Source organism: Harmonia axyridis, chromosome 7, assembly GCF_914767665.1.
Source record: "Harmonia axyridis chromosome 7, icHarAxyr1.1, whole genome shotgun sequence".
Classification (NCBI taxonomy): domain Eukaryota; kingdom Metazoa; phylum Arthropoda; class Insecta; order Coleoptera; family Coccinellidae; genus Harmonia; species Harmonia axyridis.
Window position 1 is genome coordinate 31973763 of NC_059507.1, and position 484193 is coordinate 32457955.

The following is a 484193-nucleotide window of genomic DNA, read 5'->3' on the forward strand; positions in this document are numbered from 1 at the left end:
GCCTATTTTTGTTGAGTTTCACACGAGTCTTGATCAAGAAATGCCTCTAATTTTAAATTTTCGAAACCCTTCCCTCTTCCACCGCCATACTGATCTTCGACTTCAAAATCGCCGTTCTTGAAGCGTTGAAACCACTCTCGGCAAGTTCTTTCACTAATAGCGGCCTCACCATTGGTATTAGAGAGCAATAGATGACCCTTACCCGCAGATTTCTACATATTAAAGCAGAAAATTAAAATCTTTCGCAAATGACGACAATTTGGCTAATAAGCTGTTATGTTTAATCGAGAATAACATTATGACGCAGACACAAATCGACTAATATTTCGATGGCGTTATGTTCACAAATAACTGAGCTTATTGTATGAGATATACGATCCATTTATTTGAAGTAATAGTATTCGTGATTAAATAAGAGAAAAAAATTATTAAAAGAGTAATAAGCAGTATCAGCAGTGAGAAGCTTATAGTATGACATCTATGATCTATTCATTTCGACTACCACTTACCTCTAAAGCCATCTATTGCAAAACGGCGGAAGCATAGTTGTACACCTAATAATGTGATGTAATTACATTCGGCCTTTTTCGTGTCTATCTTGAGACCTATTTCCATGCTACTATCTGAACTGATTTCTAAAGTTCTATTGTCTGACAACTTCGCAATGAATATTTTTCGAATTCCTATAAAGAAGAGAAAAATGCATTCGGGACACCATTTCTCCGATTTGAAGTCAAACCACCTTTCAAATATGATTGAAGGCCAGGTATACAACTAAAAAAAATCGAGTTGGTATATTAAGAGATTACTATCAGTATTCCATCCCCTTCATGTCAATATGATGAAACGATTCCACGTACATGTTGCTCCGCAAAAGGGCATATGTCTATTCCTATCCTTTTAATCCAACTAATGTAGAGCTCAGCATCACATAAAATGGACCACATACGATCCAGTTGATTTTTTCCAGACCGGAAACCTCCCCCACGCGTTCCCCATCATAATTCTGATCCAGTTTGGCCGTTTCGAATCAGTTGCCATCGCCCCCGAGCTCGGATTAGATGAAATAGTAATAAAAATCGGTAAAAAGATCGTTGATCAAGAGGGCTCAAGAGGAAAAAAGATAGACGGTCCAGCAGTCAAAGGCCTGACCGGAAGTGAGTCTAGTAAAGGTAATTGGACATAGAGCCCCTTGAATCCCTGCGATGCTTTGACGTCAGGGACGTATTGAAGACCGTGGGGACGTTTTGGATGGTTACTATGACGTTTAAGACGAATTATCTATTTTAGGTTAGGTTTAGGAATTATCTATCTCTGAGATGAACTTATCCTTTTTGACTTCATTGTTTGTGGTTGTAACAATACCAATTTAGAAGATCAGAAAATTTGAAAGTTTTTTTCTGTGTGAATACTATTTTGTTGAATCTGTTGAATAAATTCTTAGATATCAAAATATTCTTTTTTCATTTCGCAAAAATACGATTCTCGGAAAAATCTGTACGATTTGTTGTTTAGACATTTGGCAACTGATTTCTTCAAAAGTATTTTTCAATTTAAGCAGAATATAGAGAAAACGGCTTTGCTCGAGTTGAGATTTTGCAGTGAATATATATGCTGGGTATTTCAGAAGTCGACTTCAAGTCGACAATAGTTGTAAATAAGTCACATATTTCAAAAATTTTAGTTATATTAAAAAGAAAGTTAGGGCCGCAATACAACGAGAGACATTATAAAGTGATTTGACAGCATGACAATGTTCGAACCTATATTGCGAAAGTGTCAAGACATACTTGGAAACGTTGAAATGGCAAGTCCTACCTCAGACGTTGCCAATTTTCGATGACTTTTTCCAACATTTGTGGCCGTATATCGGCAATAACACGGCGAATGTTGTCTTCCAAATGGTCAAGGGTTTGTGGCTTATCCGCATAGACCAATGACTTTACATAGCCCCACAGAAAGTAGTCTTGTGTTAAATCACAAGATCTTGGAGGCCAATTCACAGGTCCAAAACGTGAAATTAGGCGGTCACCAAATTTGTCTTTCAATAAATCGATTGTGGCACGAGCTGTGTGACATGTTGCGCCGTCTTGTTGGAACCACAGCTCCTGGACATCATGGTTGTTCAATTTAGGAATGAAAAAGTTAGTAATCATGGCTCTGTACCGATCACCATTAACTGTAACGTTCTGGATATCATCGTTCTTGAAGAAGTACGGACCAATGATTCCACCAGCCCATAAAGCGCACCAAACAGTCAGTTTTTCTGGATGTAACGGTGTTTCGACATACACTTGAGGATTAGCTCCACTCCTAATGCGGCAGTTTTGTTTGTTGACGTAGCCATTCAACCAGAAGTGCGCTTCATCACTAAACAAAATAAAATGGACGTAGTGCGCGATACGTATTCCGCATAGAACCATTATTTTCGAAATAAAATTGCATTATTTGCAAGCGCTGTACAGGCGTGAGTCTATTCATGATTAATTGCCAAACCAAACTGAGAATAAATCACTTAACAGCTGTTAAATCGGTCGCCATCTTGAACAGTAATGCCAACTTGAAGTTATATACCTCGAAAAAAACACCCGTTGTAAGTCCGAACTTTTTCAATGTGTTCATTATTAATTGGGAGTTGGTCAGTATGGTTGTTGGTTTTTGACATAATTATATATTTGGTTTTCTTGAATTTCAGAGAGAGCCCATATCTTTCACTGACCTCGGCCGACGGCCACCAGCACCATCATTTCCTGAAGACCCTCCAAGGCTATTCGAAAACACAACTGTGCAAACTATGCAGAACACACCACTTTTCATAGTAGTTTTAGCAAAACATTTATAATAAGTTGTAAAGTAGTTCTGCTTTATTTTACACTTTGAAAAATGGACAAAACGCAAATTGAAAAGTTGCAAAATACTTCGGTGCAATAGTCCTCACAGAAAATAACCATCTTTCATTATAGACACCGGAAGAACAAGAAATAAATAATAACGAGCAGTGTTTGGTCTACCTCAACCTTCATTCCTCCAACTCACCATAGGCAGATGGTCCTCATATTACTCTTCCCTCGACGCAGCCTAAACAAGCCAACCAGTCCAAATTCGCGACATGCAAACACGCGTCCTGTGACTGTCACGAAAACGAAAGCTGCGAACAAAGCCCATCCGGAAATAGGCGCCGACGTGGCACATGTGCCTCCCGGCCTCTTCGGTCTCCACGTCGTCGGCGTCGTCGTCGAATTTTGAAGGATTTTGTTTGGCGGAAAACTGATTGGAAGCCCAGATGAGGCACGGGGGATTATTATGTCTTCATCATCTGGCCCTGACAGGCACGTCTTACCGTCGATAAAGGCTTTAGCCGGGAGATTTGTCCCGATGAAGATCTGTCGCTCAATTCGCAAGGGTTGAGAGGGGATGGAGACGGATTTCCAGTTGCGACGTTAATGAAAACTGTTTAGAAGAGGGTCGAAGATACGTTAGGGGCTGGAGGGGTCGGTTTTGGTTCATTATTTTTGGGGATGAACCGTTGGATTCGGCAGAGGAAAATTTTCGAGATGAGCGGAATCCAAATTTTCAACGCAAGTAATCTGCAGATGATCCAACATCGATATTAGCATGAATTTTGAGTAGTTAATGGAGAGATTTATTATTTATATGAGTTAGAGTGAACCCCAGTTTCTATGGATATGGTATGTTGATTTGCTACTTTGTATACTTCAATTTCAACTTTCATTTTATATGATTGTTATAGTTTTCTAATGAATTCATTAATTATTTTCAACATTATTATTATCTGAGGAGGTTCCAATTTGAAATGCTCGCTATCTGGGCAGTTGGTACCTACTTTTGAAGCTATTTTGATATATTAAAAGTTTTTCCCATTACTTAAAACAGGACGCATTGAAATTGTAAGGATTCTATACAGAAATGATAAACATTTTTTTAAACTGAAGCACTTTTGGGTCGTCGTGAAACACCTTCTTGGCCTGCAATAGTGGAACTGATGGTAAAATTGGAGCTGTTTAGACAAGTTAGTGATGTGAGGAATCAAAACAGTGTGCGTCGTTATGGAAAAACTGAGTGTATGACTGCTGTAGCCTGTAGTGTTTTGAATAAAACCCAGGTTTATCAATTCCTCCTTGATCTTGGTAATTAGGCATTGCACAAACGATATCACACCGTATTTTGCATAAATTTCTTCTTCTAAATCGTCGTATTTTTGCTGAAATAAATCAAAATGATCTAGATTTTCAGCGAAAAATCATCTTAAGTGATGAGGTCCATTTTCTCATCGAAGGCTAAGTATCAACTTAGCCCCCGATGACAACGACCATAACCAGATGGATTTTTCAAGCCCCAAATGCGAAAATGCTGCTGATTAGGGCAGCTTTTCCGCATTTGGAGCTTGAAAAATCCAACAATGATTGTTGAAAAGCCTCTCCATCCTCTATGTGTCATTATTTGGTGAGGATTTTGAACTAATGGTTTGATTGGACCTTACTCATTCGAAAATGAGGCTGGTGCATCTGTTATGGTTTCAATCTTCTTAGGAAAATTTTAAATCGACTGGTCATGGTCGATGTAATAGTATGGTCTTCAAATGGCCTTCTATTTATAGCCCATTATGTGAGTGTGGTGTAGAAGAAACCATTGACCACTTGGTGGATACTTGTCCAATTTATAAATTTCATAGTGGTTTCCAAGCTATCCATTCAGTTTCAGATTCTTTTTTAGAATAAGTCGCTAACTTCTAATCACTATAATGGAAACTTGACCACTTGCTCAATACGTGCCGAATTCATAAATTTCATGGTGGTTTCCAGTTTCAGATTCTCTTTTAGAATGGGTCGCTAACTTCAAATCAATATAATGGAAACTAACATTTACCTACTACTCCTTTGTGGTTCTTCTCTTTTTGTCTCCAGATTCAATTATGAAGTCTTCAACCGTAGACGAAGAGAAAGAATGGAGAAGATTTTGTTCAGATGAAGAGGAAGCCCTTCAATATAAATATGTCAGCTCATCCTGTAAACAAATACACAAACCAATACGAGGAGACAGAGTATTTGCTGAGGTTTTTATATGTGCTCTTGTATCTTACGTTGAAATGTATATGGATGTGAACGACGTTTATTATCAACAAGAAGGCGCTACGTGCCACACAAGCAAAATAATCATTTTAAATTTCGTGACTAAATTATATGAACTCGACTTCGAACAAGCGAGCTTCTGACTTCAAGTTGGGGCTCTTCTCATATTTTTTAAGAGCAATGTTGTAGTTGTACTATAATGAGCATTATATCGCGAGCCCTGTATGCTGAAACTTTGCTTGGTAACGAAACCATATGGAGGTAAGTATAACCATATGTAGGTAAGTATTAGTATGCCTCATTGCTGTTATTGATGAAATGCGCAATTCTTGTAGTATGTTCTAAGATCCTTTTGATGTTGTTGCTTTTTTTGCATACCTGATACTTCATGATTATCAACTATATGTTATCTATCGGTCTCATTGGGATGATGTCTTCAACTCTTTGCTTTCATTATGACTGACAAAATGTCGCCCGATTTATATCTTCAATTCAAAATGAAAACCCTTTATACATGGCAACACAAAAAAAGTAACTCATTGGATGAAACTATTACACTTTTCAATCAAAGCAGATTGAAATAAATACAAAATTGTTGTAGAATAAATGAATTTTTATCGATCCTCATATGTACACAAAAGATTCAGCAAAATATATTTGATTTTATCCGATTTCTGATTTATCGTTCAGGAAAGTTTAGTTAATTATTCTATTAAAGTGTAAATTTCAGGTCATGATCCATAACTTTCAATCAAATAACGGTGGAAAATCCTCAGGGATTATCTATGCGATTTTTGATGATGGCGTTTCCATGAATTCTCATATAATCAAAATAATTCCGCTATAACGATATTGCACTGTATAATTCTGATCGTTTTAATTAAAGTAGAGGATTTTGCTGTATGATAGAGATTTCATTGCTTTATCGAATATTGTAATGCAGTCAATTACTGCCAAATTGAATTAATTTACCAGCGGTTTGGTTTCATCTAGAGGGGATTCTTCATTTACCCTATCCAAACTATCTATAAGGGAGATTAGAGCGGATCCAATAGTCAGGAATATTCATGATTTTAAATTACATATCCTGGTTTCACATTGCATCTATTCTACACCACTGAAAGAAAATATTCTCCGTTTTACTTATTTTGCACCACAAAATTCATTGCACACTGAAATCAATTATATGCGATATACATACATCAGAGATCGACTACTTTAAAAAGTTGATAATGAAATATTATATAACCAATCAATTATATCAATTAGATGATTAGGATTTTCTGAAATAGTAATCAATCGAATCTGATCTATTTGTTGTGAATTTCTTTCGTTATATACAGGGAGGTCGAATAAATGAACATGCAAAGCGAAACAGAAAAGAAATTATTTAGGCCCTTAGTTAACCTAAGTTAATTTAATTGAAATCTGTAGTGATGCTTTATATGAGCAGTTGATTTTTTTGTGCTTAGTACTGTCTTGAATGTCGTCTCGTTGGAAATATTATTGTTTGGTGTATATGAAATGCTCAATTGTTGAATGTTGAGGAGACTATATGCATTTATTGTGGGGACAAAAACACTGGGAATGAATTTTTGCCATTTAATTTCTTGATTAAATTCATCGAGATCTAACCCCAGTGAATACTGCCACTCAGCACACCTCCAGGAATTACTCCAGGGAAAGAATTGGGCTCTGGTGAAAGCAAAGGCGAATCTTTCTTGAAAAGTGAAAGGAGTGTTGAAGCATGGGAAAAGTTGAATTTTTGAGAAAACTGTTTTTTTTTCATAAGGCCCGGTACATATCGTGTACCTAAGTTTAAAATTCCCATAGCAGAACTTAGGAACTAGCTTTCGTTTATCAAAATATCATAGTGCTCAACTTTTTTCTAGGATCAAACTGTCAGATATATGTTGTTTTGAAATTATTTTTTTTATTTAAAGTTTACTACTTACTTCAAATCTTACTGTTTTATTCGAGTTTTTGATCGCAAATCGAAAAGTTAGAGGAGCTATGGAGTACACCTATCTTTTTTGAAGGTGACTTTGTGGACTAATAAAGACGAATTTTCAAGAAATAATGTGCTTCTACTGACCAAACCTGGTACTTACTGAATGATGTTTTACAATTATATGTCTCATGGGATGAATTGAGCTTATTATAATTATTTATCAATTCTTTTATATAATAATAAGTTTAATCGTTCCAAAACTACAAATAAACTTAAAAAATACTGTGGAGTTATTCAATGACAACTGTGTACAGCTATTTTAAATCAAAATTAAATTCACTCAAAAAAACTAAACCAAAATGAACAATTTCACCATCTATTCCTCTTCAATTCGTATTCTAATCATCATTTTCTTTGTCATCATCGGTATTTTTTTTTCTCTCATTATCGGGTGTGTATCGTCTTCATCGGTGGTAGGTACATGTTTGGGAATTTATAGAGAATCCTAATTCAGCCGGTGTTTTGTGCATTCGGTTCATTCCTGTCTAGATTTGACCAGTTAAATCTCAACTAGAATTGGTCATTCTATGGAACATGTATCGATCCTCTGTTATAATCCATGTTTTTATTTCTTTTTTGAATCTGGTCACACTTCTCAAATCCCTGATTTTCTGCGGCACAATTGCGTAAATTCTGGAAGCTATATAGGTACAACAACGTTGGCCAATCCTTTTTTCCCGCCTTTTTTCTTTCATAATTATTTTGTTTTTCTCTAGTATTATGTTCGTGCTCTTTCAATCTGATGAGTATTTTGTTCTGGTAGACATTTAATATAATTTTTTGGGCATAAATTTGTCTTATATCAAGTACCTTGGAAATTTCATATATTCGAGAACTCGAAAAGGTTATTTTTTTTCCATACATCACTTTCAATATACATTTCTGTAGAGTATCCAAGCTTCTCTTGTGAACATCCAAAATACCTTCCCATCCACCTTTATATTTCCTCTCTTCTGTGGCTGAAGATCTATATAAAATATTTCAATTGACCTTTGTTTGGGTTGATTTTCATCAAGAATAAATCAATAGGACTTCAACATTCGAAAGTATTATTTTTGTCTCAAATTGTATTATGAATATCACGGATATCTCCTTAGCATCCTTGTATAGCAGCGCTGACAATTCCCGCCACAAAAGAAAAAAAAATTCCAATTCCAACTAAAATCAGAATCAATCCGAAGTCGGATATCCGGGTTAGAAATCAACCCCTCCCACCCGTCGCTCAGGCTAAAAGATAATGAATAGGTGGCGCGGGCCCCCAAAATGAGCTTCCTCGCCTCAAATAAATCCAAAGTCAAACGTTCTGAATAAGAACCAATGAATATTCACAAGACGGAAAATCGGGAACGTCAAGGGGTTGTGGAAGGTATCTGGTCCAGGTCGACGACTCCCGTGAGCCTCCTTCATCCCTGGGGAGAGTGGAGAGGCTGCCGTTCGACTCCTCGCTCTTGGGACGCAGATTGACTTTCCGAGTTCATTATAAATGCAATCTGAAAAACAATTTTCACGGCTCAATATGTCGAGCATAGGCGCTGATACTTTGTTTTAATGTTATGCCGGGGTGTTTGAAAGAGGGAGGGATAGTTTTGTGGCGCCGTCTGGTATTGGTTTTGGGAGGATGAGGGGTATTGAAATTTTGAGTGACTTGATGAATTCTAATTGAAAAATAATGTTTGTTTTCGTTTGGAATTAATGTTAATAAAATATTGATCAAATGATTCTCTCCACGACTGTTATACAGGGTGGCCACTTTTTCAACGGGATTGTATTGGTAACTTTTAAACCATAAGAGTTAGAAGGTCGGTCAAATGGAGAAAAAGTTGCATGCATAGAAGCATTATCAAGCAGTTCAAACAAATCGAAATTATCAGGGCCGGTTATTGAGATATCATAGGAAAAGTAAATTCTGTCATTTTGATTTTTCTTTTTTTTCCACTTTGTTTCAAATATTATCAAAAACTATTACAGGAATTTTTTATTCGACAGTAAATTGTTCTCAATTTGACGTAATCAGATTTCGTATCCAACGTTTCGTGCTCTCTGGGCCACCCTCAACCTCATTTGTTTCAATACGGACCTGTATATTTTATGACACTTTTCGAAATAACTTTTAACGCTGAATTCAACGATATATCAAACAATGTCATTCAAAGTTGATTTTCAGGTGATTTAGACCCTTATCCAAATTTCTTTGGGTCGGAGCTGTATTATATTTAGGTACCTTTAGTTTAATTAACAACATGCAATACATTTCGATGAGAAAATCAACTTACTCATCTTGAACTAAATGGAACATATCAGAATCAAATCAAGAATCAAGTAATAATTATTTACATATTTCAATTCATAATAATTAAACGAATTATCATTTAATGAAAAAAAAATCGAATGATTATTCGAAAGTATGATAAATGAAAATGAATGAAGTAAGTGTTCGAAATGTCCACCATTTTGTAAAATGCACTTAACGGTTCTGGAACCCATACTTCTTATACATTTGCTTATTTCGTCTTCTTGAATACCTTCCAATACATTCTCAATCTTCTTGCGAGAAATCACTATTGTTGGATTTGTCATTTGTTCCGTTGAAACAAATTACAAAATCGAACTTTATTTTGATATCATTACGATATAAGTTTTGCAAAGCTTGGTATTCAAATTTAAAATCATTGTATTCGCGTCTCTTGACAATGTTATTAACAGCAGTTTTTGATAAATTGCATTCACTACAGACCAACACCCAAAGAAAATTTGAAACTCTGTGGTACTCAGAATAGGAAAGATAGGCCAAACATATGTTATATATTTGAAATCAGGGAAAAAAGAGCTAGTCAAATATAGAAAAATATACAGGGTGTTCCATTTGAAAAAATGAAGTTGCTATCAATATGTGGCCCACTCTGTATATATTTCGTTTTGTGAAATCATTTTAAAAAACATTAGTCGATTTCGTGAAACTTTTGTGGAAAACATTTTTTTGGTGGAAAACATTTTTTTGTACCTCTTTTAGTAACAAAGTTAAAGGGGGGGTCAAATTATGGTGAAAAACCCGGTACTTCTCATTTTAGGTATATTTGGGTATTGGTTAAATAATACAAGGACATACTGTATTCGAATCCTAATAACGAACATCATACACTTCTCTTTTTCATCTAATAACTCTGTTCTTCACCGCAAAACATCCTTTAGACATCCCAGACCACAGAACAAATATTCAAACGGCATTCGTTTTCTTTTGTTTGAAATTTTCATGAATATGTTTGTTCCGAAACTTTTCGAATACACTCGCAGACGTAGCGATATTAGGGCAATAATTTATGTCGGGAAATATAGATTATGCCCGGAACTGTGTTTAGGACGTGAGCAAGGGCCCGGAAGACATCGGATGGAAAAGGAAAACGGGCGATAAAAGAAACTGATAAAACTGAAATAAAAGACGGTTGTCGACGGCGTATCTGGGTGGGCCTTGTTTGAAACTACTGGAACAATCTTTCCCAATCTGAGTTTGGAAACTTTGATGGTTCACGGGGAAGAGGAATGGCTGGCTTCGCATATTTGGACGTGAGGGACCTCTCTGGATGCTGTGGGGGTTCCTTAATTGTCTTGGACTGACAGGGTGCTTCCTGATAGTCTGTGTTTGTATTTGATAGATTGGATATGGATACAGTATGTTTATGGATGTTTGGAGTTTATTGATAAATATGGGATTATGAATAATTAAAACATAACGTCGGGTTATTCGAATTATTCTACACTGCGCAAAAGAATTAACGCACATTATGGAAATCTCAAATTTATTCTACTACTGAAGGTGTTCTCAATGATATTTATTTTTATCAGAATTATGCATGCATATGTTATCCACTTTCAACATTTTTCTTCAATACAGATGTTTTTTTCCAGCAGGAATAAAAAAAGATGAGAATATCAGATTTTGAATGTGTTGGCTCCATTCTGAAATCAGTTGTTCTCGATCAATTCTAGTGATCAATAGTTTTTCTTTCGTTTGATTTTCTACACTCGATCGCTATGCAACGCGAAACACGCAATTTGACCAAAGCAGAATGTGCCCAAGCGGTAGTTTTGCGAGAAGAAGGGTGGACATACACAAGAATTGCAGAAAGGTTTGGAGTTTTCCATACACGTGTGTCCAGAATGTTGCAGCGATTCAGGGAGACAGGTATGATCAGGACAGGGTAGACCACGAGTAACAACTGCCATTCAAGAACGTTAATTGAGAATTTTTTCGTTGAGACAACGAACCGCTCGCCTCCTTCAAAATCAGCTTGAGCAAACTCATGGGGTGCAAATTAGCATTCAGACAATAAGAAATCGCCTCAGAAAATATGATTTAAGGCCTCGTGTCGCGGCAAGGGGCCCAGCTCTTACCCCAGCCCATCGAAGGGCGCGTTTGGATTTTGCGAGAGAGCATATCCATTGGGAAGAGGCTGATTGGGAAAGAGTGCACTGAGTATATCTTTCATGTGGACGTCTGTATACAAGGAAACGTCGATCACAATGGTAGAGGCAGAATCAAGACTCATCTGTGAAGACAACTCTTTCCCAATCAGCCTATTCAGAATCGATATGCTCTGTCGCAAAATCGAAACGCGCCCTTCGATGAGCAGCAGAGAGAGAAAATAATGAATAATCTGCTTTATAAATTCCACAATAGGAAAAATATCGGATTCCAAATATTCATATTTCATTTTTCATATCCAATCGAGAATCACTCAAATAAATATATTTCATTCAATATACATAATATACATTCATAATGATAGTGAAATTGTGGATTGGAAAATATATCACAATCCGACAACATAATCTAACCATGTTGGGGACATTAAAAATTGCGTCTACTTGCTCTATTTATTTTTATTACTCTATAGTAAATATAGACACAAAGTCGATCGAAGAAAAATAAACGACCAATAATAAAGCATTTTTTAAACATTTTCTTGCTTTGTGGTAAACGGGCAAGTCAAATGAACAGTTTAGTATAATTTTCCTACTATAAAAACATTGCTTGTTATCTGGCAGATACTTGCAACCATAATATAGGTTGGAAATTTTCACCACTCAAATATATGTGAATGAAAATATCAAAATTAAAGAAATATACATTTTCTTCAATCATTAACTCGAAAATATTAGGCAGATAATCTAGTTCTGTGGGAAATATCTTCTAGTTAAAAAAACCGCTAGTTCTTTACTATTGACGATAATGATTAACAAATATGTTTCTGACATACGTCATCTTATATCGCCGGATAACTAACCCCAAAGGGACTTTAAACCCATCTAAACGTTCTATTTATTGCCGCACCCACACGCCAACTATATTCCATAAACCGACGTTTATATTCCTCCACTTCTCTCCATCTTCTCCCTAGCTTCGTCTCGAAGATAAGACTTCTTTCAGCCGTCTCGAAATACTCTCGAGACTGGACCCTATTGACTGCATCGGACAGCTAGTGGACCGGCAGAGAGCCAGCTACATATTTGCCTCTCTGACTGGGGGCCAAATCGAATTGATTAGGATTAGAGCTCCAGTCGAACTTACCCCGGGTCTCGGCGATAAATCCAGCAACATATACTGCTGCAAACATAAATCAGGATGCTGAATTGGCGTACTCGAGTCATGTTCGATTCGTGTTTATTTATTCGATATATGCAGCGGACCGACCGAGAGAGGTGGGGGCGTGCCGCAAGATTGGTCCTTCTAGGCGGATTCATAATCCGGAACGGCGTTCACGAATTACTGAAGCGTAATAAAAAATATTTATTTATTAATTCACGTCGAATACATACGAGATGAGTATACTTCTTACATTTACCAATTTTTTACAGATTCGGCTCAGTTCTAAGCGTTGGATGGTTTCATAATGTGCTAATGAGCTTTTGTTCTTTCGTTGTTTGAACATCGAAACAACGCTGAACTCAATGTGAACTTTGAATTCTACAAATTAAGAGGATGGAAGGGTTTGAAATAAGTACATAGTTTCATTTTGAAAAGCCCGCTATCTAGTATGTCGTCTTTTGACATTTGACTTGTTAAAACTGCGCCATCACTCTAAACGCAACGATACACGTTTCAACAACACATTGACATTATTCATTTCATTCAGTTCATTAAAAACGATGTGAATATGTTGCACTCACAGTTTGCAAAACTAAAGTACTTTTTGGTCATCGTGAAGCAACTTGGCCTGCAATAGTGAAAGTTTGAACGGTTGGGATGAATAAGTGATGTGAAGAATCTAAACCGTGTGTGTTGCTCAAAAAGAATGGAGATATTTGCTACTGTATCCTGTAGTGTTAACAAAAACCCAGGTTCGTCGATACCTAGTCGATTTTGGGAATTAGGCATTCCAAAAATGATATTACAACGTATTTTGTATAAAGACTTAGTTTTAGTTATCAAGGCTCTTGTAGTTCAGTTAACACTAGAACTCATGGCAGTCGATCGTCAACAATTTTGTATTTTCGCTGAAGCTATGTAAATAAGCGGAATTGTTGCGTTTGTGGCTTGGAAAATCCAGGAATGATTGTTGAAAAGCATGTAGGATTTAACATATGCCTACTTATGCGTTTCGTCCCTGGCACACACACACCGGACTCATCAGTGTGACTTTGGTATATTTGTGTGTGCGTGTCACAGACGCTTGGGGAATTTATTATCATCGGGAGCCACCGGGACTCGAACCCGGCACCTTGTCGCATCTCGGTGAGTGAGTCTACACTCTTAACCCCTAAGCCACCGAGTGCTGTGTTTATTGTTGCTATGTGGAGCTTTTATGAGAAGCCGCCACATGCCTCTCCACCCTAAACGTGTTACTGCTTGTTGCGGCTGGTGGTGTAATGGGACCTTTCTTTTTCGATAATGAGGCTGGTGCAAAAGTTACGGTGAATCAATTACACTACCAAGCTATGATGATGATTTTGTTATGACCACAATTCGAAGATAGTGGGCGAATGAAGTTTATTTTCAACGAGACGGCTCTATATGCCACACAAGCAAAGAAGCAATAGTAATCTTGTCAGAGAATATTCTTTGGCCACCAAGATCTTGTGATTTAACACCCTCCGACTTTTTTAGGCCACGTGAAAGATTAGTTCCTTCTCAACGCTCCACAATCGATTCAAATCCTCAAATATGGAATTTGTGAAGTTATCGAGGACATATGGCCCAAATGTACAAATTGCTCATGAAAATGTTATGGTGCTGCAAAGGTAGCCATGGCGGCCATGAGGCTGATATCAGTCTCCATCATTAATGACACACCTTCACAATGAAATAAACATTCACTGATTTCTAGCTTTTTTAATAGATATCAAAATGAAACCTGTTTTTGGAAAACACTTCAATAGGTATTTGGATGAACTTTGCCAGAATCACGAATATTGAGTTCATATTTACTATAGATCACATTTTGCGTATGTTATATGCTCAGATGGGGTTTCAGACTACATTTCAATGTTTTCCCAAAATCAATCCATGATTGATACTTTGGCGAGGCGTTATCGAGCCAAATTTACAGAGGTGTTAGGTGCGCCCTCTTCCTTAGAATTATACGTGTTTCGTCCCGAGATTGCTGACTCCTCAGTTAGGCAATCCAGCAATCTCTGCCTAAGACACCCTCTCACACCATTGTGGTGAGATGACTCTGCTGCAACGCGGTGGCTCTCTTAATCCCGCCGGGGTCGCAATAAAGTGTGACGCGACGCCTATAACGCCACCTCTCGGGCAGACAGAGTCACTACAATACATTCATTTGCATGAGGTTCAGTAGAAGAAATTATTCAAAAATAAAAATAAGGTTTCTGATAAATGCACAAAATTGATTGATTCAGATGAAAAATAGTATTTTTTATTACGGAATATTTCTGAAGAATTACTCCAAAATAATTGATGTACCTGCTGAAATTCAGTCGAAATGCATATAAAACGTGGTGTTATGTTCTAATTATAATTTAAGTGACGGATAAAATTGTTCATTAAAGATTCCAAATTAAGAAATTATTATTTGTGTAATACGAGTAGGACTATTATTATCACATAATGTAATTCTTTAGCTCTTCCAGAGCTCGGTTCGTGATTATTCTTCGATAATAAAAGGTCATCATCATTGATTTGTGGAATTATAATCAATAATAAGAGTAGAATTCGATTATTATGGTACACGTAAATTGAAGAATTTTACTCGTCTTCGCAAGCTATATCCGTATCAGATATCGACCTATTTGAACAGTATTAATTCGCAACACGTCATGTACTCTCCTAATCCGACGTCCAAACTGCCGTCAGCCCCTCCCAATATTTACCCAACTGCGAAAAACTCCCTCCTTACACCCCCCGAAAAACGGCATCCTCGCTACAATAAACTTTCGCAAAACTGCGCACAGAGGGAGATAGTATCCTTTTTATCGTTTTTATGTGTATTTAACCCTTTTCCATCGCTTTTTTATTTTAATACGGTAGATAAACTTTTTATCCCGAACTGGGAAAGGTTTCGGCAAACACGTTAATTCAATCAGCAGCAGCAGGAAGAGGAAAGAGGGTCCCTGTAATAATTCCAGGAATATTTACTGTAATCTCGTGAAGGCTAATGACCCTGGGATTTGTCGGAGCAGGTGTTGTTCCCTTCGGAATCAAGGGAAAAAGAATAATTATGGATGATGATGTTTGTTCGAGGAGATAGTCGCTGTTTTCGCATCCGAGATGTGGGGATAGAGCTGCTGAGAGGAAGTAAAACGAATAAAGGGGATGCCAGGTTTTTCCAAGAACATTTTTTTCACAGTTAATCGTTAACTGATACTTCTATATAATGCCATAAGTTGTTTCCAATGTTTATGATATAACTTTACTGTCTTGAGAAATCGAAGTCAATTCAGAAAAAATTATTCCTTCAATTTGATATTTTGGCTCCAAATGACTATAATTAAAGAATTTTATGGTCGAAAAGTTCCATCTCTTAACTTTTTGTACGAAAACAGAATTTCCTTTTCTTTTATTCTTATCGAAAATATGTTAGAATAAGAGATACAAAGGAAAATACAGTGTTAATTCCCTTACACAGTAAATCCACTGATATTAACTAACTTGTGATTTGTGAATAGGTTTCACTAACAGACATCGACCACCTTATTTTCTCATGTTTTCTGTTCTTCATTTGTTCATTGAAAGTTCTCGAAACATTGTTCTCGATTCTGAGAAGTACTTGATTCTAATTTTGAAGTAACATACGATTTTTTTCCATTTTGACTTTACTATGTATTAGTAAGAATTCGACTGCTATCAATATTTAGATTATAAATTTATAATGAAATAGAGCTAAAATACTTTAGCTCAGCTTCAAAATGAAGTATTCCTAACAAAACAGAACAACACTATTACATGTTGCAATAAAAAATATGTATGCACTAACATAAATATCAAAATAATGACATAATTTCACCTAAACTTTCACTTTCTGATATATCTTTTTGATATATACTCAACTGTCTATAAATATATTACCAACAGACACAATATTAAAATCAACCAAAAAAAAGGTAAATCATTCAAAACTGGACAAATTGAGTAAACGGCTAATGAATTGAATAACTGAATTAACATAAAGATAGACGTACGTTTTTTCCTAGTATCTCTGATGAATTTTCGATTAGAATTATATTTCTAGGCAAAGAGAGTATATATCAAGAATATAAATCAGATAGGGAATGTTTTGGGATAATAATGTTATAATTTTGATATTTATATTAGATTGCCTTCATCTAGTTAACTGTAGATAGATAGAGGTCAAATGAGTTCTATCATTTAAGATGAAGTCAATATCAAACAAAATATAAAATTAAATTATCTCAAACTTTTATTTCAACTGACACAATTATGTTGATTTGCATATCCATTTCATAGCAGAGTAAGAGAGACGATTCCTCACTACATGTTGAGATAGCTATCTCTGTAAATCTCACCAGAGAAACTTTCCTTTCTGTTAGCCTACGGTATTCTCAAATATAAGATAGTGAAATGAATATACAAGTTCGTAAATTCAATAAGTTTCAAGTTTGAGACACTGATATGGAAAACTTGAATTGAAAAATATAAAAATTACGAAACGTAGGTCCGTTTTTGGTTTGATTTAGTCATTCATTTCATCAAGCATCAAATCAATTCGTATTTTGAATAATTTATTCATCTTTTGGTTGGTTTTGATATTTTATCAGTTGAAATTCAACTACTAGATCAAAATTATAAGAAAATTGCATCTAATAAGAGCCTGGTTTTTGAAAATTCTTAGGAATCAGTTTTGGAAAAAGTGTCAATTTGTGAGACATTATAATCGTATAAACTGTTTCTTTTCAAGAAAAAAATATAGTCCAGAAACAAGGTAGGTACTTATGGCCACTTACTGGATTCAAGGCATTGTTGGAATTTTCATTATAGAATAAATATATGCAGGATATAACTTTCCGAAGAAACATTTTTCTATTTATTTTTCACAAAAAATATTTTACAGAAAGTCTTGTCAAAGTCTGAAAAAACGGTTATTCTATAATCAAAATTAAAGACGAAAAAACGTATTTTGAATCAGAGGAACGTTTGAGATTTTTTCATTCATCCTGAAAAGTGGTGAGATATCAAAAACGTTGAACAGGCAGGAGTAGTTAAAGTTTGGGAGATCACGAGAATGCCACGTGGTATAAACCCCTCTCAAAAAAATCCACAAGCCAATCAAATGAACATCTTCGACCCATTTGTATATGTCACCTCCTTTATCAAACTCGCCCGAGGGTCGACATTCTTCATTTTTCCTCCCGTTCATAACCTCACCCCTCCAACTCTTCCTCTTTCCCCACTATCACCCCCTCATCCTGATCGATTGCCGTCTCCGGTGGGTCTAGACCACGGAAGGAATAATCCGGACTGACATGGAGAAATTAACTTGTCCGGGGATCGGACAACAAGCGCCTGCGATGATTTCATTATTTTTTATTATGTCGTATTTTCGATCAACCCGAACCAGCGACCCTAAATCGTAGTTAAGCCGCTATTTATTTTTATAGGTTCGTAGGGGAAATTATGGGATCTGGTTGCGCGAGGACTATGGTCAGAGGCGTGGGGGGAGGGGGAATGAAACATGATTTTTGTGATTGCGTTCTTTCGTTTCGATGAGGCGTGAAGTGGAGTTTGAGATGTTTTATGAGTTTTGGGGAATATTATCTCGATCTGTTGGAGGAGAATTCGGTGAAATGTGCAAAGAGGTTTATCATTTTAATCGTATACGTCCGTGTGCACTAAAGAATTTAAACCAAGATTAATTTTAACCCCCAAAAAAAACTTTTATTCACCGCTAAAATTGAAACTCTACTTCAATAACCTGTAGTATACAGCGTGCCAAAAAAGTAAAGAAACTCGTGCGTATTTCTTGTATGAAGAATTATTAAGGAAAATTCTGGCAAGCGTTGATTTTTCATTTCATAAGCAATTTATCATATGTTTTTTTTATTTCTCACCCCTACCCCTCGCACCCCTCTACTTAATTTTTTCAAATGGGTATATGTGGATTCTGATAAAACAAATGAAAGGTTATTTGATTACCTGTTCAGCGATGTGGCTAACGGTAGTATTACTTGTGCCGTTTTTTATTAAAATATTAGGAAATAAATAACAATTTGTGATTAGAGAGAAATTGCAATCAGACAATTCTTTTAGTAATATTTATTGAGGGAAATTCACGAATCCAGGGATTTTTAATTTCAAAAGCAGGTCTCCCTATGCTTTTCTGAATTTACGCTCCACATCCCTCTACTGTTTTTTTCAAATAGGAATATATGGTTTGTGATATATCAAATGGAAGGATATTCGATTGCACATTATTTGCGATCTAATTCATTAATTTGCAGCTGTTTTAAATTTTTGTAATTTTTTTTTCATCGTAACAGTTTTATTGCAAGAATTTTAAGGTGAAATTTTATTTTCGTTCACGTAACTGAATTGATCATCGAATGACCTTTGTTAGGATATATCACAAGCAATATTTTTCCAATAGAGAAAAATTTTATATTCCCATTTGAAAAAAGTGAGTAGGGGGTGCGGGGTATAGGGGTTGAGAACTATCAAATTAAGCAATGCGAGTGTGAGGATTTTCCTTAATAATTCTTCGTATATAAGAATTATTGACGAGTTACGTTACTTTTTTGGCACGCTGTATTTGTGTTTTGTCAGTTTTGTGTATGAAACCACAAGTTCATTCGATAAGTGAAAACAAAAAAAAGGATAAATATATTTTTCTTTTGTGGTTTTGACTATTTTTAACATTTATAGTCATTTTCATGTTTAATTCCATGAAATTTATAATGAATTTTATTCCCGGTATCAATAAGTAAGTCGGTGCACACGTCTGTTTTATTGACATTCATCACATCTCTAAATATCTATAAATTATTATGAAATTAAAAAACGACTGTTTTTGAGAACGGGAGATTGAAATTACAATTCCATCAGAAAGTGTAATTTTCATATCTTTCTGTATAAACCTACATAAATGCATTAGCTTTAGAAATTCAAGTTCAACACAGACAGAAATTATTTTTGCGAGCAGAATAATAAGTAATTAACACAAAAATTGACGTATGTTTTGGAAATGTTATATACCATATATTCATCGAATTTCATAAGATCCTAAAAATTCACAAACTTATCAAATTTCCGAACTAAAGGTTCGTGCACCAGCTCCATCGACATGAATATAAGACTAAACTAAAACTGCAATGTAGCAACCAATTATATTCAAAATTGCTCTATAAATTCATAGGAAATCTTTGGACTTTGGACGCATTATTTTTTGTAGGTATTTGGATTCTACACATTTTCAAAAGAAAAGATTTGAAAATTCCAGGAAATTGATTTTTTTTTCTCGAAAGGTAGCAAATTTTGACCATTGCAATTAATGAACCAAAACACAATACTTGATCGAATTCAAACCTCCCTGTACATGCTCAACGCATATATACATAGAAATTCATTCTGATAGAAATCAAATAACAGAATTTCTAATTTCACTTTTTATTATTTAATATAACCACACAGTAGCTTATTCAGATATTTGACATTTTTGGAAAAGTTGAAGTTATTCAAAAATAAAGAATATTTATAAGAATCTACTATGTAGTGAAACAATCGTTATATTGAGTAATATATTGATGTTTGCGATTAACATGATGAAATTATATCTGTCCTGAGCAAGTCTCAACAGTTCCTCTACTTTCTTTATTCCCTTCCATTCTCTGATATTTCTCAACTAAGAGACTTGTTTTCGGTCAATTCCTTTTCTTCCTTCTATCTCACCCATCAACATCAGGTGAGGGATAAATATAACCAAGAGAAAATAAAAAAAAGCTAATTTTGCCGTATTTCTATGCAGCCGCCGCACGCCACTGAAATTGAGATATGGTCCACTGCAGCGCGGTGCAGTTTTCCAATTTCACGCCCTGGCGCTTTTCGACCGCGTGCTCGCTGCTCATATTGATACCGAAAATTCATTACGATGTCATTTGTCCCAAGGGTCGTCGCGACGCCAGGCGCATACGGCGGCCGGAAAAAGCGGGCAGCGTCGAGCTACGTCAACTGAACGAAGCGGCCGACGCTAATTAGGCCGCGATTATCGGTCACAATGACTGAAAAAGTACGTTCCGCCCCGGCCATTTTTTTTTTCGGTCGCGTTTGTTCGCGCTAATCCGACGTGCGATTTCGTCGGAAAGGCCGATTATTTCGGGTTATTAGGGAAGCATTGTTGGATTTCGCGCGTCAGGGCTTTCCGACGGAGCCATTCGCGGTCTTTCGGGGATTTGTCGCGTATCGTTTCTATGATTGATTGCGCGAACTGCGATCTGTTGTAGTTTTATGGGCGTAGAGCGATGGGAGTAGGCATAGTCCCATTTTTCTTGAGGTGGTGGTTTAGGGCAAGTATGATGTCACCCTAACTCACGAGTTGGGAAGGTCGTAATATAACCCCCAAAAAGATAATACTAGTTCCATATACATCAAGACACTAATAATAAATGGGGTTGCTCTAACTCTAACGAACCATACTAAATATCTGGACTTTATATTCGACCAAAGACTCTATTGAAGTCCAAACCTCGAGGCTGTGATCAGTTTGGCCAGAGAGATCTTTTCACATGCCAGAGGATGATTGTAAAATTGTGGGAGTTGAACGAACTGGAACTGGCTTATTGTAAGCTATGCAGCTCTCATTTGGTGTCCATGAGCAAGTCTAGTGATGGGGTAATTGGCCTTGAAGAAACTATAACGAACAGCGTATCTATCATCATAGGGGCACCAAATTTTGTCCATCTACTGCGATGCAAGTCATCTTGAACCTGCCTTCTCTAGATATCTTTCTGAGAATTGAGAGACCCAGATGAGCTTACCGGAATTTGTCGGGTATCATTTCTATGATTGATTGCGATCTGTTGTAGTTTTATGGGCGCATAGCGATATGAATAGGCAGAGTAACGTTTTTTCGTGTGATAGTGGTTTGCGGCAAGCTTGATGTCGCCCTAACTCACGGGTGGTGTCTCCGAGAAGGTCTCAATATAACCCCCAGAGAGATAATAGTATTGCCAACAAACCACACTAAATACCTTGGAGTCCGCATCTCGAGGCTGTGATCAGAGCTCTCTTCACTTGACAGAGAATGATCAGAGGAAAGTGGGGGTTAAAACCTGAGATGACGAACTGGATCTTCTAATTCATTGTTCAGCCAATCGTTATCTATGGAGCTCTCATCTAAAGGCCAATGGCAAGACTAATGAAGCAAGTGATGTGGCAATTGACCCTGGAGAAACTACAAGAAACAGCGTTATTATATATCCATTGGGAAGAGGCTGATTGGGAAAGAGTTCTCTTCACAGATGAGTCTAGATTCTGCATCTACCATTGTGATCGACGTTCCTTTGTATACAGATGTCCACATGAAAGATATGCTCAGTGCACTCTTTCCCAATCAGCCTCTTCCCAATGGATATGCTCTCTCGCAAAATCCAATCGCGCCCTTCGATGGGCTGGGGTAAGAGCTGGGCCTCTTGCCGCGACACGAGGCCTTTAATCATATTCTCTGAGGCGATTTCTCATTGTCTGAGTGCTAATTTGCACCCCATGAGTTTGCTCAAGCTGATTTTGAAGGAGGCGAGCGGTCGCAAACCGTTGTCTCAACGGAGAAACTCTCAAGTAACGTTCTTGAATGGCAGTTGTTATATATATTTGTGTTGGATCTGTGAATATCACAGGTACATTACCGTAACAATATAACAGATACATCTAAAGACTATCAGCTTGCTAGCGTCCAGAGGACAAGGCACCATTTTAAGATTTGAAGATGCCTCAAAGCAACTTTCGATCGAAGTTCCGGAAAAAATGAAATTGAATTTTTGAGAATACCGATCAAAGATGAAAAGAAACCCCGTTGTCTACCCTGTCCTGGTCTTAGGACATTCATACCTGTCTCCCTGAAGCGCTGCAACATTCTGGACACACTTGTATAGGAAATTCCAAACCTTTCTGCAATTCTTGTGTATGTCCACCCTTCTTCTCGCAAAACTACCGCTTGTGTAAATTCCTCTTGCAAATTGCGTGTTTCGCGTTGCATAGCGATCGAGTGTAGAAAATCAAACGAAAGAAAAACTATTGATCACTAGAATTGATCGAGAATAACTGATTTCAGAATGAAGCCAATATATTCAAAATCTGATAATCTCATCTTTTTTTATTCCTGCTGAGAAAAAACATCTGTATTGAAGAAAAACGTTGAAAGTGGATAAGATATGCATGCATAATTCTGATAAAAATAATTATCATTGAGAACACCTTCAGTTGTAGAATAAATTTGAGATTTCCATAATGTGCGTTAATTTTTTTGCGCAGTGTATTTCCAATTGCATTTTACCTTCCAGATACTTGAACTGCCAGATTAAAGTCACGCAAGCCTTTTTGGATGAAAAATTTCTCTCAATCTTATGAAAGTAACAAGACAATTTGGCGTTCTTGTACTGTCTTCAACAAAGGTCTAATCGTGGATCCTTCAGAGAAAGTTCTAGGTTTGAATCTTCCTAGGGAAATTTGGTGTATTTAAATCGACTTAGGACTTGTCATGGTCGTTGCATAGTATGCTCTCCAAATGGCATTCTATTGAAAGCCCACTATACGAATGTGATGCAGAAGAAACCATTGACCACTTGGTGAATACTCTACCAATTTATAGATTTCATGGTGGTTTTCAAGTTATCCATTCAGGTTCAGATTCTTTTTGAGAATGGGTCGCTAACTTAAAATCAATATAATGAAAACTAACATTCATTACTTCTTTCTGGTTCTTTGCTTTTTTGTTTTCAGATTTAATTATAAAGTCGTCAACCGTTGGTGAAAAGATGGGAAAGATTTTGTTTAGATGAAGAAGATGCCTTCAATTTAAATATGTCAGCTCATTCTACACACAAAGACACAAACCAATCACTACACCTATACAGAGTGTTTGCTGAGGTTTTTATCTGTACTTTTGTAGCATACGTTGAAATGTATGATGCCCCGTTTACATTTCCTCTGCTAATTCTGAGAATACATCTATATATGCTTTGTTGTTTGAAGTTGGTAATTTTTTACTTCTAGTTTTGAACTTTGCACATTCCCAACAGAAATTTAACTGTGAACTATCCAATAATTCGTCTAATGTTCAGAAGAAGTACTTTTGTGTCACCTAATAGAGCTCAGAATCATCAAAACTACTCATCATAAAAACCGTATCAGACTTGTACCACCCCATCCATGTGAAATATACCCCCTGTCGCTCCGTTTGTGTAAACGTTCCTCCAAACACATCCTGCATAATGAAATGTTAATGGAAAGCCATAATGAATCTTCTCGCCGACCGGCATCTTGGGTGTTCTCTCCCCCCCTGTCTCGTCAACGGGATCCGCATTACCAATTCACAAATGTTATTGTTTTCCCTACGAACAAGACATTAAACCTGTGTTGAGGACCGGGGCACCGCCACCCCATAAATTTTAATGACGGTGTAATCTCCGAGCGCAGATACAACACTACGAAATATCCGGCGTGACAATAAAACTCAATCGCGTTATTGGTCATGATTTCTGCCGTGATTCCTCTGGAATGGGTGGTGGGGAGGTGGAGGTAGCAGGGGTAGGGAGAGACAGGTGTGTGGAATTGCGAGCTATGTCGACTTAGACGGAATCTTCTCGGAAAGTTGAAGATCAGACGTGCTGTGGAGGATAATTTGGGTTGTTAACATTGGGAGAAAAGCTGCTTTCATATGCTGCTGTGTGCTGGTGGAATTGTTTTATGTTTTACAACGTTTTTATTGCTTAGTTTTCTGTTATATGTGTTCTTTTAAGATAGAGCAATACAAAACTTATCAACTTCATACAAGAATGCACGTGTAGATGTCATCTTAGTATAAGCAGAGAAAACGTAAACGGGGCATCATACATTTCCATTTATGATACAACAGCACAGATGAAAACCTCAGCAGAAACTCTGTCTCCCCGTATCGGCGTTTTGACTGGTTTGTGTATTTGTTTACAGAACAAGTTGACATATTTATATTGAAGACTCTTCATCCCAACAAAATCTTCTCTATCCTTTCTCTTCACCAACGGTTGACAACTTTTTTATTTACTCTGAAAAAAAAGAAAAGAACCAGAAAGGAGTAATAGATGTTAGTTTCCATTATATTGATTCTAAGTTAGCGACCCATTTTCGAAAAGTATCTCAAACTGAATGGATAGCTTGGAAACCACCATGAAATTTATAAATTGGACAATATTCACCAAGTGGTCAATGGTTTCTTCTACACTACACTTACATAGTGGGCTATCAATAGAATGCCATTTGAAGAGCATACTATTATGAATATAACAAGTTCTGAGTCTTTTTTAAATACACCAAAGTTTTCTATGAAGATCGAAACCTGGAACTTTCTCTGATTGATCAACGATTCGACTTTTGTTGAAGACATACAAGAGCTCCATTCCGAACGCCAAATTTCCTTGTCAATTTCATTAAATTAAAGAAAAGTATTAATTCTTAAAGGTTTGCGTGATTTTAATCTGGCAGTGTTCGTATCTTGGTGGTAAGATACAATTGGAAATAAGTTCGGGTAGAAATGAAATTTTTCCCAAAATTTCTTCACCGAGACCAGTCTACGAATATGAGGCGGAGGTATAAGTGATAGCACTGGTTACCAATGTAAATGTGTAGATCTAATAGCTCCAATAATAATGCTCATAGAAACGTAAAGGTGAGCATCAACATTATTAACATGATTACTATTGAACCAAACACAATAACAGTATTCAGCAGCAGAAAAAACCTAGACCAAAGCTGCCGTACGAGGTAGTTCACCCATGATGATTTCCCTATCTTCTTCAAAATAAAAAAAAAATTTTTCCTCTATATATTACAGTTATGTGTCTTGCAAATGATCAATTTTTGCCTGAAAGTCAAGCAGTCAAATATTCCCGATGCCAGCTCCTCAAAGTTTCTAATTTAGGATTTATAGAAAGTTAATCATTACCAACCCAAAGTTGACTGAAGAACCAACACAAAAAGAAAATTCAGAGAATTCTCCTGATGGGTATACTCACCCAACATCGTGACAAAATCCTGTTTACTGAAAGAAGAATATTCAAAACCCAAGAATGAAAAAATTTGGTAATGATTTCTAATTAACATATAAGGTTGAGGAATATAGCAGAAGAAAGGAGTCAAATTGTCGTAGTGATTCTAGAACAGAGCCCAAAATGTATCAAATAATCGAAGAAAGATACAAAGAAAACGAAGCAATTAGACGGGTGCCTTTATCAGTTATTGAATCCCAAATGCTAATTATCATTCGAAAACAGAGTGGAATGAATAACGACATGGGTAATTCCAAACATTACGTATGCACGAAGTAAATGGCACAATGTAGAAAATTCCAAGAATAAGAGTACACCCAATAAAATGATGAGACCTGTCATAGGAGAAATATCGTATGGTGAGCAAACGGATAAGGATGTGATCTAAAGATTAAAACTATGTAAAAAATATTGAAAAACTAAGAGAAAGTCTATTGGAACAGATGAAAGACGATACAAACAACAAATAACACAGAATTTCTGGAGTGCCGGTCAAATTGACTTACAAAAAGACACTGCTAAGCAAGATGAAATGAGTGCAAAGAGCAATAGAAAACGCATACGTAGGAAGTTAAGATTACTGTGAAATTAACTGTATGAGAATGTACTAAAACCAGACAAGAACCATTTCAAAAAGATTGGTCCTATGGAAAAAGAAATGTTGATTGAAGAATGTCTACACCAGTAGACATATTCAAAGTCCAAACCTCAGCTCGCAACATAACGATGACAAGGTCAGTTTTCGACGCTTCGCCCCAACCCAATCAATTCTCTACTACCCTCCACTTCACCCCCTTTACGATGGACATCCTTCACAACTTGCCCCATCCCCCGAAATATGTAACAACAATAATCTCCAGTCCCCCCTCCCGCTTCACACATCAGGAATAGCGTCCCGACGCTTTCCGCTTCATTTGGCCCCGGGTCTCCGATGTTTCCATTGCACAAAACAACACAACCAAACCCGAAAACCCGTCGACAACGCGCTCAACAATCAGCCAATTCGTGTGCGCCCCCCCTAACAGACCGGGCGTCGCGCTCGTCAAACATCCCGGGGGTTCCCCGACGTTCCTTTTGTCGAGGCACGCACACAGGCTATCGTCAGAGTCAACTCGGACCGGCCACCTTATCACGGATGTGTAAATATGTAGGGGTGGCTGTGGCGGCCTTTGTATCGCTGCAATCAGGAGACAGGAGACAGTGGCGGGGTTAACCTTTGGTGAAGGTCATATTGAAAATATATATAGTTCATTCATAACATATTGACATCGATGTAGGCCTTGAACGTCTAGTCGCGGCTTTGTTCCTGATTACAAAAATATCACTAAAAATTGCTGAGATTCATCATAGAAACAATCAGTTTATATTATTTTCATAATTTTCGTATCGAAAAGATCTCAAATTTTCGAAACTAGGAAGCAACGCATACAGTCATGATATCATAAATTGGAATGGACTAGTTTAGTGATGTTAATAATACTATATTTGACACGATAGAATTAAAATATAGAGCAAAACTGATAAATCAGTGAAAAAATTTCGAAAATCCATCAATAAATGACTGAGAAATAGATTATTTAAATTTACGTATTTTAGCGCGGAACGTCTTTGGTCTCCGACTCGTCTGTGACGTCACGCCACTCGCCTGTGATCGCTTCACCATAAATTACGTTTAAATACTCAGCCGCGCCAAGGCTCTCGCGCCGTTTGTAGTTGTACAGTGTAGTTTTAACTCGAGTTTTGTTTTTATATCACCATAATGGAAGAAGGCTTCGTGAAAGGACAAAGTTATTTTTACTCAATAACTTATTTCAAACCAACATACACCTTAGTATTTTTATTATCAGAAATAGACAGCTAGTACTGATAGGTACTTACATCAAAATGATCTTCACACACATATGAAGTAGTTTTAGGTCCAATTAAGTCACGCCTCATTAATTTTCACCACTTCTTCCTTTGATTCATGTCATTTGGTACATGAAAAAACAATTTATTGGGATTGTCGTGCTTGCACACATAGGCACAATACAATATTTGTAGGATTTTTTTTTTATTTCAGTATCGAACAAAACACGACACGAACGGCACAAATGATTGTACACCAATGAATTCGTGAACACTCTGCGAATACCAGTAGCATTGTAACCAACTTATCAGCCGATGTGTAAATTACTTTCTCAAGTCACTATTTATTGAAACTGTTCATGACATGAATGATTGATTGAACTTGAAAATATAGATATTATTTGTACACTCAAGTTTTATCTGTTATTGAAATGATTTTATGTTATTTACTATTAAATTACATGACGCATTTTGCCCATAACGGCTTTGAGTCACATCAATTTACAAATGTTCGTAAGAGTCGTCAACTTTTATTTATTTATTTTATTTATTTATTTATTTAATTACTACACCCATCTACAGCCTAAGCCAATTACAGAATGGGGAAGAATACAAAATTACAATAAACAATACAAAATAGCATATATATACAGATAGCTTCTTAAAGAAATTGCGACTCTAAAACAGCCCTTTTTACATCAAAATGAGTACAACAAAAAATGTCTAAAATATTCTGAACATTGCAAAAATCTTGACACATTCTGAACAGAGGCGAAAATCGAAGTACGTTAGTACGCGGAAAAGGAAGGTAGAACGTGGTTACATTTCGAACAGGCAGCCTTGGAACGTGCCAATCCACTGAGGCTAGCAAGTAAGGGCAATCAATTTGAGAACTTACGATGTTATGTAGAAAAATAATTCTCAAGTAAACACGGCGCACTTCTAGGGAGTTCACATGAAATCTATTGAATAAATATTCCTGTGGTATGCCACGATTTGGATACATGCCATCAATTTTGAAACAAACGCACTTCAAAAATCGCCTCTGTATTTTCTCCAAACTATCAATGTGAACTTTATAACCAGGGCTCCACACTACACATCCATACTCTAGCTTTGACCTCACAAGCGCCGTAAAAAGGAGGAAAAGGGTTCGAGATTCGAACAAGTATTTGGAGTTTCTGAGTATGAAACCGAGAGTCCTGAGTCCCTCCGAAACAACTGCACTCACATGTGGCACAAAAGTCAGCCCTTGATCAAATAAAACTCCCAGATCTCTACATTCAGTCACTCTGTTTAAAACGCTGCCTTCAATGTTGTACTGAAAATGAATTTTAGATTTTCCACGACCAAAGGATATCACATTGCACTTTTTAATATTTAATGAAAGCAAGTTTCTTCTACACCAATCAATCAGCTTATCAATGTCGCTCTGAAGATCCCAACAATCATGGATGGAACCAATTCTGCGAAACAACTTACAATCATCAACATACAAAAGAAACCGGCAGGGCAAAAATGAATTCAAATCATTCATAAATAACATAAACAGCAGAGGCCCCAAATTAGAACCCTGCGGAACTCCATATGATGCTAAGAAATGAAATGACCTGAATCCGGAACACTGAACGAACAATTTTCTATTTGTAAGGTAAGATTCTAGAAAAAGGACGAAATTCGTTGTTAAGCCAAAAGAAGACAACTTTGTCAGAATAACTCCATGATCTAGCCTGTCAAACGCCTTGGAAAAGTCCGTATATATAACATCCACTTGGGAGGACTCATCCAAAGCAGTGCACAGATACTGAGTCAAACAAGTCAAGTTCGTTACAGTGGACCGACCTCTAATAAAACCGTGCTGACTATCATTTATCCTACATTTTACGTGTGCATAAACTATATCATATAATATTATATATAATAATATATATATATATAATAATATATATAATAATATTATATATAATTTTATGAAGACAACACTAGACAAAAAAGAAAACTATGCTCCAATTGTCTTTTTCAAAACATTTATTGGTACATGGTATCGAATGTTGTGGGTCCGAGATTTTATGATTTATTGCCAGATGAAATTAAAATTCTTTCTTTGCCTCGTTTCAAGAGAGAGCTCGAAAGTTATCTTTTGTCGTAGTGTATTCATAATCTGAATGAATTCTTAAGATGAGACAATTTTTATTTTTCTCTCATTGGGATTTTTCTGTATTGTAGATCAGGATTTTATTTTAGTTGCTCTATTTTAGTATGAATTTCTTTTTTTTTTTTTATTTTGACCATTCCTTAAAAAATTGTTAATCATTGTCGATTAGAAAAACATATTATTACATATTAGTATTATCCATACCGCAGCAGGAATATATATACAAAATCTGCAAGTATCAGAAACAATAGCCCTGAGAAAAGTAACAAGAATGCCACATCCAAATAATGTTCTCCATAATACCTTTAATCAACTTTTATATTAAAAGGGAGGAATTGAACAAATAAATGAACGAAACAAGAGATTCAACAAAAAGTTTTTTCTAAACTTATTGAACAGCACACAATACCAATACAATACCACGATGATGGAATAATAAGTCAACAAGAAAACACCCCACACAAACTCTTGTGAAAATGTTAAACGCCAATTAAATAATTATTGATAATAACTATAAGATATAAAGTGTATATTATTTAATTATTCAAAAAAATGTAAATTAGAAGACTGAAGAACCCTTTGTCGAAGGCTATTCGTGTAGAGGCATTAAATAACTGTTACTACCACTACTACTGAACATTATATTGAGTGCACATGCAAAAAAAAGGAATATAATTGAACGTTTAGAATTTGCAATACAGCATCAACTAAATTATTTGTGAAAGATATGGTGAAAATCAAAGTATGGCTTTCTTAACAAAAAGTTATTTGACATTCATAATAATAGTGAAACAATTCGACAATTTTCTCTCCATTTCATCGGTAACACAAAAAACACCCTTTGCGGAAAAAAACACGAAAAACAGCCTGATCTTGTCACTACGCCACTGGCAAATTCGGAAATATTCCCGTCTCGTTTGTGTTTGTGTGCTCCTCAACAACATCAATCAAAGAAGCACGTAGCTTCCCTTGCCGGAACGAAAGTAACTAGATTGGCGGTGATGGATCCTGTATTTATTATTTTAGCTGATGGGACATCAGCTCGGGACTGTTATCGCCGAAAACAACGCGCTGAATTACAAGGAGAAGGTCACTTTGTTTGGATTTAATATTGGTCACAAACTTTATGGAGGCCATAGCTACTGCTAAATTATTCTGGCGTATCCCTCCGGAATGCTGAATCTTCGGCAGAATCAATATATGCCACCGAAGCCTACTAAGCTCTAAAGAATAACATGTCCGATAAATACAGAAAGAGAAAAAATGATGATTTTAACATTATCCCAATGTTTCGAGTACTGAAAAACAGCAAGAACAATACTGATATGATAATTAATAAGTAATTCCTCTTCTTTATCTGCCTCGAATTCTTTCATCATAGAAGAATAAGGTCATATAGATCGGAAACTCCATGTTCTCAATCTTAGTCTTCTCCTTCTTCATCTTTTCGAAAGCCAAAGGCTTGTTCCACCTCTCTGGGGATCTCTTGAGATGCTGATGACCAGCTATCCTTCCATCTCTTCGAAGAGCGTCCTGGTGGTCTTCTCGTAGCTGGCTTGCCATTGCGTGCAATCTCAGCAAGTCTCTTATCGCTCATTCTGGAAACAAGTTCGTACCAGTATCTTCTTCTGGCACGTGAACATCTCACCACATCCAATATCCCACACTCTTCTCGATGTCCTCACTACTCCTGTGATCTCTCAAGGTATTACCTGTTATGGCTCTCAAGGTCCTCAGCCAATTAGTACGCATCATCCTATATGTTTCCGAGATGTCGGCTCTGTCACATATGTCATGATCGGGTGTACCCAAGTTGCTGAGCACGTTATCGTGAATATTCGTTTGGTCGTCGACGTGGAAGCATGGCCGGTATATTCCCATGATTTTCTGCGCTTTGGATTATCGTAATGACTCATTTTTCGTTTCCAGTTACAATACAATGCAGAAATCCCTTTTGTCTTTGCCTTGCAAGTAGCAAACAAACGCCGTTCAACATCTCTCGGCTTCAACTCGTACGGCACCCAATTTCCTTGTTTTTAATCATTCTCATCAATTTCAGGGGTTTTCAAATGGCTTTTTGCGTCACTCCCAATGATCTTGCCAATTCTTGTTGCGTTTGACACGAGTCTTGATCAAATAATACCTCCAATTCTGCATCTTCGAAAACCTTCTCTCTTTCACCGCCATGCTGTTCTTAGACGTCAAAACGTTAAAACTACTCTTGCCACGTTCTTTCATTGATAATGGCCTCGCCATAGGTATTTCAGATCATTCGATGAGCCTCAGCCGCAAATTTCTACATATTAAAGCAGAAAATTAAAACCTCCCGCAACCTCGAGAATTTTGGCTCGTAAGCTGAGATGTTCAATCCAGAATAACTTTGTGATGTAGACACAAATCGACTAATATTTCGATGGCGTTATGTTTACAAATACCTAAGCTTATTGTAGGATACGATCTATTTATTTTAACTACCACTTACCGCTTCAGCCATCTATTGCAAAACGGCGGAAGAGAAGCAATAACAGAGGTCCAAGGACTGACTCTTGAAGTATACCGGTTATCTATTGCAAAACGACGGAAGCAAAGTTGGACACCAATATATATCCTTTGATTATGTTGTGAATTTTCGGTTATTGAATTCACATTACGAGATGAAAAGAGAAATGAAGACATCCGCAACGAGTGTGAAGTTCCAGATATAGTTCGATGGGGGTCGCAATAGAAGATTATGGAATGCCCATATGGAAAGGATGGATGAAAAAAGAATTGCCAGAATAGTAAGGGATGGAAATCCAGGAACACGTCGACCGCTGGGAAGACCGCCTAAACGGTGGAAGGACTCGTGGACGTCAATCTCCCAAGAGGCGTAAATAATTGGGAAATACAAGCCACCGGCTTAAAATATGTAGAAGAAGAAGAAGAAGAATGAATTGATTTGATAATTTCAGATTGAATATTATGGAATTTCACTAATTTCAGATCTAATTCACTTGATGCATCCATTTTTGTTTGTTTCAAAGCTAAATATTGAATCATGTAATTCAAAAATTTTGTGAAACTGAAATAAACCGCAAGATTTTGTTTTACGAAGTATGGCAGGTGGAATGGATTTGTCACAGAATCAGAAAAACATAATTTCCGAAAGAGTTGGAATGTACTGTGATGGAAACGAGTGTGTAGAGCTAGTCTTTTAGGGCAGCCCTCGTAGCGAAGGTCCGCAGTGGAACCGTGTCGCGCTCGACATCCCTCAGCGCCTGCGACATGTATAATGCAAAAGAACAAAACATTTATTTAAATAATTAAAAAGTACACAGCAGGTAAACGAGCGGGCCTGATTTGCAGATGGTGCCTGCTGCCTGTAAGATAACTCCTAACTTTCCGAGTTTGTATGTAAATGAAATTATCCCTTTCTGGCCCGGTGGCTCGCCGTGGCCAACTGCCTGCCTCCTCGCTACGAAATTTCCCTCAACTCCAAAAACAATCACAACTTCCTTGAAAATTGCTCCTGCTCGAAACTTTTAATTATTTCGTTGCTTCAGATATTTTCAGTTGACTGATTAAGAGCGTCGTCGGCCGGATCCTAAACGAACGGAAACGCCGACTTAAGAATGCGAAGGGATGATTTGCATGGAAAAAGGAAATTAGGATGACAGTGCCGTTATCCAGTCAGGAAACAACAAACTCGTTCCGTCCGCTGACCACTGCAGGCAACGCTAAATTGGACTCTTATTCTCTTCCACGATAAGAAAATTGGCTTCGTTTTGGGTTTTGCACGGTGATTGATTTGGGATTCGAAAGTTTCATTTTGAGTTGGCAACAGTTACTGCCTCGATGGACCGAGATGAGATTCGAGGCACGCCCGTATTTTCCATTCTTTTTCCAATACTGCATAAGGAAAGAGAAGACGAAATAGCATGCTGAATAAAACTGCAGGCTTATTCAGGCATCACGAGTTTCGTTCTGTCACTGCAGCAATGGACTAGTTTAGTGATGTTGATAATACTTTATTTGACACGATAGAATTAAAATATAGAGCAAAACTGATAAATCAGTGAAAAAATTTCGAAAACCCATCAATAAATGACTGAAAAATAGATTATTTAAATTTACGTATTTTAGCGCGGAACGTCTCTGGTCTGTGACGTCACGGCACTTGCCTGTGATCGCTACACCATAAATTACGTTTGAATACTTAGCCGCGCCAAGGCTCTCGCGCCGTTTGTAGTTGTACAGTGTAGTTGTAATTCGAGTTTTGTTTTTATGTCACCATAATGGAAGAAGGCTTTGTGAAAGGACAAAGTGACGATTTGCCTAAAATAGATATATTTGCAGTGATGGAGTTTTTTTCTTCAAATCCATCTTATGTCAGTGCTGAAATAAAAGGAGTTAAACTTTTCAAGTAAGTATCTACTTTTGAGTTTTCTTCATCATGGTTCAACTTATAACGATGATTTATTTAAAAAACGTTTCATAAACACTTTGTAGTTGAGTATTGGTTGTTGAAGTCTATCAATGGCAAAACATATTTATGAGGAGTAAAAAGTAAAAAGAGAAAAAGGTAATTTATAAAGTATATAGTAAGTTATTTCAGCCATCGTGTAACGAACAAAACACGACACGAACGGCACAAGTGATTGTACACCAATGAATTCGTAAGCACTCTGCGAATACCAGTCGTCTAGTGTTTGACGTCACGACACTTACACGTACAATGAAATTATTCTTCCAGGCGCAACTTCAAAGTCCCATAACTTTTTCATTTCTAGAGATATTTCAATGATTCTTCCTCATTTTTGTTTCATTTTACTTAAATTTTTAGAATTAATCCTTAACAAAAAAATGAAAACTAGTCCATTGGAGTTCATTTAAATTCGCTTCCAATTAATACCTTGGTTTTTCCATAAAACTGTGGAACACTCTGATCTGATGTAATCCTGAGTACCCTTATACCCCTATGATAGTAATTGAGTTTTTTTGAGTGAAGACCTAGAGAAAGGCAGCTCACTTCTTATGGCCAATAAAATATTTGGTTTTCAAGCTCCCTGACCACATCTCTTCCAAGTCGATCATTTATTTCAATTTATACAATTTATAATTTCCTCGCTGAAAAAATTTTCCAATTAGAGGATTCATTTTGATAAGGGTATTTTTTGAAAGAGAATTGAATTTTGAATTCGTGGAAGAATATAAATGCCTTCTGATAGACTTTCGAATAATTATTATCCATGACTGGTATAGAAATAGAATGGAGCTCTTCTTAATTCGAATTAGATCACACGTTACTATTCCATCACTTGAACAATATTAATATTAATAATAATAATGATGCAACACTGACTGAATTTCATTGTAACGAGAGTTCATTAAAATTCGTGGTTAAGAGAAATTAGAGATGATTTTCTGTGATAACAAGTAGCGTTTAGCTTGTACAAAGATGTCTTAAGATCTGGTGTATGGAGTGATTAGATTTTGTTTTGCCAATTTTGAGAATATTAGTTCAGCTTCTGATTGGCAAGGATTGGGTTTTAATTAAGATGTCTAAAAACATGGTGAATGAACTCGTCAAGTTTTGAATGGAATGACATTCAACCAAATTGAAAATATTACTTTTATTTCGTGGTGGCGCCGCAATGTCATACCTTTCATTTCGATCTTTTTTCCTTTGATTTTGACAGGATACATCAATTAAAACCCAATCCTAGCCAATCAGAAACTTGAACTAATATTCTCGAAATTGGCGAAACAAAAGCTAATCAGTCCATATACCAGGTTTTTGGACATCTTAGTTTTAATTAATGTATCCTGTCAAAATCAAAGGAAAAAATATCGAAATTGAATGTATGACATTGCGGCGCCGCCACGAAATTAAACTAATATTTTCAATTTGGTCGAATGTCATTCCATTCAAAAATTGACAAGTGCATACACTATGTTTCTAGACATCTTAGTTTGTACTATATCACTTACATTTGTTTACATACTTCAAATCTAGGAACTACATATGGTACATATGGCTAAGCGCCACTTTTAATCACAGAAAATCAACTCTAATTTCTCCACAGCACTCCTAAACACGAATTTTAATGAACGCTCGTTATCACGGAATGAATATTATGTGATTACATCTCTATGAATTACATATTTCAATGACAAAGAGAGAAAAATCTATCTGTGATCGAAATTGATTGTCATATTAATAGTAGTTTTCAAAACGTCATCGGTATTCATGTGTGATTCAATATTTAGTGTTGAAACAAACAAAAATGGATGCATAAAGCAAATCAGATCTGAAATTTCGAAACACTCCACCTGGAATTATTGAATCTGCTCATAGACGAATATTATACTCATTTTATGGGATGAAAAGAAACAAAGAAGACAGTTTCGTTCTCGGAAAACGTGTATCTGGCATATTTCTTGAAGTTGAAGTTGCTGAGGAAATTCAATGTAAAATCGGATGAATGCAGCAAATAGGTACGTAGATCTTTTCAATAGCTGTATCTAGTCCTGTATTGAACAAGTCCTCAACTACAAATACCTATTACTTTATCTTCTGAAAAATATAAAATAGAGAATTCTTCACAAAATAAATCCGCTTAGATTCTCAATTTCAATAATTTTTGTCAAAATACAATAAATATATGTGTAGTCGTAAAATGTGTTCAACATGTTGGTTCAAGGAAGTGAGAACACCGAATCTAATCATAGGTTTTTACGTTTGTTATCTGTTCTTGCGTTTTAATGTTTTTGAAAGAAAAAAGGAATAGTTCTTTAAATTACTTCAACATTAGTGGAGAATATATAGTCTCTTATTTGGCTAAAATGAAAATCCGATAATTCTGATTTCACAGGTTCGCCCTCGGATTTTTATTATAACCTTGACGCTAATATACTACACTTCTGAAAAAAATTAACGCACATTCTGAAAATCTCAATTTTAATGGAAGTTAACTCTACATTGACTTCATAACTTATTTTTTATGTTCTCTCGAGAAGGTTTTGAATGAAATAAGACACATTAAATGGAAAAAAAATCAGGATTTCACCGAATCTTATGTGAAAGAAGAGAAATAAACAATTTTCAAAATACTGGAATGCTGATAAGTGATTTTATACTCGGTATTTCCACCCCTTGCGTTAAGTACAGCTCGGCAATGACGGTTTATAATCAAAATGAGTGATCTTAAAATGTTCTGATCTAATCCTTTTCAGATTTCTCTGAGTTGGATTCCTAAGTCATAAAGAGAAGCTGGATGATTTTCTGAACTTCTCAGCCTTCTATTGAGATTGTCCCAAACCTGCTCAATCGGATTGAGATCTGGACTTCTTGCTGGCCATTCCATTCGAGAGACTTCAACCTTTTCAAAGTACTCCTGAACGATGCGCGCACGATGGGGTCTGACATTATCGTCCATAAAAATGAAATTTTCACCAATGTATGGGGCAAATGGCACTACATGCTCTTCAAGAATGTTCCTTATATACCTATCAGTATTCATAGCTCCATTATCAACGACCACTAGGTCTGTGCGAGCAGTCAAAGATATTCCACCCCATACCATAATCGATCTTTCCCCGAAACCAGTAGTATTCAGGAAATTGCACTGAGCATATCTTTCATGTGGACGTCTGTATACAAGGGCACGTCGATCACAATGGTAGAGGCAGAATCTAGACTCATCTGTGAAGAGAACTCTTTCCCAATCAGCCTCTTCCCAATGGATATGCTCTCTCGCAAAATCCAAACGCGCCCTTCGATGGACTGGGGTAAGTGCTGGGCCTCTTGCCGCGACACGAGGCCTTAAATCATATTCTCTGTGGCGATTTCTTTTTGTCTGAGTGCTAATTTGCACCCCATGAGTTTGCTCAAGCTGATTTTGAAGGAGACGAGCGGTTGCAAACCGTTGTCTCAACGAAAAAACTATCAAGTAACGTTCTTGAATGGCAGTTGTTACCCGTCGTCTACCGTGTCCTGGTCTTCGGGCATTCATACCTGTCTCCCTGAATCGCTGCAACATTCTGGACACACTTGTATGGGAAACTCCTATTCTTTCTGCAATTCTTGTGTATGTCCACCCTTCTTCTCGCAAAACTACCGCTTGGGCACATTCCTCTTGGGTCAAATTGCGTGTTTCGCGTTGCATAGCGATCGAGTGTAGAAAATCAAACGAAAGAAAAACTATTGATCACTAGAATTGATCGAGAACAACTGATTTCAGAATGGAGCCAATACAAAATCTGATAATCTAATCTTTTTTTATTCCTGCTGGGAAAAAACATCTGTATTGAAGAAAAACATTGAAAGTGGATAACATATGTATGCATAATTCTGATAAAAATAATTATCATTGAGAACACCTTCAGTTGTAGAATAAATTTGAGATTTCCATAATGTGCGTTAATTTTTTTGCTCAGTGTATTACTCAGCAGTATGGTCACACATCAGCAAATCCTGCGGGAAAATTGTAGCGCTCAATAATGTCACTGATGTAAGTAACATCGAGCCAAGTGAACAAAACAAGTTTTTCTGCTTCAAAGCTACCATTCTGAATTCAGTCAAGCTTAATCAACACAATTTAACAGCTACCCTGAGTTGAATAATCCTTCATCAAGCCTAATACGCTTTTGTATTAGTATATGAAACATAACAAAGAACGAAGAAATTGAAGGAAGATTGCCTCAATTAAAATCAAAAAGAAAAGGAACCAGTGGTGGTCTTGGTCGAAATTATTCCCGCCATATGATCTATCCAAAATGACGTTCAGAAGAAGTCTCAATTTGAACTGTTCGACCCTCACTTACCCAACACAACGACATCCTTATCTGAAAGACATTTTTCGTTTTATGCATACAATTCGTCGTTGAATCGTTCAATAACTCAATGCAATTCGAATTGTGCATCTTAATGCGCGGCCGGACCGATAAAGGACCCCTTCGGAGTGGTCATCATTCACGTAGGACGGCGTCTCTTTGTCTCCAACGAATTACCATATCGGCTGCCACCATTATAAACAATATTATTTAGTGCGTCTGGCTGACGGCATCCGAAACGCAGTCGGCGCTGAGACAGATTTAATTAATTCCGCTCATTAACTCCATTTCTCGCATTCGCGACAAGGAAATGTCTTAATTTCCAGTGATTTTATGGGTAACGCGGTTCCATTGTTCTCGCGCTTTCATTCGCGTTTTGCCTTTCGAAACCTATAAAAGCGGCATTGATTTCGTATGATTACGAATAGATGGCGCCAGCTATATAAGCTTCGTTATTACTCCCTATATTATAGAATTTGATCGAAGTAACAGCCGTTATTCGCTATCGCTGAATTGGTGAAAAGGTTGAATAAAGGTATCAATAGAATGAAAAGAAGAATAAATATTTCGTCTCTATTAGTAAAAGAAACATTCCCATTATGGAACACCAAACTAAAATAAGTTTAAGAATATATTCAAGATCGTTACTGAAACTACATAGGCGTACAACATTGCTTCCGCCGTTTTTTATCCCAAAATCGAGGCTTTATTGTGAAAAACTGGTTATACATTTATGGATTGATGATTTGAAGTATTGTCCATGGCTGGCCACTACTTTCTGCCATCAGTGTTTGTTTGTCTTGACCACTATCGCAACATGGGGTCGAGCTTTGTCATGCTGTAAAATCACTTTATATAAAAATCTCGTTGTATTGCAGCCGTTTGTCTTTCAAAGCTCGGCGCAAACGCAATAATTGCGTTCGATAACGATCGCATGAAATTGTTTCAGTCGGTTTTAACAACTCATTATACACTACTCTGAGCTGGTCCCACCAAATACTGAGCATGATCTTGGTACCGGGATTATTCGGTTTGAACCGTCGACGTGGAAGCATAACCGGGATATTCTCATGATTTTCTGAGCTTGGGATTATCGTAATGAACCCATTTCTCGTATCCAGACACAATGTCAAAAGCAAGCAGATGAGTCTTGATCAATAAAGCCTCCAATTTAGCATTTTCGAAAACCTTCTCTCTTTCACCGAACCCCACAACGCCCCCCTGGCTACGCCCGTGGCTATAACCATAGTTGCTGAAGTTATTGTTGCTGCTGCTGCTGCAGCAATAATAATATCAATCAAAACAAGAACAGCAGCAGTAACAACTCTAGTAGCTGTAGCTGCATCTGCAACTGTTCGGTCAACCCACAGTTTTCAATGCAAAACCCACTAAACTATATTTATGGAAATATTTCATTAATTTCAATAAAAATTCAGAATTACAGAATAGTTATTTATAATACAAGTGCAGAAGGCATTGATATTCTTCCACGAGTTCAAAATTCAAAAACGAGCCACGAAGTGGCGAGTTTTGGAATGAACGAGTGGTAGAATGAGCCTTCTGTACGAGTATTATACATTATTTTCTCTAATTCATTGCATTTTCATTGAAATTAATGAAATATTTCCATAAATATATTTTAGTGATTTTTGCATCGAAAAATGTTGGTTGACAGAACTGATTTCTTTAAGGCAAATTGATAAATTGACAGATAAAGCCGTGGCGGAAAGTTCGGAGTACCAACATAGAATAATGAAATATAACCATGAAAACTGTGCGTTTCTGATATATTCTCGCACGATTTTGTTCTACAAGATGTGGAAGAATGAACGGAATAACCACAGAATTAGAGAAAGTAATGTACCATACTCATTACTTCGTTGCACGTTATTGAATTTTGAACTCGTGGAAGAATATGATTGCCTTCTGCACTTGTCTTATAAATAAATAAATAAATACAACTGAACAGACGGACTTCTTGGTAAAGCTGCGCAATACATTGAACTCGTTTTAATAGTCACAGTGTGGAGGTGTACAAGTGTACAAGGCAGAAGCCATTGAATGACACTTTGGATGATTCCATCATCTGCCATGATTTATTGATTTATTTATAATTCGGTTCTGATACGAGAAATACTCATTCATCCTTGCCGTACTTGGCCGATTCTGTTAAGATACCATATAATTTAAAGGCGATGTTTTGAAGGAAGTTTTTCATTTTCAATATGAAATTTTTGTTGGATAGCTTTTGACTTCAGAAAAAACAGCCCCAATACTTTCAGTCCAGTATAATAATGTATAACATCGTAATCATAAAGCTCGCGACAAAACTGGCGCCATAACCTGCTGTCATGACGTCTTACACTCGGAATAATTGAGTTCCAGCCATTTGGTTCAGAACACAGATTCCCGCCGCATACCGTACTGTACGGGAGCATCGAATAACGTCCTGCAGTCATCATCCATTGTGCGAGAGAACGTAATTAACGCTGAGAGATCTTGGTCCCCCGACTGGAGGGAATCTCTCCAATTGATGTATTCATGTTTGTACGTACACACACCTGTATAAATGAGGATTATTTAGCGCCGTGTTCCTCATCGCGGCGCGTTGCATTGTTCCCGCTTGTCACACTAACCTAGCTCGATGTTTTGTTACCGGCGGACTTGGAAACAAAGGACGGTGTGTTTGTGCGCTCGTGGGAAAATGTTCTTCATGACATGAGTCAACGGGAAGGCTGCAATTGTCGATCAATTTCGTTATGGTGTTTTGTGCAAATGAGAGGCGATCCGTTCGATCGGTAACTGCTTGGACGCCGAGTTAGAATTGTGGGAAATGGGTTAGTCTTGCCTCTTTCGATTGAGGGACACGAATTTCTGTGTTTCAGTTGATCTACTCGGGTCTTCATTAGGGACTGCATTTCGTTTTGTTTGGATATCTCAAAGGTCCTATAGGGAGTATTCCCAACTATTAATAATCATAAGATAGTTTATTGAAGAAAATAGCCTCCAGTCACAACAATAACCTCTATTACGATGTAGAGTTTACATCCTGATTATAAAGTATAGAATATTAACGGCACACAGTTCATGAAATTTTATCGAATTCAATTATAAAGTCCCTTGAATAGTTGATTGAGTTTGTAGATCCATGGACGTACAGAGTAAATTGGACATATGGGGATATTGAAACAATTAAATACAAACTTCTTGGCGAAACCCTGGAATGTAATGCCAATTCGATTTTGAAGTACCTTTTGAAACGGTCGCTGATGACCGTCTCAGTGCAATGAACTTCGTAAATCACTTGAACAAAAAGTCCTCCATATGGTATACCCATAGATCAGAATCAGAAAGACTCACAGATATTGGGCAGAAACGAGGATCTCTAGATCCCTGGGAAATGAGCACTTTAAATTGTAAAAGAGTGTATCAAAAGAAGCCTCAAAAGGGCGCGTATTTACATCACTACGGACATCCAGGCAACGCTTAGATCCCTGGAATCGTATAGCCTGGTGTCTCTACTGAGATGGGAGTTGCGCAATACCATAAAACAACAGGCCAGAGAAAAACAAGTACCTCTACTATGGGTACCAGGAGATTGTGGTGTTAGAGGGAACGAAAAACCCGATGAACGATGCGAAAAGGGCATCAAGATCAACCTGTTGTTGGTCCTGAGCTCTTTTGTGGGCTTGGAACAAACAATATAAGACTGTGTTTCAACAATGGTAGTGCGACAAGAGATAAACCCTCTGGAGAAACAACCCGGGTCTTGATCAGGCAAAAAAAAATGTGAGTGAGCTTCGGGTAACGGTGGGACTGCTGACAGGATACTGTCTGTACAAAATACTTTTTGTATCGCCTGGGTAAGACAGTAGATGAGATCTGCAAGCTATGTGGAAAGGAAGTAGAAACTGTCAAGCACGTGAGGATAAATATACATTATTATTAATACTATTATAAATAAACATATTGTGCAAATGTCCGCGGCTGACTGGCCTAAGATCTACTCACATGGTAAAGGCAGTTCTGAATACACATGAAGTAATAGCAAAGGCTCCTGAGAATGTCGTCGGTTTCATTAACCATATCAACGGCCTCCCTGGGTTTGTAAGAATAGGATGGGTTAAGAACAAAATATCATTTTGCTCCCAAAAGGCTAACAGAGCCACAACGATCCTGTTATTCAGTGAAAAATAATCGAATTCGTAGATCCATGTCAGCACAGAGCAAATTTATAGAAGAGGTACATCAAAAGATATAAAATTATCCCTTGACTCTGAGAGTAGGTTGTTCATGATAATTGACACATAACTTTTGAAGAATTAATTATTAAAAGTGAATTATTTATTTTCAAGACATGCGCTATGTAGTGTTCCTTTATGGAAGAGACACTTAAGTCTTTTGAGAGAGCCTATCATTCTAAAAGCTCTAGATGATACATACTCTATATGTTCTGCAAAACTCAAATCAGTATCCAGCATTATTTCAAGATCTCTGACTCTACTGACCGGCCTTAGTAGGCATGCGTTTACTGTAGAATTGAACAATATCATTGAATTGGTTAGGAAAAAATCGCATAGTCTGGTACTTGTTTATATTAATTTCTATTTCGTTTCGAATATACCATTCTATAAAGTTGTTGATATCTCTCTGAAGAAGTAGGCAATTTATAACCCGAAATAATCCAAGATCGTCCGCAAATAAGCAGCGATATAGGCGAACCCTGTGGAACTCCCGAACTCACTTCTTAAGTATTGAGTAACAAGATCGCGGCATTGTGGCTGAAAACTAGTAAGTCTTCTCGTTTACTGAGACACTTCATATTTGGATCTGATAGAACATCTGAGTATCACATTTTCTCAACTTCAATGAATCTAAACACAAAATCACACGGACTCCGGCTCTGCCCAGCTAAAGCTCAACATCCACCGTCAGCATCAACCGCCCCCAAGTCCCCATCTACTTATTCCTGATAGTTATTTATTATGCACGTAATGAATTTACCGACCGAGCCCGTAATTTAACACCTAAAGAGAGATTCCAACGTTGAAATAACTGATGTGTTGAATTCCCGAAGTTTAATTTCACGTTGGCGAGAGACGGCACGGCGTTGTCGGTGAAAAAGCCCGTCGAAGGTTTAGCCGGGAGCGAGGACAGTTCGGAAGGGCGTGAAGGGACGCCTTGTCAGCTATGAAATCTGATTGTTGCACGGATAATCGCGTGATCGCTCAGTTTTGGTGGAGAAGACGATGGATCCGGGTCGTAGGACACGGTTCCAGGTTGATTGATGTCTTTTTTTAGTTGTGGATTGGCTCAATTTTAGGAGTATTATGGAATAGATGGGATGAACTCGAATTTCGGAGGTTAGGTTGGTTCAAAATAGAGAAGATATCGATTTTTTATAAAAAAAAATTCTGAGCTATCAATACGACGAATGTAGTAAGTACAATTTATTTGAGTTTAGTGGATCCGATTAGTTCACTAATTGTTATATTTATGTGAGCCTTTCAGAAGTAATTCTTATGTAAAGGACAAGTAATCTTCACAATAATCAAAAGTTATCATGTGTCATGTAGTTTTTTATAATGTAATCTCAAGGGAGCATATTTGATACTTTTCCAAATTTGGAATCTTCAATCTTTTTTAGATTAGATGGTAGCTAGTCATAAATCTTTATGCACTGAATGTCAGTTGAATTTTCAAAGTTGAAGGTGCCTTGTCATGAGTTCGATAATATACCTTTGGTTGAATACACGTGAAAACTACCCATTCGAATGAATTTGGAACAAAGTTTTGTTGACAATCTTCTTGATTTTCGGAACTGAAATTTGGTTTTCGAGAGAAAACTTCATTAACTGTTGATATACGTAGAGCTTCTACATTTTCACTAGCACATATCCAACTGAAATTTGTAAATGAAACGATACTAAAAACAATATATATATGATATTTGTAAGATTGTTTCATATTGAATAATATATAGCATTATTCAAAACCACTTGCAAAACAGTTAAAGTCAGTAAACCTTAAAAATTTAAGTGAAAGATAAATAGAAATTTTAAAATAATCGTTTTATTAGAATGAGTCATATTATGCAATTATATGAACCCGGCACAGTTGAGATTTTCATACAAGATCACAATATTCACGCTTTCTCATAATGCACATCATTCTCTGCATACGCTTCTGGAGTCTCCGGCAGGCTACCTCTTCATCTTGTGATAGATAGATTAGCTCATTAGGACATACTTGATAATCCAGGGAAGGTGCCGACAATGGGGATTTAGGAACCATTGAGCCTGGTCCTCTCCGACCAATTACATACTATCAGGGGATTTCCCAGTGATGAGATCATAAGATGAGATGAGAAAACCTTCACAAGTAGAAAAAAAGATTGAGAAAGGGAGTCTTCAATCCCAGATCTCAAAAAGAATACCATCAATTAGTAAAACGTTGGTTCAAAAACCACGACGGGGACTGGAGCTGGAGTATCCAGGTCTGGCACCAAATACTCACCATGGTTAAGCCGCTATCCAAGTGTCTTTCAGGCAGAGATACTTGCAATCGAAAGATGTGTAGAAATGAACTTACATGATAAGAAACTATCAGAAATGTGATATAGCGATACATGCTGACCGTCAGGATGCAACCTGATTGAGTTTACATATCATCGATTCTAAGATAGTATTAGAGTGTCGACAAAAACTCAATGAATTAGGCGAGAATAACAAGGTATGTTTAGTCTCAGTTTCCGGTTACTCGAGAATTGAAGGCAACGAAGAGGTCAACACACTTGACATAGAGGAGCACAAAATCTCTTCATTCTGTTATATGTATATATACAACCATATATTTTTATATGGTTGTAAATGTTTGAGGAGAAGGAAGAAATAGAAACACTCTGGCAAATTTTTTTACTCTGCAAGATCTGAGAAGTATTTGAATGTCAGCAGTAATATGCTATACCTTTTCACTGGATTCCTTACAGGGCATCACAAAAAACACCTCATAAGTCTAGCAGAAATCGACGAGTGCAGATTCTGCAGGAAGCAGGAAAAAACTCCTTATGTTATGGTGACGAAATACCTCGTCAACGGTAGTCGACGCAAAACATACGAGTACTTTGAACAACATACTTGTAGAAGTGAAGAAATAACTTCCTGGAAGCCTTACCAGATACTGAACTTCATTAAAATTCTGGAACTATTCATTGATATCAACTTCCAAAATCTCAACTCCGTTGGTTTTGAGATTATTCTCCAGGTATATGGTTCTCGTTGAGTGATCAACATGGAATTCTATACTAGGTTTGAAATTTTCATTCTATCATACATCCAAATGTCATTCATTTGTTTCAAATCTGCAGTTTTAGAATCAGCAGAGGCAAAAAGTTTCCAAACCAGATTTAAAAGGACTGCGCAATGGTTAACACCATTGAAAAAGCGAAAACTTTTCGAACTGATAGGTCAAGGAAAGATCAGAGGACGAAAAAACATTTTTATACGCCTTAAGTCTAGGACTTAAGAACCTGAAGGACTGGTTTAATTGTATCAATGTTCACCTGTTCTGAGCTGAAGTCAAATGGATCCGGATTGATGTGATGATAGCTCACTTCCGATTGAAAATGCACTGCAAGAAGACAAAAGTTCTGATGGCTATATTTACGAAACGCCTTCTAAAGAACTTAACCACTGCATTTAAGATCAGAACCTACCTCAAAACTTTCTAGTAGGTATCTTCATAGATCCTTTCGTTCTAAACTTGATTCTCAAAAAAGCGGAGTTATACAATGATGTTGAGCCCTTAGAATATAAAAAGTTTTCTTCGACGATCGGTATGAATGCGAGACTTTAAATCAAATTTACTGACTATGGGAAAATCGGAGTGAACACTCATTATTAAATACAAGAAATTCTTATCGAATACTTTCCCTTCTTTTTTCAGTAACTCGGTTATTGTTTATTGTTTGAAAGTATTTTTGATTTGAAGGAGATATGAGATTGCAAGCAGATTTTTTGAAACGGCTAAGCGCAACAGTTTCAAAATTCTTTCTCCGACTATCCACATTCAGACACCCCCTTCGCACAACTAAACTACACTTCTCCCCACAATTCCAACTCCTCAGACGTAACTTGTTACATTCCCCGTCCCGTAGTAAAACGACGGAGTTCCTTCACTTTTCCGTCTCTCCCACCACCTCCTATCCAAAACTCCCCCCTGTCGCTTCCCGCCTGACAGTTCCTCCATCGGATTCGTCTCATTAACGGAACCCTGCGTAGAGTTTCCCCGCTTCGCCGAGAAATAAAATATGGGCACGTTAAATCCATGCCGCATCCGGTTACAGTTCGTTCTTCATCTGGTCGCGATCCATTTGGTACTTCGTCTCGCCGACTGAGCAGAATCGGTAATCCCGCCTCAGAAATATGTGTGTCGTTTTTGGGGAACTGGCTTGATGCAGATGCTGAGGAGCTGCTGGAAAGGACGTTTTTGAACGTTCCTTCGTTGAACAGATCGCTGACACAGTTTGTCAGGATTTCTGATGTATTGTCCGATGGTGTTGAGGTCAGTTCGGGAGTTCCACAAGGTTCGCTTATAACGCCACTATTATTTTAATGATTTATCAACAATATAAAAGTTGTTACGAAATCTAGTAGTTTTCTTCTGTTTGCGGACGATTTTGAATTATATCGGCTTATAAATTGCCTGAATGATTGCTTACTGCTTCAGAGAGATATCAACAACGTTGTAGAATGGTGTATACGAAATGAAAAAAAATTAATATGCAGACTATTCGATTTTTCCAATATATTGTTCAATTATACGCTAAACACGTGCTTACTAAGGCCGGTCAGATGTCAGAGATCTTGGAGCATGGTGGAAACAGATTTGAGTTTCGCAGAGCACATAGAGTATGTATCATCGAGAGCTTCTAGAAAAACATATGCAGGACTTTAGTGTATCTTCCATGAAGACAATGTACTTAGTGCATGTGAAAGTATTGTCGAATATTCAAGTGTAATATGGTCACCCCATTACATAAACAATCCATTGAAAGAGTCCAAAATGAATGTTTGTAGTGGATGAGATACAAATGGGGATTAACCTCTGAATATGTTCACTACGAAGAAATTTGAAACCTAACATCCCTGACATCCCTTAAAACGAGACGACATAATTTTGATATAATGCTTGTATAAAAGATTTTACACAATTACATCGACTGTCCTCATCTTTTACAAACAAAATATTTGAATGCTCCCAAAGGAATTTCAGAACTTGGGAACAATTCAGTAAAACATTTGGCAGAACCAACTACTCAATAACAATCTTTTCGATAGAGCATTCCTAGCTGCTGGTTTGATGTACATGTTTCAATCTTTCTTTTGAGAATATAATTCAAAGTGTTGCGATATATCTGCAGATATTTTTTCTTTTCAGTTTTGGTTTTTTTTTATATTTCTTTTTTTTGACAGTGTTGTTAATTTTTTTATGGCAATAAGTAAAATGGCTTGTCCGTGAATAACTAAAAGATGTTTTCAACCGATATGGTTCGACTGACAGATGACGAATGCATCCTTATATTCGATTCTGTTCTGATTGGTTTCGTGAATGAGCAAAATCGGACTCGAAAACTGCCAATACAACATTTCAGGCGGATGAGTTTGATGTAGAATGATAATTTAAAGCCACGTCCACAATTCTGAATTTTGATCGCTTAAACAGGACCATGAGGCAATTCAAAAAAAGAGTGAAAAAATACCAACCTTTCCGTGACCACAGAACAAACAGAGTTGAGATGAGAGTCGGAGGAATTCACGATATCAAGTCCCTTGCAGAATTTCAAGAGGATCATATTATCAGAACCATAATAAATGGAGAAGAATATTAATTATAGGTCCGATTGGGTTGAGGTTTCGCAGCGTCATCAAAACAATAGGAAGTCATGAATAATATAGAAAAAAATCTTATATCTTAATGTTAACAGATCTGAGCCTCTTTAAATGTTTGCTTCAAGATTAAGATTTGATTGAAGAGGTTCTGTTTCACTGCGATCTAATGGTCTATTGTGCCCCCATCAGAACTATTCTCGCCATAACGTGATCTAGAGATCGCCTTCCAGTTCCAGAGTTCTAATGAACTTCAGTATCTGGGATGGCTTCAAGAAGGCTAATTCCTCACTTCTACAAGTTTATTGTCCAAAGCAGATTTTGCTTTGGCTAGTGATGGCGAGGCATTCTGTCTCCAGGTGATCCGGAGTTTCTTCCTCCTTCCCACACAATCTGCACTCGTTATTTTTTGCTAGACCCATTCCCATAAAGTGTTTCCTAAGGCGACAATACCCTGTGAGGAAGTAGGTGTAGTATATTCTTGCTAAGATCCAGATACTTCTTGGATTGCATTAGGATGAATGCATAAAAAATAACAATTGCAAGCCTCCTGCAGAATTTCGTTCTGATAGCCTAATCAAAAATATACATTTTCTTTAAAATGTGTTAGATGAGGAAATGTTTCAATGGGGACAATTGACTCAATTCAACGTAATCAAGACTCATTGAAGAAGATAAGTCTGCAAGGATTTGAATGAATTGATAAACATACAAGGTTGAATCATCTAAAATTTTCATTTGAATTCTGTCAAAATAACTAAAATTAACAACACAGAAAAAGAACTCCAGGATGGCTGCCCAAGAGGTGCTATGAGATTTGGGCGTCAGGATCAACTGAGATCGACAGCAGAATTGACAAGACTAGTACTAGAACTAAAGTATAGAAGAAAAATAACACTTTCTTGAAAATTTCCTGCAGGCCATCATAGAAAGCGCTCATTGAGCTGATGCTTACACTAACTAATCACAAGCAAGGGTACATAAATTACAAGATCCAAAACACAAAACATCGAAAATCAACAATCTCTCATGTGGATCCAGAACCTAACATCCGAAATTCCACCTCATGAAATATTCCCTACGCAACCATCCAGTTACTCGGAGATTGACTGCAGGCAATGATTGAAACATAACCTCCTTCTCTCCGTATTCCGTCTTACGTGGAATTATAATGCCGCGGATGATATTTAATTTAATTACATAATAGATTATCACGTATAACCTCTAAACAGGTTTGTGTGTACCCGAGAAAGGGGGTGCTCAGCCGCCCCCCACCACCCACGGGGATGAAACTGCTTCACACCGTGCAGAATCCTGTCAGACGGTAATGAATGGCCGGAGCTTGATGAGCTCAAATCTAGGAGGCGACGCAAAACGGCGAACATCAATCAGTATAGCCTTGGAGCCGGAGCTTGTCACGATGTGATTTAGTGCTGGATGGACCACAGATTCGAACTGTCATATTATTGTCGATGGGTAGGTATCGTAACTTTTGATGGTGTAAGGGTATATAGTGTCGGGAAGCATCCATTGATTTTCGATAACGGTTTAGTTAGCACGATGTGTTCTAGTCCAAAAATAAAGCGCCTCAAGTTTGGATACAAAGACTAAGAGAGATATTTTTTCTACGTTCATGCAAAAAGCAAAAAATGATTTATTGAGGTGCGGCACTAGGTGTAGGAAAATGAGAAGCGCAACTTGAATACTTTATTATTAATATCGATTTGCATTGAAACAGGAACTAATACGTTACGAACAATTTAACTCAAACTTTATTTTTACCCTCAATGTTGAAAGTGAATGAACAATTGGTGCAAATTTCAATATGAATATTTCGTAGTGAAGTACTTTTTAAATCCACTTCTTGATTTGTTACTGCTGTAAACGTACTAGTACTTGGTAACTGTACATCGTTATTTCCTTCAGGCTGAAATATTTGTTTTGCAACACTGAGTTTGTTTGCATGTGTAGTGGGTTTGAACGTTTATGTTTGTCATGATGACAGCACGTTGAAGTAGAATGACAGATGAGTGCAATAAAAACTTTATTGCTCTAGTGCAATAAAGAACTTCTTTTTCCACTAAATATAGTTCAATAAAGTTTTGATTTTTGCATGAATATAAAAAAAAAATTACAATTACGGAACCCCTAGTCGTATTTTGCTAATTGTCGAACTGAACAGTAGAATTCAAGATCCAAATTTACCTGATAATTTCTAGCTTCCAGGTCTTCCTTGTGGACTGATATATATTTTTTCTTTCATTGAAGGCATCGACTGCTATGGTTATTAGCCTCTAATCTAGCCATCACCGGACATGTACAACATCCATGACCTAGCCAGGATTCGAACCCGGTACCTTCGGCACCATAGTCGACATATCTGTCCACTGCACTACCGAGGCAGTCTGTGGACTGATATTATTAGTAATATAACTGATATCCCTCCCTGACAATAGTCAAGATAATTTGATGACGATCAAAAGCTCGTTCTAAGAACCATGATCGTCGCTAGACAAATTGCCGCCCTAGACAGAGGCCCAATATGCCGCCCTAACCGTAGCTAACCCTGCAGAATGCTTAGAAATATTACTAGGTAATCGGGGTCGGGGTCTTCTAGCGAGCGATGAAAAAATTCTCTTAGTATCTCTTTGAAAAATCTTGATAATAACATAGGAGAATTATTCATTAACAAGAAACCAACAATTTCAAACGTGTACAAAAAATTATAGTATATCATTCAACGAGCGGTAATGTAGGTCATAACTCACGCAGATGGCGAGTGCTGTAATTCATCAAGTGAGTTATGACCATTACCGCAAAATTATCAAAGTGACATTCCTCCCCTCAATAACAATAATAATGGACTGTTCCCTTTCGGCCAATCGAATGGAAGCACAGAAGTATAGAAGCACAGATCCATCTTTTCCGATTTATTATAGTGAGTTATAGTAGTGAGTTATTATAACTCACGCGGTTTGTTAATAGATACTACTAATTGCTCGAAAGCAGTTGAATAATGAATATATTATTCAATAGGAGTAGATTCAAATTAAATGTATATTGATTTTAGTATTGGTATATAGAAAATAATATACATGAGGTCAAATGAATATGAATACAGAAAGTTCGTTTTCATATTGAATTGATGTCATTCTGAAAAAATTTGTTTTTTTTTTTAAGAATAAACCATATTATTATTATTATTATATTTTCATTTCGAAAAATTTCGTTATGAGGTCTTCAACATCCAATGATTTTGCCAGGCTCGACTTGCAAAAATATCCACCTGACAAGGAACTGCCTCTCCTCCTCGCCACGCTAATTCTACAGCAACAATCTAGTAAACTTCACTTATAAGGAGTATGCAGGAGTATTTTCATCCCATACCAATATTTTTTCGTAAACTTCAGATCAAATCAACGAAACTGAACTAGACTTACTATATGGATCTACTGCTTGTAGTTTCTTCCTGTGGCTGTTTTGAATACTATATTGTTAAACAGGTCAATTATAATTATATAATTATTATAGTCATTATAACAGGTGTTTTTTTCGAGATATATAACTTTAGGTTGGCATTACTGTTCGAGATGGTGACCGATTTCACCACCGTTACACCGTTACATCCAGAAAAACTGACTGTTTGGTGCGCTTTATGGGCTGGTGGAATCATCGATCCGTATTTCTTCAAAAACGATGATGGCCAGAACGTTACAGTCAATGGTGATCAGTATAGAGCCATGATTACTAACTTTTTCATTCCCGAATTGAACAACCATGATGTCCAGGAGCTGTGATTCCAACAAGACGGCGCAATATGTCACATAGCTCGTGCCACAATCGATTTATTGAAAGACACGTTTGGTGACCGCCTAATTTCACGTTTTGGACCTGTGAATTTGCCTCCAGGATCTTGTGATTTAACACCGCTAGACTACTATCTATGGGGCTATGTAAAGTCATTAGTCTATGTGGATAAGCCACAAACCCTTGACCATTTGGACGACAACATTCGCCGTGTTATTGCCGATATACGGCCACAAACGTTGGAAAAAGTCATCGAAAATTGGACGTCCAAATTGGACTACATCCGAGCCAGCCGTGGCGGTCATATGCCAGAAGTCATATTTGAAATGTAATGCCACAAGATTGTCTTGCGGATAAATAAAATTAATGTCAATCGAATAATCCATCGTTGTTTTATTGCAATTCAAAGTTCTATAGCTCTAAAAAAAACACCCTTCACTACTTTTCTTGCAAGAGTTTGCACGAAATGTACCATATGGTCTTCGCCGTTGCCTCTTTTAATTCTATTCTGTCTTCCTTTCTCATATTGACTTTAGAATCTTTCAGTATCAACAGTAATTCTTCTAAGCTTCCATGTTCATTCAATTCATATTCTTGTTCGCAGCAAAATTCCATAAACATTTTTCATTAGATTAGCGCATTTATACTTTGAACATCCGCATTGCCAAAACTTTCAAATTTATTTGAAATGAAGATGTCGAACGTAATTGTGTTGTCACGGTGATTGATAATTGCACTGAATGCAATAATGAGTGTAATGTTGTCATGATTGAATGAAATTGTTTAATGTGATACGAAATGACAAAATTTCAATTTTCAAGAATTGTTAGAAATTTTCAGAACATGAAGTTGTTATCAAGGCAAAATGCTTTATTGTCGACACTTAGATTCCAATGATAACAGCAAAACTTGGCTTTGAGAGGGACGTCTGAACCCAGTAGCATTCCTTTCAAGTAGCTAACGATTATTCACACCCAATAATGAAAAATTCAAAGATTCCAATTTCCCGATTGATTATTCGAAATCCAAGAGATCCCCAACTCTCCTTCAGCTCCTCGAGGACACCCTCTCCCTGCGCCCCTTGGACGTCGCAGCTCCCGCTGAAAGACGTCCTCGTCTCCTACCCATCTTCGCGGCGGCTGCCGACGTCCGCGTTTCCAGCGACGTCCGCTAGAGGCGTCGCCATAGGCGCAGGATTCGGCGTCGCACATCGACCCATCGGTAGGAAGTTGCTTTTTCAGCGTTTTAACTCTGTGCACTAGTGAGTTGCGAGACTCTGTAGCGGGTGGATCTTCGAGAACTTGGCCGATTGAGATAAACAAACCAGATCACATTGTTTGTACACACGTCGCACGCGTACGCAACACGAAATTTTAGGGAGACCCTTACTGTATCTTTCTCTCCGGTTCTCGGACTGAGAGTGACTGTGATTTTTGCGGAAAGTTGATAGGAAGTGCCAAAAAATCGGTAGGGACGATTAACGTGCCTGATCTGTGCTGTTTGGCCTTTCTTTCGTGGATGGTAAGTTTGAGTAGGGAAGAGACAATCATCCTTCTGGAAATTATGAGATTACCATAAAAATTAGGGCCGCTGAAACTGAAAACAGTCTGGTGACATAAACACTGCAGAATTCTGAGTTTATTATGCACTGATTCCACTCAAATCAAATTGGTTCAGTTGCTCCAAACTATGCAAAATTCTCTAAAATTTCTGCTGCATTAGAGCTAGATTGAAGTCTTTTCTAAATTCCTCACGTTTCTCCCTAATATAACAACGGAACCAACAATATTGAATAATCAGAATCCATGGTAGATATATTACTTAATGGATTACGGAATCGTTCTATGTATGTTATTGGTGGAACTGTTTCTGTAGAACTATTTCCAAAACATGAATGAAATCTCGGTTGTTCTTGATAAGATGACCTTATTTTCAAATATTGCTCTTTCTGGTAACACCAACATCAGAACTATCTCCTTCAACAGAAGCAGCAATTCTTTATTTTCAGTAAGATTAAAATTTTCCTCAGATCTTTCGAGATCTTCCAATCATAAAATGAGTCACGTGTAAGTTATAGCGGTGTGAAACCACCTGGACAATATTCGCTTACAAGATTTTCACGTGTTAAACTGCGGTTGTGATGTCAAACCGTATTTTATTGAGATGGAGACTTGCCAAGGAATAATCGAAGTTCAGTTGGAAAGCACTTACCTAGTACAACACATTCCTGAAACTTGATCGCGTACTGACATAGTCTAACGTCATCCTTTTCATAACTGTGAGTTGAAAGGTTTTGATGTTTTATGTAATTTCGTAGCTATCAGATGAATTACCAGATTTTCATGCCTCATAAATTTTAAATGATATAAAATTATGTTTTTGTCATTATATCAAGGAGAACAGTGGAAACCCAAAGATATATTTCAAATCAGACGAGTTGTTGTTTTGAATGATTTAAACGACAACAGACCAACACAAAATTGGTGCTCCTGAAATATTATAGGTACGTAGTGGTACCTTTCTCTAAAAATATATCATTCGTGAAATAACGAGAGCTTCTTTGATTGCAAACATTTTCATTTTGTAATAAATCTAGTTTGCTCAAAATTCAACAAAAAAATGCTAGTGAAAACATGACAGCGAAGCTAGATTGTTTTCATCTAATTCCATTGGTTCCAGTTGAATTCTTAGAATTCAATTCAGTTTGAATTCAAACTTCATGTATTATTCGATTGTCCTGGAGTATTGAACTTTAGACGCTTTGAAATTGTACAAATTAGGAAAAGCGTTTATGTTCTGTGTAGGCTTTGTTACTGTGTCCCAGCGCCCCTTCATTAGGCACATCACTGTTGAAAGAAAGAGCTAGCTACCTGATTATGAGCACCTTCTGTTTCGATTTCAAATAGATAAAAATTCAAAATCAAACTTATATTATGGCATTGGACTGAATTCATCAGCAATAATCACTGATCAGATAAAATTATAGATTCATGCTCTGTAAAAAGTATCGCTAACACTTAGTCATGTTATCAAGAATTTTCACAGATTTCAGCGTCAGAAAAATTGTCCCAGTCTTCATTATAGTAGAATAGAGCAATTATACCTAATGAGAACGGCTTTGTTAAGCATAATAATGAAATTTGAATAGGCAGAAAAGTTTCATCCAAAATGAAGAGTCATGAATTAAAAATACGAATCATTACAGTTATTGTGAATAGGTAATTCTTTTCTTCGAAAAACTTTTAGGTACTTTTCTAAAAGAAGTTTGAGCAAGAAACTTCGAGATGCATTATTTATCTGCAGTAGATATGAATAATGTCTTTCATATAATTCAGCTCAGAGTTGAATACAACTTCTATGAATTGTATTGATTTACTTTAGCGTCTTTTTCGGATTGATACTTTATACTATCGATCAGAATGAAACTAATTCAATTATATTAAACCAAAAACAAAAACAGATTTTGTGACAAATTCTTCAAATACTTGTTGATTGTCTATATTTTCGCACAGTTTATAAAAATAATATGAATCAATGCTTTTCCCAATTATTTGTATTTTATCAGTTTGACTGACCATGATTTTGAATAATTTGAGAATAAGATTAGTGAACATGTGAACATGTATGGTGTTAAAGTTTGAGAAAAAGTCAAAATATTTTTCATTTCTTCTAGGGTCTGAAAATATTTTTCTGAAATGTCCTATTAGAATAAACTGCGCCAATTTGTGCATTTCTATTTTTCTTGAATTGGGAAGATTTAAAAATTTTATATTTGTAGATTTTTGTGAATAGTGTTTGCTTTCTCTATTATCTCGAGAACAGTACATTCTATGAATTTTTTTTTTGTAAAACCCTTCTGATTTCAGAAAAGGAAAAATTTTCTCAGACAAAGAGAATTGTGTCCCAGATTTTCAATAGGAAAAGAGTCATAGTATCCCTGTATCTACTGCACTAGATAATTTTGACAGGGAGTTTTTTTTTTCCACTTAAAGGCATCGACTGCTATGGTCATTAGCCTTGAGGAGATCATTTCTCCCATCGTCAGAATTTCATATGTGGACCTGTAGCAGAGGCAGAAAGGGTTATTATCTAATTCAAAACCCTACATTATTTTGACTTCAATTCCTAAAAATCTCAACACTGAATGTAATAATATAAGAGTTTTATAAGTGAAAAACTAATTCTTTCGTTCGAACTTCAACACCTCAATCTCGAAAACGAAACATCTTAGAATATAATATGATTGTATGATTTTTTTTTCATAAAAAAAAATTGTTCTATCAAACTTATTGGAATAGAATCTAGACCACCCTGTATTTTTTCAGTATCCTTTCCAGAGCTTCACTGGATTTTTCAATTCAAAATCTTGATAATTGGAATGATCATTCAATTCAAATGTACATTAAATTAACCGTTTGGTATATTCAGAAGGTCCATGTTCTAATTAGTAGACTACAACCCTGATAAACAACAGGTTCTACCTCTCTGACAACATATCGACGCAAAACCGAATCCATAAGTTCGTTAAAATTGACATAATTGTGTCCATTAAACGGGCCATGGTGTTAATTATGTCCCATATCCGCCAGAGATCGACGAAGAACAAATTGTTGTATTATTTTGTTTCCAATGAAATTACAATGGCCAGTGTTCATCATTAATGCAAATTCAATTAGGCTGCTAAATTCGGTCATCGGTACCAAAATCCAATAATCTTGTTTTGTAGGTCAACATACAACAAATATTATATGCATGTCTGTGACATAGTTGAAGTTGGAAATTTAGTATGTCCCATGTGGTTGGTTGGACGGTGGAGAAAAGGTCATTCATTCAATTGGATCCATCGATTTACCAATGTCAATCGGCGTTTTGTTGAACCGTTCCATTTGCGGGATATAAGGGTTCGACCCTTATGTTATATGATGTGGTGGATTTGCGAATAGATTAGTAGGCTTATTCATAGTTATTCTGCGAATAATCATAGTTATTCTGTTATTTATTTCCAATTTGAAATATAGAAATGGAACTGGAACAAATTTGGAATGAGTTAAATTAGTAACCAATGGTAACAATCCAGGATTCAAATTAGGGGGATAAACCATGGTCGTTCAGGTTGTACATAAAGTAACAATGAATTACCCTAATTCCATATTTTTCATTTGTATAGGAATTTTTTATCATTGAAATAGTTATTTCAAGAATTGTAATGAATTCCTGCAACAAGCAACAAATTTAATGACGATTAATTTTTCTTCCTTTGGGGGGGGGGGGGGTTCCGCTGCCCCTTGTTGGGTACGCCTGTGGATAATAAATTCATAATCATAATATGAAAGGAGTCTGAAAGATTAATGTATTATTATTGCAGACCATAGTTTTTAGACTAAATACACCTTTTCCAATTTTAATTAAGAAAGCCTCAAATTTAATTGAGAAAAGCCAATGATCTGAGAAATCGAAGCACAATAAATTTTAATAAAAAAAGTAGATTGAATTTCAGAGGATCGAAATTGTCATTTAGAATTGAAAGTTGTTATTCAGAATGGGGAATTTGAAATTCATGAAAAGAACTTTATATTCAGAAACAGTAATTTATATTTCAAAATAGAAATATGTAATTCAGAAAAAATGGAAAAATTGATTTAAGCAAATATAAATTGGAATTGCGATTATCTAATTTGGGATTTAGAAATTGGAAATTGTTATTCAGAATTGGTTACATATAGGTACATCAGAATTAATAAAAATGAATCACATTCGGTACTGTTCATATAGTTACATATAGGTTCATCATCAGAAATTGAATTGATAACCTCAGAAATACAATTTTTTTTTCTGAAATATAATTTGCTATTTTTGATATTCAATTCTCGCTTCTGAATTATTATTGTTTTGTTGATTTTCTATTTTTTGTACTAGCCGGGTGCTAAATAAAATTTTATTATTATTATAATTACTTACGACTTTTGGACTTTTTTAGAAATCCAACTTCCTATTCTGAATTTCAATTCCTTTTTTTCGAAATTAAATTAGCTATTGGGAAATCAAATTTTTCTTCTCTGAAATATACTTTCCTATTTCCCCCTTTTCTGATTTTTCAACTACAATTGGAAAAATTGTGATCTGTCAATTTTAAATGTAATGAATATTCGATTTTTGATTTCAGAATCACAAAAGGTCATATATGAATTGTGAATTTATATTTGAAATATTTATTTGAAATGAACGTTTTTCGAATAATGATGAAAGATTCATGATATTCTCTTCAATCTTAGTTTTCAATATTTCTGATTTTTTTATTGATTCTATTATTTTATATTGTTCAAACAATTGTATTTTTCGATAGATAATTATTGCAAATATCAAAAAAACATTCAAAATTAAGGCGTTAAATATTGTAATAATTTAATATTCAAATTGACATGTTTGTTTCAGTTGAAATGCCTAACTCATTGAATTTTGACGAATGCAACTATTGAATGTCACAGAATTGCATAACGAAATTTTAAATTTTTCTTCCTTCTTATGTCAACAGTAAAATTGTCACAACCTATATTCTGCAATTTGAAATCGATTGTTGAAGTCCCATAACCTTAAAAAATAACGTATCATGACCTCTACTGTCGGATTATGACGATAAACATTCTGTTTTCTGCAAATGTCAGAATTTACGGAAAAAGTCCTAGCTGCCTACTCTATATTGTTGTTAATATTTGAATTTAAAAATTTTGTGAATTTTGCTAATTTAAAGATAGATATTCTCCTATTCAACAATTCAGCAAGGGCATAAATTCGACAAATGAAGTGAATTGTGCGTTCCAAATATCAATCAAATTTACTGGGTGGTTCAAAAGTAATAAGGAATTACAAATATTAGTGAACACAATATTGTCTTATACAATCTGTTATGTCTATTTTTTTTCTATAGGTTCTCTACTGCTTCGAAAATTATTTTGATTACAATTCAAATAAATGACAAACCATCGTGCAAATTCTTCTGTGTCAATATTCAAACGCAAAAGAAACCAGACTGAGATTCCCACATTTCTAAGTGTATTTTGTTTATTAGTCTTTGTGCAGACACAACTCGCCACTTTTTCATCAGAAAGCAACAACCCACCTCATAGAATTTCAATGAATCTCCTTCCTCGCACCCCCTGCCAGACGGCTATGAATTTTCCAACACGATCCGAATCTGTTTCTGGTAGCACTGAACAAATTCAGCCCCAGAATTGCACGTTGCATTCTCGATGAGAGAGAGCAGAAATTGCTATTCTAAAATCGTAACGTCTTCGCTGTGTATTTCAAGTTCAATACTCTGTATTTGCGTTCGTGTATCTGTTTAAAATTATGCAGATTGGATTTGCCGCTTGAAAACCCGATTACCGCTAAAACTGGGCATCGAAGATCCTGGCTACGTGAATTTGTTGATCAGGTGGTGTAATGGTCCATAGATAGTTCACAAATTTTGAGCGTTTGTTCCCCGAATATGGTCTCATCTTATTAGATCACGATGATTTTTCTGTGACCACACCGTCCAGCCGCTCAACATGGAACACGATCATTTCGAACGAAAATACCTCAAAACTGTAAATTTATGTAATTTGGAATTGAAATGGTCGGATCCGGAATACTGCAGTTAATTTTTTTAATAATCAAACTCCTCCAAGGTATTCTGTTCAATTATGAAAATATATTCTGGGTTTTTTCATGTCGCGGCCCGGATTTCACAGCCCTGTTAAAATGACATATGTCAAACAGAGCTGTCATGCGAAACCTCAAATTTGTAGTTAGCCATTTCCTAATATGGATCATTTATCTATTGCTGAACCTGTGGAAATTGTTATTATACTAACTGACAAAGAAATTGCAACACCGTGAAGTAGCTGTTCGACTTTTAATTTTTTTTTTTGAAAAACAGATAGTATACCAAGGAGTAAATGATTGAAATTCGGAGAAGAAATCGAAGGGTTTACATTGTTTTTTAATAAATTTATGTGATTGTTCACTGCTATTATCTATACACTCCCCAACACGTCTCGGCATTGATGCATAAGATGAATAAGATGTTCTATTTATATATTATCAGTGACGGAAAAACATCCATCTTACATGTGCATAAAATTGTTCAATGCACTTCCTAGTAATTTAAGAATTTCATGTAACCTGAATGTGTTCAAAAAAAGACTGAAAAACTCTCTTATAAATATTGAGCCATATTCGCTGAGCGAATACTTTGAAGCTACTAAACTCTTGTAGTTATATTTTTTTGTGACGTCTATTTCATTTGATCTCTGTTATCGTGAGGATTCCTTGAAATAAAGTTATTATTTATTTATTTATTTATTTATTTATTTATTTCTTCTTGAAAAATACTATCCCAAGCTAGCTGTACTTTATGTCTCAGAGCCGCCAAAGTCCATAGGGGCTTGGGTAAATTTCTAAGCTTTCTCTTCATGATGTCCCGAACATGCTCTATGGGCGAAAGATTGGGGGATATGGGCGGTTATGGCAAAATATTCACATGGGTCGCTACGAAAGAGTTTAAACTAATTCTGCAACATGAAGTCAGGCATTATCTTGCAGAGATATTGGACTCTCGAGCCGGTTAAGGTAAGGGAGAACATAGCTCCACTATTTCTTGAAGATATTGCAGCGTTATCATGTTACCTCGAATGAAGATTAAGGGAGACCTACTTGCATGTACAGTAGCACCTCATACCATGACACCTTCTCTCCTGTGTACATGACGCTCAACATCAAACTGACGTTCACGTCTTTCCCTCCGACGTCGTCTAACCCTTCTTGGGCCATCATCTGCACCCAATGAGAATCAAAAATCATCAGAAAAGACAATCTAATGCAATTCCACATTCCGCAATGTTGACTTTCTCTGCTCCACTCATCAGCTAAAGATCGAGTGGTCGCAAATCGTAATGATCGTGTTGATTCCGATAATCCTCAGACTATTGACAATCTGAACACCAACATGCGTCAATTTATCGATGAGATATTGCCGCAAATTTGCCGCCGAGTTATCAAAAATTACCTAAAAAGCATCGAATCCTGTGATAAATCATGCGGAGGACATTGAAATAAAATTTTGATCGGTATTTTAAGTAGGAGTGTTCGATTCACTTCACTTTCGGAACCACAAAATGGACTTATATGAAGAAATGATACTGATAATATTCAAAATGTTCAAAATCAATTTTTTCGTCAAATCAAGGAAAGAGCTATTTTTCTTAACTACCCGAGAAAAAGTCTGATCTTAGCTGGACAACTTTACTATGACAACCTTGACATTGAACCTATTTCTGTTTATGGCAATTGCTTGTAGATTAGTAGTTCAAAAATCAGTTTATAGTTTTATATTTTTTGATATTTCGCGTAGAAATGTTAAGGTTTGTCTGCAAAATAAAATAATCGGAACATGATCATAGACTTCCTTAGTTTATTGTTCGACTTGTTAATAGTTTCAACTAAACGTGTTATTATTTAAAAATTTATCTCTGCATTAATCTTCTCTGATCATGAGAGATAGTTTCCAAAAGAGGATTATTTTATATTCCCCAGTTTACCATCTAGTGATCCATCACGTAAGGAACCCCTAATATTCTCCCCCTCTATTTGATCGAAAAAACAAAATCCCGCATAATGAGCAAAGTAAATTCACATAGACGTCATTGATTGACACATACATTAAGCCCAATATTCTGTACAAATATCCATGTCATTGGCTGGAACGCGATATTTATTCGAAGTTAAATAGTGTGAAGTTCGAATTTTCTAGCGTGAGAAACGTATTGGACGTTGTAATGAAACAGGGGAACTAAGGGAATTGTTGAGGTCAAATGGGTATACTGTTCGTGTTTCTTGAAATATGTTCGGTATTTTATTACATAAATCCAATAACGAACTACTGAAACCAAATATGGAAAAAAATTCAACCTCTCTGCGAATATATTGATTTATTCGTTAACTTGAACTGGACGTAATTGAATGTAACTACTTTCCTAAAAATCAGCAGTCAGTTCTTCATCACTCCGAATATCATAACAATAATTATAATGATGGAAAGGTTTTTCCAATAAGAAAATGAGGGTTACATACAGATCTAATGATCCAAAATAGAATCCTCTATTCAATATTTGGTGGGTTTTGAAAAAAACTGGTATATTTTTATATAAATCAATGGATGCTTATTTTCGTGAATTCCATCCTTATTGAGTTCTAATCATTCACGTTGTTCCAAAAAAGTCTCAAGGTTCTGATCTCGGTGGCCTATTGTGATCATCACTTCGAAAAATAATACGTCCAAGAATTTTTTCGTAAAATTACGATTTTTTCGTGGCTTGTGTGGCACCTAGCGCCGTTTTGTTGAAAATAAACGTCGTCTACATCAATATATTTCAATTCCGGCCATGAAATCATCAATCATAATTTGGTAACTCAATTCATTATTCGTTACAGTTGCACAACCACCATATCAAAAAAATGTCGAAAAACAGTTTTGGAGAACCTATAACAGGATTTTTTCGACGAATCTGCAACTAAAAACCTGCGTTGAAAAATATAGGGTTTCCCATTTAAAAAACACCAACTCTCCTCTACGGGGTGGTCCAGATTTTAGTTCAATAACTTCGACCTCAGATAGCAGCTGTTCATGAAAAAAATCCATTAAACATATATCCCAACAAGCTTCGTTTTCCAGAGACAGGGTAATGAATTTGGAAAAAAAAATAGTTTTTACTTATAACTTCAGTATTATATTTCATCCATTGTTTTATTTTCAAGGTATTGAAATCTTGATAATGAAATGTTTCAAATTAGGTAAGTGTTTTCTGCCAAAATTATTTAGTGGTGTGGACATAGCTTTGCGAGAATCCTTTTCTTATTGAGAATCTAAATCACTCTATTCTTTTCGGAAAAATTTTTTCATTGAAAAAAAACAAGAAAGCTTCATTGAAAAAAAATTCTTCTGAATTTCATCATAAAATACACAATATTCGAGATAATCGAGTATAAGGCAAACACTATCTACAAAGATCTAAATGAATTAATTTTTCAAATTAGTGATAAGAGAAAGTACAAAAATTGACGTAGTGTATTATAACGCTTTCAGAGGGCATTTAATTGAACATTTCTGAAAGACACACACACAATAAAACATTTTTGTGAATAATTTTTATTTTTTAAGTGTCTAATGAATTTTTTATTTGAAATGTTCAATTGAATGCCATCTGAAAGCTCGATCTACCCTACATCAATGTTTTATTTTCATTTATCACTAATGGAAAAATTTGAAAAATTTATTTTCTCTATTTAAGTATCGTAATGAGATCACTACAGTTCTAAAAACAGTGCTGTAATGCACTCATTACAGCATCGTTATCAAGTTATATTTTTCGTTTTGTGGTTGTCTCTACTGCCTTCCAATCCTATCAATTTTCAACAAACGTCAATAATTGTCAACATAATGTATAATTTGGATATAGTGAAATGATTTGCAGCATTATTCGCAATTTCTCTCAATTCAGGTGGTGTTAAATCGATTTCGTCACACATAATTCATGAATTTAATGCGTAATTTTAAATTATTTGAAAATTCAAAACCCTCCTTCGTCGCTCGTTTTCGAATTTCGCATTCGTTTTGGAATAGAAGCCCATGCTGCAACTTGTTTCACAATATACTATATTGTAGATTTTTGTACTCGATTGTCTCGAAAATGGTGTATTCTATTGTAGTGACTCTGTCTGCTCATAGATGGCGTTATGAGATTTTCAGCCAAACATACTTTGGCCCTGGCGTATTTATAGGGATCATCGCGTTGCAACAGAGTCACCTCTCCACTATGGTGTGAGAGGGCGTGTCTTGAGCAGAAAAAAAAATTATCAGACCCCTATCTACGCCACTGAATAATTTTGGGAGGAAACACTTATCTAACTCGAAGCATGACATTCTCTAGACTTCAATCCTTAAAAATTAAAACTATGAATATAACAATATTAGAGTAAACACTGATTTTTTTAAACACCCTCGAAAACGAATCAATAGATCTATCACTTCCTGATATCTCATTAGTTGAAAAGAATAGGTCAGGGGGCATTAAAGACGTTTTCTCTGAGGCATAATAATAATAATAATAATTTTATTTAATCCTTCAAGACACTACATGGTGTATAGGACAGGTCACAATAAGAAAACTAAACAACTAAGGAGTCACATAAATACTCATTTACAGAATAGAAACCTTTTTTTAAGAGGAGGTTCTTGATTTCTTTTTTGAACAATTTTAAATTCAAAGACTTCACAGATGGTGGCAAATGATTGTATAACTTAATACTTCGGTACAATGGAGAGCATTCAAATTTATGGGTCCTATGTTTAGGTAATAGAAAAATTTACGTATTTCTAGTTACATAATTATGATGACTTGATAATTTCATCCATTTGTCTTCATTTTCCTTTGCGTATAGTAAGCATTTGAAAATGTATATCGAGGGTAGGGTTAAGATTCCATTTCCAATAAAGACTGGCTTACAAGACGCTAACATATTGAGGTTGAATATTGTACGTAATACTCGTTTCTGAGCTACAAAAACATAGTTCTCGAGATGCTTTCACTGATCATCGAATTCAAGACACCCTGTCCCCCTTCCATGAATCCTGCTGTCGACTATCCAGTTCGCACAAAACCAAAATCCCAAAGCACACCACATCAACTCGCGTCGTAAAAACAAACCTACTTCCACCTATTCAAGAACAAGCATCGTTTCCACACGTTTTACGGTTTCGGTAGTTCAAACGGGCCCTGATATACGGCCCCGCAGCCGCATTGCCACGTCTATTTATATCCAATTAATTTATTTGAGCCGAACCGAACTGGCAGTTTCTATCTAACGACACACTTAATAGCGCCACAAACTACGTGAGAAGTTACGGGATAACTTTTAAAGTTGCCGCTGTTAATCATGATTGCGAACGCCGCTGGTGCTCGCGCGAACTGCAGCCAAGGCTGCAAACTTTGCGCCGAAAGTGGAGTCTATAGGTTATAATTCATGGCGGGTCCGATTCTTTCCTGGGGGAGGTTGTTGGGTCATAGATTGGGAGTTATGTGCCTGTGGAGTTCAAGGATTTCGATTTTCGGGCCTGCCAATATTTGGATATGCTTGATAATAAGATATTATTGTTTTCGTGGTGGTTCCAGTGCTGGTATCATTTTTATAGTATATACAAAGTCACTTGGGGGAAACCAGAAAGTTTTGATTTTACAAGGCTTTTCTAGGTTTCCAGCAATTCAGGGTATTTATTGCTTAGCAGTACTGTCAAATAAATCCTGGTATTATAGCGGATCGTCTCTGGAGTAATAATGTGTAGATTTGGTTGTGTCTATTGGCTAATATATTCCACGTTCCACCGCATGCCGGTTTAGTTATTTTCATTAACTGCAGCTAGGCACATCTATCATTTCTCATTCGCCCTTCTTATGATTTGCATAGACCAGGTTTTACTTGGTTTCACTTCGTTCTGTAACTGATTTTTTTTATTTGGATGAAGTACATTCAAACTCAATTGAATGGCCAGATTATTTCTGATATTCAAGAGTTTTCCGAATAACCAGAAATTTATTCTCCCATCAGTCCTTCTGAATATAACACAGACACTAGTCATGAAAAAGTATGTGTCGATTTGGTCACTTTCATTGCCCGAAATAATACACGTGCTTTCGTGTATAAATTTGATCGCTCTTATTGGTGAGAGTTGTGCTCATCTTCTACATCTCATCTTTAGGACTGGTTCGGAGAGTTATTAAGTACCATTAAAGAAAATTTAATTACTAATGAAATATTCTACAGTCACTGAGAAAATGAGAGGTTTTCAATGATTTCGACAATGGTGTTTGGAAAAATTCCGTAGAATATGTTAAAAAACTGAATATGAATATTTTGCGATCAAATCTATTCCACCCGGTACTTTCAAAGTCGGTTATGTTTCGCATTTAATGACCCACAAACCACAAAACAAAATATTTTGGTGAAATACGAACAACACTAATTGAGATTAATCCATAAAATTTCAACCATGTTTTCTGATTAATTTTATCGATGTTTGTCTATTCTTCAGACAGATTATTTCCAATTTCATCTGAAACAATTTTGGGTACTTTCCATTCAGTTGCTACGGTATTACAAAATGTATGTTCCTTTTGGTAGCATGCCAACAGTGAAATGAAGCACATTAAAGTAGAACAAGTCGTCCAAATTCAGCTAATTGTGAATGAATGAGAATTGCACATCCTAAACAACAATGGAAATTGAACGAATACCTCTTAAAAACAACTGACTCATCGCTTGAGCTCAAGCTAATGTGCAGATAACACCAAATCTCAACACTGTCAATTCCAACTTAACAAGACGACATGATGATTTTATTCACATTATTCACACATTTAATTTGGCCTAGGAGAATTAAACTATAAATAAAAAAACAAGAGACTCATAAAACTCAAGGTTGTGCATGGGTGCACAGTGAATAATTTCGTTTGAAAAATTCTAGAAGCAAATACAATGCATAAAGGGATTGATAAGAAAACATACAACTGTGAGAGAACTTGTTTTAAAATAAAAAAGAGTAATTGATGGATTATATGAAATGATTTCTGAAGATGTGTATGGGAAGTTTTCATTTGGAGGACCTTCAACATTTCAGAGCATATATTCCGATAATCCAATTAACTCGTACAATCTCAGAACTTCTGAGAGGACTCACAGAGATCTTTTAGTGAGATAATGAACTTCAAGCAAATGTTAATAAACTTACCATTCAAGTATACCTACATATTACTCAGAAAAATGTTGCCCAATGAATTTGCTCTAGAAGTATTGATTACCGAAGGTAAGGTAGTATTTATTTGGAGGCCCTTTTGTATTGCAGAGCATACATATATTTCGAAAATCCATGTATTTCGTTCAAGCTCAGAGTTTGTGATAGACTCATAGATATCTTCTAGTAGGATAATAAACATCAAGCAAATGCAAAATACTCTATACTTATACCATTCAAGTATACATATTCTTCATCTTCGCCTAGATGGATTGTTTATATGGAATTATCTTTGAGGATTTGTACTGAAATTATTCATTTGAAGGTCCTTGAATACTGGAGAAAGACGGGTACGGCTTCTGCGCTTCTTCGTCGCTTGCTTGGACACATCTACAGCTACACGTTTCAATACCCCTTCCACTTCTTCGTTGTCAAGCTGAAGGTAACCATGGTCGATCGGCTCGAGGACGATTCTCACAGCCACTTCTCTTGCATTCCGGATTGTGTCGATGGCGCAGTAAAATTCAAACAGATTATACGCCATTTTTATGGCATTAAATGTCCTGCCTGTCGACGCGACGACCGAATGTACATGTCAGTTAAAACGACCGAATCGATCCCGCCGAGTTGAATGTACCGTACCGCTCGTGCGGTGCGTTTGTTTCCATTCTGTGGGCTCCTGGGACCTTTTTGGCATTTTCGTGGATGTGAAATGTCGATGACTTACAGTCGGAGCTGGAAATGCAAGCTGGATTGTCGGGGAAGGTTGCATTTGGAACGTTAGTCGAAGTCTAGGCATGGTATGATGATCAATCTTACTTTGTTGCTGTGCGGTAGGATAAGGTCAGTGGTGCCGAACCGGGTTTGGAATAGTTATTTATAATACAAGTGTAGAACGAGTTCAAAATTCAAAAACGAGCCACGAAGTGGCGAGTTTTTGAATGAACGAGTGGTAGAATGAGCCTTCTGTACGAGTATTATACATTATTTTCTCTAATTCATTGCATTTTTAATGAAATTAATGAAATATTTCCATAAATATCATTTAGTGATTTTTGCATTGAAAAATGTTGGTTGGCAGAACTGATTTCTTTAAGGCAAATTGATGAATTGACAGATATAACAATGGCGGAATGTTCGGAGTACCAACTTATAATAATCAAATATAACCATGAAAACTGTGCGTTTCTGATATATTCTCGCACGATTTTGTTCTACAAGATGTGGAAGAATGAACGGAATAACCAAAGAATTAGAGAAAATGTGATTCTAATCCTAGTTACATATCAGAATCTCGAAAGAGAAATGCATCCATATAAATATCAAATTATGTTCGTGAAATAATCAATATAAAAATGCTAACAGTTGAGGTACCTACCGTGTGTACATGTAATGAAAAATGAATTTATTTCATATAGAAACTAAGAGAAATTCCGGAACATCCAGAGGAAGAGAATACATCATTAACTCAAATCAGACAGAAAGAAAGATGTGGATCAACAGTTTCTGACTCATTTTATACCTTTTTTTTCACTATAATTGGAATTCTCGCAACTATAAGTGTTCTTTTTTCGATATGAGCAATCATAAATGGTTTCCTAAAAATTCTTGTGTATGTATTTTGTTTTAAACTTTGGGGCATCGCATTTTCGTGGAAATTATTAAAATTCTGATGGACGACAATCGAGAACTTTATTGTAGTACAGTACTTGGAAACATCCTTGAACACTCTACTAACTCAACTGGTCAACTGGTAACTTACTCCACTGAACTCTCCTTTTCCCAGTTCCATATCTGGGTTACAATCATGAAATCATATTGTACACCGTAAATTTCCTCTTCCTTTTCTTATTCTCTAAGTTGTATGCCTGCGCAATGGTATCATGGTACCTACACACTAATTAGCGTAGGGGAAAGATATTCTCTATTGTATTCAAATCAAATCAAATCAAATCAAATCAAATAATTTTATTCCCAAATCAATGTACAATACATGAAGAAGAACATGTCATAACAAAAATAGAATACAAGTTAATATAAATCAGCTATACTAATCCTTTACACTTACAGTGATCTAAATATTCTTGAACATTATAAGGTTCAGTTTCAATTAGAAAGTTTAATATTTCTCTTTTAAAATTTTTGAAATTATCGATTTGTTGAATCTTTCTTGGTGAAGAGTTATACAATTTCAGGCGCATATATTTGACATTTTTCTCAGTCAAAGTTAAAGAGTGTTGGGGAAAATGAAAGGGAATCATTTTCCTTGTACTATTAGTATTTCTGAATTTTTCGAAATAAGAACTTTGCTGCCGGAAGAAGAGTAGGCACTTTTTCACGTATAGCCCCGTCAATGTTAGTATTCCATTCCTCCGAAAAACACCACGGCAGGAATCTCTGTATTTCATGTTATTCATAATACGTATTGCCGATTTCTGTACAATAAATATATCAGATGCATCAGAAGCATTACCCCATATCATTAATCCGTATTGTAGGAGAGACTGAAAGTTGGCAAAATAGACCACCCTGAGAAAGGAAGAATCTACTCTCCTCGACAGTACTCTCATTGTATATATTACCGAGTTCAATCTTTTTCTCACGTTTAACACCTGAGAGTTCCAGCTTATATGGCTATCAAGGATTACACCGAGAAAGTTGGTTGAAGACTGGAACATCTTTCCGCCACCTTCCAGGGATACTCTATCAGGAAACGTCAGTTTGGAATTATGTGTCGTAAATAAAACACACTCTGTCTTCTCCGAGTTTACTATTATTTATTTATTTATTCAACTGAGAAACTTATGATTGAGAAAATTGTATGTACAAGTACCACAAAAGACTATTGCTACACTAATGCAGGAACATTTATGCTAAGTATTGTGACAAAAATTCGGCTAGACACAGAACTTATGTCTAATTGCTTTTTGTCGCCACAAATCAGTGAAAAGTATTTTTACATCTCTTTGTTTTTAACATTTTCTCTGATTCCTATTAGATACGTTATTCACTTGTTTGAGTTACGTTTATTGAAATTCGAATCATCAAATCACTGAATGAATTGGAAACTATCGAAAAACATCAAATTAAAATGAAGCATCATATTCAGAAAAAATTATTCAGTTTTATTTTTGATGTTCCGATTCAAAATATCTTATCCTTTGTTGTTTCAACCTTTTTGATATAAAAATGATGGGCAAACAAGAGAAACCTACAAATATCATTACATAGGATCTCCTTTTCCGCGACATTCTCGAATGTTTTTTAAACAGTTCCTTTTTAAAGTACAGCAGTAGTCTGCCATAATGTGCATGTATTATCATCTTCCTTGGTAGCTGTCCTTTATAACTGTAATCTCTTGGTGAAACCTTTCACCTTGTTTCGCATTCATGTCTCCTAAATTCAATAACCATTGCAACATAGTCTTGAGCTTTATGTTCGCCTAGAAAATTTTCTACAACTGCAACAAATGATGTCCAAGCTTATTGTTCAACTTGATTCATTGAATTTATGAAGGCAGGATCCCTAATTATTTTTATTTGTTTGTCGTGAAATATCCCTGCTTTGAGTTCATCTGTGCTAAACTGATGCATTTTTACATTTATATATGCAAAACATCTCAAGAGCCAATACAAAATGATCCATTAAGTCCAACTTCATATGTAACAGAGGAAGTACGATTTTTTTCTCTTACTTACAAGAGTTAGGGGTATGAAAGGGTCAGTTCAGGTACCTGATATACAAAAGTTCCATTATTTATAGATATAATCGGTTCTAAAACCGATTATATATATAACTGGAATTTACTCAATTCCAAACTGACAATAAAACCATTGTACATTGATGAATATATAGTAATTTTAGAACTCTCATAAATGGTAGATGAGTTGATGTGTCAAAAAATAGAGCTGATAGAGAAAAACGGATTGCATATACAGATTTAGCGCCCCTAATATAGTTAAAACCGGCTCTTAAATGCCAGAAACAAAAAAAATTTTTGTTGACTTGTGTAATTTATTGTAATTTATGTGCTATCCTCAAGGTTTTTAATATTGAAAAACCACCATTGAGAGTTAATCTCATTTCATAAACCGAATAATTTCTATGAAAATTGTAACGAACCACTGAAACCTAGTTGTTTCAATAATTTAATTTCGACATAGATCTCTTCACAAATTTCGAATCCTCCTCTCAAACCATCCCACTCATAATTCCCAACATCCATCCATTCAGAGCGACGCCAGCCCGTATGAACAGATAAGTACAAACGAAGACCTCATAAATCTCCCAAGCCTGACCAGCGACGGCATGCAAACCAATTTGGCCACCAATTGGATAATTGGCTTCTACATCCAGAACGACAGTTCGTTACTGGCTCTTGCATAGCATGAACTTTGGCCGGGGTCAGCAAAAAGAACGACCGCGTACCGGTCGGCATAATGAGTCTGCAAAAGTTTCGAGATTGCTTCTCTCTGAAGGATTGTTATTATGCAGATACGGCAGAAGTTTTTGGTATTGGCTCGTCTTGAACGCAGGATTATTTTTCTTCTTGTTCCTTATGCTTAGGAAAATTGCTTTTTTTCGTCTTTAATCATTTCAATATGAAGGTTATCACACCAACGGTTGAGGGTCTTCAGGTGCTCCTGGATATCTATCTCTCGTTATTCTTTTCTTTTTGTTCCATCCTATGGTTGATATTATGTTCATTTCATTTCTCTTTCGCCTTTAGCACCCAATCATTGACGTTATTGACTCCTCATGTTCTTCTGATATACTTCCTTCTCACAAAATCCATTAATAGTTTCCCTGCTTTCTTGCGCAGAACTCTCATTTCAGTTGTTTCCAGTATTTGAGCCATTCTGAAGATTCAACGTGTTAACAACTCAAAGGTGTCTAGATGTTAATCTGGACCTCTTTATATGTTTTATAGACTGTAGCTTCAGATAAGGTAGAACATGGCCAGCCTATGCATCCCCTTTACAAAAAAATAAATAGGCAGGACGCAAGTTTGAATTAAAATCTTTATTTCAACCACATGCCACAGTGAAAATTGAAATTCGAAGAAATTCGAAGAAATGAAAATGAAAAGAGGAGTCGAAAAAAATTGCATATTAACACCACAATTGTTTTATGCGTTATCAGAACAGATCATGTTCAAATCTCTGGAAAATGAGACTACCGGTAAAGAGGTCAGCGGAGTTTTGGTCAAGGATATCAGATATGCTGACGACACTCGAACTTCAAAGATATGGAAAGAGTTTTGATCACTATCCTCCAGCGTAATGTGAATAACTCTCCCTCAATAAAAAAGAAACAAAATTCATGAGAATTTGTAAGAAAACCAACACAGATGAAATTATAATGGTTAGAGGTCAGCAGGTTGGGAAAGTAAAAAGATACACATTTTTGGGAATGCTTATAAGAGAAAAGATGGACTAGTTGAGGGAAATAAAAACTGGAATAGCAAAGGCTCGTATCAACTTCATAAAAATGAAGAAAGTTCTGTGCAGTAAAGATCTGAAGTTAAGCCTCATACTAAGGCTGGCAAAATGATACGGGTACAGGGTGGGCAAATAAGCGAGGAAAGCGGCTATATCTCAGGATACACTCATCGTAGAGACTTGCGGTAAAAATTTTACCACTAAAGTGTACAAGAAAACACACTGGAGATTGTTTTGAAGTTCATAACTCTACCGCTAGAGGGCGTAATAGCTATCGTCGAGTAGAAAAATGAATTTTACTCGAAAATGTTTTATATGAAGTTGAAGAAAAAATATCATCACTGTAATCCTTGTAAAATTCTCTATCTTTTTGAACTGTCACTTTCGATTTTACGACATCAAATAAGGGTAGGTGAAAGGGAGAAATCTGACTGATTGAAGTGCCTGTAACTTCAGTTTGGCCCAACAATTTTGAGCAAACCAGATCTCGTCTGAAAGATAAAATCTTGTTGATTGAGGACAAAATATACTCATGATAAATTTGTTTTTGCTGCTTTCGATAGGGGGCGCTAAGTCATAAGTTCATTGTTTTGTTCATTTTACTTCGAAATTTCAAATCTAATAATAGTATTTTCTTAACAGAAACAGTAATTCCATCAAATATAAATGAAAAAACCTGCAGGTCGCAAAGCGATAGTTTCAGGCGTTCTGAAGTTATGGCCGAAAAAAGATATTCTTCAACTGATGCACGGCGAAAAACCAAATTTTGTCTTTAAGTTCTGACGGAAACAGAAATCTCATCAAATTTGTATGAAAAACCCAAAAGGTCGCAAAGCGATAGCTTCAGGCGTTCTGGAGTTATGGCCGAAAAAAGATATTCTTCAACTGATGCACTGAAAGACTAAAATGTGTCTTCTTTCGGCCATAACTCCAGAACGCCTGAAGCTATCGCATTGCGACCTTCTGGTTTTTTCATACAAATTTTATGGAATTTCTGTTTTTGACAGAACCTAAAGACATAATTTGGTTTTTCGCAGTGCATCAGTTGAAGAATGTCTTCTTTTGGTCATAACTCCAGAACGCCTGAAACTATCGCTTTGTGCCTTTTTTTCATGTTTGTTTCATGTGAATCTGATGGTATTTGTGTTTCTGTTGAGAAAATCCTATCATTACATTTGAAATTCCGGAGTAAAATGAATTGAACAATGAACTTCTGACTTAGCGCCCCCTATCGAAAGCAGCAAAAACAAATTTATCATGAGTATATTTTGTCCCCAATCAACAAGATATTATCTCTTAGACGAGATCTAATTTGCTCAAAAATGTTCGGCCAAACTGAAGTTACAAGCACTTCAATCAGTCAGATTTCGCCCTTTCCCCTACCCTTATTTGATGTCGTAAAATCAAAAGTGGCAATTTTAAAATATAGATAATTTTACAAGGATTACAGTGATGATATTTTTTCTTCAACTTCATATGAAACATTTTCGAGTAAAATTCATTTTTCTACTAGACGATAGCTATTACGCCCCCTAGCGGTAGAGGTATGAACTTCAAAACAATTGCCAGTGTGTTTTCCTGAACACTTTAGTGGTAAAATTTTTTACCGCAACTCTCTACGATGAGTGGATCCTGAGATATAGCCGCTTACCTCGCTTATTTGCCCACCCTGTACAGTGTACTCTACTATAAGATTGAATGCTGGATCCTCAATGCAGACGATGATACGACTCAACGCTAGAAATGTGGAACTACAGAAAAATTTTGAAAGTTTCAGGGGAAGATCGAGTCACTAACTAGAGGGATAGGTAAGGAAAGGAATGTTGAACTGACGATAAAGCAGAGAAAGTTGCAATATTTCGAGCGAGTCGTCAGGGATACAGTATCTTATGGCTTATAATGCAGTGGAAAATAAAAGGAAAAGAGCTTAGAAAGAAGACGAATCTCATTGGCAGACAAAGTCACTACACTTCTATTTAAAGCAACTGACTCAAAGGTCAGAATAGCTAGGATGACTTCCGATCTTCGCCACGGAGATAGCACTTGGAGAAGAAGATGTCTCTGGTCCGGTTCCGGTAGAGTAAGCACTAATGGGTATAATTGTCAATTTGAGAATCCAAGATTTTATTTCTGTACTTATATGTTTACTGTTCCAAATGATATCAGAATTCGTATGTTGACTCATCTGGATAACTCAACTAGAGGATGAATGTAGGCTGAAAATCCCAATGAGAAATTTCTTATAAAGATAAGCTCCAAAGACCTCCTATCACATAATGAACAAGCGGCAATAACTGAACAGGACATGTAATTCAGACTCAACATACTGCATGATTGAAAAATGAGGGTAATTTGGGAACAATACACCTGTCTGGAAAAGCTTATCGCAGATTGACATAGCCGTTATTGTTTCCAACAATGGCTGTATTCTACTTCCATCGAATGGAAAATGATCCATACGTCATTTGGGCTTTTTGTTACGCCTACTACTCTCCAATGTCGAGATGGGAAATTATTCCAGCTGGCCGAAAAAAGCATGTTGAATATTCCGATTACTTTGAGCAATCAAGAATTGGCCTATCCGTTTTTTTTTCACGATGGAATGCATTTCGAAATATCACGCTAATGAAACACTGTACAATTGAAATGCTTGAATTGTGTCTTTAAAAAGTCAGAGATTCAATTTTCCGGAAATCCCAACATTCTGCTCGAATCGCCTGCTGGTCACAGCAATATTGAACAATGAAAAATGTTCATGGAAGTGGATATATGAACAAAAAAGGCGGTATGAGTTTATGACCTAGATGATGGATTTCAGAAAAAAAAAACAACAAAATGATCCTACCACCTCTAGTGATTACTTCAAGACAATTCCGCAAAGGAAGCAGAAATGAACAGAATGAAATGCAGAGGTCGATAAATAGAATCAACAAAGTTTTAACAACATTCAGGATTGAGAGTTACCTGATCAGATCTCAGAAAGAGCGGAAAGGAAAACCAAAAGCTCGAAATAATGAAAAGTTTCACATTTCCATATAGGGGACGGAATCAGAAATACAAAATTTATGAGATAACTAATTCATGTACCTACAACATCGGAGAGTTCACATTCATCTGAGATTCAGAAGGATACCTATCAAATTTCCATGTGAAAACGAAGCTTCCCACAGTGTTACAATTTCGAAAGCTATTAAAATAACAGTAGCGTCTCGTGTATTCTCATCATGAGTCAATGGAAGGTTTCCATTCTGATCTTCTGCTTGCTTTATATTTCGCATCATTCCAATACTTATTCTTCATTAGAAAATTTATTCATCACAATTTTCATAGAAAGTCTAATATTTTCTTCTGATTTTGAAGCGATTTCATTTGAAATCAATCTAAACATGAATACTGTATGCAAGCATTAATCGTTTTAAGGACTCAAATGATTGAGGAATTATTGGGAAATGTACGTACCTATTTTCGACTTTATCCAATCAACTTTGTTTCATTCAACAAAGTGATTCAAACGAGAGAGTAAAATTTACTCGGTCATATTATTAAGATAGTGTAAATTGTATTTTTGTGTCTAGAACAAACATGGGTGTGATATATCCTAATCATTCAAAAAATACATTCCCTTTTTTTTTTCGTGGATGTCAACTTGTAATTTGTAATTTGAATCCAGAAATGATCTGTTAAATTTAACTTCAACATGGTAGCAGAGCATGGCTTCGATCCACAGACCTCTGGGTTATGGGCCCAGCAAGCTTCCACTGTGCAAGTAATTCAATCAGCTTACATTAAGAAGATACGGATCAATTTGGTATGTAGGATTGTTTCATCGCTTATAGTCGAAGAAGGTATTCAACTAGGGAAGGAAAATGAGAATGAATTGAATTGCACTGCTACTTATAGAGAAGCGGTCGGTGGTTTGATGTACCTGATGACTATAGCCGGCGACAAACTTCAGTAGCAATTTCTACCACATAAGCAGAAATAGTTGCTGCTAGTGGAGCCGCTAAAGAAATTGTTTGGCCCAAACATCTTTTCGAAGAAATCCGTGCCAACATTGATGCTTGATATCAAAGCTGCAATTAAGTTGACATAGAACCTAGAATATCACCGTCATACGAAGTACATTCATATTCGACATTTCTTTGTCCGTGAACTTGTGTTCGATAATGTGATTGAAGTGAAGAAGTTCTCATCAGAATACCAGTTTGCAGTTATTATGACGAACTATGTTCAAACCCAGACTACAAATCTTGAAAAATGCATTGACTGGAATGATTCGATGAAGGAAGGTGTTGAAGACTGAAGGGTTGAGATAGATTAGATTCAATTAAGGACCTGCGACCTAATGGTCTATTGTGTCCCCATCAGAGCTATTCTCTCCATAACGTGATCTACAGCTCGCCTTCCAGTTCCAGAGTTCTAACTAACTCCAGTATCAGGGATGGCTTCAAGGAGGCTCATTCCTCACTTCTACAAGTTGTCTAAAGCAGGTTTAGCGTTGGCTAGTGATGGCGAGAAATTCCGTCCTCAGGTCATCCGGAGTTTCTTCTTTCTCACCATAGAATATGCACTCGTTATTTTCTGTTAGACCCATTCTCATAGGGTTTAGTAAATGAATATTTCTCTATGTCGGCACAGCTATTTATCATAGTAGTTTGAAAAAAAAAGTTGTTAAATTTATTGTTTCCTGTCACATAACAGAACTAGCCTTTCCAAAATTATTGTAGTCCATATAGATTGGATAGATTAGAATATGCCTTACCTGAAACCTACCAGTGACTATTAAATAGATAACACATAGTTTCTAGAACCAAAGTAAACAATGCCGACTGTGACGGACCGCCACTGGATACCAGTCTCGTCGTTTCGATCCAGAAGGCGTGCCAGATCACCCGTGTTTTTTCCATCCACGAGGAAATAAAAATTTCCGCATCGTCGACGCTACTCCAAAATTCATAACCTCAAACCCGATTCGGACTGTAAGAATTCGTCAGGAACATGTTCGTGCCGGTATTTTAACGGGATGTACACCCCCACCACCCCCCACCCCGCGTGCATCGTTCTGTAATTACACCCTTTCCAGGTCTGACACGCGATGGGTTCTCATGGCACACTGCGACTCGTCCCGAATTCGATCAGATCCGATTAGAGTGTGCGGATCGAAGCGAACACCTGGCGGATACCTTGACGGCGGCGTTTCGCCGTACGTGAGGCGGCATATGGGGAAGGGAGGGGATAGGGGGTGTTTTAGTTTGATAAGCTGTTAATAACAGGACGGCTGATGGGTGCTCAGCATTGATGCATTCGCTGTCTGCGCCCGACGCTGTTACAGAATTGGGTGTCAAGATTACATTCTACGGAGACTAATTGCCGCTGCTTTGAGAGTTGCTTGTTCGACGCAAATTGGAGAAGGGGTTAGGGTCGAAGTGGCTTCGAACACTATTCCTTCGGAGACTATCGGAAAACGGTGCAGATTTGCATTTCAGCATTTTAGTTGGAGCAGAGCATTGCGATAGAGTTCTCTGGCTACAACTATGCCTAATCAGCCACTTTCAGTGAAATTTTTGCTTCAGAAAGCTCAATACTTCAACACGCAAATATCCATCACAAAAACCAAAACCCTCAGATGTAAACTTTCTCTGGAAAGTAAAACTAACGATTAAGTTATGTCATTCGACTACCTAGGCAAACCCAGGCTACCTCAAGCCAAAATAGAACGAATGAAGTAAATGAACAAGCCACTTAAGTCAGCCGAATATCAGACGTACTCGTGACATCATCTGAAAGAACAGTCAGCCGAATATCAGACGTACTCGTGACATCATCTGAAAGAACACATAATGAATAAAAGCTCAAAAGTTGAAATATACAGAACCTGTCAGACCGATATTGTTATTTAGAATAACACCAATAAGAATAAGAGCTCAAAAGTTAAAATATACAAAACCTCTATCAGACCAATATAGACATACGCTATAGAAACGAGAGATGACAACAAAAGAACAAAAATATACTACGAACAAAGGAAATGAAAATACTAAGAAACATCTCAGGGTACATATTAAGGTACAGGAAAAGAAACACGGACATAAGACACGAATGTAAGGTGGAAGATATCACCAGGTGGTGACGTAAACGTAGAAGAGCCTGGAATGATAACGTGGGTAGGATGAGTGGAGAAAAGAGATGGAAAAATTCGTGGTCTTCAATATCTCAGGAGAACTGAGAGTGGAAACATTCAGGTCTAAGATCTACAATACGTAGAGAAAGAGGAAGAAGAAGAGTAAGGTTTTCTAATTCCTGAATTAATAGAAATAGGCTTCTGAGCTTAGCATCAATAATCGTTGGGTACGGTGTATTTTGAATTTGGATCTACATATCTATATCAAAATTCTGACCAAGAATAACATCCTGGGCTAAATATATGATTGACTTTTGCACATTTTTAGTAGATTTGCAGTTAGAGTTCAATGGTATGATGAAACTATGCATATCATAATTGTGACAGATTCGTGCAACGAAGCCAAAATTTGCCTAATTCAAAGCAAGTTTGTATCAGTTTGGGATCGACCGACATTTTAATGGGTGGAATCCAACTTTGAAGAACTCTTTTAGCAGTGCATTACTGACCACTACATCACTGTTGTTATTTTCTCTAATTCTGTGGTTATTCCGTTCATTCTTCCACATCTTTTAGAACAAAATCGTGCGAGAATATATCAGAAACGCACAGTTTTCTTGGTTATATTTTATTATTATATGTTGGTACCCCGAACTTTCCGCCACGGCTTTATCTGTCAATTCATCAATTTGCTTCAAAGAAATCAGTTCTGCCAACCAACATTTTTCAACGCAAAAATCACTATATGATATTTATGGAAATATTTCATTAATTTCAATAAAAATGCAATGAATTAGAGAAAATAATGTATAATACTCGTTCAGAAGGCTCATTCTACCACTCATTTTGAACTCGTGGAAGAATATCAATGCCTTCTGCACTTCTATTATAAATAACTATTTCAAACTTGATGATATTGATCTTTCTCTCGAGAGTTGTGGTTAGCACCAGGTTCTTCTCTTCCCTCTATATGTATATCTCATATTAAGGGCCTGTTTCACCACATTCGGTTATTTCTTTCACAACCTCAGTAAAAAACTCCATATTCGAATCAAATAACAAGTCTACCCCACAAAACATGTTCATTGTAACAAAAATCATCACAGAGACGTGAATAAACAAGTAACAATGGCTCACCTAATGTTCCTTAATTATTAGACAAGAAAACAACGTACTCCCTGACTAAATCAACATGCATAACAGAATCATATTTCCACGATTAGGCCTAGGTTACCCTGAAGAAAAGGCTACTTGAGGGAGCAATTTTTAGTAGAGTTAATCAAAGAGCTAACTAACATCATTTAATAATAAAACGGGATCCAAGTAAGCCCTTTAGGGATGTAAAAGAAATGAGGTAACGCAGCAGACCATAATATTGATACAAATCAAAAGACATGAGAGATATATTATAAAGATGCTTCAACATATTTTGATATTCCTTCTTACTAAATATAGGCTTGAACACCTTTTATAGTCATTCAAAATAAGTTAGTTCTGATGAATTATTGCATCATCATCATCATCTGATGAATTATTGCATCATCAGCAAAGTTATCCTGATCTGAGCATTTCATGATTTTCGAATCCAGAGATTAAAACATTTCATCAGTTTGCGAATTGGAATCGTGTTGAGTGCGTGACATGAAATCGATTGCTCTAATGATTTATTCATTGGTAGACGTCAATCAATAGCAGGAAATATGGAATTGATGTAATGACAATGTGTAAGGAAGCTTAACAATTCCGGAATATGAATGCTGTCGTAATTACCATTCAAAAGACTATTAAGGGATTATTATGCAACAAGAGATAAAATATTTAACATGGTTATGCTGTGCGATAATATTAATAACTAGCTTTTAAACGCCCTTCCATTCGCGTTATCTGTTATCAGTGAACCAAAATCTCAGTGAAATTCTTTTCAAATGCAGTTGGTGAACCTGATTCTTTTGCAACCAGTACAATCTACCAACTCTGTTTGTTCAGTTACTAGTGTAGCTTTACATGTCATTTAGTTTTTATTGAAGTTGCTTCAACAATGAAAGAAATGTTCGAAAACATTCACTTGGCGCAATCTGCCAGGATGAGGATATTGAGATGTTACTAGTAATATTGTATGATGTTGAAGATTCCATGGATGGACCAAATTTCACTAATGAAGAGGTTTTTCGGAGATTTCGCTTTCTGACTTGAAATGCGTGTGGACACTTGTAGAAAAACTATCTTTTCCTACAACTGCTATGAAAAGTAGCGTATTCTCCACAGCTTACTCAATTCCAAAACTATGTATTGGTCATACTGTGGGAAATATTATTCCCCACGGCACTTTGCCACACCTCGCTTGGTAGACCAATGAAATTGGGCATATGAGTCGTTTCTATAGAAACGCAATAAATAAGCACATACTGTCAACGAAGCCCATTTTGATTTGAATCAAGTCAATTACTTGAATTATTGAAATTTGTGCAATTGTATGAAAAGTATAGTGTGCAACATGTGGAGAAAGTCCTTTTCTCGCTCGTGTGTTTGCGGCACTTGCCTTTCAGGCTCGTGCCACAAACTTCCACACTGGCGAGAAAAGTTGGACTTTCCCCACTTGTTGCACAATATACTATTTTCTCCTCCTTCTTCGTCTTATGTTAGGACTGGACTATATCCTGTTACTTTCCACTATTGTCTGTCCTAAACAGATAGGCAGCAAGAAAAGAAGAAGTACTTTGAAGAAAATCGTAATGAATGGAAAATCAAACCCTGCCAATATGAATCCTATATTTACGAATATTTCAGTATTAATTGTGATTAAAGAATAAAGGTTGGTGTATATATTCTTCGACGATTTCTGCATGAAATTTGGTCCACTCTTCCATATCTTCTTGTTTGAAAAAATGAAGACATTCGACTCAATGTAAAAAGCTAATTCTACGATAAAAGTATGTCAACTTGCTCAAATCCTCTGTCCTCTATCCTTTCTAGAACATGCATCCATATCACAAAGGTCCTCTTATATTAATAGCAACTCCAACGAAACTTTGTTCATAGAACTTGTACAAATTCAAATTTGTGTTCAGTTTTCGGTCAACTATGCCTATACTAGGAGGGGTACAACGTGTAGATTCCGATGTACTAGGGTGAATCCTCCCCAATACATCCGAATCTACTCATTGTGCCCTTCCTTCGCCCAGTGCATGAAGTTGATGTGTCACAGGGGAGGACAGCAATACACTCGAAACTAATTAAACGGTCATCCAGTACTTGCATTTCCTCCTTCGAAGCTACTTCGGCTTGTATACTCCGGAGGGCCGTCATCTTCAAGAAGACGCGCAGAAATGAGGATGTACCTCCTTGATGAGCGCGAGTCCGAATTACTTTATGGCTGGAGCTGTATAAGCTGCTGGATGTGATAAACTTCGGCGCCGTCTCCGAATTACACCACGAGAAGTTGGGGGTAAACATGGGGTCCCGCAGGATTTATCCGAAAACGGTGTAGTGGAGGTAGTTCTCAATTAACTAGGAACAATGATACACTTCGAAGTGACTCCTTAATGAGGAGAGGTCCTACGTTATTCCTGGGATGTGTTTGCTTTGAGATTGGGGTGTCAGGTTTCGATTCATGTGGGGTTTGATCAGTTTAAGGCATAGATATGTACACGGTGTTTCAAAATTAGACGTGAACCTTGATGAAGTTGTTAGTATGACTCTTTTCTGTCGCTTGAGTCAAAAATTTCTTACTATACTTCATTATTTGACAATTTTTTTCTAATTTGACCAAGCTTGATTTGAATTTTGGGTTATTATCATCAGACAAAGATATGATATGCTTAAAAAAAGGCGAAATGATGCAGTATTAGTATTTGAATAACAAACAGTATGATTTGAAAGTTGGTATATGAGAAAAAAATAGTAAATTTGCCTGAAACTTTTGAATTCCACAATTTATTTATATCAAAATTATTTCAAGAACTTGTCAAATTCATTCCTTATTTTCTAGAAAAATTTTAGTTAGAATGCAGGCACTAGTTTTGTTTCAACAGATTTTAATTTAAAAGGGGAAAGAAGCAAAGAAAGGAGAGTGATAAACTAAATATTTTTTTATTGCAATTAACTCGAAATTTCAGAAGAAGATGTATTCGTGAATTATGTTTGAAATGGCCTTCACCATTGCTTACACAAGGACGAGCCCTCTTTCTTAATTCTTCAATTGGTTACTGTTCGCCTGAAATTTACTCTCGATATTTTCGCTGCTTCGTCTGTTCTAACGATGTTAGGTCCGGACTTCTAGCTGGCTACGAAAATAATGCAAAATCATAATCAAGGTCAATGTGAAAAAAATTGACTGAAAGTGAAGTACGGTGAGAAAACACTAGAACTCTAATATCTCGTATACTGTATATTTATTTATGGAATTTTTGAAATAAACTATGATTATAGTCGCATGAAATTGGTACTAAGCTTGAAATTGTTATTCTAAATGTATATTTAGAATTCAATTCCAATAGATGTATTGTTCAGAAGATATTGGTCATTTCTTTTCTAATATTCTTCTTAACTTTTTATGGTTCTGAAGATGAGATTAGGTTGAAATTTTGCAAAAAATTGCTATTTCATTTCAACACTCATAATCTTAACTCTGACGTTTTGATAGTTACGGAAATATTAGAAAAATTTTCTTCGATACTGGTGACGTGATGAACTGGAGATTTTATATTGAGATTGCAACAGTTATTTCACTTCTAAATACACCATTTGATTTCAATCGAATATGTATTTTTGAAATTAATAGAAAAACAATATTGCTAACGGCCTTATTCATAAATCCTCTAGTGGGATGTTGCCCACGGCACTCAAGATCAAAACATAACCTAGAACTATCAAGACTCTAAGCATTTCTATGCGAAAAGTTGAGGGTATAAGATGGACAAAAGCAAATTTGAGGGTGGATACGGTATCAGTGAGTCGTACTTCATCGTTTTAGACCTCAAAATGAATATTTATAGGCGTTGTGTTGAAATGATAGAGAGATCTGTTCGGAGAACGACAGCTGACAAAAAAGAGCCACTGGAAAATGGCAAAAATATAAATTGAAATATTATTTGTACTCAATTCTTCCATCGATATTTTTGTGATATATTCATTGAATGAAAGGATCAAAGTGTATAAAATAACCGGCTTTTTATAATCTAATAACGAAGAAGCAATAAACTTCAATACTTCACCTACAACCTACATCCGTTGGTAGATTCATACAAGCGAAGTCGATGCCATAAACCTACAATTCCGTCAATGAAAAATGCAAGCTCTGACCCATTTTAGAAGCACGATCAATCACCCCAAAATAGAACTCGAATAGTGTACAAAACGACGTCGATTATTTTTTATTCAAAACACTGTCGAATTAACGGAATAAACCAACACAGTTGGCTGTTGTAGAAGCGTTTCCGATTTTCCTGAATAAAATATACGGACAACGCCGAAATTGTTAAAAGAGTAAATTCGAAACGTCAGTGGGTTTTGGCCGATGGCCAATCCAGTCGTGTGGTGGCCAACAACAGAGCCGGCCTCAACTCAAGTATAAGGTGTATGCTGAAATAGTTCATAGAAAGGCATTGATATTTACTAGAAAACTGTACATGAGTGTACCGAGCTTTAAAAAAAAAAGATCTACCGATTGTGAACTAGAAATATTTCATATTAAAATCTGGTTTTTGTCGCCGAGTCGAAAAAACTGTTGGGTGTACCATCTGATATTCAGTTGTTTCACAGTGCCCAATTCTTGCAATTCATTTCCTTGTCCAATTTCAACAATAGATAAAAATGTCTTAAATTTTGAATTGCAAATAAGATTTCGTGTGCCGAAAAGCAAACAAATGCAGCGCATTCCAATAAATGCAACATATTGTAAAGAAAATATATAAATTCTGATCCACGAAAATCCACAAAAAAAAATGAGGAAAGCTTTTGAGCGCTCGTCATTCATGAGCCAATAACGCCATTGGGGTTACATGTCTTGATATATAGGTATATATGTGGTCAGCTTAAACACCTTTAGTTCATGAATGAGCGAGCGCTCAAAAACTTTCCTCATTTTATATCATTTTTTTCAACTTCTTGGATTGTTTACGATTCAAATTACCCTATCAGTACGAAATTTTGCGAGCGACATGAATTAGTCTTCTTTTTCATATATACTAATTGACAAAGGAACAATTGCAACATTCAGAAGGAGCTGTTTAAATTTAAAATTTTCTTGTTGAATCATAGATAGTAGAGCAAGGAGTAAATGATCTCAGTCTCAGCTTTGATGCAGTAAGATGGTTTATTTCTTTTTGAGGGATACTATCCCAAGCTATCTGTACTTCATGTCTCATCATGGCTGAGGAAAATTTCCAAGCTTTCTACCGAGGATGTCCCAAACATGCTATATGGCGAAAAATCGGGGTATCTGGGCGGCCATGGCAAAAGATTCACATGGGTCGCTTCGAAGAAGTTTAAACTAACTCTGGCAACATGAGGTCGGGCATTATTTTGCTGAAATATTGGACTCTCGAGCCGGTTAAGGCAAGGGAGACAATATGGCTCCACCATTCCTTGAAGGTAACGCAGCACTGTCATGTTACCCCGAATAAAGACTAAAGGTGACCTACTTGCATGTGCAATTGCACGCCATACCATAACTCTACTGTACGGTGTACATGACGCTCAACATAATACTGAGGTTCAAGTCTTCCTCCCCGACGTCGTCTAACCCTTCTTCGGCCATCATGTGCACCCAAGGAGAATCGAGATTCATCACAAAAGTTGACCTAATGCCATTCAACATTCTTATGTTGTAGTTCTCTGCACCACTGTAATCGTTGCCTGCGATGCTCAACCGTCAGAGGTTACACAAAATGGGGTCGATAATGCTGCAGTCCAAAAGACCTTATCCTTTGCTGCCTAGTAAAAAAAAATTAATATTCCTATGTTATTGCTCTACGGCGCTTTTTCTCTCAAAAACTCAAATGACCAATTAAGAGCACCAGTTATCAGTGAAGTAGGTCTTATTTTTCACCTCCGATTCAGTAATTGTGATTGACAACGTGGCAGCAGATAGGTGTCAGTTGTCGGTAAAATACATGAAGCGAATCTGAGCCTAGAGGACCAAAAACAAAACTGAATAACTGAAGTTGATTTCTGGGATCATGCCTCAAGTAATAAGTAATATAACGAAGAATTCAATGTTTCATCAGTATCTTGATAAACTCATTATCATTAGGAAACTGTCATTATTTGTTTCAATTTTGACTTTGAGTTATTCATTCATCTTTGACTTTTATTCAGAAATTAAGTTTTTCTAACAATAAACTGGCATGCTTGGACCAAAAATATGAAAAAACTGTCATAGTTTTCTCCAAACAGGTTCTGTAGAAAGAATTGAATTGATAGAAAAACAAATAGTTACTAAACTAAGAATTCACCAGCAATGATATCCAAATATAGCCAAAGAATTGGAATGACCAATAACATAATCAATTTTCGCTGCCTGTATTTCTGTGTTGGAGGTCTGGAAGTCCGACCCTGACCCCAAGCGTCAACCGGGATCGATTCCCGGCGAGTCGACTAAGGGCACTTTCAACCCTCATATAGGATTTGCGAGGCGAGCTCACCAAAAATGTGATTTTCGCAGAACGACCCTGCCACGTCCTCGACAAAGATGACCGATAACGAATCAATCGATGGAAAAATTACGGCCTCTACATCATTCGAAATTACACCGTTTCCACTAAATCGAAAAGTTCAGAATTCTGATCGTCATCCGTTATTTGGACAGTATCATCACCACACCTCATTTCCAACGGATAATAAGAATAATTCAATCCGCATAGAACACGAAAATCCATCTAATATTCTTTCCAGTAAAATCAACACACTTTTGTAATGTTCTACCCAAAAATTGAAATATCATTCAAATCAAGGCTTCAGAGCAGGGTGAACCAATAAATAGGATATGCTCGATTTGAGCTACTTTTTAGAACAGCCAATAATGTACAGTGCTTCATTAGAAACAATAAAGATTATTATCAGTTTTATTATTATTATTCAGCAATGTTAGCTTTCCAGGAACTGCGACCAATTTGATGTTTTGTTTTTAACCCTACCCTATTCATACAAACCCAGGTAGGCCGTCGATACGGTTAACGAAACCGACGACATCCTTAGGAGCCTTGGCTATTACTTCGTGAGTGTCCAGAACTGATTTTCCCATATGAGTGGTTTTTAGGCCAGTCAGCCCCGGACATTAGCACACTATGTGTTCGGCTATTTCTACTTCCTTTCTACAGAGCCTGAAGATCTCTGAAGATCATGCTGACTTACCCATGCGGTACAAAATGTATTTGCACCAACAGTGTCCTGTCAACAGTCCCACCTTTACCCGAAGCTCAGCTCGTGGTAGCTTCAGAAGCTATAGGTCTGTGAAAGCAGCACAAATTTTTTTGCCTGAGCAAGACCTGGTGTTTTTCTCCAGATGATTTTTCTATTCTCCTACTCCCATTGTTGAAGCACTGCCTTATATTGGTCTTTTTCAAGCTCACAGAAGAGCTCAGGACTAACAGGTGTTAACTTTGATGCCCTTCTCAAAAATTCATCAGCTTTTTCATTTTCCTCAATACCACAATGCCGCGGAAGATTACCAGTAGGTATACTATTAGCAGCATCATTAGACAGCTGTATCTTGAACACTATTGCACATACAGATATTGTTCTGGTCTCGAATCATTGAGAAGGTTTTTACTGCTCAAGTGAAGTCAGAACGTTGGGAACTCTCACTCATATTGCAAACAGAATATGGTTCCTGGGATATGCGCGTCATCAACTATCATATTTTTTTACCTTTAACATTTAACAAAAGCAAAATAATAAAAATAGAATGTTGTGTTTGCAAAACAGCTGAGCTGTTACGTTTTGCGGCTAGTCATGTAACTCATAAGTTAAGACTTTAAATACCCCAAATACAATAAGAAACCTCGGTGATCACAGAAGAATAGCTCTTTTGGATGCAAAATAGCAAAAAAAAAACTATTCAGATTCATCATTGGTTCAAGAGTTATGATAATATTACGTTATAGCTTTTATTTCTGTCTACTTTGAACACCTTATAACTTATTCAATGCCCAGAAATATTATCAGTAGGTATACTATCAGCATCATCATTGAACATCTGTATCTTGAAGACTATTGCACCTACATATAGTGTTCTGGTCTCGAATCATTGAAAAGGTTTTAACGTTCAAGTGAAGTCAGAACGTTAGGAACCTTCACTTATATTGCAAACAGAATATGGTTTCTGGGATACGCGCGTCATGTAATTCATAAGTTAAGACGTTAAATACCCCAAATACAATAAGAAACCTTGGTGATCACTGAAGAATAGCTCTTTTGGATGCAAAATAGCAAAAAAAACTATTCATATGCATCATTGGTTCAACAGTTATGATAATATTACATTATAGCTCTTATCCCTATCCACTTTAAACACCTCATAACTTGATAAGCAGTGTTGAACAAAATTTTGTGATCAGCCTTTCTAATTGAGAGCATAAAGGTCTACAACAAATAATACCAACATTGGCAACATTTGAAATCGACTCCTAACCTTTTTTCATACATTCAGATTCCTGCCTGGTCCCTTCTATTTGGTATCCACTTGAACCTTTCAAATTCTAGTTCCTGCATTAAAAAGTTATATAATTCATTTCCTTAATCAATTTTGAAGGCCACTATATCTTCAACTGAGATCACTTCCGTTAATGATGCGAAATAATTCAACAAAGAAGCAATCACTCGATAGATTATATTCCTTTTACGTGAATCCCCTCGCTAGATCCTGGTATCGATCATTTCAGCCATTCAATTGAGTATCTACTGAAAAGCAAAACGAACTTATCATCATCAATGAAAATATTATCTCGTTCAAGGTTGTAACACTGGAGCGGAAGACTATTTTCATCGTTTCCTCTACGATAATGAATTAACGGATAATCTGAATCTCGGTCGTCATTTAGATCATTGTTCACAGTAAATTGTTAATGATGCTTAACTGCCTCAGTTAGACGTTCTTTCTTTTGTTGTATCAATGGGGCTTAGGCGTCGACAGGTCTTGATATGCATGAATCGATCTAACGAGGAAATTGGGCTTGATTAGAATTAACGCGTAATGCAGGTGATTAAACTGGCGAAGTTGGTATATTTGCCGAGTGAATTATTGAATACTTCTTCGATTGCAAGCTAGTTAATGACGCGGTGTAGCGAGTCACTTTCATGTTGGGCTATATAATGCTCCATTAACGATTCGTAGGAATGGAAAGAGCTCGTTTGCTGCATGGAGATAATTTGATTCTTTGCTGATGGGTGATTTGAATTCCTTTTCCTATGGGAGGTAGTGGAATTGTAAAATGTTAGACGAAATTTCTCTATGTTATTATATTTATTCTTTGAATTTTATTCACAATATTTTATACTGTCTTGATCAATTACTACTCTTTTTCATTTTACTTACTACCAGGAGAGAAGCTCATATGGAGGTAATATTGGTTAACAAGGAAATTGATATAGTTATTGCATAAAAAATCACATTCCTATTATATGGCGAATGGTGGCATTCGTTGTCGAATTTCCTTTCGCAATGTTAGATTTCTCATGATGTCTTCGCTAAATACGAATCACAAAGAGAGCCTTCTCAAGAGCCCACGACGTTGAAAGCTGAAAGTTTTTCTGTGCATGTCCCCTACACAGATTAAGAAGACCAGCGAGTAAAGAGTTTGATTTGGCAGGTAACAGGTATTGAGGGTGAATAAAATAGTAGTAACGTTTGTATTCAACTCATTACAATCGACATGATTCGCAATATTAGATGCAGTTAAGGCCGCTTTCACCACTTGTTAAGGGTAGTTTTCGTTTCTATATCGTGATATGGGGTACCGTCATCTGATGGTCTCACAAAAATAGCTCGTCAATATTTCCAGAGTAATGAATAATATTATTCACCTTTTTCATTGAAAGTATTTCATCTGGCACTTCACAGAGGGATTTTACAATACCTTTTTTGGTGAAAGTAGCTCATTTCTTTGGTTTGTATCTAAGATGCCTGAAATACTGGTGTGTTCACTAATAAGATATTGTTTAAGATAATTCTGATGACCAGGCTAGGCTTGGATCCCTTTTCTCTGTTCTTCCTTAAGGTGGCGCTATACAAAGAATTTCCATTTGTTTTGTCAAAAGTAGTTTATTATTGATTTAACCTAAAAACGGCATTGACAGAAAGACGACGTGAGCGCCGCCATAAGAAACGATGCGGAAATCACGTGAAAAGGGACCAATACCATTAAAATCCAAAGAGGTTGGTCCCTTCAAAAGTCGCCAATTTGATATTAAGATTCATCAAGAGTAAGTGAGCACACCAGTGTTTTAGACATCTTATTCGTATACTATAAATTGGCGTTTTACGTATGCGAATAACTTGGTATATTGGCTGATGTCAATATTGTCAATATACCACAGATCGTATCATTGAGTACACCGACTAAAGTGTAGCAAAGTTCATAGTTGTAGCTTTTTCACTAAAGTCCACCATTACGTTTTCAGTGTACCTTATAACTTTTCTTGAAAAACACCATGTGATAAAGAGTTCGAACTGCTTTTCCTATTTCCCCGCTACTTTTCTGGCAATAGATTTAATATCGCTACTTTAGCGACGCTTGCAATTTCAGGTGATGTACATGGATCATGATCACAACTTCCACTAATAAGAGCCACTTAATTGGCACGCGGCAGCACGTGTACTATTTTGAGCAATGAAAGTGACCAAATCGACACATACTATTTCGATATACAACCAACTAGCATACTGGAATTCATTCCAAATGACTGATGAAAAATCATTCTCTTCTTCCATTTTTGCTGCTTCACGCTCGTGTTTGGGATCAGAATGTTTCAATTTGGTTGTTTCTATTGGCTAAAATAGTTCAAGTTCCGTCCGGGTGCCTTCAGCTACGGATTACTTCTTGATTATCTTTCTTATAATTCGCATAGACCAATACGGCCCGTAGGAGGATTCAAAAAATGAGCATTTTCATTCGGTTCTAGTTCATTATGTGACTGATTTCCTTCTTTTTATTTGGATGAATTATATTCACAGTCCCTTGATGTATGCAAGGATATTTCCAATATAAAAGTGGAATCAGGGAATTTATTGTTTCATCAGTCATTTGGAATGAATTCCAGTATGCTAGTTGGTTGTATATCGAACTAGTATGTGTCGATTTGGTCACTTTCATTGCTCGAAATAGTACACGTGCTGCCGCGTGACAATTAAGTGGCTCTTATTCGTGGAAGTTGTGATCATGTTCCATATCTCATCAATAAAATTGTACTTGTAGTGGATGTTGAGAACTATTTTATGTTGACAATGAGCCAGGGCACGTACTACACAAAGTCGTCTGGGCGAAACATATACAAGCCGCAAGGGAAAGCGACGGATCCTTGTTGCGTCGAAGGCCGCACAATGGTCACATTTGAGGTTTGAATTATAGAAAGGGCGGGCAAGTGACCGCGGCCGCTTCCTCCGGCAAGGGTGTACTACGAAACCCGGAATAAAATATGGGCGGGGGGTCCAAGATGGATCGGCGGCGGTGGAGAACAAGAGCGGTGATAAACGCGCTCGCCGAAACCGCACAGAACGGCCAAGAATGATGCCTGTTGTTGGATCTGTGATTTATTCGGCCTCAGCCGGGCCGTAAACAGCTAACCCGTTTTAATGGAAGCCACCTCGTTTTACGCCGTTTCGATTTCGGGCCCCTGCTCTCCTAAATCAGGCCGGTCTCGACAATGGTTTGTTTTCGATGAGGTCGGGGAGGAAAATCATGATTTCGCTCTTATCCGAAAGGGGGGTGGACGCTGAAGGGGGGCAAGATGTAGTTGTGGAAAATTTAGGACGGTTCATCGGGTGAGGGATGGAGATCTCTTGGTAAGAGTTATTGGAAAAGTCTGTTCTGGAGGAAAAAGAAGTGGCTCAATTCATAGAAATACAAATTTTCGGTCAATCGTTACCAAAAGAAGTTTTGTGATCACTTTTCGTTTTTATAAAAATTTCGTTCTCCAAATTCGACATGCTCATTCGCAAAATACATTTCAGACAATTACTTTCATTTGGGACCAGGTAATTCATTGCCTAACAGTACATTCAAAAGAACCCCGGTATTTAGCGGGTCGTCTCTGAATATGTCGATTTGGTTATTTCTATTGGCTAAATAGTTCACGTTCCACTTTAGTTGGCTGCAGCTACACATCACTTCTTGATTATCGTCACCGTTTCGATTTCGGGCCCCCGCTCTCCTTAATCAGGCCGATCTCGACAATGGTTTGTTTTCGATGAGGTCGGGGAGGAAAATGATGATTTCGCTCTTATCCAGAAAGGAGGGGGGACGCTGAAGGGGGGCAAGATGTAGTTGTGGAAAATTTAGGACGGTTCATCGGGTGAGGGATGGAGATCTTTTGGTAAGAGTTATTCAAAAAGTCGGTCTTGGAAGCAGAAGGAGTGGCTCAATTCATAGAAATATAAATTTCCGGTCAATCGTTACCAAAAGAGGTTTTGTGATCACTTTTGGTTTTTATGAAAATTTCGTTCTCCGAATTCGACATGTTCATTCGCAAAATACATTTTAGACAATTACTTTCATTTGGGACCAGGTAATTCATTGCCTAACAGTACTTTCAAATGAACCCCGATATTCAGCGGATCGTCTCTGAATGTGTCGATTTGGTTGTTTCTATTGGCTAAATAGTTCACGTTCCACTTTAGTTGTTCGCAGCTACGCATCACTTCTTGATTATCTGTCTTATGGTTCGCATAGAGCAGTACTGTAGGAGAAATGAAATGAGCATATTCACTCGGTTTCGGTTTGTTGTGTGACTGGTTTTTCCTAATCAATGTCTCTTGAGATATGTCGGAATATTTCTAATATCGAAGGGTTTCCGAAGTTCTCAAAAATTCATTTGGGAGCAGGGAATTTATTGTCTTACTAGTCATTCCAAATAAATTTTAGTATGCTAGTTGATTGTCTATTGAAATAGTATGTGTCGATTTGGTCACTTTCATTGCTCGAAATAGTGCACGTGCTGCCGCATGGCAATTTGGTCATTTCATTTGGTGGGAGATGTGCTCATCATTCACATATCATCAATAGAAGTGATTTAGGGAATTATTAAGAGCGGTTTAAGAGAATTTGATCAAACACCAGCAAAGGATTCTGCAGTCGTCGAGAAAAACAAAGAAGTTTTCAATCATTCCGACGATAACGTTTGGCAAAATTCTGTGGCACACTCAAGATGAATATTTCGTGATCAAATCTATTCATTCAGTTACTTTCCGTTCTGAAGAAAATGATTTCGCATCCTTAGAACCGTCATTCCACTGAAGAAAATATTTTTGGTGGAATTCGAAAAAAACTAGGACAGATTGACCAATATTATTTCCACTGTATTTCCTTCAGACTGAACATTTTCGAGTTCATCTAAAACACTCTCGTGTGCTTATAATTTTAAGCAACGGTCATTTCATCATAGTTGATAATGTTCCTTGCTAGTATATTACAAATCGAGAATATAGAATAAACTAATTCTAATATTCAAGTTTGGATTATAAATTTCAGCCCTTTCAAATTTACGAAGTATGTGAGCACAATCTCGAAAATCTCGATACTTATTTGTCTTCTTTATATTGGGACTTTCTGCTCATGTTGTTAATTAATTATAATATCGAAACTATTGTTAATAACGAAAGATCAAATAAATTTCACAAAAAATTTGACATTAAATTGTCTTCAAATCGTTGTAACAAATAATATTGCATGTGAATGAACAATGTACAAAAAGTTCGTCACGTATGACGTTGCTTCGATCACAAAATTTGTATATCGAATATTTGAAATATTTTAGTTATTACTTATATCAATTTCGCTTAGACCATATTCCTGTCATTTAATGTAAACTTTTCACACTCAACTTTGTTCATAATCCTCGTTAGAATTCAGTTCCATTTTCTCTCAACTCATCGAATGGAATAACTAAATGACTCACTATCGAGAGGAATTAATCTGAAACATCTGTTCCTGTGTTGAAAGTCCTTTATTCACGAACTGTCTCAGGGATTATTTCCCGCGTTCTAGCCATCAATATTTATACCAACCTCATGAATTCAATGAATCATTTCATTTTCTGTCTCAATTAAAATTGAATTCCTCCGCACTGATTCTCAATTGAATATAAACTGCGTTCTTCTTGGAACCAATGTCCATCCGGTAGAATACGAATGGTAGAATTCGTTGTAATGAATAATGAAATGATAAAATTTATTTATTGCATTTGATGTAGCACGCCTCCAAATTTAATGCTTCATTTTACGGTTTCCGGAATAGGATCTTGAGGATTTGAATGCATATGAAGAATTGATGAATATCCTGGAAATTCCAGTCATTGATCCTGCTTGAATTTCCTCATGCCCTGTAAGCAACCCAAATAATATGCGATAAAATCATACATGAAAGTTTGTGGACGTAGCTAAGCTAAGCTGTATAGTCGATCTAATGAGTAGTTCAGAACTATATCAAATATATGTACAAAACTCGAATAATTCTTCGAGTGATTGGTAGCAAAGGATAGACTGGCTGAACGGTTTCTTTAGAGAGATTAAGTGATACTTTGCAAGCTTTGGACGCTTGTATTTGGTGGAAGATTCGTCGTAGTCGATGGTTTCTCTGACTAATCGGTTGGGGTATTTTATCGCCTTCCCAAGAGTATTTCATGAAGAAATTTCTTCAAATGTGGCAGGTTTGCCTCACGATGGAGTTTGTTATTGCGAACAAACCACGAAGGCGCGAGTTGAAGGCGATGGTGATAAATGTATTCTGAATGATTTGTAACTCAACTTTGTTGGGGAAGGCGATAAAAGCCAGTAACGGATTGAGGCATGAGTTACAGTCGGTCGGACAATGGCTCTGTACAAGATGAGACATGTTACTGCGACGAGAGAGCATCGAAGACAATTCAGCAAGCATCATTTTACCCTTTCAGGCTGCATAGTCCAGGTACTGGTTGAATGTGAGTTTATTTTCTAAGAAGATTCCCAACTTTTCAACTTGGGGAAATGACCTCTGTAGATTTGAATGTGGCCGAACGGTTTGACTGATCTCCGTGATTAGAGAAGAGCAGCGCTCTTCCTAGGATCACTTTGGTTAGCCATTATTTACTGATGCTGTAAATGTCTGATGGTGATGATTGGGTGTTTATCCCATTTAGATTATTTCCAAATGTTATCTCTGGTATTCAGGACATGTGTTGCTAAACATCAAAGGTAAAATTGTAGTGGAGATTTCTAACATTGGTCAAGTGACTTTGATTAAACCATAAGATTTGAATTTCCTTACATAGATCTAAACGTTTCTCCTTCATTGAAAATTTTCAAGGAAAATTTAGAACTCATTAATAAAAAAATTTATATTGATCTAGATCATATACCATATTCCGATTAGTACCTGACACATATTTGTTATAGATCACATTAATATGAAGAATGAAATTATCAGAAAAATATATAAGTATCAAAGTTTTCCTCTAATTTTCATATACTTATTTCCAAAAAGACCCAAATGAGGTTTACATTGATTCTGAGCTATATCATAAAACATATAAATGATGGTAATATTCACTTTGATGAACTTGATCCATTCAGAATGAACAAAGCTCGTAAAATCAGAATAAACAAAAGATTAAAATCATATTTGTGAGGGATATAATTCGTACTACATATCTGGTTTACTCAATTAGCTTTCTCGTATATCGATTGAAATCATCAATATTGAAACTAATATTGAATTAGAATATTATATTCTATGTAGTTGAAAACCGTATTATTGATTTTTAATTTTTTTTTTTCAGGTAAGTGGATTCCGATATCTAACTGGAGTATAAAAATGGAGTGAGTAGATGAATTATTCGAAACTGATTTTTGTTTCAATTATGTCCTCAAAGGATTACTGAAACGTTATCAATTTCAGCATGAATCGTATAGGTACACGATAATTTTCCGTGATTTTAGCCGTTCGAAATTCTGTTCTTTGTCAATTTCAAAACCTCTAATTCGATCGAAATAAAAATAAGCAGTTGGTTGTAAAATAACAATTTGAAGTTTTGTGCTAAATTTGGTCTTGATCGCATTATAAAAACCAGAGGCGTAACTAAAAAACACAATATGAACAATTGAAAGATTTTGATTTTTCAAAGTGGAGGTAACCTCATGTGTCAACTCTAGTTACGCCAATGATAAGAACCATGCAAAATTCAAGAAGAATATCGAAAAAAATTATCACTATTTCTGTGACCACAGAACCGACGGACCTCAGATTTTGAGTGTTGCTATTACAAAAATAACAATTTCAAGCGCAAAAAATTCGATAGCATCAGATTATCAGTACCATAGAAAAAAAGAATATTGGAAAAAAATAACCTATATTCACGAGTTCGATTGGGTTGAGATATTTTAAGTGTATATAGAATAACCATAATAATATTGTGAAAAAATTGCATGTTCATAGAAAACACAAGAATAATATCGAAAAAAAACTTATATTCCGCATATATGTAACGATCAGCTATTAAAAACTTTTTGCACATTGTAATTGAGATAGCAGCTTGAGAATCAGAAAAAATATCTGAAAAAAAGTTTGAGTAAGGCACTGGCCTGAAGTCAGAAGCTTTCGGGCAATTGTTTATTCATGCGCCAATTGCTACCTTGAAGGTTTCAAAAAGACAATTGGTGCATAAAGAATCGAGCTTGCAAAAGCTTTACTTAGAGGGTTTCCTCAATTTTATTTTGTCTTTCCAATGTTAATTCCAACTTGTCTCGAGGCCGTGTTTAACATTTTCAATACGTTCTTCTATACGCACCATCGAGAACATCTTTAATTCCAATTAAGCAACTAATGGCAATAATTGAGGCTTCTATCAACCCTTCTTAATAACTTCCTAGGGCTCATTATGGACTGATAGCTTTGAAGCTTTCAGTCAACTTATTATTAGATTCGAAAGATGGTTGCGGTAGAAAGATCGTTTTTTGCACGAAACTTACCCCTCAGAAGCCCCCCTCGCTGAATTTTTGCCCCTCCCACTGTGGAGGAGCTCTCTAGCTGTAAAATAGGATTGATCTGTTCTTTATTAATTCCAAAACCGCTCATTCGTTCGAAAGAGAAATGAGCAGTTGGTTGTACAGTTTGAGGTCTTATGCTAAATTTGGTGTCGATAGCCTTATGAAAACCATAGACGTTACGAGAAGGGGTTATTGGGGTCATAGCCCCCAATTGATTAGAAGAAATAAAAAATATCGTCTCCGAAACCATAAAAAAGAATAATGTTGAAAAAAAAACATGTATTTCACATGTATATAACGGTCAGCTATTACAAACGTTTTGCACATTGTGAAGATGATAGGAGCTTGTGAATCAGAAAAAATCAACCAAAAAAAAACTTGAGTAAAGTACGGACGTGAAGTCAGTCATGCGCCAATTACACCATTGGAGGCCACATAACTGAATATAGATATAATTAATGTGGTTAAAAAGAGGCAATTGGTGCATGAGGGAACGAGCAAGCAAAAGCTCCACTTAGAGGGTTTCCTCAATTTTATTTTGTCTTTCCAATGTTAATTCCAACTTGTCTCGAGGCCGTGTTTAACATTTTCAATACGTTCTTCTATACGCACCATCGAGAACATCTTTAATTCCAATTAAGCAACTAATGGCAATAATTGAGGCTTCTATCAACCCTTCTTAATAACTTCCTAGGGCTCATTATGGACTGATAGCTTCGAAGCTTTCAGTTAACTTATTATTAGATTCGAAAGATGGTTGCGGTAGAAAGATCGTTTTTTGCACGAAACTTACCCCCCTCGCTGAATTTTTGCCCCTCCCACTGTGGAGGAGCTCTCTAGCTGTAAAATAGGATTGATCTAATTATTTTGCTCAAACAAGTTTAGGCAGTTTTTCGACGAGAGACCGGCTGGAAATTCTGGAAAGTTAGGAGATTCGAAAGCAGAAGATCATTTCGCTGTATAATGTAATGGGGAACTTGCCGAAGAAGTTCAGAATTTGCGTTTAATTATGGGCTGAAAGCCGATGTTTGGGCACACGCTTATTTGAAAGGACAGAATCAATATAAAACACAGGAACTTCCCTCTGGCCTCCGTCGTCTGTCTACTTACCGATTTTTGTTGACAAGAAGACAGAAAATACAGAAATAATTTGAAAAACACTTCAAATTTTACGCTATGGTTAATTATTATTTATTATATAAAATTATTAATGTGTATTCTAACAAATATCCACCGTTCTGAAGTTTGAATGAAAATTTAGAAAATTCATAACTCTAATGCTATAAGAGCTAAGAAGAAGAAAAACTCTGGATGTTTTGTTGATTCGTCAATTCCAAAGCTTCATTTCCAAAAATAATGAATACGAATTAATAAAGAGAATATGATATACAGAATTAGAAGATTTCCAGCAGAAATTCATAGGGTGCTTGAGAAGTTTCGATGGTTTCTGTCTAGAGTTTGACAGTTGAGAATGTCAAACTACAATGACATTCCTGTTCAGTAAAGTTTGACAATTCTTCATGAATCTTTTATCGCCAGAACAAGGCTTTCAAATTGTGGAAATTTACTTTCTCTAATTCTGTGGTTATTCCGTTCATTCTTCCACATCTTGTAGAACAAAATCGTGCGAGAATATATCAGAAACGCACAGTTTTCATGGTTATATTTTATTATTATATGTTGGTACTCCGAACTTTCCGCCACGGCTTTATCTGTCAATTCATCGTCAATTTGCCTTGAAGAAATCAGTTCTGCCAACCAACATTTTTCAATGCCAAAATAACTAAATGATATTTATGGACATATTTCATTAATTTCAATAAAAATACAATGAATTAGAGAAAATAATGTATAATACTCGTACAGAAGGTTCATTCTACCACTCGTTCATTCCAAAACTCGCCACTTCGTGGCTCGTTTTTGAATTTTGAACTCGTGGAAGAATATCAATGCCTTCTGCACTTGTATTATAAATAACTATTCTGATCTGAAGTTTACAGAGTACTTCCTCTATTTTACGATCAACATAATCGGCCTAGTGAGCAACCAATTCGTGCGGTTATAGATCGTTTCTTCACTTATTTTACTATTCCCGATCAATATGATGCGGTTTACATGCTGGCGGCAACATAAGTCCTTATTTTTTTTTTTAATGAGGAAGGAGGTGCGGTTTTGGTTGATGACTTTTTTTTTGTTGCCAAAAATTAATCAGCTAAACATTTGGTCCCATCAAGACAGCACAACTTGCCATACAGCGCAATTCATATCGAAATGATTTTGGTGACAACTTCATTTCCAGAAGTGGTCCTGTCCTCCTGATCCCCTAGTTCATGAGCCTCTCGATTACTCCAATATTCAAGCCACCGTTGACGCCCAGATTTATCGGACATATGCAGCAAATCATATTTGGAAAATATATGCCAGGCAATCATCTACCAGATTATAACATTTCCGACTTGTGTTATTATTTAGTTCCAAAGCTCTTAGAAAAACATCCATTTTAGAATGTAAAATTGATTTAGTATCACGTACAGGTTAATATACTCTGTCAGTATATATTACCTCTGTGACAAACTATGTTTATTTGTTGAAGTTCTCGAATAAACTTTATTATTATTATTATTATATTATGTCAAACTGAAATGTGATAAAATATGCCTCTGTGAATTAATACTTTCAACATTTTCGATCTCCCAGGTCTTTGTGACATAAAAAAAATTAGGAAAGCAATGAAGTGATGTCAGGAGCTTTTGGTGCTCATTCATTCATACGCCAATGAACATCACAAAATTGCATTTAGGAATATCCAAGGGTGTGTATGACACATGTATAAATGAGCACTCAGAAGCAGCTGAATTCAGAACTTTCCTCATATTTTTTCGTTATTCTGCATAAATTTTCAATGTTTCTGATGACGCTATCGATACGAAATTTTGTCCGAAGCTTGAAGTTTTTTCGATATTCAGGAGAATATAATGATCAATGGATATCAAATATTTCAACAAAGTTTTTTGATCTTCTTGGGGTGGGATAGAGTTAATATGGACCAAAAAACCAATTTCGTTTCAAAATTATTATACAGGGTGTCTGGTGAGGAATGGGACAACGTTTAGGTGGTGATGAGGGATGTCTCAAGGAGTGAGAAAATGCCATTTGAAATCATCTGAGGTATATGGTTCCTGATATACAGGGGGTTTTAGAAAAAATGAGGAAATTTCAAATGACCATAATTCAGGAAATGTGAGAGCTAATCCGATGATTTTTCGTATGAACAATGATAGAGTGAGTACGAATCTGTTTGAACGAAAAATTCGAAATAAAATCAGATCCGGACTCAGAAATTTTAGTTTTTCTGAAATTAGGTAAAAACAACACCCTGTATGCGGTTTTCAATTTTTTTGACTTCAGATTCTGAGAGAGCAGGAAAAATACTTTCGAACTCAACTGTCATCCCGAATGGCACAAATTTTTCCTCGTTTCTATGACCCTTCGAATGTCAATCTTCCGATTTTCGCTCCTTACATATTATTTTCTCGACATTTCAAAAACATGAGATCTTAGATAGTTACTCATAAGTAAAAAAAAAAAGATCATAAACGAATCAAAACTTTTATAAAAACTATCAAAAATGCGAAAAACAGTTAACATTTGGAAAATTAATCACTAATTCTTCAAATATTGTTCGAAATGAAAACCGCCAACTTCTACACATTTATCTGCTCTTTTCATTAAGTTCAAAACTGCTTTCCTTATCACATTCTGTTTTGCTGGGAAAAGTACCATGTTGTTTCGTATGCGCAACAAGGCGGGCAAAAATTTTGTGATTTGGAACCCGACGATTGGGAAAACGTCTACGATACTCCCTTTCAGCTACTCTTCCGTTCATATCATATTTACCATACACCAAAAGCATGTCAACATACTCTTCATTAAAAAATGTGTGTGGCATGATTTTCAACAAATTGAAGTAAGATTGTATCAACAATTAAATCACTAGTTTGACAGATAACTAAATGCTCTATCTTTTCTCATCATAAATGATAGCACACCATAGAATTGACATAACTGGCAACTAGATTCAAGACTAATGATAGAAATATGTACATGACGAATGAAACTTTGGATATTACAGGAAAAAATTATCCAAACTCATCTGAAAGATCGACTAAGAGAAAAGAAGTTGACGGTTTTCATTTTGAACAATATTTGAAGAATTAATCATTAATCTTGTTCCTACTGAATCATCAATTAGTACTTCAGAAATAGTTCGTAAATTTTCCCAATGTTAACTGTTTTTCGCTTTTTTGATAATTTTTATGAAATTTTTGATTCGTTTATGACCCTTTTTTTTCTTATGAGTAACTATCTGAGATCTCATTATTCTGAAATGTCGAGAAAATAATAATATGTAAGCAGCGAAAATCGGAAGATTGACATTCGAAGGGTCATAGAAAGCAGGAAAAATTTGTGCCATTCGGGATGACAGTTGAGTTCGAAAGTATTTTTCCTGCTCTCTCAGAATCTGAAGTCAAAAAAATTGAAAACCGCATACAGGGTGTTGTTTTTACCTAATTTCAGAAAAACTGAAATTTCTGAGTCCGGTTCTGATTTTATTTCGAATTTTTCGTTCAAACAGATTTGTACTGACTCTATCATTGTTCATACGAAAAATCATCGGATTAGCTCTCACATTTTCTGAATTATGGTCATTTGAAATTTCCACATTTTTTCTAAAACCCCCTGTATATCAGGAACCATGTACCTCAGATGATTTCAAATGGCATTTTCTCATTCCTTGAGACATCCCTCATCACCACCTAAACGTTGTCCCATTCCTCACCAGACACCCTGTAGAATTACTGATATTGTGCGATCAAAAATATGTCATTCTTCGTTGCTATCTATAGCATTGGAATTTTTTCCTATGTACAACATTGGAATTTTTTTTTCGATTTCTAATATTAGGCAAAATAAATTAAACTGCTCATGGAATTCTCTGCTTTTTCATATTGTATAATACCAATAGCGTGAATTGTTTGTTGGATTTGGAATTTTTCATGAAACTATTTTGGAGGGTATAAATGAAAATTATAAAGCAAAACTGAAAGAATATTTCATTCGGAAATACGTGAAATTCGATCAGCTTGTTGTAGATTCATCAACAGGAAACAAAATATCCGGTATGCTGCATCAGATAATCTATATTCCATTTGAACTCGCACCAGAATATCGATACTTTGATAATATCGGCTTGCAGAGTTACTGCTGTGCTCCATTTATGTGCATCGATCTGTCTTCCGCAAGTTAGTAGTTGTTCAGGTTGTTACATCAATTTCTGACAGGTCGCTGCTCCTTGAAGAGGTAGGCCCTAATACGAGATTAATAGAGACATAATCAATGAACGTGTCCATGGTTCCATGATATGATGGTAAATCACTCAATAATGAATGAAATGAGGAAAACACTAGCGTAGAATCAGTAGCTTTTGAGCGCTCATTCATTTATGCGCCAAGTTCTGAAGTCCTCGAGGGCCAAATTGGCGCATGAATGACGAGTGCTCAAAAGCTCCTGACAAGTTAGTGCCTCCCTCATATTTTTGTTCGATATTCCTCTTCATTTTTTTATTGTTCTGACTTTGCTATTAACACCAAAGAAATATTGGATCAAGTAAATGAGTTTATTGGGTATTTCTTTTCCAATATTCTTCTTCAATTTTTTTTGTTATTGTGTAATAAGCTTGAACTTTTACACGGATATTGAAAAACGTCAACTCATTTGTATTTTTTTTTTGTTATTATTCTTGGATTTTCAATGGTTTCAATTTTTGATGATCTAATTTCCATCTCGAACGAATTTTAAATCTTCCGTCAGGTATCAAATTGCGAGCTTGAACTTTTGCACGGATCTTGAAATACGTCAACGTTTTCAAGTTTTCCTTCGAATTCAATCATCAATCTTATCTATCTCACAACATTTATGTTCCGATATTTCAGTTGTCGAGCAGTCTTCCTTCATAACTAGGTTGATTCTTTGTATGTCTATAATCTTGCAATTATTGAATGAACAATTGAATTGTTATGTTCATTAACATAACATTTCTCATTCTCTCCCATTTCATTACAACCTTTCATCTCATAAGTTGTCTATAATTTATATAACCATTCAAAATTGTAGTCGTATATTGCCTGACATAAAAAAATTCGTAGTTTTATATTTGTTACTCATGTTAAGTGCCTAATACTTGTCATTTTTATATTGCTTCAGTGGACGACTGATCATCTTTCTACTGCGCTTTTACGAGCTATTCCGGCTCAGCATAAATAATATCTTATAATTGCCTTAGTAGAATAAAGCTTTTTTCTCAGCGGTAGGTTTTTCTTTTGTTACGGTTCAACATTGTACGATTGAATATCTCGAATGTGATTTTATGAATGAATGAATAGAGAAAAATGTTTTCAGAACATTCTTATCTTACAAGAACATCTTACAACCATCATTGGCAGCTAGGCCTTTTTTGTGAATATGTTTCCTTGCTTGCCCTGCGAATATTTTGAGTCTAGGTGCCTCAATCAGAATAAGTGTTGTTTGTCTCTCTTTTCTGCGATTGTATAGAAGTCATTCTATACATTGCCTAGGCATTGTATAGAATGCCAAGTCAGATAAGATAATGAATTCACACCTAAATTATTTCTTTTCATTATATACTATGCCCAGAAATTGTAAACAATACCTAGGTAAAGTATGAAATTGTAGGATTTCACGTATACCTACTTATGCGTTTCGTCCCTGGCACACACACCGGACTCATCAGTGTGACTTTGGTATATTTGTGTGTGCCGTGTCACAGACGCTTGGGGAATTTATTATTATCGGGAGCCGCCGGGACTCGAACCCGGCCCTTTTCGCATCTCGGTGAGTGAGTCTACCTCTTAACATCTAGGCTACCGATTGCTGTGTTTATTGTTGCTATGTGGAGCTTTATGAGAAGCCGCCACAAAATGGACAAACGCATTCGTATTATTCCATACATTGCCTAGAAGATCCAGGCATTCTATACATTTCCTAGGAATTGTATAGAATGCACATTCAGATATGAATTAATTCATTCCTGAGTTATTTCATTTCACACATTTCCGGCGTCCGGCAGACCATCAGGCATTCGATATAATGCCTAGGAATTATATATAATGCCTAGGAAAAAGTGTGAAATGAACAAACGCATTCGTATTATTTTATGCATTGCCTGGAAGTCGTTATATACAATGCCTAGGCATTGTATAGAATGCTCATTCAAATAGGATAATGAATTCACTTCTGAGTCATTTCATTTCACACATTCCTGGCGACCGGCAGACCATAAAGCATTCTCTATAATGCCTAGGAAAAAGTATGAAATGAACAAACGCATTCGTATTATTTCATACATTGCCTGGAAGCCCAAGGCATTCAACACATTGCCTAGACATTTTATAGAATGTCCATTCAGATGAGGTTATGAATTCACACTTAAATAATTCCATTTCACACATTCCCGACAGACCATCAGGCATTCTATTAAATGCCTAGGAATTGTATATGATGTCTAGGTGAAGTATGAAATGGATAAACGCATTCGCATTATTACATTCATTGGTTTGTAGCCCAAGGCATTCAATACATTGCCTAGGCATTGAATAAAATGCCCATTCATATAAGATAACGAATTCACACCTGAATGAATTATTTCATTTTACACAGTACCGGCAGACCATCAGGCATTCAATAAAATTTTTAGAAATTGTATATAATGCCTATAGGAAAACGTATGGACTGGACAAACGCATTCGTATTATTTCATACATTGCCTGGAAGCCCAAGGCATTCAACACATTGCCTAGGCATTTTATAGAATGTCCATTCAGATGAGATAATGAATTCACTCCTGAATAATTTCATTTCACACATTCCCGGCAGACCATCAGGCATTCTATACAATGCCTAGGAATTGTATATGATGTCTAGGTGAAGTATGAAATGAATAAAAGCATTCGCATTATTACATTCATTGGTTTGTAGCCCAAGGCATTCAATACATTGCCTAGGCATTGTATAAAATGCCCATTCATATAAGATAACGAATTCACACCTGAATGAATCATTTCATTTTTCACAGTACCGGCAGATGATCAGGCATTCTATACAATTCTTAGAAAAGGTATATAATACCTAGGTAAAGTATGAAATGGACAAACGCATTTGTATTATTGCCTAGAAGCCCCAGGCATTCTATACATTACCCAGACATTCTATACATTGCCTAGGCATTGTATAAAATGCCTGAATTAAACACAATGCCGGTAACGGTTAATTGAATCAATACTACGTAACAATCTTTCACCACGTAAATGAACAAATCGCTTTCCTTTTGATCACTTCCCGAACTGGACACCCAATTTTTTTCTCCACACAATCCCCATGAAAAATATATCAACGAGAACGGAATTTCGCCGTCGATTTTACACAGGCAACAGTGCAGGACACGACAAGCGCCACGCGGTGGCCTTCCATTACGAAGGAACGCCGGATTCCGTTTTGTTTGTTTTCACGAAAATGTGTGCGGTGGAAGAGAGCGCTGCCAGGGGTGGGGGGACGGCGGCGGAAAGTTTGTTCGGTAATTCCCAGCAATAACCATTCATAACCTCCGGTTTTGACAAGCGTGACTAATAATTTTCGATTGTGGACGGAAAGCGGGTGCATTATGTTGTTCGCCTCTGTCGATCGTTTTTCTCGGATTGAAAGCCTTCGCGCTCGATAAACCAGTGGCGGGGGGATGAAGGGGGGACGGGACATCGATGATGATAAACTTGGTCGCGTGGGTGGACCCTGAACTCGAGTGGCGCGCGGCTATCTTAATGATGCGAATTGTCAGTGGTTTATTTATGGATCTGGGAATATGTGGATGAAATATATAAACAAGATTATATCTGGCGGGTTGGGATGATGCTTCTTATCCTTCCTTTTTCAAATTATTTCAAACGGTTTGAAATTTATGGATCCGATGGTGGAGCTGAAGGGAGATCGGTTCGATATAGCTAGCTATTTTTGTAACGAATTCTTTGCTGCTGCTACGGTTAAGAGACAAGATCTTGATGGCGGAATGCGTATAATGATTGGATAGAATTATGTTATTCGATTTTTGGCTTTTAAATATTTCAATGTTGGGAAATGCAAGGGGGTCCTTAGTTATTTTCATAGCTTTTGCAGGAATTTATAATTTATTATATTGATGAATAGTATCAACAGATGAATAGTGATGATGAATAGTATCAACAGATGAAATTGGGCTAGAGTACATACTTCATTCTTTAGGATGTTCCTTAATTGGGGGAAAAGGAAAATTAGAGTTTCTTTCGATAATATAAAGAAAAAATTCCTTGAACATGAACTCACAAACGCTTTTTTTTCGAGATACAGTATCTTCCTTGCTGTTTTACTTGTTTGTGATGATTATATCAGTTTATCGACTCTTCATTAATCTTCGCTACAGATTGGTGAAGAAGTACCAATACTAATAATCAATTCATTCATCACAGCTTACCAACTGGATCTTTATAATCAATTGGACTCTTCTGAAGAATACTAGAGAATTGTTTGAATGTTTTTTCTCAAAATCGGGAGCAACTACAAGAAACCAAAAAGTGTAGTACGGGATCAAAGTTTTTTTTTACATTTTTTTTTGGTTCAGCAAAATACAGTTCTGGTGAAAAGAAGCGAACACTGTTAGCATACCAATGATGAAATCTTCAAATTTGAATATATATGCCAAATTCATGTCAATCTTGTGGAAAGAAGGTACAATGAGAACAAAAACTTAAAAAAAAATCAAATTTCAGCACCCTGGATCCCGAAAACAAACCGTTTGCAGACCCATGTTTGAAAAACTTTTCTTCTCAAAATGATGCGAAGAATCTCTCATTTTTGTTTTACCTCCAGTGATTGTTTTCATCTTCAGATACTCAGATACCTTTTCAGACACTAAGGTACTTTGGCAGATACTGAGTTTTTTAGATAAGTACTAAGATTCTTTTTTGATTTCTAAGATAATATAAGTTTCAGTTACTATTTGTTTTTGAAAAGTAATTGAGACGCTAATTACCTACCTCTGCCAAAATCAGAATGAAATGAAATATAGCAACTTTATAGATATTTCAAAGTTACCATAAAGTTAATCATTAATTAAATTAAGCTATTTTTATGTATCTGATTCTACTATAGATCAAACCAAAACAGATTCAATTTGAGATTCTATTGAATTCAATCTTATAGGTTAGTTATTCATGCCTGCAATACAATAGGATCATTTGAGTTGGTGGGAACTTGATAAAAAATTTATCAGCACAATGTTGTGATATAACAACAGAAATAGCTGTTCTATTTCTAGTGTTCATTAAATAGAAATACATTTATGAATTATTTATTTTGGAAATACTTGATTATTTGTGTAATTTCGCTATATTAACTGTTAAATATAATCTTCAAAATTCCGATAAGAAAGGTTCTAGGACAAATCAAGGAAAAAGAATATTGGACCTGCCCTCAGGAGAAGTTCTAACCGTAGACACGTGTTTCGGGCTTTTGGCCCTCATCAGTACGGTGAAAAAGTGTTAGATGAGCAACACTTGAAGAAAAACAACAAACAAACGGAGTCCATAACAGAAGCCAGCCGTCTATTTGTGGTTTCCGCAGGAAGACCCAATGGGTTTTCGGAAAACAACCAACATCACCACGTGGGAAGCTATAGCTACCTGTGTGAAAACCTAGTCCTGGTGAAGATATCCTGAGGGCAGGTTCGTGCTTCTATCGAGACTCTATCTTATTATTTTCACTTCAACCAACTCCTGTTTTCTTATGTTTTCAACCAAATTTCATTTGATGTTGTTTATTTCGTATCAGAATCCAAAGAACACAAAATATTGAGGTGCCTGGAATTTGACGTTTGCGAATGACCAACGTAGATCCAGAGAAGCAGAAATTTTAGAAATCCCAGTTATTTTATGTTCTCGCTTTAGCAAGCCATACTAAATATACCAAAAAGCTTGAAATCACACTGAATCATTTGAGACTCGATCGGAATATCAGTATCCCTTGATACAGCTTCGAATTCGGAACAGTAAAGAGGAAGATATAAAATTAGTAATTCTAACTTTTCGCAAGCAAAATCCATACTTAAATTCGTATAAAACTTGAAGGGATTCTCAAACCATAATTCATTAAACTCGGATAAGCATTGTGGAAACCACATGTGTAACTAGAATTCACGAAGGCACAGACCTACATAAACTTGTCCAGAATCATCTGGCAGATACGAAACCATAGTTGCTTAGGGTGCTAAAAAATGCAAATTCCAAAGACATCGAACTCCAACGAACAAAACATCACTCAATCTCCAGCTCTGCAATGCATCATCGAAAGGAAACATCATTAACCCATATGCAAAACTCCCCGTATAACCTCCATAAAATAACCCACTCTACAATAAAGATCGCCAAACCTCCATCCGAGCGGTAATCAATCAAAGCCAGACGTCACAATGCGTGTAAGCAACACCCTGTACACACCACCTCGGGCAACCTCTAAAAGCATCTATTGTGCCCATCTCCGCACCGAAAAGGCCCAGAACCCGGGCCCGAATCAATCATCCCACCATCATCTTACATGACTAATGAAATATCGAAATGGCGGATCATTACTGATTAATGGACCTACGGCCCGAAAATGTAATCACGCCGTATGCCAGATGAAAATGATATTGTGAGCGACGGAAAGGACAAGGCGCATCGAAGAGGGTTTCCCATCAAATATTCCATAGAATTCTATATAAAGCGGTGAATGTTATACTCGGAACACCCAGCCGATAATACAGATCATCTATTATTGAGGCTCCCTCCATCGGCAGTAATGGTAAATAACTCATTAGCTACAAATTGGCTGAATGTTTAATCGGAAACGGAATGATTTTGTTCTTTCCGCGCGATCAGATTCTTGGGAATTGTTCTTTGAAGAACGAGGAGTTGCTCATTGTTAACCGTCTCATTTCACGATGAATAAAATAGTAGGCGTATCGATTAAACTATTCCACTACAATGTTCGTTACTGATCGGGCTGAAAGTTTCAAAGTTTCGGTTACCGAACCTGTTTCTCTCGGTTGGGTTATTTCGGAAATGGAGTTAATAGCGCGTTGCAAGTATGAAGTATATAGAGCAAGAGCCCGTGAGTGCCAGACCTTCGGATTTTCATAAAAGCTGAAAATTTTTCTATGTGTGTCCCTAGTACAGGTAAGAATGATCCCCACCCATGAAGCTGAGGCAGCGGTGGCTTTGGCAGGTAACAGGTAACAAAGGTGTATAAAATTCCATCTCAAATTTATCATAAAATAAAACTTAATTTTTTTATATTTGATTCATAATAATATCAAAACTCGCGTCGCTCATTGCCAGACAGTTAGTATGGTTGCAACCCTCTGCCGGACACCCTTAAACTATTATAATTTATAATTATACTTACGTTATATTATAAAATCTCAATTTTATATATAATTTTTTGGGGGCCTATTAATCTATGTTTACATGATAGCCGGACAGTTTCGACGGTTCTATCATCTTGCTAGACGCATTCAAAGTGAGCATTAGTTCGGGGAGCAAGGAGCGTATACAGTAACTAGTGCGAGTGAGACAGAGCGCTTGGTCTATTGCGGCCCTTTACTGCGCATCAGCTGTTGTTTATTGTAACTATCTGGTGAACGGCTATGCTCATAATAAATGTATTATTTTTCTGTGCAGTTTATAAAATAAATGTGATCAGTTGTAATAAAGTGCTATCATGAGTGACGAAAAAATAGTTTGCTTTGTTTGTAAGAAAAGTGATGAACACATAATATTATTTTCTGAAGAAACTTTAAAAAAATGCCAGACTATTCTTAAATTACGAAAAATACATAAGCTAAAATACAGAGACATTACTTTACCTAGTGAATACACCGAGAGTGGTTATCACAGAGTATGTTACAAGGTATTTACAGGTCTTATGAAAAAATATTTCACCTCTCAACCATTAAGTGCTGAAAAACAAAAAGGAAAAAAACAAGAGAGTTGTGTAATTACAAGCAACTCATCTTCAACCTTGTCGTCGATACGAGATTTGAGTTCCGAACTACCTGATCTACAATCTTCGTCAACAGAATCTTCATCTCAACTAATTTTACTATCCCAGTCCACAGAAACACAACCTTCGACATCTGAAAATGAATCTCATTTACAGTCTGTACCCTCAGAATCTCCCACGACATCTCAGCCAGCTCCAATTTGTGAATCAATAGGTCTACAATCTGCAACTCTTCGAGATATTGCTGACGTTTTCGAACCAGAAGTTATTGATAATAATTTTGTAACTCAAGATGTTAATATTTCGACTGATAATATTGCTGGTAAAAATGATAATGAAGTTGTTTGTATATTTTGTAATAAAAAGAAGAAAAAAGTGCGATCGAGAATGATTCTGCTTCATGCAGCTGATGTTCAGCAATTTAAAGATAGTGTCAAACCTAATATTGAAAGTCATGAAGAGTTTACAGATTTTTCTAATAAATTGGATAATTTTTCTGGCTCAAAAATCTATTATCATACTGAATGCCGAGTTGATTTTAATAATAAGTTATCTTCATTAAAAGCAACGCCTAGCAAAACGGAGTGGCATTATCACCGGGAGTATCATCAAACAGTTTTTAACGAAATTAGTACAATCATTAAAGAAGATGTGATTAAAAAAGGGCGGTGTTTTTTATTAGTGTATTTACATGAATCATATATCGATTTATTAGAAAAAATTTTTCAAGAAAATTCTATTCAAATGACAGCTACTTTCACAGCACACCACCTTGAAGAAAAAATTTTAAAAGTATTCTCTAAGGATATAAAATTCTTTACTGTTCGTAATAAAAAAATACTAGCTCCAAAATATCTAGAAGCCATCGATGATTCAGTACTGGATAATTTACAACAAGAAAACATTTTACAAAAATCTGCATTGATTCTGAGAAAAATAATACTCCAAATAGAAAAAAAAAAATTATCAACAAAAAATATAACATCACAGCATTTAATATCCGGAGAAGTTTCAATACCAGAAGAATTATCAGACTTTTATTCTACCCTTCTTGGTGGATGTAACCAAAAACGAAAGACTGGCCAAAAATGTTCTCGTCTAGTTCGTTCTTATTGTCAAGATGTTATTTTCGGAGTTCATGATGGTCGAGTTAAAACGTCAAAGCATATCATGTTAGGTATGACTCTAAAAAGCTTAACAAGCAGCAGAAAAATAATTGACATTATAAACAGATATGGACACTGTATTAGTTATCAAGGCGTTGAAGAATTAGAAACTGAAACTACATTTACATCAATGAAAAAGTCTAGCTTATGTCCAGAAAAAATAAAAAAAAAACCAGAGCTTTTTACTGGTGTGGCATACGATAATTTTGATCGTTTTGTTGAAACTTCTAGTGGTAAGGATACTTTACACGACACAGTCGGAATAATATACCAAAATATCGATGCAGATACAACTGACGAGCCTGAAATGTCCGAAGTTTCAAGTGAAAATACTTCGCCGAATAAAAAAAGAAGAAGAAGAACATTTGATGAAATAAATATAGATGAAATGCCATACCCTAAGAAACCCAAAATGACAAGTGAGTTACAATTATCAGTCGATGATATAGAATGTATAGACTCTCAAATAAACACGGAAATTGACAACATATGGATGATTAGTCACGCTTTAGAATTACCTGATGTACCTATGTGGGTTGGTTTCAATAGTCAGATTGATGATCAGGATAGTCCACAACAACATATATCTTACTTGACGCCGATAAATGCATCTCCAACCAGTACACCAATCGTATTAGAAACTATGAAACAAAGCCAAAAAATAGCTGAAGATTTACAGCAACCCTACATACAGGTAACCTACGATCTAGCTATAGCTAAAGTAGCGTTACAAATACAAGCTACAGAAAAACCAACATTTGATAATTTATTCATTCATTTAGGACCATTTCATATAATGATGGCTTACTTCAAAGCTATCGGTAAAGTAATTAATGATTGTGGGTTGACTACTGTAATGGTTGAGAGTAATTTGCTGGCAAACGGTTCAGTTAATGGGTTTTTAGAGGGAAAACACTTTAATCGCTGCAAAAGATTGCATCCTTTAGTAGCATTAGGACTAGAAATACTACATTTTAAATCATTTTTACAAAATGATAACATTACCTTAACTGAGGATATAATAGATGAAGTTAAAAGACTCCAAAATTGCAAAATTTCTTTGTTTGAAATTGAAAATGATGGCCTTAAAGAGCTGATAAATAACTACGGTATCTACAAACAACAAACCCTTAACGGGGAGCATGGTAAAACGTCACAATTTTATCTAATTTATATAAATCTTATACATCATTACTTGGACTTGTCTCGAAGTATTCGTGCTGGAAATTTTCAACTCTTTAAATCAGTGTTACCTAAAATTACAAGCATTTTTTTTATATTGAATCAACAAAACTATGCTAGGTGGAGCGTCAAATATTATGATAATCTACTGCAAGTTGACAAAACTCATCCTGATTTGTATGAAGGATTCCTAAAAGGCTGTTTTGGAATTAAAAGAACTACCAAGCCATTTTCAAGACAACCTATTGACCTGGTTCTAGAGCAAACTATAAATGCAGAAGCTGCAAGAAGGCTGACAGGTGTTACACACTTCACTAACTCAATTTCGGCGCGACAACGGTGGGCTCGAAACCATGATGTGAGATCTACAATTATAAGTCAAGTTTATCTTGAACTTGGACTACAAAAACATCAAGATATTTCAGCAGATTTGAATCCCCATAATATCAGGAAAAACGCCAAACAATTACAACAATTTGTCGCAACTTTCGATCAATTTATCAATCCTTTCAGTTTAGAAGTTCCCAAAGACCAATTAGTAAATATTTCATCAGGAAAGTCCGCATCACTGCCAGTAGAAGAATTTCTATTAAATTTAGAAGCTAACGGCGATAGCCTTCGAAAAACATTCATTTCTGAATGCCAATCTGATATTACGCGATTTGAAAAAGCTATTAAAAAAAAATCTATTAATAATTTTTCTAAAGATTATGAAAAAAAAAAAATTAAAGTCGGTGGACAAATTCAAGAAGTTAAAATTCAAAGGGATTTATTTGGACGTATGCTGGGAATCTCAATGGATTACAGCATTGACATTTCAAAAATCTTATCCTACCCGATTACTTCAGTACCGTTGTCAATGTGTCATTTGGATGGGACCGTTTGCAAGACCGATAAATCTGCTTTGATGAAATGTTTAGAGAAAGAGGCCGAGCATGAACAGCCATCTCAAATTGATATTCTAATAATTGACGGTTTTTTTTTGTTACATACAATGAAAAATGTTCCTAGAAAATTCGGAGACATTTCTAAAAAAATGTTGCAGATGGTAACTCAATTAAAAGCGTCAAGAATTGATGTCGTTTTCGACCAGTATTTTACCCCATCGATAAAAGGATACGAACGTTCTCTGCGATTTGAATCTGCACAATTGGAGTATACTATTGCTGGTCCTGAACAAGTCCGTCCTAGTGACTTTGTCAAAGAATTAAAAAATTCTAATTTTAAAGAAGCTCTAGTTGATTTTTTTATTTTACACTGGGCTTCTGACGAAATGGCGCCGTTTATTGGCAATAAAATGATACATATAAATTTCAGAAAATGTCATTCGTTTACTGTTAATGAGGCCAAAAAAGTGATGTCAGGTGTAAATGAGGAATTGTCTTGCCCAGAGCATGAAGAAGCAGACACCAAAATAGTGTACCACGCGTGTAAAATTAACCATGAAGCAAACATTGTGATTCGAACTGTTGACACCGATGTTGCTGCTATAATGCTAAGTCACATGCATCGTCTTAATGATGGATCACATGTTTGGATGCTTACAGGAGCTGGAAATAATTTAAGATATGTGGACCTAACTAATATACACGCCAAATTAGGAGAATCTATTTGCAGAAGTTTACCTGGACTACACGCTTTCACAGGATGTGATTACAATCCTGCATTTTACAGAAAAGCAAAATTAAAACCGTTTAAATTGTTAAAAAAATATGTAGAGTTTCAACAAGCATTCATGAAGTTTGGTGACAGCAAAATCATCGAAAATAACAATGAACAAGTATTAATCTTCGATATAATTCAAAGTTTTGTATGCTATCTATACAATATGAATGATATCAATGATGTTGATGCTGCTAGGCTACAAATGTTTATTAATTCGTATACAGTATCTGATGTGAACGAAGCTTTTAATCGAAAAAAGTTGCAAAATTTCGATGCTAGCTGTTTACCACCTTGCAAAAGTGAGCTATGGCAGCAATTTTTGCGAGCGAATTACATATGTAGCATATGGAACAACGCTCACTTACAAAAGCCAACAGCATATAAACCAGTAAATAATGGTTGGATACTGGAAAATGACCACTACTATTTTAAATGGTTTGAAGGAGATCAATTACCGACTTATGTCAGCGAATCTCTAAAAACAGTTCCAGGTATTTGATAATTATGTTAAATTATTATACATTAATTTTGGACTATTTGTAATTAAATTAACTTGGTTTTTTTACTATTGCAGAAAACAATGAAGAAGGCGATATTGAAGACGATCAATCCACAGAATGGAATAATAGTGACGAGGAATATGGATGTATTGACGACGACGATGAAAATGATGAAAATGTTTAAAGATTTTATTAAAATAAATATATTTTTCTGTAACTTTTTTATTTTAAAAAAAATTTGCCCTTTGATATAATAAACAATAAAATTTGATTTACTTTATTTAATTTCATTCATTTAATTCATTGGCTTTACAATTTTGATAGAATTGAAAATAATAAACTTCGTAAAAATGAAAAATAATATAAATAAAATTATTAGAGTTTCGATATGATTGGAGTTGTATTAGAACAATTTTACTGAGTACTGTTTTAAATATTTGTTATTCAAACTGTAAAAATTTATTTAATGAAATTTCTTGACTAAGAAAAAAATAAGCTGCACAATTTGAACTTGATAACAGTGGATGCGCAGTGAAGGACCGCAATAGACCAAGCACTCTGTCTCACTCGCACTAGTTACTGTATACGTTCCTTGCTCCCCGAACTACTGCTCACTTTGAATGCGTCTAGCAAGATGATAGAACCGTCGAAACTGTCCGGCTATCATGTAAACATAGATTAATAGGCCCCCAAAAAATTATATATAAAATTGAGATTTTATAATATAACGTAAGTATAATTATAAATTATAATAGTTTAAGGGTGTCCGGCAGAGGGTTGCAACCATACTAACTGTCTGGCAATGAGCAACGCGAGTTTTGATATTATTATGAATCAAATATAAAAAAATTAAGTTTTATTTTATGATAAATTTGAGATGGAATTTTATACACCTTTGTTACCTGTTACCTGCCAAAGCCACCGCTGCCTCAGCTTCATGGGTGGGGATCATTCTTACCTGTACTAGGGACACACATAGAAAAATTTTCAGCTTTTATGAAAATCCGAAGGTCTGGCACTCACGGGCTCTTGGACTAATAGAAAACCTACATTGGTACTCCAATTAAATATGTAGGATGGAAGTTCATATAAACTTTATTCCAAAAAAAAAATCGGGATGATACGATGCTTTCGTTTGCTTGTTTGTATTTGTTGCTCCCTTTAATTTTATATATGAGCCATTTCAGTTTAGTGATCCTAAAGATTTGAGATCATTAATATTATGATTTACATATAGAATAAGAGTTGAAACAATATTTTATGTGGAAATTTACTATCAATATCGTTTTTGCGATTTTCGATATTATAAAATCAGATAACGTTATGAAAAGGCACATTAAATTATACATATATTGATTAAAACTGGTATAAAATCGCAAATCGAAGCCAGTTTGCATTAAGATAAGACCTAGGAGCTAGAAGAATTTTGAACCTTTTTTTCTATAAGTGGGTAAAGTCTGATCTTTGCTCCATTTGTTTTATCCTCCGCGTTTTTTATATGGTTCTTCCATGTAATTATTTATCTTTTTTTAATGAACCATTCATCTACATCTTCTGCTGCTTCTTGCGCTCTTTTGTATATGACTTCTGTTCATCGATGTCTGGCAGCTGGCAGCTCCTCATCTGCTAATAGAACCAACAGATATTTTGTATTTTTTTGGGTGTTATATGTATTTATGTAGTTGAGTAGAGGTCGTAAGACTGAGCCTTGGGTCATTCCTATTGTTTCTGCTTGTCTATTGGTAGATACTGCTTTATCTATATCGAAGTTCCTGTCTTTCAGGTTGGTTCCCATTATTCTTAATCTTCATATTTTAGGCTAGTGCTTCGTTCCAAACTCGGTTGAAGGCTCTATTAACTAAGTATCAGATTTATTGCTTCTGTTTCATAGTTTATTATTCTTGGCCTTTGAATTTGTGGCTTATTGAATATAATAAATAACTTCCGCAGTTTTTCATATTTTTGGATAATGTTATGGTTTCACCAATCAAATGGCTAAATAAATAAGTTATGTTCTTTCTTTTCTGGGTATCTTTTGAAAATATATATACCTGATAATATTTTATTCTGAAGTCCAACACTGAGAATTTGTCCTCAAGAACATCACGTTGCGAAATTCACTGTACTTTTTACAAAGAAACTGCATTTTTATACTCAGAAACAAATTGGATTAGAACAGAAGTGTTACAAAAGCTCACAATTGCTTTTTTGGATATTTTGCATTTGAACAAGCGAAGTGAATTTGACAACCACAAATCCAATAACCGCAACACGTAATTTTGAATTTCTCCAAATAGATCAGCTGCGCTGGAAGTTTTTTTGAAAATTTGTGTATATTGCTTAAATGCGCATGTTTCATTCAGAGAAAATGAGTTTTTGTGACCTGAAAAAACTTCTGAATATTCAGCCTCGATTTTATTCAAAATAAAACAGTATCTCCTATAATCTTTCAACTATCGAATCGGTCAATTCATACATAGTTGCCTCTAAAAAACGAAACTATTTATCGTTCTCTATACTGCTCAAATTTGTCTTCACTTCGAACGGAAGCACTGTTTATACTGACGTGAACATCACATCGGTTACTCAGATCACATCATGAGGCCAATCGTTAATTCTAATTATTTATGACATCATTTGGTTGTAAACAAAACGAGGCAATTTGCTGTAAGCGTGAGGAAACTCAAAAGGCGTGACTCTTTACGAGGTTAGCACTTGATAGTTATTAATTGAATTAATAATTACGAATTCAGAAGTGAAACAAGTAGGGTTTCCGACGTTGAATTCTAACGGTTTTATTCTGAATGGATTTTCTGTCTCAGTTGATGTTGATGGAAAGCTAATACAGATGTTTCTTTTTTGTCGTGCAAGATTCTCGCAAAGTTATAAATATCTGAATCAACCCTCCTCCATATAAATCTCTAAATTTATCAGTAATCTATTCGATATTGACAGTATTAGACTGAAAGCAGGGTCTTTTTGTACCAAACTAATTTGGGAACTTAGTCAAATTTGCTCAATGAAAAATAATGTTGTTGCATAAAAATATACGTTTAAAATCATAGGGTCTGTTCCACCAAATTAATTCATTACTCTGGCTACACTACTACAAACATAATTCAATATAGAGGGTGTTTCAAAGGTGGTAGATTTCTTAAAAATAAACCATTTTCTTAAAAATCACTCATATAAAATATAAAAAAAAGGAGTTGAAAAAATCGTCGACAAAAAAAGATACTGAGGCGACTCTAGATTTTGTGTCATTTTCAACAGAGCATATGTATCACAGTGACGAAGTTAAGGAGTGAACAATTTTTCAAAATGAAACATTATAGTAACCTTAAAAACAATTATTAATTCAAAGACTTTTGGGGTATCGCGTTTTCGTGAGGGTTATTGAAACACTGATGGACGACAGACGAGAACTTTATTGTGGTGCAGCACTTGGGAATATCCGTGATCACTCTACTAACTCTACTGAAACTTCCATTTTTTCGTTTTATACCTAGGTTACAAACAAAAAAATCATATTGTACACCGTGAATTTCTTCTTCCTTTTCTTATTCTCTAAGTTGCATGCCTGCGCAATGGTATCATGGTACCTGCATACTAATTAGGGGAAAGGAAATAAATTTTCTATTGTATCTTTCTGAGAACCTTATAAATGAGAAAGACAATTGTTACACTAATGCAGGTAAATGTATATTTAGTAGTTCGACGACAAATTCGACTAGACACAGATATTATTTCTAATTGCTTTTTGTCGCCACAGACTCTTGGGTCTCATCGATATAATGAAAAAACGCCTTTTAACTAATAATTAATGTGAATATTTGCGTCTCTTCCATTCTTTTCATTATATACCATGAAATTCTGTATCTCGATGACCAGCCAAAAACGTCAGCCGTGAAATTATCTATCGGCTGCCAGTTCATCTATCATATTCCATGTGTGAAAACCAGTTCAGGAAACATAATGAACCCTTTATATCCGTTTTGAAAAGGGGCTGAAATTAGTGGTATTTAACATATTCTATGGAAAATAATTCATTCAAATAATACACTCTTTTGTGTACGTTATCACATGGTCAATTTTCGATCAATTTGATGTTAACACCGTTTATTATATAGGATGCTATTCATGCATTTGTATATCATATCGCTTCCCTGATTGGACATTATTTATTCGATATTTTGCAATATTTTGCATAGTTGTTTATTGAATATAAAAGAATTATGTTCGTGATTGGAAAATTACCCATCTTAATATTAACTTTCATTCGATTTCATTCTATCGCTTGAAAAAAAAATTGGGTTGACACTATCCATTATAAACTTGAATTTCAAGAGATATTTCTAATTTAGTTTGTTGGAAGTGTTCCATTTTATCCGTGCATCTCAAGTGTGGTTTGCAATTTCAATAATACATAAAATACATATCGAATAAAGGATCAATTATTCCAAATAGAGATTCATCAAGTCAAGTAGCTTGACAGTTCAACTAACTACTTGACTTGAAAATCAAGCTCATGAAAAATTACATACTTGAGCTTGACTTCACCTGATTCTAGATATTTTTTGTTTTACCTGATATTACTTGAGCTTGACGCGAGATTGAGAAACTATTACTCGACTTGAACTTGACTTGATTTCAAGTCAAGCCAAGTAGCTTGAAAATCAAGCCAAGCCGTGAATCTCTTATGCCAAATGTAACTTGGTGAGAATAGAGCTAACGCAAGATTGATAATAACTTACACAATCAACAACGCCAAATGTTTTCCTCTGTCGAAAATAATAAAGGTTTGATTCTATCAGTAGTGTCCGTGAATTGAAAATAAGTTCTCATTTATAATGAGGTAATTTACGCTCGAAATGTTATTCTCATCGGGCAACTAATTCAAAATTATTTTTAGAAATTCCGGTTCATCCACTTATTTCCGATCACCGAAATAGATCTACAACTTTCGTTGATAAAGCTCATATCGTCTACATTCAGCTTCCACGTTTATGTTAGAATATATGAAGTTGAATGGCATATATTTGTTCGCCAAATCTTTTGAGGATGTCATGAACAATATTTTGGAAGAACTCCAATATTATATCACAATATAATACTTCATCATTGCCGTTGTTTTGGTATCTTGAATGATTTTTGTTTCAATATGACTCAAGCAAGATATTTATATTTTATGAAAATAAGAGAATACGGGATCTGGGGATGATACAATGCGTAAACAAAGTGGCAAGTACTTGAATAGAAATGTACAACTGTCAAGGTATAAGTAGTATATGTATTTAATAGCATCATACGGTTACATTTTCGAGAAACGTATATGTGTTGTTATTCTATTCATGTCGTTTGAAACAAGGACGATATGTTTCCTGTATTCGAATATAACGAAATGATTTGCAGTGAAAATCATTTAATCTCAGCAAAACGACAAACTCCTTTCGAGTTCATTGAGCTTCTCATTAGAATGTGTGCGAAGAAATCATAAATTTCAAATGAAGAATAATTTTGCGGGCCCAAAATGAATGTCACCTCGCTTGAAGATTAATTAGGTCTCTAGATGACATCTTGGGGTTATAATTCTTGTACGAATTGAATTTTATAGTTGTGCAGCTTTACATAATTGTGCAAGATTCGGTGTAGCGATGATATATACACTTTCATTGCACTCGCACGCCTCCTAATGGACGTTTGGGATCATCACGAACAGACCGATTAACCCGTTTTATGTTCCCTAACCTTGGGAGCCCGGGTTCTGGTTATTCTATGGTTGAAACAGTCCTCCCAAACGTTTTCACTAATTTCCGAATGAAATTATTGTTTGTAGCATAATTTGAGTGATGAAAAACCTCGAACATCGAAGGAATTTCTTCGCGGCATACTAACCGAATAACGATTTTGGTCAAATTCGCGTAAGCACAACACGAGATCCGCTCCCGAGAAACACTCCATAGCAACAAGGGTCCCAAGAGCGGTTTTATTGCTGAACTTTCTTCTGAGGCATCTTCTACAAACCTTTACAGGGTGAGTCTTTGATTTGTACAAATACTATAAATGTTACTGTCAGGCATAAACCATTGGTTTAATTGACAGTATTTCTTGAAAATTACTGTACTAAATTTGGTGAAATAAATCACATTGATTGAGTGAAGATTCCTGAGGTTGAAAGAAAACTTCTTTCTCTTACCATTTTTTCCGATTCGGCTCGGCTAAAAAACACCGGCTGTTGAAAGTCGATGAAAAAATGTAAGTTTTTCTAAATCTCTTAAATGGATGTATCGATGGAAATAATTTTCAGAATATAGCTTTTCCTTGATGTTTTAAATATTCTCGGAACACAAAATTCCATCCACATCTTCGAATTTCCTTATTATCACCATTTTATTTCATGAAAATTGTTATTTCAATTGTGAATGACAATTTGTATATTTAGTTCATCAGAATACCAAGATAAACATCTATGACTACCTCATGCAATTGCTTTCTATGTGAGTCCTTACTAGAATAGCTGTTACGTTTAGGTAATTTGAAGTACCTCAATTGCAATTTTTGTGAAGTCGATATAAAGAGTGTTTTTTTTAGAGCTATAGAACTTTAAATTGCAATAAAACAACGATGGATTATTCGATTGACATGAATTTTATTTATCCGCAAGATAATCTTGTGGCATTACATTTTGAATATGATTTCTGGCATATGCCCGCCACGGCCGGCTCGGATGTAGTCCAATCTGGACGTCCAATTTTCGATGACTTTTTCCGAAATTTGTGACCGTATGTCGGCAATAACACAGCGAATGTTGTTTTCCAAATGGTCAAGGGTTTGTGGCTTATCCGCATAGGCCAATGACTTTACATAGCGCCACAGAAAGTAGTCTAGCGGTGTTAAATCACAAGATCTTGGAGGCCAATTCACAGGTCCAAAACGTGAAATTAGGCGGTCACCAAACGTGTCTTTCAATGAATCGATTGTGGTACGAGCGCTGTGACATGTTGCGCCGTCTTGTTGGAACCACAGCTCCTGGACATCATGGTTGTTCAATTCAGGAATAAAAAAGTTAGTAATCATGGCTCTATACCGATCACCATTGACTGTTCTGGCCATCATCGTTTTTGAAGAAGTACGGACCAATGATTCCGCCAGCCCATAAAGCGCACCAAACAGTCAGTTTCTCTGGATGTAACGGTATTTCGACATACACTCGAGGATTAGCTTCAATCCAAATGCGGCAGGTTTGTTTGTTGACGTAGCCATTCAACCAGAAGTGCGCTACATCGCTAAACAAAATAAAATGGACGTAGTGCGCGATACGTATTCCGCACAGAACCATTATTTTCGAAATAAAGTTGCACTATATGCAAGCGTTGTTCAGGCGTGAGTCTATTCATGATGAAACCAAACCAAACTGAAAATGAATCGCTTGACAGCTGTTAAATCGGTCGCCATCTTGAACAGTAATGCCAACTTAAAATTATATACCTCGAAAAAAAACACCCGTTACAAGTGGTGAGTTGGTAAATTCAGAAATTTTATTGAACTATAAGGCACCGATTGTTTCAGTCTACATTTGGATTCTTTACATTCCAAATTATGTTCTACGAATATTTTTCCTTGCTCAAACCATCCCGAAAGATTATCATTGAAAAAAAAACACCTATTAATATAATGACGCCTCACACAGATCCTCCAGAAGACAACCAACATCGAGAGAGGGACAAACGCCCGATCGAACAGATAAAACATCCCCCCGGGGAGACGTCGAAACTAAATTCCTGACAAATGTTCCAAATTATCTGGGTTTTTGCCGTCAGAGGGACGAGAGGGGCGCCCGCACCTTCCTGCGGGATAATTTTCGATATGTTCCATTTCCCGACTATTTATTTCCCTTTATCTAGAAGGTCTCGCGTTTATCATCGCCGGTACTAATGAAGTAAGAGGCCGGGGGTCATTAATCAAAAGCACCGCCGCCGCGGCGTTGGTCACCCCATCACTCATTCGGTAGGCAGGGTGGGGAGACGCCCGTGCCGCGGACCGTAACCCCGGCAAATTGCGGGGAATCGGGGCAGACGCCGATATTGGTGGGGTTTATTACAATTTCCCGTTCTTTATTCATGGTCCGGACGATCCGGTACATATTTCCGATGAATTATTCAACGGACGGGCGAGGGGCGTTTTCTGCATAAAAATAAGTGTAAGATTGTGGGAGATTATGATGTCGGCATTGTTGTGGATGCGATACATGAGTCACTGTGATGAGGCCGCTGGGTCATTGTGGCTATTAGTGGGGGCTGCCGATTGATTCTTGCCCTTCCGTGGTGATTTGGCGAAAGTCAATTGCGTTTATTGGTTTTCTCCTAGTCCAGATTTGCACCATCTGAAACGAACACTAAGATTATAAGCCAGCATTTATGTGGTTTATAGGCCTTACTGAATGAAGCCTTCGATAGAGTAAGACTGAATAATGTCAATATTATATTTATAACACTAACTGTTTAAAAGTTAAACAGATCGACCATTCATGCTGTCTTCATAGTCAAATAGATAATTGAAAAAGACATAGACTACTTATGGCAAACCTACATTATGTGTTTCATTCGACCAAAGCTTCCGACAAAGTAAAAATAAAATATGTTGGTAATATTCCGAAAAAGAACCTAATAGCTGGTATAAGAATATCCAAAGTCACTTGAACTACAAAGTACATAAAAACACTTGGCCAGATGTCCCTTTGAAGTGGATACCGTGGATCCGCTGAATACCGGGCTTCATTTGAAAGTATTGTTATGCAATAAATTCACTGGCCCCAAAGGAATTTCTGGAAGCTTGGACAACCCTTGTCTGATCGAAATATTCTGGCTTACTCCAATTGACTTTGGATATACTATACTATTGTGGACATTATAAAACAATTCAACCTCAATACAAGCAACCACATGCTATTAAACCAAAGATTTACAAAAGATGTTACAACAGCATCGGGAAATAGACGGGGCGACTGTTCAAGCCCTCAATTGTTTAATATCATCATGAACGAAATTATCAATCACATCATGTGCAGTTCTAATGAAATAAATAAATATGATCTGTAGATCACTCAATGATTATAGCTAAAATTGAGGATGACCTGCAGAAACTCTTGCACGGAAGGCTGCAGAATAATAATAATAATAATAATAATAATAACATCCATTTATTTCCAAAATTGTTATAAATAACAAAGAGAAAACAGGTCCATAATTCCTAATTCAAAAAAAAAGAGAAAACAACAAAATTCTAAATATACTTCAATATGCAGTATTCCTTGAACTCTGTTATAGAGTAGGGTTCACAATCCATAATCATTGAAAAAAGTGTCTTTTTGAAAATTTTGAAGTCGAATTTATTTCTTAGTATTCTCGGTAGATAGTTGAATAGTCTAAGGCACATGTAAAAAGTACTATGTTCAGTACTTGACAGTTTGTGAGGTGGAAAAAAATACTCGTATATTCTCCGAGTTGAATTTACATTCTTACAACTCTCGAAATATAATTTGTTCTTGTGAAAAAATAATAAGATTCTATAAATATATAGACCAGGCAAAGTAAGAATATTATTTTCTTTGAATACTCCACGGCAAGATTCCCTAAATTTCATGTGAAAAATTGTTCTTATAGCCAGTTTCTGAGTGAGGAAAACACGCTCCGCAGAAGAACTGCCCCCCCAAAAAATTATTCCATATGACACAATCGATTGAAAAATAGCGAAATATATCATCTTCAATGTGTTGAGATCCACTTGGTTTCTTAAAGCTCTTATCATATATATAATTGAATTTAATCTGGTTGTAAGCGTTTCACAATGTACTGACCAGTTCAAATGCTTATCGATATATACTCCGAGTAGTTTAGTTTGGGAGCCTATCTGAACTGTTCCATTATCAAAAGTTATATTGTCCGGAACTTTCAAGTTAGAACGACTACTCAAAAATATTACAACACTTGTTTTGTTCAAGTTTAGCCGCAAGCCGCAGTCATCACACCAGTTCTCGATCATAGACATAGATGTTGTTAAATTGGTCATCACTCTTTCAATAACTTTGGAAGATACTATAATGTTGGTATCGTCAGCATAAAGATAAGTATCGACAACTTCTTCGGCTGTCAGTTTGAGCTGTAGTGGCTGACTTTCTTCTTGTGGTTGAAAAATATTAGGTAAATCATTTATATAAACTATGAATAAAATGGGACCCAATATGGTCCCCTGCGGAACGCCCCTCACTATTGTCCCTTCTTGAGACATATTACATCTTTTCCCATTTCGCAATACAACTACCTGTTTTCGATTGATGAGGTAACTTTCGAATAGTTTAAGTGGCATTCCTCTTATACCAGATCTTTCAAGTTTCAATAATAATGTTTTATGATCGACACAATCGAATGCTTTAGAGAAGTCTACAAATAGTCCTGCAGGAATCTCCCCTCTTTCCAGAGAAAGTGTTATACATTGGAGAAATTCAAAAATGACTGTGTCTGTGCTTTTGTTTTCAGTGAAACCATGTTGTTTAGTAGTGAGAACATTGAACTTCCTGAAGAATTTCAGAATCCTATTTGACAGAATTTTCTCAAAAATTTTAGCGAATGAGGGGATAAGACTAATTGGTCTGTAATTAGATAGATCATTTTTGTCATTCTTTTTGTAGGAAGGCATGACAATTGATTTCTTCAGAGCGTCAGGAAATATGCCGGATCGGAAAGCAGAATTGATCAGAAAACAAACTGGCTTCACTATATGTATGAAATGGCGCTTGATCAATGTCATCGGAACACCATCATATCCAAAAGAGCGTTTATTATTCATCATTTTGACAACAGAAAAAATCTCACTCTCTGGGACTTCGAACAAACAAAATGAGTTCAATACTGTAGATTGTTTATTACAGTCAGTGGTAGGGCAGGCGTTAAATCCATGATTTGGGTTTGATATATTAATAAAGAAGTCATTAAATCTGTTTGCTAAAAGAAACAGTTCACGATCATCCTTGTCATTAACAGTAGGAAATACATTTTCCGTTTTTTTATATGTATTTGTTGCTTCCCTGACAACATTCCATGCTGCTTTAGATTTGTTTTCCGCTTTGTATATGATAGATGAATTTGATCTTTTCCTGTCTTCAACTAAAGAAGCGTCGTATTGGCGTTTTATATTTCTATAATCAAGTAAGAGTTCCGGCTTATATCTAGATAATATAAACAGTAAGTCCAAACGTTCTTTTATGGATCGAGTTTCTGCTGTAAGTACCGGTTTTTTATTTTTCTTAATTTCAATAGTTTGCACTGGAAATGATCTCTGAAAAGTTTCATCAAACCTGTTCCCGAAAAAGTTCCACATTTCATTGATATTATTAACAGGAATATCATAGAGTTTCGACCAATTTATGTCCGATAGAAGCGACTCAAAAACCTGATGGTTGTGCTCATTATATATTCTATTTGTTTTAGTTTCTTTTGGTTTAACTTCATTAATTTGATGAAAAAATGTGAAAATTTGTCCAGAGTGGTCAGATAAATGACCTTCAACTAAAGTTGTGATTCCATCAATATTTGAAATAACGTTATCTAGGCAAGTTGCTGAGTTTGGTGTTATTCTCGTTGGTTGCAATAAAGATACTTTCAAATTATATGTTTCCAAAATTGAAAAAAAAAGCCTTGAATCATTGGATACGGATAGTAAATCTATATTAAAATCACCGGAAATAATGACTTTTACATTTTCCACCTGACATCCGTCAAGCACTGAAATAAACCTTTCAAAAAAAATGTCAACATTACTTAAAGGGTATGAATTTGGGCGGTATATACATATTATCAAATATTTTTCCGAATCAATCATTATTTGACTGACACAGCATTCAAAACAACCAATAACACTTAGGTTCTTAAAATCTTTTCTGTGGGAATACTGCATACCTTTCTCCAAGAAAATAGCGCATCCACCATGTTTTCCTTTTTCTCTACAGTATGAAGAAACCAGAACGTAACCAGGTGGAGTATATAGCATCAATTCCTCTTCTGATTTCCAATGTTCCGTTATGCATAAGATGTTTATTGCTTGACTTGATAATATATGTTGTAATACAATACGCAAATATCTACTACAAAAACATCGCTAAAGTCAAAGCTAAAGAACTCATAATAATAAATGAACTATTACTTGCAAACAATCCCCTAGAGAGAGTACGATCCTGGGAGTAAAACTTAGCCACAGTCAGAACACCACCAATCAAATGAAAGACCAAGCACATATATGACAACACAATAGTTGATATAATGCACTGAGGCGAGTAATATGAAATAATAACAAGTACATGAGCTAAAACCACGATTTATAAGACCTGTACCTACCTGTACATACGACGTAGAAACACGAAAAGATAACCAAAGAACGAAAAAACATCCCATGGAAACCTTCAGAGGCGAAGCAGGCTACACTCTGAGAGATATAAAGCGAAGCTCTGACTTATCTCAAATCCTTCGTCATGAAAATAATATCACATCAAGCAAATGGTTAGATGAGGACGAAAGCGGTGACAAGAATGGAATGACCACGTAAATAGAATGGTTGTAAGCAGGGTAGAGAGACTTTGCATGAAATGGACGGCCACACAAACCCCTCAAAAAAGATGGATAAATTCTCGGACATGAATTTTACGAGATTATCGATCGGAACTTACAGACCTATGGCATGAATTAAGAAGAAGATAATCCACGTGGAAAGGATAACCTAAAACACAAGTTCAATGAAAAAAATCTTAAGTATACAGTGTAGAGACAGATTTTTTCAATGGATAATTTCCTAGAACACGATAATTTTCGACAAAAATCCATTTGATATGTAGGTAATTCAAGAGAATAATAACACTGTGATTAGCGAACTAGGAGAGTACACTCCTGTATACGTGCTAGAACCTATCAGATCGATATCTGCTGTTGTCACTTCGTTGAATCCAACTTATTGTGCCAGAGTCTGCGGAGGATGTTATAATATGGACAGTTTATTTAACATAACATCCCACATGTTCGTTGAGATTCAAATCTGCTGAACGGGATTTCCAAGAAAAAATGAACTTTTGCTTATTGAAGAAATTCTTTAGTTCGACGAGCAATATGTCCTACTCGACAATGTGAAAAAACCATCAATCATGACAACATCAGACCGTCTTTCAAAGCTACAGTTCTTAAAAAATGGCTCGAATGCAGTGATATAATGGGAACTCTTCATTTTCAAACTATTGATCAGTGATTTGAGGTATTGTGATGAAAATGTTCACGTCTGCTAGTCTGAAGCATCTATCTGCTGCTCTGTGGTATGCCTGAACTGGCAGCTTGATATTAGTATTGATTGTCTTTCTTCTATTCATTAAAACATTATTATAACCAATTTCACGAATGAAGATATCGTTCGTCAAAAGATCTAGCCTTAATGAAGTCATTTATATAGTTATGTGTTTTACGTTCAGATAGTTAACATCTAATCATTCTCGAAATAACTAGATCAAAGATTCAACCTTGATGTAAATATAGTTGCTTTAAATATATTAAATTTCCAAGAAATCAAATCGAATAGATAATTACTTCGGAGTATTACAATTCTTAGTGAGTGGGCAAATAATGAATACCAATTTAGAACTGTATTAGACAGATAACTACTGTAAAAGGACAATTATAAATTGCTATATAAACACAACTATAATGGATTAGGATGAGAACTTTATTTGACGTTAAATGCTTTTAGGATTAAAGCTTCATTTCCTTCTAGTTTACTAAATCTTATTCACAAAGTTTAATTGTTCTTCAGAAATGAACCTCCCATTTCCCTGCAACATACTTCCTATCTGGAAATATCGATATCGTATTTCTTAGTTACCGTTAAGTATTGAATATATTTTCTGCTGAGTCGAGGAATTCCATCGCATGAATCATCGTAAACTGCATGTTATCGAATTAATCGAATTTTCCCGATATTTATAAATAGAGGAAAACCCATTCGGTGAATGTCTGCGATCCAGACGCCTCTTATAACGCGTTTTCCTACCGGAAACATTATCCGGAAAAGCCGATAAATTTTCTATGGATTCGCGAGCCGGTTTTCCTTCGTGTATGTGTATATATGTGAATTCGTTACGTTTTCCGCTGCATCGGATGGAAAAATTAAATAACCAAGGTCGAAAAATTGAATTTTGATGTACGGGTTCCAATTCGTCGACTAGCTGCACGTACCGTTATGAATAATTGATAAAACGGAAATGAGACAGAGTTTCCGAAGCTACCTACCTATAAATAATTCGACGCGGTCTAGGAAAATGCTTTGGAACGCTCACTTTTTCTAAATCGCCATGTTAGGTAATTTGGAATTGAAGAGAATTTTAAAATTAAAAAATCTCTCGGGTGATGGTAGAATGCTCATTTCAAGAAATTGCTTAGCGATGCGAATTATAAAAGGTGTTTCTTGATGAAGCTTAGCGAATGGAAATAGCTTTCTATGAGTAATATATACTAAGCGACAAAAACTGCAAAACCCAGATAGACCTGTTCGAATTTTAATTTTTTTTTTGGTGACACATAGATAGTATAGTACAGCAAGGAGTAAATGATTGGAATTTGGAGAAAACATACTTTTTTTCAATAAATATGTTAATAATGTGTTTTTCCACCGTGATTATCTATACACCCCCCAACACGTCTAGGCATTGATGCAGTAAGATGGTCTATTTCTGCTTGAGGGATACTATCCCAAGCTACCTGTACTTCATGTCTCAGAGCCGCCAAAGTCCGTGGGGGCTGGGGTAAATTTCCAAGCCTTTCACCAATGATGTCCCAAACATGATCTATGGGCGAAAGATCGGGGGATCCAGGCGGCCATGGCAAAAGATTCCCATTGGGCGCTTCGAAAAAGTTTGATCTCACTCTGGCAACATGAGGTCGGGCATTATCTTGTTGATTTATTGGATTCTCGAGCCGGTTAAGGTAAGGGAGAACATATGGCCCCACTATATCTTGAAGATATAGCAGCACTGTCATGTTCCTCGAATATAGACTAAAGGCGACCTACTTGCCTGTGCAATAGCAGCCCATACCATAACGCTTACTATTCGGTGTACATGACGCTCAACATCAAACTGAGATTCTCGTCTTTCTCCCCGACGTTGTTTAACCCATCTTCGGCCATCATGTGCATCCAAGGAGAATCAAGATTCATCAGAAAAGACGACCTGATGCCATTCCACATTTCATTGTTGACGTTCTCTGCACCACAGTAATCGTTGTCGGCGATGCTCAACCGTCAGAGGTAACACAAGATGGGGTCGATAATGTCCGAATGACCTTATCCGGCTTTAAACCGTTCGGACATCTACAAGATTGCCTTTTTCTCCTAACCACTCATCAACCAAAGATCGAGTAGTCGCAAATCGGTCTCTAACGGCCATAAGTCTTAGACGTCGATCTTGAACTTCATTTGTGCCCCTTCGACGTCCGGTGCCTTCTCTTCTTCGATTTTGGGCATTATCAAACCACGCTTGACAACATCTCATAGGAGTAGTTGGATTTCTGTTCTTACGGTTAGGGATTTCTCGAAATGACAGCGCTGTCATTCCGTAGACCAATAATTCGACCTCTTTCAAATTCACTTAGCTAGCGATAAATTCCGCGTACACGTGCTCTAATCATTTTAACAACAACTAAACATCGACTTTGGATAACCTCGAACAGCTGGTTTGTAGTAAAATTAAAAAACTTGCAAAAGAGACTAAAATATTCAAGTTACAAGAAATGTTCCATAAGTTCACCATTTGACAAACTGTTTTCAAGTTTGCCCTTTTACACCTCGAAAACTCATGCAGTTTTTATGACAACACGCTGTCATGCAAAATTATCGGTAATTCTGATGCACTTGTGCAATTACCTACGAAAATTACATTTTTTTAACAGAAAGCATTCGTGCAGGTGTAGCCACCAGCATTCATGCTTCTTGTTGAAATATTACTCAGCAACGTGCTTCTTCAATTTTTTTCGGAAAAATCAGATGTCCTTTCGATATGACTTACGAAAATCGTCTTATGAAATTAAATAAGTGTGCAAGCTAGATTCCTGACACTTCTCAAAACTCAATAATCTATGAGCGATTGATTCAGAATGAGGCTTTAATGTTCATTGTACATTGATAACATTCAAAATTCCATAATACTATGTAGCCAATTTCTGTGAATATATAGAATAACCATTTCAAGCTTCAGACAAGATTCGTATAGATAGCGTCATGAGAACCATAGAAAATTCAAACGGAATAAAAAATATTATAATATTTTAGGGAAACAGGTATAATTGAGATGAGATTAGGAATTTATATCAAAAATAACAATTTCAAGCTGCTTGCAAAATGTAGTGTTGATGACGTCCTCAGAATCATAGGAAATTCAAGAAGAATATCGAAAAGGAAATAGAAAAGCGGAAGCTTTTGAGTGCTCTTTATTCGTTATTCAACTGAATATACCTATATGTATTTTTGTCGCTTCTCGATTTCACATTATATGTATGTATAAAAGAAAGTGACCCAACATGATTTTGATCAATACCTTTCGGAAAATATTGTATTTAATCCTCATACTGATTCAGCCTAAATCTGCTCAATTTTCGAATATGGAAACCTTGATTTCAATTCAACGTGCGTCAGATGGTACGTTGAATAAAGGAATAAATTCTAGTGAGTCATGTAATATAAATGAACTTTCATGGAATCATAAAAAAGTAAATTCTCTTTGTGCAAGCTCCGTGTCAAAATGGCATCTGTCTTCGGTGAATGTAATTCATGCAGAAGACCAGAGAGACTCCTCGTAAAAATATCACATTTTCCACGGTGATATTCCCAGAAAAATGTAACCGAATCCACGCGGATCTCGATAAGAACAAACGAATCCAATATTCCATCAGATGAGGATCTCAATCTCCCACGGAAAGAGATTTAATTTGACAGTCGTTTTATAGGTTTCCTGCAATGCACCACTGTCTAGATTTTGCAGGCAAATTTCTCTCAGGCAAGGGCTTGGCGCAGAGCTAGCTCATTAGGTATGTTTCATCGGATTCAGACTCTTCTAACGTAACGGTGTCTTCCTACCAATCCAGATATTTGCTCAAACTACGTGCCAAGATTATAAGTTCGCCAGATGCTGAGAAACGAGAGACGTTGCAGCGTTGTTCAGCTGTAGACTTATTAGGCAGATCCGTTTGTTTACATTCAAATTGGATTGGAAACCAACATCGAAGATCACCTAGAGGTACTGTACTATTCAAACCGGTTAATAAAAATGAATGTGAAACTAGGGTAAAACAGAGTAACACAAAGTAGAAAAATACACTCAAATCAGTGAGAAATGTGGACACTCTGTAAGTTGAAAAAATAAGCGTTGATTTTTTCCTGAATCTTCTTTCGCTTAATACATTGAATTAATTGTTACCATCGAAATCTATATTTTTGACACGTTTTAAAAGTACCAGTCAATTGGGGTGAGTCAATACGCTGGGGTGTTTGGATACGCTTTTAGGCATTACCCTTTCTTGATAAATCTTAAATATAGAGCCATGCTTGTCAACAGTTCATTAATTTGTTCTTTAATTGTCGCAAGCGACTATACTTATGTGAGTGTTTTCTTCTCTTCTTGGCGCCACAAAGCTAAAACACGTGCTTCACGTATTGGATTAAAGATCAAATCAATCAAAACAAAACAACGTCTGGTGGTCCATAAACTTTGATCTGTAGCAAAAGTGCTTTGAGTTTTATTTTCAAGAAATTTGGTCGTGAGTTAGCTCATATACCAGTTAGCAATATTACAAAGTTTCAAAGTAAAATAAGTAAAAATTAATAATTTTGCAAATGAAATGGAATATTTGGTTCCTGGATGGGGTGACTTGATATACATTTAAAATGCCAAGAGAATACAAATAGTACCTTGGGTCACGCAGATATGTATCGTATATATTCGATAGAAAATTTGAATAAAGCGTTGGCAGATGTTAGAAGCGGAGCATTGAGTTTACCAGGAACCAGTGGAAAGTAAAGTGTTGACAAAACGAAAATCCATAGCTGTCTGAAAGGAAGAACCAAAAGGAGTATGGGAGACAAATGGCACTCTCCGTAGAGGAGAAAAACTTGGTTATGTTATGTTATGTATATGACATAAAGAAGCACCACTCATTTGCAATGATATATTCAATATTAACTTTCTGAGTAATAGATTCACTGGAATGAATATATTGTTGCGTCAAGTGAAGTTCACACAAACTTTACGGGCAGTTGAATATTCAGAAAGACGCATTTAGGTCGAGAAACCAACCCCTGCAGGTACAGCGAAGGCTAAAATTGAAAAGGACCATCCTTGGCGCCACATTGGAGCTACATATGGTCATCCTGGAGTCAGATCGAAGGGCAAAGAACGAAGACCAATCAGGGACCTGGGTTGCGCTTTGGTATGCAGAATCCAAGGCGACGATTAACATCTCCAGGAAATTGAGGTACCATAGACCAGTACGCTCGTAGCTGTTACCTTGTAAACACATAACTTGTACAGGCAAATTCAATATATTAATTGAGATATCCGGTGTTTCATTATCCCAATTTAATAGAATGAAAGTTGATCGATTCAACCAAAAACATATATTAAAACGGAATCATTATTTTACTTATTAAGAAAAGATACATTTCTTTGTAACAACACAAATATCAAATACATAGATACTTATTTCATCAACCATGAAAAGTACAGACAATAGAACTACGAATAAATCTCAGATCTCTGACCCAGAGCAATGTTTAACTTGCTTCTGTTTTCTTACCAACTTCTGATTGCACGAAGAACAACATACAAGAGACAAATAAATTTGTAGGTAATAATGAAAAAAGTCATCAGAAAAGCAATGAAAAATTATAAAGCCAAGTGAAAATTATTATTGAGCCTTAGTGCGTCCCTGGCGATAGAGCTACGGAACGCTGAACTCTCCTGGAAATGCATAGCAGTTAAGGGATTTGCAGCAGTTTTCTCGCCGGACCCTTTTGTTGCATTTTTAGTTATGTATTGAATATATCCCAGAGCCATTCGCAAATGGAACTTTTCTTCCGGGTGCTCTCAGAAATGTCGCTTGTTCTTCACGGAAACTTGACGAGATAACTGGAATTCATGCCAGATTGCGCAATGAAAACTGCAGAAAATTTCCCGGATAAGTGAGTGAAAACGGTCTGGGAAGGAAACTCAGACGGCAATATCGGCTGGAAACAAGGAGAAGTTTCGAGATTTCCAACAGGGGATTGTTTCGATTCCAGAGGGTAATTTTCGCATATCGTTATTGTCTGTTTTAATGTCTTCTTTTTTACTCACGTTTATTAATTTCTTTTACTTCTTATGATTTTCGTTATTTTCATTATTATATCTCGTATGGCGCATAGAGTTGGTTTTCGGAAGGTAACAGGTACCCATGAGAAATAAGTATTTATCAACTGATATAAGGAGTGCAAAAAAGTTCCCGATGTTTTTTTTATGGAAGTGCAACTTTATTGTAAAAAAAATGGTTACAAATGAAGTATTGCTCGTTGTTACAGCTACGTCTTTTTCCCATTTTTCTGGTAGAGCTGAATACCGTTCGAGAGCTTTTTTTCTCTAATCGTGTATTCCACGCTTGGAACGCACTGCCTAGTGAAGTTGTATGCGCCCCGTCAATAAACGTTTTCAAAAACCGTCTTGATCATCATTTTACACTATCGTGATTTTCAATGTTAATTTGTTTGTTTTTTTTCCTGTCTTTTCTTTTTGATCGTATTGTTTTGAACTCCTCGCTCACTAGCAATGTATTTCTTTGAATTTATTTGTACCTGAGATGTATAGGCTTTTTCCTCTTTTCTTCTTTTCAATAAATAATAATAATAAAGTGTTCATCTTTTGAAGCTATGCACGAATCAAGTCATTTTTCGATGTCTTCATACGAGTGGAACTGTTGATGAGCCAGACCATGTGCCATCGACCGGAATAAGTAATAATCTGACGGTGAAATATCTGGGGAATATGGCGTGTGGGGTAGGCCGAGCGTTGTCAACCTGTAGAATCACTTTATCGTGCTTCTGCTCGTATTGTGGTCGTTTTTCGTGTAGTGTCCTGCTCAATCGCATCAATTGAAGTTAATACCGTTTCCCAGTTATGGACTCGCTTAGTTCCCTCAGCCCATAATGGGACTTGGTCCCAACATATACATATCATAACCTTTGCAGTGTGAATATTTGGTCGAGGCGACAACATAGAAGCATGAACGGGCAGTCCCCATGACCTTCTTTTCTTTGGGTTGTTGTAATAGATCCATCTTTTGGAAATGGCTTGGTGGTTTGATATGGATCCTCATCGAGCAAAACTCCAATTCAGCGTCTTCGAAGGTTTTTGGTCTTCTTTTACTCGGACGGTAGTCAACATCCAAATCTCCGTCTTTGAAGCGAAGAAACCAATCACAAGAAGTTGCTCCACTTGAGCAGCATCTCCTTAAACTTTTCAGAGCTCTCGCTTTGGTTGCCGTTCTCATCGAATGAAAAAAGAAAAAAAACACTCAGCAGATAACAAAATCACTAATGTGTTAAAACAGCTTGTTGACCATGTTATGTCTAAGCTTGGTACATGACGTTTTGGATATGTCGACCAGCACCTACTCCTGAAACCCTCATTAACAAACAGCGAGAACTAAGTTGTGCACCTACTAACAGCATGTATGAAAAATGCTCAAAAATACAAACATCGGTGAGAGAATATGCAATATGAGTATTCATGTATATATCGTAACAACTTTAGGCGTTATTTATAGAAGTTGATTCAATTGATGTACCAGGATTATGAAGTGAAATAAAACACACGCGGTGCCAAAATGTTTGCACTTCATTTAATAGACCTACTTATCAGAATAATGCCTCGAATTTATGTCTTTCAGAATTACAACATAACTTTGTTTGAATCAGGTCATAAATATATAATGATGTTTTCATACAACTCCTGAAGCATTGGAAGCCAATATTGAAACCACCATTGACGCCATACAGCCAGATTTATCGGGAAAAAGTAGTGCAAAATTGAACTAATCGAATTGACTATGTAACTCATTGTCGCGGCGGACAAATCCCAGAAATAATATTGAAAAAATGGTCTTCTACCAGATTATATTGATAAAAAATCAATTACAACAATTCCTGCATTGCTTTATTATTAAAAGTTATCAAGCTTCAAAACAAATACCCAATATATGTTGAATCTCAACTCAGTCGGAAATGTTGTTACTGAAATATAATTTTTTATTTATGATATTTCCTTTTTTTCTGTGGTTATCGATAAGCGATGAAGATCAAAGCATGCACTTAATGTAGGAAATGAAATGAACAATACGGAATATAACCAAACTGAAGAAAATTTGAAAGTCATTATCAAATTTCTCCCCGAACACCCTCCAAAAACCCATAACATTCTGCATCTGCACCGGAAGGCACCATACCCATGACAATTCTCCCCCTTTCGGGAAGAAGATTCAGCATCCGTCATTTATAGATTAGAGTGACAGCGACACGCTAAACCCTTCCCGATCTGTCAGACCGCTAATTAGGGGCGCCTTTTACGTCTTATTAACGATTTTCGTCGTAATAAATAGAGACTTACATTTGTCACTAGACGTCTCGACGCCGCGTCTTAGCGGATTTTCGGTCTCTACCCGTGGCTTTGTCAGTATTTTTAGACGTAACAGTTGAAAACGTAGGATGAATAATGAAAAAGGTTCACTTGCTACACAAGAACGTTTGAGACTGTGGAGCTTCGGGAAGCTCTTAGCGGTCGTTTTAACATTTGAGGGTTTCGTACGTATGGGCATATTTCGGTGAGTAGGTTCAGTTTGAGTGGGTAGATGGCGTTGGTGGTTATACCCACTTCGAACTACGCGATTGTTGACTTCATTACTCATCGGCGTGAGGGGTGATGAAGGAGAATAAGGAATGAAAATCTAGGGAAAGCTTTGGCGTGAAGTCATGAGCTTTTGTGTTGTCGTTTAATCATGCGCCAATTGAACCCTTGAACACTACATATATACCTATATGCAATTATGTGGTCTTCACGTAAAGTGAAATCATCAATCATCAAGTTGCAAAATTTTGATTTTCTGGGAATTTTAATGTTCTTTCGAAAAGCAATGTCCACCGATGTGACCATCCCCACTTCGCCATTGAAAGAGACCACCAATGTCTTCGCTTACTGGGTCTTTGAAATGATTCAAAATGATTCAAAATGAGCCGGATTTTCATCGAAAAATCATCTTCAGAGATGACGCCCATTTTCTTCTGCGTTGATAGGCAGAATTATCACATGAGGGGCTCGCCAAATCCAAAAATGATTATTGAATCCTCTTCATTCTCTAATCCCTTGACTTCCTTTTTGGGGCAACGTGAAAGATAAGCTGCATGCTTATGCTCTACAATCGATTCAAGACTTGAAATATGACATTCGAGAAATTATCGAGGACCAAATAAGCGAAAAATTTCACAGAAAATTTCATGAGACAGAAAATGATGCAGAATTCGTAACCATGGAGGCTATTTGGCTAATATCATTTTTCATCATTAATAGCATACCTTACTGTGTACAATGAAATATTCATATTCTTTTGAGATAGAGCAATACATAAAATTATCAACTTCAAACAATAAAAAATGTGTAGATGTAATCTCAGTATTAGCAGAGGAAATGTAAACGGGGCATCATACATTTCAACGTATGATACAAGACCAAAGATAAAATTATTAACAAAAACTGTCTCCCCGAATATATAGATGTAGTGCTTGATTTGTGTATTTGTTTTCAGAATACGCTGACATATTCATATTGAAGGGCTTCCTCTTCATCCAAAACGAAATTTTCTGCATCCTTTCTCTTCACCAAAGGTTGATGACTTTATAATTAAATCCTAAAACAAAAAGAAAAGAAATAGAAAAAAAAGATAAATGTTAGTTTCCATTATATTGATTTGAAGTAAGCGACCCATTCTATCCGAAACTGAATAGGACAAGTATTCACCAAGTTGTGAATGGTTGCTTCTACACCACACTCACATAGTGGGCTGTCAATAGAATGCCATTTGAAGAGCATACTATTACAACGACCATGACCAGTCCTAAGTTGATTCAAAAAAACACCAAAATTTCCTAGGAAGATTGAAACCTAGAACTTTCTCTGAAGGAACAACGATTAGACTTTTGTTGAAGACATTACAAGAACTCCATTCCGAACGTCAAATTTCCTTGTCCATTTCATTGGATTGAAAAAAGATATTAATCGATAAAGGTTTGCGCGACTTTAATCTGGCAGCTCTAGTACCTGGGTGGTAAGATACAATTGGAAATAAGTTCTGGTAGATATGAAATTTTTTCCAGAATTTCTTCTCTGAGACCTATCTACGAATATGAGGCGGTAGTATATGGGATAGCATTGTTAATCAATTTTAAAGTGTAGAACATGAGCACTATTCATTCAAATAAAACAGTATTCAGCAGCAGAAAAAACTAAGGCCAAGGCTGCCATACGAAGAGTGCTGGCATCAGCACCCCAATAACACATTCATTGATTTTTCTCGAAATATTCCCGTTTTTTTAAATCAAAATGAAAGTTCTTATTGTAAAAATCTTTATCCAAAATGAATTTTTATATTTCAGAGCTGATATCACTATAGTTTCATATCTCAAGATTTTTTTGTGAACTTGGCCAACTCCTTAAGGCAACCATGTTTTCAATGGCAGAGCATGCATTGCCTACATTCATTTAACCCGCTGAATAACCCGTGGTACGTTCGGTCAGTTATTACAATAATTCATCAAGTTGCGATTTATTAAATATTAAATCCAGCAGAAATGGGTCATTTTTCCACACGAAAAGCTATGATTTTCAACCTCACGCACACTCCCGCTGCGATACTTTTCCGATAAAAAGCAGAATTTTTAGTTATAATAATGTTTAATGTATTCGGTTCATTTTTGCGGAAAAGGTTAATTGCGAGGAAAATTCATTGGGGCATTTTCATGCTATATGTATCGAGCAATTACGTCAGCTGGAAAGTAGTTCAGTTTTTCAGCAGAGATATTTTTTTATTATTTCTATTAAAAACTGCCGGAAGCATAAAAAAATTTCTCCTTTATTTTTTTAGTTCTTGAAATCGAATAAAAAAGCAGAAATGCACTTACGTGAAATCACAAGCTTTCGCACGCTTCTCCAGATTCGTGATTCAGTCGAGAAATTTTGCATGCAGATTCTTGCTATAATAACCTTTTTCAATTGTCTCAGCTCAAATATGTAGACAAACCTTCATGTAGTGTGACATATTACAAATACGTTACATGGCGCAAAATCATACTTTCAACAAAATGTCATTCATCAGTTTGTCTGAATAATTCTATTGAGGAAACGAAAAAATATTTAAAAATGATGAAGGCATGCTTTGAAAGTTCGATTTTTCTTTTTCGATTTCTTCAATTTCATTTTTTCATGGGGTGCTGATGCCAGCACTCTTCGTGTGGCAGCTTTGGCCTTGTTTTTTTCTGCTGCTAAATACTTTTGTTCTGTTTCGTTAAAAAGTGTCCATGTTCATAAAATTGATACACAGCTTTATGATTCTATGAAAATTAGCAGTAGAACTATTAGATCTACAACTTTATATTCGTTACCAGTTCTATCACATATACTTCCGCCTCATATTTGTAGACAGGTTGCAGTCAAGAAATCTTGGGAAAATTTCACTTCTACCCGCACTTATTTCCAATTGTATCTTTCCCCCAAGATTGTAGAACTGCCAGATTAAAGTTGCACAAACTTTTATGGATTATTACTACTTATTTCCTTCATTCTAAAGAAATTAACAAGAGAACTTGACGTTCGGAATGGAGTTCTTGTAATGTCTTCAACAAAAGTCGAATCGTTGATCCTTCAGAGAAAGTTCCAGGTTTCAATATTCCTAGGAAATTTGGTGTATTTCAAATCTACTTAGGATTGGCCATGGTCGTTGCAATAGTATGTTGTTCAAATGGAATTCATTTGAAAGCCCACTTTGTGAGTCTGTTCTTCAAAAATATTCGTTAATTCTTTTTTGTTGTTCAGGAGCTATAAGCCGAATATTGGGATAACCCACTCCATCGTTAAACCCTATGAAAAAGCACATTAAGTTTCGGTGGAATCTGGTGAAACGACTTTAAGATTTTGAAATTCTACAAAAATATTTTTTTAATCACCTTATTATCCTCACAAAATTTTTCATTAGCATTCTTTCACTATTTTGCAATTAATCATTTATGACCTCAAATTTAAACGAGTCTAGCCCAATCATCAAAGATCACTTTCATCTCAAATCTAGAATTTGGCAGAATGATAGCCAGCTTCCTTGGATCATATGTACGAAAAAATCGAACATTTTAGCTTCGTTGATTCATTTCACTCAAAGTAAGTTTTTTATTCCGAAGCTTTCACATATGATTATAAACATAATTTCATAACTTCATTACATGTACCCGAAGATTACAGGTTTGAAGTTCAAAATAAATAATTTCAATATAGTTTTTGGACCTAGAAATGGCTTTGATATCAATGGATGATATTAGTGAGCCAACAGATCTACGAAAACGGTAGAATTCTATGTTTCTGACTCGACATTTTCCAATGCAAAAAACACTAAACGATATTCCAGTAATTTCAATGGAAATCCAGTAGATTGGAGAAAATAATTTATAATACTCATACACAAAGCACATTAAATCACTCGTCATTCGTTCAAAAAAGTTCGACAATTGGTGGCTTTCTCATTAGTATTTTTATATGTAGTTCAAACAATTCAATGAATTGACAAACTCATAACTTGTATATTCATTACAAATATTTGAGAACATCATAGGCTACCTGTAAAAAAGTTTCTCTCTCAGATAGCAATCTCAACAGGTATCTATAGATAAAGATTATATCTGTTACTATTCTGTGAAATGAATATGCAAATCATCATTCACAATTACCATAATAATTTCCGTTAAAATTAACTTTTTTTGAACTCTCTTGGTACGAAAATATTCCTTTCATGCACTTTCATCATTCTCAGAAAAACAGGAAACAAAACTTCGACATTCGCCACTCTCCACGTCTGCATTTCCAGAATATTGCCTTTTCTGAAAGTACCTACCACATCCCCTACACTCCACGAGAGTAGTTGATAAAGATACTACTCTCTTCCTGACATCGTGGAAAAATAGGAATGCGTGTTCCCCGATGCGCCAACTCAAGACTCTTCAGAGTTGACTGACCTGCTGAGAGCGGTGTGCACAAAGGCTGTTTCTATTAACGCTTTTTTTATATACGGGCATAAAGGCCGCCACGGATGAGCGGTTTTATATGGTTTTGTATACGGGAAGAGATGAATCGGTATTGAACGTTGGAAAAGTGTGCGAATTCTACTCATCGCTGAAAATGTGCAGCCTATTGTTGAAAATATTCGATACTAGAAAGTGGCTGGTTATTGGTTATGACAGGCTTGTAGTGAAGTGGGTATGGTGACAGATTCAATAACTGTCTTTTTTTCTGGAATGCATAAAAATATTATCTATTCCAATTCTCATTTGTAAAATTATGTTCATTTTATAGAAATGATGATTTTACACTTCTCTCGCTGAAATATATTTCTCAATTAGAAATATACAACTATAAATACAAATTCAAGAAAAGATTTTTCTAAATAAATGTTATTTTATGTCACTTACCGCTAATTGTTAAGTGACTTCACTTACACTTACTGGAGTTGATCATATTTACAAAGTTATTTATCTCGCAGAATGTGGCAAGTTATTCCATCTCAAAATTATAACTGTTTCTGATATAATGGTCAGTATATAGGATGACACTGTTATTCTTATTTCTTTAGCTTTGTTATCTTATTGAAATTTTATCTCATATTTACAAAATTGCTTTGAATTTTCTTATTATCGCCAGACTAATTATTGGCACAAAACGTTACAATTTATACCATTTCTTGATCTTGAAATTGTTTACCTCTTCAGCCCAAATGTTATGTTTAATTTCTACTTTGTTATTTTAACTCTTAATTATAGTCGATTGATGGAGTTCTCTTTTTTGGGGTTGATGAAAGGGTAAACCTTCACAAAACAACCATATTTTTGGAAAAGTGTTCAATTTTGCTGACTTCTATTCCTCTGGAACTTGATTCCAAGTATTGGCCGATAAACCATTTATCCCTTGTAAGGTTTATTTAATCTTTAAAATTTTCTATATTATGTATTCAAGATTTAGAGGCCTCTGACTATTGAGGTATTTCTTTTTTTTTCTTTCAGGAAAGTCATTAACAGTTTACTTATGTATTTGTTTCTTGGGATGTAGATTGATAGCTGTCCCGCCATCGTTTTGGGAAACGTCCTAAGATTCTTCTTCCTTGAGGAACCTTGTCTTTTGCAATATTAGATGTTCTATGTGGAATATTGAGGACTATTGAAGTGTTTGCAGTTTTTTTGTCACACTGAATCTAGGAATGTACCAATTTGGCAATTTGTTCGTTTCTGAGTATAGTTCGCTCATTGATGCGTTTGTTTTGTTTACAGCGTATTCGATATGTCTTCTCCAGGTAATTTCTTTATCAAATTCTACTCCTGGGCATTCAAGCTCACCCTTCTATTCAATTACAGTTTCATCCATCTCTGGATTTTCCTCCTTTTTTCACTGTCTCATTTTCAGTAGTACCTATTCCTCACGTTTTTCGACCATTTTTCTGAATTTTTATATTCATCGCATTTTGTAGTCTTTGGTGGATGACATCTGATGTCCACGTTATGTTCTCTGTGAACTTGGACAATATCTGAAATGTAATCACATGTTGCCCGCGGAATTTTAATATGCGTTCAACTTTGGTTAGACAACAATATTGATTGATATGGATCTTTGAATGTTTTTATGACGACAATTCCATTGTCGAAGCGGCGTAGGGTAAGCACTCCATGTTACTTCTGCTTTTGAATATCTTCTTCGTTTTTGTATATCTAAAATTTCAAAATACATGTAGGCTTGGTTAATCGATCGTCTAGAGGTATGATTCGATTACCTGGCCTTTCGTCTTTTTCTCCGTGACTTTGTTGGATTTGTAATAATTAAACTCTTTTCAATTATTAACATCTATTTACAAAGCCACACTTATACAGTACAAACTCAGTATTGAGAAGATCCTAATTACGTCTTAATTACAAGTTTCTCACTACGGTACTGAATTTCGTCTTTAACTCTAGTTCAATTACTCGAGACGTCTTCGTTTATCACGTCTTCGTCGTACTTCAAGTTTTCGGTCGTCTCGTCTTTAATTTGTTCGCGACTCGTCTTAATCTAGTCCGCGAACCGTCTTTACGTCTTACGTCTTAAGTTGACCGACCGAACTTGTTCTGTCTCCCGTCTTAGACTTAAGTTAAACTGTGCCGTCTGTACCCGTCTTCGGTTTAATTTTTAACTGTCCTCTCTGTCGATTGGAACTACCCTCTCGAACATCGACCTCCCTTCTTTTCGTTTTGGCCACACCCTTAGGGGAAAGTACCATCTCCTAGTCCAATAAGGGCTTTTGCCGTACCGCCCCCAAAGATCTTCGCGGATTCCTGGAAATCGAATATTCTAGAAGGACTAGAACCTGAGAAACAGATGTAACCATCTGGCACGACCGTGTTGTCTTCGAACCTTATCAACCCCCCCAATAAATATCTTCAAGATTTACAACTCTTGACATATCTTCGACACCTCGAAGAATAACACATCCCTTTTACATTATGTACAATAACAATTCGTTCCCTGTAAATCAATTGAAACTGTCATGCCCTCGACACTAAAAGAAACTAATAGGTCTCCAAGCATCCGGTTGACCATCGCAATTTTTTACAGGAAAACAATAAGTAATTGGATTCTACATACATTATCAGTAAAAATTGGAGTTTTCACGAATTTCCTACGTACTACCCAATTATCGATTATGACATTTCAAAAACGCCATTGACAGAGGGTTCTCTGTCAGGTCTATGGTTATAGACAGTTGACAGTCAGTTTTACCAACATATTTTTCGAAATCGATAAATCCTCGACGTCAGCTCGATTATTAACAGGTATCGAAAACAATATTTTGTATCACAGTTTCGCCTTACTTTCCATCCACCTTCTTCGTGTCTTCCAGCCAAGCGCCGGCTCGTAAACCTCGTCACGAAACCCATAATCCGCAACGATCGACCGGAATCAAGTCCCCACGTCGATGTACGACCTGTGCGGCCGCGTTGTTGTTGTATAATCTTCATCTCTCCTCTTTGTGGCCTTACGGGGTCAGGGATGAGGCCATCGGTGCCGCGCGGAAGCCAGATGGTCGCAATTTTCGATGGTTCGCCCCTATCCGGCCGATATTCGATGGCCAAATGGTCGGAGGCGGTAGGGGTGGGGGAGAAATATTACGTGGACCGATTTTTCGGTAGGAAATTCGGTCTAGTGACCTGGAAACGTCGTCCGAGGATGTCGAGCGGCAGAAATTGCCCGCGGATAGGTGGAAGGAAGTGCGTAGACGTTTGGAAAGCGCGTTCGGAGGCTTCCGCCAAGTTATAATTTCAAATTGGCTTCGGACGGCAGCTGCGGGATGCATTAGTAAGTTCGGGGTTGACAGGAGGATCCCATAAAAATTGATTTAGTGGTTTTTGGGCTGGATTTGGAGAACTGGTTATATTTCACAGATATCGGTATTAATTGAATCACAGAAAAATACAGGGTGGATCACTTAATCCTTTTGAAATCAAAACAAAGGGTATTGAATATTCTGTTCAATTTATTTTGTGTTTGTTGAATAAAATATCAATCAAGTACTGCTGTTTCTATCATTGCAATATCTGCATTTTAATCTGTCAATTTTACAAATGACTATGTTTACATCGGAGACCTTTCAAATAGATATAAGCAACATTTGAAAGAATTGAAAATACTACATAGCCATATCAGATTTTTTTCCAAAATTCAAGGCTTGTAGCGTGCTACATTTCAAATTTTATATATTCAACTGAGTCAGACAGTTGATGAAAATCTGGGCGTACGCCAATGCGTATCTTCGTGCATATGTACTCGATACTTCGAAATTATGATATCATTTTTCTTTTCTAGTTTCTTCGAACGTACATATATCGATAATTATCGCTGCAAAATAGTTATAATTGTTTTTCTCTAGTTCATTCATAAAACCCTGAAAAAAGGGGTAAGTTGTATATTTTTCTTATCGTCATTATTTGATTGTTGTATACGTAATATATATGAAAATTTTTGATATTCAGATTTAATTTGATAAAGGAATGCATCCGCCATTTTAACATTTCATCATTTTACGTGAAATGAAAATTTTTATTCTTTATTTAAATATAATTTATTATAATCAAATATTTTTTTAATACCTATTATTGATGTTTAAATGTAACTTCGTTTTAACTATCGTGAATTTTTATCTTAAATGAAGCATAATAAGTTATAACTCAGTTTATGAGTATTTTCACAAAACTTTTATGTAGAGGATGTTTTTCGTATCTATTATTTTTTACATTTTTCGTTTGTTACATTTTTGAAAGAGATCTTTTCTGAAACAATCTACATATGATTGCCTTGAGATCATCCTTTTAGTTTCTTATCTCATTTGGCAGTCATTTTGTTCAAGCGATAAAATAAGTACATGAGTATTAATATCTTTTATGTAAACTTTGGTTGTTTCAGAAACAGAAAAGCCATCACCTTAATTTGGCTTCTTATTAATTTCTGTTCTCTGATTTTCAGTTTTTTTTTGGTATATTTTCTTTGCTGAATTCCTGATTGGTTCTTGATAAACGTTGAAAGTTGGATAATTACATTGAGAGTTCTTCGTCTAAAGACAGCCCATCTTTGTCAATTGTCAACTTACAAGTCAAATTATTTACTCTCCTTACAATTGAAGAACTGCCAGACCTAAGTTCTTATCAACTTCGGTGGAGGAAGATTGGCTCAGTATAGAGCTAGGACTTTTACCTCTTCAGGAAAGTAATTTAGGATCTTAGAAAATTTCATTCTTTTTTTATACAATTATAAATTTCGGATTCACTTGTATATATTTTCATTTTATAAATATTGTATGTAAATTTTTCTGGTACCAGATATTTTAAAGATTCGGATTGTAAAATACTTATGTAATTATAAGAGGTGTTTGATCGACCTGGGTTTTTGTCCCTTCCATTTGGTAGATTCAGGGATCTGAACCACGACTCAAACAAACGACTGTTCTCGGGCATTTTGAGTTGTAACGAAGAGGTTACAGGCTTTATTGTGAAAAGTTGGTTTTACATTTATGATTCAAAATATTGTCCATCGCTGGCCACTTCTTTATTCCATCTTTCGGGTAGCGTACGAATCCCGCGTTGAAAATACTGGTCATCTTTTGAAACGATCCACGAATCGAACCCATTTTTTACTTCTTAATGAAACCGGAAGTGCTGGTCAGCCAAGCCGTATGTCATTGATCGAAACAAGTGATAGTCCAAGGGAGCAATGTCTGGAGAATCCGGCGGGTGGGGTAGTTTCCAAGTATGACCTGACACTTCTGCAACATGGGTTTGACCATTGACATGCTGAAAAATCACTTTATCATCTCTCTCGATGTATTGCGGCCGTTTGTCTTCCAATGCTGATTGTTTCAGTCGGTTTTAACAATTCATAATACACTACACCCAGCTGGTCTCACCAAATACGTAGCATATAACCTTCGAACCGTGAATATTCATGGTATGACCAAACAAATACACAAAATATCATTAAATACATATCAGCGAGAAAGAGGTGAAAAACACACAGAGTTGAATGTCAAAAAACATCAAACAAATTCCAAACTGGCCTAATTAGGAGGTACAAACGAAAAATGACAGGTTTATCGGATCATTTTAAGAAAAAACGTCCTTTAAACATGGGCCCGCAAATGCTTCATTTTCAGAATGCAGGGTGTCGAGGATTTTTTTATCGTAGCACAAGAAATTCAAATCAAATTTGCCAGTGCTCACGGCTTTCCTCTAGAACTCTTTTCTGGTGGGCCAACGGTAGTTTAGGAAGATTTGGTCCAGTAAAACATATTTTTGGTGTCTTGTAGTTTTATCGTATCTACTTCCTATTTCGAGAAGAAAATTTCGAACAATTCACTAGCAATTGTCAGGAAAATCCAAATTTTCATGAACATCCAGTTAGTAAGCTGCGATGAATAAAGTAATGACAAGTTTTGATACTCATTCACCCACGCTACACTGGAAAAATAGGACCATAAGAAACACCCTATATCTCGAAGAGTTTGAGGGCCCATGTTTATGGGATATATTTTTTATTTTTTTTATTTGAAACTATCCAACGTTTTTTAATTTTCCTTCTCGCCTATCACATTAATCTTATTCATAATACCATGACTTATTTGGTGAACCCCCTTATAAGGGTGGACATTATTATGGATGAATAACTCTGTGACACTAATCCCCAACAGGTAGGTTCTTAAAGAGCGTAATTCCTTTGATCCACTTTGTATAAATATACGAGCAGATGCATTATAAATACAGCTACAAGAACTCTGATGATACTTCAAAGACATTCACTCTAAACTTGCCTTAAACCCAATTGATTCTTCTGGGAAAACAATGTGGTAGAAGCTAATTTTCATCATTGAACACTTATATGGTAACCACATTCAGTTCTAGGTTCGTCCCGATCAAATACACTGATTGCAGATCAAACAGATGTGGCATGAGCAATCTGAGTGCGATTTGTGATTGATCAGTCGATGCATAATGAGATACTATACCAAGAATGATGCACCACTGCACCTGAAACTAGGAATCCCCATTAAAGTCCGTTAAAGGTCGAGGTCCCACTATCAATGTCCTCATAACCGGCAACTTCAACCTGGCTGAAGAACTCATCTTGACTTGCTCAGTGTCGGCGCGATAATTCAGATTGTAGTTATAAAATCGAAGAAGGCAAGACATATCATATTTCTTTCGTGATATGTATAAGGAAATCTGTATAATGTATAATGATGTCTTATTGTGTATATGTTAGGATGGTTACAATGAAATGCGGTCTGTCGTCTAATAATAATCTTAAATTTTTATCATTGACGATCATCATTTCTCAAAGAAATCAGTGAAAGGGTGTAACAGGCCAATTGAAAAAACCCCGGGCTACCATAGTAAAGCACATTCTTTGGCAAAATTCGATTTTATTATTCAACATAGTTGCCTTCGAGGGCGATACAGCGATTATAGCGATCTTACAACTTTTCGATACCATTTTTGTTGTACGATTTGTCTTTCGCTTCAAAATAGGCCTCTGTTTCGGCGATAACTTCTTCATTGGAGCTAAATTTCTTTTTAGCGAGCTTTCTTTTGAGGTCTGAGACCAGGAAAAAGTTCTTGTTGAAACAGCACCTTTTTTTTCTTCAAATGGCGCTGTTTTTCAACGATTTCATCCTTCAAACGATCCAATAACGCTATATAATAATCGCTGTTGATGGTCTGGCGTTTTTGGAGGTAATCAATGAATATTATACCTTGCACATCCCAGAATACTAATGCCATAACCTTGCCAGCTGACTGTTGAGTTTTTCCTCGCTTTGGATTCGGTTCATGATGTGCTGTCCACTCAGCTGACTGTCCATTGGACTCCGGAGTGAAATTATGGAGCCATGTTTCATCCATTGTCACACATCGACGCAATTCAGGTTTATTGCACTTAAACAGCTTCAACCACTGCTCAGAATCATTAACACGTTGTTGCTTTTGATCGATTGTGAGCTCGCGCGGAAGTCATTTTGCACACATCTTTCTTATGTACGAATATTCGTGAATGATATTATGTACACGTTCAGATGATATCTTCACAATGTCTGCTATCTCGATTAACTTCACTTTACGGTCATTTGAAATTATTTTATGAACTTTTTTTATTATAACGTCGATGATAGCGACGTCGGTGAGCGTCCACTGCTTTCGCCGTCTTCTATGCTCATTTCACCACGTTTAAACTCAGCATACCAAACAATTATCATCGATTTTCCTTGTGCAGACCCCGGAAACTCTTCATCAAGCCAAGATTTTGCTTCAACTGTATTTTTCCCTTCAAAAAGCAATATTTTATCAGCACACGAAATTCTTCTTTTCCATTTTTTTTCAAATGACAAAAGAAGCTACACTCACAACGTAATATCTCACAAACTCTGCTGTCACATTTTGACACGTATCGTTTGAAGGTTGGTACTAACTGAAAATCACATGGATTTAATACTAGCACCGCCATCTGTGCATCAGACCGGGGAGTTTTCAATTGACCTAATACTCCTTCTCTTCATTTTCGCTTAAGGTTCGTTTGCATTGTCCAGTATTTGGAAAAATTGAAGGAAAAGTCTATGAAAACTTCTCTTGGTGGAACCTTGTATATTAAATTATCTGGTTACATGAGATTATTCAGTATTTGGAAGTATGTCATGCTACCAAACTTTGCCTGAAATACTTCCAGCCTGTATAAACCGCTAAAAACTATTTGCTACTTGCAGAGAAGCACTTTCGATTACATTAGTCTTGTTCGTAATTTTTGGAGAAGTTCTTGTTGGCAAGTACCAAGTTTACACCTGACAAGTTCAGTGACTGAAAGTTGGTTTTTTGCACTTCTTAAGTTAACTAGCCAAAAATCAAGGAATCTCACCAGCAATTGGTTCCCGTTAACCGTTAAGGAAACCCTGGATAGGGTCATTGGAAAAACCTTAACCTATCCATCTGTCGAAATATCAGCCTACTGAACACACAACAAAAAATGAACCAAAAAACATTAAGAAGTAATCTAGTTGTTCTGTATAGCCGCCACTGTTGAAAAATCAGATGGTCGGTCAGGCGAGCGTAGCCCAGGCTACGAGCTACGACGTCTCCTTCCTTATTTAGACCTACGGTGCCATAACTCCATTCCGGGAACGAAACAATTCCAACTCGGTCCTCCGATCTGAATATCTTTCTCACAGCCTCCGTCCGTGAGATGCGGCAGTATTATCTTGTTTTCTTTGTGATCGCGAGCTTCGCTATTAGGTTTTTTTTTGCGCTCCCTGCCTCGTGTTTTTCATTGTGGATATAAATATCTTCCGTCGCTTCCTCTCCTAGAAAAATACGGCTAGTTAGAGGCTAACTAATGGGAGCTGCGAGAGGAATTGAATCGGAAAAAGTGGAATAATCAGGGGAAATTTGAATAACGAGTAGAATGGGAGAAAAGCGAGAAAAAAGATATCGGTTTGATTTAACATTTTTCTGTCAAGAGTTAATGAATGTGTTGAAAAAAATTGTAAAAAGCACTTGAGAGCTCGTCGTTCATTCTATTGTGTCTTCTCAGACCAAAGAACTGTGTAACCGTAAAATATAAAGTATTACATGAGTTCTTCGAGAGTTACAGGATTATCTCTGATTTTGGGTTTTGGGAATCAAAGTTTAGACCAAATGAATATCGAAACCATTGATAAAGAAGCCATATAAGAGGCTATAAGGTGTTTGGAGCCTAAAAAATAACTTGGTTCTGACAATATACCACCAAACTCATTCGAAGAATGTACTGAGAACTTGATAGTCCCTTACCTAAAGAAGCTGATACTGAAGATATCTCAGACTATGGACTCATCACCTTTATATGACTATCAGTGAAATTTTTAAAGTATATTATATCAAAGAGCTTTCGAACTGCTTGACTGCGATGAATATCATGGTTTTATAAAAACAAAATCTACAGTGAGCAATTCGATGTCTTTTTCTCAGAGTGTCAATGATGTCGATGGATGTCAGGATGTAATTCTCCCCAAGTTTAGTGAAATGGGCTTTTCTGGCAACTTGATGAGAGATTCAATATTTCATCTAAGGGGAAGGAACAAAGATGTGGTATCCATGTATTCTTTCAGGTTTGTGTTTTGGTGGTCTCACCTTTTTTTATCTGAAGTCAGCCCACAAGTCTCAGTGACACAAACATATTACTTCAAATCTGCAAAATTAGGACTGTGTCCCATCGATACTTCAGCTAAAGGTTTTTTCTAGGGTAATCCTGTACTAAAATTTTTGGCGTTATGCTGTAATAATCTCATCTCCTTATTTTTTCAAAAGAAACTATTTTTGTTGATGCTAATTACAATCAGCAACCGACATTCAACAACAATGTTTCGTAGATTCTATTGAGTTAGATTTTATGTTATTCAATTGATGGTTAACAACTAATGAAAGGTTTGATGACTTGGAGTACAGTACACACGTATTTATCCACTATACATCATGGTAGCTGCTCAAAAATGGTTTACATTGACGAGCGCTAGTTCATTGACGTTGAATTAATTTCTCAACTTCCTATTCTTTTTTAACTGGTGAGATGATGCAGCGGAATTCTTTCATCCACACTTTGAATATATTGTTTTGGAATATGATATCATGATTCCTTCAAGATCATTGCACCTACTGCTCTTTGTTCGATTGAAGATAAGTCACTTTTGAAGCATTCCAGGGCTTTCAGTCTGCTTACAGCGTCATAAGTCATTAAGAATTTGCGTTTCTTTCACTGTTGAAATTACAGAATATGAAAATGAGTTTTCAATGAATATCTAAGAAAAACCGTTCGAACTTTCAATCTTTTTGATCACCTGTTAATAAATCATTGTCGACAAGGTGATGCCCTCCATACCGATAATGAGAAATGGAAAACTGTTCCAAAACAACGCCGATCAATTTTCAACTTTCCTACAGCTCCTTCATCAAGTCCTTAACAGCCGTAAATATAAAGCTCGCGTAAATAATCCTAAGTCATTCTCTAAGCACTTTCTCATCCCTGCGAAGAGTTTCGGATGTGTGCCACGCGCTACAGGGAGCGCGGTATGACAGAGCAATCTTTCTTGAGCCCCCAGACACCTGGGTCTCTCTGAGAACGAACTCCAATAAAACGAGCAAACCCTTCTTGTTCTCGACCTATCTTTTATTTCGCGATCACAGAGCTTTCGTCTGATGACAAGAAAGTGACGATGAGGGGTTCTTCTCAGATTCTTCTCAGAATGGAATCATTAAATGCTTCCGACATTCCCACTATGAGGTTAGAACCAACTGCATCAGCTAGAACTTTACGTTTAGGACGAAGACGATCACTCCTAAAGAATAAGGAAATTTTCCTCAATTACTCTGTTGAAGAATTCGTAGGGAATATAAACTATCAGTTAGTTCTTGAATGTGTAAGGTTACAATTGCCCCTGAGACTCTAAGACTAATTTCTAGGGGTGGTTTGGCTTATTTGGCAACAAAACTCCCACACAGGTTTTTAAAAATTCAATAAAATTAAAATATACAAAGATCGATCTGTTTCACTCTTAACAAATAATATTGAAATAAAAACTTAACTAGAATCGGTTTTTAATCTGCTATTAGGATGGAACCTCTTCTGTAGATGGAACCTCTTCTGTAGATTATTTCAGCCTTCTGAACACCAGATGTTATCAGGTAGCTATAGTACTCCAATTTACATTCAGCGAAGTTGATGTAATAACGCCAGGTATTGGTATTCTCTCATTTTCAGGAACTAAAGTGGTTTTATGTACGAACTATTCCAAATTCTGTATCTCAAGGAAGTTCTTCTTGATATTTTTCAATCCCAAGAGAGGTTTCTGTTGTTCCAATCGCACGGGAGGTGCGAGAATCTCGACACAATTCTCGCCGATAAATCAAATTCTAAAACTAAAATTGAACTAGTAATGGCTGAAATCTAAAACAAGGCACGTATCTTTCCTGAAGTCTCGATTCTTATTGAAATCTTTCAGAAAATTCTCTCTGTTCCTTTATCTAGATACGCGCATCCGTTGGCGCTTCACCGGCGACCAATAGCATACGATTAATTGACAAATTATGCATCTTTGAAAAGGTCTATGAATGGTTCTGGCATAATATGGACAATAAAGGAGATTGTCTCTTCATTCCAAATATACGAACACGCGAACTGTCTAGTTTTTGAGGTTATATATCGAATTTTGATGACGACCACTTGGTTAGACTACGATATAACCAGAGAAAACTATAACACTATATTTTCAACAACACACACATCGTCAAAACATAAACATCGTAACAGACCCGAAGAGATTTCCAACTAGCTTTCGATCGTTGTGGTCGGTCTGATTCATGGTAGGGGCTTTTATTTTTAAATACGGAGTTTCGTAGGGAAGACAACCGGCAATAAATATTTCCCAACGATCTCGAACAAAGCATTTGAACGGCAGCTTAAGAGAACATTCTGCATTCTTATAGCGTCGTTTTTGGCTGAGTGACGGTCGATGTGTTTGTGGATTTAATGTCTCCTTAAAGGTTCTAAGTTTAACGTTGATGTTTGCGATGCGGAGGAGAAAGAAGTGGTATAGACGTCGATGTCGAGAACGTATCTGTCACAAGTACGTTCTAGAGTTTCCCCTAACGATTGTGGTGTTTTATAGAGTTTTATTTTTTTTGAGGATTCCTCTCGATGTTGTAATAGGTGTTTTTGAGAGATTGAGAACTTCGAATGATAATTCAAGACAGAAATATTGTTGAATTGAATTTTTAATTTCTATAAGCTGGTCAATAATTTCATGGCATTTTTTTTAAAATATGATTTCAGGCATATGTCCGCCACTGCTACAAGTTATATAGTCCATTCGATAAGTCCAATTTTTCTCTACCTACTGTTTCCAATAAATCCAGTAGTATGACGTGAACAGTGGCTTGAATATTAGCTTCCATTGCTTCAAGAATTTCTGGTATTCCGGTATAAATCAATGACTTAACATGGCCCCTTAATCGAGAGAGGCGTAAGGCCGGTGTTACAAAAATATTTTGTTGTGTCGATTGTACAACCATCGATTATGGACAAATTTATTTCGGTTGGCTACAATGCTCGTTCAATTCTGACAGTTTTTTCTTAGATTCCTTAGTCCGAACACATGAACTTGGTAAATCGCTTGGACAAAAAGTCCTACATATGGTAAACCGATGGATCAAAATCAGAAAGAGGCACAGGTATTTGAGAATATGGACCTAAAGCCCTAAAACGAGGATCTCTAGATCCCTGGGAAGTGAGCCCTCCATCTTGCAAATCGAACACTAGCTGTCTATACTTGCGCCTAAAAGTGTCCCAAAAGAAGCCCCAAAGAGGCGCATATTCACATCACTAAGGACAGCCAGACCACGCTGAGATCCCTGGAATCATATAGCCAGGTGTCTCTACTGACATGGGAGTGCTGTAATACCATAAAATAACTGGTCATAGGGAATAAACTATCTCTACTATGGGTACCGGGGCATTGTAGTATTGACAGAAACGAAAAAGCCGATTGAGCCAAAAGGCATCAATGTTAACACCAGTTGGTCCTGAGCATTTTTGTAGGCTTGGAAAAGACCAATATAAGGCATCGGTCCAACAATGGGAGTAGCAAAATAAAATAAACCTCTGGAGAAACACTCCGGGTCTTGCTCAGGCAAATAAATTTGTGGTGCTTTCACCGACCTATACCAAGAAGCTCCTGAAGCTACCTCGAACTGAGCTTTGGGTAATGGTGGGACGGCTGACAGGACACTGTCGGTGCAAATAGTTCCTGTAACGCATGGGTAGGTCAGCAGATGAGATTTGCTGACTAGGCCAATCATGTTGACCATAAAATGGACGAAGTGCTCGTTGAGTTTCGCAAACATATTTATCTTTTAAAAGTATATTTCCACAATTTGGAAGCGTCGTTCTACATGATATATTATCAAACGTTACTGAATAGGAATATCAACATATTTTGACATTCTCAACTGTCAAATCATAAACAATAGCAATCTAAAATTCTCATGGCACCCATTACATTCTACAGTTATTCCTAGCGATCATGCTGTTTCATTGAATTTTCTACTCTTCTAAGGAATCTTCTGGATATTGTATATGTTAAGTTTTTGGGATTATTGGCTCGAACTCAAATTTGAACTACATGTTAATTCAGAGGAGATAATAATTTCCAAGAAAAAACGTTCCGTTTATTCGAGTTAATGATCGACTTCCTCCATCTCGAAATTCCCAACAATTAGAGGTAAAATTTGATGCCACATAAATCCCCCGAAGTTCTCCCTTGAATTTCGGAGGAGGAATGCCTAATCCCTAATCAGACAAAGCTTTATAATCTCATTTAATTGATTCGCCCTTGTTCATTAATCAGAGCTGTATCTCGCTCATAAATCAGGACATCAGACGAGAGAATATCGAGGAAGACATTCCCTGGACCTTGTTCCCTTCATTTTCATTCATTAGATTGTAAGAAAAAATCATAGTCTGCATTACTTGATGGAAGTTAGTTTGTAGCTAGGTAGTTCTAGTTTGACTAAATCCATTAATTTCAACGAAAGTTCATGAAATTAAGGACAAAGTACGGCTCAAATTTAATCATATATTATGATCAAGTTCAAGTTAAATATGCATAGCTGAGAGCTCAGCAATCTCAATATTGACCGGATTAAATTAGTCTGAGGTAATCGTTCGATGTTCAAATCTACCAAATGTATTGTCTTTTTTATTTGTGTAACCTGCTGAAGGTATAAGAATATACTGCATGACATCAAAGGATATAAACTAAATTTCAATCCAGTCGGATTTATTGTTACGAAATTGTTGCCTGTTGGGTAGGTTCTGTTTGAATTTTCTATGGTTCTGGTGTAGCGATCTGAGTAATTTTGCATCTAGCTTGAAATTGTCATTTCATTCATCTACATGCCAAATTTCAACTCAGTAGGATCTGTTTCCACTGAAATATTAGGTTCCATTTTTCGATATTTTGCTTGAATTTTCTTCGGTTCTGATGGAGCTACTCATCAATAAAGGTTGCAAAAAGCTCGAAATTGTTTTTCTTTATATGACTACGCCAAATCTGAACTCGGATCTATTCTCACTTGAATATTTTTTCGATATTCTTCTTGAATATTCACCTGTTCTGGTGACCCAATCACCATTAAATTCTCGGTGCAGCTCAAGATTGTTGTTCTACTTCCAAATGCGAAATTTCATCTCAATGGAATTGTTAGTTTTGAAAGGGGGGAAAGAAATATTCAAATTGCCATATTCATAGCCGAATTTTATCTTTTTATCGCTGCATTAGAGATTTGAGCCTATCCTGAACATTTTGAGTTTCTAGATTGTACCATTAGAAAGTTATCGTGTTTACTGACAGCCGGCCGGACAGAATCGAAATCAACCTCTGTGATTGGTCATCAGTGGGTAGAATTTTATCGTTTGAGACTATTTCCGATTCAAAATTCGTAAAATGCAGATATCGTGACAAAAAGATCTAAAACATTGGATATTTTGGCAGTTTGACTATTATTTATTCACATCGCCAAGATAATGAGTTGAATTCATCCACACATTCCTGAAATCTATTGGGACAATTTTGACCATTTGTGAAAAAGCTTCAGGAGAAATTTTCATCTTCTATTGAACTTAGGATTTTTTCAACACATTTACCTACATACATTCAAACATATAATGACAGAATTTTTAAAACCTTATTTCCGTTTCCTAGATATTCATCGAGGAGTTCTCAACTAATTTTCACGGTGCGCATTCTCTTGAAAGAAAACAGTATTTCACACCGGAGGCACTGATGGAACCATCAGTGTGGCTACTCAGCAGTCCCTGCCATATACACCTTCCATCTCCATACAGGAACGTGGTAACTCAGACGTTTGGTTTATTTCGCAAGCGGTGCCGTTCGTTCGAGATTCGCGCAGAGTACGGTGCCATCTATCGAACTAGCAAACAGTCACCACAGCTTTAATCTATGGTTCCCTCAATTGACGTTTATTCCTCATCTTCTTCTCTTACAAATATTTCAGTATTTCCCGTTGAATTCTGCAGGTAACGAAATAAACAAAGCGAACAATAACGAAAAAATACACGACACAATTGGGAATTCAAATTGATCAGTGCTGACCGGAGTTCTAATTATTGGATTGGCTCTGAACCGTTGACATATCAGAAATATGACACGACGGCTTGTCCCATAACGGAAACGGTGTCAAAGTTCAACGTCGAGTTGAGCGCGCTCCAATTGGAAATGGTTGTGGCTTCTCTGTTCATAGAACAGTATGTTTACTTATTAGTCATATATTTATTGAGGCCTTGATTTGATTATCTCAATAATCAAACAGCGAGCGATTGGAACGAATGTGTGTGGTTGATCGAGGTGAGCCCGGTGATAACCTCCGGTTTAGAACATACGTAAACTTGTGCTTTGGTAATTGAGGTCCATATATTAATATAATTGCGTACTATAGAATATATTAATTCAGTCGCATAATTGAGTCATTGGAAAATTTAGCAGGCATTTCATTAAGATTTTCTGAATAGACGTTATGATGATCTTATTGTCTCGAATTCATGAAATGGACTAGTTAAGTGATGTTGATAATACTATATTTGACACGATAGAATTAAAATATAGAGCAAAACTGATAAATCAGTGAAAAAATTCTGAAAATCCATCCATAAATGACTGAGAAATAGATTATTTAAATTTAAGTATTTTAGAGCGGAACGTCTTTGGTCTCCGACTCGTCTGTGACGTCACGCCACTTGTCTGTGATCGCTACACCATAAATTACGTTTAAATACTTAGCCGCGCCAAGGCTCTCGCGCCGTTAATAGTTGTACAGTGTAGTTTTAAATCGAGTTTTGTTTTTATGTCACCATAATGGAAGAAGGCTTCGTGAAAGAACAAAGTGACAATTTGCCTAAAATAGATATATTCGCAGTGATGGAGTTTTTTTGTTCAAATCCATCTTATGTCCGTGCTGAAATAAAAGGAGTTAAACTTTTCAAGTAAGTATCTACTTTTGAGTTTGCTTCATCATGGTTCAACTTATAACGATGATTTATTGAAAAAACGTTTCATAAACAGCTTGTAGTTGAGTACTGGTTGTTGAAGTATATCCATTATCAATGGCAAAACATATTTATGTGAGCAGTAAAAAGTAAAAAAAAAAAAATGTAATGTTTACTGCCCGTATAATTTTTTTTTTATTTCAGCCATCGTGTAACGAACAAAACACGACACGAACGGCACAAGTGATTGTACACCAATGAATTCGTAAGCACTCTGCGAATACCAGTCGTCTAGTGTGTGACGTCACACCACTTACGCGTACTATGAAATTATTCTTCCAAGCGCAACTTCAAAGTCCCATAACTTTTTCATTTCTAGAGATATTTCAATGATTCTTCCACATTTTTGTTTCATTTTACTTAAATTTTTAGAATTAATGCTTAACAAAAAAATGAAAACTAGTCCATTACTGGAAAAATTGAGCCAAGATATTTTGCCTATATTTACACTTGTTCATTTTAATCTGAGATAATCATCCAAAAATTAGGCAATCTTCAATTATCCATTAAGTTTCAAGACAAAAGTATATTCCTACAAAATCATACTTTATCAACATCACATAAATGATCCATTGTAGTGGTCGATCTACTCTAGTGATTGAATTATTCTGTACCTGTTGATGAATTATTAGATAACTCAATAAGATCAATTCATATTAAATTCTTCCTTCTACCGTGCTGCAAGTGTATTGTAGGACAACTTCAAACATAAACGTAATTTATAATTACTCCACAAGAAAGACTGTCTTTTGTTTGGCTCATTTGTGGTCTGCGGTAACTTGAATTGAATTTGACCTTGGATTAGTCATCAGTGAATTGAACCTCATCATTTGAGATCTTTCGTGGTTTAAATGTTGATAACTGATATTGATTTGCGCGAACAGTGAATCTCTCAGAATGTACACGCATCATTGTTACTAGTCAAATGGCTACTTTCAAGAGCTTCACCAAAGATCACTCCACAACATAAAAATCATATTTTGGTAAGCTGTTTTGTCTCCAGGCATTATTGGACACTCTTTAACAGCGAACTCTTCGTGGAAAAGCATAGCCCTGAAATTTTTGAATTACAGTAAAATTGTGCGTCACTACAGATTTAATGTTCCCTGGCCAAATGATCACCTTGCATAGGCAGCTCCATTTGCCACTAAGCTCTCAAAATGCGAGCCCATGTGATTTTTAACTGTTAGGTTACCTGGAAGCCGAGTATTGCAAATATGCCCGTCAGTGAGACTTGAAAATTGCTTTTGAGGCAGAATCAAATTATTGTTTTTTCAATAGTCCTTTCTGAGAGCCCTTTAAAATGTGGAAATCCTCAGTGGCACGCTCTGTATGATAAATTTCGAGTGACGGATAATCTAAAATTCGACTGAATAGGGCAAAAGGTGAGCTAACTTCAAGAGGAGACAAAATAAAATAAAGATTCGCCCAGAAAAATAATCTAATACTAATGGCCTCAAAAAGTCGACTTGCGGACACAGATGATTTTTTATAATTTATATCAAACAATAAACCACTAGAACCTTTTTTGGGTTCACTTCTGTAAAACTCTCCTACCTGTCTAAATCCACATATTTAGAAATTCGTCCGAAGTTTTCCGTTTCTCGAATGTGGTTCCTTTGTTCTTTTATCTGCTCGCGTGGATTCTCCCTTTTTATTCTCATTTCTTTCCGGAGTAGCAAAGTTTTCAACTCCATTTCTAGATGCGGGCCGCTCTGCCGCTGAATTTATCGATAAGGAAATATTATTCTGCTCATTGGATATCAGAGGAAAAGTTTCGCAAAGGTTTTTCACGTTAGACGCATGCATGATTCGGATGAGACTCCTTTGAAGAGGGACTTCTCTTGGTTTGTCGATCAATAGATTTTGGTGGTATCTTGAGATATAATAATTAAAAACGCATTCGTAGCAGAAAATGAAGATAACTTACAACGTCTACTATATAAGATAAACTTTTCTGAAGAAAAATTTAATATGAGCATTTCAATCAACAAGACTCAATCAATGGTCACCTCAGAAAATCCTATTAGATGCAAATTGGAAGTTGATAGCGAAATAATAGAGCAGGTATCAAGATTCAATGACCAGAAGTGAATATATCGAGCTCAAGAAACCTGACAAAAGAAGCACGAACACAAGCTATAAAAGCATCCATAGTCAGCGGCTATCTGAAAGATATAGAGTGGAGAAACAAAGCGATGAGCTCACAAAGCAGACCAGAATCTACAAAACATGTTTGAGACCTATTCTAACATATTGCTGAGACATCAACAACAAAAATAATAATGAGAAACAAAGAGATGAAAATATTGCGAACCATCAAGTAAGTCACACTATATGGAGTACTAAGAGAAGAATTGGGAGTACAGGATGCGGTGAGATGGGTCAGGACACAAAAACATTCTGGAGGGATCTCGTAGAAAAAATGCCAGAAGACAGATGGGAAGAGTGGGCTAAAACTCAGAGACCGATCACACGCAGACCTGTAGGTAGACTCTTTCGTGCTTCAAATAGGTAAATGTTTGCCTCAGTTTGATGATTTAGCTATTGTGAAGTTATGAAAAAAGGATTCCTGATAAAACATACAACAATCAAATCAGGATTCTGCACGCCTATGGATGGATACGACTAGCTCCATTGTGAGTGGCGACACTAAACTTCAATCTCTCTTGAATTCGGGATCGAGCACAAATGTTTACTTTCCGTTCTTTCTATCTAACAGGCCAATTGAAAAGTCCCCGGTCTACCATAGTAAAACTCTTTTTTTTGACGATATTCGATTTCATTATTCAACATAGTTGCCTTTAACGGCGATACAGCGATTATAGGGATCTTCCAACTTTTCGATACCATTTTTGTAGTACGATTTGTCTTTCGCTTCAAAATAGGACTCAGTTTCGGCGATTACTTCTTCATTGGCGCTAAATTTTTTTCCATCGAGCACCTTTTGAGTTCTGAGAACAAGAAAAAGTCGCTGGAGGCCAGATCTGGCGAATACCGTGGATGAAGAAGCAATTCGAAGAGCAATTTTGCCATTGTTGTCATTGATTTGTGACACGGCGCATTGTCTTGATGAAACAGATAATTTTCTTCAAATGGGGCCGTTTTTCAACGGTTTTATCCGTCAGACGATCCAATAATGCTATATAATAATTTTATGATACAGCCATTCAAAACTGTATACAGACACGTGACATGAGTTTGGTCCTTGCAAAATGAGCTGAGTTGAAACTCACTTCTCAGTATTGTTATGGCGATTTGTTCAGGGGACGATCGCTCAAAAAAAAACCGTGTCTAATAGATAAGATATTATCCGTAGGAATAACGAAATGAATCATTAAACTAAAATATGACGGAAATCCAAGCTAAGCCCAAAAACGAACCACACATTCGATTATTGCAGGTTCAGGCACGCCATTCATTTCGGTTCCCTCTCTGCCGATATGAACATCTATCGGAGTCTATTATTCAAATAACCGAAAAGTAATTCCCTTTCAGACATTGTCTTAAGGCAGTCGTGCAAGTAGAGGGAGTGGTAGGCATCCTGATGCTCCCTTCTTCCTCCAACTCGGGCACGGAAGGGAGGTAATGGCTTTTTGATTACGAAGTTACATCGGCAGTGATTGCCCCTTCGTTGTCAACGTCCATTAATCTATATCAGCCTACATTGGGCGGGATGAGACTGCCGGATCAGCTCTGTGTGTGTGTGCGCGCCTTACCCGTATACGACTATCAATTTTCGATGTAATTGATTTTTTACCGGGCGAATTCGATGGCGGGTTTATGGAAGGTTTATTTATGCAGATTTGGCTCTGGGAAGACGAATCCATAGCTCGGGAATACTTCGATTGGCTTGGAATGAGATCGAAATCTATTTGCGGTTGGGGTGTTTACTGTTTTGATGAGGGCGGTATATGCATAGGAGCGAAGTATATTGATGCATCATAAGATGCACCAGACTGGATTTGGATGTTGGTGAATTCTGTCAAGAAAACATCTACGAAAATTTTACCCTATTTCTTATTGAGTTTATCCATGGCGTAGTCCAGATTTCACATACCTACTTCAATGACATATGTCAAACAAAACTGTCATTGGAAACGTCATATGCTCAGTTGAAAGTAAGATGCATAGAATCCCTGGTGATTCGATTTTGTTTCAGACTTTTTGAGATATCCACCTGTTGCTTTGGTGTTCTCCTCCACCAGAGTTCTGTAAGGTGGCGCTCTTCAGAAATTTTCGAATTCCCGCTGTCTGCCTAGCGCCGTTTAAAAATGAAACACCGATTTGAGATATTAAACACTTCCACAATAAATTACAATTCAGTTCCTTTCGAATTCTCAATCCTTATTATGTTCAGACACAAGAACTAGAGTCAGCTGACCATGTTATGCGTAGAACATGCCGATAGGGTGCTTCAACATCTGATGATGATTTCTAGCATCGAATTTTCTTCACATAGCCATATGAACAAGCAAAATTTTTGTAAGTAGGGCAGTGAGAATCCTAATGTGACTACTGAGTGATCATTACATCCGCAAAAAGTTACTGTATGTACCTACTGTACGAAAATTAACATCCGTCGAGTTATTGGTGAGATATTGCCCAGAATGTACCGGCGAGTCATAGAAAACTACCTCACAAGGATCGAGTTCTATAAGAGGTCACGCGGAGATCATTTAAATCATGTATTTCACACTTAACGCTTAGGTTTAAGCATTATATTGAACTGAAAATCTGATCGATGTTCCAAATGCAAGTGTACAAAATGGATAACCCTTTTTTATCAATTACTTCGATCCGTTTATATTTCTATTTTATTCATAATTATTGGGAACATACCTGATATTGGAACAAATGGATCAATTATTTAGGTTTTTATGATAAATACCAATTCAGATTACCATAGTTACCGTATTATTGCGAATTATTTTTGATTAATATTTTTCACAATGGATGGTGATTTCTTGGTTATTCATTGCCAAGTATTCATTTGCTTTATAACTACAGATTTCGGGTGATTCATTGTCCATAACTTCCAAGGTTCCACTTGCACTCTCCACGTCATTCTGCATATTATATGATGACTGAAACTGAACTGTATCAGGACATTAATATTTGGCAAAAACTTTGTCGGAATAACTCCCATCTAGAACTTCTCCGCCATTGCAATTTTTTTTTTTTATCCTATCAGCCTTACATGACAGATTCAAGTTCTTATTCAGCGTTGACAGGAAATGTTGCTGAAGATCTTCTCGTGTAATGTACAGCTTGGATTTTTAAGATAGGTATCCATCAATTTTCTCAAGTATTTTAGAAGGGAAGCGTTTAGCACAAGGCTGAATTTTGCTGTTACTTTTTCTATAGGATATTAGAGGCTATTTCGTGTAGGTAATACTAGAGAGTCAGAATGCAGTTTTCTGCGCAAGAACACAGTTAGATTGAAATTATTTCTATAGTTTGATCGAAATGAAACGATTAAAAGCAAGTTCTCAATTATCTATCTTATGGTTTCCAAGTATAATTTATTCAATCTGAAGGACAGTTCATCGATAAAAAAACGGGAGTTTTGCTATTCAGTTATAGTCGGTATAAATCCATATCCTAATCTTCTATTCTATCTTGAATATTGGATATATTATACAGGGTGGCCATTTGAAAACGAAACAGATGAGTAGTCAAAAATTATTCCCATAATTGTGCGACAAAAATCTGATCAGGTTGAAATTTTGCGTGTTTACAAAATAAATATATTCCGTTTTTGCCTTGCAAGCAGATGTTCACAAGCAAACAAACGCCGTTCAACATATCTCAACTTCAACTCGTACGGCTCCCAATATCCTTGTTTCTGAATCATTCCCATAACTTTCAGGCGTTTTGAAATGGCTTGTTGTGTCACTTCCAATGATCCTGCTTATTCTTGTTGCGTTTGACACTAGTCTTGATCAAGTCATGCCTCCAATTCTGCATCTTCGAAAACCTTCTCTCTTCCACGGCCCTGCTTATCTTCGACGTCAAAATCACCGTTCTGTAAGCGTTGAAACCACTATGGGCACGTTCTTTCACTAATAGCGGCCTCATCATAGGTATTTAAGAGCATTTTTGAGCCTCAGCCGCAGATTTCTTCATATTAAAACAGAAAATTAAAATTTCGAGAATTTGGCTCGTAAGCTGACATGTTCAATAGAGAATAACTTCATGATGCAGACACAAATGGACTAATATTTCGATGGCGTCATGTTTATAATTACCTAAACTTACTGTACGACATCTACGATCTATTTATTTCGACTACCACTTACCGCCATAGTCATCTTTGGCAAAACGGCGGAAGCATAAACGAAAAAGCACTTGAGACCAGCTGACGCTAATCAATTGAATTATTTATTTTTCTTTTTTCTTCAAATTCAAGGAGTTATCTCTATCACATTTCACTCCCAGCCGAAGCAGCCTGTACCTCTACAATTAGCATTCCTCCCATTCTTCAAGCGAATCGAATAGCGTCCATAGATCCTCCCAAGAAATGTCTTTCGCGACCGTATAAGTGATAGCGAAGTGGACCCTGAGGAACAATACATTCGCTATCGAAACGTCGACATGTAAATTGTTTCTTCAAGGTCCGAGACGTTCCAGAAGATGCATTTCCGAATGGCCCCGGGCGGGACACATCCTCCACATCCTCTACCTATAGAAAGGTATCGAAAGGTCTCGACAGGAGTGTATTATTGGGAATTCGGGACGTCTAGTGTGCGTTGGCGTAGACTGCGAGGAAAATTCAATTTCGCGCTAGATTCGATTCGGCACAAGCCGAAATCTCTTCGTTAATGCCGATTCTCGAATATGCATGAATCGGAGATGGGATTGACAGTTTTACGTCTTCCCAAGATCTGTTGGGAGTCTTAGGGAAGGTGGCCGCTGAGATACGGGTCGTATTGTGATTGGCTGGTTGTTATAGGGTTACAAGCTGAATATTGGATGGAATAGTTCGTTATCTTTTTAGTTCATATTAAATGGAATAAAATTTCTTCTTTATTGGATCTGTTGCCACTGAAATAAAGGGTGTTTCTTTTTTGAGCTATGGAACTTTAAATTGCAATAAAACAACGATGGATTATTCGATTGACATGAATTTTATTTATCCGCAAGATAATCTTGTGGCATTACATTTCAAATATTATTTCTGGCATATGACCGCCACGGCTGGCTCGGATGAAGTCCAATCTGGACGTCCAATTTTCGATGACTTTTTCCAACATTTGTGGCCGTATATCAGCAATAACATGGCGAATGTTGTCTTCCAAATGGTCAAAGGTTTGTAGCTTATTACATAGCCCAATTCACAGGTCCAAAACGTTAACTTAGGCGGTCACCAAACGTGTCTTTCAATAAATCGATTGTGGCACGAGCTGTGTGACATGTTGCGCCGTCTTGTTGGAACCACAGCTCCTGGACATCATGGTTGTTCAATTCAGGAATGAAAAAGTTAGTAATCATGGCTCTATACCGATGACCATTGACTGTAAAGTTCTGGCCATCATCGTTTTTGAAGAAGTACGGACCAATGATTCCACCAGCCCATAAAGCGCACCAAACAGTCAGTTTTTCTAGATGTAACGGTGTTTCGACATACACTTGAGGATTAGCTTCACTCCAAATGCGGCAGTTTTGTTCGTTGACGTAGCCATTCAACCAGAAGTGCGCTTCATCGCTAATGGACGTAGTGCGCGATACGTATTCCGCACAGAACCATTATTTTCGAAATGAAATTGCACTATTCGCAAACGTTTGTTAGGCGTGAGTCTATTTATGATAAATTGCCAAACCAAACTGAGAACAAATCACTTGACAACTTTTAAATCGGTTGCTATCTTGAACAGTAATGCTAACTTAAAGTTATATACCTCGAAAAAAAACACCCTATATTAGGGTTTTTCCGATATTCTGCTTGAACCTGATATGGTTCTGTTGATTAGAGCCACAAGAGATTTGGCTAGAATTACTGCTTGGTATTTCTGATATTCTACTTGATCACATCTAATGATGTGATCAGCTCAACTCGATTTTGTGAGCACCAAAATATTGTGTTATTTCAGTCGATATTTTTCTTGAATTTTCTTTGAGAAGGAATACCTCCACGTGACTGCTCAGTTCGAAACAAAATTGAAGATTTTTCTTCTTAAAACCAGCTATTTTCATGGGGTTTTCATATAATTTCTTCTAACAATAATCTACATTGTAACATGAAAAATTAGATGTCCTTAAGACATTATTCACGAAAATTAATATCTGTTTAGTCGCATACTAGAAAATTATTGAAAAAGGCTTTTCAATGCAAAAGCATTCATCTAACATTCTAACTATTTGTTGGATATTACAATAAGCTATTTCCTTCCTCGCTGATCACACCTGGGAACGAATGACCAATTCAGTTATGCTTTCTTTCATTCAGCGTTTCCCATACTTGATCTTCGACCTCGTTTGCTTTTAGAAGAAGTCCATATTGCCTATATTCTGATATACCAGATGTCCAGATCTCGAATGATCCATTCTTTTCTTATCAAGTTCACTCTAATCAAGGTTTCAGAAATTCCTTCACTTCTTATTGAATGCATTGTTAGCAACAGGTGTTATGTGTTTTACATCACCGGTAGGTACTTTTGCCGGTGGGAAGTATTACTTCTTCGGTATTTTCAGATTGTTTCCCATTTTAAGATGAATTCTGACATCGTCTGTTGCGTGCAGAAGAATTTCCGGTTTCTGCTAATGATAATTTCCTTATATTGGAATATAAAGTACTAGACGGCTGAGGAAAAATGAGAAAATTTCTTAAATCACCATTTTCGAATTTCAGCATTCCTACTAATAATTTTTTTAATTCTTTCTTAGGCAATAAAGTCCCTTGAGAGCACACATTGGAAAATTGAGTATCTTAAGTCAAAGCCAAAACGTAATACTTGATTCAGGTTCTGTTAGATTAGGCTAAGGTAACTGCGATTTGAGATATTCTGTGAATTGAAATATTCTACATATCATTCTATAATTATAAGAATGGTAAATCTTCTTGCTAAATTCTCGTTTTTTAATATTTCTTTTTTTTTTCAATACAATATATACAATACAATCAAATTAACGATATATCTAATGAATCAAAGATAGAGCTTCAAAAATATTATGTGAAAAATCGACATAATAATAGTCGTTCGATTTATATGGTATTGTCTTTGATATTTGAGCTCAAAGATGCATCACTTCATAATAATGATGAAACAATTGTTTTACCATTTTCCTGAATGATTTAATCAATACTAATCGATTTTTTCTTTTTTCAGGTGAGCAGTCTTTTACCGTAGTTTTCCTATGCTGGCATAAGTACAAGAGAACAAATGAAGTGAGTCGTTCATTCTTTCTTTATCGTTATAAAAACTCAATATGCTTTCGTAGATTTTATTTTTTCCTGCATTTAGAAATATAGTTATCAGGTCTTCAAGGTCTGCCACGGCAGAATCATCTTTTTTATTTGATATTACATCTTCGGAAAAAGAATTCTGAATCTTAATGTTTCCACTTAGGATTTCAACATTATACTCGTAACTGTAAGCAGGTCTCAAGCAACCACCGTATGTCCTTCTGACTAATCTACTTTTCAACCTACTTATAATTCTACGAATCAATCCCAAAATTTAATTTTATCCAAATATATCATAAGATTCCCCAACAGAATAATCCAATATCACCTAGAGGAAACCATTGCCATCTCATTCATTTAGTTTACAAACCTCCATTCTTCATGTCTTGGAAATAAAGACTAAGGTGCAAGCTGAAGCTTACAAAACTCAGCTGCGAGCATAGTTAACCTGATTGTTATCTACGATATCGTCGGCATACTCCAGTACTAATTCATCCCCAGCATCTTCAACTAATGGGAAAAGTTGTATGAGACCTCCTCCAATCGAGCTTTCTTTTTTTTCGCCTCCAGTTCTGTCCATTTAATTCGGGCTGCAGATACAACAGTACAGACATAATTTCCGCGGAAGCGCCAAACAATGAACAGGATATCCTGGAAAAGTTCATCATTACAGTAGTTTTGTTTTTAGACTGGGGAAAGATTCAAACTCTAGGTTTCTCTGTTATCCTCTTCAAGGCCAAATGAATAGACAGATTTAAATTTGACCAAGGATTCATCATCAGTTTGTCGAAAATTACAGACATCGTGACGGTATGACGTCGTAGAACGAGCGCTCAATCAGCAGGTCTGACGCAACTGACCTGACAGAAGTGATTGACCAACCACAAGAACAAAAGAACAACCATTTAATTCGTTACCTCATATATTATCAACAATTTGGGGTATCGCGTTTTTGTGAGGATTATTGAAACACTGATGGATGACAGATGAGAACTTTATTGTGGCACAGCACTCGGAAACATCCCTGAACACTCACTAACTCAACTGCTCATCATCTCATAAATTCCTTCCCTGAACTCTTCTCTTCCCAGTTTTATACCTGGGTTACAAACATAAAATCATATTGTACACCATAAATTTCTTCTTCCTTTTCTTATTCTCTAATGAATTAACTTCTTACATACATATAATCGTAAGAATCATTCCAAGAATTTAATTAGGTTCCAATAATTCGAAAGATTCTCCAACAGAATAATCCCATATCAGCAAGAGGTAACTATTGCCACCTCACTTATTTAGTTCACAAACCACTATTTTTCATTTCCTGGAAATAAAGACTAAGGTGCAAGCTGAAGCTTACAAAACTCAGCTGCGAGCATAGTTAATCAACCTGATTGTTATCTACGATATCGTCGGCATACTCCAGTACTAATTCATCCCCAGCATCTTCAACTAATGGGAAAAGTTGTATGAGACCTCCTCCAGTCGTTCTTCTTTTTTTTTCGCCTCCAGTTCTGTCCACTTAATTCGGGCTGCAGATACAACAGTACAGACATAATTTCCGCGAAAGCGCCAAACAATGAACAGGATATCCTGGAAAACTTCATTATTACAGTAGTTTTCTTTTTAGACTGGGGAAACGATTCAAACTCGTTAAATCCGAGGCTGCCGCGCCGACACTCAACCATCAAGCACTCAAAATACACAGCAAAACAAGTAATTAGAATTCATGGATAGCGTCGTAGTTTTTAACTGGCGGCAATTCCGAAAAGATTTGTGTTGAACAACGGAGATATTAAGAGAGAAAGCTTAAGTTCGAGATATATTACCGTCATGTTCGGTCCATAACTTGTTAGCAGCTTTGCGCTCGCATAGCTCACAGATTAACTTACATAAATTTCTCCCCGCTCGGGCCAAAGATGGCGTCGGTCTTAATTAATGTGCCTACGTGATTAAGATTACGTAATTAGAGAAAAATATGGTGGGGCGGGATGGGGTGAAGGGAAGAGGGGTAGGTTGTAATGACGGGTAAGTGGATTGAGGGGGGGGAGTACGTTGGCTTGTTTCAATATGGAGGAATTGGTTATCGTGAACCGCAAAGGATGAGATCGATAACTTTCGATTGTACTTAGGGGGGAGGACTCTGACATAATTTCATTCAGGGACATCTGTCATTTAGGCGATCAGTCTTATCTGTCATTCAGCTGTTATTTATTCGTAGAAAACAAAAAAGAGGAGCTATTGACATACATTTTTCGGCAATGGAAGTCTATGTTTCTGATCGCCGAATATTCCTGAAATTTGATATGAACATAGTGAATAGATGTGTCAGTAGAAAAGAAAAAAAAGTACAATTTCTAATAGTGTAATAATATCATACGATATTAATCATCTATCTGGTTAATGTATCAGCAAAATGCCATCAACATAACCATTGCCAGACAGAAGATCTCCACCCTATTACGTAGGAATCATAATCGAAAGTAACCCAAGGAGAATGCATGTCATCGAGGGAGAATCGCGATATTGGGTTACTTTCGATTATGATTCCTACGTAATAGTGTGGAGATCTTCTGTCTGACAATGGTTATGTTGATGGCATTAATATCGTATGATATTATTGCACTATTGGAAATTGTACTTCTTTTTCTTTTCATCATTCATTTCCAAATATCAGCCGTTTTATTTATTATGTGCTAATAGAAAGTTCATATGTAAAAAAGCAAAAACGAACCGCTTTTTATCGTAAAAATGTTTATTAATCATGAATAAATGAACTATTTGAAAAGTTTTTCCTCAAAAATAATATCTTCCAAATTTATACCCTCGCCTTTATGACACTAGATCTAGCTCTAAAATTCCTTAGGACAGCTTGGCATGTATGCTCTGTGATGACTCCAATTTCATGGCGAATATTTCATTTTAACTCGACCAGGGAAGTTGGTTTACTAACGTGAACTTAATAGATTCAAGGAAACCCCAAAGTGAAAGTCTATTAGCATCAAATCAGAGAGAAATAATAGTTGTTATCTCTCTTGGATGCCACATTGAACGTGCAAAATGTGGTGTGGCGATGATCTATGCACATTCAAAGCCTTTGCACGCTTCGGAAGAGGGAAGTTGGGATCACCACGAACAAACCACGTCCTCTTCTTTTTCACAATAACCTTAGGCGACAAGGTTTTGAACTGGTCTCCTCAAACTTTTTTCCATTTCAAAATGAAAGGTGTGCTTGACGTTTCATTGAATTGACGAAAATCTCAAGTATGGGAGAAATGTCTTCAGAATTACCATTCTTATGAAATTCTCCTAAACACAACGTGAGATACGTTTTCAAGAAACGTTCTATAGCGACTAAATTCCCAAGAGCTAGGCTACCGATTGACATCTCGCACGCTCGTGAATAGTTGAATTCAGGTTGTGAGCTAAACAAATATGAACTTTCGTTCGAGAAACCCTGTATTTTGGAAACATTTTCTGAGCTTGTTTTGGTCCAGACAGATGGAGAGAATTCAACTTGGCTACGAATTAATTTTGAATTAGTCAAAAATTACAGATATCGTTACAGTATGACGATGCTCTGTTCGTAGAAGTGACCTTCAGAGATTATCCGAGGACCATAAAAAAAACAAATAATTAATTATTTTCCTCATATCTATGTTACCTAGATCAGTTATGCATTACAGGTGAAGCTTTAATAGTTTCCATTAAACTCAGAGTTTGCGAAATAATTGTTTCTCATCAAGCAATATACTACCTCTACCTGATATGTAGGTAACCTGTACAGATCAACGAATCAATCGATTTTATTGTTACACCAATGCATAACGGTTGTTCGAAACTTGTAATTCCATTATAGGCAACGTAACAAAACAACGACTGGTCCGATTAATTAGAACGTAGGAGTATTATGCAACACAACCCTTTCATACCTCTCACCTTATTTCGGCATGCTCACATTCGGCTTTTATTCTCCTTGTATACTCAAACCACCAGTTGACAGTATGTGCCCAACTTTGACAATAGGAATGATTCATTGGTAGGAACTGGTATTATTTTCTTTGTTTCGTATGGTCCACAAGTTTATAACGACCATTCTATCGATCTCCGTATCCTTCGTCACCGAATTTGACCTTGAATTATTCGTACGCACTGTACAATTCACGGATGACGACTGGAACAGAATAGAAGAACCGCATAGAAACAATTGAATGTAAAAATTCACATGAATAACAGGAGAGTATCCAAATAATATTTTCAAGAAGAATTGATAAGTCAAAACAAGAAAAGAAACAGAAGTTGACATCCTTCATTGTATAATTATATCCAATTTCTAAAAATAAAGAAATGTTCATTTGAAAAACTGATAATACATACAGATTTTCAGAAAAAATAGAGTAAGAAACAGTAGAGTTTACCGCATCCACACACACCTAAGGACGCTAAAGAGGACATTTTATAACCTAGAATATGCTTCCTGAAAACTGTACATAGTATAATATTGAGATTTTGAATATATGATAAAAAGCTATAAGAGAAAACACTCACACCTCAAGAGGCCGAAGGTGGAGACTTTCTATAATCAAAATATCCTGTAATTATCATATGTACAGCTTTTCAGCAAGGATCTTTTGATTATCGAAAGTGTGCCTCTCGGCCCTCTTAAGGAGTAAGTAGATACGTTAAAAGCCACTGTTTTTGGCTAAGGCTCATTATTGAATTCTCAAAATCTTAATGCAAACCTATGTGCAGGTTTGCAGCGAGGATATTTTAGATTAAGTGTTCACAGAAAATGAGCATTGAAAAAACCTTCATTACGTTACAAAGTAGAAAAGAAGATTCGGAAGGAGAGTCCAGAATCCCAGTTTTCCAAAAGAAAATCATCAAATGGCACACATATGGTTCCGAAACCACGACAGGTACTGGCGCTGGAGTATTTGTAACTGGTACCAAATGCTCTATATCTTTAGGCCACTGCCTGAGTGTCTTTCAGCCAGAGATACTTGCAATAGAAAGATGTGTGGAAATTAACCTAGCAAGAAACTCAGAAATGGGATATAGCGATACATCAAGATAGTCAGGGTGCAATAAAGACACTGAGCTCACATATCATCGATTCTAAGATGGTATTAGAGTGCCGAAAAAACTCAATGAAATAGGCTAAAACTAACAAGATCTTTTTAGTCTGGGTTCCCGTCCACTTGGGAATTAGAAGGAAAGAAAAGGCCAATACACTTGCCAGAAAAGGAGCACGAAGTTCTTACATCTGCCTGGAACCTTTCTGTAGCATAGGCAAATTCACCTGCGAGAACGAGTTTCAGTAGAAGGAAAAAAACGAAAGAGAAACACTCTCGCGGAATCATCCTGATTTGGAAAAACTTTTTCACTGCGAGATCCAAGAACTATCTGGATTTTAGCACGAATATACTACCCCTCACTGGATTCTTCACAGGGCATTGTCGCCTTAGGAAACACCTCATAAGAATGAGTCTAGCAGAAAATGACGAGTGCAGATTCTGTGGGAAAGAGGAAGATACTCCGAAACCTCACCATCACTAGCCAACGCAAAATATGCACTGGCCAAGAAACTTATAGAAGTGAGGATTTAGCCTCCATGAAGCCATCCCAGATACTGGAGTTCATAAGAACTCTGGAATTGGAAGGCGAGCTGTATGGAGAGATTAGCTCTGACGGGGCCACAATAGAACATTAGGTCGCAGTGAAATGGAACCTTCTTTATTAAATCTAATCTCAAACATCATATGTACAGCAAGGATCTTCTGATTATCAAAAGTGTGCTCCCTCGGGCCTCTTAATGAGTAAGTGTATACGGTAAAAACCGTTGTTTTCGGCTAAGGCTGGTTATTGAATTCTCAAAATCTCAATGCAAACCTATATCAGGTTTGACACAAGGATATTTCAGGTTGTGAAAAATGTCCACTTTTTCCACCCTCTTGTGGTGTAAGTGTTGATCTATACATTTAATGTACAACTCGCCCTGTATACATACACCTTTCGTTCAAATCCTTTCATCAATTTCCCCAAGTACCTACCAAAGTTGCACCCACTCATTAAACGTAGAGATCTACAAGGCAGATGGCCGCGCAGTGCCCGTACCTCTGGACTTCTCCACTCCACTCTGAACTCACCAAATCAGCAGCCCGGGTGTGCAAAGAGAATTGGAGCTCGACGTTGAATTCATCACCGAGTGTGTCAAAATCGTAATATGCCCGGCACACAGCCCCGGGTCCGCGAGATAGAACGAGAGGGAGAGAGACAGAGAGAGGGTGGCGTGGGGCATGTGTAATTACACATTTGGAATATTTATAAAGCCCATTCTGAGATTGAATTATGCTGATGATATGAAACCGGCTGCCCGAGCCGACGGAATGGGTGGGCATATGCCGCATTTTCGGTTTTCATTCGCGTAAAGTATGCGGGATCAGGAGTTTGAGGTTTTACGAGGGGGCTGGGAGATGGATTGTGGTGGGTGTTTTAGGTTTGCCGTTTCCGATTATAAACTTTTGGGATGGTCCTCCGTAAAGAAAATATTTCAATCTGTCCTGGGATTTTCGGTGTATGGTTTTGGAAGGTGTGGAATATGAGAATTGAATTTAGGAAAATTTAAAAGGGTAGTTCTTGCAATAAATCTTTCAGTACCAATATATGAGTTCCGTATAAAGGCAGGGTCCAAATTTGACCCCATATAACCCCATACCAATCATTTGCTCGCAAAATTTCTGATCCGTAGAATTGTACTGAATTCAAAAAACTACACTTGTTTTCAAATGAAAATCAGGTTAAGACTCGGATCAAAATGTAGACATTTCTTATGTGCAAAATCATTCGAGATCAGAAAAACTTGATTATTTTCTCAAGTATGGAAGTTGCAGAGCTGAATTTTCGAATAACTCACTTCATGGATGGGAATAACGAAACTTTCAACTTTTAGTTTACTTTTGTGTCCGACATAAAATTAAAATCAAAATCAACTAGTTTACCGGTCGTACAGAAATTTTTCGAAATCATAATCTCCCAATGTCTCAATCCTGCGTCATTCTGCATGAACATTCGCTGAGCTATTTTGCAACTGATTCCTAAAATTTAGTGCAATGGGATTGATATTCCTTCTGTGAGCTATTCGCGAACTACAATTAGTACTAAATCTGTTCGTATACCGCATCGATCCTTCAAGGTCGAGAATATGTTCTATGATTTTTCAAGGCACACTGCTTCCCACCATCCCCAAGATTACTGACAGAGTTCTCTTGTTAGATTTCTTGTTTGAAAATCGAATAATTCCTGAGTGTTGTTAGTGGTATCCGTCAAAGCTCTGTTTTGGGCAATTTAGCCAATGAATTTGTATCAATCCTGTGGCATGATGACAGCAACCCCTCAAACCATGAATGGCTGAGTGATACCTTGTTCCGATGTCTTCTCAAAAATACCCTACACTCAATCTTTTCTGTACTACTTCCGAAAAATAAAAAAAACAATCTACATTTTTTTGCTCTAAAATTGTGATGAAGTTACTGAAATTTATTTTCAGTTAGTTATTGTTGAATGTTCTTCAATTTTTGCTAATATCAAAACGGTTCGTTTCAACCATTGAAAAGTCGAAGGTAAAGAAATAATTAGTAGATTTCTCGAGAAATCTGTAACCTTATTTTTATTATTATCGAGTGAACAATGATGATCAAACATTAAGATGATAAAAGCACTCCTTCCTTCTGTGTAGCGCTGAAAGAGTAGTATTTATTGTTATCATGGTAGATTTTCAGACATAGTGCTTCACTGTAGGAATGCGTTGTGGAAATTGCATTAGTTTTTTTTCATCTCTTACGAATTAGGCAACATCTTCAGTTTGCGGATAGCATTTTATTTATTGCTATAATGGTTGCTATAAAAACCGAATAACATATGACAATCAAACTCCGCGTGAATATGGAGATAAGTTATGCCAACTCCTGCAATAAAACGACGTCCTACGCCATCTTTGAGAGAGCCTTTAGTTATTCATTCTCAGTAGTTTTTGACAAAATATGCATATCGAAAAATAAATATTTGGATGATTGAAATATCGATTTCCTAACGAATTTTCACTCGCATAAACCCAAAACTAAAACGAATTATCTCTCTCTCATAATTGGAACTCCATCGGAACAATTTCGCAGAACGTCGACAATAGATGGCGTGTTTGTACGTCTTCGGCCAATGTCACCGGTAGGACCGGACCACAACCGAACAAATAATAGCCCATTCAACCCGCGGAATACGATCCGGGAATGCGTCCATGACGGTAGTCGAGGGGTGCGGCGTTATTAAAACGTCGGACTGCAACAACGACGTCCAGGAATTTAATAAACACGAATTTCGGATGTAGGTAACAACGTCGGAACGATGCGAGGTAAGATAAAGCGGTTTACAATTGTTGACGTTAATGGAAAGTCGCATTTCTGCGGCAGAGGCCAGCTATTCTGCCGATTCTGCGGTAACGACCGGTGCGAATACGGAGAAACGTGGTGTAATGAAGTCATCGATATCGAAACATGCATGATTTCAAGAGAAAATAATAATCATCGAAAAGCGACCAACATTAACATATTATAAAATGAGAAATAGGACATCATGATTAGCAGAAAATGAAATGAAATTGACGGTAGCAGAGACCAGATCGAAAAAAATTTACGATACATACAATATTTTTAGAAATATTTTTTTCCATGCTGAAGTCTCGCGTTGCATATCAATTCAACTCCCCTGATGTCTACTATTTCGCCGCTTTAAATCATGCCAGAAAAAAATCACAGAAAAAATACCAAACAGAGAAAGAGTTAAATAAAATAAAACGAATTAATTTCCACTATATTAAATATATATAATATATATATAATATAGTGGAAATTAATTCGTTTTATTTTATTTATAATGAATTTCCGCCAAGTAAGGACCGAATCCATTAAATAAAAAAGAGAAAGAGTTGTTCAATTAAAGGTAGAAACTTACTATAGACGCAACGCTGAAAAATCGACGCACAACTCCAAATATTCCATTCCAAGCGCACTACCTTTCTAGAAATACATAAGTACACAAAAAAAATTATATGAATTATATGACTATGAATAGAACAACTATCAACATAAAGACAGACGTAATTTCGAAGTTTTGTTTTTTCCTTGTCAATGTCTTATAGTTCAAACAACTTATTGAATTTACAAATTTACAACTTGGATTTACGTTAATTTCACATATATTTGAGAACACGTTAGGCTGGCCGAAGTGAAAGTTTCTCTCAACAGTTAATTATAGATGTCCCCTACTCTTCTGTGAAATGGATATGCAAACCAACATTTACAATTGAAAAAAAACAACTTCATAGAATTAAATTTTATTTTTTGTTTGATGCTGACTCTAATCAAAATATGATTGTAATTTTTAAACAAACTTTATGAATAGAAATTCACAACAACTATAAACCGAAGAAAAAGTTTGTAATATTCTATAATATAAGGAAATTTAATAATCTTGAAACATATCCTGACAAAATGGTAGTCATCAGAATAATAATGAATTTGAATATTAATTACAAAAAAAAATTAAGCCGAACCGCTTATCAAGAATTCATCACAAATCCCGCCGATAAATACATAAGTAGATTTCTAATGAATGAAGATTTCAAAGGATTACGTTTATTGCCGTTTACGGCGACACTGCCCTCCTCTGCTACTTCCATTGGTTTATATACCGCTGGCATTCCTCTCTAGAAGAAACTTCATCTTTCTATCGAGCTCTCGACGCGTCCGGTACCTACTAGAAAGACGCAGTAGCGTAGGGCTTGCGAGTTCGTCACAACATGTTAAAATTTGAAAATGGTCCCTGTTGCGTCAAGTAAATTTCACACAAACTTTACGGGCAGTTGAATATTCAGAAAAACGCATTTAGGTCGAGAAACCAATCCCAGCAGGTACAGCGAGGGCTAAAAAGAGAACCAGAACATCCTCGGCGTCAGGTTGACGACACATATGGTCATGCTGAAGTCTTATCTTAGGGCAAGGAATGAGGACGTAGACCAATCAGGGACTTGGATTGCGCTTTGGTATGCAGAATCCAAGGCGACGATTAACATCCCCTGGAAATTGGGGTACCATATACCAGTACGCTCGTAGCTGTTACCTTGTAAACATATAACTTGTACAGCCAAATTCAATATATTAGTTTAGAAATCCGGTGTTTCATTATCCCAATTTAATAGAATTACAGTTGAACAGTCCCTTTCAACAGAAAATAATCAATCGTATGAGGAAATCACTGACATGAAGTCAGGACTTTGTGAGCAGTTGTTCATTAATAAGCAAATTGCACTCTTGGAGGTCACATATATAAAGTTATCAACTAAATTGTTGAACTAAAATCTACGTAACCGGTCAGTGGCTCAACATTGATACAGGATAATTCCAAGTTTGTAAGTCTCGCAAAAAAAGATCTATAAAACTGCATAAATCTAGGAACCCAGCAGGAAAAGGACAGATTCGCACAAAAGTTTGAACACGGTAATTTTAAGCTGTCGGTATACTGGCAAATACTGAACCTGCTGAACAACAAGTAGTGAACGAATTCGCACTCCTCATAGATTGCTCTCATAAAGTCGAGAAGTTTGCGGAACCGTCGAATATTATCGCGAACTAAGTACGGACATCCCGTATGGAAATTCGGTGGTTTTGTACGTTTTCGCCAGACTTATTCCCATTTAAATTCAGCCCCTACACCCCTTCCGCCCGCTTAGAGGTCGAAAACTCAACGAATCCTGCTGAAATTTTCGCAGCGCGATGAGTTCTCCCCGCGTTGCATATTCAGCCGCGGATTTACATGCATCGTGTGTTTTTGACATTTGCACGCATATGCGCCGTCAGCTATATATGGATGGTAGGACTCACCTCGTCTGCTGATCGCGATGAAGTCATTGCTTTAATTCTCTTTTGTTGGGGGCCACTTTACATATCAATTAAGACTGGAATAGGCTTAATTTGTTTATTAATTCTGCTTATTGGGTAGACGACGTCCGTTCGTTGGGAACTGTCAACGAATACGGGGTCTTGGGTTCCGTCTTTGTGTCACTTAAATGTTTGAAGGGTTCAATTGGAGGGTTCGGGACGAATGAACGCCTGGGTGAGGATTTGAGGTCTTGAGAAATGTATTCTAGTGAGTCACTCTTTTTCGGTCCATCATCCATTTTCCCAATTCACCAAATAAATTGATATGAAAATCTCAATGAGATGTATGTTTCCATATCACTCCTGAAAAATCATACGTTACCTCCAGTTTTAGAACACTATCTCACTGAGTAAATGAAAAGCTTAAGCTAATAATTTTCACGATTCCAAAAATATTGTAGATATATTCGATCGTCGTATTCTCTTCTTGTTGGAAATTCATTCTAAAAAATTTTTGTGATGAATATAGGTGAAAATTAATATTGTTCAATCAGTTGGGTATATATTTTATCTCCCCATAAATATCTCACATCATTAAATTTTCAGAATATTCAAATGGGGAATATGCCGTTTAGAATGTAGCGTTGAATTTTAGTTTTATATTATACAGTTCACCATTCCTGGGAAAAACTTCGTGTTATTTATTTATATACCCCTATTTTCCAGATGCTCCTTCACATAGTCACGGCAACAATGTCTTCAAATTTTAATGGACAAATATTGGAAAAACTTTCTACAAATATCCACATACTCGGCATATTTTACTAAGATGGAGTGAAGAATTGTCTATATTATCAAGTATTAATTCTACTATAGTTTGCGACAATTAATTCTGACTGCAGCCTACTAGTTGAACAAAAAAATAAAAAGAAAGTTGCGTACTTAGACTCGCTATTTTTGTAGAGTGTGATACATTGTTGAATTTGTAATTTGCTTTATAATCCTACAAATATGGCATCTTTAAGAAAAAAAAAATTGAGTATCGCGTCTCTGAAACAATTAGAAAAAAGAAAAAAATATGACGATTTCATTAGAATCCCTATATCGGCTAATGGCTTCAAATGGAATTTCGTGAAGTTATCTCCAGAAACATATGAGTTATACAAGAAAAAAGAAAATCTCGATTTTTAGTTTTTTCGAGATATCTCAGGAACCATTGGAGATATTTCGGACCTGTTAACACCAACACACTCATCCCTAAATAAAGCACCTTTTCTGTAATTCAAGCCATCCTGTATTTCTATCAATTTTCGATATCCCAATTAGTACACAATTTTTATAGTTGTAAAATGTAGATACCAAAAGTACACAATATGTAACCTTCTTCTGAAACCTGATGCTTTTATGTTCCCCATAATATTAACGATAGATGATCCAGTCTATTCTATTTAATTATTTATAACTGCCGTAATTGTTCAGTAGAAACATTATGCTTAATTTATAGATCACCAGAAGGACAACACTCGATGCACAATATTCATTGTCTTAAGCTTTGAATAATATTGCTGCTTTGTTTTTATGCGAGACGAATAAATTACATATTGTATGATATGTTCGAATGGTTTGATTGAAAAATACTCGTTATTATGCTCATTAAATTAGGGGTTTATTATTTCCTACTTTTTCACACTACTTGCATCTCAATTCGTGTGAAAAAAAAAATTTCATGCATTAGGATGGTACTGAAAAATTTATGACTCAATGCCGTAAAGCAATTGATGTTTCAACCAATTGGAATATGTCAAGAATTATAACAATTATCTACATTATAAAGAAAACTATAAAGAATCTGTGAAAGAACTGAAACGACAAAGATCGGGAGGAAAATGTTATGAAGTTCAATTGATCTATTTACTTGAAAAACTCAACCATTCGAGGTAATTGATAAACTTAAAAATTCATAAAGCAATTCTTTAAAAATTCAAACATGGTTTAGTTCACGTCACCTGGAGTTGAATATTGGAAATTATAATATCAATGGTGCATTTAGTAGTATATTATTCAACGAACGGTAATGTCAATAATATCAATGGTGCATTTAGTAGTATATTATTCAACGAACGGTAATGTAGGTCATAACTCACGCAGATGAAGTTTGCAGCACGAGCCGCAGGCGAGTGCTGTAATTCATCAAGTGAGTTATGAACATTACTGCAAGTTGAATACTACACATTATCTACGACTATAACAATAAATACTAAAATACAAGAATAGACAAAGAACTTCATTGAAAAACGTTAAAAGTCACCTATAAACGTCAAAATTATCAGATTGACATTCCTGCCTTCAATAACAATAATGGAATGTTCCTTTTCGGCCAACCAAATAGAAGCACAGAAGTATAGAAGCACAGATCCATCTTTTCCTAGTGATTATAGAGAGTTATAATAGTGAGTTATTATAACTCATGCTCTTTGTTAATAGATACTAATAATGTCGCAGAAGCAGTTGAATAATGAATATATAATTCAATAGGAGTAGATAAAATAACTAAAGGCATCTACAAAATATATTCTGGAATTTTGAAGGATTTATTGCCTTTTTTTCATCTGAAAAATGCACTACATATGATAGAATCTTCTACATATTTGATTCTGACTTGATTTAAAACGTTGGGTTCCAGAAATTCCACGAGAATAAATGTATTGAAATATAGGTTATTCAGTCAGTTTCGTGGATGAAATGAACCTGGGGGGAATATTTCAATTTCTACCCTTGAGTAAACTGCACGTCTATCATTCCTGAAACACGATACGACTTATACATACTGTAACAACCCGATAAGGTTAACCAGACACCACTAAAACCCAATTACATCTCGAACCCATCCGTCAATCTATGAGTAGTTCGCCACATGTTCTCTCCCAATGCATCTTCATCCCCATAACGAGGAACCCCTTTTAAGATAACCCAGCAGACTCGGACCGTTAACCGTCTGCGGCATCGTTAAATAGATTAAATTTTTGGCTACCGCAAGCTCCCTCCAAAAAGTTCAATATTTGCCCAGCTAATCCCAACAATAACCGAAGAACATGAACAGGTGCACGGCCTGGAACTGTAATTGTGCTCCGATATAAGCAAGCTCGACAAACAAAAGTAAGAACGCCTCGACTTGGGTAAATAGGGGGTGACTTTTGTTCGGAGTAATACAGAACGTAGGCTCTTAATTGGGTTGTGGGATCATGATTCTCTTCCCCTCTCGAGATTTTAGGTAGGAATCATTTGCCAAATTGTTTCGACGGCGAAAATGGAAATGGGAGACGTAAAAATATCTGATGGTTTTGATATTTAATATGTAGTAGTAATGTCGACACTCACCACATATATCTCATTTGAATTTCTTATAGGTAGATAGTTACAATGAAGGCATTGAATGAAACATAAGAAATCAATAAAATGAAACAAAGTAATTTTTACTAATCCTTCAATGTTTGCGAGAATTGCTTCGCTAATACTGTGGCTTCATCAGGCTATATTTGATGACATCAGTTGAAGAGTCAAGGAGATTTTGCGGGTATATATAAAATAACCATGTTGAATTTCATACAAAATTTTGTGTGGATTGCATAATAGATTTAAGATTGAAAAGGGGGGTTCCATTTCTCTGCGACCAAATGGTTTACTGTGTCCCCATCAGATCTATTCTCGCCATAAAGTGATCTACAGCTCACCTTCAATTTCAAGAGTTCTAATGAACACCAGTATTCTCATTTTGTATGGCTTCAAGTTTCTTGTCTAAAGTAGATTTTGCGTTGGATTAATGATAGCGGAGTTTCTTCCTCCTACCCACAGAATCTGCACTTGTCAATTTCTTCTGGACCCATTCTCATGAGATGTTTCTTAAGGCGACCATGTCCTGTGAGGAATCCAGTGTAGTTTATTCTTGATAAGATCCAGATACTTATTGGATCTCAGTTTCGAGGAAACTTTTGGGAATGATCCAACCCAGGAAGATTGCGCACTTGTTCATTTCTGCCTCAATTGCCCTTTGAAGACCATATTTGAATATACATTTATGAAGGCGCCAAGGGTGCAATTTACGCATGAATGAACAAGCGATCAATAGCTCCTAACTTCACATCAGTCCTTCTTCATGAATCTGCCATAGTCCTTCTTTCTTCTTCCAGAACTCCTGGTCTGGAGTTTTTCGATTATTCAGTTTTTCTAGTGCTTTCTTTCCATTTGTAGTAGCTATTTTTATGTTGTTGTTCAGGTATATATTGGAGGTACTTTTTGCAGCAGCTCGTTGTTTCTACGAAGACTGAGAAAATTGATCCAGGTTTCTTTCTCGATCTAGCTTACAGGTATGAATTCATTGATCTCTTATTTTGACTTCTTATAAAGCGCCATATTCACCTCTGGAGACCGAAGAGGTGAACTTGTTAGTTTCTTCTCGAATATTGTTGTAGGTATTATACAACTCCAAAGATCGACTCGAGAAAGTACTTCTTCTTCCTGCACTCTATTTCTATATCCTCAAAAAACCAAGGTGTTTTATATTTTGCCATCCTTATTTATATATTTATTTTACTGATTCTCTCTTTGCTTCCCGAAGAAACTATTGAAAACTTCTACAACTTCAATGAAGAACGAGCAATACAATATTTGTTCATTTTTGATCAATAAGATCGTATGAACAAGATACAACATCAACTAATCTAATTCACCCATCATGATAAAACCGACCACCTGCCAAAAAACTACCTGGTCCACAAACAGAACCCTTCTTCTCCCCTAATTCCCTTACGACTACAACACATTGTCCTCCTCGTAATCAGTAAACAAATTTACAACCAATCGAATGTCGCAACACTCGATTTTCCGCGAACCCAATTTTCCGTACGTATCTTATTACCCCGCTCTAACCCGCGTTTATCTCCTATTCAAACAAACCTAACTAGGTACCGGAATTCTGCATCATATATAAATCGTATACAGGTCATATATACTTTGCATATACAGTATATACAGGGCCGTTCGAATCATCGACCCATCGACGTTTGTCCAAACCCATATATACTTTGTATATACAGTATATACAGGTCCGTTCGAAACATCGACCCATCGACGTCCTTCCAAAACCCATATATACTGTGTATATACAGTATATACAGGGCCGTTCGAAACATCGACCCATCGACGTCCTTCCAACCCCCCGAGGTCGACCCGGCATCCCCTTCCCTGGCCCGAGGGTCGGATAAATAGACGTCGTAAAATCTTGGACCCGCCACCTTACAAGCTGGATGGGATAAAGCGGCCGTCGACGAGCGTGCGTCAGTGTTGGCTCGGCCTCTAAGCTGAGAGGACAGACCGAACTTTTCGACGTGGGATCCGTACCGCACTTTCGTGCCTGTTCTCGCGGGGATTTCGGCTCGCTCTCTGTTTTGAAATCGGCGAAAGGGCTTTTTCGCGCTGTGTGTTTATACTTCACGTCTGGACGTATATATAGAGTGTGTTTTTTTATTGGGCAGGAAGTAAGTGGTGTTTTCTGACACGGCTGTTGTTTTGTGTGTTGAGCTGTTTTTTGGGGGATGTGTTTTGATGTACCAGGAATGATATGAGGGTGATCTACATCAAACAAAATTGTGAGGATTGGTTTTTGGTTTCATTTTTTATTTGTTTGCACGCACGGATACGATTGCAGCTTCAAATTTGCTGTTGTTGTGTAGCATGTTGTTTGAATGTGGATACGTAAATAATGCAGATTGAAGAAGTCAATAGGAATAACATTGTTACAATGTTTCAGCAATAACAAGTTCTTTAAAGATCTCTAAACGAAGATGAGTTGTTCGTCAAATTTTATATTAATTTCTGCGATCATCGATCTCCTGTCATATCTTAATTTGTTTATTGAAAGGTGGAAAATTATACAATGAAATAAAATCGAATTGTTACTTCAAGAAAAGTCTGTACTAAGACTTTCTGAAACATTTACTGTGAATTACATATATAGGCTTGTCAAAATACTCAAAGAATCAACCGAAATTTATTGAAAATCAATAGCCCTTTCAAACATTTGGAATTATGGTGAAAGTTCTGAGAAATTCTATATAACATGCAGCCATATGATTTTCCTTAACGTTTTCATCTCAGAAAACCCCTAGTTTCAAATGTTCTCAAACTAGAATCAATCAATGAATTTCTCTCAAGTGTTTTGTGATTTTTCTATCGAATTTCCTCTTACATTTGAAAATTCGCAGAAAAAGAAGTTCAAGTAATAGAGCGTCATACTGCATTCAACAATCAATTCGGATCTTTTGAATGAAATCAATAGGAAGCGATATAGGAACTCAAAAGACATCTGGCGATAGGATAAGTGCACTTGTCATGGGGCACAATTTTCCTGTTGAGTTTGCCTTCAATGGAAATTTTATAAAGACCAATCACTAAAGGAATTCAAGAGAGTAAAAGTTTATGTGATCACACAAATCATGAAACAAAAGGATACTTTCAAGACATGATAGAATTGCATGATTGTCAAAAAAAAATCAGTATCCAGAATGATCACATTGCAAAAATCTATCCGCGACTACACAATCCCAAAACCTGCTCAAAATAGCTCTTTTAAAAAGCTAAGAAGATCAGAGAAGTATCAGTCAGAGAGATTAATCATTCCGAATTAATCTGTAACAACCTTCCTATTCTTAGAAAAACACTTTTTTCGCTTTCCATTTCCCACCATGAAGTTATCTTGATTAACAGTCTCCGCCTCGAAAATGCTCCACTAGGAATCTTAAATTGACTCTTTTTTTTTTTTCGTTCCCGAATGACAAATGGGCTGTGAAATGAACTCCATCAATTAGATGGTCCAAAACGAAAAGGCAATCTGGAAACGAAGGCATCCGATAGACATTGAAGAGACGGAGCTTGTAATGGATGTGTTTTGGAATAAACAGTTTTCAAGCACATATACTTGCATTTCATTATTCAGAACATATAGCGACAATAACGTTCATGAATATTGCATGGGAATGAAGAACATAGTTCATGAGTAGGCGGTTCGTTTAGGTGAACGTTTTCAAATTGTAGGCTAGCCGTAACATTTCGAATAGAACCCGTATATCCTTACATTGGTTCTCATTGTTTCAATGATAAGTTCTGAAGTGCATGCCATGACCTTAGAACGTGAATTCAGGAATTTCAGGAGGAATTTGAAAAAATATATTCATTGCCATACCATTTAATTATCATGTTACTTAATGTTCATCTTTATAATCCATTATTTGTATTGTATTATTTCAGGGTACGAATATCTCGATTATGTTTGTTAATGAGCAATATGCATATAAATTTTTTTTTTCGATATTTGAAAAAATTACAAAAAATACAAATTTCCTTATGATCTAGTCCATAACAAGAAAACGTATCAATAATTTTCATTTATAATTCTCAATTAATAAAATTATCTTCGAAATTTTTTCGTAAAATATTTTAAGGAAGCGAAAGTAGCAAACTTTTAAAGCATGCTTTTCAAATTCTTATAGTTTTTCATTTACAAAGAGGTTTACATCAAGAAAGTTGTAACGAAATATTGATGAATGTGTATATTCTCCTGGCATGTTAATTTGGCAAGATGATCCAGATTTTCGTCATAATTCCAAAGATTCCGTTGTGAATTCCAGTTTTTTTTTTCCATTAATTTTATCAATTTCTCCCTACGTCGACATGGTTGCCGACATTCGGCAGGCATGTTGCAGGTGTAAAACATAAAATGCTCCTAGAAATGCTGGTCTCGACCCCAATTTAGGTTTATGATCGGTTATGTTCCCATTTATCGTTTGTTGTCAGACCGAAAACAAAGTGGGGGCTTTTACAAATCACCATGAAGATTAACTATTTTTTTTTTACTTTTCTCGACGGCCATAACTCCACATATATGGCGCAGTTAAACTCCATTTTTATACGGCTAGTTCTAGTTGTCATTCCGACACTTTAGCCAGAAGTTTAATAGTTATGGCTCCATAGAAAAAGTCGTTGATGTATCATTACAAATTTATCATTGTTATTAGGCGTATAAAAATAATAAGAGTCGTTTTCCATACCAGCGCAGATAAAAACATCAATCCACGTTTGAATATCTGATGCACTCTCTTTTATTGGTCGTTCCTGGTATTTTTGATATGACGAATCATGAAGTACTTTACTAAAATGGAATACTGATGATCGTCCAAATTCACAGAATTTGAGGGAAATTGAGTTGAACTCGAAGCGAATTGGAATTGGACGCATTACCAGATTCAAACAAAATTCAAACAGCATTTCGAAAAAAATACTCAAAGACAAGTAACAACAAAACCTACCAATTAATATTCTCCCAATAGATGAAGAATAATAGTGCCAGGCTTGCTATTGTATTGTAATATGTTCTGAAAGAATGAGCGTTATGAGATTGATGTAGATATTTTGTGCTTTATTCTTTATTCCGAGACTTTTCTGTCTTGTTTCCTGGATTCTCACTCTTTTGCACGCCGAGCAAATTTCTTTTTGCATTCTGTTTATAACATACCCACTGTTGTTGATAAATTTAATTAATGTCATGGTATTCAGACAATCTTTCAATTCTGAAAAAAGTACCTCCTTGTGCGGGACTCGAACCCGTTACCTCCGAATTACTAGTTCGAAGCTCTAGTCAACTTAGCCACCGAGGAAGCTGAAGATTCTTCGCAGTTGGCTAGAGCATCGAACTAGTAATTCGGAGGTTGCAGGTTCGAGTCCCGCTCGAAGAAGTATTTTTTCAGAATTGAAAGATTGTCTGAATGCCATGAAATCAATTTCAATGAAAAAATGAAATTTTTTCGAAAATTTCAGATAACATAAAATTAATGAAAACTTATGTCAAAAACATACGGCAATGCAAAAATAAATAATTACAAAACCAAGAATATAAATATTCCAAATCAAAAATTTACGCCCGCCTACGCCACTGGCTGCGTTCGCAGGTCCGTTAAACGATACGCCACCGCCGGAAATCGGAAGCTGGGCGAAAAAGCGTAGCCGCCGCCGACTCTGATCTCCCCTTCACCTGCATCCGATTTCGCGCAAAACGACCGAGTTTGCCGGCAGGTCCCTTCTTTATCGGCCGAATAACTTATCTCTACTTCCGAAGCCATCTACGGTGGAAAGTTTGCAACCGTAGTTTTCCGAATTCGGATATGCGGGGGACGGTGTTCCTGATTATGGGATATTCCTGTTAGTTTCTCGAAGAGTTTCCAGTTTTGGACAATTCTCGATGTTACTTCCGGTCGGTATAGTTGCGATAAGGCGGAATTTTATTCGGGGGTAAAAGTTTGGGGAGCCTTTCATGTCTCGTTTGTAAATGAAGAAAGGCTGTGAATTTTGAAATGTTTACCTAGTAGATATTTGTCTCATTGAACTCCGCTGTAACCGAGGCTGTAACGTAATTTGTGAAAAAATTAAATATTTATTCATAATTATCTTTTGAATTCCTAGAGATGAGTCACTTCTTGTTTGATCAAAATTTCCAGAAAGTTTAAGTTATAATTGTTTTTGGCGAAGCATCCTTTGCCAATTTCGGAAGGATTGCGATTTTTCATCCAGGGATCACTAAAGGAATCATCAGTTCAGCACTTAGTGATCCCTGCCAATTACACCTTCCATCTCCAGAGATTAGCATGGTGACTTTGCCGTAGAACAGTTGAGTTTATATATTAAACGGTTTTGAGAGATATGCAGCCTACGACGACATCTCTCGGACAATCAAAAGGTCACTAATATATATATATTCTTTTGAGAAAGAGCAATACAAAATATTAATTTCAAACAATCAAGCATATGTGTCGATGAATCTCAGTATTAGCAGAGGAAATGTAACGGGGCATCATACATTTCAACGTATGATACAAGAGAACAGATAAAAACCTCAGCAAAAACTCTGTCTCCCCGTATCGGTGTAGTGACTGGTTTGTGTAAACGTTTACAGAATAAGCTGACATAATTTATTTTGAAGGACTAGCAGAATCAATTTCGACATTTTCATGTCAGTAACATATGAAGTATTAACGTTACTACATTCAAATTTTTGATCACTTTCCTTTTTGAACTACTTCTAATGATTTTAAGTATTCTATGAAAAAGGAATTATGAATTTTCGGTGTTTCCCAATGTGCAATATTGAAAAAACTGATAAAAAGATGAAAATTTGCTGGAAACCGTCATGTTCAAGTGAATGCTAAATATTCCAAACAATCAAATCCAGTTTAAAATCGAAAGCAATACGGAAAAATTCCAATAAAGAACTGATACCATTTTCATGGTTCTAGTGACGCGGTCAACACAAATAACTTGAAATCGATAATGTTGATCGAAATCTCGATCGAAATGTATTTCGATAAACGAAATTTCAGGTCGATCGAATCTTTTGACAATGAAATATTGGATTCGTTTTTTCGCTATTCTGAATTCTGTATTTGATAAATTAATTCGGAAAGATAGGTTATTCAACTTTACTCCATATAATACGCAGGACAAAAATCAAAACATCTGCATGATATAAACAATTATTCTCCTTCAATGTCAAAGTGGGGATGGTCACAGTTGTGACCTATGCTAGCTCGCTGTGGCATGAATATAGTCGCTCTCCAATCGTGGTATGGGTTACGACAATTTTATTCCATTATTCATACTTTATCTGAGCTTAGTATTGAAGTTTGTTGTGTTCTGGTTCTTATGAACTTAATTAATTGTTTTTGCCTCTTGATTCATTAGGAATGTTTTATGTTAATGAATATGGCAGCTCTGCACGTTTCGCTTGATTGTTGATGACACTGAGCTGTATGATTTTTGAGGTAGTTTCGAATCATCAATTCATTTTTCTCTACGTTTGTTCTTCTGTCATTTTTGTGAAACGCTCGGTGAAACGCATTATCTATCAGCCCGTCTCTCCATTCATTTCCGTATAATCTTTCCGGGGGGTTTACATTTAACACCTTCAGAATATTATTTGAAGAACGAGTTTTATACTGCTCGTCAATTGATTATTGTATAATTCTAATGACTCATCGTTGAAATATCCCTTGAAGAATTCACCTAGACACCTGCAAAACGCAGGGTAACGTCCAACCATCACTCATCAACAGGAGAAAGTAGAGGACAACGAAATGGTGGCCGACCCGGCAGCCGAAAGTCGAACGACGCAACTCAGATTCCCAAGAAGGAAATCAAGTTACATCTCCCCGTCTCCGATTCCCGTTGTTTCCGTTTCCCTCTTCGCGTTGTGTGGCGCGACGGAGAGCCTGCATGTTTTGCCTTTGTTGGTATCTCTTTACGGAATGTATATATAACTTAATCTGACACAAGTGGGCTCTTTGTCGGCGTCTCGACTCGTCTAAATTCCAATTTAAGAATCCCGTCTCGCAATCATCGCGCCTCTCAAGACCTCAAAGCGTTACATCTTTACGGTCTAACATTACGCACACACAAACACACGTGTTTCTTCAAGGGTCTCCCCGACTGTGCAAGACATGCCATTCCTCGCTGTGCGCGACATCAAGAGTAGCAATAAAAATTTCATCGAGGCGAATTCGCCAGGGCATGAATTTTCCCCGGGCTCGCGTTGACGCTACGCGACCGGAAAATATAAATTTCTTTGTGTTTCGGTCGAACGGGAAAGATAATGAGTTGACGGTGTCGAGGGAGAGGGGTGGGGATGCCGTCTGCATCATGGAGTTATTTGTACTGAAGTTGCACTTAAAGAATACAGATCTCAGCAGAAAAAGCATATGACTTTTCCAGTAAGCAAATTTTGTCCCCAACATGAACTATCAAATTTGACATGAAGCGCGCGGAAATGAAAACATATCAGTGCTACGATATTTCACTCAATTCGCGAGTTTCTCCACGAAGAACGCACTTCTTATGTCCATAGTGAATCAGCGTTCTATATTAACTCGAAATATATTTAAATCAATACCTAAATATATCAGAAATTCAGGAAACAAACTTCAAGCGTGCCAAACGACGTGAAACAACCGATGACACTAGGAGAGCAAAAGTTGCCAAACCTTGGATATCAGTAGGTAGATACAGAAAATAATAAATATTCTGCTTATTATGAATTCGACAATTAGGAAAAATATCGGATTCCAAATATTCAAATTTTCATATTTAATCGGGAATCACTGAAATGAATATATCTCATTCAATATAATTCATTACGATATAGTAAAATTCTGAATTTGAAAATATATCACAATCCGACAACGTAATCAAACCATGTTGGGGACATGTAAAAATCGCGTATACTCCCTCTATCTATGTTTATGATTCTATTATACAGATCAAAACAATTAATCGGCAAAAACTTTGAATGTAATGCATAATGAGTATTGATTGGAAGGTGCAGAAGATGCGCCCTTTCAGATATTCCCAATTCCGATCTAGGTTCTAGATAGGAGAAAAATTCTGGTCAAATAAGTACCTACCTATAGCATTCTAGTAACATATTATGACGGCTATTATTCACTCATTCATTTAGTCGTATTGTTTACAGATCTACGTAAATATTTCCAAAAGTTTGTCTCTTCTATGGACGCTGCTCCTGATTTGAATTGCTTGGCATCTTGTAAATTCTTCCCATTTAATTCAAATATATTGGAAACAATATCGGCCCTAGCGTTGTTCCCTGTGGTACATCATATACTTTTTTTACTAAATGACACCCTATGTTTGAATTCAACATTTTTGCTACCTTTAAGCCATATATGATGTGAACCATGCTCAAACAGTACCCCTAATTCAAATTGTATCAAGTTTTTTGATAACAGGTTTCTGACAATTGTCTCGAAAGCCCTTTTGAAATCAATGAACACTACCAGAATCCTATCGTTTTAATCTTTTTCTTTCAACCATCTATCACAAACATCAACAATTGTAGTTTCACAAGAAAGTTTTAATTTTAAAACCTGACTATAAGAACATTATTTTCATTCAAATATTTCATCAATAGATCTCTTCAACTACCAATTGTGAAACTTCTTTTTCACCACTACACCATCTACAGCTTGCCCGAGAGTTTGACATTTAGTTTGAGAATTTTCATGAATTTTACAGTATCAACGATAGCTTCAGGGAGGTTACACTCCTAAAAATTTCACATCTACAGCATTTTTGTGTTGGCCATTGCAAGACATTCTGTGACCAGGTGATCGGGAGTTTCTTCCTTATTCCCACATAATCTGAACACATCAGTTCCTGAAGACTCTATTCCCATAATGTGCTTTCTGAGGCGGTAGGACACTTCAAGGAATTCAGTTAGGAGGTGTAGCAGTTATGTATGCTTTAAGATTTAAATCTCTAAATAAACTTTTAAATAATTCTATTTTGGGATCTTGAAGTATTAAATATCTAAAGGAACTTTCAAAAGAGTTCCTTCCCAAAAAGATTCAGTCGGAATATTAGTCTTTTGGTTTTCTCCTTCTCTCGAAACTCTTTCTTTTAGGTATAATGTAACCGAAGTACCAGTCGTTTCATTTGTCAATATGTAGGTAGTGTGCTCAACCAATTCCACATACAGGTTTTAAGTGTCATTAATCGATAAACACTTGGAATCAGGTAAACTACATCAACACAATCGCAATCTCACAAAGTTTGGATTGCAAAACTGAAACTCTTATATTCATAACTTTTCTAACTTTTTCAATGAAAAATCAGCCGGGATATATTTTCACTTTTCTTAAATCTTAGAGTCTACCGAAGAGGCTACGTGAATAGCAATCTTTTGAATTATCGAACAACTTGCTGGAGTAAATTGTTCTGCATAATGAAAGTTCAAACACTACACTAGTGACTTGTGACCTCGCTTGTGACCTACAAGATAGGTATTTCGAGAAATACAGTCATTACGTTATTTCTCATAAACCGTGTAATGAATGGGCTTTTTGTAGTTAACTCCAAATAGAAGTGGGATAATTTCATAACACAATTATCAGTAATTACTTCATTAGCCTTAAACGGCTATTTTTAAAGATGAACCTAATGACCAGGCTTCGGCTATGGCACACAAAGGAATAATCTTATCGTTGCCATAGTTCTGTAGTTATCTTCTGATTTATTGCGATGGACGTTATTTTAAATAACAATCTAATTGTGGAGACTGGAACGTTGACTTTACTGTGCTGGGTAATGTTCTTCGTTGTATTAGCAGCACTCTGTCTTTCGATTGATGTTGTCCAATTGAAGATTGGAAGAGAACAATTATAGGTAATGACTTCTAGCAGACTGCTAGAGACATTAGAGTTATGAAGTGTTTTGATAGATTCAAGGATGGTAGCATTTAATATTTTTTTTTTTTAGTGTTTGGAACACTTTCCCATAATTTCTATACCCATTCGATGTTTCGAAACCTTTCGTTTTGTGACAGTAAACAACAGGATATGTAATTTTTAAAAGTTATAAGTCTTTAAGAATCCAAGTCATGTTCAAGATTATAGGTTCTAGTTCAGGTTATAGGCCATAAACTTGGACAATGTCTAGTGGATCCACTACATATTTTCCAATTGTAATTCAGAAAGTGTAAAATGTAATTGAACAAAGCAAATTGAATTTCAGAAGATGAAAATTGCTATTCAGAATTGGGAGTTGACATTCAAGAAGAACTGTATGTAAAAATTGGCATTTCTGAATAGCAATGTGATATTTAGAAATGGAAATATTTCAATAAATATAGATTGGAATTGTGATTTGCTACTTTGGAATTCAGAAATACGAAATTGTATTTCTAAATTGGTCGAGAAATTGGTTATGTCATGTACTTCAGAATTCATGAAAATAAATAGACTGTATTGTATATTGTACTGGTACCTCACATTCGGTTCTGTTCTGAATTAAATACATATTACGAGTACATGTTCTGCAATTGAATTCATTTCCTCTCAAATCAAATTAACTATTCTCAAATCCAATTTTTCTTTTCTGAATTATACTTTTATATTCTGAAATAAATGTAAATGTTTCCTTTCATGAAATTGAACTTTGATTATCTGAACTACAATTGGGAAAGGTGTAGTATATGAATGCATCTAATATATCGTTACAATGAAATTCATCAACCAGCACAGTATCCCGAATAAACAAACATCGCCACAAAAAAAAAACTTCACATTGATTATCCATACACATAACGTACAATGACTTGTGGGAACAACTCGCCCAAAGTAGAAATTCGATATCTAGTTCTGCCGGTTTACATAACCAAAGAAGGGCTTCCTAGAGCCGTTGAAGGATTCCGAGAACAAAGACACTGTCTGATCGAATACTCCTATAGAAGGAAATGAGAGATCCGTTTCTTCAAGGACTAGATGAGTTTACGATCTTTTGTTTTTGTCGTGGCCCACTCCAAATTACTTATTTACAAAATCTGGGTGGTGAACCTGTCACTGTTTTGACTCACTAGATAGAGAGGGAGGGGCTTCAGTCAATTTCAGATTTATGTTGGCTTGAAAACGGGGTAACCTGAGATTATTTGAGGATGAGATGTGTTCGAGAGATAACGATGGAGTTAATTGCTTGTATTGGGTAACTGGTATGGCCGAAGAATGATATTAACATTTTAGATAGGGATCTGTAAAGTGAACAACTACATAGGTATCTTAGGAATGTTCGTTATCCCTTTTATTTCTTCATCTGTTCGGATATTGAAAAATAACATCAATCTAATACTTACGAGTATTAATCTGCCTCGAATTTTATTGGGATTCTTCTTTTAATGTTCATGTTTGTGTTTTATTAGTTTTAGAGCTGCTCTGGAATTATAGGAATAAAATTCGTTTATGATAATGAAAATTTATCAGTAATCCGAGATTTTCTTCATTGTTTTGTAGAAAAAACCTCTAAGCTTCCTATGACTTTAAGAATTTTGTGTAATAGGAGATAATATTATGTGAAACATCAAAAATAATAGTTTTTTGAATATTTGATTCGTGATGGTATTTTTGAATTTTTGTTATTTATAATTGTACCTGGGTACTAGTGCTTATACATTTGTCTTTCATTGTTTCTTGAATATATCCTCAAACCTATGGAATTTAGTGCGAATAAGGAATTGCTCCAGAATTTTCCCTTATTCTCCAACTTTTCTGTTGAATCTTAAGGGATGCAATTTACGACTTGTCGATCTAAGATTTATATTTTGGGTAGAGGTTTCGTATGTCATAAAATATATTGCAATTGGCGCCAATCTCATATGTAGTTCTAGGAAATGTTTCGTTTAGCCCTTCTTTCAGATTTTTTTATGGGATTTGCTATATTCTCGTATTTCTTATGTGGGTAATGTGGGCGAGTTTGGAAAAATGCTGCGTTGAAATGTGCAAAAATTATGGACATTTTCATGGGACATTTCTTTCAGATATGTTCATTCAATTTCGCTTGCTTACAATTTTTGAATGTAATTCATGAAATTTTCTATGTCAATGATTTGGATAGTCTACAATGTGTTTCAAAAAATGGTGACCCCGTCTCTAGGTGAAGTAAGGGGTGTTTTTTTCGAGGTAAATAGCATTAAGTTGGTATTACTGTTCAAGATGGCGACCGATTAAACAGCTGTCAAGTGATTTATTCTCAGTTTGGTTATGCAATTCATCATGACTAGACTCACGTCTGAACAATGCTTGCAAATAGTGCAATTTTATTTCGAAAATAATGGTTCTGTGCTGAATACGTATCGCGCCTTACGTCCATCCTCAAGTGTATGTCGAAACACCGTTACATCCAGAAAAACTGACTGTTTCGTGCCCTTTATGGGCTGGTGGAATCATTGGTCCGTACTTCTTCAAAAACGATGATGGCCAGAACGTTACAGTCAATGGTGATCGGTATAGAGCCATGATTACTAACTTTTTCATTCCTGAATTGAACAACCATGATGTCCAGGAGCTGTGGTTCCAACAAGACGCCGCAACATGTCACACAGCTCGTGCCACAATCGATTTATTGAATGACACGTTTATTGACCACCAAATTCACGTTTTGGACCTGTGAATTGGCCTCCAAGATCTTGTGATTCAACACCGCTAGACTTCTTTCTGTGGGGCTATGTGAAGTCATTGGTCTATGCGGATCAGCCACAAACCCTTGACCATTTGGAAGACAACATTCGCCGTGTTATTGCCGATATACGAACACAAATTTTGCAATTCAAAGTTCTATAGCTCTAAAAAAACACCCTTTAGATAACTAAAAAATGATTGGGGTTTGCTCAGTGAAAAATTTTCTTTACGCCATCTGTATTCAAGATAAAGGGCGTTGAAACTACTGGCAACAGCAAGTTTTGGCATCGAATTTTGTGATCATTACTTTCAATTTTGCAAATATTTTTTTTTAGGGTGATATGTTTATACCTGTAGAGTATTTCACGAAATTGAATTAATTTATCGAAATTAAACCGCTGAATAAACATGTAGGTTTTGTCAGTACGAAAAGTGTCGTTGTCATGCTATTTTGCCAGTGAATATAAAACACTGGACTCGAGTGAAATAGTCACTGAAATCTGGAATTTGCTGACGAATGTGGATCTCTTTCAACCGTTCTTCTACTACTACCCTCCTCGTTTTTGCCTCATTTAGTGAAAATCCACTTCCACAGATGGCGACACCGGAGGTATACAAAATGGAAGGGTTAATCGCGTGACACTTTTTCCTGTCGTAATTTAGCCAGACGGCAACCTTCAAAATTCGAAATGACGTACAAACTCGCAAAAACCTATACATACACAAACTGGAAACACAAAGGACCGGGTCGGCGGGGTACAGGAGCCGAGAACAGGGTATACAGTCTACAGTTTCCTGTTCGTCTGGCACCCAGGCCCGCGTTATGTTCTTGAATGTCATATTGTGTCGAAAACAATGGCCGCCACACTTAATTTCCTGGCGCGCTTCTAATGATTCCCTTTTATGTTTGTTCTTGCGAGTCCCTACCCTGTTCCCGAACTTTAGTTTTCCCCGGCCATGGGTTCAGCAGCCGAAGAGTATATATACGGGTATTGGACGCCATCTTGCCATTGTCATTAAGGAGATTGGAAAAACGCGAAAGTGCAAGATACATTGTCTGGGACGAAAGTTTCGCTTCCCGTGTATATTTCAGGAGATTGGATGCACACACCTGCAGGTTTTGGGACTGAGAAGCAGATGGCGGGGATATGGATATTCCTCTGTTCGATCGGGATGGAGATAGTTCGGAGGGAGAAAGATTGCCAGTGGCGGCTCGTCCTGTTCAGTACTGCCAAAATCGAATACCTAATTTTGTATTTCCTTACACCTATTGGTTATATGTCAGACCGAAGTTCATATTTTTTCTTGATAATAATTTTTCCAAAATAAATAACTAAGATTTGGCTGAAATATTATATCGAGATGAATCCCATATTTTGTTTGATATGATATTGTAACTACGTGTAAACATAACTGTCACTGACGAATATACACTGCGCAAAAAAATTAACGCACATTCTGAAAATCTCAATTTTAATGAATGTTAACTCTACATTGACTTTATAACTTATTTTTCATGTTCTCTCGGAAAGGTTTTGAACGAAACAAGACACATTAAATGGAAGAAAAATTCAGGATTCCACCGAAATAACCAATTTTCAAAGTACTGGAATGCTGATAAGTGATTTAATACTTGGTATTTCCACCCCTTGCGTTAATTACAGCTCGGCAACGACGGTTCATACTCGAAATGAGTGATCTTAAAATGTTCTGATCTAATCATTCCCAGATTTCTCTGAGTTGAATTCCTAAGTCATTAAGAGTAGCTGGATGATTTTCTGAACTTCTCAGCCTTCTATTGAGGTTGTCCCAAACCTGCTCAATCGGAGTGAGATCTGGACTTCTTAATGGCCATTCCATTCGAGAGACTTCAACCTCTTCAAAGTACTCCTGAACGATGCGCGCACGATGGGGTCTGTCATTATCGTCCATAAAAATGAAATTTTCAATGTATGGGGCAAATGGCACTACATGCTCTTCAAGAATGTTCCTTATATGCCTATCAGCATCCATAGCTCCATTATCAACGACCACTAGGTCTGTGCGAGCAGTCAAAGATATTCCACCCCATAACATAATCGATCCTCTCCCGAAACCAGTAGGTAGTATTCAGGAAATTTTACTGAGCATATCTTTCATGTGGACGTCTGTATACAAGGAAACGTGGATCACAATGGTAGAGGCAGAATCTAGACTCATCTGTGAAGAGAACTCTTTCCCAATCAGCCTCTTCCCAATGGATATGCTCTCTCGCAAAATCCAAATCCCTTCGATGGGCTGGGGTAAGAGCTGGGCCTCTTGCCGCGACACGAGGCCTTTAATCATATTCTCTGAGGCGATTTCTTATATTCTGAGTGCTAATTTGCACCCCATGAGTTTGATCAAGCTAACTATTTTTCCGCGATTTGAAAGGCCATTTTAATTACAAAAAAAGGAAGATTTGTTTTTGGCGAAATTTTGGCTGGGTTCAGGTTGGTATCTGTTATGGCAGTATCAAAGAATTATACTCAATTTGATACGCTTGATATATCAGTGGTATCGAAAAGATACAACGGTTAAAACGAACTTCCGACATGAAAAAACATGGGATAGAGTTACAAAAGATTATGATTTCCTTCAAGTTTTTGAGAACTTGGAAAAACGTTGGTAGATTTCCCGTTATCTCAATGTCATGATATGTTGTGAAAGTAAAAACACTGCAAATGCTGAACAATCAATGGTTTGTGTCTACATAATACATGTCACCTGTCAACATCCGGTCTTCTAATCTAACAACAACACAAATATCTCTTTTCTTCTCCCCACTTGCTATCAATTCAAACCGGAAGAATTCCGAAACCATCCGATTTCCCTGGACCACTTCCGTTCGTCGTCATCCTGACAAATGGCCCACGTGACCTATTTCGACTGATAATTCCCCCCATCTCTGAGGGGGAGAGGCCACCAACCCCCATTTACTTTCGTTTGTCTTCCCAAATCTGTCGACGGCGTCTCTCTAAGAAATTGCGTGCATCCCCTAATTTGCTCAAAGGATTTTGTGGGGTGGCAAATATCTGTATTTTCAATTAGGGACTCTCAGCCGGATCTAGGCCCGAAACTGGAGACTAGGTAGAAATTGGAGTATTAGGTGGGTCTCTCGAATCATACGGTACTTTAATTGGGGGATTCTCTGTAGGGTTATCTTTCCGTTTTCACTGATAATAAGAGGTTCTCTGTTTACGTTGCGAGAAATATACGATCGATTACAAGGTCAAGACAATATTTTGTTTGAGGTTCTGGGAAATTAGAATTAATTTTGAGAAAACTATACAGGGTGATTCACCGGTCTATTAGACGTTTATGGAAAAACTTATCATAATTTTGAGCTGAAAATTTGCATATCGAGGTTTGAGACAATGATCTTTCTCCCTAAAATATTTTCAGATCTCCACAACTTCCGGTTATACCGGAAACAGACTACTACTACCTTATTCCAAATGGCACACCCAGTATATTATTGCATCATTAGATAGTTTTTTGATGGCAATTTCGGCAATATGCCATACCTTGGGTAAAAATTCAACGGTTCATGAGTTATTGGGATTCTTATGAAAAAAATGGTGGCGATGAGGACTCACATTTTTTTTTATATTACCACAGAATGAGCTTTTTCCAAAAAATTTTTTTTCTTTTTCGATTCCGCAAATACGTAGTATTATAAGACTGTTTGCGGTTTGGGCCAAAAATGTACAGGGTGTTTATAAGAGGATCATGAACTTGGACAACTCAAATTCATCAAAACTCAAGATTTTCAAATTAGAACTTATATTTTTATTCTTTCAGTCGATACTACGTCCAAAAATAGTGGAGGTTACTTAAGCAAACCCTATACCTAAAATGAATACTTTAAGAGTTATCGAGGAAGAACTTTGAATGAGGAAAAACCGCTATTTATAACTGTGTGCAGTAGTCTGCGATTTCTGAAAAACACAGAAAGAAACTAAAATTCGATGTTTTCATAACTAAATTTGACATATCAAGAATTGTAATGAATTATTCGTGATTGAAAATTGTATTGGTTTATGGATTTCTCAACAATCCAAACGAAAAATTAATTAAAATTCATGAAATGTAAAATTTAGTTTATTTCTGTGTTTTCCGGAAGTAACAGACAGTTATTAACACAGTTATACATAGCGGTTTTTCCTCATTTAAAGTTCTTCCCCGATAACTCTTGAAGTATTCATTTTTAGGTATAGGGTTTGCATAATTAACCCCCACTATTTTTGTACGTAGAATCGACTATCTATGTCACTTTGACAAGTTAACAGTTTATTCGGGTTATATTCCCCCGAATTACACTCATGCATCAAAATGACCGGATAATTTCGCATTCCAGCGTGTTTTCTTTGAAAAACTGCATTCGGTCATTTTTATTTTTGGAGAAAGAACCCTCCACTTTCGGTGTCGGGCTTTTTCTCCAAAAATGAAAATGAACTCATGCAGTTTTTATGACAACACGCTGTCATGCAAAATTATCGATAATTTTGATGCACTTGTGCAATTACTTACGATAATACAATTTAACAATTTCTGAACATTGTTCAAGCGTATATTTTCATGATGAAATAACATAACCTACCAACCGAATAATAATGACATAAGAAATGTCACAAAATAATAATATACAATGTTGCCATTATAATCATTTTTAATTGTATCATTCCTATTGGAAAATCTTTCCCTTAAAAATGAAAATCTAATGAACTCATTCAGTAGTTTCACTGTCTTTGAAATCAGTTCAGGAATAAAATTTTACTCGTGTTATTTCAGTGAACCTTCTTAACAAAAAAAAAATATATAAAATATTTATATTTTCCCTACGTTCCGAAAGCGAACGTTCACTCTAGAGGAAATACCGAACGCAAGACTCTTTCTAGCGCTAATATCATCAAGACATCCGACCGTTCCATAATCTGGAAAAATTTAATTTCCCGATTTTCCCGCCGCGCGTCCGCGTTCCACTTCAAAGTGGCAGACGAGCCATAAATGCATCCAGAATCATCAAATATTTATTGGCCCAAATCCGCCGAGCGTGCCGCGCGGAAAATTATTTACGCCCCCCAACTAAAACGCTCGTTTGAAAAAAAAAATAATAAACCGACAGGAGCAGCCAGACCCGCAGGAGAAATTTGGGATTAGCTCGCCGACGAAATTCGGCAACGAATTTGGCGGTGACGACCGACGGAATATGAAATTTCGGACGGAAAGCGGATGTCGGCTCTGAAAGGGGTCGGACTGCATATTAATAGGTTAGGTTTCGCGTATTTAGGGAATTCGTGCACGAATTGTCAACAGCGCATGGTCGGGTTGTACAGATTGTGCAGAGATGTTTTCGATCATAAAATTTACGAGGTTTTGAGTTTTTGAGCTGTACTTATGGAACCACAGAATAATATATATTATACATGGTGTTCCCAAATCGGAAGTACAGAGAAAAATGAGAGATTTCTTGGATAATTCGAAAAAAGAAAAGTCCAATAAACATTAGCAAAAATTGAAGGAAAAGTCTATAAAACACTTCTGTTGTTGGAACCTTGTATATTAAATCATCCGGTCACATGTTTCGGCATATTCGCCATTATCAAACCAAAGATTCTGAAAAAGATTATACTCTTAGGTACAATAGATGAAGTTGAGCGAAAAACTTAAAGAAAAGGTGAAAAAAAGTGGATAACATAATTCTACAGTTTGGTTAATTGCTCACTGAAACTTACGATTTTAAGGTTTCATAGTCATATGGTAAAACATTGATAAAATATGTATAAGTCACAAATTGAAAATTGAAAATATAAATAAATAAATATCAAAAATACAATGGTCAAAAAGGCATACTGTGAAAAGTCAAATAATATAAAATGGCAAACAAAACATAAACAAAACAAAACTGACGTTTATGTTGACGGATTATTCTTCTTCCAATCAAGGTTGACTCAGGTGTTGAATTTCCCTAGGATTCGTCAACATGAACGTCAGTTTTGTTTTGTTTATGTTTTGTTTGCCATTTTATATTATTTGACGTTTCGCAGTATGCCTTTTTGACCATTGTATTTTTGATATTTATTTATTTATATTTTTTATTTTCTATTTGTGACTTATACATTTTTTATCAATGTTTTACCATATGATAATAGAATCTGTATAAACCTATTGCATTATTTCAGAAATAATGTTCTATTCAATTGAAATTCTAACCCATTTCGTATTACTCCAAATATGTGAATCAAAACGCACAGTAAGCTTAGTTATATAATAAGCCGAGGGTTTAAAAGCGACATTCTTGAGATCGCCTTCAGAGAATTCCGAGGGATAACCCAGCCTTTGGGGAAACTAGATTGAACAAACCCTCAGAACCGACGCTTCCCATTCCGATACTGGAATAATCAAAATTTAATTGGCGTCAAACTCCCTCAGCACACTTTCCCAAGAAACTGCTGACCCGAATTGGCAAGGAAATCCGACAGATGTATCGCACAAAGGATAAGTTTGTAAACAAGACTCCGATATTGACTCTGCATTACAGATTGGATGCGGTTTGTTTAGCAGATTACCATCGACCGGGGAAACAGCTCACAATTTAGAGCCTCACGATAATTATTGCGAAATTTCTCTCTACCCCTCTCTATCTCTCTCTCTGTCTCGCTCTCGTGCAACACGATTCTGTTGGCGGGATCAGGGGCGGCGTTGTATGTTTATGAAATAAGGGTTTTAGGATAGTTGTAAACCAGTAGATTTTCTCATTTCACATTGTGTTTTGAAATGTTCACAAATGGTTAAAAATATCGAAGGAAGAATGGACTAGTTTTCGTTTTTTTGTTAAGGATTCATTCTGAAAATTTAAGTAAACAGAAACAAAAATGTGGAAGAATCATTGAAATATCTCTAGAAATGAAAAAGTTATGGGACTTTGAAGTTGCGCTTGGAAGAATAATTTCATAGTACGTGTAAGTGTCGTGACGTCACACATTAGACGACTGGTATTGGCAGAGTGCTTACGAATTCATTGGTGTACAATCACTTGTGCCGTTCGTGTCGTGTTTTGTTCGTTACACGATGGCTGAAATAACTTACTATATACATACATATAAATTACTATTTTCTCTTTTTACTTTTTATTCCTCACATAAATATGTTTTGCCATTGATAGACTTCAACAACCAGTACTCAACTTCAAACTGTTTATGAAACGTTTTTTAAATAAATCATCGTTATAAGTTGAACCATGATGAAGCAAACTTAAAAGTAGATACTTACTTGAAAAGTTTAACTTCTTTTATTTCTGCACTGACATAAGATGGATTTGAAGAAAAAAACTCCATCACTGCTAATATATCTATTTTAGGCAAATTGTCACTTTGTCCTTTTATGAAGCCTTCTTCCATTATGGTGACATAAAAACAAAACTCGAGTTAAAATTACACTGTACAACTACAAACGGCGCGAGAGCCTTGGCGCGGCTAAGTATTTAGAAGTAATTTATGGTGTAGCGATCACAGGCAAGAGCCGTGACGTCACAGACCAAAGACGTTCCGCGCTAAAATACGTAAATTTAAATAATCTATTTCTCAGTCATTTATTGATGGATTTTCAGAATTTTTTCACTGATTTATCAGTTTTGCTCTATATTTTAATTCTATCGTGTCAAATATATTATAGTATTATCAACATCACTAAACTAGTCCATTATCCATTAGAATTTGAATCAGGTGGGTTGAAGCTTTGAAAATGATACATTATTTCTCGAATAAAATATAAAATTTATTTTGTTGAGGATGTTTTCGGATATATCACGATAAAGAGCAATGGACAAAAGTCCAACAACTTTTTTCGGACAACTGCCGTATTCTTTTGCTATTACTGAATCATCATATCAACTGAAATAGGCCTACTAAATAAATAAATAATAAATAATAATAAATGCCTAAGACATATATCAATTGGCAACCGGTGAGGAATACCATCCCCTTTGCCTCTTCAAAACAACCAAATGTGCCAAGGATTTACCAAAATTGATGCAGATAACTGGCGAAGGCGAAATCAATGTACTTTGTATGGGTAACTTGAAAAGTTTGCAACTATAATCGAAACTGATGAATTCCTCTTCTTGCCCACAATCTTTCCCTTTATCATGTTTAAAGAAATAGCGTCAAATTTGAAAATTTTCTGGACGGCATGAAACATATCTTCTGTGAAGTGGTTTGGGGTATCGCGTTTTCGTGGAGATTATTAAAAGACTGATGGACAATATACGAGAACTTTATTGCGGTACAGCACTTGGAAACATCCTTGAACACTCTACTATCTCAACTGGTCATCACTTACTCCTCTGAACTCCTTTTCCCAGTTTTTACCTTGGTTGCAAACATAAAACAATATTGTACAGCGTGAATTTCTTCTTCCTTTTCTTATTCTCTAAGTTGTATGCCTGGGCAATGGTTTCATGATACCTGCACACTAATAAGGGTTGGGGAAAGATATTCTCTATTGTATCTTTCTGAGAACCCTATGAATGAGAAAGTTGTATGCACAAGTACCACGAAAGATCATTGTTACAATAAAGCAGGTACATTTATATTAAGTATTGTGACGACAATTTCGGATAGATACAGACATTATGTCTAATTGCTTTTTGTCGCCAGAGTGGCATATTTTCGTCTATGATTTTGGTCATTTTATTATCGGGTATTTGGATTTGGCAATGTAACTCTAGACATAGAGCAAAAGGATATTGATACTGCCAAACAATCGGCAATGTCTTGGTCACTTCTTCATAGGGTTTATGTATTCACTAAATTATGCCCTTCTTCACTTTTCATCCACACTTATTATTACTCTATTATCCTATTTTCTGTCCAAAAACAAAACCCTTTAAAATAAAATCTTTCGAACTCACTGGCGCCCCTTTCCACAACGTAGCGTAAGCCACTGGATCGCATTTTCCAATTCCCGGATCTTTGTTTACATCGAGATTCAATCAGACAACCGGGATCTCTGCTTCAACTCATCATCGACATGGCAAACACGACATGTCAGATAAACATTGCTTCGGAACTGATGTGACGTCGCGACGTTCGGTTCCGTCATCTGTTCAGGGTACCGACGGTGGGCGTCAGATGTCCGATACGCGAGGTATCGACCGGTGCAAAAGGTATACGCGCCGCTGACTTCTGCCCCAATTATGGATGATATGCAGAATGGTTAATAGGCTGCTGCTATTGAATCTGGCTCGGGATGATAGCTTTTGCAGGTTTGATTGTTGCGTTTTGGAGATTTGCCACGTAGAAATTGCTTTGGGAATTTTAAATTAAATATAGGGATTCTCGATGGGAGGTTGCATATTGGTATTGAAAGAAAAAGAGAATATTTTAAGAGACATCAATCGATAATTATTTCATTATAGAGAGGAGGTTAGGTTATTAACGATAGAGAGCTATATCACCATATCTTTTCATGTACTTCTCCAGTACCAATTCTTAGATTTAAGGCTGCATCTCCTCGATAACTTTACAAATTCCATCGGTGAGGTCTTGAATCGATTGTGGAGCATTGGCATTATCTTTCACCTGAACCCAAAGAAAATACTATGAAGATGTTTAATCACAAGATCTCGGTGGCCAACTGTGACCTCTTCGAGAAATGACAAGGCTAGGAAATTTTTCTTGCAAAATTGCAATTGTTTCGTTGCTTGTGTGGCACGTAGTGTCGTCTCGTTGAAAATAAACGCCATTCACATCAAAATCTCCCACTATCGGCCTACAAAATCCATTGATCATAACGTCATTTTCTGATAAGTAAGGTTCAAGCACACCACCAGCCAATAAACAGCACTTAAAAATGACACATTGAGGAACCAGAAGCTTTTCATTCTCAGATTTTCTGACTGAAAATGCGAAAATTCTGCTTATTAACTTAGCCTCCTAGGTGAAAATGAGTATCATCACTGAAGAGGTCTTTGAGATGAAAAACCGAATTATTCTGATGAATATTAAGGATCCAATAATTGTTCTACACCTAGAACGTTTCCTCTCATAGGAAAGACCATTATATACGAGTTACTTATGTTTTTTTGCTCCATGGGAACAGCGGTTATTGTGACACACCAAGATTCTATAATAACGCTACGTAAATGGTACACCACACAACTTTGTGGAGTGGAAATATAAGATTTCTGATGAATGTGAATTCTCCTCGTTCTGAATAGAGATATTCAACCAAAAATCGTAAAACACTACAGAGTTGGATGTGCAGCCAACTCTAGAACTTGGTCTATCAGAATTGTCAATTCTACTGAAATTGTACTTTTTTTGGATGCATCTGTGAAACTTTCAAGATATCGGAATATTTCTGGTCTCCAAACACTGAACATGACCTTGGAATCGTGAATATTTGGTTTAGCCGTCGACGTGGAAGCATGGCCGGATATCCCCATGATTTTCTTGCAAGCAGCTGTTCATGAGCAAACAAACGCCATTCAACATCTCTCGACTTTATCTCGTACGGCACCCAATTTCCTTGTTTCTGAATCATTCTCAAGACTTTCAGGCGTTTTGAAATAGCTTGTTTCATTATTTCCAATGATCCTGACAATTCTTGCTGTATTTGACACGAGTCTCGAGTAAAGCCTTCAAGTCTGCATTTTCTGAAAACTTCTCATTCTTCTTCATCTTCGACATCAAAATCACCGTTCTTGAAGCGTTGAAACCACTCTCGGCACGTCCTTTCACTAATAGCGGCCTAACCATAGGTATTTGGAGGATTCGATAAGCCTCAGCGGCAGATTTCTTCATTTAAAAACAGAAAATTAAAACCTCCCGCAGATGACGTGAATTTGGATCCTTAGCTGACATGCTTAATCGAGAATAACTTTATGATGCAGACACAAATCGAATAATATTCCGATGGTGTTATGTTTGAAAATACCTTAAAAGCTGATTGTATGACATCTACGATCTATTTATTTCGACTATCACTTACCACTACATTCATCTATTGCAGAACGGCGGAAGCAAAGTTGTACACCTATACTTTCGTTTAGAAAATAATTATGATGTCACTCTTCTTATCTGAGTGTCTCAACCTCACTCCTAACAATGTAAGGAATTTCCTCATTTGGCAAAATTTACAAAGCGTGTCAATTCTTCATGCAACAAGGTTGCTATAATTGCTACCAACAAAACCAAACCAGTTTCTGCTTTTTATTCCCCAATCATATATTTTTGAATAATTCTTCTGGAATCCCTGTATGGCATTGATGATTGTGAAGTATTCCCCCTTAATGAACATAACTTAGGGCGTACGTACCTAACTTGTTACGTTTTCTTCCTCCCCCATACCATATCCATTCGAATATCAGCCACGCCAGAAGGTATTTGCTCGGCCCTCTCCAGTGATCATTTTAATCTTAATTTTTCTCATTCTCTGCGCAATCACGTACCGAAAACAACCCCTCGTATACCTCTATCAATTAATAAAATCTCGTTCCGAGTCCCCTGCACCGTATACCTTCACTATCTCGCGTTATTGCACCTACCCCTGCCCCATCCACCCCTGCCAGAAATAATAAAATTAAAGAGCAATCTTTTCGAATGTACACAGATATTATCTGGAGGGTCTGTAATGGAGTAGCCCGCGGCGCAAGGAAGACTAGGAGGGTCTTTATGGGGACCTTCTCGGCCAGGTCAGATTTCCAGGCTTCCAGCATCACTTTAACCCCCCGAATTTTTAGCATCTCCACGACGCTTGCTGGGGAAAATATGCACATGGATGGGGCGCTTATCGTGCCGTGGATGGGATCTGGAGTGGAAAGGCCGCAGTCGATGGTTTATGCGGAATTTCGAGTGAATAAAACGACAGGGGGTCGAAGACGTTATTGTAATGGATGATGGACGGTTTTTATGCGCTTTTTTTGGTCTCCCCCCGAGAAAAATCGGGTCCCTGTGTGTGAAGGTGGAGGTGGTTGAATGGGGGGTGTATACAGTGTGTGTAAATTTGAAAAGGTATCTCTAATATTTCGGTCCTCAAGCAAAAATTCAAAAAGAGATAAACTTTGCTTCGAAGGGGACATTTATACGATTGCTTTCAATCAATGTGGATCAACCCGGTGAGCATGATGGCAGCAACCTTTGAAGTCTTAAATGGAAAAGGGTGTTGAGAGACATCTTGTTTCGATGATAATTCGATGGCTTTCTCAGAAATGCCGTACATTTGACCTTTTTTGTTAGTACTTCAAGCCTGCAAGCCTTTCTAGGTTTGCTGTGCGTACTCTCAATTGATGTTTTCAAGACTACAAAATGATGGATAACATTTTGAAAATATTTTATAGTAAAAAATGTTTCATTGCTACTCCTTCTATTCTAACTATTCTACTCTTATTTTTGATTTTACTTACAAAAAAAGTTGAGTGTATGGCATTTTTGGAAGGGCAATCATATTGCCTTCAAAGCAAGGCTTCGTCTCATTTACAGTGTGTATACTGAAATATTGGAACCAACCGTTCAAAAAAAATATCCCACTACCAAGGAAAGTTTTCTTCTTTTTTCATTTTTTCTAATTTCACATGGGGGCCAAAATATTAGGTTTTGTATGTCTTCAAATTTACACACTATATTCAGAAATAACTATTAAAGTCAGTTCAATACTTTCAGAAGTAAACATCCATAGCCTCAGTTGCATCTTAACTTCGATAATTATTTATAGTTTTTCTCGAAATGAAATGGCACATACAGTAGTCTGCCATATCATTTGCAACATCAGCAACATGCTGGAAAAAAGATGATATCACTTATATTGGAATCAGCTCTTTAGGAGCCAGAAACACATTCTTCACGCTACATTAGACATTCTTGACTTCCCAATGTAATGTTTGGCGTCCTCCAGAAAATGTTCTAGATTTCAATCTATGTAGGAACATTTGGTGTATTTTAAATCAACTTAAGACTGGTCATGGTCGTTGCAATAGTATGCTCTTTAAATGGCATTCCATAGAAAGCCCACAATGTGAGTGTGGTATAGAAGAAACCATTGACCACTTGGTGAATACTAGTCCAATTCATAAATTTCATAGTGTTGCCTAGAAATCCATTCTCTTTCAGATTATTTTTTAGAATGGGTCGCTAACTTCAAATCAATATAATGGAAACTAACATTTATTACTCCTTTCTAGTTCTCTTCTTTTTTGTTTTTGGATTTAATTATGAAGTCGTTTAACGTTGGTAAAGAGAAAAAATGGAAAAGATTTTGTTTTGACGAAGGGGAAGCCCTTCAATATAAATTATGTCAACTTATTCTGTAAACAAATACACAAACCAGTTACTCACCTATACGGGGAGACAGAGTTTTGCTGAGGTTTTTATCTGTTCTCTTGTATCATAGGTTAGGTATGTGTAGTATTCCCAGTTTACATTTCCTCTGCTAATACTGACATTATATCTACACATGCGCTGTTGTTTGAAGTTGATAATTTTTTGTACTACTCTATCTCAAAAGAATAAATATATCAACCTTTTATGATGTGTCTCCGACAAAATGTCGAAAATACGAATTTGTCATTGTATCCGGATCTTTCGACCGAGAACGGAGGTACAAACATGTCAAGACCAACCGCCCGCTATACCGCGCTACAAACATTTCCTCGAAGTTTTCCTAAAAACCAATATCCGTTCGGTCCCGTCGATTTTTCCGAAGAAACACAACTTCCTCAGACCCCCTGATCCGGGAAATAATTCCCAGGAATCGAATCCGATAGAATCCGCCTGGTCGGAAACGGAAAATAATTGATTGCGGCGTCTCACTTGGCGGAGTCACATTTCGTCAAATATATATATCTATATATATAAATCCGGGGTAGAACGGACCGAAAACCCACCGCCAGGTCTGATTCTCCCCCCCGGGGGGATCGAAACGACGGCTTCTCGACCCTCCCGGGAGGAGCCGGGCGGGAGACATGAAACCTCCTTACTTCCGCTCCATCCGGTTTTCAATCAGCGATTCCAGAGGAATCGATACGGACGGGACGCCTCCGGCATTAGGAAAGCGACTTTTTTCGCACTTTTTCAGCTCGGAATTACGCTTCTGTCCATTAGAAACGGGCGCAATTACCAGAGGTTCTCGTTAATCCGGCCGGAAGGACCAAAAATGAAGAATAAGGAAGCTTACGGTTTTTGGGTCTCCCAAGGATATTTTTCTTCTTGTGTTGGAAGGTTGGAAGGAAGTCGATTAGGGTTGTTTTCACTTGCAGTTGAGGCTTCTCTGAGGATCCACAAGTAGCGGATCTTTGGGCTAATTCCTGAATGCATTTAACTGTTTTCAACATCGGGTTAATCTTTGCTGGTGTCCATTAGTTTTTCGGTACGAGGTTAATTCTTGTTCTGGAAGCTTTTAAAATATTCTAACATTAATAAAAAAATGGTTTGTGCTATTTTTATAAAGTAACATTTTTTTTGACACCGCCTATGAAATTCTGAGGAGATAAATGGATGTGAATATGTAATATTTCCCAGTCTGATAAATATCATATATGTAGATTATTAATCATCTCAGCTTGAACTTTTGTACAGGAATCTAAAACAACCTGCAACCTTTCAGCCTTAAAAGTTTGGAATCTCCATTCCTGAAATCCAGTTTGACATTGTCTATATCACAAAATTCATCCCATAAGATGACGAAACGAAAATCTCAAATCATTATCATTTCCAGGATGGAAATATATGTATACAATGCAATTATTATGTCAATCTATACAGGGTAATTCCCAAAATAATAGTTTGACAAACTGTGGATGGGTTCTAACTTTTTTCACCTCCGAGACACAGAGGGCGTTGAAGGATAATAATAATAAAAATAATCAGTTTATTGTTGAAAAATCAATGAATAAATACAATTAGTCTCAAATTCAAATCTCCCAATAAAATACAATAAACTGTAAAAAAAATGGTACATATACAATTTCACAAATATTGCCAGTCGAAGTCGAAAAGCCATGGTTGAACGAATTACGGAATTTTTCATCTCTATTGAAGGATCCGGCCTTGAAAGTCTCAGAATTATACTTCGATTGTTGTTATGTAGATTTCGAGAATGATTGATACATGACAGGTTTTTTTGATTCAAGCACATTGTTCGACTACGTACTAACTACTCATGAATAACATTCCATACATTTTTGAATATCAAAGTTTTTTGATATTCCATTTTTGTTTTCAAACCGTCCAGCCAACCCTGAAAACTATGTCAATATCGAATCTGTTCGTCAGGAATTATCAGTATGACTCTTCGATATCATTCTGCAATTCATGAATGCGCAACTACGGTATGTACCGTTTCGTTTGTTTCCGATTTATTCTTTCCAATAATAATCCTTTGAAATCGTTCCAACAAAAAATTATGTGCCGAACCGGACGCTTGTTGTTTTAATTTGGCCGATACAAAATTCAATCTGAATTGATACCCACTTTCCGTGGCGTGGAATGAATAAATCGACGCAAAAAGTCATTCTGTGTACATACTTGAAAACCATTCGCGAATGCATGAATTTTTATTAAAGTTCAATTTAATTTGCCGACCACATGTTGCACTTAAAATTGCGCTTTTCCAATTTTCCACTCTTCCAATTTCATAAAATGTACCGTTTAATATTCCGATACGGCCCAAACAGCGATATGTGGAAGATTATTTTTCTATTACAGTCTTTATTGTTATCCACTAATTTGTGGTTATGAGCGTTTTAATGTGTTCGAACAAAAATTCCACCATCTCTTGATGAAAATTCAATTAAAATAAGTATCGAGAACGGTAAGGATATTTTACCGATCGAAGACAATAGTATGGAGGAGGAGCGCAGCGTCGACTACATTGGTAGTCCTTAAAGTTCGAGATAATTATAGCGTGTTTTGCACGATAGACACACTTTTTACTTAAACTACTGAGTAATTATCCAAAAAATTAAAATAGTCATATGTGGATTTGATGTCAATACTGTGTAGGAATATGATAGAAGGCCTTGTTCTGGCGATAAAAGCTTATTGATTGTAGATTGACAAAGTGACGATAATCAACTGAATTTACTTATAATATAATTCGAGCATGAGCCATATCGAATCTTCTGAAGAGAAAGAACTTTGAATTTCTTACTGGGAAATCGGCTATTCTGCAGTTATTCCCGAGAAATCGAAACTTTGTTAGGAGGGTACATAGCAGACATTCGAGAAATTGATTGATTCAGGGAAAATGCTGCCAAATCAATGAAAAAGTATTGTTTGTTCATTTTATTCGAGGAATCGAAAACCTAAGGTCAAATTATTCGAGAATTATTTTATTATTTCGATGAATATTCAATCACTTACCGTTCGCTGATCGGTAAGTGATTCACTCACTGTTCTGTTTATCTCTGCAACTAGGATAATCTACCGATCTATCAACAAACGCGGTAACTAACAAAAGTCTTTCTATCGTGTAAAAAGTCTGTAATGGATCTATGCTCGAGATCTCAATCTTTTTCTCTACCTCATTTTGCTTGAAAAGGACATGTGAACATCAATCGTTATGAAGCATTAAACTAGTTTGAGGGGTGTCATCAATTTCATGAAACATTGCTGTCTTCCTCAAACAAGGAGGAATTATGATCGGCTAATATAGGTGATTCCCCCAAACCATTACTCAAACAATTCTATGTATAAACAAAAAAAAACACCAACACTATAACGATTTCCTATAACGACTTCGTACCCTTCATCAATGGCTATCGCTCATACAAAAAATGAATCTTGATTCGTCGCTGAAGACATTATATCATTTTACCTCCCAATGCATCTGTTGCCTGCACCAATGTAGGAAACAGTGGTCTATAGTCAAAAGAATATTGAAAATATACAAATTTCATACTATGGTTTATTATATACCCTTTCAGCGTGAAGAAGAAAAACAATATGAATGTAATCAAATTTCATTAAGTACAAAATTCAAATAAGAAATTTTTGGAATAATGTTATTATGGGAATAATGTTATTATGGGACTGGGCCAAATCCTAGGATCGATGCCTTATTCAGACACATACTTGCCCCTAATATATCTCCTAAAGTTCAGTAGCAAACAGTTACGCTAGATGCCTCTTAAATGTTAGATGCAACCAACGACAAATTCGACATCTGATATATCAATATATCTCAACAGTAAACACCAATAGAGTGTTAGCTGGTAATTGAACACAAATAAGCTAGTATATCTCTTGAGTTTACCGAATATGCTACGCATTCACAGATTCCACGTCTTTTATGTGTTAGATCTTAGATTTTCGGAAAAAGCATTAGTTACTTTTCAATCAGATCTTGGTTAGTTAAGAGCGAGGTTAAGAGGGAACACCACCACGTGATATTCTCGTGATCTCTCAATTTTTGCCCAGAGAAGGAGGTATCAAAATAATGTGCGGTGTTGCCAGAACGATTGAATGAGCAGTAGAAGTTAGGAATATAAAAATAATTCCAGTTTTCGTCGAATGAAGTATGAATATTCACAGAATAAGAGTTTTGCCTCTTTCGTAATGATTTTTGTAGGATTTTTTTACAAATATTTTCGAAATACATCAGTGCTCTGTAGGTATACAATGTCATCAATTATTTAGAGAGAAATGAAAAATCGTTGTTTTGTTAGTTCGTTTCGAACTTAACAGCCACGTGGTGTGTTCCCTCTTAAAGGGAATTATGAACACAGAAACTATTACATATATTTTATATTATAATAATTTTATATCATCCACTCAAAAAATTCCGAACAAATTATTTTCACCAGTTTCAGCCGAGATGTTCCAACATTCTCCGAGTTCCTTCCAGGAGATGATAAATGATACACCAACTCCTCCGAATCGATACTACCCTCTTCGCCCGCCCGGCCGCCCCTCAGAGACGTCCGCTCGCACCCTTCACCCCTTACTTTTTAAATCACTCAGGGTTGTTTCTCAAGGATCACTTTTTTAAATTTCTCCCGGCTCCTGAGGCCATACAACCAACACTCCCTTGCGTCCCCAACCCGCCAACCCCGCTGTCGGCGCTTTCTCGACCTATATACCGCTCAGGGAAGGTTTTAATGCGGTTTTTCTGCTTTCTCCGAAATTCGCCCTCATAGATTTCTTTTGTTCCCTCCGCCTCCTCCTGTTGGCAACTGATGGATGCAAAGGGTTTGGCTCTTGTGGAATATTAGCCAATTTAAAGGGAGAAAGAATTTTAATGGTTCTTATAAAAAAGGCGATGAGCTTTCGAAAGTCAATAATTTTTTTATTCAAATGTTTTGACAACATCGTGTCAAAATACATTAAACCTCAAATATATAAAAGCAAACCCAAATTTTCGAGGTATATAACTTTAAGTTGGCATTACTGCTCAAGATGGCCACCGATTTAACAGCTGTCAAGTGATTTATTCTCAGTTTGGTTTGGCAATTCATCATGAATAGACTCACGCCTGAACAACGCTTGCAAATAGTGCAATTTTATTTCGAAAATAATGGTTTTGTGCGGAATACGTATCGCGCACTACTTCCATTTTATTATGTTTAGCAATGAAGCGCACTTCAGGTTGAATGGCTACGTCAACAAACAAAACTGCCGCATTTGGAGTGAAGCTAATCCTCAAGTGTATGTCGAAACACCGTTACATCCAGAAAAACTGACTGTTTGGTGCGCTTTATGGGCTGGTGGAATCATTGGTCCGTACTTCTTCAAAAACGATGATGGCCAGAACGTTACAGTCAATGGTGGTCGATATAGAGCCATGATTACTAACTTTTTCATTCCTGAATTGAACAACCATGATGTCCAGGAGCTGTGCTTCCAACAAGACGGCTCAACATGTCACACAGCTAGTGCCAAAATCGATTTATTGAAAGACACGTTTGGTGACCGCCTAATTTCACGTTTGGACCTGTGAATTGGCCTCCAAGATCTTGTGATGTAACACCGCTAGACTACTTTCTGTGGGGCTATGTAAAGCCATTGGTCTATGCGGATGAGCCACAAACCCTTGACCATTTGGAAGACAACATTCGCCGTGTTATTGCCGATATACGGCCACAAATGTTGGAAAAAGTCATCGAAAATTGGACGTCCAGATTGGACTACATCCGAGCCAGCCGTGGCGGTCATATGCCAGAAATCAAATTTAAAATGTAATGCCACAAGATTATCTTGCGGATAAATAAAATTCATGTCAATCGAATAATCCATCGTTGTTTTATTGCAATTTGAAGTTCTATAGCTTTAAAAAAACACCCTTTACATGACTTATTTTGAACGGTCAAGGACAGCACCTCTGATTTTCAACTGTACTAGTGCAGACCGAAAGGAGGATCAATCCATCTGCTTCTGACCTTTGCGGTCTCGCCAAAAACTTTCCGCCCGCAACCCCTCCGAACGAATTCTCTTGTCCAGTTTCAATTCAATTAAATTCCTTCGAAAGTTCGACTCAACCCTGCGATACAATGGCGTAAGAAAGTGACAACACGCGGAAAAGATAAAAGAACTGTCACAAGCTGTGTGGTTTTTCCGTCCGGGGCCTTAATTCTTTATACTTGTTTCAAAGGAACGGAGGAGAGCAGCAAACAACTTCAACTTCGGAATTACATGCTCTGGTGCAGTCGCAGAGAGCTTCTCCCACTCTGTCTACTTTCCGGGAACAGGAAATAGAAATGCCATTACGGAATTCGCTGATTAGAAACTTTTCTTTCGAAAGTTTTGGGTCCGGAGTTTCCAGGCGAAATTAGAATTTTCAATCGCGGGTTTCCGCGAACCGCTCTGTTGGTTTTTTTTTTGCTCGTCCTCTTTTATCACCGAGACTATGCTCGAGTTTGTCTACGTTTCTAGCAGGCTGCCTCTCTAGTTCTGCTAGTTTCGAATGTCGGTTGTTATTCTGCGTTGAAAGTTATTGGGGAAGTCATCTTTTGTTATTCTTTGTGGTGTTATTCTGTTAACTAAAGTTTTCTACTCTTTCAGTTTGCACTTCAACTCGATGACTTTTTTGCCAGTAACTATTATGGTTTTCAATTCGCTTATGACAGGTTAATCATGGCATGATGTCAGAAAGTGAATTCTTTCTTTATTCTACCCGATTGAAATATGATGTATGGATCTAAGCACTCTCCTATTAGAGACAGATCTCTTTGAAGTCAACTTAAATATCTAATACACTTCATCCGAATCACAAGACCGCAGTGCTAGGCCAAACTTCTACAGTAATCACTAAACATTTCTTTCATCTTTGTTTTTGAGGTTTCCTAATTGAGTGCAAAAAAGCGTTTCATTTCAATTGCCTTTTGAATTTATCACATTGAATTAAATCATCGAACTGGGATTCAGTAGGTTGGTAGTAGAATTTGGCTCTGCCAAATGAATATCCTCAATAAAGAACTGAAATTATTGCACAGAAAATGACTATAGCCTTAGTTGCAGGAAAACCTCAGCTGAAAAACTGACGACGATATCTGAAACGCCCAGAATTTCTTAACTCTGTTGAGATGTTACGTAATGCATTGAAAAATACCTTAGTCCTAGAAAAAAGTTTCTTCATTATTATAGTCCATAGAAAATATGAAGAAATATCTATGGAAAATATAGAAATTCAGGTCAGAAAACGAGTAAATAAAGGTTTTCAACAATTGGATGTCTCATTGACCAATTCATTGCAATTTACAATTAACACTGTATTATATCACATTACATCGCTATCACATTCTGAAAGCACTAATTGTTCTATAGCAGAGGAGATAAAAGTCATAGAATTCTTTATAGTCCGATCCTGAGAACAATGTATTATGGTTATTAGGCCGATGAATCAAACGTATTGAAGAATGGTTCTCCTGTCGAACTGATGTTAATCAACTGTTCTACACATTAACGCTCTCACAGCATTCATAACTTCAAAGACAGTTCTGAAAATAAAAAACGATAACACTGAAAAAACAGATTTCTATCAACATGATATATAAAATCTGGAAGTTTCAACATCATTTATCGAATAATCTAGCTGAGTGAATATGAATCATCTTCAGACAGTTCAATTATTATTCCAAACATACAACTTTCAATAAAGAATTCACAATAACCTTGGTCTCTGTCATAGCCATTCTTGAAGCATGCAGATATTTCTTGGATTGTAGAGTTATGCTACTTTTGAGCTCAACAAGGATCCTATCTCGACAAGTATTTTTTGTGCTCTGACCACTAAAAGTTCGTTCGAGTATACGCTCAGGAATAAAGAACAAAGGGTTCAATTATTCGGTAACAATATCTGTTATAGTCGATTTTTTATGCGGGAAAGGTCTCATTCGAATCTTCATGCAAAATTACAAGCTGATCACATCATGAGACAAAGAAAATTGACTTGTGAATGGACAAGATCTCAAAAAATTATCATGTTTGCAAGTTTCCTTTAGTTTTTGCTACTTCCGCAATCTCGTCACATATATTTGCGTATTGCCATTTCCACTTATTCTCCTTGATAGTTAAAGGATATCAATCATGCACTCGGCACTTTATCGATTTGCATCTTTTCTCAATCTTCGATAGCCTGTCATTCCGTAAATATTTATCTAATTCTCTCGTTCCACCATTAATTTGTAATATTAGATCATGGGCCTAGATCAAATAGCACAAGCCAAATATAATTATCGGTTCGACTATCTTATCGAATATGCATTCATGCCGTACACAATCTGTGAAAATTAATAGTTTGTGAAGTGCATCAAAGTTATAGGGAATTCTTATATTTGTTCTTTTTTTGACAGGTATGTTTTCTCAGTCTGATGTTTGCTTTCTTTCGAATAACTGGGTCAGTAATTCAGCTTCTAAAATTGTGTCAGATGTGAATATTACGAATCGTCAGGAACATTCGAAAGAAGTCCCAATATTAGGCCAATTAAAAAGTCATCGGTCTGATGCACAGATGACGGTGTTAGTACTAAATACATATGATTTTTAGTCAGTACCAAGTTTCAACCGATACGTGTCAGAATTTGAGAGCAGTCCGACCATTTGTTTGTGAGATATTGCGTTGTGAGTGTAGCTACTTTTGTTATTTGAAAAAAGAAGGAAAATGAAGAATTTCGTGTGCTGATAAAATATAGCTTTTTGAAGGGAAAAAATTCAGTTGAATCAAAATCTTGGCTTGATGAAGAGTTTCCGGGGTCTGAACCAGCAAAATCAAACATCATTGATTGTTATGCTAAGTTCAAACGTAGTGAAATGAGCACCGAAGACGGCGAACGCAGTGGACGCACAAAAGAGGCAACTATGTTGAATAATAAAATCAAATTTTGCCAAAAAAATGTGTTTTACTATGATCGACTGAGGACTTTTCAATTGTCCTGTTAGTTTTTAAGTGGTTGTTAAAAGGTCATGGTGAAAATGTTTCTGGTTACGACGAAAGTGTTTCTCCATCAAATATATCAAATTGTCACCTCTGATGGGGAACTAGAAACAATCAAGGAGTCACACTAAAGGTTTATCGAGATAAGAACAGATGACCCTACAAGGAACTTTAATTTCCGAAAAGCCGTTAATAGAAATTCCTCTCTCGAGTTTTTACGTGATAACTAACCAATTCTTCATTTCTTTATCTTGGAACGTTCAACGCTGAATCTCCTAACTCCCACGTTCATCATCAATCTTCATTTCCGAGAATAGGACTTTTTCCCAATCTCCATTCAACCGATTACCATTATTTCTAATTAAAAAAATCTAAAGATACTCACACCTTCCCATCGAAGTAATTGATTAGAGAGACGATATTTATTCACTTTACAGTTATTCAGACTCATGCAATTAGAATGTACGAGTAGGACTAGGACAACACCGTTTCTATATTATCTTGACTTGATGCTCATTTAAAAGAACATGTACGGTTCGACAAATGAAAATACATGTCGTTATTTTTGTTGAGTAGGGTCTGCTTTACAAATTTTGGTTTTCAAGTGAAAAATGAATCGTTTTATTATACGTAGTAATTTTTGCACGTTAGGACAAATAAGAGAAAGAAATCTTCCGTTCAGGTTATCAAATCCGGTTTGGAATACAACCCCAATTCGAAAAATATCATAAAGATATATTATTGTGAAGGGAAAGGAGGAAAGGGCACAATGTTATCAATTTTTTATATTCATATGGAATTCACCTTCAGCAAGTCCTCTCAATGAACTTTGATAATTTTCAGAGTGATCATTATTAACCAAAGAACGAATTGAAATTTCTAAAATTGTTGTTTCGACTGTAAATGTCGATTTGTATATGTAGTTCACGAGAAAAACAAGAAAAAAATCTATGACTACCTGTTGTGACTGTTTTCCTTTCGAATTCTCTCTAGAGAAACCATAACGTTCATTTAGTTTAAAGTTCCTCAATTGCAATTGTTGTGAAGTAGATATACAAGTGCTGAGTTGGTGAATTCAGTAATTATTTTGAATTATAAGGAACTGATGAGGAAAAATTATATCATTAAAAACAAAAGTTCCGTAACGTAAATCTGCCTTTATGTCAATTTAGTTATTCAATTCGTTAACCGTTTACTCAATTTCTACCGGGTTTTTCACCATAATTTGACCCCCCCTTCAACTTTGTTACTTAAAGAGGTACAAAAAAATGTTTTGTACGAAAGTTTCACGAGATCGACTATTGTTTTTTAAAATGATTTTACAAAATGGAATATATACCGAGTGAGCAACATTTTGATTGCAACTTCATTTTTTCGAATGGAACACCCTGTATATTTTTCTATAGTTGGCTAGCTCTCTTTCCCCTGATTACGAATATATAACATATGTTTGGTCTATCTCTCTTATTCTGAGTACCACAGAGTTTCAAATTTTAAGAACCACCTGGCAAGCTAAGTAATAGGTTTTTCAAGTGGAAGGCTGCAATAATTCAAAATGCCCTTTTTTGAGTAATCTCAATATTCGATATATGATATACGCTTGTCATTGAATGAAACTGTTCATCGACACTACACAGAAGCGGAAAAATTTGAAATATTTTCACTTTATGTGAAGAACAATAAAAATAAGAACGATACAGGGAGAGAATATATGAAAATGAATCCTAATCATCCAATTCCAATTTATAGTGAAAAACGTATGTCATATCGTTGCCAACGAGATAACTCAAAAAAGGGCATTTTGAGTTATCCCAGCCTAACACTTGAAAAATGATTACTGAGCATGCCAGGTGGTTCTTAAAATTTGAAACTCTTTGGTACTCAGAATAAGAGAGATAGACCAAACATATATTATATATTCGTAATCAGGGGAAAAAGAGCTAGCCAAATATAGAATAATATATAGGGTGTTCCATTTGAAAAAATGAAATTGCAATCAATATGTTGCCCACTCTGTAGATATTTCGTTTGGTGAAATCATTTTAAAAAACATTAGTCGATTTCGTGAAACTTTTGTAGAAAACATTTTTTTGTACCTTTTTCAGTAATAAAGTTAAAGGGGGGGTCAAATTATGGTGAAAAACCCGGTACAGTAATAGTTATTTTGAATGATGTATCTTCTGGTTGGTTATCAATATTTTCTAATTTTTATAATTGGGATTATATTCCAAGAGCGAAATAAACCAAATATGTCATTAGGATATATTATTGTGAAGGGAAAGGACACAATGTTGTCAATTTCTTGATATCTATATATGAATCTCATTCCCAACAAAGCTTAACTAAAAAAAAAATCAAGACTCGAGTCTTTCTTTGAAATATCCTAACCAATGGATTCTGTAGATCACCCTGTATAGAATGATTCATTGAATTAATCATTTCACTAATGAACTGCACATGAAATTTTTTTTTCAGTCTTCTTCTCATTTCAAACCTTACAGTTCGATTTAGTTTCTCCACCGATGCTTGTTCCCTATCAAAACGCTATAGATATGAAAATTGTCGATAAGATCACAGAACCTTGTGGAACTCCCCTTTCCCCCGGACTTTAATTACCGAAATGAATCTAAATAGTCGAATAACTCTTGTTACAACATTCGAGTGACAATAACTCATTCGATAAAACGCTATCGCGATAATCTATAACGAGATCTGAAATCGTACGTGCTCACACGCCATTATCTCAACATAAATCTCTAATTACGGGGTGGAACGAGCCTGTGCGTTCTGTCGGGCGATAAAATGAAAAGTCGCGTTTTTAAATTCACACAAGTAGCCGGTTCACTCAACTTCTTGAGTAACTGCAAGGTACAATTAGCGGATGTTTATATGAAGTCCCCGGACTTAAGGGGGTACTAAACGAGTTGTTTTGTTTGCCATTTATAATGAGTAAACAGGCGTTTACGGCATTTTATCAGATTTTAAGTCTTCGCTGTAACGTCCCGTTTTCGGTGAAATATATGACGTTCTCGGGGCGAAGTCGCTGCGGCAATGGATGACGCTATAAATAACGTCGGCCGACGGTTGTTGACACGTTTTTTGCTACTTCCGAGACGTTACTCGTTATTTCGCGATTTCGGCTTATTATTTACTTGAAAATTCCCTGCAAATTCAAGTAACAAATATTTCAATTGCTTCATATAATAAGAAGAAGGTGTAGTCAGCACTGAGAATACACAAATTTCAGAAAATCTTTAGATTGCAATGGATACAGGCCAAGCTTTTCGAATTATTCTCACTACACAAATAAACGAAAAAATTCTAACTGACAAAGAAACTGCAACACCTAGAAGGAGCTGTTTAAATCAATTTTTTTTGTTGGTAAAACATGGATAGTATAGCAAGGAGTGAATGATTGAAATTTGTAGAAACAACGAAGGGGTTACAATTTTTTTTAATGAATTTGTTAATAATATGCGACTATCCATACACTTCCCACTCTTGATGCAATAAGATGGTCTTTTTCTTCTTGAAGGATACTATCCCAAGCTACCTGTACTTCATGTCTCAGAGCCGCCAAAGTCCGTGAGGGCGGGGGTAAATTCAAAAGCCTTCTACCCATGATGTCCCAAACATGCTTTATGGGCGAAAGATTGGGGGATCTTGACGGCTATGGCAAAATATTCACATGGGTCGCTTCGAAAAAGTTTTAACTTACCCTGGCAACATCTGGTACCGTATTCTCGACAAGTGATCTTTCAAAACGTATACGTTCATTTAGTGTAATTAGCACCGAAAGAACGTATACATTTTGAAAGATCACTTGTCGAGAATACGGTCCCAGGTCGGACACTATCTTGCTGGAATATTGGATTTTCGTGCCGGTTAAGGTAAGGGATCTGGGCGGCCATGGCAAAAATTCACATGGGTCGCTTCGAAAAAGGTCAAACTAACTCTGGCAACATGAGGTCGGGCATTATCTTAACATATGGCTCCACTATTTCTTGAAGGTAATGCAGCGCTGCCATGTTACCTCGAATAGAGACTAAAGGTGATCTACTTGCATGTGCATTAGCAACCCATACCATAACGCCTACTGTCCGGTGTACATGACGCTCAACATCAAAGTGAGGTTCACGTCTTTCTCCCCGACGTCGTCTAACCCTTTTTCGGCCATCATGTGCACCCAGAGAGAATCGATATTCATCAGAAAAGACCACCTGATGATATTCCACATTCCAATGTTGACGTTCTCTGCACCACTGTCATCGTTGCCAGCGATGCTCAACCCTCAGAGGTAACACAAGATGGGGTCGATAATGCTGAAGTTATCAGAGTCATACATCCGCAAATATGCTACTTGTTCATGCTGCAACAGTAGCCGTGGTCACTATTTGGCTGATATAATTTTCTATTGGTAATTCCTTGGTTTCTCTCAAAATATACCCATTTTTTAATCAAAATGTTGTTGCAACACCCTTTAGGTCAATGAGAACTCGAAATAGATCACTACTTTCATTGGAATTTCAGTATGCTATAAAGCAAGGGTGAATTTTTTGGGTTGGACTGGCTAGTCCAAGAGTTATTAGTTTGACAAAAGCTCCACAAAGTTGTTCCGGATGACAGTGGCATTGTTGTTATGGCCGTCCACATCCGAAGTGGATAGGTACTCAAACAAAAAGAAGATATTGAACAAGTCGGAATGATGATTTGATAGTACCGAATACCAAATATTTCGCCAGAAACACAAAGGTGTTTCCCAGTGTTAATCGAACCCATTAACAATCAAGACCTTCATCACGCCCCAGTCACGTCCGAAGAGTAGTGCACCAGGTGATGCTCCACCCACCCTCGCGAACGTCGATGGATTGTGACCGACTTCCCGAAATCGCCGGGAAGCAATTAATTTTCACTTTGGAAGAGAGTTCGACGTCCATCGCCCGCACTCGCGTTTTCCATCGAACTCCAATCATAGATTTCCATTAATAACAGACCGCGGACCAATTTATTCTCGCTTGAAGCCGTCCTCTCTCTCTCTGTCCCCCGTCCCCTCCGACTCGTAAATCAGTTCAAAAAGGGACGACGCGGACGTCGACGGACAGCAGCGAGACGAACGACGTCGCGTGACTGGCACGGCAAGCCCCGACTTGACAGCGAGCGAGGCCGGCGATGAACGCGAACCGGTGTTCGCCTGTTTATATATCGCCGATGCTGGGCCGATAATGAAGTTTGAATTATCGCTCGCCGGATCGGCTTGGTTCGCGGTGTCGTTCGTTTCAATTAGGGGGCGCTGATGGTCTGCGATATGGTGGAGAAATGGAGTTGATAAGATGGTAATGCGGCAGGTCGCCGACGGTTACGAAGAGTTCCGTTTTTGGTTGAATTATTTAGTGCAGTTTAACTTTTGGTGGCGTTCACTAAATGACTCCGCATCAAGGCGAATCTCATTTGCTAAGATTCGGCAACGACGCGAACCTCTCTGAATGTACTCGAGTTCAGTTAACGCCTTCACACCGGTTGAATCCAGTTAAATTCAAGATGGCAGATATTTAGCATTTCAAATTCTTCATCTGTACTTCCGGACATCAGTCGTGAATACAATTAGTCTTCCAACTTTTTGATACCATTTTTATAGTACGATTTGTCTTCAAAATAGGCCCCAGTTTCGGCGATTACTTCTTTATTGGCGCTAAATTTCTTTACAGCGAGCATTCTTTTAAAATCTGAGAACAGGAAAAAGTCGCTGGGGCCAGATCTGGCGAAGACGGTGGATGCAGAAGCAATTCGAAGCCCTATTCATGCATTTTTCCTTTTTGTTTCCATTGATTTGTGACACGGCGCATTGTCTTGATGAAACAGTACTTTTTTTTCGAATTCACATGTGATTTTTGTATTCCACCGAAAATCTTTTTTCATTGGTGTGAGGGTTCTTAGGATGCGAAATCATTTACTTCAGAACTTGATGTATCATTTCCTACTTTGAAAGTAACTGGGGAAATAGATTTGGTCGGAAAATATCCTCAGTTTCTTCAATATGTCACAAAATTTCGGACAAATTAACATCGAAATTATTAAAAACCTCTCTCATTTTTTGATGACCGAAGAATCCTTCGTCGGTTAGAAAACTCTTGAATATTAGAAATATTATGGCCAACTTTTCTAAATACCTTGAATCTACTTCATCCAAATATAAAAAAATCAATCTCAAAACGAACTAAAACCAAGTGAAAATGCTCATTTTATTGATCCATCTACGGAGCGCACTGGTCCACGCGAAGCATAGATAATAAAGTAGAGATGTGCGTAGCTTCAGTCAATGAAAGTAACCAAATCGTCATGAGGTGAAACGTGGACTATTTTAGCCAATAGAAACAGCCATGTCTACACATTCTTTATTTGAAAGTACTGTGCTATCTAACTACTATATAATGATTGTGATAATGATTTCCAAATCGGTTAACCTCAATCTAACACCACTGTTTATGTCAATTATTCAAAAGTCTCTCAACTACCACCGTATTGTCTACCTTTCATCCATTACGCAACACCATCAATATCCTTTTCTTGAAAATTGCCAATCCTATATTTTCTCCCCTGGAAGATAATCGATGATGCCCATTCTCGCTGAGCTATCCGGAATCCTTGTGACAACAGATCCGGATACGGGAGCCGGTGGGAACAGGAAACAGATAATAGATTACGCTCGCTTAAGGTCAATAATGAATCTTTACAAATGAAAGATGCGTTGTCGTTTTCCGATCGACAGGCCTTAAAGCCCGCGCAGGTGGCGCTGCAGTCGTTCTCGGTGTGGCGCATCATCCATCTTGTCTTTGTGTCAGATTCTCACCCTCGCCCTGTCCGCTCGCGAGGCCTTGATGGGCTGGAAAAATGACCAACAAAGAGTTTTCGAGGAACGCCGGAAGGTGAGATAATGAATCTTCATCGGGAAAAAGGATTTCTATTTAGGAATATCAGAATTTTTGCTTCGTACAGGTTTGGTTGAGTCGTTTTTTCTATTCGTGATTTGAGTACTAAGAAAGTAATCAGAGGTTATGGTTGAATATAGATATTGAAGTAATTTCACGGTATTCAGACAATTTTTCAATTCTGGAAAAAGTACCTACCCGAGCGCGACTCGAACCCGGAACCTCCGAATTACTAGTCTGTTTAATATAGAAACATGAGAAGAGCACCGATGTGAAGTCAGGAGCTTTTGAGCGCGCGTTATTTTATGTACCAATACATGTTTTATGACAAACTTTGACAGATAATAGTTGTTCTCATTCTGAACATTTTCTATGAACATAACGACGTCGAGCCTAGATGCTCAGATGTGTCGACAAAAAAATCCTTCAATCGGCCGTCCGTTTCGGCGACGCGTGTTCATCCCGACGGCTTAACGATCGCGTCGGTTTTATCAAGGGACTCGTTACCGCCCCCGTGTCCACCTCCCTCTCCCACCATCGCAGGAGGCGCAGGAGAAATTCCCGAAAATGAGATTGTCACGTACGATTGTAATGTGACCGGCTGAGTTCCCGTAAGGAAGAAAAACGCGGAGTTGGGGGATTTTCCCCGCCTCCCTCCGCTTGCCGGGAGCGGATACTATGATGGGGGGTACTTATGGGGTGGATGGGTGCCGTAAAACAATAAACTGCCGGTCGTATTCGTCGAGATGTCTGTGTTATTCGTCTCATCAGGGTGGCAAATCAATGTATGGTCGGGGTTGTGTTTTCTTTTAATTTGGATGGAGTTAGGGGTGTCTGGCGATTCGAAGGGGTAGGTTTGGCTGAATATGGGTCTTATTGATAGGATCATCAGTGTCGTGTCGCTGTAACTGTTATTTTCTGTTCTCCTGATCTTCAAGTTGGCAAGCATGAAATTACCATGTCGTTGAAGCCTGTAAAAAATACGATCTGAAACCAAATAAGCAAAGGCGACAAACCACAACATCTTCTTTTTCACGTACTATCTTTGTTCTGAATTCAGCAATCATCCATGCTCTTCTGGACACGGCAGATCTGAAAAGCTGGCTTGAAGAGCAGTTGAACCACTTTCTCAGATTTCACAGCTAGAAGTGTCATCATCTTTTCAGTATGCTTCGTCTTCCTTGAATTTTACCTTGCACTTCTCCTTCCTCATTCTATGCATAACAGTCTCGTTTGTCACTCTTTTCATTCAGCTCATTCTGTGAATTCTCCGGTACAACTACATCTTGAATGATTGCAATTTCCTCATCTCCAATTTCCTCAGTGTCCAGCATTCCATTCCGTAAAAGTGTACCTAGAACAAACATTGAATCGTAGTAATCTCATCTTCAAGTTCAGCGTGATGTCCTTTCTGCAGAATACTCGTTTCAATTTCACAAAGTTAGCTGTCACCTGTTCTGTTTTCACTTTTATTTCTTTCGAGCAGTCTTTATTTTGGTTTATCATGATAACATCAACTCACAGCAGATTCAGATCCCTTGGAAACAGTTAACAAAATGACATACTCAGTATTCAGATTGAGGAATGGGACTACTCACGAGAAGGAAAATGCTATATAGAGAAAGCGAGGGCATCTAAGAACACGACTCTTAAGATGCTATGAGTTTTCCTGTTTTCTATATGGAGTGGAGGTCTGGACATTAAAGGAGGCAACAAGTAAGAAAACCTTCGAATTTGGTACTACCGACGGATGCTAAGAAATTCGTATACCTAACATGTCATGAACAATACCATAATCTAACGGATGCAAAAAAAACCTGGACATCCTGCGAATTTTGAACATCGGAGAAGTGTCACATCTAGAGCATGTAATGCGCAATGAAAAAATGGCTTCAACTAATTTTGCTAGGCATAAGAGATGGCAGTGGACACGAATTTTGTCTATACAAATTTTCAGGAAAGCATTCAAGAACGTTACTTGGACAAACATGATTGCCAACATCCATGTTGGATGAGCACCAAAAGGAGAAAATTTTTCAAGTGGGCTGAAGTTGAAGCAACCACAATGTAATGTTTATAATCGTCTAACGAAGTTTATTAACTTATAAATGCTTACTATTTCAGTAGAATATTTTTTTCATCGGATAATTACTTCCTCTTATCTATGGGATGAAGTTGAATTGTGACCAGGTGGCATCACAACACCATTACTCTTATTTATTATATAATTCAATGAGCATGTAATGATGGCTATTACTCACAAAAGTCATTCAAGCGAGTAATAGCTATTACATATGAATGGAGTACTATTCTTCTCTACGTACAGAGAATGGTCACCATTGAATTCACAATCGATTCTATACAAAACAATCGACTGTGGTCTAAATAATGAACCGTATTCATTGTTCACACAAAATGATATGAGTGAATAGAAAGTATGAAATTTGTATAGGTAAAGGTAGAATAATCATTCAAATATTCATAGCGAATTTCAAAAGACTACAATCAGCCGAAACCTTCCTCTAGATCAGAATGACGTTATGGTTAATCACATCCCATATAATATATTCACATTTGGTACGACGTGAAACCTAGATTATGGTACCAATCAGGAACGCTGGAATCCTGAGGAAAATAATATTAGTGAAAATTAAACAACACAATCTCACTGAATATATTTGGTATGTGTCAATGGGTACTGAGCAATTCGATCCATGGATATAGAACTTGGGAAAAACTTCCTCTAGGGGCGGAAGAGTTTGGTATGGCATTCCCCGCTCGTAGAAAGACATCTCATATTCGTATTATACATCTTCGCAAAGTTTTCGCCGAAGTTTTTCGAACTTTCTCGACGTTCCCCAGATTTTCCAAATTATATTTATTTATGACCCTTCCGATCGAAAACTCCCTGGAACATACCTACTAAACTAAGTATCGAAAGTGTCAACTCGGTTTTACAACCTCAACCCTGGGTTATTATGGCAGTAAAAGGACGATATGTAATAATATCCGAGCAGTAAAGGCTGAAACATTACGAGTTTGCAAGTTTTTCGTATGCAGCATAAAAACAGTTTTCTGCGGTGCGGATAGAGGGAGCCTGCGGGAGAATGACAGGTTAGATTTTATTGAATTTCACTCTGCTGGGAGTTCTTGGTATGTCATAAAATTCAAATTAGTGTCACTTCGGCGTAGAAGTCAGTTGAGTTCGCTGTTATATACACGCTGTGTTCTATGGAGAATACGTCGTAAATCATTGTCAAGAAATTTGTTATATACAAAGCAATGATAAACATGTTGAAAAACGACGGGAATGAAACACGGAACTTTTTCAAAAGGAAAAATTGAGAGAAAATATTACGGAATTTACTCATATGTCAAAAAGGTACCAGAAATTGGAAGATATAAATTAATTGTATGACCTCCAAAGTAGGTCACATTCGAAATAATATACTCATCAATAAATAATACAATAATTAAAACAATTACCGAATACGTTTCAGTATTCGGCCAGTATCAACGCCAATATCCGACTAGGGGTTCCGTGATTATGGTCGTTCGAAATTTCGTTCTCCTGATTATTTCAGTTAATATCAGATACGATAGAACTGGAATTTTATTGTATTCATATGTGAAATAACAATTTTATGTAAGCGCCTCAGCAAAACCGAACAAAATTTAATAAAAACATCGAAAAAATGCCCAATATTTCCATAACCACAAAACCGACGGAGTTGAGATACTAGTTGTTGATAGAAGTAATAATTTCAAACTTCGTGTAGAATTCCTAATTGATAGAGTCTCTAGAAACATCGGAAATTAAAGCAAAACATTGAAAAAAGGCATAATTTCTCAATGAGTATACATAGATCCGACCTACTTGATATTTTGTTTCATGCTCGTAGCTGCGTTAAAACCATAGAAAATTCGAGTAGAATATCGATCAAAGAAAAATGAGAAAAACAGTGACGTGCAATCAGGAGCTTTCAAGCACTCGTTCGATACATTTCTTTTGAGGTGAGATTTACTGTAACAAATCCTCCTAGAAGACAAATTTAGAAAATATGTATAGGACGTGAACATATTATGATATTCGATTGAAGATTTGTACTGTATATATTCTCAATGAAATGCGCATCAAGAGTAAAGTAATGAATTTCATTAGTTTCAGTTGATAACGATTTGAAGCCTTACGTTTGTTATGCAAATTCTTACAAAGAATATCTAAAAAACACATTTCAAGCTTAAAAACTCTTGTTCGTGACGCGATAGTTGTTAGATTTTAACTGACACTATTTCAACACTCATAGAGGCACTGCTCGCGATTACGTCTTCTTCCTTCCGAGGTGGGAAAATTGAACATGTATCAACTCGTTTATTCATTTCACTAACTTGCATTCGCAAACATTGTAAATAAACTGAAAGGAAAGCTTCTCTATATATGTTTACAGAGATATCAATCTCAACTGAAAGTTTTAGAATATTTCTATTACTCTTCTGTGAAATAGATATGCAAATCACCAATTACAATTGAGATAATTTTATCATTTTTTTTGACGCGTTGACTCTGATCAGTTCACGATCCTTTCATATCATAAAGGTCAAAATTTGAGCTGTTAGGTCAGGTTAGTAATGTATAAAATCGAAACAGAGTCGCTCAACGAAATCCCAGGTTTGTTGAATCCTCGACGATCATGGGAATTATGGTATTCCATATGGGCAAAATTGAAGAGGTGATCACATGAAAATTAACTGAAATCTGATGATATAACTCCTTCAAACTCTTTTTTTTTTTGATACACGAAAGAAAAGGTCTATGCCAATAATCTGATAATCTACCTTACAATACTGACAAAAAAATGTATATCTATGTAGGCTTGCTTAATCGATCGTCTAGAGGTATGATTCGATTACCTGGCCTTTCGTCTTTTTCTCCGTGAGTTTGTTGGATTTGTAATAATTAAACTCTTTTGAATTATTTACATCTATTTACAAAGCCACAATTATACAGTACAAACTCAGTATTGAGAGGATCCTAATTACGTCTTAATTACAAGTTTCTCACTACGGTACTGAATTTCGTCTTTAACTCTAGTTTAATTACTCGAAACGTCTTCGTTTATCACGTCTTCGTCGTACTTCAAGTTTTCGGTCGTCTCGTCTTTGATTTGTTCGCGACTCGTCTTTGATTTGTTCGCGACTCGTCTTTGATTTGTTCGCGACTCGTCTTAATCTAGTCCGCGAACCGTCTTTACGTCGTACGTCTTAAGTTGACCGACCGAACTTGACTCGTCTTCCGCTTAAGTTGAACTGTACCGTCTGTACCCGTCTTCGGTTCAATTTTAACTGTACTCTCTGCCAATTGGAACTACCCTCTCTCGGTTTGACTACACCCTTAGGGGAAGGTACCATCCCCTAGTCCAATAAGGGCTTTTGCCGTACCGCCCCCAAAAATCTTCGCGGATTCCTGGAAATCGAATATTCTAGAAGGACTAGAACCTGATAAAAAGATGTAACACATCTGGTTCAACCGTCTTGTTCTAGAACTTTCCCAACCCCCGTAAATCTCTTAAGTTTTACAACCGACATGACACATTCTTCGACACCCCGAAGAATAACACATCCTTTTTACATTATGTACAAAAACAATTCGTTTCCTGTAAATTCATTGAATTTGTCATGCCCTTGGCACTTGAAGAGACTAATAAGTCTCCAAGCATCCGGTTGACCATCTCAATTATTTACAGGGAACAAAAAACTGGATCCTACATCTATATTTTCCAGATTAACCGCGATGCAATCAAATCATCCATACGACTCCATCAACACAAAAAATCGTCCCTTGCTCCATCATCGTTCAACGATAAATCCAAACTTTTATTCCTACCAACCCCGCCGCTACACGGATCAAGGCAGCATACCAGATCAGCGTCGAGGCACGCTCTCGACGAAAAATTCCATCGGAGAGAGGGAAAACGCTCGGCCTCCCGCTATAATAACACACATTATGCGGTGAACATTCGACAAGCTCCGAAAATGACCGGAATTGATTATCCGTCATGACAATGAGGAATCCCTTTTCCGTCCCTTTCACGTCCTTTCATCCCTCGACGTTCATGTAATGAATCGTCCCCGGCTTCGACGGTTCGGGAACTCTGCGAATTAATGGATGGGGATCAATGGGGAATTTCGGACGTTTTCCGCTTCTTTTTTTTACCCCATTTTGCGGGCCGCTGAAGGCTTGCCGCCGAAGCTCTTCGGCAGACTGAATGACCGGACGATATTTACTGGATAAATGGAGAATTCGCGAGTCATACCGAGAGGAAAAGCTGGCATCCAGCTTTTTCCAGCCGTTTCTGTATACGCTGCTCAGCGAAATTTTAGTCTTGACACAACAAATCTCGAATGAGTTTCGTCGTTTTTTGACTGATAAACAATGTGTTGAATAATTTCATCCTCAGATTAATAAATATGGATAGAGGGAGCATATATGATATTTTCAGTAAGCGAATATTGTCCCCAACATCAACTATCAAATTTGACATGAAGCGCGCGGAAATGAAAACATATCAGTGATACGATATTTCACTAAATTCGCGAGTTTCTCCACAAAAGACGCATTTCTCATGTCCCAGAGTGAATCAACGTTTCATATTAACTCAAAATATATTGAAATCAATACCTAAATATGTATGAAATTCAGATAACAAACTTCAAGCTCGCCAAACGACGTGAAACATCCGATGACACTAAGAGAGCAAAAGTCGCCAAACCTTGGATTTCAGCAGGTAGATACAGAAATAAATAAATATTCTGCTTATCACAAATTTGACAATTAGGAAAAATATCGGATTCCAAATATTTTTTCTGATTGTCGAATTGATAATATGCAGAATATTTATTATTTTCTGTATCAACCTGCTGAAATCCAAGGTTTGGCAACTTTTGCTCTATCATCAGTGTCATCGGTTGTATCACGTCGTATGACGCGCTTGAAGTTTGTTGTTTGAATTTCTGATATATTAAGGTATTTGTTCCAATATATTTTGAGTTGATATGAAACGTTGATTCACTATGGGACATATCGTATCACTGATATATTTTCATTTCCGCGCGTTTCACGCCAAATTTGATAGTTTATATTGAGGACAAAACTTGCTTAGAGAAAATAACCTCCCTCTAGATAGAGGGAGACTGACTCTAATCTTAGAGTAATGAACATAGATATGTTTATTACTCTAAGATTAGAGTCAGCGTGAACCAAAAGATGAAATTGTTTCTATTTCAAATGTGGATTTGCATATCCATTTCACAGAGGAGTAAGATGAATAATCTATGATCACCTGTTGAGATTGTATTACCTGTATATCTTACCAGAGATTATCAATTAGCCCTATGGTGTTGCCGAATGCAAGTTAGTGAAATGAATACACAAGTTGTAGGTTCGTAAATTCAGTTTTTTGAATAATATACATAACACTGATGAGGAAAACTTTCATTGAAAAATAAGTACATTCAGAAACTTATTTTTATCTTGATTTTGTACATCTGGACAATGAATTCCCGCTCTTTCTGGGCAGAATGTTACCCTAACAACCCCTTCAACGAAATATTTATAGAAATTACTTCTTCTTCTTGGCGTGCCCTATCCGTTCCGGACGTTGGCAATCAACATGGCAAGTTTTATCTTGTTCGCTGCGTTTCTAAAAAGTTGTATGGATGTCTGGCCAAACCACTTCCTGAGATTGTGCAACCATGAATGTCTTCTTCTACCCGGTCCCCTCCTGCCTTCCACTTTTCCCTGTATTATCAACTGCAGTACTTGGTATTTGCTGTTCCTCATGACGTGTCCGAAGTATTGAAGCTTTCATTGTTTTATGGCAAACACAACTTCCTTGTTCGTTTTCATTCTTCTCAATACTTCTTCATTTGTGATGTGATCTATCCATGATATTCGAAGAATTCTGCGATAAGTCAACATTTCGAATGCTTCCAGTCTTTTAAGCAGTGCGCCAGTGAGGGTCCAAGCTTCAACTCCGTAGAACAGTACCGAGGAAACGTAACACTGCGATAGACGGACTTTCAAGGAAATGCTAAGTTCCCTGTTAATAAAAATAATAGAAGTTACATGAGAGGAAATTATTACTTAAAGTGTAAAATTCGCACCGTACTTCTCAATTGTCGAATACTTCCCGAAGATACCATGTCATGAATCCATAAACGCCTCACTATCTCGTATAGTTCACCTCGGTAAGTCGAACCTTCAATCGATGAAGAAACGCGAAATTTCGAAGCATGCTACAACTTGTTCCTAGACCCCCTCCAATTAATAACCAGAGAGCGTCCTGACTAGCACAGCCATCTCTCCAAGTCGACGCCGAAAATCGATCCAACAGTCTTCGCCCCTTCGGGACGACTTTCTCTCCGAGAAAGAAACCGGAATTTCCACCCTAACGTGTCCAAACATGACTGACAGCGCCGGTCGCATGCCGACAGATTATTACCGAACTATCGCGTGTCGACGTTTCTAAATCTGGCATCGTAGCAATCACCTCTTCCCGTGCTAGGGGCAGGTATTGTTTAGTCTGACGGGTCTAGATCGCGGGCGGGCGATAAAATACCACCCCCTAGACCACGGTTCGAGGTAACCGGCGATCGCTACAACCACTCGTCATGTCGTTTATTTAATCGTTGTTGTAAATGTGTAATCGCAGTTTAGGCCGTAATTTGTGAGCGAATTGAAAAGGGGTCTTGACTGACGGCCACTTTTCATTTCTGTATATCGACGGTTTGCTCAGATTTCGCTGGGTGATTAAATATACATTTTCTACGACGGTTACGACGTCTTGGACGGTTTTTATTGGTCGGTTGAGCGTTGACATATATATGGAGCATTGGTTAGAGCAACAATCACTTCTTGTTTATTCGAACACAAATTGGTACTCACATGAATGATAAGAATCTTGTGCAAGTTTTACTGCATCCCTACGCTGAAAATGTTCAGCAATTTAAATCTTTAAAATAGACCCGTTTAAAACTGTTGAGAGGGTATATACCTCATGCCATGTCTTGAGCTCTATTGCGCCCCCATCAAAGTTCTTATGACTGCACCATCTACAGCTCGCAGCATCTGGAATACCGTCGAGGAGAGGTTACATCTTCTCGCATGCAATATCCTATAACTAGGTGATCAGGAGTTTATTCTTCAGTCCTTGTCAGTTACTGACAAGGCAGTTCTCGACAAGGAAGCCAGTGATTTGGTGAAGCATGTTCATACTTCTTCTCCTTTCTTATATGAGCTGGTAGTTCATATAGGTAGGCGTCTGTTGATAAGTAGTCAGCCTCTTCCGACGTAGACTTCTAGTATTCTTTCCAACGTTTTGTTGTTCTTCCCTGGGTTCTCTTCCCTGTGGTTTGTTCTGCCTTGAGCCTTTTACCAGTCTGTTGTCCGGCATCCTCTCTATGTGCTTATTCCAGTATTCATACTGAGGTCCAAATACTTTTTAGGTGTTACAGTATTAATATTCCGAAGACATTTGTAGGAGTAAACCATACCTGGATGATGACATTGTCGAGTGAGGAAGCACCTCATGAGAATGAGTCTGACTGAAAACAACGGGTGTTGATTATGTGGGGAGGAGGAAGGAACTTCCTATTATCTGGTGAAGGAATGCCTCGCCACAGCTAGGCAAAAAATGCTTCGGACAAAGATTTGAAGAAGTGAGGCAGTAGTAACCTCTACGAAGCCATCCCAGATATTGGAGTTCATTGGAACTCTGGACCTGGAGCTATGATGGGGGCACAATAGTTCTTAAGGTCGGGGTGCAATGAAACGCCGTTTTAATCTCAATCTAAAATTCCTGGAAGATTCTGCCAGAATTTTGGTTCCCTCATCTTCTCGAAACTCTTCGTTATAAAAATTATTTAATTTTTTTGAAAACACTTAAGTCAAGTTTCGATCTGATTCTTAGGTAAATTATTAAGATTGGTTTCTATTTTGGAGATGCCGAAATATTTGGATGAATATATTGTATTTCAGTGACCAATTCCATGTACTCCACTTACTGTGTCGAAAATTTAAGAGCTTTCAAGGTTTTATTAGTCAAAAGTTTATGTTTACGACAGGACTATTGAATAACATAGAATTTCAATCGATAGCATTAGCAAATAACCTATACAAACTATGAAATTTAATCCTTATGTTTCAATAATTGGAAACACACGAAGGTGAAATAATAACAAAAGAAGAAATTTACTCAAACAATAAAATATATGGTGTTCAAATCTGTGCTAGTCTGCGTTTTGTTAAGTCCAGAATGCAGAATAAACTTCTCCTTGAATAACTGAATAAAATTGTCCATTCTTCAGAAATCAGAATTTTCCACAAATTCATCGATAAGGATACACTATCCGAGCTTAAAACACTCATCAATAAATTCGAAATATCAAGATTCGGAAAAAAATTGTAAGAATTGACAAACGACCGCATTGAAACAATTTGGAAAGTGCTCAAAATAAAATGATGAATATTTTAACATGAGCAATTTTGCCTTATTAACAGGTTAAACAGATAAAACCCTTTTCGAATACCTATAACCGCCTTGCCTCATTATCCTAGCAAACACTATTTCAACCTCGGTTTCAACAATTTATGAATTGGATATAGCTAGTACGTATTCTGATATGAGGTCTCGATAATGATCGTTACCTAAGTGTTCATGCATTTTGTACGAGCCAACTGATGAACGATAATTTACATTTTCAAGTCAGAGTAATGCAGGGGTTCACATTTTATCAGCGATAGAGCATAAATTCGCAATCTGTGGGTTTGAGATTGGAATTGTGTGGGTTTTCACATCCGACATTTGCGGCATAAATACTAATATATTTTTTTCTTTTTCAGGTAAGTTGACAACAACATTGTTTCAATCTGGTGTTGGTGCTGGTGAGTCAATAATGAATTATGGATAGAGGACTTTCTTTATCGATGAATGAATAAATTCTTAGACGTGATGTTATTGATTGGAAACCGTGTGAAGTTCGGGATCTATTCCTCTTGGGAATTTCTCATTTTTTCATCAATAAGAGACACGTGAATCATTGCAATGGCATTCAAATGTTTTCCGTAGTTAGTTAATCGAATACTAAGTGAGTAAACAACTTGAAACCGACTGCAATTTCAACGGTCAATCCTAAATTTCTAGACTATATAACGGAATATTTTTTTTTTAATTTGAAGGATATGCGAGTCTTTTTACACACTTTACCTATGTGGCATGCTTGAATCGTTTTAGATATTTTACAACTCACATGACTCAATATATATCCCAAAAAACATTTCAATGAAAACAGCAATTCATGATAGGTGAAAGTATTACGAATCTTAAATATTTTTTCGCGTTTCCTTGAATTCCTATCTAATTCACATTTCTAAAAAGAGCAAAACAGCTAATTTTCATAATTTTGTTCAATTAATGTGCATTAAGTAAAACATTCTTCAATTTCTACATTTCTTAATATGTATATATATAGAAAACATCAATAACATGATCATGCGCATGCTTCAGTTTCAATGATATCACATGAAAATTCAAATTTCTATTGAAGAAACATTCATTGTTTGAATGATGAACATTATGGTTTGCCATTTTTTCATTCATATTGAATTTTCATCGAGTAAAAAGCGAATCAATCGAAAATTTATGGTATGCAATGTTCATTTTCTTCTGTAGTTAACCAATCAAATATTTAATTTCGACGATTCATTATAAATTAAATATTGTAGTTAGGAATACATATATAGGTACATACTTTTTTTCTGAAATATGCTTTCATTCGAATTATTCATATTATGCTAAATCAATAAAAAATTTATACATTGCAATGGGGGTCTCTAAATATAGGTATACGCATTTAAATTTTCGAATTGAATATTATGTTTTGTTATTTCAATTTACGCTTGATAGCAGCCAAATTACATACATTCAAATTATATTGATGATATACTTCATTATTTGTACAAGTAGGTTTAAACCCGAAAGCTTGATGTTTTTTCTTTGTCCAAACAGATTAAACAATCTTTCAATCAAAAAGAAATGAACAATTTCGTACTTGCATCCAGATTGAAAGAAAAGAATCACTTTATCCAGGAACCAGTACTAGTACTACTATACAGTGATATAATATTTTATTCGATATATAGTCTTGTAGATAACAATTGAATGTTAAGGGGAAATACCACCACGTGACTGCTCAATTCAAAACGAAATTATAGATTTTTCCTCTTACAACTACCGATTTTCATGAAGTTTTCATATAACTTCTTCGAACAATAATCCACATTGTAGAATGACAATATTTTTAATTTGCGAATGAAAAAAAAATCTACTTTTGTACAGTGCTGTCCTCTACTTATATGCCTCGTAAATAGAAAGAAGATAAAGTGAATGTACAACTTCTTACACCGTACAAAGTTTGGTCATCGTAGGAACGCCAGGGCGGAAATAAATGGGAAACTAATGTTTGACTGATACTCGAAAGCCACGTGGTGGTAATCCCTTTCAAATGAAAATATGCACTTGAGTTATTCTATACTCTAAACCGAACAGCAGTCACTTCTCGAATATGCAATAAGTGCCTTTCATCTTTCGAACTGTAGATTTTCCCGAAATCTGGTCCCAATTATGAGGTATGTGAGCAACTCCAAGGTTCATCCTGTAGAACCAATAAAACCGTTCACAGAGTTCGAGAAAGCGTTTCCTTCGATCCAATTAACGATCAGATCTTATAGTTGCACAATGCACGACGGTATCGGGGACTCATTATCCAAGTTCTTCCCTTGATCGTTGTCTTTGTTTACCATCGGATCAGAGCCGGGTCTTTTATCGAAGGTCCCTAATGGGGGCGAAAGGGGACCCACTGCGGGGATCCGAAAGCGAGGACGAGGCGAAACTTTCAGACCATAATTGTCTGCACGAATTAATGGTTAATTGAACTGGATGATCGAAACCTTATCCTAGAATTTTGGAATCTGGAACACGTCCGCTTTGAGAGCTTCGTTTGGATGCATAAAGGCGTTTTCGAGAGCTTTTCTGGATGCGGGTGAGAGGGGAACACGAGAGCTAGACAGTCTGCACAAAGATTTATTAATTCGTCTCCTTTATCTGACGTTATACGTCAATTTTAACTAGAAGTATTCTTCTTTGTACCAAAATAAATAGAAGGATTAGACTATATATTATTTCTTTATTTCGTTTCACCCATTGACAGGTTTCTAAAAATATAAAACAGTCCCCAAGATTTAATTAAGGAGATTTCGTTTCACTGCGACCTAGTGGTCTATTGTGCCCCATCAGAGATATTCTCTTCATAACGTGATCTACAGCTCGCCTTCCAGTTACAGAGTCCTGATGAACAATATCTGAGATGGCTTCAAAGAGTCTTATTCCTCACTTCTACAAGTTTTGTGTTCAAAGCAGGTTTTACGTTGGCTAGCAATGGCGAGGTATTCCGTCATCAGGTGATCTGGAGTTTCTTCCTCCTCTCCACAGCAATCTGCACTCGACATTTTCTGTTATAACCATTCTCATGAGGTGTTTTCTAAGGAGACAATGCCCTTCGAGAAATCCAGATAAGAGGTGTAGCAATTTTTACTAAGATTCAGATACTTCTTGGATCTCGTAGAGTCAAAGTTTCAAAGAAACATTTTGAAGTGATTCAAACTAGGAAGATTCCGCCACAGTTTTTCTCTTTCGCTTACTTCCTTCTCCTGAAACTCTTGTAGGTACAAAAACAGTCCCTATCAAGTTTCTCAAATGATTGCACAATATGAATTTCACCACTCTTTTCTGAGTAAGCATGTTAACTTATGAGAGATCATATTCTACAAGGAAAATCTACAAAGATGGTATTATTACATTTGGTATATTGTCTTATCGACTCTTCAGATGATATGGAGAAAGTGATGATATCCAGCATGAACAAAGAGGCGTTCGACTCATTGATCATCAAAGGTTGTTGCTCAATTTGCTGGAGTCAGTGGGTGTCAGAGACTCTGTACTTCAACTCAAAGTATCATGGAACATATATCGGGTTGAAGACTGATGGAGCGGTACATCCTCTAGAGATCAAGTCAAATACGGCTTACCACAGGGTTCTATCCTTGGTCCAATATTGTTCATACTATATTTGAAAGACCTTATGGTGAATGATATTCATACTAATTTGGCAGGGTTGTTAGTGGATGATTCAACTTTTATAAATGAACCAAAACACAAAAAAATTTTCGATAAGGAGCAATGAACATCTGAACACATCTGGTTCAGCAGGAATAGTTGATATTTCTTAAAGCTTTGATATATTTTAGTTGGAAGAGGAAAGAAAAATCCAGATTTGTTGTGGTTTTCACATATTTTCAAACACATATCCAGCCTATTAGCTATCAGTTTTAATTTCGATGTTTTGCGCTTTGATCATCATGCTCATATGTCATTCTCAATTTTAACAAGATTGACTCCACTGCCTTTCATATTTCCGAGAAATGCTGATGTACGACCCCACCTCTTTATATTTCATTACGAGAACGAAGCCGAGGCATCATTATCGATGAATATGAACCAAAGGCAGGATCTCAGGACGGCAAGTTCAGTTCATGTTAGTTCATTATTTCCAATTATCAACCTTTGTCACCGTTCGCAGATTTTCTTAGAATTCAATTCATGAAATTTCTGTTGATTGCTGTAGCACAATATTCACGGGGATGAACGTTAAACGAGATGAAAGCCTTGTGTTGGCATTTTTATGATGAATATTTCACAGACGTTGCCCTGCCAGAAATTTTCTCGAAAACGGTCGAATATTTCAAGAACAAATTCACATAATCTCGAATGTAGATTTGAACACGTAAGAATATAACATTATTTCCGTTCTCAAGATATTCGGGAATTCGTAGATCCCTCAGCTAGATGAGGAAAATAGCTTTATTCGATTCCCAGAATACTTATCTCCAGCAAAACCGATAAACAAGAATGAGGAATGCCTCTCAGTCCCAAACACCGATTGTGGTACACCCACCGAAATATGCCACCAACATTCCATAATTTTCTTTCAATAATGAATCTTGAGCCGTTTTATAATCCGGGAGTCGTTTTTATCTCGGAAATTTCAATCATCCCGTATAATTCGAAGATCAGTCACTAGCCTCTTTATCTACATTCGGGGATTTTCATTTTTTTCTGTTGTCGGTATGAGTACCTTCGACGCCAGGCACTTTTTATAGACATTCCTTATCTGGAAGGCGAGGTTTTGAAGAGTACATGTTGGTTACTACGTTTATGTTCGAGCCTACCGCATTATTATATATTCTCGTACTTCATAGATGTCAATTTGAAATGTATCTACTATTTGGATACTTTGTCACCATTGAATGAATTACTACAAAACATCTTATGCAATTGATCGAAAACAATGATTTTGTTTCTAACTGACATTGACATTGTAAAGGGTTTTTTTAGAGCTATAGAACTTTAAATTGCAATAAAACAACCATGGATAATTCGATTAACATGAATTTTATTTATCCGCAAGATAATCTTGTGGCATTACATTTTAAATATGATTTCTGGCATATGACCGCCATGGCTGGCTCGGATGTAGTCCAATCTGGACGTCCAATTTTCGATGACTTTTTCCAACATTTGTGGCCGTATATCGACAATAACAAAGCGAATGTTGTCTTCCAAAGGGTCAAGGGTTTGTGGCTTATCCGCATAGACCAATGACTTTACATAGCCCCACAGAAAGTAGTCTAGTGGTGTTAAATCACAAGATCTCGGAGGCCAATTCACAGGTCCAAAACGTGAAATTAGGCGGTCACCAAACGTGTCTTTCAATAAATCGATTGTGGCACGATCTGTGTGACATGTTGCGCTGTCTTGTTGTAACCACAGCTCCTGGACATCATGGTTGTTCAATTCAGGAATGAAAAAGTTAGTAATCATGGCTCTATACCGATCACCATTGACTGTAACGTTCTGGCCATCATAGTTTTTGAAGAAGTACGGACCAATGATTCCACCAGCCCATAAAGCGCACCAAACAGTCAGTTTTTCTGGATTTAACGGTGTTTCGACATACACTTGAGAATAAGCTTCACTCCAAATGTGGCAGTTTTGTTTGTTGACGTAGCCATTCAACCAGAAGTGCGTTTCATCGCTAAACAAACTAAAATGGACGTAGTTCGCGATACGTATTCCGCACAGAACCATTATTTTCGAAATAAAATTGCATTATTTGCAAGCGTTGTTCAGGAGTGAGTCTATTCATGATGAATTGCCAAACCAAACTGAGAATAAATCACTTGACAGCTGTTGAATCGGTCGCCATCTTGAACAGTAATGTGAACTTAAAGTTAAATACCTCGAAAAAAAACACCCATTAGTTATCGAAGCCACTATGACATTGATAGATGACCGTCGTCAATTAATCGGTATATGATAAAGTCTCATACTCTTCCAGCACTTAATATTTATTCCCATATCAGTATATCCTATTAATCACGAAATTTTCGGTTCTCACATAAATGACACTTATGGTCGATAATCCGTGTAGGTGAGTCTGAAACGCAGTCGCCAGGGTTCATCTCCTGCCACGGTCAAAGGCACATTAGGAACTAGTATTTAAGTCCGATAGGAATGGGTTGTGCCGAGCGTAGGCGAAAGGCCATTATGGTACCACATGTAACATAGTACCATAAAGTTACAGCATTCACGGATTTCGATGCAAGTTGCCGCCCCATTATTATATGATTAATCGCTGGGAATGGTGGAGTTATTGTCTATCTGTTTGTCACGGTTGAACAAGTGGGGACAGATGGAAGTCTGTTCCCGCGTCGATGGACAGCGAGATGAGATGCTGCAGGAATGCATGTAGGACAATTGATCTGCATTTGCGATGTCTACTGTATTATTTGATGTTTCTTTCAATGAATGCTATCCTTCTTTAAAACTTGTTTAATGGCTTTATCGATCTGGTGAATAAATAAGTTAGGAAATTGAAATAAAATTTTTGAATATTGAAATAATCCGAAACCATCTTGTCTAGGCTTCTGCATTGAAAGGTAATATCCAATATTACTTTCAATTTCGTGATCATATGTCAATAAGGAAGCGAATTATTCAGCATGGTTATAATTATGATTGTAAATGAAAGTGCAAAAAGTGTATTATAACGCTTTCATATGTCATTTAATTCAACATTTCTGAAAGACACTCAAAAATTGAAAATTTTGTGAATATTTTTTATTGTTTGAGTTTCTCACAAAGTTTTTTTCTGAAATGTTCAATTGAATGCCATCTGAAAGCGTTATAATGCATTACGTCAATTTTTGTACCTTCATTTATCACTAATGGGAAAATTTGAAAAATTATTGGTGTACGCCACAAGAATTGACAGAATCATTAAGAATGACGCAACAAGCCATTGCAAAACACCTGAAAGTCATGGGAATGATTCAGAAACAAGGAAATTTGGTGCCGTACAACTACAAGTTGAAGCCGAGAGATATTGAACGGCGTTTGTTTGCTTGTGAACAGCTGCTTGCAAGGCAAAGAAGGATGGGATTTCTACATCGCATGGTCCCTGGAGACGAAAAATGGTTTTATTACAATAATCTTAAGTGCAGAAAATCATGGGGATATCTTGACCATACTTCCACGTCGACGGCCAAACCGAATATTCACGGTTGCAAGGTCATGCTCAGTATTTGGTGGGACCATCTCAGCGTAGTGTTTATGAGTTGTTGAAACCAACTGAAACAATTAGAGGCGATCGTTGTCGAACGCAGTTAATGCGTTTGAGCCGAGCATTGAAAGAAACGAGAGACAATATAAAGTGACTTTACAGCATGAGAATGCTAAATCCCATGTTGCGAAAGTGTTCAAGACATTCTTGGAAACGTTGAAATGGAAAACCTACCCCCACTTGCCGTATTCTCCAGACGATGCTCCCTCAGACTATCATTTGTTTCGATCAATGGCACACGGCCTGGCTGACCAGGACTTCCGGTCTTATGAAGAAGTAAAAAATTGTATCGATTCGTCGATCGTTTCAAGAGATTACCAGTTTTTTCAACGTGCGCTACCCAAACGATGGGAGAAAGTAGTGGCCAGCGATAGACAATTCTTTGAATCATAAATGCATAACCAGTTTTTTACAATAAAGCCTCGAACATAGGAAAAAACGGCGGAAGCAAAATTGTAGATGTATAGGCTTATTCAATTTTTGTAGATTTTAGTGGATAGTCTTTTCTTTATACTAGATTATCTCAAAAACGGAATGCTCTATGAAAATAATCCAATAGACTTTTTTTTAATGGATCTCTGTTGATTCCAGAACTGAAAATTTTTTTTCAAAAAAAGACATTGGTGTAGATTTTCAATGAGAAAAGGATCATCTCACCCCTATATCTACGCCACCAGGATGAGTTCGGCAGGAGACAGTCACCTAATTCGAAATGTTACATTATCAACACTTCAATATCTAAATATCAAAACATTGAATTTAATAACAGTAGAGTTACGGGTATAAGTAAAAATTGATTTTTTCCAAACTATGGACCTTGTATCTTGAAAACTAAGCTTGTTGGGATAAATTTTTATAGGAAATTTTTTCATTAAAACAGGTGTTCTATCCGATGACCATTGCACCAAAATCTGGGATATCTGGGAAAAGAAGTAATTTCATAGAAAATGATAATATGCGACGCAATAATACAACTGAGATGAAATACAATCGTTTTTCCCATCATAGAAAAAAAATTGAGTCTTCTGTTCGTGTTGATCCTCTACAAAAATCCAAACGGCAAACCGAGCCGATATCGCCTTTTCAGACGTTGGAAAAAGAGCCGATTGGGTGTAGAAATCGGGGGGAAATTGGAATTGGTCTGGAGGCAAGCGTGTTCCGTGTGGAATTACAGGACGGAAATTTGAATTATACACATTTAACCGGAGGAAACGTCGGAGCCCTGTGAACGCATTGAAAACGCCGGTAACAACGCCTCGTGTAACGTGAAGACGCAATTCCGGCAAATCTCTCGCGAGATTCTATGGTGAAACATGAGTTGAATCAGGGTCCTAGTCGAGGGCCAGGTAATTGAATATTTCCATTAAAAGTGTCCCGTTTCCATTTATCACATGTGGGGGAGGTGTGAATGCGTAATGGGACTTTGCGATATGGAAATTCGAGGTGAAATTCGTGTTTCCGGACGTGTGATCGAATGAGAAAAAAAGGAATTTTCCATGGGAAAAGTGAATTTTTTCGCTACCCTCCTGATTGATGAAATAGAACTGCTCTATTCTAAGATCAACAATCTCTTTTGCAATCGAAGATGAAAAGAGAATAATTTATTATATTTCAATGACTGGAAAAACGATTGACTACTTTCTTCTCCAAAAGAAAAAAATTAATATGAAGTATAGCAACAGTCCACATGAGAATATGTATTTATTATAAAAAAGTTACATTCCTATCGTCTCAGAAGTTTTGTCGTCCGAACTAAAATCTAATACTTTTTCCCTTGTGTAATAAATTACTATAGATTTTGTTTGGTATGAATAAAAAAATCAATAAAAGTAAACAGTTACAGTTAGTAAACAAGAAGTTCAATACTATAGAACTAAGATCACGAGTTACAATTAAGGACCTAGAAACATCTGAAGATTCTTACCACAGTATTAAGCGAAACATCAGATGAAAAACCTATTAAGTTGTCAAAAAATCCCGGGTTTTTCAAAATTTCTCATAAAGTAATTGGTTAGAGAATTTTTTCTCTATGTTTTCTTCCTCTGATTTTATGTGCACCATTTTCACTGAAGAGGCACATACTGACTTTCAAATATTGTGTCAATTGACCATAACATTCGTTCATCAAATGAAAACCATATGATTGCTTGTTATTCTGCGAGAAAAAATAATGATGGCATTTCCACAATACTTTACTCGTAAACTCAATAATTTCTCTTGTGTGGTTTTTGGGTTAGTGATATATCTGGACCTGTCTCATTCGAAAATGGGACTATTGCAATATTACGGTGAAAGGATTGCGCTCACAAGCTATGATTAATGATTTGCGAGAAAAATTTCCTGTCCTTCTCGAAGAGGTGATCGAAATTGGCCACCAAGTTTCCGTGATTTTGCGCCTGTAGACATTTTTATTTTGACCAAGTAAAAAATAAGGAATGATGAGGGTGGTGAGCTAATAAATCACCGTGTTCTAGTATCATAACGGTAGTTTCGCGGAATTTTTCTCAAACCAGATAATACTACCGTCGAATGATTCTCTCGAAATTAGGTCAAAATCAGGTGTCAAAATCATAGAGGTCCAGTTTGGGGAATTTTATTTCATAATGCTCTGCGTTTGGCACGTGCCGCATGTAGATTAAAGGTGCCAATACAGAATCTTTCTTCTTTCATTATCGGTAGTTCAGGAAAATGTAGGTATTTATACTACTTCTAATATTTTCTTCATTGATTCTTTAGAATTGTAGGTATCATTCATTCCTCGTGAAATGAGCTACTATTGAATATCTCGTTCCACAAATCAATTGTAGAAGAAAATATTGCTCAGAACTCAACAACACCCGAATTCTTCCTATCTCTAATCTCCTGCTGCTTATCTCTTAGCCACACCTTCACGGAAACCCAAACAGAAATACCCGTAAATATTGAACGACACCAATACCTACCAGATTTATGAAATCCTAGACGAACGCATAGATGACACTTATGGCCGCTCCTGTAAACAATATGGGAATTGCTGAAAAATCTCCGATGGTATTATCTCATCCGAGGTACCGCATATTTTGTTTATTCTGCTCCCGGGCAGCAACGTCCTACGTCACATGACCCTACGCCAGTCACGAACGGCAAAGAATAACAAAACAGTCACAGAATGTTTACTTATCTAATGCAAATCACATGTACGCCGCATGCGGAGAAGACTCCATGTCTGCCCGTGAAGAGAAAAGTGTCGTCACCCCCGCATGGTCGGCAGCTGTTCTTTGTTGTTGCTGGGGTAGAATAATTAACTTTCTGTTCCACACACGACACACCTGTGACGGCCTGATACGGCTCATTACTAGTTTTTTCTTTATTTGTCGTAGTTGACGTTTCATAAAGTCCTCCGCGTGTTCTTTTTGAACGTAGCCGGCTGTCAAAATAACGAGTAAAAAAGGCTAGCTGAGAAGGGACTCTCAGCGGGCGCTGTTTGATGATGTAATTGGCTGATAGAAATTTAATTATGGCTGGCATATCCTGCCCTATACAAATTGTTGATTGTTTTTGTTGAGACCCAAATGTGAGGGTAGAGAAAGGGGTATCATTATGAAATTGAGTTGGTTGCCTTATGTTGTAACGGAATGATATGAAGCTCGCGCAGAGTTTTAATTTTCAGGTCAGTGCATCTGAGCATCATAGAAATGATATGGCACCATATACACTTTCAAACAAATGCGATAATTACCATTTCAGATCCAATGAAATCTCATCATGAGATGAGGAGATAATTTTACTACTGTCTAAAGTATTTCGCATGCAGAATGATCGATCCCGTTTCAGCTCTAACGTTGACTTGAAAACAAAGGCCATTTGAATTACGAAAACAGAAATAATTCCTTTTGATTGCAGTATCAAAGTATTGAAAATTGGGATGCTTGATATTTCAGTGGAATTAAAAAGACAAAACGATTGAATTGAACTCCTATCCTTCTTCTTCGTCTTATGAGCCAATGACTGAAGTATATCCGGAGGATGACAAAAAAATTAATGACTTTATTGAAATTTAACTAAACATAAGGTTCGTTGCTGTTATTTACTACAGATGATCTATTATCATTGCATCGTTAGCATCTCAGGCTGATTTAAATACTATATTGTTAAACAGGTCAATCAAAATATCATAGTCTTTATTGTACTTTTTCCAAGAGTTAACACAAAACGTTCCACATTGTCTTCACCGTTGCTTCCGTATATTCGGTTCCGTCTTTCTTTTTCATATTGACCGCCCAATCTTTTAGTATCAACTTCAATTTTTCGAAGCTCCTATGTTCATTCAATTCATATTCTCGTTCGCAGCAAAAATCCAAAAAATATGTCCCAAGTATATTTGTGACTGTATGTTGTATTTCTGGAAATTTTTCTTTGATTTTCGAATTTATTCTTTGTTATATATCTATATTCGGTTTGTTTGAATGTTTTTGCCTCAAATAAACAAGTTTGAGTGAAGAAAATCAAAAATTATCTGATAAAATTTGAAGAACCAGTTGTATTCGAAAGGATTATTTTTTTCAACAATATTAGTGTTCAATATTTCATAATCCCTAATGATTGACTGGAATAATGCATTGCTATTAGTTGAAATCACCAAAATGTCAGATTTTGACATGTGAAAAAAATAATCAGTGTAATGTTGACATGATTGGGTGAAATTGTTTCATATGACACAAAACGACGCATTTTATTGGTTGTTAAAATTGTCGAAAAATTGTCACTTCAAGGTATGATGAATTCTCTTTAAGTACCAATTTCAACGATGGCATGATTGATTTCGACGACTGACAAATGTTTTGAAACATTATATTACCTGAGTAATTGCTCTAAGGAAGCAGAATAAATCACAATTTATTCGAAATAATCTCTCATTCACATAAAGTTAACACTGTTGACACACACTATAAAACCACATATGCATATACTGAAAGGACTATTTGGTCGGAACCTTCCTTTTATTTGCTAACTTCTGAAAATTCTTCAGCCGACAAATTGTAGAAATTCATCTCATTTCTCTTCTGCTCATATCGATTTCAAGGAAAGCACTTCCTTAAGCCAATATGTTCGACCTACAAATTTGGTAACTGGAGAGGTTTAGAGATGTTTCATCATCAAGCATATTGTCCAGAGCCAAACAAGGGCTTCAGTTATAAATATTTAACGTTTCGTATGAGATTTTAGAATTAGGCAGGAATTAACTACAAATGTGGGGATTATTTATAGAAAATTATAGAATAAAGTCGAATAGTATAAGATAATTCGACAATATGTCTGCTAATAAGAAGGTTGGTGCGAGCGATGCTCTTCAAATTGAATCGTTTAAGTGCGGTTCTTGCAAACAATCGTTAGTTAAAGTTGGTTTCAAATGTAACATTTGCCCCAGTGTATATCATCCAAGATGTGGTTCGAAGTTGAAAATATGCTGTGGAGAAAATTTGATGACTCCAATCTCGAGCCAAAATAACACCTCGAGTATAACAAGTGAATCAGGCTCTGAAAATCTGCAGTTCTCAGGTGAGCCTACCTACCAGGATCTTCTTCTGAAACTCGTAGAAGAATTAGAATCCAAAAACTCGATTCTGATTGAAAATTCGTCATTATTAAAAGATAAAATCACGTATTTAGAAAATGAGTTATCTGAATTGAAAAAAAAAGTACACATACGAGAGGATACAATAACAACAAATGAAAATAATAAGACGAAACATATGCAGAGTAGGATCAACGCGGCTACTCCCGCGTATGGGAATGGGAATATCAGTGAACACAAAAATGTGGTTGCAAATGATCTCAAAAAGGAAATTTCTAGTAAACCTAAAGTCACTAAACCGATTATCACTTTATCAGACGTGAATAATGCTATGAAGACAATTAAAACCCCAATTAGTAGTAAGGAGGATACCACCGAACTTCGTCAAAAGGTGAATGAACCCTTATCGAACACGAATTGGCAGACTGTGACACATAAAAAGAGCAAAAAGTCTTCTCGACGGGCTTTGGTGGTTGGGAACTATTCAGGAAAATCTTCCATCGAAGGGATTGAAAAATTTAAACCCCTTCATGTAACAAACCTGAAGCCGGGGACTACCCCTGAGGATCTTTTGACCTTTCTGAAACCCAACTTCACTGATGTGAAATGCGAAGCTCTAAAATCAAAATATCCGGAGAGTTACGCATCATTTAAGGTATTAATACCAAAAAGCAAATTTGATAAAGCATTAGATGCATCTTGCATATCGATTTCAAGGAAAGCACTTCCTTAAGCCAATATGTTCGACCTACAAATTTGGTAACTGGAGAGGTTTAGAGATGTTTCATCATCAAGCATATTGTCCAGAGCCAAACAAGGGCTTCAGTTATAAATATTTAACGTTTCGTATGAGATTTTAGAATTAGGCAGGAATTAACTACAAATGTGGGGATTATTTATAGAAAATTATAGAATAAAGTCGAATAGTATAAGATAATTCGACAATATGTCTGCTAATAAGAAGGTTGGTGCGAGCGATGCTCTTCAAATTGAATCGTTTAAGTGCGGTTCTTGCAAACAATCGTTAGTTAAAGTTGGTTTCAAATGTAACATTTGCCCCAGTGTATATCATCCAAGATGTGGTTCGAAGTTGAAAATATGCTGTGGAGAAAATTTGATGACTCCAATCTCGAGCCAAAATAACACCTCGAGTATAACAAGTGAATCAGGCTCTGAAAATCTGCAGTTCTCAGGTGAGCCTACCTACCAGGATCTTCTTCTGAAACTCGTAGAAGAATTAGAATCCAAAAACTCGATTCTGATTGAAAATTCGTCATTATTAAAAGATAAAATCACGTATTTAGAAAATGAGTTATCTGAATTGAAAAAAAAAGTACACATACGAGAGGATACAATAACAACAAATGAAAATAATAAGACGAAACATATGCAGAGTAGGATCAACGCGGCTACTCCCGCGTATGGGAATGGGAATATCAGTGAACACAAAAATGTGGTTGCAAATGATCTCAAAAAGGAAATTTCTAGTAAACCTAAAGTCACTAAACCGATTATCACTTTATCAGACGTGAATAATGCTATGAAGACAATTAAAACCCCAATTAGTAGTAAGGAGGATACCACCGAACTTCGTCAAAAGGTGAATGAACCCTTATCGAACACGAATTGGCAGACTGTGACACATAAAAAGAGCAAAAAGTCTTCTCGACGGGCTTTGGTGGTTGGGAACTATTCAGGAAAATCTTCCATCGAAGGGATTGAAAAATTTAAACCCCTTCATGTAACAAACCTGAAGCCGGGGACTACCCCTGAGGATCTTTTGACCTTTCTGAAACCCAACTTCACTGATGTGAAATGCGAAGCTCTAAAATCAAAATATCCGGAGAGTTACGCATCATTTAAGGTATTAATACCAAAAAGCAAATTTGATAAAGCATTAGATGCATCTTGCTGGCCAAAAAATGTGAGTGTCCATCATTTTTTTCAACGTCGAGGTCCACATCCGACGCAAGTATAAGTGAATTTCATTCTACCAAGGTTTCCCAAAAGGTTCAGTTGAGAATTATGCAAATAAACATTCAGTGTATTACCAACAAACTAAACAATCTTGAGGTGTTTCTATCAAGGGAATCTGCGGAGATCATAAGTGTCGCTGAACACTGGTGCAGCAACGAGAACATTGGTCTGATGGTGCTTCCAGGATATCGGCAGGCTGATTTTTTCTGTCGTCCCAACAGGATGCACGGTGGTACGGTGTTGTTTGTGAAATGCGACATTCAAGTGAAGAAATTGCAGGTTTCCGGATATTCGGAGGAATTGAATTTCGAAGTTTGTGGTGCGAAAGTGCTGTGTCGCGGTGTGAAAATAGGGATCATCAGTATTTATAGGCCCCCAACAGGAAATTTTGAAAAATTTCTCGAAAAATTAACTGCTGTTTTGCAATTTTGTAGTAGGTTAGTAGACAACTTATTCGTATGTGGTGACATTAATGTTGATTTTCTAAAACCTGATTGTAATATGAGGAAACTACTTTCTGATGTATTTAACAGCTTCGGTTTGCATGTAACATCTCAAGAAGCGACAAGAATATTCACCAATGTTTCCGGTAGAACATCATCCTCAAAACTTGATTACATTTTGAGTGATGTTGCCATGGAATATTGTAAATCAAGGGTCATAGAAGCTAACCTCAGTGATCATAAAGTTTTATCAGTAGACTTCAAAATTCCAGTGGATCGTTTAAACATGACGAATAAAAAATATGTTAGATCCTTTTCTGAACATAGAATTAAGAATTATGTGACAAATCTCTCTGTTGTTTGCTTCGATGAAATTTATCTAAGCAGTGATGTCGATTCATGTTTTCGAGCATTCGTGGATACTGTTACTCTTTTGATTCACGAGAATTTTCCTGCCAAGCGCATAGTCACCCAGAGTAAAAACTGGATAACACCAGAAGTTAAGCAGGCAAGTCTTCATTTGAAGAATTTATATTGGTTACATTCTGAAATAAAATCTGAACAGTCTTCTGAGATGTATAGTAAATTCAAGAAATATTATAATAATCTATTAAAAGTAACGAAATCTAACTTTTATGCAAATATTATTGAAAATTCACTCAACAAAAATAGGAGTGTCTGGAATATTGTAAACCAGGAAACTGGTAGGAAAAATATGAATCAAAATATCATGTCTCTTAATTTGCATGGAAGTCTCTGTTCTGAGCCTCCTATTATAGCTGCAGCTTTTGCTGAATATTTTTCTAAGATAACAACTGTAAGCCTTCAGCAACACTATGGAAATACTATATCTCTCATCTGCACAACATCTAAATTGATGTCTCATACTTTTTACTTCTATCCAGTGACTATAGAAGAAGTCCTAAATGTTATAAATTCGTTAAAAAACAAAAAAAGTACTGGTACTGACTGTATATCTTCACGAATATTGAAAGTTTCTTCAGTGTACATTGCAGGTCATCTTGCTCACCTGATAAATCTGTCAATATCAACTGGCATTTTTCCATCTTCACTCAAGTTGAGCACCGTTATTCCTGTACATAAACGTAATGATGTAAATGAAATAGTCAACTATAGACCAATCTCAATTCTTAGTTCTATTTCCAAAGTTATTGAAAAATTGGTATTGAAGCGTATGGTAGATTATTTAGATAAGTTTAATATTATCACAAGTTGTCAACATGGATTCAGAGCCGGTTGCTCAACTGAGACGGCTGCTGTTTCATTTGTCGAAAGTACCTATAAGTGGTTGGATGATGGTCTATGTGTCGCTGGTCTGTTTTTCGACCTATCGCGTGCATTCGATTGTTTATCCATACCATTTATAATGGATAAGTTATATAACTTGGGTTTCAGAGGAATCTTCTTGGAGTGGTTGCATAGCTTCCTGGTGGAGAGATCAATGGTCGTCAGAGTGGGCGACTCATATTCGAGCAAATTTAGTATCGATATTGGTGTCCCTCAAGGATCGGTATTAGGGCCTCTTCTGTTCATATTGTTCGTTAATGATTTACCTGAACATCTTAATTCTTATGAATTTTTAAAACTGATTTTATTTGCCGATGATACATCTATCGCCATTGCATCTACAAATAATAATGAACTCCTTTCTTGCTGCAGCATACTGATAAGGAGCTTCATGGACTGGTGTAGTGCTAATGCGCTCATTGTCAATGTGGAAAAAACTAAGATCATTTCTTTCGGAATCAGAGACACTGTTCCATTGACCCTCCAGTTGGGAGACGTGAAAATTTCTTCTTCGGAAAAAGTTAAGTTTTTGGGTGTCCATCTCGACAGTACTTTGAGATGGTGTGAACACATTGAAGTATTGAGTAAAAAGCTGAATGCATCCTATTATGCTATAAATAAATTAAAAGCTTGTTTACCATCCAAGTCAATTTTAGATGTGTACTACAGTTTGGTATACAGTCATTTGCAATTCAACATCTTGTTATGGGGTGCTTCAGTTGACGTAAATAGGATATTTTTAGCACAAAAAAGGATAATGCGATTGATCTTCAATATCAGCCAACTTTCCTCCTGTAGACCGCTCTTTATCAAACATAACATTTTGACGGTCCCTTGTATTTATATTTACAAATGTCTGTTGTTTATAAAACGTAACATTGGAAATTTTATTGGACTGTCGAACTATCATAATTATTGTACGAGAAACTTTGAAACATTGTGTTTACCTCAACATAGGACAACGAAATTTGAACTTTCCCCATCTTATAAGGGCATAAAAGTTTTCAATAATTTACCAGATGAAATCAAGAGATTGAATGAATTGAAATTCAAAAAAACTATAAAACGCATATTGATTGAAAAATCTTATTATAATATAGCGGAATACTTTGCAGATGGCCATTTTGCATAAATTTTTTTGGCTTATTTATAGAACTAGTTAATCACATTTATTTTGATCGGTTGTTTTTATTTTTCTTTTTACTAGGAACTTATCTCATTTTGACCTGTCCTATATATTCTTTTTGTAATGTCGAAGGGATTAATAAAGATTTGTTATTGTTATTGTTATTGATAATATGTAGAAAAAATTATAATTTTATCGCAATTTCGAAATTATTGGCAAAACTTTGTATTCTTATGAGTGCTCATCCTCTAACTAGATGAATCAATTATTTTGTCAGAATGTCCTTGACTCGGTCCTTGATATCAGAATTTGTAGACTGAAATGGACTCCCAAATGATAAATATCAATAGGAAAAAAATCAAACCTTCCAGGCATGCATTTATTATTTCCGATATTCTTTAAAAAGTTTTCTGCTTTTTACTTTTTTAAAGTAACACTTAATTCTATGGTTTTATGACATTCCACATATCAAATTGTAGGTACGTCAAAGCAGAAATCTACGTCACGGTTATAGAAGAATGTTTGGTTAATACGCGCGGAATTTTGCGAAAAAAGGACATAAATACTAATATGAACAAGCGCCCAACAGCCCAAGACTTCACGTCGGCGCTTTTAACTTTATTCCACAGTAAAAACTGCCTCGAAGCATTCAAACATCATTCTTCCTCCCCGCCCTCACAAACCGCTCCCAACTATCCTCACAACGGTTCATTAACTCCACTTCCTAACGCCGCCATCATAATTCGTTATTATTTTCACGCCAGTCCGTTTCGACCGTCGCTCATTTGGCGCGAACGTCGAAGAAAACCCGAGCCGTATAATTTTCCCACCGTCGCACAATCCAATTACCTAGGCCAAGAACAAAAAGGGCGAAGAAGAAGAAAGAAGACGAAGAACGAATCGTGTTCTGTGCTCCGGCATCAGAGCGCGCGCCAAATGATTACGCACGCTCGTTAATTAAGGCCCATCGGCGTTGCCTTTTAAATTATTCGATTCTGACGCCAACGCGTCGGATTCCGATGGAACGGGACGTCAACTCGATTAATTACTGGTTATCACGTTACTTGGACCGAGCCCATGGCGATTGAAGAAGAGTTCAACGCGGATCCTATTTGATGCGTGACGTCCGGCGAACATCTGAGAGTTTTTTTGAAAGTTTCAGCGGTTTTTCAATTAATTTTTATGTATTCACACATTCTTAATATAAAAGTGAACTCGGCTTTAGAAGCAAAGTGAAGAGATTTTTATAATGCTGTAATAACAGGCCAATTGGAAAGTCCCCGGTTCACCATAGTAAAACACATGTTTTTGGCAAAATTCGATTTTATTATTCAACATAGTTGCCTTCGAGGGCGATACAGCGATTATAGCGATCTTCCAACTTTTCGATACCATTTTTGTAGTACTATTTGCCTTCAAAATCGGCCCCAGTTTCGGCGATAACTTCTTCATTGGCGCTAAATTTCTTTCCAGCGAGCATTCTTTTGAGGTGTAAGAACAGGAAATCGTCGCTGGGGGTCAAATCTGGCGAATACGGTGGTTGGAGAAGCAATTCGAAGTCCAATTCATGCAATTTTGTCATTGTTTCCATTGATTTGTGACACGGCTCATTTTCTTGGTGAAACTGCACCTTTTTTTCTTCAAATGGGGCCGTTTTCCAACGATTTCATCCTTTAAACGACCCGATAACGCTATATGATAATCGCTGTTGATGGTCTGGCCCTTTTGGAGGTGATAAATGAATATTATACCTTGCGCATCCAAGAATACTGATGCCATAACTTTGCCAGCTGACTGTTGTATTTTTCCTCGCTTTGGATTCGGTTCATCATGTGCAGTCCACTCAGCTGAATGTCGATTGGACTCCGGAATGGAATGATGGAGCCATATTCCATCCATTGTCATATATCTACGCAAAAATTCAGGTTTATTGCACTTAAACAGCTTCAAACACTGCTCAGAATCATTACCACGTTGTTGATTTTGATCGATTATGAGCTCGTGCGGCACCCATTTTGCACACAGCTTTTTTATGTACAAATATTCGTGAATGATATGATGTACACGTTCAGATGATATCTACACAATGCCTGCTATATCAATCAACTTCACTTTACGGCCATTCAAAATTATTTTATGAACTTTTTCGATTTTTTCGTCGGTGACAGCCTCTTTTGGGCGTCCACTGTGTTCGCCGTCTTCGTTGCTCACTTCACCACATTTAAACTTAGCATACCAATGATGGTTGATTTTCCTGGTGCAGGTGCCTGGTGGAAACTCTTCATCAAGCCAGGTGTGCCCATATTAAAAAAGGGGAATAGATATAGAAAGATAATATTTCTAAGCTCTATATCTAAAAATTATATTTGAAAATATCAAAACCAAACTACTTTTCTGCAGGACAGCAAGGTTCCAGGCTGAATTTCATATTGGTTAGATTGAATAACATTATTATGATATCGAAGAAAAGAAAGGTAGACAAAACAACTCAATCAGAATAAATGAACTAAAATCAAATCGTCAGAAGCTGTGCATATGAAATGCAACACTATTCATTCTATCATTGTTTCAAAGGAGCTCATTAAATGCATACTTGCTGTCGATAATAAAATTATGAAGCAAGTGATGAGTAGGAACTTTCAAGTGACAGAAACCTCATAAACGAAGCTTAAAAAGCTAGCCAATTCTGGATAGAGTGTGAAATATGGTTATCAAAGAAGAGTGCGGGATTCAAGATGTGGTAAGGTGGGCTAGAGCGAGATGTAGGGGGTGCAGAGATCATAGATTGCATGGATTACCAAAATGGGCTGAAGGAGAAAAAGCACCAGATACTAGACGACGACCAGAATGATCATCTAAATTTGAGATGATCTTCTATGTTTAAGATTTTAAAAGATGGCGAGAAAGTTGAATCTCTACGCCCCAAAAAATAGTGAACAGGCAAGGCTTGTCATAATTTTATGATAAATTTATCAGGCTCGTATCTTGGTAACAGGCGAAAGTCAGTTTCCCATATTCTAGAACCTTTGCGCAACAGAATAATTGTTCTGGGTCTCAAATTATCATTATTATCAATAATTATCCCAAAGTTTTCAAGTCCAAACTTCCAATTTCTCCGCGACGCCCTCTACAATTATATCCGTAAATAGCGGGAATGTCACCGTGACTTGCGATGTGTTAACCTATAATTGGATTAACAGTCCCGTGTTGTGAGAACACGGTCTTTCCCTCTGTGATACAAGCCGTGTTAACCCCATCTCGACATCACGACTATTTTCCCATGTTTTTATTAAGTGATAGCCCGATGTACTCTTCCGCTCTAACGACTACCGGCACCGAATCTCACTATAATCGACTACCGGAGGCAACTGACGACCTCCCCCGGCGTTGTCCAACTAATTAAAAGTGGCCGAGGACCCCGAACCCTTCTCCCTCTCTTCTCTTTTACTTCTTCACGGCTAATGAGACCGCGCTGCCCGGACCCACTCCAGGCATTGACATTTGTTGGCCGAAAGTTCAAAGTCGCAAGTATCAATTAGCGAACGGTAATGACCTCTACTTTTGCCGAGCGGCTGAAAGCCGAACCTTACGCCGCTTTTAATTCGATTTCCGGGGCGAAGGACCATTTCGCCGTCGGAGATCTGGTTGGCGCTGGTGGGACGTCTTCGCCACGGGAGGATTTGCGTCAGGGACTCCTGATGCGACGAAACTGGGTCACGAAGTACAAATGGTGGTGTCCGGGAGCTATTTATGATTTCGAGTGCGTTGACGTGTTTTGGACTGTGGGAGTTTGAGGTCCTACCACCTTTGTAGGTATTCATTTTTACATAATTGAAAATCTTATAATCAAAACTTCATTATTTGGATGTTACCGACAATTTTTGATCACTCGTTCTTAGAGCGGAATAAAAATTTGCAGTTGGATCTATACTGACCTCAGAGTAATAGATAGACGGAGCTTATAAAGGGTGTTTTTTAAGAGCTATAGAACTTTAAATTGCACTAAAACAACGATGGATTATTCGATTGACATGAATTTTATTTATCCGCAAGATAATCTTGTGGCATTACATTTTAAATATGATTTCTGGCATATGACCGCCACGGCTGGCTCGGATGTAGTCGAATCTGGACGTCCAATTTTCAATGACTTTTTCCAACATTTGTTGGAATGGCGAACGTTGTCTACCAAATGGTCAAGGGTTTGTGGCTTATCCGCATGGACCAATGACTTTACATAGCCCTACAGAAAGTAGTCTAGCGGTGTAAATCACAAGATCTTGGAGCCAATTCACAGGTCCAAAACGTGAAATTAGGCGGTCACCAAACGTGTCTTTCAATAAATCGATTGTGGCACGAGCTGTATGACATGTTGCGCCGTCTTGTTGGAACCACAGCTCTTGGACATCATGGTTGTTCAATTCAGGAATGAAAAAGTTAGTAATCATGGCTCTATACCGATCACCATTGACTGTAACGTTCTGGCCATCATCGTTTTTGAAGAAGTAAGGACCAATGATTCCACCAGCCTATAAAGTGCACCAAACAGTCAGTTTTTCTGGATGTAACGGTGTTTCGACATACACTTGAGGATTAGCTTCACTCCAAATGCGGCAGTTTTGTTTGTTGACGTAGCCATTCTACCAGAAGTGCGCTTCATCGCTAAACAAAATAAAATGGACGTAGTGCGCGATTCGTATTCCGCACAGAACCATTATTTTCGAAACAAAATTGCACTATTTGCAAGCGTTGTTCAGGCGTTAGTCTATTCATGAGGAATTGCCAAACCAAACTGAGAATAAGTCATTTGACAACTGTTAAATCGGTTGCCATCTTGAACACTAATGCCAACTTAAAGTTATATACCTCGAAAAGAAACACCCGTTATAATGCATTGAAATAGTTAAAACAAATCTTAATGTGTATTAGTAGTGAGATACAATCCCTCCTTCCTTGGAAAGCATCTCAAGTTGGCCAAGAGAGATCAATTTCGACTATATTACAGGTTGAAATGTCTTCGATCTTCAAATGGTTCCTGACAAAACATGCACTTGAGTTTGCAATAAATAACTACTCCAGCAAAACAGCCACCAACGCAGTGAAAATCCCATCATAAGAAAAACAATTTCCACGGCGCTTTTCATACCAAGTGGGTTTTTTCCGTTCCAATTACCCGTGAATAATTTCATCCCGCGCAAACAGCGCCCTCCTCGCGAAGTTTTCGCGAGGAGAAAAAACTTTCGTTGCCGCTGAAAAAGGGTAGCTGTAATCCGTCGAAAGAAATGGAAAAGCTGGCTGCGCACAGGGGAGCTATAAATTGTTCTTTTCGAACATTATATTTATCGATGAAATTTCGCAGTTTTATTAAGGGTCACGGCATTTTATTAGGGATGGATTGGCGTTGTTTTCGACAGGTTCCGGAGTTTTCCTTGCCTCCGGAATGTTTATGTTTTTCTGTATAGCCGGCGTAAGAAATGTTTTTCGGGGTGTATCACCCTCGGTTTATTATTTCCAATAAAATCCTTTCGGGATCGTAAGGAAAAAATTTGATTAAGGCTACTGTGGATTTTCATTACTTTGGCGAACTTTAATCGGGATAAGAATGTTAAAACAAACAATGTGAGTTTTGCAGAATTACATGAAATCGTATCTCAACTTGTCCAAAGATAGATAGATGAACAAAAAAAATAGTACATTGTTTTGTCTACGATTGCTTCATTTTGAAGCTATTTCACCACTGAATTTGTTCCATTTGCTTTACGGAATGGAACTCATTACATAAAGAAATTGCATTACATAACGCATTCATCTGGATATTAAAAAACTCAAACTCAACCAATTACAGGCACTGCTTTTTCTATATAGGTTGGAAGTCTTTTTGAATCACTCATTCCGATTAAACACATCAAATACCATCACAAATTTTCACTCAAATGGCATTGTTTACTTTGCTTCCGCCGTTTTGCTATAGATGGCTGTAGCGGTATATGTCATAAAACAAGCTATTTGTGAACATAACGCCATCGGAATATTAGTCGATTTGTGTCTGCATCATAAAGTTTATCTCGATTAAATATGTCAGCTTATGAGCCAAATTCTCGTCATTTGCGTGAATTTTGATTTTTCTGCTTTGATATGAAGATATCTGCGGATGAGGCTCATCGAATGTTCTCAAATACCTATGGTGAGGCCGCTATTAGTGAAAGAACCTGCCGAGGGTAGTTTCAACGCTTCAAGTACGGTGATTTTGACGTCGAAGGCCAGCATGTGGAAGAGAGAAGGTTTTCAAAGATACAGAATTGGAGGTTTACTTGATCAAGACTCGCGTCAAACGCAACAAGAATTGACAGGATCATTGAGAGTGAAGCAACAAGACATTTCAAAACACCTGAATGTCATGAGAATGATTCAGAAACAAGGAAGTTGGTTTCCGTACGAGTTGAAGCCGAGAGATGTTGAGCCAGCAGTATTTAAGACCTCCTTCATTCATTCACCAATTGCACTCTTGGAGACCACAAAACTGTATATGTTACTTCAAAGATTCATTTGTCGGATGAATTACTTCACATCTGTACTTTCCCCATATTTAAAAATGATTTTGTCGAGTTCGAACTGAAGGGTTTTTTTAGAGCTATAAAACTTTAAATTGCAATAAAACAATGATGGATTATTGGATTGACATGAATTTTATTTATCCGCAAGATAATTTTGTGGCATTACATTTTAAATATGATTTCTGGCATATGACCGCCACGGCTGGCTCCGATGTAGTCCAATCTGGTCGTCCAATTTTCGATGACTTTTTCCAACATTTGTGGCCGTATATCAATAACACGGCGAATGTTGTCTCCCAAATGGTCAAGGGTTTGTGACTTATCCGCATAGACCAATGACTTTACATAGCCCAACAGAAAGTAGTCTAGCGGTGTTAAATCACAAGATCTTGGAGGCCAATTCACAGGTCCAAAACGTATAATTTGACGTTCACCAAACGTGTCTTTCAATAAATCGATTGTGACACGAGCTGTGTGACATGTTGCGCCGTCTTGTTGGAAACACAGCTCCTGGACATCATGGTTGTTCAATTCAGGAATGAAAAAGTTAGTAATCTTGGCACTATACCAATCACCATTGACTGTAACGTTCTGGCCATCATCGTTTTTGAAGAAGTACGGACCAATGATTTCACCAGCCTATAAAGCGTACCAAACAGTCAGTTTTTCTGGATGTAACGGTGTTTCCAAATACAATTGAGGATTAGCTTCACTCCAAATGCGCAGTTTTGTTTGTTGACGTGGCCATTCAGCCAGAAGGGCAATTCATCGCTAAACAAAATAAAATGGACGTAGTGCGCGATACGTATTCCGCACAGAACCATTATTTTCGAAATAAAATTGCACTATTTGCAAGCGTTGTTCAGACGTAAGTCTATTCATGATGAGTTGTCAAACCAAACTGAGAATAAATCATCTGATAGCTGTTGAATCGATCGCCATCTTGAACAGCAATGCCAACTTAAAGTTATATACCTCGAAAAAAAACACCCGTTACAAGGCAGTTTGTACTTTTTCGGATCTATTTATGAACTGATTTTTTCTTGTTTGATATCTATCGACCAATCCATTTTTCTCGAATTCATCAACTATTACAGAGGTTCAAATGAAAGAGAATTCTCGAAAAAATTGTATGTAACCTATTCGTTTGTAGTGTACAGCAACTTTTATCATCTAAATTTTCCTCTCTCCATAATATAAATACCACCATGAAATCCTCCGGTGAAAAATTGCGGCTCGAAAATATATCGAGTTTTCCGCTGTAATCTCCTCCACGAAAGGAAGTCATTATTCTCGAAGATGAGGGAAATTCCCGAAAATACGTAGAAAGACCGAAACCAAGCGGCGCAGCAAAGAAAACCGATGGCGGTATCCTACGACATCGATAAATTACGATATTCGTGCAAAGCTGAATTTATGAGACAACGGAAAATATCTCTAGGTCTCCTGGAAAATAAAAGGGAAACAGGTCCTCCTACGGTGATCAATGATGAACGATAAATGTTCGTAGATTATAGGGAGTTATATACAGAAAATGTGGATTTACGACATTGTCGCCTCGTTTTTTGCTTTGGACGCCGGTGAAAAAGTTTTGGGGAATTTCATCGATTTCGATTATGAAAAATCAAACAACTAGTATATCATAAAGTAAGGGGAAGTCGAAAAATACCCAAGCATCTTAATATTCTTCAGACGCATTTTACAGGAATCAAATTCAGTTCTCTCTGTCAATTCTTTTTATATTTTCTCTCGACTAGAAACTGTTACTTTGAATAAGTAATAGTTATTTATAATACAAGTGCAGAAGGCATTGATATTCTTCCACGAGTTCAAAATTCAAAAACGAGCCACGAGGTGGCGAGTTTTGGAATGAACGAGTGGTAGAATGAGCCTTCTGTACGAGTATTATACATTATTTTCTCTAATTCATTGCATTTTCGTTGAAATTAATGAAATATTTCCATAAATATAATTTAGTGATTTTTGCATTGAAAAATGTTGGTTGGCAGAACTGATTTCTTTAAGGCAAATTGATGAATTGACAGATAAAGCCGTGGCGGAAAGTTCGGAGTACCAACATAGAATAATGAAATATAACCATGAAAACTGTGCGTTTCTGAAATATTCTCGCACGATTTTGTTCTACAAGATGTGGAAGAATGAACGGAATAACCACAGAATTAGAGAAACAATTTTCTCACATATCAATCAGCGAAGTATTACTTTTCCTGCCTAGGCAGTAAAGTTACTACTTTCCTGCCTAGACACCAAAGTACAACGACTCGGCTAGGAATTCAGCCAAGGCAATCAATCTACAAATTTGCTGCCTCGTAAAACAAATAACTATTATTCATTGTAAAAATAGTGAAAATGAACTGATATTATAAAGCATAAACTCAATTTCAATTGACGCCCTAACTCTTCCTCAGTTTGGTTAGTAGTAATGTCAATAAAACGTACTTTGACAATACCATGTATACTTAAATCTTTATTAATAACATCATAATTGATTATATCGAAAAGTTATGTAAATAATTTGTTGTTATGTAAATAATTTACCTGGAAAAAACTCGAATTATTCCTGCATTTTTTTCCTGAATAAAATAAAATATACTACATGCATCGAAGTTTGTTGAGTCAAACGTTCAGGTACTTTGCAGATTCCGAATTCGAAAAAAAAATTGAAATTACATTATAAATTATATCGCCTTTACTGTGGAATCAGAATCAAATTAGTTAAGGTCATATTCACAGGATCTTTTGTGTTTATAATGCTGTTACGAAAACATCCAAGAGAACAGCTAGGTGTATACAATTGCACTTTAACAACCATTTATTATAAATTATAAAGGTCTTTCATAATTCAAAATAAGCATTTATTGATTAGGGTCAATACCCACCAAAAGATTCAAATAAACTCTATAAAATTGTTATTTCAATTGTAAATGCCAATTTGTATACCCACTTCACAGAAGAGTAAGAGATGAGATCTATGACGACCTATTGAGATTGCTATATATGTAAATCCGTACCAGAAACGTCCCAAAAAATTCATGACTCATCCTCTAAAAACACCCTCTATAACAATATCAGAAATGTAGGATTGTCTCAAAAAAATGTAAACATACATTTATGCACGAAATTTCAATCTTGTGGCATTCACCGTTCAAAGTTATGCCCACAAATGTTTTAAATTTTATCAACTTTGGAAGGATATATGTCTCTTAGTATGCATTTTGGGCCATAAGTTTATCCATCAAACTATACTTATTTTCTAATGTACCCCCAGGAAGGTCCGTACAGATTTTTGACACGCCCTGTACATCCATTACAGGATTAAATTACACAAACTTCTGTGAAAAATCCTTGAAACTGTATGTAGAAATGGAAGTCTATTTGAGTAAAGAGCTTTTGAAAATCAGTGTTCAATTCGTAGCAACATGATGGATGCTAAAAAAAGTTTCAATTCTCCGAGCATCCATCATGTAGATTCTTTCAAAACACGAAGGAGTATTAAAAGATACTCCAATAGCCCTTTCAATTGGTATCATTGCTATTTTCCACCGACTTAAGACTGATCTCATAACGCAATATTTCACTTCTCAAGAGGGTTAACGAGCTGCCTTTTCTGAGCAACCAAATTAACACCACTCCCCAGAGGCAAAAAGAATACAGCATCATCCACGACAAGATTAATCGATACGTGCGTTTTCAGCTCTCTGATTTATTCGTCTCACTCAACGTCTCTTTGTTCTAGGCTGCGTTTCCATAATTTTTACGCCGGGTTTCCATCGCCAGCCTCGCTACCGGGCCCAGTTACCTAGAGCTCTTTGATCTCTAGCCAGCGACGCCAAATCCGAACCTCATTAGCGGAACCTTTCTTCTATATTTGCATCCGGCAAAATGCGCCGATTCACCAGACGAAATTGAAATAGGCCCTTGACCGGTCGAAACGAGAACGAGTGAGATGAACGAGGAGAGTACGTAGCGATAAAACTTTCTGACTTTGTCGGTTTTGAAGTGTCGATAGATAAAATTGAAGTCGTCCATCTATTTCTTGTAAATGCAAAGACTTGAAATAATGAGGCTGTATTATTCGAAAGTATGCGAGTTATTTATTTGTTTATTGCAATCTTTAGAAACACCATCTAGACAGTAACTACATGTCCAGTTTGGATTATGGATTAGATTTGGTATTTGTGTTATAAAATAACAGCAGTTATTATATTTGCTGAGTCTCTTCATGAGCCCTACAAAATGATAAAGCCAATAAATCAGACTCAGTTGTTATTTTCTCTTATTCTGTAGCAATTTCGTCCATTCTACCTTAGCTTGTAGAACAAAATCGTGCGGGAATCTCTCTTTTTTACACAAATTTCATGGATGCATTTCATAATTGAAGTGACTGTTTGCGACTTAAAATCTGTGCGAGAAAAGGGTTGAAAGCGCAAGTTTGTAAAACATAGTATATTGTGCAAGAAGTGAGGAAAGTCCAACTTTTCTCACTCGTGTGGAAGTTTGTGCAGCACACGAGTGAGAAAAAGACTTCTACAACTGTTATGAAAAGTAGCGTATTCTTAATAACTTACTCATTATATATATTACTCATACTGTGAGGAATATTATTCCACACGGTACTTTGCCCACACCTCACTTAGTAGATCAATGAAATTGGGCTTTTGGGAAGTCGTTTCTATGGAAACGCAAAAAATGAACAGATACTGTCAATGAAGACCATTTTGAATTGAATAAGTACATAACTTGAAATATTCAAATTTGTGCAGTTAAGGAAAAAGTATACTGTCCAACAAGTGGGGAAAGTCCAACATTTCTCACGACTGTGGAAGTTTGTGGCACTCGCCTTTCTGGCTCGTACCACAAACACACGAGTGAGAAAAGGACTTTTTCCGTATGTTGCACACTATACTTTTCCTACACCTGCACAAATTGAAATAATTCAAGTAATGTACTTAATTCAATTCAAAATGGCCTCCGTCGACAATATCTGTTTATTTATTGCGTTTCCATAGAAACGACTTCTCAAAAACCCAATTTCATTGGTTCACCAAGCGAGGTGTGGGCAAAGTGCCGTTTGAAATAATATTTCTCACAGTATGAGCAATACATAGTTTTGAAATTGAGTAAGCTTTGAAGAATACGCTACTTTTCATAGCAGTTGTAGGAAAAGTATAGTGTGGAACATGTGAAGAAAGTCCTTTTCTCACTCTTGTGTTCCCACACTCGTGAGAAAAGTTGGACTTTCCCCACTTGTTGCACAATATAGTATTCTCCACATGTTGCACACTACACTTTTCCTACAGCTGCACAAATTTGAATAATATTGCGTTTCCATAGAAACAACTTCTCAAAAACCCAATTTTATAGGTCTACTAAGCGAGGTGTGGGCAAAGTGCGGTGTGAAATAATATTTCTCACAGTATGAGCAATACATAGTTTTGAAATTGCGGGAAGACATTTGGGCGTCGGTTTTGTGGTCATATTAGATGATTTTCTTCCATTATTTTTTTATTTTGTATTTTTCTAATTATGTGATCAAAATAAAATTTCGTAGTAGGCTTCAAATTGTAATTCTACATCCCAATGCATATATATATCTCGATATTTATAGTCGGATTTTGCCCATTTATAGGGTCATTCGAGATCCAAATCCACCCTGATGATTTCAAGTTTCTAGGTCTAGTTCAAATTGTCATCAGTGAGTTGAGACCATTTCCTTCTCAAAATTTGAAAATTTTAAACATTGTGATGAAATGATTAATTTTTGAGCATGGAAAAAGTTGATTATAAAGTTTTTTTATAGCAATCACTTCCATGCTCAGCTGTCTCTCCTCCAACATCCTGGAGTCCATTATATATGCCACCTTCTGCGTTTCGCGTGTTTGAGCCTACCAATTATCCATTATGGTCCAAAAGTCAGAATGACAAATCAATCACTGGTGGAAACGGATCGAAAAAAACTCCCCGAAACTGATCTTCCGTCTCGAATTCCATGTTGATACAGATCCGAACGATGTTAAAAATGATAAGTGTCATTTAATTCCCGTTTCTCAGACAGGAACCTTGCTGCCGACTCCAAATTTATGTGCCAATTAAATCGACCATCCGATATCTGCTTCCTCCACCTCTTCGTAACATCTGGCCGGTATCTCCCAGACTAACACGGTTTTTATCTTCTGACATGCCGGTCTCGGCGAACCGTCCCATCCTGTAGGAATGCCCAGAATTCCTCCCATTATTTTTACATCTTGGTCCCTCGCATATTTCATCGGGAACGAGGGAAGGAGGCGGCAATTAGTAAAGACACGAGGACGTCACTTCGAATCCCAGCCACACACATCGTGCTTCTTGATATACGAGGGCGATTTAGAAAGTGGGGTGGCTGATGAGTCAGAAGGTGACGTCTTGAGGAGATTCAGGGAAGGATAGTTTTCGCTTTTGATTTTATTAATTAACTTCAGATAATGGTGGTCGTGGACCATGCAGGCTTTCGGTGAATTTGATCGAATTATTATATGTTGTAGAAGTCGTCATGTTGATCAAATGTCTTCATTGCAAAATCGTTCTATATTCAACCGTTGAGATAATATAGAATGCTAAAAAAAACTTTTCCTAGTACTGCTATGAAGAGTAGCATATTCTTCATAGCTTACTGTATTTCAAAACCATGTATTTCTCATACTGTGAGAAATATTATTTCTCACGCCACTTTGCCCACACCTTATTAGATAGGCTAATGAAATTTCGGCTTTTGAAATTTGTGTCTATGGAAAAGCAAAAAATGCATAGATACCGTCTACGATGGCCGTTTTGAATTGAATAATATCGGAAAAGTCCAACTTTTCTCACGGGTGAGAAAAACGGTTTTCTCCACATGTTGCACAATATACTTTACCTACAACTGCTATGAAAAGTAGCGTATTCATAGCTTACTCAATTCAAAACAATTTATTGCTCATACTGTGGGAAATATTATTTCTCACGACACTTTGTTCACACCTCGCTTGGTAGACCAATGAAATTGGGCTTTTGAGTCGTTTCTATGGAAACGCAATAAATTAGCACATACTGTCAATGAAGGTCATTTTGATTTGAATCAAGTTCATTACTTGAATCATTGAAATTTATGCAGTACATTGTGCAACATGTGGAGAAAGCCTTTTTCACGCTCGTGTGTTTGCGGCACTTGCCTTTCAGGCTCGTGCCACAAACTTCCACACTCGCGAGAAAAGTTGGACTTTCCCCATTTGCTGCACAATAAACTATTTCCAACAATTGCATAAATTTCAATAGTACAAGTTATATACTTGATTCAATTCAAAAGGGCCTTCGTTTTTCTATTTTTACTCACTTGATCTATGACTATAACAATAAATAGAAAGATACAAGTACTAAGAAAGAAGTTTATTGACAAACTTGTTGTTTTCCTTTTTTTGACTACATTTTTCTGATCGACGATTAAGAAACGCACGTAATTTAAAAAAATTCTCTTTATTGTTTCCATAATCAATGTTGAGTGTGCTTCTTAGCATGGACTAGAAGGTCCAGAGAGACGATGCTTTATATTTAGTGCTAAGTTCACTAAAATATGCCAAAAGAACATTTTCTGTAAATGACAACTTTGTTCTTACTGCTACATCAATATTGAAAATTTTTGTAAACATTATTACATTTGTTTTTCGATATTACCAGGAAGAATTTCTGTATGGTAACATTAGCTGCTTGTCTTATTTCTAGAGGTGTATATTATATTTCATCTTTACTATCTGAATTAAACTTTTTTAGCAAAATATTCACAATGATTAAAGTGTATACTGATTTATTTCATTTCAAGGTTTGTAGAAAATTATGTAGAAACTGAATTTATAAAATTTGGTTGATTGATTGATTGATCAACTCACTTTGAAAACGTCAAAATTATTAAAGTGACATTTCTCCCCTCAATAACAATAATGGAATGTCCCTTTTCGGCCAATCGAATAGAAGCAGAGAAGTATATATAAGCACAGATCCACCTTCTCAGATTCATTATACTGAGTTATTATAACTCATGTTTTTTATTGATAGATACTATTATTAAGTATTTTTGGAGCTGGCCTTTCAAGCTTAGAATAATCAATATTTGGGGAATAGAACTCATATTGTTTGCTCTATTGCTCAAAAGCAGTTGAAGAACGAATATATAATTCAATAAGAGTAGACAAAATAGTTTAGAGCCTTACGTCTGCGAGCATTCTACCTTGTCGCTCAGCTGTTACAGATCACTTTCTTGCTCGATATGTAATATACCTGAGCCTAATCTTCAAAAATGGTTCATGAAAAAGTGATTCATCTGATGAAAGGAGTATTTGATATAATTCAATATACAACTCATAGACTCACTCTGTATAAGGTATAGCAAAGGATGTTGAACATCAGATCGATTAGTTATCAACCTAATATATCTTTATAAGAAATTCGGTGATGCCTTCAGCATCCGAAAAAGGTTCACATACGAACGAAAGCAAGCCAAATCTCTCCCGATATCTCCCACGCAAAACTCCGAATCTCAAGAACCATAGAACCGGTTGGATAAACTTTCACTGTATACGATCTCAGTTCGTCGAAATATTCAATAACGAGGTTTGAATATTTGCTTATCATCGGCCCCAGTTGTAATCTATCTTTCTCTTGTCGTGCTCGGATTTTGAACCTCCGCTTTATTACGATCGCTTTCCGGAAAGCACAACGGGCAGACTGCGATATATGGCAGCTTTCGATAATACGACATGTAATTATTTCGGCCATTATAGGAACCAGCGTCTAGACGCCATCAGGCCGTTCGGACGGAGAATAGGAATTAGAGGATGGATTCATATTTGTCTATGTTCCGATGAGATGCCTTCCATTAGGAGGGTATACGGGTAATGCCTTGTGGCTGCAGCGATTGGTTACGTCCAAGTGATCAACAAGGTATCAGTCGATGGACATGATTAAATGCAGTGTGATTGATGGCTTACAAATAATGATGTTCAGAACCACTTGAGATTACATTAACGTCTTTCCTTAAACGCTAAGAAATATCGACTTCATTAATGTCTGTTCATCATGTTGACGTTTAACAGGCGCCATTTTTTTATCTGGACGTGAGAATATAAAAAACTAAAAAAGACATGACAACAATTCGACAAGCAAATAAAATACTACTTAATAAATATAACCTTTTCTGAGCTTGGGATTGTCTTAATGAACACATTTTTCGTCCCCAGTCGCAATGCGATGCAGAAATCCCTTCCGTCTTTGCCTTGTAAGCAGCTGTTCATAAGCAAACAAACGCCGTTCAACATATCTCGACTTAAACTCGTACGGCACCCAATTTCCTCATTTCTGAGTCATTCCCATGACTTTCAGGCGTTTTGAAATGGCTTGTTACGTCACTTCCAATGGTCCTGCCAATTATTGTTGTTTGACACGAGTCTTGATCAAGTAATGCCTCCAATTTTGCATCTTCGAAAACCTTCTCTCTTCCACCGCCATGCTGGTCGTCGACGTCAAAATCACCTCTTGAAGAGTTTAAACCACTCTCGGCACGTTCTTTCACAAATAACTTCACCACAGGTATTCGAGAGCATTCGATGAGCCTCAGCCGCAGATTTCTTTATATCAAAGCAGAAAAATGAAACATCTCGCAAATGACGAAATGTTTTATTGGAAGACCTTTTATGACCAGGAAGTTTTATTAAAAGGTGACTCTCATTGTTATGGTTCTGCCTAATTTTTCATTGTTGGGTTCAGATTAATTTGCCCTGAAAATGGCCATGTATATGACCGGAAGCTAGGCCAAATTTAATGAAGAACTTAATAAGATCTTTGAGTGACTTTATACCTAATACATTTATCCCTTTGATCTTGTTACAAAGTCGATAATTCTTTTCTTGCATCTTGTGACGAGACTTTGGCTCATAAGTTGACATGTTTGATCGAGAATTACTTTATGAATCAGTTTACATGTTTACAAATACCGAAACTTATTGTATGACATCTACGATTTATTTATTTCGACTACCACTTACCGCTAAAGTCATTTATTGCAAAACGGCGTAGCCAAGTTGTATACCTAAATTTTCTTTCAACTTCATAATCTTCCCCTTACTTCATTGTTTGTTGGATTTCTTTTCCAGATGCTGGACCATAAAAAGCTATAAACGGATGCAGTTAATACTAATTGAAAATAATTGAACGCCCAACTAATCAAGCTTGTTAATTATATCTCTTTTCACATCATTGTTGCCCCAATGATGTTCTGTCCTATGCAAATGCTCTTCATTACTTAAGTGAACGCAATTATTGGAATTAGAATATGTGTTTATGGCATTAATACTATTTGTTCGGATGTTATTACTGCTATTTTCCATATTAAACTTTTTTTGCTAGATGTTACACATAAGAGATCATTAAAATTTCAATTCATTTGTAATGATAAGTGTTTATTTCCCAATGACTATGCCTTGAATAAAATTAACAAATTACAGTGATCTTATTTCGGCTGCCTGATGAAAGGAAACAGAACTTATTACTCGACAAATGTACCTCGTTTATTTATGGAACTCCAGCCTTACGATCAATGCGCGGCAGCCCATCTCTTACCTGAAGATGTCGGCAGTTAGCGAAACGTGTGTATTTAATTGCAGCACGGAGGCGCAGCTATCTGTTATCCAGCATCAATTGCTGTTAATTCCAGGGGGTAGATACAGGGTAATTATAACGGAAAGGTCTTCTCCCCTACACCCGGGGAATTTTAACTACTGCGAAAGGGGGGCTTAAGAACGAATAAATTCAAGGTAACCTTGGAAGAAATTAAAACGGGGCGAGAAACGCCCCACAGACAGGTTGAAAAGCGGGAAAATTCAAAGCCCTATTAATATGGACAGTCGTCAGCAATTAACAAGGAAGCTGCACCCATTGTCTCCGCTAATGCTCTATTAAGTGAGGAAAGCGGGTCTGATAACTGCCGGGCTCCTTCTCAGGCAGTGGTGGCGTGAATTTCAAGTTGGGGCTGGAGCGACATCTATAATAGACCTTCATCCGATGAATGGTTGATATACAATCTTTCTTCTGAATATTGTTATTGTAAATTCGAATAGGAACCGTACTCTATATATTCCATGCAGATTGTCTGTTAAACTATGAATTTGTCTTGAGAAATTGTGGGGATTTTCCGAAGATTTGACAATCTACATTAAGTGTCGTCTTTCAATTCATTGATTAGTCAGCTATTTTCAATCATCCTTCACGAAGGTAGAATAAAGTGACTATTTTCAAAGGAACCAGTCTCATTTGCTTATGCATCATCTTCCATCATAATCATCTACTAGCAAAACTGAAGTAAACATCTTAAATTCTTTTTCCATTTACTTCCGAAGACTCTATGGTTATGTATCAGAAATATTCAGTTACTTTCGCCTTCTAACGTTATTAGTTGGCATATTCAACTCCCAGACCTACGCTTGATCAAGCCAAGTAGCTTGACATTTTAACCAACTACTTGACTCGAAAATCAAGCTCATGGAAAATTCCCTACTTGAGCTTGATTTGACTTGATTTCAGATATTTATTGCTTGACTTGATATCAAATTACTTGATATCACTTGAGCTTGATATGCACGCGTCGCACGGCATATATTTCTGCAATCTCGTGCGCGCTTAGTAGAGAGACTGCAGCATTTGCCAGTGTGACCTTATTAGTAGTTTTTTTTACATTTCTATGAAATCTATTGGTAGATTTTGGTAGTTTCAGAAATATCTTTCTAAACTTGGCCAAAATGGCCAAATAAGGATTTTTATGAGTGCCAGCATCTTCAGCTTATGTTGAAAAACAATTTTACAGAGCTGCTCTTATAGTTACAAGAACTCACAATAGGTTATGCGACAAATTTATAAGATGCCTCATGTGTCTTTGATTCTGGATGGAAAATTAGGAAATCAAACAATGCCTGGAGGTTTTTCAATTAAGAAACATAATATCTTTTATTGTGTTATGATTTATAGTGATTTAATTTTTGTTTCTATTTCAAGAAAATGATAATTTTGGTTCTTTCATACAATAAGTTTAATAAAAATAAGTGTTTTTGCAAGATCTCTTCTCATTAAATCATTTTATTATTGACTTGAAATCAAGTCAAGCGTAACTGAATAGACCTACTGACTATGAAGAACTACCAACATATAGCTCAACATCAGAGATCTAATGATCTGTTTATAATTCAAAGTTCATTCCTGCAGTCAAGTTGAAGATATATCCATACAAGTGTTTGCACTTTCTAGAACATGGGATGAGGCATTCCTCAAAGACCTAAGTCAAAGACTGCTGGAATCCTGCAGTTGAATAAAAATCAAATAATCTCAATAAATTAATTTGACGAAAAACGATTTGCATCGCTGAAAACATAAATGACCCTTAAAACGTTGGTCATAATTCATAGAACTTTGTCATTCCTCTATTGCTCCTGGAATAGTGCTTATGCTAAAGGGTGTTTTTTTAGAGCTATAGAACTTTAAATTGCAATAAAACAACGATGGATTATTCGATTGATATGAATTTCATTTATCCGCAAGATAATTTTGTGGCATTACATTTTAAATATGATTTCTGGCATTCGACCACCACGGCTGGCTCGGATGTAGTCCAATCTGGAGGTCCAATTTTCGATGACTTTTTCCAACATTTGTGGCCGTATATCGGCAATAACACGACGAATGTTGTCTTCCAAATGGTCTAGGGTTTGTGGCTTATCCGCATAGACCAATGACTTTACATGGCCCCACAGAAAGTAGTCTGCGGTTTAAATCACAAGATCTTGGAGGCCAATACACAGGTCCAAAACGTGAAATTAGGCGGACCCCAAACGTGTCTTTCAATAAATTGATTGTGGCACGAGCTGTGTGACATGTTGCGCCGTCTTGTTGGAACCACAGCTCCTGGACATCATGGTTGTTCAATTCAGGAATGGAAAAATTAGTAATCATGGCTCTATACCGATCACCATTGACTGTAACGTTCTGGCCATCATCGTTTTTGAAGAAGTACGGACCAATGATTCCACCAGTCCATAAAGCGCACCAAACAGTCAGTTTTTCTGGATGTAACGGTGTTTCGACATACACTTGAGGATAAACTCCACTCCAAATGCGGCAGTTCTGTTTGTTGACGTAGCCATTCAACCAGAAGTGCGCTTCATCGCTAAACAAAATAAAATGGACGTAGTGCGCGATACGTATTCCGCACACAACCATTATTTTCGAAATGAAATTGCACTATTTGCAAGCGTTGTTCAGGCGGGAGTCTATTCATGATGAATTGCCAAACCAAACTGAGAATAAAACACTTGACAGCTGTCAAATCGGTCGCCATCTTGAACAGTAATGCCAATTTGAAATTATATACCTCGAAAAAAAACAGCCGTTAGTTCGAAAGTTTTGCTATTTTCTGTATCAACTAATTGCAGTTTCAACTAATATAGCCATATCGATCTCAAGACCCTCCTCACCATCAAACTAACTCCGGGTAAAACAGCCTGTTATCCACCTCCCCCACCACCATCGCCAAACCTCGCGACTGATAGAAACCACGTTTCCGGGCCTCCCCCTTGAACCCGCGCCCCCCTCGCGCTGATAAATTAAAATTAAGGCTCCCTCTAAAATTTATAAGTCAGAGTTGTTGCGGAACCCGCTTCGCAATATCCATTTATCAGGGGTTATGAATGGAGGCTCCCGGTTTTACCTCCGACGACTCGAGGAGTCTTTTCATTTCTACAATACGTGCCCCGTTTATAGGTGTTTTAACCCTCGTAAAGTGGCGGGGTCTGCAATTAACCTGCCTAGATGAGGGGGCTTAGATGTATGTAGCGGCAGTCGCGGCAACTCGGGCGCGGGAGGAGTGGATTCCGCTTTTTGGGGGATATTAATCTGGAATTTAATAGGGAATATTTGCAGTAGAGAACGTGAGATTGATGTATCTACGTTGTGGAGGTGCAGCATTTGGTCTGGCAATGCTGCTGAAGGTGTATGAATCATTCCTGAATTCATTTCCTCGCATTGAACTCGGCTAGTGCTCAATCAAGTTTAAATTACTTAACAGTATTTCTATTTTGAGAGCAACATAGGATTCCTTGTTGCAGCAGCTACATCACTGCAACTAACCAGTTGTTGAAAATCTTCGAAATGAAATTTGAGATCCTCAAGGTCCCTTCTCAGATATTTTGCCTAGATATCTATGTTACATCTTATTTCTTATACAACATAGAACAACCAGAAAAGGAGTGACTTCTCTCATTGGCTCTGAATTTTTTTGTGGTATAAGTAGATGTAACTACAAGAGAGAATTTCAGAAGAAGGAAAGAAACGAAAGAAAAACAGTCTGACAGAATCTTCCTGGGTTAGATCACTCCAAAAGGTCAATTAGGAACTATGATACTGCAATATCTTAGTATCTGGAGCTTAGCAAGAAGATAAACTGAATAATGCAACTAACCATAATATGTTGAAAATCTTCGAAATAAAATTTGAGATCCCCAAGGTCCCTTCTCAGATATTTTGCCTAGATATCTATATCCCATCTATGTTACATCTTATTTCTTATACAACAGAGAACAACCAGAAAAGGAGTGACTTCTCTCATTGGCTCTGAACATTTTTGTGGTATAAGTAGATGTAACTACAAGAGAGAATTTCGGAAGAAGGGAAGAAACGAAAGAAAAACAGTCTGACAGAATCTTCCTGGGTTAGATCACTCCAAAAGGTCAATTAGGAACTATGATACTGCAATACCTTAGTATCTGGAGCTTAGCAAGAAGATAAGCTGAATAAACTGCTGGAGGAGAAGGTAACTCTAGATCGCCTGGTGACCGAATACCAAGCCATCCCTAACCAATGCAAAAAATTCTTTGGACAAGAGACGTGTAGATATAGGGAAGTAATCTCCTTGGAGTCATCCCAGATACTGGAGTTCATCCAAACTGTGGAACTGGAAAGCGAGCTGTAGGCTCTGACGACTAATGGTGAAAACAGATTCGCAGAGCAATGAAACCCCCCTAAAATCTAAATATAATCTGAATATATTTGTCGATTAGGGATGTTAAATATCCCAGTAATCAATTCGCTATATAACTATAAATATTGGCTTCTGAGTCTAAGGAGAGTAGGAGATTTGGGATCAGTTATGATCTCTAATTTCAACTACTACATTCTAATCTATTTTGAATAACTTTGGTTTCGTGCATCAAGTGTATCAGTTTCTTTGTAACAACCTTAATTTCTTCAATCTTCATTCACTTCTGATAAAGTTCAATAGGGATATCACGTTCGAGTTGCCAATGGACCTATAATATTTTATCTCTTCAAATATAGGGTGCTAGTTGAGCATGCTCAAACTCAAAATTTTCAGGACCTTCTTCTACAGGTTCGTCCCTGTTCAGTAAGTGTAAATTTAAACACTTTCGAATATATGGAGCGCTCTACTGAACAAATTAAAATGATCGGGATCTCAATATTACTGGTTCTATTGGTGAGATCCCCTTTTTGATGAAATTTGGTATAGGTATTTGGGTTGGACATAAAGGGTTCCACGAAAATTTTAAATGTACCTTTCATAAATTAAAACATAATGTAAGGACTTATGAACAGAGATCGAGTAAGTAGTGTGCCACATAAAATGGTACAGCTTTATAATCATAGTTATATATTATCAATTTCATGGAAACTCGTGGAAACCAAATTTGTTCAATTCTTCAACAAGAGTTCCAGGAGAATGAAAATAGTAAAGCTGGATGACTATCACAAAAATGATAACATAGCGATCTATCCTTCAATTTTGAGATCTACATGAACTTCATTATTCCTGTCAAGCTTAAGTATCGAATTCTCATGGTTGCCAAAATGGGTAGCTCTTACGAAATTGCTCTAGACGCACAATAGAAGCAGAAATCACCAACGATATATCATCTTCATGTACACACGTATAGAAAAGCACAAAAATCCATCTGTAGGATGTGTAGTTCGAATAACCCTTTGCACCCCCCACCCCTTCAACCCCTTAACTCGCATGAAGACCGGTTAAAACGTCGCGTACGAAATTAATTTTTTTGCCCGTATTTTCCGCATCGTTTCAACGTAATTCATCTCGTGAAAACGACAGCGGTCCTAAGGAAAAAATCACGCCGTCTTTTTCCCCCACGTCAGGACCGGCCCCCTCGCGATCTGTCCCCTCTATCTCCCTCTCTGTCTCGCCCGCGCGCGGGTGCGGGTGACAGCCGTAATGAACGACGTGGAAGTTATGAATTTTCTGGACAGTACGGTCGTCGCACTAACTTGTAAATGAATTATATATGACGTCGGGAAAGCCATTCGTCCAACCGCTGACACACCGACAGAATATGGGTCAGATATGGTCTCATGGAGATGGACGGATGTGCAAGCCTGCCTTTTTTGGACGTTAATTGGCTTTTGGCTTGGTGAAAAATGGCAGGCAGATTGTTATTTAGCGATTTGGAGGGAATGAATGGACTCTTTCTTGTTATTTGGTCCATTATCTTTGGATGGCAGATGGTTTTACGACGTCTAACGTTCCGAGAATATTGCAGACGTTGCAGTAGTCATATCATGGTAGTCACTTGAAGAGTGGTGAGTCGAGTGAATCCAAAATTCAGTCCCATATATTTGAAAGAAAAGGTGGTCCAATGATGAGATCTAAGGCCTATAATAGAGATATATCTCACGGAATTAGCAGTCAAACATTGGATGCTTCATGTCATACTTTTAAGTATGATGAATGGGGAGAATTGAATTTCCAGTTAATCAGATTACAATCAATTCTTTCAATACAGGGTGGCCATTTGAAAACGAAACAGACGAGATTACAGACGAAATAAAGTTTTTTGATAGAAATGCTCGGACAGGTCGATTTCAACTTCGAGGGGGACAACTTAAGATGAAGGTTACGGACGCATAGCGCTACAACCCTTGCTGCTACAACCCCCACCCCCAATTTTTGAATAGGGAAGATGGGGTGAGTGATACCTCAATTTAAAGGTATTTTTATACTGATTTCAGCACAGTAATTGTTTTTTCATTTCATGCATTAGTTCTCGAAATATTCATGCGTTAGTTAGTTAGGAAGGAAGCCACAATCATGCTTGTTTTGAAGCTCAAAATATCGATTTTTCACAAAACACTACAAGTGCCATGAAAACACCACTTCATTTTCAAATACTTAGTTAAGAATATTTCGAGAACTAATGCATAAAATGAAAAAACAATTACTGTGCTGAAATCAGTATAAAAATACCTTTCAAATGAGGTATCACTCACCCCATCTTCCCTATTCAAAATTTGGGGGTGAGGGTTGTAGTAGCAAGGGTTGAAGCGCTATGCGTCCGTAACCTACATCTTAAGTTGTCCCCCTCGAAACAGAAATCGACCTGTCCGAGCATTTCTATCGAAAAACTTTATTTCGTCTGTAATCTTGTCTGTTTCGTTTTCAAATGGCCACCCTGTATAATATTCAAGCTTGGTTGAGTTCTACAAAACCTTGAAAATTGAAAAGCAAACCATAAAACAAACAAAAAAACATTTCATTAGTGTATGCAGCGCAGATCAATGTATTCTCATCATCGGTTGCATCTTCATCCTTACCACAAAAAATTCATTGTATCGTTATATATTCTTTGTGAGTTCAGTTCTTCTTTCATCAATGCCTCTTCTGATTCCCTTCTAAATTGGTTATTCAACCATTCCATCTGAGAAATCTTCTTAAACACCCTTTATCGGTTGTCACCAACATCTTTTCTACACCTCCAGTTGCTCCATGTTTCACGCCATAGAGTGCTTCACTCTCTACATCATTCAGCTCAACTTTCAGGTGTCTTTCATTGATTACTACCTAGCTAGGAAAAAACAGACACAAAAATAAGAACAAGAAGCTATATATGATGACCAAGATGACCATTTTTTCTAGGAGGGTTGTTCCGATTCATTGGAGTTTCTTCCACTTGATCAATTGATCATTGACTTCAAATGACTCAAAGATTCTGAGAGTTTCTGACCAAGGAAACAGAAGATAATTTTTTTATTTGAAACACTCTTCATTCTTAAACATGTAAATATCAAACTTCGTGAGCGCTCGTTCGAATAAGGCTTCATTCTCAAATTCGATTCTGCCAGTCTGTATACACGATTACTTTCGAGAAGAAAGACTTGCCAAAGTTAACTTCATTAACAGGTTTAATATTACTGCGTCAGTAAGGATAGCGGTTAAAATTTTTTTTTTCTATTAATTTCAAATTACCCACTCGATCGACATGAAATTTTGTATTCAGATGTGGAATACGAATTTCAAGCTGATGTCATAGAGCCATTCTGACCATAGTTGAAAGCTCATTATGAGGTATGCCTTTAAACTCACAAAAGTGGTACAAAATATACTTACAAACTAGTAGTAGTAACTGTTGTTTATTGCCTCTGAACGAATATTACTGATATAATACAAAGTATTATATCAGCAAAAAAATGAGTGCTAATATAAAAAAAAAACAAAGATGGAAATATTCAGATTAGTCTACGAGCTGTGAAAAATCAAACATGCGTTTGTCAAAAAAATACTGCCTCTATATGGTCCTAAAATTTTCTACTTTCGTCTTATCAGCCTGTCCATGCAAAGCTTGATCAGTATTCATTAAAAATGACTCAGATCAATTCTTGATCTAGCTTGGCCGCTGGGAACCACAGGGCAGACGTCTAGCTCGACACTAAACATTCTTCAGTGTTAACAACGATTTGATACCGGACGCCATGTAGAGAATCAGCGGACAAACATCTTATAAACTGTATGAGAGGTCGCACCTTCCAAAAGCCTTTTGTATAAAAAAAGGACCACTTCCCTAATTATTTGCTTCAAAGATGGGGTCTGACGATCAAATTCTTAGCCGCTAGCTACTATTACACCAAGAACATAGAGTGTCCTGATAACTGAAAAAGAGTGCCTATTCATAAGATAGGTATGGTCGACCTAGATTTCGAACGTCGAGTGCAAAAAAAAAACTTTTCTCAAAGTTTACGGACAAGTGGCATTCTTCACACCAACTCATTAAGGATTCGAGATTTTTGTGTTATCATTTGGAAGCCCCAATTGGATGATCTTAAAGCTTAGTACCATCCGAAAATTAAGAACAAAATAACTTCTCGGTCTCAATCGATGGAATCAAAATGCAAAATCAACCGCTAAAGATTCATTTCAGAAGTATCTTATATACATTCTGATAACCGCACTGATGGCAACCGCCTTATATGGCAAACCCGGAGTAGTTTTTCTGTTTCCTTTAATTGATACTCGGAGAAATACTGATGGCATCTGTTCACCTGAAACTTATAAACATTTACAACCATATTTGGTGCACAATCCTGGCGCTAATTGACTTTGAAAAACGTGCCCTCGACGAGATCCCATGAAATATCTGATGCCTTAAGGTCCCGAAACAAAGAAGGTTGACACATGCTCAATCCCCAGATTAAACACGATGATCGATCGTCGACGTTTCGAGATGTGTGTGTGGCATCGTCAGAGGGCTTCCTGTGACCCCTCTCGAACATCTGCATTAATAATAGAAGATTTATTTAATGGATTCGGTCCTTACTTGGCGGAAATTCATTATAAATAAAATAAAACGAAGTAATTTCCACTATGTTATTTAATTGTTAGCAACAATTGTTTCGCCACACTGTGGCTTCATCAGGCTACATTTCTGAACTGATCAGTTCAGAAATGTAGCCTGATGAAGCCACAGTGTGGCGAAACAATTGTTGCTAACAATTAAATAACATAGTGGAAATTACTTCGTTTTATTTTATTAATAATAGAAGACGTTAAGAGATTTTAATACTGCCACTCTGTACGTGACTCGATTAACAGACGTGGCGAGGAAAGAAACGGAGGAAGCCTGGGACACCACCACAAATTACTCATTCGTCTCCGTGGCTTAATTAGTACGGTCCCGGTCAATGATTTCAGAACGGATAAGTTCGTTCTTTTTTACGTTTTATCGGGCTGCGGAATATTAAGGACTGGATGAAGTTGAGGCATGAAAAATTGTTGTGATTATGTCTGATGCAATTTGAATGAAAGCTTTCTAGGTTGGTGTTTATGTGGATGGCTTTTTCGGAATTGGTTTGTTGGAGGAAGATTTGTAATGAAACCTTTGCAAACTTGATTTTTTCTGTTTTGGTCTTGAACTCTCCACATTTGATTCTTCTTTCTCTTTCCGTTTAGTTCCAAAAAGCAGTGATTTTGGAATAATTTCAAAGACATTTCTATTCATGTTGAATTTGCTTATAGCTATTTTATTTTTTTTTTCATTTTTATTTTATTTGCTTTGTTTTCAAGATATAGAGTGTTGAAGTTCGATTTTTCCTCAAGTTTTTTTGTTATAGCACTTACCCCTCACAAGATATTCAACTTGATAATTTGGCATAGATATCCCAATTTTTGTTGTTGAACTGATAGATGTGTAAAAGAAAACAGTAATAGATCTTGTAGTTTGAAGAAAATTCCAAACATATCTTAGTAATCTTCAGAAAAATTCAAATTATTATAAAGATCCACGCATAAATAAATTATAAGTTTTGGTACTTATTTATCCAATCTGAAGCTAAGATAATAATAATGAAGATTCTATAAACTGGTGTAGAAGCAAGTAAGTTAATAAGAATATTTCATTTACTTTTACACGTCATATTAAATGTAGTACCTATATAAAAACATAACATAATAAACTATTACAAAATTTAGACAAAATCAAAGAAAACCATACACTTGGTCATATTTCTCATCAAATCGAAATAATATTCAAAAAGCTTCTTTTCAAAATAGATTAATGAATTCTTTTCTGAATTCTTTCATTTCCTTAATTTCCATATGGCTTGGTAAATGGTTATAAATTTTCATCATATTTATTCCAACACTCTTGTGAACCATAGTTTTTGTGGTTTGCGGAGGAAACAACAGTCTTCTCGAATATCATGAATTTGGGATATTCCATTCTGTTTAAAAATATCTTGGACTTCACAAACAATGCATACTGAAGAACATACAAACAAGGCAAAGAAAGTATTCTATTCTCCACGAATCTGCTTTTGCAACTCTCTCACTATGGTAATCCGAACAAGCATCTTACACACTCTTTCTGCATCCTCAACATTCTCATGATCTCCAAGAGGATCCCGAAAACATTATGCCATAGCTCAGCCTAGATTGAACATAGCCATAGTATGCCGACAGAGCTGCCTCTGCATTCACCACTCTCTAGATGATTCTGAGGGCACAACAGAATGAATCGATTTTGGCAGCCATATCATCTACATGGGCTTTCCAATTTAGATGACACTCGATACAGAGTCTAAGATACCTGGCCTTATGGGAAGAGTTGTCATTGCCATATCTCAATTCAATTGGTTCCCTCCTTAACTATCCAAACTGCAACAGATTGGTATTTCCTATATTAAGATTGAGGTCTTTTTGTCTACACCAAGTATCGAATTTTTTTGACGCCAAAATTATTTCTTCTTCTACAGTGTCCTTTTTTGCTTTCATGACAGCTGCTGCATTATCGACCTACAGAACTGTTTCACTAACCACCTAAAAAAGCTCATTTATATTATTTAGAAATTGTAGAGGCCCTAGAATCGATCCTTGAGGTACACCTCTCACTATTTCCTCAGTGTCCGAAAATTTTGTCACACCAGTTTTCACACCTTTAAAGGCCAGGCGTTCACTATTCTCTCCTGGAGTGCTTCAATTACACTCAAAAATTGTTCAATTGAAGTATGTATAAAAGAGCGCTTAATAGCTCTCGAGATCAGGTTAGTGCTCCTCTCGATATTTCGAGATAAATAATATATGTATATCAAACTATTATTAGTCATTGTTCATCTTTAGACCATTTCACTGGTTTTCTTTTCAAAATTTGCACAGCGCATGGTGATTACTGAAATGAGTGTGGTCATTACGTGAGTTTTGAAAACCCCATGAATATTCTCCCTACTGCGTGATAAAATTAACCCGAAAAGGATTGCTATCACTCCAACCGACATATAAATCACTTGACCTTCGGGAGAAAAGGGGGCCGGAGAGGGGAGAGAAGGAACGCGCGGGGGTGGACGCCGAACCGAATCATTTAGTATACATAGACCTGGACGGTGCGGTCTGGAGACCTGGACGAGGTCCCCCGAGAGGCCGGGAGCCTCCAACCGAGACTCCCGGAGAGAGCCCTAACTCATCCCCGATAAGCCGGCCTGCGGTCGAGGTGTCCGATCTTGGAGGGCCATTGATTGGCAAGAAATTACCCCTTCGGAACCCTGCGGGAAAAGAGGGGCGCGAGTTCGAGGCCGTTGAACGGACTTTGGTCCTGAATTTTTTATCGAGTTCACGCGTTCGCTTTTGCGATTTTGGAGGTGGAATTTTGCGTGGTCCAATCTTTCTGAATGAGCTTATGGATGAAGGTGCAGCAGAGTGAGTAGATCTGCTTGAGATTAAAAAAAAGTTCAGTCCAAAATACTATTATATAGTATAGATAAATGTAAAATTTCGGGAGAAGGTAAAAATCGAAATCTTCTTGGGTTGGATCATTCCAAAGAGTTCATTCGAAAATTTGATCCTAGCTGCTACACTTCTTGACTGTATTCCTTACAGGGCATTGCTTCCTCAGGAAGTACCACATGCGAATGAGTCTAGCAGAAATCGACGAAGAAAGATTCTGCACAGAGGAGGAAGAAACTCCGTATCGGTTGGTATGTCTTGCCATAGTTAGCCAACGCAAAAAATTATTTGGATAAGAGAACTGTAGGATTGAGGAATTAACCTCCTTGAAAGCATTCCAGATACTGGAGTTCAATAGAACCGTGGAACTGGAGGGTGAGCTGTAGACTACGACGACTTATGACGAGAACATCTCAGATTGGGGAACAATAGACCTTAAAGTTGTGGTTCAATGAAACGCCCCTTTAATCTAAAAACAAATTTAATCTCCCATATCTATTGCCAAAAAGGTAGGTTCTGTTAATAGCGGCAAGTCAGATGCATCGGTTGAAGCACTAACCTTCGCTTTTGACCTATCTGTTGCAAAGACACTAATCTATAGCTTGCCCTCCAATCCCAGAATTCTAATGAACTCTAGTATTTTGGATGACTTCTGCAAGTCTCTTGTACGAAGAATGTTTTGCGCGAGCTAGCGATGGAAAGCCATTTCATCACGAGGTGATCAGGAGTAATCTTCCTCCTCCTCACAGAAATCAGCACCCTTCGTTTACTGCTAGACTCATTCACATGGGGCGACAAGGCCCTATAAGGATTCTAGTGAAGAGGTGTCTTGCTAAGATCTAGTGATACTTCGCAGTATCAAAGTTTCGAAAATATTTTTTGGAATGATCCAACTCAAGACGATTCCGTCAAAGTGTTTCTATGTCGTTTCCTTTTGTTGTCCTGGAGCTCTTTCTTTTAGGTGATATGTGAGCTTAATTCTTTGACTGCAGCCTGTCAGAATGTATTGCTATATTACATTTCTGTCAGTTTCTTACTAGGTTAATTTCCACATATCTTTCGATTGCGATTTCCTAAAAGACACTTGGACAGCGGCCTAGCGATATTGAGCTTTCGGTTTCAACCCTGAATAACCCAGCGCCAGTCCCCATTGTGATTTCAGAAACATCTGAGTAGGTACCTTCCGGAACAGGATGAGAAGTTCTATTCTGGATTATTAGAAAGATGTAACCCCTATTCGATAAAATAGTATAACCTACAAGAATTATATTATGATAACACTTTACTTGTGATAATTTACACAACTTTTCATACACTCTTCACAGTTTTACAAAAGGATTTCAACTTTTTCAGTTTTATCCTTCACTGTTCTGTCCTTGCCTAAAAAAAATTTCAATGATTCCCAACTTGAATTTGCGAAGTCCATATTTGATTTCGTTTGGATTTTACCCCCTCCCCTTTCCCAAGGTCAAGGTGATTCATGAATCGGGCGGAATGAAAACAACCCCTTTCCGGGGAAAGTTTACGGCACATAAGGATATTCATGATTCGCAAACGTGGGAGACTTTATGGCCGCTGTCGGCCGTTTCGAAGACTTGGGGTTGTTGTATTTCGCGTGCAGCGCCAACTCCTGTCGGCCGTAAGGTACGTGCGACTTGCGGCATCGGATTCCTTCGAATGGCTCCCTCCAGTTTTGAATATATTGCTCGACAGAGTTGAGTTAGGGCTATCGTGGATTTGGCGTGCCTAGATCGTCTAGGGTGCGAAGAAAGCGCAAATGAAGGTTATCCTAATGACAGATAACTATTAGGTTGGTAAACATGCAGAAAAAATTTAGCTACCGATTGAATCCTGGTATGTCAAGATGCTGCACACAAACTCATTTTCAAGGAAGAAGTCCATATTCTTCAAGAGGAGACAAAATGTTGATTTCAGGACATTCGTATATATCATCCGCGTAATATTGACTGCCTTGTAAGAGTTCTTTCCTCATTCGATCATTAAGAAATGGAAGCAACGCTCTTGGATTTTGGCTGCATGGTTATTTCAAGTTGTGACTCGATAACAACACAGTCATACTTTATCTTTACTTCAAATTCTATTCAAAAGTTGATTCAAACACTTCTGAATAGAATTTGAAGCTGACAAAGTTGATTCAAACAACTTCTGTGTAGAATTTGAAGCTAATATGAATTTGAACCGAAAAAACTCAGGAATATTGAGGCTGCTTGAGCAATGAATGGTGTAGAGACAGGGCAATAAGTCTTATACGGGGTTTTTCAATGAGAGATTTCATTTTGAAAGAACATTGCATTGAAAGTGTTAAAATTCACTGAAAAGTCGTGAAAATCATGCAGTTACAGTTCGCAAAACTAAAGAACTTTGCGAAGCACCTCATTGGCCGGCAATCGTCCATTTAGGGCTCAGAAAAACCCAAGAATGATTGTTGAAAATTCTCTTCATCGTCAACGTGTCACTCTTAAGTGCAATTCTTGGGATGTTGGACCTTATTCTTTCTAAAATGAGGCTTGTGTAACTGTCTTAAGGAATGGATCGAGCTAAGGATATCTGATGAATTATATTTTTGGCTGGAATTGAAAGATATTTATGTGAACCATGTTTAGGCGATACTACGTACCACACAAGCAACAAAGCAATCGCAGTTTTGAAAGAAAACTTTCCTTGATCTAGTGATTTGACACCTTTAGACTTTTTTCTATATCCAGAGGAGCTGCAATCCGTAAAACACTACTCACGATTCAATCCGAATAACCTAACCTAACCTAACCATCCAAATTCCCGTCAATCTCGAGATATTTGGGTTCTAAGAATTTCACGTTTTCAAACGTTCAAAACGCAGCCCCTTCTACGGTGATGAAGTGATCAAATGTGTATCAGAAGATTTACGACACAATCCAGATATCCAAGACAAATGTCATCGAAATGGATATGGATTGTAGAGAATTAAGACTTTTAAAAGGAATGATAGGCGCACAAATAAAGAGTAAAACAGAGAGACATGAAACTGAAGTTGTTGAAAATTGTATTAAATGAATATTGTGTGGGCAAATTTAGAATTAGAAGTCCTAAAATTTGTTTCATCTCGAAAGTTGATTACTGATTACTTAACCTCAAAGTTTAGTGTGCCCTCATTTCTGGTTCAAAGCATTTTTGCATTGGCTTGCAATAACGGGACATTCTGCGATCAGAGTCAAGAGTTTCTTCCTCTTCCTCTCAGAATCTAAAAACCCTATTCTCATTAGGGACTTGACCTGAGCTGGCAGTGCCCTGTAAGGAATTCAGTGAAAAGGTGAAGCTTGTTCTTACTGAAATATCCGAAAATTATACTCGAAAGCAATATAACTGTAGTTATGTAAACAATTAGAAGTAACATAGCCATTCTTAATCGCTACGCCAATGAAGATGACGTCAAGCAATAAAATATAGGTGTGTATAGCCAACCTGTGTTTTTTCACCAATATCCTGTCTACAAAACCTCTCTAAATCCTAGATAAAGCAAAAATTCCGAAAAGTGGGACAACGATTTATAACCACATACGAATCGTGCTAATTGACCAAGAAACTCACGTTATCTACATCCCATTTCATGCAAGTGAGTCACGAAGTATCTTTCACTTCAAACATTGCCCACCGACAACACCCCTTCTTACATAACCTCTTAGTCTTACACCACACCGCACGTCCATTGTCTCCTTACCTCCGGGGCCCACCCGGACAGTCGAACGCCGCCACAAACAAACTTTTGTCATCTTATAATAGGTGCAATAAAGTACCTGAGACCCATATAACCCTCTAGCCCGTAGAAGAGTGTATATTATCGACGCCAACGCTATCTCGTGGAACGGACGCGTTTCCATTGTTCCCGAAAGGCCGAGATATTGCATTGCCGCCTACGATCCGCGGGTGGAGAGTCTCTGCCGGTCTATTTTTACGTACCGGAGAGCGTATGTATGTTGTTATCCCTCGCTTAATCTGTAACTGAGGCATTTCACATGCGCTCGACCCACTCGCGCTCTCGGTGCGGAGGTTCGTGATTTATATATAGGCGATCGGATGAGGGATACGCGCTGGTCAATATTGCGTGTGGACACGTCGTTTCGCGCCCTATAAAACGCGGATCTGGAGGTTTGGAAGGCCATGAGTCGAGTGGGGTCCATCTGTTGGAATTTTATTGGCGAGGGGTGGGTTGGGTTAGTGGACTTTGTGATTTCAGGTTAGGCGAATTATGTAGGCCAGAAGGTATTTCGGTTCACCGCGAGCAATGGTTTTTAACTGATTTCGATTAATAAACTTCTGAACTATCAGCCGCGGCAGCAGGGCCCCCGCAAGGGTCATCAACGCCCGCGTGCCGAAAATATTTTGGCGCCCCAAAAAGGGGGGAAGTGGAGAAAAACGTCGCAGGATAATCGGCAAAAAATGTTTCAGTTTTTGTTAGGAATTTATTTGTAGAAGGGTTAAAAAAACTATCAGCAACCTTTATTGAATGCCTTGAGAACTTTATGCTGTCAGTTGTTGCATAATACATTTTTTAAATGTTTCATTATTTTATCCAAGCATTCGATCAAAACTGCATTTTATTTTAATTTTGTAATGAAACTGCAGAGTTTTCAAAACCTGAGCTTTATTCTTCTTTAAATTATTCATAATGTTATATTAAAATATTAATATTATTATTAATAATTATTGAATATTATTATTCCATACTCCCAGCCATCTTCTCCTTTTGTTGAAGTCTAGCTTTTTTTTGCTCTCGAAATTTTGCACCAGAAGGTCGTTTTCTCTTGTATGGCTCCTAGAATTTAAGAAAAACTTGATCCAAAATTGGTAAGGACATTCACCCATGATTTACTTTGCGCCATCCCTTTGAGAATAACCCGTATGTTTTCATTTTTATGAATTTAAACCTTAAATCCGAGCCTTTAAACCTAAACGGAGTTAATATTAATAATAATAATAATAAGTTAAGACCGATCTGAAGCACATACCCTGTTCCTGTTATAATAATTAATTTTTGGCAAAGGTGAAATATAATTTTTTTAGAATGTCAAACAGCTACGAACATCAAATAAATAATACAGATCCAGGGTGCATATTAAAAAAAAAATTAAGTATAATATGATGGTGGCCCCAGGTAACAAATTCAAAATATCAAAGTCGATTCAAATTTTTCACGATTATAAACAATACTTCCCTATTTGAAGCAAATAAAAATAATATTATAGTATATAGGTATGGGCTAATTTAGGATGTGCAGCATTTTGAACAGAAAAAAAAATATCGAATTTTATAGACTAATAGAAATGCTAATACTGTATGTGGATAGATTAGGTTAGGTTAGGTACTTACCATTTCATAAAATTTATTTAATCACAACAAGAAACAGTAAAACAAACCACAATTACACAAAATACAAATCTTTCCAATTATCTGAGTATTTTAATTTTTTGCGTCTTGACCTCAACCCCTAAACATTTCGAAACAAAATAACTATTCTTTGGATAGGTTTCTGCTGTTATAGCATAGCAAGCAGATTTTGGTAGTTTCAGAAATTCTCTGTAACATGTAGTATTTTTCTTACAGATGGTGGCAAAAGTTTCAGTAATTCCCCGGGCTAAATGCTATCGCTTCGGTATTTATGATTGTTTATGTATACCATATGCGTTTTAGTGATGATCGAAGAAATGGTGTCCGGTGCAAGGTGGTCCATAAAGAAATCCCGTACCGACAAAGGGATGATTATTTATGGTTTGTTTACTCGAAAAGAATCGTATAATTGCAATCTGTGGCCGAGGTTATTTTATAGGGATTGTGACGTTCGGGAACTTGTTTGGATGTGTAAAAGATGTCTTTGAACGTTTAAAATTGTTGAAAAAATAAAAAAAATTTTTTTCAAAAACCTTTGGTCTTTCGGATTTTCATGCGGTCTATAAGAGATTTTGGCGCCCCTTAAGAGTGGCGCCCGCGTGCGGTGCACGCGTTGAACGCGCGGTTGCGGGGGCCCTGCGCGGCAGTCAATCTACTAATATGCTTTCTAGTAAAACGATTTACTATTTCAATACTCCTTCCTTGGCTAACCCACTTAATTTTTCTAAACCATTTCACTCATGAAATGTATTGTGGCCTCATTTCCTAATTATGCTATTGTCGATATCATATAATTGTTCATTTTGTGCTGAACCTCTTTGGAAATAGATCTAGTTTCTGTTGATTATTTTGAGTAATATATAAAATGTTTTTTTGGGAGTCTTTCTCGAGCCAAATCACGACGAGCGCCTTCTCTCAGGGGTTTGGTGTTTCGTCCCGAGATCGCTGGTGGACTCTTCAGTTAGGCTATCCAGCGATCTCTGCCTAAGACACTCCCTCTCCTACCAACGTGGAGAGGTGACACTATTGCGTTGCAACGACCCCTTCAAATCTGCCGGGGCCGAACTAGTGTGGCGCGAAAATTCACAACGCCATCTGTGAGCATATGGAGTCACTATAATTTGACAATTTTGAAATTTTCATAGTATTTGTTTTTTAATGTATGGAATCTGAAAATCAAATGAAATTGAGAAGTGATCTCTTAAAGTTGTCAGAGCACTGAATGATCAATTGTCGAGGTTAGGGTCTAAATCAAAGTACATGAATCAAACATTCAAAAAGTTATATCTTTATAAATTGATTAAATAGAATCATGATTGTACTCAACATAATACTTTTTGTCCCGATAGTTCCAGATAATTTTTCAATAGTTACCTCTGAATATATCAGTGTCAAAACCTAGTTCTACATCAACTTCTAATGGCTTAGTAGGTAGAGCAGAATCTTAATTCACTTCAATTGAAAAATCATTCGTTTTGGAAGCACGAAATAATAAACCATCCTGTAAAATTTACAGTGTTTACTATATCCCAGTTCGTAATCTAATTGTCTTCACTATAGAAAGGAAACAGGGGTAGAACGCTGATGGCTTTACTATTAAAAACAATTATTCAAATGAGTTTTCCGAAGAACCAAAATGAGACCTCTTCGAGGGCCACCCCGCGACTAAACAACAGACAGAACAAACAACCCGAACCGAAAAGTCCGCCTAACGATTGGACGATGAAGTCGCTCTCAACCAAAGTACTTCTGTTGAATATTAATTGACGGGGATTTTCACCGATCCATCAGGACATTATTTGCCCATATTTTTCGAATTTATGTTCCGACGTCGGCGGCGGAACTCCCCTCGTCGAGAGGGGTTAAAATCACCAAAGTCGAAGTGATTAATAAGTGCGTTCCCGAACAGCAGCAGACGATGAAACGTCGAGAGCCCGCTCCCGAACTTTAGGCTGTTTGTTTTCTAATAATTGATGTTCGGCTGGTGTATTTTCGAGTATTATTCAGAGTCTAAATTTTAATAACGTCTGCTAATGTTATTTCGCTGATGTGGGGTAATGTATTGGAAAACGTTCTACGTCCCCCCCCTCCCCGTTCTGCCACCCCCAGGCTCGTCTGGTGGAAATTAAGGGAGGGTGAACACGGCCGCGCTTGCCGTAATGAGAGAAGATCGGCGACGCGGCATAGTTCGGAGGAACTCCAATTAAAATTTCGAATTGTTCCGGTTCGCTGGCGACTATATCAATATTATATGTTGTTGTTGAAGGAGGCCCTTGTCGAAGATTATATATGGGAGATCATAGAGTGGGATACCTACTTGTGGAGGCAGGGATATTCGGCGTTTCCGGGAAAATACACAGTCGAACGAATTAGATCGGTGTTTTCGATAAAGTAAGGATATGTTTTCGGAAGTGTCTTAGTGATTTAAATCGGAATGAAAGGAAACTTTTCTAAACTAACTCTGGCAACTTGAGGTCGGACATTATCTTGCTGAAATATTGTATTCTCGAGCTGGTTAATGTGAGGGAGAACATATGGCTCAACTATTTCTTGAAGGTAACGCAGCGCTGTCATGTAACCTCGAATAAAGACTAAAGGTGAGCCACTTGCATGTGCAATAGCACCCCATACCATAACGCCTACTGTCCGGTGTACATGACGCTCAACATAAAACTAAGGTTCACGTCTTTCTCCCCGACGTCGTCTAACTCTCCTTCGGCCAGAATTTGCACCCAAGCAGAATCGAGGTTCATCAGAAATGACGACCTGCTGCCATTCCACATTTCAATGTTAACGTTCTCTGCACCACTGTAATCGTTGCCGGCGATGATCAACCGTCAGAGGTAACACAAGAAGGAGTCGATAATTCTGCAGTCCAAAAGACCTTATCCGAGGATAAACCGTTCGGAAAGCTACAGGGTGGCTTTGTTCTCCTAACCACTCATCAGCCAAAGATCGAGTTGTCGCAAATCGGTCTTGAACCTCGTTTGTGCCCCTTCGACGTCCGGTGCTCACTCTTCTTCGATTTTAGGCATTAATAAACCACGCTTGACAACATCTCATAACAATAGTTGGATATTGGATTTCTGTTCGTAGGGTAATCGACAACCATGTCTCCCGTAGACCAATAATTCGACTTCTTTCAAATTCACTTAGCTGGCGATAAATTCCGTGTACACGTGATCTAGGCATTTTAACAACAACTATACATCGACTTTGGATCTCCTCCGACAGCTGATTCGTTGTAAAAATTAAAAACACTTTCGAAAAACTAATGCATTATTTAAGAAACAAAAATTTTTCACATGAAAAACCTTCACGATTTCTTTCTCCACATTGAATCGCATTTACTCCTCACTATATTATCTATAAATCACCAAAAAAAATTTAAATTTACAGCTCCTTCTGGGTGCTGCAGTGTTTTGTCAGTTAGTATATCAATCAACAATGGTATACTTAGTAAGGAATTTGAAAAAGATGAAACAATAAACCCAACAAACCACGTGGAAAGGCAACTCTCACTCAAATGCGTCATTCTGAATTTGTTCGTTGCTCAATCTACTGTTCATTCATGTTCCAACTGAATCAATTCTCCAATTGAATTCTCCCCATACCACCGATTCTGGACGAAACACCACATCACCGTCCTATTTTTACCGAATATCATTCTTTCAAAGCGATATTCCTCTCTATCCTTTTGCATTCTTCATCTTGCCTGGATGTGTTTTCCATTAAGCGATCCGCGTCCGATAATTCATTCGCGGTAAAAATAACCCCGAAACCGAACGCGCCAGAAACGGTTTCTTTCCATTTGGGAAAGCGTCCGCACGGTGAATAATTGGCGTCGCTGCGTCCATTCCAAGAGACACCCCTTAATTAGCAAGGGAAAATATATTCCCTTTAGCGTCGAAAACTGGACAGCGGTTATCGGTTCCTCTGTTTGTTTTTCGTCTCAATCCGACGTTGTTTTGACAGCGACCGTGCGAGTTACACTCGTGAATTATGTTCTGGTTTTGAACTCTGGTTTGTGTTTGGGAGATTCTGGTGAAAAAAAAAGTTTGGGAATAAAATGGCTGATATTCTTTGAGAATCTGTAATTGGGATGATATGGGTTGGTTTTGTATTTTTTAAACGCTCGTTCGCTTAACAGATTGCTAACATTTTGTCACTTGTGACGAATCCGTTGTTTGTTCATGACTAAAATCTGGTAAGGGGTTTCGTTAAGATCAATAAGAGATTAAGATTTACTTAAGAAGTTACGTTTCACTGCAACCTAATGGTCTATTGTGCCCCCCATCAGAGCTATTCTCTCCATAACGTGATTTACAGCTTGCTTTCCAGTTCCAGAGAACTCCAATATCTGGTAGGGATGGCTTCAAGGAGGCTAATTCCTCACTTCTACAAGTTTCTTGTCCAAAGCAGGTTGTGTATTGGCAAGCGATGGTGAGGCAGTCCGTCACCAGGTGATCATGTGTTTCTTCCTCCTCCCTACAGAATCTGCACTCGTCATTTTCTGTTAGACCCATTCTCATGAATGGGCGACAATGCCCTGTGAACAATCCAGTGAGGAGGTGTAGCATATTTTACTAAGATCCAGATACTTCTTGAATCTCGTAGAGTCAAAATTTCGAAGAAACTTTTGGTGCAATCCAAACTAGGAAGATTCCGCCAGAATATTTATCTTTCGGTTTCTTCCTTCTCCTAAAAGTCTTGTAGACACACTTGTCTACGCCACAAAAATATTCCAGGCCGATAAAACGAGTTTGTGCTCCCTTTCTGGCAAGTGTGTTAGCCTAAACTTTGGATAAACCCGAGGATTTACCTATGCAGTATATTATATATTATCCAACAGTGCATTACTTTGGCGCATCCATGAACGGCCCTCCTGAAGATCCTAACTTCAAACTAGTATTTTCCTAACTTTTATCGTTACTTATTCGATGGACCTTCATCTTGAATATTATTTTGCAATGGAAACACAAGATATCCAGGATTTTTCTACTGTGTCTACTTCGACGAAAAGTGAGAGGAATCTTTCATATAATTTTTATTTCGCTCCTCCAAGATACCTGTTGAAGTTAAAAACGCTCCAGCAGAAATGAAAATAGAAAAAAAAACAAATTTTTGTTGGACAAAAACAACCAAGATTGAATTTCTCTTATAGGTTAGTAAACTAACCATTTTAAATTGAAAAGCTAAAGTAAGTGGCTTCACCAGAACCATGTAACCATGTTCAAGCATAATTGATTTTGCCCCCTCAAATGAATCTTCAATTTGTAAAATTATTAAGTCACAAAAGGATTTCATGCAAAATATTGAAATGTTTTATCTGATCCTATCGTGATTAAATTTCTGAATAGAAAAGAGTATCAATGACAGATATTCATCTATAGTTAGCTGACTATTCAATTCCATTCATCTAAATTGTTCCCGAATTCGAAGGATCATAACTTGAAAGGAAAGGGGTGAAAAACTATATTAACGAGTCCCCTAATTCTTCGTTTGAATCAATTCATTAACATCCTGTATATTTCTGGGGAATAATATTTATCGAAGAAAATAAAAAATTACTGATATAAACAGTGTAATTATTCTAAAACGTCAATCGTAGTGCAGAAGAACCGTCAAAGATAGACAAAATGGTTTGAAAACCTATGATAATACCCTAAATATATAAATATTTATGAGGAATTCATTAAAACCATGTGTCTGTATATTGAACAATTTCTTAACGTAATAAGCGATACAGAAAGGCGATACAAAAAAGAGTGCTTGGAAGCATTTTCTGATTTTTTTTCATCAAACCAAATGAAAATAAAAAGTTATCTTCATTGAAATACCTATTGACTTCCTGGAGACTGGAGTATATCCTAGTGAATGAATGAAAAATCAAGAATTAAATACTTCAAATTTCACAACACGCTTCTACCCCCACCTCAATTATAGAGCGTTCTAACCGAAACACTGACAAGCAATTCACTTCCTCCAATAAATCCCGGTTTCAGATTTTGATATTTAACCACAACAATTTGTACAAAGAGCAAACAGCAGAATCCCTGTCCCGATTATAAGACGGGACCTCTATTCCAGAGAACGGGGTGGCGTCCCCGCCCACTCTAATTTCTATTATTAACTGGACGCTTGTGGCGTCTTCTCCAACTCCGCAAACATCTACGAACTTAACAAATTTCTGAACAATTCCGAGCCTCGGGCCGGGTATTTCAATTATCGTTAGATAAATTCTGAGTGAGGAGGCGATATTGGAAGTTGCCACAGGACATGGACCGCTGTCTGAGCATCAAAATATTCATTAATTTCTGGAGGGATGTTGATTTCCGGGAGATTCGAAGGACGACTCGAAATTATTTTGGGGGAACTGTGTCTCGTCTCAGATTGAACATTTCGTTCTGTATATTGACAACAATGGTGACTGAATTGTGACACATGATTCTGGAGGGATCACAAAATTTTCAGTGCTCTAGACGATGATCATCTCGCCATTTGAGGAGCCATTTCATTATTATGTTTATATTATGAAGAAAATTCGAATATTAATGAATAATATCTGATGTCAATTTAGTAAGGCTAAAATTTTTGTATTTCATTTTAGCCCCACGTTGGGCGCCAATTGTTATGGATCTCTTCATATCATAATTTTGAAAATTTTCTATTTGAAATAATTCTGTTTTCATATTAATTTAGTTAATCAATTCATTAGCCCTATACTCAATTGTATTTTTCTTTTAGTTTGTTCTAATGTTTTGCCAGTCGAAATAATATTTGGAAACGAAAAGTATATATCAAGAAGATATATCAGATAATAAAGTTTTAGGCACAATGTTATCATTATTTTGATATTTATATGAAATTGACTCCATCAAGTGCACTCATTTGTTCTTAATAATGTTTTTATTATCATAATACTCTTATATCGCCACATTTTCATCCCTATAAAATTTCCAATAAAAAGTTATGAATGTTTCCATTTTTACAAGGTTCATTCATTAATCAACCTAATATATCAAAATAATTCGTGAGCTGGGCAAACCTAACACAAATAATATAATAGTACAGTTGACATATCAATTAATATACCTTTAAATTATTTATCTATAGTATTGAACCTACGTGCATGTGTAGCAATCAAATTGATTTGGATTGTTGTCAGTGTCAGTCAATGAGTATTGTAATATTTATCGTTACAGTAATATAATGTGAACGAATTGATTCCTACTCTAGATTTTGACTTACGGGTGTTCAGACGAAATGAAGAGAGTGTTTCCTTTAACTTTTTACTTTATATCTTCATACTCATTGTCAAGCTACTTTGCAAGTCAATTAAAATCAGAATTTCTTTTTCTCTTGATATTATACCCACTTACAGGGGTTGTGTGGATTTATGAAGAAAAAAAACAATATTTTCTTCATCTCTGAAGAAAACAGGTTCTTAGAACATTGTTGTTAATTTTCTTCGCAAAATACACTCATAAAACATTTCACACCAGCTTCAAAATAACTTCTAAAAGTAATTATTTCTACATTCCTCCCCTCTCAAATCGTGTTCATTCAAGTGGAGCCCTGTATCATTTAGCCACTATATTGTGGATCATATAATAACAGAACTGAGCTATGAACCAACAGGGTTCTCCTTCATCTCCGTGATACATATACATGTGTGAGTTATAATGAAATTCCATACGACTCATTTGTTGCAAGCGTTCACTAATTGATCATTTCTTCTGCACTGGGGTTCCACCCTAGCAAAAATCAGCCAAATGTCAGCTGGATCGAAATTGAAGCGGTAACGTATATATCATTTTGCGCACAGTCGATTGGCTCTCATAATTCGATTATGGCCCAGATGTAGACGTCGATATATTTCAATTCTGTAAGAATTTATGTTGGTGAGCAATATTTGGATACAAAAGAACTGATCCCTTCGCGTAGTATCAACTGTTATTATTATTTATTAAGTTTTAAGCAATGTCTAAACTAATGTATCACCCGTTTTGACAATCTGTTTTTTTTTTTTCAGGTGAGTGAGATAACTAACCCTTCAACACATGATCTCACATCACTATGAGCTATTCTCAAGGTTGGTACCACTGAAATGCTAATCCTGCATGGACATCTGTATGCAACAGGCATCTGTCAATTCTTCAAATAATGTGATTGGTATTTATGTAGGTACTGAATGAAGTGAATGACTCCAAACAAATGAAAGATCTAGTTTATTTAGATCCATCAGTTGTAGCTTGTGCATGACCATAGAAGCATGGTCATCGTTTTCGCTGTGCACATAGTTCTTCTTAAAAAAGAAGAAATTTAGAACGTAGTTATATGATAGTCGATGTATATTGCGTAATGGTTAACTATTTAGTGTAGCATGGCCATTCTTCTCTCATTCTCTATAAATCATTCAAGTTTTCGAAGAGCAACTGCAATAAATTTCAATTAGTGGCAGGAGTGAATTTGATATATGATCTATTCAGGAATTATTGACATCGACCTAGGCCTTGAACGTCCAGTTGCGGCTTCATTTCTTGTTACAAAAATATCTCTAAGAATTTCAGTGGTTTCATGAAAGAAATAACCAGTATATATTTTATTCTTATCCTTAACATTTTCAAAATTATGAAGAGAGGATACAATCATGATTTCCTTTATGGGAATTCAGGTTGGATGATGCAGAAATATAGTGAATTACTTCCAAATTTCAAGGAACTTCAATGAAGAGATATCCATTCATATAAGTCACCCATGAGAGACCCCATTAAGACCATGTTCCTTTCTAACGAAGGCTCTTCATTAATTATTGCATTCTTGATGGACACCGGGTAACTTTGCAAAATTCGAATCATATAACTCTAACCGTGTTATTTTATCCCAGGATTTGAGGGTCATTTTAGTGGTAGCAAAAACTGGAGAAGAAACCAAAAAAAAACTGGTAATACTTTGAACAATGTTGCCGAGTTAATGGATTGAAAAATCATAATAAACCATGAATAAAATTCAGACAACCAATTAAGTAATTGGTAGTTGTACTGTAATTTTCAAAATTGAAACCAAATTGACACTATTCACTGTAATACTTATTTATTTCCTCGAGTTTCCAACCTTTCAACTATTATAGCAATGCTTTTATACCATTTGTTACTAAATTACATTTGGTTTTTCGCCAATTACAGCTGTGATTGACAGATATAACAATATTCAATTCTCAAATGAAATATAAACTATAGATTTGAAGGCCAAGACTTATCGTTTACAGATCTTATTTATATAGCTTGAAGTCGCCTTAGTTGGTTATCTGTCTAACAATTTTTCTATCTATTCCACAAGAATCCAGACTTCGATCATTCTCCAAACAGTTCTTGAAATTCATTAATGAGCAGTGAACTAACACTTTTTGTACCAATTATATGCATCTCTATTCATAGCTCTGTGGTAATTCTCATGATCACCACTGTCAAGGTAAAAATCCATCAATCATTTCAGCATTCAAATATTGCATTTTTTGCCTTCAACTGTGATTATACTTGGGAAACTGTTTAATTCTTTCTAGAGTCCACTGCCCAATCTGAATTCCATCCTGGTAAATTCCAGCCAATTTTGACAGCAAAAGACTGAAGAATTACTCCAATCAACTAATCGATGTGTTTTTGAAATGGATTAGAATTATTGTCTCAATTTCTTGGGTCAAAACAAAACCAAAAGCAGAAACAAACAAAACCAAATTTAAAATATAAACGTTTCTTTTGTCAATGACATTTCCACTACCAATTCGAATTCTGCAAATCAAAATATTACTGAATGAGTCAATACCAAATTAATTCCGATTTTCCACAGCCATCCGGGATGTCAATAATTTCTGAATGAACTGTGCATCATATTATGTGAATACTGTTTCGAAAGATGATAACTTCGAGTAAGAGGCTCATGTGGTTGATATCAACGTGTCTAGGAGATGAGGAAGATATCCAAATCCTCAATAGGATTAAGAAAAGCGTGACTTTTCTGGTATTCTCACGGTAACACGAGATCCTCTCATAATCCACGAGGTGAAAAAAACGATTATTCATGCGGCCGCAGATTAAAAATTGGATACGGTTCCTTCGACTCTCCTCAAGTGTTCAACAGGGGGATTAAATGGGATTATTTTTGGATCAAAATAATGGGCACAGGTGCGGGAGATCCATGAACACTTAAAGTGTCGTTGGATGTGTTTATGCAACGTCGGTTCTTCCAACCCACTCGATATTTCAGTTCGTTTCTGATTGATTGTTGGAGCGATGCTTTTTGAAATTTACCTGGAATGTTACTCGCGAAGATTTACAAACACTGTGTAGAACAGGAAATGTTCCTTAGGGAATTTATGTTGGTCTTTCGAATTTTGTTGATGATGAATCTAGAAAAGGAACGTCTCATAAATATCAATCGGTGAATTAAAATAAATTAAATTTTTTTCGAATCTTTATGATCCTAAGGCGATTACTAGAGAATTGTTTAAAATTTTCCCTTCGAAATCGGAAGCAAATACGACAAAACTACAAGAAACCAAAAAGTATAGTACTGGACCAATACTTTTTGAATATTTTTTTAAACTACCAATGGCCATCCAAAAAACTAGTTCTGTAGGAATGAAAAGGGCACTGTTCCAGTAAAAATATCATCTTATAGATGTGCATTCACGTTGAAAATCAAAACTTCAACACCCTGCATCTCGAAAACAAAGCGTTTTTTTCTTCATAAGTCGATATTTATTGAAAAATCATTGGATTCGAAATATTGAAGATAATAATAATAATAAAGGTCTTTATTCAATTCATTTCTTGAAAAATAATAATGAAAACTCAAATAGTTACTGAAATAATTGAATATCACTAAATCCTCTGATGTTCACAGATGAGCTATCTATACAAAGCATGACATAATATGAAAAGGATCTAAGGAATAATTGTGTTCTAAATCCTGTCGATGTAAAGGGTCCATTGAAACATATGTTTAAATTGTGGACATGAGAACGAAATGTTATTTTATTATATAGCTACGGAGGAGTTCCAATGATTAATACTTTCATGAACAATAATGTAGCATGAAGAGATCTTCTCTTTCGATGTTGGGCCAATCTATAACGCGTAGGGTATGATTATTCATTCTCTGATCCCAAAGATCAGGCGTAGACAAGAATTCTGTAGTTTTTGTACCCGTTGTTTATCAGAGAAGTTCAGACAGGGACCTTAAACACAATCGGCATAATTAAGGTGTAACAGAACTAACAAATTCACATAGCAATACTTTAACTCAAAGGTTAATGCTTATCTCTTTCTATAAAGAACCCTTATCATGCCATAGGCCTTTTCAATTTTGACACACTACCACATCCGATCCAACTTAATGGCATTACCGTCTTCCAAAAATTTAATTCTGTCTCTTTTCCTACCGAATAACAACATGGCAATAGCCTTATTTTCATTGAACTGCAAACAATGTTTAGTTGATATATCATCGATAATATTCAAGTCAAAATTTAATGCTGCTATAACCTGAACAGACTCATTTGAAAAGAAGGAGATATCCTTCTTACAGCTGACAATCACCTGCGTAATTGTGCATCGAACAAGAAGAAATGAACTTCACAAACTGAGAAGAATACATTATAAAAAGAATAGGCCCTAAAATTGACCCTTGTGGTACTCCCCAGTATATTTCAAGAAACGATGACATCTTACCATCATATTAAACCGCTCGAAACCGTTCCAGAAGATAAGAAGCGAGAAGAAGAAGAATAGCCAAGATGTACTAATATGGCCTCAAACAGTTTGTGGTTGTGACAAATTCTTCAGAAAAGAAGAAAATAATACTCTATCATGAAAAATTTACAGTTTTCCTCATTATAAATCGATTCCTCTTTGCAACGTGACAAGTACCAAGACTCGTCCAAATGAGAACAGATCACCAAGATGTCTCCAATCCCACAGAATCGAATGAAATTTGTGCGGACCGCTCTCCCAGTAGTTCATCGACGCAAAGAAGACATAAAACCAGGCCCGGCCGACCGCCAACACTTTGCTACTTCGTCCCAGAAACATACCCGAACTTCCTAATCGAATTCCGGACAGTGAACGGTCACGTGATCCGTGGTTCCCGGAAATCAAGTCCGTTTCACCGCACTGCATCTGTCAGATCGGTTTGCTTCACCTGGGAACCTTTCCGTGCAGAGAAATTGCCGTGTTGTTTGTCCGCCCGGACCCCAGGGGGCGCAATACTCGCTGCAGGAATTTTCAATTAACCGAAGAAGAAAGTGCGGAGGAATGCCGATAGGGTTTTTTTTCTTGTCTGCCGCGACCGGATTATCTCGGATGGGATACAGAAACGTCAATTGGTTTCTCTTGAATTGTAGTTGGGGGATGAGTTCCTTTGTTTGTGAGGAACGTCTTTGATGGGAAAATATCAGAAAGAGTCGAGGAAATGGTCGAGTTCTACTTTTTCTCTGAGTAAACTTTCTTTGAAAGCGGCGGTTGAAGTAGTGATTGTATTGAATTGGATGCGAGGTTGTCTTTGTTCTAAGAGATGTTTAATTTCGGATCATACGAGAAAAAAATTCTCTTCTCGTTGTTTACTTACATTGGTGGTTTGTATAGTGGGCTGGGAAAAAAAAATTTGGTTGAAAGGGACCATTCAATTTCACGTTAGTTTCAATGTTATTCATTGTTGGGTCAAAAATAAACAATATACGGTAACAAAGTCTAAACAACTAGTTCTCCGAAGTGGTATAAACGCTGAGATTGTGAGAGTTCTCACAGAGGCCTGGAGAAAACATTATCTTTATTACGTTACGGCTCTGTAAGTATATCGGGAACTGAGGCCAAATTAAACTTCTGTTTTTAACAATACCGTTTCATACAAACCCAGGAAGGGCGTCGATGCTGTTAACGAAGCTGACGACATTCCTTTTACTTCGTTAGTATACAGAACTGTCTTTCCCATGTGAGATGTTCTGAGGCCAGTTAGCGCCCTGGGTTTTGCAACTATGGGTTCGGCTGTTTCTACCTCCTTTCCACAGAGTCTGCAGATCTCATCCGCTGACCTTCCCATGCGGTTCAAGAGGTATTTGAACCGACAGCGTCCTGTCAGCAGTCCCACCATTACCCGAAGCTCAGTTCGTAGTAGCTTCAGGAGTTTTCTGGTATAGGTCAGTGAAAGCTCTACAAATTTCTATGCCTGAGCAAGACCAGGAGTATTCCTCCAGAAGGTTTTCCTATTATCCCACTCCCTTTGAGAAATCATTGAAACTAATATAGAATTGAACCTTGAGCTGTCAATAATTTTTTGTTTTCAAGCGCTTGTTCAAGACGAAAATTGTGAGAATTCTACAGTCACAATTCGCAAAACTGAAGCACTTTTTGGTCACCGTAAAGTACCTTCTCGGCCGGCAATAGTGAAACTGGTAGAAAAATTTGAGCTATTGGGACATTTCAGTGATGTGAAGAAGCGAAACCATGTGCATTGCTTAAGAACAACTGAGAATATTGCTGCTGTAACCCGTAGTTTATTCTGTATAAAGACTTAGGTCTCAAGGCTTCTAAAGTTCTGTTAACACAAAAACTCATATCGATTGATCACCAGCTCTTCGCTGATTTGATCCTTGAAATGCACCAAAATGATCTGGATTTTCGTCGAAAAAACATCTTCAGTGATGAGACCTACTTTCACTTCGGAGGTTACGTTAAAAAGAAAATTGTCACATTTATTGTTGTTAATGATTGTTAAAATGTTATTCCATCCTCAACGAGTCACTGTTTGATGCGGTTTTAGAGATGGTGGACCTTAATTTTTCGGAAATAAGACTGGTGCTGGTGTTTGAGTGAATGGATTGCTCTACCGAGCTATGATTTATGATTTTTATGGACGAAATTGAAAGATATTAATGTGGACGACGTTTATTTTCAACAAAACGGCACTGTATGACACATAAGCAACGAAACATCACAATTTTCTCAGAAAAGTTACATGGCTGAAACCTTAAAGATGGAATTCGTGAAGTTATCGAAGACATATAGGCGGAAAAGTGCGAATTGGTCATGGACAATTCCATGAAAAGGATATGGTGATGCTACTGTGGACGTGTCGGTTTCCCATTAATTATGATTACTCTTTAATATTCACCTTTTTTCCAATATATAAATGAAACTTCTCATTGGAAAACCCTTAATATTAGAAGCAATGTCTTCAATTGTGATTTCTCAGACTTTTTGCTAAAAATCTGCTCAGCTATTTCATATCACAAAGAGGTGTGCAGTCCCATTTGATGCGGGTACAATATATCACCCAAGAAAACACCCCCCTATCCCAGACAGAGTTTTTCCCTCGCGACGTCAGTGAAAAAAAGGAAATTCTCCCAATGGCGCGGTAGCCGTAAGTAAAACAAAACAGCCAAAGAAATGGGTTACATCAGAAATGCACATACGGAGGTGGAAAGAGGGATGGGAGGTCATAAAACGTCGGGAAAACAAGGAGGAAAAGTGGAAAACGCGGAAAAGACCGGGAGGACCGTCGCGTCTACAACGTCTTGCAAATGAAGAAATATGAAAGACATAAAGTTAGCGGAATGACTTTTCGCGGCTTCGGAACGCTTTTCCAGTTAAAAGCAGCCGGTTTTTGCGAGGAGGCGGCTTGCGCTCGCAAGTTTTTCCCAGTCGGGAGATCGAATAAATCTTTCAGGTTAATTGGGTGACTTTGATTAAGCGCACGGTTTCGAGACGACTTGGTACGTGTTCTGATGAACAGATGGAGTTTAATGATATATAAAATTAGAGGAGGGGTCGCCAAAGGGTTTTAGATATTTCACGGGTTCGCTTTAAGACCATCTAACTCATTATTTTACTCATAATATGACGTCATTGTACAGTGCATCCCATTTTGGGTGAGACAGCCAGGTTTCTCGCTTGTTATTTAAGATAGAGCCTTGCGGTTTTCACGTTCCTGTCCTACTTTTTCGTGAAACTCACGTTGGTCTAATCAGATTTTGCATAACTGTTTCCGTTCGAAAGATACAGGGTGATTTTGGAAATTGATACTTTTCGGACCCCTCCTTTATCTCCGAAATTATTAAAAATAATGCTGAGCTGAAAACTACATCTGAATCAGAATTCTGCGTAGAATCCAGTGGCGTACTTAATTTTTTTTTTCGGGGTATGGTTTTGAAGATTCAACACAAACCTATATTTTTTTTAATGGAACACCCTATATATCATTACTTCGTTGAATTCGTTATTTTTTTCCCTTCAAAATGATATATGATACTATGTAGGTAGGATGTTCAGAAATGTTAAAAATCACTAAAACGTCAAATTATGATGATTTTTTGTAAATGGGCCATGAATTTTCTATGTTTCAATAAGAGGATTATTACTTTCGATTTTTAAAAGTAGTAGGTCATTGATGACACAAACATCCTTGTTGTTATTATGGGTACTATGCATTTGGGAGCATTGTTTTATCAAGTAGGCATTGGAGGGAAAAAACCAATCTGATCTAGCTGTCATTGCTATAAATTATTGTTATCATTATTGATTCTTTTTTTCTATGGGAAATCCATTGCCTATTAACAAAAAATCATCATTATTTGATGTTTCAGTGTTTTTTTAACATTTCTGAACATCCTACCTACATAGTGTCATATATCATTTTGAAGGGAAAAAAAATAACGAATTCAACGAAGTAATGATACACATGGTGTTCCATTAAAAAAAACATAAGTTTGTGTTGAATCTTCGAAACCATACCCCGAAAAAAATATTGAGTACGCCACTGGATTCTACGCAGAATTCTGATTCAGATGTAGTTTTTACCTCAGCATTATTTCTAATAACTTCGGAGATAAAGGAGGGGTCCGAAAAGTATCAATTTCCAAAATCGCCCTGTATCTCTTGAACGGAAACAGACCAACTTGAGTTTCACGAAAAAGTAGGACAGGAACGTGAAAACCGCAAGGCTCTATCTTAAATAACAAGGGAGAAACCTGGCAGTCTCACCCAAAATGGGATGCACTGTACTTTGTATCTATACAGCATCATTCGCAAAAGTTTAATCATTTGTCTTTTCTAAAAAACCCAATGGAATTAATTTCTGTGAATTAGATGAGATGGTTTTAGCACGCGAATTCGGCAGCTATAATATTTTCATTTTTGTGGAAGTTGTATATCCCTTTCTTATTTCAAAGGGAACACTATGCATTCATATCCACTTTAATGAATTGTATTGTCAGATAAATTTGAGGACTACTTGTTCGAAATACTTTTCGTATTGTCTGTAGTTTTTGAAGTAATTATACGCTTTTTTCTGAAATTCAGATAGTTCAGACCAACAATTCGATGAGGATTATGCTTTCATTCAGAAAATACAATCATGTCACATTTTTACATGGTAATTTAATGATTATCCAAAATGTGATTTCTATATTCGATGCAATATACAGGTTCATGGAAAATAATTTCTGAAAATGTCATTTTGAAACGCGATAAATTGATGTTAATTTACTGAAAATCTATTCATTATGAATATATTTTATGAAATTTTGTTTTGTATTGTTTGTTGATGATTGTATGTAGATGCAAATAGTTTTCATTTAAAAATATTGATTTAACATGTTAAATTTTCAGAAATTATTTTCAATTAGCCTGTATAATATATCTAAATTATCTTTTGAATAACCTTCAATTTTCTCTTATAAATGTGATACATTATCATTTTATGATACATCAGTAAAATATTCTTTTCAAACTGACATAAGCTGTCAAAATTTTTGAAAAGAAAAGTTATGAAAAAAACACTATACATATAAAAATTTTCTAACAAAACTATCGTCTTTGCCCAGTGGCAATCCGATTCATAAATTTTGTATCTAGATATTTTGCGTAGAAACAGGTAATAATAAATCATAAAAGCTTCAGTGTACTTCTGATTACGGGTATGAATTTGACACAACTGTCTTTCAAATTTAAATGTCCCCAATTATTTTCTTTGCAATACATAATTCTGATTATACGCTTCAACTGCATTTTGCCATTTTTATAATAGATGAAGGATTATGAAACAACACATTTAAGTGTTGAAAACGTCACGTAAGTTGTCGAAAAGAACTGAAAGGAATCATATTTTTTGCCACGGCCATTACTTCAACGCACGATAACAAATTTCTTATCAAAAACTCAATTTAATGAGTTTCTTGTAATTGGCAAGGAAGAGAAATTACGATATGAACTGGATTCAACACTATCCATAGAACTTTATTTAATAGCTTCAATAATCCACGAATTTCTCATCATAACAGAACAGGTTTGGATAAGGATTAGGCAGAGATTATTCAAAAAGTTTAGATCCTAATAATTATGAACTGGAATCTGTTTTGGGCTTTGGAATGGGTATAATTTTTGTTGGGTTTCTCCATTGGATTTCAACATAAGAGTAGGGTATTTCTTCGGAAACAATTCTCTATCAGTGATTCTAACCGAAATAGAGAAAGTTCCTGAAATGGCAGATCATTTGCTGGATATAATTCAACAATCATACAGAAAGAATAGTTAGGTTCAGTAGTTAACAGCAAATACCTAGTATTGAACTTTCGCTTACTAAAACTAGTGCCGAATTTGGCACTAAGAGCTAGGCTACAAGATGAGAATGGCTTTATATATCACCGAAGCCTGCAAGACAATAAGAAACTATTTAAGAGAGAGAATGATCAAGTCAATTGCAAGACCTCAACTGACATGAATCGGCAGCCTGGGGAAATATATCCAAAACCCATATCTTCAAGATTCGTGCAACAGAAGGTAAACTGTTAAGAATTGTTTGTGAGCAACAAGAAATACATTAAGATCTAAAATGAGAAAAGTTCACAGGATTCGTGAAAAGAAAGGCCGAGAAAGATTCTTGAAAAAGCAAGTCAACTTCCAAATGACAAGCTAAAGCGACTAGATGTCGAAGATGTGATTAGGATGCCAACATATCATGAAATTGAGTAAAACTTAAGTTCAAATATCAAAAAGAAGGGACTCTTCTATGAAAGACATTGGTATAAACCAAAACCAAGCGACAGAAATCCTGAAAGAGATAATATAGTTAAGTAAATAAATTCCTGGGACATAAAAGCAGCAGGTTAAGTTTAGTGGGTAGTTCCCACACTTTTCGACCTTTCGTAAGGTACTTCGTCAATGAGGATGCCCCTACTCAATAAAAAAAAACCTTTCGCATATTGAAACCAGATGTACGACATCTGCGCCAGTTACAGAGACATTTAGAGAATGCAGCAAAGGGAATAACAAATCAAAGGATGGTTTGTTGAACTTTGCTAATCAGATTTCGTCCACACCCTTCGCACACCTACCTTTCATTCTTGCACCAATTTGCACTTCACCACCACTCTTTTTTCAATTTGTATTCCAATTCGTTCTCTAATTGAAGCAATTTTACGATTTGGTTTTTTTCTTCGGAGGAGTTTGAGCAAACGGTAAGTCTGGCCTTCAATTAACATTCCAATTAGAATTGAAATTTCCTACGATTGAAGCTGCAGTTTTTCCAAGTCTCCAATTATGCTAGCTGACGGCTCTTACTGCGACGCAGATAAACTTTTGGATTTTAATTCATTTCCAAATTTTTTCCTACTTCACTTCGTCGTTGAAAAGTACGAATATTTCAGGTTTTTCCGTCGATAACTGCAGGTTCAACTCCTTCGCTACGATTGGATTGCGAAACTAATGAAGAGTTGAAAGTTTTTCTTCGGGAATGATTCTGAATGTTCATTAGAGTAAATATCGGAATTGAACTCGGGTGGAATGGATTCGAGGTCTAATATTTCTGACAAGAACAAACCAAAGAGGACGATATTATTATTCATCACTCCTTGAGTGACTCCTGCAGTTAATTATTTAGCTAGCTTTTCAAGTGTAATATTGTTACTCTGACAAATTAATTCATTTTATAGAAAAGCGAGAAACAATAAAAATTGAATTTCAGTGCACAAATGAATGAAATGCAATGGAAATTACTTGGTTGTAATACTAAAGCAAAATAAACTCGTTGTTGGTGTGGATTAACTATGTTTGTTATATACTGATGAGGTAAAAAATTAATATTCAACTTCATTCAACTGTCTTCTTATCATTTTGGATTTTGTTTCTTATATGGTACAACTTCTGTTAATTATGACTTGTTTGAGTTTCATGGTTTCTGTTCAATATTAAAAAACATAGCTTTATTATGATTTGTTATACGTTAATATAAATTATTTTTCCTTGATGCATTGAAATTTTTCTAGGAATCCTAACTGAAGTTCTTCTAGCCTACTAAGGTACTGTTGGTAATTTGTTAACAAGAAACTAATCAATATATTTTCTACAACAAATTCAATAAATATATGAATGAAACTTTGTTTCCTTATTTGGAAAGCCTGCTCACCACAATTATGTCATTGCAGATATTTCTGAAAAAATTTGAAACACGTTTGCACCGCATCAAGATACATTTTCTGATGTACAAACAAGTTGTACTAGTAGCGTCTGTATGTGTTGAGCATTGAATATTTTCTAAAAAAAAATGGAATGACACTGCTTTTTCTTAAATTGAAAACTAATTTTGGAATTCTCATTCCCTTCTGAACAATTTTGTACTCTTGGTTTTTCTCAATCCAAGGAATGACTTTATTTCAGGGACAAATTGCTAAAAATGTCAGGGAGTATTTTTTATGGAGATTGTATTTTGGTCAAATTCATGAGTTTCGTTCAATATTGAATGATTAATTCGGATCAAAAAGTGAAAAAATTGATTTTTTCAGCAATCATGTGTATTTTTGAACCAATTTGAGCTCTCAATTCTATTTTAGATGATACGGAAACAATATCCATGGAATAGTAGTACCATGATACTTTTAGCAATTTGTCCCCGAAGTAAAACGATTTTTATTTTTTTAAGCGGCGAAGAAGGTTAAATGAAGAGAATTTGTTCAGTTTTGTACCATTTTTTTTTTAATATTCAATGCAGAACCCAGACGCTACTGGTAAAACTAATAAAATTGTGTATATAAAAAAAAGTACCTTGATGCAGTGAAAACATGTAAGTACCTAATTCAATTAAAATATCTGCAATAACATCATAGTACTTATAACAAAATTATTCCTATATCTCAAAAGTAAGATCTTCTGATACTTTCATCTGAAGTTTTTTTCTCAAACTGGCTCCAATTCAAGAATCACCCCTTAAATATTAGCATATCATTGAGAGACATTAATAACGGTAAGAAACAGCCTGTGCATTTGTAAGTAGCATTAGGTTACTCGATTATGTGATATAAATAAGGACCTGACTATCCTGCTACCACACAATGACTTTCAAATTGTAAATTTCACTTTAGTAAATTGATCATACATAGAAGGTGCTGAATAAATAGCAACTGATGGTCCCGCGAGACTCCATCAGGTCCATCTCCAACCCCCAACATAACTAGATTACAGATCATAAGTGTTTCATTTACGTGACACACAAAAACGATTCGGGCGGCCCCCGCACTGACCCCTCCCGGACCCCTTTCCGCTCTATCGCGTAAGAGCCATCCAATCTTAACCCCATAAATTTTGCAACACGACATTCAATTCGTTATAGAGAACGGCGGGGCTCATAATTAAGTTAAGTCGGGATAAGCCGGGCACAGAAGTCGAGGAAGCCAGTCGATAAGAGTCTCGGGCGATACAGCGGAGGCCCCATTGTTGTGTCGCTCATCCCCAGAGGTACACGGGCGTAAAATTAACCCATTTCCTTAACACAAAAGCTCAGATTTAATCGGGACCTGGATCAAGGCGGCCCTTCTAATCTGGACCGAGATCTGACGCGTTTCCCATCTGTGCTCGGCTTGCTGCGATCTCGCCGTCATCTTAACGGGATGGTTCCGCAGGTTCGTTCTTGGCGTTCGCGCGAACCCTACGAAGGACGTCGTCGATGCCCGATACCGAGGTTTATCGGTTGCTAAGATCTTCGTGTGACTGTGAAGGTTTTCGGTCGATTATCGTGTTGGGTCGGTGCCACTTAATGAATTTGGGAGCGTTTTTTGCTGAACTCAAGTTTTTCACGACGGTTCATTACTCGTATAATGAGACTTTTACTTTCGAAATGAACTCTCAATGAAATTCACAGAAACTCATAATTTCGAAGCCTTGTAATTGAATATTGCAATCACGATCATCATCACGAAATTAGTATTTTGAAATACTATTCTTAATTTGTAGCCTCTATAATTCATCGATCGACCTATCGAACAACAAAGATCAATACGGTGGATTTTTGTGTGAAAAACAAACCCTTTATCCATGGTGACTTCTCCAGACTAGCCATCAACCTAGATCAGATCTAGAGGAAACGGATCCAAAGCAGATGTAGCTTAGCCCTTCTAGGATTATCTTGCAGAAAAAGACATAATAGTCATTTAAAGCTCAAGACAACGATATATATTCCGTCTAACTGCTGAAAAAACCAATTTCAGATCAGTTTTTATGTGTAGGAGCATAAAATGTATTCAACATGGTTCTATTTCAAATTGTTGCGCTTGAGTAGTGATCTGACACATGTTTCCAACAGATGTAATAACTAACATAATATTGCATCCTGATTGCCAATGTGCCGTTTCATTCTACTTCTTTTTTCAGTTCTTCTATTAGACCTTAAGGTCTGTTTGTTGTGAAGGTTGCCTCGGTGGGATGGAGCTTCCTGATAGATAGAGAGATAGAGCTGCAGCATGATGGTCTCCCTTTGTGGTGGATTCTTTCTACGTGGTCTCGCGAATACCTTCTCCTTCTCACTACATCTTTCACTTTACAACTAGAACTTATATCGCTATTTCTCACTATATCTCTTAATATTTTTCCGGCGATGGTTCTCAAAGTTTTCATCTCTGTTGTTCTTAGGATGCTTTTCGTTTTATTCGTGTCAGCTGAAGTCTTGATGCCATAGGTAAAGACCAGTCTCACACAGGATTTATATATTCACACTTGGTCTTGTTTGCCCAAACCACATCTCTTAGATAGCCAGATATTATTGAGGCTTTAATGACCTGCGATTTGATGTCTTCTATTCATATCTATAAGGATCTTCTTATTCTCTCCATTCCATAACGTAATATAGCAAGCTTTTCTAGTAGTTTTCCCTTTTTGTGTAATTCGATTTCCGCCTTTAGTTCCTTTTTTAAATCCATCTATTTTTCGAGGCTTGTCCTCCACTTTTGTGAGCTGTGGGCGTTTTTAACTTAGGCAAGAAATTAATCTTACCTAAGAACCTTTCTCCTTTGTCCGGGCTTGGGACCGACAGAAACTTCAACTGCACTACTCAATCCTCCCAATGTCCATTGCTGGCGGAGTTTTCTACACCAGCTGAAACGTTAACGATAATGGTGTATCTAATGGTCAGAATCATCTATTTGTTTGATAATTCGGTGTTATTTCTATTCCTGGACCTTATTGTGTCTGAATATAACACTGACATTACAGTTATTGGAGTAAAATAAATACAGCAGCGACATTTGCAACATCTATATGTTGTATATAGGACAAGCCCACATTTAGATAGGCATCCACCGAATTCTAAGAATTTGGTTGCGTTTGAACCCGTAGAAGGGGATGCACTGTCTGAAAATATTTGCACCAGTCAGCTCTCATAAACCATAATTGACCGAAAAAACTGAAAGATAAAATTTTTTATGCAAAAATGTATAAAAAATGAAACGTTGACATTTAATTCCTGAAAATGTAATTCTAGTAAGACCAGATGGTAATGTATTTTCTCTATTGAATTCTTTTTCAGTTCCTCAATAGAGCTTCATTTGGTGTAGATTAGCAGTGAACTATACTCCAATGAAATCCCTTCATTTCTAAATTTGACGATCATCTACTGATGAGCTCCATGCCGGCTTTCCTACAATAACGAAGCTTCACTATTGAAATAAGGGACCACAATAAAATAGATTCTCAATATTTCAAACATTAGAGCCACTAATGCGAATTTCCTCATAATTGGTTTTCACAAAACTCAAAACTCATTTATTTGGTGTCAGTAGATCCAGCAAATTATACACAGAGATATCACCTTCTCACCTACTCCTTCAATTTCAATTTAGGTTTTCTCAAGACAAGTGAGTTGGAAGACAACGAGCAATACTCCAAACGTGCGAAACCCCTTCATCTCCGAATTTAACAGCCAGAGCGGATGAGCTCTACGCCAGCGTCGCGCAACAAAAACAAAGCTTCGCGCGACAGTAATAACGGTCCCGCAATAAAGTAGATTCTCAATATCTCGAACGTTGGAGCCGCTTTAAATGCGCATTTCCATATCATTTGATCGTTCGGAGGCCGCCGAACGGTCCTTTTTGTCACTTAGTCTGAATTTATTTGTTTTATATTGTTCGCGGAACACTCGGCGTCGCATTAAAAAAGTTTATAGTTGGTCTAATGCCGCACGCCGTCTGCGGAAGAGAACCGGGATGCTGCTGTGTAGGTGATTCCCCGGGTGTTGTCGTTTAATGTACCCGACGACGGTATCGTAGTAGTTAGTTTCGGGGCGTTAACTGTTTCGGAAAGATGAAATGTTTGGAAGCGCGCGCTTTTGCCAGTCGTTACTGCGACTAATTCGGAGCGTGAAGGCGACTGAAAGAACATGAGTGAGGTGGATATGAAAAAAAGTTGCCTGGGAAAGGATATTAAGGCACCTACTTCCAGAAAAAAAGTTTACAACTTCGTTTGGTGGCATGTCGTTATAATTATTAGGCCAATTGAAAAATCCCCGATCTGATGCATAGATAGCGGTGCTAGTATTAAATCCATATCATTTTAGTTAGTACCAACCTTCGAATGATACGTGTCAAAATTTGACAGCAGTTCGATCATTAGTTTCTGAGATGGACGATGGAAAAAAACGAATTTCGTGTACTGATAAAACATTTTTGATGGAAAAAATTACATTTGAAGCAAAATCTTGGCTTGATGAAGAGTTTCCGGGGTCTGCACCAGGAAAATCAACCATCACTGATTAATATGCTAAGTTTAAAAGTGGTGAAATGAGCACCGAAGACGTCGAACGCAGTGTACGACAAAATAGGCTGTCACCAATGAAAAAATTAAAAAATTTCACAAAATAATTTTGAATGACCGTAGAGTGGAGTTGATCGAGATAGCAAACATTGTGAAGATACCATCTGAACGTGTACATCATATCATTCACGAATATTTGTATATGAGAAAGCTGTGTGCAAAATGGGTGCCGCGCGAGCTCACAATCGATCAAAAGCAACAACGTGTTAATGAATCTGAGCAGTGTTTGAAGCTGTTTAAGTGCAATAAATCTCAATTTTTCATCGATGGGTGACAATGGGTGAAACGTGCCAGACCATCAACATCGATTATTATATATCGTTATTGGATCGTTTAGCGAATGAAATCGTTAAAAAACGGCCGAATTGGAAGAAAAAAAGGTGCTGCTTCATCAAAAAAATGAGTTGTGTCACAAATCAATGAAAACAATGGCAAAATTTCATGAATTTGGCTTCGAATTGCTTCTGCATCTACCTTATTCGCCAGATCTGGCCCTCAGTGACTTTTTCCTGTTCTCAGACCTTAAAAGAATGCTCGCTGGAAAGAAATTTAGCGCCAATGAAGTTGTAATCACCAAAACTGAGGCCAATTTTGAAGCGAACGACAAATCGTACTACAAAAATGGTATAGAAATGTTGGAAGATCACTATAATCGCTGTATCGACCTCGAAGGCAACTATGTTGCATAATAAAATCAAATTTTGCCAGAAACAAGTGTTTTACTATGATAGACCGGGGACTTTTCAATTGTCCTGTTAGTAGTTAGTTCCAGGGCGTTAACTGTTTCGGAAAGATGAAATGTTGGAAGCACGCGCTTTTGCCAGTCGTTACTACGACTAATTCGAAGCGTGAATGCGACTGGAAGAACAGGAGAAAGGTATATATATATGAGAAAAAGTTGCCAACGAAAGGATATTAAGGCACCTAATTTCAGAAAAAAGTTTACCAACTTTGGTCGGATGTCGTTCTACATATAATTAGGTTGAAGTTTTGTCCTCGCTTTCTGCGTTTATTCAGACTTCTATATCAAGAATAACGGAGCTACATTCATTCAAAGTTAGGATGCTCTTCTAAGAGCCTTGATTAAATATTTAATCTTTCATTGTTTGGGACTCAAACGAACTAATGTTCATTCATTGTCAAATTGCGTCATCAATGTCAACACAATTAATGAATTGTCATTTATGATGTTCAATTGTTACGCAGTATATTTGCCGTCTTGGTCTTCTGCCCTTAATGGAGGTTTATAAGAAAACGCCTTCTAGGCGTCTTTTTTCTTTGACCAGTTGACCTTTAATTATTATAGAATGAAGCTCGATGCTCATTCTTCAGACATTGAAATGTGTAGTTTTCAGCGATAGCTGGTGCTGTAAACTGGACAAACATTGAGGTATATTCATGACATAAGGAAAGTTATCTTCCTCTCATATACTCCATTCCTACCACACCCGCCCTATTCTCCAGACGTTACTTCCTCGGACTATCACTTGTTTCGAGCTATGGCACACGGCTTAGCTCAACAGCATTTCCGGTCTTATGAAAAAGTGAAAAATTGGAACGATTCGTGGATCTCTTCAAAATATGGTCAGTCGCGGGATTCGTACGCTGCCCAAAAGGAAGTAGTGTCCAGCAGTGGACAATAAGTGTATAATCAATTCTTCACAATGAAGCCTAGAATTTCGGAAAAATGGCTGAAGCCCAACTTTCATTTTTCTTTGTACCTTCAATTTAGGAACACTTACACATGTTAATCAAGTTTATTTTGAAACATACTGTATATTATATTAACTTTTTACTTAGTCATGTCGCCAGAATGATGTGAATTTCTTTACATTGAGTACCAGAAGGAAGATTCAGAAAAATTGAACAGTTCAGAAAAAATCGATCAAAAGAGACTATAAGCAACAAGATAACTTCATTACGTTCGTCACTACAATACATTTCGTTAATTTGGAGAATGTTTCTCTATTGATAACTGTTAGTTACTCTAGTCGAATTTCACTGATCTGAAGATAATGAAGATAATGTAGGTACTTCATTGTTGTATTGTATTATTGACCATTAATATCATCAAAACCACTAGTTCAGTAGCGATCTCAATAAACCTGCATGTAAACAAAGCAGCATTTATTCCGTTAACAATACCAACAACCCATATAGCCTACCGGAAATCAGCCCAAAATGTTATACGCCAATAGAACACCGTAGCAACACGAAGATTATCCCTTATATCGCCCGGCAGCCCGTCGATGTCCCGATTGCCGAGGTAAATATTCATGGAAGACTCCTACAACCTAAGCGCAAAGCCACAACACAGCACTAATGAAGTAATACACTATTTCCAAGTCCAGGACTACGTTGCCGGCTTCGCCCCTTGTCGCATTTGCATTCCCATGTTTATAAAGTACAACTTCGGCGATGTCGTAATGGAATCAGTAATCAAATTGCCCTTTAATATATGCAAAACGCGGCGCTTGTGGAGCGAGCTACGGCAAGCTACTTTTTTGTTCCTGATGGGGACCCACGTCGGTGAACAGGCTCCTACCGGTATCTGATGATCTGGTTAATTGACAAGTTACGCAAGCGAGGAGTACACGTATCGGGTATTAGTCGTCGAGTTGCATTACTGGATGGGAGAATGCTCGCCGTTGATGGGATTTGGCGCTTGCAGGGTGCCTTTTTGTTCGTATACGGTTTGATGGGATTTGGTGACTTGACTTCTCTTGATGAATCCTTGGATGGTTGTTTAGATTTGGTAACATCGTATATTCATATATTGGATTTTTCCTCAATTCGGTTTTAGTTCCAATTTCTTAGGCCTAGTTTCACCAAACAGCACTTGATCCCAGATTGATTAAACTCCGCTTGTTACTAAAGCAGGCTTAACAGTGTTTTCTGTTTCACCATGCATCAACCCGTCCGAAGATGATCGCGATTAACCAAATCGCGATTGAATAGTCAAACCATTTGGCAACGTTGTGAACAAGAAGTTATATAGTGTTCTGTATCGTATTAGCAGTGATGACCACCATTGGCGCTAGGTGTCAGGTGTCATTCATTCATAACTCATAACATTTCAAAACATTTGTCATCTTGTAAACAAAAAACAAAGTTAATTTTTGCCGAAAATGTCGAGTGATGTGCTTCGAAATGTCGGAATCTTGCAGAAGTTAAAAAGAAATTATCCCATTTCACAAAACCACACATTCTGGAAAAAAAAACTATATAAGTAATTTTATTAACTTATTTATTTTTATTAACAAGTTTAACTGCTTCTTAAATAATATTTCAATCAAACATATCAATAAATTATTCTTTGCAATAAATTTCATAAAACACAAAAACAAAGTTTACGTGTATTTTAAATGGGAAATATTGAGCCTATACATATAGTCATATTTTGATAAAATTGACCCAAAAATTAGAAATTTCCGGAAAAATAATTACATAGACAAGAGTTCCATACTGATGAATAATTATTAATCTCAACTTGAAAGGTTATAATCCTCCGAAAATGGCCGATTAGTGCTAAATCGCGATTGGTCGATTAAATGGCGCTTTGGAATGTGGTGAAACGCTACATTACATTAATCGTGATCTAAGGCCTCACTTAAGAGCCAAGTCAAGATTAAAGCGTTTGGTGAAACTGGGCCTTAGGGCCTAGAATATTCCCCTGTTGAAGCCCGACCTGGCAAAATTATACAGCAAATGTCCAAAAGTTGTGAGGATTATTCCGTGTGGAGGTTTATGCATATTTATTATTGAATTAACTTGATTTTTTGATCGTCATTTACTTGGATTTTTCCAAAGCATTCGACCTGGTTCCCCACAGACGTCTCTTACAGAAGTTGGAACATCTTGGATTGCAAGGAGATTAATTGCTTTGCATAGAGGCAAAGTTTTCGCTTACGAGTAGGTGAATCGTTTTCCGATGCGAGGAATACAACTAGTGGAGTTCCCCAGGGATCAGTGTTTGGGCCACTTTTGTTCTTCTTATACACATCTAACCTCCCCAGTAATGTGGCTCTTCATGTTTGTCGACGATGCTAAAATTTTCAATAAGGCTCTGGACTGCGGGCAAGTGTTGCAAGATGATCTGAACACCTTGTTTCTCTGGTCCCAAAAGTGGTGCTTCTCGAGGGTGTACAGCAACGTGCGTCACGCATCCCCTACGGTTTACACGCCCGTCTTACGGAGAAAAACTGTCTATTCTAGGTCTTCTCAGTATCACAGAGTAGACCTGTCGACCCTTTTCCTACTCAACAACGATTCGCGTCTTCTGAGACACCGATTGAATTTGCGAAAGAACAATTTTCGAACGACTCCCAGAATAAAATTCCTTTCGAATAGGATTTTCAAAAGATGGAATCGCCTTCCTGTTGAACACTTCACAAAACCGACTTGACGTATTTTTTTAGTAACAGACTTATTTTGTAGTTTTTTTCGGGTATATTTCAGTGTAGCATTTTTTGTTTTTTATGTTGAGTTCATGAGAATCTTGACTCTTATTGTATAATAATAATAATAATACGAATTTGAACAAGCGCGCAAAAGCTCCTGTCCTCAATTCAGTGTTCTTTCAATTTTATTGGTTTACTCTAGCTAACTTGGCGACTCTCTTATGTTGATTTTCTCAGCTTTCTTAGGCTTTGCTGATACCCATTTGTCCATAATCCTTGAATATGATATAGCTGGTCCATAAAAAAGCCATCTATTCTTTCCGCTGAACTGTTGTGCTTGGTTATTACTTCAGACCTAAAGATATAAACTAACAGATTTACAGTTAGTTTCAACTAAATGTCTTTATTTGTGGATGTAATATTAGCAAATGCATGTGTTCTGGAGCATGTTTTTGAAATCATTATTTCCATTTCATTCATTTTCCATCCATCACCACATCAGATAACTTCCTATACTAACATAGATTTTTGTTTCAGGTAATTATCCCATATTCTAACGAATTCGCAGTGAGTAAAACAATCCAATGTATGTGCGTTCTGGAAATCCACATTTTCCAAAACTTTTTCCTATTCGAGACAACCGGAAACCGGCCCTGCAACCTCGAACTCCTGCCACACATTGTACAGCATGGAGCCGTTTCATTTAGAAAATATTCCAGGAGATATTTCACCAGTTATTTTCCATGGAAAAGACCGTAAATATCCGAATGATGCATGGCCCGCTGCGATGAGTTTCAGACTCGGTAATTTCGCTTCGAAAAAGTTGAATGAGGGTTTGAGCTTTCGGGAAAACGCGTTCGAGTTTTCATATCGCCCTCGATTTGCGATCGACTTACACCGAAATTTCTATGGCCAGAGTTTGCTCCGTTTAATTCTGCACGCCCTATGAATTCGAGGGATTCGACAAAAAGGGAAAAGAATTTTTAATGAGGTTAGGAATGAGCATCCGTCGAATTGCAAAAAGTGATGATATTGTGATTTTAATGAAACAACGGAGCGCTGTTCGTACTGTTTCTGATAGGTTGGTATGGTGGATATAGGGTGCTCACGTCAATTTTTTTATATGTGCAAGGGTACAGGGTCGCAGCATGACATTTAGGTGCGCCGACAAAATACAATTTCACTGCTCTAATTCGTAAATGTCTAATTTTAATTCATTGACTGCTTCAAAATTGATATGTTAGTCAAAAAATGGTTTTTGACTGTTGAGGGCCCTGTAGAACAAACATTTATTACTAAATATTGCTCGATGTTTTTCGATTCAAAAACGCCATTAGAGACCGATTTGCGACAACTCGATCTTTGGCTGATGAATGGTTAGGAGAACAAGGCCATTCTGTATCTGTCCGAGCGGTTAACTACCGGATAAGGTCTTTTGGACTGCAACATTATCGAACCCATCTTGTATTACCTCTGACGGTTGATCATCGCCAGCAACGATTATAGTGGTGCAGAGAACGTCAACATTAGAATGTGGAATGGCATCAGGTTGTCTTTTCTGATGATTTTCAATTCTCCTTGGGTACACATGATGGCCGAAAAAGTGTTGAACGACGTCGGGGAGAAAAACGTGAATCTCAGTTTGATGTTGAGAGTCATGTACATCGGACAGTAGGCGCTATGGTATGGGGCTATTGTCCGTCCTCATGTTGCCATGTTTAAACTTTTTAGAAGCGACGTATGTGAATCTCCCTATATTTCGCCCATAGAGCATGTTTGGGACATCATGGGTAGAAGAAGGCTTGGAAATTCACCCCTGCCCCCACGGACTTTGGCGGCTCTAAGACAGGAAGCACAGGTAGCTAGGGATAGTATCCCTCGAGAAGAGAAAGACCATCTTATTGCATCAATGCCCAGACGTGTGGGGAATGTATAGATAATCGGGGTGGACAAATACATCATTAACAAATTTACTAAAAAAAAAATTGTGAACCCTTCGTTTCTTCTCCAAATTTCAATCATAAACTCCTTGCTATCCTATCTATGTTCCACAAAAAAAAAAAAAATTTAGCTCCTTCTGGGTGTTTCTTTGTCTTCTTCTTCCAGTGCCTATCCATTCCGGATGTTGACTATCATACATGCCATCTTCACCTTCTTGTTGAAGTTTCTTCGTCAGTTAGTATATATTCCCTGGTTCAAAAGTTAACTAAGTGCGAGACTAAGTGTATTACATTTGTAGTTCTTCTTGTTGTCTACTTTGAACTTGACCAAAGTCAGCTTTTCTTATTAAGGACATAAAGCTCTACAGAAAACAATACTAACATTTGAAATTGACCGGTAAACATTTCTCGTACAGGTGCCTGTTCCTTTGAAATCACCGAATTTGATTGGTCAATCAGAATCAAGGTCAAGTTTAATTCGAGCCTAACTAGAGCTTCTGAAAGATTTATTCGGCAGTGCTTGGAATAGTCACTAAAATATTAATAATGTCAAAACGATTCCAATTTAGGAATTGAAATTTTCCGTTCGTCGATTTCCTTCCAAGGATTCTGGATTACCGGCAAAACACACGATGAAACAAACAAGGGAAATCCTGGAGCCGTTGTTTTCCACGGGACCCTGAACCGACGACTCCAACAACAAAAGTCATGATGAAGCAGTTGAGTAAACACGCCGAGGAGTTTAATCAATTTGATATATCGCCCGCTGAAAGTTACAAACATTATAACGTGTCATAATCGCCAGGACGGTCAGAACGTCTAATCCCCCATTTTTGGGGAATTTATTGCCTCGGTTAGGGGAATTAAAATGTCATGCTCGCTAAGCAAGATACATAACTTGGTCGTTTTGAAAATGTTGCTGCGTTGTTCGTCAGGAAATCAGTATAATTGAGTAGGTAGCTAGGACGGTGTATAGAGCGGTGGATAGGGTAGATTTAGGGGTGTTTTAACTAGGGAAGTCGAGTAGGAGAGGAAGTGGCGACTGTTGTGTAAATTTAATTCATTAATTTTTCATACGGAATGCTCTAGCGATAAGGGTTTCGAACTTGGTGAAGGGAACAGGAAAATTGCCATCGTCATTGTTATATTAAATTCAATTAAAATTTGAATACAAATTATTAGTGTTGCAAATTTATTTGTTATGTACGTTCATATTGCAAATGTCATTTTCTATGAAATCATAGGTACTGTCAAACATCCGTATTGGCAGTAATGATTTCAACCTATTACAACTCAAAATGGTGATTATCACCTCTGTTTCCCTTCCAGAATTTTTCATGGAAACTAGAACAGCATTCTGCATGACATCTGGTACACGAGTCAATAGCTAAATCATATGGAACCTTCTAGCTCGAAATGACTTTTCAAACCAAATTTCAAGGAGAAATAAAAAAGGGGACAGTTGTGCTAGCTTGCAAGATTAGTAACAAAGACTCATAAAATAGCAAAATAGTTAGATTTAAAATTTAATTGAGGAGTTTCCATTTCACTGCGACCTAATGGTCTATTGTGCTTGTGCCCCCTATCAGAGCTATTCTCCTCATAACGTGATTGACAGCTCGCCTTCCAGTTCTAATGAACTCCAATTTCTGGGATGGTTTCAAGAAGGCTAATTGCTCACTTCTACGAGTTTCTTGTCCAAAGCAGGTTTTGAGTTGGCTAGCAATGGTGAGGCGTTGCGTCACCAGATGATACGGAGGTTTTTCCTCCTATCCACAGAATTTGCACTTGTTATTTTCTGTTAGACCCACTCTGATCCAGTGAGGAGGTGTAGCATATTTTTACTAAGATCCAGATACTCGATTTTTGAAGAAACTTTTTGAAGTAATACAAAGCAGGAATATTTCGCCAGAGTATTTCTCTTTTGGTTTCTTCCTTCTCCTAAAACTCTTTCTTGTAGGTACATTTGTCTACGCCACAGAAAGGTTTTGGTCCGATGAAAGGAGGTTGTGCTCCTTTTTTGGCAGGTGTGGCCTCTTCATTCCCTCTAATTCCCGAGTGGCCTGGAACCGAGATTGAAAAGACCTTGTTTTTCTAGTCTATTTCATTGAGTTTTTTTCGGCACTCCAATACCATCTTAGAATCGATGATATGTGAGCTCAGTGCTTTGATTGCAGCCTGACTATCAGAATTAGCAAAATAGTTATATAGTCTTTCGAAGTTTAAAATTGAAAATGATGTTGGTTGGACTACGAGACCCTTTCATCTCTTAACCTCAACAAGCTAATTCTATCCAAACAAACTATTCAATCTGCAGAATATTCAGTTACGCTGAACCCCGTTTTTACAACTATGTTGTCATCATCAGAAATCAAAAAATAGTGCTAGTAACTTTTAATAGAGTAAACCGATACATTCCGAAAACCGCAGAAATCAACATCATAGCAATATCCAGTAGGCACAAAGCGGATCCTGTCCTGAATTAACTAAATGTTTGCATAACACATGTTATTTGATATCGCCCGAGGTCTTTCGAGTTATGGCGGTCAGTTTGTGAAACGAGCGGGTATCTGAAATTTCTCACGTTAAAAGCAAACGTTACACCTTCAATTTTTGACGCCCTGTTCAAGAAAACGATACGATTTAAACGATTACAAGCGTCCGAAAGGTTTATTTTATGCCTATCAATCAAATATACCGAGTGAGTCTTAATGTAGAACTTCAAATTCAACTATTGAATCATCATATCGAATAAAACACTTTTCATTTATCACCTATTGGAAAAAAAAGATTTTCTTTGTAGCTTTAACACTATCATTCAAATTTAAATAAATTAAAGTGTTAAATTTGCTATGATTTAAAGACATAGCCTTCAATTTAACCTTTGTTCCTTATGGTTCCGTGGCGACTAATTACAGTCCAATTGAAAAGACCATAGTGAAACACATTTTTTTGTCAAAATTCGATTTTTTTTTCAGCACAGTTGTCTTCGAGGGCGATACAGCGATTATAGCAATCTTCCAACTTTTCGATACCATTTTTGTAGTACGATTTGTCTTTCCCTTCTAAATAAGCTTCATTTTCGGAGATTACTTCTTCATTGGCGCTGAATTTCTTTCCAACGAGCATGCTTCTAAGATCTGAAAACAGGAAAGAGTCGCTGGGAGCCAGATCTGGCGAATACGATGGATGCAGAAGCAATTCGAAGCCCAATTAATGCAATTTTGCCATTGTTTTCAGTTATTTGTTACACGACGCATTGTCTTGATGAAACAGTATCTTTTTTTTCGAATCGGGCCGTTTTTCAACGATTTCATCCTTCAAACGACCCAATAACGCTATATAATAATCTTTTGGTCTGGCCCTTTTCTAGGCAATCAATCAGAATACTGATTGCATAACCTTGCCCGTGCTTAAAATAAGCAGTTACTGATTATACGAATTTCATCAATGCTCGATTTGGTAGCGTTATCGAGCAATAACGTTATCCTCCTAGTCATGTAACTCATGAGTATAAACGATAAATAACCCCTAAAAAATTGAAAATCCTTGAATACCAATGAAGAATAGCCCTTTCAGCAGCAAGGTAGCGAAAAAACTTTTCAAATATGTTTCCTGCTTTAAAAATTATGATAATATTACATTTGAAGATTTGTCAAATCGCTCTGTCTACTTTGAACACCTTATAACTTGGGTAACAGCGTTGACCACAATCTTCTGATCAGCTTTTCTTATTGAGAGCAGAAAGATCTACAAAAAGCAATACTTACATTTGGAATTAACTGCTAACCATTTTTGCATACATCCAGGGGCCTGGTTCTTGTTCTGGTACTTGTTATATACCTGTTATATTCTGGTACTTGTTATATACCTTATATGTTGTTATATTCATATGACGTCTTCCTATATCTTTATATAGAGAATAATAAATTATGATTATGATAAGCAGTAGGGATTCACGGCTTGGCTTGATTTTCAAGCTATTTGGCTGAAGCTCAAGTAGCTTGAGCTTGACTTGAAATCAACTCAAGTTGAAGTCAAGTAGTAGTTTTTCAATATTGAGTCAAGTATTTTTTGAATGAAAACTTGACTTGACATTGAAAAACTACTACCTGACCGGAACTTGAGTTGATTTCAAGTCAAGCTCAAGCTACTTGAGCTGGAGCTTGAGTCCAGTAGGTTGAATATCAAGCCAAGCCGTGAATCCCTAATAAGCAGTGCAAAATGTTTTATGAGGAAGGAAAAGATTCGGAAAAGTAGGAGAATGGAATATTCTCAATCACCATCAATACTGATACAGGGACAAACATAAAATAAAATATGAAACAAAAAGTAAAAGCGGTATCTTTGGGGAAAAAAGGAATGTAAAATAAGCATTACCCTCTTTTTGAAAATCGCCCATAACAAAACGCATCAGTATAGGACCCAGATGGAAAATACAATATAGAGCAAAAAAAGTAAAAGCGGTATCTATGAAGAAAGAGGGAATGTAAAATAAGCTTTTTTTGAGAGAATGGCCCCTAACTAAACCCATCAAACATTACGAGATAACACCAAATGAATCCGAAACATAAGCCTCGACGTAATCAAGATATGGATCCCCGAAAGTTTCACATCATAAACTCCGATTAACCAAGCCGGATTATGGCGGAAAAAATGTAGACTAAGGGAAAAAAGTTAATTCAATAGAAACGGCCGTTTCCGCACGTGTGCAGACCGTCGATCGACGAGGGGTGGCATAGACATAAAGGTTTCAACAGATTCCCTAATTTCGACGGGACACCAGCTCCCCGGGGATCGAAGCGAGGCACTTCAGACGAATATTGATACTAACGAAGATTAAAAATATGCATATTATGCCGGGAGTCAACGTCTTAACGGCACTTCTGGGGCCCTTTGCACACGCTCCGCTGTTGTGGAAAATGACGGATTCGACATTAATTACTCCTGAAAATTTCAGTCGGAAGCGGGTGGTGGGGGTATTGTTTTGGAGGGGGGGGAGAGCATTCCGCGTGGGGTCGATTGGGAAGAGTTGTGGGGGTTGTTGGGGAACTCGGTTTGGGCTTAACAACGACGATTTGGATATCGTTTTAATGCTCAGCGCTGGCGAAAATGTATGATAATGAGTTCTAGACAGATTCGTCAACAATTATCAACGCTTCTTCACACTAATATATTCGATACTTGTTATGTTTGTTTGAAAGCAGGTTTTTTTCGGGCTTTGTTAGGAATTCAATCGAAAAAGAGAAATTTTGTTGCACCAGTAAATATGTTCTCGTTAATGCCAACAGTTTTCCAATTTACCTATTTCTTCTTCAAATAAGAAAGCAAGAATTAGTTATGATGTAACAATTTAATTGTTTTTATCATTAGATCGATCAATTCGAACTGACAAAAGTTTGTTCTAGAACAAGTTTCAGAATGCGAAATTCCAACGCATGAGTGTTGGAATTGCCTTCTGCAAGGAGTATTAGACGATATTTTCTCTATTTCAGTCAAGTTTCGTGGGATATTGTCGAAATTCAATGAAAAATTCGGATTATACATTCAAGTGACTTTTGTATTGTATCTTGGCAGTTGGTGTGACTGTTACAAAAATTGACAAATTATAGAATTTGACTTTGAATCCTACGTTTCAAATTTTGAAAAAAATTATAATTACGCATTGAATTCGCTAATTATGTCTGACGAAATCGATTTAACACCACCAGAATAAAGAGCCATTGCGAAGAATGTTGCAAATTATTTCGATATATCCAAATTACATTATATTGACAATTGTTGAAATTTGATACGATCAGAAGTCAGAGTAGACAACCTCAAAAAAAAAATATAACTATCAGACTATGAATTACATAAATATAGATTAGGGATTTCATGAAAGAATCAGTTCAAAATTTTCAATTTCATAGTAATAATTTTGATTAGGATAAAATTTTGCATTTTGAAGCAGAATAACCAGAACCAAAGAAAATTCAATAAGAATAATGAGAAAACCTATTTCCTTCATCAGAAAATATGGGACTTTCAATCTGATCACATCATCACAACCACAAAAACTCAAAAAGACTATTGGAAAAGAAATACCGAATATTGCCGTGACAATAGATTAAATCGGGTTGAGCTTTCGCCTGCATAGTCAAAAAACAATTGAAACTTCGTGTAAAAATTTGTGTAGACAGCTTTATCAGATCCATAGAAAATCCAAGCATAAAATCCAAAAAAAATGCCAAAGAACAAAAAAAAGTAACAAAAAATCCGACCAATTGTCAAGAAGCATCTGGCGTGGCATTCCATGTATTCCAACTCTTCCAAACTGGTTTCGAGTAAATCAAATAACCCTCTATTTCAAAGAGTATGTTTCTGTTAACTTCAAACTCCAATTGTTATATTTAAATCTGAACTTCCTTCCTGCTGAAAAACAATTTTCGGATGTCTACAGTCTACACGCTCGAATTGGAACCCAAAAATAAAAATATAATATCAGCTTTACCATTAGTATACAATATATCATCTTCGCTATTACGTATTCTAATGGTCCTAAATTGTGGGTCTCCAGTTGAAGCATTGATCTATAACAGTAATCAATTTAAAAAAACGTTTTTCGGCATCGGGATGATTGATGGACTATCTTGGACTGTATGGGAATTATCAGGTAGTAAAAAAATCATGAATTTAAATCGAATAATTGATGAGATTTATTTTCACTGACAGAATATTGAATGTTCGACCGACGAGTGCTATCGAGTGCATAGTGTTCAAATGAATAAATTGAATCCTCGGATACAAACAATCAAAAGGGCTCTTCCGGTCAAACGGACCGAATAATTCATTATATTCACGTTAATTATTGAAACTTATCTATTGTACCTGCACCAAATTTTATGACATTTCAATGCGATAATTGCATTCGCAGACGGTTTTATCGATCATAAAACATTCCTCCACAGTATCCTAATACCTAAGCTGCAAGCGAAACGTCAAGTCGTAAACTGACTGCACCACGGCTTTAAAAAGCATAGTATTTTCCAACTCTGGTGACTCCTAATTAAACCTTCTAAGGAAATCCTCTTTTAAAATTGAATTTCTTCTTCGAAGAAAAAGAATTTTTTTCTCTAGTGTTTTTATTAATGTATAGATCTCATAAAAAAGACTCAAAACTATATGAAGTAGATTAATTACTCCAATTTAGAATTCTGGTTTCCTCTCGGATTTCCTATTTTGGATCCTCCAAATTGGGTAATGGCTATTTTCAATCATTTATGGAACTCTTTTCGGTATAATGGTTAAATTAACAAAACGAAATACAATAATCTCAGATGAACTTTGAAACATAATTTCATTAAAGACATATTAGGTCCTAGGTCTACTTAACAGTAGGCCACTAAGCGATTTGAGTCTGAATTTATCGCTTACTATTGGTCAAGAATATTCTTACATCTTATATATTATAATATATATATAAGAATGTAATCAATTCTTATTTTTATAATCAAAGAAATAGACGATTTGATGTCTTGAATCTGTAAGATTTATTTTGTTTAGTTTAAAATATAACATAATAACATACAAAAAGAAATAATATTATATAAAGTAATACAAAGAAATAAAATGAAAATAAATAAGAAGAAATAGCTTACTAACCTGTAAGAAATCAAAAACAATGCCACTTCTTCGGGATTCTAAAATAACTCACAAATACCACATGAACTAGTCTTAAGTTAGAATCTCAGACATAGAACGTAGATCATAGAACATAGATCATAGAACATAGTTGTTTTCCCTAAAAACAACAGTCTTATTTTTACATATATTCTATAGGACTCTGTGCTAACACCACCATGGACGTGTCATTAGCAAATAAAAGTAGGATGCTTGGAACAATATTATTCAGAAAATCTTTGAATAAAGAAATAAGAGTGGTCCCAGCTCAGAGCCCTGCGGAACTCCTAAATCAATGTTACACCCAATCTATGAAACATCCCAACTTGGACCTCGGATGGCAATTAGTTTGGAATTACATAAGCGCTTCCGCCTTTTTTTCCGAAATTCGAGGCTTTATTGTAAGATATTGGTTACACATTAATGATTCAAAGATTTGTCCACCGCTGGTCTTTACTTTCTTCCATCTTTCGGGCAGCGTACGAATCCCGTGTTGTAAAAACTGGTCATATTTCGAAGTGATTCACGAATCGATCGAATAGGCAGTTCGTCTTTCAATGTTGAGCTTGAATGCATTAACTGCGTTCGATAACGATCGCCTGCGATTGTTTCAGTAGGTTTTAACAACTCATAATACACTACACTAAAACCTCTCGCAAATGACGAGAATTTGGCTCGTAAGCTGACATGTTTAATCGAGAATTACTTTTTGATGCAGACAACAACAGTTACCAAATACCAAAACGGCGGAAGCAAAGTTATATACCTAATATATAAATGACAGACAACGTGACGAAATTATATATTGCTCCATTCGAGAAAAGAATCCCAAAAAAAAATATACATATAGAACCGTATAGAGCCAATAGAAACGAATGAAACCCCCGCATTTCCCCCGTTTACCGAAAAAGAAACGGCCCAAAACCAATCTTTCCATCGCGCCCGCGTTCCCCCTAGATTTCAATCTTCGTTCTGCGCCTAATATCCGAACCCTATCGAAAGCATAGTTCGCTCTAATTCTCACGGGGCAAAACCAATAAATTTCCCGGATGAAATATGGCATGCATGGCGAACTGCGATCTGAATATTTATCGTCGGCCGGATCGCGCGTGAAAAACACGACGGGGTGAGGGGGGCCAGGGGGGCGGCGATCGTCGGAAACGGAAATTAACAGCGAACCCTCCCCCGTTTCTTCTGCACCGCGTCTTTACAGGTGCGGATTCGGGCAATTGTGCCCGTCGGTTTTGATAGAGGTGGGTGCGGTGCCACGACCCACCCTTTCGGTGGGTCTCGTGAGAAACAATGTGGATCGTAAGTTCACAGAAGGTGGGTATCAATTAATTTTTTTCGGCTATTGTATCATGCGATCTAGCTGGAATGAGATGTAGGGTGAAAAGTGAAGTAGAAAAGGATTTCTTTAATTCTGTGGTTATTCCGTTCATTCTTCCACATCTTGTAGAACAAAATCGTGCGAGAATATATCAGAAACGCACAGTTTCCATGGTTATATTTTATTATTCTATGTTGGTACTCCGAACTTTCCGCCACGGCTTTATCTGTCAATTCATCAATTTGCCTCAAAGAAATCAGTTCTGCCAACCAACATTTTTCAATGCAAAAATCACTAAAATATATTTATGGAAATATTTCATTAATTTCAATGAAAATGCAATGAATTAGAGAAAATAATGTATAATACTCGTACAGAAGGCTCATTCTACCACTCGTTCATTCCAAAACTCGCCACTTCGCGGCTCGTTTTTGAATTTTGAACTCGTCGAAGAATATCAATGCCTTCTGCACTTGTATTATAAATAACTATTCTCTTTTTCTACTTCACTTTTAACCCTATATCTCATTCCAGCTATATCGCATGACACAATAGACGAAAAAAATTAATTGATATTAAAATTATCATTCGATAATTTCAGAAATAAAAATCAATTATTTCCAATATTAATAATAATCATTAGGAGAAAATTGAAAATCATATGCAATAGAGTTTATTGACATTAGAAATATACATTATACAAATATGAAGAGTACATTGTTTTTGGTTTTAGAATTATTTGATCTCAATGCAAAAGCCGTTTAATAACAATTTCAAGCTTCATGCAAAATTTGATTCGATCGCATAACTCCAAGCATAGGAAATTCTAACGAAATAACGGAAAAAACACAGTTCGTACTATGTTAAAATTTAGTTTGATTATTCAAAATATCACTCGAATGTTGTTGCTGAATTTGTGGAGTATCGTATCATCAGAACTCCTTATCTAAAAGGTTTTTCCATTAAGAGGTTTCATTTTAATTGAAAAAAAAAAGATTATATTCAGAGAGAAATTAATGTGTATTCATTGCAATTTATAATGGAAAACGATATTATCTAAATGGCCACCACAGCTACGGTTGCAGCGCCTTTTCATGAAAGTTTCAATGACCAATATACACAGTTGTGACTGTCCTCGATAACTCCACCAATTCCATTAGGTTCTTCAATTCAATTAGGGTCTGGAATTGATTGTGGAGAATTGGAATGGACCTTGTCTGGTCCTCTCTTGGATAAATAAAACGGCCAGAAGAATTTTCTTGCAAAATTGCGATTTTTTCATTGCTTGTGTGGCACGTAGCGCCTTCTTAATGAAAATTAACGTCGTCCACATCAATACCTTCCAATTCTGGTCATGAAAAACATTAATAAAAGCTTGTCAGCGAAGATATGACGTTACTGTTAATCTTTTGCTTGAGTTTTTTTGTATTAACTGAACTTCAAAAGCCTTGAAACTTTAGTATAGTGTAATGTCTTTTGTGAAATTCCCAATGCCTCAACGAAGAATCGACAAACCTTGGTTTTCGTCAACACTACGCACTTCGGCAGCACTAACTTGTTCCAACAGCTCAAATTTTATCACCAGTTTCATTATTACCGGTCGAGAGGGTGATTCGCGACGTCCCAAAAAATGGTTTGCGTGAATTTTTTTTATTAGTAATGACGTAGTTTTCACTCATCAAATAGTAAGGGATAGCTGGCTAATCAAAATGAGACTACTTATTGCAAAACCTTCCAAGTCATTGCTTTTCACGGATTCATTTCAATTCCAAAGCTAACGTATAATTTTCATTGGTCCATCGAGTCGGATAATACGTCCACAACCACAATTTCCCTTCACCCGACCATAACCTTCACCCCAACAGGATCTCCTCGTTTATCATTGAGATCCAATCCAAAGAAACCATACCACCGGCTCGACTGGCCTTTGGACACCCCTATATCAGTCCACACAAAACATTGATGAATTCCGCCACGCATTTCCTTCCGCTATAGCGTTTCTTTAAGCGTCCCCACACTTCTTTTCGGACCGCAACAGACGCCTTTATGTACGGTCACCGTTATAGGCGTCTCGACGCTGAAAGACGTCCATATATCAGGCCCGCGTCTTCGGCGAACTAATGTCACGTGGCGTGCTCCACTGATTCTCAATAACTTAGGAAAAACATCGAGATATATAACTCGGCCATTTCTCACTCACTGGGTAGTCGAAGGATGGATAACCGAGATGAATAGGCCAGACAGTATGCGGGGTCTGCGGGGGCAGGGTAGATAGATGACGGTTATTAGGAAAAGCAATGTTCGTGATTGGAAAATCTTGTGGGAGAGAAGAGGCCTGCAGCTCAGTTGAATGAGGCACTTTTCCGATAAATTTCAGTTTCGACCTGGTGAGAGATTCCATCAACTATCGGCAATACAGTCATTTTGAGTAATAGATATGAGAAACTCTGAAAATTGTATTATTCCCTCTCATCTTACAAATTCTCTCCAATCATAAAAATAATATTTCGCTATGGAAAGTAGCGTATTCTTTATAGATTACTCAATATCAGATCTATGTTCTGCTCATACTGTGAGAAATATTATTCCACACGTCACTTTGCCCACATATCGATTGGTAGACCAATGAAATTAGGCTTTTGAAAAGTCGTTTCTATAGAAACGCAAGAAATGAAGAAATACTGCCAACGAAGGCCATTTTGAATTGAATTAGGTACGTTACGTGAATTATTTAAATTTGTGTAGGTGTGAGAAAAGTATAGTGTGCAACATATGGAGAATAGTATATTGTGCAACAAGTGGGGGAAGTCCAACTTTTCTCATGAGTGTGGAAGTTTGTGCCACGAGCCTGAAAGGTGAGTGCCGCAAACAAACGAGTGAGAAAAGAACTTTCTCCACATGTTGCTCGCTATAGTTTTGCTACAACTTCACATATTTAAATGATTCAAGTAACCTAATTCAATTCAAAATGACCTTCTTTGACAGTATCTGTTCGTTTTTTGCGTTTCCAAAGAAACGACTTTTCAAAAGCCCAATTTAATTGGTTTTCCAAGCGAGGTGTGGGCAAAGTGTCGTGTGGAATTATATTTCTCACATTATGAGCAATACCTAGTTTTGATATTGCGACTCACTCCTTCAGAAATAAGGAAGGTGGCAAAAATATTGATCGTCAGGAAATGTCGAATGTTTTATTGATATTGAGAATAATCAGTCTGTTGCCTAGGCAGGAAAAGTAATACTTTGCTGATTGATATTTGTCTGCAAAATATTATTTGTTGTAAATTGGAAAAAGAAATTCATCTTCGATCATCTCCGAAGATTAATCATTAAAAATAATAAACAAAGATACAATATTTTTACGCACAAGCAGTGCTTGTTTATGTTCTCTTATAATCACGAAAGCAACGACTCCTAAAATCTCAACCTCCCATTTTCATGGAAAACAGGTACAAAATCAGGAAGGATAAGCGTATTTCATAATCAACGAAATCGAGCTCCGCCTTCAATCCCTTTCCCTCTTCAACGGCAGAAACTACGACTGCACAACCCCGGCATAAACAGGATCAGCCTTGGCCGGCAAAGAGATTAAATCTCCCGCTTTTCAATGAACTCCAAAAACGATATATGCCATACTGCTGATAGGAAAATCCGAACCTGATGATGAGATCCTATCGAAGCTCCAGATATTCGGGACCGGACAAAAGGGTACGGCAACACCGTAGGGGGGGGACCCTGGCACGTGACTTTCATTCCGAACTAGTTTTGTTTCTTTACAAACTATTTATACGAAGTGATAACAATCGGGCAGGCAGCATGTTGGGACGATAAGTAAGCTACTGTTGAAATTAATTTGGGACACATCGGCGACTCCCCTCTCGTATCTTACATAATGAAATGATTCCAGACCACCCCTCTCCTCCATCGGAAGATGATCGATACACAATATTACTTTAGGGTCGCATGTAGGGAGTTTTAGAGGATTAATCCACTTTCTTCCTGCCTTTCGCTAATGACGAAAACTGTGCGTTATTGCGTGCTGGGGGCTTTACGATTAGTTATGAAACAAAACATTGTGGTTTCCTAGAGAATCCATATGATCTTATTGATTTCAATTTGACTTCAATTTCCTCGATGTTGTTGAGGAAATATTGATACTAAACAAGTGGATTTATCTCGCAACTGGGATCAAATGAACTGTTTAGGTTAGCGTTCTTTCAAGCACATATCAGTGTAATAGGAGATTGATATTTGCCTTCCGGTTACAACCAAGAACACTGAATACAAGATAGTCGTTAGACGAAATGATTATTTTACTCATGGTCTTGTTACTGTCAACGACGAAGAAACAGATCATAGAATATTTTACAAACTTCTAAAGAAGTCACTTCTACTTCACTTGATATTTTACGCAAAAACGTTGCCTTCTGATTCTGACTCAAAGTTTCCGGAAAAATTGGCACTGTTAGCTCAATGAATATACATTACTTACGACTGCTTCATTACAAATGTATACATATATGTATACAATCAACTCAACTCTATCAACTCCCAACTTGTTGAATGTAACATGACAATTTTTCGTGTGGGGAATCTTATCACTTAAATGAATTAACCAGCAAAAATTGTTTCTTGTTCGAGAGGTGTATTCCGAGGTAATCAGTTTTCGGCGAATAACAAAAGTAGTAATATTGAGAATATTCTGTGAAAAATGCTAGAACATCCAATTCCTCCTCAGTTTGACCGGGCAAAAATATTACCCCTACATCAAGAAGCTTTGTCGAACCACAAGATTGTGCAACGTTTGAAAAATCCATGGACTTCACATAAGGCACATAGTGACCCTTTTCTTGGAAACTGGCAGCGTTGCCCGGAGACCGGTACCTGGTCGGTACAGAGTAACATCTACAAGGGAAGACCATTATATCGCAAATTTTACTAGAACTTAATGCCAACTTTAAGTTGGCATTACTGTTCAAGATGGCGACCGATCCAACAGCTGTCAAGTGATTTATTCCCAGTTTGGTTTGGCAATTCATCATGAATAGACTCACGCCTGAACAGCGCTTGCAAATAGTGCAATTTTATTTCGAAAATAATGGTTCTGTGCGGAATACGTATCGCGCACTACCTACGTCCATTTTATTTTGTTTAGCGATGAAGCGCACTTCTGGTTGAATGGCTACGTCAACAAACAAAACTGCCGCATTTGGAGTGAAGCTAATCCTCAAGTGTATGTCGAAACACCGTTACATACAGAAAAACTGACTGTTTGGTGCGCTTTATGGACTGGTGGAATCATTGGTCCGTACTTCTTCAAAAACGATGATGGCCAGAACGTTACAGTCAATGGTGATCGGTATAGAGCCATGATTACTAACTTTTTTATTCCTGAATTGAACAACCATGATGTCCAGCAGCTGTGGTTCCAACAAGACGGCGCAACATGTCACACAGCTCGTGCCACAATCGATTTATTGAAAAACACGTTTGGTGACCGCCTAATTTCACGTTTTGGACCTGAGAATTGGCCTCCAAGATCTTGTGATTTAACACCGCTAGACTACTTTTTGTGTGGCTATGTAAAGTCATTTGTCTATGCGGATAAGCCACAAACCCTTGACCATTTGGAAGACAACATTCGCCGTGTTATTGCCGATATACGGCCACAAATGTTGGAAAAAGTCATCGAAAATTGGACGTCCGGATTGGACTACATCCGAGCCAGCCGTGGCGGTCATATGCCAGAAATCATATTTTAAATGTAGTGCCACAAGATTATCTTGCGGATAAATAAAATTCATGTCAATCGAATAATCCATCGTTGTTTTATTGTAATTTAAAGTTCTATAGCTCTTAAAAAAACACCATTTATAAGTACCCATAAAATCTGAAATTGTAGGTTATTTAAGTAACTTCCGAAAAAATATTCCTCCAATGACAAAAACTTTGCTTATAGAAAATCCCCTATGAGACATTCCCAAAGTTATTAATTCTAGGGTCAATTTATGTCTTAAGTACGAGTATTGGAACTGAAATTTACATAAGTTGCTTGAGCAACTAACAAAAACACATTGTTTTATTTTAACCCCTCGCCATATTGCGTAGTCCACTAATTTTTCCCGATAAATCAACCTTCGAATGAACACACCGCTACGCCAGCAGCTTCATAACCATACCTTTCCGAAGCAGCCCTTAGGCCCAGTTCCAACCCTCTAATTCCACATCGCACGTCACCGTTCCATACTTTATCGTTTTAATATCAACTAGTACGCGCCGTAGATCTACCTTGTAGGTAGATCAATATATCCTGTAGATCTACCTAATAGGTAGATCAATGTTGTCCATAGATCTACCTTGTAGGTAGATCAATGTTGCCCATAGATCTACCTTGTAGGTAGATCATCATAGCCCATAGATCTACCTTTTAGGTTGATCAATATAGCCCATAGATCCATATTTTAATTCATTCATAAATACTTCCATATCTCCTGTAAAATCGATATCGCACTGAGATAAAGCGAGATACTAAGGATTCATGAATATACGTGTGAGTAACCCGCATCTTGTATGTAATTTGAGGATGGGAATAATATCGAATAATTCCTATCAAGTGACAATCAACTCGACCCTTTATAAACTGTATATTTACATGAAACATCCTGTATATAAATGAAAAAAAACCTGAAGCTTATAATCCGATGGTTCAATATTTCACATTTCTGCATAAAAATCTAATTGGTACTCGAAAATAATACACCCTGTATATGATCGTCAGTCGCTTACTGTATATCTTCAACAATTATGCAAAAAAAAAAAATCCTGGATCTAAGATCTCAACTATCAGATTTCAACAGGTTTCAGTTCTCCAGAGTCGTCCAATTGGAGGTCGAAAATTATGGACTCTGTATAAAAAATATTCATCGCACGTTTATCTTCGCAAATTATGCAAGAGAAAACAAATCTAAAGCTCTTATTCCAATTTTCAGATTTCATAAGGTCTTGATTTTCCAGAAATGTATAATTGGCGCTTGAAAATTGTACACCCTGTATAAGATGGGAAGGAGGGAATCCCTATTATTTTAAAAAGACCACTGATTTCCTCACCCTGTAAAAATTTTAAATATATGGGTACTGCATATCTTCACGAATTATCTAAAAGTCGACTAACACGAAACTGTTAATCTAGTTTTCAGATTTTATTGAGTCTAATTTTTCACAAATATCGAATTGGTATGCCGAATTTTTACTCCCTGTATAATTGTTAATCAATTATTAAATATTTCCTCAATGATTTCCTCCATGAGAAAGAATACCTGAACTTCTAATTGCCACTCGAAAATAATACACCCTGTATATAATCGTCAATCCCTACCTGTATACCTTCAAGAATTATGCAATGAAATGATAACCTATAGAGCTAACATGTCAACTATAAGAAAAGTTTTCAGTTCTCCAGAGACATCTCGGAAATTGGTACTCGGAAATTGGTACTCGGAAATAGTACACTCTGTATAAACGTTAATCTAGCACGTATAACGGAAAAATACCATCATAAAAGGGCGGTACATACAGTTCCAGTCTATTATTCTCTTGAATATCTCGTTTAAAACTCCTCAAATATCCAAATGACTCCTGTACCTAGCGACTTCTGTCAAACCAAGCTTTCCACTGACACAAAACGATTCCTCTTGAAAATATCATCAAATATTCATGGAAAAAAGGATAGAAATCGTATCTGAATTATCTTTTCTTGAATATTTCCTCTCGATTCGTCCAAATTTCAACATTTCCATTAAAATATCATCTGACGTTTCATTAATGATTTCGACGATTTTATGAATAAGCACAGAATTGGTTGAAACGCAGAATATTTCGAATAGATTATTAAATAGAAATTATTCACACAGTTGACTAAAAAAAACTTTGATCCATTTCATTATTCCAAAGCATTCACCGCCAAATAATAAAAGAATTAATAACTGGAAGAAAAATAAAAAAAAATATATAGACCGGCTGAGATTTGAACTTCCAGCGCATAGATACCACTCCACGACGGTCCGTATCCCTAACCACCCGGCTACAACGCCATTGCTCAATTAGGTGCATTTGTGCTTCTTATAGGAATAATGTCAAAATAACTGGTGACAGAGATTCTATAAGTTGATGAATTTTCATGAATTTCGTTTAAAAAATTGTTAAATATAAAGGAAATCGAATTAAAATATCTCTACCTACCGATTTCCTTGCCTTAAAATGCTGATATTTGTTCAAAATGATATATTTACGTATGTCCTTGACAATTCACATGAAACGGAATGCTTCAAAATTTGACGAATTTCCATGAAAATCTCAACAAAACGTAAAAATACCATCATAAAAGGGCGGTACATACGGTTGTAGTCTATTATTTCCTCAAATTTCTCGTTAAAAACTTCTCAAATAACCAACTGACTCTTGGTAGAGGCTTCTGGCAAACCAAGCTTCCCACGGACTAAAAACGATTTCTTTCGAAAATATCATCAAATATACATGGAAAAAGGGATATAAATCGTATCTGAACATCTTTTCTTGCATATTTCCTCTCGATGCGTCCAAATTTCAACATTTCACGGCATGAATAAATTTTGACATTTGTCGTCTTCTGTCCAAGTATTGACTTATTGCAGCTTCTAAAATTCGAAAAGCATCCATCGGGGCATATTTAGTATCGATATTTTAGTCAAATATGGAATTTCTGTAATTGAATCGATATAATTAACTGAATTGATCATTATTTCCGGTTCGATCGACAATTAGAAATATTCTAGAAACGTCAATTGCCGCGGACGTTGCTAGGCCCGTTGCTACCCAAGGACATGGTAGTATTTTCCTATTGGTCGTTCACGTCGACGTGAATCTGGAAATTCGTCGGGAAATTTCCCAAACTTTATCCGTTCATTCCCAGGTAATCCCGAAAAATCGGGAAACGGGAATATCCGCGTTAGTTAATTCGACATTTTCTCTTTCTTTCCGTACTTTTAGTTTTTCTCGTATCTCTCCCAGAGCCGAGAACACTCGACCGCAAAATCGGTCCAAAATCGTTCGATTTTCGGTGGGAGGAGCGCTTACGAGTTTAATATAGTATAGACAATCTTCACGCACACTCCAGAGCAAGCAATAAACATAATCCCGTTATGTATTTATGTGTCTGGCCAATTTAATCAAGTACCCCAATTCGGAAATCGGCTCCGCACATATTTCCAGAATTTCCCAAGTCGGCATCGGCTGCGGCACGGCCTCCCTTGTTTTTCCATCTTGATCGGGGACCGCTTTATTGCGTTACGTCTTTGGCTTTTTCCCCGTTCTGTTTTATTTCCATTTTCCGGCGTTGCCTGGGAGTCCCATTTTTACCGACGTAATTCTGATAAACGGGTATTTCAACAATCGAAACAAAACATGTGGCCCCGAATAAGGAATGAAAGTTAAATATTGCATTTTCTCGATTCTATCCCGCGAAATTGGGGGGGTTCCCCTCTGGGAGCGATCGACGTATCAGTCAAATCTTGTTTGCTTTGACACGGGGATCGGAGTCTTCCTGTTGTAAGTACATTCTGCGTTGTGGCGGGTGATCTTTTGGAACTCCTCGACTCCTATGGCAATTGCTTTGTGGAGGTGCCCTTAACAAGAGTGGAATTGATACGTTTTATACCTTTTGACTGGTGGAATACATATTTTGTTCAAAAAAACTACACATTATTCTCTTCACCTCCGGTTCGCTAAATGTCACTGGCAACTCGAATAGGATAGCTGCCAAATATTTATGGGGCTGGTAGCCAAATTCATCGTTCTCAATGACATTGAACGAATCATTGAAGAGGCTGATTGGGAAAGAGTTCTCTTCACAGATGAGTCTAGATTCTGCATCTACCATTGTGATCGACGTTCCCTTGTATACAGACGTCCACAAAGATATGCTCAGTGCACTCTTTCCCAATCAGCCTCTTCCCAATGAATATGCTCTCTCGCAAAATCCAAACGCGCCCTTCGATGGGCTGGGGTAAGAGCTGGGCCTCTTGCCGCGACACGAGGCCTTAAATCATATTCTCTGAGACGATTTCTTATTATCTGAGTGCTAATTTGCACCCCATGAGTTTGCTCAAGCTGATTTTGAAGGTTGCATACCGTTGTCTCAAAGAAGAAACTCTCAAGTAACGTTCTTGAATGGCAGTTGTTACCCGTGGTCTACCCTGTCCTGGTCTTCGAACATTCATACCTGTTACCCTGAATCGCTGCAACATTCTGGACACACTTGTATGGGAAACTCCAAACCTTTCTGCAATTCTTGTGTATCTCCACCCTTCTTCTCGCAAAACTACCGCTTGGGCACATTCGTCTTGGGTCAAATTGCGTGTTTCGCGTTGCATAGCAATCGAGTGAAGAAAATCAAACGAAAGAAAAACTATTAATCACTAGAATTGATCGAGAACAACTGATTTCAGAATGGAGCCAATAAATTCAAAATCTGATAATCTCATCTTTTTTTATTCCTGCTGGGAAAAACATCTGTATTGAAGAAAAACGTTGAAAGTGGATAACATATGCATGCATAATTCTGATAAAAATAATTATCATTGAGAACACCTTCAGTTGTAGAATAAATTTGAGATTTCCATAATGTGCGTTAATTCTTTTGCCCAGTGCGACGAGTGCATATCAAGCTCAAGTAATATCGAGTAGCTTGATATCAAGTCAAGCAATAAATATCCAAAATCAAGTCAAGTCAGGCTCAAGTATATAATTTCTCACTAGCTTGATTGATAGTCAAGTAGTTGGTTAAAATGTCAAACTACTTGTCTTGACGAGCGCTCAAATAATCATGATTTCACTCCAGTGCTCTCCTCATTTCTCAAATTTTTCATCACCAGTTTCACCACAAAGAAACCATGATGAATGAAGTATGAAATAGCTCTTCTCTCATAACACCTTTCCTTCACAAGATATTAAACTGAATGTTGGCATAGATATTCCAATGAATGAATGAAGCACCTACATAACTGCTTCTCCTGCTACGATTCTCCCTGAACATTATCCACCAAATTTTTCACATAGTCCAAACATATTTCACGTAAACCACCTCTAGTGTACCACTAATTAGACAATTTCCGTGTGCAATTTATTACCTAATCGAACAGTTAGTTAACCTGATGGTATGTGCTCATCAGGATTGACATGTGGCTATCATCGAGTCGACTGGGAATTTTCTGGACAGCTAACATTGACTTGCTACTGCCTATCGAGGCGTGAACTGCACTGATGTCCAGATCATTAGGGCGATTCCGTTAAGCCCAATTGACCCTACAACTAATTATCCGTCGAATCATGCTCGAGGCCAGGTCGAAATTGATCAATCAAAGCTTTCGTTATATGTCTTGTTTTGGAACAGGAGATGGAACGTCACAATTCAGGAGATTGAAAATCTGGAATCGCGGTCTTCGATCGATTTCAATATTATGAACTCCCGCAAGTCTTGAAAACTTTCCACTAGAAATAATGGTAGCTTTAGTGTGTTGTATTGAATCCTCTATTCAGTACTCGAAAAAGTTTTTCCTATACAGATCGTTATGAAATATTGACATATTGTTGTTCTTCACTGGGAATAAAAGTTGGATAGTTTCAGTCATTAGACATTATTCGTAATTTGAGAAAAAACCTCTTTCGTATGTATTTTTGTATGACTTTCTCTGTTATTGAATTGACTCTCAATCAGATTCAAAGAATTGAAAGGGAAATATCTAAATTTTGTAATGATGAATTGACACGAAAAGTACCTTCAAATGATTAACGAAAAATTGAATGTGTTTTCAGTTGGTCTTACAAACTTGTTCTTTCATTCTTTGATTGGCAGCTTTCTGTTGAAACGGACTTCGGTTCTCAAATTGTTATATATCTTTTAATTAAATTCCTTCGAATCATGTGTATTTATCAGAGAAAATTCTCAGTAAGTGTGTTTACGTCTCAGGTTAATAGTTTTGTTGATGAAGATTCAATTGTAAATTTCATTTTCATATTTCACACTTTGTATAAAGCCTTACCACTGGGAATTGCCATTTTTCTATTATTCTCTCACTGGGATCGGAACTTTCCGATTACCCACCAACTTGGATTGGTAGTTTCACCACTGAAACTATAAGTTGTGCATCAATTTCTCCCTTGAAGAATAAGAAGAATTCTGAAACTTGAACAAGTGGATCATTACTTTATCGATAAAAAAAATCTCTTGACATTCATCGAATGTGATTTGATATTGATGCAACTTGAATTGGAAAATCTACCTACATCCATCGATATTTCAGATATATCTATTCACGACTATCACTGTAAAGAGAAAAACCATTTAAACTCCGATAGGAACCCATTGGATTATCTGTTAATATAGGATAAATCCTTTTTGTATAGAATGAAAGGGTAGAACATTCATAAATTCAGTTTAAATGAATTGTAAAGGCTTGGAATGGATTTTCTGTTGCTGGGGTATTCAACCACCCTTGAGAAGAAGCTTGGAAGATTGGAATTCAGTGTAGACAACCACCAAACGAAAAATATAACTAAAAACAATGCTGTGATAAGTTCATTACAGCACTGTTTTCAGTACTGTAATGAACTCATTACGACACTGCAAGAGAGAAATAGTATGATGTGCCAAGCCTTCTATTTTTAGTTAAACATCTCTATATTTCGAAGCATAAAAAGAGTATTCAACAAAAAGAGTTTTCTGACAAAAAAAACAGAGGATATTCTTTATTCTTACGTTTGCCATAAACTCATTGTCTCACAAAAACTTTATCTTTTCAAATATAAAAAAAAAATTAAAACTAAACAAAACCTTGTTCAATTGATGTATACCCCTGTAAAAACCCTATTACTCCCCAAGCCAGGTGGCTGTTCACTCCCGCCCCACGTCCAATTTCAAACCCAATTTAAAACGAGAAAAAACACCGCGAGTTCAGCTCTGCCCCATATCGCAACCCACCTTCCCAAAATGCGAGGCTTGCTAGCGTGCAACGTCATTCCCAACGCCAGCGGGGGTGGAACACTATTAATTTATATAAACCAAACACACCCAACTCCCGAACGGCGGTGGATTAACAAAACAGGGGTTAGAAATAACCTTCCGGAAGGTTGTTACAACGAACGGGGGCCTCTTGTGTAGGAGTCACTTTAAACTCGATCGTAGAATAAATTGAATACTGATGGCGATTATGGACACCGATCGAGGAACACCCCCTGGGTGGCGGAATTTCGGGGGTCCTTTCCGGCGTTTTATTGCTTTCGTAGTAGACGTCAGAGGGCTTGGATCAATGGGTCTGGTTGTTTTAGCGGGATGACGGGCAGATCAAACGGAATTTATTGTTCGCAGACAGATGGCTGATGGAGAACTTGGAAGTTTGTGACGATGGTGATCGTAATGTTTATTAACGACTTCCACCAGAAGGTTGATCTGTTTTTCAAATTGTGAGATATAAAGGGTTGTTCATTTTGTGGTTCCGAAAGTAAATGTGAATAAAATACACATCCATTTAGAATATCGATCAAATATTTGTTGTCCTCCGCTTGATCTCTTACAGGACTCGATCTTTGTGAAATAATTTTCGATGACTCGCTGGCACATTTCGGGCAATAACTTGACGGATGTTGGTTTTCAGATTGTCAATAGTCTGGGGATTATCGGAATAAAAATGGTTGTTTGCATACAGAAAAAAACTAAAGGCGATAAATCACAAGGTTTTGTTGTCCAATTCACATCGCCAAACTAGAAATTACGTTTCTTGGAATGAAGACAAAAAGGGTCGTGTTGTGTGGCTTGTTGCACCATCTATGGCGATGAGAATTGACTGTTTGAGTGACACCTCCTTTTTCGAAGTATGGACCAATTACTCCACCAGATCAAATAGCACACCAAACAGTTATTTTTTGTAGATGTAATGTTTTCTCAACAGTTACATGAGGATTTTCACTACCCCATATGAAACATTCTTGTATGTTTACTTAGCAACCAAATGAAAAATGTGCGACATCGCTGAAGAAAAATCAATGCGAAAACTCATCATCAAAACATTGTTGTGCAAGCACCTTATCAGCATATGCTCTCTTTCCATGTTCAGTTGGCTTCAGGGTTCTTGTGTCAACTGAACGTTATAAATTTGAAGATCCAGATGCAAAATACACCATAGTGTGCCCTTAGAGGGGTCAAATATTGTGTGCGTCGAAGAATGGAGAAATTTGGATCTTCTTCAACATTTTCGCCTACAGGAACAATATTTTCTGTTGAGCACTCATATGGGCCTCAAGTGATCAATAACAGATCCATTTTCCTTTTCTTTTTACCACTTGTATGCTAAGATAGACGATTATGTCAACCATAATCTACATGTAACCAACGAAACATACTACAGAATAATTATTTTTGTAGTAAGTCTTCACAATGTTCACACTCGCAGCAGTAAATGACGATCCATATTGTTAAATGGATAACCTTCATCTAAGCATATGACGCTTCGGATGACATTTCTACTTAACATTGAAAATTCAAGTAGAACATTGAAAAAAATTCGTATAATATTTCCTTGACTCCAGAACCAAAGCCGTTGAGCTTTTCAGTTGTGATATGAAGAAAAAATTCCAGCATGTTCGAAAATTTCAAGTTGATCACATAATCATTTCTATAATATCAGATCTCATAGGGTTGAAATTTTACGTGTACCTATATAATTAATAAAGAATAATCATTTTATGCTTCGTGTAAAATAACTTGAGAAAAGTTTCATCAGGACCATAAAAATACAATTAGAATATAACAAAAGAGGGAAATCACTGACGAGAGTCAGTATAAGAGTTCCTTCATTCGTTTTTGAAAGGAATTAATATGAAATGAAATGACAGTATTTAACAGTAGCCTGCATCTCTACTTTTCAGAATTTTATTGTTTCAGGGAGTATTCAATAATTCAATAATGAGTGTTATGAAATACCTAAAGAACTTTACTATTATCATTCTTTTTATTTTCATAGCTAGTGAAATTTGTATTATTTCCAACATTGCTATACTCAAGTGTGAGACCATAACGTTGTTTGAAGTATCGCGTTTTCGTGGGGATTATTAAAACACTTATGGACGACAGACGAGAACTTTATTGTGGTACAGCACTTGGAAACATCCTTGAACACTCTACTAACTCAACTGGTCATCACCTTGTAACTCACTCCCATGAACTCTCCTTTTCCCAGTTTCATAGCTGGGTAACAAACATAAAATCATATGGTACACCGTGAATTTCTTCTTCCTTTTCTTATTCTCTAAATTGTATGCCTGCGCAATGGGATAATGATACCTGCACACTAATTAGGGTAGGGAAAAGATATTCTCTATTGTATCTTTCTGAAAACCTTATGAATGAGAAAGTTGTACGCACAAGTACCACGAAAGACCATTTTTATAGTAGTGCAAGTACATTTATATTAAGTATTTTGACGACAATTTCGGCTAGACACAGACATTATATCTAATTGCTTTTTGTCGCCACAATTGCTATTGGTAACCGTCGTATAATGTTTTCGAAATTCCAACCAGTAACTGGAATACCCCCTCCACACACATTTCCAGGTATGGCCCCCCCAAAAACCGATCTTCCCAAATCGAATCACGCAGAGCGCGACGATCCCAAATCCTGTCTAACGCGCCGAGAAATGATCAGATATATATTAATGAGATTAAACACAGAGGTCCTTGCAATCCCGGACGGGGATAAAATCGCCCTTCCACTAACGCGATTTTCAATGAACATCGAAATTGATGAGGTCGTCCGAACGGAAATCCCCCACAAGATGGATCCAGACGGCCGGTCAGTGTTATAATTTCAATTCGCACGGACGCACGGATTCCCATTTCATTATGGGGAGAGATGACGGGATTTGACAGATGAGTCCCCTTTCAATTTGAATATGTCGATCGTTTCAAAGTTAATTTTTGCAGTCGATGGGCTGTACCTTCTGAAAGATTTGAGAGAACACCACTACGCTACTGCTCGGTTTGAAACGAAATCAGAGATATTTATTCTTACATTGAATTTGTTAGGTATTTGATTATTTGGGATGATCGTTCACGAAAAACTTTTTATTTTGATTCTTAAATGGTTACAATTATACAAACGTTTGGAATAGAACCTGTTTTCAATGTCTAAAATAATAATAAATTAGAAATATAATACAATCGCAAAACAAACAGATAAAGATCCATTACCTCTTTGAGGACTATAATAAAAATAGTTAATGGATCTATATCTGTTTGTACGCTTGATTGTATAATGTATTATTATTATTATTATTATTTGCTCTACTTCAGTACCGTAATGAGTTCATTACAGTATTAAAAACATTTCTGTTATGAACTCATTTCAGCATTGTTTTCAATTATATTTTTCGATTTGTGGTTCTCTATACTGACTTCCAATCCTATCAAATTCCAACATACGTCAATTGTCAATATGTAATTTGGATATAGTGAAATGATTTGCATCATTATTCGCAATTTCACTTAATTTTGGTGGTGTTAAATCGATTTCATCACACATAATTGACAAATTCAATGCGTTATTATAGACTATTTCAAAATTCGAAACGTTCGATTCAAATTCAAATACCGAAATCTATCAATCCCCGTAACAGTCGCACAAACTGCCAAAATTTAATACAAAAGTCACTATAATCAGAATTTTTCATCAAATTTCATAAAAATTGAATGAAATAGAGAAAACCTCGTCTAATACTCGTTGCAGAAGGCAATTCCAACACTCATGCGTTCGAAAACTCGCTCATTTTCGAATTTCGCATTCGTTTTGGAATATGAACCTATTCTGCAACTTGTTTTAGAAATAGTATCAGACAATTAGACATTGAAATAGGGTACTACCGAAATGTTTGTATAATTGTGACTGTGATAAGAATCACAATAAAAAGTTTCAGTGAAAAATCATCCCAAATATTCAACACCTAACAAAATCCATTATACAAATAAATGAGATGAATAAGTTCAACAGAAAAAAAAATTTAGCCTATTTTTATGGAGTGTTCACATGATTTCTCTAAGCAATAATATATATTGTAGTTAATATAAGTTTGGTAACTTTTTGTTTTTCGCAGAAGAATTGGCGATGTAGGTATTCCTACAAAGCACTGACGTCTTTTGAAAATATTCTTGAAAAAATCGTAACAAAAGAGGCAAACCTCTAATTTTTCAAAAATTCAAAAAAAGACTCGTAAACTACTTCGTTTCTTTGAAAGTTGGAATTATTGTAATATTCCTACTCTCTACTGATCATTCAATCATTCCGGCAACACGCCACATTGCTTTCGTCCCTGCTCTGGGCAAATATTGACAGATCACGAAAATGACACGTGGTGGTATTCCCTCTCAATACCCTGAAAAAACCATAAACATAGACATTCTGTGATAATGAAAAAAAATGATGATCAAACTAGGTACATAATAAGGGAAGTCAGTATAAAATAATAAACGGAGAGAACTTCATCCAACAAGTACTTATTGATAAAATTGCTGCTGAAACAGAAATTGTGCGTTTACTTCCGAAGTTCATTCAATATACAAAGTGTGACGAAATGCCGGATGGGATGCTCTTAGTTTTCTTAAGTTTTTGTTATGGAATTGTACTATTCCAGAAAAACCAACAGGCATACTATCATTTTTACATTATAAAGATTACAAAACTGAAGAATTTAGGATCTTAATCCTTTACCCAAAACTCCTCCTTAAAACATTGTCTTGAGCCACATCTCTTCGCATGTACCACAGCTCCTTTCTATTCAGCTTCTCCCTCTGCAAAGAAGAAGATGAAACTTCCATCTTAGACCCAATTGGACAAAGCCTCAGTTCTCAATAGTTTCAAGACAACCAAACTCCAATCCTCAAGGGCACAATATCAACTACTTGAGAGGTTTTTGCACCATTGAACACTCTTCTCCTCCAGGTCACTGTCTTCCTCTCAACCCCTCGTGCCCCCAAAGGACCCCACATTGATTCCTAACCTATAAATCACCGAAATACCTCCGCAAATCATCCTTTTCCCCCAGAAATGGGAAGACGGAAGTGTTGCCAACGTAGAAGTGTCACCGTAATGGCCGACATGCATAGTCGGTCGTCCAGAAAATGGGCTCGCTATAAATTATGGTCCTTTATGCCGAGGGCGACATTTTCAATTGGACCATATTCCTCGGAATGTCGAGCTTTGACTCAGAAGTGCAAATAAAAGGAGTGTTTAGGGTGGAAGTGGACACGTTTTGGGAACGTTGATTTGTGTTTTTGTATTCTTCGGGGTTTTAGTCGAGCGTGGTCGTCGGTGATCTACTGGCTTGCGCTCCGAATCAGGCTGTATTTGTGCGAAAAACTCTTGGGAAATCAGGGACGTTTCGCAGAATTTTTTGTGGAAGAATGTCCTGGAGTGTGTGTCATCCTTTGATATTAATCTTAGGAAAACGAAAACGAGAATTGATTCATTTTAATGATCATAATATGTGTTGGACTTATTTCTTTATAGTATACTTTCGTAAAGTATCTCGTTGCAAGTTTCTGAAAAAGTATATGAAGTTACTTTGATTATAAACAACTTTGCTTCTGCCGTTTTTTTTTCCTGAAATTCGAGGCTTTATTGTAAAAAACTGGTTAGACATTTATGATTCAAAGTATTGTCCATCACTGGCCACTACTTTCTCCCATCTTTCGGGCAGCGTGCGATACTCGCGTTGAAAAAGCTGGTCATCTTTTGAAGCAATCCAAGAATCGCTCCAATTTTTTACTTCTTCATGAGACCAGAAGTGCTGGTCAGCCAGTCCGTGTGCTATTGATGGGAACAATTGATATTCCGAGGGAGCAACGTCTGGAAAATACGTCGGGTGAGGTAGGACTTCCCATTAAAACGTTGTCAAGTATGTCTTGACCCCTTTCGCAACATGGAGTCGAGCATTGTCATGCTGTAAAATCACTTTATCATGTCTCTCGTTGTATTGCAACCGTTTGTCTTTCAATGTTCGGCTCAAACGCATTAATTGCTTTCGTTAACCGTCGCCTTTAATTGTTTCAGTCGGTTTCAACAACTCCTAGTACACTATGTCGAGATGGTCCGACCAAATACTGAGCATGACCTTGGAACCGTGAATATTCGGTTTTGCTATCGACGTGGAATCATGGCCGGAATAAGCCCATGATTTTTATGCGCTTGGGATTTTTGTGATGAACCCATTTTTTGTCTAGAGTCACAATCCGATGCAGAAATCCTTTCGGGCTTTGTCTTGCAAGCAGCTGTTCACAAGCAAACAAGAGCCGTTCAACATATCTTGGCTTCCATTCGTACGGCTCCCAATTTACTAGTTTCTGAATCATTCCCATGACTTCCGGGCGTTTTGAAATGGCTTGTTGTGTCACTTCCACTCTCGGCATCTTTTTGGAATTATATGATCCACTTCCTTTGACCTTTTTATGAAAAATTGCAGCAAATTGAGAACATAATAAAGATTTTTCAGAATAACTATTTCTGTTTCCATACTCGATCTATTTTGTTATTTCAGCTGTGATTGAACCACTCAACACTACAAATTTCCAAATTTTTTGAACCTACAAAGTTGCATTCCATCAAAACATAAAATAACTAACATAACGTAATATTTCGAACACAATGCAATGCAATAGAAAAGCAGTGATGACATTTTCGTGTGACATTTAGACTCACACTTGAAGAGGACACCTTCCAACAATCGTAACTGTGGAAAATTTGAATAAATTCTAATCGTTGGCTGAAAATTTTTCGCATGCAAACGGAAAATTCACGCTTTGAGATGTACCCTTCGAGATTTCCTCAAAATAGAGGAAAAGGTGACCTGGAAACTTTCCTCCGCTCTCGATCCGGCAGGCGGTGATATGTGAAGACGAACTATTCGATTTTTCCCTGTCTTTCACTTTCTGGGACGTCTTCATTTGCATATCTCGTGTTTTCCGGCTTATCTCAGAAGTTTTGGCATAAGAAAACCTAATTTTCCCAGCCGAACCTCCGTATATTGTCAGATGGAATCGGACGACCTCGAATGGAAATGAAACGAGCGGTGTGTCCTTCAGACCGGAGGAAAAGTCATGAGAAATCTTTATCTGTCACGATTGTCGGTGGTTGACGTAGACAGCTGAATTGATTTCCTGCGAGATTCGAATTGAAATGTAGAAACGTTCTTGTGTTGTGCTTTTCATTTTGTATTAGATGTGGGTCAGTGATTAGTTTCGTGTTTATAGTTTTTCGTTGTTTCGTATTTGCGCAGTCTCAAAACTACTAACCTCAAAAATGTTACTTTGCTGGAATTTTTAAATCTATGAGATGCGTTGGAGTTTTTTGAAGATGTTCTCTTTATACTAACGTTGAATTACGTTTACGATTTATTTGAGGAAGAACACTTTTGTTCATTCACTTGCGAATATATTGAAAAAGTTGAAACGACATTTATATACAAGGTACCTATCTCAAAGGACAGTTCATATTTCTTCAGCCTACTGCGTGAACGTAACGTTTCGGAGTGGCGCGCTTTGCGGCGTTTTTCGGCAGCGAATCTCGCGTTGTGCGTATGTGAATTTTTCAAAAATGATAATTCTACGACTGTAACGCAATGAGGTGATTAAGAAGTGTTGAATTCCTTTTTCTCTTCATATTTATCAGAATCTGCACTGCCAGGTGTAGGCAATACGCAAAGAGATTATTGCTTTCAGAAAATTTCGTTTCAGTATTGAAGAATTATTAGAGGTGCGTTTTATCAGTTCTTAATAAAAATTACGAAATGGTTTACACGTTGAAGGAGAGAAAAGAAGTGTTGAAAATTTATTTCCAGAACAATGACTTTGCTAGGGCTACTATGAGGATTTATGTAACAACTGAATGATAAATGAATGATGAACATTTTCATCAGGATGTAGTTCATCAGAAATCTAGCAGTAGCCATAGCACAGTCATTGTTCTGGAAATAAATTTCCAACATTTCCTTTCTCTCCTTCAACGTGTAAACCATGTTGTAATTTTTAAGAACTGATAAAACGCACCTCTAATAATTCTGCAATATAGAATACTGAAACGAAATTTTCTGAAAGCAATAATCTCTTTCAGATTATTCCAGATTCTGATAGGTATGAAGAGAAAAAAGGCATTTAACACTTTTTAATCATCTTATTGTTTGTTTGTTTTTGCTTCGTATTCGAACGAACGATAAAAACGGTTTAATCGCTGCTTCTAACGGTAGGAAATTTGAGAATTTTTTATCAATACTGTATGTTGAAAATATTTTCCTTTCAATAGAAATTATACGATCAATGGGAACATCCTGTTTCATTTAGTTTTATCGGGACCTTAATTCCATAAATGTAACAACCTGTAATTTTGTGAATATTCACTTTCTAGAACAAAAACTGCAGCTCATACAAATTTGAATCCATGCATACATTTGTGCTATACAAAACTACCCTCTTTCCCTATTCAAATTCCTGATGGGTTACAAACCCACTCTCCAGGGTGTGCTAGTAGAAACAAGCTTTGTATCCCAGATCATGTCATCAAAAATTGAACTGTCTGAGTGTTTTCACAAATTCTGATTCGTTGTTCAGTTATTGAGGGTGGACACTCTTAAATGAGACACCCTGTATATCTGATCAACTTTTCAATACTCGATCGAATCATTCTCCTCATAATTTCCTCAAACCGAAAGCACTCATACGGAACAGGATTCAGTCGAGACGACTCCCATTCCATCCAGAATACATCTGGACCACATCGAATATCACGTCTCCCGAACTCCCGAGATGGGATAAAAGCCGATCAGGGAGGAACCGGAATCGCATCTGGGGGTAGATTTGAAAGGAACTGGTCCACTCGACTCAAGCGATCGGAAGGAATCCTACTTCTTCCGAATAGAGATTTCCCTCAAGCTTTCCCCGGGAATCATACATAGTAAGAAGTTTTCCGCATTCCACTTCCGATAATTGATACCCGGCCATCGAAATTTCCAACGAAATCTCGACTCGAAGGGGACCAGCCCGACACGGCCCTTCGAAGACATCCGAATGTTCCCGAACCCTCACGGACTTCTTGGTCGTCCCTAGATCAATAAGTGGGCACGGGGACACAGGCCTACTGCAATCCACTGCAAGCCGACTTCGGCGACTTCACACGGTGACCCGAAAAGCCGCGCCGTCAGCCGAAAGGAATTTCCCGGAGGAAAATCGCTAGTTTTACTCGAAAATTTACGTGTAATTCCGGTGAATTATGAATCAGATGCTAGTTCTGATTTATATTTCGAATCTTTTGTAGGGAGTTCATGAAATTCTTCGAGTTTTTAGTAACTATTTCAGACGAATGTTTTATGTTGGTAGAATACCATGCCACGACTCTTTTTTAAGGGGGAAAACTCTTCCTCATGTCGGAAAAACCGACATGATGGTTTTTTAGCGAAAAAATTAGAATAGATTAGTATGTTCTAAAACAAGTTGCAGAATGGGCTCCTATTTATGTATTCCCAAGCATAACACTAAAAAGTATTAGTCGTCACCTACTTCCACGGGAATTAAATTATATAATCACTTGCCTAAACATTTTAAGAGACTTGGTGAAAAACAATTTAAGAAAGAAGTAAAATCAATGTTGATTGACAATTGCTTTTGTAATATTCAAGAGTTCTTGACTAATTCTATCATTTAAGACTTTTTTAATACTAACTTTTGCCAACATTGTTCTCTTCATATTTTCAATATGTTGTTATTTTCTTTTTTCTTGTTGACTATTTCTATACATTGTATGATGTCTTAAAGGAGGAATAAATTATTATTATTATTTTTCCAACATAAATGAGATATTCGAACGCATGAATATGTTGGAATTGTCTTCTGCAACTAGTATTTGAAGATATTTTGTCTATTTCAATTCAAGTTTCGTGAAATATTGTCGAAATTCAAAGAAAAATTCAGAGTGAACATCCTAGTGACATTCGTATTTCACAATTGGTGTGACTGTTACGAAAATTGACAGATTACGGAATTTGAATTTGAATCGTATCTTTCAAATCTTGAAATAATTTATAATAACGCATCAAATTCGTGAATTATTTCTGACGAAATCGATTTAACACCACCAGAATTAAGAGAAATTGCGAAAAATGTTGCAAATCATTTCACAATATCCAAATTTTATTATATTGACAAATGACGTGTGTTCAATAGGATCGGAAGTCAGTGTAGACAACCACAAAACGAAAAATATAACACAAAGCAATGCTGTAATGAGTTCATTACAGCACTGTTGCCACTGTTTTTAGTACTGCAATGAACTCTTTGCGATTCTGAAATAGAGAAAAACATTTATCTAATTATATGGAGATTTCAGGGTTATATTTCTTTGTAATGTTCATACTCGGATCTCTCCTGTGATGGATTTATCTAATATCTGCCAAATTTTTGATACAGAACAGTTCTGCCAACCAACATTTCACAATTCAAAAATTGCTAACCGATATTCATGAAAATATTCCATGAATATCAATAAAAATTCAGTGAATATCAATAAAAATTCAGTGAATGAGAGAAAATAATGTATAATACTCGTACCGAAGGCTCATTCCAACACTCGTTCATTCGAAAATTCCCCACCTCGTGGCTTCTTTTCGAATTTTAAACTCGTGAAAAAATATTAATATGTTTTCTGTACCTGTATTATAAATAACTATTCTCTAATTCGCAGAATTTTTGCAAATGTGGTTAGCAGGACAGTTTTCTGTATCACAGATTTGGCAGGTAATACAACAGATAAATCCGTGGCAGTAGAATTCCGAATGCAAGCATATAATAAAAAAATATTACCATGAAAACTGTGTGAATCTGAGATATTCTCGAACAATTTTGTTCTACAAGGTGGGGCTGAATGAACGGATTAGCCACAGAATTGAAGAAATACTTATATTTATAAATAAAATCACGAAATGATATTCCATTTATTTCTATAAAGATTGAGTGAATTGATGAATAAAATGTGTAATACTTGTACCGAAGGTTCATTCTTACACTCGTTCATTCAAAAACTCGTGACTTCGTGGCTCCTTTCTGAATTCTTCTGAAAATGCTGTAAATATTGTGGATTGATATGGAAATTAGAAAATGTGCTAAATTTTCCGAGGAAACAAAATTTTCAAAAATTGCCAGAGAAAAACTTCCCGATAAAGTAAATTTCCGATTTTCCTGCAAATAACAAATTTTCATTAATTTCCTCGGCCAAAGGTCATGCTATCGATTTTCCAACGTAGGATTCCATCGGGATAAGAACGTGTCCCGAATAGAGGCTAAATCTTGCAATCGGGTGCAAAACACGTCCCTGTTCATAATGGCAGACGGTAAAGGTATTGTGTACTCAAAACTCGTGGAAGTTCGTCGAAGTTTGGCCAACTTCGATCAACAATGACTCCGGCTTCTCCACTCCAACGTACATAGTTTGCTGTGAATGGATATTTGCCAAGAACAACAGGAAGTGGATTGTAGCATGCGTTTAAACTTTCATTAGCAGCTTGTTATGTTGCTCTTCAATTCTGGATTAGAGGGAAGGACGTCCATTTCATATCACGTGCTTCCGATTAATTCTTCAGTAGGTAGGTCGGTAGGAACATATTCATGAAAACTGGACGTGCGTACATGTCCTGTCGGTGGTTTACTCGTATATGGTTTATGAGGAAATATATATACAGAGTTGCGTAGAAATGTTCGTCGAATTGTATGCTACCAAAAATTCTTCTAGAATCCTTCATTTCATTTTTTCATTCAAACCTGACATTTTGAAACTTCCTTAATTATGTAGACCATTTTCCTCGTCCTTTCACCACCTCAGAGTAATAAGCATAGATAGAGGGAGCATGTCATATTCAGTAAGCAAATTTTGCCCGCAACAAAAACTCTCAAATTTGACATGAAACGCGCGGAAATGAAAACATATCAGTGATACGATATTTCACTCAATTCGCGAGTTTCTCTTCCAAGAACGCACTCTCTATGTCCCATATTGAATAAACGTTTCATATTAACTCCCAATATATTGAAATAAATACCCAAATATATCAGAAATTCAGAAAACAAACTTCAAGCGTGCCAAACGATGTGAAACAACCGATGACACTAGGAGAGCAAAACTTGCCAAACCTTGCATTTCAGCAGGTGGATACAGAAAATAATAAATATTCTGCTTATTTTAAATTCGGAAAAATATCGGATTCCAAATATTCAAATCTGAATATTTAATCGGAATCACTCAAATAAACATATTTCATTCAATATTGTATACATTCATAACGATATACAGGGTGTTTCCTAAACATGCGGCAAAAATTCAGGGGGTTGTTCCTTGGACTATTCTAAGAATATTTTGTCCTTTGATGATTTTTGGAAAACCTATTTGTTTCGAAGATATAGGGGAAACAAAATTTCAGATAATAACATTTTATTATGAAAAATTACATGAAAATTCAACTCAACCTACAAAAACTGTTGAAAATGACCACCTCTAGCCAGCATACAAGCATCCAATCTTCTCAAAGATAAAATGTTAATTGCTAATACATCACAAAACGAATTCAAATGAAAACCGTGTTTAATCTGTATTCCTTTACCATCTGCACTTATCAATTTTTAGTCAAAAAACTGGCCGTTTTTAGTAATTGGAATGTTGTTAAACAAATTTAAAAATAAATTGTACCTACTTAGTAAACACAGTGCGGTACGCATTTTTATTTAAACTATTATTAATTTTAAAAATATGAAAAATGTTGTTCGCCCTGTATCTTCGAAACAAAGAGGTTTTTCAAAAATCATCCAAGGACAAAACATGCTTAAAATAGTCCAAGGAACAACCCCCTGAATTTTTGCCGCATGTTTAGGAAACACCCTGTATAGTAAAATTGTGGATTCGAAAATATATCACAATCTTTAAGAACCAGTAATTATGGACCCATGAAATAATCTTGTCAAATACCATTCGCATTTTATACAAAAAGGATTCGTGCAGGTGCAATAATTCTCGTCTTCGTCTTCTCGTCTGGATAATCCATCTTTCAATATTTCATCATTCATATTCTTCCTGGAGTATCTAGAGCATCTGATTAAAAACTATATTTTGTTAGTGACTATCCTCTGTGAATGCTGGCAATCATGTTATGCTACATAATTTCATAATCAGCTATTCTAAAGACCTGTTTGATTGTTATTCCTATCCATTGCCTAATATAACTGTTAGTCAGGACTTTTGTCTAATACTTTGAGACTACATATCTTCTTACTTGCTTTGCAAAATCAGTTGCTGATTATTCGTCGCACATCACCTGTACCGGATATGAAATTTTTCTGATTTTAACACTCCCGTCAACAATTGGTACTCCTCAGTACCTCATTATGATCGCATCTGATACCTTCATCTTATACCTCAATCTGTCACGTATCAGTATACTAACCAGAGAAGATCTAAACCTCCCCTAACCCCATAATCGCCACCACTGGCCTCAAGAAGGTGAGGACTATGAAGTGAGGCATGATTCAGTTGTCAGGCAATCAGCTGAACGCCCCAAGGGAGACATTACCCGCGTCATCCTTCATCTCTAGGTTGCAGGATCGTCGTCTCTTCAGAGCCTTATGGCACGCACGTCGTCCCGACGGGACCGACGCCGACGTAATTCGCAGCCCCGGAATATCCCACAGGACGCGCCATGATTGCCAGGAGATGCTACATGAATACAGCTGGCGCGGTTATGCCCATTGTTATGCAAAATTTGCCGGAACTCGTACGTACGCACCTTCTATATCAACTTCTTTCTGCGGAGTTACACATGTTTTCGACGCGATGAATACGGGATAGGAAGCTGATGGTGGTCTCTTTGTATGGATGCAGAGTGCTCCTTTTGTTGGTGGAAAATTGGGACATATCCGCGGTTTGCATACTGACTGCAGGTTTTTCAGGAAAACTCTGCGTTTTAGAAGGGATAAACGTGGTTCTGAACTTCGGTACAGATAACACTTCATGTCAGTGTTTGTTACACTCAGTTCCTCTCTAGATAACTAAGTAATATAAGGGTTGTACTCAGATTGTAGGTCGATATAAATATTCTTTTGAGAAAGATTACAAAAAATTTTCAACTAAAACAATAAAGCCGGTGTGGATGTAATCGCAGTATCTTCAGAGGGAAACATATATTTCAACGTATGATACAAGAGCCTAACCGTATAGTTGTAGTAATTGGTTTGTGTATTTGTTTACAGAATAAGCTGACATATATTTAAGAGCTTCTTCTTCATCCAAACAAAATCTTATCCATCTTTCCTTTTCACCTAAAGTTGACGACGCATATTATAATTAAAGTTGAAAAAAAACATACAGAAACCAAAAAGGAGTAGAACGACCCATTCTTGAAAGGAATCTGAAACTGAATATATATATATATATATATATATATATATATATATATATATATATATATATATATATATATATATAGCTTGGAAACCACTACGACATTTACAAATTGGACAACCATTCACCAAGAGGTCAATGGTTTCTTCTACGCCACACTCATATAGTGCCCTTTGAAGAGCAAACTATTGGAAAGGCCATGATCAGTCCTAAGTCGATTTGAAGTACACCAAATTTTCCTGAAAACCTGGCAATTTCTCTGAAGGATCAATGATACGACTGCTGTTTAAGACATTACGTGACTTTAATCTTGCAGTTCTAGTATCTGGGAGGTTGAACATAATTGGAAATGTGTTTGATTAGAAATAAAATTCATCTTTAGATTTGTTGAGTGCAACCTTAATCTGTCTTCAAATATGAGGTCGAAGTAAAAGTGATAGCACCAATATGAAGGTGTATATGTAATAGTTCCACTGATTTTTATCATTGAAAAGTTAAGCTGTGTAGTAGTTTATTAAACATGATATTTTCATGATTCATATGCTTCAGTTTTTTTCAATCCTACGATCAATCGGAAAAATCCTTAATTTATTTTATTTAATCTACTCCTATCGAATTATATATTGATTATTCAACTGCTTTTGAGATATTGATAGTATGTATTAACAAACAGCGTCAGTTATAATAACTCACCACTATAACTCACTATAATCAATAGGAAAAGATGGATCTGTGCTTCTATAATTCTGTACTTCTATTTGGTTGGCCGAAAGGGAACACTCCATTATTGTTATTGAGGAAAGGAATGTCACTTTGATAATTTTGACGTTTATGAGTAACTTTTGGGGTTTGTCAATGAAGTTCTTTCTCTATTCTTGTATTTCAGTATTTATTGTTATAGTCGTAGATAAAGTATAGTTTTCAACTTGCGGTAATGGTCATAACTCACTTGATGAATTACAGCACTTGCCTGCGGCTCGTGCTGCAAACTTCATCTGCGTGAGTTATGAACTCACCGCTCGTTGCATATCAATGTCAACAACAATCATTGAAATTCCTGGATTGGAGATAAAACGCGGCAAATATTCTATTTTACCCCGATTGCCTATCTGGATTTAGAGAAAGTGGCACGCCACTGTGACTCTCCCCCGCACTTAATAAGCCCGTTATCATGTATGGAGGAAGAACGGTACAGTGAAAATTTCACTTACCGGCTTTTCAAAGGGAAATGCAAGCCTTCCCACGGGAGCTGATGTCTTCGTCGATAGCAGCTGATGCGGAAATATTACTCGGACACATCCGAGTGTAAAATGCAAATGGCAGACAAAACAGACGGCTGGAACTGAGTCGCGAGGGTGGAAAGGAACTTCGCTCTGTATAGGAACGATAGTGTCGATAGAAATTTTCAGGTTATATTGGAAAGTCCATCTGAAGATCACTCGGACGATTCCAAAAGGATATATTATGGAAATTAAACTATCCATGACATACCTTTCTGCGTGCTTGTTGCTGAATTTTGATTGAATTCAAATTGTTGAGATCAAATTCAACCTTTCTTTCCAGTCAGACTTTTCTCTCAGTTTCCCTCAGTTCCTTTTGGTACTTTTCCTGGTCCTACAGTAGGTTATTAAATGATAACAAAAAAATCTTCATTGGTCCTTTAAGACATTAATATTGCAGGATAAGTCAATGAAAAGAAGGAAATAAATATGATTTAGTCTAACTTATATCATTCGATTCACTCATACATTATAATAACTCTTATTTATGGTAATATGGAAATGACACGATGGAAAGTTTTGGTATATTCATGTGAGTTCTATGAAAGTAGAGGGCAGGATGTATCAGCAGCAGACTGTGAGAGACAGTCAGATTTCTGAAGCCCTATTTATGGATATATTCATTTTATGAAAACTTGTGTTCTGAATAAACCTCTGAGCAATAAACACAGCTAGAGGGAGGATACGTCATTTTCAGTGAGCGAATTTTGTGCCCAACTATCAAATTTGACATAAGGGACGCGGAAATGAAAACATATCAGTGATACGATATTTCACTCAGTTCGAGAGTTTCTCCAAAAAGAAAATACTTCTTACGTCCGATAGTGAATCAACGTTTCATTTCAACTCAAAATTATTGAGAAAAGTATTGAGATAAATACATAAATACCTATATCAGAAATTCAGAAAACAAACTTCAAGCTCGCAAACTAGGTGAAACAACCGATGACACTAGGAGAGCAAATGTTGCCAAATCTTGGATTTCAGCAGATAGATACAGAAAATTATAAATATTCTGCTTATTATTATTTCGACAATAAGGTAAAATATCGGATTCCAAATTTGCATATTTAATAGGTAATCACTCAAATAAATATATTTCATTCAATTTAATCTACATTCATAATGATATAGTAAAATCGTGGATTTGAAAAGATATCACAATCCGACAACAACATCTAATTATGTTGGGGACATCTAAAACTGATTCAACTAAAATTTATGAATCATTGGCAAAATAGCAGAACGAATCAGGAATTTTTGCAAGGTGACAAATTTCATGAGACATAAGACGCAGTATTATTTTAATAAATGAGTAGAAGATTCAGAATGCATTGTCCTTGGAGGATGGCATATATCAAAAACGAAATAATTGAACTTTTGATGTAATATATTTCATAATGCCTTTTCATTCGCTAATAAATGATATTGTGTTGAATGTTTTATGTTTTCATGGTAATCCACATAGCAGAAAGATTAGGTTTCAGATTGTTGTTCAGAAGATTGAGAAATTGAATCAAAATTGTGCATGAAAAACTACTTGAATACGAATTCAAACAAACGTGCAAAGGTTACTGGCTTTACTTCAATGTTTTCCTCATTTCATCATACAAAAATTCTTTTACTTCTCGATTTTGTTTCTTTATATTTCTCTACAAAATCAGAATGATCAATTCTATTATAAGGAGTACTAGTAAACCGAAAAATGTTGAAAAAAACTCGACTTGTAGATAAAAGAGGAAATCATAATAATTGATGGGACTGTAAACCAGAAATCGCTAGCAATTTTCGGCTAGTACCTGTCAAAAAACCTAATCTATGAGCCATTGCAATCTTCCACACTCATCATTTCGTTTTTCACTCGAAATCTGCCCCATTCAACCTTCCAATCTGTCCCGTTTGGGATCTAAATCCGCGGTTAAGAGACGTGATACCGTAATAATGTATCGTTAATATATACCTCAATAAAGCACCATTCACATTTACGAGCCATTCGGCAGACGAGTTTCCTGGCGAAAGAACGTCAAATAAGGCAATCTCTTCCCTAATACCAGTTCCTGGTATTAAAAAGATTTTAAAAATGCAGACCGCGTCATGTTTCAGTAGTTCAGTAGCGTTTTAATGCATAATTCACAAAATGTTCCGTGTTTACAGCGCCACTCGCCGCAATTGGCCAATCAGACCTGGCGGAATAAGTTTCGAACGATCTAATGCTGGATCATGTGGAGTGCGCTCTCTCTCTCAGATCCAACTTTACAATTCGGTCGTCTATGAAGATCCAATTTTCCGAATTTTACTTTTACTAGCACGAATTTTCTTCGTTTTACTGACTCATTATTTTCCGGATTTTCATGGCGTGTAATGGTTGGAGAAACGAAATTAAAAATCAGACTTCTCTCATGTTGAACGATAAAAACTATGTTATATCGAAGAGAATTCGCCACAATCTGCCTCATTCTGTAACTGTAAATCGAATAGGGATGGTATGGATCGAATAGAAATACATCGGAATCGTTTCGAATTGATATTCTGTTACTATTTTTTCCTAAATTCGAGGCTTTATTGTAAAAACGTAGTTATACATTTATGATTCAAAGTAGTGTCCATCGCTGGCCACTATTTTCTCCCATCTTTTGGGCTGCATACGAATCTCACGATGAAGAAACTGAATCTCTTGACTCGATCCAATTTTTTACTTCATAAGACCGGAAGTGCTGGTCAGCCAGGCAGTGAGCCATTGATCGAAATAAGTGATGGTCCGAGGAAGCAACGTCTGGAGAATACGGCAGTTAGGGTAGCACTTTCCAATTCAACGTTTCCAAGTATGTGTTTACCACTTTGGCAACATAGGATCCAATAATCCAATAAATTAGTGAAATAACTTTATCAGGTCTCTAGTTGTATTACGGCCGTTTGTTGTTCAATGCTCGATAACGATCGTCTGTGACTGTTTCAGTCATTTTTAACAACTCATAACAATACGCCGAGCTGGTCCCACCAAATACTGATCATGTTGTTTCTGAGTCAGTCCTATTGACTTTCAGATGTTTTGAAATGGCTTGTTGCGTCACTCCCAATGGTCCTGCCATTTCTTGTTGCGTTTGACACGAGTCTTAAAAAAGTAATGCCTCCGATTATGTACCTTCGAAAACCTTCTCTCTTCCACTGCCATGCTGGTCTCCGACGTCAAAATGACTGTTTTTGAAGCGCTGAAACCGAGGCTGAAACCACTCTCGGCACATTCTTTCACTAATAACGGCCTTGCCATACGTTTTTGAGAGCATTCGAGGAGCCTCAGCCGCGAATTTCTTCATATTAAAGCAGAAAATCAAAACCTCCCGCAAATGGCGAGAATTTGGCTCGTAAGCTATCATGTTTAATCAAGAATAAATTCATGATCCAGGCACAAATTGACTTATATTCCGATGGCGTTATGTTTCCAAATACCATAGCTTATTTTATAACATCTACGATCTATTTATTTCGACTACCACTTACTGCTACAGTCATCTATTGCAAAAAGGCGGAAGCAATGAAGAATTGACTGGCAAAAGTTGCATACTTTCTTGGTAATGTTAATGTCAAATCTCTTGAAAATGGCATAATCAGAGTTATTTAATCACATTACCTTTCTCTACCTCTATCAACTTCCTAACCCAAGCGATGACCTTCCCAGTTGATACAAATCTTTCTGCCTTCCTGTAAAAGCTGATTTCGACCGATTATTCTGCCAGAATAATAACGGTTGTACAAGAATTAACAAGGAAAGTTTTAATTTTTGTTAGCCTTGTTTAGGACACCCCATCTCAGGGTAATTGTTGATCCAACGCCTAAAACCCAGGCAAATTGATAATCAACCCAAATTTCAATTAATCCACAACCCATCTAATTGCCCCCGACTCGATTCATTTGGTATTCATAGAATAACGATGAGAGTTCAGTTAGGCGATAATATTCTGTGTTGGGGCCGCGTTCCGTAACGCCGTTATTATCACTTTCCGAAACTCCATAAACACATATAGTCTTTCTGATCGCAATACAAAGCTCCGGGGACAATAACCGTCAAAAATAAGCCGTCCGTCAACAATCTAATCGCCAAAGCGGGTAAAAACGGAATACAGAATCAAGGGTCGCCGCCACCAGCCATTAAATTTATACAATAAATTCCCGTTCGGGCTTATCCGGGGCGGCGTTGCAGCCCCAGCATCATCCTCCGGTCCGGCGATCATCCGAGAATCCGATATGAAACATAGAGTAAATTAATTAAAAATTTCTGATCTTGTCTTCCTGATTATCGACGGAGTCGGAATTAATTAACAAATTCCAATTACGTTCCGTACTTGGGCGATAAAGTCTGGCGTTTTATATCGACGAACGAGGACAGAGGAGCCGAATCGACGGGCTGGAAGGGTTGTAATTGGAATTTGATGAAATCCTATGCTATGACGACAATGGGCGAGATTATCTATAGGTATGTGTGTCAAGGGGAATCCGGGGGATTGCATGGAGCGTTTTCGCCGAATTTTTCTACCATATAATTCCGTAATCAACAGATTTCCCGAACTGAAAGGGTTTACTCTTGTACGGTTCGGACTCAACTTTATTTTTGAAGTGAAATTTTCATTCAACCTATACGGCATATTGAATATATTAATCCCTGAATTCACCCTTGGCTGAGTTAAGAGGGGTTTATACCGTTTCAGCGGTCTGTTCGAAAATAAATAAGCTATGTTTTACGCTAGAGCACTCAAAGAAATTTAGCAGCATATACAACAGAAATTCGGTGATTTCTATAGGAAGTTCCCCCTATATAGGCGACAGCAGAAATATTTGTTGAATTTACGTGACAATTCCTGTCGTTTGATTCTTGTAGAAATAATTAATTAGTTAGTTAATGCAACCATACTGTAGTTTGTCATTTCAACAGGACAATAATAATGTAACAAAAACCGGAATATATGCATGACTATTTACAGGATCCTTACATTCGATTTAACAGGAATTTACTGTTAACTGGATAGTTGTATTCCAAGCTTCAAACTTCAGTATCTACGATAATTTTCAGTAGTGAACCCCGAAGTGAAACAGGAATTTTTACTTATAGCGAAATTATATCATTTAACAGAAATTTGCCGTTGAATTGATGAGCTTTTTTTGTTCGAATTATTACACGAGATTATCATTGGAAATAATAAATCGCAATTGATGTTATTACATTTTGAAATATTTTTGTATAACAATTTAATTTAAGAAAAATAACATTTCTATCATGAAATTGTCTAGCAGCATATATTACAGGAATTCGGTGATTTCTGCAGGAAACTCCCCTTATATAGGCGACAGCAGAAATATTCGTTGAATAGACGTGAAATAGTCGTTTGATTCCTATAGAAATGACAAGTTTTTCAAATTAGTTAATGCAACCATACTGTAGTTTGTCATTTCAACAAGACAATAATAATGTAACAAAAACCGGAATATATGCATGACTATTTACAGGATCCTTACATTCTATTTAACAGGAATTTACTGTTAACTGGATAGCTGTATTTCAAGCTTCAAACTTCAGTATCTTCGACAATTTTCAGTAGAGAACTCCAAAGTAAAACAGGAATTTTTACTTATGGCGAAATTGTATCATTTAACAGAAATTTGCCGTTGAATTGATGAGCTTTTTTTGTTCGAATTATTACACAAGATTATCATTGGAAATAATAAATCGGAATTAATGTTTTTACATTTTTGAATATTTTAGTATAACAATTCAATTCAAGAAAAATAACATTTCTATCATGAAATTGTCTAGCAGCGTATATTACAGGAATTCGGTGATTTCTACAGGAAACTCCCCCTACATAAGCGACAGCAGAAATATTTGTTGAATAGACGTGACATAGTCGTTTGATTCCTATAGAAATGACAAGTTTTTCAGATTGGTTAATGCAACCATACTGTAGTTTGTCATTTCAACAGGACAATAATAATGTAACAAAAACCGGAATATATGCATGACTATTTACAGGATTCTTACATTCGATTTAACAGGAAGTTCCTGTTTAATGAACCAACTAGATAGTTGTATTCCAAGCTTCAAACTTCAGTATCTACGAGAATTTTCAGTAATGGACTCCAAACTAAAACAGGAATTCTTACTTATAGCGAAATTGTAGTATCGATTTAACAGAAATTTGCCGTTGAATTAATGATCTTTATTTGCTCGAATGATTACACAGGGTTATCATTGGAAAAAATAAAGTGGAAATAATTTCATTGCATTTCGAAATAGTTTAGTATACAATTTAATTTAAGAAAAATAACATTTCGATCATGAAATTGTCTAGCAGCATATATTACAGGAATTCGGTGATTTCTGCAGGAAACTCCCCTTATATAGGCGACAGCAGAAATATTCGTTGAATAGACGTGAAATAGTCGTTTGATTCCTATAGAAATGACAAGTTTTTCAAATTAGTTAATGCAACCATACTGTAGTTTGTCATTTCAACAAGACAATAATAATGTAACAAAAACCGGAATATATGCATGACTATTTACAGGATCCTTACATTCTATTTAACAGGAATTTACTGTTAACTGGATAGCTGTATTTCAAGCTTCAAACTTCAGTATCTTCGACAATTTTCAGTAGAGAACTCCAAAGTAAAACAGGAATTTTTACTTATGGCGAAATTGTATCATTTAACAGAAATTTGCCGTTGAATTGATGAGCTTTTTTTGTTCGAATTATTACACAAGATTATCATTGGAAATAATAAATCGGAATTAATGTTTTTACATTTTTGAATATTTTAGTATAACAATTCAATTCAAGAAAAATAACATTTCTATCATGAAATTGTCTAGCAGCGTATATTACAGGAATTCGGTGATTTCTACAGGAAACTCCCCCTACATAAGCGACAGCAGAAATATTTGTTGAATAGACGTGACATAGTCGTTTGATTCCTATAGAAATGACAAGTTTTTCAGATTGGTTAATGCAACCATACTGTAGTTTGTCATTTCAACAGGACAATAATAATGTAACAAAAACCGGAATATATGCATGACTATTTACAGGATTCTTACATTCGATTTAACAGGAAGTTCCTGTTTAATGAACCAACTAGATAGTTGTATTCCAAGCTTCAAACTTCAGTATCTACGAGAATTTTCAGTAATGGACTCCAAACTAAAACAGGAATTCTTACTTATAGCGAAATTGTAGTATCGATTTAACAGAAATTTGCCGTTGAATTAATGATCTTTATTTGCTCGAATGATTACACAGGGTTATCATTGGAAAAAATAAAGTGGAAATAATTTCATTGCATTTCGAAATAGTTTAGTATACAATTTAATTTAAGAAAAATAACATTTCGATCATGAAATTGCCTCAGAATCTCGATTCCTAATATCCTTTCCTTTCCCCGATATTCTTCAGAAGCCAGCAATGAAAATTTCCGTTTTGACATTCCTCCTCCTTTCAGACGACCAGAGCAGATCCCGGGGATACCTTGGCAAAGCGAATTAATGAAACTTACGGTAAAATTCATAAGCGAAAGGTCAACTAAGGCCGCATACGACATCAAAGGTGAGCGTTCCTCAGACCAAACATGCAGTATTTATGCTTGAGGTATCGCAAAATGAATTTCGGCATAAATTAAAATATCGTAAACATCAAAAGAGGAATGCTCGCCAGTTGGAGAATTATTCAAATTGAAGTATCCATGCCGGACTGGGCTTCACCGGTCAAATTGAATAATGTTTTCTCCAGGGCACACTCGATTCAGAATCAACGTCTGTGAGGGCCAAAATGAAACATTCATCAAAATTCAAAACTATAGAATATAATTATGCCAAAGTATGGTAGGGGCGTATTTCGAAATTCTGAATCTCTAGGGTCTTCGTATACCTTTGTATCAAGCCATACGATCCAGGAGAGACCTTTTCACTTTACAGATCAGCTCTGTACGTTTTCATTCGGGCTCAGCTAACGGTGTTTACTTCTGGATTCAGTCAATCCAAATGGATATGCTTTCAACTAAATATTATCCTTCGTTTTCAGGCAAGGGTCGTCTGTACCCTGCATACAGTCTGAGTGGTTCTGAGGGTGAAGACTCTCCTAGACGAAACCAAAACAACCACACCTATCAACATCCAGTGTATCAGCAACCCGCTGGTCTCAGCGATACCCCCACCTCCGAGGAAAACGGATCTGACGCCACTTTGACTGACTCGGAACTGGCATTGGCTAGAGATTCAACTCTTCTTGTGCATAACGGTAAGTGAAGTTGATTATTTGAGGATTTTTTGATTTTTTTCAAGGTATGTGCTCCAATCGTATTTTTCTATCACTTTCCGCCTGAAATTTATTCTCAATCTTTTCGCTGCTTCGTCTATTCTAACGGTGTAAGGTCTGGACTTCTCGCTGGTCAAATTAGAATCAAACTTGATCTACGTAGAAGAATTCAACGAAAATGAAGCGAGGTGAGAAATCTTTTTGAAATCACAAGAACTCAAATATTTCGTAAGCTGTTGATTGAGCAAATGAGTCATGCTTACATGTCCTCCAAGGTTCATGTCTGTTTTGGAAACACCCTGTATATTCTACCGTGCTTATAGGTCCCACAGGAAAAACGCTCGAAAATCCCCAGAACTATACAGTGATGCCGGTAATAATAGAACATTGACTTCCATATACAGGGTGAGTCACTAGTACTCGATCGGTCGATAACTCCTGTAAATTTTGGGCTAGGAGAATTTTGACAAATTGACAACATGAATACATAAGCTTGAATTATTTTTGACTCTACTGGCTGATCCGAAAGCGATGAAACATGATACCACCTTGTTTTTTTCTTTAAAAGGGATTGCCCAATTTTTATATCATACTCATAATCTGCATAAAATTCTGATTTCGTAATACCCCACCCTCATCATTTATTTGTGATATTTTTTGACGAAGGCCACGTTTTTCAAAAAATTTCATGATTATAATAGTTAAACCTAAAGATCATATCTTGAAAGAAATTCGAGATGATTGTACAATTTATTTCTCATTGAATTTTTCAAAGTCTTCTGGCCAATTTGCGGATAACTCTATAGGCAGTCCTAAAAAGTCTACAAGTTTCAAAAAATATCCTTTACAAAATGTTAATAAATCCATTTTTTCGAATGGCATTCCTTTTTTTTTGTGTGAGTAGTCTTCATTTTTATCTAGACATGTTGAGCATGAAATGAATGATTTTCAAAATGCTTTGCGTTTCATATTTCTCACTGAAAGTGGCAGTATACTTTTTACGCATACAATTTCGAAATAATAAGATAACTCAACTCTACTTAATACCTACTAGTATTATGTATTAAAGGTAAGCCAAATTGAAGAAGTTATCAGTGAAGAAAAACAGGAACATAGTTTGAATTCTTTTAAGGAGTTCAAAATGACCATATGAGCGATAAATATTGCTGAGACTTTTTCAGCTGAAAATATACAGTCATTTCGAACTCCTTAAGAGAATTATTCGGACTATGTTCCAGTTTTTTTTCACATGGTCCCCATTTCATTTTATCGAAATTAATGTTTTCAACCATCGGCATCGGTTATAGCCGAATTTATTTCTGTTCGCTACACTGCTCGTTCAATTTCGACCGTTTATTCTCAGATTTCGTAGTCCGAACAAGACAGAAAAAAAACTGATAATTCCATATGCCTCAATTTCTATAACCTCATATTTATTCGTTAACGCTAGGTTGAACTCAACCGACGGTCAACCATGGTTTATAAGACTGGCACTGAATGAGGTGAAGGAGGCTGAAAAGGCGCATAAATTGACGACTGCTCAAAGTTCTCTTGTTAGTGCTTTCCTTATATTTTGAGCTTTTTTCATTTATCTTTCCCGTTGAAAAAATTAAGTGAAATGGGAGAAAATATCGAACCAGTAAGAATAATTAATTCCTTCAAATCTGTATAATTATCTTACTCGGAATTGATCCTCTACTACACAAGCACTCCTCCGAACGCAGCCTCATCTTCTTTCCTCGAAGACGTTAAAACTTTTCTAATCTTTCCGTTAATATTCCTACCTCCGCAGGAATAATTTTTTTTCTTTCCTCCCTCAGGTCCGGAACCGCGATCCTCTTCCCATTCGCAATTAAAATACTCCAAATACTGCCGCCGTTTCATAAGGAATTAACGTCGGCGAAGACGCTTTTGCCTCCCGAAGATCTTATTATGCATATTCCCGACTTTTTATTGCTCGCCGCCTTCCGGATAGCCTCTCGACGGCCGATACAACGAATTTTCATATTTCCCGGTCGGCTCGAATGAGAATAAACGCGCCCGTCCAAGGTCTTAATTTGGACGCGGATGGAAAAGTGGTACCCCCCTCCCGCTCGTATTTGCATGATTGGATTCTTACGTTTCTTCGGGCCTTTCTCAATTTTTCCAGCTACTGCGGTATTATTTTGATTAGAGGGTGGCTCTTGTATGAGGGGGGAGAATTATTTTTTAATCGGGCGTTTTGTCTTTTAGCGGTTTTGGGGATCTTGGTGGCGGTTTGAGGAGGAGTAAAAGGAGTTTCTCTCAGTTAAACTTCTCTGTATGTTGTATATATTATCATTTTTTTTATATATTTCTGTACTTGTATATATAACGGGTGTTTTTTTTCGAGGTATATAACTTTAAGTTGGCATTTCTGTTCAAGGTGGCGACCGATTCAATAATTGTCGAGTGATTCATTCTCAGTTTGGTTTGGCAATTCATCATGAATAGACTCATGCCTACACAATGCTTGCAAATAGTGCAATTTTATTTCGAAAATAATAATGGTTCTGTGCGGAATGCGTATCGCGCACTACGTCCATTTTATTTGTTTAGCGATGAAGCGCACTTCTGGTTGAATGGCTACGTCAACAAACAAAACTGCCGCATTTGGAGTGAAGCTTATCCCCAAGTGTATGTCGAAACACCGTTACATCCAGAAAAACTGACTGTTTGGTGCGCTTTATGGGCTGGTGGAATCATTGGTGCGTACTTCTTCAAAAACGATGATGGCCAGAATGTTACAGTCAATGGTGATCGGTATAGAGCCATGATTACTGACTTTTTCATTCCTGAATTGAACAACCATGATGTCCAGGAGCTGTGGTTCCAACAAGTCGGCGCAACATGTCACACAGCTCGTGCCACAATCGATTTATTGAAAGACAAGTTTGGTGACCGCCTAATTTCACGTTTTGGACCTGTGAATAGGCCTCCAAGATCTTGTGATTTAACACCGCTAGACTACTTTCTATGGGGCTATGTGAAGTCATTGGTCTATGCGGATAAGCCACAAACCCTTGACCATTTGGAAGACAACAAATGTTGGAAAAAGTCATCGAAAATTGGACGTCCAGATTGGACTACATCCGAGCCAGCCATGGCGGTCATAAACCAGAAATCAATAATGAAATGCCACAAGATTATCTTGCGGATAAATAAAATTCATGTCAATCGAATAATCCATCGTTGTTTTATTGCAATTTAAAGTTCTATAGCTCTAAAAATTACACCCTTTATTTTGAAATTGTACTCTCTTCTCTTCCAGTAATTTCTTTTTATATGTTTTTATATATTTCAAACAATTTTCTATCTGTGCTTGATGTTGCAATGCCTTAGCATCTCTTCAGCTAATGACCATAGTTGTCGATGATGAATTACTGAATAGGCGAACCAACTAAACTGAACTGGCGAGTAGATGCAGTAACCAAACCTACGCAGAGCACAATACATTCTCCTACAAGCTCTAAGATTCTGAGACTCTGAGACGTCGAACAGAGGGTTAGGAGAGCCGGAACATAAAACATTGAAACAAAGCATTTTCGCAAAACTCCGATCCACGCACATATACCAAAATGCCAATAATCCCCTAGAAAGTGAAGAAATTTGAAGGGAAGAATGGCCACTCTCCCATTCCTCTTAGCCGTCTCCCCAAGTTATGGCCTAGTTTTCATTACGTCCCATCCACCTCGGGAAAAATACGTTCTGGGCCCCTCCGGCAATAACCATTCACCTTAAAAACTCACCGTTTCCCATTACCCTCGTCAAATTTCGCTACCGCCCAATTTAGAGAGTGGCCTCGTAAAGTTCCTCTTTATGTACCCGTAGATGGAGGTTGATAACAATCTCGGAAGGACTATTTACGTCTTACGCGTCATGTGGAAGACGTTGGCGATGGCGCTGTTCTTTTCCCGTGGTCTCTTAGATCTCGCAGATTACGCCGTCGAGGTAACATGAGGTAGCTGTTGGGATTAGGTAGATGTTTTTCTCGGGCTTAACCGATGCGATCCTGTTGAAACGATGATGGCTGTTGGAAATAGAGAGATTACGGCATGTGGGAAGGTCGATTCTTTCCATATCGTTTAGCATAAGGGAATGTGAATGCATCAAAACTTATGTGTTGTTGTTGCCAGTGAAGATGTATTTTAGATAAGGAGTTATCGAATGGCCAATATTTCCCCATGAAAACTACAAAAGAATATCAATGGTCGACTAAAAAAATACGGAAAGCACTAACGTGTGCACAGGAACTTTTGGGACTTGTTCATTCTTGCGTTGATTGCATTTTTCGGGACCACAAATTTAGCTATGTAAAGTACCGAATGTGATCTCCAAAAGCGCAAGTGACACATGACTGATGAGTGACTAAAAGCTCTGCACTCAAGACAGGGTTGTCCTCATGTTTCCTTTATATATTCAGCTTGAATTTTCTGTTATTCTGATCTCTACTATCAACATGAAATTTGCAAAGGAGCTTGTAGTTGTTATTCTATAGAATATAAGTCTTTGATTTGCACATATATTTCAACAATAGATTCTTGAGATCGAAAGGAACCCCTTTCACCATTTGGTCTAGATGGAAAGAAAAAGCCAATTTCAGTTCTCATAATGAACTATGCCACCTCTGGAAACCTGCACACTAAAGTTTTTCGAACTATAAGATATATTTTCAACCTCGGGAATGAGTACTATATTAGAAACACCATCTTACCTACCAATTTAGGTATATGAACATGTTCATTTTCTTTCCATACATCTTAGGATATGCATGTCATTCCATTTGAAAGAACGCACTTTTCATCATTTCAATATGTCTCACTGAAGCATGTGATTTCGAACAACCCTGTATGATTACAAGTAAATGGTACACGGGATATTGGTAATTGGTAATTTCTGCTTTCTAGGAAACCAACTACCAAAACTGCTAGAGATAGGAACAAGCAAGTTGATATATAAATAATCAAGAGGCTGTGGCAAACAGCTATAATATACAGAAGGGTCTACTTGAAATATCGAAGTGGTATATTTTGATAAGCGGCATCACTGCAGCGCTGAGAATATTTCAGATAAAAAGAGCAGTGGTTCCTACTGAAAGAACCAAATTTTCAAAAAACCGTACTGTTTTCCGTAAGAGTCAAGGGTACCACCGACCAGCTGGGGATTCACAGCTTGACTTGATTTTAAGTCAAGCTCAAGTCAAGTAGTAGTTTTTCAATCTCAAGTCAACTATTTATTTTATTTGGTACTTGAATCGTATCAAGCGATTTGATTTTTAGAAGTTTTATTTAGCATTGTCACATCAATAAAAAAAAATGAAATGACAAGGAACCTTGCAAAAAACATTTTTATTTATTAAACCTATTGTATAAATGAACCGAAAATATAAACTTTTTTAAATAGAAACATAAATTAAATCACTATAAATCATAACAAACTAAAAAAAAATTTAAAAATTAAGTTTCCAAATATTGAGAAACCTCTAGGCCTTGTTTGATTTCATAATTTTCCATCCAGGATCTAAGACACATGAGGCATCTTATAGATTTGTCGCCCAACCTATTGCGAGTTTTTGTAACTATAAGAGCAGCTCTAAAAAAATTTCCTTCAAAAGGGGCTGAAGATGCTGGCGTTGATAAAAAATCCTTAGCTATTTTGACCAAGTTTGAAAAGATATTTCTGAAACTACCGAAATCTACCAATAGATTTCATATAATTGTGAGAAAACTACTAATAAAGTCACATTGGCGAAAGCCTCAGTCTCTAGGCGCTTGAGGAATCCCCTTATTTAGTCTAAGCGCACACGATATTGCAGAAATATATATGGTGCAACGCGTGCATTTCAAGCTCAAGTAATATCAAGTAGCTTGATATCAAGTCAAGCAATAAATATCCAAAATCAATTCAAGTCAAGCTCAAGTATGTAATTTTTCACGAGCTTGATTTTCAAGTCAAGTAGTTGGTTAAAATGTCAAGCTACTTGGCTTAATAAATCCCTACGACCAACAATTGACCCATGAATAAACAAGCACTCAGAAACTCCTAGTTTCACATCGGTGATTTCCCCATTTTCAAATAATAACCTTTACTTTCTGCCAATGCATCACCTCCACAATTCTTTCTTCTCAGTGGCTCCATCTGAACGCCAAATCCACCCCAAAACCGTTCACAGGTACACACAAACCCGCATCATCAATGAGCTTTCACTTAACTCAGACGGATCTCCCAGAATGGTCGCAATATCCGTTTTGATCTTCGAAATGGCCTCGACTAGATGAATCCCGGATATCCCCCGGGCACATACAAGGTGATCCCGATCCGAACCGGCCCGAAGTAGGCTGGATGTTCAAACACTCGATAATCTTAAGACGGCTCCTCCGTGCGCATCTGATATGAATGTAAATAACAGTCCATTATTTCAATCTAAAGATGGTAGAACGTTGAGCAAACAGTAATTTCCGAACGAGCCGGCAGTTTCGTCTGCTCGTTTCCGATTCCTTCCGGGTAGAGGGGGTCCAGGGGGTGGGTCGAAGGGGTGGAGGACGTAGAGGTTCAATAGAATTCGGCGATAGCCGTTGGGTAGGAGGATATTGTACCTTTTCGCGGATAACGTTTTTTTTTTTAGTTGGGTGATGTTTGACGTTGGTTATTGACTTGTTATTCAACTCAATCTGACTTGCTTTCGTTGATAAAAGGGGGTTGGAATAGAGGATGAGGTTGACATATTAATATATCAAGAGAAACATCAAATGAAAATCATACGTCAACATTTTGCACTGCTTCCGAAGTTGTGTTGAGAGGGAACACCACCACGTAAAATTATCATGATCTGTCAATATTTGGCCAGAGAAGGGGGGACTAAATTATGTACTGTGTTGACAGAAAAATAGAATGATCATTAGAAATTAAGAATATTACAATGTTTCCAAGTTATATCAGCGTTTTGTAGGGTTATCATATCATCAGAATTATTATTTTTTCATTCATAAATTAACAATATTGAAATACTACAATAAAGACTATTGTTTGAAGAAATTATTTGAAAACCCCCATGAAAATCGGTGATTTGTAAGAAGAAATATCTCTAATTTCGTTTTGAACTAAGCAGTCGCATGGTAGTGTACCATCTTGAGATTTGTTCTTTTCTCTTTTATTAAGAGGGAACATCACGACGTGGCTGCTCAATTCAAAATAAAATTAGAGATATTTATTCTTACAATTCACCGTTTTTCATGGCGTTTTCACATAATTTCTTCAAACAACAGTCTTCATTGTAGTATTTCAATATTGTTAATTTATGAATGAAAAAAATTATAATTCTGATGATATGGTATCCCTACAAAACACTGATATAAGTTGGAAACATTGTAATATTCCTAATTTCTAATGATCATTCTATTTTTCTGTCAACACCGTACATAATTTTGTCCCCCCTTCTCTATAACCTCAATTGTTATCAGAGAAACCATCTTAGATTTCAAGATGAAATAATGAAAGAAGTATAAAATATTCATGTGATAAATGATAAACCCTACTAACCCTACCTAACCTAACCTTCTTGGCCTGGTTTTTTTATTTATATTCGATTCGCATGTGAAAAGGTCAATTATATTAGGTCAAGTGATGGAAAGGGAGTGAAACGACCTCAAAGTTCACCGTGATATTGTGAGGGAGCTTTTGTATTTGCGTATAATTCCTTTTTAGCAATGATATTTGTGGAATATTACTGTCATTTGAATCTTTTCAATTCTTGTGTACAATCTTTATATAATTCTATATCAAAAATAATAAGAAAAGTAACAAAGATCTTTCAGAAACATATCGATAGGTATATGTTATCGAGCAAGAAATAGTAAAACTAGTCCGAACTTTGATAGAAAAAAATCACTGCAAATTCAACGATTGGTTTCATTATGTCTTCATAGAATATCTGAAATAATTCAATGGCTAACAAAATGAAATATATCGAGAGATTGGTGTTTAGGAAAAGTTTTATTTGGTTTCAAATGAAAGGACGTCTGTATATGGTGTATTATACATTTATTACTATTATTATACATAACTTTTTGATGCAGACACAAATCGACTGATATTTCGATGGCGTTATGTCAACAAATACCTAAGCTATGTATGACATCTACGATTCATTCATTTCGAAAACCACTCACGTTACAGCCATCTATTGTAAAACGGCGGAAGCAAAGTTGTACACCTAATATATGAATATGTGTTCATAAATTGTTTTTTCGAAGAAGAAATTTTATGATGGATTAATATTTCTAGCTAGCAGGATTATTACGATGAAGAAATTGATTTTCATATCAAAATTTAATGCAAATTTCTTCTTTATAATTTACAAAGAAGCTCTTCACGGAAATATGAATTTTTATTTGACTTTGGGACTCCACACATTCCAACACTGAACTTTACCGATGGGTTTAAAATTTGACCTATTCTAATGGTTTAATACTGAAAACCTGAAATTGATATTAAAAGATTTGATCTTTCACTTTTATCTGGTTTACCTACTGTGAATTTTATTCCTTGTGAAGTTGCTAACGATAATAGTTATCTATGCAACAAGTGCAAAAAGTGAATGTTTATTGCACTCGACGTGAAATTGTCACGTCGAGTGCAATAAACAATTTTTGCACGAGTTGCATACAACATTTTTTCTACGTTCATGCAAAAAGCAAAAAATGATTTATTGAGGTGCGGCACTAGGTGTAGGAAAATGAAAAGCGCAACTAGAATACTTTATTATTAATATCGATTTGCATTGAAACAGGAACTAATACGTTACGAACAATTCAACTCAAACTTTATTTTTACCCTCAATGTTGAAAGTGAATGAACAATTGGTGCAATTTTCAATATGAATATTTCGTAGTGAAGTACTTTTTAAATCCACTTCTTGATTTGTTACTGCTGTAAACGTACTAGTACTTGGTAACTGTACATCGTTATTTCCTTCAGGCTGAAATATTTGTTTGTCATGATGACAGCACGTTGAAGTAGAATGACAGATGAGTGCAATAAAAACTTTATTGCACTAGTGCAATAAAGAACTTCTTTTTCCGCTAAATATAGTTCAATAAAGTTTTGCTTTTTGCATGAATGTAGAAAATAAATTTAAATGAAAAGGAACAAATCCAGACTATCTAAATCAGCAGTAACTCCTTAAAGCAAACGAAAAAAAAAATGTCAATCGGGCCCTCCCCCTACAAGCGCGACATCTACCACGTCAGATTATAACCTAATTTATGTTTATCTCACAATATCACGAGAGACACGCGTGTCAGCTTGCCATGTCAATGTGTTACAAATCAACGGCTCCAGGCAGTCACGGGTCCTCCTTATCAGACTTCCGTGTGCCTTGCTTGTTAGGGTTACGAGGGGGCCCGTAATATATCATTAAACTCATCCAGTCAGACCGCCGCCGCCCGCCGCCACCCCCTTTCGATTCGTGGCGGGTGTGTGGGGTGAGGGGGTCTTAATAAATCGGGGATGAGATAAGAGTGCGAAAATTTGTTCGATGTCTAAACGTGGAAATCGTCCATTATTATTGTCGGTGTTGGAGCGACGGAACCCGGAGGGGGTGCTTCAGGGATACTTCCTGGGGCGATTTCAATTTTATTTTCAAACTCGCTGCTATGCGTATTTCCGTATATTTTTTTCTGAGTTCATTATGCTTGTTTCTCTCTTCAGTAGGTTCGACCCTTTGGGAAGTCAATGCCATAATGATCGCTATCTATTTCAGTATCGTAATCACTAATCAGTCCATTACAGTACTAAAAAGTGTGCTGTAATGAACTCATTAAAGCATTGTTTTCAATTATACTTTTCATTTTGTTGTTTTTCACAATGACTTCCGATCCTATCCAATTTCAACACACTTCAATTGACGATATAATATAATTTGAATATAGTAAAATGATTTGCAACTTTATTCGCAATTTCTCCGAATTCTGGTGGTGTTAAATCGATTTCGTCTCAGACATAATTCACAAATTTAATTCGTAATTATAAATTATTTCAAAATTCGAAACGTATAATTCAAATTCCGTAATCTGTCAATTTTCGTAACAGTCTCAGCAACTGCCAAGATTTAATATAAAAGTCACTAACTAGGATGTATAATTTGAATTTTTCATTGAATTTCGACAATATTTCACAAAACTTGACTGAAATAGAAAAAAATATCGTCTTATACTCGTTGCAGAAGGCAATTCCAACATTCTCCTCTACCGACTGAATATCTCAGTAGAAAAAATTTATATTTTCACATCAGACAAACTAGATCTTCAAGAACTGACAGCTTAGGCTCTTAAGAACATTGTCAGATATATTAACATCTGAGTTGTTAAAACAGAAAATCAATTCTCTACTGATTATCGTAGCACTTTGCTTCTTCGTCCATCACTTGAAAAAAATCAGCTCTCTCAAGACTGTTATTTTTGTGCTCATAACACTATTATCTACTGAGAATCAGATAGATTTCAGGGCTTTCATAAGGATTTTCGAAAGCACTGACCTACAGACAGTCGTAAAACCAACATTTTTCAGAACCAACTGAAAGTAATTTTGCGAATGGAAATTTTAGAACCAAAAATGATTTTTCTCAAGTAGCAAAGAGGCACTCTTTTATAAATGGTGTTTTTTTTTTAGGGCTATAGAACTTTAAATTGCAATAAAACAGCGATGGATTATTCGATTGACATGAATTTTATTTATCCGCAAGATAATCTTGTGGCATTACATTTTAAATATGATTTCTGGCATATGACCGCTGGCTCGGATGTAGTCCAATCTGGACGTTCAATTTTCGATGACTTTTTCCAACATTTGTGGCCGTATATCGGCAATAACACGGCGAATGTTGTCTTCCAAATGGTCAAGGGTTTGTGGCTTATCCGCATAGACCAATGACTTTACATAGCCCCACAGAAAGTAGTCTAGCGGTGTTAAATCACAATATCTTGGAGACCAATTCACAGGTCCAAAACGTGAAATTAGGCGGTCACCAAACGTGTCTTTCAATAAATCGATTGTGGCACGAGCTGTGTGACATGTTGCGCCATCTTGTTGAAACCACAGCTCCTGGACATCATGGTTGTTCAATTCAGGAATGAAAAAGTTAGTAATCATGGCTATATACCGATCACCATTGACTGTGACGTTCTGGCCATCATCGTTTTTGAAGAAGTACGGACCAATGATTCCACCAGCCCATAAAGGGCACCAAACAGTCAGTTTTCTGGATGTAACGGTATTTCGACATACTCTTGAGGATTAGCTTCACTCCAAATGCGGCAGTTTTGTTTGTTGACGTAGCCATTCAACCAGAAGTGCGCTTCATCGCTAAACAAAATAAAATGGACGTAGTGCGCGATACGTATTCCGCACAGAACCATTATTTTCGAAATAAAATTGCACTATTTGCAAGCGTTGTTCAGGCGTGAGTCTATTCATGATGAATTGCCAAACCAAACTGAAAATAAATCACTTGACACCTGTTAAATCGGTCTCCATCTCGAACAGAAATGCCAACTTAAAGTTATATACCTCGAAAAAAAAACACTCTATATTTGTAGTGCGAGAACAAAATGAGCTATTTCATTTCATTCAATATGCGTGCGGAAGAAAATGAAGAGAAAATGTTGTTTTAAACTCTTGCAAAAAGTTTCTTTTCCGCACTAAACTGCTAAAAGGGTAGTTTCGTGCCACTTTCCGCACTTGTTGGAAAAATAAGTACATATTCATTTCAATGCTAGTTCTAGATTCAGCACCTATATTCGGAAGCGAAATCGGCTTCAATTCTGAGAAGCCGAATCATAGAAGTCCAGCCTAATCATTATGTTACTCATATTCAACATTACGTAAATTAATGAAGCGTTTCACTTTTCCGGAGAACTGATGAAAATAATCAGGCACTTAATTCTCCAACCGGTATATACGTTACAAACATTCCCCCTCGCTGTACTAAGAGCTGACAAGCCACTTTTCCAAATCCCCTAGTAAGCGTCGTTCAAACACGAGGCTTGCAATAAAGAATGCCATCAATTGACTAATATGATACAGAATGTCCGGCATCGGAATTTTCTTCCTCTGTCCGGTCTTGCGGAAGTACCGGAGGGAGCAAAGACAAATAACTACAATCAATAAAATCTCCAGCCTTATAGGATTACTATCCCTTTCAATCAACTTTATAGATTCTGGGATTTGACTGGTAGGGTCCAGCGCAAATATTTGAGCTTTATTTCCTCCGTTTCGATATGTCTGGATGGGGAATCTTGTGCGGGTGGACGTTTTAAAGCGATAATAATTCGGAAATATTGGAATGTCAGATCGGTTCAATAGAATTCGATTCAATTATCATTTCGAAATAACTGTTGACGAATGAAATTAGGAGAGTGAGGTTGGCAGCAATATTCAGAGGCTGGTTATTGAGATGGAAAAAATAAGTCGGGAGCCTTAAAGTGCTAGTTCATTCATACGCCAATTGTGCACTTGGAGACCACATAACGATATATGGTAGCAAATGGCGCATGAAAGAATGTGGGTTGAAAGCTCCTGCATTCCTGTTTAATTTGCGATATTCTGCTGTATTGGACTTAAATATTTTTGATTTGCAGATAATTTCGATAATTCTCCGTTTTTCGCAAAAAAAAATTGATGATATGGTATCCCTTCAAAGCAATGATGTATTTTCAAAGTATTCTCAAGAAAATCCTACAATAAATCATCACGAAAGGGGAAAAACTCCAATTATGTGAAAATTTATAAACAAACTTCCTTTCGACGAAAGTTGAAACTATTGTAATATTCCTAACTTCAACTGATCATACAATCGTTCTGGCAACACTACACATTATTCTCCTCATCTGGGCACATATTGACAGATTCCGAGAATATTTCGTGGTGGTATGGCTTCTTAACCTTAACCAACCTCGAAAATTTTGAGTTGCTACGTCAGTTTTTGGGCGGCTGGACATTCTTGGTTTAAAACACAAATTCATCATTGTAAGGCGAACATTATAGTCTGAGATCATCCTTGGTTCAAAATTGGAAAATGAACGACATAGTGACGAAATTTTAGAGCGATGTGTTCATGAACAAGCGCTCGAAAAAGAGCTCGCACCAACCCTGTTCCCGAACGAATGGAGTTGGGAGATTTGAGAGCCCATATTATTTAATAACAAACAAGAACGAAATTACTTTTTTATTAGGGATTCAGCCGTAAATTCGTCGAATAAAAGTTGATATTGATATAAAATATATTGGACATGAAAAGTCCCGTGGTAGGACAGGTTGATCTCTAGCCTTTTGAATGTTCCAGCGCGGAATTGAATCGAGTGAGCGTAATGAATGCTGTTTCCGAACTCTCCGATCGCTTTGAATTAGAAGATGTCTGCTGTTTTGAACGTCATTTAGAGAATCGGAAACCTTTGAATATCACACACCAGAAAAATAAGTGAATTCGTATTGTCTATATTTTTGTGTGAATTACTTGAGACGTTTGAGGCGAATTGCCAATCGGAATGCAAAAAATTGAATTTTAAATGCTTTGAAGGTTCAATTCTTCTCTTTTGATATATGCCATCATGAAGGGTATTCCATTAAAATGTTTCATTTTGCATAGCCCGTTACCTGGAGAGCTGTCACTTTTGAAGCTCTCATCTTTTGACTTTTGACAAGTAAATACTACGCCATTCCTGAACATGGAACGATATACGCTTCTACAACTCATTGAAATTGTTGAAAGTCAAAAGTGGAAAAAAATGAGCTGTTACGATAATTAAGTGATGTGAATAAACGAAACCGTAGCCTGGAGTGTTATGGTGAATGGATGGCACTACAGTGATATAATTGATGATTTTTTATGGCTTTTAATTCTTCATCATTGAACAGAACCCAATCGTTTGAGATCACATAAAATTCGAAAATTGCAGATTTTTGGATGAAATAATAGACATCTGTTCTCCAAGAAAAATGCGCCAAGATACTCAGGTATAGTACCTATATCCAGTCACTTGGAGGAAGCCAGAATATATTGATTACACAATGGTTTTTCAAGTTCCGAAAAATGCATTGAGGGCCAGTGAATTCATTGCCTAACAATACTTTCAAATAAATCCCGGTATTTAGCGTATCGTCCTTGGAGCCAGAATATATCCATTTGGTTGTTTCTATTGGCTAAAATAGTTCATGTTCCGCTTTGGTTACTTTCATTGGCTTCAGCTACATACATCTATCACTTCTCAATTATTTTTTTTTATGATTCGCAGAGAGCAGTGCCGTCCGTAGGCGGATAAGGCATTTTCACACGGTTAGTTGTGAGACTGTTTCCTCATATTTATTTGAATATTCGAAGCCACTTCAAATATGCCAGAATATTTGTAATATACAAAGGTTTTTCAAGTTCCCAGAAATGGATTGGATCAGTGAATTTATTGTCTTTCTAGTCATTCTGAGTAGATTTCAATATGCTAGTTGATTGTCTATAGAAATAGAATGTGTCGATTTGGTTACTTTCATTGCTCGCAATCATACACCCACTGCCGCGTGGTAATCTGGTTGCTCCAATTGAGACAACAAAAGGTGTTCACGTCGCGAATTATCTGAAAGAAGCGACATCTGAGTTCAATACAATCACGTAAATATTATTTTCAACTTTGGGCAAGTGTTTTTATGGAGTAGTTCGAGTAAGACTGGGAGCACTAAACACGTAAAAATGAAAACGTCTAAAACCTACAAATTTTCCATTCCACACGACTGGAATAAGCAGATCCACCGCAAAGACAGGCCAGATGGAGGCTAAAGGAAAGGGGGGGGGGGAGATCGATCGCGCCCGCACCGATCGCAAAAACCGCCCGGCCGGGCGCGATTATCTCTCCCGAGCTTCAAAGCACCTCCGTCATTATATTCACGTTCGAGCGACGTCGGCGGCGGCGACGGCGAGAAAGCGGAGTGAAATGAGGCAAAAAGAGTTGAAACGGATGCGAAAAACCTAACAGAAAAATGTATTAAATCGCCCAGCGTTCCCCGGAGAGAGAGCACACTCCACCGGACTGATATATAGGACGCCCGCATCTGACGTAGAACATATTTGTAAAGGCGGGGACCGACGGCGCGAGATGCCCGAGGTAGACGACAAAGGGAGAAATCTATCGTGCTACGTATTGAATTGGGTATTTTCTGAGAGCGATCATCGGAAAAAAGGAATGCACTTGGAGAAATTAGTCTTTTTGTGCGGTTAGATTTTTTAAACGATTTTTGAAATTAACCCAGATTATAATGTTGGAATTAAACAAGGATGATGTCATTGGCGAGAATGAGTGATGGAAGGTGAACGAAGAGAGTTGTGGAGTGGAAACCTAGATATGAGGCATATAGAAGTAGAGGACGATCTCCTAGTAGGTGGACAGACGATATAAAAAGAGTAGCTGGAAACTGGATTCAGACGGCACAAGACCGAAAAAGCTGGCTAGAGTTGAGGGAGGCTTTCGTTCAGCAGTGGACAGGATAAGCTTTATGATGATGATGATGATGTCATTGAATCGCTGAATTTTATACAAAAACCATGTTAAGACTTCTGGTGAATTTCAAGTAGAGAATACCAGATTCTTCAAGAATAGTTGTTGAAGAACCACAATTTTTAACGCTCTTTGCCTGAATGTTCATTCGACACATTGTCAGTAATTTTCGAATTTTGAGTCGAAGATGGTCCATAACAATTAGGTTCGACTTATTGATTTCGTGGCCAGATTAATATTGTTTGTTCGTTTAGCCCTGAGCATGATCAAAAAAACCAAAAAAATTAAAATTTTAAAGTTAGGTTCGGATCACAAATGCCACGGTTGAGTTCTCTGATGGGCGTAATTCTACTAGGAGTTCCTTAATATAACCGTTCAATATTGTGTTTTCCTGTTGATTTAGAAAACTGCAGCGTTAATGGTGATGAAAATATGCATTTGTATTTCAAACTTAGTCCAAACTAGTGTTGATAGTGTCAACAGAACCAGATAATTGAAGCAGGTTATCTAAAAAAACAACCTAATATTCCAGTGACAGCAGTCACTAGAATAGATTTGGGATTCTCCAAATATTCACAAATAATTCAAATGTAAAATTTTTGCCTTGATCGCGTAATCAGAATTAAAGAAAAATTAAGCAGAAGAAATTGAGATGAAGAAAGTAGGTGATAACATAAAGTTAGGTGCTTTTTAGCGCTCGTCCATTTATGCGTCAATTGCAACAATCCCACCGCAGAATTTGAGCCTCAATTCACTTCAGTTTGTTTACAATACCTCATCTTGTTGGTTGTTTCACTATTTTTAAAATGAACAGAAGTTTTCAACGAAGAATTGATCTTAAACTTTGTATGGCAACTGGAATTTCTTCTTCCTGGGCAACAAAATGAAGAATTTGACGAAAAAGATTAGTAAGTAGAAAACTGCTTGTCTAAAATTCTTTTGGATACGGTCGTCTTTTCCTTAGTTGGCATTTGCCAACTATTGTTTCTTTTTGAATTTAGGATTATCTCTTCTGGGCGTTTAAAGTAGCATATCAGATTATTACGAGAAATTAATATAAAAAAAAACGCTTCGTTTAATCACTCAAATCATGATATATGAATATCTGAAGAACCAATATCTTCAAAAAAAAAAATGAAATTGTCTTGTTATATTCATTGATTTTAAGCTATTATCTCCATCTGTTGGTTATCGATAGTCTTTTAAAGAATTACGTATGCATCAGATACCGTAAAAATATATCGCTTCCAAAAACCTAAAGACGCCCACACACATAGAGGTCTACCTCCCCAAAAACGAAAGTGAAACATGCATCAAAGCGGCGCCGAAATCGCCTTAACCGGAAAATGAGACGTCTCCACGAATACCCCATCAGGAGGGGCTCAATGAAATCCCCCCCGAACTTCCAGAATCATCATTTCTCCCGTCGATAATCGAATTTCTGGCGAAGATGCGCACATCTTCTCTCGGCCGTGGATTCTGCATGAACAGTCTGGATCGGGATTCCGGTTCTTTCCGATAAATCATGAATAGAGGGCGATCCGGGACCTCGCAAGAAGGGACAAATATTTCCGGTTCGAGTAAAATCAGCACGCTCCGTCGATCCCGTCCAATTTTGGAGCAAACTTAGTTTGGGGGGATAAAAAGTTTAGAATGAAGAGCGGGACGAGGTACCTAAAGCGAAATGAATATATGGAGGAGGGTTTGGAGGCGAGGAGGAGAGGGGGCCGATCCCCACGGAAAGAGAAAAGTCTTAGGGATTACAATCTGGGATTCAAAGTGAAAGGGACGATCTGGAGAGGAAGGCTGGGTAGGGCAGTAGGTCGGTCGGGTGAGCAAAGAGGCGCAAGAGGAAGTTTTTCCAGCGGATATAATCGGTAGAATCGGAAAAACGTTTGGAATGGAAATATACAGAGTATGCCTTTGACATGTCCATTATTTCATCATTAGATTGATCCATCCCGAAAAAAAAACAAGTAGGCATGCTCGAATTAGAATAGTCTAGATAACAAATTTTGTGTTATGTTTTGTAGCATGCTACATTTCAAATTAAAATATATCCAACCGAACAAGACAGTTGAAAATCTGAGCGTATGCCAATGCGTATCTTCGTGCATGTGTACCCGATACAACGAAACTGTCATTTCATTTATTTTCCTGGTTTCTTTGAATAACTGTCATCGATAATTATCGCAGCGAAATTTATAGAATTGTTTACCTCTATTATATTCGTAAAACCCTCAGAAAAGGTTTTTTTTTTGTATTTTTGCATGACTCTTTATCTCAGGGTCGTGGCCCCACGTTGGGCGCCAAAATTATGTGTAACCTCTTTGTGACAACTCAAAATTCCCGAGCCCAGTCTTTTATTTTGAGTCGTAGTCTGATCTCTGAATTCACCACAATGGAAGGGGCACAAACCCAGGTCGATCAAACACCTCTTATATTCACACAAGTATTTTACAAACTGAATTTTTAAAATATCTAGTACCAAAAAAATTCACATACAATATTTTACAAAATGGAAAATATATATCAGTGAATCCGAAATTTTTATACGTACAAAACTAAAGAATGTAATTTCTCAAATTCACAAATTACTTCTCTGAAGAGATAAAAGTCTTACCTCTATACTGAGCCAATCTTCCTCCACCGAAGTTGATAAGAACATAGTTCTGAGAGTAAATACTTCGGCTTGTAAGCTGAGAATTGACAATGATGTTGGGCTGTCTTTTGACGAAGGACTCTTAATGTAATGATCAAACTTTCAGATTTTATCAGGAACTCGAATCAGGAATTTAGTACAAAAAAAAATACCAAAAAACAAACCTTTCTTGGGTGTTTTACGAATATAATAGAGAAAAACAATTCTATAGATTTAGCTGCGATGATTATCGATAACATTTTTTTAAAGAAATCAGGAAAAGAAATGAAATGACCGTTCCACTGTATCGGGTACACATGCACAAAGATATGCATTGGCGTACGCCCAGATTTTCATCAACTGTCTTGTTCAGTTGAATATATTTAATTTGAAATGTAGCATGCTACAATTTGTTATGTTTACAGATACCCAACCTTATTGTATGATATCTACGATCTATTTATTTCGACTACCACTTACCGCTACAGCTATCTATTGCAAAACGACGAAATCGAAGTTGTATAGGGTGTTTTTTTTTCCGAGTTATACGACTTTAAGTTGGCATTACTGTTCAAGATGGCGACCGATTAAACAGCTGTCAAGTGATTTATTCTCAGTTTTGTTTGGCAATTCATCATGAATAGACTCACTCCTGAACAACGCTTGCAAATAGTGCAATTTCGTTTCGAAAATGAAGGTTCTATGCGGAATACGTATCGCCCACTACGTCCATTAGCGATGATGCGCACTTCTGGTTGAATGGCTACGTCAACAAACAAAACTGTCGCATTTGGAGTGAAGCTCATCCTCAAGTGTGTGTCTAAACACCGTTACATCCAGAAAAACTAACTGTTTGGTGCGCTTTATGGGCTGTTGGAATCATTGGTCCGTACTTCTTAAAAAACTATTATGGTCAGAACGTTACAGTCAATTGTGATCGGTATAGAGCCATGATTGCTAACTTATTCATTCCTGAATTGAACAACCATGATGTCCAGAAGCTGTGGTTCCAACAAGACGGCGCAACATGTCACACAGCTCGTGCCACAATCGATTTATTGAAAGACACGTTTGGTGACCGCCTAATTTCACGTTTTGGACCTGTGAATTGGCCTCCAAGATCTTGTGATTATACACTGCTAGACTACTTTCTGTAGGGCTATGTTGAGTCATTGGTTTATGCGGATAAGCCACAAACTCTTGACCATTTGGGAGACAACATTCGCCGTATTATTGCCGATATACGGCCACAAATGTTGGAAAAAGTCATCGAAAATTGGACGTCCAGATTGGACTACGTCCGAGCCAGCCGTGGCGGTCATATGCCAGAAATCATATTTAAAATGTAATGCCACAAGATTATCTTGCGGAAAAATAAAATTCATGTCAATCGAATAATCCATCGTTGTTTTATTGTAATTTAAAGTTCTATAGCTCTAAAAAAACACACTTTACAACTTATATAATAATCATTCCAAGCTTCCGGCAGAATCTCTCCTCCAGATTCCAATGATTTTAGATCGGCAGTCGGGAAAACAAAGGTTGGGACTTTTTTTATATTCTACGCGGCATCTTTAGGGGTTCGTGATACTCTAGCGATACCAAGAAATAAACCAACAAGCGGTAAATATCCAGGATTTTCGGAAGAAGCACCGTATTATCCTTCAGGATAACGAACAACTCTCATCGTTCGACTTCTTAAGCATCTCCTCCCTTAATCCCTACCTTACATCACAGCTGCCACGACAGAAACGCATCATTTTCTCCGCCCTTACCTCCATCTCCACCGGTACTCATTTTTTCCGGGCGCAAGACGGAGGCGGCCTAATTGAACCACTTAAGAACCCACTTCGGCGGACAAAGAACCCATCGGCTGCTGCGCCGCGCCGATCCGGATCGTCATTAGAACCGTAATGAAATTCCCGGTCCCGAAATTGTGTCTCCTTAGCCGCAGTAATGAGTTGCCGCGGCTAAGGCCCCTCCGCCACCCATTGTGTTTACTTGTTCCGATCGTTAATAAGGAGAGAATCGAAATTGCCGGATGGATGACGCGTCGTTTGCCGCAGAGCGCCGAGTCCCGGTAGGCTGCGGCGATCCCGATGTTTATGACGAATTTTTCTCGATTATCGGGCCCTCCTCCGATAATGGACCATTTGTCACCCGGGGAAACAGTGAATGGGGCCGATTTGGACGGGATTGTTACTTCGCGGGCGAGCGACAGCGAGATGGATGAGGTTATTTTCACTTGCGGAGGTTTATTCTCGAATTTTAGCGATGGGAAGTGGATGAGGACGCGTGAGAGGTATATCGTGTGCTATGTTGTGAGTAGCGCCATCTAGTGATATGAATTATTACTAGAACTAAGCTGGGGTGAAGTCTTTCAAAACCGTCTAGTCGCTTCATGAGATAATATAGAGAAATTCATGCACCTTATAAAAGCCTTAACTTTTGGAAGCTTTCATATATACCAGTTCTCAAGAAGGAATACCATTGTAGGATTTCACATATGCCTACTTATGCGTTTCGTCCCTGGCACACACACCGGACTCATCAGTGTGACTTTGGTATATTAGTGTGTGCCGTGTCACAGACGCTTGAGGAATTTATTATTATCGGGAGCCGCCGGGACTCGAACCCGGCACCTTGTCGCATCTCGGTGAGTGAGTCTACACTCTTAACCTCAAGGCCACCGAGTGCTGTGTTTATTGTTGCTATGTGGAGCTTTATGAGAAGCCGCCACACCATCAAATGGTATCTAATTGTGGTTCTGAAACCAGGACGGGAACTAGCGCTGGAGTATTCGGCATTGGAACCAAATGCCCACTATTGTTAAGCTACTGCCTAAGTGTCTTTCAGGCAGAGATAATAGGAGTCTAAAGATGTATGGAAATGGGTCTAGCAAGAAACTATCAAAAATGTGACATAGCGATACATTCTGACAGTCAGGCTGCACTCGAAGCATTGAGCCCACATATCATCGATTCTAAGATTGTAATGGAGATACTTGACAACAGAATTTGATACAATAGCATAAATATTATTTTCAAATCTAGGATTTAAAAAGAGTGCGCCCATGGTTGGAGCATGACATCAAATGAAAATCTGGACCACTGTTTTTATAGACTCTTTTCAGAAAGATTGGATGAACAATACTCGAATCTATTTCATTAATCAGATCTCAAAAACTCTGCCAGATGTTGATACATTTAAAATTACTAATATGGTCTTCATTTCGTTTATGTTCGACTAGGATACTACCTGAAAAACGTCATGAGGAGTTTGATTGTAAATGTCATGGACAAATAGTTTTTTTTCGATTTCAAAAAGTAAAGCGAATGAAGACGCTACGAATGTTTTTTCCAATAAGTAGTGTTTTCAAATTATACCTTTTCCTATCATTTGATTCTTTGAGTCTATTGTTTTCGATTCCGTTGTCAACTATGCGAAACTGTTATCAAAAGTCTAGCCAAAAACTAACTTATATGCTGTATCAGTCATTCACTAGAGATTTCCGCTTCATAACTTATTGAATGAACAATACAATCCACTACTACAGAAAATCATGCTTTATTCTTGTGCTCGAACCACACACCTTATGATCATCTAACGCCCATATCTCAATCGATACTACTCGTATGGCTATCGAGTAGGCCTATTAGGGCCGATTTTCCCTAAGGAAAACACGATTACATTTTTCTCGAGGTCCCCGAGAAATCAATAACTGGGTAATAAACCCGCAGATTAGCTCTTGAAAAATTCACCGGAAGGCCGATCCCTACGATAACCTCACGTCTATAACATCTCGTCGTTATATCTTCCACCGAACGCACCTTCTGGGTGATCCAGAGCAATTTATGGTCTTCCAGCCGTAACGACGACTTCTAATAGTTAATAAATCCGAAGGTTGTATTTTCCGAAAGTGATATTTGCGGCCCTGCCAGCCAGAACGGTTATATATTTGGACCCCTGATTTTGGCAAGACCGCATTTAGGAGGATAGTTAGCCCGCGGATGTAGTACGTGCCCGAAATGCCGATGTCCTACCTTTACCGCTTGTTAACCGCCATCATCTCGTATGCTGCTGGCGTCCCGGTGCGTTTACTGAGGCCGAATCAGATGCCAGCGACGGCTTCGGCTTATTCTGGAACGAATTTCTCCAGGTATTTTAGTGGTCTATTTTACTTTCTGCCGGGGAGTCTCGAATAACAGGGAAAGGGCATTTTCTCGGGTTGTTCTAGGAATAATTCGTGACACATGAGATGTTTTACTTTAGAGTCATGGAAAACTCAGTTGGATATACACATTTCAGTAGGCTGGAAGCGATTAGACTATGGATGTGAGTATGAACATTGAAAATAAATTTTTTTATTTCAGTATTGTAATGAGTTCATTGCAGTACTAAAAACAAAATATTTTTCGTTTTATGGTTGTCCACACTGACTTCCGATCCTATCGAATTTCAACACACTTCAATTGTCAATATGATATAATTTGGATAAAGTGAAATGATTTGCAACTTTATTGGCAATTTCTTTTGATTCTGGTGATGTTAAATCGATTTCGTCAGACATAAATCACGAATTCAATGCGTTATTTTAAATATTTCAAAATTCGAAACGTACGATTCAAATTCAAATTCGTGACAGTCACGCCAACTGCCAAGACGTCACTAGAATCTTAATTTTGCATTGAATATCGACAATATTTCACAAAACTTGACTGAAATCGAGAAAATATCATCAAATACTCGTTGCAGAACGCTGTCCTTAGGATTCGAAACCAATTTTTTCAGAACTCCGACTCTGAAGTACTGGAGAAGTAGACTTGATCGCAAAATATTCATTTTCAGTTTTGTCGCAGAATTTTGCAAAACATCATCGTAGAAATCATTTAAAACCTCACTCATTTTTTGGATGACCGTAGAATAATTCGTCTGTGTTTGGTTAAATTTTCTTAAGCTACTTCCCAAATCAGTTCTATTGATGAGATGTGGAAGACGAGCACAACTCCCACCGATAAAAACGACCAATTCGCCACGCGGCCGCACTTGTACTATTTCGAGCAATGAAAGTGACCAAAGCGACACATACCATTTTGATATCGATAATCAACTAGGATACTGAAATTCGTTCAAAATGACTAGAGTGGCAATGAATTCTCCACTGCCTCATACATTTCTGGAAACTTGGAAAAGTACTTGAAAGAACTTAATAGTAAACTTGGACACCTTCGTATAATCGAAATTTTCTGGCTTCATCCAAGTGTCTTCGGATATACTAAACCAGAATCGTTATCCGTTCTTAAAATAAAAAAGGGTGATTCAATTTAATGAGTTATTCAACTTGCAAATTGCAGTGTTTTGTGAACTATAAAAATGAATAATAAAAGTGAATATATACAACTGCTTTTATCTCACGAAGCAACACATCTATGATATTTCTTATCATTATGAAATACAGTCTTGGTTATGGTCTGCCTCAGTCTTTAGGAAATGTTATTTTACTGAAACTATGTATATAACAGTAACACTTTGAACCTTAGCATTGGATTGAACCCTTTACAAAATCGAACGGCCGCAAAATGGCGCATAATCCAGACTATCCGGCGTGAAGGGCCAACGTGTGTCGGTTACATCGATAAAACGTTAAAAGCAAGAGTAATTCGGTATTAAAATTGGAGAGAGGCGGTGCGAAAACGTGCAATAATTTTCCGTTCATTGTTCCCGGTACGGTTGCATTTTTTATTACCTTGAGGCCCCCTGCGTTATCGGGGAACCCTCTCAACCCCTTTATTGGAGTCATAAAATGCGCGCGAGAGTTCTGCTGGGTGCTGTATGTGAATCTGCCCGCCCTCCTTTAGTGCTCGACGCTGACGCTCCAACCATATAATGCTGGAATAACTTATGTTGTTCGGGGGCGAAATGACCTCCGTTAAGTTTGTATGTTTTGTTTGTTCATTATTTTCAATAATAAATCGTTTGTGTCGTGAAAATTCAAGCACCGATGTCTATATTCAGAAAGTAACAGGTTCGGCGCTACTGGCGAATATGGGGACCACAAGAGACATGACATAATTTCCCTGATAACCGTGATTAGGTGAAATATATTATTATGATTTTACAATAAAAAGTTTCATTTTGTAATTGTAATAGCCTAGACAGCTGTCTTCTTTCGGCATTTGAAAAGTAAAAACTATGCTACCACTGAGAAATAAATATATACGTGTTTCAACAACGCATTGAAATTGTTAAAGTTCACTACAATATGGTGAAAATGTTTGCAGTCACAGTTCGCACAACTAAAAACTTTTGGATCGTCTTGAAGCACCTTCTCGGTCGGCAACAGTGAAACAGGTGGAAAAATTTGAGCTGTTAGGGCAAGTTAATGATGTGATGAATCGAAGACGTATGCGTTGCACCAGAACAACTGAGAATTTTGCTGCTGCAGCTTGTAGTGTTGACAAAAACCCAGGTTTGTCGATTCCTCGTCGAACATCAAGTCTTAGGTATTCCACCAACGATATCATACCTTATTTTTCTATCATGGTTAATGGCATATCTTCCTCTTTACAATGAAATGAACATTGCAACGAATTTGTACGCTTCAGTTCATGTTACGCTACTGGAATTTCCAAAGACGAGGTGGTTTGTCGATTCGTCGTGTGTGGTAAGTTGCCGATGAAGCACAATTGATGCGCGTATCTAGAGAAAGATACAGAGAGAGTTTTCTGAAAGATTTTCAATAATTATCGAGACTTCAGGAAATATACGTACCTTGTTTTAGATTTCAGCCATTACTAGTTTAATTTGAGATTTAGAATTTAATTTATCGGCGAGAATTGTGTCGGGATTCTCGCACCTCCGGTGGGATTGGAACAACAGAAACCTCCCTTGAGATTGAAAAATATCAAGAAGTACAACCTCCCTTAGGATTGAACAAAAGAAATCTCCATTGGGATTGGAATATCGTGAAGAAGAACTCCCTTGAGATATAGAAGTTGAATAGTACATACGTTAAACAACTTCAGTTCCTGAAACTGAGAGAAAACCTGCATAATACCTGGCGTTATTACATCAACTTCACTCAATGGGAATTGGAGTACTATAGCTTCCCACTAAGATCTGATGTTTAGAAGGCTGAAAACAATCTACAGAAGAGGTTCCATCTTAATAGCACAGTCATTAATTTAAAACTGATTTAAATTAAGTTTTTATTTCATTATTATTTGATTAGAGTGAAAAGGATCGATCTTTGTATATTTCAATTTTATTAAATTTGTAAAAACCTGGGTAGCAGTTTTGTTGCCAAAATAGCCAAACCATCCCTATTAAAACTCAAGGTAACGTTGTGACGCAACCTCACCACCTTAATTATAATCGTGTGTTTTCAAATATTGAAATTAAACCTTTCATTGAAGAATCCTTTACAAAAATACATCATTTATCGATTCCTGTCTTCCCACATGCCCAAATCAACAATAAAAACTATTCTTCAAACAAAACTACTCCAATATATGAAGAAAACCCAATTATCTCTATGAACTCGGAAAGTTAGGTTATGGACCATAGATTCGCATCGACGGAGAACGGGCACGTTCCCTTCCGCGACCATCGAATCGTGACCGGGCCGAAGCAAATCATCCACCTTCTTGAACGATCTATTTCCGTCTTCGAACCGATCGACCGTCTAGTCGGCGGCGGGAAAACAAAAGAAAGAGAAGGCACGAGCGCGCGCGGGGGGGTATAAAATATGATTGCAGAGTGCGGGATTGTCGAAAACTAGCGCTCGTAACGTCGAACACTCCTCAAAATTAACTGCTAATAAATAACGGCGCGGAGTTTGAGAGAGATCGATCGCGTGGATTCTATTCGTTTTACGACCACGAAGGGCTGATTTATTCCTTGTTCCGACAATGACGACCGGTAAAGCCCCGTAATTAAGGGGGTTACGGCCTCCATTCCCAGTTTTTCGATGGAAATTTCGCGAACAAGCGGTGGCTACTAACTAGGTGTTGCCGGATCCCGCGTTTTCGTCGTGATTACCGTGATATTTTACTTGTTGCCATGCCGGTGCTTTTTGCGCCCTCTTTCGAGTTGACAGAGCACTCATTAGTCAGTTCATTGAATATCTGTAATTTATGCATTGCTAACTATAATGATCTATACCTTTCGGAAGATGACTACTATAGTTCTCAAAAATAAAGACTTCTGACCTTTTAAAAGAGGTTCACGATCTGACCAATACTGCTAAAATTCAAATTAGAATAAGAGTGTACATTGTAATTAATGAAATCATCATTTCCCTCAAGCTTGTTCATTCAACCTTATCGAAAAACTGTGCAGTTAATGGTTCCCTTAAACTTCTGAACCTGGTTATTCATTTCTTTCATATATTTGCAATCAAATGTCGTTTCTATCGATCGGTACTTTCAATTATACTTACTATAGTTCTTTCATTTGGATGGAACATGCGATTTACTTTGTTTATATTGCTCCGTCTGATATTTATGAGACGGGGCAGTATAAACGAAGTAAATCGCATGGTTTACGCATAGGACAACTGTTATAGGTCGAACGGTCATAAATCATATCATTTCTTCGTCCCTAACTGACTTCCAGGTTTGTACTCATTACGGAATATGAATATCGATTATAAATTTATGATTTGTATATCCATTTCACGGAAGAGTAAAATAGAAAATCTATGGCATCACTACCTCTGAAAAAAAAACGAATTTTTCAATTTGAAAATGGTTGTTGATCTTCGTAAAAATGGCGCCGAAGATGATATCGGATCAGAATTGATGTGATTTTTGTTTTGGATCTTGTGATATTTTCTCGATTTAGAATGATTTTATTTTTTTTCACGTCATATTAGATTTCGGACGTTACCTACATATGTTACCATGTTGTTATTTTCATCAATATAGAATTGAAGAATCTCCATTTACATAACGTAATGTGTAAATGAATATTTCAAATTGAGACGTTTTGTATATTTCATTTGTAGAATGAGTACAAACTGTACGATCATATGAATTAGTTCGACTTCGGACCTCACCCAGATTCATAACCACATTGAATGAGTTCGACTGCAAAATATTATCAAGTCGCCACATGTTTTTTTCAACCTCTTTTACGACGTGTTTTAAGCATTTCCGCCATTCCTTGGCACTAATAGACTGATTTTTTTCTTAATCTTCTATAAAATGGATATAAAAATCGTCAATTTACAATTGATATCTACATACTGTTGCGAGAACTATCATGGGAGGCTGTTTGACCAATAACAGTAGACCTATTCGCGAACCATACCATTTACTGCGTTTATATTGCTCCGTCTAAGATTCATAAGACGGAGCAATATAAACGCAGTAAATGCGAATATGAATCTTTTCAAATGAAAAGATTTACATTCGGAATTTTTATTTTGAAATGAGATATTTTTGATACTCTACTCAAATTTGTATGCCATGGTAGAAATATTATGTTGACAAATAACGCGCACAGAATTTTGCTGCAATTGACTGCTTGCCCCAATTTCATTACCCCTCGTTCAGATCAACGGCATTCGCGTGCGGAAAAGAATCACTTACCGCACTCGTTGAGAAAATAACTATAATCGCATAATGAAACCTGAACCTTCGCTTCGGAATCATTGACAGAAGTTTACGAGAGCGAGGTTCTCAACTTCTACGAATATAATGGCGCAATTCACAGATTTCATTTCGAAATAAAAACAGCCTGACGGACGATAGCGAGCAGTTTTATTTTACCCGAAGCTGATACACATTCATCCCGCATTCTTTGTCCAAAAAACACGCCTTTAAACAGTGTCGGATAGATCTCCTCTCTCTGCAATTTCCCGAGTCGCTTTTAATTCGCGTCTCTTGTCTCGAAACGAAGAGGAGGCACTTTCCATGCTCATTTCTCATTATGCGAAAAACGGAACGCTCCACTCATCCCATACACGAACTTGAATGAGTCATTACCGCTGAAAATTCGAAAACGCCGAGCGATCTTTTCAGCCTCGGCTGCGCGTATTGAAAAACTGAAGTGCTCCAGCCAGTGGGCAGGTTCCGGGAACGCCGCGTTCTTTGTGCGGCAGCAGCACAACGATATAAATTATTCAAGCATCGCAAACCGCACTGCTTTCATCCAAATTATCACTTTGCGCCATAATCTCCTGAAAACTCGGCGCGCCGGTAGATCAGCGTGCCCCCCTCGCCGCGCCGCTCACAATAAACACATCATTAAAATGGGTTTTAGCCCGCTGGAAATCCTCTCCAGTCGCGGAACACCCTCTCCGCCCCCCCTACCGCTACTCCTTTGGCGCTCAGGTAGGCTACGTGCCTTCCCCTTGTTTTCGATACTCGTTATTTCGGATACGAGTTCTCGGGCGCCCGCTGATTTGGGGAAAGCGCGAAGCTCGGGCTGAAGAACCATAAAAATTTCATCGCTCCCGATTTTCCACCCACTCGATCACTTGTCTTGTTATTTATTCATACGTATCGGAACAAGTGTGCACTGCGATGGTATAAACGTGTTAGGCGTTTGGGAGCGTCCTTTTGTTCTTCTACGGGCGAGAAGAACCCTACTGGTGTGAACAGCTTGTCGAATGTGGGGTTTTCACGAATAGACAGGATCTGAACAAAGAATAACTAAATACATACCTGCTTTGGCGGTGATAAAAGGAATGTTGCGGTATTTAATTTCGACTGTGATATTTAAATAATCAGATAGAGCTTCACTAAATAATTCCCTGACTTAACAGTAAAAACAACAATTTGACTTAATTTTTCTCAAAGTGATCTTACATTCCAATGCTCCTCTGGCTTTTCAAAACAGTTTCTGTAGAAAGATTCGTCTTTGCTTTCGAAATAGGCAATCACTCCTTCATTACAACCAAATTTCTATCCAAGGTCTATCTAGTCTGTGTTCATGGTCACTCGAAAATTGAAGGAAATGAAGACGCCAACACACTTGCCAGAAAAAGAGCACAAACTCCCTTCATTGGCCCAGAACCTTTTTGTGGTATAGATATGTGTACCTACAAAAAGGGGTTCCAGGAGAAGGAACAAACCAATTCTGGCTGAATCTTCCTGAGTTGGATCATTCCAAAAAGTTCCTCCGTAACTTTGATACTGCAAGATCTAAAAAGTATCTGGACCTTAGCGAGAATATGCTGCTCCTCTCTACTGGATTGCTTACAGAGCATTGATGCCTCAAGATGCATCTCATAAGAATGAGTCTAGCAAAAAACGACGAGTACAAATTCCTTGAATCTTCCTGCGTTGGATCATTCCAAAAAGTTCCTCCGTAACTTTGATACTGCAAGATCCAAAAAGTATCTGGACCTTAGCGAGAATATGCTGCTCCTCTCTACTGGATTGCTTACTGAGCATTGATGCCTCAAGATGCATCTCATAAGAATGAGTCTAGCAAAAAACGACGAGTACAAATTCCTCGGGAAGGAGTAAGAAACTCTGTATCTCTTGGTGACGGAATAGCTCGCCTTAGCTAGCCAACGCAAAAATGCTTTGGACGAGAGACGTGTAGTACTGTAGTAGTGGATGAAGTAGATCCTAGATACTAGAGTACATTAGAACTCTGGAACTGTAGGGCGAGCTATAGACTAAAACGAATACCAAATAATGGCTTTGCCTGCACAATATTCAGGTGAGATACATTTAGGTGAAAAATGAGAAATGCACTGACATGAGTCAGGGCTTCTGGCGTTCTTTCATTCATGCGTAATATTCGATATTCTTCTTGAATTTTCTATGATAATTATGTTGTGATCAACACGACATTTAGCATAAAGCTTGAAATTGTTATTTTAGATTCACTTGAAAAATGTCTCCTTGGTGGGTTCGGTTGTCACTGAAATAATAGTTTCTTTGTCGAAATTCTGCTTGAATTTTCAATGATGATGATGGTTTCAATGACACTTCGAACTGATATTCCAAATATACACGCAAAATCTCTTGTAACAGAAATATCTCAAATTTCCTATGGTTTGGATGATGGGATGTCATCAACTCCGTTGGTTTTGTGGTCACGGAAATATTGGGTAATTTTTTTAATATTTTTTTTTTAATGATCTGGGGTTCTGATCACGCAATCACTCTTCACAAACCTTGGTCTTTTCCCATCTTTCTAAAATTTTCATTTCAATCGAATCGTCTGTGTTGAACCAACAGAAAAACAAAATTTCGAACAGCCATCTTCACGAAATCCCTAGACGTATTTTTTTCATTAATAAACTTGATTTTTGAGTTCCGAACCTACTCTAATAATCTTAAGTTTCTAGATCTTTTCATTTGGGAGTTATCGTACCTAATGTTGGACGGACTACTGGACGAAATAGCTTAATTGAATTTCACCACAAATTTTTAATCAGTAAGACCTTACCTTTTGGGATAATATCCGACTGAAATTACAGACATCAAAATGATGGAGAGGTCTGTATCTTTCCAGCTGCCTGTGAATCCTTTCCAAAACAGCCATTGCTTCTGTACCCTAAGGAACTTTCCTCTCTATAAAACAAGATATAAAAGTGGTTCGTCTATCAACCTTATTGTTTCAAGAGAACACATGTGTGCAACTTAATACAATTAGTGAATGCTGAAGGCATTCATGAACGAATCGTTCAGCAGAACTATAAAATTGCAGTGTAGATGGTTTTTCACACGTTTTGGCTATATTTATAGACTTCTGAAAAGTCTCGCTAAGGGATCAAACAGTAAAGCCTTTGGTCAGATTAACGATTTTCACTTGGCAAACTTGCCCACAAAAATCTACCTGAATTATCTGCTTCAGTGACACTCCTACTCCTGGAGATAGACAGGATGATAACCCCTTCACATGTGTCCCATTCACCCCTCCAACGTATCATCCCAAAGGATGGTCCATTTGTCAAAAGGAAACGCGTACCTACCCCTTTCCAGAAAGCTGATTGGAAACTGCATCAGGATTACGGACCGGTTCCATAGGTCTCATTCATCCTTGGAAATTACAAACCCACATTATCCCTGGAAGAACCTCCAATAATGGAGAGGGAGAGACGGGAGAGCAAGGCAATATATAATGAAACGTACGGAATCCTCCCTGATCCGTCATAGGATGTCACCTCGAAAGAAAGCAATTTGGCCCGTCAATAGGTTCCGCACATATGAAAATCGGGAGAGCCTCCGTTATGAGATTCCTGTCGAATTGCGTACGTCGATAATCCTCCTTCTCAATGGCATCCTGGGGGACTATAAGGGATAAATCTGGATTCATTAAAATGCGATTCGACTTCCAGGCAAGGGCGGTGAAAATTGCAGATTGATCCTGCGAAGCAGCAAGGACTATTTTTCGTTCGAGGGGGGATATCGGGATGTTGCTTCCTAGCATTCGCGTGAATTTTGTATGATGCGTGGGAAATTTCGGATGTATCGAACATAGCCATTTGAGGATTGGTGAAAATTATTTACGTTATAGTGAGAAAAAGTTTTTGATCCTTTGGTAAGTTCCATTTTGAAATATTCCATTGAGATATGAGAAAAAGCTAGTATAAATCGCATGTAATCGGAAATACAGTATGATGATCTCTTGGAAGAACCTGCTGCTCTAATATCTAACAATATGACCAGATTTTTCGATTCAATAATACCACTATGTCACAAAAGTTCTAGGATTCCGTCATTGAAAAGCAAAATATGTATAAGAGTTCCAGTTTCAATGTAAAGGGTGTTTTTTTTAGAGCTATAGAACTTCAAATTGCAATAAAACAACGATGGATTATTCGATTGACATGAATTTTATTTATCCGCAAGATAATCTTGTTGCATTACATTTTAAATAGGATTTCTGGCAAAAAACCGCCACGGCTGGCTCAGATGTAGTCCAATCTGGACGTTCAATTCTCGATGACTTTTTCCAACATTTGTGGCCGTATATCGGCAATAACACGGCGAATGTTGTCTTCCAAATGGTCAAGGGTTTGTGGATTATCCGTATAGACCAATGACTTTACATAGCCCCACAGAAAGTAGTCTAGCGGTGTTAAATCACAAGATCTTGGAGGCCAATTCACAGGTCCAAAACGTGAAATTAGGCGGTCACCAAACGTGTCTTTCAATGAATCGATTGTGGCACAAGCTGTGTGACATGTTGCGCCGTCTTGTTGGAACCACAGCTCCTGGACATCATGGTTGTTCAATTCAGGAATGAAAAAGTTAGTAATCACCATTGACTGTAACGTTCTGGCCATCATCGTTTTTGAAGAAGTACGGACCAATGATTCCACCAGCCTATAAAGCGTACCAAACAGTCAGTTTTTCTGGATGTAACGGTGTTTCGACATACACTTGAGGATTAGCTTCACTCCAAATGCGGCAGTTTTGTTTGTTGACGTAGCCATTCAACCAGAAGTGCGCTTCATCGCTAAACAAAATGAAATGGATGTAGTGCGCGATACGTATTCCGCACAGAACCATTATTTTCGAAATGAAATTGCACTATTTGCAAGCGTTGTTCAGGCGTGAGTCTATTCATGATGAATTGCCAAACCAAACTGAGAATAAATCACTTAACAGCTGTTGAATCGGCGCCATCTTGAACAGTAATGCCAACTTAAAGTTATATACCTCGAAAAAAAACACCCATTATAACCTTTAAACACTTACGTCAACGTATATTGTAACCAAAAATAATCAAAGAAAATTCTCTGAGATCGAACAAAAAAAATGTTTTGGCTAATACCAGCTTTCTGGGTCACCAAGACGTTCTTGTTCACCTGCAAAGGCTTCGGTAAGTAATTTTACTGATGCCTACGTTACTTACCTACGTCTCCATAATAATACGATGATCTCACAGAAATAAAGAACTCCAAATGAGAAAATTTCGATATTTTGATAAAAATTACTACTCAAACATATGAGATAAAAACGTATAAATAGTACAATTGTTTATGACAATGCCTTGTGTATTAATTAAATTGATGTAGCTGAAAAATAACTTATATTCACTTTTGACGAATAAAAAAATATTAGTATTGTGTAAAAAAAGTTATAAACATCATGAACATTGGGACATACTGATCTCCGACAATAATTTTCACTAGGCTTGTTCACCAAGCAATTATCTTTCATGAATACTAAATATATTATTATATGTTTCTCTCGATACTTACTATTATCTATGTCTAGGATTCATCAAATGATAATGAAAGTATCATATCATTACAATTGTGGGTTTCACACCTTAATGCCATATAATACCATTATTAAGTTGATTATTATATTGACTCATAAGTAACTATTAAACGCATTTTCAGGAATCAATTTAGTTAATACCGCTAAAGTCATGTATCTATCAACTGAAAACGGCTATATCGAAGTGTTAATTTCAGCAACAAAGTGTCATTCAATGAGATTTGAAGAGTTTTTGATCATAACTTCTTCATATTAGCTATGTGATGCAGAATCTACGTAAGATATATCCCTGGGTACATCGATGAATATAAGAGAAGATCCTAAATTACATTGATGATCTTCGTTTATCATATTAATAAATATATCAGACATGTTCTCAATGGGGATGCAAAAGTGTATCTCTATGTTGATAGGATTCAACGCATCCATAAAAATCAGAAACTGCTGTCTCTCATTAATATATTCATCGTAGTCTTGTCTGATGCAATCACTTGAAAGAGGGAACCCAATAGAAAAAAAAAGATCTTCAGTGAATCAATATACTTTGGAAGAAGCAGAAATTCCTTGCCATTTTGTAACCAAAAGAAATTCAATCAAACCTGTAGGTTCTCTAGGGGTTCAAATACCTTCAATCGAAACAGTTATCCCAAACCCTTTCGATATCCTCTTCGCTAATCCGTACCTTCGAAGTAACTCAACGAGGTACACTCCTTCATCCTCCCCCATATAAACAAATTATTTCCCGGACCGAATCCGATCTGCAACCCTTCGAGACCCTTTATTTCTCAACCAGGCGGGGCAGTAGGCTTACTGCGTGACCGACCAGCCGAAAGATCGGGTTTTATCAATACCCGGCATCCTCGTAGGAAGAAAACGCACTCTCAGCCAATATTGGTTTTTTCGAATCGCGCGAATTTGTGCAAATGAAGACTGAATATTCCACGGGATTGATTCCATCAACACTGGCAAGTAATTCCACGTAATATTTTACTTATGCTCGCTTATTTTGCTCATTAGTTGTGACAGAGATGGAATAACAAACCAAAAATGGGGATTGTTAGAAGCTTTCAAGCACTCGGTAATTCATTTCGCCCTTGGGAACCACATAACTGTATATTATTAATTATTAATATTCAATATTAGTCCAGACAATAGTATTGACCAGAGGAACAGGGCTTCAACGAAACATCTGCGTGATATCGAATAAATGAGTGTTTTCTATCAATGGCAGAGTGGGGATGCTCACAGTTGAGATCTGCTCTAGCGCTGCGACTTGAATATTAGTTGCTTTCCAACCGTGGGATGGGTATTTCTCAGAATTTGCTTATGTTTTTCATTATATAATTTTCAAATTACTTATAGCGGATATTTTTCTCAAAGAAAATTATTTGTATCATTCAATGGCTCTAATGAATTCTTATGATTCTGATGATGTCAATATTATATTTTGCAAGAGGCTTGAAAACGTTTTTTGTTCAATACAAGCGAAGTATCAACCCGGTCGAATATGTTGTCACTTAAATATTGCATCAGAGAACAAGAGCTTGGAAACAATTTCAAACTGTACATGTTTCATAGAAAGTTTGAGCAGGATATCGAAAATACTGACGAGAAGTGATGAGTTTTGAGTGATCCTTCCTTTTCAATAGCAAGTATGCACAAAATTGTTTCACTTAATTCACAAGACTAATTTTACTCATGTGTCCTTCAAAATAATGTGTTTCAAAATTTAGTTGAAATAATGATTCAGTCATTTCTATTTATCACTACGTGTTAACACATTTGAGGATCAAATATTTCAAATTTTCTCATCCTACAGTGTTCATGGATTATTAGTTTTGACCTTAGACAAAAATAAGTCACCCATTGTCAAATAACAAGATCCTGGTGATCAATGAACAAGACCAATTCTGAACATAACTTAGCTCAAAAATGAGCAATCAATTTAATTTTATTGATGTATTTCAATGGTGTATACATACAATCTTTCATCTTCTATCGAATGCCTACCATTGAAGAAACTCCATCCAAAATTTAAGATATGACATCAAAAATCCAATCGAAAAGTTGAACCATCATACAATACCCTTTACTCACCAATAAAAAAATTTCGATATTCGAATTTTTTACTTGTGCATCTGCCCGAAACCATAGCAACCTACATCCTGTACACTCTCAATTTTTCGCCGAGTTCATCATTCTGCAAAACCCCCTTCCGTCTCCTCGACCGGATAACGTTTAAATCCAATTACCCCAAACAGATGGCGCGATGAACCTTGTCGCTTGCATACCTCCCCGCTACTGGAAGCAAACGCGAAGTTTGTTATTAAATTTCCATAGACAGTCGACAGTCGCGAAACAGCCTGCTGGGGTTCGCATTCGTTTCAGAGCCGGGGCTGCAGTTCCGGTACAGCATCGGTTTCAGCTTCCGGTGGAACGGCCACATCGCCGAATGGCCAACAAGAAGAAGTGATTGCCAGGCGAGGTGTGAAGTCTGTTGAATCGGCTCATTCTGGAGTTGTTAATTTGAGATGGTAGACTTCCGGATTATTTTTCAATTGAAGAAGAGAATTTGAGGTGTTGTTGTAGAAGAATTTCTTACTGGCAATATTAATGTCGTAAAATTATCGACGAGAAAGTTCATACATACACCCTATTATTTTGTTTCTGAATCATGACTTCCAGGCGCTTTAAAATGGCTCTCTCAATGATTGTGCCAATTCTTGTTGCGTTTGACACGAGTCTTGATCAAGTAATACCTCCGATTCTGTATCTTCGAAAACCTTCTCTCTTTCTCCGCCGTGCTGATCTTCGACGTCGAAATCGCCATTCTTGAAGGGTAGAAACCTCTCTCGGCGCGTTCCTCCACTAATAGCGGCCTCACCATGAGTATTTGAGAGCATTCGATGAGCCTCAGCAGGAGATTTCGTCATATTAAAACAGAAAATTAAAACCTCCCGCAAATTACGAGAATTCGGCTCGTAATATTCCGATGGCGTCAGGGTCACAAATACCTTAGCTTATTGTATGGTATCTACGATATATTTATTTGGACTACCACTTACCGCTACAGCCATCTATAGCAAAACGGCGGAAGCGAAGTTGTACACTCAAGATATTCATATATTAATTCATACCACCAGTAATAACAAGAAAGAACATACATTAGTGGATATTCAAAACAAAAGAAGAAAAATGGGGAAGGCACTGACTCGGAATTTTTGTGAGCTTCTTCGAATTTGTATGAACGAAATTTTTTCATGAAATTCCTGTTTAAATATACTGAATTACGTCTTCTGAAAATAAATCCTGAGTTATAACTTGCTTATTCAGCGATTTCTGAATTTGAGTGCCATCGGTAGGGATTCATGGCTTAGCTTAATTTTCAAGCTTTTTGGCTTGTCTAGTAGTAGTAGTAGTAGTTTTTCAATCTCAAGTCAAGTTGATTATTTATTTATCAAGTACTTGAATCATATCAAGTTACTTGATTTCTAGCAGTTTTATTGTGTAGTGTCACATCAATGAAAAAATGATGAAATGAGAAGGAACATTACAAAATACACTTTTATTTATTATGCTTATTGTATAAAAGAACCGAAAATATCAACTTTTTTGAAATAGAAACATCAATTAAATCACTATAAATCATAACAAAATCAAAAATAATAAAAAAACAAAGTTTCTCAATATTGAGAAACCTCTAGGCTTTGTTTGATTTCATAATTTTCCATCCAGGAACTAAGACACATGAGTCATCTTATAGATTTTTGGCCATACCTATTGCGGGATTTTATAACTGTAAGAGCAGATCTGGAAAATTGGCTTTTAAAAGGAGCTGAAGATGCTGGCGTTGATAAAAAATCCTTGCCCATTTTGATCTTTCTGGAACTACCAAAATCTAGCAATAGATTTCTTAGAAATGTGAGAAAACTACTAATAAAGTCACACTGGCGAATGTTTCAGTCATTCGGCGCTCAAGGAATCCTCTTATTTAGTCTCAGCGCGCACGAGAATGTAAAAATATATGCCGTGCGATGCGTGCCTATCAAGCTCAAGTAATATCAAGTAGCTTGATATCAAGTCAAGCAATAAATATATAAAATCAAGTCAAGTCAGCCTCAAGTAAGTAATTTTTCACGAGCTTGATTTTCAAGTCAAGCAGACATGATGAATCCCTAGCCTTAGTTATTAAGCAACAAAATCATATGGGTTTAACCATATGGAAGGAGCTTTAAAACCTCGATAATAGATTCCGTTCGATATTGATTTCTTCATCAATCATTTAAGACCTCTCTTTACTCGTAATTAAAAAACTGCCCACCGTTTGGCAAAATGCTGCTGTTTGTTGAAGAAACCGTGTAAAAACAGTTCGAAAATCACCTCCAGTTTTCGACAACATTTTCCACCGATTAATAACAAACTTTTTCATTCAATTCTCATTCGATTCATCACCGTAAAATCTAATTATATCAGGAGGGGCGTCGAAATTTTTCCCTCCAACAATTCCAAAAAGGCCCCGAAAATTATCGGCTTTTCCGTCCGAAAGTCCAATCAACTTTCATCATCGTCGGGAAGACCGTTGTTTGTGCCCCGGAAAAATTGAATTCCCGGAATTCGGGTCACTCCGGCGGGTTCATTTTTCCAGTTAGTGACTTCGTCCGCTGCCTCGAAAACCCGTTAAAGCGGCAAGGGAGAGAGCCTCTATTAGAACAAAAACGCAGAATGATAATTCTATTTAGCGGAGCGGCGAAACTGAAATCTACTTAATCCCCCCGATGGAGCCGGGGATCCCCCGCAATAAAACTGCGAAATGAGCATAAAATTTCATTATTTCGATTCCGATTATGCTTACACGCGGTAAAAACTCGTTTCCCGTCAGAGCAAAAAAGTAGAGTTAATTCGTACCGTCCATGCGATATTCAAATTTTACGCGAAATTGAATGCGACACGAAACGTTTCCGAAGGAATTTTCGTCGTTAATTTTTATATTTTCCATCGTAAAATTGGCTCGGAGCCGCTTATCGAGATCTGCCCAAGCCATCGGACGTTCATAACTTGGCATAAAATGCAGAGAATGTTCTCCCGACCACTGCGAACTAACCTGACGCGCTCCTCTATTGCCGTTGAGATTTTTCAGTGGTCGTTGAATTATGTCTGCTCTATGGAATATTTGTGGACACAGCAGACGTTGTCCTACTCGATGACTATGAATGAAGTTTAAGAGGAAACACCACCACGTGACATTGTCGCGATCTGCCAATAATTTCCCAGAGTAGGAGGGACAAAAATGATGTGCGGTATTTCCAGAACGATTGAATGATCAGTAGAGGTTAGGAATATTACAATAATTCCAAATGTTGTCGAAGGAAGTAGTTTTTTCACAAATTTCGACAAAACTGATTTTTTTACTCTTTTGTAATGATTCCTTGTATGATTTTTTTAATATTTTCAAAATACAGCGAGTGCTTTATGGGGATACCATATCATCAATTCTTTTGCGACAAACGGAAAGTTACCAAAATTATGATTGTTTTCATTCGCAATTTGAGAATATCGAAATATGTACTACAATTTAGATTATTATTCGAAAAAATCGTGTGCAAAGTCCTTAAAAATCAATGGTGTGTATGTAGAAATATCTCTGATTTCATTTTCAACTGAGCAGTCACATGGTGGTGTTTCCTTTTAGGTGACACAATTATTTCTAAAAGATGAGAAGCATGTAATTGTCATAGATTTTTTACAGTTGACTATCATTATAACATAAGTTAGGGAAATCATATTAGATCTACCTTTTATACACATATTCTAAAGAAGAAAACTGGAAGGACTATAGGTATACATCGACTTCGTAGGTTATAGAAATTTTTTTATTATTTATTTTATTTATTATCATTATTTTATTTTATTTATTATTTTATTTTTTTGATGAGACTTTGGTCGACAAATCTCTCGTTTCTAAATCTAAATTGCAACTTCGAGGCAACAATTTTTTCATTTTTAATGGATTCAGTCCTTATGTGATGAAAAAACATTATAAATCAAATGAAACAATAATTATTTCAACGATACTGTGGTTTCCCAGAGTATTGGCGAAATAATTGTTCTGAACATCAGAATAATTGTGGAAATTAATTTGTTTTATTTGATTAACCATGGTTAGTTGATGAACGATAAAAAAAGGAATTCTCAGGGTAATGAAGTAGATTCTTGGACATGAGTTTCAAGATTGTCACATATACTGAAGAGTTTGTCAACAGAGATTTCATTTTGAATAGTCCGCTATCTGGACACTAATCACTTTTGAAGCAGTTATGTTTTGACATTTGACCACGCCTTCACTAAAAATGGAAAGATCCAATATCACACTGAAATTGTTAAAATTCTCTCCAAAAATTGTGTCTCAACTAAAGCAATTTTAGGTCATCGTGATGCACCTTTTCGGCCGGCAATAGTGAAACTAGTGAAAAATTTAAGCTGTTATGGGACGAGTAAAAGAATGAAGAATCGAAACTGGGAATTAGCTCTAGAAGAACTGTGAATATTGCAGCTGTAGTATTTGGTGTTAACTGAACCGTTAACACAAAAACTCAAGCTGGCTGATCAAAGAAACAATTGCAATTCTGCTAGAAAAGTTTTATTTCTCGAAGAGCTGATTACAATTGGCCGCCGAGATCTTATGATTTAAAATTTTTAGAATTATTGTTTCTTTGAGGCTACGTAAAAGATGAAATACTTGGAGTTATCGAGGACGTACAGCCACAAATATGCAAATTGGTCATGGAAAATTTCATGAAAAGTATATGACGCTGCAACCGTAGCCATCCATTTAGTCGATATAATTTTCTATCGTTACTGGTATAATTTCACAACGGATAAACCTTTAATTTTTCTCAAAATATACTCGTTCTTTTTCAATATCAAATTGTAACTTCTATAGGAAAAGCCTTTATAAAAGAGAATTCTCAGGCTAGTGAAGTTGGTTCCTCAAATAGAGGAATTGTTTCACATCTCCGGAAAATGCCTAGAGTTCTGTTCAAATTTAAAAAGATTTAAACCAACTGTTCACAAAAAAAAAATAAATAAATTCGTTGAACCGGAAAATATAATGAGACAACTCGTGCAGAAACAATATCCATCCATAAGCATATAAGCACTCGGTGAAGAAGCATATATATCATCTCGCGGGCTTGATTCACGCGACAAAGCCAACCGAAAGAAAAATATTCACCCGACACGACTGTCATAATTTTCTATGGCAACGGGTGCGAAACAAGCATAAAATTTCATTACCCAGACTCTGATTAGAAGACGCCTTCGGCAATATACGAGAGGGCGACAGAAGGAAGATCATTTGTATTTTTCAAATCAGCTCGCCTCTTTCCGTTATTATTCCTTCTGCTTCTGCGAAATAAGCAAAATACGACCAGTGCTCATTTTGCGAGTTAAATAAAATTTTCGTAACAAACGAATCGGATTACTTGGTATTTGTAAGGGGTGAAGCTTTTGTCGAGTTTAGATTTAAGAAAGAAAATGCAACTGTGAATTCATGCAGAACAAAAATTACGAGAAATTCAGGCGGAGATTGTGTTGTTACAAAAGTGAGTTTATTTCAGGAGAAAAATCTAACTGCGAATTCATTCAGAAAGAAAAACTATGCTAATAGGAGTGACACTATGTTCCTTGTCTTTCCCTTCTGAAAAATTATTCTGCACAGTGATTCTCCGATTTGGATACGCTGAGAAGTCATAGTTTCTACATGCATACCGTTTTTTCGACAGAGCTGATATTTTTGAAAGGTTTTTCAGTAAGTGGTTTCATTTAGATATTAAAAAAACGAGTATATTTCAAGAGAAATCGACAGATGTTTATTTCATTGTAAAGAGGAAGGTATGCCATTAACGATGGAAAACAATATCAGTCAAATAATTGTCGCAACTACTGTTGAATCATGTTTAATTCTTTTCATAAAATTTTCCGTGACTAATTCCCAAATATGCGGCTGTATGTAGGAATTCATCAAGCCAAGAAGCTTGACATTTTAACCAACTTGACTTGAAAAACAAGCTCGTGCAAAATTACATACTTGAGCTTGACTTGACTTGATTCTAGATATTAATTGCTTGACTTGAGATCAATCTACTTGATATTACTTGAGCTTGATATGCTTGCGTCACACGGCATATATTTCTGCAATCTCGTGAACGCTTAGACTGAATAAGGGGTTTCCTTGAGCGCCGAGAGACTGAAGCATTCGCCAGTGTGACTTTTTCAGTAGTTTTCTCACATTCCTATGAAATCCTTGGTAGATTTTGGTAGTTTCAGAAATATCTTTCCAAACTTGGCCAAAATGGCCATGGATTTTTTATCAACGCCAGCATCTTCAGCTCCAGTTGAAAGACAATTTTCCACAGCTGCTCTTACAGTTAAACAAAAACCTGCAATAGGTTAGGCGACAGATCTATAAGATGCCTCATGTGTCTTAGATCCTGGATGGAAAATTATGAAATAAAACAAAGCCTGGAGGTTTCTCAATATTGAGAAACTTTGTTTTTCATTATTTTTTATTTTGTTATGATTTATAGTGATTTAATTCATGTTTTCATTTGAAAAAAAAGTTAATATTTTCGTTTTTTATACAATAATTTCAATAAATGAAAGTGTTTTTTGCAAGGTTACTTTCTATTTCATCATTTTTTTATTGATGTGACCCGACAAAATAAAACTGATGAAAACAAGTAGCTTGATATGATTCCAGTACTTGATAAATAAATACTTGACTTGACTTGAGATTGGAAAACTACTACTTGACTCGAGCTAGAATTGAAATCAAATCAAGAAGCTTGAAAATCAAGCCAAGCCGTGAATCCATACCTGTATGTCCTGGATGACTTCACTAATTCCATATTCATGGTATTGAATCGATTTTGGGGCATTGGCATAGAACTGTACTTCAAATGCCTAAAGAGGGATTACCACAACGTGGCTTATTGCGTATCTGTCAAACATTAGGTATACATTCATTTCCCCTTTTGTGCTCCTGAGAATCTCTTCCCCACCCCATTTATTGAAAGAAATACAAAAAAATTCTGAGTTACAATAAAAGATTTTGCTTTATCTGTGTGTAGGTAACCTCCACATGAGTCAACTCTAGCTACGCCAATGCATGTAACTGAAGTTTTTCTGAATGGTTTGGAATGTTATTTCGAAATTCCGAAATCTATAGGAAAAATGTTTCTCATTCCAAAAATGATCAGAAAGCATCCCTCGACATTTGGTTTCCTCTGACTAAAAATCGAGAACTGCACCGAAATCTCTGTAGAGCCCTCAGATCCGGGTCGTTTTTCGCGAACCGTTCCATCAATCAATTCTTGTCTGAAACACAGATTGATTACATCGAGAAATTCTGAAACACTCCCGTTTCAAAATAGATTCATCACTCGGCTTGTTTAATATTCACCCGGAGCTTTCAGCATTTTAAAATACCCCGGCCGCATCATTATGACGTCCCCTATTAATTTCGGCCTAAACGCATTCATTAAAACTTTTATTTTAATTATCGGTGCGATATCCGGGCAAGATTGATGTCCTCCGCGAAGAAAACAGCCGAAATGGAATTAATTAAATCCGCATCCTGCTTCCCCGTGGTCGAAGATCATTTCTGCCAACGTGAAAGGCAACCGTGGTTCGGACGGGATGTCTGTGCGCGTTGCAGAATTCTGTCTGTGTTCGGGTAAACGTTTATTTATTATACCTACACGGCGTTATATCCTGGTTGGGATTTTCTAGTTTGAAGAACTGTGTATATGAGATACGTTTCTTTTGCTTTGTGATTCAGTTGGTATAAATGACGTTTTTGTACAACTGTCAAATATTTTGACATTTTTGCATCTCTATTGATGCTTAAATGTTTACTTGTTTAGATATACTGGCTACTGCTTCAGAAGAAGCTCTGCCACTTTCCTAGCAGAGAGTGGCGCTGACATTTTAAAATTAAAGATACATGGAGGTTGGAAATCTAGCTCTGTTGCTGAGGGATACGTTGAAAATTATATGAAATAAAAAATCTTGTAGCGCAAAAATATTTGGTGAAACATCTAATGCAAACTCGAGCAACAAAATAAGTATGTCGTCGGGAACTTTGCTTCCGCCGTTTTGTAATAAGATGGTTGTAGCGACAAATGGTAAATAAATCGTAGATGTCATACTATAAGCTTAGGTATTTGTAGACATAACGCCATCGAAATATTAGTCTATTTGTGTCTGCATCATAAAGTTATTCTCGATTGAACATGTCAGCTTACGAGCCAAATCCTCGTCATTTGTGGAAGGTTTTAATTTTCTGCTTTTAAATGAAGAAATCTGCGGCGAAAGTTTATCGAATGCTCTCTCATAGCTATGATGAGGCCGCTTTTCGAGAAAGAACGTGCCGAGAGTCGTTTCAACGCTTCAAGAACTGTAATTTTGACGTCGAACACCAGAAAAGGTGGAAAAGAGAAGGTTTTCGAAGATGCATAATTGGAGGCAATACTTGATCAAGACTCGTGTCAAACGCAACAAGAATTGGCAGGATCATTGGGAGTGACGCAACAAGCCATTTCAAAACGTCTGCGAGTCCCATGATTTTCAGACGGATTCAGATACAGAAACAAGGAAATTGGTTGCCGTATGAGTTGAAGCCGAGAGATTTTGAACGGCGTTTGTTTGCTTATGAACAAGACGGAAGGAATTTCTGCATTGCATTGTGACTTGAGACGAAAAATGGGTTCATGACGATAATCCCAAGCGCAGAAAATCATGGGGATATCCAGGCCATGCTTCTACGTCGACGGCGGAACCGAATATTCACGGTTCCAAGGGCATGCTCAGTATTTGGTGGAACCAGCTCGGCGTTGTGTATTATGAGTAGTTAAAAACGGCTGAAACAATCACAGACGGTCGTTATCGAATGCAATTAATGCGTTTGAGCCGATCATCGATAGACAAACGGACGCAAAACAACGAGATACATGATAAAGTGATTTTACAGCATAACAATGCTCGACCCCATGTTGCGAAAGTGGTCAAATTATACTTGAAAACTTTGAAATGGGTAGTCCTACCCCACCCGCCGTATTCTATAGACGTTGCTCTCTCGGACTATCATTGTTTCGATCAATGGCACACGGCCTTGCTGACCAGCACTTCCGGTCTTATAAAGAAGTAAAATATGGATCGATTCGTGGATTGCTTCAAAAGATGACCAGTTTTGTCAACGTGGGATTCGTACGCTTTCCGAAAGATGGGAGAAAGTAGTGGCCAACGATGGACAATACTTTCAATCATAAATGTATAATCAGTTTTTGCAATAAAGCCTATTCATTTCAAATATTTCCAATAATTGTGTTAACAATATTTCTAAAAATTAATTAATTTATAAGTCCCTCACCTTGTGTTGTATAACAGTTAAAAAATATAATTCTTTTTGTCACTATTTATGAAATCCAATATTCGTCACCAATTAGTTACATAATATTTCTCTTTATGCAACTAGTTAGAAGAAGTAAGACGTTTCATAACGTCAATCAGTTTTAAGTGTCACTTTATATGTCAAAATAAGCAAAAAATCACATTTGCCACCGTGGAAAAGTTAGGGTAAACTGGTCGGCCGGTCTGTGGGGGGGTTCCAGACGTCTCTGAGCTCGGGCAAAGCGTCAATTTGCTAATGCCGCCGTCATGATATCGTTCTGAGTGAAAGCAAACACACAAAGTTTCCGAATATTAGGGAATTGGATGAGGAAAATCATTCTGCCGGATTTATTACGTCGAAACGCTGAAGGAGCAAGCAGTACCGTTTATTTCATTAAGTTGATTAGAGCGAGAGAAAAATCAATTTCGGGGTTGTTGATGTGTTCTTTGATTTCCGTTCCGTTGACAAAGTACATCTACGGTTGGGGTTGGCTTGATCGAGTAAGGGAGGCCTAATTGATCTTGATAAGTTCCAATTTTCTGATTGGCGTTCTGCAATTTTTCGAGTTTGTTGCATGGGAATTACTTCTCTTTCAGGTTTGACTTTCACTAAGGGATTTGTTATTCACCCTTCTGCTGGTGACATTTCGGATTATTAGTTCTAGAAGGAATATTTTACACTGGCTCGTTATATTCTTTATTTGATTTTTCTGTGCTTAGTTTCTGAAAACAATAAAATAATCTAACATTCCGGCATTTTGATAACATGATATATTTTTTTCGAACATTACACTCAATATTCTCTTTTTTTTTCAGGTGAGTTGAACATCTTAGGATTGAAGAAAAATTTGCTAATTGGTGAGTGAGATTTTAGTAGTTGTGCTACATCCGTTTCTAGGATCATTAGTCGCTGTAACGACTTCTTATTTCAACTTTGGAGTATGGCGCGTTTTCGTGGGCATTATTAAAACACTGAAGGACGACAGACAAGAACTTTATTGTGGTATTGGAAACATCTTTGAACACTCTAATTATTCAACTGGTCATCACCTCGTAACTTACTCCACTGTAGTCTCCTCCCAGTTTTATACCTGGGTTACAAATATAAAATCATATTGTACATCGTAAATTTCTTCTTCCTTTTCTTATTCTCTAAGTTGTATGCCTGCGCAATGGTATCACGGTACCTGCACACTAATAAGGGTAGGGGAAAGATATTCTCTATTGTTTTTTCTTCTGAGAACCCCCATGAATTAGAAAGGTTTATGCACAAGTACCACGACAGACCATTGTTACAATAATTCAGGTACATTTATATCAAGTATTGTGATGATAATTTCGGCTAGACACAGACATTAGGTCTCATTTCTTTTTGTCGCCACACTACTTTCTTGCAGTTGGATAATTCATTATGAATAATTATGCATTTTGAGTGCCATTCCTAGATCAGAGCACTATATTTATTCTTCACAATATGTCAATTTTTTTCAAATTTTGGTTCGCAAATGGTTCATGAATATTTTCCAATCGTTTCAAAGCTGTGAATTCGATGACGATGAGCTTTGGCATGAATGTAGAATAAAAATTTCGAGCTTTATGCAAAATTTGATTTCATTAGGAGAACCAGAAAAAAATCAATATAAATATTGAAAAATAATACTGATTTTATAACTGTTTTGATGAACCCATTTAATTCGTAAATTATTCATAGTTACCTCGTATTGTAAGTGGATATATCAGTGGATATAAATGCAGTGCTTTGGTTATAGTTTGAAATTATTCGTCATATAATACCAACTCGAGCATAGACCATATATTTCGATTATACAAACCTAACTCGACGTAGTTCGCGAATCGGTGTATAATCGAATATTGTCTATGCTCTTGTGATATTAGAACTAAATATTCAAACTTGATACAAATTTTAATTTGGGTCGCCCTAACAGAGATCGAAAAAATTACTCAACATGAGTAATCACTCGAATGTTCGTGGCGAATTCAAGGAAGATCGTCTCCAATAAGCGCATGAATGAATGAACGCTCAAAAGCTCCATACGACAAGTCAGTGCTTCTAACGAATTTTTCATCACTATTTCTATTTTCATTAAAGAAGTTATATACAACCCTTCCTGCATTGAATCGAATTGAAGACAGCGTTGAATTTCTAGGGTATTTTCCCTAAAAGCATCTCCACCCCTAAAATACGTCGACGGGAATATTACAAATTATGCCGAATCAGTGATCATCCTTGAATTTATCGAGGAACAGACAACAAGGACGTTAGTCAAGCGAAATTACTCTTTTCTCTCGACTTAACGAGCAGGATGCATCTCGGAGGAGAGGGTTGGTCTCGAATTGAATCAAAGCCACCGACTAATTATATTCAGGATTAATTGTCGGTTGTTTTTCAAGTCTGCATCCTCCCCAAAAATCGATCCTTTTGCTCGTTTTGCTTGGAGAATCAGTCTTAGTCCGGTTGATTTCGACTGAAATTCAAGGTCTAATGAATGGCAATGATCTGAAGGGATTTTAGGTTCAAACTATTGAATTTTTGATAGATTAATTGACTAATCACAAATAAAAATTAATATTCAGAACTTCCCTTCCACAACTCATCAAAAAGGCCGCTTGAGGGATTTGTTGAATTTCATTTTTCTAGAAAACTATCCTTCATGTAAACATCAAATTTGAAGATCATCTATAATTTGATTTGTTCAGATTGCTTCAGTTTGTGATGAAAATGTGTTTCTTGCTTTCTAATCAATTAGAACATCAAACATACAAGGTGATTCACCGCGATGGCCTATTAGACCTATTAATTCTGTGCTGAGAACTTGCATGTTGGGGTTTGAGACAATTATCTCTCTCCTTGAATTATTTTCAGATTTCTACAACTTCCGGTTATACCCGAAATAGACTACTTCTTTCTTATTTCAAATGGCACACCCAGTATAATATTGCATCATCAGATAGCTTTTTTGATGACAATTTCAGTAATAAACCATACCTTGGTTGGGTATAAACTCAACGATTCATGAGTTAATGGGATTGTTATGAAAAAATTGTGGCGACGAGGACATTTTTTTTATATTTCTGCAGAAAAGTTTTTTCGAAAAAACCTTTTTCATTTCCTATTCTGCAAATACATACTATTATAAGACTGTTTGCGGTATGGAGCAAAAATTTACAGGGTGTTTACCAGGAGATCATGAAGTTGAACAACTCAAATTCATCAAAACTCAAGATTTCAAAATTAGAACCTATAGTTTTTATTATTTCAGTCAATTCTGCGTATCAAAAGATGAGGGTTACTTCAACATATTCTTTACCTAAAATGAATACTCCAAGTGAACCCCTAGTTGAGTATTTCAAGAAATTTTGGAATTAATTTCGTTATTGCCCGAATTTATTTCCAATTTTATCTTCCGTCCCTGGTATTAGAACTGCATATTTTGTAACAATTTGCCAATATTTTTAAATTATATGAGGAATCTTTTATTATCCTTCGTACTTTCAATTCAGAGACAGACTGTATATAATTATTTGGCGAGTCGTTCTCTAGTCAAGTTTGTGTAGGTGCGCCCTCTCCCAGGGAATTTCGGTGTTTGGTCCCGAGATCGCCGGTGGACTCATCAGTTAGGCAATCCAGCGATCTTTACCCAAGAATAACCCTCTAACACCATTGTGGAGAGGTGACTCTACTGCAACGCCGCTACCCCTATAAATCCGCCGGGGCCAAAGTAAGTGTGGCGCGAAACCCATAACGCCATCTGTTGAGCAGACAGAGTCACTACAATAATATCCATTACATTAACGAGTGCTTGAAATCGCCGAAGCATCGTCCTCAATTTCGATGATATCTTCAACCTTCCCCTCTGCACATCAATCCCCTTCAAGAAATCCCCGATAAACCGAAACTTCCCCGCTCTAGGAAAGAACAAGAAAACTCCAATTTGAATAACGTTCCGTGTTCCGCGATATTTCAAACCGGCCGGATAAGGATCTGGTCGGCGTTAGGGCCGTATAGCGGAGGGAAAATCTCCGGAGCAGCGGCTTACATGAAGTTGTGGTCTAGGTCATGGTATTTTCAGGATTTGCGAAATCCGTCACGGGGCTGCGTGCGGCATGCGATCCGCTAATGCCGTCAAAGGGCAGGAATTTTGAGCGCACCGGCCTGGCCTGATGGCAAGAGAACCAGCCGTATCTGATACCTTACATCATGCGAGAGAGACGTTTTTAAGGGCTTTGCGCCTGACGTCGCGAGGCTATTTTCGGAGAGAGAAATGGCCGTTTCAAGGAAAATTGCCGTATTTTCATTATGCAGCGCGCGCTCGCTTATCAATTCCTCCACATCGCCGCGAGCGTGGGATCGCGCGCGGAATTTTTTATGGTTTCATTATTAGCTCCGGTGCTGCGGTGGTCGTCTAGAGGTTTTGCGACCTGCGGAGTGACTAATTTTGATCGGTTAATTGCCGCCCATCGATGAGCTTAATGGTCACTTATATGAAGACGCTGTGGGTCACGTAATTTGTTTCGATGAGTATCGAATAAGTAGAAATGCTCTTGCGGTTTTTCGTGGACAAATTGTCGAGGCTATATTTTGGTTTCTTTATTGATTGCACGTTTACTTTCTTATCTGTGAATTTCTTACTCATTTGATGCATATAAATTATTCGACAATTGTTTCATTCCTATTAAATATCATAATAATAATGCTATATCTACAATTTTTTCTCATGCCCAGTCAGCTGTAGCGTGCAAGGGTTGTTCAACCATTCTCTGCACATCCACTGGTGGTAAAGCTAGGCTTACTGAAGGTTGCAGTTTCAGGAGGAAGCCCCATTAACATGTACAAGTAATAAAAAAAAAATATTATAATAATTTGAATTCACTGTGTATAAGTTGTTCAACATTAAAACACTCTAAATTTTCTCTATTTCAGTATCGAAATGAGTTCATTACACTACTAAAAACAGTGCTGTAATGAACTCATTACAGCATTATTTTCAGTTATATTTTTTGTGTTGTGGTTCGTGGTTGACTACACTGGCTTCCGATCCTATCAAATTTCAGTACCTACACGTCAATTGTCAATATAATATAATTTGGATTTAGTGAAATGATCCGCAACATTATTCGCAATTTCTCTTAATTCTGGTGGTGTTAAATCGATTTCGTCAGACATAATTCACGAATTTAATGCGTAATTATAAATTATTTCAAAATTCGAAACGTACGATTCGAATTCCGTAATCTGTCAATTTCGTAACAGTCGTACCAACTGCCAAGATTCAATACAAAAGTCACTAAGATGTATATTCTGAATTTGTCATTGAATTTCGACAATATTTCACAAAACTTGACTGAATTGAAAAAATATCATCTATTACTCGTTGCAAAAGGCAATTCCAACACTCTTATGAATTTCGCATTCGTGTTGGATTAGAATGAAAATTGGATAAAAATAATAAGAAGTATTCAACATCATATGTGAAGAAAATATAGAAAAAATCATTCGGAATTTGATTCGCTTTTGTTTTCGGTATCAGTTCTACCAAGATTCATAACCACATTTCCCATGACCGACTACATAATGTTATCAAGCCGCCACATGTTTTTCAACCTCCCTTACGACTCATTTCAAGCATTTCCGTCATTCCTTTGCTCTAATAGACTGCGTGTTTTACTCTTCTGTGAAATGGATATACAAATCATCAATATTGGTATTGCCCACATTATTTTGCGAGGACGAGAGGGACCGTTCGATCTATAATAAGAGTTGCCGTATGCGCAAGCCATGCGATTTACTCTCTTTATATTGCTCCGACTCATATCTGAATGGACTATAGAAGCACACTTGGTTTTTTCATTCCACCAAGAATTTCGAATGATTCTGAAAATTATATTGTTAAATTCTCAATATTTTTTCTTCCAGCAACAAATTATATCTTCTGATATATCAGATGCTCTACATTTTTTTTCCTAATATATGTAACAACCGTTTAACCAAACGTATTCACAAAGAATAAGAGATTTCAAAGAACCCACTGACTACATACAAAATAATTCTACGAATAAAATACCCCCTTGAGAACTGAAGTAAACACATCGATCCCTAATATTTTTGCACAGCCTGCCACCCGCTCTAAAACGTTGACAAAACCCACGAACGCCGCCGTCACTTCCACCGGAGCCCCTCTCTCCAACACAGATGCTCCAATATATCACGAACCCTCCTCCCCCATCCTCCCATCGTTTGGAGTAAGGATACATAGATAATGGTTAACTTCCGCCTCCACGAACCGTCGAAAAGATCTCACCATTAGTCCCCCGAATTTCTCCCAATGTAAATAAACAAAGCGGGGCCCCGCTGTATAGGATTTCCCCTAATTTATTCCGGGGGCCCTCAGAAATAAATTCCGGAAGTGGTAAGATTCACAAATTGCGGTTAAAAGTTTCCCCCGCGCCGGGGGTTGCCAGGGAAATTTTATCGCTTAGTTTGCGCAAAGTATAGCAAGTTATCAAATGTTCCAACTTCTGCCTAATTAACTTCCAAATGAATCGAGGAGCTTCCATGCCGCCCCCTCACCCTACGCGGGACCGGATCCGGTATCTCCGGGGAGTGAGGATCCGGCAGTCCGGTTTTTGGGGTTGGGAATTGGCGGAGACGGGGAAAAGATGGCCTGGTGCTGGACTGGAGAGCGGGGTTGAAAAGGAATTAATTTATGATGGACATCGTTGGTCTTCCGATGGTTCAAATCTCTGTTGGCGATAATTTTTCAGACAATATTTTTGGCACAGCCTTTGTTGAGCAGATACAGTTATTCATCCCGAGAGTAGTTGGCCTTGATTCTTGGTATTCGAGAAGAGGAACAAGTAAGGTTTAGTAGGCATGTCCTCGTGTTTGGTATTATTGATTCGCATGGTAGTAAAACGGTTATCCTCGAAGAGAAGATCTTAGTACAAGGTGTCTCAAAAGAAAGTTTCATGGAGAAAAGCTTCTTCTTCTATTAGACCTTGAGGTCTGTTCATTGTAAAGCTCCCCATTGTTTGGTCTTCCAAATGGTCGTTGGCTTGCTAGTTTCCCAACCTTAGCGATGTATGCTAATCTGTTGTGGTCTTGCCAATATATTCTCCGCTTCTTTCGCCACCACCACAATCAACATCCCTGTTCTTGTTGATCCAAACAACATTTCTCAAACAGCAAGTTTTTACTGAGGCTTTGTTGACCTGTGATTTGATGTCTTCTATCGGATTGTTATTGCTGGATATGCCGTTCTTAAGTAGAGGAACTTCATGACTTGTTCAACCACCCTATCATCTGTAACGACTTGACGACTTACTGGCTCCTTCGAAAATGTCAGCTAGTTCATTTTTTCAATGGATATGGACATGTTATAGCTTCTGCTGTTCTGTTAGGACTTACGTACTTATCTTTGAGTCGGTTTCTGCTAGGATAATTGCGTCATTCGCAAAGCATACCATGTTGATTGGTTTGCCGTGTGTAGCCCTTGTTCATTGATATTATTTCCTGTAGAATTTCATCCATGACAAAATTGAAAAGGAAAGACTGATCCTTAGGGGTGATTTGGCTTATTTGGTGACAAAACTCCTACCAAGGTTTTTACAAATTCAATAAAAATAATATATACAAAGATCGATCCTTTTCACTCTAAACAAATAATATTGAAATGAAAACTTAACTTGAATAAGTTTTTAATGAATTACTCTACTATTAGGATGAAACCTCTTCTATAAATTATTTCCAGCCTTCTAAACACCAGATCTCTGCAGGAAGCTATAGTACTTCAATTCCCATTCAGCGAAGTTGATAAAATAACGCCAGGTATTACGCAGGTATTCTCAGTTTCATGATGCCCAGTTACATTTCCTCTGCTAATACTGAGATTCATCGACACATATGCTTCATTGATTGAAATTGATAATTTGTATTGCTCTTTCTTACGTTACGTATTTCTCCTGAAGTCTCGATAATTATTGAAAATCTTTCAGAGAGAATTATCTGTTTCCTTCTCTAGACACGCGCATCCCCATCCCGACCAATGGCATACGACGAATACGCTCTATTAGTGTGACGTCACACTCCGCCATTTTTGGTTCTCCTGTCAGTGTTCGGAATCCAAACAAATAAATTGTCATTCAAATTAGTACGGTGTCGTTGAAGAAATTGGCTTATTTTCATAAATAAGAGTATTTGAGGAACGATTTCAGTATTAATTGATAGACAGAAGGACCGAGGTAAATAGCAGTAAGTTTGAATCCTGTATCATTCCCCAGATTTTGTAAAAAGCCGTGTTCATTAGTTGAACTTCAAGTTCGAACTTACTGGCATTAATCTCGTGCCTTCTGTCTATCAATTAATCGTAAAATCGTTCCTTAAAGAATATTATTTATCAAAGTAAGCCAATTTCTTCAACGACAACGTACTAATTTGAATGACAATTTGTTTGTTTGGATTCCGAACACTGACAGGAGAACTAAAATGGCGGTGTGTGATGTCATCAGTAATAGAGCGTATTGAAAAAAAAATTACCGCGTCTTTGAAAATTCCAGTAGCGTAACATGAATTGAATCGTGCAAAATCGTTGCAAAACAATGGTCTAATTGTTGATTTGCATGGCGTATAATGTGCTATATTCTATGTTAGTCGACTTACAGATCTAGGTTAAAATGCTTTTTACAAGCACATTGTAAATCCTTTATTCCAAAAATAATTTTTTGAACCTATATACCTAACTGACTCCCACCTATTAATAACCATTAACAAAGTTACAACCAAAACCAACAAAAGAAAATTTCCACATCCAAAAGACAAACAAGAACGTGTACAACCATCCTAAACGACCGCCACCAACCGGGGGGTGTATCGAGAAGCCAACTTCACACGTCGGAATTCCCGAAAATCCCCGCTAAATTACCGCGCGCGCCGTTAAATTAACCCCCTGATCGCCTCAATAGCCGCAGCTCTCCGCTATTAAAACAAATTCAGCATTACAACGGGTACACGTCGGCGGTAACTTCGTGAACAAGGGTTGCCGTAAAGTTGGAAATCCCCAGGCAAGCATAAAACGCTCTCCCGTGGGACGTATCTATTTCAAGCCGGATAGGACGTTAATATTACATAAGACTCTCAACATGCAAAGACTGTCCACACGCTGTTACCTCCAACAATGGTCCGCCGGGCCGACAATGTCGGGAATTGTATTAACTATGAGGACGTCACTGCGTTCAGACGCTCTGTTTTCGGATTTATACGGCGTTTTGGGCGACGCCTTTTATCGCCTCGGATAAGGGATGATGTGGGTTTTGGTGGTGCGATGAAAAATTCATCTTATTCGAAAGGGTTGGTCGGCCGAAAATATCCTGAGAGGTCGGGTCACTTTTTATGCTCTGGTAGAATATTTCCTGTGACGAATTTTCTTCTGTTGCGAACATGGGTTCCATTCTGTATATTTCCTGTAGGTGAAGATTTACCACGTCCAGTCCACTTAAAACTGAAGATCAAGATCCTAAGGCAGCCAGACGTTACTAAATTTATGTCATACAAGTTTGTCATTTATTATATTATTGCTTAGTTACCGTTGTCATTATTGAGTACCTATATTACGCTGATAACTTCAGGTGTCCCTCCAGGTTCCATTCTTGGCCTTCTGCTATTCCTTGTATATATAGGTAGCTGATATGTATGAGGTTGTTAAGTTTACTGACATCTATTTTTATTGCGATGACACTAAGGTTCACCATTCTTTTATCCCTTTTGTCATTTCTATAGCTGTCGAATGGTTAAAAGAAGATTTGTCAAGCATTGTGCAGTGTTGCAGAAGAAACAATCTGAGAATAAACGTTAAAAATGTTTCTATATACGCTTCTTTCCGAGAACGTTTCATGAGGAGGTTGAGGTTATGATAGGTGTTGGGAAGATTCCATTCTCCTCCTACTGTAGGAACCTTGGAGTCTTTTTCGATTTTTGACTGAGATTTAGGGAGCATGTCTCGATGCTGTTGAGAAATTCTTTTCTGGCACTATGTTATTTCTATCGCCAGAGACAGTTTTTAGATTTCCATTCACGTAAGTATCTCTGCGAAACACTTGTGCTGTCCAATCTGAGCAATGGTTTGACAGTTTTTTACCTTGTCTAGATTCTGTCGAGAGATATAGGTTACCAAATAGGTGAATGAAGTATTCGTACGGCCGCTAGGTTCTAGGTTTGAAAAAGTACTATTGGGGGATCAGTGAAGAAGAAAAACCAGACTCAAAAGGAATACCTGCAAAAGCATTCTTGATACCTCATTTTTGAAGATATACTGTTTTTTTATATATACTTCAGCAACAAACGTGGGTACTCTTCCAACCAGCAAACGTTTCAGTATAATTCTACTGGCTCCAGTTCCTACCAGAAGTGTTGCTAATGTTCGACGCATATGGTGACCTGTATATTTTTCAGGATCTCACAAACCCAAATATTTCACAATGCTGCATGGGATTTCGCCAAATGTGTATTTTTCAACTGGCTATATCTGGGTAAGTCAGAGGAAACCTTCTTTCGAGTCAATCAGGTGGGCGTAGAGATATGCATTCTCTTATCTTTTTTAAAAGTAAACAATTCATTTCGTCTTCTTTTACAATCGTGAAAACGTAATTTCTTCAGTTTTGTCTATGGTTCATTTTTCGCAAGAACTCATCTTCTACGTGAGTAACTAACATATTCACAAGTTCTTGCCATCGGAATCTACCAAATACACCAAATACTGATGCAACTTTGTACATCAGAAACTACTCATTCGGAGCGTCATGAATACATTTCAGAACTTTGAACTTTTTAGCTGCTTTGCTTCACATATTCAATCTACTTATGCTATGTACCGAGGTTAATATTTTTATTTAGCATCAAAGTCTTCTTCACCATTGAACATTTGGACCATGAAAAACTTGGAGAAAATATTTCAGTGAAATCGGTAAACTAGTTGAGGAAGAAAGTTCTATGAATGAATTCCACGCAATTGAAAAATGAAGATGGCCTGGGGCGATTTTCAAACCCTCAGGACAGAGGCCTGGTACATGGTATATTATCTTAATATCTCAAATTATAAAAAAACCATTTACCCTATATAAAAATAAGTTCAACTCCCAGTTGATTTGAATCTAGGTCTACCAAGTCTTAGGCGAGGGAACCAGTCAAAAAATCCTAATTTTCCCAAAAAATGCCAATTCAAAGCTTACCAATTTTTGGTTCTTGTTCGACATAGTTGGTCGTATTCGAATAAATTAACAGAGATAGTCCCCATACAAAAGAATGTTTTTTTCATGTTTCCGGTGTTCTTTGAATCAAAATTAACGCATTTCATCGTTCAAAAGTTATTGAGGTGATGTAGAACAAAAAAGTCTTACCTATGCTATACCATAAACCGATTATTTTATTAGGACAGCACAAAAATTCCATTCGACGCAAGAATCCGATTCTATCTGTACTTATACAGGTTTACAACTGTTTTATGCTAAACGGAAACAATTTCATTCTAAATCCCCAGGTGCTTGCTACTTCACCTGTGACACTGCCCTAGGTGAAATATTTCTTCAGGTAGTCGCATTGTTATCTAAACGTTCATAGCCACTAATTAAAGCCTAAGGATCGTTGTAACTAGTGGTAAAGGTGTGGATTCAACATCCTATTATCGAAACCCTCAAGCACCTGTTCAGGCGTCAGATCCGAAGAAGTCATTATTGTTATCGACGGACAAACAGATCTTAATCCGATAGCATCAATCGTTTGAACTATGTGGCCGAATATTCGAGGCGTAATAGGAAGCCAGAATGAATGATGTTAACAAATCATAGAAGTACGCCAGCAACCCAAATTGGAATTGATACTCTCGAATGATTGGAAGGTAAGGAATTTTCAACCTCTGAATCGACTCGAACTCATTATACTGAACGAAAAGCATGGTGGATATATTTTGAACAAAGCTAGTGCTATACACTATATGTACTCGAGTATTTTCTCCGATAACCATGATATAGTAGAAAAAGCAATTCATTGCATCAATTAACAAACTGAAATAGTATGTTCTTAAACAAGTTGCAGATGAATGGGCCTTCTGCTACGAGTATGAGACGAAATTTTTTCGCTATTTCAGTCAAGTCTTGTGAAATATTGGCGAAATTCAATGAAAAATTCAGATCATACATACTAGTGACTTTCGTATTGAATCTTGACTATTGGTGCGACTGTTACGAAAATTGACAGATTACGAATTTTCAAATTGAATTGTACGATTCGAATTTTGTAATAATTTATAATGACGCATTAAATTCGTGAATAATGTGTGACGAAATCGATTTAACACCACCAGAATTAAGAGAAATTGCGAATAATGTTGCAAATCATTTCACTATATCCAAATTTTATTATATTGACAATGGACCAGTTTTCATTTTTTTGTTAAGGATTTATTCTAAAAATTTAAGTAAAATGAAACAAAAATGTGGAAGAATCATTGAAGTATCTCTAGAAATGAAAAAGTTATGGGACTTTGAAGTTGCGCTTGGAAGAATAATTTCATAGTCTAGTGTGTGACGTCACGCCACTTACACGAGGCGACTGGTATTCGCAGAGTGCTTACGAATTCATTGGGGTACAATCACTTGTGCCGTTCGTGTCGTGTTTTTTGTTCGTTACCTGATGGCTGCAATGAAAAAAAATTCTACAATATTGTATTGTGCCTATGTGTGCAAGCAATTACTTTAAATTCACACACAAAAAACAACATACTACACCACTGACATTGCAAACTATATAACTTTTAAAACATGAGGGAGACCTTATGTTTTAAAACATAAACAAGACGATATGACGCCCGTCAATATCAAGTCCACTTAGATAGAATTGATTCATACCGGATTTTATACGGGCAGTAAACATTACTTTTTTCTCTTTTTACTTTTTAATCCTCACATAAATATGTTTTGTCATTGATAATGGATAGACTTCAACAACCAGTACTCAACTACAAACTGTTTATGAAACGTTTTTTAAATAAATCATCGTTATAAGTTGAACCATGATGAAGCAAACTCAAAAGTAGATACTTACTTGAAAAGTTTAACTCCTTTTATTTCAGCACTGACATAAGATGAATTTGAAGAAAAAAACTCCAGCACTGCGAATATATCTATTTTAGGCAAATTGTCACTTTGTCCTTTCACGAAGCCTTCTTCCATTATGGTGACATAAAAACAAAACTCGAGTTAAAACTACACTGTACAACTACAAACGGCGCGAGAGCCTTGGCGTAGCTAAGTATTTAAACGTAATTTATGATGTAGCGATCACAGGCAAGTGGCGTGACGTCACAGACGAGTCGGAGACCAAAGACGTTTCGCGCTAAAATACGTAAATTTAAATAATCTATTTCTCAGTCATTTATTGATGGATTTTCAAAATTTTTTCACTGATTTATCAGTTTTGCAGTGTATTTTAATTCTATTGTGTCAAATATAGTATTATCAACATCGCTAAACTAGTCCATTGATGTGTGTTGAAATTTGATGGGATCTGAAGTCATTCTAGACAATCACAAAACAGAAATATAACTGAAAACATTGCTGTAATGAGTTCATTACATACTGTTTTTAATACTGTAATGAACTCATTACGATACTGAAATAGAGAAATTTTTTCCTGAAAATACAAAGGGAAGACAAAATTTCGAGTGAGGAATATCTATCGGAGAGATTCTAACCCAAAATCTAGCATAATAAATATAAGGACTTTGTTTAAAAAGAAGTAGCAATCCTTGTTTTCAATTTCATGATTATTTCAAATTTTTTTAATGATTTTTTTTGCTTCAAAAATTGTCTTCTTGTGCTAGTAAGATCAATGATTATAGTAACTCCTGAATTTCGTTCAAATAGCTCTTATACTTCACGAGAAATATGATAGACGATAGACGAATTTTTTTTTATTTTCTTTTCCGATTCGACACATTCCATAGCGCGAACTGTGAATTTTTGACATTATGTTTTCCTCGACCGATTGCAAAGAATCATTATCGAAAATAAAGAACCAAAATCGACAGTTTCGACTGAAACACTTCCAACGCCACCGAGTAAACATTCATTGGTCCTCCGACCCGGATCTGCGTGGGGTTTTAATTAATTCCGAAACCAGCAGGCCACTCTGGCTCCGGGACCGAAGACCCAAAAATACTATCCGGTTGCCCGTCACTGCAGTCACCGGAGCAGGGCACAATAGACGAGAGTCGCACAATATGGAGGATTGTATTAACTAAGAACTTCGCATTTCAGGGTTCTCCGATTCCCATTTTACACGATTTGACGTAGACGGCGCAGATCCGGAGAACAATGGCCGTGGGCGGATGATAACTCGGAGGATTATACATTCATCCGAATGCCTTTCGGACACACGTCTCTGCGATTTTGTGTACATGCCTCACTTGAACCAATTTAATGACCTCCGCACCAGCGAATTATCTAATTCATAGAGTTGACGTGGTCCTGGAAAGCGTAGTTGGAAAGTTTTGGTAGGGATGTGAGCTTATAAGTTAGTAGAAGGAGATCTTGGCATATCCTATTCACACAGTCCAACATTGAAACCTTTTTTTTCAATCTCAAAACAAACGACAATTTCTCTCTTTCCATTTCACTTTTTCACTTTCTTTTACTCTGTTTTTCTTCTTCCCCTTTTTCCGTTTCTTTCTATATCTCTTTCAATGTCTATATTTCTCTCTGCCATTATTTCGCCTTATTTCATGTCTATCTGTTTCTCTACGTTGCTTTCTTGTTCTTGTCTTCTTTATTCTTTTCTCTGACTTCTTTCTATTTCTTTTTCTCATTTTTCTTATCGTTTGCTGCAAAATTCCGTTCGAAGCACTTGATGTAATCAAAGAAGGATAATTTCAAACATTTTCATGGATAGTTCTCTCAACACCATCTTGGCTCATCCTAAAAAATTAGTAGAATTGGATTAGAGAGGGAAACGGACAAAATCTTAACGATGATTTTAGTCCATTTCCTCTTGAACCCTTTGCCGGATTATTGCAATTATTTTTCTGAATTTTAGCTTGATTCCTCGGGAACAACTACTCAGATTTCCTTTTTTTTGCATAAATAATGTATTACTGTTCATTTAGATTGGCCGAAGTAGTTGATGTATTACTTTATACATCTAATGAACAATGTTCTTCTATGCAATGAATATTTCAACGAAACAACGAGAACACATCAATTTTAGAATAGTGGAATTCGTAAACAGGAATTCATAGTATTAAGAATTACATTTCATTATATTGATCAGAAAGTACTTTGTATCAATGAAATCAAGATGAAGATTGCCATTTTTCTGCCAGTGTACTGAAACCATTCATATTATTCTTCCCAAAATTGAGATATTGCAATTACCAATATAAAAGTAATGTTCATAAAAGATGAGGCCACATCGGAATGTTCTTAAACATTCTAAACAGTCAACGATTCTCTGCACTGGTGTTCTGAATTGAAGCTTATTTTTCACTCTTTTTGTTCATCCTGGCATATAACAAAACACAAAGTAACTGAGGACGGCATCTGAACCAGTCATGTTTCCGTAAAATCAAGCTACAAAAAATTGCTAAAATAGGCCAAATTAAACTTCGTTGAGATTTTGTCCTTTTCCTCAATTTTGCCGGTGTGTATATGAGACGACAACAAAAACACTGTCCACAAAATTCAACATTGGAATGAAAAAAGGGTAATGAAAAAATATTAATTTCGAGCAAAAATATTTACATTTTTTTAATATTTCAGAAGAAATAACAATTCAGCTTTTTTCTGTCTCTTTATTTCTTTTCTAATTTCACTTGTTTCCTCTTTCTTTCTCTCTGTTTCTTTTCCCCCTAATTCAACGTCTTTTTCCTTATCTTTCTTTTTCGGTTTTCTCTTTTTCTTCCTTTTTATTGTCTTCTTTGTTTTTCGTTTTCTGCAAAATTTCGTTTGAACCACTTGACTCAATCAAACATTCCATCATACCACCAATTCACCTGATTTGGAGTATTTGGATTGAGTTGAACTAAAATCGTATAGGGAACAAACGCAAGTCATAAACTATCTTTAATCGCATCAATATATATTCAGCTCCGAGCATGAGTAACTGTTACTTACACATCCAACACCTGAATAGCGCCACCCAGGTTTAAGTGTATGTAATTTTATGCATTAAACTAATTTTCTTTCCCTACTTTATATTCATGCCTTTTCTTTCCTTGACTTCTGGTCATTTAGGAAAGACGCCGACAAGAAGCTGCCGTCGGAGCCGTGGGTTATAAAAGAATAAACAAAGGCTTTCAACACCTGACGAGCCCACTCCCTGCGCTGTTAAAAAATGAATATATTACTCGTAGTCTTCAATCGATTACGTGATGAATTCGAGCCATTGTGAGCCTTTTTCGGCGGCCAAAGAAAGAACGCTCGACATTGTGGGGCATTTCTCTGATGATCCGTGAGGAACGTGAACTTTTTACTTAGACGACCACACCCAAACTTGAAGAAAACAACTCTTATTTTATATTTAGATACGAAATAGCTATGTGAAAATATTCGAAGATTTGATTTTTTTCTTTTTGGGACTCGAATTGATTATCTCTTAGAGTATATATAGGAAGAGGAAGTATACGCAATTTTTACATGTCCCCGACATGGTAAGATTACGTTGTCGGATTGTGATATATTTTCAAATTCTCAATTTAACTTTATTGTTATGAAAGTATATTATATTGAATGAAATATATTTATAAAAGTTTAATGAGTCTTCTTGATGAAGGATATTTAATATAAATCAAATAATTTGACAACTTTGTGTCTAATCCTTCACAATAATATATCTGTATGATATATTCAGTTTATTTTTGTCTTGGAATATATTCCAATTCTAAAAATGACAAATTTAATAATCAAAGTTGATTATTAAATTTGTCATTTTTAGAATTGGAATATAAACTGAATATATCATACAGATATATTATTGTGAAGGATTAGACACAAAGTTGTCAAATTATTTGATTTATATGAAATATATTTATTTCAGTGATTTCCGAATGAATATGCAATTTTGAATATTTGGAATCCGGTATTTTTCCTAATTGTCGAATTTGTAATAAGCAGAATATTTATTATTTTATGTATCTACCTGCTGAAATCCAAGGTTAGGCAACTTTTGCTCTCCTAGTGTCATCGGTTGTTTCACGTCGTTTGGCGCGCTTGAAGTTTGTTTTCTGAATTACTGATATATTTAGGTATTCATTTCAATATATTTTGAGTTAATATGAAACGTTGATTCACTATGGGACATAAGAAGTGCGTTCTTTGTGGAGAAACTCGCGAATTGAGTGAAAATTAGTATCACTGATATGTTCTCATTTCCGCGAGCTTCAACTCAAATTTGATACTTCATGTTGGGGACGAAAATTGCTTTCTGAAAATGACATATGCTCTCTTTATCTATGTCTATTACTCTGAGAGTATTTTGACAGAAGGCTCTAAAAACCTTAATTTTCTCTGGAAAAAACATCAAGGACGTTGAAGAATGAAATGGTTTTCAAAATTATCCTACCTCATTTCAAGAATACGCATGCTCCTTCAATATTCTATGGTTTCATCCGAAAAGACAGGAAGTGAAAGTTGTTCAGTTGATGCTTAAGGGTGTTCAATACCTTGTTCATACCACTGCTATTTCAGTGCTAATTTCAGTGCATTCCAATTCCAAAGTACAGGTCGGATTCATTTCATTTTTTGAGTGAACAATGACGTGATATAGTGAACTTGAAGATCCCGTCTCGATTTCCAAAAAAAAATCGATAGTATTCCGCAAATCGAACTTTGAAATTGAACACTTTCTTTAAATGACTATTCAGCTTCAGAGAGACTTCTCATTTCAAGTAACTCATCCACAAATGTTCAGTGATATTATGTGTTTTGAATTGGTGCAAAAATTTTTTTAAAATTGCTTGATTTGCTCTAATTGTAGATGTTTTTCATATGGAATTATGCTTTTTGGAACGCCTCCCAAAGGTTTACGCCTTTTTGCAACATGAACGCCAATAGAATCTTGGACTGTATTTTATGGCTCGAGATGAATGACACTTTTATGATTTACGAGGGTAGGGTTTCTCTGATTGGCTAAAATTGTGTACATTACTAGTTTATGACAATATTGCACTGAAGAATAGGGAAAGGTAGAAAACTTGTTATGAAATCATTGTTAGAATTAGAAACGATACTGTTCCTAAAATATATATGCTAGCTGATTTTATTCGTAATGATGTCTGGAGAAGTACATTTTGAGCGCTTAGTATCATAAAGAAAATTTCAAAAGTCATAAAGAAATTAAGATGAAAAAAAGGTATCTGGATTTTTGCCGAAATATGGAAAATTATTAATATTTCAGAAATCTGACAAAAAATTCTCAAAAAAAAAATTTCTTTTGAAAAACTCCCTATTCCCGAAACTCTATCTACAATATTTACCATTTAAATTTAACCCTGAAAATAGGCAATTCTTGATTAAGAAAATTTTCTCGTACTTCCTTCATTAATATTAACTTGAAAAAATTTATAGTAAAAATTTTTCGCTTCGTGAAGCCATTCTTGTATACATACCTCCTTGAAAATTTCATGTCATAAAAGTTTAAGAAATTGCAATATTTTTTTTAAATAATCTTTTTCGTTAACTCAACTCTCTTGATTTATTGCCCTAGAGTCAAATGTCAAATAATCATTTTGAATTTCAGTAGAATATCAGAAATTCTCATCCAAATAAACAAACCGACAACAATAACCTAATAAATCACATGTCTTATATTCCTATACCCACTTTTGTGGTCTCCAAAGGCGCATAAAATGAGAACTCAAAAGCTTCTCGAATTTTTCATTCTAGAAATCTCAATATGCACTATTTATGATTTTCTCTGTGAAATCATACACTCAGAGATAATCATATATTTTTTTCTATTATCCATATTCGATATACGTCCATGACAGTGGTTCATTGTCATTTCTGTATTCACAATATTTACAGTAATTATCTTATTTAGTAATATATAACTAAACAAATATAACAAATTTTCCTTCTTTTGAAGAAGTTTTCCAAAGAATTTTGCTTACTCATAATAAGATTGTGATATATAAGGTTGTTACATATAATGGATATTCCTTCTGGGGGGTATATATCCCCCTTATCCCCCCCCTAGGATACGCCACTGTATCTTAACTGAACTGAATTTCTAAAGTTTACAGAAACACAAATTTACTCTTTGCTGGGCTTCATCGAGAGTTGAGATTTTATTAGGGGCAATAAATACCAAACAGGCGGTTCTTCAACTTGAATGGGTGTGCCAGGTACAAATCTACCAAAAATTTTCGGGTAGCTCCATCTAGCGGAATTGCAGTTTCAGCGCAAAGTAGTCTACAACCTTAAATCACGCGTTTTGAGCTTGAACACCAACGCTGACAATCGCATGTTCTTTCTGAACAAAAACCTATTGTTTTCTGTTGCAGCATTTAACAGGTGTAACCAACACGTGCCAACACGTGATATTCAAGACCTCATGATCGAGTAGAAAAAAATAAAACACACCACCAGTACAACGAATTGTTTTCGATTCATTGTTCCTTCGAAGATACTCATCTTCTCGGCCGAGACAATGTTTTTTTTTATTTATGCGTCAACGTAAAACTGACGTGAATGTTTTACGTCGTCCGTTGTTCCTTATGGAAATGAACGAAAAGAAAAGTGCTGCCTTTTGTCGCCAAATTGACCCTCAGAGCGGACCCGGAGGTGTGTAATTCCTCCCCTTCCTTTGGAAAAATATTCAGAATTTCGAGAGGAGGAGCGCAAGACAAAAGAATTATTATTCATTGTGCTAACGGTGGTTGGCTAGAGGAAACCTATTAATTTTTCGCTGTTTTCTCGACGGTTGGAGTGGAAAACGAGATTGTCCATAGAAAAAAGTGTATGTTCTGAATATTTTCAGCGTTATAATCTTCAGTTCTTCGGGAGATGAGAGATTGGTGTTAGTTTAGGAATTGCGCTTTTCAGGTGAATGAACGAAAATCTAAATGAATTTTTGATGTGAAGAAATAATTTGGATATTCATAGCCAATTTAGTCTTTTTTTTTCATCATGTTCTTCAGTAGTTCAATTTGCAATAATTGGTGTTGTTTTTGCTGCATGAGAAGTTTCGATGATTGTTGTCTATGGTTTGACAGTTGAGGATGTCAAACTGTGTTGACAGTGTGTTCAGTAAGGTTTGGTCATAGAGTAATAAACATAGATATAGGAAGTATACGCAATTTTTACATGTCTCCAACATGATTAGATTACGTTGTCGGATTGTGATATATTTTCAAATCCACAATTTTACTATGTCATTATGAATGTATATTATATTGAATGAAATATATTGAAATATATTGAATATTTGGAATCCGATATTTTTCCTAATTGTCGAATTTATAAAAAGCAGAATATTTATTTTTTTCTGAAACCTGCGGAAATCCAAGGTTTGGCAACTTTGCTCTCCTAGTGTCATCGGTTGTTTCACGTCGTTTGGCGCGCTTGAAGTTTGTTTTCTGAATTTTTGATATATTTAGTTATTTATTTCTATATATTTTGAGTTAATATGAAACGTTGATTCATTGTTGGGACATAAGAAGTGCGTTCTTTGTGGAGAAACTCGCGATTTGAGTCTAATGTCGTATCACTGATATGTTTTCATTTCCTCGCACTTCATGTCAAATTTGATAGTTCATGTTGGGGACAAAATTCGCTTACTGAAAATGACATATGCTCCCTCTATCTATGGTTAATACTCTGAGGGTTTTCAAATTTATCATGAATCGTTTGATTTCAGAACAACCAATTGCCAAATTGTGGAAATTTACTCTGAAAAAAATCTATAAGCGAAGTTCATAGAGCACTCCTTCCATTCTAAGGTCATCATAATCGGCCTAATGAGCAAACAATTCGTGCAGTTAATGATCGTTGTCGCACTAATTTCACTCTTCTCAATACAAAATCATCAAAAATACAAAGAAATGTGCTGTTGCGCGATGTATTGAAGAAGACGCTGAAATGTCGACACATCGCTATTCTCAACTTGTTGGCCTTTGTCCTTCGGCTGAAGATACGAAAGGATCTTGGCTTGCCTGCCTATAATATACAGCTCGTGAGAGAATCAAAGCTAAATGAAAATCATTTACATCGCAATTTTTTGTGTTTGGGCAAATTTGAAAATGGCCGAAGATGAGCATTTTTACCGAATATTTGTATTTATTGATGAAGTACGTTTCTGGTTTCAATGATTTCGTCAATATGCAAAACTGCCGTATATGAAGCAAAGACAATACTCAATCCATTAAAATTGACTGTTAGGTGCGGTTTACACTCCTACTAACTGGAGGATCAAAATTTTAACAACTGCATTAAAACTTAATGGTTGTAATGAGTCATTTCCTTTTGATGAAGCAACACTTCACCTAAATAAAAGGGTAAAACAACCAGAAAACAGTTCGTGAGTGATATTTATTTATACAAAGTATAAAAGTACTATTTGTCCAATGGCATCACTTACTTTCTAGAACAATTGAAGTAATTTGCTGTATTTTATCCCAATGAATCGATAACACGAATGACCTACACCTAATCTGCAGATCTTTGGCGCTACCAAACCCCCATCATCTGAAATGAAGCGGTTAAATTCCATTTAATAAACGAACTACCAAAACTAATAAACTTGGTGCTCTACAGCCGTATAATGGATTTACATAATGGATGTATCCGTTCAGCTCTAGTAACCGCATGGAAAGTATTACGTATATACTATACGTTTGTACGCCGGTAACAATGATATCTACATTTGCTACATCAAAATACTCCGGACAATATGGTCCGATTTAAACGACTCAATGGTCGTACCTGCATGAGAGGTCCATTCTGATCTGCATCCCATTGTAAGCGAGCTTTGTCGCTTATTGGTTATAGCATTCGTTTCTATAGGAAAACTTCCTTGTTTGCTGATTAATACCCATTTGGCTGTGTCAATATGGAATATATGTACTTCAACAGGAGGGGAGGAACAATGAGTGCAGCATCTGTTGGTTGCTTTTGGAAATTGCGGTGACGACAGTCTGATAGTCATAACGGATTAAAAATAAATCCACGGTAGAGTGCCACTTATGTACTTGAAGGGGCGGGGGAAAGAAGAAGTTTGATTGTGTAGTCATACCTGGCGGCAAATGCAAAGCATAAATGAATATAGATGAATAAAACGTTCGAATTTTATAGTACCTGTTGTTTATTATTCACTCTCATTTCATAGAATACCTAAACAAGTAGAGCTAAACTATTGAAGCTTGCACTTTGCCCCCAAAAAAATTGTGTTTAGTAATATTATAGCAACACAATATATTTTCGATTTTATGATTATGTTAGTCGAATGTTTGGTCTTGAAACTAATTGAATATTGAACAGCTGTTTTGGTGTCGGGGTTTTTTAAGCTGATTCTATATCAATTTGATGTCCTGAATTGAAATGACGTATTCATTTTTACCTAGGAGCTCCAATATTCATGGTATACAATTTTAGAGAAATATAAGTTACATTATTTCAACTCAAATCCGTAAGTGTAGTAAACAAAATTAGATTCGAAATTTTTATTTTAGTTATACAAAATACGATTTTATGTCGTACTTACAAGCAAAAAAAACATTGAAGAAAACAAATAGTCACTCAACACTTCGGAAGCTTCTTTTCCGCGACATTCTTGAATGTTTTTTAAACATTCCCTTTTTAAACTCCAGCAGTAATCTGCCTTCGTGTGCATGTCCCATCTTCCTAGGAAGCGATCCTCCATAACTTTAATATCTTGGTGAAATCTTTCACCTAGTTCCTCACTCATGTCTCCTAAATTTTCTGGAAAACGATCTAAGTGGCTGTGTAAATAGTTTATTTTAATACTCATATTGCACCCTAAGGATTTGGAACTCTTAAGCATCTTGTTAACTATTTCAACATAGTTTTGAGCTTTATGTTTGCCTAGAAAATTTTCTACAACTGCAACAAATGATGTCCAAGCTTCTCGTTCAACTTGATTCATTGAATTTATGAAGGTAGGATTAATTGTTTCATTTGTAGGCCGTCAAATATCCTTGCTTTGAGTTTTGATGTGCTCTACTGATGCATTTTTACCTCTATATATGCAAAACATGACCCATTATTATCAAGGGCCCTTACAAATTGCTTCATCAAGTCCAACCTCATATGTAATGGAGGAAGTTTGATTTTTCTTTTACTTACCCGAGTTAAAGGATTAAAAGGGTAAATTCAGGTACCTGATAGGCAATGGTTCCACTATTTATAGATTTACCTGGTCTACCTGGAATTTACTGAATTACAGACTGACAATAAAACCATTGTACCTACATTAATGAATATATAAAAGTTTTAGAACTCTTATAAATTAATATACTGAATGAAACCCACATTGGTAGATAAGTTCATGTATCTAAAAAACTAGAGCTGATAGAGAAAAACGGATTTCATGTTCAGATTTAGTGTCCCAAATTTAGTTAAAATCAGCTCTTAAATCCTTGAACATGCTGCAAGCTGAAAGACTATGTACCAAGTGCCATCTGTTGAGTGTAGACGCCAACAATTTCCATCGAAGCATTTGCAATGTTGTCATGTGAATAAACTGAATTGATTGTGGTTAATAAAACGTGAATAACATTTCTATCACAAAAAAACGTGGATTAGCTATCCCGTGACGTTTTCACCGCATTTTTCCGACCGCACATAAAATATAAAACCACCCTCACCTGCCAGAAGTCACCCTCGACTCATCGCTCCCCAAAATTCCTCCCAGGAATCCCTCCCAAACCGGAATTTCCGCATTCACCATAAAATCACTACCTCGACGTGGGGATTTATTGATTTGGCGGCGGTATCGAAGCGTGCCATGAATCGTTAATTTTTAAAATATTCAATAAATCATGCAAACGCATATGTGCCATCTCTTTTTGACAGGAGCGACGCCGCGGAGGGTCCTCCTGCAGGGGTTGACGGGGGATGTGCCTGATCCCGAAGGAACAATCCGGCTTTAGATCAGTTATATGAAGGGGACAAATGTTGCGTCAAACTTCTCCACCCACTGTAGGTTTCGTTTACATCGACAGATTATGGCGTGACTTCTTTAGGAGGTTTTAATGAGTTTCAGTAATTTAAAACCGCCAAACAGGTTGAGCCACCCTCGTTGTTGCTTTCATCTCGACAGAGATCGAAAAAAAATTATTGGACACCAAAACCGTTACAGTTTTTAACCTAACTCCATGAAATTTATTTGACTGGTTCACTACAAACATGCTACTTTACCACGTACGTAAATTTAATACTATTGTTCCTACAAGCTTTCAGGAAGTAGTACTTTTTCGAATTTTTTTGCTTGCACAAAATTATTTTCTGAACGACGTGCGGAAAAAAATTGAACTACTCATAATCTCATTGCTTTTTAGAGGTTCCCTTCTGAGTTAAGTCAAGCTTTATCGAGTCAAGTAAACAACAACTGCTTTCTGTGTTGCAACTACCTTCATCAACCCATTTGAAAAACTACCATTCTGAGTTGAGTCAATCTTGATCAAATATACAGAGGCGATTCTTGAAGTACGTTAGTTTTAGACTCGATGGTGTTTATCCAAACTGTGGTGTACCACATGATCAGTTGTTGAGTAGATTCCAAGTTGATTCTCTAGAGCGGCGTCGTACCTAGATAGACTGTCCCTATTTGCTATCACTAGTTGATCTTCATGTTCCTAGACTGCCTGTACGTAGCACATCTACATTTTATCTACCTTTTCCACGCTCTAACGTCCTTCCTTTTTTTCCTCTGTATCGTATATGTCATGACTACATGATCATCCAGGATATTGTTGATATTTTTCATTGAAATCAATCTGATATAAAGAGGGGTGTTCTGGAATCACGGCTTCACTGTGGTTAGTTAGGCGTGTGCTTTTTTCTCAAAGAGTTTGTTTCACTCAAGCCTAGCTCCATTCGATTTGTTTTGGGTTCTATTATGTTCTTTGTTTTCAGTGTATAACTTTCAAGTTTCATTTTTAGTGTATTAATCTTCCTATTCTGTGATTGGCCAAAGTTCTTTTGCGCAAAGTTAGTCTAAATAAAGCAATCAGTTTGTAATAGGTCAAAAATTGTTCTTTGTTATGAATATAATCTGTGACATAAAAATGCAACACCAAAAAGGCGTTGGAATTTTTGACCAAACTCGACAACAATGTTCAACTTAGTAACATATAGCAATTGATCAAAATTTCATTCAAAATATATTAGCCATGGAAAATGAGACGTTTTACTTTTTCTTATAATCGGAATTATCTGCAAAATTCATTGAAAAATTGAGTCGATTTCGGTATTTTATTCGTCCTTCTAGCGTTTTGAGGCGATACGACTAAGCCTAAGGTGAGACAACGTGAAAACTATTCGACAAAAGGACATTATTGGATTACATGAAGATGGAATTGCTAATCGTCTTAACTGTAACCAATTTTCAGCGGTATGGTGTTAAGTATTAAGTACCTACGTGGACGGCTAATGCAGACAAATGATGTCCAGGAGTCCTGGACCGCCATCGATTTTAGTGGCATTAAAAGACCGATATGTGAGTGTTAAATCAATATCTGATCAATGGTTTCGAAAAATACACGGTATTTGCAAGAATAATATCGCTGCATTGGCCAAATATATGTAAAATAACGTAAGAAATTATAAAAACACCAAAACAGTTAACCATAGAAATCGTTCAAATTGTACTACACCCTACTTTTCCTAAATTTCCTCGGTCTATTTTGTAAAAGATTAGTCGAGATCGTAGAATACCGAATAGAAGTTTTATCTGCAGAGATCCACCTCTAAATTCTTCTCCAACGTTGTTTCATTGCTCTCCCCTACAATTGTATTCGTCCCTGTTTTAAATCTGAAAAAAGTTTTGATTGAAGTAAAAAGAAGAGCGCCCTTCCTGCATTTATTGGAAATAGGGGAGAGATTGGACTTTAAATTGTACTCTGGGGTGTCACATGTTTTCCGATTTACGTAAGCCTCTGGCGTATCCGGAAGGTTTCGTGTATTTTTTTCGATCTGTGTCACCTTGTGGTTTATTTTTTATCTCGTTATCTATGGTATCGTCCTTTATTGATGATGTATTTTTTTTTCTTTTCTACGAATGAGTTATATCTATAAATTCTCATGAATTTAAGAAGGAAAGTAAATATTTGTTTTACTTTGGAACTTTATTAACGATCATAAACCTAACCAGTTAAAAACGCATTATTTTTTTTTCAATTTGACTCTATTGGTCAACATAGCCTCTTTCAAAGTTGATAAATGTACTTCAACGCTCTTCTAACTTTGCAATACCTTTTCTTTAGAAATATTCGTCTTTGATTTCAAATTATGCTCCATCCTTAGCAATCATTCCTTCATTTTGTGCCGAGTTGAAATTGTTTTCCAGAAAAATTTCCAAGAACTCCATACTTCATTATTTCTGGTAAATCAACGAATCATAATTTCGTTCGTCAAAAGTTGCATTCAGTTTCATTGATTCAAGAATTTTTCTTTCGATTCCTTTTGTATATCTTTTGATTTCTGCTTTTCAAAGAATATCATAGTTTCACTGTTTCACACCTAATGATTTCATCATGGAAGATTAAGATCGCCTTGTTCAATCTTCATTTTAGTTTGGGTTGCCAAATTTCTTTGGTTTTTTTTACCCGACTAAAATTGTCAAATTGTTCTGCCACGCAAATCCACACTTCCACTCACCCTAAAACAGTATACCTATCCTTTTTTTTTCGTAAACATTATCGGATAAAATTCTGCATAAATTTCCTTATACGATCTTCCTTTGCACATAACTAACCCCACGCCACTGACTCGCTGAAGTGTCACTTTATAGGTTTTCCGGATTCGCGTCAGCGCAAGATGACGATGGCAATGTTGGGCAATGATGGCACCCACTGCGTCTTGGGTCTCTCACCCTAAGACCCTTTTTCCCCCTACCCTACACTCTAAACTCTTCTCGGATTTTCTTGGATGAAAATGAAAGCTATCAATACCACTTTGGATTTACAGCCCTCGCACAATCTCCACTAGGTGTTATATTTGGAGGTCTAGTGATGTGAGTGCCATCGATATCTTTCCCTATACCTAATAGGCAGGATTCTGTAAAAAATATACTAGTTATTTCATAACATTTCATAATATAATTTAATAAATGTATTTCGTTGGTACAGCTGCGTATTTATGGTTCCGATATGGAACGTGACCTTCAGGAGCGAGTATGGCGGAACGTGCCCTTTCAAACCACATAAACGATGCGCTCCATTAATCGAGGGAATACTTTAATGGACCATCCTAACCCCAATTTGTTCGTGGTTTTTGTTTCTGTGGATGCTAGTTTATGTCCGAAATGCATGTTCAGGGGTTAGGTTTGCTTTTCGGATTGGTCGGTAATGTGCGAGATTCGTGTTTATTCGAACCAATTTTGATATAAATTCTGGACGCGTTTACACGTCTCAAGAAATACCGGGAATTATACATCAACAATTCCCGCAGAAAAGGGATTGTCGAATTATTTTTGCTGTTCAATTGGCGTTTTCACCCTCCATCGAGTTTAACGATTAGTTTGTTTATATTGTGCCCCATTTTGTCAGTTTATCGCAATATGTTTTGTGGTTCTTTCAAAGATTAGTGATGAAAGAAGTTTTTCTGAATTTGGCATTGCAGATGGAATGTCTCATTTCGAAGGGCTGAAAATGTTATATACTCAAGGTGAATCGACTTAATCAAAAATTGGATTTGGACTTGTACATAGAGGTTTGGAAAATACATTCAGAAAGATATGATACTCAACGTTATTCCAGAGAATACCCATAGTCCGATGGAACAGTGCAACAATCAAAACATCTATGCGATACGATATCAAATAATCGAGTTTTCTCTTTCAATGGCGAAGTGGGGATGATCACACTAGCCGCAAGTGACTTCCAGGCTGCGGGTTGGATAGTCGATTAATCATTATGTGTTAATGGACCATATAGGTTGAAAATAAATAATAAATACAATTTTATTCATTATATGCGAGGAATTTATTTGCAAGAATGAATGGCACAAATAATTTCCTCTGTGGAAATGGGTACTTTTGCCATAATTGGTTTGAAAATGAAATTAATCCTACGAAAGTAGGATATTCAATGGGAAACGAAAACAAATTTCAAGGAATGCCAAATTTAATGCGACAAATTCTAATAATAACTTTGTACGATTTTGGCTCAAAGTTGGATGATTTCTCAAATGTCAATCTTGCCATTCATTCATTTTCGTTAATACCCACATTTCTCCACTTTTTAAATTACATTAGAAATAGTGGAACTTGAAGGCCTGTTTTCAAAGACAACAAACAATGAATGAATTCATGGTCTCTTCAATTGCTCAACCACAAAGTACCATTCCATAATTTGATTTTTTTTACACTAAACATTTCGATTCACGAAGAATTTACTTTATTCTCAACTGATATGGTCAAACTTTGAAGAGCGGCTAATTCGACTTCGAGACTTCGACCATCAAACCGCATCCCAGACTGCGACCATCCCCACTTCGCCATTGAAAGAGAACACACATTGAATAACGTTGAATTTAAATATCTTTTCGAATGTATTTTCTAAACTCGTATAGAAATGATCTTTAGTGGAGTTGTGTTAGACATAGATTCATTAGTTCAACGTACAAACCTATCCACAAACTCCTAATTGCACCTTTGAAAAGAGTCGAAACAAAACGTCAGGGTTCTACTGCATTCTATGCTGAATAAAATAGTCATTTATTTATTTATTTATTTATTTATATCCCAACAGACCACAAAGGTCTCATTACAAGGATAAAAAGGTATATAAATAGGCATATAAATATATTTCATAAATTAAAAACTTCGACACTATCCAGTAATTTATTGTCTGTCACGAACATTTTTTTTTGTGCAACGCAAATACATACGCCTCCCATTCTGAAGCATTAAAATCAATATACCATTTTCAATCGAATCAATGTCATGAAATTTCACAATTAACATAACTGATCGTCAAGCTGTCACTTTGACAGACGTCGAATCGTCATTGAATCAACAACTACTACCTATAGGACGCGTAGAATTCCGTTGTTCTCGTAGCTACATAATTCAACGGCGCCTCGTTGATGACAAGCGTTGTCCACCAGATCGGCTCATTTCGATATCTGCAAACACGCCGACCACGGCCGACGAGAACCATAGATACAATTAATTAATCTGTCCAATTGACAGACGTATTTCACGTCATTGCAGAAGTTATTTGTAGTCCGGAGCCATTTGTTACATTAACATTGGATAACTTCGTGTCGAATTTGATGCAGCCTTGCCAACAGCTTTATAATGCTATATTGCGATTTGCGAGGTGTTTGCGCTAACGGCACAGGGTCGGAATCTGGACCCCCAAATTTCGTCTTCTCACAATCTGAATCAGGAATTGAGAAAAGTGCAAATTTTTAATTTATGTGAACATAGACGTACAACATTGCTTACGCCGTTTTTTTTTCGAATTTCTATACTTTATTGTAAAAAACTGGTTATACATTTATGATTCAAAGTATTGTCCATCGCTGGCCACTACTTTATCCCATCTTTCAGGCAGCGTACGAATTCCGCGTTGAAAAAACTGGTCATCTTTTGAAGCGATCCACGAATCAATCCAATTTTTTACTTCTTCATAAGATCAGAAGTATTGGTCAGCCAGGCCGTCTGCCATTGATCGAAACAAATGAGATCCCCATGATTTTCTGCCTTTGGGATTATCGTAATGAACCCATTTTTCGTCTTCAGTACCAATGCGATCCAGAAAATCCCTTCCGTCTTTGCCTTGCAAACATGTGTTCACAAGCAAACAAACGCCATTCAACATATCTCGGCTTCAAACGTACGGCACCCAATTTCCATGTTTCTGATGTATTCTCATGACTTTCAGGCGTTTTGAAAAGGCTTGTTGCGTCACTTCCAATGATCCTGCTAATTATTGTTTGACACGAGTCTTGATCAAGTAATACCTCCAATTCTTCATCTTCGAAAACCTCTTCTCTTCCTACGCCATGCTGGTCTTCGACATCAAAATCACCGATCTTGGAGCGTTAAAACCTCACTCACCACGTTCTTTAACTAATAGCAGCCTCACCATAGGTATTCGAGAGCATTTTATGAGCCTCAGCTGCAGATTTCTTCATATTAAAGCAGAAAATTAAAACCTCCCGCAAATGACGAGAATTTGCCTCTTAAGCTGACATGCTTAATCGAGAATGACTTTATGAGGTAGGCACAAATCGACTAATATTCCGATGGATTATGTTTACAAATACCTGAGCTTATTGTATGACATCTACGACCTATTTATTTCGACTACCACTTACCGCTACAGTCATCTATTGCAAAACGGTGGAAGCAAACTTGTACACCTAATAGATCAGAAAAATCCAGTTGGTTTTATTTTCCTTTTTTAAGGAAAATAGTTTTCTAAACATTACATAATTATACCTATATAATTATATGGTACTAATAATTAGTATTATTTCATATTATATTATTTCATTTGATTTCCAACAAGCTGGGACTGAATCTATTGAATATTCGAAATGTTTCCTCTTGAAAATTTAATATTCTTCGATAAAGGTATCCCTTTCCTTCAGCTACTCACGTCAACATTGAAGTTTCAGATTCACACCAATCTTTTCTACTTCAAAAATTCATCATCTGTTCTGGAATCATCAAAATATCTGTAAATAAATCATAAAGGTCTAAAACGGGGGATTCTTGGGCCGTTTCGACCCTGGGCGTTGCCCGAAACGACATTGTTCGGCATAATCACAAATAGTTGCTGTGTCTACGAGCACTTTATGCTCCGCACAGTGAAGAAACTGTTTGCTCTCGCAATTAATCGAAATCAAAAACTTCTTTGCCGCAATAATGTTGACTTTATTGTTCAAACGCAATTACGAGGATGAGTTACCAACAATAGACGCCACTAATGAAAGCAAAGAGATGACTGTCGCATCGATATCCATCTCATTGAGTGGACCGCATCATTTGGCCCATCGAAAATTAATTTTCATCCGGGATTGATGATGAGTTTTATGCGATGAATTGTCTAAACATGAAAAAAATATGACTATAACGATGCCTTTGTTGAAACTTCACGATATTCGTTTGTATGTCAAAGATTGAATACTGAATAAATAAATCAATAGTCTACAAATTATTGTAAATGATATAAAGAATAGAAAGAAGTTTCAAAAATTAATTAAACAACAAAAGCACAATTATTCAAATTGAAAATTAAACCTGAAGGCTTTCACAAACTGAATGTTTTCTTTGGAAAGTGTCTTCTCTATTTTATTAGATATGAAGGCAATTAATTCCTTCCTCGACAATTGTTTTCGTAGTTTCAACTATTATTCTTTCACGAAGTTGTAATCAACTACATACTCAACTCCACTAGGATGTTGGCTTGTTTCAGTCAATTATCTTATACGCTTTTCTCTCATTGAAAATTGTCATTAATTTTCGCTTCAGGTCAATAATTAATTTTCCAATAAACCAGAGGGCATCCATTATCTACATAATGAATTTGTTTTCGGTTGTTTAGATCTATTGTCTTTATGTAGTTTTTTACTACAGAAGACCATCATAACTGTTGTCTTTTCGCAATATCATCGTTTTCTCAATGCTTTCATCAATTCGACTCTTTTCCTCTCAAATTCCTTTCTTCTTAACTAGGTAAGTAGCTCAAATAAACTTCCTTCGGTAAGAGTTAGGACCACTCAATTTTTGAAGGAAAACGAGGTGCAATATTGGCATGAAATGACAGCTTATTGTAGCCAATGAATATAATGAATGGTCTATGCAACATCTACTAATATTTCAGTTGAAATTGGATATATATTCAATCAATGTTCAAAAAAATTAATTCAAAATGAGAGTTTAACATTTTCTTTATTTTGAAAATTTTGTTTATAAATTTTTATTTTTATTCTTATTTCCTTAATGAAAGAATAAAATAACCAAAAAGATTTTGACCTAGAATTATTTCGACCCGAGGTTGAACCCAAACTTTCAACATGTCTTCCGATAAAATTACAGACATTTGAGATGATTCATAACCTGCTGGTTTCCTGAAACAGACGCCCAGAATTGCTAATTATTACAACATTTCAAGTACCTACTGAAATTCTTTTACCTTCGAATCTATTCCAATGTGCATCTGCGTATCTGTGTTAGTGTTGCATTGTTCAGGAGAATCCCAAACAAATGGACTAACCGCAACACAATATCCTTCTTAATAGGTGGTCTACTTTACAAAGCCATAAATCCGCAGACGTGATGCTTAAAATAAACGAATAAGAACAAGAATTGGTCTCACGCTTCATAAAGCACCCTAGGTAAAAGACGTATTTTCTTTATTTAAATCGAATAAAATAGCCATTTTGTACTTAAATTTACTTTCGGAGCCAGAATTATAATTATCAGCTCTTCTTCGTATATAAGGGCCAGAACACGTAGAAGATGGCGCTAAATTGAATTTGGAATTGTCTTTTTTTTTAACACGACCGTACGTCAGCGTACGTTTGAATGTTTTGTTTATGTTCCGTTAAATGTAAAACGTGCTAGGGTAGATAAGTCTTAAATCTTGTCATTCCTTGATTTTACGATTTTGGTGGTGGAAGTACCCAATAGAAACCCTTCTTTCAGAAACAAATAAAACACTGAACTCACCTTGATTTTCAGGAAATTATCACTTTTTCATGAACCTATATCGAACCTGTTGAATCAATATTCTCAACGGAGTCAACTTTATTTCGAACATGTGTAGAAATTAATTAATCAAATCCAGTCCATTTCCATAACTTTATATAAATAAATTCATTTGAAACAACCAAAAATACTACATTGGCGTACAACTTTGCTTTCGCCGTTTTTTTTCCAAAATTCCGTTCGATAACGATCGCCTGTGATTGTTTCAGTCGGTTTTAACAACTCATGGTACACTACGCTGAGCTGGTCCCACCAAATACTGAGCATGATCTTGGAACCGTGAAAATTCGGTTTAGCCGTCGACGTGCAACCATGAACGGGATATTCTCATGATTTTCTGCGCTTGGGATTATCGTAATGAACCCAATTTTCGTATCCAGTCACAATGCGATGCATTGCAAACAGCAAATAAACGCAGTTCAACATCTCTCGGCTTCCACTCGTAAGGCACCCTATTTCCTTGTTTCTCAATCATTTCCATGACTTTCAAGCGTTTTGAAATGGCTTGTTGCGTCACTCCCATTGATTCTGCCAATTCTTGTTGCGTTTGACACGAGTTTTGATAAAGTAATGCCTTCAATTTTGCATTTTCTAAAAGCTTCTCTCTTCCACCGTCATGCTAGTATTCGACGTTCTTGAAGCGTTGAAACCACTCTCGGCACGTTCTTTTGCTAATAGCGGCCTCACCATAGGTATTTGGGAGCATTCGAAGAGCCTCAGCCACAAATGAGGAGAATTTGGCTCATAACCTGACATGTTTAATCGAGAATAACTTTATGATATTTCGGTGGCGTTATAATAACAAATTCCTAAGCTTACTGTATGACATCTACAATCTATTTATTTCAACTACCACTTACCGCCATCTATTGCAAAACGACGGAAGCAATATAATAATACTAAATTATTCCTACTTTGTTATTATCATGATAATTTTTCCATAATATGAAATTACTGTTCTGTTACCTTCGTTAAATTAAATGACACAATTCACTCGTTTTATTTATTATCTCCTCCCTGGTTCGTTCACTTTTTCAGACTATTGATTTTCTGTAATTTGTCTGCAAATTCAGGACTAATATCTGGTTCATTCATCCTTTCCTTATATTGACTCTTATAAATACTATTTTTTAATTCATTTTCTTCTGCTTACAATTGTATGTTTTTTTCTGCTCCTGCTGATTTTTTCTAATTGACATCGAATCTCGTTCGGTTATCATTCCTAAAAAATCGATAAAACTACCTATACAAACTATGGTAAAATATCTGTATAATTTTCCGTTCGAATGCATTGCTTCTATTACGAAATCCAAATGCCTACCTACCACTTTCCAAGAATCTATGAAAAATTTCAGTTCCATTTGGGTCCGTTCAAAAATACCACAACATTTCTCGCCCGATCATTATCAACCCTCGCATTACACTAGCCCATGTTGATCTAACAAATGACAAACTCATTAGTATATAAATAAACCACATGTGTTATTCTTCATAAATATCAAGTTATAACTGTGGTCCGCGCTAAAACCAACACGATAACATTTCCATAATAAAGGAAAGTCGCATGTTGTGTTAAACTGCCCTTTCTGATAGCAGCTACCCGCGACTGCGTGGATCGTTTCCTCCTTCGTGCTATCCACAGACCCCCAACGGCCAGAGACGTCCCAGGAAGAATCCACACGGGGAAAATGGATTCAAATTCGAAAAATTCAAATGGGGCCGTTTTTTAACAATTTCATCCTTTAAACGATCCAATAACGCTATAGAATAATCGCTGTTTATGGTCTGGTCCTTTTGAGGTAATCAATGAATATTATACCTTGCGCATCCCAGAATACTGATGCCATAACCTTGGCAGCTGAGTGTTTTTCCTCGCTTTGAATTCGGTTCATCGTGTGCAGTCTACTCAGCTGACTGTCGATTGGACTCCAGAGTGAAATGATGTAGCCATGTTTCATCCATTGTCACATGTCGACGCAAAATACAGGTTTATCGCACTTAAACAGTTTCAAACACTGCTCACAATCATTAACTTGCTTTTTATCGATTGTGAGCTCGCGGGGCACCCATTTTGCACACAGCTTTCTCATATACAAATATTCGTGAATGATATGATGTACACGTTCAGATGATATCTTCACAATGTCTTTTATCTCGATCAACTTCACTTTACGGTCTTTCAAAATTATTTTGCGAACTTTTTTGATTTTTTCGTCGATGACAGCCTCTTGTGGGCGTCCACTGCGTTCACCGTCTTCGGTGCTTATTTCACCACGTTTAAACTTAGCATACCAATCAATGATGGTTGATTTTCCTGGTGCAGACCCCGGAAACTCTTCATCAAGCCAAGATTTTGCTTCAACTGTATTTTTCCCTCCAAAAAGCAATATTTTATCAGCACACGAATTTTTTTTCCATCTTTTATCAAATAACAAAAGTAGCTACATTAACAACGCAATATCTCACAAACTAATGGTCGGACTGTTATCAAATTTCGACAGATATCGTTCGAAGATTGGTACTAACTAAAAATCATATAGATTTAATACTAGCACCTCCATCTGTACATCAGACCGGGGACTTTTCAATTGGCATAATATATCAGTGTAATCTGTCAAATTCAATTATGACAATTCGCTGTGGGATCTTGGTACGGCCCTGCTCCCCATTTTCTACTACTTTCCCTTATCTGTCTCCGTGTCATATTTTAGTCTTCTTTTTCGATTCCACAATCGTGAAAACCGTTCTTCAAAAGCGCCGACAATCTTATCTCGTAAATATAAAAGGGGTGGGCCATTCAACCCCCCTGTACCTAAATACGACGCAATCGAGTCCAAGGGGTGAGAACGGTCATAAGTACGAAATAGATAAAGAAGTAATAGTATGTGCGAGGATAGAAGACCGCAGAGGGGCTATTCGCGGGGTTGATATAGATAAGGGATGCAACGATACGATTTTCGACGGGCTACATTCATCACCGATGACAGATTTCGTTAGAAAAATTGTTATGTGCATGCATTATGATGCGCCGAACACAAAATGGATTACCTCTCTTCTACCCCAAGTTTGTGCGGGGATATAAGGGGTGGTAATTCTTTGAGTTATCTGACGCTTTCGAAGGTTTTTATTGTGAAATATTATATAGGCTTCAAAGCTTATCAGCTTCAGAAACATGGGAAGCCATATAGACATCTACATTATCAGAAAAAAAATTATTCAAATCCGAAATATTACCATAATAGAATGCTTATTTGAAGTGCGTCTCTCATGGAAATGAATAATTACTCGTGATTTACAGTGATCTTCAAAATCTACTTCAGGTAGATTGATATCAATTGTCATAAAACTCAATTTGGAAAGGTTTTTTTATACGTATGTTAGCAATTCATAATTTAATACTATGCCACATGTGATATTGAGACCATAAAATCCTAAGCACATCATGAAGATGCCCTAACTGTCAGAATCACGCGCATGCGTTTCTATGATCGAACCCAACTACAGGGAAGGTACCGAGCAGCGTTGCCAACCGTACGGTAATTACCGTACATGTACGGTAAATTGATGCCAAATACGGTATACGGTCCGAATGGGCTACCGTACGCCGAAATACGGTAATTTCAATTGCGATTTTTCTAATGCATCTCATTCAATTCAATTCTATTCAAGACAAACCCTTAAAAATGTAATTCATTAACTAGTGCCATCTCGTAGCGAGACCCAGAACTAGAAAAATGCTCGGCAAGCTTATCTGTAACGTATATTGATAAGTAGATTCCTGCCGAGAACCAAGAATTCTAGGGGGTTTTCACAAACATAATAATTTGTCTATGAGGCGATTTTCCCCGTAAGCCGCGTAAGCATTTTTTTCTTAATTTGAGTTGAACCTTGAACCGTTGAAGCGTAGATTCGTGTTGATGACTTTTTTTGAGCTCATTGTAATAAACTTGATTAAAACAAAATCAAGAAATAAGTTAATAACTAATACAATCAATGGTTGTTTATTAACGTCTCAGTGTGTGAAAAAAGATGGTAACTGCGTAGATTTTACACCTACTCAGAATATGTATGCAAGAATGAACAAAATGGATATGTATTCTTCCAGTTCTAGTATCGAAGTTGATGAAGATGAATTTGTCATAGACGGTTGAAATATACATTTTTTTTATAGAATAAATATACCTGATCATCACACATATATATATATATATATATATATATATATATATATATATATATATATATATATATATATATATATATATATATATATATATATAGTACGACTGTTATCTGGAGACAATATATATATATATATAGTTCATTTTAGATACATCCTGTTGTCTCGATTCTATTTAGGGCTTAGTTAAATTTTGACAAGTTTAAATTACAATTTGTAGGTTAGGTATGGCCATAGAATAGAAAGAATTGTTTATCTCTTTCTCTATGTACTTCTGTGGTTCTGTGTACGGTAAAAGTGTCCCAAATACGGTAATTTCTCGTCCCTGATACGGTAATCTCAAGATTTTGGGTTGGCAACGCTGGTACCGAGGTACCGTCGCTGGTCGCTCTAACATACACTTTCGACATGGACATGGTCCTCACTGGTATCACTTTGACTTAGATCCGGTAATAGTGAGTTAGTTCTACTGTTATTGTTGTAATAAACTCTTTATCCTGGGTGATATTGATATTATTATTTCTTATATTAGAGACTTCAGATAATTTAGCACATATTTGAAACTCATTCAATCGAAGAGTAAAAGTATATTATAAGTATAGTCTAAGTGAACTTTTAGAATACGTCCAACGATTTTTCCTCAACATTGCAAGTCTTTTGAAGTCACTCTTATTAGTGCATCCACGCTTTTTCATACCTGCATCATCACTTACATTATAATGTTGAAAATAAGTTTTACATTACTTACTTGTTGTCAAGCTCATTTGGCGTTAAAATTATTGCTTATTTCTAAACGGTTGCGAATCAAAGAGAACTCTCATCTAAAATTAGATGAAGAGACTAAATCAAAATTGATACCATAGGAATCCCGCAATACGTATCACAGAAAATAGGGAAAATGCAGAACGGGGTGAAACAGACTTTAAATAAAGGCTAAAATTTATTTTCTACCAACTAAAACACAGTGTGTTTTAAAGACTTTGTGATTTTGTACGCTCGAAAAAAGATTATGTCCACACTTTTTGTTAATTCCACCAAATACACAAAAAATTCATCGTTGCCATCCAAGAATGAAATCTGAAATGAATTATATGAATATCAATAACCTATAATCACATTTGGTTCAATATTCCCAATAGAAAACATTTCAAAATATGATAAATTTGAATCACACATAATAGTTGAAGCCACTTTAGTTCATTATTCAATAATTTTTATGCATAATACGGACCTGTCTTTATTCTACCACATCGGCCCTAAGTACCACCAGGAAGTGGGGAAGGGTAACGTAGAGGAAACATTTTTTTTTGGCATTCACAAGCCTAACCCATTTCGCCCAGGCGAAAATAATTTTAAGACATTCAGTTTTGAACTGAAACTGAATCGTCTGAATCCACACACTTTTATATTTCTGATGTATTCGCTTACATACCTACATTGGAGTATAGTGTGAAACAATTAAACTACCGTTTTGAACGAGTAATCGAATAATTCTCAATACTGATTGCATATAGAACAAATGATGAGAAGTTTGCTCAATCTTTTCACATCCAATACCACAGCCCACGCGGTTCGATCGATCCGTTGGTCCTTCGAGCCGGATTTTTCAGGCGGATCGCAAAAATCGGAATGAAGACCGTCGTCGCCCCAATAACGTGTTAACCGGTCATATGTCAGCGCTTTACGTGTCCGCCACCTCTGGCGGTGGGTTCCGCAACGTCCCCCCCGCCCGCGCGACATTGACAAATGCATCCTATTAATCGTCCGAGGCGCACTGGCAATCGTTAATAAATAACCTATAATGAATAACTCCATTGTGCGTGGTGAGCCCGGTAGCGATATACGCGTTTGTTAATAGACGTGTATAAGCGTGAAAAACATCGAGAGATATTCCAACGTCGCTTTTAATTCCCTTGTTTGACGAGCAGGGCCGTTATGATTTAATCAGCTAATGCACGTGCGACGCTCTCAAATCTGAGCGTGGGCACTTGCCATTACCGCCCTGGAAAGGTAATTCGTCGAGTGAAAGGGCTTAACTGACGACACAATTTTGTATTCCCCAGATACTCGAAAAAATGAGGTTATGCGGCAGGAGTCATTGCCAATATGGAAGATTAAAAAAATTACGTTTTTGAAGGTTACGATGAACATAGGTTTCACTTATGTGTGAAATTATCTGATTTTTATCTCTAATGTTTAACACTGTATTTTATAACTTTATTGTATAACTTCATGACTTCATGACTGGCTTGTAAAAATTATATCTTAGATTTTATTGTAATTGATGAATTAATAGAATCATGATCTTCCTATAGTTACGGCGTATTGATAAGTTTATATACCCTTGACGACGTGGTATAATCGTATTTGGTGTTTCGCCTCCTGCCATATTGTGATCATTTCATAATTTCCAACATTCTTGGACGTTCGCAGAAAATAAATTATCTCATTAATCTTACCTAATTCTCAAGATCGACGAGGAATCGACAAACCTGGGTTTTTGTCAACACTACATGCTACAGCAGCAATGTCCTCAGTTGTTCTTTAGCGACGCAAACGGTTTCTATTTTTTATACCACGAACTTGTCCCAACAGGCAACAGCTCAAATTTGTCCACCAGTTTCAGTATTGCTGGCCTAGATGGTGCTTCACAACTACCCAAAAGTGCTTCAGAGTATTGGATTTTAACAATTTCAATGTGTTATTGAAGCATATTTCGTTTCAATTTTAGTAAGGGCATAGTTTTTACTTGTCAAATGTTAAAAGATGAAAGCTTGGAATGTGGCAGCTGCCCTGAAACCGGCTATTCAAAATGAAACATCTTTTGGAAAACCTTTTACTTACTACTCTTCTTACATACATGTTTATTAATCTTTGGCGAGTCTTTCTCGAGCCATGTTACGAGGTGCGCCCTATCCCAGAGGTTTGGTGTTTCGTCCCGAGATCGCTGGTAGACTCATAGGTTAGGCAATCTAGCGATCTGTGCCTAAGACTTACCCTCTCACGCCATCGTGAGAGGTGACCCTGTTGCGTTGCAACGACCCCTTCATATCGGCCGGGACCGAAGTAGTATGGCGCGAACACCCATAGCGCCATCTGTGAGCAGACAGAGTCACTACAAGTCTAAATTATCTAATTATCATAATAATATAATCTGCTAAGACATTGAAATCAATGAAACAGATCAAAATGAAGAAAAAACAAGTACATCAGAATCAAATCTGAAAAATGAAAGAAGACCACACTAAGTTACAATAAATCATTGAAGTATTCATTCAGACTATAAAATCTCTTTCCACACAACCAAGTTTCCAAGTTTCTCTCTTGAAACAGACAAAGTTTTAAACTTTTCTGGTAACTTATTTTATATTTTGATTCAGTAGTTGAATGTTCAAATTTAGTAGTTCGATGTTTCGATTATTTGTATAAAGTAGCTACTTACTGCTTTTGGAAACAAAGTGCTTCATTATCAGTCATCTCCAGTCTAAGACTTGATATGAAACTTCGACGTGTGTCTAGACATCTCTTTATACCTATAGAACCCCATAATCCTGAAGTGCACAAAAGAATTGATTATCATATTTCCAAATCTAACAACTGTCATTGTATGACTGGAAATCATCAAAAGAATTCCCCAATCCCAAGATTTCAATAACAAAGTATCTCACTTCAAAACCACATAAACCTCTAACTTATCTATTATTCTGATTTGATCACCGCTAATTTCCCATTTGCAATTCTTGTCTACTCGAAAAATCCTCAAACAGTTCCCAGCCATTGATAGGAGCGCATTTCCGCCTGGAACTGCAAGGAAATATGCATTTTCACGATGCCGCGTCCGACGTCATAAAAATTTCCAGCGGACAGGCAACCTCGTGACACTCTTTGTGTCCGGAATAAAACAGTCCAGACGCCCGAGAACGAATCACTAGATGCTAATCAAGATAACAATGCAAACTCGGCTTGAAATAAAAGAGAGGAGAACCGGCGAGGAATATTTTAATAGAATACCTATTGAATTACAAGTTTTCCAGAGTTTTCCACGAAAGGTTTTAATTGAAATCTGGACCGACGGTCGTTCTCGCTCCTGTCCTCAGGTTTATTATGTTCGCTGTGGAGAGAATCGTTTCCCTTTTCTCTTGGTTTGGAGCGCTCGTATTCCGAGAAGATCACCCTATCATTGCGTCATAACGTCTGTAATTTTTGAGCCGGGAATGGTCTCAAACGATAAGATGACTTAGGCGCAGCACTGTGTTTTTAGCCAATAGCGAATGGTTGGTCGATCCTCTTTAACCAGAATGGACTAGTTTTCATTTTTTTGTTAAGGGTTTATTATAAAATTTAAGTAAAATGAAACAAAAATGTGGAAGAATCATTGAAATATCTCTAGAAATGAAAAAGTTATGGGACTTTGAAGTTACGCTTGGAAGAATAATTTCATAGTACGTGTAAGTGGCGTGACGTCACACACTAGACGACTGGTATTCGCAGAGTGCTTACGAATTCATTGGTGTGCAATCACTTGTGCCGTTCGTGTCGTGTTTTGTTCGTTACACGATGGCTGAAATAACTTACTATATACATACATATAAATTACTTTTTTCTCTTTTTACTCTTTATTCCTCACATTAATATGTTTTGCCATTGATAGGCTTCAACAAGCAGTACTCAACTACAAACTGTTTATGAAACGTTTTTTACATAAATCATCGTTATAAGTTGAACCATGATGAAGCAAACTCAAAAGTAGATACTTAATTGAAAAGTTTAACTCCTTTTATTTCAGCACTGACATATGATGGATTTGAAGAAAAAAACTCCATCACTGCGAATAAATCTATTTTAGGCAAATTGTCACTTTGTCCTTTCACGAAGCCTTCTTCCATTATGGTGACATAAAAACAAAACTCGAGTTAGAACTACACTGTACAACTACAAACGACGCGAGAGCCTTGGCGCGGCGTAAATTTAAATAATCTATTTCTCAGTCATTTATTGATGGATTTTCAAATTTTTTTCACTGATTTATCTGTTTTGCTCTATATTTAAATTCTATCGTGTCAAATATAGTATTATCAACATCACTAAACTAGTCCATTCATCATCATCATAAAGCTTATCCTGTCCACTGCCGAACGAAAGCCTCCCTACTCTAGCCATCTTTTTCGATCTTGTGCCGTCTGAATCCAGTTTCCAGCTACTCTTTTTATATCGTCTGTCCACCGACTAGTAGGTCGTCCTCTACTTCTATATGTCTCATGTCTATGCTCCACTCCACAAGTCTCTTCGTCCACCTTCCATCACTCATTCTCGCCACATGTTCAACCCAGCTCCACTTGAGCTGTAAGATAGCCTCAACTGCGTCTCTTACTCCTGTTCGGTTCCTTATGGTTTGGTTAAGTATCCTATATCTGAGGGTAACTCCCAGAATCGACCTTTCTTTTCTGTATTCTGCAGAATTGTATTTTCTAAAACAAGTTGCAGAGTGGGCTCCAACACGAATGAGTGTTGGAAGTGCCTTTAGCAACGAGTTTTAGACGATATTTTCTCTATTTCAGTCATGTTTTGTAAAATATTATCGAAATTCAATGCAAAATTCAGATTATACGTACTAGTGACTTTTGTATTAAATCTTGGCAGTTGGTGTGATTGTTACGAAAATTGACAGATTATGGAATTTGAATTTGAATCGTATGTTACGAATTTTGAAATAATTTATAATTACGCATCAAATTCGTGAATTATGTCTGAAGAAATCGTTTTAACACCACCAGAATAAGGAGAAATTGCGAATAACGTTGCAAATAATTTCACTATTTCCAAATTATAACATATTGACAATTGAAGTGTGTTGAAATTTGATAGGAGCGGAAGTCAGTGTAGACAACCACAAAACGAATAATATAACTATAACCAATGCTGTAATGAGTTCATTACAGCACTGTTTTCAGTACTGTAATGAACTCATTACGATACTGAAATAGAGAAAACTTCTTTCCTGGCCTGGATCTCGAACTACCTCCGTCTTAGGTGTATTGTGCCACTGGATCAACCACCCTTTGTGATTGTAATCAATCCATTTGTGTGTTGGACTTCAGTTCTTTTTTGGCTTCAACAAAGATTGTAGACTTAAATCAATGTGTTGAATGGTGGATGAAAGTTTGGTGAAACCTGTAGTATTTCTGTTTCATATTATCTGCCAAAAAAATTAGATACTTCTCCTACTATTGGCCAGTTTCACTTTGATTGCAGATTAAATCTATCTTGAGCACCAATCCATTAAGGGTAAAGACATTTACATTTTATAAATTTTATAAAAATATTAATTTTCCAGAACAATATTCATTCAACTTACGTTACACAAAATTGGTTGTGGGTATACGCCATTTACTTAAGGAAGAAAAAATGATGTCAGGAAGGTGACGTCCTTCTTTCCTCATGCAATTTACCATTCTATCCGAGACACTTCTCCACATTCGTCCCAGTGTCTCCTCACTGATCAAGCCACATCATTCTCCAATATAATAATAATTAGATAAGCTCTAGAGTTTTCAAAGAATTCTGATAATTCGAAAAACCACAATACTCCCACCATAGCATAGTATAAGGAATATCCTTATACTATGCTCATAGTTAACCCAGGTCTTATTTGACAGTAAGCGTGTACATTTGTTATTACAAACTCTTCCTATTTTCGAAAATTGAATATTTAGACAGACAATGTCTACTGAATCAACTAGTAGGAACTGAGTCTTGATATGTGTGAAACTGAGATATTCCCGCACCTTTGTTCTATGAAGTAAGGCAGAATGATATGATTTACCACAAAATTAGAGAAAATTGAATTTCTAGCGCAACCTATCGGTGATAAATCAAAAATAGATGGCTTTTTTCGTCAGCGTAGGTTAGAAACGAATAATATACGGCTCGGATGGAACAAAGTCGAAAACCAACAAACTTTCCGGGTGGAAAATTCACGTGATTACACGTGTTACCCCGGTAATGACTTTCCGTAATGATAAGGCGGGGGAGAGATCGAAGTAAACGAGTTCTTTGCGACTAAAGACGCGGAGATTTTTCTTTTCCCCTTGGTGAAAAGGGAACTAAACACAGTTATTATGTTCGAGATAATATCAAGGATTGGACTACTTTTCATTCCAAAATTTCTTACGGACTTGTGTACATTGGAAAGTTTATGAGGTCTGTGAATAAAATAGTGGAACAAGTCGAATGGAGCTATTCTAGAATTACTGATCGACTTCGTTTCGTTTAACAGCCCTCTTGGGAATCTGCACAGCTGTTAGGTCGTTTCCTGGCAACTTGATAACTATGTTGCGACTCAGAAGCTCAATCGTATCCACTGGAGAATTTCGAAAAAACTCTGCGAATTTTGCACAGGGATTCATTATTCCCTCCATCCAACGAAAACTCTTATCTCGGCAGAAAATCTATGGATAATATTATCACGAATCATTTTGAATCATTTTTGATCAATATTCTTCAAAAGGGCCCTATATCATTACGTCAAGATATCGGTATTTGTAGAATTTTAATTTGAAATTGATCTCGAACAATAACATTTCGCTTACTGATGATGATTTCATGATCCTATTCAATCGACCGGCCTTCCGTAAACGAGATAAATCAAGAACAGAAAAACCTACGAAATTGAAAAATTTTGGACTGGTTCGAATCTCAAATACAGCGATGAACTGAGTTTAGTACCTATTTCACCACTTGCTGTTAAAATCCCGGATAACTTAGGTACCTATTCATAATTTATCCAACAGATATACCTTAAAATTGTGTTACACAAGTGTCGGATAGACCGTTAAGCTCCTGGATAATTTAATACCTAGATGAAGTGACAAATATAGGGTGTTTTTTTTCGAGGTATATAACTTTAAGTTGGCATTACTGTTCAAGATGGCGACCGATTAAACAGCTGTTAAGTGATTTATTCTCAGTTTGGTTTGGCAATTCATCATGAATAGACTCACGCCTGAACAACGCTTGCGAATGGGCCCAAAATGAGATTGCCGTTGTTCCCGATTTTCATAAGCGAATTTTGTTTAGCGATGAAGCGCACTTCTGGTTGAATGGCTACGTCAACAAACAAAACTGCCGCATTTGGAGTGAAGCTTATCCTCAAGTGTATGTCGAAACACCGTTACATTCAGAAAAACTGACTGTTTGGTGCGCTTTATGGGCTGGTGGAATCATTGGTCCGTACTTCTTCAAAAACGATGATGGCCAGAACATTATAGTCAATGGTGATTGGTATAGAGCCATGATTACTAACTTTTTCATTTCTGAATTGAACAACCATGATGTCCAGGAGCTGTGGTTCCAACAAGAAGGCGCAACATGTCAGACAGCTCGTGCCACAATCGATTGATTGAAAGACACGTTTGGTGACCGCTTAATTTCACGTTTTGGACCTGTGAATTGGCCTCCAAGATCTTGTGATTTAACACCGCTAGACTACTTTCTGTGGAGATATGTAAAGTCATTGGTCTATGCGGATAAGCCACAAACCCTTGACCATTTGGAAGACAACATTCGCCGTGTTATTGCCGATATACGTCCACAAATGTTGGAAAAAGTCATCGAAAATTGGAGGTCCAGATTGGACTACATCCGAGCCAGCCGTGGCGGTCATATGCCAGAAATCATATTTAAAATGTAATGCCACAAGATTATCTTGCGGATAAATAAAATTCATGTCAATCGAATAATCCATCTTTGTTTTATTGCAATTTAAAGTTCTATAGCTCTAAAAAAACACCCTTTATATGCATCCTAGAAATAACCCAACTATCGTTTGGCTGTTGCTTCGCAGAAAATACATTCTTTTGAATGTCGCCTCATAGTTTTGTTATGCGGTTATGAAGCTTTTATACGCTCTGATCACACAGTATTCCGTACTGTTTTCCAAACAATACAAAAACACCTGTTCGCTCGTATTCCGACTTGATTGTGAAATAACGACCCGAAAGCTTATACAAAATTTGGATTGTTCAAATAAAAGAAAAGATAATTCAGAAACTGTTCTTTTAGAGTTCCCTGCCCAATAGCTGAATTTTTATTCCATTCTTTCTGATGAATACATGAGACGCCACTTCGTCAAGTAACATTGAAATTGGTGAACATAAAATTTATCGAATCACCTTCAAATCAGATATCAGTATTGTATTTTCAAACTTAATCAGGTAATCATTGAAATTAGTTGAACTTCAACTGAACGATTACGCAAAAGCATCTGATCCGTCCTGAGTTCATTTCTGGAATTCTTTCAAACGAATTCTGATAATATTTCAAGTGTTGTTAGCCTCACATATTGATTGAGACTGTTAACCCTTGTGTAAAATTTGCACTGATGTATCAGCATTCCCTCCTCATAATCAAGCACAAAGACCAGCGAAGATCAAGTTATTCATGATTCAATCGACGTATTAACGATGTCCCTCTGGCACCATCATCAAAAGGAAGTATATTCGCCTTCCACGTCCGGTCTATCACAAGGAAGGAAGGTCTTCCACATTCGGCTCTCTCGTTACCCAAGACTTCTCAAGTTCCTCGCAAGGATTAGTATAGTTGTTATTAAAGCGTGAAATTCGATATATTCCATCATATAATACTCCAGGTAAGTATCGCTTCCTAGATCTGAACCGAACATCTGTTCCTCTCGTACGATCAAAAGAAACTAATCTAAATGTTTGTCCTCTTTAGAATCCTAGGTTGTCACTATTATGTAAAAAGATTGAAGTACCGTTCCTTTCGGTGTGGCTAATGATCCATTGTTACCGAAGTGTCGAACGTGGAGAGGGGGCCTTAGGGTCAGCGGCAAGGAGCAAGCGGCGCATATTTGTCAGAATTAGTGACAGTCCTCACTCAAAACATGCGGTTTCTTAGGATGGTCATTGTCGCAAAGTTGCATGAAATTGTTGAGGGGCTTTCGCAGATGTTTTCAATAAGAGGCGTCAAATTTCAGATGATGCAACGTGTCTCTCTGAGATCATTAGAAAGAGCAGGGATGTTAGATGTAGATTCTCAGGAAAGGTTCGAAGATTAACGCCGAAGAAAAAGACGGTGATTGAAATTCGAGATTTGTTTGTTTTGGTTTATTATTTCCTGTATTAATCTTTCAGAATCATTCGGCTTTTTTTTGGAATTTTGTCAAATCATTCCAGCAAAAATATCAAAAATAATACAAACGTAACATTCGCCTGTGTGAAAGTTTAATGTTGAATCATTCGATGGCCAAAAATTCCGACCTGGAATTTACAGTTAACTTTTCAGATCTAGATGAATCTAAAATAATAAACAAAAAAGAATAAAAATAAATCCGTCGCTTGTTTTCTAAGAATTCATCGAACCCAACTAAATGAAATTTGATACGAAAATCTGTTACTACTCCTTGTAAGAATTCGATACACGAAGTTTAGAGGCATCAAACTTCACGAAATCTACTGTTCTACATTATTCAAGGCGCCTAATACCCTTCCACTAATATTCCATACAGAAGGTGGAAATAATAAATGTATAATATTCAGTACAGTGTGTCTCTAAACTAATGCACGAGATTTCAAAAATTAAACTTTAATCGTAAATAATTAATAATATTATGCTTTAGATAAATCTGCTACAGTCCAACAAATTATTTTCATTTAATGATCCACTGAGGCATAATTTGAAAACATTATAAAACAAAATTATGGTATTGGGCAGTTTTTGTCTCTATTAAATCAACCTATAATAACATTCTAGGTACATGAGAAATTCCCAAGGTTTTTTTTTTTCATTGTAGATTTCAGAGCAAGTTTAATATCATTCACTTCAATATCGAAACTTTCTTTATGTTTCATTGTAACTTCAGACCCAGCACTGTTAATTGTTCAACCCAACTCCGAATATGAAGTGAAAATGGCAATGACTTTTATCATTCTGATTTTCATACTGAGTTTTAATGGATTTTCTATGAAATCATTGCATTTCTGGCCACAATACTCGCTGAATTTGAAAAACTGTTAGATCAATCAAACGTAATTCGAGGTAAAATTCTATTTTCCCTTCTTGAATACTCTTTCATACAATAAAATAGATTTCGTATATCTGAAGCTCTGATGTTATAAATGTAACGTGTATGCTTGGCTAGTAGTGATAAAACAAATATTGAAAATTCAGTTGATTGAAATCCAATCAAGTATAAATACTGTGTATAAATAATGTCAATTCATAATAATCAGTACCTATGGCAATTTCGAATTATGTATTTAGAATTTGATACCCAAATGAATTATTATCTGGTTAAAATATTAAACGACAAATATCAATTATGATAGCCATAATATGTAATTAAATTGAAAGAAAAATTTTGAAATTATAGAGAAATCGAGATCCTCGAAAATAATGAAAATTATTCAGTAAAGTACTCGGGAATAAACAGCAAACAATTTTGTGACCAAAATAAGTCAGTTCGAAATTTCTTTTTCAAAGTATTCACACTTTTACAAATTGAAACGTTCAAGAAAAATAGAAATAGTATTGGTTATAGGAGAATATCGCCGAAACTTCTTTCAGTCCAAAGTCGCTTTGTCACCTCAAGCAGTCGTATAATAAACTTTCCACACTCGTAGGTTTTACCTTGCCGTTCCCTCTTTCATTCACAAAATTATTGCCATAATTTTATGTTCTCCAAATATCATCGGTGTCATTCATAAAAAGTCAAGGGCCGATTCCTTTATTCAAGGGCATAAAGGAATTCGAAAATTTTTAAGAGGTTGTAAAGATGGGGACTGACGATCATTACAAATGTTGTTCATTGTGTTATTCGCACAAAAGCACCCCATATTGTTAGTTCAATCCTCTTAAGTAGCTGATTTTGACCTGGGATTTTTTACTAGGGTGGATAGTGTCGAATTCGAGATACGGGAAGATTTGAAACATGTTTGGAGGTGGCTGGGATCCACCTACTTTATGGGAACTTTAATTATATTCTACCCTGATCGATTACTTTTCTGTTGTTTCGTTAATTTAAGAATGTAATTGGTTCGTCCTTTTCTATGGAATGAGATGTGGAAACAACCTGACGCTATTTTTTTTTCTGGAATCCCATCCCAAATTACTTGATCAAAACAGCTGTAACGGTTTATTCCTCTCTGATTTTTCCCTTGGATGATTCAGAAAAAAGATCCACCGTATGCTTTCCAGACACTTCGATAGCAAGATGTCCGATTATCATAATTAAGGCGAACTTGAAACTAATAATCCATAGAGAATCATGAAAATATAAACCTGGCTTTTCACCTGCTGCATCTAATCGTTTCTGAAAATTGAAATGAAATTCACTAAAAAGGTTTTTTAGGTGTTACATGAATCAATGTTTTATATAGTTGTTACATGAATCAACAATAGAATGAAGGTTATTGACCTAGTCAACCATGTTCAACCTAGTTCTAAACACGTTGAAAACTGTATTTCAGTTCAGTGACTACTACGTAGTCACTGTGAAGTAGAGATACCTACTACAGCTACAGTGTATGGAGCAAACGACATTCTTTATGATATTAGTCCACATACTATCTCAACACATCAACAACTGAATCAACAATAGGATGAAGTGGGTTGACTATTCAACTTTGTTCAAACTAGTTCTAAACTCGTAGAAAACTGTATATTAATCTTCACTTATAATCACTGTGAAGTAGAGAGACCTACTACAGTGTAAGTAACAAGACATTCTAAACATGAATCCACATTAAAAAGAAGTGAGTTGACTATTCAACCTTGTTCATACCAGTTCTAAACCCGTTGAAAATTGTAAAATATTCGGAACTAGCTAGTCACTGTGAAGTAGAAATACCTACTATACAGTTTAAGGAGCAAAATACATTAATTATAATATTTGTCCACATATTATAGTAACACATCAACAATAGGAGGAAGTGAGTTGACTATTGAACCATGTTCAAATTAGTTCTAAACTCGTGGAAAACTGTATATCAATCTTCAGAACTTCTTAGTCACTGCGAAGTAGAGAGACCTACTACAGTGTAAGTAGCAAACGATATTCTTTATGATATTCGTCCACATATTCTCTTAAAATATCAACACATGCATCAATAATAGAATGAAGTGAGTTGACTATTAAACCTTGGCCAAACTAGTTCTAAACTCGTGGAAAACGGTATACCAATCTTCATAGTCACTGTGAAATGGAAATACCTACTTCAAAGTAAAGGGCAAGCGTTATTCTTTATGATATTCGTCCACATATTCTCTTAACACATCAACACATGCATCAATAATTGATAGAATGAAGGGAGTTGACTATTCAACCTTTGTCAAACTATTCCTAAACTAGTGGAAAACTGTATATCAATCTTCATAGTCACTTTGGAGTGGAAATACCTACTTCATAGTAAGGGGTAACCGCTATTCTTTATGATATTCGTCCACATCTTCTTTCAACACATCAACACATGCATCAACAATTGAATGAAGTGAGTTGACTATTCCACCTTGTTCAAACAAGCCCTAAACACGTGGAAAACTGTAAATCAATCTTCATAGTCATTGGGAAGTAGAAATACCTCCTTCAGTGTAAGGAGCAAACGATATTCTTCATGATCTTGGTGCACATATTCTCTCAACAGCTCCTTACAATCGGTGAAAATAAAATTAGTTGACCAGTCATCTTTGGAGATCTAAGCTCGTTCGAAACTGTCGATCGATGTAGGTTATTACTCCAAGCAATTGCTGAAAATCCTATTAGAACAAGAACACTCCCTGTATTTCTTTCACTGATGTTCTCGGCGAGACATCTCGAAAGCTCTGCGTCGGCCATCAAGAGCAAACAGACGAAGAACACTGTTAGGGCAGCTCCAAATCTACATTCTTCGGGACACAAAGCCCTTATCTTATCTCTTTGATCGTCCAATCTCTCAACCCACGAATTTCTCGAAGGGCCGAGTACTTGACTCCATTCCTGTCTCGAGATCCCGCAAATAGGTCCTTCAGATGTTCGATCGGAGCCTTCTGCGGCTCTTCTTCGTCAGCCGCACCGCGAAGTCGAGCACACAGGAGTCGACCCTGCGCTGGAGGATGAAAATCAGTCGGTCGAGAGACGTCAACGCGAGCACATCTAGTCGGGCCCTTAGCAGCACCGTCCCTGTCACACACCTATCCGCTCGGCCCTTCATGAACTCGGCTTATCGAGCGCTGCTGCTCATTACATAGAACACGGTGATACGCGATTGTCTGTGATTATTTCTTGTTCTTTCTCGCGATGGCCTGTGCTCTTCTCGGTCGGTTGTAATGTGCGTTGTGATGATAAGTGGAACTGTTGTTTGTTTATTTATTAGAGAATTTGTTATTTGTTGAGATGTATCAGTATATTCAGTTGGATCTGCCCAGAGATTATAATGGTAAGGGTGTTTGTTTGTGTGCAGAACGAAGTTCAGACGGTTTATTTAGTTTTGGCCGATATAGTACTTCTATTCGGTCCTTAAGAACATTTTTTGAAACTTTAATGAAAAATTTTCCATTCAGGAAAGACAGAAATTCCATTGAATTCAACTCGAATTCAAGAACATTTCCGAAGTCAAAGCTGGAAAAACTTACAACCTAAAACCATTTGGATAATGAAATTTTGAACTTCAAATATTGCTTTTATTTGGGATTTTCTCCAAATACTTAATATATTCAATGTTGATGAAGTTGTCGAACTCATTCATCTTCATGCAGAAGCGCCTTTTGTTCCAAGATTGCTAATGTTTTTATTTACAAATTTATGAGATCATTTGAAAGATCTTCATTTTATCAGCTGTACAAAATCGAAATATGAGCGAACAATGATTTTAGCAAATTTTTCAAATTGAGATTTTTGACAAATGGATAACGGAACAATATCTTATATTTGAAGAAGATAACTTGCTTTTATCTTTTCGACCCTACGAATTTCAACACTTCATTCACACTATAAACGATATTTTCTATATTTGGAAGTAAGAATGGTATATTTCTCATTGAATTTCACGTGTATTTTTAGTACACTATTTACAAACGTATATTTTCAGAATGTATCTAATAAAACATTTCTATATTTTTCGAAGATTCCCTGTTCGTTAATGAATTATTTAACGTTTGCCTATGATTTTCGTGATGTTTATCCCTAGTTTACGGCAACAAACTTTCAAGTCTTGCGGTGATGTAAGTAGGCATAACACAAACAATCGGTTTTAGAATAACAAAACAAGAATCACGCGTATTTTGTTGTTACTTCAGCTACGTTTTGTTGAACTTTCCCGTAGTGCTTCTCCTAGTCTTGCAGAGAATATTGAAAACACCGATCGCTGATAGATATATATGCGAGATGAAAATTAGGCACGGTGCAATATGATCCTACCCCTTTTATTCACAACCCCACAGGAAGGGGTGCCTTATTTTCGGAGCTACTCATCATTGAGTGGTTTGCAAGGCTTTTGTGGTTTATTTAGGTATGAACTAAATTTTAATTCATCCATTTGAAATAAATTTCGGATTTTTTTAATGAAATCACATTCATACTTGACACTAATACTTAATAATAATGACATTTTTTATTATTTACAAATTAACACATGTTATGAATTCATATGGTAGCTCTGCCATGTAACAATTTCGGTTATTCTTCTTTTCAGCCAGAGACAGAATCAAACTATTGTTCAATGTTCAATATTAGATGTATTTTTGATATTAGAGTATTTATTGAGAACAACTTGCAAGAAACGTCGGTTTGGTTCATTTGTGACACTTTAATAAAACAAAAACAGTTCTCCGTGTATTTAAAAACTTTGATTTCCGAGTATTTTCGATTGGACGGTGCAATGAAAGTTGCTTGTATCTCGTACGACTTCATTTTTACGAATACCTACCATAAATTTCATATGCCATATAAGTATACTTGTTTCATTTGGAACAACTGGAAAATTTCACCAAGAAGTTAACAATTTATTTATCTTGTAAAATATCTCTACAGAAATTTGAAAGTGAATATTCTTCATGCAGCTGAACTCAGTACATAAATACTTCCGAATTACGAAGTGATTATTCATTATTTCATTACTATGAAACCATTAGAAGGAATTGGTAGAATCATACTATCTACTTTATATTTCTGGTTTCGTAATTTCATATTGTATATTTTCTCAAAAATATCATATTTCCACTCATGGCATGGCCTCAATTTAAATGATAGTTGCTAAATGAATTACAACATGCAATAAATTGAACTATGACTAAAAATTATTTGCAATCACTTAACTAGTATATTTTCGCAGTCGCAGACAAATATTTTCTTTATTCCCGTTCATTCTGCCATACCTAGTAGATCAAAATCGTGAATATCTCAATTTCACGCAGATTTCATTATTACATGTTAGTACTCGGAACTCTACTGTCTAGTATTTATCTCTTTTCTTGTACCTGTCAAATTTTTGATACAGAAAATAGCTCAGCCACCCAAAATTTTTTAATATAAAGATCACTGAACTATATTTATGGAAATATTCCATTAATTTTAATGAAATTGAATGAACTAGAGACAATAATACATAATTCTCGTAAAGAAGGCTCATTCTAACACTACTTATTTCATTAAAAAACTCGAATCTCTGTAGCTTTTGTATTATGAACTCGAGGAAGAATATCAATGCTTTCTACACTTGTAATAAAAATAAATATTCTGGTCTCTTCAAATTCTCAAATCGTACGTTGTAAGATTTATTGAAAAAATGTGAGAATTGCGAAATTATGAAACTCCACAATTAATTTTTAAACTAATTAATTAATTTTTTAAATTATAGAATGAAATAATATAAATGTATATCATTACCAATTGAATTCTCTCATTTTGGGTAGAGCAACATCAAAAGATAATATTGCGGATATGGCAAAATTCATAACGCCCTAAATATGAGTGTCATAAATTTTACCTACCTGCTGTTCAGTCACAAGGACGTCGGGAAAAAATTCCCCACCCTCCTTATCTGAGATGTCATCTATTCCATCCTGGCGACAATTTATTTGAGAACTCATTTTTGTTTTAATGGAACTCCCATGTATTAGGCTACCATCCGCCCCCTTTCTTTTGTTACTTTAATTTACTGAGAGATATTTTTCTTGTTTTCAGGCTGTTTGTTGGACAACGCACCGGGACACCGACCCCCTGATGTTCCACCACGTAACCCTACTATGAGCAGACTAAACGGGCGCCTGGCGTCGGCGCCGCCACTGGACAACCAAGAATTCGAGCCTTCTTGTCTTGTCAGAACACCATCCGGTACTGTTTATATACCCCCCGGTACTTTAGGTAAATGATGAGGGTCATATGGTAAAGTAGGTCTAGAATAGATTACGGAGACTGCCCTAATGGTTTTGTGCTAGAATCAAAAACAATTCAACAGGGTTTTATGGTTTAGATTGTCGTAGAATGTTTGATGAGGAAAACAGACGTGGAATGATGGGGAATGCAGATAGGTCTGTCGGAAAACAAGATTAAACTTGTCACAAAATTGAAGTGTTTCTGTCATCAATGGATTGAGAGAATTCAACATTTATATGATTTTATGTCATTAATTTAGTTATTTTGAAGAAATTCGAATGTTATAACACAGTATATTTGAGTCATTTTGGTTGATACATTGGTAATTAATATTTAGAAGAAATGTCCGAAAGAATCAAATCCTTTGATAATTGTGATATGATTATAATTGAATGAACCAAAATGTTTCGAAACTATTGCATTCAATATGAACGTTCAAATATGTGTTCAAGTTCATGATATTCATGAAATTTCAAAAATATATTCTTTTCAATTCGATAATGAAAATGAAAATATATTTCTCTATTGGTTTTCTACACCAAAATTATTCGAATGCCAAAACAAAGTTATTCTATAACAAGAAGAACCTATACAAATTTCAAAATCTATAACTTGTTCTCAATTTTAATTCTCAATTTCCGAGCTGAAAAGATAAACAATATGCATCAATTGATCATCAACTTTTTTAGCCGTTTATAGCTTGCTTTGAAAGTTGTAAGCATTTTTCACTATGAATTTTTGATATTTAAAAAAATTCAATGAAAAAACGCTTACCATTTTCAAACCAAACTATAAACGGCGAACAGATGAATATTTTCTTCCACTTTTGAATTTTGTTCATTACTTTCATTCATGTATGACAAATGTCACAAACATCGCTTGCTATAATTCAAGATCTTTCAAGCTAAAAATTAGAAATTAACCTTTGCGTCAAATTTGCTGCGCTTTTCACGCTCCCAATTTTTGTCATCTTCAAATTTTTCCGCAGAATATGATAATTTATTATAGGAAAATTTGATATTCATACTTAATTAGTTTCTTAAGCCTTCTACTTGTATTCAATAACACAATGACAACAAGAGAGCAATCACGACGCAAAATTGTCGTCGTAAGATTGCAATGAGCTCAGTGGCGGATTTACAGATTTGCCGCCTGTAGGTTATTTAAATGTTGCCTCAATTCACAATCATAACGAGAAAAAGGTAAAATCATTTTTTTGTAATTTGTTTCATTTAAGTTTAACAAGAGGTTATCACAATAAAAACAAAAAACTCTACGTATTTGGTTTGTGATCGAAATGAAAAGTTTCCTCGAAGAAACAGGAAACATAACGGACCTATATGAAAGTGCTATGAAGAAAAAACTGAAAAAATCTTGAAACTTCAATGATCTGTAGTTCAGTAATATCTTTATGGAAGAAAAACTCTTGTTTTGACCTGAAAAATACACCCCTAAAATCTTGATACTGAATATTGAATCATCCTTGTATAGGACTATATTTCGATTTTTGTTAAATACTTTAATTTTTCTCCAATTTTCGAAATTCGTTCTTTGTGTGTGTCCTATAATATATTTTTTTCAATTCTGTAAATCAAAATGAAAAATTAATATGCTCAATTTGCCGCCTCTTGAAAATTTGCCGCTTCTTAAAATTTGCCGTCTCTTAAAATTTACCGCCCTAGGCATCAGCCTACTGGTAAATCCGCCACTGAACTAGCTCGTCTCCCATTCCAAGGTTGTAAAATCGCAAGAGATACAAACAGCAGTTCTACTTACGTTGTTTCCGTCATGCTTTCCTGTGAAGAGCGTTTATCACGAATTGAAACATTTTCTGTGATTTCCTGTCGCATCGATAAACGATTCATATCCTCTCGACAACAAAAAATACAATCCGTAAGGAACGTACGAACGCTCTCTGGGTCGGGATTAAAATCCAACAGCCTCTTCAAATGGGACGATTAAGCCCGGCATATAAACCGTCCTTTCCTAGTCGTACCTGGCCTCAGAAAAATGAATGCAACTCTTGACTCGGATAAATCAGATTAGGCACGCCAGAGAGCACAAAAATTCGCAACAGATGGCCCAGAAATCTCCACTACAATAGACGTGGCATGTGCTTGATCCCATCACCGTCTAATTCGGGTTCATTCCCCGTAATTAACGGTAAGAAAGGTAACCTTACTAACCGGTCTGTCGATAAGTCTATGCATCAACGTTCGGAAATCGAGAAAAAAAGGAAAAGGGTGATTCTGAAGAGTTTGATGACGCGGTCAGTGAATTTCGAAGAATTGCCTTTTCGGTCGTGCCCTGTCGAACCCGAGGCGCAGGTAGATGATGGGCGAACATATGGTGAACGGGGCTTAATGAAGACTCGGGGGTACGGGATGTAACAGTTGCGTGGCCGTAATTTTGTTTTCTTATATGCCAGAAAGCGCCATCAAAGTCTGGGGAGTTGTGATAATCACCTTATTACAAATACCGGCTTTTTGTGGATGGATCTGGGATTGTTCTAGACAACATATGTTGTCTTAGATTTCATTCTGCGATACAGAATTAAGGCCTGGAATTATTTTATACCTACTTATAATTTGATGAAGCAATCTTGTGATATGCTTAAAAATCGTTAAATCTGATATTTATGAACTGATGTTAGGTTAATTCCTTTCAATAGGTAATAAGCTGGGAGAATCCAAAACTTGAATGAACAAATATATTCGAAGCAATAAAAAGAAATGAAAATAAGTTTGACATAATTATCGTTACAAATGTCTATAACTCAGAGTAATAAACATAGATAGAGGGAGCATATGTCATTTTCAGTGAGCAAATTTTGTCCCCAAATTTGGCATTAAGCGCGCGGAAATGAAAACATATCAGTTCTTATGTCCCAAAGTGAATCAACGTTTCGAAATTTCTCAAAACATATTGAAATAAATACCTAAATAAATCAGAAATTCAGAAAACAAAACTTCAAGCGCGCCAAACGACGTGAAACAACCGATAACACTAGGAGAGCAAAAGTTGCCAAACCTAGCTTATTATAAATTCGAATATTAGGAAAAATATCGGATTCCAAATTTTCAAATCTGCATATTCAATCGGGAATCATTCAAATAATAATATTTCATTCAATTTAATATATACAATCATAATGATATAGTAAAATTGTGGATTTGAAAATATATCACAATCCGACAACGTAATGTAACCATGTTGGGGACATGTAAAAATTTCGTATACTCCCTCTATCTATGTTTATCACTCCATGGTCTATACCTAAGATATGAGAGCTATGATTATCATTTCGTCACTATGTATGTAATTTTCGAATTTTGAATCGGGAATAGTGTCAAACGATAAGGTTTACTCTATGATAATGAATCCGTCCTCAAATTCGATTCAGTTAGTCCATATATACGATAACATTTGAACGAAAGAACCTAGAAATTTTAAATTTACAGCATAGATTCAGGTCTTTAGCGCCATGGTTAAGATTATTAATGGACGAAATTCGAATAGGGGTTCCGTCAATATAGCCGTTCGAAATATTTTTTTTTCTGTTGAATTCAAAACTGCAGCTTAGAAAATCTGCACATAGATGTAGAATCACAATATTCCTCTTGCAAAATTTCATGTTGATCGTATTACCACATCCATAAAAAATTCAAGAAGAATAAAGACAAAATTACCTCAAAACCGACTGATCACATTATCAGAACCATAAAAAATTCAAGAAGAATATTAGAAAAGAAATGCCCAATATTTCTGTAATTACAAATCCATTGGGTTTATGATGCTATCAGTACGATTTTTGGGAATAGGCTTAAAATTATTCTATATATGCAGCAAAATTTCTACTGCGCCAGATCTGCGGTCATTGAAATATTGGGTACTCAATTTAGTATTCAGAAGTCAATTCAAATATGGAATTAATTCGGGAATTATATTTCAAAATGGAGCAATTGAATTTCAAAGTGCAATTTTTGTTTTGTGCTTCAATTATTAGTAGTTAAAACGAATTTGGTTCGTCAAATTAGGGAAATGAATGAAAATGGTTTCCATAACAAATTTATATAATGAGGTTTATTATCAAAAAATAAACAATAGGCAAATGAGTCTCCGTTTTCTACTTAGCCTTACACATCAACAATTTCCGTTCTTGTCACTCATCTACCTCTATTTTCAGGTCTTTCAAAGAACCCAACAATAGACTACAAGTCAAACTCATCGTGTAGCAGCCCCTGTAAAGAAATGAAAAATCCTGACAGACTTGGAACAACCAACCCTTACACGGGGGCTCACGCTTCCCTCAGTTTACGCAATAACCAACGTCACGTCAACTCTCACTTCACACCACCCAGCAGGTTTCACATAAGGAAAGATTTCACGTCAAGATGTTCTTGGAAATGTACAGCAATCATCTTCATCATGTCCACCGTCATTCTTTTCGCTGGAGTGTCATATCTGTTAGGTAAGTACAATTTACCCAATAAGTATCTCAAGAAATGGTCTGAATGGGTTTTAATCTAACTGTCAGATTCGAATATCCCGCCATTTAAGCTATCGTAATGACAGTCATGACAGATCGAAATATGACAGTATATGTAAACATGAACTTTGATACGATATAACGATGTCACCCATTCATTCTTGAACTAACGGGTGTTTTTTTTTCGAGGTATATAACTTTAAGTTGGCATTATTGTTCAAGATGGCGACCGATTTAGCAGCTGTCAAGTGATTTATTCTCAGTTTGGTTTGGCAATTCATCATGAATAGACTCAAGCATGAACAACGCTTGCAAATAGTGCAATTTTATTTCGAAAATAAGGGTTCTGTGCGAAATACGTATCGCGCACTACGTCCATTTCATTTTGTTTAGCGATGAAGCGCACTTATGGTTCAATGGCTACGTCAACAAACAAAACTGCCGCATTTGGAGTGAAGCTAAGCCTCAAGTGTATGTCGAAACACCGTTACATCCAGAAAAACTGACTGTTTGGTGCGCTTTATAGACTGGTGGAATCATTGGTCTGTACTTCTTCAAAAACGATGATGGCCAGAATATTACAGTCAATGGTGATCTGTATAGAGCCATGATTACTAACTTTTTCATTCCTGAATTGAACAACCATGATGTCTAGGAGCTTTGGTTCCAACAAGAAGGCGCAACATGTTACACAGCTCGTGCCACAATCGATTTATTGAAAGACACGTTTGGTGACCGCCTAATTTCACGTTTTGGACCTGTGAATTAGCCTCCAAGATCTTGTGATTTAACACCGCTAGACTACTTTCTGTGGGGCTATGTAAAGTCATTGGTCTATGCGGATAAGCCACAAACCCTTGACCATTTGGAAGATAACATTTGCCGTGTTATTGCCGATATACGGCCACAAATGTTGTAAAAAGTCATCGAAAATTGGACGTCCAGATTGGACTACATCCGAGCCAGCCGTGGCGGTCTTATGCCAAAAATCATATTTAAAATGTAATGCCACAAGATTATCTTGCGGATAAATAAAATTCATGTCAATCGAATAATCCATCGTTGTTTTATTGCAATTCAAAGTTCTATAGCTCTAAAAAAAAAACACCCTTTACATATTATCAATTTTTTTGCGAAAAACGAAAAGTTACCAAAATTTCCATTTGTTTTTTCATTGGCAAATTGAAAATATTTATTTCCTTCCATATAGATTTAGAAATTATATGAAAACTCCATAAATATCGGTGATTTATAGGAAGAAATATCTCTAATTTCGTTTTGAACTGAGCAATCATATGGTGGTGTTTCTTATTAACAATAAGACATCGTTGTACTTTTGACTTTGCGGTTATTTTGAAATTTACGTGTCTGTCAACAAGCCTGTGACCACCCGAGCATTGCAATTAGAAGATACATCATCGAAATATCGTTATTGTAAAGTTCGTCAAATAGGTACGCATGTGCTGGAAAAGTTGTCGACATATGAATTTACCTGATGCATTATTCTACCCATAATTCAGAAATATTTATTTCACAACCCTATAAATATTGCAATGATAATAACCTCGAAACCCAATAAATATTGCAATGAAAATAGAGGATTTCATTTGACTTAACGACATCGCGCATGAATCCTTTTTCGTGAATAGAAAGCCAAAATCCAATGATCCATATCAAATATTCAACCCGTAACATTGTTTTTTCTCAAATTCAAAAATAATACAAATATTTGGACCGACCTAATCCGAAATAAATGAGTAATCCATTCCTAAATGCGAGATTGTTATTGCAGTTCGCTTTTTCGATTTGCTCCGAGGGGCGAGGGACGTGTTTGAAGCCCAAACCTCGCATAATAATATTGTTAGGCCGGTCGCAAAACGCTTGTAAACAGCACTGGCCAAATTCAATTACGATACTCGATCGAAAAATACGAATAAACCGAATTATTCAATATTTAATTGTTGCACCAGGTCCCTGTGCTTGATAATTGAACAGTCGAATATAAATAAAATTTCCCTTTGTAATTCGAAATTCGTATTGTTCGACAAAGTATCCGATGACCAATTTGTTATTTCATGCGATAAGATCACAGCCTACGATGGATATTGGAAACCTATTACAACCCAATCCCAACCTGAATATTCGAATACATCCATCAGAAAAGCAGTTTTGTTATAGTTGGTCCTTCTATTCCGGATATGAGTATTTTTATGGATTTATTCAGTATTGAATATATTAATAATAACAAATTCTCTAAATCGGACTAACCTCATTTATTTTTTATAGCTTCCAGCCTGCTGAATTGGTCTTATCAGAGCTCGAAGCAATGCTCCGTTCTAGTAGGCGAGAACACCCAGATCGTCACCCCCTCCAAGCCTAACGCACCCGAAAGCAATACGTCAACGTCAAGTCGACCCAAACCGACATCTAACGGAGGTAATGTCAATTCCACGTCTGTAGCGAACAGAAAACGTAGGGAGGTGGAAACACCTCCAGATTTACCTGCTTCTGTACTGTCTGACCAGCACTTTAGTAATTCTAGTAACGAAACACAGCATGAAGTTGGTTCTTTATTGCATGAAAACACTAGTTTAGATACCCTTTCTGGTGAAGAGATTGATTCGTTGTTGGTAGATAGTTTTCCTTCCAGTTCTGAAGAAACTGTCACTAGTTCATCTGTCTCTGTCGAAACGACTACTGATATTGAAGCAAACACTGCGGTACCATCTTCAACAAATGCAGATTATTTAAACATTACACAAATGGACTACATCATCGAAGAAGAATCAACAACTGAAACTGCAATAACCGAAGAGAGTTCACGTACCTCTGCATTCACTGACACGACTTCCAATGAATCCACTGCACGAGAAGATGAAAGTGTGACAGATGATGTAACATCGTCTTCAACCGTTCCTTTCGATCAATCCACCACAAATAAACCACATCGAACTCTAGAAAAATCAACAGACAACTTGAGTCACGATATAATCCAAGGTGATGAACCAGGTTATGGTTTTGCCTATGACGATGACGTCGATATCATCACCTTTGATGAAAAGCCACCAGGAGATGTTATAGACATCGTTAGTTTGGACCACAAATCCTCCAAAACTAATTCGATATATGATATTTCTTCTAATGACACAACAAAGAACCGAACAACGTTACCAGCAGTCCCCACGAAGGACAAATCTAGTTTCAACAATCCCTCAACTTTGCATGAACTTAACCAAACTGAAATTAACTCTGGTGGTTTTGGTGATGCCGATCCTAACATTAAAATAATAAATTTGGCGCCTCCAAACATTTCTAACAATTCTAAACGTCTGCAAGTGAACATAACAGTATCCGCCCAAAACGACTTCAAAGCGGAAGAGCAAATATACGTGTTGTCTGTGTCAATTCCTACTGACGGAAAAGTACCAGCTCCTGTGATGAGCGAGTACAAGGAGTACCCACAAGAACAGCAGAAAGATCACGTTGAAAAGGAGAACGCAGATTCTGGCGGTGCTTGTCAGTGTTCGTGTCCAAGCTTAGACATCAATGATTATTTTGCAGATTACAAGGATGCGACGGATTTTGACGTAACGGAAAAAATGGTCGAAATGACCTCAGTACCGACTGTAGCGGTTACAGAGTCGATCAAATCGAGTACCACTGATTTTAGCACCACCCAAAGCATCTCCTCAACTACTGAAATGGAAAACTGGACAAACCTTTGCGATACTTCCACTAAGTTACCTCCACCACCAACTATCCTAATATTGGAAGGTAGGGCTAACATATTGGCAATTTTGGCAACTAACACCGCTCTGCGAAACCCATAGGAAACTAACAATTTTACCTGATCACGTTCACTCTCACTGAAATTTGTAAGAATATATGAGTTATCAGAGAGTCTTCTTTGATAACCAATGCAGATATCACTTATTATGCAAACGGCATTCAAAGACATCACTTAGTTTTCACAAATCGCAATTGGCATCATTTCTCACAAGTACATAAAAAAGACTTCTCCCCTTCTTTTTATTACGGCCGTTATTATGAGTAGGCTGTTGATAATATGGTAGATCTTTATGATAACTGTTATTTGTATCGCATGAACTTGAAATTATCTCATGTTAGAGCATGTACTTCTGATATTTGTCGGCTTTGTATACCCTGAGGCTTCTAATGGCGCTTAGCAATTTCACGTTAATGCACCTACCCACGATGTGGTTTGGATCGGCTGAAAGCCAAGAATTAGCGGGAATTGATAATTCATGTCTTTGGGCTACGGAATCGTTCATCTAGTTACGCGTTGAGCTTTAATAAGCGAGCTTATACAAGCTCACCGCATATTTATTGAATGGCTCAAATGTTTTAATGGTTGTTTACACTTTGATGGGAAGATCGATAATTAATAACAACAAACGACACCTTGTTGAAATGAACAGTTCGAAAAATTCTTGATGCTACAGTTTTTCCAAACCATTTCGTGCAACATAGATTGGAATTTTTTGAGGTTAAACAATTTTCCATCTCTAGATGCGCGGACGTTCCCGGCACAATCTTTCCCGCCAGACGGTACCACGTTCTCCCAGATATCGTTAGGACAGAAGCTCTCTCACGAGATACCACCCTATGGATATTGGAACATGCAATTCTACCAATCAGAAGCGGCGTATGTCAAGTTTGACTATAGTATTCCAAGAGGAGCAAGCATAGGGGTCTATGCAAGAAGAAATGCCCTTCCCACACACACCCAGTATCATATCTTAGAGGTCCTTAGCGGTTTCAAGGCTAGAACTACTCGTAGCTCTAATGTAAGTGTCAATTTTGTATATCTCTTAATAGTCACTAATTGATTTTCTTTCATTATTTAGTCATTCGTGAAGAAGGAAGTCACTCATTACATGGAGCAAGGTCATTGGTTCTTATCACTGTACAACGACGATGGAGATGCTCAAGAAATAACCTTCATAGCAACCATAGCTGATGACATGACACACAACTGCCCGAATGGATGCAGTGGTAAAGGTGAATGCCTTATGGGACACTGTCAGTGTAATCCAGGATTTGGTGGTGACGATTGCAGTGAGAGTAAGTACCGCCCCTCTTCCTTTAGTTAACATCAGGTGTAAGTACAGCTGAAACATCACATTGCTTGTCTACTAACAGCTCGTTTTAGGCTCCTCTAGAGCGTACTTTCCAAACGAAAAACTCTTATATTATTATATTTAAAAAATGTCCGCTCTTGGAGTTGCCTAATAGCATATCTGCATGATGAATGTTTCTTGTACAGGTGTATGTCCAGTTCTGTGCAGTCAACGCGGAGAGTACATCAACGGTGAATGCCAGTGTAACCCTGGCTGGAAGGGAAAAGAATGTCAGCTGAGGCATGATGAATGTGAAGTTCCAGACTGCAATGGACATGGACATTGTGCTAACGGAAAATGTAATTGCATCCGAGGCTATAAGGGCAAATTTTGCGAAACTGGTAAGGTTAAAGTCAAAATCGGGGAACAACTTAATTCACTCCATAAAAATTTGGTCCTTGTCCTCAACCTAGGAAAAGAGCTAACACAAATATGCATGGGAATGGGTCAAAATCATCCTTTCTTGATTTCTCAGATACGTTTGCCTTTAATTAATTAAAAATTTAAAGTTTCTTTTCATGTCACTAATTCATATTCGAAAATACATTTCCCTAAAACCACGTATTTCATTTATCTGATTATGCTTGATCGCCAACAGCTGATTGCCCTCATCCTACATGCTCTGGACACGGGTACTGCGTGGAAGGTTCTTGCATCTGCAAAAAGGGATGGAAAGGTCCAGATTGTGGCCAAATGGACAAGGAAGCGCTGCAATGTCTTCCAGACTGTTCGGGACATGGTAACTTCGACCTTGATTCCCAGACGTGTACGTGCGAACCAAGGTGGTCTGGAGAAGATTGCTCCAAAGGTATATAATCGCGAAAATTTGACAACCCTTACCATCAATCCATCAGTCATCCGTATTATTTCGTTCAATCTTCAATTTCATCTCTTATCATACTTATCTCTATCTTTACAGAACTGTGTGATCTGGACTGTGGAAACCATGGACATTGCGTTTCTGATGCTTGCCAGTGTGATGCTGGGTGGACCGGAGAATCCTGCAACATCAAGCAGTGCGACTCGAGGTGCAACGATCATGGTCAGTGTAAAAACGGAACTTGCCTTTGCGTCACTGGATGGAACGGCAAGCACTGCACCCTTGAAGGGTGTCCGAATAGCTGTTCGAATCACGGACAGTGCAAGCAATCTTCCAACAATCAATGGGCTTGTAAATGTGATAGTGGTTGGGACGGTGCTAGTTGTAGCATCCTTCTGGAGCAGAGTTGTAACGACGACAGAGATAACGACAAAGGTCAGTTTTACCACAATTCAAAGACAACAATATATATTTTTTCAGGATGAGAAGTCTAACGTCCTCAATTTTTTCACAGATGGTCTTAAAGATTGTGAAGATCCGGAGTGTTGTTCTAGTCCACATTGTGAGAAGAATCAGCACTGCTACGTTGCTCCCAAACCCTTAGATATACTTTTAAGAAAACAACCACCGGCGATAACTGCTTCCTTCTTCGAACGAATGAAATTCTTGATCGACGAAGACAGTTTGCAAAATTACGCTAGACAAGGAAGCTTTAATGAAAGGTAGGTTATTGGATCATATTGAAGTTTTTTTTTTTCAATTTCAATTCAATGTCACCTTAGTGATGTTTGGTGTTTCCTGTTTGTTTGACTAGAGTTCTTCTAGAACGCATTGTTGTGCCCCATGTGCAATTCACCTCCCAATTTTCTCAGTATTTGGTCACCTTTTTATGTTCAGGAAGCTTAAGTGTTTTTTACTATATGTCTTTCAACTTATATAAACCATATATTGAGAATAACCATTAAAAATTATTGTGACTGGATTTGATCAATACAGATGCTTAAAATACTAAACATTTAATACATTGCTACCCATTTGAAATGCTAACCGATGTCGCTTTTCTGTTTTTTCTCGCTGCTCAGCGTGTTCTGGAGCAACTTCAACACGAGGTAAGGCCAAGTAGCCTTTATTGATGGACTTGTTACATTGAAAGAATGCTAACAATAGAATGTGCTTTTTTTCTTTTCGTTTGGTTTTGTTTTGTTTTCACCTCCAATTGTGATCGTTTGATTTTTTTTAGCTTTAAATTTGTGTTTTTTCATGACGTTGTACTTCGTTTCTTGTGAAATGAGAAATGGTTTTACCTATTTCATGAGTGTTTTCCTAGATAGAGCATACAATTATATCAAACATTCCCAGAAAGAGGAATGTTATTAAAAATTGTTTTTATAGTACAACGTTCTCTCTTTCTGGAATTCAAGTTGTCAATTTTAACTTATCATATTTTCTTTAGCCGTTCAGCTGTGGTTCGAGGTAAAGTAACGACCACTATGGGCAAAGGATTGATGGGAGTCAGAGTCAGCTCAAGTAAGGCCCAAGAAGGCTTCACATTGACCAGAGAAGACGGTTGGTTCGACCTCCTTGTCAACGGTGGTGGAGCTGTTACTCTCCACTTTGGTAGAAATCCCTTCCGACCTCACAAACACATCGTCTTCGTACCTTGGAATGAAGTTGTTATAATAGATGACATCATTATGACTATGGGAGATGAAAAGCAAGTTGGTTCAATACCACAACCATGCATTATCCACAACTACGACGTCATGAAACCTGTTGTTCTGGCAACTTGGAAACACGAATTCCAAGGTGCCTGCCCCGACAAAAGTTCAATCTTGGCCGAGTCTCAGGTGGTCCAAGAAAGTCTTCCAATCCCTGGAACCGGTCTAAATCTGGTCTACCACAGTTCGAGAGCTGCAGGATACGTATCCACTATTCAACTTCAACTTACTCCTGAAATTGTCCCACCTTCTTTGAAGTTGATTCATCTGAGGATAACGATTGAAGGTATCCTATTCGAGAAAACTTTCGAGGCTGATCCTGTTATCAAATACACTTACTCTTGGAATAGAAATAACGTATATCGTCAAAGAGTTTATGGGGTCACTACAGCCATTGTAAAAGTTGGCTACGAATACACTGATTGCAAAGATGTAATCTGGGATGTCCAAACCACCAAACTAAGCGGTCTTGATATGAGTATCTCGGACATTGGAGGTTGGAATCTTGACATACACCATCGTTACAACTTCCATGAAGGTAAGATCATTCTTCTAGGTAGCAAGGTCTTATTTATAATGCAAATTGTCTATTTTAGGTATCCTTCAAAAGGGCGATGGTTCTAACATCTACTTGAAACACAAACCAAGAGTTATATTGACTACAATGGGTGATGGACATCAACGACCTCTTCAATGTAGAGACTGTGATGGCCAAGCTAGTAAACAGAGACTGTTGGCACCTGTAGCTTTATGCGCTTCACCAGATGGGTCACTGTATGTTGGCGACTTCAATTTGGTCAGAAAGATTTTGACGGATGGTACAGTTAGGACTATAGTTCGTTTGAAGTAAGTAAAATCGGTCCTCTGTTGAATCAGATTGCTCCTAAATTCCAGATGCTAATATATATTTTATTCTAGTGCTACTCGAGTCTCCTACCGTTACCACATGGCATTGAGTCCACTCGATTCAGTTTTATACATATCTGACCCAGAATCCCATCAAATCATAAAAGTGCGCAACACATCTGATTACTCCGATCCAGATCACAACTGGGAGACGGTAGTCGGTTCTGGAGAACGTTGTCTTCCTGGTGATGAGGCCCATTGTGGCGATGGAGCCCTTGCTAGAGATGCAAAACTGGCATATCCTAAAGGTGTGGCTGTCACAATTGACAACATCCTTTACTTCGCCGATGGAACAAATATAAGGATGGTGGATCGTGATGGTATAGTGACCACAGTGATCGGAAACCATATGCATAAAAGTCACTGGAAACCGTTGCCTTGTGAAGGAACACTCAACATCGAAGAGGTTCATCTAAGATGGCCGACAGAACTAGCCATCAATCCGCTTGATAATTCTTTGCATATAATCGACGATCACATGATCCTTCAACTGACCTCTGATGGAAGAGTTAAAATCATCGCTGGTCGACCACTACATTGCGGATCTCCAACTTCTGGATATGATGTGGAACTTGCGACACACGCCACCTTGGTGATGCCTCAAAGCATAGCTTTCAGTTCCTCCGGTAACCTTTACGTGGCAGAAAGCGATTCTCAGAGAATAAATAGAATAAGAATGATCGGCACTGATGGAAAGATTAAATTATACGCTGGTGCAGAGTCCAAATGTAACTGTCTGGAAAGAGGCTGTGATTGTTTCGAGGCTGATCACTATCTTGCTTCCAACTCCAAATTCAATACAATATCTGCCGTTACTGTTACCCCTGACGAACATGTACATATAGGCGACCAGGCTAACTATAGAATACGAAGTGTCATGCCTAGTATACCCGACTCCACTTCCACCAGAGAGTACGAAATATATTCCCCAGATACTCAAGAAATCTATATCTTCAATAAGTTTGGCCAACATGTTGCCACCAAAAATATACTAACAGGAGAAACTATATACATCTTCACCTACAATGTGAACACGAGCAATGGTAAACTAAGCACTGTAACAGACGCTGCCGGCAATAAAGTCTTCCTCTTACGTGATTACGCCAGTCAAGTGAACTCTATTGAGAACACCAAGGGTCAAAAATGTAGACTGAAGATGTCATCTCCTTCCCAAATGAAAATGTTGAAGACTCTTAGCACTCCCGACAACTACAATTTCACATTTGAATACCATGGATCTTCCGGTTTGCTCAAGACTAAGATAGATAGCAGCGGCAGAAGTTATATTTATAATTATGACGAATTCGGCCGATTGACTTCTGCTGTTACGCCAACTGGAAAAGTCTTGAGCCTATCTTTCGACTTGAGCCAGAAAGGAGCTACCGTAAAGGTCAGTCAAAACAACGTAGAACCCATTTCGATGCTCATTAGAGAATCGAGCGTAAGCACCAAGATTGGTGAAGCTGAAAGTAAAATTCTCATGCAACCAGATGGAGGAGTCACCAGCATCATGCCATGGTTCCACTCAGTGTCCATTGATACTGTACCATATAATGTATTGGCTGACAAAGAAGCTCTTCTGGGTAAGTTATACTCCATTATTCACTCAAAGAATCAAATTCTAATATTCTAATATCATTTTAGGAGAAAGTTATCCAGTGCCAGCTAAGCAGAGGACTGAGATTGGTGGAGACTTAGCCAATAGATTCGAATGGAAATACTTCATCCGACCAAATCAACAGAACAAGGGCAAGTCCTCGATACCCAGAGTAATATCAAAAGTGGGAAGAAGGCTTCGAGTGAATGGAGAGAATATCTTGTCATTAGAATACGACAGAGAATCTTCTTCAGCTGCTGTCTTCATTGATGACAAGATAGAACTGGTCAATATTTCTTACGATAAATCTGCAAGGCCTGTGAGGTGGACCCCAAGGAACGGAGTGTTTGCTCCGGTAGAACTTGAATATGACAGATTCAGCAGATTGAGTAGTTGGAAGTGGGGCGATCTGACTGAAACCTACGGTTTCGATAGAGCTGGACGATTGTATGAGATTAAATATGGGGACGGTACCTCTATGCAGTATGCTTTCAAGGACATGTTTAGTAGCTTGGTGAGTGTTATCTTATTTTCGAACAATATCCAATTGAGTTGAAATATTGCATTGAAATTATTTGTTAAAAATAGAGTTTAATAATTTCCTTTAATTTCCAGCCATTGAAAGTCACTACACCCAGAGGCTCCGATTATCTACTTCAATATGACGACGCTGGCGCCCTCCAATCTCTTACTACTCCACGAGGACATATTCATACCTTCTCACTCCAAACTTCTCTTGGTTTCTTCAAGTATCAATATTTCAGTCCCATGAATCGTCATCCATATGAAATAATGTACAACGATGAAGGTCAAATCTTGTCTATTGTATACCCTCACCAATCTGGAAGAGTATCCTACATCTACGATGCAGCTGGTAAACTAGAAACATCACTTGCTGGCATGAGTTCCATCCAGTACACTTACCACGAAACATCAAACTTGGTGAAGAATGTTGAGATCGTCGAACCATATTTCGAATTGAGACAAGATTTCAAATATCATGCGGGAGTGTTGAAAGATGAGAGGTTGAAGTTTAATGGTAAGAGTGGTCTGGATAATGCACACTATAGATATCAATATGATGGAAACGCTAGATTGTCCAGTATCGATATAGATATCAACGGTAAAGAGCTGCCGCAACTGAGATTGAAGTATAATCAGAACATTGGCATGTTAGAAGGAATATCCGATTTGAGAGTATACAGGAATACATTCAACAGATCTGTGATGCAAGATACCAGCAAACAGTACTTCACCATCACCGAAACAGATGATAGGGGACGTTTGAAGACTCAACTCATCAACATCAAGTCATTCGATGTGTTCAGGTTAGAGGTTGATTACGACACGAGGAATAGGATAAAGACACAAAAAATTATGATTGGAAGATCACAATTCTTAGATAGAATATCCTATAACTCAGACGGACATGTCCTGGAAGTATTTGGAAGTAACAACTGGAAATATGTCTACGATGAGAACGGTAACGCTATATCGATCATAAGGGACAAAGAGAAGATCTCTTTAGGCTACGACAGTGGTGACAGGGTTGTCCAATACGGAGATGTCGAATTCTCCAGCTACGACAACAGAGGATTCGTGGTGCGTCGTGGAGAACAGAAGTACAGATACAATCCAAGAGGACAGCTGATCCACGCTTTCGAAAGGGACAAATTCCAGACCTGGTACTTCTATGATGACAGGGGAAGGATGATCTCTTGGAACGACGACAAAGGAAACGTAACACAGTATTTCTACTCCAACCCCATCACCCCTAATCTGGTCACGCACGTCCATTTCCCCAAGACTGGTAAAACGTTCAGATGCTTGTATGACTCCAGAAATGTGATCATTTCGATAGAGACCCCAGAGCAAAGATTCTACATTGGTACAGATCAGAATGGCTCACCCCTGGCTCTGTTTGACATAAACGGAAATGTCATCAAGGAAGTGAGAAGGACACCGTTTGGTAACACAGTTTTGGATACCAACCCCAACTTCTACCTACCTGTCGATTTCCATGGAGGTATCCTTGATCCTAACACCAAGCTGCTGTATATCAATAACAGATTGTACGATCCAGTTGTTGGTCAGTGGATGACTCCAGCTTGGGAGAGGCTTTCCACCAAATTGAATTCTCCAACCGATGTTTTCATCTACAGGTTAGTTTGATTTTATATACTTTTTCAGAATGTCTGATTAGTTTTTCTTTGAAATGACAACTGGATCAATATTCTAGTTTGAATTAAACTACTCTGACATAGTAGAAGAGCTATAAAATATTTGTATTTTTTCAGATTCATGAATAATGACCCCATCAACAAGAACAGCCTAATTGACTATATGACTGACATGGAAAGCTGGCTTAAGATCTACGGATTCAACATACAGAACATTATGGGCTCAGAGTACATTGAAAAGATGATTTACCAACCTAAAGCAACAATACAAAGCAGACAGTTGGCTCCTGAGTTTGGAGTTATCTCTGGACTTGAATGTATAGCTAGCAAGGTAAGATATCTCCCAGTGATCTCATTTTTTCGACTTTTCCCATTCAAGTTCTATTATTTATTCATTCACTTTTCTTCTATAGACAAAAGAGAAATTCTCTTCGTTGGACTTCGTACCGAAGCCTCTCCTCAAAGTGGAACCCAAGACCAGAAACTTGCTCCCCAGAGTGTCCTATCGGAAATCCGTGTTTGGTGAAGGTGTCCTAATCTCAAGAATCGATGATCGAGCACTTATCAGTGTGGTTGAAGGCGTCAATGGTGTTATGCAAGATGTAGTGACATCTGTCTTCAACAACTCCTACTTCCTGAACGTCCATTTCAGCATACACGATCAGGATGTGTTCTACTTCGTCAAGGACAACGTTTTGAAGATCAGAGACGACCTGGAAGAGTTGAGAAGGTTAGGAGGCCTCTTCAATGTAACAACGCACGAGATTACAGATCATGGCAACAGTGCGCCAATCAAAGAGCTGAGACTACATAATCCAGACGCTGTGGTCATCATCAAATACGGTGCTGATCCCCAACAGGAAACTCATAAAATACTCAGACATGCACACAAGAGGGCAGTCGAGAGAGCTTGGGAGATCGAGAAACAGCTGGTAGCTGCAGGCTTCCAAGGCAGAGGGGAATGGACTGAGGAAGAGAAGGAAGAACTCATATCTCATGGGGACGTTGATGGATATGAAGGTATCGACCTACACAGCATTCACAAATACCCGCAATTGGCTGACGATCCCGGCAACGTCGCCTTCCAAAGAGACTCTAAGCGTAAACGGAGAAAAAGTGGCATGCGCAAACGGAGAAACCACCGGCAAGTGTCGTGATTTTCCGAAAGAAAAACTTTGAATGTGCCATACGACATCAAATGAATCAAATACTAGTCGATCTAATTTATAATTTTAAGGACAAATTAACTATTTTCTAGATAGTGACTAGACAATGTCACCAAACTATTTTGATATTAAATCATTTTGCGAATTTAAAAAATTCCAAAAAAGTCCGATAGCGCTTCTTTAGTGCGTAAAATGAGAATCGGCGAGGCAATAAATTGAAGACGTAGAAAATTTCACTCAAAATTTTGCAACCCCCCTTGAGAAAACCGGATGTGGGATAAAGTTTTCAATTACCAAAGTAGGCCTAAAAACTTGTCAACCCACAATACTTTCCCCAAGTGAAATTCTTCTGCTTTACCTTCCAAGTTGAGGGCTCATTCAGAATGACCCTTCGAACTGTGTATAGCCATAAGGGTAAGGCCTATCAGAGAACGAGCAAACATGCACATATTAGTTTTAGAGGTAGCGTGCTGAGGCCCAAATACTGACGAAATGTATATAATCAGAAGCTTTTTATATGGAAATGTAGAAGAGAGTCAGATACTTCAGATAGATAAATGATAATGGAACTTTTCGTGCCGCATTCTTGTGATTATTATCATGATAAACCAGTGGCGTTGACTGATAATAAGTTGCAGTTTTACTGATGACTTCTTATAGATGGACCTTATCGATAATAATGTAGAAATTCACTCCATAATACTCCAATGATAATTCTCCAATAACTCGTAGAAACATCTGTTTTTACCTACTCCAAAACAACTCTATACAGGGTAAGTCTTTGACATTGAGATGAGTTAAGAAAAAAGGTTGAAACAATTAATATTCAAGCATTTTTACTACATGCTTGAAAAAACAAACTTTTTATACTTCAAGTTTCACATTGAGAAAAATAATATACATTATTTCATTCAAAATGAATTTCCATCAAGTAAGCAAAATCTTAAAACATTTTTAGGAATTACAAAATTCTGTTAATTCCAAATGAAAACAAGTCAAAGGCTCATCCTCTATATACAAAGAAAACCTGATTAACTTTCCTACGTTCAGATCTATACCTTCTCACTTGAATATTATGAATATCATTCAATAGATCTGAAGTGAAGCTTCATCAAGTTTGATTGAAAATTAGTACACTATGACTTTTTTACTTTCATGTGAATGAAATCCATTGTAGTACTGAAAATGTAGCATTATCTTAAAACACAGGGTTCCCATTCAAAACACATAACATCACAATGACATTCAAATCGCTGGTTTGAAATAATACTCTGTTTTATATGTGATATTTTATTTAATCCCATTAGGTAACACAATTTAATCCAATCAGTCCATGTAAATAGTACTCTAATAGTCGGTTTTCATTAAGTTTTCCAATTCTATTTACAATGCTTCAAAACACCCATCATGAGAATACCCACTTGAAAAGATTATGACAAGATTAACATGACATCAAATTTTTATAATTCCATTTTCTTTGTAAAATCTACTTTCAATTGGGGATATTTTACGATGGGCTTTTTCCAGTTGTTAGAATAGAACGTTCAGGATGGTACTCAGTTCTCAAATCATCCCAATCATAGTGTAGTCACTAAATACGACTATATATGTGTCCTTACAGCCCCTCCACATCCTTAGCTGCAATAGTCTTCTTGTAAAGTACTTATGGTACCGCTGTTGTATGATAATAATACTCGTTCCAAAAGTGACTGGCCATCGATTCTTCATAGGTTTTTTGGGTGTTCTAGAATCCATCGGTGTGTCATATTGTTAACAGTAGAAATTTACTCTGGATTTTAGATGGTTTCGAATTTAATTTTTTTGGAACGAGTAGAAACATGTTATACCAGTGTATCAATAACTAATATTTTAGCTGATGTACTTACGTTTTTTTGGTCAGAACTGTACTGGGACGTTGAGAGACGAAAGTAACTGGGGCATTTTCGATGCCAATGGAAGTATGACTGATATTTTTTCTAATGTGACTAAAGTAAAAGCAATATACTTTATATCTTGAATATTCTAGTTATTTTTTATAATTCTGTGCAATTGTTGTGTGGTTGTCAATTATCCGGTATTGGCAACTTGCACGTGATGCATTTGACCATAAGATTAAATTGTAAACTGTAATACTAAATTTTATGTATGATGTACATATATATAAATCTATTGTGTATATTGTTTTGATATGTAAATATATTATGTTTCATTCATTTAATATACTCGTTTATTAAATGCAAAGTATTTATGACAACAAATTTTTTTGGTTTTTCTTATCCATTTTCCTATTTTCTGTTCAGAACAAAATTAAGTGAAAATTGAACTTTTTGAAAAAACAAATAATGACTTCAAAAATAAGAGAAGCAAATTAGCAATAAGCCTTCAAAAAAACGCCATTTCATTGAAACTAGAAATTATTTCATAATTCGATTGAACTCTAGCAACATCCTACTTTCCAAACTTGGCATACAGCCGCCCCTGGAATAAGTCAATGCAATGATTATTACTTTTTTCAACTGGGCACAAGTCATCCAAATTCATTATATTGTCGTCAAATGGGTCACTTAGTGATATAATAAACCTACCCTGCAAATTTTTAATTTTCTAGGATCCTGCTTTCGAGTTTTATGGTGTAGATATACCGGATGTTGAAAAACACCGTGTCAATATTTTGGGAGCTAATTCTAGACCTCAGAATAAGTAAAAATTTTTATATAAATGGCTTCAAGGACGTTACATCCTTACTCCTATTCATTTTTTGTCCAAAGCATTTTTTGCTTTGACTTGTAATGGCGGGACATTCTGTGATCAGTTAATTAGTGTTTAGTTTCTTCCTCCTCTGACAAAATTTGCACTCGTCAATTTGAGGTTCTTCGTGAAACGTCAGTGCCAATATAATGAGGTGTAGCCGAGGATGTAGTATATTCTGAGATGAGAATATTTTGCTTACTTTGCAGTATTGAAGTTCCGAGAAATCTTTCCGTGAAAATTCGTTCAGAATATCTTATTTCAGTTTCCTTCTTCCCTCGAATCTCTTTCTTATAGGTTCATTTGACTACCACAGAAAGGTTAGTGGTCAGTAAAATGTGTTCCTGCTTCCTTTCCAGCGAGTGCAAAACTGCAAGAATGAATCATTTTTTCTAGTCGATTGGCATTCTCAGGAATGTGTAGACATTACTATAGCAGCGGAAAGAAGATCTCTGAATGCTTTCAGATGTATACGATGAGATACTAAAGCCATTATATTATGAGCTCCA

General features: G+C 36.7%; 2 protein-coding genes across 12 annotated transcripts; both read left to right on the forward strand.

Annotated features, from left to right (window-relative positions):
• The first annotated feature begins 36258 nt into the window (after positions 1-36258).
• On the forward strand, positions 36259-483194 carry LOC123684759 (teneurin-m). Of its 11 annotated transcripts, none has more exons than XM_045624195.1 (20): positions 53576-53838; positions 166924-166982; positions 363336-363551; positions 462728-462907; positions 467106-467390; positions 469695-471182; positions 471939-472216; positions 472277-472493; positions 472696-472890; positions 473148-473357; positions 473469-473804; positions 473884-474091; positions 474452-474478; positions 474823-475625; positions 475684-475933; positions 476006-477576; positions 477638-478104; positions 478206-479752; positions 479888-480101; positions 480184-483194. In XM_045624195.1, the coding sequence occupies exons 4-20, from the start codon at positions 462790-462792 to the stop codon at positions 480925-480927; spliced, it is 8958 nt and encodes a 2985-aa protein (XP_045480151.1). In that variant the 5' UTR covers positions 53576-53838; positions 166924-166982; positions 363336-363551; positions 462728-462789; the 3' UTR covers positions 480928-483194. The 11 variants fall into 11 exon arrangements, with proteins under 11 accessions (XP_045480146.1, XP_045480151.1, XP_045480145.1 ...); XM_045624189.1 differs by lacking the exon at positions 166924-166982 and adding an exon at positions 295061-295120; XM_045624187.1 differs by lacking the exons at positions 53576-53838; positions 166924-166982 and adding exons at positions 183265-183576; positions 295061-295120.
• Positions 111096-114748, forward strand: LOC123684760. Its single transcript, XM_045624198.1, has 2 exons — positions 111096-114522; positions 114606-114748. The coding sequence occupies exons 1-2, from the start codon at positions 111189-111191 to the stop codon at positions 114713-114715; spliced, it is 3444 nt and encodes a 1147-aa protein (XP_045480154.1). The 5' UTR covers positions 111096-111188; the 3' UTR covers positions 114716-114748.
• Positions 483195-484193: the final 999 nt, after the last annotated feature.

What these genes read in the sequence shown, in the direction of transcription:
- LOC123684760 (XM_045624198.1), top strand. Translation starts at nt 111,189, where the DNA reads ATGTTAGGTATGACTCTAAAAAGCTTAACAAGCAGCAGAAAAATAATT. An exon ending in ATCTCTAAAAACAGTTCCAG is followed by an intron (nt 114,523 to 114,605) that starts GTATTTGATAAT and finishes TTACTATTGCAG; the next exon opens with AAAACAATGAAGAAGGCGAT.
- LOC123684759 (XM_045624186.1), top strand. Translation starts at nt 183,549, where the DNA reads ATGAGGGTGATCTACATCAAACAAAATT. An exon ending in GGGCAAATTTTGCGAAACTG is followed by an intron (nt 472,891 to 473,147) that starts GTAAGGTTAAAG and finishes GATCGCCAACAG; the next exon opens with CTGATTGCCCTCATCCTACA. An exon ending in TGGAGCAACTTCAACACGAG is followed by an intron (nt 474,479 to 474,822) that starts GTAAGGCCAAGT and finishes TATTTTCTTTAG; the next exon opens with CCGTTCAGCTGTGGTTCGAG.